This window comes from Balaenoptera physalus (genome assembly GCF_965194825.1).
Source record: "Balaenoptera physalus genome assembly, chromosome: 1".
Classification (NCBI taxonomy): domain Eukaryota; kingdom Metazoa; phylum Chordata; class Mammalia; order Artiodactyla; family Balaenopteridae; genus Balaenoptera; species Balaenoptera physalus.
This window is the reverse complement of record NC_138882.1, coordinates 105,044,187-105,575,107: the sequence shown is the minus strand read 5'-3', so window position 1 is coordinate 105,575,107 and position 530,921 is coordinate 105,044,187. Positions and strand designations below refer to the sequence as shown.

The window sequence follows — 530,921 nt, the reverse complement described above, 5'->3', positions numbered from 1 at the left end:
TACGGGTTCGAGCCCTGGTCTGGGAAGATCCCACATGCCGCGGAGCAACTAGGCCCGTGAGCCACAACTACTGAGCCTGCGCGTCTGGAGCCTGTGCTCCGCAACAAGAGAGGCCACGATAGTGAGAGGCCCGCGCACCGCGATGAAGAGTGGCCCCCGCTTGCCGCAACTAGAGAAAGCCCTCGCACAGAAACGAAGACCCAATACAACCATAAATAAATAAATAAATAAATAAATAAATAAATAAACCAAAAAAACCCAAAAAAACATATATCTATACATATATAACAGGTATATTTCCTAATCTTGATCAATTGTAAAATTATTTATTTACTATTATTATCTAAGTTTCAGGTGTGAAATCAAAAAAAAAAATCAATTGTTAAATCTTAAAAATACACATTCAATATACATTGATGTAACGGACATTGTTCTAGTTGCTTGGGTTATATCATTGTGGTAGACTATACTGTTATTTCCAGGTATCCACTCCTCCTGTGTAAGAGAATTGTCCACGCTCAGACTTACCATGAATTCCTGTAAGTTCCTCATTCCATTGTCATATGATGCATTCTGGCAAAGCATAGTGAGTGAGCTCATTATGTGCCTCATCCAAGGAGAAGCTTTCAAAGCTTTGCTAAATGTCTTGGCCATGTGCTCTGGTTCTACAATAAGCACATCCCAGAGAATGGTTACACCTTCCCTATATCTCCTCAACCTGGCCTGAGACGCTACAGACAGCTCAGCAGAACCCAGCAGGATCCAGCAGAGCCTTGGATGACTCACAGCCTTGAATAAAAAAATAAATGTTTTTGTAGATGGCACTGAGAGTTGTTAGCTACGCAACATTTATTGCAACAGAAATTTACTAAGAGAACCAATGAACAAAATAAACAATATTCCTACTCTCAGGGAGGTTACAGTCCACATATGCTTAGTGTATAAAAGAAAATAATATTTGACCAGGATGTGGTCAAATATGACAACTTAAGTATTTATTCCTATTCTTTTTAGTTTGCGTTTTTTTTAAAAAAACTTCCTCTGATTGGTGTTTTTCAAAGTTGTGGGAAACAAAAGCAATGCATGCGTAAGGCACTTATGACAAAATTTACACTTTTGATTTCCTTGTACTGATCCTAATTCCACTTGAAGCAATAATAGCAAATGAAATATGTTGCCGTTAAATGAATTAATTCATCTTGCAATGAAGAAAAGAATCTATTTGGAGAAAGAAGCTTGAATTGTGCATAAAACCCTTATGTAAACCTAAATTGTGAATGAAATCATTAGGCTGAATGAAAATTTTTATAATGTCCTATGCAATGTCGTCTCTTAGAGAGTGAGGTTGTTTAAACCTTATTCCAGAATTTTCCCTCTTCCTGTGGACATTTACTTCTCCTGTGTGCCAAAATCCCTTCATTCAATTCACACTTATTGGGTGTTTTTGTGGTACTGCCACCATTCCTATAGGGCCTTTCTCCTCCTGGAATCACAAGTATCAAGGAGGTTTAAATGTTTTATGTTTCCTTCTTAACATATATTTCCTCTTTTTTACAATGGGTTTTATGACGTTAATGCCTCAATCCTAATACCAGAAATTTCAAGAATAATTCATTCAAAATGAGTATTACCATGTGTGTGGCACTGACATCAGCATGCGTGATACAGAAAAAAAGAAGAGGTGGTGGGAGGGAGAAGGTAAGAAGGGTTCTTGCTTTTATACTGCTTACATTCTAGAAGTCAAGGGAAAAGATGAATAAATAAGTTTTTAAAATTCTATGCACACACACATATAGATAATAATAAGTTGAAGTTTTTAATTGATTTGTTGGCAAAGGCTTTGCTGAGAAAGTGATAAATGAGTAAGTGCCCAAAGGCTGTGAGGCAGCAAGCCTTGCAGAATTCTAGAGGAAATGAATTTTGAGCAGAGGAAATGGCATGTATAGAGAGAGGCCCTGCTGTGGGAGCACGTCTGGCAGAATAGAAATAGAAAGGAATGAGCAAGGGAAAGGGCAGATGACTTAGAGAGAGAACAAGGGGCTAAATCACATTGGGTCTCAAAGGCCCTTATAAGCATTTGGCTACAACCAGAGGCCGCTGGAGGATTTTAAATAGGGAAGTGGCATCATCTGACTTCTTTTTAACTTAGTTACTTTGATCTCTGTGTTGAGGAAACACTGAAGGGCAGGAAGGCAGAAGAAGCAGAGACCAGTTAGGGGGAGCTGAATAGCGGTGAGAGATGCCTTCCTGGCCTGGTCCAGGAAAGCATCAGAATCCATGACATACTATTATTTGAAAGTGGTCATATTTTATACTTTCTCTTTGTGGACATGTAATTGTCATTTCAGAGATAGGTGAGTGGGATAGATGAGAGATTTGCTGTAAAACCATTTGCTATAAAACAAACACAAAATTGAAACAAATAAAATCTCCACTAGAGGGTTTAAGGGCCCATAATAGAAACATAGGATAAACCATTCGTTCAAACTAAGTAAGAAACTTTGCTTGGTTTAGACACAGAAAATACATACTGACAAAGTTTCTTAAATTAACAATATTCTTAGAAGTTTAGTTTATGGCCCTGCCTTACACAACTAAAAAGGCCATTGAAAATGCACATTAGCAAGAGGTCTCTCAGTGAAAGGTGTGAAAGAAATGTCAGTGTTATAATGCTATATTTTTGGATACTTTGTACAGATTTAACTATAGTAATAGATTATTTTCCTTATACTTTTAGCATATATAGGTGTTCAATAACAATATAGAACTTAGTTTATTAACTTTATTTTAATCATATCAGAAAGTATGTATTCTGCTATAACTTTTTTCTTTTTCCTTTTTTTTTTTAAATTTGGGTATAGTTGTTTTACAACGTTGTGTTAGTTTCTACTGTACAGCGTAATGGAGTTCCTTGTGCTATTCAGCAGGTTCTTATTAGTTATCTATTTTATACATATTAGTGTATATATGTCAATCCCAATCTCCCAACTTTTTTCTTATACTACATTTTATGTTTGTAAGCTGCGGCCTGTTGATCTATTATGTATTATAGATGAGGTTCATTTATTTTTACTGTTGTTTTGTATCACAATGTATATTTTTCCAGTCTCAGGTTGACAGATAGTTTGAGTTGTTTCCAATGTTTTGGTATTATCAACTAGTCTGTAAATACTCCTGTATGTGTCTCCTGGAACATAATGCTGGAGGATGTCATGGTATTTTTCTAGAACTGAAATTGTTTGAATGTAAGACATCTACATCTTCAACTTTACAAAATCATGCCAAATTGTTTTTCAAAGTGGGGGCACTGGTTACACTCCTGTTATTCACACGCTTATGAATACATAATATTAGCTGGTCTTTCCATTTTCCCCCATACAAATATGTATAAGATGATGTCAATTGTGGTTTAATTAGAAATTCCATGATTATGCTTATTAGGCATGTGTTTCTTCTTGCATGTAAATATTTTACTTTGAGGAGTTGCTTGTATTTTATCATATTGATTTTTCCCTCAATTTGTTTCTTTGTATGTTCTGAATATTAATCCATTGTTGGTTATGTAGTCTGTAGTTGACACCTCCTAGGTTATGTCTTGCATTTTTCTCTTAATGTTTTAAAAAATGTAACATGTATAATGATAGCTCTTTTCAGTTCCCCAAGGATATTTATGTTAGATATAATAATACTGGAAGGATATTATTTTGACTTTTTAAGGAAGAAGAAATCCACTTAGAGGATAAAAGAGACTTCCAAAGTCAGTCAGAATTGTTTTGAAATCCAAATTATGTCCTAGGTCATGCTTTTTGTCATGCTTCAGAACATGTCATTTTTAGAGCACTTCCTTTTAGAATAAATATGTTTTCTTTATGAAGGTTGAATCCAACTGGTATTTTTTTTTTTTAAACTTCTTGGAATATATGACATATTAATTGAGTCAACTCTAGATTTTGGATTATGGTGTCCTTAGTTACTTCTTATTGGCACTCAAGCAAGTAAAATCATTAACTTTGCTTACAGCCAAAACACATTAGACCAGTAAACTCTGTAGTTAGGTGTAATACAAAACTAAAATATCATATAATTTTAATGGTCATTTGATTTGTGTCAGAGATATGGAGGTAAAATCCAATTTTAATTTTTTAGAATGTTGTAAATACCATGAAAATTGGATAATCATTCATTCCAGGTACTATCCAATAATCCATTATTTAGTGTAGTATTTCTGTGCAAAATGAATAAAGACTGTGTATAAACTAAGTTGACTCATGTAGCACAAAGAATGTCTACTTTTACCCCAAACTTCTGCATTTTAATAGAAAATAGATTAAAAGACCAATGAAACATTTTTCTATTAATGAAAATATTATTTTAAACAAAAAGAGATGGAACTGTACATTATAACTAAGCTCTTTATGCTGAAGTTTATTATATATTTTGAATCAAACCAAAAAGTTTAAGAATTTGTACCAGTGTTTGGTCAACCTCAGAGCTCACATATTTTTAATAAAACCCTCTGTTGTGTGTTTACAATTGTTTATGTGGCTTCTTCATATGGTCAGCAGCTGGGAGTTATGCAACATCAAGACCGTGAAATGTTCTACATAATTCCCAGTGCCTTCCTTATGCAAAATCATAACAGTAGCAGAATTTTTTATGAATTTGAGCCTTAGATAAATAATATATTTTAATGCATTCTGAGAGAAATGACCTTAGTGTTCTACAACAATACCAAAACACCTGAGGCACTGACAAAAGCTATAAAACTGAGTGTCTGAAAGTGCAAATGTTGGTGCAAAGGGATACGGGATGCCTCTTATCACTGTAGGCTGTATGGAAAAGCATGCATTTTGGAAATTGACTTGAGTTTGTATCTTAATTTTCCCTCTTACTAGCTGTGTAGTTTATTTTAACCTGTAAAATAGGACATTTCACTAGTCTAGGTTAGGCTACAGTAACAAAAACCCTGAAAACCTGAGTAGTTTATAAAAAAATGACTCAGGCCATGTGTCTGTCATGAATTGACAGACTTCATCATATCTGCTCACTCTGTGACACAGCCTGATAGAGAAACCACTATCTGAAAAGTTGTGATTAGCTGAAGCAGAGGGAAAGAGCTCCCACAAATAAATAATTCAGTCCAGAAGTAACCAACACTCACTATACGGTCCCACCCAGTCATGGTAGAGTCTGAAAGAGCAGTCTTATCATCTACCTGCAAAGCAAAGACCCAGAAATACTAGATGCAGCATGAAAGATCACCACAGTGTTGTCAGGAATTCACTAATAATCTGCATAAAATTTCTGGCATAGTGTTTATTAAATGCAATGATAGATATCTGGAAGCATTCTTCATTAGGTTATTACCCAGCATGCAATATTGGCATTAGGGAGAAAAGATAAAATGACATCATCTAGGAATAGAGTTTGTTTATACTTTATAGCCCATCTTATGTTAAGTTTCTTTGGTGAAAATATTTTTAAAATATACAGAGTTTTTTTCATTTGAAAATATTTAAAATGGCATTATCATCATCACAATTATCCAGCTAATAATGAAAACTAGAAGTTCAGTCTGAAAATCAGAGGACTTATGTTTTAAGATACTCTTTGGATCTTTTCTAAATGTAATAAACATGGCAGGAAAATTTTTTCATAAAGCAACATTTTAATGAACAATTCAAATGAAGAGAATCAAACAATAAATTTTATGGTTCAACCCTTTAAATTTTTTGAGGTAACTAGACCCAGAAAATTAATTTTCTTTTCCCCAAGGCCATGCAATTATTTGCTGGCAGGGGTTGGGAAATTGTCTCCTTCATATCTTCTCACCCTGTTGTTGGTGGAACAACTAGACAAACATGTTCTGATTTCTAAAAGTTTGGTGTTTTCTAGATCATTCCTCACAGAATAGTATGTATAGCATTTAAATTCCTATAATGAGTGAAGAAAATTTACTGCTACATCTCCAAACCTCTGCACGACTATGAAAAGCACAGTTTAATTCCATTTGTATTCAGTGAATATTTATCATATTTATCATTAAAAAATTGTAGATTTATATCAGAAAGTAAGAGTCTCAAAAGAGATCAAGACAAGAAAAAAAATTTGTAACTATGTCTGAAAAAAATGAATCTTGAAAAAACATTATGTGTTCCAATCTTGACCTCCAGATAGATGAGTGACTCATAATACAAAAAAGATATTGCATGTTATCTATAAGTTATTTAGAATACAGGTTTGTATTACTATAACTCAGACATTATAACCCAATTCTAAGTTATCAAACTTCATCACACAAGTAACTGATTGATTTCTGTTTATTTATTTATTTGTTTATTAACTATAGTCCCCGTGCTGTACATTACATCCTCGACACTTATTTTTCTTATGACTGGAAGTTTGTACCTTAGACTTTTAAAATTATACCCTAAAACCACCCCCCAAAAGAGAAGTGAATATATCTTTTAGAGGCATTTTATTTAGAGACAAGGAATTATATTAACTTCTTGCTGAAAAGAAGGGATTTAACAACCTTAACCATATCTGATACTTATCTAAATGTGAAGGTTTGCTTACCACTTAACTAACGTACATATCTCTGTAAACTTAGAGTGAATATATATATAAGTTTAAAAATACAAAAAAACATATCTACTGATTCTTCAATAAAATTATAATCGAATGAATTTTAAGAAACTTCAAATAATAAATATATAAGCAATAAATATATATACGTATAGTATTTGGGAGATTTTTTTAAGGCACGGTTATTTTCATTCACGCTTCTAGAATAAATTCAGAAGAGTTTCTTTTTCATGGGGAAGAGTTACTTTTTTTCATTCTCTTGTCTTGGATAACTGACCCAACCTACATCAAATATATTACATTCCAACCTTTGTCATACAATATTACTCTGGCAAGGTTAACTGGCACAAACTTTACCAGGATCAGAAACTGATTCTTAATCCCTCTTGAGGGACAAAGCTGGGTGATATGATTTGCAAGATAAATAGAGACAGATCAACTCTGTTATCGGTACTCTTAGCCACTCTACTTTATTGCATCTCACTTGAAGCTAAGGCACTACCAAGTATCAGGAAGAGAATGAAACTACAAATTATGTCAGGAGGCAGGTGAGTGTTTATTATCCTGAAATCTGGGAACAGAAATTCTTATCATTTACTTATTATAAAACAAATGTAAATTTGCTTATTGTAATGTAATAATCAATAATCAAAACTAAGTTAAAAAAAGAAAAACAATAATCTATAGCTAACATCATGCTTCATAATGGAAGACTGACTGCATTCCTCACTAAATGAGGGTAAGGCAAGGATGTCAGTTCTCACCACTCATTCAGCATGGCAGTTAATGAGGAAAGAAAAGGAAATAAAAGGCATATAAATAGGAAAGGAAGATATAAACTTTCTCTATTTGCAGGTTACATTGTAATCTACATAGAAAATTCCAGGAATCTACTAGTCAATCTACCAATCTATTCTATACAGTAGCAATAATAACATGGAAACCAAAATTAAAACCAGTACCATTTATAATCACTAAAAAATCAAAATACATAAGTATAAATTTAACAAAACATGTACAGTATTTGTATACTAAAAATTTCAAAGCACTGAAGAGACAATCATTTTAATAATCTGGAAAACTGAACATAGTAAGGATGTTGATGATCACCAGATTAATCTATAGATTTAATGCAAACCTATCAAAAGTCCAGTAATATATTTACAAGTATTCTAAATTTACACATTCTTTGGGATTTGTAAGGCTTAATTTTCAAAAATATAAGTGCATTAAAAAGCATAATCTTTAACGGAACTCGGGGTAAATTACTTTGTAACCAAAGAATGCTCATATTTGAGGACCTTTAAAGCCTTATACATCTGTGTTTGCAGTTTGGGATCCCAGAGTCACAGAATATAGCATAACATTTTATTTTATACAATAAGTAAAACAATTCATATAAAACATAAAGATGGGCAACTTATGTTATTCTACTTAAGTGAGAGCATCATGAAGGAGCAACAGGTGTGGTGATGGCCAGCCTCTCCAAGACAAATAAAAGAAATAAATGAAATATTTAGAAAAATTTTGTCAGTTCTAAAATGATTCTTATCACGTATTCTACCAAATTGAATGTGGAGAACAGAATATATTATTATGTGAAGGTAATGGTTCACTAAAAGACAGAATTAAATAAAGTCATGAGATGTGTTTTTATATAGAAAACAACCAAAAAGTTTACAGTGACCAAGAAAATGCTCCTCCTCAGACTGGTTACTTCCCCTTGGTTGCATTTCAGTTCCCATGTGACTTGTGGCATTTTTTATCTTGACACATTACAGTCTTAAACCTATGACCTTCCAGAGAGTTTAGTGCAGTCAGAATTTATTGCCACAAAGATAAGAGGATAATTTAGTTTTTCAAATACAGTTTGGATGAATGTCGAGGCAACCTATCACCAACCCAAAATCTCAAATGGAGAGCATCTTCAGAAAGTTCCACTCCCATGATATAAAAAGTAAGACCATCTGTGATCAGTATTTGATTAGTAAAAGAATCTTTTTGCCTGAAATATTTTTTCTATTTATAAATTCCACAGAGTGAATTTAATTGGGCTGTAAAAATCCAATGACTCTTAATATTTCAAAACTTATTAAAACCAGAGAATTGTGAATTCATCACTGGGCAAAGTTTTTGTTTGTTTGTTTACTCCCCAGTTCTTTCTACTGCTCTTCAAATGACTAGTTAATGGAAGCCAGCAAAAGAGAGCTTATATTTATCTTTATAATAACAAATAGCTGGTTAATGCACAACAGAACAAAGAATTAAATATGACTCTAAAATTTAAAATAAATAATGAAGGAGGTTAGTAAGTAGAGCTAATAAATTAAGGTTACTAGCTGAGGTTCAGGTCACAGGGGTTAAGGTCACTCATACATTCTTCAATTTAAGGAGAGTAGGATTAGTAGCTTGAGAACAGAGGCTTTGGAAAAAAAAATATCTGGGTTTGAGTTGTATCTCTGCCATTCACTTGCCGTGAACATGGATAATTCATCTTACATCTCCAAGTCTCAGTTTCCCGAGCTGTAAAAGTGCATGATAAATAAGACCAATTTCATAGAGATGTTGTCAGATCTTAAGTGGCTTAATCTATTATAGTGTTTTATAAAATACCTAGCACAAAATAATTATTCAATAAATCTTAGCTATTTTGAGTCCTGCATACTCCCCAGGAGTTTAGAAAAATGTGGATTCCTTAAAGACAGTGAATACCCTCTAGTTAGTCCACTTCTATAGACTGACACCTAATTCGATGGTTTCTGGGAAAAAATAATTAAGGAGAACAAAACACTGATGATTTTATTAAGAAGTTAACCTGTTTATGTGCTGACCTGAGTTCATTTGTTCAAAAATATTCATTTACAGTTATACAGCTATGACATTAATGGTTTTTCTATAAGCAAATTGGTAGTGGAACTGAACACAGTATGGGGTTAATGTTGTTTTTGCTAGACAATAAAAATTATTATGGACCTAATCATATTATCAAAATTAGTACCTGCTTTTTGTGGAAAACTTGAAGTGCAGAAAGGAGAAAATTGGATGAATTTACTATAGTTTATGGCCTGCTGGGTTTTGTTTTTACACTTTTTTCATGAGCACTTTCTCATGTCATTAAATTGTCAACAAAATCCTCATTTTTAATGGCCGTATAATGAGTCCAATGAATTCTGAAAACTATTTACAAGTTGCTTAGTCTCTTTGAATCTTAGTTTCCCTGTCTGCAGCATGGCGATGATAATAGCCACCCCAAAGGCTTACTGTGGGGACTAATGAGGCAGTGCTTGTGAAAATGCTGGGATGGTAAGCTAGAATGCACTATACAAATGTTAGTTAGTATTAGCTCTATTAAGCCAATAAGGGGAAAAAAACCTGATGGGGTGAATATTGGCAGAAAAAGAAAAGCTTTGACTGCTATTTTATAGTGATTTTCTATTTCAAGAGGAGGAATGGGTTTTATTGTCTCTCTCTTTTTTTTTTAACTTATGATTAATATTGCTACCATATAATTAGAATAAATTCTCCAGAAAATAGAGGTAGAAGGAAAGTCAAAGTCTGCAAGTAGGCAGAGAATAAGAAGTAGGAAGAGTTACCTCAAGTGGTCATCACCATTTTAAGGATTAAAAAATATTAAATTGGATTCATGCAAATATTTTTAAATCTTCATACTTGTATTTTTAATTTTTTGAATGTTTTGAGATGTATTTTGCTTTAGAGAGCATCAGAAAGTGGGGTCCATCCTCCATTCTACACTTACTCCCTCATTTCTTTGTTTTTAATAAATTCAAGTATTCAAAAGTATCTATTATATTTGGGGGGGAAGATTTTAATTTTATAAATATGGGTGAATGTTCTAATAACATTCTAATGTTCGAATGTTCTAATAACATTCTAATGTTATAATAATAATGTTTTTGTTACCCTCAAAAAAATCTCTTGATAGTGTTCCTGTCACAGTAAAATATAGAAAAACATTTGGGTGGTTTTTGGTCTACTGCTTCCTGGGAGGTTATGCTTCAAAAAGTTGAAATATGTCAGAGAGCCACACATCCAGTTTTATTGTTAAGCACAACAATCTACTTTATCTTAGTAAAGTTCAACATGATGAAAAGCAATTCTTGTGTACCAAAAGCAAATCATAAGTATGCACTGGGCTGAATGATAAAAGACTTGAGTTCTACCACCGATTCTGCTGGTTCTGCTACCAGTTTGGGCAATGACTAATAGCAAGCAAGTATAAAAGGCTTTTCCTTATAATGCAAATCAAATCCCATCTCACGCATACAAAGGTGTTTTGCATTCATCTGTCATTTCAACCAGAATTATTGCAAAGTTTTTCCTCTCTCTTTCTCTACCTCCAGGATATAGCATTTTTTTTCTGATTTATATGGTCCTCATTGAACTCCTCTAAATCTTCCCTGTGTTTATTATATCACCACCATCCTTTCTTTTTTCAAACCTTCTTTCTTCTTTTAAAGAGACATAAAAATATATTACAAATGTAAGCTGGAATTAGCTTCATGTCCTGAAATTACAACTTGGCTCTCATGAAGGCCACTGAGAGTACCTCAACATCTCTCTGCAGTTTGTGTAGAAAAATCATGGTGAAAGATAAAGAATACTTTTTTTCCTCCTTTTCTGAATATTTTAGAAGAAAAAACTAAGGGATGATATGTGAACAGAAAGAACATTATTTGAGTATCCCATTGTTTACATTCCATTTGGGGAAATATGACCTATAGAGGGCAAACAATTAGCAAACCATGAAACCTCATACATATTTGATGAGTCAAAAAGTATTTATAGAGTGGCTAATAAGTAGCTAACCAATTGCTCAACTGTGTGGTCCAGATGAGGAAAGTAGGAGTTAAGAGCAGAGAGTACCTACATCATCTACTACATTTCCAAAGATTTTTGTTTTAAACATTATGAGCTCCTATGAAGAGGGTTTGGTATGTTGGCCAGGAATCAAATTTGTCAACTGCTTTGAAGATAGTTAGGTTTCCAAAATGAACTCTAATAAAGGCAGGGAAACCGGATGGGGCAAAAACAGAGATAATGAGTCCATTAAATGAGACCACACTCCTTGTCTGAATGAGTACTTGCATCTGAAGAACTTTCCAAAGGAGACTAAGCTTGCTTAATTTAGAAAAGTCTTGGAGAAAGAGTAGCATTTGAGCCCAGCTCAATAACCTCATGCTCTTCTGAGCTACAAATTGCTGCAATAATTTAGTAGGTTTACCACATTCTTTATATACTTTCCCAAATGATTTTAAGTCATATGCTTATTACATGAATTCAAATTAATTTTGTTGTGATTGTTTTTTGGACTCTAACACACCTAAAATATTCTATGAGAGTAAAGAGTTGAGCCAGGCATTGCTTTTATGTTCAGCTCCTGGCACTTTATGAGCACTAAATAAACTAATCTTGGGGTGATATGGAATGAATTAACCTTGGGGTGCTTTAGAACCTATGCTAGCAATGGCTGATTTGCTGAGTTTTGTTGAGCAATCACTGATGTTCATTTTCAATAACTGAGTTGAGAATTGCTCCTATAGTTCCTCTCCTCTATTCTTCAAGGTCACACGTGCTCTGTGAAAAGCAGAAGTAGCCACATTTTTACAGCTCAAGAGATTCTTCATGCTTCATCTGGTTCAAAACCCCTCTTCCTACTTGGTTTTCTTGTTTCTATCCAGGGTCCTTATACATGAATTTTTCTCTTTGTCTTGAAATTGATAAACAACTTGAATATGCTACTCAGATTTTAGTTGTGATTTTGGTTTTACTTGTGAATATTGACCCTTGAATAGCCTATTTTCGTGACAGCCAAGCTAAGCCAGCTCAGCACCTCCTCAGCCCCACTCCATCCATAGCCCAGGGAAGGACAGCTCAGGTCTCCAGATTGTCTGGAATTAAAGAAACTGACAGGTTTTTTCCAGGACTGGGATTCCCCTGGGAGTGCCCCATCATGCCTGAGTGGACAAAAAAATATTACTTCCTCATTTTCCTAAGATCTAACAATTATACGTAGTCCCTAAGGTGTTCCTAAATTGTCATGTTGCAGCATGTCCCGATGAGGTTTTATATATGCAAAAATAATCTCTGTAAAAGACTTGTAAATGGTTCTTTCCTTGTTATTTATTAATTTAACAAACTCACTCAGAATAATTTAAATAAACTTTCTGATATACTTTCCTGGGATCTTGAAGCTGGTTAAAGAACTAATATTGACTAACCAAGGTTTTGTTTTCACCTCTGCATTATCTAACAACAAAATATTGGTTGGTTCCTTGCTTGCTTGTTTGCTGTGTTATTTATGAACACAGCTTTGCCTTCCTCTTGGTTTCTGACAATAGAACTTAGTAAAGCAGAAAATCTATTAAAAACCTACTCCTGATTTGTTTTCTTTATTACAAAATAATATGGATAGCATTAATCTGAATTTTGGGGTTAGATATTTTCTTCTGGTACTAAAATTAATCAAATAAAATTTTCCATTCTTTTTATGATCCAAAAAGCACAAAGTTTTTAAAGTAGTCATGATTATATTTATTGACAGCTTTTCACACACTCATATTCTGGTATGTTGAAATACTTATCTTCATTTTCTGATATCCTTTTATTACACTTTTACATTATTATTGGGGAAAGAAGAAAAATTCTAATTAATATTATTGATCTCTTAGAAAAAAATACATGGACTGCTAGTTGAAAATCACTGGCCTATACCCTTTTCCCTGAGTTCCACAAAGTATATTTCCAACAGCCTATTGAAATGTCAGACTTCATCCCACACTGAACTTGTCTTTCACCTACAAGCAACCTCTTCCTCAGGTTAGTCTTCATTCTATAATCCTTATCTTTTAAAATAGTGTACACCGTCAATTAGAAGCCCTGAGTCACCTTTAACTCCCATCACATTGTTTGGGGTTTTTTTTTTTTATTCTCCAACATCAAATCAATTAACAAAAACTGTTGGGCTTCCCTGGTGGCGCAGTAGTTGAGAATCTGCCTGCTAATGCAGGGGACACAGGTTCGAGCCCTAGTCTGGGAAGATTCCACATGCCGCGGAGCAACTGGGCCCGTGAGCCACAATTACTGAGCCTGCGCGTCTGGAGCCTGTGCTCTGCAACAAAAGAGGCGGCGATAGTGAGAGGCCCGCGCACCGCGATGAAGAGTGGCCTCCGCTTGTCACAACTAGAGAAAGCCCTCGCACAGAAACGAAGACCCAACACAGCCATTAAATAAATAAATAAATAAATAAATAAATAAATAAAAACTGTCAATTCAATCTCAAAAGTATTTCTTAAATCTGGCTTTTCCTATGAATCTGTACTGCTGCCACCTACTCTAAACATAACCATGCCTCACTCAGACATGCTTCAGCCACCAGAACTTTCTTTGACCTTCCATCTTTCATATAGCTACTAGATTTATCTCCTTATAAAGTAAATCTCCAGTCAATTATTCAGTCATTTGGTCACTTTTTAATTCTTTTATTCAAGAAATACTCAAGCAACATCATTTTTGAGCCCAAATTTGATTTTGTGTTCCTTTTTAGGTTGCCCATTATAAAGTTTGAGCCACTTTTATAGCTCACCCCCCACAGATGTGTAAATTCATTAGTGAAGTCATTGGCGTACCAGCTTCATTGCTCACTCCATTTTATATAATTCCCTCTTATTTACTTTTTCTATTTGGTTTCATCGTTGTCTTGTGTTGTGTATAACTTCATAATTAAGTTGTGCCACAAGATGGAGCATATATATAGTCATCCATTCACATTTTCAAACCTAATCTTACTGACTTCAAAAAAATCATTCTGGAGTCCTTATTACTCATTAGATAAAATACACAAAGCTTAGCATTGCTGCATTGTCTGGTCCCTACAATTCTTCAGCATCATGTCCCAGAGTCCGGTGTTCTAGACCACAGATCTTCTAAGGAGTCATAGAGTAAGCTTTTCAACTTACCATGTTTTGTATTTTGATGATATTATCAAACATGCTCTGAGGAGCACAAGTATTTCATAACATGAAAATAAGAATTTCCTAATATAAAAGTTATAATATCAAGTAAGTTTGAAAAGTGGCATATAACACATTCTTCTTATGAAGACCCTGACTGCACAACTGCTTAAACCTAAAGTAGTATTTTTCAAACCTAAAGATTTTAAGACTCACCTGAGACATTTTTTTTTTTTAAGTAAGTCATGGATTATCCGGCCTATTTAAAGGAAGATTCTGAATCATATATCTGAGGTAGGCACTGAGGTCTGAATGTTACCCCCTTCCCAATTCACATATTGAAATCCTAATGCCTATTATGATAGTATTAGGAAGTACGGCCTTTGGGAGGATCTTGGCTCATGACCCTCCCAAATCATGAAGAGAATCTCATTCTCTTCATGAATGAAATTAATGCCTGTGTGAAAGAGGACTGAGATCTGAAGCCTCTTCCACCATGTGAAGACACGATGAGAAGTCTGCAACCCCAAAGACAGTGTGGACTTAAAAAAAATGCACAACGTGAGAGTTGCAAGTTAAGTTTTATTTGGGGCAAAATGAGGACTGCAGCCTGGGAGACAGCATCCCAGATAGCTCTGAGAAACTGCTCCAAAGAGGCAGGGGGGAAGGTCAGTATATATGTGACTTTGGTGAAGGGGGAATACATGCAATCGAGCATATATTTTTTACAGAAGATTTCTGCTAGTCTTGTGCAGGTTACTGCTAGTCACGAGGAGCAGACATCACCATGAAGGATTTTAGTGCTTTTCTGGATATGAGAAGATACAAGAATTAAGCTCATAAAATTGGCTCCTGAAAATATCTAACTGTCTGAAGACCTGTTCTGCTAGTTTTTCCCGGAGCACAGAGTGCCTCATTTCTGCTCTCCACCTGAACTCCTTTCAGGGGGTGTCGAAAGTCAGCAGCTGCAGCAGCACATGATTTAATCCTTGTAGAGGTAGACGGCACGTGCCAATGGAAAATGCCCATTCGTAGTTGACAGTAGCTTTCACCAGAACTCAACCATGCTATCACCCTGATCTCGCACTTGCAGCCACCAGAACTGTGGAGAGTAAATTTCTGTTTATAAGCTACGCAGCCTGTGGTATTTTATTATAACAAAATGGAAAGGACTAAGACAGTGAGTTTGTGAAATCTGTATTTTTATTAAGTGACCTAAAGTACATTTATAATCCAGAAAATTTAAGAAACACTTGATAAAATTTCTGAGAATGCTGCAATAAAGAGACCTTTATTACCTTTGTTTACCCAGTGTTTGCCAAGCATGTTTAGGTATGGACAGCTTTTTTTTATCTGACATCTAGTTCTCAGAAATGCTGGCTTATGTTATTCTCTCTACACAAAATTATCTTCCCAACCAGGAAAATTCCTGGACATCCTTCAAGATGAAGCTCAAAGCAACTTTCTCCATGAAGACTTCCCTGAGCTCTCCTACTCAGCCCTACTTCCAGCATTATAACATGTATCTAGTCACATTGTATTATTTTAACAATGCAATTTATTTCCTTCCTCTATTTCCTTTCTCTAGTTTCTGAGTAACTTGAGGGCACTGAACACATACTTTACATGTTGAATGCATATGAATGAATAAATTCATGAAAGACTCCATGAATGAATGGTATGATATCATCAAGCCTTCTATAATAGAATAATTATGGATCAATCAGCACAAAATAATCAGAATTAATGGTATAGTCAAATTCCAATTTTGTTCTTTATATCAATTTTGTTCTTTATATTTAACTCATTACTAGGGCATATGTTAATGTAAAGTAATCTTCACATGTAATATTAGAAAAATCTATTCCTAAGTTTATGACTACCACCACTCACTATGTCACATTTCTCTTCTAGACTTTTCTTCTTGATCAAATCTTTCCTGGACTTTAAGACAGCAGGAGAATCAATGCTTTCTCACACTGTCATGCATTTACCACATTCCTCCTGAGCTAATAACTTAAGTATACTTTTAGGATTTATAAGAGAGAAACATTTCTATGAAACGTTTGCGTAGGCAGATTTTTATATGAGATACAGGAAAGATGACTTCAATATATTTACTGTAATAGTTTCTTAAGGATCTCATTGTGGACTGAAAATATGGGCCCAGTATTTTTCAAAATTTTAATTTTTGGTTTGATTGTTTTCATTGTCTTATATAAATATTTACAGAATACCTCTTAGTACAAATGAAGAGAAAATCTAAAACTGAACATTAGTTGAAATTTCATGAAGATTCTTAGCAAAAGAGACAACTGCTATGTGTACTGAAATCAAATGTTTATTATTGTGGGGTCTATTTTGGCATTATAATTTCCACATAGTTACCCAAAACAATATACGAGTATGATTTTCTTTTTTCTAGTCAGCAGACATGCAGTTTAATATCCTATTGTTAACTTCTCAATTTAAAAATTATTTTTAGAATAGAATGTATTCAATCAGTGACTGTAGCCAACTGTGCTGTGTTCATAAAAATAATTCTGTTCAAGTTTAGACTTAAAAAAATAAAATACAGGATTTGTTTTGAGAAATCGATAATTAACTCTATTGTATGTGTTCTTAAAAATGCACTTTATCCTTTAAGGCAATGTGTGCATATGTTGTTTTCAATAATACATGAATTATGACTTCATAAAGCATGTTACCATTTCTTTGAATTACTGATCATCTGCTTTTAAGTGAAAAAACAGACTTATCTGTTTTTAACCTGAAGAATTCCCACAATAGAGCTTTACATATAGAAGGCAATAAACCTCTGTTGATTTTATCTGTCAACTTCATTTAACTACTCACTGAGTCAACTATAAGCAACATATGGAACTCAACAGAAGAATGATCCTGATCTATGATGAAGAAAATAAATGGTAAGATGAAAGATTCCAAAGGTTAAAACAAAAAGTAAAAAAGTTTCTACTTTCTAAATGTAGGAAGTCCTGCATGAATAGCAGAGGCCTCTGGATTATTTCTAAATAGCCAAAGGGATTCTTCTGACTAGAAATTTATTGCATTGGCTCAGACAAAAATGTGGCTTATTTGTATATCTTTAATGGTGTTGCATTTCTCATAAGCCACTTATGAGCAGTGGTAGCTAACACATACACAAAGAAGCCACGGACAAGGAGAGAGAAAAGCCACATTCCATTACACAAATTCATGTCCCCTTGGCTCGGTTCCTAGAGCAATGTGGGTCACACAGAAGGAGGCTTGCTGTTTGCCAGCCCTATTTTCATTGGTAGAGGGAACCACCTGCAGATTGGTTGCAAGGTTATGGGAAGTCTCTGGTGGTATTTCCATCAGTATGCCTTTGGTAGTTCAGTCTCTGAGTCCAGCTCCCATTCCTCTATTAACCAAGACAGGTGTGGTCAGATTCCTTTGGTCTTGATTCATTGGTTCTTATTCATGGAAAACTCCCTGGTATTTTTCCCAAGAAATAATAGCAATCCATATCAATTTTAGCCATTTAATTTGTTGCTAAATTCACTGGCATGCTATGTCACAGGGAATTATATTATTGGATTCCTGAACTTCCTATTTCTCTGTCTTTTCTTCAGACTATTTTACTTTAACCTTGCACTCTGTAGAATAAAATAGTTATGCCTTTTACAGTAATGCCTGTACCTACTCATACAAATACAGTTTACATGCTCCATTAAGCATGTTATAAATTGGCTCCTTAGAAATCCTAAGAAAAGCTTCTTGATGTTTACTATTTCAGAATATGTCTCATAAATTAAATGTTACTTTGAGTTTAAACTCACTTTTGAGTGAGTTTAAAAAAAAACCCTGAAGATTTACTAATGTCTGCAAAATTTGTATTTATGTTAGTTGGATGTTTAAGGTGTTTTTCTTTTTACTGATTGCGATTTTGTATATCTGAGTCTTTATACTCTGCCTCTGCATTTCCTTATGGTCTTTGTTAATACCCGAAGTGCATCACCTAATTTGAAACATACTTGCTGCTGTTTTCAACTATATTCAGTTTGTAGGTTAAATATATGAGATAAAGTAACTGTAGAAAATGTGAATTTCTAATGCTAGACATTCCAAATAGGCCTTTGCAGCCAGGAATGTGAGTTAGTCTGGGCAAGGAATGATAAACTTGGGTTATTTTAAAGTAATAGGCAATGGGTGTGAATTCTGAATTTAGAAGTTTATCTATTTAATTTATATGAAAGGTTGTGTTAGAAGACTGGACTTGGAGGGTCTTGTATGAAATGTACCCAAGCACAAACAAGTTTGGTGTGTGATGTTAAGACCAGACACACCAAAAGTAAGTGATGCAGAAGGAAATGTGGTTCAACTTCCTCTGTCCTTGTCCAGCTGTCAGTCTCTGGTGGCAGCCACTTTAGTTTAGGTGGGAAGGAAATAGGATATTAGAGTGAGTGAACAAATAAGGAGAGTGAAACAGGATGTACATGCTGTGACTAATAAGAGCAAAGCACCCGTAGGTTTACAACTCCTGCCCAGACTAACTCACATTCCTATCTGTACAGCCTAGTTGGAATGTCTTTTACCCATAAGCCTGAAGGCAGAAGTGATGGGCACTGACAGAAGAATGGCTTCCACATGCTTTCAATATGGTGGAAGTTTCAGGTGAAGGTCTAATTTGATTGGCCACTCTCATGATTTGGGTGGAGCACCAAAAGAGATACTTTTCACAGATCCACGTCTGTTTTTTAGGGAAAATAAGGTTAAATAACAAAACTGAAATGCTGTGGTAATAATAAATCAACGAAGCATATTCAGTAGCATATGTGAAAAATTCCAAACAATAGTAAAGGCAAGAATATATGATTGACACAAACAAATGGGCTACAGTGTAAAAATGAAATCTTCATCTAAAGCCACTTTTTCTACCGTTGCAAAGAACAACTAGCTCTTAGGAAGCATAAAATAAATGACATGTCTATAGTTACATGCTCTTTACCATAGGGACAAATATACACTTAAGTGATGTGTTTCAAATCAAATATACACCAGATAATAACATACAGCGATATGCAGCAAATTTGGGGCACTGAGGCCTATGTTAGTCCAGGCAAGAGAAACAAGATAGTTTAATGTAAAATGTTTAGCCTAATGAATCTGTCTACATTTCAAATCATGTGCTTCCTCATTTGTTCAGCCACAGAGGATGGTCTGACTAAAATTAGGTTCCTGAAGTAAGGAAAAGTAGACTGTCCTATCTCAGATCTTCTCTGTTCTTGGGGTTCAGGGAGATTAGGTACCATGCCCAGGATTACACAGTCAGAAATGTGAAGATCTAGCATGAGAGTCTAGGATTTTTACTCCAAACTCTATGTCCTTTCTCCCATCTCACATATCCCTAAAGTTATGATTCAATCCCAATTCAAGCCACTAACCATACTGAAATAAATCACATAGGCTTTAGGACTCTCCCACTAATCTCCCAGTTCTCACTAGACCAAGCGTAGGTCAGAATATTGATCTTTCTTATGATTGGTCTCAAAGCCTTATGTTGACACAGCAGCAGGCTGAAATCTGGTTTTAAATTCTATGAATTTACTTATTCCTATAATTAAAGCTCATTAAATCTACTGTGGACCATAAAACCAAAGAGAACAAGCCATGTGTCTTCCCTCAAAAAAATTCAGAGACCAGTGCAGAGACAGACAATAAAATGGACAATTACAATTCACCACACTAATATAGAAACTTTTTTTTTTTAAAGAAAAGGCAAAAATAAAACTCTAAATAAGACTAATAAAAGTAATATTTAATGGCCGGCAGAAAAAGGGTAGCTAATGATAGTCACTGCAAAGCACAGAAGAAAGTGCAGAGATGAAGGCTGGGCCAGTAAGCACCCTGGGACACCTTCTGTGTCCCTTTCTCCATCTACAAAAAAGGAGAGTATGAAAATTCAGTGGGTATGTCTCATCAATGTGTTAATATATATCCAGTTCTTTACAAAGTGATCCATACTGTATTTTATTTACATTAGTATTACTCTATGAAATAATGTCCACATGATTTGTATAACTGGAAAATTTGCAATAATGTTTAGATATTTGTACCATTTTAATTGAATTATATGTTAGCAAATAAAACAACCTATCAATATATTATTCTAAAAATAGTATATGTGCATATGTAATCTATAGCCAAGACTCTCCCTCAATAGCTATCTGTATTTATTCTTAAGAAGACCACTGTTAAGGATTCTAAAAATGAATTTTCAAGGATTTTTGTTCCGTATTTTTGTATTCTCCTTCTAAGTGGGGCAGAAACCTGAATATTGTGCATATTACTGAGATGTTTATCCTATAATAATATTACCTGGCATTCTCCTCATTTGTCTTTCCAATACTTCTAGTTTTACACATTTTGTGGATATATAACAGCTCAAGAGTGTGGGCCAGTGGCTCGCTGCAATGAAAGAGGGAGATAGTGGAGACTTAGACTCTAGTCTCATCTCTGTCGATAACTTGCCTAAAATCTTGGGTAATCCTTGGATTCCAACCCAACATTCATTCAATAAATGAGAGCTGGAAGTAAGGTGCTTTGATAGGCACTATAAGAGTTGGGCTAATGAGCTGTGGTATTGTCATTTAAGAATTTGACAGTATGCAGGGGAGATAAAATTAGCATAAAATAACAAAAATATATATTAAGTGTTATAAAAGCTACAGAAGTAAAATGCCAGGAGAGCTTTTTAGGGGTACTATGGTTTCCAGCCGTGGTTACCAGGAAAGGCATGTTAGAGTACAAAGCAGGAACTCCTCTCTTCATTGCTGAAACACAATACTGAAATATTTTTAGTAACAGAATTTTAGGTAGTGTTACAGAAAGTAGAATACAATTGTTATTTTTAACTACAATAACTATGAAGTTGTAAGGATTACCATAAAATGTGTTATTGTTCTTTGAGCTTATAGAAAGCACTGAATAATGAATGTCAGAAATCATTAGATACTGTAGATTTCATACGCATTCAAATATGTACTCTCCAAGATACCTTAGTATTTCACATTCATCAGCCTATAATTTTTGACCTAAGTATATATACTTTCAAATTAGCTTGTAAAATAACCCTTTACTTTTTTAAGACAAAATTATGATACTCCAACTAGCTATATCCTAGATCAAATTTTCTGCCATTTTTGCCACTTGAAAATAAAGCAGCTACCTTTTCAGAACTGAAAGAATACTTTCTTTTAAAGCCATGAAGCTGTATTAATAGAATCCCAAACATTCCATAGTGGTGGCTCAACATGCTAAAATGTAAGTTCAGAAAGCCCATTTTGATCCAAACTGTTTACTCTGATTTTCAGCAGGGGACACTGAACAAGGGTCCACAGTTCAGTTCTTGAAACTGTGGTCTAGGTAGAGAACCACAGGGAGGCGGACTGGCAACTTTCAGAATGCCGAGGAGACAGGGCAAAGGGTTGTTCCTGACATTTTTCAGATGACTTTCTAAACAGAACTCTTCTATTACAGTTTTTGAAAGGGGGTTTCAGTAGTAACAGAGCAAGATTCAGAGGTGGGGAAGTTGCTATTAACATGGTGGAAAACTGCATTTTGGTGGTTGGAGTCAAGAATGAGAAGGAAAGAGGGGAAAAGTAGACAGAAAGAAAAGAAAGGCATTGACTAGTGGACAAAAATGCAAATGGAATTTTTTTATCAAAGTGTCTCATTTGATGTTTACACAAAAATCCAAAAAGCACCGCATGAATATAGTGGGTTTTCTAAGACAGAGAAAGAAAACTATGTCATTAATCCAAATATTGAATTTCACCTGTGAAACCGGAACAGGGCAGCCACATTTAACAAAATGGTACAGGTGAACATTTGGATAACACAACGGTCCCTGGAAAAGCTGTTCTATTAATTAGCCCTCAATAATACTTCTTTTTCATAGATTGGCAAATAGTCTTGTGTGCAAATTTGGTAAGAATTTGTTTTCAGTGGAAGTTTGGATTGAAAAAACTTTCTTGCAGAAATACTGATTCTTTGAGAAGCAACAGGCACTCATGCAAAAATAAGTTCTGCCTACCTAACAGAAATGATTTATGTATCTCACCCACCACAAGGGAAGTTCCTTTAGAGAAGACCCTTCCTTACGTTATCTACTTTTGACACTCTGACACTTACCACAATATCTAGTACATAGTAAGAACTCATTAAGTTGGATGAATGGAATTGAAATGTCCATAGTGGAGCAGAAACTACCTCCATTCAACAGTGACCAGTCACAGACATGGGACTCAACTCCTTGTCTGATATGCAGAAGATTATAGCTTAAATATAGCCCTTTTGGGGCACTTTCTGAACAATGTTTTTCTTCACAGTCGTATCACAAGTTACAAAGTTCAGCTGGAAAAAAATCACAAATGAAACATCTTCCCTGCTAATTCAACCATGGAAATTCAAACATGGCAATTGAGTTTTGGAAAGCAGAGGCTCTTTCATCCACCTGACTGACATAGCATTATCAGTTGACAGACTCATTACCACATGGTTATCAACTTACTCAAGCAAATGAAAATTTCATGAATACCTAGCTGTGGTGGCAGATGTTAACAGAGGCTGGCAGAGAGATTTAAAACATATTATGTACAAGTTTCTCATTTCTTATTACAAATTGTTTTCACTTTACTGATATGAACTGCAGGAATTGTCATGCTTTTCTCCTTTGTTGTTTAGATCAGTATTCACTGCAAAACAGTTCTTTGCATTCAGTCTTTGCCAATTTTGATAAGGTGCAAATATTTTTTTGGCCTAGGTGAAGTGGAGCAAAATGAACATTTTTATACTATTTCTGTCTAGAAATGAAATTACTAAAACAGGTCAAAAGTGAATTTAGAATAATATCATAAAGGTGTCCTATACTAAATTTTTAATAGAAAACCTGTTTATTGAGATATCTGCTGTAAGGAAGAGTGGATATTATTTTTGTTATTTTAAAGTAAACACATAAAAGAAATGTTTAGTCAAGTCTAATCAAGACAAGAAAGTGTATTGTTTTCTACATTATTTTGCTTTTTCTTTCTTTTGATTTTTTAAAGTATTTGAACAATCTTTGTTTGAGACAGACAAGGTTGAAAGGTTGAGGATGGAGCAAAGGAACCAGGGTTTGAATACATTCAACAGTCATGTAATAAACACTCTGAGCACCTAATGTGGGTCGAGCACAGCAGACATAGCTTTAATTAACCTCATCATTTATGGTTTAAAATTAATAAGACAAACATCTCCTGTCAAAATTCTTACATCCAGATTCTCATATTATCTCTCTTAGACCAATGCAATTAAGATCAAGGAACTAATGTATCTTCATATGGATAGAACATTTCTACAAGTGATAGCTTTTAGTGACTACCAATCCTATACAAAGAAGGGCCTCACAAAATAAAACTAAGGTTGTAATATTGGGTCCTTAAATCTAATAGTAATTCTATTAAAGACAGAAAATACTGTATTTTACTAAAAAAAAAAAAAGATTTAAGTTAAATTTCTAAAAGTATATGTTTCCATTCATTGAACAGAAACCAAACCATTAATGTACTAATAATGTACATTATTCCTTTTTTTTTAAATTGGAGTATAGTTGCTTTACAATGTAGTGTTATTTTCTACTGTACAGCAAAGTGAATCAGCTATACGTATACATATATGCCCTCCTTTTTGGATTTCCTTCCCATTTAGGTCACCACAGAGCATTGAGTCGAGTTCCCTGTGCTATACAGTAGGTTTTCATTAGTTATCTATTTTATACATCGTAGTGTATATACGTCAATCCCAGTCTCTCAATTCATCCCACCCCCCCTTACCCCCCTTGGTGTTCATACATTTGTTCTCTACTTCTGTGTCTCTATTTATACAGATGACCAAGAAGCACGTGAAAAGATGCTCAACATCACTAATTATTAGAGAAATGCAAATCAAAACTACAATGAGGTATCACCTCACACCAGTCAGAATGGCCATCATTAAAAAATCTACGAACAGTAAATGCTGGAGAGGGTGTAGAGAAAAAGGAACCCTCCTACACTGTTGGTGGGCATATAAATTGATACAGCCACTATGGAGAACAGTATGGAGGTTCCTTAAAAAAACTAAAAATAGAACTACCATGTCACCCAGCAATCCCACTCCTGGGCATATACCCAGAGAAAACCATAATTCCAAAAGATACATGCACCTCAGTGTTCATTACTGCACTGTTTACAATAGCCAGGACATGGAAGCAACCTAAATGTCTATCAACAAAGGAATGGATAAAGAAGATGTGATACATGTATATGATAGAATATTACTCAGCCATAAGAAGGAATGAAATTGTGCCTTTTGCAGAGACATGGATGGACTGAGAGACTGTCATACAGATTGAAGTAAGTCCAAAATAGAAAAACAAATATCATTGTGGAATCTAGAAAAATGGTACAGATGAACCTAGGCCAGACACTATAAAACTCTTAGAGGAAAACATAGGCAGAACACTCTTTCACATAAATCACAGCAAGATCTTTTCTGACCCACCTCCTATAGTAATGAAAATAAAAACAAAAATAAACAAATGGGACCTAATTAAACTTGAAAGCTTTTGCACAGAAAAGGAAACCATAAACAAGATGAAAAGACAACTCTCAGAATGGGAGAAAATATTTGCAAACTAAGCAACTGACAAAGGATTAATCTCCAAAATATACAAGCAGCTCATGCAGCTCAATATCAAAAAACAAACAACCCAATCCAAAAATGGGCGGAAGACCTAAATAGACATTTCTCCAAAGATGACATACAGATGTACATTATTGTTTTTAAAAGAACTGGTAATCAAGCAGTCCTGAATGTAGCTCTGCTATAATTGGTATTTATGGCATTTTTACATGTTCACTTTTAATTTTACAGCCATTGATTATGTAATTAGATGCAAACCATAATGAGCTTTTTTATATTTCTTAAATTAAGGAGCTCTTTATTTTTCTCCCCTCCTGTGGCAGGTAGAGCAGATGATAAGTGTCTCCCATTCCGTCACCCCATGATCTGGTGTTCACACTTTTGTGTGATTCTGTTCCCTTTAATGTGGGCAGAACCTTGGGCTGCTTCTAACCAACTGAACCAGCAAGGCTGATGGGATGCCACTCCTGTGATTACATCACAATATATAAGACTGTTTTGATAGCAGACACTGGAGACTCTCCTTGCTTCCCTGATGAAGTAAGGGACCATGATGGCAGTGCTCATGTGGCAAGGAACTATAGGTAGTCTCTAGAAACTGCAGGAGGCCACCAGTTGCTGAGGAAGTGTTTCCAGCTGACAGCCAGGAAGAAGCTGGGGTCGGATATACAGCCATGGGAAATGAATTATTAAAGCCACCCAAATGACCTTGGAAGTGGGTTCTTCCCATGAAGCTTCCAAATGAAACTCTGTGAAACTCCTGAGAAGAGGACCCAGTGAAGCTATGCCTGAACTACCGACTCCCAAAAATTTTGAGTTAATAAATTGTGTATTGTTTTAAGCAGCTAAGTGTGTGGTAATTTGATATGCAGTGATAGATAATGAATACACCAACTATTCTGCAATTCTTGAAGTCTAAGGAAGTATAGTAATTTCTATAAATAAGGAATTCATTTTTGTGTTCAATAAACATTACTTAGTGCCAGCTACTCTTCTAGTTACTAGGGACATGGCGATAAACAGAAAGACACAATTCATATGCTCTAATGGAGGACATTTTAATGATATTTAAAAGTTATAGAATAATTTTATAATTACAGTTGTGTTAAGTGAATAAGAAATGATCAAATGTGGTCATGAGAATTAGGCAAAACCCTTTCCGCGGTGTGCTAGTAGACAGTTCACAACAGGCTCTTGGCAATGGTAAGGGAAGGAGTCATGAAGTGCAGAATTTGCCTATTTCTATGCTATAAGTATCCCCACCATGGTCAATTTTAAGATACTAATATGATATCAATGAACATGGAGTTGAGAAGAAATAGACATAATCAACTTCTGCAACCTGGTACAGGCATGCCTCCATACACCAGTGGGGTTCCCTAAACTGAGTTAAACTGAGTGCTGAAGAATGAGTCTGACTTAACAAACAACGAGGGGAATAAAGAACTATCTAGAAGAGCAGTCAGCTTGTCAGAGGTTCTGAACCTGGAAGAGTTTCTTTGTCTGAAGAACTGAAAGAAGAATGTGGCTGCAGCTTAAAGGCTAAGGAGACAGAAATTCAAAAGGGGAGAATAAAGAATCAGGAAGGGATCAGACTGTTCAGACTGCCAGACATTATTCTAGGCTCTGGGGTTATGAGAATAAACCGGAGACACATAATCTCTATCTCATGGTGCTCACAGGGACCTTTACGCTAAGAATTTTAGAGTTTGGCCTAAAGCAAAAGGAAATTGTTGAATTATTATTGGCAAGAAAATAACAATTTGTATTTTTTAAAGATAACTGTTTTTTGGATAAATTCATTTTAAAAAGCACATGAATGTGTGTGGAGAAACCAATTCAGACAATATTACTCACTCATGTGTCAATTCCTTATTATATAAAATAAAAATAATAGTACCTTGGTCATGGTTGTTTGGAGATTAATTTAATACAGATAAATTGTCTATAAAGGTGGGAAGATCATAGTAAGAAGTCAAAACATTTTAAGAAACTTTTCACCTTCTGCTTTTCTTCTTTTACTTTTATTTTTTCTTATTGTTGTTAAAATACAGGATGAGGTCTGTGATGAAGATGCAAATTTGAAAGTGGTCATTATATGTCTGAAGTCATAGAAGACAATATTGCAGAGAGATAATGGTGAATGAGAAGAGAAAGAGGCCCCAGTTCAAAGCCATGCAGAGCTCCAAAATTTAAAGATTGACTAGAAGCAAAGGAACCTTCTTCCTTTGGCAGAAAACTTAACGTCATCAAGTATGGAAATGACAGGTTCAGTCTGCAGAACTATGTTGAGCTCACATCTGGATTATGGGACTCATTTCTAAGGTCATCTTTATTAGAAGTGTGTAGAAAAACTGGATAGAGTTCAAAGAAAAGTAATAAAAATGATTAACAACTTAAGGTTGATGGATTTATGAGGAAAGATTAAAAATCAGAATGGGCTCCAGCAAAGGCTGTGGGGGAATGGCTATAATTAATCTCCTAGAGTTTTAAAAGAGTAGTAAACATGGAGGAAAAAAATCATTATTTTCCTTAGATTGAGAAAAGAAAAAGAAAAAAAATTAGTCTATTAGTTCAAATATTAAAAGAGGAAACTGTGACATTGAGAACATTAATTTTGTAGGAAAAAAATTTCAAGGAAACTGAAATATTACATTTTGAGACAATAAAAAACAAAACTGGAAAAATAGAATTTAAATTGAGTTACGTAGAACGTTTCTGTGTGAGTAAAAATAACCCATATATAACGAAAAATGTTTTGTTGTCTTTACTTCCAGATAAAACAGAGCCTCCATGAGGGCAGAGATTTGGGTCTTTTCACTCATGCATCATCAGTAGGTGGAACAGTGCTTAACACAGAGAAGGTGCTTAAGGTATAGATGCATTAAAAAAAAAAAAAGTATCTTCAAGATTTAAACTTCAAGATTATTTAATAGAGTTAGGGATGGATTAATGTGTGATCTATGGATAGTAAACAGAACTAAATTGAGACAAATTCAGTTGTGGGTGATAACACTCTCAAACTTCAACCCATTTATTGTAGCAGGTTTGCTGTAGAAAACAAATTAGATTACATTTTAAGCGATTTTAAATTCGTATATTAATAGGAATCTACTAATGTTTTCAAATATTAATCTCCCACATATTAATAAAATGTTACCATCAAAATATCTTACAGAAATTTAGAATCATAGTAAAGAGAAAAATGCAATTAAATGTTATATAACAATTTCATATTTTAAGATATGACCCATATACACTAGTTTGATATACTATTTTTATAGTATGTGTGTATCATAACTCTTTACTATCCCCAGATATGATTATAGAGCAGTATCCGGAAGATAAAAATGTATAATAAAACATTTTCTGTTTATTTTGATGGTTCTTAAATGCATAACCGTTATTTGCCAAAATTAACCTAGATTCAGACTTTCAGCCTAGATTCAGTCTTTCATGATTTGATATAACTGATCAGCTATGTGACTCCAATTGAATTGTACTGTGTTAACAATTTTACTATATGGTTGTTTGTGATGGTAGAAACTATTAATAAAAAACAAAAATTGACTTTAGTCTCAACAAATTGCTATTTTTCAAATTACTACCTTAATTTCATTTTTTAAATGTTGTCATTTCAATGAATAAAAATGTCTGTAAAATTAACCAAGTTTTCAAAGTTATTATAGGATCAATCTACATAAAACCAATTGTAGGGAATGGATTTCATTGGATTGCAGTTTTTATAATAACAAAAGTTGTATAGAAAGTAAAAATCTTGTGACTATTTTAGTAACAAAAGTAGTAAATGAAAGACTAAAACCACCCTCATAACAATGATATTAGTAAAGATTCTATAGAAGGAATAGTAGGTGAGCCTGTACTAAGTTTCTTCTTGATAACCGGAAATAACTGTGATAGCATCTTTTATGAATTCATTACTAAAATTCTCTTATAAATTTGGAAGTATGGATCATTTTCTGTTTATGCACTGAATTCTGTACCAGTCTCACAGATGCCAGAAGCAGAAATAGTACGGAAATGATATGGTAGAAGAACAATTAACCCTGACTTTAGGAAAACTCTGTCACCAGTTAGATATGTCACTAATTTGCAGAGCAAAGTATCAGAGAAAAAAAGAAGTCAGTGGAACAACGGCCCCAGAAATCTACACTGGGATTCACCATGGATGTGTGATCCAGAACAGGATTGCCTATGCACAGGGGGAAGACATGTACTTAGCAGAGACCTGATATGGGGCTACGAAGTAAGAGGTGATTCAAGAGATCGTGCAGTGCTGGGAGATGTTGAGATCTTGTCCTGACAGAATGGAGACATGTTGCTGAGCACCGTGGGCATTCAGTCAATATATTTTCAGTTTCCTTTACTTTTTGTGAACGTTGTTAAAGTTCAGTCTATTCTCAATGGGGCAGCCAGAGTGATTATTTTACAAGTCAGCCAGATTATATCACTTCTCTAAACCTTCCAATGGACTCACTTCTAATTAACATGAAAATCAAAGTCCATATAATGGCTATATTGCCCTAATTTATCTGATTCTTGTTAGGTCTTTTACTTCATCTGCTCCTGTCACCTTCCCTCATTCTGCTCCAGCCACAGTTGACCAACATGCTGGCCAACACACTAGAAATGGTCCAGCCACAGGACTTGTGTTATTCTTCCCTCCTGGAGTACTTCCTCCATATATCTGTACAGCTTGCACCCTCACCTACTTCGAGTCTTAGATCATATATTACCTTTCGGTTGATCCTCTCCCTGACGACCATAGTTACATTTTCAAAGTTTCCCCTCACAGTAGTCATCTCTATCACCCTTTTCTCCATAGTACTGTATATTTTAAAGTTGATTTTGTTTCTTTTTTCTTACTAAAAATAGGTTCTATGAGGGCAGGAGAGCAGATATTTTAATTTGTTTTGCTTACTGATGCATTTTTAGTACCTAGAATAGTGCCTGTCACATTGTAGGAACTTAATAAATATCTGTTGAATGAATGAGTATTCATATGGGATCAACTGATATTTAAAGTCAAAATTGTAGTAGGAGTTATAGATTGGCTCCTAAATGGGACCCTTTCCTATTTGAAAGTGATATTAATTATAAAAATATCTATTTTTAATAATTTGATCTTTGGATTATTATTTACTATCCAAATAATCTTGTTTAATACATTAATATTAATATATGATTGTAGAGAATATGGAAAATATCAGGAAGTGTGAGGGCAAAATTGTATTACTTACAATATGTGTCATTCATATTTTAGAGTATTTTATTCTAGTGTTATACAACTACTTTACACATAGTTATGTGTCCTGCTTTTTACACTAATATTTACATTATGGGTGATTCCCACATTCTAAAAATAAATAATTGAATATTGAAAATATTTAATAAATATTTAATAAATATTTAATAAATATTTGAATATTGTAAATCTTTTTAATGGCTTCAAATTATCAAATCTAATAAATGAACATATTTTAAATTATTTCTTAATGATCTGATCTGTTTCCACTTTTTCATTATGATAATAATGCCATTTATTTAAATTAAATAGGTTATATTTAGAAATCCTATAATTGTGTTGTCATGGAATAAAAAAATGGAATGATTGTATGACACCTCAAAATAATGTAATGACATAGAAAGTTTGTTTTTCTAAACTGAAATGGACCACCACACACACACACACACACACACACACACACACACACAAGAAATGGCCCTTTGTTGTGCCAAGCACATTGTGTGGTCACTATATATTTATAGCCATGAAACAGTCTAGAAAAGATTCAGACAGGTCAGCCCAGTAGTAGCTGAGGAAATGGAGACTGACCTTAAAAGAGACTGAACTTGAAATGAGGGAGCTAGACTCCTAAGTTGTTAAAAATATGAGACATACTAACAAAGTCTCAACAGTTTGAGAGAAAACACTATGAGACATACTAACAAAGTCTCAACAGTTTGAGAGAAAGCAATCAAGTAGTAAATGACTTTAGTGGTCTATAACTGACTATGGTGAGAAATTAAATTAGTTATGAAAAAGATGGTGTACAAACAAAAGCATTTTACTATGTAGTATTTTATTTTCTCTTTGCGAATAATTTTTTTCAGAGGAGTGCAATATTCATTCACTGCTGTACCCTGAACACCTAGTCCTGGCATATTGGGGGTGATCAATAAATAATTTTGGACTGACTGATTCTATATATGTAATAAATATATAAACATAGGTCTATACATAATTTTATACTAATGATTTACTCAGTTTCCAGAGATAGCATCTGCAAGTCTTTCCAGATAGAGAAATATGAGATATTACAGAAATTAAAATGATTTTATTTTCTTGGTAATCAACTCTGTAAATAAGACAGCAAATTTCCACACAAGAAGCAGGCAAAGAAGCTCTGAGAATCAAATTGTTGATCTATACAGTTTAAATTGAAGAGAGACTTGCTCCACTTTCATTTGTTTGCTTCTGTAGATGTAGTCACAGACAGCTAATAAAATAATTTTCAATTGCTTTGGGAAAGAGTCAGGAATTTCTTCAAATTTGATTTGGATTTGGCCTCTGCTTTACTATCAATCAGTTACTTAAAGTGTTAAGGAGGATTGCATAGCAGTCAAGTGCCATTTATGTGGTTGGAGTGCCTTATGTTGTGTTTTTAAAATGTCTTAATAGATTGAAATGTATTTCTCATGTTGAACAATCCCTAAAGATTTCAAGACAATTATAAATTCACTGTAATTTGTTTATTCATTTATTGTTTCAACAAGTTTCTTCTTTTTTCTCACTCAACCATTCCAGTTTAAATGTTTCTTATGTATTTTATGTCTTTCTGTAAATTGCTTTAAGTATTTTGGAACAAACTGAGTATGAAAAAATCAATATTCATTTAATAAATTTTGTTTAGCACTTGCTCAGTGCAAGACCCTGGGCTAGTTTTAGAAATTTCAACAAAAATCGTAAAATAAATAAGTAATTACCTTATAAATCTACCTGAAATAATTCTAAACCATCAGGAATCATAAAATTGGTACCATGTATTATCATCCTTCTGACATTAACTAAATTACTCTGAATGGCATTGTTTTAATTCAGACCTCAGTGATTTACATAAAGAGTAAGAGGTAACATACAATAAGATTCACTAAAAACATTAAAAGATCATTTTTCAAAAGAGACCAAGAAAGGCCAAAATTCATAGTTATGTAGTTACTATAACTGAGCATGAGATTTGGGTTTCATCTTTTACTATTTATGGGAAAAGTATAAAAGATAAACATGTGGAAGGAAATGAGTCTGGATGATTTAAGGCAGGGAAGAGGATCAAAGGATAATGATACATTTATATTTAGATAAAATTTAAAATTATTTTAACCCACATTATCCTATTTATAATTCATACCAAATTACATACTATTGTTTCTATTTTATATGAGGACACTGAGGCTCAGAGAAGTTAAATGACTACAACATCACTCAATTGTAAGCAGCATGACTGAGATTGAAAAACAAAATTATTTTTAAACTTCAAGCTCAGTTCTCTTTTCTCTACCAGATAGGGCCTGATATCATTGTTTCAAATAAATATTGTTTAAAACAGACAAAACTTATTTACTGTCTACTGAGATTTTATTTCCATAAACATTTTACCTATGCTTAGAACAGACACAAAAAGTGACTCTCTTGTCTTAGAACGATTGGATGTAGACTCAAGCAAGGATCATTTACAGGGGTCAAGGCACTAGGCAGCTGGTAAAATCTTCCTGGTCCCTCCCTGCAGAGTTACCAGAAGAGACAACCACAATTTCTTCCCAACCTTGAAACACTTCAATGTCTGGAAAGACTGAATTCCTCTGGAAAGAGGATCTCATGCCTGAGATTTTGTCTTTGATATGGTCACTTGTACTCCCCATTACTTATTCTAAAAAAAAGCTGTTGTAGCCTCACAGAAAATAGAGGACAGAACCGTCATTCAGGACTGCTAGATAACACTTTCTACTAAGGACATTCTACTGATGTCCCTTAAAGATTATCTTGTTGGTCTAGGAACTGGGTAAGTGGTTTGCTATACATGTAAGTGAGTGAAGTACAACATACACATACATATATATGCATATATTTAAAAACAATATATGTGCGTGTGTGTGTGTATATATATATTTTTTTTTTTTTTTAGAAAGGGGAGCATATGTTTTTTAGGAAGAAGGAAGCATGGATTTAGCTTCAAGAGATCTGTTTGTTTATATATATATCTGGCATCCTTGAATTTTCCCGCCTTTCCCTATGAGAAGACAAAGCAGCACTGAAGTGCCCTTCTTTTCAACGCTTTCACTGCGGTCTAAGGAAGAACCCTGAGTGCCGATGTCTCCAGGGCGTACACCTTTAATGTTAGTTGACACTAAGGCCTCATTACAGCTGGTTTGAAAGGGAAATTATTTAAAAATAATTCCCTGAGTAAGCGAAGGCTGATTCTTTTACAAGTAGCAAAATTTAGAGTTGACCTGACTCCTATTGTTAGCTAGGAGTAGTAGGCCCAGCTGCAGCTAGGGAGCTGGCTGACCACAAATACGGGGAGCCAGAGTGGCACAGCCAGTTTAAGCTGAACACACAAAGTTGAACTGAAACACGTTTTTGCTTACCTTGGCTGAGCGTGAGGTAAGCACCATATGAAAACTCAAAAGAAAGCTTTCTGCTCTGACAAACCTTTGTCTGTGCCTATACCATGGGACTTGGCAGGACACTTCTGGAACCACAAAAGTTAACTGTTAGACCTGAGAAAAAGCCTACACGTAAAAACTAAAGCAAAAACTTAATACTGTTCTTTAGATTGTTCTTTTTTTTTTTTTTTTTTTTAACATCTTTATTGAAGTATAATTGCCTTACAATGGTGTGTTAGCTTCTGCTTTATAACAAAGTGAATCAGTTATACATATACAATATGTTCCCATTTCTCTTCCCTCTTGCATCTCCCTCCCTCCCACCCTCCCCATCCCATCCCTCTAGGTGGTCACAAAGCACCGAGCTGATCTCCCTGTGCTATGCGGCTGCTTCCCACTAGTTATCTATTTTACATTTGGTAGTGTATGTATGTCCATGACACTCTCTTACCCTGTCACATCTCACCCCACCCCCTCCCCATGTCCTCAAGTCCATTCTCTAGTAGGTCTGTGTCTTTATTCCCGTCTTGCCACTAGGTTCTTCATGGCCTTTTTTTTTTTTTTTTCCCCTTAGATTCCGTATATATGTGTTAGCATACTGTATTTGTTTTTCTCTTTCTGACTTACTTCACTCTGTATGACAGACTCTAACTCCATCCACCTCATTACAAATACCTCCAAAAAGAGTCATGTACCAAAATGTTCATTGCAGCTCTATTTACAATAGCCAGGACATGGAAGCAATCTAAATGTCCATCGACAGATGAATGGATATAGATTGTTCTTAATAGGACATTTATATTACAATAAAATGTTCACTTTAAATAATCACCCATTAAATCTATTAGGCATCACACTGAGTTTTGTAATTATTTAAACAAATAATGAAATAATAAACAGAAAAAAAATTTAAAAGGTCCTCCCTAAATCAAGTGAATCTTTAATTTTCAACAGCTGATTTTTTTTTTTTAAATGATTACTCAGCAGCAAGTTTATACTCCTGTTTCCTTCGACATTTTGGCTAAATTTTTGGAAACGAAAACTATGGTTTTCCAAGACCATTACAGAAATCAACATCATTTTGTAAAATGATTTTATTTTCCTACTTCAAGTAAGATGAGATAATGGCAGAGATATTAATGACAGTGTGAATTTTCTCCAAAGTTGATATAATTACAGTATAATAAAAAGAAGTTATCTTTTCAAGTTACTACATGAAAATGTTAACTAATTTAGAAATTAATACACTTTATTTAAATGTAGCAATACATATTATAATATGTTGACTTTACTATGATGTTGCTGAAATTTTAACTCGTACATTTTTAATGGCTGCTTTTTACATTAATGGCTATTATCAGTCAATAGACTAAATAGAAATAATTTATAAAACTATTTTTAAAAGCTAACTTAGTTCATAGATAGCGATACTTAGTTCAAATTATATTGGATTACTTAGCAAAAGTAATGGGGTTTTTCCCACTTTTTGAATATTATAAATAATGCTCCTATGAATACCCATGTATAAATTTTTGTTTGGACATATGTTTCAATTGTCTTGGCTATATACCTAGGATCAGAGGTCTTGGGTCATAGGGAAACTACATGTAACCTTCTGAGAAACTGCCAATTCTTTTTCTAAAGGCACTGCACCATGTTACATACTGACCAACAATCCAAGAGGGTTCCATTTCTCCATATCCTTGTCAACGCTTGTCACTTTCCATTGTTAGATTATAGCCATCTGATAAATTCTTGACTTTCATGACTTACAAAGAACTGATAAATCTTGCATGTGGGAGGGTGGAAGAAGAAGTTAAAGATGACTGTGAAGTTGTCAGTGACTGGTTTAGGCTGAACACAGACAGTGTTGAACTGAAACACATTTTGCTTCCCTTGGCTGAGTGGATGAATGAATGACGTTGTCATTACTGGAAGCGGAGCAGCAAGAAGAGCTGATTTCAGGGGAGAGACTAAATTGTGAGATTCTTGAAGCACCTCATCATTTACAATAGCAGGATGAGAACTTGGAACTATAACAGAGCTTATAGTGAGTGATTTTCAAACTTGGTAGAATTCAAGCAAAGACTCTGGAGCCACATGGTATGGGTTTATAACATTTACTACCTATATGACCTGAAATATAGTAAATGCTCAAAATAAGTTAGCTATTAAGTTATTAATGTCAGCTATACTTTTTGATAGCCCAAGTATAACAAATCTAAATTATTATAAACAATTAAAATACCATTGATAATATCCATGATTGTCCATTAATGATAAGGAGACAGGTAAAGAACAAAGTTCATATTAGAAGGTTAAAGGAATTGTATTAAGATCCATATTAGAAAGTGAAATCTACATTTATTTAAATAAACCTGTTATATATAAAAAAGCAAAAATGGGTGTTCTGTGGTATGGGAATCAATGGTTTTTGTAGTATAGTTACATTAGAAAAGGTGGACCTGGATAGATCACTGAGGGATAGAGATGGCTTTGGAAATCAAGAGGCCATTGTAGAGAATTTGTACTCATGTGGGTAGGCTTGAAAGGAGGGATGAGAACAGATGGGTTCTCATAAACATTACCTGAGAGGGGAAAAAGTGGAAAGCACCTGGAAAAAACTTCCCTCACATTGCCACTTTGGCCAGAATGCTGGTGAAGACCAAGAAGTGATCTTACTACATATTTAGCGTGCTGAACTTGCCACCAGTGTGGGCAAATCCTCTGTGCCCCACCTCAAATATTATAGTATCAGAGTAGTCTAGTTTTAGCACAAATTCACTGTGGTAATTATACTGAAGGCCAAGTGTGCCAAGATGATGATGGCATAGTTGAGCTTATTTTATATATGATTCTTTGAAAGGAAAATAGCAAATACAGAAAGTAGAAAATGGGTGATTTTTAACCATTAATTTTATTTTTGGAAGTATTAGAGTAAAATGTTTTTTTGTGTGTGTTATTGTTATATTAGTTACAGTAACTAGAGATAAGTTCGATCATATTTTTAAAGTTTCTAAACTCTCTGGCATACAATAGATTTTCAGCTAATAACTGACATATGTTCTTGAAATGCTTGCCCCGAAGATGAGCTATAGACTAAACAGAGAATCAGACTGGAATCATTGGTTTTACTTAGTTAATTGAAGAATCAGGTATTTGGAAAATCATCCATAAGAATAACAAAATGCTATAATATCTATTGTCATGTTCTTCTGGTTCCTAATGTTAGTTTGAATTGGGGAGAACATTAGATTGGCAGTTCAGAAATTTTTGAATTTGTATCACTAGAAAAGATATAGCAAAAGCTATACTTTCCTCCACTGAAGGATTTCAGCATGAAGGTTCTTTAGGTCTAGATCCAAGCAAAATAGTGAATTGAAAGTTTTTCTTTCATGATCTCAATTTTCCCTTTTCACCTTCTCTACATGAGTTCTTTTCTGTCTGTATTCCTCAGGTCAAGGAGACATTGCATCTAATCAGAAACTGGCAATATTTGTCTCACTATGTCTCCTTTTCCTTCTACAGTTTATATATTTATACATTTTTTTTAAACAAAAGGACCTATGAAGAATAAACTAAAGGTAATCAGCTCTAACTAGTTGTGCCCAGTATGATGTTTGCTACTCTGGGAATTCTGAATAGATATTGTTAAAATGTTAATTTTTTCATTTGTTATCTTATTTCATTATACATACAATTAGCAATTGCTTCTTTTCAAATACCAAACTCTTGAGAAATCAGTGTGTTGTTTATCAAGGTTTAAATGCAAGTTTTATTGAAGCAGATTTTGTCCAAGTCTGTCCCTGTAACAGATTCAAAGCAAACAAAATTATTTTAGAGATACTAGACTTTGTGTTAGATAAACACAAAATAGGTGACACATGCTGACATTTCTCATGGTAAGAATTCTAAGAATTTTTTAATATAATTTTTAACAGATTTGATGAAACAGATTTTAACATCTGTGAAACAGATTAATATATGCTCAGAAATTCATCCAAATCTTATAAATTAGATTTATAAATAAACTGATTATGTACCAATATTAGAATTCAGCCTTCATGTACTTACTGGTTGTTAGCATAGTTTATTGACTATAGCAATCATTTAAAAAATCATTCTCAGCCAGCTAAACCTTGTAGGAAAGCATCATTTCATATGGAGAAAAAAATGAAGATGGTCCTCTGGGGTTCTCAAGAAATGTTAACAGCTGTTCTTCCCCTCACCTTCATCAGGAAGGTGGCATTGGCAGGAGTCTCCTGAGGTTGAAGGTATGAGAGGGAGGAAGTGATGTGACTGATAGGCTCTGTGTCTCCACTAAGTACACCTAGAGTGACTATGATTTTTTGTTTCTCTTGCACTTCATAGGCCCAAGGGATGTCCTGCTTTATATGTAAGTTTATTTAGCATAGAATATTCTACACTGCTTGTATAATAACTGTCTTTACTGAAAGATCGAGAATAATTAAAATTAATACATCCTGGATACAAATAGTAATCAGTGTGAGTCAGTGAAGTGAATTGGTATACACTGTTAAAAGAGGCCAATCTGTTGGCACAGCAATGCTATGACCAAAAAACAAACAAAACAAACAACAACAAATCACCAAAAAACCAAGACACATACTAGAACCTGTATAGTGAAATCTCTCTTAGTTGGTCCAAGCTAAATGTTTTACCAGATTTTTAGTAAAGCCATGGGTGTCTTTTAGGAAGTGGACTTGCTGAGCATTTCTCTCTGATGTTTTGTCTCAATTACACTCCACCTACAATGCAGTGCTATCATTTTTCCCTTCCCCCATTAGCCTTACACACCACATACTTCATACTTCTGAATTCTCCCTCCTCAGAACCTTTTATTCCATCTCAAAGATTTTAATCTGAGCCTACATTCCTTCTTTAATCTAGCATCTACTAATTGACTTTGAAGTTGAGCTTTTCTCATTCAGGCTTTGGCACTTTCAAGAAAATATTTGGCCACATTCAACTATTTATCTCTTTTCAATCCAGTAATGTTTTATTAAATTATAATGAAATAATTTTAGAAGTTTTAAAAATTAAATGTGATCATTTATTATAGGGAGTGAAGATATCAAGATATATTTTAGTGGCATTTCTCTCATCCATATTTATGCATAGGAGTGTCAGCAGAAATTAGCATTAAATACGTAGTGGAATATATTTCCTAATACATCTGTAAATGTGTAATACACCCAAACAGGAATAAACCTAAATAAAGCAGCATTTGGTATTGCTTATCTCTTCCACCTACACTGAATACCAGAGCATTAAGTGGTTTCTAATGCTCCTATCTATAAAAACATCTAAAAGGATTCTTTGTTTTAGATTTCTCTAGAAAGAAAATGATTAAAAATGAATTATGAAATAAACTATGCAATTGAACAGTTAAATATAATTCTTGGTTGTTTCTTTTTTAATGCAATTGAAAGGTATTTCAACAAGTCTTTTCCAGATTTATTTATAAATTCTATGATCTATGAACCTGTAACTTGTATACTGATGTAGGAAATATTAAAAAAACGGAAGAGATTCTCTTACTTCTCATTTGCACTCTCTGCAAAAAGCTGACATTATTGTTCTCTGTTCTTCCTGAACATCTCTTGTTTTTACATCTCCCCAGCATTTGTCTCTCTTTCTCTCTCTCTTTCTGAAGCTTTAGGGAGGAATTTAATGTTCTTTATTGTTTAGAAGGAAAAGAATTACTACCAGATAAATACCTTTTCAAGAAACTTCCTGTTTATGTGAAATTGTTCATTGATTTGTGCACGTGTGAGTGAGTGTGTGTGTGTGTTACAATATCAGACGTCTTGGATGATGGCACAAACCCATATTTTATCTTTTTTCTTGTTTAACCTTGTTATTTCAGTATGTTGAGGTTACTTTGAAGCTTATTTTTTCTTCTATGGCATCATAAGTACATTAACTTTGAGTTTATCATGTAATTATTTCAACTGCGAACATTAGCTTTGCCTTTTAACTTTCTCTCAGGCATTTCTTTTTCTTTTTTTTTTGATTAATTAATTTATTTTTGCCTGTGTTGGGTCTTCGTTGCTGCGTGCAGGCTTTTTCTAGTTGCGGTGAGGGGGGCTACTCTTCGTTGCAGTGCGTGGACTTCCCATTGCGGTGGCTTCTATTGTTGCAAAGCACCGGCTCTATGCATGCAGGCTTCAGTAGTTGTGGCATGTGGGCTCGCTCAGTAGTTGTGGCTTGCAGGCTCTAGAGCGCAGGCTCAGTAGTTGTGGTGCACAGGCTTAGTTGCTCCAAGGCATGTGGGATCTTCCCGGACCAGGGATCGAATCCGTGGCCCCTGCATTGGCAGGCAGATTCTTAACCACTGCACCACCAGGGAAGTCCTCTCAGGCATTTCTTACTAACCACATTTACTGTGTGTGAGAATTTGAAAAATAAGATGTCCAGTGGACCCTGACAGATTTCTAACCTTTGCTCCAGAAACTTAATGTTCCTTGTGCCTCCCACTATTCATGGAGAGACAAAACCAAATAAGGTATGACATATTCTTAAAAAGTTTAATATATGGTTGGGGTATGTGGAGGGGGTCAAGAGAAGAGAGATAGTGACATTTGAGCTGGATTTCAAAAATTGTTGGATATCCACAGGTGGGGACCATGCGAAGACAATTTTAAATAATGTCCACAACATGATTATTTCTGACGGCACTAACTGGAAACAATCTAAATGAAAAAAAAGAGAGTAATGATTATACATTATTGTATATTCTATTGTAATTAAACACTAACTTAATGACCCAAGAAATCACTCAAAGATATAATGTGTTTACTAAAGTTTGTAGGCAACTATGAATATTATATATATAAAACATACATATTAATTCCTTTAAAAAGACTTGATTAAAAAACATTGGAATGTAGGATTGTACAGAATTTTATTTCTTTTTAACACATGAATGCATCTTTAAGTTGTACCTTGTAATTTTTTAAAAGAAAAAATATATGTCTATAAAGAGATGTGTAGACAGCATTTATTTCTGCGAAACTCTATGTGCAGTCGTGGAACTGGTGTGAACCAGAATTGGAGGGGAAAATAGAAAGCAGGGAGAGACTATTGTGCTTGTCCAAGTGAGACAAAATGAGGGTAGCAATACCTGGAATGAAATCAAGCAGACAAACACATAAAATGCTGGGGAGACAATGGAAGAAAAAACAACAAAAATACTTAATTGAAACTAAAAATGAACAGTAAAGAATCAAGAGTACTTGCAAGGTTTTTAGTCTAAGCAGCAGGAAGTATGGAAATTCTAGAGATGTGGGCAGTACAAAGAGAAGAAAATTAGTGAGGGTAGATGAAGGATTCTCTTATTTGAGATTGTTGGTAGCATCATCAGGCAAAGTCTGGCAGAATGTTGAAAATAAGATTCTAGGTTTAGGAAAGGGCAGAATTCCAGATATGTATCTGAGTTGCATCATTATAGGTGCAATTCTGCAGGGTAGAAAGGACAGAGAAGATGTAAGCATAGAGAGGGTTGGAACAGAGGTTTCCAAGTTATTTTGTGACTTGGAGCCCTCTGGCTTTTCTAGTGAAGACTGTGGACCCCTTCTCAGAATAATGGCTTTACAAACATAAAATATTTTATGAATTAATATAGATAACAATTAGTTTGAAATAGAGCTATCAAAATATTTTTTAAAAAATAATTTAAAACGTGATATATTAATATGAATTGTACTTATTAATATATTAGATAATATATTAATATATTCAATTTAATGGGGTCTAATAACTGCCATAATTCAAATACAATGATGACTCTAAACAACATTTAAGGAGATTTGAAAAACTTTAATGTGATATAAACTGTCTATGTTTTCCAGTGGTGCCAAAGTCACAGTACTGCTAATACCACTATGCTTTGTAACTACATTAATATTTCATGGAAATACTAAACTTATGTTTGAAGTTAGTTAGATGCCCTTTCTTACCATGCAAATTCACGGACTCCCTGAATTCTATGCAGTGACTCCTTGGTGGTCCATGATTCAGAGCTTCTTTACAGCAGGTGCATGTGGGGAGACATAGATTCCTAGAGCTGGTTTGGGGCATAGTAGAATATATTTGGTTGGGGAAACTTCCCAGCAAGGGCATGTTTGTGTTAATGTGCAGTAATGCCAAAGACAGCATTATTTTTAAGATCATAGACTCCAGGCGAGAATGCCAGTTTAAACACTACTTAAACCCTCTGTGCCTCAGCCTGTCTATTTTTTAATCCTCAAAGGGTTAATGTGAGGAATAAATGTATTAGTGTTTGCAGTATGGTCTGGTGCATGTTAAGCACTATATAAAAAGTATTTATCAAATAAATAAATATGCTCAGGTTAATACTCAAGCTGACTGAGCCATGCAATTAGTTACAGGTTGCCTCTATCTTAAAGGTCTTCTGAGCCAGTGAAATAGACAACAATTGAGAAGACAGAGAGATAGGAAAAAACAAAACAAAACTAGGAGCATGCAAGTCAGGAGGAAATGAGTTTTTAAGGGAGATAGCTCAGAAGAACAGATGCTACTTGGAGGTCAAGGACTAAGCCTGAGAACAGATATCTGGATGGGTATTGGTAATCACTAATTAGGTCATTGGTAGTCTTCTGGAGAGGATCCAATATATGGACAGAAGCAGATGCCAGACATCAAGCCATTTATTGAATAGGTTGATAGGAACAAACAAAGCCAGTGAATTGGATTACTTTGCTCAAAAGTCGGTTCATGAAAGAAAGGAGATTGAAAATTTATCAGATTTAACAGAAATGACCTAGATGGTACAGGGGAAGTACTCAATGAAGGGAAAGATTGTAATTGATGGAGAAAGAGAAGGAGCAAACAATTGCTAGAACCAGGTCCTGATTAATGTAGGAAAGAATGAGACTTATGTAGAAAGTTTCATCTTGGACTAAAAAAAGAGGTCAAATCCTTTTGAAGCTGGGGGTTATAAGGAGAAACAGATGAAGATAACCAAGTGTTGTGATCAAATTAAAAAGAACACCTAGGAGGCCTCTATGCTGGAGGATCCTTCACTCATAACTGTTGTGGAAGAGATATTCACAAGAATAGAGAGTGCGGAGAAAGATGGAAACCCCCTTAGGGTGAGTGAGAAACATTTTTGATTGATTGCTACAGGAAATGCAACAAGCATCTAATTAGAGATTAATATAAATATTGTCAAGTAGCTATGGGGACTTAGTTGGGCTAAAGAGGATAGATAGATTTCATCCTAAATATCACTTCCCTAGGTAAATCTGCATTGATTAAACTCCCAGCATATGTTTAATTATCCCTGCTGTGTGCTTTCATTGTGCCCTGCACTTATATAATTATTTTTTGTTGTATGGCTAGAGTGTAAACTTTTTAAGGGCTCCATTTTGTTCATTCATATACACATATTCAAAACATGACACATAAAGGATATTGAACAATTTTTTGCTTTTAATAAATGCCTTTTGGGAAATGGGTCCAAAATGGCAGAGTAGAAGGACGTGCGCTCACTCCATCTTGCAAAAGCACTGGAATCACAGCTAACTGCTGAACAATCATCGACAGGAAGACACTGGAACTCACCAAAAAAGATACCCCACATCCAAAGACAAAGGAGAAGCCACAATGAGATGGTAGGAGGGGAGCAATCACAATAAAATCAAATCACATAAGTGCTGGGTGGGTGACTCACAAACTGGAGAATGATTATACCACAGAAGTCCACCCACTGGAGTGAAGGTTATGAGCCCCACATCAGGCTTCCCAACCTGGGGTTCTGGCAATGGGAGGAGGAATTCCCGGAGAATCAGACTTTGAAGGCTAGCGGGATTTGATTGCAGGACTTCGACAGGACTGGGGGAAACAGAGACTTTACTCTTGGAGGGCACACACAAAGTAGTGTGCTCCTCAGGACCTAGGGGAAGGAGCAGTGACCCTGTAGCAGACTGAACCAGACCTACCTGCTAGTGTTGAAGGGTCTCCTGCAGAGGTGGGGGGTGGTTGTGGCTCACCGTGGGGACAGGACACCGGGAGCAGGAGTTCTGGGAAGTACTCCTTGGTATGAGCCTTCATGGAGTCCGCCATTAGCCCCACCAAAGAGCCTGTAACCTCCAGTGCTGGGTTGCCTCAGGCCAAACAACCAACAGGGAGGGAACTCAGCCTCACCCATCAGCAGACAAGTGGATTAAAGTTTTACTGAGCTCTGCCCAAGATAGCAACACCCAGCTCTACCCACCATCAGTCCCTCCCATCAGGAAGCTTGCACAAGCCTCTTAGATAGCCTCATCCACCAGAGGGCAGACAGCAGAAGCAAGAAGAACTACAATCCTGCAGCCTCTGGAACAAAAACCACATTTACAGAAAGACAGACAAAATAAAAAGGCAGAGAACTATGTACCAGATGAAAGAACAAGATAAAACCCCAGAAAAACAACTAAATGAAGTGGAGATAGGCAACCTTCTAGAAAAAGAATTCAGAATAATGATAATGAAGATGATCCAGGACCTCAGAAAAAGAATGGAGGCAAAGATTGAGAAGATGCAAGAAATGTTTAACAAACACCTAGAAGAATTAAAGAACAAACAAACAGAGGTGAATAAACAGAGATGAACAATACAATAACTGAAATGAAAAATATACTAGAAGGAATCAATAGCAGAATAACTGAGGCAGAAGAACAGATAAGTGACCTGGAAGACAGAATAGTGGAATTCACTGCCGCAGAACAGGATAAAGAAAAAAAGAATGAAAAGAAATGCAGACTAAGAGACCTCTGGGACAACATTAAATGCACCAACATTTGCATTATAGGTGTCCCAGAAGGAGAAGAGAGAGAGAAAGGACCTGAGAAAATATTTGAAGAGATTATAGTTGAAAACTTCCTTAACATGGGAAAGGAAATAGCCACCCAAGTCCAGGAAGTGCAGAGAGTCCCAGGTAGGATAAACCCAAGGAGAAACACGCCAAGACACATAGTAATCAAATTGACAAAAATTAAAGACAAAGAAAAATTATTAAAAGCCACAAGGGAAAAATGACAAATAACATACAAGGGAACTCCCATAAGGTTAACAGCTGATTTCTCAGCAGAAACTCTACAAGCCAGAAGTGAGTGGCATGATATATTTAAAGTGATGAAAGGGAAGAACCTACAACCAAGGTTACTCTACCCTGCAAGGATCTCATTCAGATTTGGCAGAGAAATCAAAAGCTTTACAGACAAGCAAAAGCTTAGAGAATTTAACACACCAAACCAGCTCTACAAAAAATGCTAACAGAATATCTCTAAGTGGAAAACACAAGAGGAGAAAAGGACCTACAAAATCAAACCCAAAACAATTAAGAAAATGGTAATAGGAATATATATATCGATAATTATCTTCAATGTGAATGTATTAAATGCCCCAACCAAAGGACATAGTCTCACTAAATGGATACAACATCAAGACCCATATATATGCTGTCTAAAAGAGACCCACTTCAGACCTAGGGACACATACAGACTGAAAGTGAGAGGATGGAAAAAGATATTCCATGCAAATGGAAATCAAAAGAAAGCTGGAGTAGCAGTACTCATATCAGATAAAATAGACTTTAAAATAAAGAATGTTACAAGAGACAAGGAAGGACACTGCATAACGATCAAGGGATCAATCCAAAAAGATATAACAATTATAAATATATAAAATCAGCTCAACACATAAGGCAAATGCTAACAGCTATAAAAGAGGAAATCAACAGTACCACAATAATAGTGGGGGACTTTAACACCTCACTTACACCAATGGACAGATCATCCAGACAGAAAATTAATAAGGAAACACAAGCTTTAAATGACACAATAGACCAGAGAGATTTAATTGATTAAATTCCATCCAAAACCAGCAGATTACACTTTCTTCTCAAGTGCACACAGAACATTCTCCAGGATAGATCACATCTTGGGTCACAAATCAAGACTCGGTAAATTTAAGAAACTTGAAATCATATCAAGCATCTTTTCTGACCACAACGCTATGATATTAGAAATGAATTACAGGGGAAAAAACGTAAAACAAGCAAACACATGGAGGCTAAATAATATGTTAGTAAATAACCAAGATATCACTGAAGAAATCAAAGAGGAAATCAAAAAATACCTAGAGACAAATGACAATGAAAACACGACAACCCAAAACCTATGGGATGCAGCAAAAGCAGTTCTAAGAGGGAAGTTTATAGCAATACAATCCTACCTCAAGAAACAAGAAAAATCTCAAGTAAACAATCTAACCTTACACCTAAAGTAATTATAGAAAGAAGAACAAACAAAACCCAAAGTTAGTAGAAGGAAAGAAATCATAAAGATCAGAGCAGAAATAAATGAAATAGAAACAAAGAAAACAATAGCAAAGATCAACAAAACTAAAAGCTGGTTCTTTGAGAAGATAAACAAAATTGATAAACCTTTATCCAGACTCTTCAAGAAAAAGGGGGAGAGGACTCAAATCAATAAAATTAGAAATGAAAAAGGAGAAGTTACAACAGACACTGCAGAAATACAAAGCACCATAAGAGACTACTACAAGCAACTCTATGCCAATAAAATGGACAACCTGGAAGAAATGGACAAATTCTTAGACAGGTATAACCTTCCAAGACTGAACCAGAGAGAAACAGAAAATATGAACAGACCAATCACAAGTAATTAAATTGAAATCATGATTAAAAATTTTCCAATGAATAAAAGTCCAGGACCAGATGTCTTCACAGGTGAATTCTATCAAACATTCAGAGAAGAGCTAACATCTATCCTTCTCAAACTGTTGCAAAAAATTGCAGAGGAAGGAACACTCCCAAACTCATTCTGTGAGGCCACCATCACCCTGATACCAAAACCAGACAAAGATACTACAAAAAAAGAAAATTACAGACCAACATCACTGATGAATATAGATGCAAAAATCCTCAATAAAATACTAGCAAACAGAATCCAACAGCACATTAAAAGGATCATACACCATGATCAAGTGGGATTTATTCCAGGGATGCAAAGATTCTTCAATATATGCAAATCAATCAATGTGATATACCATATTAACAAATTGAAGGATAAAAACCATATGATCATCTCAATAGATGCAGAAAAAGCTTTTGACAAAATTCAACATCCATTTATGATAAAAACTCTCCAGAAAGTGGGCATAGAGGGAACCTACCTCAACAAAATAAAGGCCATATACAACAAACCCACAGCAAACATCATTCTCAATGGTAAAAAACTGAAAACATTTCCTCTAAGATCAGGAACAAGACAAGGATGTCCACTCTCACCAATATTATTCAACAGTTTTGGAAGTCCTAGCCATGGAAATCAGAGAAGACAAAGAAATAAAAGGAAGACAAACTGGAAAAGAAGAACTAAAACTGTCACTTTTTGCAGATAACATGAAACTATACATAGATAATCCTAAAGATGCTACCAGAAAGCTGCTAGAGCTAATCAATGAATTTGGTAAAGTTTTAAGATACAAAATTAATGCACAGATATCTCTTGCAGTCCTATACACTAACAATGAAAGATCAGAAAGAGAATTTAAGGAAATAATTCCATTCACCATTGCAGCAGAAAGAATAAAATACTTAGGAATAAACCTACCTAAGGAGGTAAAAGACCTGTACTCAGAAAACTGTAAGACACTGATGAAAGAAATCAAAGATGACACAAACAGATGGAGAGATATACCATGTTCTTGGATTGGAAGAGTCAACATTGTGAAAATGTCTATACTACCCAAAGCAATCTACAGATTCAATGTAATTCCTATGAAATTACCAATGGCATTCTTCACAGAATTAGAACAAAAAATTTTACAATTCATATGGAAACACAAAAGACCCCGAATAGCCAAAGCAATTCTGAGAAAGAAAACGGAGCTGGAGGAATCAGAATCCCCAACTTCAGACTATACTAGAAAGCTACAGTAATCAAGACAATTTGGTACTGGCACAAAAACAGAAATAAAGATCAATGGAACAGGATAGAAAGCCCAGAGATTAAACCCACGCACCTATGGTCAACTAATCTATGACAAAGGAGGCAAGGATATACAATGGAGAAAAGACAGTCTCGTCAATAAGTGGTGCCGGGAAAACTGGACAGCTACATGTAAAAGAATGAAATCAGAACACTCCCTAACACCATACACAAAAATAAACTCAAAATGGACTAAAGACCTAAATGTAAGACTGGACACTATAAAGCTCTTAAGGGAAATATAGGAAGAACACTCTTTGACATAAATCACAGCAAGATCTTTTTTGACCCACCTCCTAGATTAATGGAAATAAAAACAAAAATAAACAAATGGGACCTAATGAAACTTAAAAGCTTTTGCACAGCAAAGGAAACCATAAACAAGATGAAAAGACAACCCTCAGAATGGGAGAAATTATTTGCAAATGAAGCAACTGACAAAGGATTAATCTCCAAAATTTACAAGCAGCTCAATATCAAAAAAAAAAAACAACCCAATCCAAAAATGGGCAGAAGACCTAAACAGACATGTCTCCAAAGAAGATATACAGATTTCCCACAAACACATGAAAGGATGCTCAACATCACTAATCATTAGAGAAATGCAAATAGAAACTACAATGAGGTATCACCTCACACCAGTCAGAATGGCCATCATCAAAAACTCTACAAATAATAAATGCTGGAGAGGTTGTGGAGAAAAGGGAACCCTCTTGCGCTGTTGGTGGGAATGTAAATTGATACAGCCACTATGGAGAACAGTATGGAGGTTCCTTAAAAAACTAAAAATGGAATTACCGTATGACCCAGCAATCCCAGTACTGGGCATATACCCAGAGAAAACCATAATTCAAAAAGACACTTGCACCCCAATGTTCATTGCAGCACTATTTACAATAGCCAGGTCATGGAAGCAATCTAAATGCCCATCAACAGATGAATGGATAAAGAAGATGTGGTACATATATACAATGGAGTATTACTCAGCCATAAAAAGGAAGGAAATTGGGTCATTTGTAGAGATGTGAATGGACGTAGAGACTGTCATACCGAGTGAAGTAAGTCAGAAAGAGAAAAAAATATATCATATATTAACACATATATGTGGAATCTAGAAAAATGGTACAGATGAACCAGTTTGCAAGGCAGAAATAGAGACACAGATGTAGAGAAGAAACGTATGGGAGGGGGGGAAAAGCGGGAGTGGGGGATGAATTCAGAGATTGGGATTGACTTACATACATTAATATGTATAAAATAGATAACAAATAAGAACCTGCTGTATAAAAAAATTAAATTAAATTAAATTTAAAAAAAGAAAATGAGGAACCTAAATTAAAAATAAATAAATAAATGTCTTTTATTTTCTGGACTTACTGTGTATTTTAGAAGAGTCTACACTAACCGAGTAGCTTTGACGAATTTGAAGCATCCATTTCAACTCTAGCAATACCAATTCTGTTAAAAGCAAATTAATGAAACTTCTTCCCTCATTCAGTCTTACATTTTCCTCACATGGTCCTCCATTAACTATCCTGCTCTTTACATCTCATTTGTTTCTTGTTTGTGGCTTACAATTATCTCTCCAGCTTGACCATTACAGGACTTCTTCTTTACTGACCCTTTGCAATTACCCTTGAGTACAATTCTGTTCTTGACGGGCATCTCGTTCTGTTTCCTTTCCCACCCCATGTGATTCTAAGTGTTCTCAGGAGCTCAGCCCAGGGTAAGGCAATCTGCTTAGCTAGCTCTTCTAATGCATGAACACTGGGTCTGGCAACAAAAGATAAAAAAGATAAAAAATGAACAGGGAAGAAAACATAAATCACGTGGTTTATTAAGGGTCAGGAATTACCTGCTCTGATGCAGGAAAACGTCTAGAAGGTGAAGGATTCAAGCGGTACGTAAAGTTGGACAGGAAGTTGAGAGATGTCAAGAGATAAGTGGTCTTCTATAAGAATATATGTAAGTGGAGGATCTAATTGTTACTTCCTTTGAACATTTACTGAACAACCACTGTAATGCATAGCTGCCATGAAGAAAAGAAAGTTTAATAAGGAAGTAAAATTACAGATCAAAGCAGAAGCTTCTAGTCTAGACTTTTTCAGGTCTGGTTTTGGATCTTTTAAAACTAATTTTACAGAATTAGTTCAGTATGATATCACTTATATGTGGAATCTAAAAGAGAAAACAAACTGCCCTTTACGCGGTCACGCTGAGCTAGCGCCTGGGCCTGGGATGGGGCCGCAGCCTCCGCTCACCCGCCGCCTCCTGCTGCCTCCTGCCGCTTCCGGACCGTGGTCACCGGCAAAGTGAGCAAGCTTCGAGCCTTCATGAAAATGTGCAAGCAGGACCCAAGTGTTCTGCACACCGAGGAAATGAGCTTCCTGAGAGAGTGGGTGGAGCGCATGGGGGTAAAATACCACCTGCTACTCATAAAACTAAATTGGAAGAAAATACCAAGGAAGAAAAAACAGATAGTAAGAAGGCGGAGGAAAACATAAAGACAGACGAACCATCAAGTGAGGAAAGTGATCTAGAAATTGACAATGAAGGTGTGCTTGAACCAGGCACTGATGCCCCTCAAGAAATGGGAGATGAAAATGTAGAGATAACTGAGGAGATGATGGATCAGGCAAATGATAAAAACGTGGCTGCCACTGATGCCCTAAATGTTGGTGAACTACAGAAAGCCATTGACTCGTTCACAGATGCCATCAAGCGAAATCCTCGTTTGGTCATTCTGTATGCCAAGAGAGCAACTGTCTTCATCAAAGTACAGAAGTCAAATGCTGCCATCCGAGACTGTGACAGAGCTATTGAAATAAATCCTGATTCTGTTCAGCCGTACAAGTGACGAGGGAAAGCACACAGACTTTTGGGCCATTGGGAAGAAGCTGCCCATGATCTTGCCCTTGCCTGTGAGCTGGATTATGATGAAGACGCTAGTGCAATGCTGAAAGAAATTCAACCAAGGGCCCAGAAAATTGCTGAACGTCGGAGAAAGTATGAGCAAAAACGTGAAGAGAGAGAGATCCAAGAAAGAACAGAAAGGGTCAAGAATGCTTGGGAAGAACATGAGAGAGCCCAGAGGGAGGAAGAAGCCAGACGACAATCAGGAGCTCAGTATGGCTCTTTTCCAGGTGGCTTTGCTGGCGGAATGCCTGGTAATTTTCCTGGAGGAATGCCTAGAATGGGAGGGGGCATGCCTGGAATGGCAGGAATGCCTGGGCTCAATGAAATTCTTACTGATCCAGAGGTTCTTGCAGGCATGCAGGATCCAGCAGTTATGGTGGCCTTCCAGGATGTGGCTCAGAACCTGGCAAATATGTCAAAATATCAGAGCAACCCAAAGGTTATGAATCTCATCAGTAAGTTGTTGGCCAAATTTGGAAGTCAAGCATAATGCCCTTCTGACAAATAAAGCCCCTGCTGAAGGAAAAGCAACTTAGATCACCTAATGGATGTCATAATAATACAAACCAGTGTACCTCTGACCTTCTCATGAAGAAAGCTGGGGTGCTTTGAAGATAATCCGTACCCCTCTGCCCCAAATGCAGCTGAAACATTTTACAGTGGTTTGCCATTGGGGTATTCATTCAGATAATGTTTTCTTACTAGAAATTACAAACTTTAAACAACTTTTAAACCTTAAAAATATTTAAAACAAATTAAAAGGGTGTGTTAATTCCTACATTTTTCTTTACTAATCATTTTGGTTTTTTCCTTTGAATTAATTAGGCAAGGAAGATGCTTCAGTATGGAAGATTTATTGTTCAAGTTTGAGTGAAATAAAGATTTATTAGTGGGAGGCAAATGTAACATTTAAATAGATAAAGTTTGAGTTGGATATATGGTAACTGAGGCATTTGGATTTATCTTTCTAATTGCTTTATTATTGTTATGTTTAATGATTTGCTTCCATGAAACTATTGGGACCACCAGTATTGCAGTAGGACCTGGGTAGGGACTGGAAGAACTTGGCAGGGCAGCAGTAATCTTACTGCATTTTATATAATGTGTACCCTTGTGCAGATGCATTTAAATCTTACACTGTGGTGAAGGGATGATTTTTACACTGTTGCAGTAAAATCGGATTACTTAGCTCTGTTCTTGTCTGATATCTAAAATAAATGTTTCATATTCCCACGTATGGGAAATAAGGGAAAACTTTTCTTTTTGTATTTCTATGTTTAAAATGTTCTTTTCAGATCAGAAGATGCCCAACTCTTTGTCTGCTTTCTACTTGTTTTCACAGTTTTTTCCTCTTACTCTTCTTGGGCTAAAGATGATGCTTCTTCACTAGGATCATCACTGCTATCATCATTCACAGCATAATTATGCAAGCATATTTAATGCTGGGTTTAATTTAATATGTACAAATAGTGGCTATGTAGGGTAATCCCCATAATAGCTGTAGTTTCTTACTTGGCCAAGAGATTTCATATTTAATTGTTAGATTTCCTCTTTGGTGAAATCTTAACATACCAAAAGATGTTGGAAGAAGGGATTCCCTTTGGTATTTGGTCTCCTACTTAGGAAATACCTATTGCAGTTAGAGTTTATCTTGTAGTATTAATTTTTGGAGAAGTTTGAATTAATTGATACACAAAGAGGGGAACCTAAATTCCTAATCCAGCATGAACTAAAAAATTTGATGAGATGAGATTCATGGTGTTTCTTCATTGTGGAGTTGTCAGCATTGTGAAAGATGCATTGTTCTATTCAGCACTTAAATACTGCAGCCACATCCCCACCTCTCCTTATTCCTTCCCTCTCCTCCAAGGATAAAGAAGATGATAAATTTTCTGTTGTACATCCAATTCTTATATTAAATGAGGCTAAGTCCAGGCACTGTACCAGAAATTGCTAGGTTTCTACTTATTATCTTTCAATGTAAAGTGCTAGTTTAAAAGCAATTTCAAGGGATGAGAGCCTCTGTACTTTGTTTATTTGAAGAATCAATGGTAGGAGCAGTGAAGTAAATTCCATGGAATACATTTCTGAAATCATAATTAAGTCGATTTGAGTTTTTACACTTTGCTGTACACAAGCAAATAGAAATGCATCTGTTAAGTGAGAAAAAGCTGTATGCTGATTGAGCATGCTTTTTAAACCCTTTAAAAATACTCAGCATTAAAACTTGAGTTTGAGCTTGCTGGTGTTCTTTTTGTTAATATGTGTTCTCCTCAAAATTTCCAGTGTGTGCTGTAATTCAGGACCAGCTGCTTCTGGATTTTTCATTTGATTTACACATTACCTAAGTACCTTCTAACATTGCACATATTACCATAAGCGGGTAAAAGTAAAATTGGTCTGAAAATGTATCCTGTGCTTTTTAGACTTTTAAGTTAATACAAAGCACGTCTTCAAACAAAAAAAAGAAAGAAAGAAAACAAACTAATGAATATAACAAAAAAGAATCAGACTCACAGATATAGAGAACAAATTAGTGGTTACCAGTGGGGAAAAGGATAGGAGGAGGGGCAAGATAGGGGTAGGGGATTAAGAGATACAAAATACTACATATAAAATAAATAAGCTACAAGGATCTATTGTACAATATAGTGACTATAACCAATATTTTATAATAACTATAAATGAAGTATAACCTTTAAAAATTGTGAATCACTATGTTGTACACCTGAAACTTACATAATATTGTACATCAACTATACCTCAATTAAAAAAACAAATTTCCAGGACTTCCCTGGCAGTCCAGTGGTTAATACTCCGTGCTTCCACTGCAGGGGGCATGGGTTTGATCTCTGGTTGGGAACTGAGATCCCACATGCCTCGTGGTGTGGCCAAAAAAACAAACAAACAAATTTTGCAAAATTAGTTCGGTTCAACATATTTATTGAACATAAAGTAAAATTATGTTTGTTATTTTTGCATGATAGGGAATCTACTCTGTGTTGTGTTATTTGTGTATTTCTTTTATTATTCTTGATTATGTGCACAAGAGTATATGCAGACTATTTCTTCAGTGAGCACAGAGATCCCTCAGTGATCTATTTCATTTAATAAGCTCTTGTCTAGTACTTGCTATGTGTCAGGCACTTTTTTAAGTGCTTTACCAATGTTAACTTATGAAATCTTGTGACTTCATGTAAATGTATTTTTCCTGGTAACTTATGTGAGGATCCTAAACAGTGACTCTCCTGGAACATTCCTGTTAATAAATTTATTTAATAAACCAAACATACTAAGAATAAATACATTTAAGTAGTAATCAAATGCTACCATGACGAACATATTGATATCTATATTTGCAGTCTATTTGATCTCTCTTAACACAAAAAGGACACATATGAGTAGATTCACCTATTCATTTATTCATGTATGTATGCATATCTCCTTTTATTCAGTACACTTTTACTGAGTATTGCTGTGTAAAAGCAACATGTTCAGTGATTTAAAAAAAAAAGAGTTATGAATAGGATCACTTCATATTCAAGAAGTTTATATACTGGGGGCAGTATGTTGGGGCAAGGAATACAGATAAGACAAGAAAGTAAATATGTACACAGGATACATGTAAGCTTGAAAAAAAAGTTCTATAATAAACATAAAAACAATGCCCAGGGTGGACTGTGTAAAACTAGAGATGGGAGCATTTAAGCTGAATATGTGCCATTTTAGTGATGGAAGTCCTTACTATGACACAGGCCAAGAGGGTGTAGAAATATGGATGGACTTCAGCTGGATCAAGATTTTCCTGGGCTACAGTGATGTGTTAACAATTGTTAGGGGAAAATCATTTGCTAAACTATCGAGAAAATGCAGCCTCTCCAGTAAAAGGAAATTTTTCTACTAGTTTCCAGTGGTAAAATGGTCTACCAGTTCTACATTTTTTGTTTGTTTTACTGTTTCTGAATTTTGATTGCTGTAAGAACTAGAAATATCTTTCATCTCCAGCTGGCAATAAAGCTCTACTCCATTTTCCAAGTTGGACTGCTATAATATTCCTTAATGAGTCTACCATAGCTCACTCTCCAGAGCCTCCAACTGGATCAAAAAATAATCCTTAGCCAAAGGAGCAGCAAAACACCACTCTTTCTCCAGATCCTGATGCAATGCTTTTTTCAATAGTTACTACTTGATTTCTGTTCCAACTAAGAGGTGTCTTGACAGATTAAATAAAAGATGAGCCTTGAAAACTCATGAACCTTGTTTCCTTATCTCTACTTTATGATAATAAAAAGATTAATTCTGTTCTCAGAGAGGGAAAAAATTCGAAGGTTCCCCAATTTTTGCCTGGTATAATCAGATAACAGCAATCAGATTTTTTACAGGTGACATCATGTAAAGTCTTTTCAGACTACAGCAATATTTGCTGGTCTAAAATATTAAAACTACTAATTAATGAATTTTTGAATGAGGAAGTAGTAAGTGATCAGCTGAATTGCAAGCTCTGAAATTTTGTAACATCTGCTACTCTTGAAACAATAATATACGAAGAAAAATTTCTTCTATACTTTTGGAAATGTTGTCAATTTTGCATTACATACAAGCAGATTCCATGCAAACATCTTAATAAATGTCTCATGAAAAGCTAGTTAAGATAGGTAATGATAGCCTCATTTAAAGAAAAACATAAGACAGTGTTTGGATTTGCCTGTGTTTATCAAAACTGATTGAATATTTTCCATGTAGTTAATGACTGTAGAAGAAATTAACTCACACATTCATTGTGTATAATTGTACTTATTTTCCTTATTCAATACAAAAGCCTGTTGTCAAATTATGCTGTTTGTAGCACCTATGGCAGCTAACTGGGTACAGAGAGAGGAGGTCAGAAATATCAGATAAAAGCTGGCTGTTGATATGGACATGACATCTCATTTTGGAGCAGTACAATTTATGCCGTCTGATATTTTCAAGAACTTTCTATGCATTTTTCTTCCATATGAAGGGAGAAATTATATAGAAACTATGATTGTTCGTGGTGTTTTGAAACAATAAAGAAGTTATGAAGGGAATGATTTTACATTTTTGACACATTAAACCAAATATAGAAGACAAACGTGCCAAAGGTCACCTCAACAATATTACAGACTCTTGCAATCTGATTCTTTAAACCAAGCCTAGCAAAGCACAAGTTATTTACTAGAAAACAAAACTAAACCAAAAACAAACAAAAAACTCCAATCAACCTGAATTTCACCAGAAATTTGTAGGGCTAATGTGACACGAACTTCAAGTTGTCCATGAATGGTCAGTTGAGAAGGACACTTGCATTGAACACATTTGCAATTTTAGTCCACGCTCTTCATAGCTTTTGAAATTTCAAACTTACTCATACAGATACAGCACATTAGCTGTAGCCAAACTGAATAAACACATTCTAAGTGTTTTAAATCAGTACTTAAAACAATTTTCAATTTTGGGTTATAAGGGATGAAAATTTCCTGATGCACATTGCTTAAAAACTTCTCCTGGTTGGTTTCATTTTTGTGTGTGTTTAATTTAGCCAGCTTATTTTCTTCAGATTTATTTTCACCAATTACATAGCAGTCAATCAAATATATGATTCATGCCATTGAAGTTTTCAAAGTTACATAGCTACTAATCAATAGGCTAAAATATTATGCCTCATTCTCATACCCACTGGGTAAATGGTGGATTAGAGAAGATTTTTTAACAAAGAAACAGAGAGAGATAAAAAGAGAAATAAGAGTGTGCCACAGTTCCAAGATCTTTATGGACAAGTTAAATTAATCCATGTATTGAAAAGAGGCTTGGCAATAATTTGTCAGGGCCCATGTATGTAGTAAAGCAGTAAACCAGAGGCAGAATTGAGATTCAGGAGGGATATCACATTTTTTATTAGACATTTGCGATATTTTGGTAATCATTTACCTTGAAAGCCTTGGTGGGAGTCAAGATCATCTCTCCTCAGAAAAGCTGAACATTCTGGCTTTCCCAGCTAGGGTATGGTCCTGTGACCCAGCTCCGCAAACCACACGATCTAGACTTGAATTTGGACTATGTGTCTCTCTCTCTCTCTCTTTCTCATGACTGTGGTGGCAATTTCTACAAGGCCAAGCTCCCTGTGCAGAAGGTTTTGTGATTTATTTTTTAGCTAGGAGCTCACATTCCTTGAATCTTTGTGGGAATAATTTGAGGCCTGGGTAAAGGATGTGTTCCTCTGAGAGGATACAACACAGACTGTTTTCACAGGCAAAACCTTGGTAATAACACTCTGGGAACTGCCGAGAAATCAATTTGACAAGTCCATTAAATAGTGCCTTAAATAGGCTTGTATTTAAAGAGCCATTAGCATGTCTTTTTGGCACGTGTGGTGCTAGCTGGTGAACATTATTAAAGGTATAGAATTAGGCTTGTTTAATAGTATTCAGAGGTGAGAATGAAAAATATTGGGCAAAGGGGAACTATAGTTGCCAGTATGCACTTTCTGATTTTTAATGACATTTGATGTCTAGCTGAAGTCTTTTGCTACTCTTTTTTTTTTTTCAGAAAGTACTCGAACTGTGTGTTGTTGTTTTTTTTTTAAATTTATTTTAATTTATTTATTTTTGGCTGTGATGGGTCTTCGTTTCTGTGCCAGGGCTTTCTCTAGTTGCAGCGAGCAGGGGCCACTCTTCATCGCGGTGCGCGGGCCTCTCACTATCGTGGCCTCTCTTCTTGCGGAGCACAGGCTTCAGACGCGCAGGCTCAGTAGTTGTGGCTCACGGGCCTAGTTGCTCCGCAGCATGTGGGATCTTCCCAGACCAGGGCTTGAACCCGTGTCCCCTGCATTAGCAGGCAGATTCTCAACCACTGCACCACCAGGGAAGCCCCTTTTGCTACTTTTAATAGTACTTTTTTCCTTCAGTGTGACTTTTCAGATTGAAGCAAATGTAATCTCTAATTGAAGGTATTTGGATATAGATTGTGATTCAGAAACCATAAATTCAAGTTTCATCCTTTTTTGAGAAACACATTTTTGGTTCTTATCTTTTGGTGAAAATATATAAGAATGTATTGTGGATATTTGCTTATGAATGGAATTGCTGGGTCATACTGTATCTTTATACAAAAGCTTTCCAAAATAGTTGTACTAATTTACATCCCAGGCAGTCTATGATAACCCAGGCATACCACATCTTTATCAACTTGTCAATCTTTTTAATTTTAGCCATTCTGATAAGTAGTAGTGTCTCACTGTGATTATAATTTGCATTTCCCTGATGAGCTTGAGAACCCTTAATATGTTTATGGTCTTTTGGATAACTTCACTTGTAAAGTGCTTATTCATTCCTTTTGCCTATTTTTCACTGGGCTATCAGTATCTTTTATTGATTTGGTGGGAGCTCTTTATGTATATTGGATACACGTTTTCTGTTGATTATATGTACTATGTAAAATTTCCACTGTTTTATGACTTGTGATCAACAAAATTTTTAATTTTATTTTAGTAAATTGTTTGACACAGATTTTAAGCTCAGAAGTTTTTATGTTACTATTTAAGAAATCTTTGTCTACCCCTGAAATCTTGAATATATTCTCTCACAATCTGCCAACTGATTTTGGGTAGGCCATAATGGAGAAGTAAAGATTCATTTTATTTCACACATATATCCCATTGACCCAGGACCATTTTTTGAATAAAACTGACATATCTATACTGCTCTTCAGTGCTGTTTTTATGTTAAATAAAGTATTGTTTAATGCCCTTTTTGTTCTGTTCTATTACTATATTTGTACCAATACCACAATGTCCTAATTTTTGGAGTGTTGTAATAAACCTTTTATCTGTTACTGTAAGTACTCCAATTTTTTCTATAAGATTGTCTTTGCATTTGTATATACATTTTAGAATCACCTTCTCAATTATTGACAAAACCACCTTATGAATTTTAATGGGGATTGTTTTGAATCTGTAGATCAATTTTGGTAGAATACACATCTTCATAATATTGATTCTTCCAATAATTAGCACGTTAAATTTTGATTGATTTGAGTCTTTTTAATTTATCTCAGTAGTATTATATAATTTTCTAAATAAAAATCTCACATCTTTTGTTAGAGTTATTACAGGATATTTGTTATTTTCTCAGGCCATTGTGAATTAAACATATTTTTTAAATGTTTTTTCTAAATGGTTGCTCTCAATGTAGAGGAAAACAATTGATTTTTCTGGTAGAGTTATGCAAGCCAGTGATATTCTAAGACTCAGATATTAACTCTAATAGTTTATCCTTAGATTTTTTTTGGACTTTTCTATAAATACAATCAGGTCATCTTCTAAAAACAAAAATTAGAAGCTTAATTATTTTTCCTACTCTTACACATTTATTTTTCTTGTCTAATTGTAGTAGTTAGGATCTTCAATGCAAAGCTGAATAAAAATGGTGGTGACCAGTATTTCTATATAGTTTCTGATTTCAGAGATATGATACAATATCTAAACATGAAATATAATATTTGTGTAGCATTTTTGTAGATACAATAGGGGAGCAAAACTTGCCAACCAAAAAATGCCTCTTTGGCATGTGGAGTACTTCAAGCTGAAATCAATCAAGGAAGACTCAGAAAGAAACTTTGACCTTCCCCCTAACATCTAAAAGAATGTAAATAGAGGACCTGTGTCAGGAAGGGAGCTATCATCACAGATAACAATAGTATGTAGTATGAACTGGGTGTGTAGACAGGGAGGAATCTAGCAAAGTCTGTTTGTTAAAATTCCTCTCTGTGTCCCATTGTCTCTGCATGGTCCAGCAAACATTTGTTTACCAAACATTTGCTTTTCCCTCTCCATGTCAATTGTCTTCCTCCATTTTGAAGTCACAAACCACTACTCCTGACATCTTCTTTTGTCTTTAGTTGAAGATGACATTTCAGGTGAGTGCTTTGGCCATTTTGACAAGTTACTCAGTTTTTCTGTGTCTCTCAAGTATACATGTTATTAAACTGTTTGATTTTTCTTCTTTTAATCTGTCTTATGTTGGCCAGAAGAACATAGAAGGGCAGAGAAAATTTTCTTCCTCCCTGACTATGCCCTTTTTCAGACTAAGAACATTCCCTTCTAGTTCCTAGATTGCTAAAAGCTTTTATTATGAAAAAGTATTGAATTACGTCGTTATTTTTCTGCTTCTATTAGGATAATCATATACTTTTGCTTATTCACTAATGTGGTAAATTAATAGATTTTTTAAAATGTTAAACCAATGTTGCTTTATTAGAATAAATTTTACATTTCTGTAATGTATTATACTTTTATATAGTGCTGGATTTGGTTTGCTAAGATTTTGCTTAGAATTTTTATGTCTATGTTTGTGAGAGAGATAAATTATCCATATTTATAATCTTTCAAATTTTGATGTCAAGGTAATCTGATTTAGTAAAATAAGTTGGGAAGTGTTTATTTTTCTTCATCTTACTTTCTAGGATATTTTGGGTAAATTGTATTTATATATTATTTAGTGTTTGAAATATTTCACCAGTGGCTTGGAGTTTTTGTTGGGAAGTTTTTAAATTAAGGATTTGAGTGCTTCAATGGAGCTGATACTCTATTTTTTTCATGTCAGTTATGGTAAATCTTATATTTTCTAGATATCTGTCAAGTTCACACAAATTTTCAAAATCTTTGGCTTAAAGACATTTATAACATTCTATTATTATCTATGTAATGCCAATAAAATTTGCAATGATACCACTTTTTTATTCATTATATTGATTATGTAGGCTTTTGTCTGGGTTTACAAAATGTGTTAATCTGAGCTTAACTGATAAAGAATATACTCTGTGTGATTTTAGTGCTTTGATATTTATTGCTACTTACTTTATGGTACAGAATATCATCAAATTTAATATATGCATATATCCCATTTATACTCAAAAAGAATGTGTAATCTTCAATATATGGAAACAATTTTAATATTCAATATCTTTATTGATTGTGTGCCTACGTGACGCACATAAAGATGTTTTAAATTTTCTAACCTTAATTGTAGATTTCTCTATTTCTCCTTTTCTATTTTTTATATATGGTAAAGCTATAATTAGGTACATATATATCTAGATTGTTCTTTTCATCATTTTGAATCGTCATAAGGACGTATGGAAACATAGAAGAGAATCTGAAGAAAAATTCAAGCAATACAAGAAGAGAGGCAATTTCATTGCAATATATGGTAAAGGATTTTGAGCAATTTCTTAGATGGGAAGATGGAAGATGGGAGGTCTGTATCAGAACCTTACTATGTATAGAACATCCATAATTATGCAACTGTTTTCGGCATAGCAGGCTACATATAGATTCTATTCCATAGTGTTTGTTAGTGTAGTCATTTACAAATAATCATATCACTACCTTCATAAGTTAAAAATTAATGAACCAAACCAGGTTTATGGGGTTAAGGCAGAAAGGAACTACTATGTTTGAAAAATATCATTTTGTGTGATTGCTATACACTAAAAACAAAAAGAACTATATGCAAATGCAATAACACCAATGTGATATGCACTAACATTTATCACCTTATTTTTTACAGATGGTAAAAGCATAACTTAATTTTGAGGTATGAGAAGCAAATTATAACTCTTGACAAGAGAAGAAGTTGTTTAGAATACTTCAATTAGAAATTGAGTGATGAAGCCAAAAAAAGTATCCACTGGATTTGACAAAGGTCACTGATGATATTGGCAAGAATTATTTCAGTGGAGGAGTGGGAGAAAAGTACACTCACATCTGAAGTGCGAATAACAGATGCAGAAGTGGAAACCATGAGATGAGTCAAGAGGCTCAAGAAACTTGAGAATGAAATGAAGGAGAAAGGTAGTGTAGAAACTAGAGAGTGACACAGAGTTAAGGGAAAATTTTGCATTTTCTCTCTAATTGGGGGGCCCAATTTTATATATATATATACACACACACACACATATACATATATATGTATATATATATGTATATGTATATATAGGAGAATAAATCAATATAGTAGTTAAAGGGGGGAAAGGGAATAAACTGATGAAGCCAAATCACTTATCACTGAGAAGACACCAGGAGAGAAGTGAGTAAAGAAGGGTAGATATGGATATTGTTTCTAAATTTGGGGGTCTAGTAATGGGCCAAGCAGGAGATAAGAAAGTTCCCATCAGATTGCCCCACTCTTATTGGTTCAGGAAGGAAAATGGTCATCCACTAAAAGGAAAAAAGAAAATAGACATGAAAAGGCCCTGAGGATGGTTACTAATGTTTGAAATACCTGTTGAGAAAACAGAGGATTAAACTGAATAAAGATGAAGGCAAGAATTCCCATGCAATACTGAAGGTCCAAGTGAGGTTGAAATCCAGAATTCTAAAGAAAGTAGCAGTCTTCAAGACTATGTACCTTCCCCCAGCCATACAGGATGTAAGAGTAGAAGTTAAATAAAATAAATGTGGAGGAGAAAGAACCATAGTTATGTATGTGTAGATATTTATTAAGTTGTGCAACTAGAATTTGTCCACTTTGTAGTTTATATGTAACACCTCAACATAGAAGGGTATTAAAAAAATAAAATATTGAGTGGACCATTTCAGGTTCATTACAGTCTGGATTGGGTGGATGCTTTTGACTAGATTCTTACACTCACAGTAGCTTTGAGATTCTTTATCTTAGTACTTCTTGAATTTTAAGGAACAAGCAGTACACTGGGGATCATGCTAAGTCATAGACTCCAATTCAGTTGCTCTGAGGTGGAACTCGAGATTCTGCATTTCTAAGACTCCCAGATACTGCTGCTAGTCTGTGGGCCACACTGCTTATAATCCTATATGATACACAAGAATATTGGGTGAAAAATAATACAGTTTGTTAAATAAGTGCTTTTCCTACCTACTAAATGGTGTGATTGATTTTTTAACTTAAATTTATTTTGACTAATAGTGATGTATTATTTTCTTCTAGATATTTGGCATATTAGGTTACATGGCTATACATCAAAGGCAGCATTGACATTCACAGACATGTCACCCATGTGTTGTTTACGAACAATGGTAGATGGAGTATTTTTCCAGTACTCCTAGGAGAGGTGATAATTCTGCCTCTTTTCGCCTCTCCCCAGTCCCCACCCAGGATGTTAAACAGAACTAGCTTAAAACAATTGTTCAGGGGAACCAAAGTGGACCACGTCATAGATTTATTCTGGCATATAAAAGATCAATTTTATTAATAATTTATTTCTACAGCACATTTTTTTTCTCCATAAACTTGTGAAATGAGAGGGCAAGCCTTTTTTATGGAAACTTCTTCAACACAAAATCTCTCTGTCCCTGCCCCCACTTCCCTCCCACTCCCCCTTAAAGCTAAGGCCCAAAGACACTGAAGCCCTTTCTAGTTTATGTTGTATCTCTTCGATCAGGTGGAAAAGTTATAAACTGGGAGGTGTGCTTTAGTTATATGCAATTTTCTGAAGGATTTCAAATTTCAGTGATTTGTGAATGGGATAAACTAAAACTTGCATTTCACTCTCACTTTGGTTCAGGAAGTACATTTTCTGTTGATGAGTTTGTGAGCATTCATATTTCACCTAAGATCCTAGTCAACATACAGAGATAATTGAAAATGGGCTAAAATTTTCTGTGCTTCTGAATGGTAATAGTCTTAGTGGAGAATTTGTTACAAAACGAATGGCAATTTCAGCAGATATCCAAGTATTTAATAAACATTTCAGTATTACAAAAATATAAGGGAATTCTCAAATTTAGAAATGTAGAGTCATTTATTCTACTCATTTTAAAACACAACAGGAGGTATGGAGGCATTTAGGATTTAGGAAAATAGGTTTTGGAATCAATAACCTACAGGGCTTATTTTGATCTTAATAACAGTGGTTTATAGATCTTGTCATATCAAATAACCATAATAAACATCCATATAATGATGCTTGACATTGTGTGTTGAGAACATATATTACATTTTCTTATGTATATTGTTTTGTTGAGCTCTCTCAATAAAATTAGGTGGATACTTAGATTTTTATCTTATAGTCAGAAAACTAATCCAAAATGTAGCACTGTCAGAGTTCAAACCTAGGTTTCTCTTAACCTAAAATTGATACATATTTCACTTTATCACATCCCCATACAATGAAGATTAGATTCTCAACTCAGGCATTCAAATTCTGATGTTTAAAAGGGACCTTAGAACATGAGCTTCTTAAAATATTTCTCCACTTTCGATAGGTAAAACTAGTATCTCCCTATTAATTCATTGTCATTAGTCACTGCGTGAACATGCTGATTTTCTTGTCTGCTGTAACATATTCAACCCCTACCAGAATATTTAAACAAGCAGGGTTATGTTTTAAATTTTCAATCAATGTGATCATTGTGATGCAGTTAACCAAAACCATGAGACCTAGTCATTGACGGCTCAATACTCTGATGACAGTGCAAATTCTGCCACAAAACTGCAATTGGGGCAATAGAACACAGGATATGATTCATATACACATGAAATGCCTTCAACCAGACTTTAAAAAATTCATGAAAAGTAATCATAGAAGGAACATCTCAGAAATTTCTTTATAAGTTTCTGTCGTCATCAAGTTAGCCATTGAAATTGTATTCCATAGTTGGAATAGTAAATCTCACTAGCAGATTTCTCATTCACTTGGGTTTACAAGGAAAAAAAAAATCTATATTTGGAAAAGTTTTCATTGTATTTAATACAAATCAGAAAAATGTGCTTCCCTTTTAGAAGAGTATACTATTTAGGGTAAAAGACTAAAATAAAGAAAAAAGTATTCTAATGCACTGAATGCTTTGAGATATTTTAAATGGTCCCATAAAACAAATAACTTATTGACCAGAATTGATTTGAAGAAACTGTCCTAAAAAAAAACATACGTACTACATGATGCATGGGTCTATATTTATCATTTGTTAATAGGTTAAGTCCTATACATTTTGTTTTTTCTCTAAACTATCTTATATATTTCTTTATTCACATATAATTTAACATCCATTTATAGAAGCAAAATTACTAATACTTTATTCAGTTAAAAACAGAGTAGATTCTTTATTGCAAAAATATATTGTCAAACCATAATATCTCCCTTCCTTTTCAAAAGCAATATCCAACATTTACGTACTTAATTACTTTAATACCTTTAAATTTCAATTAATCTATAGTGTTCCATAATGCTAGCAGTGTACAACTTTGGATTGTTGAAGTGTTAATGGATTAATTCATCTTTGCTCTTCTACTAACATAAATTTTTATTTTCTGAATCTATTTTCAAAATTTTGCTAAATATCAGACCTGGTCCATAAATTACCTATACCTAATTGCTGAACAAACCCAGATCTTGATTATTGATAAAAAATAATAATTGGTCAGCTATATGTCTGAGTCAACTTTGGATAGCCATGCTAATTTTGTGTAGGGGAAATAAATTAGCAAATAATCCATTTTATTGGAATTGGAAAGCCTTCTGAGACAGGAAGAACATGAAGATCCACTGCTGAGCCAAATAGGAACCTGTATTTGGAAATCCCAGGTAACATAGTCTATAAAAGTAAACATATGAGAAAAGCAAAAAAATAAAACAAACCAAAGGAGAATCAAGAAAAAACAAAACAAAATAAAGACCCTGTGTCCAACTAAAATAATCAAAACCTACTAGCAAATTAGCATCTGCAATAATAGGAATGGAATATTTTGATGAATGAATTTCTTAAAACACTCTCTATAGCATTAAGCTCTTTTGAGACAAGGTTCACCTCTCACACCTGGTAAACCAATGAGGGAAAGCCCTCATGGTGGAATTAGAGGCATACGCCTCAGACAGGAAAGAAGTATAGTGTTCATATCTGGTAAAACAAAAAAAAACAGAACCTAAAAGAGGAAATAAACATGCACAGCTTGCTCTCCTGACTTAGTATAAACCTCTAAGACACTACTCCAGTTAGGCTCCTCAAACCAGGGACTGTGCACATTCTCATAAACCAGCTAGCACAGAATTGCTTCTGGTGCCTTAGGGCCCTGCCTTCTTTCAAATAGCACCTCTCTACCTTGGATGCCAATTACAGCCACAGGTTTTGATTGCTTTCTACAGGAAACCAAAAGCTCTGGTACAACAAGACTGGGAATAAAGATAATTTCTTTTGCATTGCCAACAGATGGAGAAGAAAGAGATTAGTAAAAATATAAAAGTCTGAAAATGACTTCAAGCATGAAGGTATCTGTTTTTCTGTTCTTAATTTAATGCAAGACTTCAGTCAACAAATTTTTGTTGAGTGTATAACTTGTGCTAGGCACAATTTTTAGAGGTGAGAATTCAGCAGTAAACAAAAGAGACACAAATCCCTGCATTCATGGTGCTTACGTTCAGTTGAACTTGTCTTATTTTAGGTCTGTTTTATACAAGGCTAAAGCTATCTGTGTTGTGGGGTTTTTTTTAAGCTTTATTTTGATATATTTCATATGTATACAATTCACCCATATAAAATGGGCAATTCAATAGTTTTCAGTATATTTACAGACTTGTGCAACCATCAGCACAATCTAATTTTAGAACATTTTCATCACCCTCCCTCCAAAGAAACATAATACCCATTAGAAGACACTCCCCTCTCCTCCCCATCCCCTTAGCTTAAGGCAATTGATAATACAGTTTACATCTAGATACATTTGCCAATTCTGGATATTTCCTATAAATGAAATAATACAATATGTGGCTTCTTTGATTTAATGTTTTCAAGGTTCATACATATTGTAGCATGTATCAGTACTTCATTCCTTTTTGAATCTATCTACTTTTACAGTTATTAATTTAAAATAAGACTTGTCTTAGTTTATGCCCTTTTCAGACTTTCCCATACTCCACAGAACATTTTCATTTCCAATTGAAAATAAAGCTTTAAAAGGGATGCTTTAATTTTAGAACTAGAAAACATTTGGAAAGTATCCAGTCAACTTGTAGATAAGTATCCAGTCAATTTGTAGATGAGTAGATAGAGAACTACAAAAAAGAAGTGGTTTGCTGAAGGCATCATAGCAAGATAGGACTGGAACCTATCTCTCCCCACACCTCTTAACTCTTTATCACAGGGCTTACTTGGTATGGACTTTGATAGTTTTGTATTTATCTGTAGCATTCTGCAACCTCTTTATTGGAGAAAATAATTTTGATTACTTCAGTTTATAGACTACTGGATTTTCCTATAAAACTAGAGTTTTTTGGTTTTTGTTCTACAATATGAATAAAGAGACTATATAAATCAAGCAAATAAGATTTTCCTTGATTACAACCTAGAGACCCATTTTATGTTAGTTTTACAAAAAAGTATTGCAAAAATTACTCATCAAATTGTACAGCCTATAATTTTCACTAGCACTTTCTCTAACCCTCAGTTTAATTGACTTCCCATTGTATAAGTTTTTTAAAGGACACAACCAGTGAAATCTCTTTATCATCTATATCTATCTATTCATCTATTTTTCTAAACTGCATAAAATCATTCAGAATACATCTTTGAAAAACTCATAATGAACAGTACTTGATATTATGATGTTGGCCAACAAGATTAAAACTTTTCAGTCTTTTCAGAATCCACACTTAAGCTCATTAGCTTCTAGATGAAATGAATATAGCAGAGTACATGTATTCTAACCAGCACCTACCTAAGCCTTTTTAAAAGTATTTAGCCTCCACTTAAGCCTGCATTCCAAAGTAAAAGATCTATTTGAACAACTACATATCAAATTTCTCAGAAGTTTCTACAGAAATACCTTCAAAATTTTCTGAACTCCATTTATTCTTATCCTGAAGTTTTCTGATGGTTCTTATATTTATTTTATATTTTATTTCCTGTATGGCTTCTGGTATTGCAGCATTTTACTGCCATTTGATTTCTTCCAACTGAAACCCTCCCTTCTTTCCCCAACAACAACCATTAGAATCCTTAGACTATTATGTCTTACGTTTAGATTCTCCTACCTCTGATTACTGTAATTTAGTGCAGGTATCATGCTCAGAATTTGTATTTCAAAATTATACCTATTTCTACAGAATACTGATAAGTGACTACATAAACATGTACTCAGAATTACTTTGTAGCACTCATTTTAAATGACTTCCTATTTTACTACTGAAGGTAGAACTTGAAAAGTCACATAAATTCCATCTAAACATTTGGTTCTATTCGATAAATGTAATACTACAGGAATCTCTTACCTATATAAGAAATCAACTGTAGCTATTATCCAAGTTGGTTATTTTTCTATATTTAATATACTCTTAAATTCTAACTTATATCCTAAGATCTCTTTTTATCAGTCCTTAAGGTATATATTAAGAACAAGAAAATGTGATGCAGGCTGAGAGAAGTAACAGTAAAATATTATCTCAGTGAGAGACCTGAGAAAAATGTCTCAGAAGGACACCTGAACGCACATTTTGAAAGAGCTGTCTCTTAATTGCAGCAAGATTTCTCCATATCCTGAGACCTCAGCTCTACTTTTTCTCTACCCTTTCTATCAAGGCCTCAAGTTTTTGTACAAATCTCAGCCCTAAGGCGTAATGAAGAAGGAACTGAGGTGCCTAGGCCAACTGAGCTGTCTAGTGCTGAAAGCTTGGAAGGGGTGTGATTCATAGAAAATGTTATTTTACAACACTAACCTTTTCATGTGGAGTCCAGCAAAAAGCAGCACATAACAATAAAATCTATTTTGATTGGTGAGCTGAGAATGAATCGAGTATTGTTTGCCTGGATTCTAAAGTCATCTTTTCTGCACTCCTGGAAGGTCCCCTCCCTGTTGTCTCTAGGTGTGCAAAGTGAATACTTGGGCCCTACCTTCCTTTCTCAGTTCAGCAATGTTCTAATTATTCTCTCTCCATTGTTCCCAAACCTGAGGCCTTCCGCAGCCCCTTTAGAAGCTCCCACAAAGACCCTGTGTGTTCTGTAACCTCAAAACTAGAGGTTATAATTTTATAAATAAATGGATTGGATTCTCATGGTTCTTTTGTTTTCTTTTTTCAATCACAGCACAACAATTACATTATTTTATTTAGTTTTCTTTAAGGAATTTTTGTATTAATATTTTACATATCTTACATTTTATAGCGTATATATAGGAACATATTTATAGAAATATATAGAAGTAGAAAATATGTAACCTGTAGGGACAATTCTGAAACACCAGATCCTAAATGATACAAGGCCATCTGTGGACAAAAGTCTCACCTGCTATTTTTCTGGTTACCAATTCTGATGTGCTGCAGAGCGGGAGGGGGTTTCCCTATGCCACTAAGAAATTCTTAGACCCCGGCTGTCCTACAATTCAAATCAATTCTGACCTATCTACCCAGAGATAGCATCAGATTCCATAGGTTAATGGCTCAGTCTTATATGGCTGTCCTCCTCTTCACTTCAGAGGATAGCAAGTCCAGATTGTCCCCTGTGCTCCTCACCAACAGGCTACAAATTGGAGGTTCCAATGACTCCCTCCAGAGATTCAATAATTTGCTAGAGAGGCTCACAGAACCCACAGAAACATTCTACTTACTGGATTATTGGTCTATTATAAAAGGGTATAACTCAGGAACAGCTAGATACAAGAGAGGCATAGGACAAAGTATGGGGAAAGTGTGCAGAGCTTCCATGCTCTGCCTAAAATGTGACTCTTCCTGAACCTCCACATGATCACCAACCCAGAAGCTCTCCAAACCCCATTCATTTGGAGGCTTTGTTACATAGGCATGGTTGATTAAATCATTGGCCACTGGCTATTGATTCAACCTCCAGCCCCTCCCCACTCCCAGGAAATCAGGGGGTGGGACTGAAAGTTCCAACCCTTTATTCATGGTTGGTTCACCTGGCAACAAGCCCCCATCCTTAGGTGCAGTCCAAAAGTCACCTCACTAATGTTGAAAAGCAAAATTCAACCAAGTAAATTTGGAGATCTAATTATTAGGTGATTCATGAATCAGGCAGCATCCCATCTAGTAAATAGAATGGTTCTCTGAGGGGTTGTACAAAATGGAAGGTTTCAATAGGCAGAAGGAGGGTGGGGATGAAGGTATTAGCTAAAAACAACAACAGCAACAAAGCAAAAGAAAAAGAAAAATGAAAGAAAGGATTGATTCAGGCCAGGCCATCTTCTTTGGGGGGGCGGGGTGTGGGGAAGGAAACAGAAAGGGTCTTTATCCTGCAGATTACCTCACTAGTGTAGATCAGGAAATTTCAGATTGACTGTTTTAAAAGTCAATTCCTGGGAGAGGTTGAAACTGCTATTGTCTTGGTTTGCTGCACTGGGGGCAAATGACTCCATTTGGGGCTTATTATTTGTTTTTTAACATTAACATGACAAAAGATACCTTTGTTATTCTCTTCACTTAGGGAATTCCAAGGGTTTTAGGAGCCCCATCCCAGAAATGGGGCAAAGAGCAAACATATATTACTTATTATAAATACCAATATCACACCTGAAAATTATTGATTTCATAAACTTATTAGATAAGTTTATGAAATCAATAATTTCATAAGCTTCCTATCCCCCCTCAGTATAAAATCTAAAATTCTTACCATTGCCTATAAGGTTCTATATTAGGAGTGGGCAAACTTTTCCTGTAAAAGCATAGACATTAAATATTTTCTGTAGCAGCTACCAAACTTGGCCATTGTAGCATGAAAACAGTCATAAATAATGCAGAAACAAAAGAGCATGGCTTCATTCCAATGAAACTTTATGGACAATAAAATTTGAATCTCATACAAATTATAAGTATCATAAAATATTGTTTTACTTTTCATATTTTATTCCAAACATTTTAAAATGTAATAACCATTTATAATCGTTCATAAGCCATATAGAAATAGCTAGTGGGTCAAACTTGGGCTGCAACACCTGCTCTGTAAGATCTACATTCTCCCTCACAGATTTCATTCACTCTACCACACTCCCTCTACTCATGGACCTCTCTGTACTCTGACATCCTTGCACTTACTTGCAAACAACAAGCACATTCTCACCTCAGTGCCTTTGCACAAGCTGTGTCCTTTGCCTAGAACACACTTTCTCCCAATCTTTGAATAGCTCCTTTCCTTCACCTTTGAAGACTAATTATTCTCTAATCATCCAATCCAAAACATCCTTTTTCATACTATTACATGCAGTGCTTTATTTTTCATTTTAATACTTATTACCCACTGAACTATAGTATGTTTTACTTGTTTATTTTTTGTCTCTTCTCACTAGAATGTAAGCTTCAAGAGAGAAGAGACTCGGTTTCCTTCACTGTTTCATCCAGAATAGTGCTTGGCACAAAATATGTACTTCAATGAGTATTCTTCCATGAATGGATTATTGTTATTTATAATTGCCAAAATTCCTCTTTCTTCTGGTCTTCATCTCAACTATCACTTTGAGGTTCTATGTGATTGGGGGCTAGTGCCAATCTGTGAATTCTCATCATTTGAGAGTTTGTTTAATCTCTAATATTTATATATTGTTCTGAAACATGATTGTTCCACAAATCTCCTCTCTGCTAATGGTGGTCTTTAATCTGGCTGATCTGTATTCAGTATAATTCTACTCATTGATACAATGTTATAATTCTGAAGCTAGGTAATCCTTGCCTAATCTTGCTATTTCTCATGGCTTGTAGAGGGCACTATGGTGCCCTGGCCAGCTGCCATTACTGGGTCTGTTGTGTTAGCTGCTAGGAGCTCACAGCTGTCCGATGTCTCCAGAAAACTGCCTTCACCTGATGGGAACCACTTTGGTAAGGAAGCCATACCCCAGGAAATGGCCCATAGTGTATAACTAATGACTAATAGGGAATAAGTATAAAAGGTTATTTCTTTTTCCTCAAGAGGAAATCATTCTAAGGTGCAGTTTATGCTCCAGAGCCTTGCTCCTGTGGCTCAGGCCAGGGTAAACAGGGTAAGACTTTTCCTAAGACCACATCCTTGTTCATCTCTTTTTCCTTTCAACCCTGCTTCACTCCTTCCCTTTGCATTTTTCCCTATGAATACCTCCTCAGCAAATCATGTACACCTGGATCTTCACCTCTGGTTCTGCTTCTAGAATAAAGTTCCTACTGTAGTAAACCCATCAACTCTTACCCAATCCCCACTAAACAGGTCCACCAAAACCAGTCCTTAACAAACTCAAAACCATAGCATTATGTAAGAGTCGTTTTTAGGTATCTCACTTTTAGAGTACAAAGTAGGACACCTTCCAACTACTGACAAGCCTCGGCTAGAATGTGGCAGCATCAAAAGTTTACTAAATTATCATATGCAATTTATGAAATACCTTGTACTTAGCGATGTGCAAACTCATCTCCCATTAAATGATTTTGCTAAATGAATAGCATGCTTAAAATCAAATTCAGTAATATAGACACAGATATATATACAAAAATATCTATGGATACGTGTATATTCTCTGGTTAGTATACACACATTTATTTCCTGGTTCTGTTACCTAAGAGATAACAGAAGCAATGACACCTCAGTAGCAACAAGCACACCCGGTCCCCAGATCTTAGTTTCTAATATCATTCTCCAATAAAAAAAATCTGGACTTCATGAGGAAATGGCTAATTCCAGGACTGAGGACAAGGTGAGCCTGGAGCATTTTGTAGTGCAAAAAGTAAAACAACAACAACAATAATGAAGTATGTGAAAGTAGCATATGAGCCAAATAAAAAAGTACCAAATGGCCAAGGTTGGAATAATTTGAACAACAAAATAAATGAAATAGTTTTGGATTATAACCCAAAGTATAAAATAAATATCTATGAATCTGTACTGACATAAAGAATAAAATAAACAAATAAGAGAGAATAGACAAATCTCTCCTGCAGAAAAATTTCAAATATTTTATGTAGATACCCTGTCCTCAAGGAGGTAAAGTATAGCTCTCACCTTTAAGTGGGAGCTACTCATACTGTCTTCTTTCCAAAGAGCACTGTATGGAAAAAGAGTATAAAATAAGTTTATAGTGAAGCAACCTGGCAAACACTATCTCAGCCAGATGACAAAGTTAACATCAGCAGTGTCGTCAGCTGATTGTCAGCTTGATATGAAATGATGAGAATAACACATAATTTCTGTAGTCTTTGTCCCCCAAAGCCTATAATTCCAGTCTCAGGAGAAAACAATCAAATAAATCCTGATTAACATTCTACAAAATATCTGAGTCCTCAAAACTGTCAAAGGAAATAGGAGGAAAGTCTGAGAAGCTTTCATAGCCAAGAGGAGCTTAAGAAGACATAACAACTAAATGTTATTTGCTATCCTAATGGGATCCTGGAAAAGAAGAAAGATATTAGGTAAAACTTAGGGAAATATCAGTAAGTATGGACTTTAGTTAATAATAACGTATAAATATTGATTAATCGTGACATGTATCCTACTAAAGTAAAATGTTAATTACAGAGGAAACTACTTATGGGGTATATGGGAACTCTCTATACTATCTTTGCCACTTTTATACAAATCTAAAATTAAAAAGTTTATTTAAAATTTTTAAAATTAAATTTAGAGGGCTTCCCTGGTGGTGCAGTGGTTGAGAATCTGCCTGCCAGTGCAGGGGACATGGGTTCGAGTCCTGGTCTGGGAAGATCCCACATGCTGCGGAGCAACTAGGCCCATGAGCCACAACTACTGAGCCTGCGCGTCTGGAGCCTGTGCTCCGCAACAAGAGAGGCCATGATAGTGAGAGGCCCGCGCACTGCAATGAAGAGTGGCCCCCGCTTGCTGCAACTAGAGAAAGCCCTGGCACAGAAACGAAGACCCAACACAGCCATAAATAAATAAATAAATAAATAAAAATTAAATTCACAATAAAAGGCCTATACCATCCTTGATTATTAAAAAAAAAAAAATTAAATTTAGAAATGCAGCCTTATAATTATACTGTTCAAGGATTTTTAAATTCAAGAAAATGCCTAATCCACAGTAGGCTATCTTAAATATCATTCTGATTATTACTGGAGGAAATCCACTTTGAAGCTTCTAATGGAATCTTAATATTATGGTATACACCCAAAGAATTTAAAGATAAAATATTTTTAGCATGAACATTAAAAAGATTTTTCATAAGAGTGAAGTTATTAGTCTTTTCAACAATACATTGGTATTATTTTTCATATTATCTACAACAAAGTCTCAAAATATTTATTATGATGCAACAAATATATAAGATTCTATGACACTAAAAGCTTTTCATTGGTTTTTAACTTATCTTACCTAAATATTTTATGTGTTCCTTAGGAATAGAACTTGGTGGGATGCAAACTAACATTTCTTGAGCATTTATGTTCCATCATGCTTTTACTATTTTAGGGCCTCATATCTGTTATCCAGTTTACTCTTCACACACCCTAAGAGATCCATAGTTTAACACATTCAGAGAGGTGGAAATAGACCCAGTGACTATAAAGCAATCCCACTGAAATGTAAGTTACTGAGTAAAGGCACATTCTTCATCTACTGTGCTCACTGCTGTATTCCTAGAACCTAGAACAGTGACAGGAAAACAGAAAACCTTTATTAAATATGTATTGAATAAATGAATGAGAATAAGTGACCTTGTCCAAAGCAACACAATTACTTATGATAGAAACAGGATGAAATCCGTTACTACTTGTTTCCTACAAGGCCCTGTCATGAGCCCATCTCATGGCAGTTGGACCCTAAACTATCAGGAGAGGCCCCAAATGAAAAATATATGCCTAGGAGTTCATGGCCACCAGTGCAGCGCCCTGAACATAGTAAGTATCAAATCATAGAATCTCCACTGAGCTCATTAATGGGCCACAAATAAAAGAGAAATTTAGATAAATTGGGAAAAGGGGTATAGACTTTCTTAGATTTGATCTTCATGACCATATTATTCTATTCTTTCATTACATGAAAGCTCTGATTTTATAACATATTTGAACTCCTAAGAAACTCTAAATTGTATAATATATTCCAACTCCTATTTTTCAGAAGCTTATTAGATCCATTCATTGCATACTTTTCCTTTTTACCATATTGTAAAGCTTTTATGCTGACTGTGCCACAGGAAAAAGAAAGAAATAAAGCACTACACTATCGAGCAACTTTATCTACAAACAGCTTAAAGGGAAATATAAAAGTAAAAACTCAAATGCAGATATATTTTGCAGCAATATTACAAAATTACCAATGAATGCAAAGAGGAGAAAGTTTCTCTGATATACATCAACAGTAAAAAAACTAAGTTCTGTCTGGAAACTCCATTTTATTATGTACTATATTTGGTGTGTGGTGGGAAGAGTCAATTGTAAATATAGAGCCAAGGTACAAGTGTTACAATAAATGGAATTTTCATTACTGTGAAATCACTGCTTTAGCACTTTCCTACTTTAAAAATAAATCATAGGAAGAAAATTTCTTTGCATTAAAAGTTAGAAATTTTTAATCCCCCAAATTATCCTTCATTTTTAAGTCCATGTTCTGAAGTCATTTTAAGTAAGTACAAATATAAAATTCATTTCTTTGAAAATACTAAGTTAACTAATTGTCAATAGCAGTGGTGTTCTTATTTGTCTATTTATTTATTTATTTATTTAATATACTTATTGAATAGCTATTCTGTGCCAGACACCACATTAGCCTAGAGACACCTCAGATTTCATACTCTTATAGAGTTTGTATTTTAGTGGGAAAACGTAGGAGACTGACTAACAACAATTAGTCAACAGTACTTGAGAATAACAGTACAAATAACAGCAATTTCAGAAAGAATAATAATAATAATTACCATTTTTGAGTGTCTACCCTGTCAAACACGGTACCATAATTTTAATATTATTGATCTCACATCAAACATTGGAGACAGATATTTACAAATGAGACAATGAGGTCAATAAAGATTTAATTATTTGCCAAGGATGTGAAAAGTAGTAAGTGGTAGAGCAGGATTTGAATCTTGGTCTGTTTTAGTATAAAACCCCGGCCTTTTAGCCGTCTTACACTGCCTTTCAAAACTAGCTAACACTTTGCAGTGAGAATCAAACCCCTTCATAAAAAACAAAAACATTATGCTTCATTATAGAAATATAATATTTAGAAGGGGGATGACTGTTATACCCTAGGATTCTTAATAGCATAGTGGTTAATAACAAAAATTCTGGAGTCAGACGTTTGAAGTTAAACTCTAAATCTGCCACTAACTAACTGTGAATCTCTGGACCGGTTCAGTATTTGACCATATACTATTTAAAACATTTTTAATTCAATATTTAACCATTCTCTGCCTTAGTTTTCTCATCTATGAAGTTTGTATGAACATTGACTGAGTTAATGTATGTGAAGTGCTAGGAAACAGTACCTAGTTATATAAGCAATAAATAAATATTAGCTATTTTGTTGTTATTAATCTTTATTCTCTGGACTGATCAGAATAGACCTGAAGTTGGCAACTCGTTTTAAAGGACTCTTAACAATCCTTCTACCTCTCCCTGCAAATTTCAGGTTCCCCTATCCCTATGTTTCCTATGGTACCAGTAAATATTGGTCACTTATCTACATATCTCTTTCTCCTTCTTCATTTCAATGGCTTCTCTACATGCTTTAATCTTCCATTCTTATCTTTCTCTTGTTATATTCTTTAATCTCTATATTTTCACTCTTCTTGTTTCTCCATTTTGAACTTTTAAAATTGATTTATAGTTTACATTACAACTTTTACATAATTTTCCTTACATTGACCCTACTCTACAACTCCTGCTGTTCAATTAAAATTTTATAATGTTACTTTCTTCCCTTTTTTGAGGCATCAGTGCAGCGTCTAACAGAGTATTGTGCAGACAGGCAGGCGCTGACCATTTCTCCATAAGGTGAATGAGCCTTGTCTATTACCATTTTGTAACTTCACATCCCTTATTCAGAAGAGTAATAATAGCAAGGTGAGGAACAGTAAATTTCTATTTACTACCTTCATTATTTTCTTAATTTTATCTTTTAGATTCAGACTTTTTCTGTAAGAGCTTTATTATATTGTATTAAGTCATATCATATCATCATATCATATTATATTTTATTTTAAGAAACATTCACTTGGATTTGTATGAACTCTTTCCAACTTCAAATCTCTCTCTTTCACTGTCCTTTGGACACATTACAAATGGACATGAACATTTTCTGAACTGTAATCAAGTGCCAAGGTAGAGTGGGTTCTTCTGACCACTACATTGTTATAAACAAAACTCACACCGTAATTTTCCCTTAAATGACATCACAGGATTTTCTATCCAAAGCATAAATATCTTTGGAAGAGGGAGGCAACCAGAAGTGAAAATAGATGTAGGAAAATTATATATTATACTCGGTAACGTTTTTATTCAGCACAATTTGAGCCAACATCTGTCCCTTAGATGTAGTCATTCAATCTCTATAAATGCTTAATGATTGGTATCCAAGCATAAAATACTTTGAAACAATTGATTTACAATTAAAACCTTTTGCAATTCCATGGAAATAAACAATTTTTACTTCAGATGTGAACAGCCAATTATAATTTTACTTTCAAAATGGAATGAAAATATACTCAATGTATATCTAGGTGATTTACACTAACTCTGAGAACATTTTTCTCCAAAGTCAACATGAAAATCTTCTCTATAACTAAGTCCTCTCATAAGTGCCAGCTTTGGGCACTGTTTTCGAAGAAAGCTATGAGCATTAACCACCATCTCAATAATATTCCAGGAAAAATGTAAGTGGGGGGAAAAAAACACTAGGGACTCCCCAGGCTATCTACTTAAAGTATGCTTGCTACTTAAAGCATGGTCCTCAGACCAGAAGCATCAGTATCTCCTTTCGAGCAATGTTCTCAAACTTGAACGTGTTTATTATTCAACCTTGGCCTGGGATGGCTAAGATTCTGCATAAGGTCCCAGGTGATACTAAGGCTGATGGTCCATGGTCCACATTTTGACTAGCAAAGATTCTAAAAAGTCAAGGGTAACTACTGTGAATGATGTACTTTAACAGCCTACCCGTGATGATATTTTATGATGGTACAACCTTCAATATGTATATTGATGAAATAATTTGGAAATAGAAAATATTTATTGAATACACATTTATGAGATAAAATTTAGAGGTAAAGACTTATGATAGAAAAGAATTAAATAGCACGTAAAGTTTTCTGAGGCACGAAAATTACCATGGAAAGAAGTCAGAAGAATATTATCAGACTAGTATTGAAAAGGGAAATGTACGTATTCACTGAAAAATGGCCCATATCATGTTGAAGCCATGATTTAATTCAACTTTTCACTTGATAGTCACATCCTCCTGATGAGTAAAAAAAAAAAAAAAAAAAAAATATGATTTCTTGAAGAGTTTGCAAAGAAGCACTTATTTTTAATGGTGTACAAACAGCCTATTCTTTTTCATAAGGGAAAAATGGTAAAATCAGGATGTTTTACATTATTAAGTTGTCAAAATTTTTGAAATCTGTATCTTAATACATTAAGAATGTGCAATTGTTTTTGACATTTCTTTATTCTGAATGAAATAGTTGTTTTTACCACCTGATTGACTTAATTCCTAGTAGATATGGCATATCCTGCTTGGGCAACCTTTTGAGAATATTGCTATGTATATGAAATATTTGTAACAAATGCACATGCAAGAAATTTTAGAGCTTTTAGAGCTGCAAAAGTCTTTGGGAATCATCGAGTACAATTCCTTTATTTTAAAAAGGAAAAATCAAAGGTCCACTGAAATGAACCTACGTGATTTATCCAAGGTCCCACACAGCTAGTTAGTGGCAGAACTAACCCAAAGCTCTTGATGCTTAAGAGGTTTTGTTTTGTTTTGTTTTGTTTTTCATAATAGTCTGAATATTTGGCTTGTTTATCTGAGTTCAGCTTTTCAAAAGCTCAGAAAATAATAATAATGATGATAATGATAAATGTGTGCAGTGTACAAGTGGTCCACCTGAGAATTATTTATTTGGTCAATTTTTTGTTGTTTCTGTTCAAATTAGGTAAATATTTGCTAACATATACATTGGCTGTAAAAGAAACAATTTTAAAGGCAAGTTATCAAATAAGGACTGTTGTTTTGTTGGAAGAAACATCTTCAAAATTCGAGGGTATGGGGTTTAAATTGAATAACAAAATCAGAAATTCTATACACATATTTGAAATATGGATATTACTTTTCTTGTTCTGAGTACAAAATAATGCCATAATTAAAATATTTTTCATATTATGACAACTCTGGATTCTCATCTCCCCCTCATAAGCAGGAAATCTAGGTTTCCCCAATAACCTAAACTGTTTCTAAGGACCCCACACTTGCTTGCCCTGGTTTGTTGAATTCTTCCTCCTTTCTGCTGGCCTGGCTAACATGGCCAGAGACTGAGAACTCAGGTGTACCTCATTAATCCAAATTTCTGTAAGGGTTGGCCTTCTCAACAGCCTCCCTTTGTGGTTAAAAGTTCTCCAGTACCAAATGGCTCTCCTGGCTAAAGTTCAGAACAGTTCAGCTATCTGGTGCAAGGCCATAAGCAATAGAAATTTGTCACAGAGCTGAGGCTCCGTGTTAGGCAGAAATGAAAGAAGCCCAGAAGTCACTTTGGCTCTGAGGTAAGGGCTTTTTCCGTGCAGTTGCTCATCCCTTGGGGAAGGATTCCTCCCAGGTTTAGGTTTAGTAAGGAGGTCCTACAGTAAAATTAATTACCTTGAGCCTTAACTATGACAGCTTATTCATTTTATAGCATTTCTTTTTTAGAGCAATTTAAGATTTGCAGTAAAATTAAGTGGAAATTACACAGATTTACCATATATCCCGTCCACCACCCAGCAATCATAGCCTCTCCCATTATCAACACCACTCACCACAGTAGTACAATTGCTATATTTGATGAACCTACATTGATACATCATTATCACCCAAACTCCATAGTTTACCTTAGGGTTCATTCTTGATGTTGCATATTCTTTGGGTTTGGATAAATGTGTAATGTCATGTATCCATCATTATGGTATTATACAGAGTATTTTCACTGTCCTACAAATCCTCTGTGCTCTGCCCATTTATTTCCCTCACCCCCAACCCCTGGCAACCAGTGATTCTTTTTACTGTCTTTATAGTTTTACCTTTTCTAGAGTGTCGAATAGTTGGAATCATATAAGATGTGGACTTTTCAGATTGGCTTCTTTGTCTTTACATGACTTGATAGTGCATTTCTTTTTAGTGCTGAATAATATTCCATTGTCTGGATGTATCACAGTTTATTTATCCATTCACCTACTGAAGCACATCTTGGTTGCTTCCAAGTTTTGGTAACTATGAATAAAGCTGCAATAAACAGCCATGTGTAGGTTTTTGTGTGGACATAAATTTTCACTTCCTTTGGGTAAATACCAAGGAATGTGATTGCTGGCTCATATGGTAAGAGTGTGTTTAGTTTTGTAAGAAACTGCCAAATTGTCTTCCAAAGGGTCTGTACCACTTGCAGTTCCTCCAGCAATAGAGTCCCGGTTGCTTCATAGCTTCACCAGCATTTGGTGTGGTCCATGTTCTGGATTTTGACCATTCTAATAGATATGGAGTAGTAGCTCACTGTTGTTTTAATTTGCATTTCTCTGATGACACATGATGTGGAACATTTTTTCATACATTTATTTGCCATCTGTATATCTTCTCTGGCAAGGTGTCTGGTAAGGTTTTGGTCCATTTTTTAATGGGGTTGTTTGCTTTCCTATTGTTGATTTCTAAGTGTTCTTTGTATATTTGGGACAACAGTCCTTTATCAGATGTGTCTTTTGCAAATATTTTCTCCCAGCATGTGGTTTGTCTTCTCATACTCTTGATATTGTTTTTGCAGAAATCCAGCTTATTAATTATTTTTCCATAGATCATGCCTTTGATGTTTTGTCTAAAAAGTCATTGCCATATCCAAGGTCATCTAGGTTTGCTTTTGGATTATCTTCCAAGAGTTTTATAGTTTTGCATTTTACATTTAGGTCTGTTACCGAACACAAGTTTTTGTGCCCGACACACAGTGAGGCCAAACAGTACCGAAACGTCAGAGTTTGGAGTAGAGAAAGGTTTACTGCAGGACCATACAAGGAGAACAGGTGGCTCTTGCCCCCAAAAATCCCAAATTCCCCAAAGGGTTTCAGCAAAGCATTTTTAAAAAGCAAGGAGAGGGAGGTGCAGTCACAGGGTATGTGATCAGCTCCTGCACAATTCTCCAATTGGTTTTTGGTGAGGTAACAGGGAGGTCAACATTATCAATCCTTAGGCACCAGAAGGTCTGGGGGCTATGCACTCTTGATCATCAAGTAAATAATTTCTTCCATTTGGAGGTGGTTTTTAGCAGCTGAAAAACTCAGGTTAAATTCATGAGATACGTTCGTTCGTAAGAGGTTACAGAAAAACCTGAGCGAAATTTTTTGCCAAGGCAATATTATCTGGCTACTTCAGAGAGGAGCTATAGCAGAGGATATGGGGGAAGGGTCTGCCTCAGAAACGTCCTATAGGGTCCTGCTCAGTTACAGGTCTATGATCTATTTTGAGTTAATTTTTTGAAGGGTGTAAGGTCTATGTCTAGATTCACTTTTTTGTATGTGGGTGTCCAGTTGTTCCAGCACCATTTGTGGAAGAGACCATCTTTGCTCCATTGCATTGCCTTTGATCCTTTGTCAGAGATCAGTTTACTATGACATCTCTTAAGAACACATTTTTCAGTTTGCTTGCCTTTTTTTTTTTTCAAGTACATACCCAATTGTACGTATGAGTAGATTCCAGCATAAACTATACACTGTGCTCAAATCCAACCTTCCCTAAGTCAATGTCAAGTGCAAGTCATCGGTCCAGAATGTTTCTTCCATACCAGAGATTGTCTTTTGCACGTGAGAACTTCCTTTACAGCAAACCTCAATGGATACCACCCTGAAATTTAAGATATTTTAATAATTCTCAGTCTCATAGAGAAAGAGTCCAGCTCCACTTCCCTTATAATTGGAAGTCTCTTTGGCTCTTATGTAAAATTTTGGCTTCCATAGGAATACTCAAAAATCAACATAGCACCAAAATGGCTCTTGACATGCTGAAATATTACAATATACTCCTTTCAGAAAAGTATAGATATATAGTTTCCTCACATCTTTCTACATAACTAAAGGCGAAGGGGAAATCTGTTTCAAAGGTGATAACATGTACATTTGAACAAAGCACATTATTACTAACTTTTACACATCAGCCCCAAATCTGAAAAGAATAATTTAATGCCCCATGCCCACTTGAGGTAGATACAGACAATGATATAGCTATAAATAGTTCTTTAGAACACTGAAAATAACTAAATTTGAACAATAGAAAACACATTTTCTATAATGGAAAACACATTTTCTTCTTTGTTTCAACTTATCTATGTGTATACATGTAACTATTTATAACTATATCTTTGAGGTGTACTGCATATTTTAAATTCTCATTATTATCTTTATACAATTTAGGAAAACAGTGTCTATTGACCCTGTGTAATAAACTAGAGAATGCAATGTGTACCCTTGAATGAAAAATTTCTGTTAAAACCTCAAAATATTTACATATTTTTGATAGTTATATATATGAAAAAAATAAATTTGATATCTGGCTAATAATACCCTTCACCAAAGACTTTAGACCTCAGATAACTGGCCCATCGTTCATGAACTCATCCTTCAGTAAGTATTTATTGAGTATCAACTATGGCCATGCACTGATCTAAGTGAGATACAATATTGAATAAAACACAGGCAGGTAGTGAGATTCAGAGACTGCTCCAGTCCTCATTGATCTAAATGTCCTAAAGGACTTAGTTTATCATGCAGCTTTAAAACTAATCATACTCATTCAGCGATTTTCCATGTGTTCTTTTTTTCCTCTCCAACAACACCATTCTAGTACTATCTAGCAAGAGAAAAACAATTAAGTAGGTAAATAATGAAAGACAATTTAAAAGATATTTTGAACCTGGTTTGGGACCTAAATCATCAGTTTAATACATTTAGCCTTTATCCTCTAGCAAATAAGGAAACTTCTTCAGTTGAGTTAAACAAATGTCCTTACTACGTCCACAATGGCTAAGAAAAGGAGGCTCCAACTAGAGTCAGAAAAAATTGTTAGAAGTTTACAACATGCAAGATGAATGATGATTAGGGACTGACCTGGGTGATAATGGAAGCGATAAATAGAAAGTAATGGATGTGAAATATCTACTTGCCTCCACCTCCATTCCTTTTAGCTCCCCCGCTCAGCTCTATAAAGCAGGGGACTGACCCTTAGAGGCTCCATTTCCCAGGCTCCTTTGTTCACTGGACTTCTAATTGGGGTAATCCAACAGAAGGCTGAAAATCTTCACTTTTTCACTGGTATCACCAACAGGAGCTGCTTATCTTCTGTGGTTCCAGCATCCTTGGACAGGCCGCGAAGATGCCAGCTTCTGCCTGGGGACTTAGTCCTGGCTGTAACAACCCTGCCTTCTCCTTTTGTCCCCTCAGACTATAGGTAAAAGCAACTTCCTGCTGCTCCTAATCTCTAGGTTCCCTCACTTTTCCCTGGTTGGCTTCTCAGCCTCTTCCATTAGCCATGTAACCAATACCCTGCATTGAATTCCCTCTATTTTTAAAACTTTGAATGATGTCTTTGTTTTTCTGTTTCCTGAATGGACCCTGACACACATATGCAGTGTGTTCAGTGTTTCTGGACTAATATGTTCATGTACTGATGAGGTATCCATTTAACTCTAGGCCATTGTTACATTCTGTCAAAAGCAGCTGCAAATGGATTTTTCTAGTTTGTACATCAACTTTCTTTGATTAAAGCTCTTTTGGCCAAATAACAGAAACTCACTCCTAATAGCTTAATTCACAAAGTTTGTGGGTGAGAGAGTGAGAGTTACTTAATACAACAACCCGAAGGCAGGAAATAAAGCTAACAACTTGAAACTGTAACATCCTGCATTAGTTTCCTAGGCCTATGGTAACATAGTACCACAAACTAGATGGCTTGAAACACCAGAAATGTATTTTCTCATAGTTCTGGAAGCTAGAAGTCTGAAATTAACTCTGGAGGCTTTGAGGAAGAATCTGTTCCATTCCTCTCTCTTTGTTTCTCATGTTTGCTGGCATTCCAGGGAGTTTCTTGCCATTCCTTGGCTTTTAGACTTATCACTCCAACCTCTGTCTCCATCTTCATATGGCATTCTGCCTTCCTTCTTCTTAAAAAGACAACAGTCATTGGATTAAGGCATACCTAATTAACCTGAGAACATCTGCAAAGACCCTATTTCCAAATAAGGTCACATTCTGGATTCCAGGTGGACATGAATTTGGAGGGGACATTATTCAACATGGTACACACTGGAAACCAAAGTTACATGTGTATTGCAATAAATTTCAGTCACTGAAGGTAATCTGGGAGGGTCTTTTCCATGAACTTTAACAAACACAATTGTAAAGAAGTACACTTAGTCAACCAGCTGGCATTTACTGAACATTCCAATAGTGTAAGTGTCTACTGAGTATATAAATATATGTTGGATATTAAACATGATCCCTATATTTTATTTTAATTAATTAATTAATTTCAATTTTTATTGTGATAAAACACGTAACAACTTAACATGAGATTTACCCTCTTAACATTTCTCAGTGCACTTTAAAGCTCTTTTAAAAATAAAGTTCTTTAAAGCTCTTTTAAAAATAAAGTGCACTGAAAAATCCCAGAAAATATTTTTGTAGCAATTGACAAGTAAATTCTAACATTTATATAGAGTTGCAAGAGGCTTAGAATTAACAAAACAATTTTTATAAAGAACAAAGTTAGAAGATTTACTATCTAATTTTAAGATTCATTATAAAATTAGAATAATCAAGGCAGTGTGGTTTTGGCATACAGAACAGAATAGAGTTTAGAATTAGACTGATATATATATTCAATTTCTTTTTGATTACATCGCCAAGACAATTTATTGGGAATAGCAAAATATTTTCAACAAATGGTGCTAGAACAATTGAATAACCATATACAAAATAAACAAAACCGAGCCTCTATTCTTACCTCACACTATATATAAAAACTAACTTGAAATGGTTTGAGGACCTAAGTCTGGAAAACTTCTAGAAGAAATCATAGGGCAAAAATCTCTATGATGTTAAGTTTGACATATATTTCTTAAACACAATGCAAAAAGGACAAACTATAAAAGAAATAAATCACTAATTTGGATTTATTAAAACTGAAAATTTTGCTCTTCAAAAGACACTGGTGTGAAAATGAAAAGGCAAGCCCTTCCTAGGAGAATATATTTGCAAAATATGTCTGTGCAATAAAAGATTAATCTTGTCCCCAAAAAATGTTAGGCCCTGTACTGGGTTAGTAGTGTCCCCTGCACCAAACTGACATCCACTCAAAACCTGTAAATGTTACCATGTTTGGAAATAGGGTTTTTGCAGATATAATCTAGCCAAGAGGAGATCATACTTGATTAAAGTTGTCCTAAATCTAATATTACTGGTGTTCATATAAGAAGAGGGAAATTTGGACACAGAGACACAAACACACAGGACAGAAGGCCATATAAAGACACAGGCAGAGAATGGAGTCATCCACCTACAAGCCAAGGAATATCAGAAATGTCAAGGAATGCCAAGAAATGACAGAATGTAGAAGAGGAAAAGAAGGAGTTTTCCTTACAGCCTTTGGAGAGAGCATGACTCTGCCAACACCTTGATTTTGAACTTCTAGCCTCCAAAACTAGGAGAATCAATTTCAGTTGTTTTAAGCCACCCAGTTTGTGGTACTTTGTTATAGAAGCCCTAGAAACGAATACATTACTCCTAGGTATTTACATAGGAGAAATTAAAGCATATGTTCACACAAAGACTCGTATACAAATGTGCACAGCAGCATTATTTGTAATAGCCCCAAACTGGAAACAACACAAATGTCTATCAACAGGTGAATGGATAAACAAATCATGGTATAACCATACAATGGAATACTACTCAAAAGTAAAAATGAATGAACTATTAATACATGCAACATTGACAAATCTTAAAAATAATTATGCTGAGTGAAAAAAGCCAAAAATAAAAGAGTACATTTTGTAAGTTTCCATTTATATAAAATTCTAGACAATCCAAACTAATCTATCATGATAGAAAACACATCAGTGGTAGCCTAGTGATACACAGGGAGGGTAGAAAGGGATAGGAGGAAATACAAAGAGACATGAAGAAATTTGTGTGGGTAATGGAAAAAGTTCATTATCTTGATTTGAAGTGATGGTTTCATGGCTGTATACATATGTCAAAGCTCATTAAATTATACACTTTAAAATGTGCCATTTATTGTATATCAATTAAACTTCAATAAAGTTAAAAAAATGAATTCAACAGGGATGAATGCCATGAGAAAGAAACCCCTGAGATATCTGGGGATGTGCTGGGAAAATGTCTAATCCGGGTTGATGCTTGGGGGCACAAAAATACTACCTAAAGAAGACATCTTGATTTAACAGTGAAGGAGGAATAAAACTTATCTGGGAAAGTGGAACTTGGTGGGGAGAATTTACTAGCATAAGGAAGCAAAATGTACAAAGACACAGAGGCAGATGACTTTGAAGGTTTGCCACAACATGAAGACTGAAGTAAAGCACATAAGGGGAGAGATGGGGAAGATGAAGTTAAAGACGGAATTAGAAAGGGTATATGAGACCTACACTCCATTTAAACAAGCTTGAAATTTCTCTTGAAAGTTTATGGGGAATTTTGAGGGTTTTTAAACATGACATATGCTCTATTTATGCTACTTCTTTAAAACAGTTTTGAGTAGAGAAATAAGAAAAACAGCTTTCTAGTCGTTGGTAATATAGGCATTTTTGAGAAAAGAAAATTCAAAAAATTCTTTCACCAATTGTAATTTGGTCTTGTTTATTCTTACTGTAGTTCTTTGAAAACATTGTATTGGTTTACAGTAGATTCCATTGCAATCTTGAAGTCATCCTTTCAGTAATATAAACATTAACTAGTATCACATTACAACGAACAAAATTTTTATTTAGAATAGTTTTCTGTAGCCTGATTTTTAGGTTAGAGACATTTTTCTATTTCATTTTAAATCTTAAGTGCCTCATCCAAAATTACAAACTTTATATCTCTTAACCTCAACCTGGAAAAACAAACAAACAAACAAAACCCACTAGAATAATAAAGAAGAATAATGGTTCTTTTAAACCCACTATATTCACACTCCTGCTAAATTTTCCTTTCTACTAGTCTCACCCTATAATAATTAATGTTAATACCTGTTGTATATCCTTCTTCACCCTCAAATATATACAAATACACACACACGTAAAGGATTTTGATACCATTTCTATTTACAAAAATTATATTATACAATAACAAATGAGAATGTACTATATTGCACAGGAACTCTACTTTCACTGTGGTGACCTAAATGGGAAGGAAATCTAAAAATGAGGGGATATATGTATATATATAGCTGATTCATTTTGCTGCACAATAGAAACTAACACAATATTGTAAAGCAACTATACTCCAATAAAAATTAATTTAAAAAATAATAAAATAAAATATATAAATAGCTCATAAAATAATTACATTATACATATATATGCCACTTGTTCTCACTTACCAATACATCATGGACATCTCTCCATGATGTGTGTTTCTACTTCTACAATACAAAAAATACAAAATATATACCTCCTGTTTTATATAAGAATTATATACAGTTCTGACTTTAAAAGGCTTAAAGATTAAACTTCTCCCCAGATTTGGTATTTATCAATTACTTGCAATCCCAGCCAACTCCATCTGGAAAAGTCCAAAGTAAATCTCTATCTTAGATATTGTGAGGATAATGCCACTTCCATCTTGCAATTCTTATTTTATTGGAATGATGAGTTTTCATAAACCTGATGAAATTATTCTTGGTTGTGCTCTTGAGCTCTTTCAGACCATCTCTTCCAAAACTCAAGGAGTTTTACGGTGTCATGTCTTATATGTAAGTCTTTAAGCCATTTTGAGTTTATTTTTGCATATGGTGTGAGAGTGTGTTCTAACTTCATTGATTTACATGTGGCTGTCCAACTTTCCAAACACCACTTGCTGAAGAGACTGTCTTTTCGCCATTGTATATTCTTGCCTCCTTGGTCAAAGATTAATTGACGCTAGGTGTGTAGGTTTATTTCTGGGGTCTCTATTCTGTGGCATTGATCCATATGTCTGTTTTTGTGCCAATACCACACTGTTTTGATTAATATAGCTTTGTAGTATTGTCTGAAGTCTGGGAGAGTTATGCCTCCTGCTTTGTTCTTTTTCCTCAGGATTTCTTTGGCAATTCTGGGTCTTTTATGGTTCCATATAAATTTTAGGATTATTTGTTCTAGTTTGGTAAACAGTGTCATGGGTAATTTGATAGGGATCACATTAAATCTGTAGATTGATTTAGGTAGTAGGGCCATTTTTAACAATAATAATTTTTCCAATCCAAGAGCATGGAATACCTTTCCATTTCTTTAATCATCTTCAACTTCCTTTATTGTTTTATAGTTCTCAGCATATAAGTCATTCACCTCCTTGCTCACGTTTATTCCTAAGTATTTTTTTTAATGTGATTTTAAAAGAGATTTTTTTTTTTTGTTTACATTCTCTTTCTGATATTTCATTGTTAGTGTAAAGAAATGCAGCCTGTTTCTGTGTGTTAATCTTGTGTGCTGCTACCTTGCTGAATTTGTTTATCAGTTCTCGTAGTTTTTGTGTGGAGTATTTAGGGTTTTCTATATATAGTATCATGTCATCTGCATAGAATGACAATTTTACCTCTTCCATTCTAATTTGTATACCTTTTATTTATTTATTTATTTATTTTTGGTCTGATTGCTGTGGCTAGGACTTCAAATACCATGTTGAATAGAAGTGGTGAGAGTGGGCATCCTTGTCTTGTTCCAGATTTTAGTGGGAACGCTTTCAGCTTTTCACCTTTGAGTATTATATTGGCTGTGGAGAAGAGAACATAGGAAAACATTTTCTGACATAAATCGTACCAATGTTTTCTTAGGTCAGTCTCCCAAGGCAATAGTAATAAAAGCAAAAATAAATAATTGGGACCTAATGAAACTTACAAGCTTTTGTACAGCAAAGGAAACCATAAACAAAACAAAAAGACAACCTACAGAGTGGGAGAAAATATTTGCAAATGATACGACTGACAAGGGCTTAATTTCCAAAATATACAAACAGCTCATACAACTCAATAAAAAAAAAAAAAAACCCACTTGAAAAACGGGCAGAAGACCTAATAGACATTTCTCCAGAAAAGACATACAGATGGCCAACAGGCACATGAAAAGATTGTCAACATCGCTAATTATTAGAGAAATGCAAATCAAAACTAAAATAAGGTACCACCTCACACTGGTCAGAATGGACATCATTAAAAAGTCTATAAATAACAAATGCTGGAGAGGGTGTGGAGAAAAAGGAATTCTCCTACACTGTTGGTGGGAATGTAAATTGGTGCAGCCACTATGGAAAACAGTATGGAAGTTCCTCAAAAAACTAAAAATAGAATTGCCATATGATCCAGCAATCCCTCTCCCAGGCATAGACCAAGACAAAACTATAATTCAAAAAGATATAGGCACCCCTGTGTTCATAGCAGCACTATTCACAATAGCCAAGACATGGAAACAAATGTCCAACAAAAGATGAATGGATAAAGACATGGTATATATACACAATGGAATATTACTCAGGCATAAAAAAGAATGAAATAATGCCATTTGCAGGAACATGGATGGACCTAGAAATTATCATTCTAAGTCAAGTAAGTCAGATAGAGAAAGACAAATACCATATGATATCATTTATTTGTGGAATCTAAAATATGACACAAATGAACTTACCTACAAAACAGACTCACAGACATAGAGGACAGACTTGTAGTTGCCAAGGGGGTTGGGGAGGATAGATTGGGTGTTTGGGATTAGCAGCTGCAAACTATTATATATAGAATGGATAAAAAACAAGGTCCTACTGTATAGCACAGGGAACTATATTCAATATGCTGTGATAAACCATATTGGAAAAGAATATGAAAAAAATGTATATACATATATATATCTGAATCACTTGGCTGTACAGCAGAAATCAACACACTGTAAGTCACGTATACGGCAATGAAATATTGGGTTGGCCAAAAAGTTCATTCGGGTCTTTCTGTAGGTTGTTAAGGAAAAACCCAAACAAACTTCTTGGCCAACCCAATAAATTGTTTAAAAATTAAAGAAAAAAAAAAAGGAGAAAAATCTCTTTAGTTTATATTGTTGCAAACTGCAGGACCTGACTTTTCTCTGTATTACTTGAGTTCCCTATAATGTAAAAGAGCATTTCATGTAGAAAGCTTCCTGGTGCTCTATTAGGATATACACATATAAATTAGTGATGACTGAGGACTGGGCAGAAGGAGAAGCTGAAATGTAGTCCAGTTGCATCTCAGGCTTCAGCCAATCCAATGGGGAGCTCTAAAGTTGAGATGGGCCTTTAAAGTTGTCCCAACTTGAGGCAAGGTAGCTGTGCCTTTTCATCCTTTCATCAGCCAGATATTGGTCATGGGCTGATCCTAGTCACATTTGGCAAGGCAGTTCCTTATAGCTGAGGACAATTCTTATTGAGGCACTGAGCTGTATGTGGTCAAGAGCTATTACCTGTAGCTGGGGGATGGTCTTGAGGAAGGAGTCTAGGAAAAGTATCATAGCATCCATAGTATCCAATAATCAACTGCAGAATGATAAATCATAAACCAAGGTTTATTTTGGTCTTTAGCCAACAAAGTTAGATTGTGCTGGAAAAAAAGCTACTATTTGGCCACAAATATAATAATGAGTGAATATGTGCATGTGTGTAAAAGTGGGTTATAATCCATCTACTAAAATATCCTTCTTAATATAGGCAGGTCATCCAAGCCAGTCTGTATTTAGAGAACCATGTATTCTTATTCAAAACCAAATTTCCAGAGCCATGAGTAATGCTAATGGGACATTACTGCTGAGTAGGAGTAAGTAGAATTCACACAATAATAAATCTTTTATTTTACATGACATTTTTGTTTTGAGATTCTTTTTTTCCTGAATCTGAAAAGCAAGAGAAATAGTTTTCAAAGGAGAAAAGATTTGACCCCACTTCTTTTCTCATTAGAGCTAGGAATCTGTGTCAGCGAGGTTCTTCTGGTTCCACGGAAAATTGGAGCACCTTGGGTGACCCAATTAATGGGAGTTTTATCACAAAGGTATACGTTGAAATAAGAAAACAAGTATTTCAGCTATGAGTTGAGGCTTTGCAGAACCCAGGAAAAGCCCAACAATTATGCCTCTTGAGTAAAGTAACTATAGTAACCATGTATAGTAACTAGGTAGTCAGGCCCACCAAAAAGGAAAATAGGAAGTGGTTCATGTTCAAGATTCATTACAGTCTTAGTGAGCACAACCTATTGAAACCTTCAAAATAGGAGTTGGTTTTATAACTGTTGTGATATTCTGTCATTTTGCTGACACAACTCTCCCTCCCTCTTTCTGATTTTTTAAAATATATGTTTCCATTCTGCTCTCATGATCAATTTGATGAGTCTTCCCCCACCCAACCCTGGGTCTCCATTTTGAATTCCCTAAATTGAGTGATCACCATAGTTTTTGCTTGACTGTTGACTTAGAATCATGAATCCAGATGTACTAATGCAAATTAGATTCTATTATGTCATGTGGCTTTCCTGTTCTAAACAGTTAAGATCAGGCTTATCATAGCATGGTTCAGAGTGTGGCCACATATGCCAACAGAACAATCTGTAGACATTCCATCAGCAGAGGCATATGGTAAGGGTAATTTCAGGGGCAAGAGATAGCAGATACCAAGTGTTATGTGAGTAGAGGAACACTTAATTACAGTTATACATTTGAAAATGAGATTTCTGTACATTAGCCACTGCTTAAATGCATAAATCTGCTCAAATACACATACACACATGCACACATGCCTGAATAGTGTGAATAGGCTTTAAAATTTATTCACCACTTTCAGGAGTTTTGATATAATGATAAGAAATCAATAGGGAGTGAGTACTGAAGGAAAATAATCTGTGCATTATGGAATGGAAATTACAGGATATTTTAATGAGAATAAAGCCATTATTAACAATGACATATTCTCAGAAGAGAGCTAGATACATTGGCAAGATAAAAGATTCTAGTTTGAACTTGAGGAAAGTTTAGTTTTGAGCACCACTTTTAACAAAGATGAACAACAGTAGGTAGACCAGTGAAAGAGAGGGTTTTTATTACAGGGAAATTTAAGAAGCTTAGAAAATAATTGACCTACAGCATATTTGTTCATTATGTGATCTTCTTTAGGAATTTTATAAAACCAACTTTAAGAAAACCGTTTTGTGCACTTAATCAATGCAAATAAAAATAAAATTTCATATTCATGTGGGACTAGAGTTTATACAGCTCCTTCATTTGATCTTCATGTAAACACTGAGAGGAAGGCAAGGCAAAGTAAGGAGTCTGTGTTTTCATTTTTAAATCCACTGTTCTTGGCAGTAAGAAAGTGCTCAATAAATTTTTGGTATACTGATGATAAGTAAAGGAGTCTGGGAGAAGGAGAACTTAACAAAGTCACATGAGGGGTGAAGCCAGAAATTAAGCTTATGTTTTCAAACGTGTGCTTTCTACTTTACCACTTTTCCCTATTTTGAAGACTAATAATAATCTATAATTACAATCCATAATGGATTAAAGTGCAATATTAGGGCAAAGTTTAAGCAAGTTTTATATTAGAGTACCAGAAAATCAGAGTTGTTCTACATAAATCTCTTTATTAATAAGATATCTGAATTTACCTAAATGACATAGTTCAGTTGAAACTCCCTATAAGTAGTAAAATAACACATGGAAATAAAATGACAGATACAGATGCTAGCTACAGCTTTTTAGTATGCCAAAATCTCATTCCACTTTACATGGCTCTCTAATCCCAACAGAAGTTCTACAACAGAAAAAAAAAAAAAAAAAAGGATTCATTATAGGAAGGCATCAGGGTATAAAAGCAGTGTGGGTTCAAAAACTAACCTTTTTTCAAGTAAAAGAAACATTAAAGGGTTTCCCTGGTGGTGCAGTGGTTAAGAATCCATCTGCCAATGCAGGGGACACGGGTTCGAGCCTTGGTCCCAGAAGATCCCACATGCCGCTGAGCAGCTAAGCCTGTGGGCCACAACTACTGAGCCTGCACGACAGAGCCCGCAAGCCACAACTACCGAATCCCGTGCACCTAGAGCCCATGCTCCACAACAAGAGGAGCCACCACGATGAGAAACCAGATCACCGCAACGAAGAGTAGCCCCTGCTCACCACAACTGCGCAGCAACAAAGACCCAACGCAGCCAAAAATAAATAAATTGAAAAAAAATTTTATCATATAAGAATATTTCTAAAGGTAAAATTCATTTTCAATTTAAAAAATGCATTTTCAATACAAATTAAATGTTTGTTTGCATTTTTAAATCTCATACTTATGTTATTTTTTTAAAAAGTGGATGATATATTATTGTTCCAAGGTTAAAAATTGCAAAAAGCTCATGAAAAGTCTAGGTGGCTTAGGCCTAAATTCCAAGGTAGTGTTTCTTAAAGTGTGGCCCAGATGCCTCTTACACCAGAATCACAAGACCAAAGTCCTTGCTATAATGAATACTACTGGCCCGACCACAAACCTATCAGTTTAGAATCTGAGAATGGGGTGCAGAGATCTGTTATTTTTAACAGTTGATACAGGTGATTCTTATAGACTCTAAATTTGAGACTTATTGACCTTAGAGACTCCTGCTTTATCTGCCCCACATGCTTATTTGAACACATTTTCTGTGCTAGGGCAGGCTATTTGAAAGAGAAAATCAATGAGACTAGAGAGATTCTTACAATGTTACTTGAACACTGTACTTACATATTACCGCAGAAATCACTCCTAACTGTCCTGACCAATGTGTTTTAAGTATACAACAATGATACCCTATTGCTACCAACTGGACATTTCTTAGCATTTATTAATAGCTATTTTTGTAGAAACTATTTTTAGAAAAGCCAACTTCTTTCTCTTTTTAAGAATATCTAAAATATATTTTGAACATATTATACACATTTTAAAACAGTGTCTCACTGAATTTGTTTATTACTTGTAAGCCTATATCAGAAAAAGTAAACATGAGTATTGTTGATACTAAAACAAACTAAATCATATTTATGCATATTATAAATAACTTTGAACTCAACAATATAAATATTAAAAAAACAATTCAGAAGAAAATATATAATTTTCTGAATTGTGTAAAAATAAAGTAGATGATGGAATTTCAAAAACCACTATGGCTACTATGTGATGTAATTAGGGATAAATATAAGCATTATATTTAGATTTATCACATTTTCCACAATGAACACTTAATGCCTTTAAAATAAAATAAAATGATATTTTAAAAAGATCATTTACAGTTCATTTGTGTGCATTAGTAATCAAAGTCCATTTGCTTGATTAAGTATATATTATGTATCCACTCAATCAATATTTATTGGGAAGTGCTGAATTCCGGGTTTTATGCTTGGTTCATGGACGGAGTAGTGAATAAGACAGTCACAGTTATAGAGCTTACATTCTAGTGGGAAAATATGGGCAATTAAAGCAAGCAACTATAATTTAGTCTGAAAGGTGACATAAAGTAGGATGTCCAGAAACATAAAACAAAACTTTACTCAAACAGAAGGAATTAGGGAATATTTCTAGGAAGTAAAAGCCACTTAATTGAAAGTCTAACAATTAGCAGATAATAGCCAGGTGAAAATGGAAATGAAGATATCAGTAAGGTGCTTTAGGAACCTAAAATCAATTTAATATAGCTAGTACTGAATGTATATGTCTGTTTATGTGTAAGAGGGCCTGACCATATATGTGTGAATAGGAAGGGGCAAGATGTGAGGCCAGTAATGTCATCAGGGCCTAGATAATGAAGGACCTTGCAAATCATGATCTTATGTTTGGATTTGGCTATAAGTACAATAAGAATTGATGAACAGGTTTTAAGTTTTTTAGAAAAATGACATAATCAGATTTTTGTTTTTAAGGAGAGGTGCAACTGTGCTGTAAAAATTAGCTGATGAAAACAAGACAGGAGTTAATGAGACTAGTTAGGAAATTGTTCGAATGTCCAGGGGAGAGGTGATGGTGGTTGAGACTAACTAGTAGCAATGAAAATGAAGAATGAGAATGGCAAGACTTGTTAATTATTTGGATTTGAGAATGAAAGAAAATGAGCAATCAAAATTATATCTTTATTTCTGGCTTTGGAAATACCAGATGTTAATGTTATTTGCAGAGATAAAGAAAATAGAAGAGTCATTTGGTAGGTGGAAGAGTGAAGAGAAGGTGAAAAGTTCAGTTTGGAACATGTTAAGCTGAGATGCCTGTAAGACATTCAAGCAGAAATGTCAAGAAGGTATTTTGATATATGCATCTGGGCTAGAGCATGGATATGGAGGCACCATGAGATCAGATGGTTTTTTAAACTGTGTAGATTGATTCAGTCCTCCAGGGAATTATGTAGAGCAGCAGCCCCAAACTTTTTGGCACCAGGGACCAGTTTCGTGGAAGACAATTTTTCCATGGATGGGGGTGGGAGATGGTTTAGGGATGATTCAAGCGCATTACATTTATTATGCACATTATTTCTATTACTATTACATTGCAATATATAATGAAATAATTATACAACTCACCATAATGCAGAATCAGTGGGAGTCCTGAGCTTGCTGCAACTAGATGGTCCCATCTGGGGGTGATGGGAGACAGTGACACCCGAAGTGTGTTGCTTATGTTCAGTCTACTCCGTAATCTCGTTTTGGTTGCTGTCACTGCAGAAAACCCTGTTTCACAAAGATAGTATGTTGGAAATGGAAGCAGGCTTTTCAGTGCTTTTGTGGAAATCTCAGGACATTCTGCCTTGACTTTAATTCAGAACGTATAGGGATTTGAAGTTGTCTCACACATACTTTTAAGGCCACCGTCATTTGTGATCTCAAGCAGTTGATCCTCTTCTAGCATGGACAAAGTCGATTCACCTGGCTTATTCACAAATGGGTCGCGGATCCATTCCTTCCCAGTTCGGGGGTCTTTTGTGGTTGGGAACTAATGCTCAAACTCTTTTGAAAGCTGAGATAGGTGATCATGAACCAGTTGGGAGAAAGAAGGCCCTGGTTCAGTCTTTTCAAAATCTCTGCTAATGTTTGAAACATGTCAAAAATCCCAGTGTTCACTCGTCGCCCCCATAATTCCAGTTTGGCTTTGAATGCAGCCACTTTATCCCCTGACTTGAACACAGTTGTCATTCTCCCCTGAAGTGACAGATTGAGTTCACTGAGCAGGTTGAATATGTCACACAAGTAAGCAAGTTTTGCGACCCACTGTGTGTCGCTGAAATGTGCTGCCAGTGGTGACTGTTTTTCTAAAAGAAATATCTGGAGCAGCTCTCATAGCTCAGAAACTCTTGCCAATGATCTATCTTTAGAAAGCCATCTCACTTCCGTGTATAAGAGAAGACGTGTGTGCTCTGCGTCCATCTCCTCACAGAGCTGCGTGAACAGATGTGAATTAAGGGCATGTACTTTAACGTGGTTGACAATTTTAATCACATACTGCAAAACGTTGTTAAGTTCAGGTGACATTTTTCAGCTAGCCAGCATTTCTCTATGGATGACACAGTGCGTAGACTCACATTCAGAAGCGACTTCTTTGACCTGAGTAGTGAAACCAGAAAGCCGTCCAGTTGTGGCAGCTGCTCCGTCCGTGCATATACCGACACAAAATGACCAGTTCAGTTTTCCTGATATGTAATCATTCAAAGACTTGAATAGTTCTGCAGCTGTGGTGTTGGTTGGCAACAAAAGTGCACATAACATATCTTCATGCACATCCTGATGAAAAATATATCACACAAAAACAAGCATTGTTGCTTTGTTGTCAACATCGGTAGACTCGCCAACCTGGAATGCATACCACGGTGATTCATTAATACTCTCTAACAATTGTGCCTCAGTAGCCTCTGCTATTTCATCAATTTGTCTAGTTATGGTGCTAGCTGAAAGAGGAACATGTGCCACCTTTTGAACTGTAGCTTCTCCTAAAAGTTCAAGACAAATGTCCTTAGCAGCAGGCAGGATCAACTCTTCACCAATGGTAAAGGGCTTCTTAGCTTTAGCAATGCAGTTAGCCACTAAGAATCATGCTCTCAGTGCAGACACATTTGATGAAGTGGTGGCCTTCAATAATTGCTTCTGTTCTTCGTGTTCACGTTTTTTTTCTTTTGAAAACTCCAAAGGCTTGTCTTTTAATGTAGGGTGCTTGGTCTCCATGTGGTGAAGCAGTTTTGAAGGTTTCATGGCTTCATTGGTTAGCTGGTCACCACTTGTTATACAAAGCGAGCTTGGAGAATATGAATCACATGGTGCAATGAACCCACAATTTAAGTAGGATTCTTGGTATTTTCCTTTAAACGCAGCTTTCTTTTTGTTGGCAGTCTTAGAGTCTTCTGCTTTCTCATCATTGGGTCTTTCCTCCTTTTCAAAGAAGCTCTCCAGTGACATTTGTTCTTTACTCATTTTGGCTAGGGTTAGCCTGTGGGCTTACCAAAACTGTGACTGAGCAAGTGCACAGTGCAGGAAAGAGGTGCGGATGGCTGTAGTAAATAAAATAATGGGTGGGCCACGTGCGGACTAAAATAAGTGTCAGATTCTGACTTAAAGCCTGCCACCAGATGCAGCTGTACAATTGAAGTACATCAACTCACTTGCCACTATAAAACCTGCCACCAGATTCAGCTTAATTGTCATTTACCACTCACTGATAGGGTTTTGATATGAGTCTGCAAGCAGTTGATTTATTATGGTCTCTGTGCAGTCAAACCTCTCTGCTAATGATAATCTGTATTTGCAGCTGCTCCCGAGCAGAGGAGCCGCTCTCCCTCAGATCATCACCTGAGATCACCACCTCAGCTCTCCCTCAGATCATCAGGCATTAGATTCTCATTAAGGAGCACGCAACCTAGATCCCTTGCATGCGCAGTTCACAGTAGGGTTCACGCTCTTATGAGAATCGTTCCTAGAGAATCTAATGCCTCCTCTGATCTGACAGAAGGCGGAGCTCAGGTGGTAATGTGAGCAATGGGAAGCGGCTGTAAATAAAGATGAAGCTTCACTCGCTTGCCCGCCGCTCACCTCCTGCTTTGTGGCCTGGTTCCTAACAGGCCATGGACCAGTACCGGTCTGTGGCCCATGGGTTGGGGACCCCTGATGTAGAGGAGATGGAGAAGGGGGCTGAAGATACAATCTGAGATCCCCAAAACAAGCTCAAAGGAAATGTAAGGGAAACCGAGCAACCATAGAGGTAGGAAATACATTAGACAAGCTTACTGAAGCAGAAAAAAATATTTTAAGAAAGATTAAATACTGCTATAAAGTGAATAAGAATAAGGAAGTAAAGGATCCACTGGTTTTAGTAACAAAGTCATTCCCATAACAAGATCAATTTTACTCACATGATAGAAAGGGAAGCCGATTGTCCTGGGTCAAGGAAAGAGTGAAAAGTAAGGAAGTGGAAAGAGTGTAAATTACACTTAAAAAGTTCGGCTGTGAAGAAGAGAACTATAAGGCATCAAAGTGCGTATGTGTCTGTGTGCGTGTGTCTGATATTTTTTAGAATAGATCTCCTTCAGCTGTTTGAACGCCTAGGAAATGAACCTAAGCATAAAGGCAGAATTTAAAACATAGAAATGAGAAAGACTAGCTAAATTAGACACTATTTGCCTGAAATGTTGAAACCCAATGACTGAAATTAAGCTTAGGGAAAGTAAATTCTTTTTACCAAATATATAACATGAGGCTAAATTCAGAGTGACAGTTTTTATACATTCAAAGAGAGGAAAACAATCTTGCTGTCAGAGTTAATATGTATGAAATACTAGTTGTATCTATCACAGCAGCCCTGAAAAGATAGGAGGAGGTAAGTACATGACTAATTTAGGGAACAAAAATGAAAATAAATCCGTCTCCTAAAAATGCTCAGCCATCCATTGACAGGTAATACACTTTATTTCCAGATCAATGATTTATTTAGGGAAAGTGTGAAGATGGTATAATAATTCCTATAAGTTTTAAGATCCCTTTTCCCAACTTTCTTGCTACTTATTTTAACTATGTGTAATCTTAAAGTAAAATATGCATCCTTAACCTCACTTCATTCCTCTTCTCCTGATAAAATTTCTTTGGCTGAAGTCCCATAGAATTTTTCATACTTTCCTTTAGGCTTGTTTATACTGTGGTTTTGCTAATAAATAGTGCATTCACCAACCTACAACACAACAGCCAATTCAAAATAATTTGGATTTCTTCTTAATGTAAAAAAATGTGTATATGGAATTTTAATATGAGGTGAGAAATAAAAGTAACTTGGCAAGCCAGTTATTTCTAAAACTGTGATTGTAAATATGAAAAACAAACTTCAATCAAATGAAATCCTTGGAGTTTTTATTTGGTTTGTTAATTAGTATGCATACTTGAATAATTATATCTACTGTCAAGATATGTTCATTTGATTGTAAGAAGATAACAACTGAAAACATTTTATTATTGTATCAGTGAACAAAAAGAAGTGTTAAAATATGACTAATTATATACTTTTTTCTATAGTAATCTCAGATTCTGCAACCAGACTTTGAGAGAAGAGAAAAATAAGGAAACACTGTCTTAAACAAACTTCCCCAACCTGCTGCAAAACACTAAAATAAATAAAAATAATTAATCCTTTGGGGACTTGGAGTCATATTTTCCAGAAATAATCTCTTTTGAAAGCAGTGGGCAAACTACAGCTACCAAAATTAGTGCCAATGAGTTAAATTTCCTCTATGTCTTTTTTCTTAGTTATATAATTTATTTTGTCTCTTTCCACTGCCTCTTTAAAAAAATCTTCCTTAAAATGTGTCAACCTGTTTTTTAGCTAAAGACAAGACTTGGAACTAGAAAGGGGATCCTTTTGGTGATTCCTTCCCTGCTCTTTAATAACACTCAGAGAGTAGAAGAGCTATAACTCTATCTTTAGATAGAACTGATCTTCATTTATGTTAAATTACTGTTGTATGTAAAATTTTGGTAAAACTACTAGACTCAGTTTAATGTGGACAGGTGTGTTTTGGGTCCACTGTTTTATCCCAAATAAAAATTGTTTAAATAAATGAATTAACTTCATTTATTTAATCCTCATGAAGGTATTAAAAGGTCAGGGTCAATAAACTTTAAAAGACTCAAAGTTAGTAAGTGGCTCAGTTGATACTCAAACCCAGGTCTTCTGAAACTAATTTGTGACCTTTGTCACTATAAAATAGGCACGTTAGCTACTGTTGTGTGGTGTACATATATTATCTCATTTAATTCTGATAATACTCTCTGATGTAAGTTTTATAATTACATTTTCTAATGAGATAATTAATACCCAGAGATGACACAACTCAGCAAGTGATCAACTTGGGAATCACACCAGCTCTTTTGAACTCCAAAAACTACAATTTGGGATGTGTCTGAATGATTTGGTCATTTGGTTCTAAGGTTAAAAAAATCTTGTTATCGGAGCCAACTATCCTATTTACCTTATATTTTACTACATTGATTAATCATATTATATTACCCAATGTTTATTACTAATCTATCAGGTCTAGCCTATGACTGACTTGATTTGGGGGTGAGGGCTCTTAAGTTCTAGAAATATGATAAAGATAAATATGTTAATTTTTAGGACCTTTAATTCTCTATGGCATTTTAAATTTTTTTTTCTTTTTAATTATGAAAATAGTATTGAACTAATAAAATAAACCGGAAAGCAAACATTTTGTTGCTCATTGCTGTAAGAATTGTGTGGCTGTCTTCACAGCTGTTAGCTCCTGACCTCTTAAATTTTGATGTTTTTTCAGCTTTATTTTCTCCCCAGGGGGAAAAAGTATGAGGCAGAAAAGAGACTTTTAAAAAGAGAGGCTCTCTTAGAACATACCAACTAAACAATACCTACATTTGAGCAGAAGCCCCCAAATTAGGTAAATGCCACATTCCTCATCTCCCACCTACAAGGGTCAGGCCCTTTAGAGCCCAGCGCTAGGAGAGTGGATCAGTGTGGGAGTGGACCTGAAAAGTGGCACAATTTCTACTGTCCCTAGCATGTGGGTATTTCTTTGTCCAGGGCAATTACTGGAACTTAAAGAGTGTTGGTGGCACCATATCTACCAGACTCGCTACCCTGACTTCTTCAATGACTACAGCAGTACAATAGAGCTAGGAAAGCTTTACCAAAAAAAAAAAAAAAAAAAAAGAAGAAGAAGAAGAAGAAGAAGAAGAAGAAAAGGCAAACTGAATAATTAAGCCCACTGAACTTATTGTTGAACTGTTAAATTTACAGGATTAATTCGATCATTAAAGAAAGAAAAAAAAAAAGAAAGAAAGAAAAACAACATATTTCAACCTGGGGCGGATGAAACAAAATGCATTTTTTCCCTCTCCTTGTTAGCTAGGATGGCTCATAAATTTGATTGTATTTATGTCTACAGAGAAGTTTCCTAGGCTTTGTGGATAGGGCCTATAAAGAGCTTTAGTAGGTCTTTGTGCCTCCGAAATGTAGGTGTTGGGTTTTTGGATTTTGAGGGAAAGGCGGAACTAGGAGGATGTTTAAGAGTTTGAGTACTGTTTTCTTTCATTTTTCTTCTGCCTTAATTTTTCCTTTTTTGTTTGTTTATAGAAGTTGCAATTTCTTTTTAGAGGTTAACCTGAATTTTTCTTGCAGTCTGTGTCTTGTTAATCAAATACAAGAAGAATTTGGAAAGCTAATACAGGAAGTAGAGAAACCTCAATAATTCTATTAATTTAGTACTCTGAGATAGTTTCCGAGTAGCCATGGGAGAAATTATGTAAAAGCATAAGCTCTTAAAAGTCTCCTGATTGAAATATTATTTCAAGACCCAGATGGTAGACTGGGCATATCTATTTCCCCCTCCCCACCAAAGCTCTTTAAAATGCTAAGAAATCTACATTGAAACAACGATTATCATGGGATCGTTCATTTTATTTATTATTTCTCAAAGCATTGCCAGAAGGCTATCTGGGAGCATCTCCTTGGTGGAGACTCAGAGAGCCTTGAACAGAGCTAGATGGTATGGATAAAAGAAAGGAAGGTTGGATCACATCTTTACAGTAATTAAATGAAGGACTGTTTATAAAGCAAATGGGACAACCTCTTTCCCTATTCATGTGTATTAGGAAGCTTGTTGCAGCATCTGCTCCCGGTATAGCCTTGAGAATTGGTCTCTAAACAAAGGGAGAGATTTTCCTGACTTGTGGGAGAGGGGCAAATTTAAGGACAATAGGGATTTGAGGTATTTATGAACTACCACAAAAGGAGCAGAGAGGAAGAAATGGATAGGAGAGCTCTAACCATGCCCTACTGACTTTCACAATAAATGAGAGTTTGGGCCGGTCTGTCCTCTCCCCAACCAAGGCCTGGAAAGAAAAGTTTGTCTCTTCACAAGACTCATGTACTTATAGAACCCAGAGTTCAGATTTCTCATTCAGTGTGTGTGTTGGGGGTGGGGGCGGAGAAGGGCATGTATTCATAACTTATTCAATAAATAAATATTTACTAAATGCTTAGTATGCATCAGAGAGTGTTCTAGACATGGGAATATGACAGTGAATAATGCAAAGTTCTTGCCCCTATGAAACTTACATTTTACATTCTTAACAGGGAAACATGTGTGAAGCAAATAAATTCAATTGATATACTCTAATTACATACTACTAAGGGAGAGAAAGAAAATTAAAGCAGAAGAGGGAGCCTAACAATGAAATGGTGCTGTGATGATAGGGAGTGTGGCCAGGAATTGTCTCCTGAGGAGGTGATTTTGAACAGAAACCTAAAAGAATAGAAAGGGAGAGCCATGCAGAGGAAGAACATTCTAGTCAAAGGAAAACTATTAGTGCAAAAGCTCTGAAGCAAGAGTGGAATCGATGTATACAAGGATCAGCAAGAAGGCCAGTGTGCAAGCAGTGAGAGACATGCACAGCTGCACTGGAAACTCACAAAAACTTCCTATTCTGATCAACATCATTCCTTATATATAAATTTGAATAATCAGCTAAGGATCAAGAGACCATTTACAAAAACAAAATCATGAAATAAAAAGACCAGGATGAATGAACACCTAAACCCTGATGGATAAAGGGGTTGTATAAAGAATAGAGGGAAAAATGAATTCTTAAAATTTTTAATTTAAATTGAGATGCTAAGATAACCATGAAATACTAATAGGCAACTATTAAAAAAATAGGACCAAGATGGAAATCTTAGAAGTGAAAATGTTAAAATACTGCTTTTACCTTTTATACCTATAACTCTAGTTATGAAATTATAAATATTGTTTATAACGAAGTAGAACTAGCGAAGGATTCCCAGAAGCTAAGCAAAATGGACTGATCTGAGACATAAACATAGGGAATGGGTTTCAAAGGAAGATGTTCAGAGCATCAGGCATTGTTTTTTTCTTCCTGTTGAGCTGACAGGTTTTCAGGCACACATCAATAACACACTCAGTTAGGACCATGATTAGGAATGAGTTTTCCATATTTAAAAGCCAAGTCAAGTTCTTAATTTTATTTCAATGAATCAAATAATTGTATTTGGAAACAAAAGTGACAGTTCTCAAACTTAACTATTCAGACTCACTTTGAGCATTAAGTAGATCTTAACAAAGTTACCAGAAACATTCTCCTTTGTATCTGAAAACGAATGGCCACTGGGGGCTGGGGGTGGAGACATGGGGGAAGCAGCTAGGGCAAATAAAATATATTGTTAAAATGAATACTTCTTATTAAAATTATCCTTGAAGACTATCCCCAGACTTGTCTTGATCATTCATCCTTTGGTGCCTTTGTCTTTCTTTACTTTTTCTTTGATTAGCTATATTTTACCTCACCTTCAAAAACTAGGGCAAATTTTATGTCTTACATGAAGCTCTCCTAGACCACTTGGATTTTTGTTTCTTAAACATGTCAAGGTTTGTGATTAAGGTGATGAATTTGTCCATTTGTAAATATTCCATCAGGTTAGCACTTACACATATAAGGGGTAGGCAAAAGCTACTTATCGGTCACAAATGATTGGCCACAGTGATGAAATTTTGCCAATATAAATGTTCTCCATTGGAATAAATATTATTTCTTCCAGTCAGTTCAATTAAAATGCAAATATCCACAAGGTTAAATCTTTCACAACCTTCTGCCACTGTTTAATCAGATTACTTTCCTCAATAACAGTAAGAGCAATTAAGGAACCACACAATTTTAAGGTATTTGTTAGCCTGGAAATATTTAGCTATAAAGAATAGAGAGGAAAAACTTTGAACTAGTGGATAAAAACACAGAAATGGATTTACATATACCTATGGCAGACCACGTACATCAAAACTTTCCTAGTGTTAATTTTAGTTTTTTACACTTGTCTGTAATTTTATCTTCTGTATGTCTTTTGTGCCTAACACAGCTGCAACTTTCTTTAAGGGAAAAACTACTGTGAGCCAAATATTGTTTATCTTATAGTATATAGGCATATAGGAATCCAGAATATGTGCTTATTATTTTGAAAACTCTTTTGTTTGTTTTCAGTTTTCTACAATATGACTAATAAAATATTGTAAGTAATGGGGTACATAATAACATAGTCAGTAACGCTACAAATTTTATAAAAATAATTGTCATTAGTATGTGTCTTAGTCTACCTGAGCTGCCATAATAACATACTACAGACTGGGTGCCAACAGAAATTTACTTCTCACAGTTCTGGAGGCTAGAAATCCCAGATCATGGTCCTGAGCAATCCAGTTCCTGATGAGAACTCGTTTTCTGGCTTGCAGACAGAGCCTTCTTGCTGCTTCCTCACATGCCCTTTCCTGTGTAAGTGTGTGTGTGTGTGTGTGTGTGTGTGTATGAGAGAGAGAGAGAGAGAGAGAGAGAACTTCCTCTCTGGTATTTGCTGTACACTTAAAAGGACAGTAATTATTTTCTTAAAAGGCAGTACTGCTACTGGATCAGGGCCCCATCCTTATGACCTCATTTAACCTTAGTTACTTCCATAAAGGCCCTATATCCAAATATTGTCACACTGCAGGTTAGGATTTCAAAATATGAATTTTGGAGGGACAAAAACATTCAGTTCATAACACTTTATAAGTGTTGGACAAGACTCAGGGATATCTAATGCTCATTGAATAATAAGTATTGAACCAAAGTATTGAACAATTCATCTTGTTGTTCAATTAACAACAAATATTAATAAGATTAATACTTTTATTAAAAGTATTCGTATTTAACAGATGTTTATTGTCACCAAGGTTCTTAGTATCTCACAGTTATGGAGAAAAGTGACAAGAATAATATTTTATTGTTACATTTCTCAAAATTATTAGTGTTTTAATAATATTTTGGAGAATACAATAACTACTGAAGTAACAAATCCCAAAAGGGATGCTATGCTAAATGTAGATTCAATAGGCTAAGTCCCGTAATTTTTATCTTAATCTATTTTGTCTACATATCCAGTCAATTTTAACTATTTAAAAAATTGTGTTTCAAATGGAAAATTAGAAATTTTTTGTAGGGGTGAGAAAAGAAACTTTCCAAAACCTAGTTCCCCACTGATTGTGTATGACATAGGAGCAATCCAGAATTCCCCATGAACCACACTGTAAAACACAGAGATATCTAAGAGTTGACAAGAAGTTGGCCCACCATGGACCCTCTATAGGGAGGGATGAGATGACTTTGTAATAGAAACTTCTAAGTACTAAATTGAGAATGCAGCTGAGTTCAGAGTATCCCCATAGTAAGGCCTAGTTAATTGGTAAGAGGGAGGGATTTATGGGACTCCATCCACTAGTACAGACCATAAATTTCACCACCCTCAGATCAGATCAGATGATTGAGTTACACCTATCACTTTTTCCTGGTCAAGAGATGGGATTAACTCATTTAATCATCACAAGAACTCTAGGGACTAATTACAATTATCTTTTTCTAAATCAAGATGAAGAAAGAGAATTTCAGAGATATTTGTTAACTTGGCCATAATTATACAGCAAATAAGTGTTAGAAGATTCTAGCTTATTAAAAAATAATAATGAATGTTCTTATTTCATTTCCACCTTTGCTCTACCTTTCAGATGAGACTGTTAATATAAATCAATCCCAAGCTTATGACATTTTGGGCTTAATTAAATTTAAAAATTAAGAGCATATTTAATTATTTTGAAGAAGTCAAAAACGCATTATCAGAGGCAGTATTTTCAAGATAACTCTTAAAGAATAAGTGTTTAAGGCATACACAAGAAAAAAAAACATTCTAGGAAGCAGGACAATGTTGTGCTGTTTAAAGTCCCATGGACAAGTATAATTTAATTAAAAATTAATTTAAAACTTTTCCTTAGTATGATGAATACACAATATTGCAGATAAAAGCCTAGAAAAATAATTTAAGTGTATTTAATATTTTCAAAGTTGTCTCTCTTTTTTGTTCTTTAAAGAAAAGGAGGATGTGATTTTTTTTTTTACAATAGATAATTTATTCAATATTACTTATATTCTAACTTTTATCTTTCAAATTAATTTTATCCATTAGCTATGCTATCAACATGTCTTGGCAAAATTGCTTTGAATGAATTCCTCTTGTATGAAGGGTAATACAAATTCATCAGCTTCATAGACTCCCTGATGAAATCTCAGGGGTATTTTAAAATTTAAATAAGCTATTCGGTTTTGTTGCTGAAGAAAATATAATTAAGCTGTTCTTCATGAATTTTATTCAAGGATTACTGAATTACTAATTTCCTCAAATGATAAATAAATCTTAATGCTTCCATTTACTATTAATGCTTTAATTAAGCATTGCCAACTGCTGTGTCATTTACACATGCCCCAATAGGTTAGCATGTTAAATAGCTCAATGTTCTTGTGCAAACAGAGTTGCTTTTTGCTGAATTCGCTTTCCTTAGGGTTTAGACTTGTAGAACTTCAGGTCAAGTCAGGAAGATGAGTTTTCAGAAATATTTAGAGTAAAGCAACAGGCCAAAGAGTAACCCCTAAAGATAAGCTCTTATGGCTACAGAATGGTCTTTGAGAAATTGTAAAAGATTTGTTTGGATTCAAGGAAGGAAAGTAGAACTCTGAGAACAATAACAACATTCACATTTTCCAAGTATTAAATTATGTAATTAGATATTTATTTAAAAATGAGTAGGGGATGTGGGCTAACAAATGATAGTAAATGGAAATATCTGATCATGTTTGGATACAAATTAAGAAATTTGGGGTGGAATTTAAGGGGCAAGAGCAGAATGGAGCTGTGTGGCTGACAGGGTCTTGGTGCTCTGGCTGGGTGTCAGGCCTGAGCCTCTGAGGTGGGAGAGCCAAGCTCAGGACATTGGACCACCAGAGACCTCCTGGCCCCAGGTAATATCAATCTGGGGGAGCTCTCCCAGAGATCTCTGTCTCAATGCCAAGACCCAGCTCCACTCAATGACCAGCAAGTTCCAGTGCTGGACACCCCATGCCAAACAACTAGCAAGAAAGGAACAAAACCCCACCCATTAGAGAGAGGCTGCCTAAAATCATAATAAGTTCACAGACACCCCGAAACACACCACCGGACACATTCCTGCCCACCTGGAAGATCCAGCCTCATCCACCGGAACACAGGCACCAGTCCCCTCCACCAGGAAGCCTACACAACCCACTGAACCAACCTTACCCACTGGGGGCAGACACCAAAAACAATGGTAAGTACAAACATGCAGGCTTCGAAAAGGAGACCCCAAACACAGTAAGTTAAGCAAAATGGGAAGACAGAGAAACACACAGCAGATGAAGGAGCAAGGTAAAAACTCACCAGAACTAACAAATGAAGAAGAAATAGGCAGTCTACCTGAAAAAGAATTCAGAGTAATGATAGTAAAGATGATCCAAAATCTTGGAAATAGAATGGAGAAAATACAAGAAACATTTAACAAGGACCTAGAAGAACTAAAAAGCAAACAAACAATGATGAACAACACAATAAATGAAATAAAAAATTCTCTAGAAGGAATCAATAGCAGAATAACTGAGGCAGAAGAAGGGATAAGTAACCTGGAATATAAAATAGTGGAAACAACTACCACAGAGCAGAATAAAGAAAAAAGAAGGAAAAGAATTGAGGATAGTTTCAGAGACCTCTGGGACAACATTAAATGCACCAACATTCGAATTATAGGGGTCCCAGAAGAGGAAGAGAAAAAGAAAGGGACTCAGAAAATATTTGAGGATATTATAGTTGAAAACTTCCCTAATATGGGAAAGGAAATACTCAATCAAGTCCAGGGAGCACAGAGAGTCCCATGCAGGATAAATCCAAGGAGAAACATGAGAAAATACATATTAATCAAACTGTCAAAAATTAAATACAAAGAAAAAATATGAAAAGCAACAAGGGAAAAACAACAAATAACATAAAAGGGAATCCCCATAAGGTTAACTGCTGCTCTTTCAGCAGAAACTCTGCAAGACAGAGGGTGTGGCAGGACATATTTAAAGTGATGAAAAGGAAAAACCTATTACCAAGATTACTCTACCCAGCAAGGATCTCATTCAGATTCAATGGAGAAATTAAAACCTTTACAGACAAGCAAAAGTTAAGAGAATTCAGCACCACCAAACCAGCTTTACAACAAACGCTAAAGGAACTTCTCTAGGCAGGAAACATAAGAGAAGGAAAAGACCTACAATAACAAACCAAAACAATTAAAAAATTGGTAATAGGAACATACATATCGATAATTACCTTAAATGTAAATGGATTAAATGCTCCAACCAAAAGACACAGACTGGCAAATGGATACAAAAACAAGACCTGCATATATGCTGTCTTCAAGGGACCCACTTCAGACCTAGGGACACATACAGACTGAAAGTGAGGGGATGGAAAAAGATATTCCATGCAAATGGAAATCAAAAGAAAGCCGGAGTAGCAATTCTCATTTCAGAGAAAATAGACTTTAAAATAAAGAATATTACAAGAGACAAAGAAGGACACTACATAATGATCAAGGGATAAAACCAAGAAGAAGATATAACAATTGTAAATATTTATGCACCCAACATAGTAGCACCTCAATACATAAGGCAAATACTAACAGCCATAAAAGGGGAAATTGACAGTACCACAATCATAGTAGGGGACTTTAACATCCCCCTTTCACCAATGGACAGATCATCCAAAATAAAAATAAATAAGGAAACACAAGCTTTAAATGATATATTAAATAAGATGGACTTAATTGATATTTATAGGACATTCCATCCAAAAACAACAGAATATACTTTCTTCTCAAGTGTTCATGAAACATTCTCCAGGATAGTTCATATCTTGGGTCACAAATCAAGGCTTGGTAAATTTAAGAAAATTGAAATTGCATCAAGTAACTTCTCTGACCACAACGCTATGAGACTACATATCAATTACAGGAAAAAAAATAGATATCAATTACAGTAAAAAGTAAAAACACATGGAGACTAAATAATACACTACTAAATAACCAAGAGGTCACTGAAAAAATAAAAGAGGAAATCAAAAAATACCTAGAAATAAATGACACTGAAAACACGATGACCCAAAAACTATGGGATGCAGCAAAAGCAGTTCTAAGAGGGAAGTTTATAGCATTACAATCCTATCTCAAGAAACAAGAAAAATCTCAAATAAACAACCTAAAGTTACACCTAAAGCATTTAGAGAAAGAAGAAGAACAACAACAACAAAACTCCAAAATTAGCAGAAGGAAAGAAATCATAAAGATCAGATCAGAAGTAAATGAAAAAGTAATGAAGGAAATGATAGCAAAAATCAATAAAACTAAAATCTGATTCTGTGAGAAAATGAACAAAATTGATAAACCATTAGCCAGACTCATCAAGAAAAAAAGGGAGAAGATTCAAATCAACAGAATTAGAAATGAAAAAGGACAAGTAACAACTGACGCTGTAGAAATACAAAGGATCATGAGAAATTACTACAAGCAACTATATGCCAATAAAATGGACAACCTGGAAGAAATGGACAAATTCTTAGAAAAGCACAACCTTCCGAGACTGAACCAGGAAGGAATAGAAAATATAAACAGACCAATCACAAGCACTGAAATTGAGACTGTGATTAAAAATCTTCCAACAAACAAAAGCCCAGGACCAGATGGCTTCACAGGTGAATTCTATCAAACATTTAGAGAAGAGCTAACACCTATCCTTCTCAGACCCTTCCAAAATATAGCAGAGGGAGGAACACTCCCAAACTCATTCTATGAGGCCACCATCACCCTGATACCAAAACCAGACAAAGATGTCCCAAAGAAAGAAAACTACAGACCAATATCACTGATGAACATAGATACAAAAATCCTCAACAAAATACTGGCAAACAGAATCCAACAGCCCATTAAAAGGATCATACACCATGATCAAGTGGGGTTTATCCCAGGAATGCAAGGATTCTTCAGTATATACAAATCAATCAATGTGATAAACCATATTAACAAATTGAAGGAGAAAAACCATATGATTATCTCAATAGATGAAGAAAAAGCTTTTGACAAAATTCAACACCTGTTTATGATAAAACCCTTCCAGAAAGTAGGCATAGAGGGAACTTACCTCAGCATAATAAAGACCATATATGACAAACCCACAGCCAACATCGTTCTCAATGGTGAAAAACTGAAACCATTTCCACTAAGATCAGGAACAAGGCAAGGTTGCCCACTCTCACCAGTATTATTCAACATAGTTTTGGAAGTTTTAGCCACAGCAATCAGAGAAGAAAAAGAAATAAAAGGAATCCAAATTGGAAAAGAAGAAGTAAAACTGTCACTGTTTGCAGATGACATGACACTCTACATGGAGAATCTTAAAGATGCTACCAGAAGACTACTAGAGCTAATCAATGAATTTGGTAAAGTAGCAGGATAAAAAATTAATGCACAGAAATCTCTTGCATTCCTATACACTAATGATGAACAATCTGAAAGAGAAATTAAGGAAAAATCCCATTTACCACTGCAACAAAAAGAATAAAATACCTAGGAATAAACCTACCTAAGAAGACAAAAGAACAGTATGCAGAAAACTATAAGACACTGATGAAAGAAAGATGAAACAAACAGATGGGGAGATATACCACATTGTTGGATTGTATGAATCAACATTGTGAAAATGACTATACTATCCAAAGCAATCTACAGATTCAGTGCAATCCCTGTCATACTACCAATGGCATTTTTCACAGAACTAGAACAAAAAATTTCACAATTTGTATGGAAACACAAAAGACCCCGAATAGCCAAAGCAATCTTGACAAAGAAAAACGGAGCTGGAGAAATCAGGCTCCCTGACTTCAGACTATACTCCAAAGCTACGGTCATCAAGACAGTATGGTGCCAGCACAAAAACAGAAATATAGATCAATGGGACAGGATAGAAAGCCCAGAGATAAACCTACGCACATATGGTCACTTTATCTTTGATAAAGGAGGCAAGAATATATAATGGAGAAAAGACAGTCTGTTCAATAAGTGGTGCTGGGAAAACTGGACAGCTACATGTAAAAGAATGAAATTAGAAAACTCCCTAACACTATATGCAAAAATAAACTCAAAATAGATTAAAGACCTAAATGTAAGGCCAGACACTCTAAAACTCTTAGAGGAAAACACAGGCAGAACACTCTATGACATAAATCACAGCAAGATTCTTCTTGACCAACCTCCTAGAGAAATGGAAACAAAATTAAAAAAAAGACAAATGGGATCTAATGAAACTTAAAAGCTTTTGCACAGCAAAGGAAACCATAAACAAGACTAAATGAGAACCCTCAGAATGGGAGAAAATATTTGCAAACAAAGCAACTGACAAAGGATTAATCTCCAAAATATACAAGCAGCTCATGCAGCTCAATATGAAGAAAACAAACAACCCAATCCAAAAATGGGCAGAAGACCTAAATAGACATATCCCCAAATAAGATATACAGATTGCCAACAAACACATGAAAGGATGTTCAACATCACTAATCATTAGAGAAATGCAAATGAAAACTACAATGAGGTATCACCTCACACCAGTCAGAATGGCCATCATCAGAAAATCTACAAACAATAAATGCTGGAAGGTGTGTGGAGAAAAGGAAACTCTCTTTCACTGCTGGTGGGAATGTAAATTGATACAGCCATTATGGAGAACAGTATGGGTTTCCTTAAAAATAGAACTACCATGTGACCCAGAAATCCCACTACTGGGCATATACCCTAAGAAAACCATAATTCAAAATGAGTCATGTACCATAATGTTCATTGCAGCTCTATTTACAATAGCCAGGACATGGAAGCAACCTACGTGTCCATCGACAGATGAATGGATAAAGTAGATGTGGCACATATGTACAATGGACTATTACTCAGCCATAAAGAGAAACGAAATTGAGTTATTTGTAGTGAGGTGGATAGATCTAGAGTCTGTCATACAGAGTGAAATAAGTCAGAAAGAGTAAAACAAATACCATATGCTTACACATATATATGGAATCTAAAAAAAAAGAAAAATCGTTCTGACGAACCTAGGGGCAGGACAGGAATAAAGACGCAGATGTAGGGAATGGACTTGAGGACACGGGGAGGGGGGAGGGTAAGCTGGCATGAAGTGAGAGAGTGGCATTGACATATATATGCTACCAATTGTAAAATAGATAGCTAGTGGGAAGTAGCCTCATAGCACAGGGAGATCAGCTTGGTTCTTTGTGACCACCTGGAGGGGTGGGATAGGGAGGGTGGGATGGAGACACGAGAGGGAGGAGATATGGGGATATATGTATATATATAGCTGATTCACTTTGTTATACAGCAGAAACTAACATACCATTGTAAAGCAATTATACTCCAATAAAGATGTTAATAAATAAATAAATAAAAGAATAAAAGCAAAGTGCTCTATGTGCACTATGTATTTTTACCAAAAAAAACAAGAAAAAAAGAAATTTGGGTAAAAAAGTAACAAATCCAAAAAGTAAAGCTAAGCAGAATAAAACAAGAAACAATCCTTTACAAGTATTATCAACTTCAAAGAAAAGAAAAATAATTTCTTTTCCTTTTTCAAATATAATGTAAAGTAAATGTTTAGCAGAGATTAACTGGTGGCATGACTTCTGCTACTTCAGATTAATGGTTGACATGTATTGACCAATGATCCATCATATATACATGAGATATTAAAGTTGAAATGTACTTTTTAAACACTTGATCAAATAGAAGGCTTGTCTAGTTAATATATCAATACATATTCAAAACATCAGGTTTTAGACTTGCAGACTAAATGTTCTTATTCAGCAACCTTCTATTGGAATTAATTTTTGAGGAACCCATGTTCTAGTTAGGGCAATAGACACTAATTATGCCAAAATGACATAAATGTTTTGATAGAGATATCGTTTAGCACATGCATTTTCCAAAGGTATGTATGTCATTTAGCTGAGTCTCAAAGATAAGAAAATATTTATCAGCCTTGAAAAGGTGGGTGAGAGTATAGCTATAGCATTAATAAAATACAGAAGTGTGAGAAATGTGCCCTCTTCAGGTAATCACTGGAGTATAAGTTGCATTGGAGAAGACCATTTTATTCTTTTTAACTTTATTATACCCTGGATAACAAAAATGGAGGTTTTTGATTATTGTAAAGCTGACAGGACTTGCCAGCATCTTTTTAATAGCATCATTGATACATATCCACTAAGTAAACTAGTTTTTCAATTTAACTGACTCATGTGACAAGAATAAGATATTTACACCCCAACACAAGGACTGAATAATAATATAAAAAATATGTCCTTGTGTATGTTCACCTTTGGAATGAACCAACCCCAAGCATCAAAAAACTAGAGCCAAAAACATCAAGTCTCCAGTAAATCTAGACCCTAAGTATACTCCTTTAACTACATGACAGAATTCTGTTAGTGAACCTCAGAATTAACTTTCAGGTAAATGTTCTATTTACGTACCATCCCTTTTAACTGATAATCTACTTCCTTAGCCTAAATTCTTATCAGGATTTGTAGTCCTTTTCACAACAGCACGAAAAGCACTCAGGAAAGAAAAGGACAGCCTCTGGGCAAAAGTAGCAGCCTTCCAAGTGAACAGGCAGAACACCTGGAACACAGATGCCCTGCTATTGAAAAGACCCATTGATAGAATCCTACATAATTTCTTTTTTCTTTTCTTTTTTTTTTTTTTAATGCATATCTCTGGAAGAAAGGACATTTAACATTCAGGTTCTTTTACTTTTATTTATTTATTTATTTATTTATTTAAATTTATTTATTTATTTATTTTTGGCTGTGTTGGGTCTTCGTTTCTGTGCGAGGGCTTTCTCTAGTTGCGGCGAGCGGGGGTCACTCTTCATCGCGGTGCGCGGGCCTCTCACTATCGCGGCCTCTCTTGTTGTGGAGCACAGGCTCCAGACGCGCAGGCTCAGTAATTGTGGCTCACGGGCCCAGTTGCTCTGCGGCACGTGGGATCTTCCCAGACCAGGGCTCGAACCCGTGTCCCCTGCATTGGCAGGCAGATTCTCAACCACTGCGCCACCAGGGAAGCCCTACATAATTTCTTAAGTTTGGGGTGATGGAGAAAGAGAATAGTCTATTTAAATGACACTTTTACTTATTTTATGTTCCTTTACCTATAGAAGGCCCTAAATTTACAGTATTGTTATATTTAGGCCATTGCAGCATATGCCCTATAGGCAATACTAAGAGAGGTATAAGTCAAAAGCCCAGAGGTTGAAAGTGTGGAAGAGCTTATTGGAATAGGTACTGATTTTTTCCATAGAGAATCAATACGTATTTATTAAACACCTTTGTGCAAGGAATTGTTCAAGGTTCTGTACAGATATTCTTGCTCTCATGGAGCTTATATTTTAAGAGTAGATGTTAAAATTAGGAAAATTCTCCAAAGTAGATAGTCTAACGGGATCATCAATGGCACCTAGAGTTATGGAGCAAATGTGTAGCAGTTCCACCTCACTTCTCCAATATTGCTTTCTTTTTGAAGGACCTCCTCAAAAGGTTTGACTGAATATTGCCCATTGTGGTAAACTTCCAAGAATACAAGAGCTTCTTACTACTTTACAATGACCCAGCTTATTCTCATATCAAAGAAAAAGTAGGGTTTGGCAGAAGGGTAAAATTTGGCCTGTAACAAGTGAACTCCAAGATGTGGACCTCAGCCCTGGTGCAAGCTTCTCTATAAAGGTGGCTCTTGTGGTACAGGAGTCTCAGTTTTCTGGAACCATTAATGCCTTAGCCCACTATCATATCAGTCTTTCAAAATCTTAGATGCATTTTCTGTTTATTTTGCAGTCTTTTTTTTTTTTTTTACTTTGTTATGCTCTTCTCAAGGTAAGAATTGTATCATAACACCTCTTGTGCTTAGCATAAAATAGCTGTTCAATAGATATTTGTTTAACAAATTTGAGGAAACTACTATAAATAATGTACTACTATTATAAAACATAATCAATAATACTTATGATGGTGAAAGATTATTATCATTCTAAATGTTCACTAAGCAGACTATTACACAGTCATTATAAAGAGGTATATATATATAAATAAATATATATAATATATAATACTTTCATATAATTTTTACTGAAATACCGTGATACAAATTACACATAAAGTATTACACTAAACATTTTAATTTTTTAAAGCCTAGTCATAAAGTTAAAGGCTGGAAAAATTTATATTATTATTGGTTATCTTTAGGTAGTAAGATAATGGAAGATATTGTTTTACTTTTTCATTATCTCATTCTGCATTTTGCAATTTTTCTTTAATATCTATGACTTTTATAGAATGAAAATATAAAGAAATAATTTTAAAACTTTTTAAAAACTTTTTTTTAATGCCAACATGTATCCCACAAGTTTTTATTCATTTATTTATTTTGTAGCCTCGTGTCACTGATATATTAATGACAATTTATTTAACATTACACTAACAGGTCAAAAAAATAGAAATACAAGGGGAAGGGAAAAAAGAAGTGGCAGGAAAGACATTAACAATTACAATTACACATTATAATTACTAGTATAAGTACTAATGCCTCACTTACAACAAAGTAAAATACTTTTCAAATATTCAGCTAATTGGTAAATTTGAATAGTGTTCTCAGAATCGTAAAAATAATGAAAAGAAATATTTAATTCCTTGTAAAATATACTCTGTATTATGTTTTATGGTATTACTTCCTTACACTCAAAATGTTCAAAATGTTTTCACTTTCTCTCATTGCTCTTGTAAAGTTGGTATTATGCCAAGAAGAACATCTTCCAGCTGAACAAATAGAATTCTTCTGAGTTCACTGGAACATTGAAATGTACACTGAAAATAACTTGAAAATAATTTACAGTTTTGGCCCAAACACTAAATAAGTTTTTTTTTTTGAACACTTGCCAGTTCCTCTCTACCTGCTTAATCGCTTTTTGAAAGATGCACAGCTTCATTAATGGTTTCTCATTGCTTTCAGAACACATAAATCAGGGGATGATTGATTTGATTTTTGAATTTTTTGGCATGTATGTAAAGAAATTAAGCTATGGATGGGGTCATTATTATTCTTGCACTCCATATCATTTGGGAACCAGAAATCACTTAAATATGTAATCAACTAGGATCTTCTATTTCAATCTTCAGCCTCAAAATGGTTCTATTCTGTGATATATAATCATTCACATGGTTTAAGAAACAGGTTTAGCTAAATAAAAAATTAAAAGTTTGCCAAAAGTACATCTGGAAACAATGTTAAAGGCATGGATATCTATGTACAGCATCTTATAGGAGAGGTATATTTCTAAATAAAAAAGCATACCTTCAGTCTACTGTTGTTCCATTTAAGAATCAATTCTAACTTCAATGTTCAGTAATAATTTAACATCAGTCATAACTTTTGGGGAGGCAAATAATGCCATTGTATACTCAAGTTAATTGCAGTGATGGATCTTGGATTTCATTTCTTGGTACCATCCAGTTAAGAAAGAGCTAAATGCAGAATGTCAGTTTATGGAAATCGTGTACATAACAGACTGAGGTTTCTCGGTATGTTCCTACTGTAGCCAGTTGAAATGCTTCCATTCCTCCTCTGAGTGTAATGAGAGAATGCTTTTTGGACTTTGAGGCTGCAAATGCAAACCTCTACAGCTGTATCTTTAAAAACAACTATCACATAACTCTTTGGGATGCTACATTTTTTCTCTTCTACAAGTTGTCCTTTTCTTATATCTTTTTATTTAGTTTGGCCTTCAGCTTAATATATGTCTCCTCAGCTGGTACCAATTTAACTTCTGGATTCTCCAGAACAGTATGTGCTTCAGTAAGCCAGCTGGTCACAAGAAATCTGATTTTGACAATTTACTGACACAGCCAGCTGCTGTCTGTCTCATTCCAAACATACAGGCTCTCCTTCACCTGGGTATTTACATATTGGTGATACTCTATTTTTCTTCTGGAGGACATTCTCTTCTGATGAGTTAAAGAGAAAAATCTCTAGTAGTCTCAATCAGTGATCATCCAAAACATAAAAGTCTGTTCTGGTTGTTGAAAAAAACAAAAGCAATATACAAAGAGTTGTGAGGGAAACAGAATAAAATAAATGAATGTTCCCTGCCATTTAAACTTTATGTTCATCCACCTGTGCCACCTCGCCTGCTATCAGAAAGAAAGAAGTCTCCTTCCTCCAAAGGATTTTTTACTCGATCAGCACTATACATTGTACTCTCTTGTCTTCAATTTCTCTCTCAGTTATAATTTCCCTGGTAATGTTAGTATTTACATATTCTTAAGTGTCTCCTATTAAAAAGAAAAAGAAAACTTTTCCTTGATACCACACCTCCATCTAAATAATATATCTCTCCCCTCTTAATCACCATTCAGCTTTTTAAAGAGTTGCCTATACAGACTCCACTGAATAATCTTCAAATTACTTCTTAATCCTCACGTTAGAGATCTTCCAGGTGTAAACAACAGAAAAAGAAAAGTTGCTCAAACAATAACTGTTTTCAGTATCTCATCTAAAATAAATCCATAGTTGGATGGTTCTAGAATTGGTAAATTCAGTAGTTTAGGAATATCAGGGCTCTGGTTCTACTTCTTAGTGATTTTCTTTGCTTTTGCCTCATGGTCAAAAGAATCTTTCTGCAGTTCCAAGCATCAGGTCCCCATAAATCAATGTTCAGACAGAAAATAAGGTGCAAGACTTATCCACAGAAATATATTTTTATCAAAGAAGGGAATCTTTCCCGGAAGGTCTCAGCATATTTACTATTACATATAATTGATAAGAACTTGGTTACATATTCTACCCTAAACCAATCACCTAAAAGGAAAATAAGATAAATCTCAATCTTTCTAGTAAAACTAGTTGCTTACCTGACATTTTCACTTTAATGTCCCAAATGCTCTTAAAATTTAACATATGTAAAAATAAAACTCATCTTATACTTAGATCTCTCAATATGTTCCCTGTCTCAGTGAATGACACTTGCATATATTCATTTCCAGAGATTAAAAATTTGTACTTCACCACCAACATTCAACTGGTCACAAAACTGTGAAGATTCTATGTTCTTAATATTTCAGTTCATCCACTTCTTTCCATCCTAATGCCATTAATTTTGTTTGGGCAAGTATTATATCTTGGTTGGATACTACCCCTTGCTTAATTGATCTCTTGATTATCATCTTGCCCCTTCTTAGACATTCTCCTCACCCCCCAGAGGAATTCTTTTAAAAGGCAAAGTAGATCATGTCATATCCACCTGCAAGAGTCATTCAATGGATACTGGCTGCCTTATAATTAAGTGCAAACCTTAGCAGGTATATGAGGCTCTTCATAATTTGGCCACTGCCAGAATCTCCCGCTTCATCACTCTTCTAATATGACTCCAATCAAGCTAAACTATTTGCAGTTCGCCAGTGCCCATACTTTCCTCTCAACTATGGTTCTTCATGAACTGCAGCTTCTTTGTAGAGAATGATTTCCCAGATCTCAACCCCAACCCCAGCCCCAATAGACCTTGCTAACTCCTCCTTCAAGATTCAGATTAGAAGACTCTCTAAGCCCTTCCAAATTTTCCCCTTGGTTTAGGTGCCTATTCTCTGTGTCTTCACCATCATAACACTTCACATTTTGTATTGTCATTAGCTACTTTCTTACTTTTGCTTATTGGCTGTAAGTTTCTTAAGGCAAGGGCTTTGAATCCTCTGAACCAAGACAGTGCCCAGAGCACAAAGGGTACTCAATAAAAGTTTTGAATACATTATGGGTATATGCCAATTCTTTAATGCAAAATTGAAATTTAAAGTCCAATAAAAATGTTTTTCTAAGTATATTGAGTTTTATGATATCTCACAAAAAAAGAAAAATTAAATTGCATTTTTGTATATTATATTGAAAATAAAAAAATTGGTTCTTTCAGGAAAATATGGAATATGTAAACAACATAGCTATATAATAATAAATTATATTGGACTATTTTCTATATATTCCTGACTTCTGCATTCTGAAATTAAATTCAACCTACTAAGCTTAACATTTCTGGCTTTATTTCACTTTAATTTTTTATTCCTTTTACAATTACTTTCACTTTTTGATTCTATGGTTCAGCCCTGCTCTTATTTATCAAGTACCTTCAGCAAAAATTTGTAATTCTGCTTAGTATAATTAGTTAGGCCTGGGTCCAAGGCTGGGGACACTATAAATAATTCAATAGACTGGAGAAGTAGTACAAGGAGAGTCAGTATAAAAGAGCCCTAGAAAGACAAACAGGTAAAACTCTACATCATGGTAAAAATTTTCCAGCATAAATCAGGAATTAAGGCCATGTTTTGTACACAAATTTATTGAGTATTTTTAAGTGGGCATTGAACAAAAAAAATACTTTGATTCGATTTATGATCCAAATATGATTCTGTTTTGATGGTTGCAGGAGATGAGGATTTTCATTAATTAAATAACTCACACATAAATAAAATCAACAAACATAAATTAGTAGCCTACTGTGATCCAAGCAGTAGGTTAAACATAAATGATGCAAAGATAGTCTAGCTGGGAGACAAATAAATTTAAACAAATATTTACAATGCAATAAAATAGTGATACTAGCTCAGAATCATATGTTGCTACCAATGTATGTAAGAAAATTTTAACTTCATTAATTACATAATTATGGGGCTGTTATTTTTTTTAAATGTATTTACCATCAGAACTATCTCTTGGAATAATGAATTCTACAAGTTTAATATTCGCTATATAAATTTTTATACTTTAAGTTACCTAAATTTTCTAAACTTTCTTATTTGGAGCTTTGAACTACCTATACTAATAATATTTGTTGCCATATCAATTCTCAACTATGTACTAGGCACTATGCTTAATACTTCAACTTGTACGGTCTAATTTAATCCTTAAAATCATCTGGAAGAAAATTATTGTTATTCCTATTTTACATGTAAGAAACCAAGGATCTATGTATATCCTTAACAGCTAAGGACACTTCAAATTACAAGTATCAGAAGACCCCAATGAAAATGAATAAAACTAAAAGCTTCCCCCTGTCACTGTCAGTCTTTGGCTTTATTGAGAAGCATGGTGCTGCCTTAGCTCTGGAATTTACATCTTCTCTTTTCAAGCTCAATGGGTAATTTGACAGCCTGGGTAGACAAAACCCTGTATAATTTTCTCTTTTCTGCCACAGCTCTGCAGAAGCAATTGTCCCCTTGTGATGCAGGAAGTACATGACATGAGGTTCTTGATTATTACCTGCCACCTTGCCTCTGATTGTTAGTTTGGGTAGTATTTCCGTCATGCCAGTCCTCAGATTTATAGTTTCTCAAGCATGTAGATAGCAAGCCCTAAGCAAAACTGGCTTTTGTAGAAAAATTTTATTTTCTTTTTTCTTTGGTTTCAGATAGGCCAGTTTTAGCTAAGCTTTTCAGTTTCTTATAGGTCCCCATCAAGTGCAAAATGTAACCAACATACTCCAGTATTCTGAATTTTTTCTACCAAATCTCTTATTCTGCAGCCTTAATAGGCCCATTGTCTAAATTCTATGATCCAATGGGCAACATTCTAATTAGCTATTTCATTACCGAGAATAAGAATTGCCAGTCTCCCAGTTTAGGATACAGGGCACCTCACCACTGTACATACTATTTCTTCTCATCCAGTTTCAAACTTTGAGAAACTAGCACTTCTAACATTATCATATTCTGATATCAAAATCTGAGTCAGTGAAAATTATTTAGTACAAGTGCTAAGTACTGCATAAAAATCAATCTCAAATGGCCTAAGCCAAAAAGGAAAGTATATATTTATATAACTGAGAATTCTAGAAATAGTGCCTATCATTGGCATAGGTGAACACAGGGCACAAAGTCATCAGGACTTACTTTCACACCTTTTCTCAGCAATGTTTTCTCTGAGTGGACTTCAGTTTCAGGCTATAGGTAATAATGAGGTAACTGTGGCAGCACCTAGCCTGAGATCTCTCAAGTAAAGCCTGGTGATAGAATACCAACTACCTCTGCTCTAGCAATTCCCAGAGAAGCCTCACTGCTTTTACTTGCCCTGATCATGTCTCATGCCCATGCCTGAGCCAAGCTTTGGGATCTGAAGCAATGTGATGCACCAGTTAACTTCGGACAAGTTCACTTCTCTAACTTGGAGTCAAGGATGGGGCCCAATCCAAACATGTGGGAAGAGAGTGGAGGAGAGATAAAAGACCAAAATAAAGTTATGGCCTTTGACAGAAGAAGGGAGGAGATGAGGTAGATGTCCAATTAACAGAGGGCCACTACACTACACCAAATAGCTAGCATGTGACAGGAACAGAATTTGAACCTGTCTAAATTTCTAAGTATACACCATCCTGTACCCTAAATCCAGTATTAAGGGCTTCCATAACTAAATCAATTTCTAGTTTCTTTATTATTAATATTTTATAGACTTTTTCTTTTCCAGAAAAATGTCTTAAAACCTGTTTTAAATGCATTGTTATTTTGCATGTAATTTTTATCACTGGCATTTTGTGTGATAAATAACGACAATAAAACAAAGTGTATTTTCAGTTCATCCTGTGCTTGCCAACTTCAAGAAATAGGGGCCTCTTATCTGTTACCATACCTTCATCTAAAGGGGACAATTGAGAGAGAGTGCAAGTGAATATCATGCTCACATAATTCTAAAGTAATAACACTTATCAAAGTAGAAAACTATCTTGATCTTGGCATTAAGTTCCCTTACTTGAGCCAAAGAGAGGTGTAATAAAAAGGAAGCAGTGAACTAATGGTAATAGTCTGAAAAAAAGAGTGGAAGCAATATGACTTTTATACCACAGAATGATCACAGACAGGAAAACTGTCCAAATGTACACTGTATATGTTCTGGAAAACTTAAATTTAGTGGTACAGTAATAATAAGGAATTTTTTCCAAGTAGAAATAGAAATGAAGAAGAAGAAAGTGAAAATTTAATGCACGCTTAAGTTCAATTATTTCAGTAATTATCAAAGGTAGGGCTGGTGGCATATGAGAAGCTTGGGGGAGGGGTGCTGGGCATTATTATGATTTAAAAAGTATATGCACTATATGCACTTTCATCAGCACACCTAAAAATCCCTTTAGAAGAAAAAAAAGCCTTTAATTGGCATCATTTTTCTGTTAGGAAGAGAAAATATCTTAAAATTAAACTAAACCTGAAATGATTTTTGCCACATTTATTGCTAATATTGAGAGTCTGAGAAAAGTCCGAAGCTCTAAAAATTGGTAAAATGTTCTGAAATCTGTTTCAGCTCTGTCAAAATCACCTTGATTCATGGGGCACAAGAATTAACTAAATAAGTTATATTCCCACCCAGAGGGACATTCTCTAAATCCCTAAGCAGAAGAACTAGTATTTGTATAAGAATGTGCAGTTTTCATGACATCTTCAAGATCCTCAAAATGGCAAATAAAATATTTTATTGTGTTGAAATTTTCTAATTTATAATCAAATTACTTTGTATTTATATTCTAAGCATTGATATATAACTTGTATGAAAGAAATAGAATTCTCTAAGATTAATTTTAGGATTGACTTCATAATTTGCTCTGAGCATCTGAGAAACTTCAGATATTTCTCTTTAATGTAGTTAGATAATATAAAATTATCTTTAGTAAACAATATTTTATAAGGACAATGATAAGTTGCCTTAAAACAGGTTGTATCATTCTCTGGTTTTGTATCACCCTCTAGATTGCCTATCTAACACCTAGAACAGAGCTGGACACATAGTGAGTGCTAAGTTAATTTTTGTTAGATGATTTGTTGAACAACACAAATGGAAAAACAGTATATTACGTGCCTCCAGATTTTGCCTTTATTGGTTGAAGTCATAACCTAGGCCATGGTATGTAATACAGATAATATAGTTATATTGTATGGCTACATATATTATTCTCCATTCATTTGAATAAGGCTTCAATAGACAGCTGGGGTAGGTGTACCCTGGTCAATGCAGAAAAGGTTTCTGTCTGTGTATTTGCTTTGGGGAGAAGAGATTGAACACTTCTGAGAGAATCAACAAATCAGCTGTTTGGTAATTTTAATGCATAATGTGCAGAGAGCTGGGAATATATTAGCAAGCAAAGCAAAGACTGTGCACTAAGGATGTGATGGGATAAGAGATGAGCAATCTCTTAATATAGTGTGTTAGATGCTTGACTTTAAAAAATGTTTGTATAATTTCTTGTAGAATTTGGGTTTTTGAAGAAGAAGAGAAACCCAATATAGATTTCTATTGTTTTCCTCAGTGGCTCAATTTAGAATAGATTTCAACTTGTCTGAATTAGTTATCTTATGCATAGAATAATTTTCCTAATCTAAAAAAATTTCCATATATTCATTATAATAATAATACTTGTGGTATTGTTTAACCAGAAGAATAGGTTGCATGATCATAATAATCACTCTTTCATTTAACTAATGGATATTAGTATTGTATTCATTAAAGTTTCTTTTCCTGTACATCTTTTAGTACTGCTGTTGTTACTTTAGGAGACCTACATGACTTTTCTGAGACCTGGATAAAACTCTGCAATTTATACCTTATAAGTTCTTACAAATTAATATGGAAAATGGCATAGAGCAGAATATTGTTTTATATGTTGCTACAGCTAATCCAAGAAACTTGAAGCAAATATGACCATAGTTTACTGAAAAGAGCACTGGAATGGAAGTGAGAAATTCTGTGTTTAAGACTTACCAGGCTGCTTTCTTTAACTTTGCAGAGTCACTTCATTGCAGTTTTACATTAACTTTATAACTATGTTTAGTTGTTTATCACCCTTATATAGTGTCTTTCTATCAGAAATAAACTAACCTTTCAAAACATGAAACATAAATAATAGCAATAATTTTTAATTATCAAGAAGTTATGAAAAGGAATAAAAACGGAGTAGGTCACATCTTGAAAAGTTACTGTGCCACATCTTTTACTGGATACAGTCTGCTCCATAGACAGAAAAAGAAAAAAAAAGCCATGCATTTTTTTCTGTGTGCTTCCTTCTAAGATATCCTAATATCCTCAGCGAGGAGACAAGTCCAACATTGAGAAGTTGACGTCTTAGAACCCACTGTCCTAACCAAACTTTCTTTTTTCCTGGGAGTGTTATGGGTTGTGGGGGGAAAGATTAGCTATTTGGAACTTTCTACACATAAGCTATTTATTCGTTCATTCCACAAATATTTGTTGAGCGTCTTCTGTATGCCCACATTCTAGCCAGGGAATACAAAGACGAACAAGTCACGGTTCCTGCCATCAAGTAGCTCACAGTCTAACAGAAAAAAAGTTTATAAAACTATTGTTTTTGAGTTGTTTCTTTGATTACTGTCTAGAATACGCCTTTGAATAGAGCACTGCTCTAGGAATGGTCAAGACAGAGAGGCACAGCTATTAGAACCAGGGGCATGGAAATGCTATGAAGAGAACAGTAAGAATTAGTACTACACAAACAGACACACACACACAAAGGCACAACACCCCTAAGCCTACATTCAGTACGACAGCAAATGCAGGAAACAAAAAACATACTGAGGAGGCAGAAGCTTATGTTCATGAAACTTTTTTTTAATAGATCTTTATTGGAGTATAATTGCTTCACAGTACTGTGTTAGTTTCTGTTGTACAACAAAGTGAATCAGTCATATGCATACATATATCCCCATATCCCCTCCCTCTTGAGCCTTCTCTTTCTAATATATTTTGAAGACGGATTAGAAAATTTTGGGGCCAGGGTTTCAGAAATATTTTGAAAACAAAATAGATGACTGAAATGCTTAAATAATTGAATCAAAGGCTACTTTCCTTAACCCCATATTTCTAGCTTAGATCTCAGAATTGTGGTGACTTTTACATCAGTAAATTATTCATATTTTTATTCTCCATTCATTTGAATAAGGCTTCAACAGACAACTGGGGTAGGTGTACCCTGGTCAATGCAGAAAAGGTTTTTGTCTGTGTATTTGCTTTGGAGAGAAGAGATTGAACACTTCTCAGAGAATCAACAAATCAGCTGTTTGGTAATTCTAATCCTGAACTTTTGGAAAGATCATAACTTTTATAACTGTTTTAGTAAAGATTTCTTCCTAAAATTCTGTCCAACAATACTCTTCAGTCAGGTATGCTGGACATTTGCTGTGAATACTGGGAAATAAACCAAGAAGAATAAATTATAACCTTAATTGTAAGCCAAAATACACATCAGTGTAAAATACTGCTCTGTAATGTTTGGCTCATGTAAAGAAGGTGTACCCTTTCATTTCACTGGAAATATAGCTGAACCACAATTAGGTCATTTTCTGATAAATTCCCATTTCCAGGCAAGGAATAACACAACTATCATGGTTTATATTAGTACCTGCTTTTTCATGTCCCTCTCCCAAACGATTCTCTTCTACCTACCTTTGATATCTTACACCCAGGTTCCTGGCCTGAGGCCTCTCATTCTTAATCGTTAAACTCCTGGATTGCCTGTTTAGCTTAGGTAGTCTGTTGTCTTAGGTTGGGTCCCCTAGAATGATACCCTGAGAGGATTCCATGGGCAGAGGGTCAAAAAAAAAGAAAAACAAAAACAAAAACCCTCTAGAGGAATAAAAATGGAAGGCCATGTAAAGGTATAATATCAAGCAAGTCCTGTGGAAGGTATATTTGACTCAGTATTTCAGGGAAACTCCAGAAACAGCATAAATCAATCACATCTCAGAGCTATCCTTACCAGAGATGGAGAATTAAGACCTACTACTTGCCAGTCCTTTTAAGGACTGCTCCCAGGGGACGGTAATTCCCAGGTATTTGTGGTTTTCATGCAGCACAGGCTGAGTTGGTTCTAACAATGTGAGGAGAGTCCTCCAAAAAAGAGACACTGATGCTGGCTGGTGGGAGGGAAAGCCCACTGGGAGCCTGTGCACATGAAAGTAACAAAGGGATTCAAGGGGACATAGGTGGAGTATTGACAGTGTTTACCTCATACAAGTAATCACTGTCAAGTATTCAAAAATATGCTTTGGACTATCAGAAAATCAGGATCTTTTCCAGCATTTGTCACTAATTAACTAAGTAATATTGGACATTGTATTTATATTCTCAGTTGTATTAGAACTCTTTTGATTAAGACAGAAAGCCGACATGAACCAGATTAGCCAAATAAACATTAATTTATCAGTTCATATAGTTAAACCACTGTATTAGCTGAGGATAGAATTTTGCCTTATGAATCAGAAGAACCAGAGCTCAGATATTAATCAGTACTCCTTCCCCTTTTGGCTCTCCTTTTCTTTGTGTGCCAGATTCACTTTCTTCCATACAGTAGGTGGCACACATCTGTTGACTCTTGACTTCACCCCTCACAATTTCACCCTCCTTTTCCCATGGTTCTAACTTTAAACTGCAGGGAAGGAAGGACTCTAATTGGTCAGGTTTGATATCTACTGGTTCTAGAATTACTGTAGCTGGAGGATTAGGTTTTATATTTGTCCAGCACGGCATATACAACCATCTTAGAGAGGTATTTGTGGCCAGCTAGATGAGATCGTGTAACATTATGGCAGTTCTGATTTGGACAATATGTTGGATCAAATAATAATTTCCCAGAATTAAAAGGTCAAGTCCCAGAAAAAATAAGCTAAACTGAACAAAGCAAAAATACATGTTTATGTCACCTGGGTTTTAGTTTCCTCATTAATAAAATGCAGTTCAAAACATTTGTTACATTTGTTTCAGGAAGTTATTTCAAGTATTAAATATGATAATATCATCAAAAGTGCTTTACAAACTATAAAGTTCTGTTGGTGAGCATTGCAAGCCAGTCACATAGAATGTTGAATCTTCTCTGATACTTGTTCATATAGAATAAACAAGTTTTTATATTACCAATAAGTACAAGAAGGTGAACTAAGAAGTAAGCAAGACCCTAGAGTCTTCCATCATAGATTTTGTATGTAAGACCCAGGTTTACTTTCTCTGACAAATTGAGAAGCATAAATCTCGGTAGCCTCCAGCCTTCTTTTTAAGACAGGTGAATCTTTAATGTGGGAAGAAGAAGAGCAACTATTCTCCTTGCCATTATTTTTATAAAAAGTGTTAGGCATATTATCCTAACAGTTAGAAAAATCATCAGAGCATCAACTCATAAAGGGGCATAGTATCTTTCTTTAAAAAAAAACCTCCAGCAAGCCATATAAATAATTCCTTTCTTCTGAAAAATAAACAAGAGAAAGAAGAAAAAGAGAAAGAGGAAGAAAGAGGGAGGGAGGAGGAAAAAAGGGAAGAGAAAAGAAAAAAAGGAGAGAAAAGAAAAATGTTTTGGACATAATTTTTATACTTCTCCTAAGTACTCAGACTGAAACTTCTCCCACCTATCATCAGTCACAAAAGTCTGTTCAATAACATTCATAGGATTTACTGAAGGCTACTGGTTGTTCGTCAATTCAGGGAGAAAGATGAAGACACAATTCTAACCCTTAAAAGTTTTATAGTTAAATTGAGAAGTAAATATAAAGTTCTCCCTTTCAAACTGCCTTCCTTTTTATTTCCATGCCCCACTCCCTTTGCTCCAGACCTTATCACATCATGCTTATATTGATATTATGGTCATAGCCTTCTAATTTGTTTTTCTGCCTCCAGCGTTTCCTTCAACTAACACCCAGTCAGACTCATTTTTCTAAAACAATTTTTGTGCCATATTGGCTTTCCTAATAAAAAATACTCTATGGCTCCAAAATTTCAATAGAATGATGTTTATTTACTGATAGAATTTTAGAGCTGTGGAGAAGCTTAAAGAGTTTGCACTGAATTCAACTCAATTTTGAATAAATTTTACTCACAAATAAGTCTAACAATTAATAAGCAGAAAACAGTTTAAAAATAATATTCCTGGATGCTAGATAGAAATTGTGGGAAGGTCAGTGATTTTTATGTTATAGCAATGAGAAACAAAATTTTTAAAATTAGCAATCATAGAAACATGTGAAAAATAAAATGAAATAAAATTGGTGTATATAAGTAAAACACTGGGAAATTAAAGCCTGGAAGATCAATTAGGAGGCTAAAGCAACTATCTAGACGAGAATTAATAATAACCCAAATTTGAATGGTGGCAGTGAAAATGGAAAGAAAAGTGCAAATGCAAAAGACATTATGAATGATAAATTCACAGAACTTGATGACTGAGCCAAAGGAAAGGGAATATGTAAAAACTATTCTGAGGTTATGGCTCTGGGAGAATAGTGATACATACTACAACCAGAATGAGAAAATAAAAAAGTAAATTTGTTGAAGTTTCCTGAGAAGGAGTTATGTGTGTTCCATCTTCAACACATTAACTATTCCTGAACTAGGAATCTGTCGTTCTGCTATCATTTGCCATTTACCTGGTAACTGCATATACATTTTTCTTTGGCAGACTACTGCTCCTTCATTCTCAGCTGACTCCTCCTCCAGCTGAGAATGAAGGATGGGCCCCCAGTCTTAGAAATGAAAGCCCTGCACTTCCCTGGATCCAGTGATTAATTCAGAGGCACACATGACCCAGCTGGAGGCAATATTACAAAATGAGACTTTGCTATAATAGTTGGGAGAGAAGCAAGTGTTTTTTCCACTTGTTTTCCCAACAGTTAGAATGGTGTGGTTGGTGAGAATGAAGGTAAGCCATAAATGGAGTGAGCCTGGCTCCTGATGACATCCTTTTAACCCTAATTCAAATCTCCTACATTTTCAGTACATGAGACAACAAATACCCTTTAGCCTTAAACAAGTTGGGTAGAGACTCTTCTTGTCTGGCAATTAAAAAAGCCATGACAATTGCTCTATAAAAGCAATATACCAAAGTGGAACTCCTTACCTTAAAAACAAATCAGGGGGCTTTCCTGGTGGCGCAGTGGTTGAGAGTCTGCCTGCCAATGCAGGGGACACGGGTTCGGGCCCTGGTCTGGGAAGATCGCACATGCCGCTGAGCAACTGGGCCTGTGAGCCACAACTACTGAGCCTGCGCGTCTGAAGCCTGTGCTCCGCAACAAGAGAGGCCGCGACAGTGAGAGGCCCGCGCACCGCGATGAGGAGTGGCCCCCGCTTGCCGCAACTGGAGAAAGCTCTCGCACAGAAACGAAGATCCAGCACACCCAAAAAAAAAAAATTTAATTAATTAATTAATTTTTTAAAAATCCCATAAAATTAAAATGACCAGGGAAAAAAATTTAATAAATAAATAAATAAAATAAAACAAATCAGAGAGAGGGAAAGAGAGGAAGAAAGAGAGAAAGAAAGACATGAAAGAAAGACAGAAAGAAAGACAAGAAAGAAAGAAAGAAAGAAAGAAAGAAAGAAAGAAAGAAAGAAAGAAAGAAAGAAAGAAAGAAAGAAAGAAAGAAAGAAAGAAAGAAAATAAGAGCATCCTGGAACTCTAAAATCTTATCTTTTATGGGAAGAAAAATGCATATTTGCCCATTCTTTAAAGGTGAACTACTGTTGAGTTGGGGTTTTTTTTTTTCAATTTTTCTCATGTCTTTAAGTACATGTCATAGTTCTGTGGGTATGTGCTAAACTATATCATTACATTTATTTTATATTGTAATCTCCCTCTGAATCCATAAGCAAGTCCTTCTCTGACATGTGTTCTTTCATAAACCCACAAATTACTACTGGAAAGGTAATAGTATATTCTGTCTTTGGAGTTTCGGCATTTCCAAAGACTGCCATGTCTTCATTCATACCCTGCCTTTTCCATTAGAATTCCAGAGAATGAAACCCTGGAATCAAGAGTAAGAAGATGAATGCTTGAGTAACTAATATCCTCACCACATATGGTACGTTTCATTTGATGCTTTCTTTAAAAGGTAAAACCAAACTCTACATTTTTTTACTAAAATGACTGGTTCTTGTCCTTTCCAAAAACTGATCTGTTCTTTCATTTTTTTATAAACTGTTGGTATTCTTTTAATTAATTAGTTAATTTTTCTTGCTTAAGTATTTACTTGCAGTCAAATACATTTATTTGATTTTTCAATTCATTCTTTCTCTCACATCTACAACTCATCTAAAGAAAATTTCTCAGATTATCTCCAGACTTTGATCATTCCTCACCACTCTTGCTCCCACTGTGGTCTGAGCTGCCACATCCTTCATAGGAGGTTACTGAAGTCACCTCCTAACTGGCCATTTTGCTTCTGCCATCATTCCCTTATGATCTGCTCTCAAACACATCAGATAATTTCACTTCTCTGCACAGCAAAAATCCAAGTCCTCATGAGGACTTACAATGCTGTACTCTGACCTCATCTGCTCTCTACTCTCTCCCTGACCACAGTGGCCACTTTGCTGTTGCTCAAACATATCAGGTAACAACCAATCTTAGGAACTTTGTGCAAAGCTTCTCTCTTCCTGGAAAGCCCCCAATATCCCTCATCTTCTCCAGATCTTTTTCCAGTTGTGATCTATTTAGTAAACTCTACTCTGATCATCCACTTAAATTTGCACCTCCGGATATTTTCAACCCATGTTTTCCTACACTTTATTTTCCCATAGCACTTGTCATCTTTAAAAAAAAATGCTATATGATCTACTTGTTTATTTTGTGTATTGCTCTCTCTCCCTGCTCTAACACAAGCTCCACAAGAGCAAGAACACTTGACTGTTTTTTTTCACTGACCTATTCCAAGAACCTAGAGCAGATGCTCAATAAATATTTTTGAATGAATTGAATGAATATTGCATAATGCCTGTAGAAGCTAAACCATAGATCTGGAACCAAATTATCTTACCTCTCATTTAAATCAGATTTTTTTTAACATTTTTACAGCAACAATACACGTTGCATAATATTATCATTCCATTTACACATGACAAAACTAAAGAAAATTTAGCAAGATCACATAATTGATAACTAATAAACCCAGAATTTGAACTCGTGTTATTCAAGGCCAGAGCCAGAGATTTTTAATACTCTACTAGCTTCTTTTATTGAGTACTTTTGAGCAAGTCATATACACTCTATGAGCTTCTTTTCTCTCATCAGTTAAAGGGGATACCAGTGCTTCCCACACATTATTGTGGTAAGAAGCAGAGACAATATTTGTATTATTTGCCTGGTAAATAATTGTAATATTGCAAATATTTGCAATATTTTCCTGACAAATAATAGGCAAGATTTTCCTGGCAAATAATAAGGAAATTAAATGAAAATAATATTTCAGTCCTTCCCACATGACAGTTACAGTAAGACATGTCTCAAGCAAGTCCAATCCTTATAGGATGTGTCTCTGCCCTTTTAAAAGACATATGGGAATGTGGTTGGGGGATCAAAGTAAGGGACCAAGCAACTTGCTTATCTAATTTTAATTTAGAACTTAAGCTAGAAAATCAATTTTTTTCTCAAAGAGCAGAACTAAGCTCTAGCTAATAATAAATGGTCTATTTTTCCAGAGTGTCCTTTATGCATATTTCATTAGCCAGACAGCCAGGGTCACAGGGACCTTGGGACAGATGCAATCATTTAGAGAGCTCTGTTACAAATTCTGATGAAGAGTTAAAGGCCCAAGTCTCCATTCCACTTTGCCACTTACCCACCAGGTACCCTTGAGTACATAACCTTTCTGTGCATTACAGACATTGTGAGTTTCTATAAATGAAACCCATAGAGCTAAAGCTCACATAGTGCTAATGCTGTGCCAGACACTCTCCTTGTACGTTAGCTCCTTGGATCCTCCAAACAACTTTCCAATTAGGAAAAAGAGACTTTACTGAGGGTTGGGGTCACCGATGACAAGGAAGAATTGATTTCTGAAGGACAGAAAATTTCCATAAGCAGAGAAACAAGATGAAAGCATTACCAGAGGAATAATAGTATTGACTCTGTGAGTTAATAAACATGCATTGAGTACTTGCTGGTGGGCACCTGCAGCTATGTGCATTCCAAATATATAAGTAAGGTATGATTCTTCATGGAAAGGAGTTTACAGATTTTACAGCCTAGATGGAAAGAAAGACAAGAAGACATTTAATCATTATGTATAACTAGCTGTGACAAATATCATAAAACAAACTCAAAAACATGTTTGGAAGCAAACAGAAAGGAAAGATTCACTTTTTAGTGGGATATGAGATAGTATTTTACAAAGTAGATAATAAATGAATATGAGAGACAATCAGGATTTTGAGTAATAGGGACAAATTTACAGGCATTCCAAGCAGAGAAATAATCTGAGGGCATGGTCTGTGAAAGAGCAAATGGCTCAAAAGCAGAAATGCATGCAGAGTACACAGGGCAAAAATGAGGAATATGTACGAAAAGAAAGCCTTTTAATAGGGTTATTGTAAGTCCTGTTAATTTGCTTAGAAATTTGTTTAATGAGAAAAATAAATGATGAGGAAAGCCTTCCTAACAGTTCAGGCAATTAATACTATTTTATAAATGCTGTGTGTGTGTGTGTGTGTGTGTGTGTGATATACAGACTTAATAGTCATCATAGACATGGAATCATCCCTGAGAAAAACCCAAGAGCTTGCTCACATTTTCTCTCTCTTCTCTCTCTAAATTGCCACATCATAAGTATTTCACTTTTCAAGGAAACACAACTAGACTCATTGATCCCACAGTAAAGCAAATTTATTCTTAAAGGACCAAAGTAAATACCATGGTTTTAATCAGCTCTAAGAAAACATACCAGGCACTCTCCTCCTCTCCCCGCCTCAAGTGCATTTGAGGCAGTGCAAGGTCTAAGTTTGAGCAGATGGATGTCAGTGCAAGTAATTACAAGCTGCAACATAATACCCTTAAAACGACACACATACTAGACAAATAGTTATTTGTGGTTATAGAGTGGGTAAAGTTACTACAAAAATAGTAGCACACCTTATAATAGTGCTGTATGCCATAATTTACCTTTGCTATATCTGAAGTGTCATATCTTGTTCCAGACTTAATACTTAGTAACTAACAATTTAATGTACAAATCTCCAGCCTAAGAAGTAGAATAATTAGAAAAGGCAAGTCCCGCTTTTTACATGAAAAAAATATGGTGAATCATGCAAAGTGTCTGAAAGTTATATAGAAGAGAGAAGTGATTTTTAGGTATGAAAAATGAGGGGCAGTTTTCAGATAAACTTTATAAAACATACAGTAAAATCAGAGCAGATATACAGAAGGGTAATAATGGATCATAAATGACAAGAGATTTCTCTTATGAAAGTAAAAGCCATTGAGATAACTAATTTGATGCACCATGTCCCCATCCCCTAGAAATAGAATTAAACCTTGTCATTGTAAAAAAGTGCAGTCAAATCCATCACAAATTTCATCCACCACAAGTGAATGTGATGACAGAATATGATCAATCTTTTCTGACTTACACTTTGGAGAAAAGTGAGCCTTGGGGCAATTGCCCTTCTGTTTTCTCACCGTCCAAAATCTCTCATTAAACAACAACAATAACAAAACAAAAATATTAACAACAACAAAAACTAAATAAATAAACAATCCTTTTTTGCTTTAATTTAATGACATGAAATCAACTTCTGATTAAAATGTACAACCCCAAAACATGAGAGTGCTGTTAAAGCAACACAAGGACAGGGTCTTTAAAAGGGAGAGACTAAAAGTGTTAAATGCATCAAAAATATTATGGATGGAAAAAAAGTAGACAAAATGTTTTAAAATGTCATTTTGGGTCATGAGTAACCCGAATACAAACCATTTCAGAGAGGTGGTAGGCCTAAAAATCTGGTTGCCAGGAATTGTGGAGTGAGTTGTAGAAACAGAGCTAGCAAAGGTAGCAAATTTTTAGTAAGCATCACTGTGAAGGAAGGAGAACTAGATCTGGGAAGGCAGGGAATCAAGATAGGAATTAGTCATTTTTCAAATTTGAAGGAAAAAGAGAAGATTTGGTGCCAATACAAATGAGTGGTAAGGCATGGAAGCAATTAGTTGGTAAAGTTTAAGCCAAATATCATCTCTTTTCTCTGTGAACTAGAAGATCTCCTGTTATAATTAAGAGGGACTTTCAGTTAAACATGGTGAATAGAACCCAGGAGTTTCATTTTTCTTCCTTACAAAAGCACACTAAAATACCTTTATAGGAATAAAAGGCTATTTTTAATGAAAGAGCAAATAGAATGAAAAAGCAGTAAAGGAATCAAGGAAATAACTTTATCATAGGAGAACAGTAGATAGGATTCTCAGAATGATGATGAAGGGAAATCCCAGGACATTAGCACATTGTTTTAGAGAGCAATCAATCTGGGTAGAATTGGAGGTTTAGGGTGTCTAGGAGCATTGACATTGTAGATTAAAGAAAAATAAATAGATAGAAAGAAAGAAATATAGGTAGATAGAAAGATAGATAGATGCACTGATTATTTAATGTGTCTGACCATTTGTTGATGTTTTATAATTCTCTCAGAGTTGGAGGAAAGTGACTAGTTAGTACATTGAAACCTAAGCAAATGCAAAATGAAGTAATTACAAATTCTAGGAAAAATAAAAGCTATTCAGAGAAACAAATATCACTACGGTTCACTAAGTGGTTCAGCTTAAATAATATTTACATATTCATAGGCATGTAAACACTGTATATTTATTTAAACAAAAATTTTAATAAATTATATTGAGAGCATAGTGGAGAGGAATTATGTGTACTGCATGTGTGTAGATGTGAGAGAGAGAGAGATAAGGAAAGAAAGGGTGAGGTGGGAAAAATAAAAGAGATACAGTGTTTGGGGCAGTTTATCAGCCTGTGTTAGACAGCTAAATATTCGTCTTCACAATAGGAAATCTGTAAGCAATTAAAAAAATTTTTAAATAGCAGTAAACATATATGTATTTAAAATCAAGACATCTAGTCTCAATAACTTAAAAGTTTTTGTCAAGTGGGACTTGGGGTTAGGCTGTATAGAGCAGGAACTACTATTTTCATTATAAACCGTTAGCTGCAATCTGACTTATTTAACTATTCAAGCACATTAATTAAAATAAAAATGTAATTAAAAAGAGTGAAGGAACAATTTCACAGCTTTTGGGGATCACAGTTAGGGTTCTAAAGAGTTTAAAGGATAGGAGGAAAAAGAAAATACCTATATAATTGAGAGAAAATGCTTTACCTTGATATCAGACCTTAAAAACTGTCTCTACATTTCCAGCCATATGTACCACAGCTTCAAAAAATCCACCCTATGCAAGCACATTACATTATTTGCTCTACCAAAAGACGCCCTCAATCACTACCATAAAATAATTCCTCTCCATCTGTCAAAATTCTAGCAATCCTTCAAATCCTGTCAATGCTTTATCATTTTTTCCTCCCATCCTCAACCATATGGAACCTCTTCCTCTTGTGATGCTCATTGAACTCTCTTACTGCATTTATTTTATCTTATCTCATATTCTTTTGTATATTCATTTCACTCTAAGCTCATTAAATCTTGAGGCTGTGTAACTTATTTTGCATCTCTTGTATTAACTAACAAAGCATTTAAATAAGTATTAGTCACTTCAGGGCTGTGTTGAATTAAAATGAAATTTGACAGGCAATTCTCTGTTTTGAAAAGAAATATTATTACATTGCTATCAATTTAACTATTATCATTGGTTTAAATTACTTATAATACTATTACATGTAACTTGATTAAGAAAGATGAAATGAAATTGAGGATTTAATTGTTTTCATTTGGATATTTTATCTGAAAGTTCTTTTCAATCAAAGCTATGGAATAAAATACTCTTAAAGCTGCATGTATAAGTACAAAATAGTCATGGAGATGGCATATAATAAGTCATGAGTTTGGTCATATATCATTAGTTACAGTTTTATTTTTTTGTTAGAACCTCTTTGGGAAAACAATAAAGAGCAGTCTTTAGTTGTTATTAAAATTGTCTGTGGAAATAATAAGTCATTTAAAGCAAAATAATTGATGATTTGTTTTAATTAGTAATGACAACAGTTTCTCCTTAATAAAATATTAGATACATTTACTTCTATTTTTTAAACTGACTACTGATTTTTAGGCACTTAGAATATTCCAGGCACTGTCTATGGCATTTACATTTATCACATTATTCTCACAGAAATAACTGCAGATAGAAAATAATAGTAAGACACATAACACTTAGTATTTGCTAAATCCTCATCTAGGAGCTTTTTACACATATTAAGGCATTAAGCTTTACAACTCTATAAAGCAGGTACTAGTATTATTACTTTCATTCTACAGTTGAGGAAACTATAGCACAGACAGGTTAAGTAACTTCTCTGTGGTCTCACAGCTAGAGTGTAATATCAGGATTCAGAATCCAAACTTTAACTGCTATGTTAAATAGGCAAAACATTATTATTTAAAATATTGAATTAAGAAAGTTAGCAAAAAAGGGCCATATTATATTTCTAAATTCTATGGTTACATTTTAAAATAATTTGTATGATTCACCTTATGTTCATACATTTCCGTATCCATCATCAAAAGACTTGAGGAATTTAAATCCATTGCACGTTTTGTAGGACTTTTATGTAAATTAAGGGTAACATATTCTCAAACACTGACTTATTTATTCTTCAGCTAATATTTTTGTTTTGGGATAAAGTATGCTTTTATAAAAATACTCACAATTCACTTTTAAAGTACTCTGTGATTTTTTTTTAACTGAATTTTATTTACTATTCTGTTCTGTGCTACATGTTTTGCTGTCCAAGTAGGCAGTTGCCATGTGCAACTTCAATGGATTCTTTCTGATGTCCCAAAATAAATCAAATTATACAGCAAGCAGGGATATCACTAAAGTCTATGTAAATAAAGATATATAAAAAATTAAATATAACCTGTCATTTGCCCTGTGACTATTGAAAGCAAAACTATTCATGTTGTTCCAAATAAAACCCCTGAGGGTCACAGTTTTTTCTAAGATGGTGGTAACTAAGAATGAACACTATTTTACAGGGAGAGAAAAGATCTTTTGAAGACCTGGTCAGGCCTAGTCCCCATGATTCCTTTTTGCTTTACCATATCCCAGCCCTGCTCAGAAAGATTACAGGACTTTCTTTCATCAACCCATATACCACTGAGAGTAACTTCAAAGTGAATTGTCACAACAGTGTGCAGTAGTCTGTAAATATATAAAGCGTACTACGGAAGCTGCTCAGAGTGTGGCTTAGAAAAAAAAGTTTTCAAACAGAGGTTAAAGGCACGGCATCTCAAAGTCTTTTTGTTCTTTATTTTTAACTAATTGTAGCATGATTTCTCAAGGAACTAGTTTCTGGAATTTGGGGGTCTTCCTTCTGTGACTTTATACTCATCTTGCCCAACTTCCAACTGACTACCAAGGACCCCAGTGGGTCCCTTCTTTCATATCACTTCAGCATTTGTTCAGTATCTTAACGAGTCTTCCTGCCTCAAGATTTCCTTCTCTTCAGTACATCCTAAACAGCACTAGTAAATTAATCTTCTGAAACCTGCAATTTATACAGAGTCCATGCTTGCTTCGATTGTTCCCCAATATCCAGAGAATAAATCCAAATACAATATACTGAGAAGAGAATCATCTGCCTGCTCACCTAAAACAATCCTCCACTCTAGTCAAACTGCTCAATATACCAGCTTCTCTCTCCTCTCCAAAACAACACCCCATAAACCCTGATAACTTATTCACTGATTTCAGTTCCATTACTTCAAGTGTCAGCTCTTCCTGAAGTCTTCCCTGAGAGTGCCAGGCATCAGGAATTTTTTCATCCTCTGACTTCCTGAAGGTTATTCCCTCTATTTCTCACTTACTTAGTAGCTAACACATGTTGCTTTCTATTGTTAATTTTATTTTTATGTTTATGTTTTGTATATCTGAATAGCTTAAAAATCTTTTTTACAGTATGGCTTATGTCTTATATGTTGTCATACCTCCAGCACAACACTCCAAAATGGAGTTGCTAAATGATAATTTAATAATGTTAATGATGATTATTGGCATTGATTAAATTTGTTTGTTTTTTATGTTTGCAAAAGTATTTACACCAAAAGTGAAAAAGATCTATTACGAAGGTTTTAGAATGAACCCACTATTATATAGGAGACTGACTAGATGACATCTAACATCCATGTTTTGTCTAATATCCATAAATCCAAATATCTTAAAAGGGATAAAGTGATGAATCTAACTTTCATACTTGTCTTATAGCTTATTTTACACAATACATTCAGTTTTTAAGAAAAAGTTAACCACTTCTATATGTAAACCTAGCATAAGAGAAAGAAGTGTTAAGTCTAAGTCTCCAAGGAATTTATAATCTTATTGGAGACATAATAACTACACACACACAGAAAACTTAAATTAAGAGCAATGAATATCACATGCTAAGTATTTAATATGAGGAAGAGATAAAAGGAGTCTTAGAGATTACTTGCAATGTCAGAATTCACTGGAACATTGAGTCTTCGTTGAAATTGTGTTCTTACCTGAACTTTCTTTTATTTTTTATTTTATTTTCTCCTTGTGGTTAGAGAAGTTTTTAGCCACTATTTTATCAAATATGATTTCTGCCCCTTCCTCTCTTTCTTCTCCTCCTGGAACTCCTATACTGTGAATATTATTATGCTTGATGTTGTCCCAGAGGTCCCTTAAACTATCCTCATTTTTTTAAAATTCTTTTTTCTGAAGTTCTTACTCTGTTCCTCTGTTCTTCTCTTGAGTTCAGTGAGCATTTTTATGACCATTGCTTTGGACTCTTTATCAAGCAAATTACGTATCTCCATTTCATTAGGGATTTTTCCTGGAATTTTATCTTGTTGTTTCATTCGGAACATTCTCCTCTGTCTTCTCATTTTGTTTGACTGTGTTTGTCTATGAATCAGGTGATACCGTTACCTCTCTTGGTCTTGAAGATGTGTCCTTGTGTAGGAGCATTTTCTTTATATAAACTGCATGTGCCTGGTGGCTTTGGTGGGAGGGCTGGAGTTGAAGCACAGGCCAGAATTTTTTCCAGGGCACACTGGGGCTGCCGCCTTGATGGTGTGGGTTGGAGTTGGAGCTGGGAGTGAGCCAGGAGTTGCTGTCTTGGCGGGGGTGAGGGCGGAGCTGAAACCTGGTGCAGGCCAGGGTTTCTCTTGTGGCACTTCGCAAACTGCCACCTTGGAAGGATAGTTGGGGCTGGAGCCAGAGCTCAGTGTGGGCTGGGGATTCTCCTGGGGCACACCAACGCCCACCGTCTTGGGGGTTGGAGGGGCTAGAGCTGGAGGGTCTAGACCTAGAGCCTGGTGCAGGACAAGGCTTCTCCCAGGCCATGCTGGGGGCCACAGCATTGATGGGTTGGGGCTGTAGCTGGAGAAGCTAGAGCCGGAGCTCAGTGCAGGCTGGGGCTTCTTCTGGGGTGCACCAAGGTGCACCACCTTGTGGGGGTTGAGGGTTGGAGCTGGAGCTGGGTGCGGGCTGGAGGGTGTGCTGGGGTAGCCTTGGGAGGCCAGTTAGAGCACCAGATGCTTTTCAATCTGCTGCCTCTGCACTGGGACTCAGAGTGAATAAGTTTGTGTGCTCACTTTTTAAGTGAGTTTCTTACAGTTTCTTATAGTCCTCTAGCTCTACCAATCATAACCAGTTAAGGAGGCTCATCTTCCCAGGTCTAGTCTTCTGGGCTGGGGTGCCCAATATGGGGCTCGAATCCCTTGCTCCTTGGAGAGGATCTCTGAGTTTGTGATATACCCTTCCCATTTTGGGTCGCCTGCTGGATTTGTGGGCTGACTAGATTGCTCTCTTCCCCTCCTACCCTTCACAGTGTGTTTTTTTCTTTATATCCTTAATTGTAGAAGAGCTGTTCTACTAGTCTTCATGTCATTCTCAGAGAGAGTTGTTCAATATGTAGTTTAGTTTTGGTGTGTCCTTAGGAGGAGGTGGGCTCAGGATCCTTCAACTCTGCTATCTTGATCCCATCTCTTCACTTTTTAAAATTCCTTTTTCATTTTGTCTCTGGGTGAGTTCCATCATTTTGTCTTCCAGCTCACTAATGCATTTTTATACCTCAACTAATCTGCTGTTGAACCCCTCTAGTGTGTTTTCAGTTCATCTATAACTTCTGTTTGGTACTTTCTTACATTTTCTATTTCTTTTTTGAAGTTATCACTGTGTTCACCCAAGTTTAGTGAGCATTTTTATAACCATTACTTTGAACCTTTTATCAGGTAGATTGCTCATGTTGGTTTTGTTTAGTTCTTTTCTGGGATTTTGTCTTGTTCTTTCAATTGGAACATACTCCTTTGTCTCCTCATTTTGCCTAATTCTGTGTGTGTGTGTGTTTATGTATATGTATTAGGTAAATCAGCTATATGTCCCAGTCACGAAGGAGTGACCTTACTTAGATGTCCTGTGGGGCTCAGGAGTGCAATCTCACTTTGGCACCAGAGCTAGGCACTCAAGAGGTGTTCCCTATGTCAGCTGCCTGCACCCTCCTGTTGTGGTAGGGCCATGTCTACTGCTACAGCACACTGGTAGGCAGGGTTATCACTTGGCTGGCTGTGAGGCCCAGCTCAGGCACAAGGTTGAGTAGGATCTCAGTGGGTGTGCACACTGGCGCTAGCAGGTTAGGAGGAAAATTCCAAAATGGCACCCACCAGCGCTGGCATTAGCAAGGTAGCCTGAGATCACAAAAATGTCTCCCACTAGTGCCTCAGTCCCTGGGGAGCAACCCAACTGGTTTCTGCTCCCCAGTAGATGCTTCAAGATTAGTAAGGGGGGTTTCTTCACCTATGGTCCATGTGCTTTTAGATCTGGTTTTTGCACTGGTTTGGAGATCCAATGAGTTTGCACATGGCCTCTTTAAGAATGAGTTTTCCATTCCCTGCAATTTTATGGTTTTCCTGGACATATTACTCATTGGTTTTCAAAAACAGGTGTTTTGGAGTCTTGTCTCTCCTTTGTAAGACCTAGAGATCTAAGTGCTTGATGTGGAACTCAAATTCTTTGCTCTTCATGGAAAAGATCTATACTCTTGTGATCTCTCCCAATTTTGGATCACTGTGGCTGAGGTGTGTTTTTTCCCTTGGCAAGACCATATCTCTTCCTCTCTTATCTGTCTTAATGCTGTCCTTTTACCCTTTGTTGTGGGGCTCTGTTCGTCCAGTTTTCAGGTGCCTTTTCAAGGGAATTATTCCATATTTGTAAATTTGTTGTGTCCATTGGAGGAGGTGAGTTCAGAGTTCAGGATTTTCCTATACCACCATCTAGAACCCTCTACCTGTATGTTGTATTTTTATCTCTCTTTTTATCACATGGTAAGTTCATATAACACTGAAGAGTTTAATAGTCTATAATTGATCTACTAGATTTTAATATGATAAAATTTTCTTCTCAAGATTTTCTAACAAGCCCTAAGAAACTAATTTCCTTGATCATCATACTTGATGATAAAGTTCATCAAACTTGAACTGTTTTTCAGCTCAAGTGCATTAAAGAAGTTATACTGCCCTGTGAAAAACCCTTTAAAATCATTCCAATGACGTATATGAATCACACACAGCTTCTTTTGTATAGAATGCAGCACTGAGTCCTGTCTGTCTCCCTAGATCACGGGGTATTTTTTTGTCTTGAACCCTTCCCTGACCTCGTTTCAATGCCCCCACCTACAGATCTCTAGATCTGTCTCCGTATCTGTTCCATGCACTGCATGGCACTGCCTCCCTCCCTAGATGTAAACAGATCTCCTTAATTGAATTTGCCATACTGTATTAAATTTATCTTTTTATTCTATATTTCTCTTAGCCTGTACACTACTTGAAGTCTCAGCTTATGTACTACTCTATTTGTATCCTTCACACCATAAGCAGTAGAGTTTAAGTCATTTAGGAGCTTTTTGCTGAAAGTTTGTTAAATTCAACTTACCTCAGGAAGGTTGTTTGGTATGATAAATAATTGAGGAATTATTTTGTCAACTGTATCAAAGACCAGTAAATCAAGTGTCAGTAGGATTATGTTTTAAAGTGTGACAGTGTTTCTCTAAAAAGAGTATGCTTTTCTATGTGAAATTTGCTAAGTCAAGTATTAATCTTGCCAGTTGCTCTTTGAAGGACAGCTCCTGTTCCATTCCAGTCTATGTGGTTCAAGTAGATCTGATCCAATCTCCTGACTCAAGCACTGAGTACAAGATCCAGGTCTTTCTAATCAGGGTACTCCATCCCCTCCCCAACCCAAGTCTCAAATACTCATTGAATCAGGAATAGGCAGTGACTCAAGTTTGTTCAATCAAACACTCCCTGAGATTTCAGCTGTGGGAGTATGAGAAGAAAGGCTTTCTTTCACTAATACTGCTAGTTGTGAGTTCTTTGGGGCTATAAGGATCATATAAAGTCAGAGTTTTCTGGGAATATTTCTGCTGTCACATGCATTCCACAGACTGTAACTGACACAGACAAAATCTGTGTCATAGATAAAGACAGAATATTCTATATCACACAACCCACACAATTCCCAAATTTTGCTGATTAAATAAGGATGGGCGTCTGTCTTAAGGACACTCAGTCTTGAGATGGCCTGGAATGGACAGGTTTGGCCAAGCAGCCCAGCCAGTAATAGTCTCTTTCCAGGAATCTGAATCGGAAAATATAAATCACTACAGGAGCTAGGGCTGCAAGGATGCACACAGGGTTTAGGAGGCAAGTGGGGTTATGACAGTCCAGGAAAAAAGTTGTGAGTAAACAGAAACTAAGCAGTAAATAGAATGTACTCAGAGGAAAATGTGAAGAAGAATTCTCCTGTCATTTACACAGGAGAATAAAAGTAAGAGTAATCATAATTGTTAAGAATTATAATGTATTTATACTATGTTGCAGGCACTCTTCCAATCATTTTAAGTAGATTGCCTCATTTAATATTGAAAAAGTTCTTCCATACCTCTTATAAACATTTACTTATTTCTTCCCTTATTCATTTAATAAGTTACTATTGAGCTCCTACCATATACTAGGTACTTTGCTAGGCTTTAACAATATAGTGTAATTAAAGAAAAAAAAAGATCTTTGATATATTGGAATTTATGCCATATCATCTTTTATTCCTAAAGCCTAACACACTACCTGGTATAGTAAATTATTATTAATTATTTTAGGATATTGAATGAAGTAACAAGGGAAGAAATATATGTTTATTAAACATTTGACTATGTACCAGAGAGTGTGCTGGGCTTCTTGACCTAGTTTTTCTCCTTTAAGTTGCACAGCTATGCTATGAGATAGAAATGAACTGAGAAACATATGCAGGTTTCCGAACATATTTAGTTCTAATTCTGATTAGAGAATAACTAGAATTACTTTTTTTTCTTTTGTGGAAAAACTGGCCCATAATACATTGGGAAAAATGAAATGGGAGTTGAAGAGATTACTTCCATCACTGTACATTTTTGAGGAACTAAGATCTTTGAGGAAAGCCTTGGCATTGCCTTTACCAACAGTTATATAAATGGCCTTAGTGAATTTTTAAAAAGGGATTCATAGTTATTAGCTGTGAAAATAATTTTCTATTGCTTATCTTGCTTGAAATTAAACTTTCTTTCCACAGTTTAATAGTCCAATTTTCTGGAAATTGCCTCAGATTTTTAAACAGTTCATAAAATCAAATAATGGCTCATTTCAATTTCAGTAGTTTAGATGTCCATTTACAGTCTAATTCTGATAAACTACAATTTTATTGTGACAGACTATGTCACTGTTAAGAAGATATCTTCTGCAGATTCAGCAATTCTATATTTTTTAATAGTTATGGATATTTTTGTGCTCAGTGTTAATCCCAGGCGGTAAGCTAAATAGCCTATCATATTCCATAAAATGATTATTTAATTAAAGCTGATTATTTAGTTTTTATTTCATTGAGTGTTATTTTGATAGTCATACAGTATAAAGATACATAAAGCAACATTTTGAGGTGTACAGTGTAAAATCTCACTGAAAGTAGAGTAGTACATTATATTCCTGATTTTTCCATAAACTTCTGTATAACTTGGGATGAACTCTTATCTAGGTTTCAGCTTTTCATGTATAAAATGAGAATTCTGTCTTGCAAAAGGCAAATATGAGGAATAACTATTTTATTAAATGATAAAAATTATAGGTGATATGTAAATTCTAGATTCTATCATGTTATATAGCTTTTCATATTTTAAAAATTATGCATTATTTCAGCAAATAATTACTGTTCTTTGGTTTATCACCATTTCATTAAAATGAAATGTATGTATACTGTAGAAATTATCAAAGTTTTTCTATTACTTTTTAGACTTGCTGAACTTTTAAAGTACATTTCTTTCTCTGGAGTGTGAATATAATTTTACTTTCAGTAGAGTCATAAAACTGAATGCTTTCTTTTTAGAAGAAATATTTAAATAACTTGCCAAGGAAATTAAAGATATCAAAAGGTATGCCAGTGCTCATTAGATATAAAAATAATATTAGAACAGTTTTTAATTTTGTCCAAATAGTCTCTTCTCCTCTGGATATGTTACATATTTATCTGATTCAAGGAAGTTGACATTTCTAAGGAGAAAAGAAGACTTTGCTATTTCAATGGTAAGGAAAAGAGAAGGCCTTGCACTTTCTGTGAAAGAGAGTTTTATGGAGTAGGTGTAAAATAAAGAACTACACTGTAGTGTAAGTGATTCTACTCATGAATGCAACAACTCCACTAAGTTAATTTGTTTTCAAGAACTTCCATGTACACTAGAAAAAAAATGGCGTCACAATAATTAAAATAATTTTTAAAATTACATTTTCATGGAACAAGCTATTGATTTTTGCAGAAGAAAATGGGAAATTGGTGGAGATGTTTCTCTTATGCTCTGTTGGTGTTTTCTACATAGTTTCATTATATTCCATGATTTGACAAAAAAATTAGCAACTAAGTCACTTTAAGTCCATTTATCTTAACTGTGGGTCTGTACTGTACAATTTGGGTTTCTTGCCATCGGCTAGACATATATCAAGATACACAACCCCCCAGGAATAACTGTAGGGTATCAGTTTAGAAGTTTCCATTTTCTTAAAACATAAAGTATACTTTTTTCTCTGAAGGAATTATCTATATCACTTTTTTCTGGAGTCTATTTCCTTCTATGTTCTGAAATATGTTCTAAAATGTAATACTTTAGAATCATAAGGAAAAATTATTTTGTAGGAGTTACTCATTTATCAATATTTCTTTAGGATAAGAACTATTTCATAAAGTACTAATTTTGAAAACTATTTCTGTACACCTGCATCTCAACACCCACCAGCCTATCCAATTTAATTTATTTATTTCTCTACTATCTTTTGATTTGCTTGCCCAAGTTTACTATTCATTTCCAATATCAGCTTTCAAGTATACGTGAGCACTGCCCATCAAGATTCCAGGTTCATTCTTTCTTCATGCAACCTCTCTGCATAGGCCTGCTTTGGTGTAGCAAGTGTCACATTAACATTGGATATCCACCAATATGTGAACAGTAGGAGGGAATAGTGACTCTGAGATAATTAATCTCAATTTTTTTTCCTGTTCTTTTCCCCACAAAAAGCAGATTTTCACCTATAGTTGTTATCTCAGGGAAACACCAGACATATTGAAAAGCATATATAGTCTCTGAGCCCCTCTGACTGTTGTAATCTAAACATCTAAGCCAGCACCATACAAACAAATGTAATGCAAGTTATATGTGTAATCTAAAAAATTATAGTAGCTACTTTGTAGCAATTAAATGGAACTGGAATTAATTTTAATAATATATTTTGGGTAATGAAAATATATTATCATTTTAATATGAAATCATATTTTAAAGTTAAGGAAATATTTTACATTTTTAATATAATACTGTGTTAAAATACTAGTTTTTAAAATAACACTTAGTTTTGAAATCCAGTTTATAGTTTACATTTAGAGCACATCTTAATTCACATTGACCACATTTCAAGAGCTCAATAGTCACATGTGGCTACTAGCTACCCTATTGATTGTATTGTCTTTACATTCTAAGGATTACTGCATATGATTGCAAACTCCTAATATTTTGAATTAGTTCTCAGCTGAGAGTAATGGATGTCTCTATTTTCCCACACACACATTGTCTTCTCCACCTTCAAGACAATTGTTTATGAAATATTATGTGAAGGACCCTCCACTATTATCTCTAGGATGCTCCTCCACACCACTGATATACAATCGGCAAGCTTTTTTTTTTAATTGAAATATAGTTGATTTACAATATTGTGTTAGTTTCAGGTGTACAGCAAAGTGATTTGGTTATACATGTATATATGTGTATAGATACAATCGGCAAGATTTGAAACTCATTATTTGGCAATGACAAAAGTGTCACAATTGCCATATGGTCTATGCTATAAAGGATATCCTGATTTCAGAGCTGTTAAAATATGTTTTTAAAAAGTGCATATTAGAATGAGTGCAAAAAGATACTTCATATATAGATAGGGAGAGAGACACACACAAACATTAAATACACATACAACATATATAAGCTATATCATAATGTAAAACATATTTCCTACTGTGGGTCCAAGTAAAAAAATTGAAAGCATCCCTTCTGACCCAATTTCACTTCCCTTACAATAAGTTCTAACAGTTTTATACTAGTTATTCACCATTAAGTTTGGCACCCACATATCTAACCATACCTACACATATATGATGTATATAAATTTCAAAGAGAATATCTTTTAGGGCATCAAACCTTAAAGCTATATGCATTTCCTAATTTGCCTTATCCACTCAACTTTGTGTTTTTGTTTTCTCAAATTAGCATCCAAGTTAAGTATGGGACAGAAACTTTATCAAATAATTTGGAACATCTGGGAGAACAGACTTATCTCTCAGATTTTGTGGGAAAAAAATATGGTTAAAATACCATACACATAATTTAAATGAACTAAGTATTCAGAACTTTGACCTTTTCTTTTGGAAGTCTATTTTCTAATCATTTTTTGTATATTTCCCTTTAAATGATCAGAAATAAACCATGGTACATAAAATATCAAAGAAGAAAAGATTTTTAAATAATATGGGCCAGTAACTTTAATTTACAAACAAGAAGCTTAGTTCTAACCATGAGAAGTGCCTCACCAAAGACCACCACGTTAATAAGTAGCTGTTATGACTAGAACATTGGGGACCTGACTCCTAGTTCTATCCATTTCAGCTTCAAAATTCTGATACTTAATTAAAAAAAGAATTCTTGCTTATAGATTTTAGTTTTTAATATTATTATTGTCATGTAAATCTAATAAAATAATAAAATTATAAGTAGCTAAAATATTATTTACACTAAACCACATAATTTATCTAATCCATTTTTTCTGTTAATTTTTATATAGTTTGCACTTTTTAATAAAATAATAAAATTAAAATGTAATTTCAAAGCTTAATATGATGACTAATGGCATCCAGTATAAAGAAGAAACACATCAGGTTGTTCAAACATGAGCTTTAGTTTCATGATAGACTATCTGAGCTGAGAAAAACCTGGTTTATCTGTTCATTTCCCAACAGACCTTTCTTGTCTAAATTGTTAAGGTGTGATATTTTAAGTTTTTCATTAAAATGAGAATAAAACACTAATCAGTGTGTCTCTAACTTGTCATTTATATTTTATATTTTACTTTGAATAGAAATCCTATCATGATTTATTTGCTCTTTTTTCCCCTCTATTCCTGTTTTCACACATTGGGCTGAATTATTTCATTACAAAGTACTGAATGGAATTATACAAATTTAGACATCTCCAAACATTTGCTACATGCAGCTGGACTCAGGTAGAACAGTCTAGCTTTCCAGAACTCACACACACACATGCACACATACAAACAGGTCACACTGACATGAATGGAACTATTCATAGAAGTAGAGAGAAGGACCTGTGCAAACTTTGAAAGAGCTGTTGTTCCATATATACATACTTTACCACATTTACCATCTTTATTTGTGGAGACCAAATGTTTCTGTCCTAAGGTTTACTGCATTTAGACTCTTATTCATTATTCACCATTTCATATTCATTTTTTTCTGGGAAATGATAGTAGTTTGAATATTTAGCTTGTCCTTCATATGAAAATAAACTCCATGGTTAGCACACTCCCAGACAAACTAAAAGCAGCAATTGAGAGAGCTGAACTGACAGTTGAATTCATAATTCATTCATTTGAATATATGGTTTTGAGACTCTTAAAACTGGGCCAGGTTATCTTTCTTGTGAAAATTCATTTGTTGTCAATATTTTGGAATTTCTGCAGAATGGGGAGGAATTTCATATGCAATAGTACAATAATTCTAGCAATTTTTTTTCTAAAAGGCTGGATAAATTCAGTATGTGTTGTCAAATGATTGTTAAGACCTGAAGTAACATTTTTTAAAGAGGCTTTTACTTAAATACATGTAGGTATTTCTTGAGTGGGTTTATAATTATTTTTTAAAAGGAAATGAAAGCTTTAGGCTGGATTCTTTTCCCAACAGTTAACTTTGTTTTATTTATCATTTTCTGTTTTTCTTTAGCCATTTTGACCAAGTGAGTAACTAACGCTTAGCAAAGCAAACAAATAATCCAGGTATGCTGGGTTTAAAAATTTAGAGTTAATTACTTCCAATGGGGGCTTTCCGAATCCCACTACAGCCACTTTTTTTTAACCTTCCAAAGATCCTGTGTTAATGACCACCTGCACGTTTCATCTACAAAACTGCCAATTATTGATCTTTATGGATAGTTATGATAATATTTTTAAAAATTTCATCTCAATAATGCAACTGATTGAAACATATTTATTTGCCAAACATTACTTTTGCTTAATATTTAGAACTGTGTCTTGAAAATAAGTAAGTTTCTCTGAGAAGACAAGGGAAAGATGTGAAATGGTAAAAGAAATAAAACTGGACAGGGTATTTTAAAGCCACAACAACTGTTTTGTATAATTAGAGTCCCTGGCATGTGTAAAAGTGGAATTCAGTTTCACAAACTATTTTATTTTCCACACAACTAAGAGACATTTTATCCTCCTGTTTTCTAGAATGTAAATACAATACAATTAGTTTTTCATATAAGATTTCTTGTTGTAAGTAATAGATACCGACTCTAGATCATTTCTATCTCTTCTTCTGGAACTCCAACTACACATACCTTAGACCACTTGATATTGTCCTAGGTCATTGAGGCTTAACTTATTTTAAAGTCACAGTTTTGGTTTCGGATTTTGCAAACTCCAACATGTTTTTAACCCACTAGTGGTTTTTTCATTTCAGATATTGTTATATTCAGTTCCAGAATACCATTCTCTTTTTCTTTTGTAGATTCCATTTCTTTACTGACATTTCTCATCATTTCACTCATTGTGTCCATCTTTCCTTTAAATCCTTAAGCATACTTTTTAAAACATCATTATTGGAGTATAATTGCTTTAAAATGTTGTGCTAGTTTCTGCTGTATAACAAAGTGAATCAGCTATACATATACATATATCCCCATATCCCTTCCCTCTTGCGTCTACCTCCCACCCTCCCTATCCCACTCTTTTAAGTGGTCACAAAGCAACGAGCTGATCTCCTTGTGCTATGCGGCTGCTTCCCACTAGCTATCTATTTTAAATTTGGTAGTATATATATGTCAATGCCACTCTCTTACTTCACAGCAGCTTACCATTCCACCTCCCTGTGTCCTCAAGTCCATTCTCTACGTCGGCATCTTTATTCCTGACCTGCCCCTAGGTTCGTGAGAACCATTTTTTTTTTTTAGATTCCATGTATTTGTTTTAGTATATGGTATTTGTTTCTCTCTTTCTTGACTTACTTCACTCTGTATGACAGACTCTAGGTCCATCCACCTCACTACAAATAACTCAGTTTCGTTTCATCTTATGGCTGAGTCATATTCCATTGTATATATGTGCCATATCTTCTTTATCCATTCACCTCTCAATGGACACTTAGGTTGCTTCCGTGTCCTGGCTGTTGTAAATAGAGCTGCAATGAATATTGTGGTACATGATTCTTTTTGAATTATGGTTTTCACAGGGTATATGTCCAGTAATGGCATTGCTGGATCGTATGGAAGTTCTATTTTTTTTTAAATTAATTTATTTATTTATGGCTGTGTTGGGTCTTCATTTCTGTGCGAGGGCTTTCTCTAGTTGTGGCAAGTGGGAGCCACTCTTCATCGCGGTGCACGGGCCTCTCACTATCACGGCCTCTCTTGTTGTGGAGCACAGGCTCCAAACGCGCAGGCTCAGTAATTGTGGCTCACGGGCCTAGTTGCTCCACGGCATGTGGGATCTTCCCAGACCAGGGCTTGAACCCGTGTGCCCTGCATTGGCAGGCAGATTCTCAACCACTGCGCCACCAGGGAAGCCCTAGTTTTAGTTTTTTAAGGAAATTCCATACTGTTCTCCACAGTGGCTGTATCAATTTACATTCCCACCAACAGTGAAAGAGGGTTCCCTTTTCTCCACACCCTCTCCAGCATTTATTATTTGTAGGTTTTTTGATGATGGCCATTCTGACTGGTGTGAGGTGATACCTCATTGTAGTTTTGATTTGCATTTCTCTAATGATTACTGATGTTGAGCATCCTTTCATGTGTTTGTTGGCAATCTGTATATCTTCTTAGGAGAAATGTCTGTTTAGGTCTTCTGCCCATTTTTGGATTGGGTTGTTTGTTTTTTTACATTGAGCTGCATGAGCTGCTTGTATATTTTGGAGATTAATCCTTTGTCAGTTGCTTCATTTGCAAATATTTTCTCCCATCCTGAGGGTTGTCTTTTGGTCTTGTTTATGGTTTCTTTGCTGTGCAAAAGCTTTTAAGTTTCATTAGGTCCCATTTGTTTATTTTTGTTTTTCTTTCCATTTCTCTAGGAGGTGGGTCAAAAAGGATCTTGCTGTGATTTATGACAAAGAGTGTTCTGCCTATGTTTTCCTCTAAGAGTTTTAGAATGTCTGGCCTTACATTCAGGTCTTTAATCCATTTTAGTTTATTTTTTATATGGTATCAGGGAGTATTCTACTTTCATTCTTTTACATGTAGCTGTCCAGTTTTCCCAGCACTACTTATTGAAGAGGCTGTCTTTTCTCCATTGTCTATTCTTGCCTCCTTTATCAAACATAAGGTGACCATATGTGCGTGGGTATATCTCTGGGCTTTCTACGCTGTTCCATTGATCTATATTTCTGTTTTTGTGCCAGTACCATACTGTCTTGATGACTGTAGCTTTTTAGTATAGTTTGAAGTCAGGGAGCCTGATTCCTCCAGCTGGGTTTTTTTCTCAAGATTGCTTTGGCTATTCAGGGTCCTTTGTGTTTCCATAGAAATTAAAAAATTTTTTGTTCTAGTTCTGTGCAAAATGCCATTGGTAGTTTGATAGGGATTGCATTGAATCTGTAGATTGCTTTGGGTAGTATAGTCATTTTCACAATGTTGATTCTTCCAATACAAGGACATGGTACATCTCTCCATTTGTTTGTATCATCTTTAATTTCTTTCATCAGTGTCTTATAGTCTTCTGCAAAGTGGTCTTTTGTCTCCTTAGGTAGGTTTATTCCTAGGTATTTTATTCTTTTTGTTGCAGTGGTAAATGGGAGTGTTTCCTTAATTTCACTTTCAGATTTTTCATCATCAGTGTATAGGAATGCAAGAGATTTCTGTGCATTCATTTTGTATCCTGCTACTTTACCAAATTCATTGATTAGCTCTAGCAGTTTTCTGGTAGCATCTTTAGTATTCTCTATGTAGAGTATCATGTCGTCTGCAAACAGTGACAGCTTTACTTCTTCTTTTCCAATTCGGATTCCATTTATTTCCTTTTCTTCTCTGATTGCTGTGGCTAAAACTTCCAAGACTATGGTGAATAATAGTGGTGAGAGTGGACAACCTTGTCTTCTTCCTGATCATAGTGGAAATGGTTTCAGTTTTTCACCATTGAGAACAATGTTGACTGTGGGTTTGTCATATATGGCCTTTATTATGTTGAGGTAAGTTCCTTCTATGCTTACTTTCCGGAGGGTTTTTATCATACATCGTTGTTGAATTTTTTCGAAAGCTTTTTCTGCGTCTTTTGAGATGATCACATGGTTTATATCCTTCAATTTGTTAATATGGTTTATCACATTGATTGGTTTGTGTATACTGAAGAATCCTTGCATTCTTGGGATAAATCCCACTTGATCATGATGTATGATCCTTTTAATGTGCTGTTGGATTCTGTTTGCTAGTGTTTTGTTGAGGATTTTTGCATCTATGTTCATCAGTGATATTGGCTTGTAGTTTTCTTTCTTTGTGACATCTTTGTCTGGTTTTGGTATCAGGGTGATGGTGGCCTCGTAGAATGAGTTTGGGAGTGTTCCTCCCTCTGCTATATTTTGGAAGAGTTTGAGAAGGATAGGTGTTAGCTCTTCTCTAAATGTTTGATAGAATTAGCCTGTGAAGCCATGTGGTCCTGGGCTTTTGTTTGTTGGAAAACTTTTAATCACAGTCTCAATTTCAGTGCTTGTGATTGGTCGGTTTATATTTTCTATTCCTTCCTGGTTCAGTCTCGGAAGGTTGTGCTTTTCTAAGAATCTGTCCATTTCTTCCAGGCTGCTCATTTTATTGGCATATAGGTGCTTGTAGTTATCTCTCATGATCCTATGTATTTCTGCAGTGTCAGTTATTACTTCTCATTTAACATTTCTAATTCTGATGATTGAGACTTTTCCCTTTTTTTCTTGATGAGTCTGGCTAATGGTTTATCAATTTTGTTCAACTTCTCAAAGAATCAGCTTTTAGTTTTATTGATCTTTGCTATTGTTTCCTTCATTTCTTTTTCATTTATTTCTGATCTGATTTTTATGAATTTTTTCCTTCTGCTAACTTTGGGGGTTTTTTGTTCTTCTTTCTCTAAATGCTTTAGGTGTAAGTTTAGGTTGTTTATTTGAGATTTTTCTTGTCTCTTGAGGTAGGATTGTATTGCTATAAACTTCCCTCTTAGAACTGCTTCTGTTGCATCCCATAGGTTTTGGGTCATCATGTTTTCATTGTCAGTTGTTTCTAGGTATTTTTTGATTTCCTCTTTGATTTCTTCAGTGATATCTTGGTTATTTAGTGGTGTACTGTTTAGCTTCCATGTGTTTGTATTTTTTACAGTTTTTCTCCTGTAATTGATACCTAGTCTCATAGCATTGTGGTTGGAAAAGATACTTGATATGATTTCAATTTTCTTAAATTTACCAAGGCTTGATTTGAGACCCAAAATATGATCTATGCTGGAGAATGTTCCAAGAGCACTTGAGAAGAAAGTGTATTCTGTTGTTTTTGGATGGAATGTCCTATAAATATCAATTAAGTCCATCTTGTTTAATGTGTCATTTAAAGATTGTGTTTCCTTATTTATTTTCAATTTGGATGATCTGTCCATTGGTGAAAGTGGGGTGTTAAAGTCCCCTAGTATGATTGTATTACTGTCGATTTCCCCTTTTATGGTTGTTAGCATTTGCCTTATGTATTGAGGTGCCCTTATGTTGGGTGCATAAATATTTACAATTGTTATGTCTTCTTCTTGGATTGATTCCTTGATCATTATATAGTGTCCTCCTTTGTCTCATGTAATAGTCTTTATGTTAAAGTCTATTTTTTCTGATATGAGATTTGCTACTCCAGCTTTCTTTTGATTTCCATTTGCATGGAATATCTTTTTCCATCCCCTCACTTTCAGTCTGTATGTGTCCCTAGGTCTGAAGTGGGTCTCTTGTAGACAACATATACACGGGTCTTGTTTTTGTATCCATTCATCCAGTATATGTTTTTTGGTTGGAGCATTTAATCCATTTATATTTAAGGTAATTATCGATATGTATGTTCCTATTACCATGTTCTTAATTGTTTTGGGTTTGTTATTGTAAGTCTTTTCCTTTTCTTGTCCTTCCTGCCTAGAGAAGTTCCTTTAGCGTTTGTTGTAAAGCTGGTTTGGTGGTGCTGAATTCTCTTAGCTTTTGCCTGTCTGTAAAGCTTTTAATTTCACCCTCGAATCTGAATGAGATCCTTGTTGGGTAGAGTAATCTTAGTTGTAGTTTTTTCTCTTTCATCATTTTAAATAGGTACTGCCACTCCCTTCTAGCTTGCAGAATTTCTGCTGAACGATCTTCTGTTAACCTTATGGGGATTACCTTGTATGTAATATGTTGCTTTTCCCTTGCTGCTTTTAATATTTTTTCTTTGTATTTAATTTTTGATAGTTTGATTAATATGTGTATTGGCACGTTTCTCCTTCGATTTATCCTGTATGGGACTCTCTGCACTTCCTGGAATGATTGACTATTTCTTTTCCCATGTTAGGGAAGTTTTCAACTATAATGTCTTCAAATATTTTCTCAGACCCTTTCTTTTTCTCTTCTTCTTCTGCGACCCTTATAATTCGAATGTCGGTGCCTTTAATGTTGTCCCAGAGGTCTCTGAGATTCTTTCCATTTTGATTTCTTTATTCTGTTCCGTGGTAGTTATTTCCACTATTTTGTCTTCCAGGTCACTTATCCATTCTTCTGCCTCATTTATTCTGCTATTGATTCCTTCTAGGAAATTTTTAATTTCATTTATTGTGTTTTTCATCATTTTTTTTTTTTGTCTCTTTAGTTCTTCTAGGTCAGTGTTAAACGTTTCTTGTATTTCCTCCATTCTGTTTTTAAGATTTCGGATCATCTTTACTATCATTCCTCTGAATTCCTTTTCAGGTAGACTGCCTATTTCCTCTTCATTTGCTTGGTCTGGTGGGTTTTTACTTTGCTCCTTCATCTGCTGTGTAAATTTCTGTCTTCTCATTTGGTTAACTTACTGTGTTTGGGGTCTCCTTTTCGCAGGCTGCAGGTTCGTAGTTCCTGTTGTTTTTGGTGTCTGCCCCAGTGGGTAAGTTTGGTTCAGTGGGTTGTGTAGGCTTCCTGGTGGTGGGGACTGGTGCCTGTTTTCTGGTGGATGACACTGGATCTTGTCTTTCTGGTGGGCAAGACCACATCTGGTGGTGTGTTTTGGGGTGTCTGAACTTATTATGATTTTAGGCAGCCTCTCTGCTAATGGGTGGGGTTGTGTTCTTGTCTTGCTGGTTGTTTGGCATGGGGTATCTAGCACTGGAGCTTGCTGGTCATTGAGTGAGCTGGGTCTTAGCGATGAGACAGAAATCTCTGGGAGAGCTCTCGCCAATTGATATTATGTGGGGCCGGGACGTCTCTGGTGGTCCAATGTCCTGAACTCGGCTCTCCCACCTCAGAGCCTCAGGTCTGACACCAGCCACAGCGCCAAGCCCCTTTCAGCCACATGGCTCAGAAGAGAAGGGAGAAAAAAGAAAGAAAAAAAATAAAGTAAAATAAAACAAAGTTATTAAAATTAAAAATTAAAATAAAATAAATTTTTTTAAGTAATAAAAAAGAAGAGAGCAACCAAACCAATAAACAAATCCACCAAAGATAACACGCACTAAAAACTGTACTAAGAGAAACATAAAAATCAGTAAATAGTCCGTTGCATACAGCAAACCCAAAGTGTACAGTTGCTCCCAAAGTCCACCACCTCAATTTTGGAATGATTTGTTGTCTATTCAGGTATTCCACAGATGCAGGGTACATCAAGTTGACTGTGGAGATTTAATCCGCTGCTCCTGAGGCTGAACAGAGAAATTTCCCTTTCCCTTTGTTTGCACAGCTCCTGGGGTTCAGCTTTGAATTTGGCCCCACCTGTGCATGTAGGTCGCCCTCTGGCGTCTGTTCTTTGCCCAGACAGGAGGGGGTTAAAGGAGAGGCTGATTAGGGGGCTCTGGATCACTCAGGCCAGAGGGAAGGAGGGGTATGGAATGCGGGGCAAGCCTGTGGCAGCAGAGGCCAGCATGATGTTGCAACAGCCTGAGGCGTGCTGTGTGTTCTCCCGGGGAAGCTGTCCCTTGATTACGGGACCCTTGCAGTGGTGGGCTGCACAGGCTCCCGGGAGGGGAGGTGTGGATAGTGACCCGTGCTTGCACACAGGCTAGCAGCCTTAGCGTTTCATGCCCGTCTCTGGTGTCTGCACTGATAGGCATGGCTTGTGCCCATCTCTGGAGCTCATTTAGGTGGTGCTCTGAATCCCCTCTCCTCGTGCACCCCGAAACAGTGGCGTCTTGCCTCTTAGGCAGTTCCAGGCTTTTTCCCAGACTCCCTCCCAGTTAGCTGTGGTGCACTAGCCCCCTTCAGGCTGTGTTCACACAGCCAACTCCAGTCCTCTCCCTGGGATCTGACCTCTGAAGCCCGAGCCTTAGCTCCCAGCACCCCCCAACCCCCGGCGGGTGAGCAGACGAGGCTTTCAGGCTGGTGAGTGCTGGTTGGCATCACTTCTTTGTGTGGGAATCTCTCTGTGTTGCCCTCTGCACCCCTGTTGCTGCACTATCCTCGGTGGCTCCGAAGATTCCCCCCCGCTCACCCCCCATTTCCACCAGTGAAGGGGCTTCCTAGTGTGTGGAAACTTTTCCTCCTTCACAGCTCCCTCCCAGAGGTGCAGGTCCTATCCCTATTCTTTTGTCTCTGCTTTTTCTTTTTTCTTTTGCCCTACCCAGGTATGTGGGGAGTTTCTTGCCTTTTGGGAAATCTGAGGTCTTCTGCCAGAGTTCAGTAGGTGTTCTGTAGGAGTTGTTCCACATGTAGATGTATTTGTGGGGAGGAAGGTGATCTCCACATCTTCCTCCTCCGCCATCTTGAAGATCCTCCCTTAAGCATATTTTTAATACATGTTTTAAACTCTATGTCTGTTAATTTCAACATCTCTGTCATCATAATATCTGTTTTAGTATTCAGCCAAACACTTATGTAGCAGATTTTAGGAGGTTCTTCTCTTCAAAGATTTCTTCTTTCTACCCCACAAATTCCAACTGCTCAGAAGCTCTGAAATACAATCACTGCTCCAGGAAGACCTTTGTGTTTTACATGGGCTCCACTTTTGTGTATCATGGTCTAAAAAACTACTCCTAGACAGAAATCATATCTGCATAGCTTGTGTGTTTCTCTTCTTCAGAGGTCGAAGTATTAGGTTGGCTGTTTCACAATGCCTGTAAATTGTTGCTTAATATATATTGTCCACTTTATAGTTTATGGTGCAGTTCTAGTCCTGTACTAATTACTCTATCAGTTGGGGGTGAAAGGCCAGCAATTTTAATTTTAATGGATGCTATGTTTACTTTAGTCCAAAATAAAACAATTCATATTCTCATCAGCAATGTATGAAAGTACTTATTTTTCTAAAAAGTCTCTGGTCATAAAGACAATTTGTCCCTTTAATTTTTACAAGATCAATATGTCAAATGTTGTGTTATATTATTCTAATTTGCATTTCTGTAACAACTGAAATATCTTTTTGTTTCTTACCCTTTTATGATGCTCTCTATTACCTGTTTATATACTTTGCCCATTTTCTATTGTTTATCTTTTTATTATCCATTTTCAGGATTCCAATTGCTTTATAACCATCCATCCAATCTTATTTTGAATATTCCATTATCTTCAAATTGTCAAAATATATATTTAGTTTATAATATATAAAGTTTTATTTAATTGTATTATGTGTATTTATTTGCAAAATGAATTATGAGCAAATATCATACATTGTATGTAACACTGTACATTATATTTAATCAATAAATATTAATTATTGAGCAATTTCTTCTGGTTCATGTGCTACTTCTTTACAAATAAATGAGATCCTTTTGATGTAATTTTTTAAAATTACCACAGTAAACACCATTTGCTACAGTAAAGTGATGATTTAATAGTAAGTCTACTATAGCTTCCAAAACAATCTAATGACACTTCCAAGAACTGGCTTAGACACTGGGAAAAACTGACCATTATATATAAACTAATATAAACTATTATATTTTTAGTAGATAGTTGTTTTTTTTTTAAACATCATTATTGGTGTATAATTGTTTTACAATGTGCTGTGTTAGTTTCTGCTTTATTACATAGTGAATCAGCTATACATATACATATATCTCCATATCTCCTCCCTCTTGTGTCTCCCTCCCACCCTCCTTATCTCACTCCTCTAGGTGGTCATAAAGCACTGAGCTGATCTCCCTGTGCTATGCGGCTGCTTCCCACTAGCTATCTATTTTACATTTGGTAGTGTACATATGTCCATGCCACTCTCTCTCTTAGTCCCAGCTTACCCTTCCCCCTCCCCGTGTCCTCAAGTCCATTCTCTATGTCTGCGTCTTTATTCCTGTTCTGCTGCTAGGTTCTTCAGAAACTTTTTTTTTTTTTTTAGATTCCATATATATGTGTTAGCATATGGTATTTGTTTTTCTCTTTCTTGACTTACTTCACTCTATATGACAGACTCTAGGTCCATCCACCTCACTACAAATAACTCAGTTTCGTTTCATCTTATGGCTGAGTCATATTCCATTGTATATATGTGCCACATCTTCTTTATCCATTCATCTGTCATTGGACACTTAGGTTGCTTCCATATCCTGGCTATTGTAAATAGAGCTGCAGTGAACATTGTGGTACATGACTCTTTTTGAATTATGGTTTTCTCAGGGTATATCCCCAGTAGTGGGATTGCTGGGTGGTATGGTAGTTCGATTTTTAGTTTTTTAAGGAACCTCCATACTGTTCTCCATAGTGGCTGTATCAATTTACATTCCCACCAACAGTGTAAGAGAGTTCCCTTTTCTCCACACCCTCTCCAGCATTTATTGTTTGTAGAGTTTTTGATGATGGCCGTCTGACTGGTGTGAGGTGATACCTCGTGGTAGTTTTGATTTGCATTTCTTTAATGATTAGTGATGTTGAGCATCCTTTCATGTGTTTGTTGGCAATCTGTATATCTTCTTAGGAGAAATGTCTGTTTAGGTCTTCTGCCCATTTTTGGATTGGGTTAAGTGCAAGATTTACCTATTTCTTTAAAAAAATATTTTGGTTAAACTGGAATGTGGGAGTAGAGGCTAAATTAATTACTATAAAACTTTGTCCAAATTCTGCCTTGTGGTGGGTATGAGAGAATATAGTTATGTCATGTTTCCATTATTTAGCTAAAGATTTCTGTTTTTAGTATTTCACTTGATTTCAGAGTGAGCTACAAAACTATTTATGCCCAGAAGTTACCCACTAAGTAGTAATGTTTCATATGGGACACATGTCAAATCTTTACTGTCAAGTTTTTCAGGAATAATGAGACTGTTGAGATTTAAAAGTATGAGCCTTCTTTGACATAGATATCAAACAGATAGACTGATTCAAGCTCAGATAGCTAAATTTCTGATAAAATAATGTAAAAGTAATCATATAAGTCAATAAGCAAGCTAATCTATAGAATCCCCAACCATGTAGAAATATATACCTGGAGAGACATACATGAAAATCAAAATACAAATACTAAATATGACATATGTGAAGCATTTTATCTTCAATAAACAAATTAGAGCTAAAATGGTCTATAACATATGGTATTTCACAAAGGAAGCTTATAGCCTGATGAAAGAGACAGATGCATATATCAGTAACAAAAATATAATTATATTTCTCAAGAATAAATATACTCATATAGCTTTCATTTGTCGATTAGTATTTTGGTTGGGTATAGAAAGAGAATCAACTTCAGCATACGTCCTTATAGAAACAATTCTATGTGAAATCAATGTTTGATGTGTAACCCCAAAAAGAGGCATGGCCCAACGTGCCAGGGGAGAAGAAAAAAGAAATGATAACATTAGGTAAAATTTTTGAATAACTATTCTGTCTGCCATTTTTCCAACTATACAAAATCAACTATAAAATCTTCACAAAAACGCTATGAGAAAATTAATTCTGAAATGAGGAGAAAACAGGCTTAGGGAAATCTAGTGAATTATACAAAATTATCCAATTGATAATGGGTAAAACTGGGCTTCAATTAAGACTTGCCTGCCTCTTGGTTTATTTACCTTAAAAATAGAGCCTGAGAATGGGATACTCATAGGAGAAGGGGAAATGAGGATAGTGGGATTTGGGAAAGACAATAATAGCATCTACTACAGTGACACAGACCCTTCCTCCTTTCTGAGGGATCTTAGACCTTGTTTTCTATACTTATCTATTAATATATGCTCTTATTATATCTTGCCCTTATTAGATCTTGCCTTGGTTGCTATATTCATCTATTAATAATTTAAACTGGAAATAGTTGCCAAATGGATTATCGAGTGTCAAATGCATTCCTCACTGCCCCCACTATTTTGTAGAAGTCCTACTCTTCCCCGTTATAATGATCAATTTCAATTACTCCTGACAGTAATAATTGCTTTCTGTTTCTTTTATTCTACTGGCATCAGGAACCCAAAGTCACTGGTGAAAGTCACAGTTTTAAGTACAGTGGCACTCATACTGTGTCCCTTGGCAAAACTGTCCCTCTTATAGGAACTGAGCCTAAAATCATAAGGCCTGTAGCTTCAGGAACAGGAAGCACAAATTCCAAAAAAAAGAAAAAACATGACTATAGGTCTACTGGTTCTGATACATATTGTACCATCTAGAGATACCAGTCCAATGTTGTTGGATAGCTGTAGGTCAACACTCGCAAGCAGGTTAAAGATGGAGGCACTAGCCCAGTAAAAAGGATCTCAAAGGAGCATCTTTATCATCCACTACAGTCTTAATTCTACTTATAATTTTAACTCTATTTAACCACCTTTTCAAATTGGAGTGAATATTGCAATTTACTGTCCCAAACTCCTCATTGCCTACTGGAGTGAGGAGGAGAGATAACTTGTCTATTCAATTCACAGATCTTCAGAGTGAGAAAAGCCATGACAAAGGCCTTTCATTCACACCTGGATCTGGTTTAGAAGACAAGATCAAGATCTTGGACTATAAGACAGAGCCTGATGTCATAATTGGATAAGTCCCTGGGCATGAGTATATTTTGGTTTTGTGTTGACTGTGAGCTATTAGGAGTAAGGGAGTGAATTGTGGAAGACTATTCCTTTGATGGTCCTCCAAAAATATCATACCTCTTGGGATTCATACCTTTGTGTAATCACCTACCTTTAAATCTGGACCCTATGATTTTTCTATTGCATTAACCAATATAATTCAGTAAAAGTGATAGTGTGCCAGTTTCATGCCTAACCTTAGGTGCTGTAGCTTTTGCTTTTGCACTCACCTTGAGCTACCATGGAATAAGTTTAGTCACCCTGCTGGAGAGATAATGGGGATCATAGAGAGGTCATGTGGAAAGGAAGAGGCCTGGAAATTACATGGAGATGAACCAAGAAACCCAGATGACAGCCAGTACAGAGACCCTAGACATTTAACTCTTAGCAGACCAGTTCCAGTCAGCCCAAGCTTTTTAAGCTTTCCTAGGTGAAGTTAAGATGTGTAACTGGAGAAGCCTTCTTTGATCTTCTAACTCCTGTAGATAACACATGGGGCAAAAAACACACTTTCCCTGCTACACCATGTTTAAATTCCTAACTCACAGAACCCTGCACAAATAAAACAGTTTTTGTTTTAAGCCGTTACATTTTGGGGTAGTGTGTAACATAGCAACAGATAACCAAGATAACCAGAATTTTTTCCCCTTTATAATGAGAAGGAAGCTAGTATGGTGTACCTCAAGTGCAATATAATTGAACGGTTCAATCTCAAGTGCCAACTACACTATGTTGTTATAATAGTATTGTTTTTCACACTGAACTTCATGTAATGCATTATAATTTCTGTGCCAATGTTCTTTTTCTCTAGCATATTTTTTAAATAACACAAAAATGTGATCAAATGTATAAAATGTATTTCATTTTTAACAGAACTAGCTAGAACAGAAAGCTTATTTTTTAGAAATATGTTTCCACTCAGGGATTCCAACTTTCATTTTGCAAAGCCTTTTGGGAATACTTTTTCCTGGTCTGCATTCCAGTAGCTTTTTTATTTCCTGTATCTGTTTCAAAAGCAGTAATAGCAACTCAGAAGAATGGAACAGGTTATCTTATAATATACATACCATATGGTTTTATAGTTTATCCCTTCACTGGTTTGGAAATTACTGTATGTGATAATAGTAAATCGGCCTGCTAATTATTTTCCCTTGTGTATGACTATGTACTTTAATGGACGTTAAATAATAAAGATGTGACCTTTTTTTCTCAAATCTTGTCTTTCAGATTGTTCTGTGTTTGTGATATAACTACATTTCTTAAAATCTTCTTTTGTGGCAAGACATTAGCATTCCATCCCTAAGGTTCTAAGGAATAGCCTTAGCCAAGTCAAGATACAGAAAGAATGCCAAGGAAGCTCTGGCAGAATGAATGCAGAGGAAAGTAGATTGAGTTTGAGGTAAAGGAAAGAATCATTGACAGCTCCCAGATTGTTGGCTCAGGCAACTGCCATTTACTCAAATGAGTAAAGGTAGGGGGAAATGTATTAGTGTCAAAAAAAATCTATATTAGTTATAGTCTTTATATACAACACTTATATGAAGAACTGCTATTCTATGTGAAGTTATATCATAAGCAAGGAACTCTATATTTAGCAAAGGAAACCATTTCACCTCAATGTAGAAGAGTCACCTAGAAAAATCCATGATATGGATTAGTTATTGAAGTGGGACATATGACTGTCAACTTGTCTTCCAGCTGCAGTTCTAAAAGAAAACAAACAAAAAAAAAGACAATAAAAACAAAAAACACCTAACACAAAGTCATGCTAGGAGATACTAAGGTTATATTACATTGAACAAATAGGCTTATTTTTCTGGACATATCTTTTTTTTATAAAAATCTGAATTAAAATAAAGAAAAAAGCAAGTCCTTGTGCAAGTTTTTGTAGCATAATGGAAAAGGAATATTATCCTAAACATTCTAAATAAATGCGTATTTCTGAAAACTATAACCTATAGGAAATAAAAATTATTCTAGAAAATATTTATTCAGTCCATTGAAAAATATGCAAGGAATATGCCTCTGTGAAAGAAATACTGGGATTCATAGAGAAAAATTAATTCAGACAAAGAGAGAAAGTGGAATTAACAAAATTAATGGCAAGTTAAACTAAATAGCTAATTAAAAATTATATCTTAATTGCATAGCTAAATTAGCATCCATATGGAGAAAAGAGAAGCAGAATTGACACTGTAGAAAAATGAATTAGTGGTTGCCTCTAAAGGAAATTATAAAAGAAAAAATACTATAGAGGACAGCAGATCAGTTACTAAGCCTGAGAATTATGAGTATACCCTGGTGAGAAATCTGAAAAACTAAGAGTAAGCAAAAACTAAACAGGAAAGAAATTTTTTCTGACTTTTTTGAGTCTTCTCTCTTCTTTAACTAGTTAGTCTAACTAAAGATTTCAACTGATACCACAGAAATATACAAAGGGTCATAAGAAACTGTTATGAACAATTATATGTCAACAAATTGGATAACCTAGAAGAAATGGATAAATTCCTAGAAACAGACAATCCACCAAGACTGAATTATGAAGTAATAGAAAATCCTAACAGATCAATAACAATAAAAATATTGAATTAGTAATCAAAAATCTCCCAACAAAGAAAAGTCCAGGACCAGATGGCTTCACTGGTAAACCTTACCAAACATTAAAAAAAGAATTAATACCAATTCTTCTCAAAATCTTCCAAAACTTTGCAGAAGAGGGAATACTTCCAAACTCATTTGAAGAGGCCAGCCCTAAGCTGATACCAAAGCCAGACAAGGACACTACGAGAAAAGAAAATCATAGGCCAATATCCCTGATAAATATAGGTGCAAAAATCCTCAACAAAATATTAGCAAACTGAACCAAATTCAGCAGCACATTAAAATGATTATATACTGCAAGCAAGTGGGATTTATCCCTGGGATGCAAGGATGGCTCAACGTGCTCAAATCAATAAATGAGATATACCACATAACAAAATGAAGATTAAGAATTATATGATCATCTCAATAGATGCAGAAAGAGCATTTAATAAAATTCAACATCCTTTCATGATAAAACTCTCAATTAATTAGGTACAGAAGAAATGTACCTCAACACAATAAAGACCATACATGACAACTCCATAGCTAACATCATACTCAACAATGAAATGCTGGAAGCTTTTTCTCTAAGATTAGAAATAAGACAAGGTTGCCCACTCTAGCCACTTCTATTTAGCACAGTACTGGAAACCTAGCTAGAGCAGTAAGGCAAGAAAAGAAACAAAAGTTATCTAATCAGAAAGGAAGAAGTAAAACTGCTTGCAGATAACAAGACCTTATATGTAGAAAACCTTGAACACTCTACCAAAAAGTTGTTAGAACTAATAAATTCATAAAGTGGTAGTATACAAAAATTAACATACAAAAATCAGTTGTGTTTCTATATACTAATAATGAACTATCTGTGAAAGAAATAAAGAAAACAATTCCATTTACAATAGCATCAAAAAGAATAAAATAATTTTAACCAAGGAGGTAAATCTATACACTGAAAACTATTAGACATTGATGAAAGACCTAGAAGAAGACAGAAATAAATGGAAAGATATCTCATGTACATGGAATAGATGAATTAATATTGTTAAAATGTCCATATACCCAAAGAGATTCAGTATAATCTTATGAAAATTCCAATAACATTTTCCACAGAAGTAGAAAAAAAAAAACCCTAAAATTTGTTTGGAACCACAAAAAAACCCTAATCTTGAGCAAGAATAGCAAAGCTAGAGGCATCATACATCTTGATTGCAAAGTTTCAGTAATCAAAACAGTATGGTATTGGCATAAAAACAGACACATAGATCAACAGAACAGAGAGCCCAAAAGTAAACTCATGCATATACAATCAACTATTGACCAGGCACCTTATACATAATGGGGAAAAGACTGTCTCTTTAATAAGTGATGCTGGGAAAACTAGATATCCACATGCAAAAGAATAAAATTGAACCCTTATCTTACACCATACACAAAAATCAACTAAAAATAGATTAAAGACTTAAACATTAGACCTGAAGCCATAAAACTCCTAAAAGAAAACATAGACAAAAAGCTCCTTGATATTGGTTTTTTTAGCTATAACACCAAAAGCACAGGCAACAAAAACAAAAATAAACAAATAAAAAGAGTTCATCAAACTAAAAGATTTCTACACTGTAAATGAAACAATCAACAAAATGAAAAGGCAACTAATGAAATGGGAGAAAATATTTGCAAAACATATATCTGATAAGAGGTTAATATACAAAATAAATACGGAGTTCTTATAACTCAACAGCAAAAAACAACCTGATTTAAAAATGGACAGAGAACCTGAATAAATATTTTCACAAAGAAGACATACAAATGGCCAACATGTATATAAAAAATGCTCATCATCACTAATCATCAGGGAAATGCAAATAAAAAGCATAATCTGTTATTACCTCACATCTTTTAGGATGTCTATTAGAAAGACAAAACAGAATAAATGTTGGCAAGGATGTGATGCAAAGGGAATCCTTGTACACTGCTGGTGGAGATGTAAACTGTTACAGCCATAATGGAAAACAGTAATGGAGATTCCTCAACAAAGTAATGATAGAACTACCATATGATCCAACAATCTCCCTTTTCGTATACATCCAAAGGAAATGAAGTCACTAACAGGAAGAAGTATCTTCATCCTTATGTCCAGTGCAACATTATTCACAATAGCCAAGGTATGGAAAAAAATTGCTTATTGGCGTATGAATGAATCAAGAAAATGTGGCATATATACAATGAAATATTATTCAGTCATTAAAAAGAAGAAAATCTTGTCATTTGCAACAACACGGATGAACTTGGAGGGCTGTATGTTAAGTGAAATAAACCAGATAAAGACAAATACTGTATGGAACTGCTTATATGTGAATCTTAAAAAAAAAAGGTCAAATTCAAAGAAGCAGTGAGTAAAAGGGGTTGGGGGTGGGAGGAATAGAGATGGGGAGATATTGGTCAAAAGGTATGAACTTTCAGCTATGAGATGAATAGGTTCTGAGGATCAAATGTACAGCATGGTGAATATAATTAAAAATTCTGTATTGTATACTTGAGATCTGCTAAGAGAGTAGATCTTAAGAGTTTTCACCATAAAAAAGGTAAAAAAAAAAAGAAAACCTCTTCTGAACTGAAATTACTCAAGTGTATGAGTGAAAAGGAATAACCTTATGAACTCAAGAAAGGCAATGAAAAAAATGACTCAAAATAAAGTATTAGCACTCAGGCAGAAAAAAAAGTTACCTATGAAAGAACAAAAGTTGGGTTGTCCTCAAATTTCTCTTCTGCATAACTGAATGCGAGAGGACAAAAAAGAATTTTAATGGAAAAGTTTTGTGAATTGAGAATTCCACATCAACCAAATTATTATTCTAACATGAAAGCAACTGAAGACATTCCTACGTTATAAGGACTTGGAAAATATTGCAGCCAAGCACTCTTCTTGGAAAAGAAAACAAATCAATGATACAATTCAAGTGATGAAAATATAAATCAAAATGAAAGTACTAGTGATGAACACTGAGACTACTTAAAGACATTAGATTAACATAATTGAACACAACCTCAACAAAAATTTGCTGAGGACCTACTAATTAATAAATTTTAAAAAGGAATAGATTTTACTTGCTGGCTGTCAGTTGGCAAAAAGCTCTAGATAACGAAAAATAGAAAACACCAAGGACTTCAAAGAAGCACAAAAATCAGATCATCATATAAAGTTATAGAACTAAGTCTTAACTCTTACTTAACATACTCTTCTACTTTTAACATATACAAAGGATTAAATTTTCTATTCTTAAAAGAACTCACACTGAGTTATTTTTTTTCATTTTTATTTATTTATACCTCACTCATTTTTTAAAAATGAGGTAACTGAATTCAATTATTTTACTGCTATTTGATTCACCAAAAACCAAGCCAAAAGGTCAAAAGAATATATGGATAAAGTTAAATTCAGTGCTGACAGAGGCTTGGAGTCCTACTACAAGATACTGGGTTGGCCAAAAAGTTTGTTTGGGTTTCTCAAAAGATCTTATGGAAAAACCCAAGCGAACTTTTTGGCCAACCCAATATATATTTTCAGCAAGGTCAGTGAACATCAAAAGTAATTGTCTACTCTGATGAACGACTGGATGAGACGATCTTATACATCAGTATCCAAAGAACTCAGAGAAAAGGGATATAAAGAATATTATAAGCAACTAGCACCAGCAAAAGAAAATAATTATAGATAATTTGTCAAATGAAAGGCAAGTGTCTGTTGAACTAAGGGCTACTATTAAGGTGAGTTTTTTGGTGATTTTGAGAATGGCTTTTGTGCACATAAATAAAATCTGCAGTTAACTGAGTTATTAAAATTAATGTTAAATTTATTGAAGTTATAAATTCAAAAAGCTTTTCCTCCTCATATGTTTAAGGTTGTGATAGGTTAGATAACCCCAAAGATATCCACATCCTAATCCCCAGAACATATGAGTATGTTACATTACATGGCAAAAAAGACTTTGCCAATGTGATTAAATTAAAAATCTTAAAATGAAAAGATTATCCTGTATTATCTGGTGGGTCCAGTATAATCACAGGATCTTAATAAGAGGGAGGCAAGAGGGTCAGAGGCAGAGAATGAGATGTGAAAACAGAAACAGGGACTGTAGTTCGACTGAGATTTGAAGATGCTGTGCTGCTGGCCTGAAGATGGAGATAGGGGCCATGAGTCAAGGAATGCAGGTAGCTTCTAGAAGCTGGAAATCTCAAGGAAATAGATTCTCTCTAGAACCTCCAGAAAGAACACAGCCTTGCCAACACCATGCTTTTAGTCTCTAAAACATATTTTGGACTTCTGGCCTGGAGAACTGAAAGATAATAACATTGTATTCTTTTAAGCCACTAAATTGTGGTAATTTGTTACACTAACAACAGAAAACTAATGCAAAGGCTAACTTAAAAATCTTATTAATCTGAACAATTTTAAGTATAATTGTCAAGAGAGCATTTGACTAATCCAATAGAAACTTTGAAGTCATCCATTTTCAAACGTAGTTAATAAAACCATCATAAACAAGTACAATCACATTTATAAATCCCAAATATATTTTTAACTACTTAAATTATTTAACAAACAAATACATTCTTGCCAATGAAGATCATTCATGGCCATAACAAATTATGGCCAACAAAAGTTGGTTGAATATTATACTTTCTCAAATATTAGAATACTGTTAAAAACTTTGCCAAATTCTTTTACAATTCTAAATTTATAATCACAAGTTTAAAATGAAATATTCAATTAGAGTATTAGAGTCATTTGGCCAATAATTAGATATTATAATTGCCATGTTTTCTAAAGCATTACAAACACAAGAAAACAGCCATCCTAAAGGCGTTAATTACTTCATACCCTCCATATTTGTTTCTAATTTCCATGCGCTACGAGTACTTATACATTAAAGAGCCAATCAGTTCATTCTAAGAGATATGGGGTTATAGTCTTAGCTGGGTAAACAAAATTTTGGCCAAGGAAATTTGACCAGGAAATAGGATTTTAATTCTTCCTCTGACCTTTTTTTTATAGCCAGTACATATTAAAAGAACTTCATACCTTACTGAGAAAAAGATGGATCTCACAGCTCACATCCCATAGATTCAAGTTATAAATTCATCATTTCCATCTAATTTAAACCTTCAAGCCCCAAGCCCCTCCTCAGGGTGTTTCACTGCTTGATTGGGTTTACTACTTACTGCTTGGTTTTCTCTTGACTTCTTTTCAAATTCTTTCTATCTGTAAAGTCCAAAATTTTTGGATATATTTAAATGACATTCAATTGAATTCAGGCCCACTTCATGTATATTTTTTACCATAAGTTCATATATTTTAAGGTCCTGAAAGAAATGCTGAAAGGTCTCCTTTGATATATTTTGGAGATTTTAAATTTGTCATGTTTTTTCAAAAGCAAAAACTCAGTACCCATTTATCTGCCATGATGCGACAAGTAGTTCCTTAAGTATATAGAGTACATGAATGTAGAATTGAAAAGAATGACAATATAATCATTGAAAAGCAAGTCAAGGGCATAATAACCAATGGGAGCCACTAATGTTGGGAAATAGTAAATTGAGGTTAACAACAATACCTTCCACTTCTATGTATTAATGAGAAGTTTGAAACCAAAAATAACATCAACTTCTTCATTACTAAATTGAGAGTTTGGGGTTTTGAGGTAACAGAACCAATGAGGACATCTGCTTTTCATTTTAGGTGATTTGTCTTGGCAGCAAGTAGGCACAAAAAGTTCATTTAAAACTGTTGTGAAATCCAAATTCAAGCCTTTACTGATGACCCAAAAAATGAAGACAAGAATTCTAAAACCACTGAATAAGAGATCATCTGCCTAAAGAAGAAAACTAAAGTATAAAACTAGCGAAAACACAATTATACATATAGTGGGCATGATCAACACTGAGATTGAGCTACAGCCAACTTATAATAAGAGTTTAGCCATCTTACCTGCTTGAACTCTTAATTATCATTATTAAAGTCTCCCTACAGGGCTTCCCTGGTGGCCCAGTGGTTAAGAATCTGCCTGCCAATGCAGGGAACACAGGTTCGAGCCCTGATCTAGGAAGATCCCACATGCCGCGGAGCAACTAAGCCCATAAGCCACAACTACTGAGCCCACGTGCTGCAACTACTGAAGCCTGCTGCCTAGAGCTTGTGCTCTGCAACAAGAGAAGCTACCACAATGAGAAGCCCACGCACTGTAACGAAGCCTGCACGCAGCAATGAAGACCCAACAAAGCCGAAAAAAAAAAAAAAGTATCCTTACATAAAAGCATCTGAACTAAAGTTGACTCTTTTCCCTGAGTTACCAAGCTTTTTGGACTCTGTGTTGTATTTATTGTACTTTTCAGGTTAACAATTAAAACTGTTGCTTTAAATTTAAAGGTGCTTTACCTGAAAATGTATTCACAAATTAAATGTAAATATTCTAAGCATACTATTGGAAAATGCACCTAAGATACAGTTTAAAAAACACTTATCCTGTGTTTCAAAACTTTTCAGACCAGTTTATATTCAGATAGATTTACTTCATTAGCAGTTATTTTTATGAAATAACTCTGTCTATACTACTTGGTAATTTTAATTTCAATTCTGCAAATGAGATATTAAAGGTATTATACCTAATTTCATCTTTATCATATATATCTCTATCCTCATCCATAGATAACTATATGACGCTGATTTAAGCAAATTTAAGCAAAAAAAAAAATCAGGACTAAACATATTAACAGCTGATTCAACAGAAATCAAACCAAAAGCACTAAATAGGGAAAAGAGACTTTTGTATATTAATAAAAGTTAGCTCCATATCAAAGCTATAAAGATCTTGAATCTTCATATTGTAAAAATACAAAATATACAAGGAAAAACTAACTTTTGCAGTAGACACTTTTCTAATTCCATTATCAGTCTCAGGTCAATAATTTAAATAAAACTCATAAAAGAGTTTTATTAAAGAAAAAAAAAGAAACTTCTTTTCAAGTATTCATAGAATATATTAAAAATGTATTGTATAACATGCCACTGAAAAAACTTCCAAAAGTGCAAGGATGACATTATGTATGCCTCTATATTATACCATATATGGAAAAATAAAGCAGCTAAGAGAAAAATTAAGAAGAGTCTAGAGATTAAGAATCACACCTAAAAACTAAATGAAAACAACATATAACAGATTATTCCAATATCTATGAAAAGAAAAATGTTACACTATCAAAATCTATGTGCTGTGAGCAAAGCTATACTCAGATGCAAGGAAATAGAATTCATATAATTTAACTAAATATTCAAATAAGAAAAATACAGTATAAACCCCAAGAAAAGCATGAATATGTAAAAATTAGAACAAAAAAATTATATAAATTAGTAAATAAAAAGCAAAGCCCGGTTAAGAGCAGTTTTTAAAATGGTATAGACAAAAACACTTTGAAAAACTCTTGGTATTTTGCTTTAGGTAACAAGAAAGAGAAAGGAATGATTATAAATAGGATCTGTGGTGGCCTTGGAGATGCACCATCCATATTCCCCTTGGAGGAAGGACTCTGGCCAGCTGACTGTTGGAAGTGCTATCAGTGGATGGCCTTCAGCTGTCAGCATCTTCAGACTGCTCCTTCAAGGTCATGACCTTCCCTCACATCCAATGGCTGATCAAGATGAAGTATAAAGTCCCACTATACAATGTGGGATAATCTAAAGGACCATTTCATCACCCGAGCACCTCATTAGGTGAGCTGAGGCTCTTAGGCTGGTATCATAGCTTGACATCTCCTTCTGCCCCTTCTCTTCCACAGCTACTGATCTCAAAGATGCTCCCTAGTAATGGCCTATATGAGAAAAGAATCTAAAAAAGAGTGGATATATGTATATGTATATATATATATGTATATGTATAACTGATTCACTTTGCTGTACACCTGAAACGAACACAACATTACTCCAATAAAAACTTTTATAAAAGATGCTCCCTAATAAACATTCTGAAACACTAAACTTTATCTTCCAGAAAACCCAGGATTCATAACAAACTTGCATGAGCTTTTTAAGTAAAGGAGCATAATAGTTACCACTTTATGCTAATACATATAAAAATACTGATTGTCAGGCAATATGTGGATAAATAAGTTGATTCACATAAGAACAGAAAACTAATAAAATTACTAAATAATTACCCATCCAACCCCCAAAACCTCCAGGGCCAGTATTTCAGTTTATTTTATTAGTATTTTGGGAGATACATAATTTGTTAGTATACACAAAAAGGTGTTTGAAAACTGCACAGCTTAGTTTATGAAGTTAGTAATACATATAAACAACTATAAAATTATGGTAGAAAAAAGAGACAAGGGGCCTCAAACACAAATACCTAATAAAGACCAGAAAGATACACAAACAGGTCATGCAGATTGCATTGGAGCCTGTGAACAAACGTGTAAGCCCTGTGTAAAAATAATAATGAAAATAATAATGATAATAAGGAGGAAGAGCAATAACATTTATTGAGAACTTACTATATAAAACACATATTTAAGCATTTTAATATACTGAATGATAAATATGATAATAATAATATTTTGAGTTAGCTGTTACTTTTATCTTGATTTTACAGATGACAAAATGGAGACAGAAGTTACTTTTGTAAAATCATCTAAACCTTAGTAGTGAACTCAAATTTTGAACACAGGTAGCCTGGCTCCAGACCTTCCTGCTTCTTGTTTCTTAAACATTACTGCATAAATATTTCAATAAACACACACATACACACAGACATACACACTCTTAAGGCAGACCTCCCCTGCCATGCCCCCGATCAATCATATTAATGTACACAAAATCCAAACTATGGAAATAATTTCTATCCAGTACAGTATTAATATAGTTATCCTCCACTTTATAAACAAGATGTTTCCCCCTAAAGATAAAGAGTTTTAAATTACTACTAGTAGTAGTAAATAGGTTGATGTGATCATCAATAAGGCAGAGGAGAAAAACAGTATCTCAAACCACATTACATGAAAATCACCAGCCATCAAGTGAATAGGAGAAAGAACAAGTAACTAAAGTTTGAGCTCTCCTAACCTTCCTATGTGTGGAAAGGACTTCTTAAGTAATATAACATCTCAAAACTTATTCAAGAAAAATTGGCATGATTCATCCATACAGTAAGTTAAGAATGTCTATATGGTGAATGACACCAAAAATAAAGTTTAAAAATTTTCAAAAAGAAAGAAGTATCTGCATCATATATAGCAAAAAGTGGAAACAGATATATTAAATAAATATATCATATATTAAAACATACAAAAATACATAGTATATATATGTTACATACATTATAATCCATACATGTAATATAAATACAAAATATAAATCCATAATATAAAGAGTTTTTACAAAGCAATGACAAAGCATCAAACAACTTATCTTAGCCGGGTTTCCCCAGAAAGCAACCTGAGGCAAAAAAAAAAAAAAAGTTATGTGCCTCCACTTTATTAGGTAGCCCAGGGAATTGGGGGTGAGAAGTATGCGGCTAACATATGTCCAAGCTTCAAGGAAGCATCTCAATACAGTATTACAACTAACTCCAGATATTCTTGCCAAAACACTGAATTTCTGAATCATAGGTAAGTAGCCCCCAATCCATAAATCCTGCTTTGTCCAGCCTAAAAACCTTCCCCCTTGGTTCAAACTTCTCAATGTCCTTCCCGACATGTTTTTCCCCGGTCCTTGCTGGCATATATTAACCAGGCCCTTCAACTTGTTGGTGCATAGGAAATATTTCTCCTGGAGCAGGGACTGTACTTTCCTACTCAGACTATACTGAGACCTGATCCTTGTTATCGGCCCGGAAGTAATAAGGGTTGTGAGGTATAAGCATCATCTACCAAGTACTTGCTTTCAGGTAAGGTTGTTACATGACCTCCAGGCAAAGAAAAGGCAGTTCTCTTCTGGTAAGCAGGAGGCAGATCCTTCTGTGGGCCTAGAAGTTTCAGAGAAATTTATACGTTCAATATATTCTCTGGCTTGTTCATTCATATATCCCCATTCCAGACCTAAGGTCTTTCTCTGATCTTACCAATGTCTGACTTTTACATAAAAGCTTTTTGAAGCTGCACATTAAATCTGTTTGCAATTCTGACACCCTTACTCTATCTCTCTCCCTCACCACACCCCCCCCCATAGTTTTTGTAACAGAAGCTACAATCTTTATAATTTTCATTGCCTCTCTACTATTTAGTCCACTAGATGTTCTCTATCCCAATGTTACCTTTCACCAATTAACTATAGATAAAATCCTTAATAATTGTGAAGCCAGTGCATCCCAGGCATGGCCACTCCACTTGCCACCTGCAGCAGGGTTCCTATTGCCTTCAGAATGGTGAGTAATCCATCTCCAAAATCCCATTCTGAGGCTCTGTGTTCTAGAGCCATTCCTCGTACTTATTTATGGTTGTGTCTCACATTACTGAAAGTTTACCCCAGCGGGCTTTAAGCTCCCCAGACCACAGGCATGAGTTCCAAACAGATTTCATGAGGTAAGTAACTGTCATGTTGTGCCCACATGAAGCAGTGAAAGCCTCTACAGAGTTGGTTGCTTCACTAGTAGCTGGAACAGAACAAGTGTCCAAGGTCTCAGGAGATATGGCTCAGAAATAGCACATAAATGGTATCTGGTATACATCCAGGCAATTCACAGAAAGTAACTTGAAATGGCCAATGAACATATCTTGTTATATATACAAGCTCACTAGTAATCAACAGAATAGCATATTATAAAAGAATAATGAGATATCAGTTGTAATCAATCACATTGGCAAGCATTAAAAAGAATAATAATTTTTAACATTGATATGGGTGTATAAAAATGATCCTTCCTAATGACAACTCTATCCTATGGAAAGGAGAGCACAAAATTTAGAGAATAGCTGGCATAATTTACAATGTTATGCCTCTCTGCACCTTTCTCTCACTCATAGGACAAATTCACTTCTCCTCAAGGGAGACAACCTTAAGTCCAATTATCTTATCTAGCTCAAACTCCAAGATCTCATGCACAGGTCTATCCTCCTATCCATCTGGTTCAAATATTATTCCTTATGATACCCTAAATTATAAATTAAAAAGACAAGTTACCTGTCTCTTGATCTTTGACCCAAATACAGTGGTGAAGCAAAGGTAAAATATCTGCATTAAAAGACATCTTTTAAAAAAATTTATTTTATTGAAGTGTAGTTGATTTACAATGTTATGTTAATTTCTGCTGTACAGCAAAGTGATTCAGTTATACATATACATGTATGTATGCATATATATATACACATATATATATTCTTTTTCATATTCTTTTCCATTATGGTTTATCATAGGACATTGAATATAGTTCCTCTTGTAGAACTTTGCTGTTTATCCATTCTGTATATAATAGTTTGCATCTGCTAACCCCAAACTCCCAATCCAACCCTCCCCCACTCTTCCTCCCCCTTAGCAACCACAAGTCTCTTCTCTACGTCTGTGAGTCTGTTTTTGTTTTGTAGATAAGTTCATTTGTGTCATATGTTAGATTCCACATATAAGTGATATCATATGGTATTTGTCTTTCTCTTTCTGACTTACTTCACTTAGTATGATAATCTTTAGGTACATTCGTGTTGATGCAAATGGCATTATTTCATTCTTTTTTATGGCTGAGGAGTATTCCAATGTATAGATGTACCACATCTTCTTTATCCATTCCTCTGTTAATGGACATTTAGATTGTTTCCATGTCTTGGCTATTGTACTTAGTGCTGCAATGAATATTGGGGTGCATGTATCTTTTCAAATCAGAGTTTTCTCCAGATATATGCCCAGGAGAGGGATTGCTGGATCATATGATAGCTCTATTTTTAGTTTTTTAAGGAACCTCCATATTATTCTCCATAGTGGCTGCACCAATTTACATTCCCACCAACAGTGTAGGAGGGTTCCCTTTTCTCCATACCCTCTCCAGCATTTGTTACTTTGTAGACTGTTTGATGATGACCATTCTGACCTGTGTGAGGTGGTACCTCGTTGTGGTTTTGACTTGTATTTCTCTAATAATTAGTGATGTTGAGCATCTTTTCATGTGCCTGTTGGCCATCTCTATGTCTTCTTTGGAGAAATGTCTATTTAGGTCTTCTTCCCATTTTTCGATTGGATTTTTTTTTTATTATTGAGTTGTATGAGCTGTTTGTATATTTTGTAAATTAAGCCCTTGTTGGTTGCATCATTTGCAAATATTTTCTCCCAGTCTGTAGGCTGTCTTTTTATTTTGTTTATGGTTTCCTTTGCTATACAAAGGCTTGTAAGTTTGATTAGGTCCCATTTGTAAAAGCCATCTTTAGGGAAAAAAAAGGGAAACATCCAGCTTTGATTGATTCATAAGAATTATGGGATCTTGCTGATCAGGCATTTTAAGTACCCTTTTCTTGGGACTTCCACAAAGTCCTCAGAAATATGCTTTATGGGATGAATTCCTTTATCTATTGCTTGACCTAGACCCTTGACTAGCCTTCTTTTAAACCAGTTACTATCTGCCTGAGCTCATCTCTTTTTCTAGTACCTTGTTACATGCAACAAATAATCAATACACAATAACTACAGCTTTTTCTAACTTCTTCCTTTAGAGCTACAGGTTCTGTGGGTAGTTTGTCTTGATAGAATAGGAAATATTCAGTCTAACTTTTTATTCCGTATAATAGTGTCTTCATATTTTCATTCTCCACCATCTGTTTTCTCCCTGCTTAACACAAAAAGTAAATCCAGTGTTGCCTGTTTTATGTCTTGTGTTACAACAGTCTGACTCAACTTACTAATTTCTGCATTATTATTAGTGTTAGGGCAATAAGAATTACAGTAGCAAATAAATGCTAAAAGTTTAATATCTTAATCCAATAGAAGTTTATGTTTCTCATGTAATAGACTGAGACAACTGTTCCTGATCTGTGGTGGCTTTCCTCCACATAGTGGTTCACGAACTTAGGCACCTTCCATTTTGTGGCTCTACCACCAAGGTTTCGGTAGAAGAAAAAGAGTATGGGAAAAAAACACTGATTTTTTAAAAACTATGCCCTGAAAATAAAACACATCAATTTTGTTAGCTTTCCATTGCTGAGAACTCAACACACCTGATGTAAAAGGGACTGGGAAATGTAGTCTTTGGCCGGACACCATTTCCCAGTGACAATTCTATAAAAAAAAAAAAAAAAAAGAAAAAAAAGAAAGAGAGAGAGAGGGAGAGAACAATAAATTGTGTTGGTCAGGAAGCTATGGGTGTCTTTGTACTTCTTAAAAATTAAGTTATTTACCTGGACGTTTCATTAAAGGAGGGGGCTATGTCTTATTTGTCTTTTCATTACCCTCTAGTTATTTATCTTGAGTAAAGCAATAGTGGACGTTTTAAATAAGCACTATAGTCACTTTTTAATTTACTTGATGTCACCAGATAATAGGCCATGAATACCTGTATAGGCCATGAATAGGCCTGTATACCTACATGAGTACATAATTTTTTATCTTGGCAACTATACATTTTATATTATATGAAGTGACACATTCCATCAAGGAGACAGTCTGTGACAGTAGATAGGGAAATGTCTTTGGAGCAAAACAGACTTGGTTTGAAGTCTAACTTGAACACTAAGCACGTTGTAGGGCCCTGGGAAAGACACTTAACATCTCTGAGTCTGTTCCTTCATTTTTAAAGTGGGGGAATAATACCTACATATATTGGGTAGTAATTTTTTGATTGGAGATAATATATAAGATTCCTAAAAGTGTTTGACACATAATACACATTACTTAAGTGATAGCAATTATTGTTTCTGCATAAGATTTAAACCGGAAACATGGGAAAATTAGACTAAAAAGAAGCACAAATATTTTCTAATTAAAATTTGTGCTTACCTAAGTGGAACTGTTTCTATAGCTTAGTGCAGCTTTTTTTTTTTTTTTTTAATCAACATTAACATCTTTATTGGAGTATAATTGCTTTACAATGTTGTGTTAGTTTCTGCTGTATAACAAAGTGAATCAGCTATATGTATATGTATATCACCATATCCCCTCCCTCTTGTGTCTCCCTCCCATCCTCCCTATCCCACCCCTCTAGGTGGTCACAAAGCACCAAACTGATCCCCCTGTGTTATGCAGCTGCTTCCCACTAGCTATCTATTTTACATTTGGTAGTGTATATATGTCAGTGTTACTCTCTCACTTTGTCCCAGCTTACCCCTCCCCCTCCCCATGTCCTCAAGTTCATTCTCTACATCTGCATCTTTATTCCTGTCCTGCCCCTAGGTTCATCAGAATCACTTTTTCTTTTTTAGATTCCATATATATGTGTTAGCATATGGTATTTGTTTTTCTCTTTCTGACTTACTTCACTCTGTATGACAGACTCTAGGTCCATCCACCTCACTACAAATAACTCAATTTCGTTTTGCTTTATGGCTGAGTAATATTCCATTGTATATATGTGCCACATCTTCTTTATCCATTCATCTGTTGATGGACACTTAGGTTGCTTCCATGTCCTGGCTATTGTAAATAGTGCTGCAATGAATATTGTGGTACATGTCTCTTTTTGAATTATGCTTTTCTCAGGGTATATGCCCAGTAGTAGGATTGATGGGTTCTATGGTAGAGTTCTATTTTTAGTTTTTTAAGGAACCTCCATACTGTTCTCCATAGTGGCTGTATCAATTTACATTCCCACCAACAGTGAAAGAGGGTTCCCTTTTCTCCACATCCTCTCCAGCATTTATTGTTTGTAGAGTTTTTGATCATGGCCATTCTGACTGGTGTGAGGTGATACCTCATTGTAGTTTTGATTTGCATTTCTCTAATGATTAGTGATGTTGAGCATCCTTTCATGTGTTTGTTGGCAATCTGTATATCTTCTTTGGAGAAATGTCTATTTAGGTCTTCTGCCCATTTTTGTTTTTTTGATATTGAGCTGCATGAGCTGCTTGTATATTTTGGAGATTAATCCTTTGTCAGTTGCTTCATTTGCAAATATTTTCTCCCATTCTGAGGGTTGTCTTTTCATCTTTTTTATGGTTTCCTTTGCTGTACAAAAAGCTTTTAAGTTTCATTAGGTCCTATTTGTTTATTTTTGTTTTTATTTCCATTTATCTAGGAGGTGGGTCAAAAAGGATCTTGCTGTGATTTATGTCATAGAGTGTTCTGCCTATGTTTTCCACTAAGAGTTTTATAGTGTCTGGCCTTACATTAGGTCTTTCATCCATTTGGAGTTTATATTTGTGTATGGTGTTAGGAAGTGTTCTAATTTCATTGCTTTATATGTAGCTGTCCAGTTTTCCCTGCACTACTTATTGAAGAGGCTGTCTTTTTTCCACTATATACTCTTGTCTCCTACATCAAAGATAAGTTGACCACAGGTGCATGGGTTTACCTCTGGGCTTTCTGTCCTGTTCCATTGATCTATATTTCTGTTTTTTGTGCCAGTACCATACTGTCTTGATGACTGTAGCTTTGTAGTATAGTCTGAAGTCAGGGAGCCTGATTTCTCCAGCTCCGTTTTTCTTTCTCAGGATTGCTTTGGCTAGTCAGGGTCTTTTAAAACTTAAGTGATAAATGGACTGCTTTTTTGAATAACCTAGGAAACCATAAAGTTTCCATCTGGTATTTGTAAGTATATATTTAAGAGAATTCTGCATTTGCCAAGTCTAAATGTCAAAATTTTAAGATTGTCTTACATTAGCCAAGTTTGACTAGGGAGGTAGAGAGAAACTTTCTTCAATCACCAGAGAAAAGACCATACGTAGCCTGGTATTATGTTGCTTTGAACCAGTGGTTATGTCTACATTTCTTCCAAAAAAAAAATAAATAAATAAAATAAAGAAGAAAGAAAAGAAAAAGAAAAAATTGTTGGAAAAGAGTCACTGAGTGAAGGTGACTTTTTACTAATTAAGTAGAGTAATTGGTAATTAAGTTGAGTAATTAAGTAATTCCCCCACATACCTTCAGTCATTATTATATTTGATCATTAATGTAGTCAAATAAATTGATGGAATCAATTGCAAATAAATGAAGTTATTTTTTCCCAACTTTTTCATTTTGCAAAATTTCAAGCCCATAATAAATTGAAAATATAGTACAAGGAACACACGTATATCTTACCTAGATGCACCTTTTTTGATCCACTTAAAGGTAAGATATAAATATCATGATACTTCACCCTTAAATATTTCAGCATGTATCTGTTAATAATGAGAATATTTTTCTACATATTAATAATGCTATTATCACACCCAGATATTTAGCATTGATTCAGAAGTATTATCTAATATATGGTTTACATTTAAACTTCCCCATTGTCCCAATAATGTCTTAATGGTCATTTTAACTTGATTCTGGGATCCAATCAAATATCATTTTGAATTTAAGTTACGTCTCTTGTGTCCTAGAACTGTTTTTCAACTCTTTTTCCTTTACTTCTTTCTCTTTATCCTCTTCTTTCTCCTCCTCCTCCTCCTCCTTCTCCTCTTTCTTTTTGTCATTCAAGACATTGACATTTTAAAATATGGCCAAGTTATTTAGCAGATCATCTTGCAAGCTAGAGTTGTCTAATCATTTCTTCTTGATTATATACACATTAAATATTTTTTGCAAAAAAATTTCTTAATTGATATTGTGTACTTCCCCATATCATATCATGATATAATATTGTCATATTTTTTCACTATTGGTGATATTCCTTTCAATCATTTGGTTAAGGTAATATGCATCAAATTTCTCCATTGCAAATGATTCTTTTCTCTTTATAATTAACAAGTAATCTTTGGAGTAATATTCTGACCCTGTATGAATATCCTGTTCCCAATATCTTTTACCCATTTATTTTAGTGTTCATTGATAACCTTTACCTGAATCGATTATTACTAAGTTGCTTGCAAATCATGATTCTATTTCTATCATTCCTTCAACATTTATTAGCTGGCATCCTTCAATGAGGAAGAACTTTCCTTCCTCCCTCCCTCCCTTCCTTCCTTCCTTCCCTCCTTCCTTCCATCCCTCCCCTTTTCCTATTTTTTAGCTGTAATTATAATTCTTGATGCTCAAATGATCCCATATTTGGTTAGTGGGAGCTCCTTCAAACTGACTCCTCTGTTCTTCTGACATGTTTCCATCAGTTTTGAAGAACTTTATATTCTCAAGTTTTATTTTTTAATATGGTCCTAATCCTTGAATAATAAAAAATTCATATAACCACATTTGTTCTTTTATCTAATCTGATTATGTTGTTACTGAGACACAATTTAGAATAATGGTTAAGCTCAAGCAAACCTGAATTAAATGCTGAATCTATCATCTACAAGCTGTGTACATTCATGTGTAAGTTACTCATCCTCCTTAAGTCTCAGTAATCTCATTTCTAAAATTGAGATATATATCATTGGATTGTTTGGAAGGTTAAGTAAGATAATACATGAACTGCACTAGCACATCACCTGATATTAAATACTCAATAAATGTTAGCTATTCTAGAATTATATAACATTGCAAGTTATGGCATGGTCAGTAGAAAATTGCAAATTAGACGTCCTCTATCTCCTTTATGAACTGATGTCATTTATCTTTTATACCATACTTTTCACAGTCATTCTGTAGCAAAGAATTTTTTTTATTCACTAAAAAACAAACAAACAAACAAAAAAACCAAAAACCAGTTTGGATCACTAGAGACTTACAAATGATCATTTAACTTTTAACTACACAGTTTTCCATAGTATATTCCATATTATTTCACTAAACTTCATATTAATTAACAAGCACCATAATCTATTCTCACCATTTGACGAATGTCTCCACAGGAAAACTGGGTCAGTTAGAGCAATAATAGATTGGGTCATTGTCACAGTGGCTTGATTTCCTAAGAGCTAAACTTCATGGGAATTTTGGGATGTCTCTGAGAAATGCCCATATCTTTTGTTCAAAATCAATTTATATTTCATTCCCCTTGTTACAAATGGGACACAACATAGTGTGAGGATTTACATAAGGTCTGGTGCCCAATACTAAAAGGCATCTCCAGTAAATTAACTGGAAAAAATATTTCTTAAAATATGTCCACTGACAGGTCTGCCTCACTTTACTGCTCATCTCCCAGTACTCCCAATATCCACTTTAACTAAAGGCTTCAGAGAGGAAGATGGAACAGTCAAAAAAACTCATAATGATTAGAACGATGGAATGCATATTCAAGAAAAGGTGCCAGTGGATCCCTTTACTTGAAAGTTTATTTAGCCCTTAAACTATTTCATAATAGTTTTCACCCTTGGGAAATAAGATCACAATTTTTATTTCCATTCCCTTCTATAATGTATTATGCCCATTTTGAATTATTATATTTAATGAATGATTCTGGTCAAGACATTAAATGCATGGTTAGACATATTGCTTTTACTCAAAACACACAGCAGTAGCAATAAAACACAAAGGGATAAATCCAATGGAACATGGGGCTACTATAGAAATACAAAGTAATGACCTGGGAGAAAATCATAGGCCCAGTGGGTTTCAAGACTGGAAGCAAGCAGTGTTGCTCAATAGTTTTGTAACCAGGTGGTGTTGAAGATTAAAATTTTCCATACAGAAGAGAAGACAAGAGCCAAACTCACTGCCTGAGGCTAGGACCAGTATGGGATGCCTTATTCATATAAGGGGGCTTGGGAAAAAAAGCTGCTGATACACTGTCTTGGGCTAGATTTTCAAGGGAATCTCTCTATCTACGATAGCGAGAAGAAAAAGACTTAGCCTCATAACCCAGGAATTGAATCAACTACCCACTATATGACCAGATCTTGAGATTCTACCATATTATAATAAAGCAGAAAACCCAAAGCAACATTACATAAGTGAAGTCCCAAGGGTCAATATAGACAAACACAAAACCCAAAAATCTTCTATTGGAAGGAAAGTTAAATCAAAATGAAAATAAAACTAAAAATATGAACTCATTCCAGATGAAAATAATCTTATGGAACACTCTGAAGAAGCTTTCAAAAGAATGCCTAGGTTGATCAGAGACATAAATAAAAGAATAACATCTATTAAAAACAAAATTTAAAAACCCAATAGATATAAAACAAAATATGAATATGTAAAAGAACAAACTGGACATATTAGAAATGAAAAAATATTTTCTGAAAAAATACTCAAAATTTACAATGTCTAATCAAGAGCAAATTTAGTTGAAAAATTAAAATATTTATCCAAATTTTTAACATAGAGAAACAAAGAGCAACTATGAGAAGTGTAGGGTCAATTAAGAAGATTCAAATTATCTAATAGGAATTCCATAAAAAAAACTGATGAAGAAACAATTTTATTTTAAAGAAATAATGGCAGAATATTTTCCAAGACATACAAAAAGACCCAAATCCTCAGATTAAAGTAAAATTTAATTACTAACCCATTAAATGAATCTAAATCTAAACTAACAAATGTAATAAAACTGCATAACATTGCAGTAAAAGAGAAAATGCAAAGTTATCAAAGAGACATGACATTTCCCACAAAGAACGGGTCACTAGGCTGAACACAAGGAAAGTACTCAGAAAAAAATATCATCCACTAGATATTTTATATCCAGCTAAATTACCATCAAGTATGAGAGCAAAACGAAGATTCTCAGTCATTAAAACAAATAAACATGTGTGTGTGTGAAAAAAAAAAGAGTACCATCTTGGGATTTTCATTTAAGTATAAATTCTGGAGTGTTATTTTATTCTGTATTATGGTGTCAGAAGTGAAATAAGATTTGGCTTCAAGTAACAAATGGGCCACTAAACAAACAAACAAACAAACAAATAAAGAATACAATCTTTTAAACCTCTCAGATACCCCCTAAAAAAAAAGATGTATGAGATACTATAAATGTAATCAACTAATAAAAAACTGGTGATTTTTTCTTTATACTAATTTACTGATTTTAATTTTATACTTTCATTATAGTTAAGTATACATAAAATTAAATTTACCATTTTAATCATTTTTAAGTGTACAGTTCTATGTACATTCACATTGTTATGCAAGCATCACTACTGTCCATCTCCAGGACACTTTTAATCTTGCAAATCTGAAACTTTTTTTTTAACATATTTATTGGAGTATAATTGGTTTACAATGGTGTATTAGTTTCTGCTGTATCACAAAGTGAATCTGAAACTCTTTACCCATTAAACAATACTTCCTTATTCCCCTCTCCTCCCATCCCTTGGAAGCCACCATTCTACTTTATGTCTTTATGAATTTGACTATTCTAGGTATCTCATGTAAGTGTAATCATACAGCATTTATCTTTTTGTGACTAGCTTAAAAATTGATGAATTTGATTACCTTCTAATTAAAATCATCTGTTCAGTGAAATATACTATCAACAAAGTTAAAAGAGAAGCTATAGTTGCCAATGCTTATAACTAGGTAACCATATAACACAGAGTGCCCAGGATAATCCTGATTTTCTTCTATTAGCTGGACATGATTATTAAAGGTACACCCTTGCATTCTTAAAAATGGTCTGGTTTGGTTGGTCACCTTACCTAAAACTTTCAAAAATTTTATATACAAAATTTATGAAGAACACTTACAAATCTACAAGAAAAAGACTAACTACTCTAGAGGTCAATGATTAAAGGCTTTTGAACAAATAATTCCTTGAAGAGACAATTTATATAGTCAATCAACAATGAAAAGATTCTCAACCACATGACTAATCAGGGACATGCAAATAAAGCAACTGTTAGACACCATTTCACACATGTCAACTTAGAAAATTTTAAGTCTGACAACAACAGCTACTGAAAGGATCTAGAGAAAAAAGCTCATCCTTACTTTTATGTAGTCAACAATATAATGACTTTGGAGTATAATTTAGTAGTATCTAATGAAGCTGAAAATGTGTGTAAGGTTTGATTTAAAATTTACATTTTTAAGTACATCAGAGAAATTCTCACACACGTTCACAATAATGGGTGTACAAAAAATTAATTATAGCAGTATATAACAATAAAAAAATTAGAGACCACCTAAATGTTTATCAATAGGAGAATGAATAAATACATTTTGGCATAGTCATATCATTAAATATACATAGAAATTAAAATTAATTAACTTGAGCTATCTGTATTATCAGATAGATATCCTATCAACAGAATTATGGTGAGGGGAAAAGCAAGTTGAACATGACTTGAATTATGGCATCACATATATAAAATGTGAAATAATATAAAACAATATTAAAGAAATATGTGGAAACATCCATATGTTCTTATGTATATATAAATTCATGGGAATTTCAAACACCAAATTCAGGATAGTAGTCAATCTAGGAATGTGGTAGAGAAAAATGGGATCAGTAGATATTTTGAGATGTTTCAATTGTACCTGTAATTTTTTAAACAAATTGTGAGGAGCAAATATGGCAAAAATTTTCAGGATCTGATTTAATGTTGAGGCTCCAAGCATTTATTATATTTTTGTCCCATTCTGTAAAATTGGTGTGTCATGCTAATTTTTAACATTAAAGCAAACATAAAAACCATCCTTCATGACTAACCTAAATCTTGATTCTTATTAAAATGATCTTGCTTTAATAAAAAGTATAAAAATGTAAACAAGTAGTAATTGCTTACTACATCTCTAAAAATTTTTTGACATATGAATAATTCCTCCATAACTCTCATCCTGAAAATGGGCCTCTGAGTTCTAACTTTTTACAAATATTAGACAGAATCCATATGCCAGACACTGTTCTAGGTGTTGAAGATACAGCAGTGAACAGACAAGAAGCACTTTTCCTGGTGAAGCCTTCATGATAGTGCAGAGAGCCAGACAATAAAGAAAATAAGTAAACTGGAAGTCTGTTAGAAGATAATACTTGCTGTGGAGAAAAGTTAAGTAGGATAAGGAATTCCAGAGTAAGAAGTTGCAGTTTTAAATAATGCAATCAAATAATTGCTCTTTAAAAAGATGTTATTAGAGTAAAGATCTGAAGGAGATGAGGAAGCATGCCATGCCTACATCTGGGGGAAGCATGTCCCTGAGAGAAGCAGCCAATGCAAATATTCTCAGACGGAAGTGTGTCTTATTTTTTTTTTTTAATTTTTATTGGGGTATAATTGATTTACAATGTTGTGTTAGTTTCAGGTGTACAGCAAAGTAAATCTGTTATATAAATGCATATATCCACTCTTTTTTAGATTCTTTTCCCATATAAGCCATTACAGAGTACTGAGTAGAGTTCCCTGGGCTATACAGTGGGTCCGTATTAGTTATCTATTTTATATATAGTAGTGTGTATGTGTCAATACCAATCTTCCAATTTATCCCTCCCCCTCTCCTTACCCACTGGTAACCATAAGTTTATTTTCTACATCTGTAACTCTATTTCTGTCTTGTAGATAACTTCATTTGTAGCCTTTTTTTCCCACATATAAGCCATATCATATGATATTTGTCTTTCTCTGTCTGACTTACTTCACTCAGTATGACAATCTCTAGGTCCATCCATATTGCTGCAAATGGCATTATTTTGTTCTTTTTTATGGCTGAGTAATATTCCATTGTATATATGTACCACATCTTCTTTATCCATTCCTCTGTTGATGGACATTTAGGTTGCTTCTATGTCCTGGCTATTGTGAATAGTGCTGCAATGAACATTGGGGTGCATGTATCTTTTCGAATTACGGTTTTCTCCAGATATATGCCCAGGAGTGGGACTGCTCTATTTTCAGTTTTTTAAGGAACCTCCATACTGTTCTCCATAGTGGCTGTACCAGTTTGCATTCCCACTAACAGTGCAGGAGGGTTCCCTTTTCCCCACACCCTCTCCAGCATTTATTGTTGGTAGATTTTTTGATGATGGCCGTTCTGACTAGTGTGAGGTGATACCTCATTATAGTTTTGATTTGCAGTTCTCCAATAATTAGTGATGTTGAGACTGTGTCTTAAATGCTCACAAAAAACATCAAGGATGCCAGTGTGCCTGGAGCAGGGCACGTGAAAGGGGAGAGATTGGAGGTAAGGGCAAGTCCTCTGTAGAATCCACAGGCCATGTAAGAATTTGAGCTTTTACTCTGAGTTAGATGAGAGTTCTTTTGAGAATTTTGAGACATGATCTGATATATTTTTGAAAGCTTACTCTGGCTGCTTCAAACCATAGGAGAGGAAGAATGGGAGCAGGGAGACAAGTTAAGAAGCTATTGCCATAGTCCAGTGAGAGATGATGGTACTCTATAGTGCTGATGAAATTAGCATTTGAAATGCTTGAAAAAAATCCCAAGGACTTTTTGAAGTCCTTGGCATTATGGACTCTGTTATTTTTTGAACCAACATGTGGAATATGAAGTTAGAGTGAGCCACAGTAAGGAAAAGATATGTGATGGCTGGCACTTGTAGTGTGGTGTAGTATATATAGGTATATGAGTGGTTTGACTAGAAAAAGGGTAGATAAAGAACAGGGAACATTGTTCTTTTTCTTTCTTAATCCAAAATATTTTCAGAGAATTCTGGATAGTTGCACAGATGTGCTATGAAATGAAAAAAATTATGAAATGCTGAACCAAGTGATTCTTTCTTCCCATAGTGTGATCTGTTTTTCTTCTTTTGGATGTATTTGTTTGTTTCTGACAAGATAATCAACACTGTTTGTGGACTTTTATGAGATGGGTTATGTTACTGGGAAAAATTCCTAAGATCTCTATAAAACTGAGAAAACAATCCTTTGTTGGCCAGAATCGCAGTGTACTGACCAAACAGTCACACCTTTTGAAAAGGCCTAGGGAAAGTTTTGTAAGTGATTGGGAGTTGCTGTTTTTGAGCCAAATACCAAGTCACTTTGTGCTTGGTGCCAGTTCTCTTTGTTCTCCAATGTGGCAGTAAAGATTAGTAATGTCTACAAGATGAGGTGGCTCCTGAAAGCCCAGAAAATGACAATTTGCATGAAACCTAAACCAATTGCTGGCCGCCTTAAACAAAACAAAATAAAATCACTTCTCAATGTTGAAAGGTATAAACACTAATTTGTCAAATTTGAAGGCATACATTTCTCAGTAGCATTAAGTAATTATTGCATTTAAATTTTTAGTTAATACACTAAATTCATAAGGTATGTTACCTTAAATGACACTATTAATCTATTTTATTTATGCCTCTACTACTTAGTTAAAAAATAAGTTCCAAATGAACAATTTAATCACTATGGTTTATTTATATCATTCCAGAAGTCTTAAAATTTATGTTCCAATTTTTAATGAATATCTTAAATATGGCGTTTTTTAAAAAAATGCAAATGGCTGAGGTTTTAATAAATGACTATCACATTCAGATAATGGCCTATTGTTTTCATTCTGATGCCTGTGGAGCTGCCAGTCATCAAGACCCCCTGCAGCAGGCAGGTGAAGGGCAAACCTTCAGTTGTGTTTATGAGTCACATGCAGCTTGCTGCCTACATGTTGTTCCAAGGCTGACAAAGAAAATCTGTCAACTCTGGGTTACATTCCTAATTAAAGTTTTAAGTACTATCTAAAAAGCTCATATTTCAATGCATGCATTATTTTCATTCTTTTTCAAATATTATTCTAGAATTAAAATGCAACTTTTATATACCCAAGATTTTGAAATGACCAGTATTTTTAAAAGGTAAATTAAAGTTTATAAGAAAATTTAGCCAACCAAATGGAAATCTCAAATATTTTACTCTACCAAAAATGCAAGTTTCTAACACTATTTTAATTACCTTTTCTTTTGAAATCATTGCAGTTAAATAAAACTTAGGTTTGAAAAACTCATATTTACATTTAAAATGTGATTTTAGTTATTTCAGTTTAGCCATCCTTATATTCCTAAAACAATTTAAAAATATCTAACATATTCTATATCCTCAGTCTTAATCATTCATATGTGGTGTGATCATGTCTCTAGCATCCCCAACTTTTCCCCACTGAGAGAAGACTCAGCCAGCACCAACATGTAAATAATTTTACTTCTGTGTCCATTTGCTATCTGGCCACTCAGTACATTGTACCATGCTCTCATCTTATTCCTATCACCCTTGCTATTATCCAGGTTGTTCGCCCCTCTGATTTTCTCATTTTCCATATTTGCATGTTTATACTGCTCTATCTTTCCCTTCTCCTTACCCATCCTCCCACTGCCCCCTTAGTCCTTTACATTTTTTTTTTTTTCTGGAATTTCCTTCTACTCTATTTTCCACTAGATTTCCAATTCCTTCACAGAATGTTACTTCATCTTATTCTTTTCCAGGCACAAATGCAGAGAGAGGTCACAGTTCTCTTGTTACAAATTACTATTTAAAATTTTATTTCTGATTTCACCAGAGCATAAAAATCAGGTTTCTTTTGTTCCAAGCTATCCAACGGCATGACCTCTAGCAATCTTCATTACCATTTTCTATCATTCTTCTTGTTATTGATCTCTTATACTCACTGACAACTTTCAGACTTGACTCCTCTGTACTCAAAGTCTGATAACGCCAATGTCCATGAACTATTTAACAACAATAATAGTAAAAATGATAACAATAGCAACAATAAAATAATGTAATCACACAACTCTCATGCTAGGCTTTTTGCTAGGCTCTTTATATGTGCTTTTTTAAAAAAAAAAAGCTCATAATAGCGCTTTAATTCTATTGTACTTATTAGGAAACTGAGGGCCACAAGAGTTAAGTAATTTCCCCAAAGTCATGCATATTAAGAGACATATGTTAGTATCTGTGGCCTTTTCCTCTATAACACGTGACCTTTACCTTCAGTTTACTGACCTTAGTTTCAGTGACCTTCACTTCCACGACTCCAAAAACCTTGTTACCTTCTATAAGACTCCACCTCTGAAATCTTGAAATTAATAGGCTAACTTCTTACCATACCTTTTTTCTCTTATTTTCCTCCAATATCACTGCTTCAACCAGTCTTTCAATCTACATCTATACACTCATTTAAAAACTCCAAACATTCCCTCAGTATACACGTTACCTTAGTGTAAAAATATCACTTTAGAAAAACTGCACATCCGTATCTGTGCCTCCAAAAAAAAACAAAAGCCCACACACAAGGTCTTCAAACTGAGTTAGAACTGAGTCAGCTTCCTCAGTCCCACTTTCATTTTAATCTATCCAAATTTCATTATTCTCAAATACCACCACTTTCTCCGCTCCTTCGACAAATGTCCCCATTTTCCATTTTGTAAATAAGACTACTCTAGCAGAATGTCCTCAATTTTTATAAGATCTCACCATCAGATTTAACTTCAGTCATCCCTACTGTTAACTCCATTCTCAGAGGAGGTTTCCCTGCTTCTGCCCAAGGTCTATCTTTCCTCCTGTGGGCTCCATCATGAACTACTCTCTTCATGTCATTAAATCTGTTCCCTCAGCTAATTCTCTCCTTACAGGCCAGAAATGTGCTCAATCTCTCCCATATTAACAATCAAACACAAAGAAACAAACAAAAGGCTGCTCTTTATTTCTAATCTCTTTACTCTCTACTTTCCTTCTCAGCACACTCATTTTCGACTCACTAAAACCTGATTCATTAAAATGTCTGTCTCCATGGTCAACAGTTCCTAACTGGGGAATCCAGTGGGTGTTTTGTGGCCATCTTATATGATTTGTGTGTGGTATTTGACATTTTAACCATTCCTCCCTTGCAATTCTCTTTTTCTCCTGATTTATGTAGTATCACATATTTCTGCATACACTTATTCATTCAACAAATGTCAATGGAAGCATTACTATACACTACCTCCATACTGTCACAGAAGGCGCTTTCATTCTTGTCTCCAGACCCAGAGTCTGTCAATTTTAATCCTGCCTTTCATGTAGGATTTGCCTCCCCCATTAAGCCTTCTGACTACCCCAGCCCCAAGTGATCGCTTCAGCCTCTGAAATGCTGTAAAGGTTACAGTATGAACGTTTTACATCTTCTCTTTTTTCTATTGCCTTTCTTAGTGAGAAGGAAGTATTCAATGAAATGCATTAATTTCCCTTTACCTCCACAGACAAGGGTCTCAATTAAAAACTCCTAACTTTACATCAATGTAAATTTCTCTTTCTCTAAACTTCTACCTATGTGAGTCAACATAACTACGTAAAAATCACACATCCATAACATTGTACCTCTTCAAAGTTTAAGGTCTTCAACCTGACCCGATATTTTATATTTCCATTATAAATTTGAAAGTATGGCTAAAACTGGTAATTTTCTAGAAAAATTAAATTTTACAAAATAAATTCCAAGAGAAAGTAACACAAAATGATTAATTTCCATAAATGAAAAGCCTTTCCTTATTCCTCCAAAAAGCTAAAGATACAATCAGTTTCAAAATTTAAAGACTAGATAATATAATATTTTAAATTTTAAAATATTTCCATAATTCTAAAATATTTATAAGAAAGAAGTATATAATTGACCCCAACACTTAACAGAAATTTAACCAACAAAAAATACAGGCTAAACATAGTCATGAATATTGATGCAAATTTCCATACTAAAATACAATAAGAAGCCAGCACCACATTAAAAGAATTATGACCCTGTGGCATTATTCCAGGAATACACAGATGGATCAATATTAATCATGTGATAACTCCAAGGAGAAAATTCATATAATCACCTCCATAGATGCTAATGAAGCATTTGACAAAATTCAGCAATCATTTGTGATTTTTAAAGTAAAATCAAAGTTAGTAATAGATTAATATTTCCTTAAAATGAAAACTGTCTTCTCGAATAACCAACCTAACCTTGCACCTAAAGCAATTAGAGAAAGAAGAACAAAAAAACCCCAAAGCCAGCAGAAGGAAAGAAATCATAAAGATTAGGTCAGAAATAAATGAAAAAGAAATGAAGGAAACAATAGCAAAAATCAATGAAACTAAAAGCTGGTTCTTCGAGAAGATAAACAAAATTGAAAACCATTAGCCAGACTCATCAAGAGAAAAAGGGAGAAGACTCAAATCAACAGAATTAGAAATGAAAAAGGAGAAGTAACCACTGACACTGCAGAAATACAAACGATCATGAGAGATTACTACAAGCAACTCTATGCCAATAAAATGGACAACCTGGAAGAAATGGACAGATTCTTAGAAATGCACAACCTACCGAGACTGAACCAGGAAGAAATAGAAAATATGAACAGACCAATCACAAGCACTGAAATTGAAACTGTGATTAAAAATCTTCCAACAAACAAAAGCCCAGGACCAGATGGCTTCACAGGCGAATTCTATCAAACATTTAGAGAAGAGCTAACACCTATCCTTCTCAAACTCTTCCAAAATATTGCAGAGGGAGGAACACTCCCAAACTCATTCTACAAGGCCACCATCACCCTGATACCAAAACCAGACAAAGATGTCACAAAGAAAGAAAACTACAGGCCAATATCACTGATGAACATAGATGCAAAAATCCTCAACAAAATACTAGCAAACAGAATCCAACAGCACATTAAAAGGATCATACACCATGATCAAGTGGGGTTTATCCCAGGAATGCAAGGATTCTTCAATATATGCAAATCAATCAATGTGATACATCATATTAACAAATTGAAGGAGAAAAACCATATGATCATATCAATAGATGCAGAGAAAGCTTTCGACAAAATTCAACACCCATTTATGATAAAAGCCCTGCAGAAAGTAGGCATAGAGGGAACTTTCCTCAACATAATAAAGGCCATATATGACAAACCCACAGCCAACATTGTCTTCAGTGGTGAAAAACTGAAACCATTTCCACTAAGATCAGGAACAAGACAAGGTTGCCCACTCTCACCACTATTATTCAACATAGTTTTGGAAGTGTTAGCCACAGCAATCAGAGAAGAAAAAGAAATAAAAGGAATCCAAATCGGAAAAGAAGAAGTAAAGCTGTCACTGTTTGCAGACGACATGATACTCTACATAGAGAATCCTAAAGATGCTACCAGAAAACTCCTAAAGCTAATCAATGAATTTGGTAAAGTAGCAGGATACAAAATTAATGCACAGAAATCTCTTGCATTCCTATATACTAATGATGAAAAATCTGAAAGTGAAATTAAGAAAACACTCCCGTTTACCATTGCAACAAAAAGAATAAAATATCTAGGTATAAACTTACCTAAGGAGACAAAAGACCTGTATGCAGAAAATTATAGGACACTGATGAAAGAAATTAAAGATGATACAAATAGATGGAGAGATATACCATGTTCTTGGATTGGAAGAATCAACATTGTGAAAATGACTCTACTACCCAAAGCAATCTACAGATTCAATGCAATCCCTATCAAACTACCACTGGCATTTTTCACAGAACTAGAACAAAAAATTTCACAATTTGTATGGAGACACAAAAGACCCCGAATAGCCAAAGCAATCTTGAGAACGAAAAATGGAGCTGGAGGAATCAGGCTCCCTGACTTCAGACTATATTACAAAGCTACAGTAATCAAGACAGTTTGGTACTGGCACAAAAACAGAAATATAGATCAATGGAACAGGATAGAAAGCCCAGAGATAAACCCACGCACATATGGTCACCTTATCTTTGATAAAGGAGGCAAGCATATACAGTGGAGAAAAGACAGCCTCTTCAATAAGTGGTGCTGGGAAAATTGGACAGGTACATGTAAAAGTATGAAATTAGAACACTCCCTGACACCATACACAAAAATAAACTCAAAATGGATTAAAGACCTAAGTGTAAAGCCAGACACTATCAAACTCTTAGAGGAAAACATAGGCAGAACACTCTATGACATACATCACAGCAAGATCCTTTTTGACCCAGCTCCTAGAGAAATGGAAATAAAAACAAAAATAAACAAATGGGACCTATTGAAACTTAAAAGCTTTTGCACAGCAAAGGAAACCATAAACAAGACCAAAAGACAACCCTCAGAATGGGAGAAAATATTTGCCAATGAAGCAACTGACAAAGGATTAATCTCCAAGATTTACAAGCAGCTCATGCAGCTCAATAACAAAAAAACGAACAACCCAATCCAAAAATGGGCAGAAGACCTAAACAGACATTTCTCCAAAGAAGATATACAGATTGCCAACAGACACATGAAAGAATGCTCAACATCATTAATCATTAGAGAAATGCAAATCAAAACTACAATGAGGTATCATCTCACACCGGTCAGAATGGCCATCATCAAAAAATCTACAAACAATAAATGCTGGAGAGGGTGTGGAGAAAAGGGAACACTCTTGCACTGTTGGTGGGAATGTAAATTGATACAGCCACTATGGAGAACAGTATGGAGGTTCCTTAAAAAACTAAAAATAGAACTACCATATGACCCAGCAATCCCACTACTGGGCATATACCCTGAGAAAACCATAATTCAAAAAGAGTCATGTACCAAAATGTTCATTGCAGCTCTATTTACAATAGCCAGGACATGGAAGCAACCTAAGTGTCCATCACTGGATGAATGGATAAAGAAGATGTGGCACATATATACAATGGAATATTACTCAGCCATAAAAAGAAATGAAATGGAGGTATTTTTAATGAGGTGGATGGAGTTAGAGTCTGTCATAGAGAGTGAAGTAAGTCAGAAAGAGAAAAACAAATACAGTATGCTAACACATATATATGGAATCTAAGGGAAAAAAAAAAGGTCATGAAGAACCTAGTGGCAAGACGGGAATAAAGACACAGATCTACTAAAGAATGGACTTGAGGATATGGGGAGGGGGAGAGTTGAGATGTGACAGGGTGAGAGAGTGTCATGGACATATATACACTACCAAATGTAAAATAGATAGCTAGTGGGAAGCAGCCACATAGCACAGGGAGATCAGCTCGGTGCTTTTTGACCGCCTGGGGGGGTGGGATGGGGAGGGTGGAGGGAGGGAGATGCGGGAGGGAGGAGATATGGGAACGTGTGTATATGTGTAGCTGATTCACTTTGTTATAAAGCAGAAACTAACACACCATTGTGAAGCAATTATACTTCAATAAAGATGTTTAAAAAAAAAAAAAACTGTCTATCTCTCTTTCAAATCCACTGTCATGCTTAATGGGAAAATACTAGAAGAACTGCCGCTGAAATAGAAAATAATTTAAGATGTGCTATTGTGCTATTTTGTGCATATATATTCAAAAATTTATTTCAAATAAACACCTTTAGCATAAAAAGTTTTCCTTCCTCATCTAGTTTGATACTTTTGGGTCTGAATTCCATTTATTTGATATTAAAATCATAATTCTTACTTGTTCTTTTAAATTTGTATTTGCCTAGTTTATTTTTGTTTGTCAATAAAGTTACCTTGCTTATCATTTCCTTTTTGTACCAGTCTTAAGCCAAAGGCATTATAAGAATTATATCAGTAAGAGGTTTAATTTAGGAATTAGAATTTATGCCAGTGTGAGAGGATCCAGGGAAGTAAAGGTCTGGAAAGGGAGAATTGGAAGATCAGAGAAACAGTCTCCAATCACAGCTGCTTGAAGCACTGGCATACAGGAAAAATTCTGAACTTGTGAGAAAAATCCAAGCAGCCATGCATATCTGTCTACAATATGGTCTGCAATGGGGATGATCATGGAAGTCAAAGGAAACTGCTGCCTCTGTGGTACTGCTACCTCTGAATGTGCACAGCCATGGCTCTGGTAGTGAGCACTGAACCAGGAGTGGTCAAGATGCCAGGGATTTAGGAAACACTTTGACTCAGAGCAGAAAGAGGATAAGAATAAACTAAGATCCATGATGTATGTCTGCATATGATCATCATGTCTGACCACCATGACCTTCCAAAATAAATGGCTTCTCCTTCCTTCTTGTACTCTACACCCTCTAGGAGGTCCTGTCTTTGAACAACTGTACTAACTCTTCATTCAGATACCATAGAATGAAGATGAAGCTGGGAAACAATTTTTAGATTTATACAGTAGCAGTAATGCCAGTTTGACAGTAGGTAATCCAGTATACATTTGTGTGATTCAGTATGCTTATTTATCTATTACTTAATTTTATAAATTTGAAATGATATTCTTTGACTACCAGATATTTCTGAAGTGGTAAGAGACTTGCTCTCCTTTTCACCTTCTTTCTCTTTTCCTGTCTCATTTTGTGAGTAGTTAGCATTTTTCCATTGTGAGAACATATAAAGTTTATATTTGGTTTGTCACCCTCAGCTCCACATTTCCTTTAGTCTTGGTTCTAAACAAAATATTTACATTCAAAATTCGTGACTTTGCCATTGCTTTCCAGTTACCCCCTGTTTGATTGAGGTTTACCTGCAAGCAGTTTTACAGTTTCCTCAGCAAGGACTTTTGGGAGCAATAATCCCTGAGTGCTTGGTGTGTTCAAAACAATTTGTCTGTTGAATTTTCACTTGAAGCACAACTTGGCTGGACATATAATCCTTGGCTTATACATTTTATCTTGCCTATCACATAAATATCACTCCACTGCCTTCTGACGCTGAACACTGCTAAGGAAAACACAAAATCTGGTTGATTTGTTTTTTCTCTTCTAAAGGAATTGATATTTTGCCTTATCTTTGCAAAAGATTCTTTCTTTGTCTTTAAGAAACAATGCTTTCAAACTGTGTCTCATTATTGACCATTCTGGTTCACATTTCCCTGGCATACAACAGGTCTTTTCAAAAACGTACATCCAAGCCTTCTTTTATTTAAGCAATGTTTTCTTGAATTATATGTTTCTATATTCTGTTCCATTATTTTGGCTTTCTTCTTAGGGAACTCCAATTATATGCATTTGATCTCCTTTGCCTTTCTTGCATATCTAACCATTCCCCTTTAATCTTTTTTAACTCCACTGTATTTTTATTTTATTTTGGTCATTTTTCTCATTCTATACTCTAGACCTCTTTCTATATTATCCTCAATGACTACTGTTACTTTGTGCTACTGTCAATTTTGACTTCATTTCTGTGTTTTATTTTTTGTTGTTGTTGTTGTTGTTCTTCCTACTTTTTCCCTTAGTTTGCCAATGTACATTTCATCATTTCCTGTTTTCTCACTACATTTTCCCCAAAACGTTGAGTTTTCACTTTGGGGTTTCCCTTCGTAGGAGTGATTATTTCATTTTTTTTTTTTTTTTTACTTTTAAGTTCGTGATAAAATATTTGGTCAGAACTTTCATCTATTCTTTCTTATTTCGTGAGGTATACTTTGGGAAAGTCTTTCCCACTTTATTTCTTCTGGTAGTTTTGTGTCAATGCTGGGCCAGCTCCAATTTTACTTCTTACTATGGAATAAACTAGATTCTATTTGTCCAGTCACTGCAGAAGTTTCCTCTAGAGAGTGTGTTTTTACTGGATTTTCTAAGACATATCACCACTTATCCATTATTCTATTCTATACATTTCTTTTTTTGGCTGTGCTGTGCGGCTTATGGGACCTTAGTTCCCAGATCAGGGATTGAACCGGGCCCTGGCAATGAAAACACCAAGTCCTAACCACTGGACCTCCAGGGAATTCCCTCTATACATTTATTTTATGCTCTTTGACTCATTTGTTTTTTCAGTTTCTGTTTTGTCCTCTCCAGACCCCACAGCCCTTGTTTCATGTTGGCCTTTCCAGAAACCTTTTGTTCCTGGAGGACTTTGCTACTTTCCATCCCCCAAGTGACTCGTGATGCCTTGCAATCCTTAGCAGCCTTTACACTTAAAATCTATGGGGCATTTCTGTTTTCTAGTTTCAATATAAAAAGAAATTGCAGGGGGTTTTTACTTGCCTTGTTGTTTTTATAAGAAGAAAATGGGAAACAGTTCAATCTTCCATTTACTAGAATAAAGAATTTTATTTTTACTTTTGAAATGCAGAAGTTTAAAAATATGTCTTTATGTTCAGCAGCTTATGACAAAATTTCCTTGCATACCATGTGCTCTTTTCATTTTTTCATCAGAACCATTTCTTTCCTAATTTTATCTTGATATATATTTTAGAAATAATTTTCTGTTCCATTGATTGGGTTCTGCCTTCAGCGATACTAATTATACTTTACTGAATCATCTCTTCTTTAACATCTTTATCTTTTTTATAAAATGCATGTCTTGCAATTATCTCAAACCTTTTCTTCATCAGTATTTTAATTTTCAGTGTTATTGATACTTGCTATTTTCAATTCATGTATTTAGACCATAACAATATTGTTTGCATCTTCAATTTATTTCCTGACATATGTAATGGAATCTGTGATGCACCACCCAGATGGCCCCTTCATGACAGTGTTGCTTAGTTGGCAGGAGTGTTGGCTGATAATGGCTCACAACTGAATTTCTCTCTGAGAATTGCCCTAGGCCAAAGAGAGCTTCCTCAACAAAAGTTACATGCCTTCCTTCCTCAGGAACAGTCCATATCAAATGACTGGCCCATGGTAGCCATATACAAACTTGACCTGCCTGCCATAATTCAGGACAACTTCAAATGGTCATTCTAGCTTCAGAACTCGCAATGGGATAAGTTGAGGCTGCTGTTGCAAATGCATTTCAGTTTAACTTCTCCCGCTGCCCATTCCTGCTTCCCCTGGTTCCCTAATATGCCATGTTCCTGAGAGTATTTGTGGCAGATTAAAGATGGCCACTAATCCTTTGCCATTCTTACCACCAAGATGTAAGGTCTATGTTTCTCCCACTTGAACCTAAGTTACCTATGACTACTTTGACCAAAAAACTACAGTGGAAGGGACACTGCCAGTTTAGGCCCAGTCTTTAAGAGAACTATGAAACTTAAGAGGTCCTGAGATTATATGGAAGGAGAGAAGAGCTCAACTAAACAGCCTTCCAGCCCTCTCTGCCAAGACATCAGGCATGTGAGTGATCTGCAGACCAGTTCTGCTGCCAGGTGAATACATACCCAAGTGACTTTTGTCAACTCCACATGAAGCACAAAAATCACTTAGCTAAGTTCTGCCCATATTCCTGACCCATATGACTGTAAGAAATAATAAAATGTTGTATTTCTTGTGCCATTAAGGTTTTTTATTATGTAGAAGTAGATAACTCAAACCACACTCCAAAATAAATATCTCATGCTCAGTCTCCATGTCTGAGCCTGTATCCTGAGAAAGAAAAATAAGGCAATTGATATGAGGTATGATCCTAAGAAGCAGACCCTAGTAGAAGTTTGTAGCTAGATCATCATTGGCTGGCTGGCAATCAGGAACCATCACTAGTGGTAAGTGGATGACTGATGGCTCGTGTTATGCCATATCAGTGCCATTTTTAACATTTTTACTAGTGATGATCTGGGATGGAATATCAAATGAAAGGGTGCACCAGCAACTTCAGTACTGTAGGTGTTTGAGAGGGGCAGTGGGAGTAATAAGTACAAGGACTATAGAATCAGATGAGTATTGCTGGGCAATATTGATGCACTAGTGAAAAACAATAAAAGTCTAAGGGTTATTAAATACCAGTTGAAGGCAAAGTGTGGATTGAGGGCCTTTTGGGCTTTATATAAAGAGTCTCTAATTTCCTGTCATGGGAATGCAGAGAAATGCTGTGGATGAGGCCTAGAACTTAATTGTAAGGTTAGCAGAGTTCAAGAGAAGTTTGCATTGTCAAGGCCAGCTAGTCTGTTATGCCAAGGTCAGGTCCTTAATTAGAGAGATGTAGGACACTGAGATTTGGACTGAACTCTCTGGACTGATGCTGTGAATATATTGAATCTCCAGATTCCCCTGAAACATCCTGCAGAAGTAACCCACTCCTCCCTATTAAAGGCTAGTATCTTCTATATTAAAGATGATACAGAAAACTTTGTCTTGCAAAACAACACATACCTACAGGAGCATCTGTTCTCCATCTCTCTTCATTTACCCATTAGATCAATGATTTTGGACAAGTCACCCAGGTGGGGAAGTACTAGGCCTGCTAAGGGAGGAAGAGAACAATAAGCTAATATATGTAATGGATACTGAGTATGCTAGATCAAGGACACAATATAAAATTGAATAAAGCATAGCTTTTCAAAATGGGAGCAATTTCCTGAGATGCAGGACAAAACACTTGGGCAAGAATTCTAGGAGACTATGCTAACACATTGCTTAGATGGCTCTTTGAAACTTGGAAAAAGTGATAGCACACCCTAAGTGATGTAGAAATATTAGAACTACCATAGCAGATGGTGGAAGAAGGGATCAAAAGGCTCAAGAAAATTGGGCATGCTAGAGTGGATAAGAAGATGCATGAGACCAGAAATTCATGAACCAGCTATGCTCCATGAAAGAGCTCCATTTATTGAAATGATAAAAGTGAGAAGGTATCACCCTCATTGAGAGTGGTAGTTGTATCTATAGCCAGGCTTGTTATAGATCTAGAATCCTAGTATCAACAGAGCTGATAGGATTTTGAAATAATAGAGTCCAGGTGATATTGACTAACAGTCAGAAGCAGGATGAGCATATTTATCATGAATAGCAGTAATGTCTGATTGGAAACCAGATGTTCCTAGAGACAAGACAGATGAGGAGCCAAAAAGAGTATTGCTTAGTTTATACAACCAAAAAAAAAAAAAAAGGATGAATGAGCCTGTGGACATTTCCTCAGTAAAATTATCATCCTTGCCCAATTTCTGAATATGAACCATTTTTCAGACCCAGAATCCAATGAATGTAGGAGAGGACAGGTACCCATGAGGAAGGACCCATTAATACTATGCAAGTGTATTCTAATGCTTCTGCTCGCCCATTCCCAAAGAGAACGGATGGTCATTTATTCAAGAAACCAAGCATGTGGAAAGATAAAAAATAAATCAATTCAAAGGAAGCAAGGAAGGACAGTAAAGGAAAGGAAAGTTGGGAAAAATAAAATGGAAAAAACAAATGATAGAAATAAAAATATTAATGATTATAGCAAATGTAAAATGGACAGAATGTTACAGTTAAGTCAAAATTTATCAGTGTATTGAACAACTAAATCTAGATATAGGCTGCTTGGGAAAGCTACATCTAAAACATAAAGTCATAGAAAATTTGAAAATATAGACCAGGTTCATAAAAGTGAAGCGCATCCAGCTCTATTACTATTAAACAAATAAACTTCAAAGCAAAAAGCATTGTTATGGATATAAAGGAAAACTCCATCATGTTAAAAATTTTAATCTACCAGTGTAAAGCAAAATATACCAGATAACATAGCCACAAAATAAATGAGGACAAAGCTTGACAGAACTATAACGAGAAACAGATTAAACCAGTGACATATTGAGAGATTTTAACATATCTCTTCTCATTACTTTTATATTCAACAGGAAAAAAGAATAGAAAAGATCCAAAATTCACAATAAACAAGTTTGAAATAGTGTACATATTTAGAACCCTACATCCAAGAGCTGGAGGAAGCACCAGTTTTCTCCAAGGCCCACCCATATTATGGAGGAAAATCTGCTTTACTCAAAGGCCACTGATTTAAATATTAATCACATCTAAAAAAATAACTCACAACAACATCTAGACTGGTGTTTGGCCAAACAACTGGGTGCCATAGCCTACCCATGTTGACACAAAATTAACCATCACACCTATCTAGATTAACCAGTCAAAAATATAAAAGATTCATGAGGGTATAATGAAAACATTTTCAGATATGCAACGTCCCAAAAATTTATCTCCAATGCATTGTTTTTCTTGGAAGAGATACACAACTAGACAAAGATAGAAATAAAGAAAGATAAAGCCATGATACCAAGAAAACAAACATCTCAACCTGTTAAAGAAGCAAAAGCTGGTAGTGACGGATAATAGTAGTGTATCAGGCCTAGAGATCACCGAACCTAAATTGGAATAAGAGGAGAGAGAGGTACAGGAGGGATACTTTCATCTTACCCACTAAAAATAGGTCAAATAGAATATTTGATGTGTTTCTATTATGGAGGGGGAATCTATACTTAAGTCAGAAAGTTTCTTATGAATTTTTCATAGACACATACAAAACCAAGGACCTAACACAAAAGGAGAAAGTATTAAAACAAAATTGTTCAAGAAAATAAGTGTGAATGTATTACATGGATCAGTGTAGTAGGTTTTAACTCTCCCTCAAAATATACCCATAGTATCACCATTTCTCAAAATCCTAACCACCTTGGTCTAAGCTATCGTCTTCTCCTGCATAGATTCTTACAATTACTTCCTAATTGGTCTCCCTGCTTTCAAACAATCTCCCCCTATGATCTGCTCTCACCGGAGTAGCTAAAGTGATCCTGATTAATACATAAAGCAGAACATATCAATCCATACCTCAAAATACTAGGCTCTCCATCTCTCTCAGAGTAAATGCCAAAGTCCTTACAATGGCCTACAAGGCCCAGCACAACATGGCCCTCTGCTGAATCTCTAACCTCAACTCCTGCTACCTTCCCTCACTCTTCCTGTTCCACCAACACTGTCCCTTTGTTTTCCTTGAACACACCAGTCACACTTCCACATTAGAGCCTTGGCCTGATTTTCTTGGTCTGGAACATCCATCCCCTAGATCTCTGAGTGACTCACTCCTCACTTCCTGCAAGTATTTGCCATATGTCACCTTCTCAATAAGGCCCCATTTAAAATCACAAAGCATCCTCAACCCCCATACCTATTAACTGGCTCTATTTTTTTTCTCTTAGCACTTGCCTTCTGTAAACTTACCATATAATTTACTCGTTAATCCTGTTCATTTTTATTGTCTGTTTTCACTAAAATGTAACCTCAATAAAGGCACAGATTTTTGTCTGGTTTGTTCATGGACTACCTCTGTTATCTAAAAAGTAATATGGCACATTATAAGCATACAATAAATATTTTTTGAGTGAAAGAGTAAATAATATACACATAGGCATAAACAAATAAATTCTGAATACTGACTTAACTAAAAATTTATTTAACTCCAAATATATATCTTGGAGAGAATGGAGGAAGGGAAAATACAAAGTGGGAGTGGGTAATATAAGAAAGCTAAATCCTTGTATTCCGTTCTAGGAAATTAATAAATAACCCCTGTCATATTGTGATTTATAATAAGAACTGTGTATATATTTGGTCTTTGTCCTTGTTTCTGGCACAGAGCTCCTAAAATCCTTGGATTTCCTAAGTAATGAGAACCATAAAGTTGTCTTTTCTTATTCTTAACAAGTCCCTTTACATTACTCCTGAGTTTATGTTAATGTTGTGATTTTTGGAAAGCCCCTAGATAAGTTAAGGATGAGGGTGGGTTACCAGGAGAACCAACCAAATTAGGTTGGAAGTTTTAGCCCCACACTCATGCTCAGGATGGGTGAGGGGCTAGAGGCTGAATCAATCACCAATGTCCGATGATTTCATCAGTCATGCCTATGTAATGAAGCCTCCAAAAACCCCAAAAGGACAGGCTCCAGACAGCTTCCAGGTTGGTGAACAGGTAGAGGCTCACCCAGAGAGGTCATGAAAGCTCCACATCCTTCCATATACCTTGCCTTTCCCACCTCTTCCATCTTGCTGTTCCTAAGTTCTAGTCTTTCATAATAATTAATCGGTAATCTAGTAAGTAAAATGCTTTCCTGAGTTCTGTGAAACATCCTAGCAAATTAATTGAAGAGAAGGGGTATGTGAGAAGCTCCAATTTATAGCCAGTCAGTTAGAGGCACTGGTGACAATCTGAATTCTCAATTGGCATTGGGTAGAGCAGGGGGAGGAGGGAAGTCTTGTGGGACTGAATGCTTAACCTGTGGGATCTCATGCTGTCTCCAGGTAGATAGTGTCAGAATTGAGTTAAATTGTAGGACATCTAGCTGGTATCAGAGGATTGTTTGATGTATAGAAAACCCACATATCTGGTGTCGGAAGTGAAGTAGTATTCAGAAAATATTGTGTTTAATATACGTAAGTGAAAACAACCGAGTTTTTCTCTACGACATCTAAAACTGATCATTTATTTTTAAAAAGCACTATAAACATCTTATTTTGCCATGGGCAAAATAAATATCAGGAGAAATAGCTAAAGGAGATTAAAATAATCATCTTTAGTAAAACTGAGTAATATAGAGGAAATGAGAGAACATCTAATTTTCATTAGACACTATAAAATAATTGAAATATCTATACTTTTTTTTCTTGAAATATCTATACTTCAATATAAGTTTTACACTAGAACAATACCTCAACAATACAATAAATAAACTTTAAATGTGGTGGGTTTTGAGATTAATTTTCTTAAATCACACGATGCAAATCATAAAGTTCTAACAAGTAAAGGTCTTTTCCTCTGATATACTTTAATATGTCACTTAATATTAAGACTAATAATCAAAGTTAGAAATATTGTTGATGTAGAATGATAAAAATGTGCCACATTTTAATGTCTCTTTTTTAAGGGTCTTTTCATACCATGGCATGTCATAAGAAGTCCCAGAGAAAGAAAATAAGTTCTAATACCATCTCCAATTGGGTGATCTTTGACAAAATCTTGAGTTTTCCTACTTATATATTGGGAACAAAATTTTTATTATCTAACTCAGAGGGTTATTATGAGAAGCCAATAAGGTAAGATATCTGAAAGCAATTTGGTTACTTCAATGTACTACAGATTTATAAACTATTATTATGCTAAGAAATTATCTAAAGTTATTTAACATATGTGATGGTAACCTTACATTCCTGGTACCCCCTATTAAGGCATTATTGCCCTAGATTTAGGGCCATCAAGTCTATCTAGCCTTTCATATATTTTATTTTCAATCTTACTCACTTTATTCTTATAGCCGGTGGCTCCCAAACTTGAGTACATAACAGCATCATCTAGAGAGTTCGTTAAAACTCAGATTTCTGGATCCCATCCCAGTGTTTCTGGATCAGTACTGCTGGGTGGGTCTGAGAACAACTGAATATTTTATGTTGTATGTATCCATTTGATTTAAAAATCCAAATTTTATTTATGATTCTGAGGTAACATGTTATAAGACAATTTCAGATTTTAAACCTGAAAGATACTTTGGAAATCACCAAATCCTAGAATTTCTTAAACTGGGTTTCAGGATGTGGGTCAAATACTTTGAACTCACTGAGGGTGTATGAATATGCTGTCTATAAGTGCACTTGTGCATTTTCTTAGAAAGAGGATGCAGAAAGCTTCATTGAATTCCTAAAGGGGTCTCTCTCTGACTCCAGGAAAGTAAGAGCCACTGAAGTTAAACCCTCTCATTTTCTCCTAATGTCACTTAGATTCAGAGAAGTAGCTTGACCACAGTTACACAGCTATTCTAATTAAACAGGGACTAGAGCTCAGGTCTCCTAACTAATGCCTTTTGATTTTTAAGTATTCAACTTTGGTTTCCTAATGCTAGTGTCTTTTGAGTGTTAAGCATTCTTTCAGCCAATGATATAACATTGAACTTTTGTTTATTTAAAGAATTTCATAGAAATATAAAGACATCATCTTATATTCCAATGGCCTTTATCTACTGATCTTTATTTTTCATTAGTTTCCTCTTGGTTTGTTGTTGTTGTTGTTGTTGTTTTTGTTATTTCCAAGTTTCCTGGAGTCTTTGTTACATAGTGAAGACTAATTCTTTCCCCATAAGCATTTATGAATGCAATCCTCAGTGACTTGAACCACCAGAAGAAAAATATCAAGAACACCCTCATGCTGATTAAAATTATCCCAAAAGAGAATGACAGTGGCAATATGATTATAATTAAGCCTAAATAAAGACATAAACAAAGAATCCTAGGTGTTACTGTTCCATAAACATTGTGACAGCCAATGTTTTCCATGTCTTGAAATTTTCTAAAATAAATTAGAATAATTTATTGTGAATAAAAAATTTTGGACCATTAGTTGATTACTAATATCCCTTTTACCTTTAAATTCTATAATTCAAGGCATCAAAAAGATCCTAGATAGTATTTCCTAGCTCCCTAACTTTTTTCCCCTAAGTATTTTCTACCTTTGCCCTGCCTCATTTCATACCCAAAATGAACATTAAAATGGTATCTATGTGTATAGTGAAGAATTAACCTTACCCAAAGAGAGATCTAGCCTTTGCCCTCAGCTATTGGACGGGATCTCCAGCCTCCTGGAATATTCTGCTCTTTGTTTGCCTAGGATCTTTGGCCACAAGACAGTCTAACAGTGTGACTTTCAATGGGGACTATGGAAGTTGAAGTTCTAGCCTCTGGAAGAATTGGAGACTAAAGATATTAGCCTGATCTCCAAGAGAGCTAGAAACTAAAGGTCAGTCATGCAGGCAGTATGTGATTGAACCCCAATAAAAACTCTGGATGTTAAAGGCTCGGGTGAGGTTCTCTGGTCAACATTACTCTGTGCATATTTTCACACATTGTGGTCAGAAGGAGATAATATCATTCATAACTCCACATAAAGAGGAAAGCTCCATGTTTGGACCCATCCTAAACATGCCTGCATCACTTCCTTTGGCTGATTTTCTTCATGCTTTCTCTGCTACTAATGGACACTTGAATAAAATAACTTTCAGTGAGTTCTGTGAGTCTTTCCAGCAAATTACCAAAACTGAGTGTGGTTCTGGAAAACTCCTGAACTTGCAGTTGCTGTCAGAAGTGAAGGCAGTCTTGTGTCCCTCAGACTCTGCAGGTTGGGTAACTCTGGATACTATGACAGTATATTGCTCTGTTCTGTATCTCTATCCTTGTTAACTATTTATTACTGAATAAAATCAAAATTAAAAATCAGGTATTTCTAAAGTATTGTGAGTTATCAAAAAATGTCCTTCCATATTACTTATTTCTATAAATCGAGATAAGACACTGTAGGAACTTCATGATTAACAGTCAATCAGGATTTTTTTTTCTTTTTGAAATTATTTATTGGCTTGAAAGTTGCTTTCAATATGATATAAGCAAATGTTTTGAAATAAAAGTGAAAACAAATGTGGGAAATGAATACTATCACTCACCAACTTATGTATAATTGTGACTTTTTCAGAACATTGGTTTGCTTTTATATACAGAAGAATGAATAAAAACCATGAAAAAGATGTGCTCTAATGGATAAATCATAATGATTTTATACTGCTAATTAATGTAACAATAATACATTCTAATTTATGAATTCAAAAAAAAAATCTCAGTTACTCTACAGTGCTAAGTAAATAATCAGCGCCTCCATAAACACTGTGATAAACCTAACTGTTGACCTTTCCAGGTTGGAATTCTTAATAGGACATGGAATAATGTGTTTTTAGTCCAGACCAACAGGCTGCAGTAAAGTCTTTTATGAATAATAACGTTTGAAGTTCTTCTCACAGAATGGAAAGAAAAATATGAGTGTTGACTCTGGCAGCTAACAGCATATGCTTAACCACTGATCTTTCAGTGAAGAGATGGACAGAATCACAACTGAACATGCTGTATAATCAAAACCAATTCAATGTTCTTCATAGCTCTTTACATTTGGAACACTTCATCAAAAGGATCATTTGCACAAACTGAACAAAGTAATTGGTTTCGAGCTACATAACGGCTCTCTTCACAAATGGGACTTTACAGTACTTTAAATTAAGAAGCTGCAAGAACAACAACAGCAACATAACTATAAAAATAATGTCTTGCAAAAGATTAAATAAACAGGGCAATCCTTTAAATACTTATTGAAAAGCCAAAAGACACCTTTTACTCTACAAAATGGCTCAGGCAGATAACAGCACGTTGTGAGATCCCATCTTTGGGGAAATTGACATACGCCATAAGAACCAACACATCACAGAACTGTAGAAATCCTTAGAGTCATATATTGTCAAAGGCTAAGGTCCAACTAAAGACCAAGTTCATATTAAGTTTTCAACAAAATATATCCTGTGAAGATCTAATAAACAAACAAAAGATGTCCTCAAATGGCTCTGAATGTTAAAAAAAAGGAAATGGTTGGAGACATTATCGTCAACGGGCTGAAGCAGGCGCCTGATTTACTCCAAGACTAGGTCAGATAAGGTGATGCTTCCTTTGAGGAGCAGTGTTACTGTGCACCCTACTGCTGTCATTTAAACAATCTTTAGTCAGTGACTTTCCCTGGAGGATGCTACTGAGGGTTCAAAAGGGGATGCAGGCTTCGTGTGGTCCCCTCCCACGGATTCAGTTGTTTGTGTAAAATAATTGCCTTGCCAAAGGCCTCCCTCCAAAAGATTCTGATCTCCATTTATAAACAGGCTATTCAATTTTTTTCAAGAATAAAATATTCATAATATTAGGAAAATATTTTTAATCAAAGCAGTATAGTCCAAGTAAAAATAAGAATTTAAAATTATACCTAGTACCATGCAATATAAGCATTAATTAGCAATAATGTTATGTCATATCTCACTACCATAAAAATATTCTAAAAAATAGAATATTAAAGTGTTATTAGAAAGAAAATTATGGAGGCACAAAAATGTTGAATGAAGAAATTCTCTCAAAAGTTAATCTCTACATGTGTAATTAATTCATAGTTACATCATAAATAGAAGTTGGGTGTCACTTGAATACTCATTTACTTGAGGTTAGATGAAAATTAGAGGAAGTATGGCAAAAGGAGCACATGTCTTATAGACTACAGTTCACTCTCAAAGAACATAGATAATGATAAAAAGTTTGAACACTGTATTTTTAAATTACATGCTGTAATCATTTATATAATTTAATTGAAAGTATCACCTATGAAACGGTTTTATTTGTGTTCTGTAATTTTGGCAATTTCATTTAAATTCACTATCATACCTCTAGATCTTACAGAAGAAATAACTTACAAGGTAAAATTAGCAAACATAATAAAGCAGCTAATTTAAAACTGAGTATATTAGATCCTACAAAAATATAGCTTTACCAGGACTAGAACTTATTCCACCATATTTGCCCTTTATTTGATTAGTAAACTTTCATCTTCATCACCTTTATATTCAAACTTGATTCAACCAAACTAAAATTTATTTGTCATATTGAGAACTCCAAAAGTCATCAGCTTTGTTCTCAAAAGAGATTCCAGTGCAGTTCGGAAAACCAAAGTATACTGGAGAACTATGGAGTAACTCAACTTATGTTAATTAGAACTATGCAAAACAGTCACAGTATTTAATAACACTTTAGCATATCATTGACCTCAAGATAAAGCAAATATTGTCTCCCTAGAAAATAACAGAGTACCTCACAAGTATAGTAAACTGTGTTAGGGAATATGTTGCCTATTCATTCATTCATTCAATATATTTATTGAGCATATATTTTGAGCCAGGTACTCTACCAAGAACTGAATATAAAACAGTAAATAAAAACAAAAATAAAGTTTTACCCTCATAGAAATTACATTCCAGGCTAGATAAGAGTTTTTTCCTTTTTCTCATATTTAAGTCTTCAACTTCTCCCTCACCACCTCTTTTCTGAATTTGGCAAATAGCCCAGTAGGGACTCATCATAGCATCATATCCATTTGGCAACAATAGTTCGTTCAGCATTAGGCATATGACCCAAGTAAAGATAATAAGAGTCCTTCTCTGGAAATGTTATTTTCACTTAATTTAGTTTAAGTTTCTGTCAATTCAATTCAATCCTGACTTATACAATAAATGTGCATAAATTATCATTAAATAGATAAATTCATAGTGCTAATAAAATTTAAAGATAAATCACTGTAGTTTGTAGCTCAGAGAATCCTCAAGATAAGTAGGAAAAGAGGGACTTAACCACAATTTTCAAGAAACTGCAAGAAAGAGTAAATTGTGAAGAACTCTTGGTGAGCTTTTTTTTTAAAAAAATATATTTATTTATTTTATTTATGGCTGTGTTGGGTCTTTGTTTCTGTGCGAGGGCTTTCTCTAGTTGCGGCAAGCGCGGGCCTCTCATCATCGCGGCCTCTCTTGTTGCAGAGCACAGGCTCCAGACGCGCAGGCTCAGTAATTGTGGCTCACGGGCCTAGTTGCTCCGGGGCATGTGTGATCTTCCCAGACCAGGGCTTGAACCCGTGTCCCCTGCATTGGCAGGCAGATTCTCAACCACTGCGCCACCAGGGAAGCCCCTTGGTGAGCTTTCATAGTCAATGCTGCTCCCTGTAACTCTGAGGCCAAGCTAAAAAGCACTGTGCTGTTTCATACACTGCTCCCCTTTTCAATTTGTAAATCAAGATCATTGGCTCCATATTGTCCATAAGGACATAAACATATCTTAGATAAACTGCTCAAAATAATTTTTTTCACAGCTGTCATTTAAGAAGTTACTACAAATAGTAATATGTTCTTACAAACTATCAAACAATTTTTTAAAATATCAAATTTACCAATAGTAGCAATTAAGATGTAAGTGGTAGTCCTCAGTTAAAAATAGCTTAAATCTTTCACAATTGAGGTAAATGAAATTCATTTTAAGCTCTTTACATATATCATTTCACATAATTTTAAAATGTCATTATTTTTAATTCTGTAGGTGTAACTATCCCCAATAAAAATTATTACATAGCATGTATTTTGGGCCTTCATCAGGAGTCAAAGTGCCAAATGTTAAATGTAGATGCCAAAAATCTATTGTAATCAAAGGCATGTGAAGTAAATTTAGCATCCACCTCAAACACCTTAAAAAATCACCAGGATTAATTAATAGATAATGTAAACTGGCTATATTCTTCTTTCCTCACCAATCCCTTTTTGCATATCTTAAAGCTACTTGAAGCCTCCTCCCAAAGATAAACATTTTTCCCGAAGGCATACAAGTCAGCATGCTCCTTTGCTAGAACCACTATTTATAGAGATCTTTATTATTTCTTAATAACATTTAAATATTAAGTTGAAGTTTGTTAGTTATTAAAGACTCTGATAATTAACATATGGTTGTTGAAGATTTTGTTTGTCGATACATGAAATAGTGTAAAATGTCTTAATCAAGATTATCAATAATAAACATTCTGAAATTCATCTATAGTAATGAGAATTCTTTAGGAAAGGTAATATGCAATTAATCAATAAGTAAACAAATAAACAATAAATATTCCAAAAACTTTCTATTTAATGTTTTCCTAATATAAAGCCTCTTGGTTTTTAATCTAAATTTCAGAGAATATGTTTATCTCTCAATAGAAAAACTTTGTTTGATGGCTATATGGAAAATATTTATATTTTCATCCCCAAAACTCTATAAAATACTTTTATGAAAATGATGTGCAGGAAAAGACCCAAGTTGCAATGCAAATACAACTGGTATACTGTCAGAATCATACGTAGATATGGGTGGTGCTGAGAGCAGCAAAACAGTGTCATACTCAGTGTTACCCTTTCTCTGTCATTGTGTCTTGTCTTCCATGATGCTTTAAACATGTACATGTTTTTGTCTAATGTTGTGCAATTAGTACACAAACTTTTGAGAAAACATTGAAGAAAATTTAGCAATTTAAGTGAGAAAAGTGATTAAAATGGAAGAAAATATTTTTCTGCATAAAAAGCAACTAATTTTAACAACCATATACATGCTTGGAGATCAGAAATCAGTGTTTTAGACATACTAAATCCTAACCAAATAGTTGGTTACTCTAATATAGGTTCATATTTTAGTTATATTTTGGGAAATTTGTTTCCAGGCTTAGGGTTTATATGTAATATAGAATAATATTTTCTTTCTAAAATAATGGAGGAAAAGCTCTTGTTACTATCTTCAAGAAGTATATTTATTTAAAGAAAGTTAATTTTCTGCAATTAAGTTATTTCATAGCATAGAGAAAGAAAAATATTTCCAAATTATTTATTATCCAGCATAAAACTGTAGGCCATTCTTCCTTATTACTTTTAATGCAAAGATCATAAATAAAGATTAAAAGAGCATTAAAAGGAAACATAGAAAAACTGCATCAATTATAATTCATGTAGTAAGAAGTCAGATAAATAAAGATCTTCTCCATACAATATAAAAAGGCATTTTAAAAATTATACATCTCTATATACTTTTTTTAAAAGCAGAAACATTATACGCTTAATGGTATACTATTACGAGCACTTATACTAAAGTCAAGAGTAAGGCAATCATCACCATTACTGTTTTAAATTATTTCAAAAGTTCAATCAGTGTTATGAGACAAGAAAATAAAGTGGGAGGCAAACTTTTTATTATTTGTACTGGTAGTTTGTAAACTTAGAAACCAAAAACAACAGAAATTTAAATGAGAATTCTTTAATATGGAATAGTACAAAAATCAAAACCCTTCACTTAGACAAATAATAACCAGTTAAGACGTATAACAAAAGAAAAGATTTTATGTATAACAGCAGAAAATAACATTAATATTTAATTATAACTAATCTGGAAATAAATATAACTGCATGGAAGAAACATTAAAATTCACTTAAGTATTATAAATAAAAATTTGGATAAATGAAAAGAAATACCTTTCTCTTGTATTGTCAAATTCAGTATTGTAAAGATTCACTCTTTGAAAGTTAACACATAAATTAATATTATCTCAATAAAAGACCAACATATATTTCACTGTTCTTGTTCCTTTTTTATGCTTTTTTTTTAACTTAAAATAAATCTAAATTCATTTGGTAAAATCAACATATAAAACATCCCCAAATAATTTAATTTTAATATGTGATGGGGAAAACTCTTCCAGTAACATATTGAAATATATTTTGAAACTACAGTAATTAAAACAATGTAGTTCAAGCACTGGTATGTATGGAAAAATCAATGGAGTAGAATATATTGGTAAAGGACAGGGCTCTAGTGTATATGGGGATTTAGTATACGATGAAGTTGGCCCATATTAGTCAGAACATTTAGAGTTACAAGTGAAAGACACAACTCAAACTGGTTCAGGTAAAAGGGGGACTTTTTTGGCTAATAGAACCATACCATGAAAATGCAAGATTTGTAGCTGGGTCAATGGAAATCAGGGAGTCTTCTTTCTGTGAAGATCCCTAGTAATTGTCACAGAGCCTGGCACAGGGAAGAAGACAGGTGATTACTTATCTGTTTACTGAGTGCATAAATTAAGCAGCCTGGATTCAGTGACAAGAATGGGGATGGGGTATGAAGTGGTAGGTAGGTATAAACTTGATTCTCAGTCTCAATCATGGGACAAGAAGTAAAATTGTGTCCAAAAATGTCCATGCCTCAAAAGAAACACAAAACTGGTATCAGAAGAGGAAAAAGTACTAGACATGCCCTTGGTCAGGTTTGGGACACAGAATTGGTGGTGGTGGGGTGGGGGGAGATGGGTGGAAGCAGCAAGGCTACAGATGCACAGGTTGAAAACTAAATTTATGAAGTGGCAGGAGCAAAGTACAATTTGGAGAGAAAATCACATTTATAAAAGCAAATGAAAAACACTTATAAAAATAACTTGTAAAAAGTCAAATGCATGATATCAATCAAGAAAATAGCTCTAGTTTTAATAACTAGAAATTTTTTAAAGACCTAGTATTTATTAAGTGAACTTGCTAAGAAATTTAGCAATCAACAACAACACTGTTAGATTGGTAATGTTATCATTCCCATTTTATGTGAGAAACTGAATCTCAGAAAGGTAAGCAAGTTGTCCAAGATCACATAGGTAATAAATGGTAGAGCTGTGACTGAAGCCCTAGCTCTCTGGCTCAAGAACTCACACACATAAACTTTACACTGACCCTAATGTGTATGAACATACTTGAAGTGAGAACTAAATGAATTTAAAAAATTATTTTAAACTTATATGTTTCTTGCATATGTACTTGTGTGTGTGTGTGTGTGTGTGTGTGTGATCTCACACCACAGCACTAGGGCTTAGAAACTTTCATGTTCTATTATTGTTTAAAATCAAATCTAATCTGCTTTGTGCTTCCACCCACCTAGGTGGCAAGAAATTCAATGTCGGTCATATTGTCCACTACAATAGCTCAATAGAATCATACAAAACTTCCAGGCTTCTGTAGTGACAGAAAACCAGGAAAAACGCCCAGTCCATACTCTATGATGGTTACCATCTTTACTATTGCTCTTTCAGCCACATTGATGCTAGTTTAGAATTCTAAAACTACCATCTATCTGGTATGCCCTGAGGCTTCATATTGACTCAGTAGTGGGTCTTAAATGTCTCTCCACTCATCTCAAGTTCAGCCCTAGAAGTTTTTCGTACTTCTGTTAAGGTTTTATATCCACAACTGCAAGAGCAGTCTGCGTGAAATGTCCAACTTCTTTACCAGCAAAGCAAAAGCCTATTATATTTCCTTGAAATCTTGGACCACTATCAAAAATATTCCTTTTCTCTATAGCTGAGCAGTAGAGTCTTGACTCAGATTCATGCTACTCTTCAGTCTTCAATTTTGTGCTATAGCTCAGGACACCCCAAAATAGTGGACAAAGGGATTGTCCAGATACCAAAGTATTGGGATCTCAAGAGGCCTGTGGAAGCACACCCACAGGTGGCTTAAAGGAAGACAAAGCAATCAAGTCTTCAGTTGAGATATTAAGTCCCTATCTGTCCTAGATGGTAGAGTACAAAGTTGGGTCACTAAAATCATCGCTCATGCATGATTCCCCTCTCTCCTGGAGTGAACCACCACTTCCCCCTCCTTCCCTTATTTAATTAGCTTTTTTTTTTTTTTTAAGTTTTTTTTATGCGGAACGTTTTTAAAGTCTTTATTGAATTTGTTACAACATTGCTTCTGTTTTATGTTTCTTGGGTTTTGGGCTGCAAGGCATGTGGGATCTTAACTCCCTGACCAGGGATTGAACCCGCCCTCCATGCATTGGAGGGTGAAGTTTTAACCACTGGACTGCCAGGGAAGTCCCTTTAATTAGCTTTTGACATTGAAAACAGTTGGAGGGAGGGGTTCAGTTCTACCAGGTGGAGCTCAGAGTAGAGAGTTTACTCAGAGCAGGCCCTCCCTGTGCCTTTTCATTCTGGGCCTGAGCCACATTCCCTGGGTCTATGTCTACTCTGACTAAGGCCAAGTCTCCAAACTGTCTAGCCTCAGAATCAACATGTAGAAACCTTTTAACCAGCCCTCTGGTTGGCATTTAAAAAGCTGACCTGATCAGAAGCTTGTTCGAAACTACTCACAGTCAGCCACAGCACTGAACACTTCTGAGAATCAAATAGTCTCAAACTCTGAGACACTCATCCCATTTCATCATTGTTAGTGTTCCATGACCTCAGATAATTTCCATTCCCCTAGCAGTGAATTCTTTCCAATGTCTTCTCAATCAACCCAGAAGTTTTATCTTCTTCAAAAATCCTTAGTTTGGGAGAGTTTATTATTTTCTTCATTGGAAAAGCAGTCTTCTCTACTTCTAGTCATAACATTTCAGCCTATGTGTAAATGATATTCAAGTTTGGAGAATATGGAAGTTTCCACAAAATATGACAGAGGTCTCTAACTCATTTGGTCTCAACTTTAGTCAGAAATACAGCTTTCATTGTGATCCATTATACAAATTTATATGTATTTATAGGTATATAAAATACATATAATAAAAAAGCAATAGACTCTTACTATATGTGATGTGATCAGATATTTCCATTTTATTCTATTGTACTTCATTTGATGTCTTAAACAATGATTGTTGTGATTCTCCAAATTGATTTCATAATTCACTAATGGGTCTCAAAAGGCAATTTGAAAAACACTTCTCTAGGACACCGAGGACATTGACTTGTGTATGTTCCTCTCCCAGATGGAAATGGTTATTTTTGAAATTTAGAGTCTGAGATAGGGGACCTAAATATCCACTTTTATGCCCCCTACTTCTCTGTAGTCTCTTGGAAATCAAAGAGAAATTATTTCAAAAAGGCTAACTTATCTCCCCTTACCGACCATTCTGCCTATCTTTACATATCTGTTCACAGTTCTTAAAATATTCTATAAACTCCCTTCACATTTAATCTCGTCTCAAAATCCACAGGGCTTTATGAGAGTGCCCACTATCCATTAACTGTCCAAAATGGTAATACTTACTATCTCAAAATTAGCTGTCCCCAATTCTAAGTATTATAATTAGTCTTCCTTATAAATACATGTTGCACAAAACTTTTTGAAAATCCCCAATTTGTCCCATACACAATTGGTATTAATTTTACCCCATAATATTCAAGTCTAAGAAATTTCATGTTGATTCATCTTTCTAAATCAACTATCTTCCACAGCTCTACATAACTTGCTGGAAAGTAAATTCAATTCAGTCAATATTGGAATTCTTCCCCATGAAATATTTTTAAAAATCCTGACTTTATATGATGTCTGAAAAACAGTCCATCATTATTTCCACCTTATCATCACTCCTTTAGCTTCACATTGCTATAATTGAGCAATGAGGTTGACTGCCCCTTAGGAACTGGTTCTCTCTGAGTTTAACCAAACTCAGAGATTCCTGTCACCCCAGTCCTCTCCACTGGCCCCTATGTGGCAGCACACAGCAATCTTAAATCCCATTCCCAATGTGAGGTAATATATGCCATCAGGACACAGGTTTCCATAGCAAGCAAAACTCCAAAGCCCCCTTTGCAAACCTCATATAACTTCATATCCTTGGACTAGCCACATCTTTCACTCCCACTGAAAACTCACTTTCATTGCCTCCTTCTCTGGGAAAATTCAGCCTAAAAACAATATTGTTCATTTCCCTCTTGAATGTGTTACTTGTGGAAACTCAGACCTTTAAAAATATAATCAGGACTTCTGACTTTTAAGGAATGGGGTGAACATAGAGAAAGAAGATGCTTTATTTTTTCCTCCTAGGTTTCCACAACAGCAAGGAAACCTAGGATACCAGTTTTGTGTATGTGTGTGTGTGTGTGTGTGTGTGTGTGTGTGAGAGAGAGAGAGAGAATATGACAGACAGTGTGGTGATAAAGAGAAAGAGAGGGAGAGAGAAAGAAAGAGGGACGGGGAGAAAGGAAGTTCTTGTTACAAATTCATTTTAAGCACTTAAGACTGCCATCTTTTGAATAGTAGGAGAAGTTTAATAAGGCAGCATAGAAAAAAGCTACAGAAACTTTTTACGAACATTTTACTTTCTCTTTGTTTTACCAGAATAAATATGAGATTAGAGATTAGATTTCTAATTAATTTCTAAAATTAATTTAATTTCTAAAATTGCACTCCCCATTGAATACGTATGAGATTGAAAACAATGTATTAGAGCATATAAATTAATACCAAGAGAATTATAAAATTTTGCTTTATATTACTTCATAAAGGAAATGCTGTTTATAGTTTTTGAATAAGCATAGCATTTGATATTTAATCGATTTTGCATTTGTGAGACTTCAAAAGTGGACCTAGTCTAGATTAAGACAACCACAACAGTAAATCGGATAGCAATCAGTCCTGTGTTTGCAGCATGTCCATGAAATGCACACTCATCCTAAGCAGCCAAAAGAATTGAGAGAGAAAGAGAGAGAGAATAAATAAAATTGAACACTTATAAAACTAAGGAAATTAAAACTTTTCTTTTGCTTGCCATAGTCATTCCAATGATCTAATTGACTCCATCTATATTTTTTCAGTTGGTTTCTTTCATTTTTCAAGGTTAACTTTACAGTGGTTTTTCCAAGTTTCTGTTTTAGCTTAAGAGTGTGCATTGTTTTAAATGATCAGTTCTAAAATTATTAAAAACATATTTGCTTTTACTATGAATGACCAAATTTTTATGCATGTGAGTGGCACAAACACACACACAGCATGAATATAGAAAGACTGAAAGTAAAGGAGAAAAGAAGAAAAGAAAAAGTTTATCTTAGAGTTTGAATGGGTGTGGAAAGGCCCAATTGTTCATATTAGTGCTTTAGTTCATTTTGAATTTATATTAATTTCACTAACAACTTTTGCAAAGTTATTATGCAGTAATAACACCCAAATATTAGTAGCCTACAACAATAAAGGTTGATTTCTTCCTCATGTTACTTGTCCTTCAGAGTTCATTTGTACTTTGCTTCATATTGTCTTCATTGCAGGACCCAAGCTGAAAGAATAGCCCTATCTTGTTTTTATGACAGAGAAGGAAGAGCAATGTTGGAAGCACACAACGCTGGGAGAAGAGATATACACCACTTTAGTCAGCTTTAGTCTTCTACATGGAGGAAGAGAAATATCCAACTCTAGCACCCTTTAGCCTTCTTGTCCCACCTAAAGGACTGAAAAGCACGTGCAAAAGTACAGTCTAGAGGCACAGACTCACTAAACGAATAAGACTTAATCACGGGACTATAAAATGCTTCCCTTTCCCCCACACCTTACCACCAAATTACTAAATGTCTATTTACAGCAGTTCCTTTTACCCAGTACATTGAGCACAGCTATCAAGAAAAAATTACAAGACACACTCAAAGGCAAAAGACACAGCTGGAAGAAACAGACCATCAAAATCAGACTCAGATATGATAGCAATGTTGAAATGACCAAACCAGGAATTTCAAACAACTATGATTAATATGCTAAGCACTCTAACAGATAAAGTATATAGCATGCAAGAACAGATGAGCAATATAAGTAGAGAAATTGAAATTCTAAGAAAAAACCAAAAAGAAATCAAAACACTGTAACAGAAATGAAGAGTGCCTTTGAAGGTCATATTAGTAGACTGCACACAGCTGAGGAAAGAATTCCTAAACTTGAAGATACCTCAATAGAAAGCTCCCAAACTGAAAAAGCAAAGAAAAAAATGACTAAAACAAACAAAAAACCAGAACAAAATATTGAAGAACTGTGGTACACATTACAAAAGGTGTGACATATAGGTAATGGGAATACCAGAAGGAGAAGAGAAAAAGAACAGAATATTTGAAACAAAAATGATTGAGAATTTCCCCCAAATTAATGTCAGACACCAAACCACAGATCCAGGAAGCTCAGAGCATATAAGCAGGATATATACCAAAGACAACCTACAGATAGGCATATCATTTTCAACCTACAGAAAATCAAAAACAAAGAAAAAATCCTGAAAGAAGCCAGAGAGAAAAAATGCCTTACCCATAGAAGAATAAAGATAAGAATTACATCCACCTTCACCTCAGAAACTATGTGCCACAGACTGAATGTTTGTGCCCCGCCCCCCCACCACTCAAAAAACTTCATATGTTGAAATCCTAACCCCCCACTGTGATGGTATTTGTATGTGAAGCTTTGGAGTGATTAAGTCATGAGGATGGAGGCCTGATAAATGGGTTAGTGTCCTGATAAAAGTGATCCAAAAGAGTAGCACATAGCAAAAAGATGACTATCTGTGAACCAGGAGGCAGGTCCTCACCAGACACCTAATCTGCGGGTGCCTTGATATTGGACTTCCCAGCCTCCAGAACTGTAAGAAAAAAAATCCATGTTGTTTTTTAAGCCACCAGCTTATGGCATTTTGTTACAGCAGTCTGAATGAACTAAAACACCAAGAAAGAAGAGTATGGAATGAAATTTTTAGTGTTGAGAGAAAAAAAAAAATCTTAGAATTCTGTATCCTACAAAATAAAGACTTTTTTTTTATCCTGAGAATAAAGACTTTCTCAGACAAATAAAACCTGAAGGAATTTGTTACCAGTAGGTCTGCCTTGAAAGAAATGTTGAGTTCTTTAGAAAGAAGGAAAATGGTACAGACAAGAAACGCATATCTATAAAGAAAGGAAGAGCATCAATAAGCGAAGGAGAAAGACTGTATCTTATTATAGTTTTAATCTGTATTCCTTTGAATACTATTAAAATAGTATTCTTTTTCCAAATTAAAACAATGATAGTCACTTAGTAGCTTTTTAACTTTTTTGAATTTTATAAGCAAATAACATTCTTTTAATTAGTAAATAATTAATATTCCTACAGCTAAAATGTGTTTATTTCAACCAATTATGCTGCTGCAATTAGACATCATAGCCAAAATAAATAAACTTTGTATAAAACCTAACACCTTATATGGAAATTAACTCAAAATGATCACAGATTTAATTGAAAGATGTAAAATTATAAAATTTTTGGAAGAAGATGAAGAAAAAAAATCTTTGAGAACTAAGACTAGGCAAGGAATTCTTGGACATGACAGCAAAAATAAAATTCACTAAAAGAATGTAATCAATAAATTGGACTTCATTAAAATTAGAGATTTTTCTCTGCAAAAGACTCTGTCAATTGTATGAGAGGCAAGTTAAAAACTGAAAGATTTGCAAACCATGTATCTAGAATATATAAAGTACTATCTAGAAAAACAGTCAAAAAGATCCGAAGGATGCAATTAGAAAATGGGCAAAAGACAGAAACACACCTTTCATCAAAGAAAATATATAGATGGCAGAAAGCACATAAAAAGATGTTCAAAGTCACTAGCCATTAGGGAGACAAAAACCACAATGGACTATCACTATAAACCTTCTAAAATGGTTACAATTTTAAAATAGTGATAAATATCAAATGCTGATAAGGATGCAAAGAAACTAGATTTGTAATACATTGCTGGTGGGATGCAAAATGGTACAGCTACCCTGGAAACCTGTTTGGTAGTTTCTGATAAAACTATGTAAACTCATCACATGACCCAGCAATTGTACTCCTGCACATTTATCCCAGGGAAATTAAAACTTATTTTTACATAAAGTCCTATATATAAATGCCCATAGCAGTTCTACTGAAAATAACCAAAAACTGGGGGAAAAAAAATCCTTCAATGGGTGAATGGGTAAACAAACTGTGGTGCATTCATACAATGGAATGCTATTCAGAAATACAAAGAAACCTACTTACACATCCAACAACTTGAATGAATCTTAAGGGCACTAAATAGCAGGCCAATATCAAAAGATTATATACTATATTATCCCATTTATATAACATTTTTGAAATGGCAAAATGTAATGTCTTGAAAACGACAAACTTTTCAAGAAGAAAACAGATTAGTGTTTGCCAGAAGATAGTGATGGCATAATGGTCAGCACAAGGGAGTTCCTTTGTGGTAATGAAAAATTACTGTATTGTTGTAGTTACATGAAACTATACATAAAATAAAATTGTATAGGAATACACACACACATACATGAGTATATATAAAAGCTGGTAAATCTGAATAAGTCCTGTAACCTAGATAAGAGTATTATACCAATTTCAATTTGCTGGCTTTGAGATTATACTATAGTTAGGTGAAATATAAGCATCGGGGAAGCTGGGTAAAAGGTACACAGGGCTCTCTTTATTTTTTCAACTTCCGGTGAGTCTCTAATTCTTTCCAATTGAACGTTTAAAAATGTAAAATTTAACAAATTAAAATTTCTCGAACATTTAAACACTGATATAAATGAGTTTAATAAAATTCTCCTTCCATTTGTTAATTTCTCAAGTTTAATATATTGGATAATTTAAATACTTTAATCTCTATAAGAACTGGAACTTGCAGTCTCTGCTTAGTATGTACTAAGTGGAAAAGAGTGTTGTACCAAACCTAACATCTAGATAAAGCCAGATGATCTATTAAATCATAACTTTTCTTGAACTTATCAGAGAATTAAAGTTGCAGGGCAATCAAATAGCCTGAAATCTGAGGAAAGACAAGCACTTCCAAAGAAAGACAGGATACAAGCATTGCTTACCCAGGGCAGAGCATAGCAAGGAGAAGGAGCTGGCATTCAAAAATGGATAAGAACAATTTAGCCAAATTCGTAACAAATTGCTTAAATCTGAGTGTAGGATAGTGTGAGAGAATAGAGGCTCTTAGAGCCAGAAGCACCTCATCATATGGGCAGGGCTGGAGTCCAGAGAAAGTCTAATTTGTGGTGAAGATCTGGGGGAGGGGAACAGTCTAGCTGCGGAACAATAGGAAGTCCCACCTGGATCCTTCTTCTCTACAGAAAAAAAGCTTAAGCCACTGTGAGAAGAGCAGCAAATTGCCTGTCCAAGTGACTAGATGAAGAACCATTTTGGTTGTGGGGAGAGGGGAAGGAAAGCAAACAAATTTCACTCTACTTCTTCAGATTTATATACAGACAATCCCCAACTTCACAATGTTTCAACTTAAAATTTGGTTCCACTTAAGATTTTTACACTTTATGATGGTGTGAAAGTAATACACATTCAGTAGAAACCATATTTCAAATTTTGAATTTTGATTTTTTCCTAGGCTAGCCATATGCAGTAGGAATGATACCCTCTGCAATGCTGCACAGAGTCAGTGAGCCTCAGCTCCCAGTCAGCTGCAAGGTCAAGAGGGTAAACAACCAATACACTTACAACCTTTCTGTACCCATATAACCATTCTGTTCCCATGCAACCATTCTGTACACTTTCAGTACAATAGTCAATACAGTAAGTCCCCTACACATGAACCTTCAAGTTGAAAACTTTCAAAGATACTAACGTGCGTTCGCACGTCCAATCACGTAACTTAGTTCACGTGTCTGGCGTACATTGTCATGTGCGTGCATCCTCTACAAGTGGTTGTGCTTTACTATACAGCACTGTATAGAGTACAGTAGTAAAGTATCTTTATTTCAAGCCCAGAATGTCTGGAAGCAAGCATAAAAGCAGTGGTGATGTAGCCGGTACTGCTAAGAAGTACCAGCTGTTGTACTGTACTGATAGGGACAGAGTAAAGGGACAAAGTAGGTAATTAAATAGTTAATCTCACTAGAGGATTATAAGAAAAGAAAGAAGTATGGGAGACCCCTGTAATTTAACAATCGCTCAAGAGAGCACGTTTGCTTAACCACAAAACCAAGCAGGCTTGCTTAGCAACAAAACCATGCAACAGAAGCACGAGGCATGCCCCAAAACAATGAAACAATGGTGGCATGAGACCCACATCCTGCCCAGTGAGCTAATGACCCCTAGGACATGCTCTCTGCACACACAAAAAACAGCAATTTATGGAAAGGTGACATTTCAAAGTGAAAGACCCTCATTGTACTGAGACCTGAAATAATTTTTCCATAGTGCCACGACAGTCCTGGCTTGACCATGTAGGGACAAAAAAACTCCCCCACCCAACCTGGAGGAGGAGCTGATGATGGAAGCCTGACGTCTACTCAACAATGAGGAAGAAGGTGGTCTTTTCCCCCTCCCCACTTTTCCTTTGACTGTAAAATTGTAACCCACTAAGTTCTCAGGGCATGGCACCCTCTCACCCACCTACTTATAAGCCTCACAAGTGTCCTATTCTAATAAATCACTTCTTATCTATCACTTTGCCTCTCGCTGAATTCTTTCTGCACTGGGACATATAGGACTGAGCTCCTCAGAGCCCCCGAAATTCCACCTAGCGGTTTCGGCGCTACCGTACTTTTCAAGGTACTGTACTGTAAGATTAAAAATGTTTTCTTTACTTTTTGTGTTTTTTTTAATGTATTATTTGCGTGAAAAGTATTATAAACCTACCACAGTACAGTACTATTTAGCCGATTGTGTTAGTGAGGGACCTCGGCTAACTTTGTTGGACTTACAAACCAACTGGACTTAACGAACGTGCTCTCCGAACGGAACTCATTCGTATGTAGGGGACTTACTGTAAATTACATGGTATGTTCAACACTTTTATAAAATAAGCTTTGTGTTGATGATTTTGTCCAGCTGTAGGCTAATGTAAGTGTTCTGAGCACATTCAAGGTAGGGTAGGCTAAGCTATGATGTTTGGTAGGTTAGGTTCATTAAATGCACTTTCCACTTAGGCAACTTTAGATGGGTTTATTGGGATGTCACCCCATCATAAGTCAAAGAAGATCTGTATATATAAAGCAAATTATTAATAAGGCAAACAAGTCAATTAGATATAGGTATAATATGTGATGGACACCTCACAAAAGAACATATGCAAATTATTAATAAACATAAGAAAAGATGTTCAATGCATCATCAGAGAAATGCAAATTAAAATCACAAAAAGTACTACTACGTATCAACCAAAAGGACTGAAATTAAAAATACTGATATCACCAAGTATTGGGAAGTATGTGGAACAACTGGAACTCTCATATATCGTTGCTTGGGAGTATAAAATGATAAAACAAATTGTGGAAAGCTGTTCAGAACTTTCTTTTAAAGTTATACACAAATTTACAATTTGACCACCAATTCTACTCCAAGTTATTTACTCAAGGGAAGCGAAACCATATATCCTACACAGATTGTTTTCATGACTATTCATTGCAGCTTCATTCATAATAGCCCAGCAATGGAATCAACCCAAATGCTCATCAATTGGTGAATAACAAAGTAATGTATATATCTACAATGGAATTACTATTCAGCAATAAAAAGGAAATACTGATATATGCAACAACATAGATGAACATCTATCCTGTTAGAAAGTTTTCCCGAGAATCATCTGTACTCCTGTACTCTTTTTATTCTTAACATATAAGGAAGGTGAGGATGCTGACAGATAAGCCATGGTATGAGAAAGCTTATTTTATAATTGTCTGATACAGAAAAATTACACCACGAGGGGAAGAATGCCCAGACCATAAAGCCAGGGGTAGAATAATGGAGGACCTGAGCAATTGGTGTCATTTAATTCTTTTAGTTTTCACACACACACACACACACACACACACACACCCCACAATAAATAAATGGGCCTAGTTCCCTTTTCTAGGTACCTAGGATAAAGCAAGTTTAGTGCAAGGGAAGTGTACAAGTATATTATGGAACAAACTGTTTATGAAATACTGAATCCATCTCAGATATCATTCTGTAACAGGTAGGAGAAGACATACCAGTCAGAACATACATGAGTCATAGGATGTAATAGAAATGAAAATCAAGAGATAATTAGACCCAATATTATAGAAGGCCTCATATGCCAAATGGAAGAGTTTAAATTTGATGCAGTACTAGGGCTCCTCAAATTGTTCTGCCTAACTGTCCCTAATAGCAAAAAGGAACATAAATATATGTGCCTCAGGGTTCTAGAAGGATACTTAAAGCTACATGCCACTAGTTAAAATTACTTTGAAGTCTCATTTGTTATATTTAAAATTTAGGAGAAATTTGTATGTTAATAATCAATACAGGACATATTTATTACTTATCAAAGTATCAAACTTCTGCCCAAATATTCTTGTAATATTGACACTGTGTAAAGTATGCTGGGCTTATCCTGTGGCATTAAAGCATGCCACAATGTATCTGCTGAAGTATGCACACCATTGTTTCAAAAGGGTGGCATAGGTAATAGGTGGATTTTTTTACATTTTTACACAGAGATGAAAGCGCATGCTTAGAAAGTTTGCATGAAAAATAATGCCTCAGACTTTATTTTTGGCAAAGAACTTTCATATTTGACCCTTACATTAACCTATGGCAGTATGGCAGAGAAAGTATATTCATGTCCATTTATAAATAGATTAGGAAATTGAGACATAGAGAATTAAAAGTGCACAGTTAATTAGCAGAAGAGCCAAGAAGAGAACGTGTTTTGTGACTCTGAATCCAATGCCAATTCTATAATCCCTAGTCACCCTAGAGCAGAATATACTATAAAACTAATTTATCTTGGATCACATTCAAGAGAATTTTGTTGTACCTATAGTAAAAAGATAGATTTACCCTTATAGGTCATCCTAACATATTCTCTGAGGTTTTCTAGTGTAGTAAGTTTTCACATATCAAATTTGCTAGGTGATATCTGCTACAGAAAGAGATGTGTTTTTCTTAATGCTGAAATGTTACTGATTATACTTAAAAGAATGAAACTGACCTGCCCAAATTCACTTGAGCAAAAAAAGAAAAAGAAAAAATGCCCCCCACCAAATCTCACTGAAACTAGTCAATATGTTAGAGAGGCATTTTTTATAAATCATCTGAGAGTTCTCACTGCTATTTTCTTACTTTTTAGAACTTCAGTGGTCAAATATTCAAAGAACCCACCAGAAATGAGTAAAGACTCAATTGTATTCTTGCTCTAAGAGATTATCCTCTGGTTGGTTGTTTGTAAGATACTAACTTGCTCTATTTGCACTCACAGAATTCTATCCTCCTTGCTACCAACTTCTGCCTCTTTCAGAGGGCCCACCTGTCCAGAACCACTAAGAAGGAGTTTTATTTTTATTATTGTTTTTTAAAAACACTTACTCCTTTGACTAGAACCAGAAGCTTTGAAGTTTGTTGTTGATAACAAACCTGTACCTGATGGGCAACCTGGACATTTGACTGAATGTTCCACTTGGACTACCTCAAAAGCATTATCATACCAGTCTCTGGTTCCAATGAGGACAGACTTCCTGGAGTATTTTGAATTGGATTCTCTTGGCCTACTGGGCACAGAAAATCCTGCCAAATTAGGCTTGGATTCCTGGACTCCTGATTTACAAAAAGCACAGAGTAGCGTATTTGATATCCATGACCTTCTTTCATATCCACTGATAGCAAAAGTTGCTTGTTTTCCTCTGATCTTATTAGCAAAAATCCTTTGAAAAAAACAGGAAAGGAGTAGAGATGATAATAAGAGAATGAGATAAGTAGCTAACTTTGAAAGTAGTTCCCAAAAGAAATAAACAGGAATTTTGGCTTAGAAAGATAAAATTTTTTCAGGAATTGTATTTTCGTTTTTATTTTTCTTGATAACTAGGTTGACAAAATTAGGAAGCTAAGAATTTAATCAGTGTTCTCGTAGGACTTATAAATGCCAATTATTTTTCACATATTTCTAGCATATGAGATTTCACTGATAAAAACCTACTAATTACATTTAATTTTACGTTTCTATGTTTAGGGATAATATTCACCATTTCTGTGAATAAAATTCATGGTAAGAAACCAGCAAGAATATGTGTTAATGATGCCTTAGAAACATATCCTGAAAAGGAATAAATAATTGTCAGGCAAAATAGTGACTTAAAAGACTAGTAGTTTCTAAACTTTGCTCAATATTGGAATCATCTGGGAATCCAGGTGACATTAGTACATTAAAAAGTACTAATGTCTGACTCACACCCTCACATTCTTATTTAATTCGTATGAAGTGCAAGCTGAGCATCAGGGTTATTAACAGCTCTCTAGCTAAATAGCTAGTCTAGTGGAATCAAAACTACACTGAAGTCCTGAGTTCAAATCCAGTCTTTTTTCCTATGGACTGTAGAGTTTTGAGCAACTCAGATGACCTCTCCAAGTCTTTCTTTCCTAACTGTAAAAACAGGATATTGATAATATATTTTCTCTCTCTTTTATAGGGATTTCGTGGAGATTAAATAAGATGCTATATAGGAAGTCACTTTAGAAACTATTGCCAAGTTAAATGTAAAGTGATACATAAACATGAGTTTTATATATATATTTATATATAGAAATTTATTATGTATAAAATATATTATACATAAGGACATTTGTTATATTATATATGCTATATAAAGATATTTATTATAATGAATTGGCTTACAAGATTATGGAGGCTGGCAAATCCAACATCTGTAGGGTAGGCGGGCAGGTTAGAGACCCAGGAGAGCTGATGTTTTAATTCATTTCCAAAGCCCATCTGCTATAGAATTCTTTCTTGCTCAGGAGCAAGAAAGAATTCTTATTTCATTCAGGCCTTCAACTGATTGGATGACACCCACTCACGTTATGGAGGTCAATCGCCTTACTTAAAGTCCACCAATTTAAATGTTAATCTCATCTAATATAACCCTCACAGATATAACACCCTATATAACACCCAGAATAATGTTGACCAAATATCTGGGCATCCCATAGCCCAGCCAAGTTGACACACAAAATTAATCATCACGGTATTATTATTACCATTTTTAACAAGCTACCTAAAAAGTACTAGACCAATTAAATATGTAGGATTACAACTACCAAATTGCATTCTTGGCCCTTATCTTCACCTCAGCTTTGCTCCAAATATGTTGACATATATTGTGATTTGAAGGACAACAAACAGAGCCTCGCTCAAATCATCAGGGAAAAGTCAAGGCTTCAACTATAAGTGATTTTTCCCCCCTTAACTCCGTAGTTACACCTCAGAAAAAATACCTGTTAGATTCCAGTGGCACACAAGACTGGCCATATGAGTAGGTGGTATGATCTGAGAAATACCAAGAGACCCCACCTGCCAAATATATCTTCCCTTAGGGACATTCCTGGAATTCTCATGGTTAGAGACAAAACAGAAAGACCCTTTTAAAATGCGCTGAAGTGTTAGCGTATCATGGATTGGATTAACAGATTGACTAGAACATGAATAAAAATAGCTTTTCAAGGTGGAAAAAATGGTTACTCTCTCATCTTTGCTCTAGCAAACATGTTTTTCTTTACCAGGCAAATTCAGTCTCGCTAAATTAGTCTACTTCTTTACCTGAAATCTGATAGCTCTTATACTGTTGGCTATTATGACTTTATTACCTGTTTCCTTACTACCTTCTTTATACATTTCTAAATGGCCACATTTGGTTTTCCACAATAGAACCAATAATAAGCTTTAGAGAGATTTCCTCATTTTCTTAGTACACATTGGTGGAGTTTGGTGTATCCTTGTTTTTATCAGTTAGAAAAGCATAAAGTTCAGATTTTAACCTAAAAAAAGGATACAAATTGCAAATAGAGAACCGCCAAATCAACTGGTATACAATAATATCTGCAATTAAAGCTCTAAAGTGAAGGAGAGATTTTTTGACAACTATTTCTATGATGTTATAGGAACATTTAAAAAAATTATTTCTTTTTTAAAAAATATTTCATGCAGTCCTGGAAATTAAGGACAAGGTTTCTATCCATCTTTAGCTCTTGAACCTCATCCTAAATATTAGTCTCTGAAACTCCCTGGAAAAAAATCACCTTCGTCCAATTTAAAAAATAAAGATATTTTCCCTCCACTGAGGACATATGTCTAATAGCCTCTTCCCAGGGACTGCTTCCTGTACTTTTTGACCTCATCAAAAGCTGCATTCTAACTTCACTTGTGACCTTGGCTAACGTTGCTGAGCATTTATCACTTCTTTCCATAACTCAAAGCCTACCATCATTTCCAAAACTGACCCAGTAATCTAGTGCTCCTCTTTGAGTGATAGATTCCTGCACCATGGACATCCTAACATTATTAAACAGGTGAAAAACATGGCAGGTTATTTTGGTTTTGTTTTTTTGGGAGGTATTATATACCAAATCAAATGTGCTCTCTCCAGCTGTTCAAGATGCAGAGAAAATTGCTGTACCACATGACCCTTATAGTAAGGCAGATTAAGTGATATCAGAATGTCTCTGGCTGACTGGAGCCTTTGGCAATTCACATTAAGAAATCATAGCTCAGTCTCACAGACTTTGAAGCAACCTTCTTCTGTAGTAAGTAACTATTCTCCCTTTAAGAAACAGTTCTTGGTTTATTATTGGAACAGATTGACCACGGAACAAGTAACTATGTGATTTGAGCTGTTCATCAAAATTGGGTAACCTATTAGGCACCAAAACATAAAGTTCGGCATGTCTAAGTGCCCTTATTCATTAAGTAGAAATCAAGTATATATAGATCAGGCTAATAAAGCATCAGATATTCTCACAACGCAGGGAAACTTTGCCATTTTTCCCACTGCTGCCATATTAAGAGGTAGAAGTCCTGATAGTTGAAAAACTATAAATATACTAAAAACCATTGACTTATACACATAAATTGGGTGAATTTTGCAGCAAAAAGAATAAATCTTAATGTATGCAAATTTAAAAAAATGGTTTAGAGGATCTGAGAATCTCAGTATGGAAAACAGAATGTTATAAAAAAATCTAATGTATTATGAACCAACATGCACACATACTAACCAGATGTGTGAACCAACCTCACTGAAGGGGGTGAGAGAAAGAAGTATTGACTTAAGACTTTAGAAAGAGTGGAGACTTGGTCTTAAAGGCAAAATGAACTGTACATAGGCACTGTATTCTACTTGATGAAGTTGTTCCTGATAAGGGTACAAATTAACAATTCTGAAATCACAACTGAACAATTAAGTAAGTACATGGCAGATTACGGGAGCCTAGTTTCTCACTGTTGAAGAGGGAGATTATATAGATAGGCAAGGAGAGGAGACTACAGTGATCCAGGTGATAATGGATTAGAGTTGAAGACAGTATAAACTCAGGTTTTGCTTAATATAGATACATATGGATACATATATATACACATACACACACACAAACATATATATTGTATACAAACTTATATCTCAGTCTGTCAGTAGAGAGGATTTAGACACCCCAATAGCAATGAGCACCCTTAATGCCAGTATATTGGGTTCTAACACTATTTTCCAATAAAAGGAACCTGGGATCCTTAGAGAAATGGCTGATTCTAGGACTGGGACAGGAAATATATAAGATAAGCCTGTAGTATCTTGTAGTGTACATCATCTTTGTAGTGTAGAAAGTAAGAAAGTATTTAAAAAACAAAACCTCACAATGTGGTTGGCATGCTAAAAAGAATACAGGAGCCACATGAAGAGGTCCCAATGGCCAAATGCTAGAACAATTTGAACAATAAAATTAAACAGTATTGGATTAGAATTCAAAGTAAAAATAGAATCCATAAGTCCATGCTGATATAAACAAATGATTAAAAAATAAATAAATGGAGAAGAAACAAATCTGCCATACAAAATAATTACTATATATTTCAGTATATGATATATTAACATGCATAGTAATTTATATAAATATATAGAAATATAAAAATGTTGACTAACATATTTATATATATGTATACCTGTGTGTATATATGTATATACTAAAATGAAAAATTGTTTTTAGACACTGTACCCTAAAGGAGCAGGCATATATAACTCCTCACTCCTTAAGTATGGGCTGTGCATAGTGACTACTTCCAAAGTGTCTAGCATGGAAAAAGAGGGAAAAAAAAGAATAATTTTACAGTGGAGAAACCTGAAAAACGTTAACTCAAGCCAGGTGATCAAGGTTAAGATCAACAGTGATAAATCATGTTGATAGTATGTAGCCCTAATATGATGTAATGAGAATGACCCTTTACATCTGTGGATTTCTCCAAAAAACATTATCCCAGTGTAAACATGAGAAAAACATCAGAACATTACAACTGAGGGACATTCTACAAAATACCAATATTCCTCAAACTGTCAAGGTCCTCAAAAATAAAGTCTGAGAAACTGTCACAACCAAGAGGAGACTAAGGAGACATGACAATTAAATGTAATGTGATATCCTAGATAGGATCTTGGATCAGAAAAAGAACATTAGGGGAAAACTGAGGAATCTGAATGAAGTATAAAATTTAGTTAATAAAAATGTATCACTATTGATTAATTAATTATGATAAATGTTCGATACTAATATAAGATGTTAATGATAGGGGAAACAGTGTAGAGTATGCCAGAATACTGTACTATCTTTGCAATAATTTTGTAAATCTAAAATTTTTCTAAAATTTAAAAAGTTATTAAATATGTATATTATTAAATTTTAAAATAATATTTTAAGAGGGTTAGCTTATATGTGTAAGCATGTTGTGGTTGACATTTATGATCACTTTAGCCTATCTATCATCATTGTTCCCTAGAATGGATGAGAAAAAGGGATCTTTACAATATTTTTAATTAAAATAAACTATCCACAATAGCACTATGAAAAATTAGCATTATTATCCCCCTTTTACTGTTAGCCACACAATTGGTAAGTAGTGTATGTGAGACTCATATCCAGGTACCTCTAACTTCATACGGTGTGGTTTAAACTATTCTGTCAGACCTCTTCCCCAAACCATACACATGTGGTAAAAATAAATAAATAATTTAAAAAAAGAAAAAGAAAAAAAACTATCAAAGATATGTACTCAGAGACAGTAATTTTTCTTTGATGAGTAAATGCACAATACTTTACAGGTCAAATATTGTTAGTATCTATTATGCTAATTGTACCACATTTGAGCATAATTTTTATGAAGTCCAATAGACTTTACTCTTTTTAAGATTAAGAAATAAAGTATGCTGTTCTCTTTTTTCCAAGAAATAATTTATATTTCTTATATTTGAATGGCTTTAATAACTTTATGAAACTATTCACTTTTTAAATATATTTATAGTGAATGGATTACTAGAGATTAGACTAGCAAAGTATTTCTCTAAAATCTTGTAATTTTTATATTTTTTCACTTAAAAAAACAGGTATTATATAAAAGCTCAAGAGTGTAATTTGTCAGTATTATTTTACTTACTTGACTATATAAAGAGCTATTTAGCTTTTAGCTAATATTTGGAATAGATATGGCTAGATATTTAAGTTCTTTTTTTCTTGAATTGTACAGGATAGAGTGAACGTTGGATCTTATGTTTCTTAAACTTCTGCATTTATGTAAATAAAAATGCTACCAAGCCAAGTAAAATTCCAGTTTGGTGAAGCTGAATTCTAACAGAAGAACAAGAACCCTTTCCACACATACAAATGAAAGGAGTCTGGTAGATTCTAAGTCTTATTTTTCTCTTTTCATAACTAGTAATTAGGAACAGTGGCTGTAAAACAAAACCTAAATCTATGCAATGGAGAAACCTAATTAAGATTTCAGCTCTATTCTTCTAGGAATATATATGCTAGAAATACCTTATTTGGTTCTTAACTAGCATAAAAAATCTGATCTCCAAACCGACCCACTTCATAAATATAGTTGTAAATATCAAATTCCCCCAGTTCACTTTATGGTATCATGTTAAAATACTAGTAGGATCTAATCTCTCTTTTTAGATTATAACCCACTTGAAGGCAAAGACCTCAAACTTGCTGGGACTCACAATCTGTGTTTATGTAATAACCAGAAACTACAATGAAAAATCCCTTCTTGAACTTCTGTGGTCATTCTCTAAAAGGCCCCAGTGGCACTCAAGATAACCTAATCAAATGACTAGGGACCAACTACTGCCTATTTCCTTCCAAAACATAATTTGACCAAGGCTACTCAATAATGGGATGGGAAAAGTCACGATATCAAGACTATTCTGTCACCCACAGAGAGATGTTGAAGTCATTTCTCTTCCAGTTATCAATAGTACTAATCTCTATATCTCTAGACTCATTGCTATATCCAAAAAGAACAAGATAATAATTTATAAGTGCACCAAAATTTCAAAAGTGTTTTACAGATATTAATTATCAGGTCTAACAGGACAGTAGCAGGAGCCAGTACAAACAACCAGCAGGAATGTTCCACACGGTGTGGGCCGGTGGGGTGGGGGGTTGGGGGGTTGCTCAGGACCCTTCTAAGGCACATATAAGTACAAATTCCACGTGAATATTTTTACCTGGGCTGTTCCCTCCAAATATTTTCAACAGGGCACAAACCCATTTTAGAACACCTGTACCTTGTTTGAATAACACTAAAAGATATATTTATTGTCACTTATTTGATGAAGGCATTGAAACAATGTAAATCCAATTTTGTGTTTAATGTTACATAGATCTATATCAGTCCTTCTTCCCAAAGAAATGAGTTTGTCATATTTGCAAAGAAGCAATGTGATATTGCATAGTACATGAAAGGACAATGGTCTCAATAGTGGGAGATTTTTACTCCAGCCATGACTTTTTTAACTGGCATTTGCAAATACTAAATCTCTGATTTCTTCAACTTACCTATATTTAAAATAAAAGAGAAAAATCAATAACCAGAAAAGAATAAAACAGCATTTTGTTTTCATAATAAGATAAATATTGAAAAAATAGAATTTACTGAATTAAGGTGAAGATTTGCAATTATTTTTCTCCTATGTAAAATTTTTATTATTAAAGCATTTTTCTAGGACAGTGTCCTATATTATATTTAGTTTAAAAAATTCTTGTTTCTTTAGTCTAAACTGTAAGTTCCTAGAGGCTAGATACACTTTCTCTTCTTTTCTCTTTCATCATCCAAGTCAACTTCATAAAATAACACCATTGTCAGTCTGTTTCTCTCCATCTACTCTGAAATACTGGCACAAGCAAGAAGCCACCATGTGATTCTCCCCTAAAATCCAGATTGGTGTGACAAACTCCCCGCTTGACATTTATTGAATGCCTAGTAGGCATTTTAAATCTAATATGCCCAATTGCAACCCTTGCTTGACAATTTCATTAGTTTTCTATTGCTGTGTAACAAATCACAACAAACTTAGTAGCTTAAAACAATACCCATTTATTAACTCACAGTTTCTATAGGTCAGAAACCTAAGCATGGAGTAGCTGAGTTCTCTGCTCAGGATCACATAAGGCCAAGATCAAGGTGCTGGCTGGGGTTATGGTCTCGTCTGGAGTTTGGTGTACTCATCCAAACTCATTCAGATTGTTGACAGAATTCAGTTTATTGTGGATGTATTACTGAGGCTCCCATTTTTCTTGGTGACTATCATCCAGGGACAACTATCAGCTCCTAGAGGTTGCCCTCAGGTCTTTGTTTTGTGACCCCCTTCCTCTCTCAGCATCTCAGTTTGCTCTTTGTTTGAGGCCAGCAGGAGAGTAACACTTCACCTGGTTAGATCAGGCCCATACAAGTTAATCTCCCTTTTTATTAATGCAAAGTGAACTGAGTTGTAACCTGATCATGGGAGTGATAGCTCATCCTACTTATGGTCCCTGTTCACACTCAAGGAGAAGAGTTTATACAAGGCATGCACACGATGGGGCAGGAATCTTGGTGGTCATCTTAGTCTTCTACTCACCACTCCAACTTACCCCCAAACTTCTTTTCTGTGAGTCTTCACATCACTAAATTGTTCAAGCCGAAAACCTCTTTTTCTCACAACCTATAATCAAGCTATCATGAAATTCTGTGAGCTCTACCTCCAAAACATAACCTGATCTGTTTATGTCTCTTTCTCTCCATTAATTCTCTCTACAGTGCTTTCTTCATGCAAAGCAGAATGACTTTAAAAATAAAGTCACTCATCCCTTGCTTATTTTTATTTATGACTCCTATGCAATCCTCATCCCCTAACCGGTGAAGCCTTCAGTCTCTACCAGAGACACTGGCAAACACCCCCTCATCCCCTCACAAACACTGACCTGAGAGGCCCCACTCTGGTGCCCCAGCTTCTGGCCACCCTCCCGTAGTCACTCCCCATGCCCCTCCCCTCTCAGTGCTAACAGTGCCTTCATGCCCTCTCCCAGCCCTGCTCCTGCCCTCTGCTTCCCCAGAGGGGTAGATATTAATATTAACCTTCCTCCAGCACTCTCCCTCCCCTCCACCTCCTTGTAATAGGGGACTAAACTGCCTACATTTTGTAAATGAAAAAAATATTCCCCTACTTTCATAGGGGAATGCAGAGGCCCTGGCTGGGTCCCTGTCTCTGTGTATAAATTGTACACACAGTGAAGAAAAAGAATTTTTTAAATAAAATCATTTTACCCTCCTTTGGCTTCATTCCCCACTTTGATTAAAAGCCAGACTCCTAAACAGGACCCACAAGGCCCTATGTGAAGGCCTCTCTGAAGGGATACAATTTAATATTTAAAAGACTGACTAGAGAGAGAAAGCCTTGTGACCATCACAGGAAAGAATATGCCAGGCAAAGATGGCTAATGCACAAATCCTGAGGCAGAGATAAACCTGGTATGTTTGAGAAACTGAAAGAAAATAGTATGACTGAGACCATGTGTAGTGGGGAAGGGGTGTGCTAAACATAGTTTCTGACTCCTCCAGGAAAAATAAGTGTCAGGAAAGTTATTACATGACTGGTACCAATGTAATTCAGCAATGGTTTTCTCTGTCTATGTTTAAGCTGTTAGTTATATGGGGGTGCTTTGTGGATTCTTTGGAAATCTCTGAACTCTGAGGTTGTTTTTACCCTTTTTTTTTTTTTTTCGGCCTCACTGTGGCATGTGGGATCTTAGTTCCCCCAACCAGGGGTTGAACCCATGCCCCCTGCAGTGGAAGTGTGGAATTTTAACCACTGGATGGCCAGGGCCAGGTATGTCCCTGAACTCTTAGATCTTATACCAACAGTTTCCTTGATAAGGGCAAATACATCTCCACTCAGTGGTTAATCGTGATACCTCTCCTTATAATTTCTCTCTTTCTCTTGCAGTAACTACCATTTAGATAGGACTCTTGGAGTGGGTCTAAGGCAGCTCCAACAGGCTCTTTATTATATGGGCCACATCTGAAGCAGAGGAAACATGCAACTTTAATTCACTCTTGGTAGGAATGGAGTTAATTCCTACCTGCATCCTCTAATATACTGCCATAAGCAGCTTCAGCCAGACTTTGTTGTTTAGATTTCTTAGATGTGAATTAGACACTTGTGAATGTCTCTATTCCAAGCTGCAAAGGGCACTTATTGAGTTCTATTTGTATTCTTCTTGATGTTCCTCTCACTTGACATGAGGTAAGTGGGAAGCCATCTATTCCCATTTATGGGGGACTAATAGAACCCTGACAATCCTTTTCAATTTCCTACTTTCTGGCTGAATTATTAATCTTCACTTACATAAACACCGACCTTTCAAAAGCTGATTTTTAATCACTTGCCTTATAATTCCTACATGAGTTGTATTGTACCTCTCTTTACATGGTGGGAATAGAATGCATACTTAAGAGAACAAATTCTGGTGCTATTTTGCTGGGGTATAACTCCTGGCTTTTTCATTCACTGTAAGTATGACCTTGGCCAAGTTATTTAAACTTTCTGTGTGTCAGTTCATTGATCTGTAAAATACAGATAATAACAGCAAAAATGTCATAGGGTTATTATGAGAATTAAATTAACTATATACACATGCTTATACACAGTTCTATGTTTATAGCCAGCTGCATAGACACATACAAACACAAATACACACACAGCTGAATATATATATGCTGTATATTATATATATTATATATCAGTATATGATATATATCAGTATACACTTGTGTATATATTTATATACATATATATACCAGTGTTTGTATGTTTACATATGTATTCAAATTCACTAATAAATACTATATGTACTTGTAACCTACTATTTTGTTCTCATTGTACAAACTCGAGACAAAAATCTCATTTTAAGATGCCATCAAAAAGCATGAATAAATAAAATATGACAAATCATAACTAAAGTATGTATGTGTTGTGTGTTTCAAAAAATGTCTGAAATGCATATGAACACAAACTGTCAAACTCAAAAAAACTCTAAAAAGACTAAAGCCTTTTCTTTAACAAAGCAGTTTGAATTCATAATTTTCCCTAATAGAGTGACCATTATTATTTTTAACTGTACAATACTACATATGTATTGCACTTAACAAATGTATTCATTACGTTATCACATTGATCTAAATTGCCTCATTTGAGGAAAAAGGAAAAGGTATTTCACATGGCATCATTACATTTTTACTCATTCTTACATGGGAAGAAGTTGAAATTAAGAAACATTGTGAAACTTACATAAGGTGACCCAGAAAAAAGGAGATATAGCTAAGAATAAAACAATGCTTCAGCAAGTCCTTATCCAGTGATCTTTATACTATAGGGCATAGCTCCCTAACTCAGATATAGAAATACTCTATCCACTATATGTGACTGCACAGAATTTTGTGCATATTTTATAAGATACACAGTTAGTATATCAAATACAAGACTTGTAGGATAAGTTAAAAATCACAATTCTATTTTATTTTCAATGCCCTTTTAAAATTTATTCAATATGGGTAATCTTTCCTGCCCTTGGATAGGAAATTGGCTGGGTCCCATTACTTTCCAGCTTACTCTTAGGTAATAAGCAGTTCTATAACCCCTTAAGTCCCAAAACTTGGTGTCAGTTCAATAATTATAATATATAGATTCCAGGTTATTGATGCATGTTTCAACAGGCATTCAAATTAAGACTTCTATTCTTCCCAAGGCCTATGAGAACAATTGGTTGGCCCTTGTTCTTTTTCCTCACATGTCTCCCTCCTCACTAACTGGTTAGCAGCTTTCTCATATTCCTCCAGGGTCAAAGTAAGCAGGAAAAGTAAGAGAATAAAATTATTTTTCCTTGACTGATTGTGCCATATTCTCTGTGCCTGATATATGGCCAAAGCTTACTCTTTTATGGGATGATTTTGTGGATTTTGGAGGTTTTCATGGCTGTGGTGTTTCATTTTCCTAGCTGGACCCATTCACTCTCTAACTTCCCTGGAGGTTTCCCTCACATAATCTCAAACTACTGAAGTACCTTCCACAGTCCCCATTAATCCTCTTGGGCAGTCCTTAAATGGCTTCCACACAGCTTTGTTGCCCGCCATGGCCCATATCTGGTCTACTCACACGTCCTTTGCCCCAAGTTCTAGGAGAACAGGCTAGTCTCAAGGCAACAGCAATACTCTCCTGGCTCTACACCAAGCAGCTCACCAGTCTTTTTGTCATCCTCTAGACAGACTAGGTGACCATCTGTCTCCAGGTTACAAGGCCCCCTATTGTCAGGAAACACATATAAAGCTCTCTGAATGGTCTTGTTGAAGCCTACTCCTTCCAACGTGAAGAGCCACATTACACTTCTGAAAAGAGTAGGTGAGGTTTACTGCATCATTTTCTTCAAAGAAATCCACTTCAAAGCACTGACCCTTCTCTATACTCTGACAGTTTTTTATGTCCTTGAACCACCTGAGGGTTTCAAAAATCAGAAAACTGAGTTTCTGGATTTTCTTTTTTATGTTCAGCAAATGGGCAAAGTGTAAGGTCTGTCTCTATTCATTTCATAGCTCTTGTATTATTACTTCAGTCAAAATTAGGTAAAAATATTCTCATTTCAACAATCTGTTCTGCATGTATTACATTCTGCTTTGTATTATACATATTTGTGTAAATATTATAGTCTTATGTCCCCTACTAAATCTAAGTTGTATTCTTCTTAAAAGCAGATACTGTGATTTACTTATCTACATAATCTTCATGACATATAGATCTGTCCAGTAATTACCTGTTGAGTTGAATCTTCACACAGATCAACAGGGAAAGCTGGCCAAGGGCTAATGCTTGGGGTCTGATGAAATATGCAGCGTGTAAGAGTTAAGCAATTAAGAATCAGATATCATGTTATACAGCCTAAAAATATACAATTTTTATTTGTCAATCACACCTAAGTTAAGCTGAAAGAAATTTAAAAAATAAAAACATGAAAAAAGAATCAGACATGGAATTAAATCCACACTCTACCATTTGCCAGCTAGTTGTATAACCTTGGACCTGTGGATTATATTTTCTAAGTGTTGGATTCTTTATGTGCAAAGTGTAGATAATACAGCTTCCCTCACAAGGTTTCAGTGAGAAATAAGTGAAAAACTACATAAAAATCTTAGATATTTTGGTTATTAATATTAAATTCATTATTACCCATATAGCTAGAAACATAATGAATCTGACCCAAAATAGAAATAGGCTAATATTTGTTTCATAAATAAGTTCATGATTAAATAAAACAAATACCTCAGCAACTACCTGGGCAACTTAGTTATTAAAAAGCAATTTTACTTTCATTATCTGAATTATGAGGCTAGTTACTTTCTAGCCATTCTTTATATATTAGTGATAAGGAAGGAAAGAAAGAAGGAAAGAAGGAAGGAAGAGAGGGAGGGAGGGGGCGTAAGGGAGGGAGGAAAGAAGGAAGGAAGAAAGGAAGGGGAAAAGGAAAGAAATGAAAGAGAAAGAAAGAAAAGAAGGAATTGCATGAGGAATACTAAGGATCAATATATTTTTAAATGATTTCCTTATATTCCTTCAGGTTGAAAATAACAGTAAACTACCTGTATGAAGGAAAAAGTTATGTGGCTTATACTTTCTTTTAACATTATTAATCATGGAAAATGTGATAACATGTGTGTTGCTTTTAATATGATATACTTCAGGACAGTTAGTTGGCTTATGTCCTCCAGGGTGGTTTCTGATCACTTAATTCAAAAGCCACTCTCTAGATAGGATTCATCTATATTTAGTTCTAATCAACATCAGATATTTGTTAATGAGTTTAATTTAAATTGAATTTCCACTGATGACATTAGATAAGTGAATTAACTAAAATTTGTAGACATTCCCTTCCCACCATTGTATGACCCAGTTATAACAATCCACAAATCTTGTACCATTTAGCCCTTATAAATGATGTTCTAGGCTTTGTTCTTAAATGCACCTGTATTTAGCCAGTGATTCTGGAAGATTGTGGATCGTCTGACTGATTAAAGAGTTAAAAATATTGCTCATTTGCTTCCAGTAAACCTTTATGCTCTTGCATAAAGGCACATGGGACAGAGAGTTGGGACTTCATGACCCATAGAACAGGATTGGGATTGTTTTGTGTCTGTTTGTGCATAGATGTCTATATAGAGCAGAATATGTATTTTTTTGGTGACCTGGTAGCAAGATTGTAGGAGATGGACTATATCCCTTCCCTGCCTCTAACAATTGGTAGGCATATATATTCACCACAAATAACCTAATATTTGTGTATTAACAGATTGGGTTAGGTCAGTTTGCATCAGAAAATTGCATATAAATATACAGTAGAAGTTGCAAAAGATAATAATAATAAAGCTAGAGATTCCCTCTTGTCAGAACTGAAGGATATATACCCTAACAACACCACTTCTAAGAATACCTGGGATTCAGGTATGGATAGATAAGACTAATTATAGAAGAAGACTCAAAGACAAGTGTCTTAAGTGGCTAAATTCACAACAAACTCTGATATGTGCTGTTTTAAGCAACTAGAGCAAGTAGAATCAAGTTAGCAGCTTGCAGCAAACCAAAAAACTGCTAAGGCTTGGGCACCACTAGATGACTGGATGTTTCAGTGTGAGTTCAAATGAGGTTGTAGGACAGCAGGGATAAATGACGCAATAAAACTAGCTTAAGTAAACTGGTAGGGAACTTAGATCTTTTCCTTTGAATCCTGTTCTTTATAATAGGTGTAAAGGGTCTGACGTCTAGTCCCTAAAATTCAAGTGTGCAAAATTACTAACTTTATTTTTCTGTAAATAAACTTAATTTCTATTCTGTGCTCTCCCCGCGTCCATTTTGCTAGGCAGTAAAAATAATCTTGGTCAATTTAGAGTAATCTTGATCATTTCAGTTACTCACCATTCTTCCTACAAACCCTTCACTGAAGTTGTTTCTAAGCTCTAAGGAACTTAGAGGGTATCACCCAATTAGCAATTATATGGTTCTTAACGGTCAATTCACACTAACTTCCATTGTGATGTACATATTTTCTCCTGGTCTCCATCACTGGCTGATGCACATGTCAGTTGCATCCTCCTCCTCCTCAACATAGCCCCTTCTCCAGTCTGTTGGTTTTCTGCACCATATCTGTGCTCATTGGAAAAACATTCTGCTGCTCTCTAGGCTACTATATTAATGGAGCAAGAGATTCTATGAGGCCACCTTAGTGCTATATCTTGAACACCTCATCCATCTCTACTCTTTTGTTTCTCTAAAACCCTCAGTTTATATCATTCCATTATTGAAAGATCCGCTCAAATAAAAATTTTCATAAAATCTATGAAATGGACCTGACCTTAATTGTACATGTAAGTATGATGATCAACATGCTTAAATTCTTTCAAATTGGATATAGTCTATACTTTCATAAATGACTTATCTGAACATTTTTGAATTTTTAAATTATTGAATAATAATATAACTATATCCAATTTAAAATCGTTTTGGAAATAATGCAAGGTAAAATTATTACATATATATGTATGTGTATATATGTAATGTACATATATATGTAATTATATATGTGTATGTTTATATACCTGTGGAATATTTTTACTTTTTATCTATTCCAAAATCACGCATGCACACATACACACACACATCAGCAACTGAATCCTTTATTTTATAGTTCTAATGTCAATTTCTAATTAAAGAAAAGCTTGAATATTGCTCTTCCATAACACAAGACACAAAATAAAATCCTGTTTTGGTGGTTCCGTAGTGTGCTCTTAAGAAAATCTAGAAAAAGAGTTGTAATTGGAGACAAAGACAGAAAGTTGAAATTGATTCATATTTCACAGAGATCTACAGAACCGTGGGTCTAGATTGCAGCTCTTAGCCACTAGCCAGCTTTGCCTGCATTTCCATGATAGGCTCTGTCTTCACTTTTTAAAATACTAACAGGCTTCTTGTGGGTGGGATCAAATGACTGCCCCTCTCCCTTCACCTGTGAAATTTCAGAGCCTATTTGAAAAGGGCCATTGTTTCCCAGGAATGCCAAGCCTAGTCCAGGAAAGAAAGTCTTCATTTCAACAGGAATTTGGAGCCTGCCTGAGAAGGCCAGCCAGTTACTTGGTGAAAACTGGCAATTCATTCAAGTTCTGAACGGTTACTATCCCAGCCTTACTCTCTTACTTTCAACTCCTGAGCTTTATGACTAATGTGTTTTTTTCCTTAAATCATAGGGACACGTGTGTGTGTGTGTGTGTGTGTGAGTCACAGCAGAAAGAAGTACGTACATAGTGCAGCATGTACACCGTCAGTGAGCTGATGAAGGAAACCCCTTGCTTCAAACAGTGAGCTGCAGCCATGAGTATGAGACATAGGTTCCTCTGTTTCAACTTCTGCACCTACATTTACAGCACTTGAGTGCATTCATGTGAATAAGCTCATATGTTTAACAAGCATTTTGAAATAGGTTCCCAATAAAATATATTTGTACAAGAATACAAAACAAAGATACAGTACTTGCATTCAAGACCTGGACAGAAGGCCCCTGTCTGAAGCACATTAAAAATAATTTCTGAAGTAAAATTAGGACTAGAAGCCAAAAGAGTACAGTTAAAAAGAAAAAAAAAATACTTGATACAAAGGTACAGAGTCAAATCTTTCTTGTTACAGTCTACAGGGACTGACTATATGAGCTTTACTATCTAACGTTCCTACTGTTTAGAGCTTTTTGATATTTTCTACAAAATGACCTGGAAATTTTCTAAGATTTGTTTATTCTACTAATAAGATATTTAAGTTCACAGAATCTTTATTAAGAAAATCTACCTTTGCTTCTCAAAAAATTTCAAAAGATCCCCCAAGCATTCAAATTGACTAAAATGTAAAAAATAAATAAATAATAATAATGTCAATGAACTTGAAAGCAAAGCATTCACCTTTATGTGTGATTATTAGCACAGAAGGAAATAGTGATGCCAATACAGCTTTAGGATAGGATTTTGGAAATATGTTTTCTAGGCAAGTGCAAGCAGTTTTGAATATGAACTGACACTGACATCAATTGCTTTACGCAACATCTAAAACCTTTGGAAATTTTTATGATTTTTGATACATCACAGATTTAATCTTTCATCTAACAATAAAGTACCATTAGTTTGTGGTGAATAACCACATAATAATTTTCCAAACAGCATATTCTAAAATTAGAAAACAGTGAAACAGAGGCTAATCAAGTCAAAAGATGACATTTTTTTCTTTGCTTCTCCTTCATCAGATGTTTCCTGTGATCTTGTGAAAAACCTGATGTTGTAACATTATTAGTCGCTGGACTTTAGGAAAGATGGTGCACAAAAGGAAGCTTGTCCTTTTGAGATCTGGTTTTGAATCAGTTACAGACGACAGAAAAATACTCTTTTGTGGCTGCTAAAGTTCAGGAATGAATTCTGGCAGTCTTGCCCAATTCCCTAAAGTAGAGTCCACATTACCAACGTCTAATTTGCAGGCTTCACTTGTAACTCCCACTAGGGCCACAGTAATGAATGGATTTAGTGATGGTGTCCTGAGTCATCTGTAGAGTGGCTGGCCTGGACACTGAGGCTCTTCCTTATAACCTCCCCAGATATATCACTCAAGGAAAAGAGAGAGGCTATGTGCTTGCATAACAGTGACAGACTTGGTAGTTTTACTAAATTGTAGTCCCAAGGAAAGTTGTTCCCTCTATCTGATCTAGAAAAGCAAAGGGGTCTTAGGAAAGGAAACATATTCTTGTTAGATCTCTCCACTCCTTAATATCCATTCCAAAATCTTTTACATTTGGCTTAAATATCCAGCTAACTGTGGTTGAACGTGACCTTCTCTAGACCTATGCCAGAGTATTCTTTAGGCAGTCAGGTAAGAAAGTTGGCCCATTTCTGCCCAGAAAGCAAAGAATCAAAGGTGACCCAGAGGTTAGATTCCCACTCTGACAAGGTGAGGTCCTGATACTAACTTTATGGCATTTCTTTCTTAGCCCCTAGGCTTGCTGTATGAGGATTTACTTTCATGTACTAAGTAACTTGTACTCTTAAATCTGAGAAGGATAATTTGTTCACTCCCTTCAGTTTAGTACATATCAACAGCATGAAATAATTACTATTGAGTCATTTTTTATCTTCTTAATTCTTTAAATCATTTATGCCAAATTCTCTCTGAAATATTTTTACATCTGCCTCTTTAGTGAAGTTCCACCAGTCTCCTAAATCCAGCAACCAAAATTGGATATTGATTTAGTGTCAATAATACTATCTAGCTTAAACTAAAAGTGTAAGAGAGAAGTCGAGAACAAAAATAAAATGCTGACCATGACAAAAATTAGTGAATGATTTATTAGTGTTGGAGAAAGCACTCTTACTTTCTACTAAAAGACTTATCATAAAGTAATATTATTTATCTTAGCAAACATTTTTGACACTGATTCCTCTTGAACTAATCTATGAGGCATTGCAATCTGAAAGTCATACGGAATTGTGTCATTAGATCATTTTCATTCTATGCTACATTCTTAAGCCCCCTCCCTTTCCTAGAATCAACAATCAACACATATTACACTCCAATGTTTAAAATGAATAAAAAAGATACAATAACAAAATCCACATTGAAAAGTTAGGTACTTTGAACTTTCTCATCACCTTACCAGTGTTTCCGCATGGACAGTCTAAAAGACAACTCAGCAATGTCTGAATGGAACTGCAAACAATGGCTCCTTCACAAGTAGGTCTTTAATTGATTACGGCTGTGTTTATGGAAGCAGAAGAGAATTTACACAAAATGACAGATTCCCTTCATTTTAAGGGGGTTTTACTGGCATTCACATGGTAAGGGTGGTTTCTCTATTGACTAGTCCTGCTATCTTTCCTTACATATATCCACTTGATTACCATCCAACTAAATAAACATTAAAAATGGTTACTTTATATAACTTTTTATTAGAATTATCTCCTCAGATCTTTTTTTTAAATGGGGTAAAATTTACACTTTCTAAGATACGGCTCATGTTTAGTGAATCCAAACAAAATCCAGTTTCCGTCTGTCTCTTTGCCACATATTCTTATATTAAATATTATAGAAAATAATTAAATAATAGGAAATCATTAGGACTCAGTTTAGTGGAGTCCCTTTTTGTTTTCAGTTTGTGTAAGTAACTGCAGGGATGGGAAGTTTTAAATCATGAGATTTGGCTAACCCATCCAAGTAGTAGTATCTACTTCTATTATATAATTATCTAAAAATATTCTGATTTTAAAGTTGTGTTGTATTTATATAATGTCTTAATATGAGGTAGTACCATGGTCTTTCTAGTGATTGGGACAAATAGATTTTAAGTTTTAACTATATTAACCTGTAATTCTAAAAGGCTTTTCATTTGTCTGTTAATAGTGACCTCTACAGGTCAACTATAGCAACAACATAACATCCCAAGGGAGCTGCTCTGGAGTCCAAGGTTTATTCAATGAAGAACAGTGGTATAATTGCAATAATAAATTTAATATATATTAGACCCTCAATGCCAATTTATATTTTAAATCTTTCAACCGCACAAAAATCAACTGGTCTCATAAATATCTGTGGACTCTAATTAAAAACAAAGTAATACCTGACAAAGTCTTAGCTGATTATTCAAAGAAAAATAAACTTTGCTTAGAAGCAGAAAAACTTAAAATGTATGTTAATGTAAATCTTCTCGTTATGAAAAATTAAGAAGAAGGCATTAAATTATGGCTCTTTTTTCTAAAAGTGTGTGAACATGAAAGGTGTTATAAAAGAATAAATCTATCTTACCTAAGAACATTGACATTATGTTTTTCCTCATTCACCATGGACTTTTTTTTAAACCAATAGTGCAAATGAGCACTTTTGAAACTTTCTTATTTTCAGGAATAGAGTGTATATTTTTATTTTATTAACATGTTATTAATTTATTGGTTTTTACATGACAATATACTCTAAGCCCATAAAAGAGAGAATATCCCTGTTTGCAGTTTCAAATTTGGGAATTCTCTACAAATAAACAGGGAAGTATTTTAATATTGATTAATTTACATTTACCATTTTGAATTTTCAAGGAAAAACTCTCTCTGACTCAAGTCAGCCAAAACTGTAATCAATCCAATAAATAGACTTCTTAGTTTTAGTTATTTTTCTCTAGTTAAACTAGTTGTTCTAAGGAATTCCCTGGCAGTCCAGTGGTTAGGACCCTGTGCTTCCACTGTAGGGGGAACAGGTTTGATCCCTGGTCAGGGAACTAAAATCCCACAAGCCACGCTGCATAGCCAAAAAAAAAAAAAAAAAAAAAAAAAAGAATTAGATGTTCTAATGAACACCTGAAAACTATAAATTAATATATTGCAACTTTCTGACTCCAACCTCTTATCCTTCCATCTACTTCCACTATCCCACTAACTTTTACTTTGCTGGGCCCTCAACTTTAAAGACACCTGTTTATTTTTCCTATCTACATCCCAACACTTCGAACACTCTCTTAGCAACATCCTACACTCATTGGCTCTATGCCATTTCAAGGCTAACATACACTAACCCTGTGTATGAATGACACCTACATGTCTGCCTTCTGTAGGCCTTCTCTCAAGCAGCTTAGCAATTTAAGAATATGTTTATGATCTATAAATAGTCCCCAATAAAACTAGGCAGAATCTCTTGAAAATAATAAGATATGGTTTGTTGACAAAGAACTATTCCTTTGAAAAATAAGCTTCTGAAATCTAGAATAAAAAAGAATTATAAAAAAGTAGACTTTTTGTCCTAGCCAGAGATATTAGGCAATAAAATAAAGGCAAGGTTTCCAAATTGGAAAGGAAGAAGTGAAACTGCCACTATTTGCAGATGACATGATATCATATGCAGAAAACCCTAAAGATTCCACCAAAAAAAACTATTAGAACTAATAAATAAGTTCAGTAAAGTTGCAGAATACAAAATCAATATACAAAAATCAGGTGCATTTATATACCCTAATAATGTACTATCAGAAAGAGAAATTAAGAATACAATTCCAGGTACAATGTCATCAAAAAGAATAAATACCTAGGAATGAATTTAACCAAGGATATGAAAAACATATACACTGAAAACTATAAGACATTGATGAAAGAAATTGAAGAAGATACAAATAAATGGAAAGACATTCCATGCCTCATGGATTTGAAGAATTAATATTGTTAAAATGCCCATAGTACCCAAAGCAATCCACAGATTCAGTGCAATCCCTATCAAAATTCCAGTGGTATTATTCACAGAAATAGAACAAAAAAAAAACCCTAAAATTTGTATGAAACTAAAACAGACCCCAAAGAGCCAAAGCAATATGGAGAAAGAAGAACAAAGCTGGAGGTATCACAGTTCCTGATTTCAAATTATATTACAAAGCTATAGTAATCAAAACAGTATGGTATTGGCAAAAAATCAGACACATAGCTCAATGGAACCAAACAGAAAGCCCAGAAATAAACCCATGCATATACGGTCAATTAATTTATGACAAAGGAGTCAAGAATATACAATGGAAAAGGACAGTCCCCTCAATAAATTGTGTTGAGAAAACTGGATGGTTACATGAAAAAATAATGAAACTACACCACTGTCTACAACATGCACAAAAATTAACTCAAAATGGATTAAAGACTTAAATGCAAGACCTGAAACCATAAAACTACCAGAATAAAACATAAGAGATAAGCTCCTTGACATGGGTCTTGGCAATGATTTTTTTGGATCTGACCCCCGCCAAGAAAAAAAATGCAACAAAAGCAAAAATAAATAAGACATTCAAAAAGGTTTAACACCTATCCCTCTCAAACTATTCCAAAAAATTGAAGAAGATAAAATACTCCCAAATACATCCTGTGAGGCCACCATTACCCTGACACTAAAAACAGACAAAGACACAACACAGAAAGAAAATTACAGGCCAATGTTTTTATGAATATTAGCAAACCAAATCCAACAATATACAAAAAGGATCATAGACCATCATCAATTTGGATTTATTCCACCGATGCAATGATGGCTCAATATTTGCAAATCAATGTGTTACACCACATTAACAAAGGAAAGGATAAATAGGTCATGCAACTCTATATCAAAAAAACAACCCAATCAAAAAATGGGCGAAGATCTAAACAGACATTTCTCTAAAGAAAACATACAGATGGCCAAAAGCACATGAAAAGATGCTCAACATCACTAATTATTAGAGAAATGCAAATCAAAACCACAATGAGGTATCACCTCACACTGGTCAGAATGGCCATCATCAAAAAGTCTCCAAACAATAAATACTGGAGAGGGGGTGGAGAAAAGAGAATCCTCCTACACTACTGGTGGGAATGTAAATTGGTACAACCACTATGGAGAACAGTATGGAGGTGCCTTAAAAAACTAAAAATGGAACTACCATATGAGCCAGAAATCCACTCCTGGCATATATCTGGAGAAAACCATAATTTGAAAAGATACATGCACCCCCAATGTTCATTTCATTTACAATAGCCACGACATGGAAGCAACCTAAATGTCCATCAACAGATGAATGGATAAAGAAGATATGGTACATATATACAATGGAATATTACTGAGCCATAAAAAATAATGAAATAATGCCATTTGCAACAACATGGATGGACTTAGAGTTTATCATATGAAGTGGAGTAAGTTAGACAGATAAAGACAAATATCATATGCTATCACTTATATGTAGAATCTAAAAAAAAGTGATACAAATGAACTTATTTACAAAACAGAAACAGATTCATAGACCTCGAAAACAAACTTATGGTTACCAAAGGGGAAACCTGTGGGGGAGGGATATGGAGGGATAAATTAGAAGATTGGGATTAACATTTACATACTACTATATATAAAATAGATGATCAGCAAGGACCTACTGTATAGCACAGGGAACTCAATATTTGTAATAACCTATATGGGAAAAGAATCTGAAAAATAATGGATATATGTATATGTTTGCTGTACACCTAAAACTAACACAACATTGTACATCAACTATACTGCAATATAAAATAAAAATTAAATTTAAAAGGGAAGAATAAAAATCACATGATCATCTCAATTGACACTGAAAAAACATTTGACAAAATTCAACACCCATTCATGATAAAAACTCTAATGAAAGTGGGTACAGAGGGAGCATATCTCCACATAATAAAGGCCATGTATGACAAACCCACAGCTAACATACTCATTGGTGAAAAGTTGTAAGCCTTTCCTCTAACTTCAGGAACAAGACAAGAATGCCCACTCTTCCCACTTCTATTTAACATAGTATTGGAAGTCCTAGCTACAGCAATCCTACAAGAAAAAGAAATAAAAGGTATTCAAATTGGAAGTGAAGAAGTAAAACTGTCACTATTGGCGGATGATATGATACTTTATATAGAAAACCCTAAAGTCTCCACCCAAGAACTTTTAGAACCAGTAAATGAATTCAGCAAAGTTGCAGGATACAAGATTAATATACAGAAATCTGTTGCTTGTCTACACACTAATAATGAACTATCAGAAAGAGAAAGTAAAAAAAATCCTGTTTAAAATTGCATTAAAAATAATAAAACACCTAGGAATAAACTTAACCAAGGAGGTAAAAAACCTATACTCTGAAAACTATAAAACACTGATGAAGGAAATTGAAGATGATACAAAGAATTGGAAAGATAGCCCATGTTCTTGGACTGGAAGAATTAATATTGTTAAAATGGCCATACTACCCAAAGAAATATACATATTCAGTTTAATCCTTATCAAAATGCCCATGACATTTTTCACCGAATTAGAACAAATAATCCTGAAATTCATATGGAACCACAAAAGACACCAACTTGCCAAAGCAATCTTGAGAACAAAGCTGGAGGTATGTCAGACTATACTACAAAACTACAGTAATCAAAACAGCATGATGTACAAAAACAGACACATAGATCAATGGAACAGAATAGAGAGCCCAGAAATAAACCACACACCTATGGTCAATTAGCCTATGACAAAGGAGGTAAGAATATACATTGGAGAAAAGACAGTCTCTTCAATATGTGGTGCTAACATTTTGTTGAGAATATTTGCATCTATATTCATCAGCTCTCCACAACCAAACATCCAAATTCATCATGAACAGTTCTACTTTCCCTTCAACAGCAGAACACAATTTAGCCAAGTTTTCTGCATAACAAAGTTTTCTGTTATAACTTTATAACAAAGATTTCCTCCTTTCCTCTAGTGTTCAATAACATGTTCATTATTTCTCTCTGAGTTCTCACCAAAATGGTCTTTAATGTCCATATTTCTATCAACACTCTCTTCAAGACAATCTAGATTTTTTGATCATGCATTTCAAAACTCTTCCAGCCTCTACCCATTATCCAATTCCAAATCCATCCACAAATTTTTAGATATTTGTTAAATTAGCACCCTACTCTCACTACCAAAATCTGCATTAGTCCCCTAGGGTTGTCAAAACAAAGTATTATAAATAATTCCAGATATGATTTGGGGGCGGGGGGGAACTATTCAACCAGGACAGTAATTATTAAATTGCTAAGGCATTTCAGGTCTATTTTATAGAAACAAAAATGTGGTATTTTTTTAAATGAAATGTTTATAATACAACAATTATATTATTTGCAATCCACTAAGCTTTAAGCTTATAAAATATTTAGAAGTCATCTTAAAAATATATACGATTATACATAATTTTTCAAAATTATTTTGGAGTAGTATCCTTTGGGGTAAACACATTTAGTTTTTTATAGTGATAGAAGTTTCCAAAAAGAAAAGGTATTGTTGAGCATTGGGTGATTTGACAATGTTGAGATTTTTCTGTCATCTATACAATTCAACACATATGAGTGTAATGGAACGGGGATAGAAAGAGTCTAAAATAGACTTTGTTCACAATGTAATGAAACACAACCTACCTTCCCTAACCAGTATTTTATTCTCAATCCATAGCACTACAGGGGACATTTGTTTGTTTATTTTAGCCATGGGGGCTTTCAGGGCTTATCATAAAGTTTGATTTAACCTAACTGTCCTATAAGGACACCTGGTATACCAGAAGATAGTTTTACTGCTGCTGGAGGAGCCATTTGTGGAACACAAGAACGCATATCTGAGTCAGGTCTTAAAGGATGACTGCGTTTTTATGAGGCAGTGGAAGTGGAGAAGGGTGTTGGAGGCATAGGAATGGAATAAGCAAAGGCATGGAGCCATGAGAAAGCACAGTTTGTTGGAGAAAGATCAAATGGTATAGTATAGCTGAAATTTGGAATATTGTGGGAGAATATAGGGCCCAGATTATAAAGATGAATTAGGGAGACGGCACAAGGGAGAGGGCAAAAGCAGACTGGGAGATCATTAGGAGGTCTGAAAAAGGAAAATAGCTATTTTTAGAAAGATTTATTTTTGAGTTATTAGGGAAGGATTTTGTGATGTGGAAATTAAATGAAAAAAGAAGTTCTAAAATGAACTCAAAGTGTATGTCTTGAGAAACCATTTGCCCCAATAACGATGAGGAAGGAGAAATTATCTTTAACATTTTCAGGTGGTATGCTTGTGTGTGGGTGTGTGCATTTATGTTTATGTATATGAGGGAGACAGAAATGAGGTTGACCCATGTTTTGTATTATGAGCCAACAGGTATGTAGATATTCAGGGGAAAAGGTGGTTTGTAAGTGTCCTGATTTTTGATATTTATTATTAGAAATAAAAATCATCAAAACCCTTTTTACTGATAATCTTCAGAATAACAATAAAGTCATTAAGCAGGGTAAACATTTTAAAATGTGATACAAAGACACTGAAGCTTATTCATCTTCCTCCTTCTATACTTTGTTATTGAACAAATAACACTGGGCTTAAAGTTATAAAATTTGAGTTTCAATCAATAAATGACACTTGCTAGTTTTACAACGCTGAATAAGCCCAAGACTCAGTTTTCATATGTATACTCTGAAAAATAGTCTCATCAATCTCTCTAAAAACTGTATGATTTTAATCTCTTTTCTTGTCTGTTTCCTGAACTAGAAAGTTTTGTCCACCAACATTTTTGTAATCTTACCCCATATTTTCCTGGATGAATTGGAACTAGCCATCTTTGAATATAATCCCTCACTTTACTCCTTCATTTTTCAACAGCTCAATAACTAGTAAAATATAATGCATTATAATTTATTTTTGTACAATATTAATGTTCATAAAATTTTTTAAAGTTTTGTCATCTATAAACTGTACTTGAATAGGTATATAAATTACATATACTTGGATTCTGCAATGCTGATAAAATTATAAATAAGTTAAATAATGCACATTTTTAACAAAATGCAAAATTCTATAAAATATATTCATTATGCTCTAGCAGTAAACACATTTTTCTGAAGGTTGTCATTCTTTAGAACTTCATTTTTTTAAGCCTCCAATGTCGTGTTTGTGCTAGGTTAAGGATTATAAATAGAGGATGACAAAGCTACAGCTGTGAAAAACCTTTAATTACCTGAATTAAGTTTGCAGTTTTGCCAAAAAAGCCTGAAGGATTAATTCACGTTTAGTTCAAGTTCATCAGGATTTCCATTTATTTCCTGGTTTATGTAAAATTCTACTGAGGTTAAATACTCAGGAGTTTCTGTAAAAATCTTCATTTTTAATAAAACATTTCTTAAATCAAGTTATCAAATGTTCTTATCAATTCCAATAGAGAGCGTAAATTTTTGCAATAATAAAGGTAGAGACAAATGGATAAATAGAATCCATAAATAATTCAAAACCTTGTTTCAGCCAATGTTCTATTCTCCATCACACTACTTACGAGTACTAATAAGGAATATTAAAATTTCCTATATTAATAACTTTTTAAAGTTTTACATCCTCTAACAAAGACTGGAAGAATTATACTGTCCAACATTCAGGAAAATTTATTTAAGGTGGTATAATTTATTTCCAGCTATTATCAAAATTTGTGAACAACATATTTAAATGTTGAGTGAATTTTTCAATTTTTGTTCACAATGTTTGGACATCAGAGGTAAACAGCTGATTTAAATTCTTTGGACATTTTACTTGGTGTAGTAGATTTAAAAGATGGACAGTTCTTAGATCCTTTCCATCAAAAATTGGAGTATACTTTTTCACCTCTTGAATCTGGGCATGTCTTATGACTTACTTTGACTAAAAGAACATGCCAGAAGTGCTGCTGAGCTGTTGAGTTCTAAGCATTGGCCTCAAGAAGCTTTGTAGCTCCTTCTCTTACTCTTGAAATTCTGACACCAACATGTGATAAGCCTGACCTAGGTTGGTAAAGGATTGAGAGACTATATCAAAGGGACTCCAGTTATCCCAGTTTTCCTAGTCAATACCATCATAAGCAAACCAGCCCCAGCCAACCCACCAACTGATCATAGGCACATGAATGAATCTTGCCAAGATTAGTCAAGCCTGGCCCAGAACAGAACTGCCCAGTTGAGGCCAGCCCAGATTCATAAGCAAATAAATAGTTGCTGTTTTAAGCTGCTAACTTTAGGGTAGTTTACCAAGAAGTAAAAGCTAACTGATAAAGTTCAAAAAGCTATTCTATATCCTAGAGATTTCACATTAACAAGATATCTGTTAGTATCTATAAATAGCACTTAAAGGACTCTTACCTAATTGTATAAAGAAGTGACTTTGGACATGATTTTTTAAATATGTATCTTTCATCCAATAACACTTATCTTCCTTTCTACCTTAAAAGATTCTATTGTCATTTGATCTTCAGGGATTTCCTAGACAGATTTTAGAATGCAGAACAATGCTACTTAATATTGTTAAATAATATTAAAAAAAAAAAAAAACATGATTCACTAGCCTTATCTTCACCTTCTGTCAACAAAGGCAAATAAAAAAACAGTAAAGACTTGAAGATAGTACTTCAAAAGCAAATAGGTATAGAGAACACATGTATGTATTATTAGCCACATTATGTGGGAAAGAGAAATGATGTTCATCAAATTTATGTAATGTATTCAAGGTTACCAGGGCATTGAAATCGAAGGTTAAACTCCAGCACCTGATTTATAAAATAAATGGTTTTCCCAGTAAAAAAAATAACAATACTATTCAAAACTAAGGGTCAGGAAAATTAGTCTTAAAATCATGTTTGTAAAGGGTCCCCCTCATTTTAAGGGGTCTTCTAAAATTCTCAGGATATTTATTTACTTAATTATTTAATATTTCTTTATTTTATTTATTTTTTTGGCTGCATGGGGTCTTAGTTGAGGCATGCGGGATCTTCGTTGAGGCATGCGGGATCTTTCATTGCAGCGCGGTTCTTTGTTGTGGCCCACTGGCTTCTCTCTAGTTGTGGCACGCAGGCTCCAGAGCATGTGGGTTCTGTAGTCTGCGGCACGCGGGCTCTCTTGTTGAGGCACGTGAGCTCAGTAGTTGTGGCATGCAGGCTTAGTTGCCCCGTGGCATGTGGGATCTTAGTTCCCCGACCAGGGATCGAACCTGTATCCCCTGCATTGGAACGCGGATTCTTTACCACTGGACCACCAGGGAAGTCCCAGGATATTTATTTAAATATGCTATTTTATAATATTAACAACCATACAATCTGCTTAGGAATATTTCAGGATCAAACTATCAATTGAACAATACAATTTCAAAAAAGGCTAGAAGAATGCCATCATAAAAAAATATATCTGTAAATCTTTATTCATCCCCTACTTGTTGATATTGGCTGCATTCAGTGTCAGTTACTGTGCTCCTGGAAATACAACGTTTCCTTCTTGTATCCATATGTACACTTCCAGATATTGGGGGAAGATGTATAATGATAACCTTTAAAATATCCCAGAGTTGACACTGGTTTTCTTTCTCTGTAGAACAAAGTTAAGGACATAGATGTGTGGCGTGGAGGTCAGGAATGAATGTGGGAAAGCAGTTATATGGACTATAGACAAATTAAGCATATCTTTCCTATCACTGTGATAATGGTCTCAAACCTCAGTTTTTCTTCTATTTCATGTGGTATGGATTATGAATCACGGGATGGAAATTCTCAAACTCTTTATCCAGGCCCAGAAAAAAAATTGCATATGCTGTGTGTAGTGTTTTTATAAGTCATTTCTAAGATGGTAGATTACTAAAAATCTTACAACATCTAGTGCTGTTAAAATTTTTTGATATTGAATTGTTGTCACAAACTGTTATGTGTTTAATACTACAGAAATTCCTTCAATGATTTCATTGGATACAGTAATTTCATCGAATAGTCTTTGGTGGGGTAGGTACAACAGGGCCTTCTATGAGCATAACCTTTTATTTTTTATCTAAGTTAAATTTGCATACTTTGAATTATGAATGACTAATTTACTAATAATATATCTTCACATATATCTATTTCATGTATCTTCTCATACATACTTCATATATATCTATTATATAATAGTTTGAAAATAGTAAAATTAAATAAAATACTAAAAATTAAAATAAACAAAATAAAATTAAAATAATTTAAAAATACTAAAATTAAAATAATTGAAATACATTTAATTATCACAGAAATCCAACTTTTCCCTTTAGAGATACCATTCATTTTCTTTTGCCCATTAAAGGAAAAACGGTAAAGCACAGAGCCAAAATATTTAGTTTGTTAATTATACTAAATGTGATGAAAATCAGCAGGAGATGCTGAAAGGTTGAAAACTAATTTGGAAAAAAATCAAACGAGTGCTAAACAAAGTAATGCTCACATAACTATAGTAATTATAAACAAAAAATTGCATTTAAGAATGTAGATACAGATATAGATATCTCCCTAGAACTAAAGAAGGTCAATAAACGATGTTTTAATTTATCAAGATTACACAACACTTCTAAACTTTTATAGGTCCAAATATATATAAAAGTACTTTTAACAGAACTACATAAAATATCAAATTTATCATCATAGTGAGAGATTTTATCACACATTGATGAAATACAACCATATACTGAGCCTTAAAGCTAGTCTTAAAAGTTTTGAAATATTAATAACATACATACCACACTATATGATCACAGTGAAATAAGCTGAATAAATAAATAACCCACAAATAACTAAAAAATCATTATACGTTTGCAAATCAAGAAGAACTTCACATTGCTTCATGGGCCAAGGTAGAAATACTAATTATAATCAGAAAATATTTTTGAACTGATTAAAATTACTATATTAAAACTTGGATGCTATGGTCAAAGTCATATATAGAAGAATAGTTACAGCCTTAAATGCATATAGTAAAAACACGAGAAATCAATAATCATAATAATTTAGAAAAATGAAACAGCAAATTAGATACAAAAGCAGAAGGAAAGAAGTAATAAAGGTAAAAACAAAAACTATGGAACAACAAAATAGAGGACAAATACAGAAAAAATCATTTTTCAAAAAAATTAATAGTCAATAAAATGTATAAAATTGATCAAGTGAAAAGAGGGAAGGCCCAAATAAAAAGGATTAGAAATGAAATGGGGACCTAACTGCACATACTGCTGGTGACCTTGCCTGAAACAATCCACTCCTTGCTAGAGCTTCCTTTTCCCGCCCCTTATGCCTATAAAGACTTTCATTTTGTACAGCTCTTCAGAGCTCCTCTCTATTTTCTAGATGGGATGCTGCTTGATACTTGAATTGTTGAATAAAGCCAATTAGATCTTTACTCAGTTGAATTTTGGGGTTTTTGTTTGTTTGTTTGTTTTTAACACCAGCATTAAATAAATAGTATTGGAAATGCAGAGGCAAAAAGACCAGTATTGTTCCAACAAAAATATGTTTTAAAGAGCCATGGCCTTGTGAAAAATAAGCATTGCTCTCTTATTCTTGTGGTGGGAGCTATGACATTAGACAGGAATCACACCTTTGACAATAAAGAATGAAAAGAAATGGTTCCTAAACTTAAACAGGAGGGGATAGTGTCCGAATACTTTGAAGAATCTTTATTTGCACTGACTGGCAATAAATAAATATGTATGTGCCTCTTCTCTAGCTGCTATTCTAAATCTTCATTAATATATCACTATGTGTCCTATGGGCCCATGAATTTTGTAGTTTTTAAAGTCAATTTACTTATTTCTACAGTGAGACACATTAGAAATATTTTCTTGGTGTCCCATACATCCTAGCAGTGGCCCTACTTTTTGAAAAAGCCTGGGGCAGAGGATGGGTGTAAGGGAACAGGAGAACAGTAAACAATTGTTTTTGAGTCTCTGTATTAGATATTTTATATTAATTTACTCTTTTAATCCTCACAACTGGCCTATAAAATAGATATTTATTCAATGCTTACTAAGAAACAGAGACTCATAAAAGTTAAACAATTTCCTCAAAGTCATACAAAGTCATACATAGTAATTAACAGAACAAGGATTAAAATCCAGATCTGTGTCACTGTGTAATCTACCCTCTATGTTATAATATGATTCCCTAGTACTCTTAAAGCATGGGTAACTTTCAGGGCCAAAACAAATACTTGGTTCTATCAAGAAGGATTTATGACAACACAATTCTTGGAAAAAGAACACTACATTAAGTACATTTCAATAATAATCTCTATACCTATATGACCTGTTCTTTTGATTTTTCAGGTGTCCTTTTAAACTTTCTTGGCATTCTCACATTTAGGAAAAAAAAGCATTTAACAATATGAAGCAAACTTTAGAGTACTCATATCTAGTTCCAAAAGAGGGGAATAAAACAATGACTTTAAATTTGTATTTGCTAACATCAATGAGAAAATACAAAGGTCCACTGAGCACCAATTTAAAGAGTAGGGTTAATGTGGCTATAGGAAAACTCATTAAAGAAAATGCCGACCTTTAATCCTAATTTTTCAATTAAATAGAACAATTGGAAAAGAGCCATCTCACTTGGTATTCTGCTGACAATGAATGTGGACAGCAGATAAATATAAAAAAATGCCTGATAGATTTTTCTGAGATCATCAGGTTGTTTCTTTCAGGGCAGATAATCCCCCTTCTGGCCAATCATAATATAAAGGAGATCGTATAATATTAGCTAACATTTAGATAATGCAAGTCATATACCAGACATTGTTCTAAATGCTTTACATATATTAACTTATTTATCCTTAAAACATCTTATTGAGGAAGATACTATTATTACTATTTTCATAACCATTTTGCAGAAGAGACAATTGAGACAGAGCGGTCAAGTCATTTTTCTAAAGTCACACAACTGGTTAGTGACAGAGTGGAATTTTAACCCAACCAATCAGTCTTCTGTGTCTATGCTTTAATCACTATGCAATATAATCTCCCTGCATAGAACAGAGATGAAGAGCACAGACTCTGGAGCCAGATTGCCTGAATTTAAATACAGACTCCACTGCATACTCAGTATGTGACATTGAGCGTAATTTCTCTCAGCTTCAGTTTCCTCATTTGCATACTAGAATGGTGTATAGAATTATGTCTTATTCAGATCTTTGTCAGGATTATATGAGGTAGCCCACAAAGAACACTCAGCTCAATAACTGGAGGTATTCAATCATTGTAAGCCATGATTATGATAATGTAGTCACTCTTCCTTTTCCTCTGGTTATTAGACAAACAGGTGAGGAAGATTCAACAAGAGATAGCCTAGTACTTCTGTAATACCAGATGGGCAAAAGGGATCAACCAATACATGGGCATTTTAACATTTAAATATTACATATCCTTAAACCTGGGCTTAAGACTTCTTTAAAAAGTGCTTTAAAATACTATACTATTAGATCAGGAAGTTATAATAAATTATGATATTAGAAGATGTCCCACTATCTTTTATGATACAATATTAGGAAATGCTCCTAATGTAACCAAGCAGGACCCTATGAGGCCTTCCCCCATATCCTCTGCTTTAGCTCCTCTCTGAAGTATCTAGATAACAGTATTTGATGCACATTTCCTGAATTGTTTTACAGATGTGAAAACCCCTGACCGAATGGAAGATGTTAACTACTTGATGACCATGAGCCTCCTGGAGCCTAAGGACTGATAATGTTAACCTTGTGACACCACCCTGTCCCCTCACCATCAGCCAGACAGAACATGCACTAGCAGATCATGTACCCTGCGACACCCCCACCCCCACCCCACGCCCTCAACCTGGCTTTTAAAAATGCTTTGCCAAAACCCTTTGGGCAGCTCAGGGCTTTTTAAGATATGAGCCACCCGTCTCCTTGCATGGCCCTGCAATAAACCTTTCTCTACTCCAAACTCCTGACTTTTCAGTTTGTTTGGCCTCACTGTGCTTCGGGCACATGAACTTGCACTAACACTAATTATATGTAGATAAATGCTCTTTCACTTCTAATTTTTATTGAAAACATATCTATTTAGGTACAGATTTTTAACATATATCACATGAGGAAAATGTTAGTTAAGGAAATTGGCTTGTTTATTCCTAAAAACTTCTTCATAAAATCTAACTCTATTTTGTTTTTAATTTGGAGTCATTGTTTTCCATGACTTTCAACACAATATTAATCTCTGTTTCATCAAATTTTGTTGGTGATGCAGCATTTCTTAAAAGACTCCTATTTTGTTGTCTCCAAGATTTGTCTTTCAAGTGTCTGATATCCATTCTGAAAGTTGTGGTGCTGGTGCTTTTCTATTTGAAAGCTCATAGTTTTATTTTTTTCTCAGTTGAATTACATTTTGCTGGAAGTTAAGCAGCTTCTGTTAAAAAACAACAGGAAGTTTTTAAACAAATTGATGTTTCAATACTTTAACAATATCTTGTGTGATGCATGAATTTGGTCATTCTAGCCTCTCTTTACAATTTGTTTTATCTATTTCAACAGACTTGGTAATCTCTCCTGCTTTAGTTGCATAGTTTAAAGTGTAGTAACAATAGATATATTTCCAAAAACACACATAACTCAGTTAGGTGAATAAAATACAAATAGTTATGCTTAGTTTGCATATGTGCAGGCATTAACTGGTATACCACTACTGACACTTAATTGACAGCCATTGTAAGATGTGTTCTAATTCTAGACATGCTAGTATTTGAAAAAAAAATGCATCTTCAATTGGATGAAGTGTGATAACTTAATTTACTATATTGCTCATCTGATCACATAAACATCTGTCACACTCTCACCTCTCACTGTCACTAACTTCACTATCCATAGCTTTCTCATACTTCCTTTCTTTGCTTACCCAACAGGAACATTTTTAACTTCCCCTAAACTTCATAGTTTAGAATAGAGATAGCAATCCTCCAGGCACAGGCTTACCAACAGAAATAGAGTCTAATAACTAGTCTGCAAAAACCAACCTACATCCTGCACCAAAGTTAATTATCCTACATTTTGAAGAACTATAATGTACTACAAGAATGCGCCCAGTTCTGTCCAGATCCGTATGGCAAGTTAGACTCAAAGCAGAGATTCAGGAATATTTTACAAATTTCAAAAGCTGTGATCATTTCATCATCAACCCTTTGCTGTTTTCTGTAAAAGCTGCTGAAAAGACTTGGGCAAAGTTTAGCATTAGATCTCAACTGGACCCTTGTATCTCCAGTGTAAAAGGAATTAACTAAACTTTTTGGGGAAGAGACCATTAAGATCTTGACATTTATCCTTTTAAAATCTGTACCTTTAATTTTTTTGCTCCAATTTTTATATATATATATTTTTTGAATTTTATTTATTTATTTATTTATTTATTTATTTATTTATGGCTGTGTTGGGTCTTCGTTTCTGTGCGAGGGCTTTCTCTAGTTGTGGCAAGTGGGGGCCACTCTTCATCGCGGTGCGTGGGCCTCTCACTATCGCGGCCTCTCTTGTTGCGGAGCACAGGCTCCAGACACGCAGGCTCAGTAATTGTGGCTCACGGGCTTAGTTGCTCCGTGGCATGTGGGATCCCAGACCAGGGCTCGAACCCGTGTCCCCTGCATTGGCAGGCAGATTCTCAACCACTGCGCCACCAGGGAAGCCCTGCTCCAATTTTTAAAGTTCTACTTTAATACTATTTATTCTCTTAATAAACCACAGAGAAAGAACCAAAAGTCAATACAATTTTTTAAAGTAGCTAAACAACTTACAGAAAATAGAGGCTAGAGATTAAAGAACAAAAAGAACATTCCGATTAAGACTTGAATCTCAAATTGAAATCTTTAACAATCTTCCTTAACAAACTAAGTCATCTCTGTTCTTAATAAACTAAAGGGGAAAAATATTCTCCAGGAATATGGTCTCTAATTACATTTTTAAGTACAATTTTTTTTAGTGATTTTATCTCCGGAGTAATTCTCTTCTGAGTATTTTACATATCAGAGATTCATGGTAAGTCCTCAATAAATGTCTATTATTATTATTTTCAATTGTTTTCCCACATACAAATTCTTGTCCTTTAACTCAGAATAACTAAGTCATACTAAAAGAATCTTAAAGAAAAGAGTATTTATCCTATTTGCTTATGCTTCCCCTGAATAGGGTCTAGTACTGCTGATCTACAGTGGTTAATTTAAAAGATCTAGTTGACCTAAATACAAATTTAGCTTTGTTTGAAATTTCTGCAATTCCATTGAACATATTATTGTCCATCTAGATGGTTAATTACTATAAATATAAAAAAAAGATTATCTCATATTGCTATAACATATATATTTTATGACAAAGTAGGAGTTAAACATAATCTTTGATAGATAAAACATTGCATTTGTAAGGAGTACAAATAGAAATATTATTTCTTTTTCCACTCCCTGACATTTTATAAGAATTAGGGGGAAAAAATGCCCAAACTAGTTTAATTGGGTTAGATGACATAGTGAAAAAAGAATTCATGAGAAAGTTTTCCCTATTAAATTGAATTTGCAATTGATAGCAGAGTATTAAAAAATCTCCATTTACTTAAATGTTCATCTTGTTAAATATTATTGTCCTTGGAACTAGTGATTAAACAATTCTTCTAGGCAGTAGTTCAATATAAAAATTAGTGTAATTAACTATATCTTATCTTATTCTACTAAAAATACAGAATTATAAAGTTTTCACATTGTACTCTGCAATCACAACCATTGTCTCAGCATGCTACTAAATGGTGTATTCTAATTCAGAATGTGGCTCTAATTAGCTCTTAAATGAACTTACTTTAAAGAAACTGAATGCTATCCAAGAGTATTTGCTTGGTAAGCACAGCATTTGAGGGATATCATTAAATATAAGAGAACATGCATGGCAATCACTAAATGAAGAAATAGAATGGAATTTTAAAAAAAAATTTGTATTGAGACATGTGATATATAACATTTTCAGGTGTACAAGATAATGATGCAATATACGTGTATGTTGCAAAATGGTCACCACAATAAGACTAATTTAACATCTATCAATCACCTTACAAAGTTTTTTGTGTGTGTGTGATGAGAACTTTTAAGATCTATTCTCTTAACAACTTGCAAATATACAATATAGTATTTTTATCTGTAGTGACCACGTTCTACATTATATCCCCAAGACTTACATTTTATAGCTGGAAGTTTGTACCTTTTGACCACCTTCACCCATTTCTCCCACCCTCACCCCTTGCCTCTGGCAACCACCAATCGGCAGAACTAAATTTTTGTTTTTCTAAATTTATTTATTTATTTATTTATTTATTTATGGCTGTGTTGGGTCTTCGTTTCTGTGCGAGGGCCTTCTCTAGTTGCAGCAAGTGGGGGCCACTCTTCATCGCGGTGTGCGGGCCTCTCTCTATCGCGGCCTCTCTTGTTGCGGAGCTCAGGCTCCAGACGCACAGGCTCAGTAATTGTGGCTCACGGGCCTAGTTGCTCCGCGGCATGTGGGATCTTCCCAGACCAGGGCTCGAACCCGTGTCCTCTGCATTGGCAGGCAGATTCTCAACCACTGCGCCACCAGGGAAGCCCCTGAACTGAATTTTTTGAAGCTATAAAAACTGTACAAAATTTTTCAAACTTTAATGTTAAAGAACCAACTATGACACTTTAAAAGTGGCCTTACTATTCAACAAAATGGATAATAATTAATGTTGGGTAAAAGTAAAGAAAATCTGGGTACGTTGTCAACTTTTATGTTCTGTCATACCTTCTAGACAAAGACCACAAGGAACATACCTATAGTTGAACAAGTTAGGTTTACTGCTTGGTGCTATGAGAGAGAATGTATACTATGGAGAACTGTGGAAGTTTTCAGTAAGGGGATGTTAGAAAACACTTATAAGAGCTGGGCTATGGTTGGATGAGTTGGGGGAGGGTACAAGGGGTGATGCCCTGAATTTGGTTCTGTCAGAAAATGGGACAATTTTACAATTGGGTATCTCAATAAATCTTATTTATAAGAAAGGTACACTAGAGTGAGGCTAAAGCTATAATTGGTAAAGAAGAAACAGTCACTCATATTAGCTAGAAGAGGGAAGTGTTTGCTATCTGTGGCCTCCACAATTATTGATGTTTTGTTTGTATTCAGACATGATTATTAAGTGGGCTTGTTTTTGTCTTGCTCTATCATGGTCACAGAGTGGCCTTCTCTGATGCTGGCATTCTATGAAATTATTCTGTGTGCAAAAAGAGAACACCATCATTTAGCTAGGAATGTCAGGGTAGTTAATAGGAACACTAAAGCCTGGTTGATAGTATCAGGCCAACTCCCAAATGTCAAGGGAGGCTTTTCTCTTTGTCATCATTCATTCATAAAGACAATTAGTTGATATTTTTTCTCTTCTTCGACAATTAGTTGATTTTAACTCAGTAAAAATGTACGTGGTGGCTTTGTTTTTACTCAATTCTGTACTATACCATCATGTGTATTTTTTAAAATGATTTTCTTCCAGTTTTACTGAGATATAATTTACATTCAACACTATGTAAGTTTAAGGTGTACAGCATGATGATTTGACTTACATACATCATGAGATGATTCCCATGACGTTTAGTGAATATCCATCATCTCATATAGATATAAAATAAAAGAAAAAAACTTTTCCTTGTGATAAGAACTCAGGATTTACTCTCTTAACAAGTTTTATATATAATATACAGCTGTGTTAATTATATTAATCATATTGTACATTACATCCCTAGTACTTATTTATCTTATAACTAGAAAATTGCAACTTTTGGCCACTTGTCATCACGTGTGGACACAAATGTGCTGCTGAATAAGCAATATGGGTGGAGTGACTCAATTTTATTAAGTTTAAGTTTTTATTATAACTAATGATGTGATCTTTTAAAAAATCCATTTTAATAATATTGGATGGACTTCCAATTTACATTATGGATTTACGTAGGGGAAATTTTATCATTAAAACTAATAATCCAAAAAGATTTGAAAGTAAATATGGAGAAAATAAAGCTGAAGTAGGAACTGGATTTTTTTGTTTACTTCAGAGAATCAAGGTTTACATAAAGTGAAACTAATAAAGAGAAAATAGGATAGAAATAGTTAATAGCTAACATTTATTAGCTTATTAAATTGATAATATTAACTAACATTTTGAGTGCTTACTATGCGCCAAGTAACAGACAGGCATTAATTCATTTACTCCTTGCAACAACGACATGAAATGAGTTCTAGCATTATTCCTATTTTACAGATGAGGAAAAAGAATTAGACAAGTTGCATAATTTACCTTAGGTCATCCAGGCTAATATGTAACAGAAACAGATATGTGGTATGAAACCATGTCTGTCTGACTTCAGAGGCAAGCCCTCAATCTTTATGCTGTCACTTTATTTTCTAAGGAGTTTCCTCTAGAAAGATCATCAGTCACAGCGTTTAAGATTATGAGACATCAGAGTGGCCATCCAGTATGAGGACACAGAGAATATGATGCCAATCACTGATGAGGTCATTATTTTAGGCTAGATAGTACAATTTAATATTAGTATAAAGATTGAGAAAGGTCATAAATAGTTTTCTGCTATAAAAAGCACAAGAACATTATCTATAGAGTGACCAACCTGAAACAATTCATCACATTATGCTCAGGCTATGTTGAGGTAATGATGTGAAGATAACTGATGCAAACAAATGTAATTATAACAGATATTTCACACAAAAAAAGATGGCTAGTACTTTTCATGACTCTGCCACTATTTCATAGAACGTATGTTTTTTAGTTGGATAAAGTACAAACCTAGATCTCTCTCCTTGCAGTTGGAATTAAATTTTAACAAGACTCATATTCTCAGGACTATTATATTTCCTTAGTGCATCACTAGATCATGAGTACAAAGGATTAACAGAAGCACTGTGGTAAAATGATATAGTCCTTTCAGAAACTTGACAATAACTTGGCAAAATTCAAAAGCATTAAAAGTTTTCATACCCAGCTTCCTTACTACATACCAAAAATCTACCAAAAAAAGGAAAAGAAAAAAAAGATTAAAATCTAAAATGCAGAAAAAAAATTATGAACAAAGAATTTCATCAAAATATTTATAATGTTGGAAACATACTACATTTGCAATATCAGAGGAACAGCTAAGTGAATCACATACCCAAATAATTTAATAAAATGCAGCCATTTATAATTTATCTTTTAATGTTTTTAATGATGTAAGGAAATCTTTAAGCTATATCCAGAATAACAAAACAAAAGAACAAAATAAAAAGTCTACACACATACATAAGCTCACAACTATATACATGCATATACAGAGACTAGAGAGAAATATAGTGTAATATTCTTCATGAATATTTAAGAATAGTAATGATATATTATTTAAATATTCCTTAAAACTCTTAACTTTCCAAATTTTTGACAAGTATAGTAGACATATCTGTCACTTACTTTCCTAGACACTCATTTTCTAGAATCTACTGTAACCATAGACCCTTGAAAGGCAGACCTTACGACCTTTTCACTCACCTCCTCACGTCCAACCATGGATAATCATCTATCCCAAAGCCAGTCAAGGCACACTGGCAGCCCAATGCTAAATATTTCAAGAAATGAACTGAGACAGAGAGATCATAATCAATTACTAATAACAATAGATGCTGAGCAGTCATAATTTAGAGTTGTCGCTGGTGGTTCTAATGGGCATTGAACAATAAGAGTAAGAAGGTGGTAAGAGATAAAGAGAAACCGAGTAGCACAGCATCAGATAGAAAGGTAGAAAGCAGATTTTAGAGTTCATAGGGCTTCTGAAAATAACAGAGTGGTCTCAGTTCCTGACATCCCAAATCCAAATTCCATGAAGCCCAACATTAATTATTTTCATTCTTTGGAATCCTGAGACATCTGTGGCTTTATAATAAACAACTTTTTACTTGACCTAGTTTAAGTTGGTTTCTGTACCTTGAAACCAAAAGAATTTGACAGAATAAATGAAAGAAAATGTAGCAGAACATCTTAATATACTTCCCTTCTTATGAAAAAATGGAATGGGAATATCAACTGGAAAACTACAAGTTTCAATTGTGTCCCTGTGAATACAAAATTCAATTGTATTTTGCGTTCCAGAGTTAACATGCTTCCTTTTATATGACTAGTTGAAGTTTCATTTAAAGGCAGAAAAATGAGTCAGAGAGACTGACAGAAGGGGACATCCAAGAGATTCCAAGCATGAGAAGGATTCAAAACACTGATGCTGGTTCTGATATGTAGAAGAAAAAATTCCTCTACCTAACAGTTAATGTCAACCCCCAGCTGACAGGAAATGAGAACCTCTGCCCTGCAACCATAAGGAATTAGACTCGCCAACAGCCTGAATGAGCTTGGAAGTGGATTCTCCCTAGAGCCTTCTCATAAGAACTCAGCTACCCAACACATTGATTTTGTTCCTTGTGAAATCCAGAGCAGAGAAACCAGCTGAGTAAATTTAGACTTCTGACCTATGGAATTGTGCGATAATAAATTTGTGTGTTTTAAGCCTCTAAGTCTGTAGCAATTTATTATGGTAGCAATAGAAAGCTAATATACTATCTTAGATCATCTATACCCAGTTGAGCATTCAGATGACTACAGACGCATAAGAATCACAGCTGAGCCTAGCTCAATTGCTGATCCACAAAAGTGTTTGATGTTTTAACCCACCAAATTTTCGGATGATTTGTTAGGTAGTAAATAATTGATATAGAAATAAGCACTGCTGTATTAAAGGTCAAAGCAAATGGTATTGACTTGGAGACTGGGTGAAGGGTGGAGCCTTGAAAAGTAGAGAGTAAATTGTTATTGAAGGCTGAAAATATGGTGATGAAACTGCAACAGGAAGCTAGAAGTAGAAACCAGGTGCCTGATAATATATTACAGTAAGAGTATGGATAGTGAGAAGAGCATAGTTAGATCCCTGGGAAACAGAAACACTTAAGGAATTCAGAGAGGAAGAGGCTATTAGTAAAGGAGATTGACAAGTAGTGTTTGAGGAAATAGGCAGAGAACCAAGAAAGAGTGATTCAAGCAAACTGATAATGATGGAGGGGCCAGAAAATTGTTTGTGTATGTTAATGTGTATGTGTGTATCAGGAAAAAAATCTATAAGTATATACAGTGAAATGGTAATAGTAATCATCTTTGAATAATAGAATTACTATTGAGTTTTTTCTCCTTTTTATTAACATTTTCTAATTTTCCTATTAAAAATATGTGTAAGCCAAGGGTCATTTTCTTTTTTTTCACTTTAACATTAATGAAGATATCTTCCTCTACAAAGAGTGCTGAGAAATACTAAAATGCCACAGAGAAATAAATAAAAAGGAAAAAGAAGTGTTCACTTGATCTGGCATTCAATAGATTTTTCACAATTTAAAAACCATTTCACTTATCAACAGAGGAATGGATAAAGAAGATGTGGTACATATATACAATGGAACATTAGCCATAAAAAAGAATGAAATAATGCCATTTGCAGCAACATGGATGAACCTAGAGATTGTCACACTGAGTGAAGTAAGTCATAGAAAGATAAATATCATATGATATTGCTTATATGTGGAATCTAAAAAAAGGGTACAAATGAACTTATGTACAAAAGAGAAACAGAGCTACAGATGTAGAAAACAATCTTATGGTTACTCACTTTGTTGTACACCTGAAACTAATACAACATTGTAAATCAACTATACTTCAATAAAAATTTAAAAATAAAAATAAAATAGGAAGTAAAAAAAATTTTTTTAAGTAAAAAAATCATTTCATTTGAATTTGGAAGATGAATGGAGGTTGAGGAATGAATGGGAGCATCCACTTCCCAGAGGTGTCATAAGCAATAAACAAGAAAAAGTGGGTAAAGAGCTTGACCAGCGCCTTAAACATATTAACAGAGTAAGCAATCCATCAGTGAACACCAGTTAACAATTTTAGGGAAGGATGACAATACCTATATCATGGTGGACATGTTTTGGATATAGGTTACCTTCAGTAAATCCTTTGGTCTCTTTTAATCTCAGTTTCCTCATCTATAAATTGAGAATAGGGATATCTACATATATTTCCTCAGACAGTTAAGAATTTGATAACATGTGCAAAGCTCAAGCTCTAAGCTTTGGCTTAGAAATATTTCTGAATTACTGAGTAAAGAGGTGGAGAGAGCAAGCCTGTAACAACCCTTGCAAGAAGTCTGGCTGTGAAATAAAGGAGTGATTGTGATCAAGGTACACAGAGCTAAGGGAGAGTGCTTCAAGATAGGAGAAATTAAGTATATACATTTATTTTCAGAAGAGAAGGAAATAGTGAAGAGTGGTAAGATGAATCTATGAAAAAAGAACTGATGATTAATTTGTAAAACAATATTTTTGAAGAAATGGGACTGGATGGGCTCTAAAGCATGGGAAAGGCATTTATCTCAGTGATCTTTCCTGTGACACAAAAGGTAAGGATAGGTATCAATATGGAGAACCCAAATCCAGGAAAATATTTTTTTGGTGTGTCTCAGCTTGAGTGGGCTTCCACCTGAAGCTTGGAGAATATTCATTTTTGACCCCACAAGTTTGAAAACAGTAACAAAAATAATAATTTCCTTGTTTTCCTTGGTGTATTATAAAAGCATCCCTTCCCCCACAAAAAAGGGAAATTTAGAAAGGTATTTTATTGAATAAAAAAATTGAGAGAAATATATTTACCTACTTGACTAGTGCCTTATATAAACACCTTACCCAAAAATTATTGCTAGGTCCCAGATATTTTTATACAATTAAGCCTCAGTAATTTGAATTCCCACTTCATATACACCCTGGTTAACACAAGGTATGTGCTTGTTCCCTTAGTACCCTGAATTAGCATTTTGAACACTTAATTTTGGGGGTTCTGTAAAAGGAATGTTTTTAAGGTATTTTTGGCAGGTGCTTTGGCTAGCTTCACTGAATCTATTCATTAGTACAAGGGAGCATTTTCCACTAGTTACAGACCAAACCTAAGGTAAAGCTTACTGGGTAAACATTCCTGTTTACTTGTCATGGTAAATTATTTGATTTATGGTTGAACTAGTTTGCTATACACAATAGTTTTGTTTGATAAATTAATAAATAAAATATAGGGGCCAAGATAGATGGTTGGTAATATGTTAAGGAAAATATAACACTGTGAGGTTTTAAATAAAGTGAATGATAATATAATTTGTATAGCTATATTGCAATTATCATCACCATCATTTTACTTTCATGTGGAACTGATGTTTCTCCTAGACAATGAATATGAACATAATTCATATTTAGTAACTATTTTGGTTATGCCTTTGTATTGGCCAGGGTTTTCCCTGAATATATGAAGAGATTTGTTTTAAGAAATTGGCTTACCTAATTACGGAGGTTAACAAGTCCAAAATCTGCAGGGTGGGCCAGGAGGCTGGAGACTCAGGGAAGAGTCAATGCTGCAGTTCAAGTCGAAAGCAGAATTCCCTCTTACTTGGGGGAGGTCTGTCTTTTGTTCTATTCAAGCCTTCAGCTGACTGGATGAGGCCCATCCACATTATGAAGGGTAATCTGTTTTACTCAAAGTTCACCAATTTAAATATTAATCTCAACTAAAAACACCCTTACAGAAACATCTAAAACAATATTTGACCACATATTTGGGCACCACAGCCCAGCCAAATTGACCCATAAAATTAGTCACTTTGCCCATTCTTAATTGTAGTCAAGTTTAATGCAACTTTTGAAATTGAGCTAGAAGGATACATACCTGTCAGAAATAGAGTTGAGTGTAATAAATCACTGCCAGGGAGAAAGCTGTCAGATGCCCATACTCACCTCAATCACTTCTGCTATTCCAGATAAATAAATTGTCTGCAAGGCACACCACCCTGTCTTTGATCTCCACCCCTGCCTCCCAACCCCTACGCCTACTGGAAGAGCCACCAATGTTAGTCTTACATCAGGCTTATTGAAAACACAAGGAGGCAGTAAGTAGCCTGTCCTATGTTTCTCCCCTCCTCTCACTCCCCTTCTCCTCTCCTCTCCCCTCTTCTCTTTGGCAGCCTCTAAGCCCAGGGACTTGGGATCACTGGCTCTGGAGAGATGTGTTTGACATCTAATACCTTACACAGGAAGGAATGCAGACATGACAACTGGCCCAGTCAGGCAAGGGCAATAACAGCACCAAACGCTTAAGATGATCATTCCTAGACAGGAGAGTGCAGAGGGTAAAATTTCTGATTTCTTACTCAATGCACAAGCGCATTAACACACATATATTTTGTAATTTTTAAAAATACGTAAAAATGTAGGCCATCTCATTGGAGTAACTCAGATGAACAGGATATGCATATTTATGATACACATGTCAAATATAGTATTACCAATGGCACAAACAAGACAGAAATTTATTCTCACACAAGTTAAAGGCCCATGCTGGTATGGCAGTTGTGCTATACAAAGTAATCACAGTCAGCTTCCTTCTATCTTGTGGTTTGTCCACATATAGGTTCCTAGATGACTCACTACCACCTATACAAAAGTAAAGGGGAAAGAGGGAAGGAAAGATATTTCCCTTTTCTTTAAGGGTATTACTTACAGGAGGCAGAGATTACGTCTGTTTACATGCCATTGTCGAGTACACAAACATACCTAGCTTGAAGGGAGACTGGGAATCTTCTTTAGTCTAGATGACCTTATTGGTTCTATAAGAAGAAGAAGGAAAATGGATAATAGGGCATAAATAACCAGCAGTGTTGACCACATATCTAAACATTAGCTTAATTATATACAGGTATATAATTATATATAATATATGTTATTTATATTATTTAGATATAATTATATTTTTTATATATATATATATATATATATATATAATTAAGAGCTTTGCTTTAGCCTAATTATCCTTTTCACAGTGGTCAAAAGATACAAATATATATATATGCATGCGTGTATTTGTGCATGTATACGTATATACATATCTAGAGGAAAAAATAGTGTGATTCATAGCTTGAAATTAATTAAAATTATAAATACTCATCTGCTATTACGGTGATATAATATAACTCTGTCAATAAGAATTTGCTTTATGTCATGAGGCATACTAGATTCATTTTGATTGATTTTGAAAATTTGTAAGCACTAGAAAATTCCTTTGTGGGTATAAAATAAACAGTGAGGTTTATTCATTAACTATTCACATGAAAAAATCTCTTCATAAATAAGTACCAACTATTGCCACAATTGGGCTTGTAACAAACCATCCCACAACCCTGATCTACAAAATAACAATCATTTATTCTTGCTCACACATCTGTGTGCTGGCTGGAAGTTGGCTGACTTAAACTGAACTTGGCTCCAAGCCGTAAGTTAGGTCCAAGTCTGCTCCATATGTCTTTCTTGGATCAGTGGGACTAGTGGGCTACCTGGGACATGTTCTTCACGTGACAATAACAGAAGCACAAAAGGGCAAACCCAACTGCTGCATTATTTTTTAGGCCTCACTGTGTCATGTGTGCTAACAGTTCATTGGCATTGCTAGTCAAATGGTCACGCCCAAAATTAAGGGCTGATGAAATACATTCTGCCCACCTTGAGACATGGCAAGGGTGTGGATATATATTACTACTATAAGGAGGCAAAAATCGGGACCACTCAGTCAATCTACCATAAGATGTTGTTTTGTACCATTCCAAAGTGAATGTAATTTCACTTTGTGTATTAGACTTATTTCTATAAACTAATTCGTTTATTAAATCCTTACTTGACTGCTATTATAGGCACAGACTTTTTTCAAAAAAAATTGAAGATACATCTCCTGCTTTATAGAAAATCAGTCTGGTGAAATATTATAACAAAATCAACAGAATTATAGCATAATGTGGTAAGTTCAGTGATAAAGATATGGAGAGGACAATACACAAACATGAGGAGAGGCATCTATTTCAGCCTAGAGAAAAGGGAACAGTATTGAGAAGATTTCCTGGAAGAGATGTTTTAAAAAGCCCTGTGGAAAAAAGGGAATTAAATTCTATCAGTTATCTTTTGATGTATTAAAACTTCCCAGAAAACTCTCAGAGGAATTTTACTCACATGTCTTTGGGTTTGCTGGGGTGGTTCTGCTTTACGTGTTCTTCATTCACCTTTTGGAACCAGTAGGTAGCCAGGGTATATTCTTCTCATGGTGATGGCAAAGAGCTAGAGGGACAGCATAAACACATGGTGTTCTACCTTCTAAAATTCCATTGTCAAAAGCAAGTCGCATGATTGAGCTCAACATCGAGGGGTAGGGAAGGAAGTGTACTCCTTTTTTGTGTGTGCTGGTAGAAATTGAGAGGTTGCAGGGCAAATGATTACAGGGAGGGGGGAAAGAATTGAAGCAAATAATTCAACCTACCAGACAAGTGAAAAAATTACTCCAAACCCAATTTCCTACAAATACTGACCTAGCTAGCTAGCTAGCTATCTTACAATAAATAAAATAATAAATATATAAAAGACATAAATACATAAAAATAGGTATTTAATCCATATCATGTGATTTAGCCCATATGACGTGATAGGCACTATATGTTTGGACATTAATAAATATTTATTATTAATATGCACCACACTAATTCCTACAGCATTGGGAATGCTCATTGATTCCGTGGTCCATAATGATAACAATGATAACATTGATTTAATATTTAGTTATAATTTTTATATCATTTTTCTATATTTTCACAGAATTAATTTGTAAGATAAATATATAGATACATCAATTAAAACTTTTATTAAATTCTCAGGACAAATTTTCGTAGTTTTTTTTTTTTAATTTTGTTAAACATAGTAACATAGGACTCAATTTTGTAAACTGGCTTTATTAAAGTGAAGTACAGTGACCATTAACAGCTAGCATTCATTGAGCTCTTACAGGCACTTTATATACATTAATTCATTAAATGCTCACAGAAATTCTTGAGCTTGATATTACAATTATTTTACAGATGAGGTTCAGAGAAGTGAAGTAATTCCTCATGATCACAAAACTAATAATAAGAGTTTTTCCTTACCCATTTATGCCTATCTGTAGCTTAATATCTTAAACATAAATCTGCTTTCCTTTAATTATCAAATATTTCTGGCAACAATAATCCAGATTTTTTCCTACTAAATTATAATGCCCTTAATTATTTTATTAATTTATTCATTAGATGTTAATTGAGCAGTTACAATGTGCAAGAAATTACCATAGGAATTGGGGACAAAGACATTAAAAGGATGATATAGTCCATTACCCTCATGAATCTTTTAGTCTAAAAGGTTTAACAAACATGCACTGACTGAATGGCTGACTAATGACAGTGGGCCTGCCCATCTTTCCCCTTCAAATTTTGGTTTCTCTACTATTTGCCTGAAAACCACAAAATGGAGATTTTTCAAATTGTTCATAAACTAAAGATATGTATCTGAAATAAGAACTAAATAAATCACCTATAAATAAACTAAATCAATCAGTTAGAATTCTTTTGGTTGTGACAGGAAATGCAATAAAGTTGGAAGTCGCAAAAAAGGAGGGGATACTGGCTAACATACAGAAAAAACATATAGTGTTAGATCTATCTTCAGGTCAGAAACAAAACTGCACCAGGATTAATTCTCAGGCTCTACTCCCTTTGGAGACCCTGATCTTATGCCATGCCCCTCCAATTAACAAAAATGCTTCGCTATTTCCAAGCCACTCATAATCATAACCAGTGTTGAAGAGAGGATCTGCTCTGGCATTCATAGCAGAAGTCTTGAAGTGTACTTTAATTGGACCAGTACTTCTGCTCACCCCTGAAATAAGCTCAGTGACTAGATCAGGATTGCTTCAAGCCAATGAGTTTAGCCCTGAAATAGAGAGGGGTAACTCAACTGAAACCTCATGGCTGAGAAATGCAAGTTCCCCATATGAGTGTTAAGAGACTTTTGCAAATATTTTTTGAGGGGTGGCGAAGCTTTATTTTACATAGAATAGGTTGCCAATTTGCTTCAGATGAGGTATTATTGAATAATTCTACTGACCACAATCATTCATTTAGCAAATGCTGACTAAATGCCAGACTTCTATTAGTTAGGTATACCATAAAGTTACCCAGAAGAGAATAAGACATTGGTTTTGATCTTAAAAAATATATATTTTCTCTGACTTAATAAACTGTAATAAACAATCTAGATAAAACTATCTAAAAGTATCTATTGATAAAAATAGATAAATCTTTTTAAAACTTGATAGGATAGAAGCAGAAGAAATCTTTAAGTTAGCTTTTCCTTTTTTCTAGAAGTGGAGAAAAATTACCTGGACTTTTGATTATAAAAATGTAAAGCAAAGGTTTTATTCTGGAATGAAAAGTTTAAAAAGAGGCGCTTTATTAAAGTTTATTGTTTCCTTCATGAAAATGGATCTTTGGTAAACTTGGATTTAAGACAATGTTTCTCTGAAAACTATTTGGGGAAGATGTGATATCCATGTGTCTGCCTATTCTTATTCAAACAGTTACTCATAAGGGATAGATAAAACCAAGATATTAGATAAAGGCAAGAAGGAAAAAATTGACCTCAAGGACATGGGGCAGGACCAAGAGTTCTGGAGTCCAACCTGGACAGTTCACCTGTAACTTCCTCACATGTTTTTATTCTACACTGGGAAACTTAACAATGTAGAATGATCATTGTCAGACAATGTTTTAGTTTGGGAGTGAGGCGGTAGGTTCATGGGTGTTCATTTTGTTATTATTAGGCTGTAAAACATTTATGTCACATATATTCTTTTGTATCCATCTAATACTGTATTTTAAGATACAATAAAGGCAAATAATAAAGGAATTGGTTAAATCAATGCATTGGGATCCTATAAAACATGATTTGAAGAACAATGTATAATCACACAAAAATAAGTCTGCAACACATTACTAAAAATTACAAACTCATATGAATCATAATATTCAATTTTTACAAATACATGTGTATAATATAGGTAGATAAAGAAGTAGAGGGAATTATACAAAAATGTTAACAGAAATTATTAATAGTTGGTGGGGTTACACTTTTTCTTTCTTTCATTTGCTAATCAGTATAGAGTTTCAACAATAAATATATACTACTTTTGGAAAATAGTAATATATTAATCTGAACTAAGTTATAGTTGTTTTTAAAAATGTAAGTTCTTAGACTGACTAAATCTAAGATATTTATGAGACAGTAATATATTTGGAAAATTTACTTGGAGGATGCCTTCTCACTAAAATAGGTCAACTCATAAATCCTCTCTTAAGTTGAATGTAGAACAATTTTATGAGTCTGGTTTGCAAGAGAAGTTGGGAATGGGGTAGAGGGAATAGAGAGGAGGTCTAAGTCAATGCAAGACTTGGAATTTATACTGTAAGTCTTCCCAAGGTATAGGAAATCACCATCATTGAATGTTTTTTTCCACTTTGAACCATTTAACCTGAGAAAGACTATCAGTATATCTGAATCTCTACCAACATTGCTAATTGTACCAAATCTGGATTAACTTGAAAAAAAATGTTAACAATTAAATAATTTATATTCCTTTCATTTTAAGTCATTCTAATCAAGTAGACAATTAAGCAATAATTACCTTTCTTACTAAGTAGAGAGAAGGAAGGAAAAAATCTTTCCTTTAGCAGTTGAAAGAAAATTCACAAATTTTCTGTCTTTTGGCCAATAATACATCACATAAAGGCACAAAGGGAAAAGATTATAAAGAAATAAATTATTATTTATAATTTTTTACAAAAGTTGACTTTTTTCAGTATTTAATTTTTTCAAAAAATAAACAAGAAAATAATTATACTGTCTAAATATTACTATAATGAAAACTTTTACTACTGTCTCAAAGTACTATTATTCATTTTTACATGTCCACATTTTTCATTTATTTGGGCAAATTTAATTTACCAAAGAATATGCATACATTTAATCAATTTAATTAATTGATATTTATAAAATTAATTTCCAGAATTCCCCCCAAAATTGATCATTCAGAAGTTGACTAATTTGTAGGCTTTTCAACACTTTCTTTTCCACCAGGTCCTTACTGATAATTTTGCTAAACAAAGGTAAAGTTAGACAAGCATAATAGCATTGAACCTAACTTGTTCTTTCCCCAAGATGGTACACTAACTGGAAGAGATCAAAAATGGTATTGGGAAAACTGGACAGCTACATGCAAAATAATCAAACTGGACTACTTTCTTGCACCATGTATAAAAAGAAACTCAAAATAGATTAAAGACTTAAACGTAAGACCAGAAATCATAAAACTCTTAGAAGAAAACATAGGCAGTATGTTCACTGACATGTTTTAGCAATATTTTTTGGATATGTCTTCTCAGGCAAGGGCAACACAAGAAAAATAAACAATGGAACTACATCAAACTAAAAAGCTTTTGCACAGCGAAGGAAACTATCAACAAAATGAAAAGGTAACCTACTGAATGGGAGAAGATATTTGCAAACAATATATCTGATAAGGGGATAATATACAAGACATAAAAAAAACTTGACATCAAAAAAAACCAAACAACCCAATTAAAAAATGGGCAGAGGACCTGAGAAGACATGCAGATGACCAAAAGACATATGAAAAAATGTTCAACATCACTAATCATCAGGGAAATACAAATCAAAACCACAATGAGATATCACCTCGCACGTGTCAAAATGGCTATTACCAAAAATACAATAAATAACAAGTGTTGGCCAGAATGTGGAGAAAAAGCAATCCTTGAAATTGATGGTGGGAATGCAAATTGGTGCAGGCACTATGGAAAACAGTATGAAGTTTCCTCAAAAAATTAAAAATAGAACTATTATACGACCCAGCAATTCTACTTCTGGGTACTTACCCAAAGAAAAAGAAAACACTAATGCAAAAAGATATATGCAACCTTATGTTTACTGCATAATTATTCACAATAGCCTATATATGGAAGCAACCTAAGGCCCATCAACAGATGAAGGAATAAAGAAGCTGTGATACACACACACACACACACACACACACACACACACACACACACACACACACAGTGGAATATTACTGAGCCATAAAAGAATGAAATCTTGCCATTTGCAACACACGGATGTACCTAGAGGGTATTATGCTAAGTGAAACAAGCCAGAGAAAGACACTGTATAATTTTACTTATTGTGGATTCTAAAAAGCAAAACAAATGAACAAACATAACAAAACAGAAACAGAGTCACAGATACAGAGAACAAATAGGTGGATGCCAGAGGGGAGAGGGGTGGTGAGATGAATGAAATAGGTGAGGAAAATTAAGCGGTATAAAGTTCCAGTTACAAAATAAATGAGTCACAGGGATGAAAGGTAACATTGTGGGGAATATAGTCATAATAATATAACATCTTTTTATGGTGACAGATGGCAACTAGACTTATTGTGGTGATCATTTCGTAATGTATAGAAATATTGAATCACTATGCTGTGCACCAGGAACTAACATGGTGTCGGATGTCAATTATACTTCAACAAAAGAACAAACTCATAGAAAAATGATCAGATTTTTGGTTACCAGCAGCAGGGGGTTGAGGAAGGGGGAATTGAATGAAGGTGGTCAAAAGATACAAACTTCCAGTTAGAAGATAAATAAGTGTCCTAGGGATGTAATGTTCAACATGATGAATATAATTAACACTGATGTATGTTATATATGAAAATTGCTAAAAGAGTAAATTCTAAGAGCTTTTATCACAAGAAAAAAAGGTTTTTTTCTTTTTCTTTTATTTTGTACCTATATGAGATGATGGATGGTCACTAAACTTATTGTGGTAATGATTTCATGAAGTATGTAATTCAATTCATTATGTTGTATACCTTAAACTTATACAGAACTGTATGTCAATTATATCTCAATAAAACTGGGAGAAAAAAATAATAAATTTATATACTTAAAAAAGACATGTGCTTCCCATGAATGTTGAGTGACCAATAATCAGAAAAAAAATAAATGAAAGACTTGTTCAAGAATGAAGAATAGAAGATATAAGATATAGAGAAACTTATGTCCCAGCCAAAATCATAATAGATTTTGAAAACAGCAGGTAAAGGGTTTGAGGTTGAAAAAATTAGGAAACTCTTGTTAATAATGAATAGTATAAGAGACCTTTTTAAACATTGTTTTTAACAGAAATTATGAATATAATAATAAGAGGTCAATGGAATGACAGAAATGCTAAAATGCATTACTATGCAAAAGATGAGCTAGTCAGAAGGGTAGAAATGAAGCAGAATAAAAACAGGTAATTTTTATTTTATGCTTAAACTTTCATCTTCCTATCATCTCACCAACCTAAGAAACGCATATGTGACATTTCCCCCTACCTTGCACCCTCATTCTTCAGTTTGATGGCTTAATGCAAACATTTGCCTTGCCTAGGACAAGCTTGCCATCTAGTGACAATGACTTGTAACTACAGAATACGGGAACTCACTTAGGGCACACAGACATGCATGCATTGCCTCAAAACTTCAACCATTCTTTTTTTTTTCCCCCAACAAATATTTATAGAGTTCCTATTATGAGCTGGGATGTGGAGATACAATGATTGGAAAAAATTAATGTGGTTCCTAAAACTGTAGTGGGAAAGATAGAAATTATTCAAATAATCACCAATTAAATATAAAAATAACAAATATAACCACTTCTATAGCACCGACTCTGTGCCAGAATAATTCATTTAATACTTATAACAATTCTATGATAAAGACATTATCTTCATTTTGCATATCAGAAAACTGAAGAAGAGAGGTTAAGTAACTTCCCCTAGGTGTAAGAGTAGAGCAGGATTATAAAACTCAGACTGTTTCACTCCCAAATCTGTGCTTTTAATTGCCCCTGAATGTAAAACTGAAACTGTGATATATGCAAGCAAGATAATATTAGGACTGGACAACATCCATTCATTCAACAAATATTTACCAAACTCCTACAATGTACCAGATACTATGTTTGGCCTGCAGATAAAGAAGCAAATAAAACAAAGACAAGATAGACACTCTAATGTCATGGAGCTTATAAACACATACAGGCATGCACACACAAACACACATAAGAATTAATATATAATTTCTAGGCTGTTATATGCCAAGAAATTAATAAGGCAAGTAAGTGATTAGTGATGGGTAGGTGAAGAGGCACGCTATTTCCAGAGCAGTGGCAAAGTCCTCTCTGAGGAAATCTGTACTGAGTCCACTACAGATTTCCTTAGAGAAGGGTATAAGCTTAGAAGTGAGCTTAGCATTTTAATTGGACTGAATGATAGATAATGGTTTGTTTTTAAAATCAAAATGAGTAGGAAAGTTAAGGAACATGTCAGGGAAGGGAGATCCAATAAAACATGTTTGAAGCTGTAAAATATACATATACTTGTTGCTGTGATTTATATTTTGAAGAAATTGAAGGTAAAATTTATTTAGAACCATGTTATGTCACTGAACTGGGATTACGGTAGATTTACACATTATGAGCAGCTGTCAGTACCCACATATTCATAATACAAAGATAGATGATGATATCAGCCAAAGGTTTTGCAAAAACAGATCATGAATATATTTTTAAGTGACAGTTTTATTCCACATTACTTCCAGAGACTTGAAGTCATTTAGCCTAAAAGAGAAATATTAAATCCATAAAGGGACTGGTAGAATTATGTATGCATAAGGTTCATGTGCAGAAAGCTAGCTTACTTACCACCGAGTCAACTCAGCTGTAGAGTGACAGTTATAAGTTGTTAGGTCTCAAAGGAAAGCTTGATTTGGGTCTTAGGAAAAAAAATCAAATTAATTAAAAATCAAAAAAAAAGAAAAAATATATATATATATTTGGTAGCTCCATGAGATTTGAGTAAGTTAAACCAATGAGCCAGCTGGTTACATACAAATGTTTTTATTTGTATAAGATAGATTCTGCTATGGACTAAATTATGTTCCCTCAAATTTCATATGTTAAAGATCTAACACCCAACGTGATGGTATTTGTAGATGGGGCCTTTGGGAGGTAATTAGGTTTAGATGAGATCATGAGGGTGGGGCCCTCATGATGGAATTAATGCCCTTATAAGAGTTACTCCAGAACATTCACTCTCTCTCTCTCTCTACCATGTGAGGACACAGCAGCAAGGCAAGCCGGGAAGAGAGCTATCACAAGAACTTGACAATGCTGACACTCTGATCTTGGACTTTCAGCCTCTAGAACTATGAGAAAATAAATTTCTATTGTATAACCCACTCAGTTTATGGTATTTGTTATGGCAGCACCAGCTGTCTCACACAGATTCTGAAAACAGAATTGCTGGGTTAAAAGGCATGTTTACATGTTATTTAAACAAATATTAAGGATTATTTTTCTGAAAGCTGATGACAAAAATTTGCCCTCATATGCACAGCAACATAAGATTTCATGGCTATGTAAATTATTTATTTTACACAGGGAGTAAATCTACAAATGACTAACCGTGAGATCCACACATAATCATCACTCAATAAGTAACACAGAATAATACTGACATTTTGTCTTTGACCAGTGTGATAATTTTTCAGTGAACTCTTTAGCCTGGTTTCTTAAAGTCATCATGCAAATCAATGAGTATGCAATCGCTAGTTGCCAGCAGGATATATTTTAGTTTTTTGTGAGTAATATTAATTTACATGTTTTAACATTCAGTGACTACTAATCTACTTCTAAGGCACTATGTTAATGCTTGGAGGATACAGAGATGAATACAGCAATTCCTATCTTCAAGGAGCTTACCAGTAATAAGGAAACTATATACACACTCAAATTTATATATGATGATTTCTAGTATAAAAATAAATGTAATGAAGACAAATTCTGCCTTGAGAAAAGGAAAAGTCTTTGATAGTGGTTGTATTAAACTACAAAGTTTTGGGGTGATTTATTACACAGCAATAGACAACAAAAATAATGAAAAATCTAGTTTCCTGTGTTTCAGCCGCTGCAACACAGAGAACAGAAGAGGCAGAGATGGTGTTGACTGACAACGAACAATTTATTTAAAAGATAACATTTGAGCACCTGAAGAAAGGGAGCCAAAATGCAGATATCTGTGGGAAAAGCATTTTTTCAAAGTTTTAGCAAGTACTACAAAGATCTGAGTCATGTGTCTGAAGAGTTTAAGAACAGCTAGATTAGTATGTCTATAGTGAAGTGTGAAGGAGGGGGAAAGAATAGATGAAGCCACAAAAGTAATACATTGGTGGAGCCAGCTCATATAAGCTCTTAGAAATCAAAGGAAGAATTTTAGCTTTTAGTCTAAGTGAGAGGAAAAGCCACTGGAGAGTTCTGAGGGCATAATAGAATCATTCTGGCTGTGGTAATAAAAACATATTGAAGAATATATTATATATAGTATTACACATGTATAATAAACTAAAAATTTATAAATAAAAGTAAAATAAATAACAATTACATTTTAATTTATGTATATAATTTTTATACATGAATAAATAAAAGTATATATTTATATCTATATTTTATAAAAAAATAAAATATATACTTATACATTAAAATATCATATATTTATTTATACATGTATATATTTATTTATATACTTTTAAAATATAAATATATATATAAATAAAAGGATATTTATCATGAGGAATTGGCTCATGTAATTATGGAGCCTGAAAAGTCCCATGATCTGCCATCTGCAAGCTGGAGATCCAGGAAAGCTGGTTGTGTAATTCACCCTAAGTTTGAAAGCCTGAGAACCAAGGGGAATTCATGGTGTAGAACCCAGTCTGATTGTGGAAGATGAGATGAGATGTCTCAGCCTAATCAGTAAGGCAGGAAAAGAAGGGTGATTCTTCCTTTCTCCACCTTTTGTAGTATTCTGGCCCTCAATGGATATATGATGCCCACCCACATAGGAAAGGGCAATTTACTTTAATGAGTTCAACAGTTCAAATGCTAATCTCATCCAGAAACACTCTCAGAGACACACTCAGAAATAATGTTTAATCTGGGTACCTTGTGGCCAGTCAAATTGACACATAAAATGAACCATCAGAGTGTATTTTTACTGCTGAAAGAATGGGCTTTGCTATGGAAAAAAAATAAAATTAAAAAAATAAAAAGAATTAATTAACCCTAAACTATCAGTGTATTTACATAATAAAAGTTAATAAAAGTTATTTCTTACTTATGCAAGGTTTGGAGGGGGTCAAGCACTTTTGTAGGGAAGTTGTCATTGATGTGGTGACCAGGTATTCTATGCAGTGTTTACCTCACAGCTCTCTGACCTCAATATGTGGCCTCCAGGATCACTGCTTTCACACCCCCTCTTCTGTACTATAGTCTGGAATTGACAAATGTTGCTTTCATAACAGCCCACTGACCAGAATGAATCACTCGGTTGCACCTAACTTGGGAGTTGGAAAAAGTAGAGGAATATATGGAATAATTGCTGAACCTTACGGAGTCAGCCCAGGTGGCAGTGCCTCTTAAAAATCAAGGGGTAACAGGAAACAAGGTGGCACCTAGGGATGCTGTGAAAAAAATTACTGAGACAATAAGGGCACCAGGAGCTGAGAAAGTTTGGGAACCTCTGGGGTATACCAAGAAAAGGAAATGAGAAAAATGCAACTCAAAGCAGACCACACCCACTTCCACTTAAACATGGCAGAGATGAAAGCAAATTACATCTTCTTCCTATCCCTCAGGTCAAGCCTTATATGAGGGGAGGGTAAAAATCGTCACCTTATTAGAGTTTGAAGTTGACATTTCAAATCGACTTTAACTGTTAGTAACTGAAAATGACCAAGACATTATGAAATCTGCCTGAGCTATTGTCAAGGGAAGGATAAGGCGGATTTAATTGAGTACAACTAAAAGTAATTAAGAGAAAATAAAATTCTGTCATGTTCCTATTTCACTGAGCTGTGGTATCTCAATTATAGTAAAGACCACTAAATTTATCTTGATGACCCATGTAGCAATTCTTGACCATAGGTGGCAGTGGTAATATTAAAGTTAATCCATTCATGCATTCATTCACTGAATATTTATATATGTCTACTATATGCTAATCATACATAATAATAATTATAAGAGATGCAGGGAAAAGCCTGTAAAGGAGTGTTTAAAGCAGCATGCCCTCTCCAATCAGTTTATCCCTCTACCCTGGGTCTATTTCTGTTTTTTTTCCCTCAAAGCACTTATTTACTCTCCAAAAGGAAGTCATTTACTTACTTATCTACATGTTTTAGTCTGTCTTTATTACTAGAATGTAAGTGCCAAGAGAAAAAGTATTGCCTTCTTCTTCCTCCTCTCAATTTCTCAACACTGGCATGCCCCATGGATCAATACTGGTCCCCTTTCTCTCTACCTACACTCTTATACCTTGGATATAAATATTATATGTGTTGATGTTACATATGTATCTAGTGTTGATGTTTCTCCAGAATGCCATAATTACACATCCAACTGCTTACTTGAAACACGGATACTGAATAGATACTTTAATGTGTTCCTTCCTCCCTACAGTCTCTAATCTAGATACACTTTAGTTAACTCTTCTCATGCTCAGTAAATGGCATCATCATCCACCTAGATGGTAGACAGTTGGGGCTCAAGCCAAAGCCTCAAAATTTATCCTTAATTACTCTTCTTCATCTGCAAGTCTATCAATTCTACTTCCAAAATACATCTCAATTCCTGTTTCTTTTCTCCATGTCTACTGTTACTTAACTATTTCTAGCAGTGTCTTTTGCCTGGGCTACAGCAGTAGCCCAACTGGTCTTCCTGCTTCTACTCCATTTTTCACACTGCAACCAGAGAAATTTTCATATCTAAAATTTAATCATTACATACATATACACATACACACAGACCTCTACTAAAAATTCTGTCAGTTTCCAATTGTTCTTCCGTTAATCAAAACTTCAAACTAACCCACAGGGCCCTCATGGTCTGGCTCTATATACATGACATTTTGTGGAGGGGTTCTCCATAGTTTTTCTAGTTTTTATTAATGTCTGTCCCTCCCTTGTTCCCCAACCCGTTTTCCATGGGAGCCAAACTTTGATATATTGTTTACTGCTATACAGTTACCATATAATCAAGTAGCAAATAAAAAGAACAGTTAAGAGGCACCTTAGGCCTCCAGACTGTAGTAGCTGCACCTAAAATAATACCTCTATCCAGAATCCTCAATACCCTCTTTGTATGGAATAAGGAAGACTTCTCTGCCTCGCTCCATTCAGAAGGGGGGCAGAATAGTGTAAAGGCCAGTCACACTAGCAGGGTCAAATCCTAGTTCGGTCATTTAATAGCTGTGTGACTTACACCTCCCTGTATTGTACATCAGAGTGCTCAATTGTAAAATAGGGAGGAGTACCTACACCTTAGAGTTGTTGATGGGATTTATATTAGGGCATCTCTCCCTAGAGGCCGCTAATTCCGTGAAAGGGAACCACGGCCTGACCGTATCCGGCTGCTACGTGTCCGATGATTCAAGAAAACAAGTGTCTGTCTCAACTTTTTGTTCCTTAAAACTGAGTTCGCCTGGCTACGTGAAGGCTACTGAGCCAAAGAAAGAATGTTCAATCTTTAGGCATTATCATCCCGAGTGTAGACACAGCCCCGGTATTCCCACACCAAGTCCAAGCCAGCCAATCAGACGCATTTTGCAATCTGTCAGGATTAGAAACCCGGCTAGCGCAACTCCAGACCTCCCTGGCGCCACGCCCAGACCCGCTCCCAGCTAGCACATGCGCAGCAGTGACTCCTTCTGGCCTTGAGGTTACTTCCTCTTTCGTAAAGGCGGCTGAAGTCTCTTACGCGTTGACAGTTTTTTTAAATCCTTACACCTCTCTCGGGGGAATTTTTGTTTTTAATGCCGTCATCAACTACCTGGAATTTGAATCATTTTCCTTTCCCATCACTGTGGAACCTTCCCCTTCAGTCTGAGGAACGTGTCTCCGAAGAGCTGGCACCCATCCGTGGTGCAGGTCTCGCGAGAAGGCGACCATCTCTCGCGTTACTTCCTTGTTTCCAGAATCCTTAGCGCGAAGTGGGAAAACACTCATTTAGCTCAGCTTTTTATGATCACTGCAGTTTCTTCAGTGGCTTCCCTGTTGCTGGTTCTCTGTGAGAAATGGCGGCTCCAGAACAGCCGCTGCCGATGTCGAGAGGCTGCCAGAGCTCTGCTTCGCTTTCTCCGCCGCGGGGCGACCGAACCCTTCTAGTGAGGCACCTGCCAGCCGAGCTAACCGCTGAGGAGAAAGAGGACTTACTGAAGTATTTCGGAGCGCAGTCCGTGCGCGTCCTGTCCGATAAAGGGCGACTGGTAAGGGCGCGCCGGTCCCGAGCCTCCGGGGAAGGCCCTTGGCTGTTGACGTGGGGAGGGGAAGTTCTGACAGAAGGAAGAAGACAGAAAAGAGTGAGGGAGATGCGCTTGTGTAGTGGGGGTTTCCCAGTCTTTCCTCCTTCATATCAAAATATCTTGCGTCCCAAGTCAAGTTTTAATTGGCTCGAGCCTAGGTTAGTCGCCGCGCTGCGGAAAAGGGCAAGTGAGAAAGGCAAAGAAGAAAAAATGAAAAAAGAAGCTTAGTTATGTTCCATTTTCTCATCCTGGGAATCTCGAAACTCCTCTGAATTTGGAGGTATTTCTCTTAGGCTCAAGAGTACTCTCAGAAATATGTAACGAAGGACTGTTTAAAAATCTTGGTTTACTTATAAGCCAGCGTTAAGACATTCATCAAAATAGAGGAGAAGCTACAGTAGTCGGTAACTTGAGTAAACTAGTTACAGGATTTCTACTAAGTTTTTGACGAAGATGTTCTTCATAAAAAATTTCCAACGGAATCCTTCAGGGAGCAATATTTTAAGACTGTTCCAAGTCCAACACTGGGATGTACACAATTACTTTATTTTCCTTTATACCTGAAGATGTTTTAGATGAGTTCTCTCCATTAAAATAGCAGTGGTGATGTTAAGTTTCTGCCAGATGGTCTGTGATGGGGCAAAACATCAGTGGTTAAAGTCTCCCCGGGTGTTTCTAATAATGCAGCCAGGGTTGAGAATTACTGAGTTAGGAGAAAGACCAATTTAAACTTTGCATTTGGCTATATAGAGGAAAGTTTAGATCTTAGATGCGTTATACATGTAAGATATTTTATATTTTTGGATGGTTTAAGGGTGGTCCTCTGTGTATAGTAGGGGTTTTTAAACTTATGGACTGTCGAACTACTTGAAAATATATGTAAAACACGCTGTGTGTGTGTGTGTGTGTGTGCCCCTTTATATGAGAAAGTCTTTCATCTCAAAGAAGTCTGATCCTAAACTGATTGAAAAGCAGTGTATTGAATTTAGTAATCAGTTAAATGATCTGGATTTCCCGTTCTTTTCTGTGATTTTATTAATGTGTCAAATCACTGTCAGCTGGTGAAATATCAGACTTCCTTATGAGAAATTATATTTGAAATAATTTGTACCTTGTTTTTCAGAAACATACAGCTTTTGCTACTTTCCCTAATGAAAAAGCAGCTATAAAGGTATAACTTTTTCTTTTCTATTATTAACAATTTTCTATTATCCAGTTTTAGTTCAAAAATGGAGCATAATGTTAAACTATAGTTTTTAAAAGCAAAAGGGTTTGTATTTTCAGAGTTTGCCCCATAGGCTACATTTGGTTTGTCATTTGGCAGATTTTGCCCAATGTTTGGACATAAGACTAGTAGATTAACTGGAACATGAATTAAAATTGAATTGTAATCTCATATGTAATTAAAAATGACAAGTTCTAAAGGATGCAGACATTGATAACTATCTCTGTAACTGTTGCAAGACAAGATGTTTTAAGCATTAAATGGAAAATACATATATTAAAAAAAATCCTAGGGGATCATTTGCAAAGGAGGTGACCTTTGAGGTAGACCTTTAATGATTAGTTAGATTTTGAGAAGAAAACAAAGGGAGATGGACCTTCCAGGTTTAGAGAACACTAAATAAAGCTGTGGGGCATGGAAAGTTCTAAGTGGAGCAAAAACTAAGGGTTGAAATTGAAATAGGACTTGGAAGATAGGTTGAGTCTAAATTTGGGTGGAAGGGAGGGAGGGATTGAATTTTGTTTAGTAGTTATTCTTAAGGCACTTGATATATTTGAGCTGACCAGTTGTATGGTCAGGTCTGTGAAAGATATCTGGTAGAGTTCATGTAATGGATTGGATATCGAAAAAGATGAGAGTTAGAAAGACCAAATGGAAAGCGAAGACAAGAGAAATGTTATAATGGCTAAGGCAAGAGAAGGGATCTGAATAAGGCAGTAAGAAGACAAAGGAAGAAGTAGATATACATTTGGTAGAGATTGTGTTTGTTGGTCCTGTGATCCCTGTAGATGTAGTGGTTGAGAGAGAGGGAATACTTGGAAATTTTTGGACTGAGTTATTACATTAGTTGACATGAGGGGCAGGAGTCTGTGGGCTACTTCTGTGGAAATATTTTAAAAACAATTAAAAATACGGGACTAGAGCTGAGGCAGGGTTAAAAATGGAGTTTCCTCAAGAAGGTAAATGGATATGGTTGCCCAAAGGGAGAAGAGCCAGCAAAGAAGACTGGGAGGGAGAAGTTAAAAAGGAAGTAGAACTAGAAAATAAATTCTCATGGATGCAAGGATAAGAGAGTTTTAAGAAGGTAAGATCCTGTGATGACACAAGATGAAGAATGAACACAGTCTATTAGTAAAGTATTTTTATTGTGAAACTATAGAAATGACCCAAATTCTCATCAATAAGAGGAAAGGATACTTTAAATTGTAGTATATCCATACACTGGACTACAACCCTCAGAGAATGAGCTCAAATGAATATGTATTAATAAGGAATGTAGCCCAGATAGAGTACATGAATAAAGTTGCAAAACATTATATAATATGTAACCTTGGAATTTTGGAAAACTAGTATCAATACTGTGTATGTTAGTTTATGCATAGAACAAAATGTAGCAGAGCTATACACCAAATTGAATAATAAATGTCTTTCTCCAAGGATGGGATTACAGAGGACTTTCACATTATATGTATTAAAGTATAGGAAAAATTTTTTTTCAGAAAAGACCTTTTGAAATATAGCATAAAAAGTTTTTAGTAAAATATGGTAATGAAAACCACCTTGTTTTAGAGTCAAGATTAACTTGGAGGAGAGGGCATGGAACCAGTCATTGTCTAACATTAAAAATTAAAAGCCATAACTTTGAAAAGAATGTGTGACATACATTTTGAGAGGAAGAAACTTAAAGCAATTCAGCTGTATTTCAGATAATCAAAGGCTCACTGATAGTAAGAGGTCTAGGCTGATTTAAGGACTTGAAAATTATTGAAACATATAGAAACTTGCTTTGTATAATGGAGTCAAATAAGGATGCATAAAGATGGTAGAATAAAATTATAGTCCCTGTTAAGGCCTAAAGTTCCATTTGTTCAAAAAATATTGAGTGCCTGCTATGTGCTAGATGCTGCTTTAGGTCTTGGGATATATCAATGAATAAAACACAGATTTATGCCCTCATCGGAGCTCACATTCTCAAAGGGGAGACAGACCATAAATAATAAACTTAATGAGTTTAATATTTTAGAAAATGATAAATGCTATAAAAAAAGAACAATAGGATCAGGAGTGCTGGTTTGGGAGGGTTAAGCTACAGTTAAGGTAGTTATGGTCATATTTGAGCAACATTTTAAAGGAAGTGAAGGAAGTTAGCTAAGGGAATTTTAGGGAAGTGCATTCCAGTAAGAGGAATAGCTGGCATGCACTAGCTTGTGGCTAAAGCAAAAAAAAAATGAGGGGAGATATTGAATTTGAGGTCAGAGAACTAAGAGAGGGCCATATCATGTAGGTACTGTAAGGACCGTAGATGTTACTCTGAGTAAAATTGGGAGCCATTATAGTATTGTGAGCAAAGCAGTAACATAATTCGACTTATATTTAAAAGTATCACTTTGTGTTGAGAGTAGATGGAAGGCAGGGAAGAGTAGAAACAGGGAAATCTGTTAAAAGGTTATACTGTTAATTCAGTCCAGAGATGATGGTTGCTTGGACCATGGTGGTAGCGGTGGAAATGGTAGGAAATAGTCATATTCTGGATATATTTTGTAGGTAGAAGCAAACAGGATTTCTCAGTGGCTTGGATATGCAATGTGGGAAAGAGGTGTTAAGGATGGTTCCAAGATTTTTGACATGAGTAAATGAAAGAAGGGGGTTACCATCCGAAGGTTCCAGATGGAGAACATTTGAGGGGGGATGGGGAGAGAAGATTCAATTCCTGAAGTCTTAATTTTAAAATATTTAAAATTAAGAGACGCTTTCCAGTAGTTTGGATATATGTTCCTGGATTTAAGGACAGAGGTTTGGGCTGAAATTATAAATTGGGAAATCATCAGCATAGAGATGGTTTTTAAAATTAGGGTGCTGGATTAGATAGAGAGGACCAATAATAGACCTCTGGAGTATGACAACATTAAGAGTTTGAGACGGCATAAGCCACAGTGATTGAGGAGTAGAAACCAATGAGCTGGCAAGAAACCTGTAGGAAATTATAGTGTCTAGACACCAAGTGAAGAACATGTATGAAGGAGAGAGTGGAGTGATTGTGTTAAATGCAGTAAAATGAAGATTGAGAATTGACCATTGGTGTGGCAGTACAGAATTTGTTGTTTATGACAAGCAGTGTCAGTGGACTGAGTAAGGCATGAACCTGATTGGAGTGAGTTTGAGACTGATGGGCAGAGAGGAATTTTAGATAGAGGGCATAGATAATTCTTGAGTTTTACTGCAAGAGTAATTTAAAGCAGAGTGGGGGGTGGGGGTGGGTGGGGGAGAGTGATAAGTTGGATCAACAGATGAAGAAAAAATATTTTTTAGGATGGGAGAAATCAGACTATGTTTGTATGCTGATGTCAATGATCCAATAGAGGACAGAAAATTAACAATGTAGGTAGGAGCACACCCTGTACAGTTCCAGAGAGCAGAAGAGAGGCTGGGATTTAGTATACAAGTAAAACAACTAGATTTAAATAAAAACATGGATTGTTAACATGTGATAACAGATAGAAGATAGAATATGTGGATGCAGAAGCTGGTAGATGGGAAGTTATGGTGGGAAATCTGAAGTTCTCATCTTGTTGCTTCAGTTTTCTCAAAGTAGGAAACAGTATCCTAGGCTAAAAAAATGGGACAGGAGTATTGTGAGGTTGAGGAAGAAGGAAATGGTACAAAATATTGTCTTAGAGATTGGTAGAAAAAAATGAACTAATATAATAAATGACTGTGGCTTCCTTAAGGGTCACCCTCAGATTTGTGGTTGTGAATTTAAAGTGAGACTAGCCCAATTCATTATGTTTGTTTTTCTAACCATTTTCAGCTGCCTGGGTATAGGCAGCGTTGGATTTAACCAGATCTTAGTTTTCCTAAGTGACTGGAAGCAGTTGCTTAATAAGTAATGAAGCCTTGGCAGCCTGAGATGAGAAGTGGGTAAGAAATAGCCAAGGAAATATTAAGAGCATTAACAAAAAACATGTATAAATTATTTTATATATGGTCTCTAACAAATAATTTTGGTACAGTTATTAATTTTTTTTTTACTCTTCCAACTGAAGGCATTGACAAGACTTCATCAACTGAAGCTTTTAGGTCATACTTTAGTTGTTGAATTTGCAAAAGAGCAAGATCAAGTTCATTCACCATGTCCTTCTTCAAGCACTGAAAAAAAGAAAAAGTATGTAGATAGGTTTTCGTACATTTTAAAAGTGTTTTTTTTAATCCGTTGTATTGCTCTTGGATTGTTTTCAGACTAGCAAGTAAATAATTTGAAACAGTAAATGGTTATATCTCTCTACTGAATCTAGTACATTAAAGCAATATATTTGTTCATTCCTAATTGTGCATTAGGAACCTGAGTATTGATTTAATATTAGGAATTAATCAATCTGAAGTGGGAAAAGAGTAGGGTGAAAAGCATTCAACTTTAAGTGGAGGGAAGGTAACTAGTATAAAATCCTTGTGTTAGATATAGCAAGGTGTCATGAATAGGCATGGCCTGGTATTTGGGTCCCAGCTGTAATTCTTTGTAGTTATATAACCTTTATAAATTTGCTTTACACCAGTGGTTCTCAAAGTATAATCCCTGTACCAGCTGCATCGTCTAAGATCTTGACTGAAAGAAAGATTTTTAGGCCTTAACCTAGTCCTACTGAATCAGAAATTTGGGGTATTGGGGGTGGGGAGGAGGATAGGCCCCAGCAGTCTGCGTTTTAACAGACCCTCGTTGATGTACATTGAGGAAATTTGTGTGCCACTGATTTATACCATGTGAACTTCAGTTTTGGTGAGGCGGGGGTGTCAGTGAGATTTATCATACCATCTTCATAGGGTTGCTGTGAAGAGTAAATGAAAATGTGCCATGCCTTCTATAATATCTGGAATAGATACTCTTTTTCATTGGTGTTTACTTAAGAAATAGTTGAAAGTTTTACTAATGGAACTGTTTTCATAATGCCCTGTTTGAAAAGATAATATGTCATTTTTTTTTTTTTAATTTATTTATTTTATTTATGGCTGTGTTGGGTCTTCGTTTCTGTGCGAGGGCTCTCTCTAGTTGTGTCAAGTGGGGGCCACTCTTCATCGCGGTGCGCGGGCCTCTCATTATCGCGGCCTCTCTTGTTGCGGAGCACAGGCTCCAGACGCGCAGGCTCAGTAATTGTGGCTCATGGGCCCAGTTGCTCCGCGGCATGTGGGATCTTCCCAGACCAGGGCTCGAACCCGTGTCCCCCGCATTGGCAGGCAGATTCTCAACCACTGCGCCACTAGGGAAGCCCGATAATATGTCATTTTTGTATGCAATTTTTCATTCTATTTCTAAAGGTAAGATCAACTTTGATTCTGTATTTCTTAGGTCTGATGATACTGTGGAAGATGATAAAGAAAAGAAAGAACTTGATTGTTTAACCATAGAAAATGGAATTGCACCAAACCATGGGTTAGCATTTTTTGTTTGTATTTCATTGTTCTTTTGGTTTTGTTTTAGATAGGTGGTGTGTGTGTGGGATGTGTGTGTATTGCAAATAAGATAATTTTTTAAAGAACATTTTATTATATATCGTGCATATTTTTAATGTGTTGATTAAACATACTGAGCTCTAAGAGTTTGTCACTGAATTTGTTTCCATTATAATGTTCCAAGTTGTAAGATATTCTCTGATAAGAAATGCCGTATTCTTCTCTAATGCAATCAGAAGGCAAGTTTCTTTTTAAATGTAATCAATTGGATCTGTTAGGAACAGAGTACTCTTACTGAATCATTTGAGCAATTTGTATGTTATTAGGTTACCTAAAATGAGTTATTGATATGAAACTTATTAAAACACAATAAGCATTTTAAGATATTTTTTTTAGGCTGACTTTTCCTCTAAATTCATGCCTCAAGTATATGTACCCACCACCTTCAAGCACGATTCTAGCAAACATAGTAAATGCTTTGGCAAGTGTGCCTAAGTTCTACGTACAGGTAAGTAGAATAAAATGTTGCTCAAAGTAAGTACTTGTACAACCTTATATGTTAGTTTTCATGCTAATTCTCAAATTTTTTTTTATAATAGTATTAGACTGATTCCTATAGGGACAATGATGTTTCAGTATTTTAAAGGTGTCTTAGTTTGGGCTGCTATAACTAAGTATCATAGCTTGGGTGGCTTTTAAATAATAAAAAATTATTTTTAACGGTCTGGAGGCTAGAAGTTGGAGATCAGTGTGCCAGCATGGTTAGGTTCTGGTGAGGGCCCTCTTCTGGGTTGCAGATGGCCGTTTTCTCTTTGTATCCTCATGTAGCTGAAAGAGGGTGAGAGAGCTCTCTCGTGCTTTTTATAAGGGACGCTAATCCCATTTATGGGGGTTCTACCCTTATGATCTAATTACTTCCCAAAGGCCTTATGTCCTAATACCATCCCATTGTGGGTTAGGATTCAACATAAGAATTTTGGAGGGGGACACAAACATTCAGTCCATTGCAAAAGGTAATAAAAAATTACTACATTCAAGTAAAGGCTTTTATAAACTATAGCTTAAAAATACTAACATGTTTAGTATTAATAATACTAATAAACATAAGCTAATTTGGGAAATATAATTTCTGGTGTTTCTTTGTTACTTTAGCATACACCTTTTCCTTTCTTAAAGGAAAGGACATAGAGGACCCCTCAGCAAATGCTTGAAAGTACTGACAATAAAACATTCTTTTAAGTACAAAATATAGATGATACTTATTTTCTTTGTTGTACTTCTCTGTGTTTCATAATTTCACAATAAGGGAAAAAAAACAGTTCAGTAAATTTTTCTGTTGTAAGAACATGACATTTTTAATAATGAGAATAATTGTATTTATAGAATAGACAAATATTTTAAGAAGGCTAATCTTCTGAGATACACCAGTGCCTGAGATATACTAGTTTAGCCCTGTTCTGGGATTATAAAGGCAAGAGGTGGTCCTTCCTTTGCACTAAAGTAATGAATAGTGTTATTGCAAAGTTTTTTAGTACATAAAATATCAGATATGAGTTGAATCATCATTTTTTCTATTTTATTTTAAATGTTTTACCACTTTTATTAAGGTGCTTCATCTTATGAATAAAATGAATTTGCCCACACCTTTTGGACCAATTACTGCAAGGCCTCCCATGGTAAGAAAGCTCTTAGAATTTTCAAGATTCAAAATTTCTCTTCCTGAGGTGAAATTATTGAGGCTAAATTTTACAAATGTTATGCCAGTGACCTCTAATTTGTATTGAAAATGAAGAACAAGTGTAAAGTTAACGTAATAATAGTCCAGTGGAGAATTGAAAGTGGGAGAAAGCCAGAACATTAAAGAGATGCTTTGGTAATAGAGGCCATCATTTCTGCCAGTGTTGTTGTTCAGGCCTTTGACCTAGGACGTTGTGCTATCCTATAGGATAGTTACATTTAACAAACAGAATTGTCTAGAATTTCCATTTTTCTGGTTTTATTAAAAGGTTGATAATTTTTTATTAGAATTTACTGTGCAGATCTATCAATAATTTCAATGGTAGGCTATGTCTGCTCTTGAATAATTTTAGTTATTATTGGTTTGGCCAAAAAGTGCCTTCAATTTTTAAGTAAAAGACACATTTTTCATTTTCACCAAGAACTTTATTGAACAGTGTATATTTACCCTTTTGTTCCACTACCTTCTGCCGTATTTCAGGCAACTTCATAATTCCATCTTCCCAAAACTTTTTATCTTTTTGAGCAAAGAACTGTTTGTTCCAGATGCCTTTTACAGTCTTCCAGGGAACTGAAACTTTTTCCATCAAGAGAATTTTGTAAAGACCAAAATAAATGGAAATCCGAAGGTGCAATGTCTGGTGAATACGGCAGATGAATCAGAACTTCCCAGCCAAGCTGTAATAGTTTTTGCCTGGTCATCAAAGAAACATGTGGTCTTGCGTAATCCTGATGGAAGGTTATGCATTTTCTGTTGGCTAATTTCGGGTGCTTTTCGTCAAGTGCTGCTTTCAGTTGGTCTAACTGGGAGCAGTACTTGTTGGAATTAATCATTTGGTTTTCTGGAAGGAGCTCATAATAGAGGACTCCCTTCCAATCCCACCATATATACATCACCTTCTTTGGATGAAGACTGGCCTTTGGTATGGTTGGTGGTGGTTCATTTTGCTTACCACATGATCTCTTTCATTCCACATTATTGTACAGTATCCACTTTTCATTGCCCATCACAATTTGTTTTAAAAACGGAACGTTTTCATTACGTTTAAGTAGAGAATCTCATGCGGAGATATGATCAAGAAGGATTTTTTTCACTGAACTTCCGTGGAACCCAAACATCAATGCGATTAACATAACCAAGCTGGTGCAAATGATTTTCAGTGCTCGATTTGGATATTTGGGGTATGTCGGCTCTTTCCCACGTGCTATGACATTGATTGTTCTCAGTTAATTTCTCAATTTGATTGCTGTCAACTTCAACTGGTCTATCCGACTGTGGAGCATCATCCAGCAAAACTTTGCAAACCACTTTTGACACGTTTGATCAGTCACAGCACCTTCTCTGTACATTGCGCAAATCTTTTTTTGCATTTCAGTTGCGTTTTTACTTTTCTTGAAATAATAAAACATAATATGCTGAAAATGTTGCTTTTTTCTTCCATCGATATTAAAATGGCCACACAAAAATTCACCAGTTTTGATAAGTTTTTTTTTTAATGCATGTTGATATGACAGGCTGTCACAATACAATCTAACAAAATTGTTTCGAATGAAGTTAAAGACAACTAACCGCTAATAGAGCCATCTTATGGAAAAAACTGAACGAACCTTTTGGCCAACCCAATATTTTGCTATAGTACTCTTAGTACTTTTTTATTTTTATTTATTTTTTATTAATTGAAGTATAGTTGATTTACAGTGTTGTGTTAGTTTCAGGTGTATACAGCAAAGTGAATCAGTTATGCATATGCGTATATCCACTCTTCTTTAGATTCTTTTCCCATATAGGCCATTACAGAGTATTGAGTTTCCTGTGCTATACAGTAGGTTCTTATTAGTTATCTATTTCATTTACAGTAGTGTGTATATGTCAATCCCAATCTCCCAATTTATCACTTTCCCCCTGTTGGTGATCATAAATTTGTTTTCTACATCTGTGACTCTTTCTGTTTTGTAAATAAATTCATTTCTACCATTTTTTTAGATTCCACTTATAAGTGATATCATATGATATTTATCTTTCTCTGACTTACTTTAACTCAGTATGACAGTCTCTAGGTCCATCCATGTTGCTGCAAATGGCATTACATCGTTCTTTTTTATGGCTGAGTAATATTCCATTATATATATGTACCCTTAGTACTTTTTTAGATAACAGCAATGAGAAATTATTTTGAGAGCTAACATTTAAATAGAAAATTTGCTTTCGTATTGTGTATTGGTTGCTTTTCTAATGTGTATACTATTAGCTGCATAATTTTTCTTTATAACCCCAACACCTCAATTCCTGGCACATTGCAAAGATTATGCTAGCTGCTATTAACAAATAAAACTCAAATCTTAGTAATTTAACACAATAAAAGTTATTTCTTGCTCAGGCCAAGTTCATTCCAAAAGTAGGGCAGAATGGTGTTCTCCTTTACTGAGTCACTTAAAAGATAAGTTATCTTCATTATGTGCATTCCCAAGTTGGTGAGGACATTACCATGCAGGCTGCAGATCAAGAAAAAAGAGAGAATTACATGTGTGGGAGTTTTTTATGCTAACATTTCATTGACTAAACTTCAGGTGAAATCTAACTGCAAAGGAGGTTTGGAAATTTAGTCCAGCTAAGTGCCAAGGAAGAAGAAACAAGTTTTGTGATCAGCTAAAGGCTGCTAAGACAAGTGTTTCATCAATATATGTTGAATGTGTAGAAGAAAATCATGAGGTAGAGAGATGTGAGAATCATGTATCTGAATGGAAATGGTTTTCTGAACATCATAGATTACCGTAGTATTTTTGTTTTGTTCTTTTAATTAGTATGAAGACTATATGCCACTACATGCTCCTCTTCCACCTGCATCTCCTCAGCCACCAGAGGAACCTCCTTTGCCAGATGAGGATGAGGAATTATCTAGTAAAGAATCAGAATATGAAAGCAGTGATGATGAAGACCGTCAGAGGTTTGCAATGTCAAATAATATTTGTTTAGATTCTAAGAAACATAGAATATGGGGGAGAGATTCTCTTGCTCTTCTTAAGTTTTGCATATACTTCTTCATAATTCGGGGTCTTTAGAATTTGTCCATCCCCAGCTCCCCATCGTGCTATAGATTAAGACCTGAAACTAGACATCAAGACCTAAGGGAACATTTTTGTATTATGAGTAATTTTTTGGATTGATGATTATGGTATACAGTTGATCCTCATTATTTGTTGATTCTGTATTTGCAAATTTGCCTACTTGTTAAAATTTATTTATGACTTCAGCTTCAATAATTACAGTGCTTTTATGGTCTTCTGAAGACATGGGCATGTGCAGAATGGTGAAAAATTTGAGTCTTTTGACATGCACATTCCTAGATGAGGTAGACAAGGTGACATTCTGCCTCTTGTTTCAGCTCTCATACCGTAAACAAGTGTCTTTTTCACTGTCTATTTGTACCATGTTTTGCACATTTTTGTGCTGTTTGTTGTTGATTTTGCTGTTTAAAATGGTCTCCAAGCATAGTGTTGAAGTGCTGTCTAGTGTTTCCAAGATCAAGAAGGTTGTGATGTGCTTTATGGAGAAAATGCTGTGTGTTAAATAAACTTTGTTCAGGCCTGAGTTATAGCACTGTTGACTCTGAGTTCAATGTTAATGAATCAACAATATATATTAAATAAGGTGTTCTTAAACAGAAACATGCATAAAACTAGGCATGTATTGATCAACTGATGAAATGTGAGCACATGCTTGCAGGAACATCACTGCCCTAGGAGCAGTGATCCATTATTCACTAATTCAGTGTTTGTGGAGACTTTACAGAACAAAATTAAGTTGTATTTCTGTTTTTGTCAGCTTATTCCCCTGGACTTTATTCACCTCAGAATAATTTCTAGAGCAATTCTATAGGATTTTATACAAAAACATTCACAAAAATTACTGCAAATGAATTATTCTTTTATTGGTTGCTCTTGATGATCTATATATATTTTGTTTAAAGATTCTGGCAAAGAGCAATAAACTGTTAATGATGTTCAGGTATATAATCCACAGCATAGCCTAAAACAGGAATTGCTAAACATTTTCTATATAGGGCCAAAGAGTTCTGTTGTAGTGGAAAGCAGCCATAGATGATACCTAAATGAGTGGATGTTGCTATCTTCCAACAAAACTTTTTATTTAAAAAAAACAGACACTGACTAGATTTGGTCCTTTGGCTGTAATTTGTCAACCCCTAGCCTAAAAGACCTGTGTAGGCCAATGATGGGAATCTTAGGCAGATATGCACAGAAGCAACCAGATACAGAAGGAGTGGTTGACTGGAGTCAAAATCCAAGCAGAGAATCTAAGCAACATATACAAGTAATCAGCAGCAATTTGACTACTATTGAGGCAACATCCACTTGAGTAGTGGCTCCATATATATTCTCTTTCTAAGGAAGGAGTTATGTTGGAACTACTAAAATGGGAGTGAATAGACTATCTGTCTTGAATAGAGACAATAAGGAAGGCTGGCAGTTCTTAATAGACTAACTTGTTGCTAAATAAAGAATGTAGAACATTGCAATGGGCTAATTACTTAACCTGTAAATTTTATTTTCTTTATAAAAATAATGATAGTCATGAGAAATGCTTTAATAGGCTAGCTAAAACCATTTTTGTTTTTGTTTATTTAGGTTTCCATTTAGGGATGTAGTGAGGAATTCTGCTAATTCATCTTGAGTCATGAGAACAAAGCCTTTGCATGAACTAACCTCTGGTTTCATGCTTCTCTGTTATCTTCTGGAATATTATAAAATATGCCACTATGTATTTGTCAGCAAATATCTATTGATTACTTACTTAACATATTCCTTGCACTGTGTAGAGCCTTAGTATGCTTTGGGTGAGCAATCTATGAATATAGACATATATTTTGTATAACTGGATATATTCATAAAATTTTTGGTAAACCGTGATTGTTAAGAGGCTTTAAAAATTTATAACATACGTTTTCATTTTTCCTCGCTTAAGGAAAAAAGGTTTAAAACTTATTTTAACCAAATTCTTCTTCACTACATTTTACTGTGCTTGTTTTGCTTTCAAATTTCACAAACTTAACTCTGGGGAAGTAGAGCTGTGACTAGTGGTTTTTGAACTTGCTCTGTGGAAGCACTATATCTGATCCTGTGGAAGATCCAAGAAAGCCTAAACAAGATCTATTCTAAATATTATTCATAATCATAATGGAGATAAGCTATGTATAAGATATCGATTGTCACCCCTTGATTGATTAAGCCACTTCAGAGTATAGTATTTGAAAACCCTGTTCTCAAGTTAAGTATCTTGTTTATATAATATGCTTTCCAACAATTATGCACAAAATACTTTTAAGTAAAAGTACTTAAGTCCAGGTTCTCTTTAATAATTAGAATATGAATCAAAATAATTTTACTGTGTTCGTAAGGTCTTTTGAATATTAGTCAAGAAAAGAGCAATAAAGTTACATAGATTATATTTAGTGTATTTTGTTTAACTTTTTGGCATCGAAGTTCAGTCATTTGGGCAACTAATAATTTTTTTAGTAAAACATATCTTTAAAAATGACAGATTGCAATTAAGTAAATTCCCAATTCCTTCAAACTAAGATGAAAGTTGAGCAAGGAGATTTGTAACTTGAGCTTTTGTCAGATTGATTATATCTTACTTGATGGCTTAGAAATTATACTTATGCCATACAAATCATTTTATAATTTATAAGCTCAAATACAAATTTGTTTAACAAAAGGAGTTGTAAATAGCTATGCTTCTACACAAAGAAATCTTTTCTACTTTTCTTTCCTCCAATGTAGAATGACCAAACTAATGGAACTAGCAAATCTTCAGCCTAAAAGACCAAAAACAATAAAGCAGCGCCATGTGAGAAAAAAGAGAAAAATAAAGGATATGTTGAATATACCATCATCTGCTTCACACAGGTAATTTTGTTTTGGATTATAAGATAAGGTTTCTGTATGTACCTTGTCTGATTGCTTAACTCAGATCATTCCTCACTCTGACTTTTATTTCATCAGTCCACCAGTTTACCAGTGACTGCTTATTTGCCAAATTCACAAGTATCCTTAATTCTCAAAGTTGACCAGCATTTGATACTATTGACTACCCCAGGTTTCAAAATTGTCCACCCTTAATTTTACATTCTCTTTTTTTATTTCTCATCTTACTTCCTCTCTTCCTCTTTTCCTTCCTACTTTTTTCTTTTGTGACTTTCTCTTACTCACTCACTTGCTTTTTTTTTTTTAAAATACTGGATTCCATATACTCCTGTCCATTGTCATTTTCTGTTCATATATTTATACTCCTTGTTAATATCATTAATTTTTTTATAGTTCACCTGTTGCAGCTAATAGATTCCAAATCTCCATCTCTAGAATTAACCTCCTGAGATCTAAAGTCTTCATTTCCAGCTTCCTATTTGCATACTCAGTGTCTTGTAGGCACTTAAGATATTATCCAAAACAAAATTAATTTACTTTCCTTTCATTATCTCTTTCTCCTCCTGCATTCACAGTTTTGATAATGGCATCCATCACCAGTGTGTTTATATGAAATTTTGTTAATTTCTCCTAACTCCACTACCTGATATCAAACATTATTTTACTTCAAAGTACCCTACCTGGTAAAAGTTCACATGGCTTAGCACACAGGACCCACCTTTAAATATTTATCAAATATGTGATAAGTTCTCTGCTAAATATTATGTGGTTTGGAACATTCTTCCAAAGCTCAGTGGTATCTTTTCAAACAGTGAGGTAATAGTCTTATGGGTAAGTAAGTCATATGCATAGATGACTGTTGCATTAGCAATTATAATAAATGACATAAGAAGAAGATGTAACTATGAAGGGTTGTGAGGGAGGAGAGGTCACAGCCAGTCAAGAAATCTGGAAAGACTTTAAGAGGGAGGAGACATTTGAGCTGGGCTTGAAGGATGAGAGGCAAAACTTAGGCAGGGAAGAGATATCCAGTGTGAATGAAAAAGTGAGTTTCCAGAGGTAGGAAAATTTGGTGCATAGGAATAAAAATGATGAAGGGGAAAGCTAGAAGGATGTGGAGATATCTGCCTTAAATGTTAAGTTATGGTGTTTGAATACATTGAGGGAGCCATTGTAATGCCATTGATATTAAAAACAATTAAGAATTTCTTTCAGACTTTGTCACCTTGTAATAAACTTTCCAGGAAAATTATGTAGATGTTGGGTGATGGCCTGGGCTATGGGTACGAAAGAATTTTATTAGGTATAAATTAACTTCTGACTATGTCTTAAACTTTCTGTTAGAGTAGAGAAATTGCCAATGAAATAGTACTTACTACTGTGTATTTCGTTTGAAATATATTGTCCTTTTTTTCCTTTTTCACTGATTATCTGACACTTTGCTTAACAAATTTTCTTTTAAATTATGGCAGAAATTTTACTTGCCTTTTTGCCATGGAATTCTATGTATTTTAATATCTTAATCAGATGAAGATTGCCGTTAATTGCAATTTTAATTTTATTCAGCTTTTCTACAAGGTAAATTTCCCTTGAACTTGTAAGTAACTTTATAAATTGAGGAAGAAGTTTGTTAAAATGATCTTTTTACATTTTTAAAGGAATGGGTCTTTGGGTTTTTTTTAATTACTCTTTCATGTTAAGTATACATAATATGATGCATATTTCCCACCTATGTATGTTTTGACACCACAGTCCCATGCTTTTGATCTGTAGCAGCACCAAACAATTAAAAATTAATACAGTTGACCCTTCAACAGCACGGGTTTGAACTGTGTGGGTCCACTTATATGCAGACTTTTTCTCAATAAATACTACAGTACTACATGACTTGAGGTTGGTTGAATCCCTAGATATGGATCCATAGATAATCTAGAGGAACCATGGATATGGAGGGCTGATGAAGTTATATACAGCTTTTCAACCGCTGCAGGGTTGGGGCCCTTAACCCCTAAGTTGTTCAAGGGTCAGCTGTAATGTGAACCAATTAAATTTTCCAATAGCCACATTAAAAGATAAAATTAATTTTAATAATATATTTTATTCAACTGATTATATCTGAAATGTTATTTTAACATATAATTAATATAAAATGTTATTAAAACGTTTTATATTTCTTTTTTCACACCAAGTTGTTAAACTCTGGTGTATATTTTGTACTTAGAGCATAAGTACAGCAACATTTCAAATTCTTATTAGCCACATGTGGCTTGTGGCTACTGCATTGACCTGCATAGGTTTATTATATATAGTATATAGAATACAGTGCATAAAATGCTTACATTAAACATAGAATGAACTTTTTTGCTTATTGGTAAATATCCTGAAGTTTAGAATCAATAGTCCTAAAGTCCTGTCTCTGTCATTTACTGAGTGACTTTATGCAATTTCTTAACATCCTTTAGCCTCAAACTCCTTATCTGTCTAAACTAGGAATTTAATAATACCTATATGAGAACATTTGTTAGGATTTATTGAAGTTAAATGTAAGTTACTTTGTTCAATGCCTATAGTGTGTTTTATCAGTGTTAGCTTTTTAAATTTAAAGTAAATATGAAATAATGTTTTACTCAAAATTTTATTTGCAATTACAAAGTAATGCTGTGATTGTTTGTAAACAGCAGTTTACATCCAGTGTTGTTACCTTCGGATGTATTTGACCAACCACAACCTGTAGGTAATAAAAAAATTGAATTCCATATATCTACCGACGTGTCAGCTGCATTTAAGAAAGATTTAGAAAAAGAACAAAATTGTGAAGAACAAAATTGTGGTAAGCATATTCCAGTTCTTTAACATGCTATGTAAAAATTCTTCTCAGTTTTTTTTTGTATTAGAATTAAATTTTATATGTTTTTGTTTTTTAGTATTTGTGAATATATTTGAAATATGAAATTAGGTCTTTGTTAGTGTCTTAGAATACTATCCATTTTAAACTTTTTTATATAACTAAAATTGGAGCTTAGTGGTAAGATTGTCACAGTTACCTTTTGCTAGTAATGAACTCTAGGGTGAGGTTTAGTCTCGTTTTTGCTGATGTTTACACTAAAAATATGATAAAAGTTTCTTGTATTGATCTGTTTTCTCATTGCTTGTTATATGTGATGCTCTGGTTTTATTAGTACAGTTGTATTTTTGGTTAGGGAAACAAACTGTGATTATTTTTTGAGTTGTAGATTTCATGTAAAATTTTTTTTTTTTTTTAATCCAAAAGACATGGAAGATTGTTTACAAGATACTGTTTGTAAGTTTGAAGATAATGTATTGAAATTACAGATTGTTTTCTGCTTATTTTAAACAATTTGATGTTATACTACAGTGGCATTTCTTTGTTCTTTAATTTTTAAATTTCAGAAATAATACCAGCTTATAGAAAAAATATAATCAAAACAGGAGCATATAAAGTTTTAAAAAGTTAACACCTCAAACCCCACTGTTCCCTATCCCAATACTTAGAGATAACCATTGTTAATAATTTGGTATGAAAATAGTCCTTCCAGATCTTATCCTATACTTGTGTATAAACATTTTATTTTCCCTTACTTCTTTTTTTAAATAGCCATCATGGGTTACTTTTTTATGGCTGCATAGCACTCCATAGTATAGTTATAACAATATTTAATTATACTCTATTGATAGAAGTTGAGGTTGTTTCCATTTTTTTTATTATTACAGAAAATTCTGGAATATACATTTTTGTACATATATCTTTGAGCACTTGTGTGAATATAGGATAGAGTTCTAGTAAGTATTGCAAATGTACTGAGTGATAAACTGTAACTGGTTTTAATTCCTGTCTCTCTGATGGTTAGTGAGAATGCATTGCCTTTTCAGATAGCTCCTTTTTTGTTTTTTTCAGTATTTATATTTGTATTTTTGTGTGGTTTTCTTTCTTATCTCATGGCTAGTCACCCCTTGACACAGATTTTTATTTTTTTAAGTTTAATTTGCTCAAGGACTTAGACCTTTGTGAGAGGGGGACAATCGTCCCATTCTGCATCAACGTAGAGTAATGCTGAATTAACAGTAAAAACAGTTTTAAAAGTTTTTTTCTTACTGTTGCCTTCAGGCCACAGGAGGTCTGTTGGTATGACGGCTTTTCTATGTTATAAGGAGACTTTTATAATCCTAAATATGGCATGTTATTTGCATCATTTTCACAGCTTTTTTAGGGTTTTGTTTGTTTTTTTAGGTAGTATAACTAGAATTTTTCTACTGAATGTTTAATCCTGTCCTTCCCAACCCTCTCCCCCAAGTCAGTTTAATTTTTGCTGAAGCTAAAATTCATGTTTTCTGAATGTAATCCATTATGTTGCTATGTTGTAAATTTAAAATTTATAATGGTTTTTAATTTTCCTTATTGAATAAGTAATTAAGTGTGCAAATACTTCTTTTTCCTGACTTTGATTAGGATTGGGTCTTTTTTTTTTTGGTGAGAAGTATAATGGATATTTTTTTAGTACCCTCAAATGGAAGTGTCTTATTTTATGATTTTCATGTTCTAGTGGCAGAGTTGAGTAGTCATGATAGAAACCATATGGCCTGCAAAGCCTAAAGTATTTACTGTTTGAACCTTTATAGAAAAAGTTTGCTTATCCCTGTTTCAGAGTATTGAGAAAAACACCAAAGAGTTTTAGTGCTAGAATATATCTTAAAAATTAAAAATGGAAAAGAAAAACTGTTTTGAAGGGAGGGATTTTTAATGGCTGATGTCACTGTTAACTCTTAGACTTACCTGCTTCTGAAGTTGATGCATCCAATATAGGATTTGGAAAAATCTTCCCAAAACCAAATTTGAGCATCGCAGAGGAGATTAAAGAAGACTCTGATGAAATGCCATCAGAATGTATTTCTAGAAGGGAGTTGGAAAAGGGCAGAATTTCTAGAGAAGGTAATTTTCATGAAGTAAACCAGCATTTATTCCATTTTACATTTCTTTGCCCCTTCAGAAGCAAAACAAATCTCTTCATGTTGTTTACTTTATTCAAAGCACATGCTTCGAAACATCTCTCCAGTTAATGTTTTTAATCACCACTTTTGGTTTTTAGTACTCATACTTTATAGGGAGGAAAGTATCTCTCAGTATAATGTTTCCAGTCTATATGTATTTGGAAGAATGTTTTCATTCCTGAAACTTATATGACGTGTTAAATCAGTGTGGCCCACAGTCTGGAATTCTGTATTCTGTATACAGTTGATAGACCATCACAGTACTATATCTGAGATGTATGCAGAGCAATTATTTGTCTAAAAAAAAATAGTTTTAACTATTTGGTGATTAAAAGCCTGTGTTTATGAATTTTATATCCTAATGTGATAGTTTTTTACTTCTTAACGGATTTTTCTTGTTTTAGTATATTTTAGGAAAATATTTAGGGGTTTTAGATTGACATGTAACACATTATAATTTTTCCCATAATAATGGGAAACAGACTTCCAACTGACATATTTTTGCCTAGAACATCTAGTTGTCAGGAAAGATGGTAATTGTCACTAAATAGGAGTAGCCGTATGTTCAGAAGCCACACTTTGCCTGAAATACTTGATTATTACATTTGAGTACTTTATTTTTACATTTGAATATATTGGTGCTGGTAGTTTGGGAGATTGACTTTAAGCAAAATAATTACACAAATATTTGGTAGCATCTTTATTTGCTTTAGTTTTTTTAATAAAGTAACTCATCTTAAAGTTAAGCTTTACAGAATTTTAACAGAAATATTTTATTTGATAAATTTTAGTTATTCTAGATGCCTGAAATTTATAAACTTACTTTCATATCACCACTTTAGATTTTTAATGGGTATTTTTATCCCATTAGTAACATTGCCATTAATTTGTATGGTTTTAACATTTTCTTAATGCTTATTTTGTCTATTTAACAGATATATTTGAATGCCATTATAGTTTTTCTTTGAAAAATTGATGAAACTGTCTTAATTTTATATCCTTGTTTTGTTTTTATATAAGAAATGGAAACACTTTCAGTTTTTAGAAGTTATGAACCTGGTGAACCAAACTGTAGAATTTATGTAAAGAATTTAGCTAAACAAGTTCAAGAAAAGGTAAGTTGAAATGTATAAATTGGTTTTATTATTTTACATGTTTTTCCCCTGGCTTTCCTTATTAGTCTTTTCCTTGTTGAAATTCTAGGACCTTAAATTTATTTTTGGAAGATACGTTGACTTTTCGTCGGAAACACAACGCATAATGTAAGTGGCATGTATATTCTCAAATTGTGTTTTGTTTTTAATCTGTTAGGAATTAGCCCTTTTTTAAACATCAGTTCCCCTTTAGAGATTAAAATTATATGAAGAAATTTATCTTTTAGACATCTAGAACAAGAGTCAGCAAACTTCTTTTTAAATTGACAGATAGTAAAAATTTAATATTTTTATACTAAAATACTATGGTGTCTGTTGTAACTACTCAGTTTTGTCTTTGTGGCATTAAAGCAGCTGTAAACAATACATAAATGAATATTAATGGCTGAGTTCCAATAAAGCATTATTTATAGAAACAGGCCTCAATCCCTAGCTCTAAAGCAGTGGTTCTCAAACTTTAACCTGTGTAAGAGCTTATTAAAACCATTTCCTTGGTCTATCTCTAGACAGTCTGATATTCTAGGTTGAGATAGGGCCCATGAATTTGTGTTTCTAAAATCTGTATGGATGATGACTAAGCTGCTGGTCCAAAGATTACATTTTGAAAACTAGCATTTTAATGACTCATCCAGGAATATGTAGCAGTCAGGCAGAGTTTTTTAGATTCTTACCATGGCAGAAACTTCTCTTCGTTCAGTTGGGAAGGCTTCCAATTTTATGAGTGCAAAAGAGAAGGATATGATTTGTAAATGATATAAAAGCTAACGTTTGGAGTTAGAATTTCATTCTTTAAAATTTTATAATTGGTTAACTCTAAAGTATGTAAGACCTTGGCCATATAAATTAGAAGTAAAGAAAATTAGAAAAGGTAAGGAGAGAGACTTTTGAATGGAGGTAAATTAGAGAAATGACTCTAGTTAATTTTGCTTAAATCTTCATGTGAAACTAATATTTTTAAAGTCTTATCTGGGCTGTGTACCTTTTTATATAGGCATGCACAGTGAGCACCATGTCTTAAAAACCATGTCCACTTTATATTCATTAGTGACAGATATATCTTACCAGGATACCAAAAGTTTATGTTGCTGGCCATGCAAAATACTGGCCCTTTTTCTTGTTGCCGCCTTTGAATCATGATTATAAGGGGAAAAAATTTAAAAATAAATAATATGTGTGTGTGTATATATATAAATATATGTATGTGTCACATAGATATATATAAATATATGTATTGTGTGTCTGTGTATATATATATGCGCACACATATATATATATATCATGTATATACATTCTATTTCCAGTATTGCCTGCCATTAGAATTTGAAGGGAAAAGAAAATTCTATATTGAGAAAGCTGTACACATCAAAATGATGAATTAGTAATTGTCTTCTGTGGGACTAGTCATGTGTATTTGTTAGAAAAGGATTTAGCTGCATTTTTGGATACTTTAAGCATTCTTTATATGCTTTTGCTAGTCAAATAGACTAAATGCTAAGAGGTACTTTAGTTATAAATTAGTCTGTTTTTTTAAGAGTTTTGAGTATAGTTTCCTCCCCCAAAATGTTGAAAAATGAATACACTAGGGAATAATAGAAGACTACACTTGGAATACAAATTCTGGTTTGTGTTTTTGGCTTTAACTTTAGTGATCGGTGTGACCTTGAAGAAGTCACTCCGTCTCTACACATCATCTGTAAAATGGTGGTTTTTGACTAGATGATCAGTAAAGTCCCTTCCTACTCTGAAATTCCATGTTACTTTTCTGTAGTTCCTGTCAGCCCTTTTATTCTTGGTCATATAGTTGTTTTTTTTACTTGAGTAAATATCAGTAGTATTAAATTGGCTGAATAAAACTGTTTAAAAATAGAGATATGAAAGAAAAACTTACGAAGTTTGCTTTTATAGTTGCTAGTAATATGATTTTTAAATCACATATATTTATAACAGCTAAAAAAAGATAAGCATATCATCAAAATAATTCTATAAGTATTACCTACTTACAGAATCAATTTTAGAACAGAATATAAAATATAATTTTAGAAAGCCTGAGTAATGTGCTAATCAGATAGTATAGTCATTTTTATTCTGAAATAGCAAATTTTTAAATTGTTGAATACATTCCCATTGACTTCATCAGAATTCTTTGACAATTCTTTGAGTCAAAACCATTCTTTCTTCCATGACTTCTAGGTTTGATATACGCTTGATGAAAGAAGGTCGCATGAAAGGACAAGCTTTCATTGGACTTCCAAATGAAAAAGCAGCAGCAAAAGCATTAAAGGAAGCTAATGGATACATTCTTTTTGGAAAACCTATGGTGGTTGTATCCTTCTAATCTGTCTGTTCCAAGACTTACGGATCAATAGTTTTTAGGAGTAAGGGTATAATTGAAACCAATTTTTATATTATCCTTCATCTCAACAGCTGGCATTCTAGCTTGAGAATACTCAGTTATAAATATGTTTAGTTGAGTCAAATGGTAATGTTATTTACATTTTTATTGGAAAATAAGCATCATGAGGTTATTAAAATCCAGCCAAGTCTAAACATTTTACTTAATACAGCTTAAAATATACATACTCATGCTAAGCCTAAGATACTACAGTATCCAGAAGTACATTTGGAATCGTTAAAGAAAGATATGATTTGTTGTAGTTTTATTATCATATATTTTATTGTATTATAATCCATATTTATGTTTGAGAATTTTAATAACAAAATATATCATTGATTTACCATCCTGCTTTCAGTACTTAATGCAGTTTCAAACTAGAAATCAGTGGGATAAATGAAGGAGCGAGCAAAGGTCTAGGTGTAAAAAATGACTAAAAGAAAAGGTGAATTTTTTACTTCTTCCCCAGATCATGGACAGCTAGGAGGCAGTCAACAAATATTTGATGAATGACTGAGTAGGAAGACAAATATAGAGATAAATTAAAAACTACTCCTACCCTACATTAGGAAGTTCTTGACAATTCTTTAGAAAAGATTACTTTCATGTTTGTGAAGAAAACCTTAATGTTTAAATATTAGCAGTTTGCTCGATCTGCTAGACCAAAACAAGACTCTAAAGAAGGAAAAAGAAAGTGTTAAAAATTAGTAAAGGTAAGTGTGGAGATAACGTAATAAAAGGACAAGCCTTTCTTGAGATAAAATTAAGGAAGGATAAAAGCCTGAGAGAATAGTAATTCGTGTACCTTCTAACGTTTTTAAAGGATCCTCCCTCTGACTCTTTCTGTCTATGCAGTTAATTTCCATTAAATTTCACGATTAAAACTATGGAATAAAACCTATTTGTATGTAAAAATTAAATTTGGGGAATGAATTTTATAAGGGCAGTGTATCTTTATTAGTCTTTATTTACTTTTTCTTCATAGAGTAAAGCAGTAGTTTTTAAATTTTAACATGTATTATAATCACCTAGAGGGCCTGATAAAACAGAGATTACTGGGTTTCCCCTCACCCCCACCCAGAGTTTCTGATTCAGTCGGTCTGCAAGGGGGTTGGGCCTTGGGTAGTCAATCATCCCTAGTTTTCCTGTGATTAAGGGGTTTTCCGGGATACTGGACTTTTTAATGCTAACACTGGGAAAGTGTCTGCCACGCCAGGACAAGTTGGTTACCCTTGGTGGGACCTGAGAATTTGCATTGCTAATTACTAATTGTACACCTCACAGAAATAGGTACATATTTTTTTGGAATCAAGTATTTCATCTTTCAAATAAGCAATTTTAATTCATACTTAAGTAATTTAATGATTAAAAATGGTAGAATTAAGCATTTTATGTCACATTGATTTAAGAAAGATGAGTAGAAATATATTTCTTTTGTTTTTTATTATTTTAAATCTTTCTGCCTTAGTATATTGGAAGAACATGAAGTAAGTGAGCCAGAATTACTGATGGTTAAGCTGAAAAAATGATATAAAGAAAATTTTGCCTAATGTTTATGCCTTTTGGGAGGCACCTTGAATATTTGAATTTTGTTGTGAAGTGTCTACATTGGTATAGTCAGAAGTCTTACAAATAGCTTAGAAGAAAAGATAAAAATAAACCATTTTCAGTGTATGTTTAAAAAAAATCATTTTATTTGTAAATCTAACATGAAAAATCAGAAAAAAATTAAATTGCATTCTGCTGTTCTTCTTTAGAAGCATTCCTGCGTAAATACTGCTGTAATACTGTCATACAAAGTGTATCCTTTCTTGTCGTATCCTTTTTGGGGCAGTGCTTTTTGGATTTTCCTGCAAGTGTTTTGTCTCTCCCCAACCCATTGATCCAGTTTAAGCAATAATTTTTTTACAATGTATTGAAATGAAGTATTTTTAAAATTATCTGTGTTGATTGAACAAATCTTTTATATGGTTTTTAGATTTGTTGCTGAATTTTCTGTGCTGTCCTTTAGGTTATGTAGTTTTGCCAGGGAAAGTTAGTGAATCAGGTCAGCTTTTTACTTGGACAAGGTATACATTTGCTTTAACACAAATTTTATTCTTGTTTCTTCTATTTATGTATTTTCTAAACCTAATTCAGTAACATATATGTTTTCTTTTTCATGATGTATCTAGTTTAGGTGTTCTGTATATATAATGTGTTGTAAAATTTGATTGGGTTTTTTTTTTCCTATTAAAAAGTACATTTGTTGAAAATTTAAATAACTGGATTTCAATGTAAATTCCAAATAAGAGTAGCAGACCTTACATCTGAGGTTTTATTATTGAGATAGCAAGTAGAAGTATCTTTTTTCCTCTTTCTTTTTCTAAGCAAAGTAAAACAAAACGAATAAGAAAAGAGTAACAGAGAGGAGAAGACATAATGTTGACTCAGGGTAGCTCAATAAGTGGAAAGAAAAATTCTGGTAGGTATGTAAGAGCAGTGGTTTCCAGACTAGTTGATAACCAGAACCACCTGAACAGTGTTTCTCAGTTTTGGCTGCATATTGGAATGACTTGTGGAACTTTTTAAAAAAATACTGACTAAAGAAAACAATAATAATAAACTAAAAAATATACTGATGCCTGGGTTTCTCCCCCAGAGTTTTGATTCAATGGTCTGGATTGCAGCATACATATTAGGATTTTCAGATCTCCCAAAGTATTGGTTCTAATGTGCAACCAAGGTTGAGAACCACTGAGGAAGAATTTTTACACGTAAAGATTCCTGCACTCTGCCCTAGAGCTAATAAATCAGAATCTCTGGAATCGGGACCAAGAATCTAATTTAAAAAGGTCCCTCAGTAGTTCTAAGGACTGACCAGTTTGGATTCTACTTGTTAGATTAAAATGGTAAGGTGGATCCGAGACACCAACCTAACCATCTAAACTTTTATAAGTAGGAAAATAAAGCATTGGAGCCCTTTACATTTCTTTCTTGCAAATCCTGCTATTAATAGTACGATGAAACCAATGAAAAATTCTGTTAATCATTGTCACTCTGAGTACAAAAAGTTAGAGATACTGAAATTGCTGTTACTTTTTTCTATTGGCACAGTTAAAATGTTTTATTTTTTAATGTTATAAATCAGTTTCTGTGTAAGCTGTTTATTTAGACAATTAAAATTTTGTTGTACTGACATGATTCACTAATTTTCTAAATATAAATGTTTTAGCTTTTAGTTATTTTAAAACTAGTGAACTGTTTTATAATCATGATTACTTTTAATGAATTTTTATGGTATTTTAGGTTCCATTTGAATTTTTCATATCTCTCAAGTGCTTTCCAACTTTGTGGAGACGAAATTGACCACCTGGACTATGGAACTGTGCGTAACAGCTTTTAAAGTGTATTTAAAAATTAAAACTATATGCATTTAAATCAGTTAATTAGAGATATATCACATGGATTTTAATCAGCTTCCTCATATATAATAAATTATTTTCTTTCCAATAAAATAATGATCTTAATTTTTCTTTGTTTTATATATCAAGGAAAGTGTAATTTGATAATTACATAAATTTTTTATTATGTAGTTTTATATTAAATGTAAATTTTCTTTTATGATTACAAATATTGCCCTTTTTTCATTCTTACCTGGATACTAATGCACTTAACATTTTTTTTTATAGTAATCTTATTTCTTGTAATTATTCTAGGAGTGGTTTTGATTGGCTATGAGTTTTGATGATTTTTTTTGTTGTCGATTTTGTTTTTGTTTTTGTTTTTTAGTAGTGGGGGATTTTTCACAGTTTAGGGAATTTGTATCCTTGCCCTAACTTAGTCTTCCAGTTTTGTGTCCCCCAGTCTATCAGAATGTCAGTCAGTGGTGTAAATGTTTCTCATAAAAAATTATTCTGTTCCCTTAGTGAAATTAATTTCAGCTCTATGTTAAGTATGAAACTTTGATATGTTTTATTTAATTTGCTCTGATTGATGCTCTCCTGTGAGTATGTAATAACAGTTTTATCTTAGAGTCACATCTTTGTTGGAATGATGTTGTGAATCACAGCTTCTTCCCTTTTACTCATAGCTTTGTGAAATAAGGTAAATGAGAAGCTTAAAGATAGGAATTAGAAGAATGAGAATGTGAACCCTGGAACATGTTAACATTTAGATGTCAAGTGGTAAGAAAACATCAAAGAAGAATGACTAGGAATAGGTAGAGCCAAATGAAGAAAAAATCTCAACTAGGAAGGAGTGATTAAATATGTCAGGTCTGTTAATGATGCAAGAAAGATGAGTTCTGAAGACAACTCTGTTAAGTCTTGCTCTCTAGGGAAGTAGAGAAATGGACTGTTAATATAGGGGGGTATGGTATCAAAAAGGTTTTAGTTTTTATTTTATTTTATAAAGATTGAAGATATAGCAGATTTATGTGTTAATAGGACTAAGCTAGTAGAGAACATGATGGAGGAAGGAGAGGAGTATTGCTGGAGCCATAGATATGGTGTACAAATAGAAGGGTTAGTTTTAAAGATGGGTGTGTAAACAGCTCATTAATAGCGGTGGAAAGAAGGACAGATTATATAGGTTTAGGTATTTGCAGTTTAGTACATATAATGGGAGCATATAAAAGTTTTGTCACATTTTGTCAGTGAAATAGGAAGCAAGGTCATGAAATAGAGGGAAGAAGTGTTGGGGAAAAACGTGTTGGATTGAGGAAAGAAAAGAAGATGTAAAATAGATGTTTAGGAAAGTGAGAGAATGAATAGACTCTTAGAAGAATTGCTAGACATTGCTTAAAATGCATAATTGAAGTCCATGGTTATTAATTTAAGTGAGATCAGTCAACATGGTTTTGTGTTTTTCTCCAGTTAAGTTTAGCCTTGGTCCTATCATTGAGTAGACACAGAGTCAAATGATTAAAGTTGGAATTTTCCCAGGTGAATACAACAAAAAGGGAGAAAGGGAGAGGTGTTGATATAATCAAGAGAATGATGATAAAGGAGGGACATGGAAAGTAATCTGGTAACAAGCAAGTTAATAAAATGAAGGAGTTTGAGGCACAGTGGAGAAATGGTATGATCCATTGAGATTGCAGTGTGGTTGAAGATGTGTTGTAGTTAATTTCTAGAGATAGGAAATTTGGGAGGTTGAAATAAGAAAGGGACTGAAATTGACAGTATTAGAGTACAGTAATTAGTGACTAAGTTCACATTCTAGAACGTGAACATGGTAGTTGAATGAAAGCAGAGTCATGGAAAGAGATGAATTGAAGAAATTGAGAAACTCAGGTATTGAAAGGATCATCTAAGTGGATTTTGAAATTATCAAAAATTACGACAGGAGTAGTGAATCAAAAGCTAAAAAAATTATTCCTTAGAACATTTAGATCTGTCAGGTATGCCAAAAAAAACTATTTTTTTAAATCAACCTAAATAAAACTCTGGAGTCCCTATCCTTCCACAGTGACAGGAATTTTAGCCTAACTAGTTTTCTGAGAAATAGTGTATTAAAGTGGTTTTACAGGTATAGGTTCTAAATTCAAATCTTGTGTGTATAGCTTAATTGCTTTACAGCCTTGGGCAAGTTCTGTACCTTTTTTTCAGTTTCCATGGGGATAGTAAAAATACCTACCTCAGGGTTGTTGTAAAGATGATAAGATGAATATAAAATACTTAAAACAAACCTGGTATATATATATATTTTATATATATAATATATATATAAAATCTGGCATTTATACTTCATATAATAATATATATATAAAATCTGGTATTTATATTTTATATATATAATCAAGTTTTCAATAAACGTTAGCTGTCATGGTGGTGGTTGTGGTGGTTCTCAACTCACCTGGTCCTGAAGGTGATGTAAAAATTCCGAGGTCTTAGATAAAACTTCAGTCATCTTTCCACCATGATTATCACTGAGGTGCCCAGATTCTTCCTTGCCACACTTAGGGAGCATGAGACTATTTTGATAAGTTTAAGATCTTTGGTGTCTAGGAATTAACCTTTTTATGGATAACGTATATTCCAACCCCATGACTACTTCATAAACTGAGCATGTGCCTCAAGTAAGTAAAATTAGAAAGATTTCTAGGACTTGTACAGAAACTGCCCCCAACCCATGAGTTTTTTAAAAAGTCGTCATGGAAATGGAGAACTACTTATAATTTGATCCCACAGCAAAAGCCCTAATAGCTAGTCTGTCATTGAATTTTTCAGTTACTTTAAACAGTAAGTACCTTTTTCTTTTTGCTGGAGGGATTTGGCACACTGACCAAGTGTGGGTCAAATGTGTCACCTCTGAGGTGAGAAGTGAAGTTTCATATAAACCACATGAAAGGAGAGTTGGGAATGGACTTGTTCTCTAAAGGAAAAGCATAGCACTATGAAATCAAAAGAGAAACTTAGATATTAGGCAGGCAAAAGCAAATGTTTTACTACAATATACAGTATATAAAACTCTTATTGCCATGTGGTTGTTTTCCATTTATGCCTTTTATAAGGGCAGGGACTAGTGTATAGGGAGGGAGGCTCCTAGGGTGTAAAATTTAAGGAGGCATATGCTCTCAGAGTAACTTCACCCTAGTCATGAACAGAATCAGCATAATTCTGATTAGGTAAATCACCAAATAAAAAGTAGTAGCATACAAGTTGCTGTTTTAGATGATTTGGAAGGTATTTGCTGTGCAAATGAGACTCCTTCAAAAATCAACATCAAGAGAGATTAGGTCTTTGAAAGGAAGTAAGGGGAAGGAATCAATACCTATTAAGTACCTAAAATTCAAAAAGCATAGTACTGAGTGCTTAGGTATAATAATTTGATCTTTACCACCCTATAAAAAGAGAACACTTGCCTCTGTGAGTAATGGAGAAGTTTAATAAAATTAGTAAGATACTTTGTTACATTTAATTTCCTTTACTAATGCATGAAAACGAAAAATAGAGACTTCAGTAGGACTGTTCAGTAGAGATGAGAGCTAACTACATGTGTTAGGCACATAAAAGATAGAACTGATGATTCTCAGAAATAGAAATAGAATTCCCACCCCAAGAACTTAAACTACTATATATTCTACTCTGACATTTCCTGAAAGCAAACTGTAGTAGAGATACAGCAGTCACACAAAGGCCAGTATAGGGAATCTAAAATAAACAACAAAGACTCACTGAATACGGAAAAAGTACCAGGAAAGAGAGATCCTTTACATACTAAGCATAAGCTTTAATGCCATGGGGAAAAACTGGGAGATCAAACGAGGTATCTATGATTTAATATACAAAGATTTAAAGGGATTATATCCTTTTAAAAATATATGTGTATATTTATAAATATCAGAAATGAGTAAAAGGTATTTGACTATGCAGGAAATTTTATTTTTTTTAATTATGGTGTAGCATCAATATACCACTTCTATTGTACTTATATACCAGGATCTTTGAAAATCTAAGAATTCCAGAAGAAAATCTGAGCAACTGATTAATTACTTTATTGTATAAACCTTTTCAGAGCTTAATAAGATACACAAAATATTATATATTATTTATGAAGACATTGACTATCTTGCTATGGAAGAAAAAGGTGGAAGGGAAAGAGATTGAACTTTGGGTAGTTCTGTATATATTGGATTTTTCTTTAAAAAAGATATCTGAAGACTATTTTGTCTAAATGTTAACATCTGTTAAATCTGGGGCTTGGGATATGGGGTCTGTTATATTTTTTTACACTTTTCTGTATGACAAATATATTACATCTTAAATGAAAAATAAAACAAAATAGTCAAACACCTCTAATCTAGTGTTTCTTAGCCATTTTTTGCCCTCCCCCCATCCAGGAGGATTTTAGACTTTTTTTTTTTTCCTAATCATCCTTTATGAAATTTTAATACCACAATATGATGGTATGTCTCTTTTTGAACTGTGTGTATCCATCCTTCTGTTTAAAAAGAGTAAGATTTTTCTTCCTACCCAACCCCAAGAACTAAACAACAGTGAATCATTTAGAAGACAAATGATTCAGTATCACAAAACATTAATAAGTTCAGAACTTTAAATCATACAATGTACATTCTCTGATTTTAGCTGATTAAAACCAGATATTGGTAAAAGAAATATCTGAAAAACTGTTCAAGTTCCTAGATATTAAATAACATTTCTAAATAATATATGGATCAAAGCAGACTTTTTTATAAGAGAAATTAGGAAATATTTGAATGAAAATGAAAATACAACATCAGAATTTGGGGGATACAGCTAAGAGGAGGGTTTAAAGAGAATTTGGCTATATTAGCTATATTAGAAAAGAAGAAAAATAATAGGTTTAACCTACCTTAAGGAACTAGAAAAAGAAGAGTAAATTAAGCACATAGCATGCAGAACAAGGACATAATAAAAATAATCATAAATCAATGAACTTATAGACAGAAAACAGTTGAAAATATCATTGGAAACAGAACTAGTTCCTGAGAAGATTAATAAAGTGGAAAAAGTTCTAGCCTTACTGCCAAAGAAAACAACCCCTCCTCCCCCTCAAATTGTAAGAAGATGATATTGGAATATTTTTAGCAAATTTATTTCCATAAATTTGACAACTTTGATGAAATGGGCCAACTTCCTGAAAGTGTTAAACTACCAAAGCTTTTTTAAGTAGGTAACCTGAACAATTCTATATCTAATAAATTTACTTTGTAGCTAAATATCTCCCTGGAGGGCTGAATAGCTTCACTGGTGAATTCTGCCAAACATTAAATGAAAAAACCAACAATACTATACAACAGAACACTTCCAAATTCATATTAAGAGGCCTGCATTACCCTGGTGGTAAAAAAAAGTTACAAGAAAACCACATATTCCTATTTCTCATATGGATGTACAAGTCCTCAGCAAAATATGAGCAAGTTGAATCAAGAAATACATAAAAAGGATTTAAATCATGACCAAAAGAAGTTTATCTTCAAAAATGCAGGCTATTGAACCTTTGGAAATCAGTAAATGTAATTTATGCTATCAATAGACTAAAGAAGAAAAAGCATATGATCATCTTAATAAGTGAAAGAAAAGCATTTGACAAAATTAAATATCCATTCTTAATAAAAACTCAGTAAACTAGGAAAAGAGCTTCCTTAAGCTGAAAAGTGTCTGCACAGCCTCCAGCTATCCTGATACTCCATGGTTAAAGGCTAAATGTTTTTTCCCTAAGGAAAGGGGAAACAAGGCAAGGAAGGGCACCCTCACTACTCCTATTCAAAATCTCACTGACAGCCAGTGCTTAAAATGAGAAAGAGAAGAGCTATGCAGATTGGAAATTAAACTATTCCTATACAGAGATGATATGATTGTTTATGTAGAAAATCCCAAAGAATTAAAAAGCTCCTACAATCGAGTTAAACAAGATTGTAAGATTAAAAGTAAATATGTAGAAATCAATTATACTTTTGTACACTAGCAATGAGCAGTTAGACATTGAAATTTTTTTCTACAATTACCATTTGCAATAGTTCCAGAATGAAATAATTAGGTATAAATCTACCAAAATGTGTACTAGACCTGTATGCTGAAGACTCTCCACCTTTATTCTTTATTTGTTAAAAAATAAAGAAGACCTAAATAAACGGAGAGATACACTGTGTACATGTTTTGTAAGACTCACGATTATTTTGTCACCTCAGATATATAGATTCATTTCAGATTGAAAATTCTAGCAGGATATTTGTGTTGATATTGCTAAGCTGACTTTCAAATTTCTTTGGAAAAGCAACAACTGGAATAGCCAGCACAATTTTGAAAAACAGTTGTATGACTTAGATTACATACTTTTAAGACTTATTATAAAGCTAGAATAAGTAACATAGTATTTGGCAGAAGGATAGATACATAGATCACTGGAACAGAAAAGTCCAGAAATAGACCCACATGTATAGTAAATTAATTTTAGACAAAAATGAGAAGACAATTCAGTGGAGAAAGGTAGTCATTTAAATATAAGATGCTAGAATAATTGGACACCTGTATCTGCCCCCCCACCCTGAAAAAGGGTGAACCTTAATACATTTCTTTCACACAAATTTATTCAAAATAAATCAGAGACCAAAATGTAAAATGTAAAACTATAAAACTTCTAGCAAAATCATCTGTATGACTTTGCTTACATAAGGAGTTCTTATATACAACACCAAAAGTTTGATCCATTAAAAAACTAAATAGGACTTTGTTCAATAAAAATCTTATTTGTTTAGAAGACACTATGAAGAATGAAAAGGCAGCCACAGACTAGGAAAAGTCTTTGGGAAACATATATTTGACAAAGGAGTGTATCCAGAATATATAAAGAACTTGAAAAGCTCAATAAGAACAAAACAAAAAAATGAACAATAAATTTGAAGACACTTCACCAAAGATTTGCAGATGGCAAGCACATGAAATGATGCTAAACATTATTAGCCATTAGACAAATGCAAAATACAACCATAATAAGATGGGACCACACACCTATTAGAAAGGCTTAAGATAAATTCTGATAGTACTAAGAGCAGTCAAGAATGTGGAGCAACTACAGCTCTCATACATTGCTGGTGGAAGTACAAAATGGTACACCTGCTTTGCAAAACAGTTTGGGGAAGTTTGTAATAAAGTTAACAAACACTTACATGTGACCTATCCACCACACTTCTAAGTATTTATCTAAGAAGAGCAAAAAAAAAAAAACTATGTTCACATGAAAATCTATACCTAAGAGGTTTCTGGGAAGATGGTGGAGTAGGAAGTACCAGGATTCCATCTCCCCACCTAGACAGCTGCACCAGCAGAATCTGCCTGATGTCACTATTTTGGAACTCTGGAGTCTATTAAAAGCTTGCAACTTCCAGGGGAAGCCTTGGACAATAAATTATAGTTAATTAAGGTTAATTTCAGCTCATAGTAGCAGCTACCAATCCCCCATCCCCAACCATGTGGCAGGCAGCCATGTATGTATCCTGGAACACCTTGCATGCAGCTGGTAGGAGTCAGGGTGGGCAAAAGGGCCCTGAACTCTAAATATTGGGGAATCTATGCTCTAATTGTTAATTGCTGCTTTTGATCACAGAGGTACAAAGAGGTTGGCAGCCAAGGTTGTTGTACCTCCTCCCATTTTTGTAAGTTATCCCTTCTATCCACTGCCCCAGTGAAGTGACTTACAGGGGAATAATAAGGCAGGCACCCCCTTTTCCCCTCCCTCTTTATTTTTCCTTTCCCCCTTTGGGGAGCCAGACATGCTTAAAGACTAGGATATTCAAAAACAACTGCACATGTGGGGAAAATTAGAAATTGCCCACTAATCCCAGGGAAAGGCTCAAAAGTCTGAGAAGACCTTGGGTTTTACACCTCAGGCTGGTCCTTAGCACAGATACAGCATACAATAATCAAAAAACCAAAAACAATAAAAAAAGAGCAAACCATGTGGAAGGGGGAGAATATGGATTTCAGTTACCATAATGTTAAATTCAAATGTCTAGTTTTCAATGAAAAAATTTACAAGACATACAGAGGAACAGGAAAATATGGGTGATTCAAAGAGAAATAACTAAATGGACAGAAACTATCCCTGAAGAAGATCTGATGGCAGCTATACTAGACAAAGACTAAAATAACTATTCCAAAGATGCTCGAGGGACTAACAGAAGATGTGGAGGAAGTAAAAGCAAAACAACTTACGAATAAAATGGAAATATCAATTGATAGGAAATCTAAAACCAAAAATTTCTGGAGCTGGGAAAGTACAATAACTGAAAAGAGAAATACACTAGAATTCCAAGGAAGATTTGAGTATGCAGAAGAAGGAATCAGTGAACATAGGACAATGGAAATTATCAAGTTTGAGGAACAGACAAAAGATTGAACAAAAATGAACATATCATAAGAGTCCTATGGGAAACCATCAAGCAGACCAACATGCACACTGTGGGAGTACCAGAAGAGAGGAGGAAAGAGACAGAGAATATTTGAAGAAATAATAGCTGACAACTTCCCATGTCTGATGAAAGTCGTGAATATAAATATCCAAGAAGTTCAACGAATTCCAAGTAAGATTGACTCAAAGATCCACATCAAGACATAATAAAACTTATTACAAAAACAAAGACAGAGAAGTGAGTTTTCACATACAAGGGATTCTCAATAAGATTACCAGCAGATTTTTCATTAGAATCTTTGGAGGCCAGAAGGAGTGGACTGACATATACAAAGTGCTAAAGGAAGAAAAATTCAACCAGGAATCCTATATCTGGCAAAACCATTTTTCAACAGTGAGGGAGAAATTGACATTCCTAAATAAACAAAGCAGTAGAGTTTGTTACCACTAGACCTGCCTGTGAGAAATGCTCAAGGGACTCTTGCAAGAGTCAAATGAATGGACAGTAGACCATAACTCAAAACCATATGGAGAAATACAGATCTTAACAAAGGGAAATACATGAACAATTATAAAAGCTAGTATTATTGTAACAGTGGTTTGTTACTACACTTGTTATCTACATGATTTAACAGACTAATACATTGAATAGACAATTGTTAGTCTATAAGCTGGTATTGATATTATTGTAACTGTGGTCTAATTCTACATGTGTTTTCAACATAATTTAAGGGGCTAATGCATTTAAAAATAGTTATCTATGTTTAGGGGCACACAATTTATAAAGATGTAATTTGGGGGAGAAAGGACTGGAGACAGAACTGTAAAGGCACTTCTTGTATGTTACTGAAGTTAAGCTAGTATGAATTCAAATTAGAATGTTATAACTTTAGGATGTTAAATGTAAACCCCATAGCAACCACAAGGAAAAGAGCTACAGAATAAACACAAAAGGAAGTGAGAAAGTATTTTAAACATTTTACTACCAAAAAAATCAACTAAACATAAAAGACAGTTAAGGTGGAAATGAGGGACCAAAAAAAAACCCCCAAAAACCTATAAGGCATATAAAAAACAAGCAAAATGACAGAAGTAAGTCCCTCCTTTTCAGTAATTACTTTAAGTATAACTGAATTGAACTCTCCAGGCAAAACACCAAGATTGAGAAAATGGATTAAAACACTTGATCCAACTGTATGCTATCTGCAAGAGTCACTTTGGATCCAAAGACCAAATAGATTGAAAGTGAAAGTGTTGAAAAAGATATTCAGTGCAAATAATAACCAAAAGAGAGCAGGGGTGGCTATACTAATATCAGATAAAATAATAGACTAAATCAAAAAGAGGTTAAAAGAGGGCTTCCCTGGTGGCACAGTGGTTGAGAATCTGCCTGCCAATGCAGGGGACACGGGTTTGAGCCCTGGTCTGGGAAGATCCCACATGCTGCAGAGCAACTGGGCCCGTGAGCAACAACTACTGAGCCTGCACGTCTGGAGCCTGTGCTCCGCAACAAGAGAGGTCGTGATAGTGAGAGGCCCGCGCACCGCGATGAAGGGTGGCCCCCGCTCGCCGCAACTAGAGAAAGCCCTAGCACAGAAACGAAGACCCAACACAGCCAAAAATTAATTAATTAATTAAAAAAAAAACATTGGCTTTCTTTAAAAAAAAAAGTTAAAAGAGACAAAAACATATTAATGAAAGTTTCAATAGAGCAAAATGATATAAAAGTTATAAACATTTACAAACCTAATGACAGATCATCAGAGTATATGAAGCAAAAATTGACAGAGTTGAAGGGAGAAATAGACAATTCTACAATAATAGTTGGAAACTTCAGGACTCTAATAACGATAATGGATAGTTCAGTCAAACAGAAGTAAGGAAATAGAGGACTTAATAACTGTGTCTAACAGACATATACAGAACACTGTAGCCAACAACAGCATACATATTTATCTCAAGTGCACATGGAACATTTTCCAGAATGGACCATATGTCAGGCCACAAATTAAGTTTCAGTGAAAAGAGATATACAAAGTGTCTTCTCCAACCACAATGGGATTAAGTTAGAAATGAATAACAGAAGGAAAAGTGGAAAATTCACACTATTGTGGAAATTCAATGACACACGCTTGAACAACCAGTGGGTCAAAGAAGTTACATGGGAAATTAGAAAAAAAAATACTTAAAAAAAAACAAAAACCAACATACCAAAACTATGGGATGCATCAAATGTGGTGCTAAGAGGAGAATTTATAGTTACAATCACTAACATTAACAAAGATTTCAAATCAGCAAGCTAGCTTTACAACTTTTAAAGAACTTGAAAAAGAAGAGCAAACTAAACCCAAAGCTAGCAGAGGAAGAACATAATAAAGATTAGAGATAAATGAAATAGAGAATAAAAAATAAATAGTAGAGAAAATCAATAAAATCAAAAGTTGATTGCTCAGAAAGACCAACAAAATTGACAAACCTATAGCTACAGGGACTAAGAAAAAGACTTAAATTACTAAAATCAGAAATGAAGGTGGGGACAAACTACAGATTCTACAGAAAAAAAAAGGATTATAAGAGTACTGTAACAGTTCTCCACTAACAAATTGTATAACGAGATAAAATGGACAAATTCCTAGAAACACAAGCCTACTAAAGACTAAGCTACAAAGAAATAGAAATTCTGAATAGACCTGTAACTAGTAGGGAGATTGAATCAGTGATCAGAATAAAGACAAGTCCTGAACCCAATAGCTTCACTATTGATTTCTAGAAAACATTTAAGGAAGAATTAAAACCAGTTTTTCTTAAACTTTTCACAGAAGTTGAAGAGGAGGGAAAACTTCTGACTGATTCCTTGGGACCAATATTACCCTGATATCAAAGCCAGACAAAGACACTGCAAGAAAAGAAGACTACAAGCCAATATCCCTTATGTTCAACACTGATGCAAAACTCAACAAAACACTAGCAAACCAAATTCAGGAGCCTATTAAAAGGATTATACATCACGACCATGAGGGATCTATATTGGAATGCAAGGATGGTTCAACATATGAAAATCTATCAAATCTAAATGAAGGACAAAGACTACACAATCATCTTAATTGACACAGAAAAGCATTTGACATAATTCAACATCCTTTATGATAAAAACATTCAACAAACTGGGAACAGAAGGAAACTACCTCAATATAATAATATTCTTATATGAAAAACTCACAGTGAACATCATACTCCATACTGAAAGGCTGAAAGCATTTCCTCTAAGATCAGAAACAACTCAAGGATGTCCACTTTTGCCACTTCTGTTCAACACAGTGCTGGAAGTTCTAGCCAGAGCAATCAGGCAAGAAAAAAATAAAAACCGTTCAAATTGAAAAGGAAGAAGTAAAAGTATCTCTGTTCACAGATAATATGACTTTTATTCAGCTTTATTGAGATATAATTGACAAAATTCTAAGATAATGTATACAACATGGTGATTTGATATATGTATACACTGTGAAAGGAATTTCCACATTGATTTAATCAACATCCATCATATCACATTTTTTTGTTGGTTTTATCTTGTTTTGGTGAGAACATTTACATACTACTCTCAGCAAATTTCAATTATACAATACATTGTTACCAACTATAGTCATCATGTTATACATTATGTCCTCAGTCCTTATTCATTTTATAACTGAAAGTCTGTACTTTTTTTTTACCAACCTTTCTGTATTTCCCACACCATCCAGCCCCTGCAACCACTTTTCCTACTTTCTGCATATGAGTTCAACTTTTTTTTTTTTTTTTTAATATAGAAATGATACAGTGATACCATGCAGTATTTGGTCTTTTTCTGTCTGGTTTCTTTAATACCCCCAAGCTCATTCACACACCATGGAATATTATGTATGTGTATGTATCTGTGTGTGTGTTTATGCACATATATACATATATCACATTTTCTTGATCCATTGATTTGTTAATGGCCATTTTGGTTCTACTGCAATGAACATAGGAGTACAGATACCTCTTCTAGATAATGGTTTTGTTTACTTTGAATACATAGCCAGAAGTGGGATTAGTAGACCATATAGTAGATGTATTTAACTTTTTGAGGAACTTTCATACTGTTCTTCATAGTGACTACCAGTTTACATTTCTACCTACAGTGTATGAGCCTTCTCTTTTCTTCGTGTTCTTGCTAGCATTTGTTATCTCTTGTCTTTTTAATGGTAGCCATTCTAACAGGTGTGAAGTGGGTGATCTCATTGTGGTTTTGATTTGCATTTTTCTGGTGATTAGTGATATTGAGCGCCTTTTCATGTACTTGTTGCCCATTTGTATGTCTTCTTTGAAAAAATGTCTCTTCAGGTCCTTTGCCTATTTTGAAATTGGGTTATTTGGGTTTTTTCTATTAAGTTGTAGATATGATCTTACTTAGAAAACCCTAAAGATTTCACACACACACACACACACACACACACACACACACACACAAAACTGTCAGAAGTAATAAATTTAGCAAAGTATCAGGATACAAAATCAACATACAAAAATCAGTTGCATTTTTTTTTTTACATCTTTATTGGAGTATAATTGCTTTACAATGTTGTGTTAGTTTCTGCTGTACAACAAAGTGAACCAGCTCAGTTGCATTTCTATACAGTAATAATGAACAATCTGAAAAATAAATTATGAAAACAATTTAATTTACAGTAGCATGAAAAAGAATAAAATACTTAGGAATTAACAAAGGAGATGAGAGACTTGTACAATGATAACTACAAACCATTGCTGAAAGAAATTAAAGAAGACATAAATAAATTGAAATGCATCCCATGTTCATGGATTGGAAGATTTAATGGTGTTGAAATGTAAATTCTATGGAAAGTGATCTACAGACTCAATGCAATTCCTATCAAAATCCCAATGACTTTTTTTGAGAAATAGAAAAACCCATCCTAAAATTCATATGGAATCTTAAGGGGCCTCAAATAGCCAAAACAATCTTTTGAAAGAAGAACAAAGCTGGAGTATCCACACTTCCTGATTTCAAAACCTACTACAAACCTACAGTAATCAAAACAGTGTGGTAATGTCATACAAACAGACATATAAACCAATGAAATAGAATAGAGAGCCCAGAAATGAACGTGTTACATATATGGTCAAATGGTTTTTGACAAGGTTGCCAAGACCATTCAATGGGCAAAGATTCTTTTTAACAAATGGTGCTGGAAAAACTGGATAGCCACACATAAAAGAATGAATTTGGACACTTACCTAACACTATATACAAAAATTATCTCAAAATGGATCAAAGACCTAAATTTAAGAGCTAAAACAATGAAACCTTAGAAGAAAATATAGGACAAAAACTTCACAATGTTTTATTTGGCAATGATTTCTTAGATATGACACCAAAGGCACAGGTAACAAAAAACAGGCAAATTGGACTTCATGAAAATGTTTGAAATTTGTACATCAAAAGACACTATCAATAGAGGAAAAATCCATCCACAGAATGGGAGAAAATATTTGCAAGTCATGTATCTAATAAAGGATTAATATCCAAAGTACATAGAGAACTACTAAAACTCAACAACAAACAGCAACCCAATTGAAAGATGAGCAAAGGATTAAATAGACTTTTCTCCAAAGAAGACAGCCCATAATTTATGTACGTGAAATGATGCTTAACATCACTAATCATTAGGAAAATGCAAATCAAAACAAGAATGAGATACCACCTCACACTAAGACGGCTACTATCAAAAAAAACAGAAAACAGTAAGTGTCAGTAAGGATGTGGAGAAATTGAAACTTGTGCTCTGCTGGTGGGAGTCTAAAATGGTATAGCCATAGTGGAAAACAGTATGGCAGTCCTAAAAAAAATTTTAAGTAGAATTATCATACCCTCCAGCAATTCCACTTCTGAGTGAATATCCAAAAGAATTGAAAGCAGCATCTCAAAGTGATATTTGTACACCCATGTTCATAGCAGCAATATTCACAACAGCCAAAAGGTGGAAGAAACACAAGTGTCAATTGACAGATGAATGAATAAGAATCATATGGTATATACATACAATGGAATATTATTCAGCCTTAAAAAGGGAGGAAATTCTGTGATATACTACAACAGAGATAAGCCTTGCAGGGCAAACATTATGCTAAATGAAACAAGCCAGTCACAAAAAGACAAGTGCCATATGATTCCATTTACATGAGGTACCTGTAGTAATAAAAATCATAGAGACATAAAATAGAACAGTGATTGCCAGGGGCTGAGTGGAGGGAGGAATGGGGTGTTTAACTGGTACAGAATTTCACTTTTGCAAGACAAAAAGAGCTATGGAGATCAATGGTGGTGATGGTTGTACAATATGTTTGTATGTAATACCACTGAACTGTATGCTTAGAAAATTAAGATGGTAAATTTTGATATATGTGTAACAATACAAAAATTTGAACAAAAAAACCTACATGTAAACATTTACAGTGGCTTTATTCATCATCCTCCAAAATGGAAACAACTCGAATGTTCTTCAACTATTGTAGTACCTGTATACAAAATAGTGATGACTGATACATGGAACAGTATGGCTTTATCTCAAATGTATCATGTTCAGTAAAAGAAACCAGACTCAGAAAGTCACATACTATGTGACTACATTTTTATAAAATAATATAAAAACAAAACTATAAGACAGCTACCTGATGAATGGGCCCCAAGGGACCAGGTCTGGGTAGATGAATTGACTACAAAGGGATTCTGAGATGTGATAGAAATATTGCATATTGTAATCTTTTTAAAAATTCAATAAATCTTTATTGAGCTCCCATGGGGTATAACATAGGGGTATAATTTTATTGTTCTGAATGTGTTTATCCAGTTTTCCCAACACCAGTTGTTGAAGAGACTATCCTTTCCCCCTGGTTGTTCTTTGCTCTCCTCTGGAATATTAGTTGACTGTCTATTCAGGGGTTTTAATTCTGGGCTTTCTATTCTGTTCCATTGGTCCAAGTGTCTATTTTTGTTCCCGTCCCATACTGTTTCTATTACTATAGCTTTATAGTATAGTTTAAAATCAGGAAGTGTGATATCCCTAGCTTTGTTCTTTTGCCTCAGTATTGTTTTTGCTATTTAGGGTCTTTTGTGGTTCCACACAAATTTTAGGTTTTCTTTTTTTTCTATTTCTGTAAAGAATGCCATTGGTATTTGATGGGAATTGTGTTGAATCTATAGATGGCTTTGGGTAGTATGGATATTTTAACAATATTAATTCTTCTGATCCTTGAACACAGGATATTTTTCCATTTGTTTGTGTCTTCTTCAATTTCTTTCAGCAAATTATTATAGTTTTTGTTGTACAGATCTTTCACTTTCTTGATTAAAATTACTCCTAAATATTTTGTTGTTGTTTTTTTTTTTTAATTTTTATTTATTTATTTATTTATTTATTTTTGGCTGTGTTGGGGCTTGGTTTCTGTGCGAGGGCTTTCTCTTGTTGCGGGAAGTGGGGGCCACTCTTCATCGCCAAGTGCGGGCCTCTCACTATCACGGCCTCTCTTGTTGCAGAGCACAGGCTCCAGATGCGCAGGCTCAGTAATTGTGGCTCACGGGCCTAGTTGCTCCGCGGCATGTGGGACCTTCCCAGACCAGGGCTCGAACCCGTGTGCCCTGCATTGGCAGGCAGAATCTCAACCACTGCGCCACCAGGGAAGCCCTATTTTGTTGTTTTTGATGCCATTTTGAATGGGGTAGATTTCTTTCTTTCTTAGATGGTTCATCATTAGTGTATAGAAATACAGCTGATTTCTGTATGTTAATTTTGTATCCTGCAACTTTACTGAAATTGACTAGTTCCAATTGTTTTTTTGGCTGAGTCTCTGGGATTTTCAATATACAAACTCACATCACTTGCTAATCGCTACAGTTTTGCTTTTTCTTTTCAAATTTTAATGTCTTTTATTTCTTTGTCTTCTCTAATTGCTCTAGTTAGAACTTCTACTATTTGAATAAGAGTGATAAGAGTGGACATCTTTGTCTTGTTCTTGATCTTAAAGGAAAAGCTTTCAATTTTTCTCCATTGATTATAATGTTAGTTGTGTGTTTCTTGTATATGACCTTTATTATGTTGAAGTATGTTCCTTCTATGCCCAATCTGTAGAGTATTTTTATCGTGAAAGGATGTTGTATTTTGTCAAATGCTTTTTCTGCATCTATTGAGATGACTGTGATATTTATCTTTCATTTTATTAGTGTGATATGTTACATTTATTGATTTGTATATGTTGAACCATTCTCGCATCCCAGGGATAAATCCCACTTGGTCATGATGTATAATCATTTTAATGTGTTCTTGAATTCAGTTTGCTAATATTTTTTTGGGAATTTTTACGTCTATATTCACCAGGGATATTGGCCTACAGTTTTCTTTTTTTGTGGTGTCCTTATCTGGCTTTGATATCACAATAATGCTGGCCTCATGGAATGAGTTTGGAAGTATTCCCTTCTGCTTAATTTTCTGGAAGAGTTTGGGAAGGATTGGTGTTAATTCTTCTGAAAATGTTCAGTAGAGTTTGCCAGTGAAGCTGTCTGGTCCTGGGGTTTTCTGTGTTGGAAGGGTTTGATTCCTGATTCAATCTCTTTACTTGTTATTGGTCTGTTCAGATTTTCTATTTCTTCCTGATTCAGTGTTGATAGGTTGTGTGTTTCTAGAAATATTTCCATTCCTTCTAGGTTATCTAATTTGTTGGCACATGATTGTTCTTAATAGTCTCTTATGAGCCTATGTATTTCTGTAATATTATATTTAACATCTCCTTTTTACTTTCTAATTTTATTTATTTGAGTTTATTTCCATCTTAGTTAGTCCAGCTAACGATTTGTCATTAAAAAAAAATCTTTTTGAAGACCCATCTCATAGTTTCATTGATCCTGTCTACTGTTTTTCTGATCTCTATCTGTTTCATTTATTTTCTCTCTGATCTTTATTATTTCCTTCCTTATGCTAACTTTGGGCTTACTTTGTTCTTTTTTCCTAGTTCCTTGAGATATTAAAGTTAGATTTTTTTATTTGTGATTTTTCTAATTTCTTAATATCTGCATTTATCACAATGAACTTTGCTCTCAGAACTGCTTTTGCTGCATACCATACATTTTGATATGTTGTATTTTCATTTTCATTTGTTTCAAGATAATTTTTTATTTCCCTTTTGATTTCTTCTTCAGCTCACTGGTTGTTCAGAAATGTGTTGTTTAGTTTCCACATATTTGTAGACTTTACAGCTTTCCTCTTGTTGATTTCTAGTTTCATACCATCATGGTCATAAAAGATAGTTGGTATGATTTCAGTCTTTTTAAATTTGCTAAGATTTGTTTTATGTCCTATTATATGATCTATCCTGGAGACTGTTCATGTACACTTGAGAAGAATGTGTATTCTGCTGCTGTTGGGTGGAATGTTTTATAAATGTCTGTTAGGTCCATTTGTTCTAAAGTGTGGTTCAATCCAATGTTTTCTTGTTGGTTTTCTGTCTGGATGACCTATCCATTGCTGACAGTAGCATATTGAAGTCCCCTATTATTGTAGTGTTGTCTATTTCTCACTTTAGATCTTTTAGTATTTGCTTAATATATTTTAGTGCTCTCATGTTGGGTGCATGTATATTTACAATTGTTATATCTTCTTGAAGTATTGACCCCTTTGTCATTATCTAATAACCTTCTTTGTCTCTTGTTACTGTTTTGGGCTTTAAGTCTATTTTGTCTGATATAAGTATAGCTAACCCCACTTTCTTTTGGTTTTCACTTATTTGGAATATTTTCTTCTATCCTTTGAGCCTATGTATGTCACTTTGACCTGAAATAAGTCTCCTGTAGGCAACATATAGTTGGGTCTTGGTTTTCCCAGCCCTCTCTGTGCCTTTTGATTGGTGAATTCAATATGTTTACATTTACAATGATTATTGGTATGTAAGGACTTAACTACTGTCATCTTATTATTTGCCTTCTGCTTGTTTTTCATCTCAATTCTTTCTTTTTCCTTCTGTTTCTGCCTACCTTTGTAAATTGGTGGTTTTCCCTAGTGATTTTTTCAGTCCCCCCTTTTTATGTTTTGTGTCCCTATGGTAGATTTTTGCTTTTTGGTTACCATGAGGCTTACATAAAACATCTCATAGGAACAAAATAGTCCTTTTTATCCTGATAACAACTTCTCTTTTTTCATCTATAAAGTTTCCATCCTTTTACTTCTTTTATATTTTTGATGTCAAAATTTTCCTATTGTTGTACTGTGAATTCATTGCCAAATTGTAGTAGTTATAGTTATTTTTAATTCTTCTTTCCTTTAACATTTGTACTGTAATTAAATGGTTAACACACCATTCTAGTATAGAGTTGCAGTTTTCTAATTGTGATTGTCTGTTTTTCACCTTTACTAAACTGTTGTGTATTTTCATATGTTTTTGTGTCACTAATTAGCATCTTTCCATGTCAGCTTGAAGAGTTTTTTTTAACATTTCTTGTAAGTCAGGTCTAGTGGTGGTGAACTCCTTCACCTTTTGTTTGTATCTCCTTTATGTCTGAAGGATAGCTTCACCAGGTAAAGTATTCTTGGCTGGTAATTTTCAATCTTTCAACACTTTGAATATGTCATGTCACTCTCTCCTGCCCTGTAGAGTTTCTTCTGAGAAATCCACTGATAACCTAATGGGGATTCCTTTGTAGATTACTTTCATTTTTTTTTCCCTGGCTGCCTTTTGGATTCTTTCTTTATCATTGATTTTTTTGACAGTTCCATTATAATGTGTCTTGTAAACAGACTTTTTGTATTGAGATAACGTGGTGTTCTATTAGCTTCATGGACTTTTATGTCTAATTCCTTCCCCAGGTTTGGAAAGTTCTCAGCTATTATTATTATTATTATTTTTTTTTTTTTTTAACATCTTTATTGAAGTATAATTGCCTTACAATGGTGTGTTAGCTTCTGCTTTATAACAAAGTGAATCAGTTATACATATACAATATGTTCCCATTTCTCTTCCCTCTTGCATCTCCCTCCCTCCCACCCTCCCCATCCCATCCCTCTAGGTGGTCACAAAGCACCGAGCTGATCTCCCTGTGCTATGCGGCTGCTTCCCACTAGTTATCTATTTTACATTTGGTAGTGTATATATGTCCATGACACTCTCTTACCCTGTCACATCTCACCCCACCCCCTCCCCATATCCTCAAGTCCATTCTCTAGTAGGTCTGTGTCTTTATTCCCGTCTTGCCACTAGGTTCTTCATGGCCTTTTTTTTTTTTTTTTTTCCCCTTAGATTCCGTATATATGTGTTAGCATACTGTATTTGTTTTTCTCTTTCTGACTTACTTCACTCTGTATGACAGACTCTAACTCCATCCACCTCATTACAAATACCTCCATTTCATTTCTTTTTATGGCTGAGTAATATTCCATTGTATATATGTGCCACATCTTCTTTATCCATTCATCTGTCGATGGACATTTAGATTGCTTCCATGTCCTGGCTATTGTAAATAGAGCTGAAATGAACATTTTGGTACATGACTCTTTTTGACCTATGGTTTTCTCAGGGTATATGCCCAGTAGTGGGATTGCTGGGTCGTATGGTAGTTCTATTTGTAGTTTTTTAAGGAACCTCCATACTGTTCTCCATAGTGGCTGTATCAATTTACATTCCCACCAACAGTGCAAGAGTGTTCCCTTTCCTCCACACCCTCTCCAGCATTTATTGTTTCTAGATTTTTTGATGATGGCCATTCTGACCAGTGTGAGATGATATCTCATTGTAGTTTTGATTTGCATTTCTCTAATGATTAATGATGTTGAGCATTCTTTCATGTGTCTGTAGGCCATCTGTATATCTTCTTTGGAGAAATGTCTATTTAGGTCTTCGGCCCATTTTTGGATTGGGTTGTTCGTTTTTTTGTTATTGAGCTGCATGAGCTGCTTGTAAATCTTGGAGATTAATCCTTTGTCAGTTGCTTCATTTGCAAATATTTTCTCCCATTCTGATGGTTGTCTTTTGGTCTTGTTTATGGTTTCCTTTGCTGTGCAAAAGCTTTTAAGTTTCATTAGGTCCCATTTGTTTATTTGTGTTCTTATTTCCATTTCTCTGGGAGCTGGGTCAAAAAGAATCTTGCTGTGATGTATGTCATAGAGTGTTCTGCCTATGTTTTCCTCTAAGAGTTTGATAGTGTCTGCCCTTACACTTAGGTCTTTAATCCATTTTGAGTTTATTTTTGTGCATGGTGTCAGGGAGTGTTCTATTTTCATACTTTTACATGTACCTGTCCAATTTTCCCAGCACCACTTATTGAAGAGGCTGTCTTTTCTCCACTGTATATGCTTGCCTCCTTTATCAAAAATAAGGTGCCCATATGTGTGTGGGTTTATCTCTGGGCTTTCTATCCTGTTCCATTGATCTATATTTCTGTTTTTGTGCCAGTACCAAACTGTCTTGATTACTGAAGCTTTGTAATATAGTCTGAAGTCAGGGAGCCTGATTCCCCCAGCTCCATTTTTCGTTCTCAAGATTGCTTTGGCTATTCGGGGTCTTTTGTGTTTCCATACAAATTGTGAAATTTTTTGTTCTAGTTCTGTGAAAAATGCCAGTGGTAGTTTGATAGGGTTTGCATTGAATCTGTAGATTGCTTTGGGTAGTAGAGTCATTTTCACAATGTTGATTCTTCCAATCCAGGAACATGGTATATCTCTCCATCTATTTGTATCATCTTTAATTTCTTTCATCAGTGTCTTATAATTTTCTGCATACAGGTCTTTTGTCTCCTTAGGTAGGTTTATTCCTAGATATTTTATTCTTTTTGTTGCAATGGTAAATGGGAGTGTTTTCTTAATTTCACTTTCAGATTTTTCGTCATTAGTGTATAGAAATGCAAGAGATTTCTGTGCATTAACTTTGTATCCTGCTACTTTACCAAATTCATTGATTAGCTCTAGGAGTTTTCTGGTAGCATCTTTAGGATTCTCTATGTATAGTATCATGTCATCTGCAAATAGTGACAGCTTTACTTCTTCTTTTCCGATTTGGATTCCTTTTATTTCTTTGTCTTCTCTGATTGCTGTGGCTAACACTTCCAAAACTATGTTGAATAATAGTGGTGAGAGTGGGCAACCTTGTCTTGTTCCTGATCTTAGTGGAAATGGTTTCAGTTTTTCACCATTGAGGACAATGTTGGCTGTGGGTTTGTCATATATGGCCTTTATTATGTTGAGGAAAGTTCCCTCTATGCCTACTTTCTGCAGGGCTTTTATCATAAATGGGTGTTGAATTTTGTCGAAAGCTTTCTCTGCATCTATTGAGATGATCATATGGTTTTTCTCCTTCAGTTTGTTAATATGATGTATCACATTGATTGATTTGCGTATATTGAAGAATCCTTGCATTCCTGGGATAAACCCCACTTGATCATGGTGTATGATCCTTTTAATGTGCTGTTGGATTCTGTTTGCTAGTATTTTGTTGAGGATTTTTGCATCTATGTTCATCAGTGATATTGGCCTGTAGTTTTCTTTCTTTGTGACATCTTTGTCTGGTTTTGGTATCAGGGTGATGGTGGCCTCGTAGAATGAGTTTGGGAGTGTTCCTCCCTCTGCAATATTTTGGAAGAATTTGAGAAGGATAGGTGTTAGCTCTTCTCTAAATGTTTGATAGAATTCACCTGTGAAGCCATCTGGTCCTGGGCTTTTGTTTGTTGGAAGGTTTTTAATCACAGTTTCAATTTCAGTGCTTGTGATTGGTCTGTTCATATTTTCTATTTCTTCCTGGTTCAGTCTCGGCAGTTTGTGCATTTCTAAGAATCTGTCCATTTCTTCCAGGTTGTCCATTTTATTGGCATAGAGTTGCTTGTAGTAATCTCTCATGATCTTTTGTATTTCTGCAGTGTCAGTGGTTACTTCTCCTTTTTCATTTCTAATTCTATTGATCTGAGTCTTCTCCCTTTTTCTCTTGATGAGTCTGGCTAATGGTTTATCAATTTTGTTTATCTTCTCAAAGAACCAGCTTTTAGTTTCATTGATTTTTGCTATTGTTTCCTTCATTTCTTTTTCATTTATTTCTGACCTGATCTTTATAATTTCTTTCCTTCTGCTGGCTTTGGGGTTTTTTTGTTCTTCTTTCTCTAATTGCTTTAGGTGCAAGGTTAGGTTGTTTATTCGAGATGTTTCCTGTTTCTTGAGGTAGGCTTATATTGCTATAAACTTCCCTCTTAGCACTGCTTTTGCTGCGTCCCATAGGTTTTGGGTCGTGGTATCTCCATTGTCATTTGTTTCTAGGTATTTTTTGATTTCCCCTTTGATTTCTTCAGTGATCACTTCGTTATTAAGTAATGTATTGTGTAGCCTCCATGTGTTTGTATTTTTTACAGATCTTTTCCTGTAATTGATATCTAGTCTCATAGCGTTGTGGTCGGAAAAGATACTTGATACGATTTCAATTTTCTTAAATTTACCAAGGCTTGATTTGTGACCCAAGATATGATCTATCCTGGAGAATGTTCCATGAGCACTTGAGAAAAATGTGTATTCTGTTGTTTTTGGATGGAATGTCCTATAAATATCAATTAAGTCCATCTTGTTTAATGTATCATTTAAAGCTTGTGTTTCCTTATTTATTTTCATTTTGGATGATCTGTCCATTGGTGAGAGTGGGGTGTTAAAGTCCCCTACTATGATTGTGTTGCTGTCGATTTCCCCTTTTATGGCTGTTAGTATTTGCCTTATGTATTGAGGTGCTCCTATGTTGGGTGCATAAATATTTACAATTGTTATACCTTCCTCTTGTATCGATCCCTTGATCATTATATAGTGTCCTTCTTTGTCTCTTGTAATAGTCTTTATTTTAAAGTCTATTTTGTCTGATATGAGAATTGCTACTCCAGCTTTCTTTTGATTTCCATTTGCATGGAATATCTTTTTCCATCCCCTCACTTTCAGTCTATATGTGTCTCTAGGTCTGAAGTGGGTCTCTTGTAGACAGCATATATATGGGTCTTGTTTTTGTATCCATTCAGCCAGCCTGTGTCTTTTGGTGGGAGCATTTAATCCATTTACATTCAAGGTAATTATCGATATGTATGTTCCTATTCCCATTTTCTTAAATGTTTTGGGTTTGTTATTGTAGGTGTTTTCCTTCTCTTGTGTTTCTTGCCTAGAGAAGTTCCTTTAGCATTTGTTGTAAAGCTGGTTTGGTGGTGCTGAACTCTCTCAGCTTTTGCTTGTCTGTAAAGGTTTTAATTTCTCCATCGAATCTGAATGAGATCCTTGCTGGGTAGTGTAATCTTGGTTGCAGGTTTTTCTCCTTCATCACTTTAAGTATATCCTGCCACTCCCTTCTGGCTTGCAGAGTTTCTGCTGAAAGATCAGATGTTAACCTTATGGGGATTCCCTTGTGTGTTATTTGTTTTTTTTCCCTTGCTGCCTTTAATATGTTTTCCTTATATTTAATTTTTGACAGTTTGATTAATATGTGTCTTGGTGTGTTTCTCCTTGGGTTTATCCTGTATGGGACTCTCTGTGCTTCCAGGACTTGATTAACTATTTCCTTTCCCATATTAGGGAAGTTTTCAACTATAATCTCTTCAAATATCTTCTCAGTCCCTTTCTTTTTCTCTTTTTCTTCTGGGACCCCTATAATTCGAATGTTGGCGCGTTTAATGTTGTCCCAGAGGTCTCTGAGACTGTCCTCAGTTCTTTTCATTCTTTTTTCTTTATCCTGCTCTGCAGTAGTTATTTCCACCATTTTATCTTCCAGGTCACTTATCCTTTCTTCTGCCTCAGTTATTCTGCTATTGATCCCATCTAGAGTATTTTTAATTTCATTTATTGTGGTTTTCATCATTGCTTGGTTCCTCTTTAGTTCTTCTACATCCTTGTTAAATGTTTCTTGCATTTTGTCTATTCTATTTCCAAGATTTTGGATCATCCTTACTATCATTATTCTGAATTCTTTTTCAGGTAGACTACCTATTTCCTCTTCATTTGTTAAGTCTGGTATGTTCTGACCCTGCTCCTTCATCTGCTGTGTGTTTTTCTGTCGTCTCATTTTGCTTATCTTACTGTGTTTGGGGTCTCCTTTTCACAGGCTGCAGGTTCGTAGTTCCTGTTGTTTTTGGTATCTGTCCCCAGTGGCTAAGGTTGGTTCAGTGGGTTGTGTAGGCTTCCTGGTGGAGGGAACTAGTGCCTGAGCTCTGGTGGATGAGGTTGGATCTTGTCTTTCTGGTGGGCACGTCCACGTCTGGTGGTGTATTTTGGGGTGTCTGTGGCCTTATTATGATTTTAGGCAGCCTCTCTGCTAATGGATGGGGCTGTGTTCCTGTCTTGCTAGTTGTTTGGCATAGGGTGTTCAGCACTGTAGCTTGCTGGTCGTTGAGTGAAGCTGGGTCTTGATGTTGAGATGGAGATCTCTGAGAGATTTTTGCCGTTTGGTATTACGTGAAGCTGGGAGGTCTCTTGTGGACCAGTGTCCTGAAGTTGGCTCTCCCACCTCAGAGGCACGGCCCTGATGCCTGGCTGGAGCACCAAGAGCCTTTCGTCCACACGGCTCAGAGTAAAAGGGAGAAAAAATAGAAAGAAAGAAAGAAAGAAAGAAAGAGGCTATAATATAGTGAAGTAAAATAAAGCTATTGTAAAGCAAAGCTATACAGACAAAATCGCACCCAGAAGCATATACATATACACTCACAAATAAAGGAAAAGGGGAAAAATTAATATATCCTGCTCCCAAAGTCCACCTCCTGAATTTGGGATGATTCGTTGTCTATTCAGGTATTCACCAGATGCAGGCACATCAAGTTGTTTGTGGAGTTTTAATCCGCTGCTTCTAAGGCTGCTGGGAGAGATTTCCCCTTATCTTCCCTGTTCGCACAGTTCCTGGGGTTCAGCTTTGGATTTGGACCCGCCTCTGCGTGTAGGTCGCCTGAGGGCGTCTATTCCCCGCACAGACAGGACGGGGTTAAAGGAGCAGCTTCTTCGGGGGCTCTGGCTCACTCAGGCCGCAGGGAGGGAGGTGTACAGAGGAGGCGGGGTGAGCCTGCGGCGGCCGAGGCCGGCGTGACGTTGCACCAGCCTGAGGTGGGCAGTGCGTTCTCCCGGGGAACTTGTCCCCGGATCACGGGACTCTGGCAGTGGCGGGCTGCACAGGCTCCCGGGAGGGGCGATGTGGAGAGTGACCTGTGCTCACACACAGGCTTTTTGGAGGCGGCAGCAGCAGCCCCAGCGTCTCACGCCCGTCTCTGGGGTCCGTGCTGATCGCCGCGGCTCGCGCCTTTCTCTGGAGTTCGTTTAGGCGGCACTCTGAATCCCCTCTCCTTGCGCGCCGCAAAACAAAGAGGCAAGAAAAAGTCTCTTGCCTCTTCGGCAGCTGCAGACTTTTTCCCGGACTCCCTACCAGCCAGCTGTGGTGCGCTAACCCCTTCAGGCTGTGTTCACGCCGCCAGCCCCAGTCCTCTCCCTGCGATCCAACCGAAACCGAAACCCGAGCCTCAGCTCCCAGCCCCGCCCGCCGAGCAGCCAAGCCTCTCGGGCTGGTGAGTGCTGCTCGGCGCCGAGCCTCTGTGCGGGAGTCTCTCCGTTTTTTTCCTCTGTGCCCCTGTTGCTGTGGGGTCTGAGGTGATCGCCGCGGCTCGCGCCCTTCTCTGGAGTTCGTTTAGGCGGCGCTCTGAATCCCCTCTCCTTGCGCGCCGCGAAACAAAGAGGCAAGAAAAAGTCTCTTGCCTCTTCGGCAGCTGCAGACTTTTTCCCGGTCTCCCTCCCAGCCAGCTGTTGTGCGCTAATCCCTTCAGGCTGTGTTCACGCTGCCAGCCTCAGTCCTCTCCCTGCGATCCGACCGAAGCCGAGCCTCAGCTCCCAGCCCCGCCCGCCCCGGCGGGGGAGCAGACAAGCCTCTCGGGCTGGAGAGTGCTGCTCGGCGCCGAGCCTCTGTGCGGGAATCTCTCCGTTTTTCCCTCTGCGCCCCTGTTGCTGTGGGATCCGCGCTGGTAGCTGCGGCTCGCGCCCGTCTCTGAAGTTCGTTTAGGCAGCGCTCTGAATCCCCTCTCCTCGCGCACCAGGAAACAAAGAGGGAAGAAAAAGTCTCTTGCCTCTTCGGCAGCTGCAGACTTTTTCCTGGACTCCCTCCCGGCTAGCTGTGGTGCGCTAACCCCTTCAGGCTGTGTTCACGCCGCCAACCCCAGTCCTCTCCCTGCGATCCGACCGAAGCCCGAGCCTCAGCTCCCAGCCCCGCCCGCCCCGGCGGGTGAGCAGACAAGCCTCTCGGGCTGGAGAGTGCTGCTCGGCACCAAGCCTCCGTGCGGGAACCTCTCCGCTTTGCCCTCCGCACCCCTGTGGCTGCGCTCTCCTCCGTGGCTCCGAAGCTTCCCCCCTCTGCCACCCTCAGTCTCCGCCCGTGAAGGGGCTTCCTAGTGCGTGGAAATCTTTCCTCCTTCACGGCTCCCTCCCACTAGTGCAGATGCCGTCCCTATTCTTTTGTCTCTGTTATTTCTTTTTTCTTTTGCCCTACCCAAGTACGGGGGGAGTTTCTTGCCTTTTTGGAGGTCGGACGTTTTCTGCCAGCGTTCAGTGGGTGTTCTGTAGGAGCAGTTCCACGTGTAGATGTATTTCTACTGTATCTGTGGGAAGGAAGGTGATCTCCGCGTCTTACTCTTCCGCCATCTTCCCGAGGACCTCTCTCAGCTATTATTTTTTAAATAAACTCCCCTTTTCCCTCTTTTCTCCATCTGGTACACCAGTTATTCTTATATTTGCTTTTCTGATCAAATCCTTAGGGTTCATAGGGCTTCTTCATTTTTAAAAAATCTTAGCTCTCTTCTCTCTTCTAACTGAATCATTTCTAAATTCTTATCCTCCCAGTCACTTATTCTTTCTTCCATCTGATCTGTTCTGTTACCTTTGCTCTCTGATGAGTTCTTTATTTCATTCATTGATTTATTCAGCTTCAGAATTTCTGTTTGGTTCCTAAAAAATTCAGTTTCTTTTGTAAAGAATCCTTTATGGTCATTAATTTTGTTCCTGAGTTTATTGACTTGCCTTTCTGAGTTTTCTTATAGTTTTTTGAATTTCTTCATAACAGCTACTTTGAATTCTTTATCAGAGCTCAGTATACTGTGCCTTTGAGTTCAGTTCCTGGAGAATTATCATTTTCTTTTTGTGATACGATATCCCTTGATTTTTCATAGTGTTTGACCATATGTGCCTCTACTTTCGCAGTTGAAGTAGCAAGCAATTTTCTTAGTTAAGGATTTGTTTGCTTTGGCTGTTACAGCTCGTCAGGCTGGCAATTAGAAAACTTTCTTTTGTTTTCCAGAAGGTGGCGCTGTAGCTCAAGTTTTAGGTTTCTCCTGTAGAAGCTGGCTCTTGGGGCTGTGCTTGGGAGTTGTAAAAAGAGCTGGCATCAGAATGGGGGGAGGCTTGGGCTTAGGAACTGAGACTTTGGAAGTGCCATGGCCTGGTAGGGGGATCCTAGAGTGGGGTCTCCCAGAGTCCTGAAGCAGATAGCAGGAAACATGTTCCTTCGATGCCCTTATCTGCCCCCTTTCCTTTTCTCTTCCTCCCCACCCCCCCTAGTCATGGAGGTCCCTCCTCAGAACTCCAGGTCTGCTGGAGAGAATTGGGACCCTCCAGCTGCGACCCACCTGCATCTGGGCAGTTTGTCACTCACCACTTTGGCTTTCCTCCTCCTCTAACACAGAAGTAGCTACTTCCACTGCTAAAAGTCCAGTGTTGTTTAGGGTCACCTTGGAGAGGGGGGCTGCCTCAGCAGGTTCCTGCCTCTGTCTCCAAACTTGTCTCAGTCCTGCTCTAGTTCCCCCATCAGGCTGGCTGGACCTCCACAAATTCTCTGTCTCCTGTGAGGGTCCACCCAGTTGTGTGTTCTCAGGTTCCCTTTCTCCCAATTGGAGCAAGTGAGAGTAAAGCAGACTCATCCACTCCTTTGAATCTGCAGCCCCATCTGAGGTCCTGTCTACCTACTTTGAATGCACAGGGGTAGAAATTTCCTAGGTATCCTGGTATAAAATGCAGAGGGCTTTTGTTTGGTTATGGATGTCCAATTAGTTGTAAATCAAAAGGGAGAGAAAAAAGGAACAATGCATACACCACCATGATGCTGATGTCATGTTAGTTTTGTTACTTTTGAGAGTGGTTATTTCTCTAATGTAAATGCTAATTGTCTTGTTCTTTGGTCTTATTTTCTGTATCAATAAAACAAGATGATTATATTTAGATATGTGTTTTCAAATTACCAAAAAAAGGGACATTACAATTAATGGCAGATTTTTTATAAAGCTACAATTTCATGACTTTATATTAAAATATGTTTTTATATAATGTTTTGAAATTTTAGTTATTACTTAAAATCTGGAAACCACTGGACTAGTTTATTCCAATAGTCTCTCTCAAGGTTAACATTCTCTGATCTTACAGTTTATTCTTCCCTTGACTTCTTACATCCCAAGAGAAAGAAAATGTCATATAAGAATGTTTTATGAATCAAATATCTTAAGGGAACTTAATGGTTGTATCAATCAGGATAGAATAAGTTATGCTGCAGTAACAAAGAACTAAAAATTCTCAGTGCCTTACAATAGCAAAGTTTATTTCTCTTGTTCATCTCAGATCAACAAGGGATTCTTCGTATCAGTCACTTTACATTCTGTCACAGAAACATATTGACACATTTTTTACCATATAGAAGCCCCAAAGTAAAACATTACTTCTGTTTGCATCTCATTGCCAAAGCAAATCACATGAGCACTCCTGAATTCAATAGGACAGTGATATATATTTCACCTGCAGAGAGGAGCACTGAATATTTATAAACAACAATATATTCTGTGGGTTAGTATGATATTAGGAATAAAAACTAACAGAAAAATGAATTTTATTTAAAATGAAAATTAGAAAAACAGGAAATTTGAGAATAACTCTTATTACTTCTCCAATCTTCTGAACATATTAATATTAGCTAAACAGAAATTTCCAGATATCAGAATATCTCCACATACAATTTTTTTTTTTTTGATTTTTTAGAACAACCCAGTGAGGGAGATTAAAAAGACTGAATTGTGGCTAAAGGCTCACTACAGAGTTAGATCGTTTGGTTTTGAATTACAGTCTCAACATTACTAAAATATGTTCATGGACAAATTGCATTACTTAATTTCTCAGTGCCTCAGTTTCCTTCTTTTAGGACTGAATATAATCGTAATTCTATCCTGAATTTTTATATCTGTGAGGAGTCAAAGTGATAATACATGGAAATGGCACACAGTAACACTCAATGCATATTGCTAGTTGTTAATTATTTTTTGTATTTTTATCATTTATTAACAGTACTATTATTCCCATTTTCTAAATGAAAACCTAAATGCAATCTATAGACTTTAATGTTTCTCTAAGGTTCACATAGTAGATGGCAAAGCTTGGATTCAAAATTAGATTTTTGGTTTAGAGATTTTGTTTCCATTCTAGTCACACTTATTTAAGTAATTTGACACAATCATATTCTAATCTGTGTCTTTAAGGTTATTTTAGCAAAAGGTGGTTGTTGGTTTTTTTTCCTATAGATTGATATAAATGATTCAGGAAAAAAAGACTAGCTGAGATTGGGAGAGGATATTAAGAATGAGAAAGGAAGACAAAAAGAAAGCAAGCAACTGAAAAGGTACAGTGTAATTAGAGTAGGTGGCAGGGCAGCCAACTGAGCTGGCGGAGGGAAGTCAGTGGTTTGCTCAGGAAACAGGAGTGATAGTGGCTAATCTGGTGCCGTTGTGGAGTTCAGATTAGACTTTTTGTACAAATTGGATTTGGAGAATTAGAGCAGGATTGTAAGACCACCTACTGAAAGGAAGAGTATTATAGGAAATCTATAAAGTCCTAAATTCAGCATTTTTTTCCTAATTGAAGAGACAAAAAAACCCAGAACTGTGTGACTTTGTTGTTTTATAATTGAAATGACTGAACTGTGGATTTGAGAGACTGCTGACTTTAGGGAAGTCGATGTGGTAAGTTGTTTTAATGGTTTTTGTGTATCATATAGTTCCCCCCTCCCTTTTTTCTTGAAATAGGTGGTTTCTGTCATACGCTTTGATATAGTTCAGGGTCTCGCAATCTGTTTTAGGTTTGTTGACAACTCAAGTTTCAGTTTCCAGCAGCGTATACTGTTTGTGTTTGAAATGCGTCTGAGGCTTGGCTCAAAATGTTTCTCACATTTCAGAAATGTGGTATGCAAACTTGATTATCTTTGCCTTCATTTCTCTAATCTTCACATGTGACTTACTATCCTGAGAATAAACCTTATGGGTAAGTCTGAGCTAACAATTTTTTTCTTCTTAACATTGGATATGTTTTATTGAAACTTCAAATATAAATTTTCAAATATAAATACTCCCTAAAAAGTATTGCTTTGTTGTTAAGCTATTACCAAATATCCTATTTAATATTATTTAGGAATTCCCAAGACATCTCATTTAGTACATTATAGTAACTGTAAGAACTTTAAAATAAAAAGAAATTTCCTCTATTTAGAGCAATCCAGAAAACATGAGGTGTGGGCAACAGAGCATTGATATTAGTATCACTAACTATGAATAGCTTCTCTGAGGAGAACTATTTTAGGAAAACTATAATGGGAAGTAGACATAACAACTATTTCAAGTTCTTATTTTTTTACTTTGTTGTTGATGCCAAAGATGTCAAGAATTTGTTTGCGTTGCTTACTTCCCATGATATAAATATACTTTAGTTGTTTTAATGCCTCTGCTGTGAAGTTTATAGCTCTTTAGATTGACTGAGATGAAAATTAAGATTAAATGAGAAAACATATGACAATGGCTGATCCTTGGTAGAAGCTTATTATATGTTTGCATATCTCCACCTATGCTAGGATGCTAATAAAATCCCCCAAATTGTGTTTGCAAGTTATCCTTTATTTTAATAATATTTTTAAATGCTTTGTGAAAAACACTTATTTGTTACTTAAAGAACAGTTCAAAGATAACTGATGAGGCAATGAGGAGAAGTTGTTTCAAAACTAACATGTAGACTGCCAGAAGCTCTAAAGAGTTTTAAAAAAAGAGAAGAGAATGGGGGAAAAATTGCAGGTAGAAAACATTGCTGGTTCCTTCTTATCACCATCTGTTCCTCTGGGGGATAAAAATACATCTGAGATGTAGAAAGTATTATTAGAATTTGGGAATAGTGGAATGGAAAGACAGAATGTCCAAGTAATGATAAGTGAAAGTGGGAAGAGAACATGAGTTTCTAGCAGTTTGAATAGTACCAGAAGTAAAAATAGCAATAAAATAATAACAGTATTACAGCAACCAAATACACTGAGCTTTTACTGTATCCATGCACTTTATATGTGTTAATCCATTTAATCATCATAACAACTCTATGAGGTACATACTACTTTTTCTAGTTTACAGATATATTTAGAGAGGTTACTTTCCAGGATCACACAGCAGATAAATGGTAAGGTCAGGATTTAAACTATGCTTTGTCTAACTCCTAAGGTCTTAGTCTTAACCATTACATTTTAACATTTGGAACCTTGGGTCAAGTGTGAAGTTCAAATGTTCTCTTCTCTAACTCTCAACTCTTTATCACCATCAGCCCTATGTCATCCACTATTTAGTCAGTCTTCTCTCCTATTCTCTTTCTAATATTCATGTACATTCAGTTAGTCTCTTGTCCTCCTTGCAAATTTTCCTTCCTATTTGTTTTTGAATACATTTCTTTGGTAATTAAACTCTCCCTATGTTGAAGGTAACTCTTTATATGTTCTACTACCTGCCCTATCATATAGACTGCAGAGTTATAACATTGGATTCAACATGTCTATTGGTACCTTGTCAACTTTCAAGGGTCCAGCTCTCCAGGCCTGATAATCCCACCAGAGTGAACTGGCCTATACATACTAGTTGCTTATGAATGGTATCTGTTCTGACTGGTTGGTGTCTGTGCTAAATTAGTTGTTAAATATTTTGTGTGCCGTTTCTGAAACTATCATTTCTTTGTTGAAAGCTGCCATGTCTCTCTTCTTCTTTCTCCATATCTAATTTTTTTATGGCCCAAACTCAGTATATTCCATATTAGCTCTTCAGTTTCCCTAAATCAATCTGCCTCTAGGTTGCACTATGCATGAAAATGCCATTGTCATTGTTCCACTCACTAAACTTTAAATCATGGAGTCCTCTTTGATTCTTCCTTTTCTCTAGTCCCCTACATCTGATTAGCTACCATTTCTGTAGAATTATCTCCACCAAATCTATTGCATCTCTCCTCTCTATATCAATTCATTATTGCTGAATAACAATAATTTATTATGTCTCATATGTCTATGGTTGACTAAGTAGTTCTTCTGCTGATTTAGCTCTGGAACAATCATTCAACTAACAGTTAGCTGGTAGGTCAACTCACATGGTTAGAATGGCTAGGGCCAATTAGATCTCTCCATGTGGTCTTCCCAGTTATCATCACAACACAATCGTCTCAGATTTTCAAGAGATGTGCAGATGCTAATCAAACTTCTGTTTGTGTTTGTGGTTTGTTTGCTGACATCCCTCTGGACAAAACAAGTTATAAACCAATTCCATAGTCTATGTAGGAAGAGATTCCACAAAAATATGGATACTGTCAAGTGTCATTCATTGGGTGGCACTTATTGTTACAGTTTACCACAGTCTCCTAATTTTCATTTTTACTGCTGAAATCATAGTTCACATTTTCATCACTACTCTGTTTTACTACTGCACAAGTTTTCGATTGTTTCTATCTCAGTTATCTTTGCCTGCCAATCCATCTGCCATACTCCAAAGGCTCTAATCATGTTACTTTCCTTTTTAAAAACAAACAAATGAATAAAAACCTTCTATAACTTCTCATAGCTTTCAGAAGAAAGTCTGCTTTCTTCTCCCTGACTTTGAGAGCCCCCAATATAACTTTCCTAAGTCCTATGGCTCCTCTACTTCTAACTCAATGTTCTACAAAACTATATTAATTTCTTGCTATTTTCCTTGCCCAATTCCTACAATTGCTATATTTCTTTTCTTACTTAAAAGCCATTTCACCTTATCTCTTTTCATTAAAACCAAGCCCATTCTTCAAGTCAATTTTACCTTCCCGTATTCCCATCAGTCACAAAGGATTTTCCTATTAATGAAATCCTAAAGCACGTTACTCATCTCTCTCTTAAGATAGTGATCATATCCTTCATTTTATTATTGTTATTTGTATTTGTGCCTGGACGTGTCCTTTCTCAGACTTAGTATGAGAAAGGTGCTACAACAGTGCTGTCCAATAGAAATATAATGAAAACCACATATGTAATTTAAAAAAATTTAGTAGCCATATTAAAAAAGGTAAAAAGAAACTAGGAAATTTAATGTTAATAATAAATTTTATCTAGACTAATGTATCACAAAATATTATCTCAACATGTAAACAATATACTAATTAATTTTTTACATTGTTTTTCATGCTAACTTCAAAATCTGGAGTGTATTTTACATACATATCATATTTCTGTCCAGATAAATCATATTTCAAGGGTTCAATAGCAAAGCGTTGCTTTTGGCTACCATATTGGACATTACAACCTGAGAATTCTATGAGAAACATTGGTGTAGTACAGAGAATGTTGACTCGTGGTAGGACGATTATCAAATTTTGGCCTTGTTACTTACTATATGAGCCTGAACAATTTATTCAGTCTCTCTTAGCCTTAGTTCCTTTATGTATACAAAGTTTTTGCAAGGATTAGAGTTGACTGTATTACACAGTTTCTGACATGGTGTTCATTTACTTAAAAAAACATCAATGTGGACATGACCCAAGCTACACCAATGTCTTGCACAATCCCTAGATTTTAGAGTCTGTATATTGTAACCATTTATTGATCACGTAAGCCATTATGCTATTTGTTTTGCAAGGAATATTAAATATGAAGTCTACCTTTAAGAAGATTGGTCCCAGAATGATGGCCATATAAATACTTATTTTTTACAATATAAATCAAATATCACTTAATAATATCATATAAGTTAAAAAGCTGTCTTACAGAGGAGTTATTAACTATTCCTGGGAATATCAAGGTAAGCTTCATAAAGATGCTTTTTCAACTGCATCTGAAAGGAAGAGAAGTTACTAGATATTCAGGGGTGATGGAAGGGAACCATAGAGAGTTAAATAAAGTGCATGAGAGTCATGGAGGAATAAAATTCCTTGTAAAATATGAAGAAATTTTAGTTTTGCAATGGATAGGTGTTAGGGACTTCATGTTTGTGTTCCACCCCACCAAAAAATTCAAATGTTGATACCCCAACTCCCAATGGAATGGTATTAGGCTATGAGGCCTTTGAGAAGTAACTACATTAAGGTGAAGTCATGAGAGTGAACTCTTGAGAGTGAACTCATTTGGATCTAATTCTCTTTCTTTTCAATCCTCTCTTCGAAGTGTTTGCCATCATTTCCACGGATTTAAAATGCATACTTTGGCATGGAGGCCTGCATCTTGAAAGCAGATCTTTTCTTGGACTTCAACCTCACATTTACAAGAGATGCTTCACATCTCTACTTCACTATTTCACAGACATCTCCTACTTAACATATCCAAAATGTGACCTTCAATTTGTTTCTTCAAGAAGCCTTTTGGTATTCCCTGCTGCTCTGTTTCACCACTTACTAAGATACCTGAGGTATTTCCTTGATTTTTTCCTCTTAACAACTTGCCCTACTTCTTCATATAAACCTTAGCATGATCTATGAATTTTTATCTTCAAACTATCTCTTAATTCCTTGCACTTCTTTTCTTGTATCCTCTTCCACCTCTTCATCCAGGTCATCATTATGTCTTGCCTGTTTTCCAAAACAACTTTTCTCCTGTTTGTACTGTTTTACTTCCTCAACTGATTTTACTACAAACCACAAAATAATATTCATAGTATGTAAGTCAAATTACAAACTCACATGCCTAACACTATTACATTTTTATTGCATTTAGACTAAAATCTCAACTCCTCATGATAACCTACAGTACTATACACTATCTGGCATGAACCTAGCCCTCCAACCTCAGCTTTGCTCTTTCCCTTGGCAATCCCATACCCTCAGTCATGATGGACTTTCTTCATTTACTTGAATGGGCCATGTTATTTTTCACCTTGGAGATTTTTGGGGATGTTTACCCCCACTTATTTTGGAATGCTCCTAACCCAGGTTTTAGTATGGCTGGTTCCTGTTCTTTATAAGTGGTCCCATAACTCAGTGACTGGCATCACCAGTCATTCAGTTCTGCAAGCAAGAAATCTGGTCTCATTGTTGAAACCCTCTTCTCATATGTCACTCAGGCCATCATGCATTCAGCATCACATTCCTAATTTACCTTCTAAATATTTCTCGACTAAGTTCTTTTCTCTCTCCACTGCCACTATCTAGTCATGGTTTTGTTAAATGACTAAAATCTCTTATTTTACCAACATTATTATGAAGAAAACACCACAGACTCACAATTTAAAACCAGACTTTATTGTTTATAACAAATTCATTGCAGGATGGACGCAGGGAGTCTAAACACAAGCCACAGCCTGGGAACACCTCACAGCAGTTTTGTAACACATCAGAATTACATGCTTTCTTTTAGGTAAGATTGTACAGAGAGAACCCTTTAAAGAATTTCCTGGTCGTTAGCAGGGGAGTAGGGTAACCATGATAATCAGGTATGTATGTCCGGGAAGGGAAGATGAACATTATGGACTTAAGGCTGCAAACTTCAAAAAGGATATTTGAAAGGGATTCTATAATGGGATAGCAGTATTTGTACAGGGAGCATATGTGTATAGAGGTTAAAGAGCTTGTCCAGGAGAATAAAACATCAAGGCCATCTATTGAAATTGTTACTATTAGCATATCAAACTGATAGAACTTCACGTTCTGTTGATTATGGAGGGGCTCACTTCATCATCAGCATCTACCTTAGCCCTTCCTCTAATCATTCCATTGTCTACTGTGCATCCAGAATGGTCTTCTCAAATCAGAAAACCACCACCAGCACCACCACCTTTCCAAAATTCTGTCAATGGATTACCACTTACCTTAGAACAAAAGGCCAAAATTCTTAGCAGGGCTATTAGACCTTTCTGCATCTGAAGCCTCATCTCCCAAACTCTCCTCTTCAACTTTTTTTTTTTTTCCTATAGCCATACTAATCTTTTAGTTACTCAGATTCACTGAGCTCCTTTTATCTCATCAGGTTTAACTCAGGGAAATTCTGCCTCTTCTACTTGGAAGGATCTTTTCTCACCTCTTTCCCTAATTAACTGCTATTCATCATTCAATTCTTAGTTCAAAGGCCACTCCTATAAAGTCATTTATCGAGGATTAGGTCAAATTCCCCTACTATTGTCATGACTTTCTGTACTTTTCTTCTCACCACTCACCATAAATCTATAGGACAGTGTCTATTTTGGTCTTTATTGAATCCTCAGTCACAGGACAGGGTCTGGCAGATATTTTAAGAACTCAATAATTATTTGTAAAATAAAGTGACATAATGAAAGAGAAGAGGAAAAGAAAAATATGTCAATTTTTGAGAAGTAGAAACTTAGTAAAGATAAGGCCTTGGAATAGAGTTATTCCTCTCATCCTCAGTCTAATTCTTCCCACATTTCACCAATTCCTGATTACCTTGATTTCTCAGATCATAAATGTCCTGGGATCTCAATAGAAGCAGAAGAAGTGTAGACATGCCTCAGAGATATCGTGGGTTCAGTTCCAGATCACCATAATAATGCGAGTATCTTAATAAAGCCATTCACAGAATTTTTCTGGCTTCACCAGTGCATGTGAAAGTTATATTTATAGTGTAATCTGTTAAGTATACAATAGCATTATATCTTTCAAAATGTACGTGCCTGTTTGAAAAAATACTTTATTGCTAAAAGAGGCTCTCATCTGAGACTTCAGTGAAGCATAATAGTTTTACAGTAATAGCATCTAATGTCACTGATCAAAGATCACTGTAATAAATATAATCATAATGAGAAAGTTTGAAATATTGTGAGAATTGCCAAAATGTATGACAAAGTATCAAAGTGAGCAGATGCTGTTGGAAAATGATGGCTTTAAACTTGCTCTGTGCATGGTTGCCACAGACCTTCAATTTGTAAAAAGTGCAATATCTGCAAAGCACAACAAAACAAGGAATGAGGTATGCCTGTATTTGACAGAATTCAACATTCTTCTGTCAACAAATGAAGTATAGAAGGAATGTACCTAAACATAATAAAACTCGTACAGGACAAGCCCACAGACAACATCATACTGAAAGGTGAAAAGCTGAAAATTTTTCCTTTAATATCAGGAACCTCACCTCTCCTCATTTCTATTCAAAATAGTATGGGAACTTCTAGCCAAAACAATTAGGCAAGACAAAGACATAAAAGACATACAAATGAGAAAGGAAGAATAAACTTGTCTCTGTTTGCAGATGACATGATTTTATATATGGAAACTCTTAAAGGCTCCAGCAAAAATCTGTTAGAATTAATCAACAAATTCAGTAAATTTACAGAGGAAAAGATCAACATGAAAAAATCAATACAATAACAACAAGCTATCAGAGAATGTAAGAAAGCAATCCCATTTACAACCACACCAAAAATAATAAAATACTTAGGAATAATTTAACCAAGGGAGTGAAAGATCTGTGTGCTGAAAACTGTAAGACATTGAGGAAAGAAATTGAATAAGATGTAAACCAGTGGAAAGATGTCCTATGTTCTTGGATTGGAAGAATTAATATTGTTAAAATGTCCATACCACCCAAAGTGATCTATTATTGACAGTTCAATCCCTGTCAATATTCTAATAGCATTTTTCACAGAAATAAAATTCAATCTTAAAATTCCCATATGGAATCACCAAGGACCTTGAATATCCAAAATCATCTTGAGAACAACAAAGAAAGCTGGAGGCATCACACTTCCTTATTTCAAACTAAATTTCAAAACTACAGTAATCAAAATAGTATGGTATTGGCCCAAAACTAGGCAACAGAGCCCAGAAATAAACCCTCACATATATGGTCAAAGGATGCTTGACAGGGGTGCCAATACCCATCAATGGGGAAAAGATAGTCTCTTCAATAAATGGTGTTGGAAAATCTGGATATCCACATTCAAAATAATGAAACTGGTCCCCTGTCTTACATCACTGAAAAAATTTTATTTGAAATGAAAGACTTAAATGTAGAACCTGACACCATAAAACTCCTAGAAGAGAACAGGAAAACGCTTCAGGATATTGGTCTCAGCAGTGATTTCATGTATATGACACCAAAAATCACAGACAAAAGAACCCCAAAAATAAACAAGGAGAACAAGATCAAACTAAAAAGCATCTGCATAGCAAAGAAAACGGTCAGTAAAATAAACAAGGCAATCTATGGAATGGGAGAAAATATTTGCAAATGGTGTATCTGTTAAGGAGTTAATATTCAAAATAGATAAGGAACTCTTACAACTCAGCAAAAAACCCAAATAACCCAATTTTAAAATGGGCAAAGGACTGAGTGGACATTTGTCAAAGAAGACATACAACTGGCCAGAGGTACATGAAAATGTGCTCAACATCACTCATCATCAGGGAACTAGCAAATCAAAACCACAAGATATCACCTCACACGTATTAGGATGTCTATTATCAAAAAGACAAGAGATAACAAGTGTTGGCAAAGATGTGGAAAAAGGTAACCCAGGTATACTGTTGGTAGAAATGTAAATTGATATAACTATTATGGAAAACAGTATGAAGTTCCTCAAAAAATTAAACATAGTACTACCATATGACCAAGAAATCCCACTCCTGCGTATAGATTCGAAAGAAATAAAATCAATATCTCGAATTGATATATGCACCCTCATGTTCAGTGCAGTATTACTCACAATAACCAAAACGTGGAAACAACCTAAAGTCTATCAGCAGTGAATGGATAAAGATAATGTTATTTGTCAACTTGAAGGGCATTATGCTGAGTGAAATAAGCCAGGCAGAGAAAGACAAATCTTGTATGGTATTACTTATTTGTGGTGCATTAAAAAATTAGAGTTGAACTCATAGGAAGAGAGTAGAAATGGTAGTTGTCAGGGCCTGGTGGGGGAGGGGGGGTGGGCAAATGGAGAGATGTAGTCCACAGGGTACAAACCTTCAGTTATAAGGTGAATAAGTCCTGAGGATCTACTGTACAGTGAGGTCACTATAGTTGATAATATGGGATTGTACACTTGAAATTCATTTAGAATAGATTTTAATAGTGCTTACCAAAAAATAAAAAAATAAAAAAAGGAGTTAACTATGTGAGGTGATGGATGTGTGAGCTAAATTGCTCTTGGCAATCACTTCATAGTGCTAATGTTATATCTAATCATCACATTGTACATTCTAAATATATAAAGTTTTATTTGTCAATTATTCTTCAGTAAAGCTAGAAAAAAATCATGGGGAAGTCAAGTACCTTCACAAAACCCCATCACGTTTCTAGGATTTTCAAACCATAAGAGCTGTCAACTCTTTGGTACGCTATGCCCTTATTATGTCAACCAAGTACTCCTAAACAGGCAAAATGATGCCACATGGTCTGGGTATAATACATTTGAAATCTATTTTTTCTTTGTTCACAGTATATTCTAATCCTTTTCTCATGTGTAATAACTTGTTAACACTTTCTTCCTTTAGATGTTTCATTTTATCTACAGAATTAATTCTGCCTATGAATACTGAGTTATTTCTCTTCTCATGGAAGGGAAAGTAACTATTTGTATTGAAGAATTATTATTTGTGATTAGACTTTCATTTGTAACTCAAAACTGAACCAACAAACACCATCATAGAGTATGACGGATAACAGAATGATTGGGACATTAGCTCATGCCTTTGCAGAGTAATCTCAATATTATGATGATCAGGATCATTTTTTATTATCATTCAGCTTCCAAATAGAGTGCCCCTAGATGCTGAACCAATATATGATAAAAGCTTCCAAAAAGACACTTACGTTCAATAAACCAAATCTCTAAAGAGATTACTTTCTGTGGTATGTAGAGATAAGTCAGATGGTTTTTGCAAAGGATAGAAAAGTCTTCACGTATTTAAACCAAAGTTTTTAGAACATTTGTATTTTGTTCTTATGGCTGTATCAAAGCAGTTTCCTTCCTTCCAATATGAAAGTGTGTGGAAAAAATTTCAGGGTCTTTATTCAGGGCTAGTTCAATTGACTTAATTTTTCTTCTCTTTTGTTTCCCACTGCAAGCCTCTTAAAAAAAAAAATAAGTCTAGAGATAAAGGAAAAAACATCTAGATCCATCAGATGTAGCTTAGAATTTGTTGCAGAAAATTATAAAGTTTTAGAAGAAATCATTCAAGGGCTCCAATAAAAACAATACTTCAAAAAAAAAAAAAAAACAGAATGGAAAGTGATAGATTAAAAGACCTTTAAAGGTCTTTCACAAGAAATTGAACAGATCAGATGGGCAGATGTGCAGTCTGTTTGCTCTTTTTGTCCTTGAACATAGACTCTGGGGAAATAAAAGTGTGGGTAAGAGCCACTCACATAATTTGTTTTTAGGTAGAAATGGGTGTCTTGAAAGGGTTTAGGTACAAAGAGCACCATTTACACTAGAATAAAAGGTAAAATATGTATTATTTCCCTATAATAGCAAATCTGCAAAATCCAACTGATATTTTGGGATACTTTTCAAGGTCTTATTTGTTATAAAATGATTATATGTGCATCAATTCAGTGAATGGACATTTTGGAAACACTTCTTTGAAGCTCAGTTTCCTCACCTGTAAAATGAAAGGAATATCTACTGTTTTAGTCTGATGTATCAAATGAGAAATTGTATATAATATACTAATCATTATTTCTGCCTAAACGCATATTTCTTCATGTCCTCAATAAAGATGTGTTTCTTATTCTTAGTGCTGAGGTCTGTCAGCCTAATACTCTCCTAAGATCTAACTCAAGGAAGAAAGAAAATCACAGAGCATTGGAACTGGAGCAGAAAGCAACATTCAACTCTAATTTGAACTCTTGCCAGGGTCAGTCTGTGTGTCCTTAGCTGTAAAAGTCAGTTGACAGAAAACCTCTCTGTCTTGAGTTTAGTACTTCTAATTCAGTTCTAGGTCATAGGATCTGTAGGAATGCCTCTATCAGAAATGTCAGCCTTAGCTTTGTATATTATCTTCCATGTGCTGTAGGGCCGCAAGCAAAGATTAAGTAAATTCTGTAGCTTACAATGAAAGTGCATATCAATCAATCCAACATATGTTTATTAAGTGCATAGGACTCTTTTAGGTACTTTGAAACATGTTACCCATGTTTAAGTAGGAGTCTAGTTGTGAGAGCAAAAGAGAACTATGTGATACATTAATAAAAATAGAGGAAAATATTGTAACAGTGTGCGTAATGAAGTATGGGTAGTAGGTTGTTTGACTTCAAAGGAGGAAAATGATGCCTGTTCTGAAATGGTTGAGAAAGCTTTGTGGAAAGGGAAGGGCTTGATATATAGATGAGGATTTGTAAGGAGGAGAAAAGAGGGAGGAGTATTCCAAGAAGAAAAGTAGTGACAGAGGCACAGAGGAATGAAAGAGACTGTGTGGTGGTACTAAATAGCTTAGTTGATTAGTGAGGCTGGAGAGGGAGATTTCTGGGATATGAGGGGAAAATAGGTTGGATAGGTAGAAAGAGACTAATATCAGAAAAACACATTTCCTGTCAAGGCTTTCCTAAGAGGTTTGATATATCGATACCAGCAATGGCATTTCTGACTATGTAGAAGATCACTTTCTATGCAAGACCTTTATATGTTTCCGTGGGGAAATTCTAGGAACTATCATTCCTTAAACTGATAGTAATACAGAGTTAGTTTCTTAAGTTTTAGGTTACATTAATTCTGTGGTCTGCTTCACTCCTCCTACTAGCCCCGAGCTGTGTAGTTTAAATGAAACTGAATTCAACACTTGTAGTCCACTTGCACATAGGTCTGCCAATCTTTGAATCCTTTCAGATTTGTGTAAACCTACATCTGTCAATCCTCACTCCAGGCTACTACTGTCATGTGTTGAAATCACTGATTTTGAATGACAACCTACTTCCTGCTTACTATTTTTATATCACTGGGGATGGAAATAATAGAACTATCCCTTGATTTAACTGTCAGTCCAGTGATACCTCAAGCATACTATAACATTTTACAAAGCCCCTCAATCTGCCAGAAACGGATGGTTTTAGTAATATTACTGGCTTTGTAGAAGATGAAAGTTTAGCTACGAAATGTTTTCCTGTACCAAAATGAGTACTAATACATTAAAAAAAATTAGAATAGAGACTTACATCCAGCAAAACGCTCCTCCAATGAGAATAAACTTAAGATTTTTTCATTTGAGAAGGAAAGGCATTATTTGGTATAAAGGATTTTCTGCTTTATAGTCTAAAGATACCAAATTAAGAAATTGGTATCCATTTTTTTTTGTTGTTAAAAAAAACCAACAAAGGGAAGAAAAATAAAAAGGACTAATATCTATACAGAAATTTTTCTGAGTAAAAGAAAGTATTTTGTGTAAATACAGTTTCATGTTATAGAGGTTTAATTTTAGAGGTACTATGTGGAAACATTTTCAGTGTGCAGGCTTAGAGGTGTCGCTACATAAGAGTCCATCTTCCCAAGTCCTGGGGTGAAACTTACTGAAAAAGCAAACAAAAGTGTAAGGAAGATACAAATCAAAACGATTACCTTTATTTAAAAACTAATAATGTAAGAGACTAGTTTTTATCAGCGGATGAGCGGCATTCTTAATAGTGAACCTAAGAATTAGATTGACATTTACACTCAAGAGCCTGAACTGGAGCAGGGCTCCCCTGGACGGGGCAGAGCCTCTCTAGAAGAAAAAAGCAGAATACCTTTATCAACCACCAAGAGAAAGAGAAGGAGCCGGGCTGCATGTGTGCAATATTTCCTTCCAAACTCATCAAAAAGACTTTACCCACTTCCTCTAGTGAGTGAAGTGGCAGAGAGACGCCAGAGTGTTCAGTACATGTAGCTATTCCTCAAAATAGAAAAAGAAGATGAATAGAGAAAAATAATCTCCTTCATACTTTTTGGTGTTTTGAAAGGACAGTAAGTATGTTGTGTTAAAGTCAAGAGTTTTAAAGAAGAAAAATAATATGCAAAAATAAAGAACCTCAATTATAGTTTCTTTCTATATATTTTCACTGTTCCTTGCTAGTGACACAGTAATAAATATTCAGAGCTCTCTCTAACAGTTCATTTGCTCTGGAATTCCTATCCATGCCCCATGATTGTCTTTGATTTTTCTCCCCCTTTTGGAGCCTTCCTACCCTTATGCAACATTTGGTCATGGAAAACTCACAAGAATAGCATCCCACAATTTTACTCTCACAATTTCTTCCTTTAAAACTTTTTTTTCTTTTTGTTAACTCATCTCAACCAGTAACATGTTTGTCTCTCGAAGGACATACTAACTTCATTACAGTAAACGTAAAAGAGGGTTTACTGGGGAATGTTACAAACACAACACATATAATGCTTCACAGTTTCATTAATCCACAAAGAGTGTTGCTTTGGCTGGTACATCTGGACTGGGTGACTACAGAAAGTGCTCAGCAGACAGAGACCCCCACTTCCCCAATGCAATATAAATATGGGAGGGAGCAGCCAATAAGTGGCTTTGTTAGAAAATATGGCTTCTGAGTCCAGCCTCTGGTATTCCCTGTTCTTCCATTGAGCTCACTCAGACCTGTGGAGTCAATCTTCTTAGTAAGCTATCAAAAGAAAAGAGGAAATGAGTCCTCAAAGAAAATAAAATGTATTCCTTCTTACTGCCTCAAAAACTTAGTAGGTGTTAATGGCTTAATATATTGATAGTTTATATTAACTGAATTAAATTTTAATGATTATTTTAAAAAATCTCCTGGAGATAATGTCTTTACTCAGAGGTGTGACTGCAGTGGTAGGAATACCTAACAGGGAGGATATGTAGGTAGACTCTGAGCAGTCTTCCAACCGCCAAATGTCAGTCACTGACTACCACGTCGCTTTCCACTAGAGGGTAAAGAATGCTCCGAGTGTCAGAATCTGCCATAATCTACTTACACATCAGCTGAAAAGCTGCGTGGAAGTATGTTTGTTTTCTATTTAGCAGTAACATACATATTCCACAGATGTACTCTTATGAGTGCAAATGAGAGAATGTTTCATTTCCTCTCTCAAGGGTACACTTAACAAGGAGCTAAGATCTTTTCAATTGGCGACGTTTAACATGGGACGTATTCTGGTAAAGGCATGGCTAAAGGAGTGATAAGAAGAACACTTACTTTTTTTAAAAATTATATCTCAAAGCTCTTAATTTTTATTTTATTTATATTTGGCTGTGTTGGGTCTTCGTTTCTGTGCGAGGGCTTTCTCTAGTTGCGGCAAGCGGGGGCCACTCTTCATCGCGGTGCGCGGGCCTCTCACTGTCGCGGCCTCTCTTTGTTGCGGAGCACAAGCTCCAGACGCGCAGGCTCAGTAGTTGTGGCTCACGGGCCCAGTTGCTCTGCGGCATGTGGCATCTTCCCAGACCAGGGCTCGAACCCGTGTCCACTGCATGGGCAGCCAGATTCTCAACTGCTGCGCCATCAGGGAAGCCCCCAAGAACACTTACTTTTTATAATGTGATTATTTAGGTTGTGTAGGAAAGGGATATTTCCTCTATGATGCGTCATTTAGCATAATTATTGATTATTTTTTAGCTATTTATATGTGGATGTAATTTGGGTATACAGAAACAAATTACTTTTAGGAGTAAAGAGAAAATTTGTAATTTTCTAGGTAGGATGACCGTGTAGTCACATACGTTACAAACGTGTTTTTTAACTTATCAGGACAATCCCCTCCCCCTGCCCCTTTTAAAATTAAAACCTCCTGTGGAAAATCAATGTATAAAACTCTAGTAATGAGGCTCCTCTCTTTGGAATTGCGGTGGGATGTTTGGGAGCTGGATTGCCTGCCCTCACCTCCTCCCTCCTTGTCCAGGACCACTTGAAAGCATCTATAGGGGCATGATATGTTGCTTTTAAACTTAAGTACAGGAAGAAATTTTGTAAATGCTATATTTTTGATTTTTAAGTTCAGTACCTTCTGTGGAAAATGTTTTTGAGACCTTTAAAAGTTACAGTGTTCGAAAGAATATTATGAAATAATCTGTAATATGTCAAAATGTTCTTACTATTTATAACAGCAGCATTTTTATACAATATATTATGTTGAAAATAAGTGGAATGTAACTCACAGGGAGTGTGAAAAGCTGAATAATTTTCAGCTGCAATAATGCTACATAATCAAGAAACTCAAAATCTTGGGAGCTTAAAACAACAAATGCTGAATTTTCCTGCTCTGAGTTCTGCAGTTTGTTTGAGACAGCTCTGCTTCATGATGTCGTTTACCTGAGCTTGACTTCAGGCTGTGAGTTAAAGTCATGTCTGATCCATTTTCTTCAGTCAGTGGCCGCTCAAGGTATGTTCTTTTCATGATGCAAAGCAGAAATACAGGGACCGAGTCTTGTCATGAAAGAACATTTAAAGCCTTTGCTTGCCTCAGTGTGAAAATATTCCATTGATTAAAGCAAGACACATGGACAAGCCTAAGAGCTCTATTAGTGGCTTTGAGTAAGAAGTAATGCCATTTGAATAAGCAGATATACTCTGTATACTTTAATAGGAAGAATTGCAAAGCCATATGGCAAAAGACATGCATGTATATTTCTTTAGCATTGACAAACTACAGAATTTGGAATAATAATCCAGACCAAAATTATCAAAGGCAAGTACAGACAAAAAACAAACTCAACATTTATCATGGACACTTCAAGACAAATAGGGTATACTAAATCCACAATGTACTTATTAGACAACATATTTACAAGTACATGCACACTTTCCACTACCATAATTCTAAAATTATGTAGTTTCCTTTCATAGTTAATTATTATAGTTAGCAATAACTTTTAGTGATAATTCCTTCCAGGATATTATCCACATGAACCAGAAGATTCCAACATGTGCATGTGATGAGTATTTATTGTTCATCCCTGTCAAGAATCCCCTCCTCCTTTAGTGGTAACAGTACATAAGTTTCCTGGTAAGAAACTACACAGAGACCATGTTTCACCCATTCTGTTAAGGCACAGTTAGCCTTATTTCTCACCTGCAGGGGTAGGCATGTGATCTATGCTGGAACAGTCAGGACATTCCATTCCCTTGTCGCAATGTTTGGTTCAGGGGTGGGTTTATACGCTGAGCCAGACCAATTAAGAGTCAGTCTTGAGTCTTTGGCTTACACTGTTGGGAAAGAAGTGCTTACTTTTTTCTCTGAGTTTGCCAGTCTGCTGGGAAGTAAGCTTGACACTACGTTTGACCAGTTTTGCCACTGTGTGGGAAAAGCCTGCCTGAGAATGAAGCCAAGACACTGGAAAGCAGAGCCAAGAGATGGAGACAGAAAATGTCTTGAGGTTTCTTTGAGCTTTTAATTCCAGTCCAAAGCCATCTGTATCCCTTAACTTCCCAGTGACAAAGCTAACAAGTTGTTCTTGATTGTTTTTGTCACTTGAAATCCAAAGCATTCATACTAAAACCTATGCTTCTTTTTGCTCTGCAGTCTCTCTCCAAAATTCTCTCTTTCTGGACTCACTTGTCATATCACTTTGCTAGCACACGCATGACCCCTCATTTCAAGGGCCATGTACTCCATGTCATCTTAATGTTTCAGTATATCCTGGACTGATACTTAATTCATTTGTTATTTCTCCTGAAAGTGCAGATTTGCTGAATAAAAGGAGTTCTTTAGCCAATAATGTTGTTTCCTCAGTTAGGTTTCATATCAACTCTCTCGTCTCAGTGAAGATGTGTCTGAAGATTCACATGTTTCATTGTATGTCTCAAACTCTGACTCCACCCATTTCCTGTGGCATTGACAGCTTGCCCTCAAAGTCTTCCAGATTCTCTATCTGGAAGATGTGATGCCATATCTCAGACATGATTGTATTCTCCTGAACCGTGTGGCACCAGCCATCTTCCTCCTTTATATTGTGGCTTCCTTGATGCCTGCTAAGCTACCATGTGAAACTGTCTTTTGACTAATATAGGCCACCAGCCCCTTCCCTGCTGATGCAAATTCTCCTTGTGCAAAGACCATGCTGTTGAGGCCACACTTCCACGCCAAAGCCGCTATTAGAGCTCTTTAGTGCCAAAGTCTTTTTCTGTTTGGGAAGAATCTCTTTCCTGCAACACTATGTTGCATAAGTCTCAAATCAGTGTTGCCTTTTAATTCAAATGTATCACAAAGAATTTCAGTGTATATGCATTTGTTCCTTCTGCATACTTTAGCAATCAGTCTGTGGGAATTTGACCACAATCCAACTGAGAGACAGACTCCTCCCTCCTTTCCCTTAACCGTTTGATCAGGTTTTGCCTTTATTTCTTTATGAGTTCTTTCTTCAAGATTTCCTGATTTCTTGGGAAAGAGAGAGGTCTTGTCTCTCTCAGTCCTTTTTTATTGGTTGAATTGTATCATTATTACAGCTTCTGATCATGTTGAGAATCCCTCCACAAAACATTTCTGACTGGATACACTGCGCTCATGGATTTTTATGGACATTAAATTTACAGTCTGAATTCTACGATACCACTCCATTATCTCCTCTTATTCTTAGAAAAGCAACAAACAAATATATCACTGTAAATTAAGATCACAGAAGCTCAACACTTAAATAGAATGGAGCATACCCTGTAGCCAGGCAGAAAAGCAGAAACACTTTAGAATTCCCAATGGTTTCATCATTCACTGTTAGAAATTAGAGCGCTATTAGAATTATTTCAATCATCAGATGTATTTTTTGTTTCCTTTTCTGATTATCTGGAAGTATCACTCCGGACTCACTTTGGCACCTAATCCTGCTGCAAACCTCCTGCCCAACCTACCTATAAAGCATTCTACTGAGAATAGACTTGTTGCTTCGCTTAGTTACCCTAATGTACTTACAAGATTAGCAATACAACTTAAATGCATCAGTGCTTATATTTTGAAATATGCCTTATCTCAGTACTGTGATCATTAGCACTTAAGACCTTACCGTATCATATCTGAACTCAAAGTCTTTCACAGTGACACTGCTTTTGATGGTAAAACCCACAGTTTCCAAAACATCCAGGACATCAGGAAAGATGTTCTGGTACAACACTGTCACTGAGGGGTTTGCTCAGATGTTCTGTGTGGACTGAATGAGTCTAAAGATCTTATGTCTGGTCAGATTTGGGTCCTGTGATTATGTCCTAATGGAATAGAAGCCACAGAATTACCTTCTCTAAACTTAATGTCTTGATGTAGCTAATATTCTATGGTTGTAGGTTTTATTAATATCTACTCACCTCAGAATAAAATGTCATACTGAAATTTCTTTTTTTATTTTTTCATTTTTAAATTTTATTTATTTATTTGTTTGTTTACTTATTTATTTATTCATTTTTGGCTGCATTGAGTCTTCGTTGCTGCACCTGGGCTTTCTCTAGTTACGGCGAACGGGAGCTACTCTTTATTTATTTATCTATCTATCTATCTATTTATTTATTTATTTATTCATGTTTGGCTGCGTTGGGTCTTTGTTGCTGTGCGTGAGCTTTCTCTAGTTGTTGCGAGAGGGGGCTACTCTTCCTTGATGTGCATGGGCGTCTCATTGCACTGGCTTCTCTGGTTGCGGAGCACAGGGTCTAGGCGCACGGGCTTCAGCAGTTGTGGCTCGTGGACTCAGTACTTGTAGCTCATGGGCTCTAGCGCACAGGCTCAGTAGTTGTGGCTCGTGGGCTTAGTTGCTCCGCGGCATGTGGGATTTTCACAGGCCAGGACTCGAACCCGTGTCTTCTGCATTGGCAGGCAGATTCTTAACCACTGTGCCAGCAGGGAAGTCCTCATATTGAAATTTCTTAATTTCTTAAGGCAGAAACTTAAATAACTGAAAACTTTGGTTGGGACTGAAACCAGAACTGAATTGAATATTCCGCTTCTGTTTGAAATCGAAACATTACAAATGCTTGCACTAGATAGTTAAGACAATATTTTGACTGTGAAATCAGTTGGCCCTAATTGTTATTTTCCTTCTATTAGTGAAGGACTTAAAAAAAAGATCTAATCCTAGTTAAATAACACGATTACAGACTTTGTAGATATGTATAATGCCAGATGTTTAAAAAGGTTAATATTCCCTCAATAAGGAAAACATTGTTATAAAAGGTCACTTAGATAGTATTGCTGGGAGATTTTATGGATGTTCTTCACCTGTTTAACATTTTTATTGATAGTTCTTTTCAGATTGCAAATAAACAGTTTGTGCTCTAAGTATGTATTCATGTTAACATTTACTTTGTAAAATATGCTTCTTACAGGAATACAGTTTTACTTGACTCTCCCTTTTATCACACACTGTTTAGCTGTGCTGACTGTGTGTGTGTGTGTGTGTGAGAGAGAGAGAGAGAGAGAGAGAGAGAGAGAGAGACTTCAGTATTCTAAGCTTTTTCCTGCCTTGGGCTTTTACTATTGCACTTTGTTCTATCTAGATTTCTCTTTCTCTGATCTTCAAATCACTAGCTCCTTCTAAACCTCCAAATTCTAGTTGAAAATCACTTTCTTGAAGATACCTTCCCAGACTATTCAGTCTAAAATACCCTGATGATGAAGTCATTTTCTATTTCATTACACTGTTATTTCATATTAGTTCTTATTGTCATCTTGAAGTGTTTTATTATTATTATTATTATTAACTCATGTATTTTCTGGTTTTCCACTAGAATGTAAGCTGCTCAAGAACAAAATCTTCTCCATTTCATCATTGTATCCTGAGTATCATCCATGTGCTTAGCAAAAAGCAGGCACTCAGTTAATGCTTGTTGAATGAATGGACTTCTTCCCGCCTGTACTATATTCTCTCTAGCAGGATTTCATGTACATTAAGAAGGAAAATGGATGCAAATTTATTGATGTAGTGTTTGATCAGGTAGAAGAGATATTTGGTTATAAGAAATAAGAGAGAGAGAGAAAGAAAAAAGCCACACTCTACTGCTATAGCCAATGCATTAAGCACAGGATTTGATGGAGGGGGGAGGGAGGAGGGGAAAGGTCTGTTGCCTCAATGCATGTGCATCCATCTTCCAAATAGTTTCTTAAATCTTAATCCAGAAATTGAAATAACTACAAATTTTCTTTGAAGGTGAAACCAGAACTGAATTGAATATTCTGTTTCTTTTTGAAATTGAAACATTACAAATGTTTGCAATAGATAGTTCAGGCAAAATTTTCACTGTGAATTCAGTTGGCCCTAATTGTTAATCTCCTTCTCTTAGTGAAGGACTTCAGAAATATGATCGAATCCTAGTTAAATAATACATGATTACGGACCTTTTATATACATATAGATATATAAAATGCCAGATGTTTAAAAATGGTTAATATTCCCTCAAAAAGGAAAACATTGTTCTAAAAGGTCATTTAGGTGTCATTCCTGGGAGATTTTATGGCTGTTCTTCACCTGTTTAACATTATTATCGATAGTTCTTTTCAGATTATGAATAAATGGTTTGTGCTCTAAGTGTTTATTCATGTTAACATTTACATTGTAAAATATGCTTCTTACAGGAATATAAATAGTTGCTGGAAAGAACACTGACAGCTTGAAAGCAAAATGAAGTTCTTTCTATTGCTTTCAGCCATTGGATTCTGCTGGGCTCAGTATGCCCCAAATACCGAATCTGGACGGACATCTATTGTCCATCTGTTTGAGTGGCGCTGGGTTGATATTGCTCTTGAATGTGAGCGATACTTAGCTCCCAAAGGATTTGGAGGGGTTCAGGTGGGCATTGTTCACAGTATAAATTGCAGACTTCGCTGTGCTTAGAGTAAATGATATTATGCTCTGTGTCTGTGAAGCTGGGACAACATTTTACTTCACAAATAAGTACTCTAAGTAAAACAGTTTTCTGAGGAAGAAAAAAATTTGAAATTGTTGGCAACTTCATGTTTTATTTCTAATACAATATTTTTTTTCAGTAGGACATTTCCAATGTGAAGTTAATATTTTCTAATGGTTGTCAAGGAATGTGGCTGCAAATACAAAGATTCAGAAACAATTTTAGACTCTTGAGTCGTTTCTAGAATATTCAGTGATACAAAGTAAGCTGTAATTTGATACTTACTACTGTTGTTTTATTTGTAGGTTTCCCCACCCAATGAAAATGCGGTAATTAATAACCCTTCAAGACCTTGGTGGGAAAGATACCAACCAGTTAGCTACAAGTTATGTACAAGATCAGGAAATGAGGATGAATTCAAAGACATGGTGACTAGATGTAACAACGTTGGTGTAAGTGAATTAAATTTCCCTTTAAAAGTATTATATAGAAAAAGGATTTCTCTCTCTTGCCTCCTGTTCCTTTCAAACACAACGATTTTCATATATTTTAAAATTTTACTTCATGCTTTAGCCATAAATTAAAATGTAATTGTTACCTTATGTTCAGCTTTTGTAAATATTTATTTATGCACTAAAGAAGATGTAAGTAAAAGTTTAAGGCCACGAACTTACTCATACAGCAAAATACCAACTTTTAACCCTCCTGGCTGCATGCGTTTCTGAGGAACACTTTTCCAGTTAGGAATTGGAAATTCCAGTTACAGTATTGGCTGTTACTTTTATGTGACTTGTGTCTCCACCCATAAGTCCTGGGCCTTTCTTCCCATAGGTTCTTTGATGGTAAATAATTATTTTCTCTTTGATGAGGAGCATAACAAGAGACAATACCTACTGATCCTAAATAGATAGTAGAGACTGGCTTTTTATTTCCTAGGATGACCATGGAAATTGCAAAAACCAATCATCTCTCCTGCCTAATCTGATTCTTTTCTCCTGCCCCTCCCCGCCAAAAAAAAAGGGCCTTTGCATTTTTTCACAGTTATGGTAGTTTTGGGTTCTCTTAATTTGTCATATATGTAAATATTCCACCAAGTGGCTAGAATGCATGTAGGGCTTTAGTTCACAATGATTTCCTTTAACATTTGACTGTTGCTCTTCTAGGAAGGTAAGTTATAAAATAACAAAGAAATATTTTGGAGTGTTATTAATGTGCTATAAACTCAAATTAATACTATTATAAATTTCTACCTCTCTCTAGGTCCCATTGAAATAGAAATTTTGCCTTTCAGGTCCGTATTTACGTGGATGCTATAATTAATCATATGTGTGGAAATGGTGTGGCTGAAGGAACGAGCAGTACTTGTAGGAGTTACTTCAACCCTAGAACTGAGGATTTTCCAGCAGTCCCATACTCTGGTTGGGATTTTAATGGTGGTAAATGTAAAACTGGAAGTGGAGACATTGAGAACTATAATGATGCTTCTCAGGTAATTAGCAAAAAGAGCTGTCTATGCCTTTTATTATCCACATGTAGCTTATTGATCTCATTTTAAATATTAGTTGAGATTCCTTAGAACAGGATTCCAAGCCTGACTGTTCAAACAAAGAATCTCAAATCGATATTTAAAACATTTTTCCCAATTAAATTGTTCACAATGAAAAAGCTCATCCACTGTATTTCCTACATTCTCCATTTTTATACTAGAAAATGTTTCAAAGGTATGTCCATACTAGAATGTCAGTATCCCCAGAGACCAATGCAAAGAAGGCACTATAGAAATATCTATTAATGAATAAATGAATGAATAATCAAATGGATTCTCAGGCAAAGATGATGCTTATGTACCAGTCACAACATTTTTTACCTCAATAGGTCCGAGATTGTCGTCTGGTTGGTCTTCTTGATCTTGCACTGGAGAAAGATTATGTGCGTTTCATGATTGCTGAATATCTGAACCGTCTCATTGACATTGGTGTAGCAGGGTTCAGAATTGATGCTTCTAAGCACATGTGGCCTGGAGACATGAAGGCAATTTTGGATAAACTGCATAATCTAAACACAAGATGGTTCCCTGCAGGAAGTAAACCTTTCATTTACCAGGAGGTACATCAATACATATTTGTGCAGATAAAACAAAGATTCATCAGAAAGTAAATGTCAGATTTCATTAAAAGTGCAATTTCTGTAGGTCAGTGGCTGACTCATGTATACGGAGGAGTGTTCCTTAATCTCCTTTGATTCAGAGACAGCACATCTGACTCTATCACAGGAGCTTTTTTATGCAAGTGCCGAGAATTTTTTTAGGCTGCCAAAAATCTCTGTGTCATGTATCATCTCCCCAGAGACCATTATAGAAGACAGATAAGAATATAGTTGTTGTCTTGAGCCAGGCTATGTGACTTAAATTCTTGGCTATAGCGCTGTTAGCTGTGTCTGTTTAGGCAAATTGATTAACCTCTCTGAGCAATAATTTTTTCAAAGTTTATCGAAAAGAATAATGATAATGGTTATGTCTTTGTTTTCTTTGGAGAATTAAAGAGGTAATATTTAGCAAGCACTTAGAAATATTGCCAGCTGGATATTAAGTGCTCTGTAAGTGTGAGCTATTCTTATCATTTATGTGCAAGACTAAATTAGGTCAGCATTCTCACAGGACAACAGGTTACTTTGTCATGTTACTTTCAATATTGTAGCATAAATTTTAACAAAGGAAAATAAGAATCTTAACATAAGCAAAAGCATTTGGGGCATTTCGCATAACATAAATAGTATAAAGTTATTTTCTATATAATAGTAACTCGTTAATTAAAATTCTTTTCAGCTCTTATTTAAAACGATATTTTCTTCTTGATTTCTACTAGGTAATTGATCTGGGTGGTGAGCCAATTAAAAGCAGTGAGTACTTTGGAAATGGCCGTGTGACAGAATTTAAATATGGTGCAAAACTAGGCACAGTTCTGCGCAAGTGGAATGGAGAGAAGATGTCTTACTTAAAGTAAGTGAAATACAATTGATCCTTTGAAGTATTTCACAGATTTATTTGTGATATTACCCCAACATGAATTTTCCTCTTTAAGCCTTCTTATTTAGACAACATCCAAGGATTCATTTACTAATAGCAAGTGTCAGAGTTCCCCAAACGCCAAATGATCATCATTATTTAGAACGGCAATAACGAGGAAGTAATTTTAGAGACCCAAAACATCACATAGAGATTTTAATCCTGGTATTATACGTCTCTACTAGATTTGACTAATGTTTGCACATAAATTGTGCAGGCCAGGTTATTGTTAAAATGATTCTGTACTTTATGAAGTCCCTACAATGTGGCCATACTGTAGAATTTACATATATTAATCAATTAATTAATTTCAAATATTAAAATATTTATATTATAACAATATAATATTGAAGCCTTATTTAAAAACAGTTTGCCATTGTGTATAAAATGATAATAATGTTGAACCTTCTGCAGTCCATCTAAATTATAATTCAGTGAAACTTCTAAAATAACTTTTATAACAAAAATCTTATACCTGTAACATGACTATAAGTCAAGTAATTCCTACATATATACATGCATGAAATGAATTTGTAGATAATATATCTATATAGTTTATATTTTGAAAGCCCTACAGAATAATCATTTAATTAGAGAATTTCATTAGAGGGTTCTATTCTGAACGAAATACACATGTAGGTTACTCTAAAGCTATTGTAAAAGAATACATATAGGTGCTTTTAAGATTTTTTTTTTCTTTTTAAATAGGAACTGGGGAGAAGGCTGGGGTTTCATGCCTTCTGACAGAGCACTTGTCTTTGTTGATAACCATGACAATCAGCGAGGGTGTGGAGCTGGGGGAGCATCTATTCTTACATTCTGGGACCCTAGGTAAGAAACAAAGTTCCCCATTTTTAAACCTACAGTTTACTGATATTAAAAATATTATTTTCCTCTATAATGTTATAGACTGTACAAAATGGGAGTTGGATTTATGCTCGCTCATCCCTACGGATTTACACGAGTAATGTCAAGCTACCGTTGGCCAAGACATTTTGAAAATGGACAAGTAAGTTTTGGTATTGTCCAAAATGTCTTTTCCTCAAGAAAAAGAGGTTAATTTTGTTTTAATTTCACATGATGCTATTACATTCGGTATTTTTTGTATCAAATATTTATTAAGTGTAGACCTGATGCAGGACTCTTTTAACAATGCAGTGGATATTAAAAAAATTAAAATTAATGATCTCTATGGGCAAAGAGTATGTAAGCTATTTCAAAATATGACAAAGGTAGCCCCTCACCAAAGAAAACAAAACACACTTAAAAATAGGATACAGTGAGTAAAATATGTATTTCTCATAAGTACCTATTTCATAGAGTTGATATGATGATTACAAATTAACACTTCAAAAAAAATTAAAACAGTACATGCACTACAGTATGAGCAATATACATATTTGTTAAATACTTTTAAAAGAAGTTTTTTGGGAAGCAAAGAGATGATCCAATTGGACCTAGGTTCAATAGGGAAAGTATGGTATAACAGGAAAGAAAGTATATGTGTTAAAGAAGAGACATTTGCTGACTCTGCTGGGAATGTTGAAGATGAAAAAAATTTGGGTGGTATGGTAAAGACAATAATCTGAGTAATAATTAAAAAAAAACTGAGAAATAAGATTATTAAAGAATATATTTGGTAAGTTAGTGGACAGTTTTCAAACTGAAGATTTCAAATACAACATCATACAGCCACTTCATACCTGAAGTAGAAAATTCTCTTTGCTGCAAACCAGATAGGTATTTATCTAGTTTCTAGTAGATTATTTTCAAATTGAGAAGTCCACTACTTTGTACAGCAACTCATTCTATTGTTAGATAGCCTTAATATTTAGAAGATGTCCCTTTATATTGAGCCAACTTCTTGTAATTACCACGAACTGGTCTTATTTCTGATGGCCAGAGTCATGGCGTATGTCCATTTCCCCTTTTCCCATAACATTTCCAAGACTTCTCCAGGACTTGTGCATGCTAACAACTCTTAGTTTTGTCCACTATTCATCATACAACAGGATTTAAGACAGACCTTTATAACCTTCCTAGACATAATCTGTTTTTTGCTATGATTATCTTTGAAAGTACCAATCAGAAACCACAATATTAAAAATTTGGTCAGTTTAGTAAGGGATATTGTGATGCTTTGATTAGTACATTTATTTAACAAAGAAGAATGAAAGAAACTAATATTTATTTAGCAATTATCATGTGGAAGGCATTTTTACATACCTTGTTTAATTTTTATAGCCACTAAGTAATATCTTCACTTTACTGAAGAGGAAAATCAGGCACCGAAGTTTTGTATATTAACTAAGTTTTTGTAGCTAGTACTAATAGAACCTATCTTTTAGTCCTGCTGCTTCTGACACTAAAGGCCTTGCCATTTCAGTGACATTGAACTACCTAGAGTGATATTAAGAAGTCATTGCAATTCCTTGCAAAGAAAATGAGAGGGTAAGAGAATCATAGCCTTGTTTGAAATATGGCACTAGAGAATGGGAAGTTAGGGGGAAGATAAATTCAGTAAAAATACGGAACAAGTTGGATTCTCAATGAAGACACTACAGAGACACATAAGGGACAGATTGGGTTTGGTGGACTGAATAAGGACACATGTAATGTTAATAATGTGAGCTTTTAAAATGTATTAATATAGTTTTGTTAATTGAGGATGTTAATGATTGGATTGGACCACCAAATAATAATGGAGTCATTAAAGAAGTTACTATTAATCCAGATACTACTTGTGGCAATGACTGGGTCTGTGAACATCGATGGCGTCAAATAAGGTAGGAATACTTATTTAGAGATATCCTCTAATAATACAGTTTCTTAACATTTTGTTTTAAACTGTTGACATATTCATCGGCATTTCCTATGCTATTTTGTGTTTAGGAACATGGTTGTGTTCCGTAATGTAGTTGATGGCCAACCTTTAACAAACTGGTGGGATAATGGTAGCAACCAAGTAGCTTTTGGAAGAGGAAACAGAGGATTCATTGTCTTTAACAATGATGACTGGTAAGTAGACATCAATTAGAAATAATTGTACCAACATGTTCTTGGTTTATTCTTTTCCTGTTCATTTACTTCTTTCATATCTGAAAAATCCTTTAGTCAGCAGATTAAGAAAACATAGTGATCAGCAGAAAAATGATGATGACTCTTATTCTTTTGATCTCCTCTCTTTATAAGGGCTTTCTCTTCTAAGTAGAGTTATTTTTTGTACACTTGTGCATATCATGGGCAGATATGATGCACATATATATGCTAACATATACACCTCACATAAATATTCACATAATATAAAGGTTGTGAAATCCCTAGAAGACTGTCTTCTAGGACTTTTAAAATAAATAATGGAAAAATACTGCCTCAGGATGGAAATATCTTTTTTTCTGTCTCTTTTTTTTCACCTACCCTGGTATCTACTTCTTTGGTCTTCTTTTTTCACTGTCCTGTCTTTCTGTGACAAATAATACTTTTTAAAGCATACATATATATATATATATAAAGAATATATATGTTATGGTCATTGATTGACCTCAGGAGATTTTTTAGTTTTAGTTCTGAAACATCTCATTACTGGCTTTTCATTTGTGACACTTATATTCTCTGTCTCAAGTATACTGATTCCCTCACACAGAGAACTATAGCTCAGAAGACCTCTCTGCAAGCAGTTGAAATACCTTTGTCCAAGGCTAACTTCCACTCATGCTTAGCTCACTCTAGCCCAAATTATATTTTACTGACAAAAAATAAATCAAGTGTATCTCTTTCTTCCCCAAGACTCCATTGCCAGTCCTTTAATTTCTGTCTTTTGTAGATGGGAGAGTCAAAATAAATTTATGGGACAGCTTTTTTTTTAAAACCATATACTTCTTCATAGAAATGCGAGATTATTTTTATCTCCAGCCCAAACTTATTTGACCCTCTTGAAAAAAAAAAGGTTTTTAAACAAATAATCATATTTAAATTCTTGACAGTAATCAGTATTTTCTTAAGTTCAGATGAAGACAAATTTAAAATGTGTGTGTTTACCACAGGAATCAATTTTCTCTAAGGGAGCCAATTCAACCAAATCTTCACTGATACTCTTCAACCTTTTTTTTTTTTTTTTTAATAATATTTACTCTTGACTAGGTTACGCCTAAGTCTTCTCTTCTATAAGAATATTGTTGGCCCTAAGAAAACTACTTACAGCCACTGGGGAGGCCTTTGTATTTAGATTTTATTTTGATTGAGACCTTGACTGCTTAGAGTTCTACAGCACAAAGCTAAACTCTTTGTTTTAGAGATAGTCTGTATTCTTGCTTTTAATTGTGGTGAAATCTTAAATTTTATTTTACAGGGCATTATCTTCAACTTTGCAAACTGGTCTTCCTGCTGGTACATATTGTGATGTCATTTCTGGAGATAAAATTGGTAACGATTGTACAGGAATTAAAATCTATGTTTCCGGCGCTGGCAATGCTAATTTTTCTATTAGTAACTCTGCTGAAGATCCATTTATTGTGATTCATGCTGAATCTAAATTATACAGTTTGAATTAAATACATACACACAGAGAAATAAAAGGTGTTTCTGTTCTTATATATATGTAATCTATAACTTCTCATAATTCATTAATTTTTGGTTAAAGCTCTAATAAGTAACCAACTTGAAAAACTCAGAAAGGCATAAAAAAACACGTATACTTAAATAATTATAATATCATTACAATCAACATTTTGTTGTGTTTTAGAAGATTGTCATTAACCTTTTTGTCAAAGGCATTTCTAAGAACTCAGAAAAGCATGTTGAAAAACATGTTTGTTGCCATTAACACCATTTGCCCAGCTATGTATCTCTAATATATGTCTGTATTTCTTACATAGGGTGTTTCTAACAATTAGTTAGGGGTAGCTGATTTAATGATGATTCCCATACAAAGTCATAACACTTGGGTGCTTTTCACAATATAAAGGCCCTTTCATGTTTAATAAGTTAAAAACTAAAAGAAACATATTATGTAGTCTATAATAATTAATTATCTGGAGCTCACAGGAATCTTCTCCTACATTCTCTATATTCTTTTTTTCATTCTCTTTCGAATGGCTTTCACATGATGATGTTGTATGACTTTGGTTTCCTCTCTTAACCAAATTGATTCTGTGAGGGAGGAAAACTAAGTCAGGAAGGTTGTTCTGGTACAACACCATCTCTGAGAGGCTTGCTCTATGCTCTGCCGTGCAGTACTGGATTGACTGAGTCTAAAGATCTTATATCTGGTCAGATTTGGGTCCTGTTCTTATGTCCTAATAGAACAGAAGCTACAGTATTACCTTCTCTATATTTAGTGTCTTGATTTAGCTGATATTCTATGGTTGTACATATTATTATCTATTAACTTCAGAATAAAATGTCGTATTGAAATTGAAGAGGCATGTTGGGACTTTGCTAAAGAAGGTTCCTTGGTGCAGGTACGATGAGATATAAAATGAAACCTCTGTTTCCTAGTGGTAGATTTTGTAAGAACTGGGTGTTACTTTAGGAATTCTGCCCAGTTCTATCTTAGGAATTTTTATTCTATCAATGTCAATACTCTCTGTAATTTAATTTGACTGAGATACGTCTTTTTTTTTAAACATCTTTATTGTAGTATAATTGTCTCACAATGCTGTTCCAGTCTCCGCTGAACAACAAAGTGAATCAGCCACATGTATACATATATCCCCATATCCCCTCCCTCTTGTGTCTCCCTCCCACCCTCCCTATCCCACCCCTCTAGGTGGTCACAAAGCACTGAGCTGATCTCCCTGTGCTATGCAACTGCTTCCCACTAGCTATCTATTTTACATTTGGTAGGGTATATATGTCAATGCTACTCTCTCACTTCGTCCCAGCTTACCCTTCCTCCTCCCCTTGTCCTCAGGTCCATTCTCTACATCTGCGTCTTTATTCCTGTCCTGCCCCTAGGCTCATCAGAACCTTTTTATTTTTTTTAGATTCCATATATATGTGTCAGCATATGGTATTTGTTTTTCTCTTTCTGACTTACTTCACTCTATATGACAGACTCTAGGTCCATCCACCTCACTACAAATAGTTCAGTTTCATTTCTTTTTATGGCTGGGTAATATTCCATTGTATATATGTGCCACATCTTTATCCATTCACCTGTTGATGGACATTTAGGTTGCTTCCTTGTCCTGGCTATTGTAAATAGTGCTGCAGTGAACATTGTGGTACATGTCCCTTTTTGAATTATGGTTTTCTTAGGGTATATGCCCAGTAGTGGGATTGCTGGGTCATATGTTAGTTCTAATTTTAGTTTTTTAAGGAACCTCCATACTGTTCTCCATAGTGGCTGTATCAATTTGCATTCCCACACATAGTGCAAGAGGGTTCCCTTTTCTCCACACCCTCTCCAGCATTTATTGTTTGTAGATTTTTTGATGAGAGATATATCTTTTTTTTTGACAAATGTTATTTTGCTGAAGATTTGCTATTCTCCTTCCAGTAGAGAATATTTTGTGCTCTTTTAACTCATTGAAAAGAATCTTTAGAGACCTTAGAAATAAATGAGATGGTGCTTATGAAAAAAGTGCCAACATTTTTATTGACATATATTAATTAATTGGAAAAGTGGAAATAAAAGAATATTGTTTAAATATTTTCATCACATTATTGATAGAAGTACAGGGCACACCCACTTGAAAACTAACTATCATGAGCAAGATAAAATGCTAAAGTATGAAAGGTAAAAAGATAAGGTGTGGCCTTTACTCTTTTGACCTATCATTTAGTGGAAACTGGTCAATAATTACCTATACCGTCAGAGAATTTTGCATCTGATTCTCTTATTAATTCAAAATATAAAAAGCTAATCCAAAATATAGGAAAAAGCAGCACCATAGAGTATACTTTCAGTGTATTCTTTAAATTAAATTCTTTATTGCTGCAGATAAAATTTGACACTCTAGGTACTGATTTAAAGTAGTTGAAAGTGAGTCTAAATTTTAGTTCTGTTTTTCCTTTATTTACTCTTACATTCACCAGTATCAATTATATACTTTCAGAATCCAAAAACAATTATCACAAAATTTAACCATTTGCTTTTCAAAAACTTTTTGCGTATTTTCAAAGTTTATATAGGATCCTCGTTAATTCTAGAATTTATAAAACTGATTCTTTCACAAAAAGTCAAACGTGAGTTTGAAGTAAATCTTGTTTTAGGAAACTTCTTCAAATCACAGACATTTTAGTTATAGCAGTAGAAGGTCTTTAAAAAAAGTTTCATTTTCTTATGTTTGAAGATTACATAGTAAAGTTATCTCCATTCCAACCTCTTCCTTAATGAAAAGAGAAAATAACAAGAACAAAAATTATAGGGAATAATCCCCTTCATCTCTAATAAAACTATGAGATTGTCAGCCCAAATAATAAACAATAAGGACCAGCATGAAAATTCAACAGAGTGGAATTTGGACTCTTCTAGAGAGGAAATAGTACCAACAGACTTTGAGCATGGCCAAACCTCTTAGAAATACGGAGGTCTCTGACCTTAAAGATCTAATTAAAGACTTGTTTATTTGAACAGTGAGCTACCAGGATGTGGTGAGCCTTGGAACTATACACAAACTCTAAAAGTCACAACGAAAACCAATATTTTCCAGAAGAAGTTAGTAAGAGTTGTAAGTATTAGCAAGGAACATATTTGATGATCAGTTTGATAGTTGTACAGAATCCTTTTGGGAGTGTAAAGAAGTAACTAAAGCAGTTAACCTGCAATCTATTCACTTTGTTTACCATCAGATGCCCTGAGAGAAAGAACAGAAGGTAGGTGACCTGGTCTAATCTCCTTGTCAGCTGGACTTCTGGGAAAAGGGGCTACTGATATTTGCTGGGGGAAGAAACTTTATCTCTGAAATGCCCTTTATAGAGTGTTCCTGGCTCAGGGTTACCTATAATAAATATAACCTAGAATCTATGCGGTATGGTGTATATCTTGTAAGTTATACAATTCTCTGAGCCATAAATGGAAATGTTTTATACCTTAACTGCTCTTGTTGTCTGAGGTAACCCCATGAACCTTATTTAGAAACCTGATCTATTGTTCCGAGCCAGATACTAATGTCCAATGCAGGAAAATGGGACCTGAGGAGCTGCTGTTGATATCTCAGGCCTTTCTCTGTTTTGTCTGAACATCTTGATTGACTGTATTCTTGAAATTATTATGAAAGTTTGATGCCGGAATAGGATCTCTGATTCACTTTTGTCTGATTTGATAATCCAATTCTACGTGTTAGCTTGGGGGAATAAAATACACTCTCTAATACCATAAAGGAAATCTATAACATAATAAGTTTCATAAGGAGCCATATAGATTTTCTGCTCATTCTGAAAAGATGTTGAGAAACAGGCAAAGGTACTACAAAGAAATTAAATGATCTTAGAGCAGACACAGATGAATTGATGAAAAAGTGTTCTGAGACAATGTACACTAAATGAAGCTGTCCCAATTCACACAGCCACCAAACCCCAGCATACACATACAAAGCTTTTGTTGGATTAAGAGACTTACTAATAATAAAATGATTAATAATCAAGAAGGAAACTATATATGGCCCATGCTAAGTAATTGTAAAAGAAGAAAATGAATATAAATAAAAAACAGCAGTACAAAATCAATGGCATTCTTGAAAACCACCAAACATAACTAGAAAAAGTAATTTAAAAAACATAATTTACAACAACAACAAAACTATAAGGTACCTAAGAATAAACCTAACAAAGGTGGAAATTGATACTATAAAAATTCTAGAATGTTTTAGGACACATAAAAAAGAAATGGAAATATATTTATACACATGAATTGGATTCCTGAAAATAAAATGTGCTAACTGCAATAAATATTCAATAGAAAAGTTGAAATGTAAAATTGAGGAAACCTTCCAGAAAATAGAGGAAAATGGCAAGAGACAGAAAATAAAATAGAATAGGTTAAAAAATTAGAGGATTATTCCAGGAGTTTAAATATCAAATTATAAAGATTTTTTGAAGAGACTATATGGAAAACAGGAAAGAGGCAATTATGAGCTCAAGGATATGAGTATGTAGATTAAAATTGGAAATGTTAAAAGCAATGCATATTGTAATATTTCAGAAAATCAAAGGGAAAAAAGTGATGCTAAAAACTTCCAGAGAAAGAAAATGACTAGTTTACATATGGTGGATCAAAATTAGATTAGCACTAGAGTGCCAGTACAAGAGAGTCAATAGAGTGTAGATTCAGATTTTGACTGTAAAATTTATTTGCTAAGTAACCCGAGACAAGCTTTTCAATTTCTTTGGACCTCAATTTCCTCAACTATCTTTATGGATAATATTACTTTTTCATAACTTTGTTATGAGGAATAAATAGGCTAATATAGAACATGGTATATAGGAATTCCTAAATTAATGTTAGCTATTTTAGAAAACTTATTAACAGTAACCCTGAAAGCTTGAGCGCAGTAGAACAATTCTTTAAAATCCTGAGGAAAATTATTTCCAACTTAGAATTTTGTAGCTAGCCGTACCATCAGCCATGATTTGTGGGGGAGAATACATATTTATCACATGCAAAAACCTAAAAACATCTAACTCCCATATACCTTTTTTCACAGAAAGGAGAAATTAAACCCAGAAAGAGGAAATTAAGATTTCTGAAATAGAATCCTATACAGAAGAGAGGCTAAGGGAATTCTCAATATAATAACAAAAAAAGTCCCAGGAGATTAGGACTCCAGCAGGCTATGGATAAACCAGTAAATATGAGGTTAGTTCATTGGTGGAATTTGTGAGAAAGGTCTTTTTAGAAAAATAAAATAAAATAAAGTTGAAGGGTTTGACCTCGTGAATAATTTTATTGAGAAGAATTTTAGAGAGTTGTTGGAAGTTTGGGAAAACATAAGTAGATATTTGAAGAATGCCAAGCAAATAAAAATAAATAAATAACTTTTAGAAAAGTAAAAACTCTTGTCTAAGAAAGGAAATAAAATGTCATAATGCTTGGCTCAGAATGAAAAATGTTTACATAGACATAATATTAAAAACAGTAAATTTGGATTTAATTAATAAAACCATATGGGGAAGATGGGAAACAGAAAATGTGCATATGTGAAGGATGCATTATAGTACTAAATTATAATCTTATAAATTTGGAAATCAAGGCATAATATCTATAACATAGAGAGGGAGAGAGACAGAGAGACAGACTTTCATAATAGATATCTCCTAGAAAAAATAAAAGAAACTTTACTTTTCATTTCACATTCATTTCTAAATATCAATGGTCACTTGAATTAGAATGCCAAAGCCAGTGCTAGTTTCAAACTTTTAGAGTCACTAACTACTGAAACCATTTGGAATCCACACTCTTTTGTAATAATAATTTTTAAAAAGAAACAAACAAAATTCTAAATTTTCTATAAATGAAAGAAATTCTAACAAAGTTCTGAGTTTTGAATTAGGATATTTCAATGTTTTTCTTTTTAAAAATATAAATACAAGTTTTTTCTGAATTTTTTTTTTTCCTATTTCCTATTTCTGAAGCCACAAGCATAAACTAGTTTGCCTGATCCATCTCAGGTTAAAACCTAGGCAGTCCTGATGTAGTCTCCCCACAGTGTTAAACAGACTTTGGAAAATCCCGAGTAATCTGTGTCCCACTTCACATTGGAGATATGGGAACACATATATTGTACAGCTTGACCAACATGGCAGGCAGAGTTGGACAATGAGTGTTACAGAATCTGCACTATGAAGAAATAGGCACTCCTAGAGAAAGGTAGACTTGAAGATGGGCTTAATCTTTGGCAATGACCTGTGTCCAGGCTATGTTTGACTCTAATCTCTCCCAAACTTCAGTAATGTTTGACATATACACAGGAGGATAAAGGTTCAGGGCAGGAAAATGCAAGTATGGCCAGTCCCCTTTCTTGCCACTTAAGAGGAAGGAGCAGCATTCTTTGAAAGAATTCTGGAAGATGACAAGCAAAAACATGAGTAGTGGCTTACCACAGAGTTAGAGGCATTGAGGATGAGTATATAGTGGGCCACCCAGGGATAGAGGTGAGGCAACTCTTCTTTTTCCATACATACCGTAAAGTGGTGACACTAATGTTTCAAGGTATGTTAGAATTATCCTTACAAGGATTTTGTATTCTCCCTTTCTCTCACATGTCTCAGATAATACCTTACATCATCTTGTCTTTGAAATAGAAGTAGGTGCACAGGCCAATATGGATTCCCTTGTATAGGTCCTAGACCATTCCCCAAACCAAGGATTTCTCTGAAATCTCCTAGTTTAGGTACAAATTAAAGTATGTCCAAGAAGGTGTCTGTTGCTCTTGATCTTCTGTCTTCCACCAAATTAGATTGAAGTCATATTAGATTTTGGAACAGGTTTATATCATTTAGTTCATCCTTGTTAGATTATTAAAGTCAAATCTGAATTTTAATACATGTTTTGAACTTTAAAAATGGCAGGTTTAGTTTGAGAAGAAAAAAGATTTTTGTTGGGAGTATTGTATATTCATAGAGTTAAATCTTCTGTGTTATGCGAATGCTTTACATGCTGCTAGGTCAGGTATGCCCCTATTCTTATGCAATCAAGTCCATCACTACATGTAACCTAGAAAAATGCTGACATATTTCCAATTAGGGTGAGCCTTCCTATCAAAAGCCTTCCTATCCTTTTTGATATCTTTCCTAAGCCTTCCAAAAGGCTTTTGATAGCCTTCTTATCAAAATCCTGTCCTAGATTTTGTTGCTTAAAGATGAATACTGTATGAGTATGAACCATTATGTTACGGACAGTCAAAAAAGCTAAGAAAATATGTTCAATATAATTGGGAAAGTGAGTCCATTTACAGGTCAGGCAAAGCTGCGTTCTCATTTTTCCAGAGATTTTGGAGGAAAAAATTTAAATGAGGAACTGGCAAGGATTCCCAGGGGGAAAATATCTCAAACCGCTTAGAAAAATATTTTCAAAATTTATTGCATTAATAGTATTTTATCTATTTTAATAAATATGTAATTTGAGAAAAGCTAATAAAATGTTAGGAGGAAAAATCTTCATAATTATTCAAATACTTATTTACATCTAAGCATACATTAAACCTTTAGCACCAAATGTGCTGTTTGACATAAAATAGGCTTTAAATGACTTAACTGATGAGTGAGTAATTGAAAAAATATAGTTCTTCATTAGATACTAGCATGCAACCTCTGAAAAATAATCTACATACAAATAGATATAGATAGTAAAATAATATTGATAATTGTGAATAAATAATCAATTTTCACATCTGTAAAAATGTGGGTGTTAGTGTGAGATAGATTTGGGTCTGAATTCAATTCCTACTACTTTATTGTGTGTCTGTGGGCAATTTACTTAACCTTTCCACATGCACTTTCATGTTCCTAGCTAATAATTGTAAATAACAACTAACTCATAGAGAGGTTACAGAAACAGCATAATATATAGAGCATAGTGCCTGCCACAATGAATGTGCACCAAGTTTTACTTATTGTCCCAATAAAACCTTATATTGACTAGAAAAAATAAATAAATAAAGCATTTGTATAAATTGAGTAGATACAAGTCAATTTCATTTAATTACTTCAATTCTCTCTACTTAAACATCTCTAATTTTTTAATTTTATAAAATTACATTTGCCTATAGTCTGAGTTAAAAATGTAAATAAATAAAAATTGACTTCGCAGCAGTGATTAATTTAGTAATTGTATTAGTACATGGCATTTTGAACTATATGGCATATTTGAAAGAGCAATAAATTGTAAGAATACGTAATTGCTTTTCTAATGTAAAGTCACAAAGAATATCTGGTCCAGGAGTGGTTACTATCAATTTCAATATTCAAAGGAAAATATAAATTTAAAATCTTCTCGTTAAGTAATTTGAACGTTTCTCATTTGATTAAATGAGAAAATTCTTTCAATAGGTTACCTATATAATGATTGCATTTATTTGGAATATCAGTGCAGTGTGGAGTGATAGGAAGGACACTGGAATGAGAATTCAGAGGCTCTTAGCTGCAGTATGGCTCTGATACTAAATAGCAGTGTGATCTTGGGAAAGACATTTTCCTCTACATGTCTCAGGATACTGAAAAAGATGATTTTAAGGTACTTGAACAGGCCTGCCTTCCATGGAGCCAAGAAACAAACAGCTAAGAAATAAATTCCCAAATCACAGAAGTTGAGTAATAAGACAGTTATTAGAAGGTGAAAATATGTTATTTTAGTATCTGGCATCTGAATTATCTCATAGATAAAATCGTCCCCTTTAAGAAGATATCTTGAAAAACCACTGACAGAGTGAGATTCTGAGACAAGACCCCAAGAGTGTAAATGTGGTTTTCTAGGTCTGTACTAGAAAGAAGGGGATTTTTTTTTTTTTCTAGGAAAGGACATAAAATTAGGAACTGAAGAGGGAGAAGAGTTAGAGAAGCCAGTAAAACATTGTGAGATGACCATGGGGACATAAACTCATTCCCTCCCTACCACCCATCAACAGAAATCTTGGTGGCTTTGGGTTTCCAAAGTAAGTGGGGATGGGGATATTATCAAGTCTTTCTAGCTCTCAAGGGGCAGGCAATCCCTAGATGACATCTGGCCCACATTTTGAGGGCCTATACAGATTCATGTGAACTAAGGCTTTGGACCCCACTGCATCTTGAATTAAATCACCACTCTCAAAATGAGCCATCAGTAACAAAGTGTTGGGTACATGGAACAGAGTAGAATTGTGTTGATCCTTAAACAATGGAATAATTACCACAATTAAGTTAATTAACATATCTGTCACCTAATATAGTTAACTATTTTCTTTTGTGAGTGTGGTAAAATGATTAAGACTTACTCTCTTAAGAAAAAAAATAAGACTCTCAGCAAATTTCAAGTGTACAGTACAGTATTATTAACTATAGCCACTATGCAATACATTACAGCCCTAGAATTTATTCATCTTATAACTGAAAGTGTTATACTTTCTCGTTTCCCCCAGCACCCCCAGCCCCTGACAACCATCATTCTACTACCTGTTTCTACGAGCTCCATTTTTTTTTTTTAAGATTCCACATATAAGTGGGATCATACAGTTTTATCTCTGTTTGTATGGCTTATTTCAATTAGTATAATGTCCTCCAGTTTCATTCATGTCATCACAAATGGCAGTATTTCTTTTTTTAATGGCTGAATAGTATTTCATTATATAGAGACATACCATGTTTTTTTTTATCCATTCTGCCACTGAGGAACACTTAGGTTATTTCTATATCTTGGCTATAGTAAGTAATGCAGCAATGAACGTAAGAGTGCAGGTATCAATTCAAGATACTGACTCTATTTCTTTCAGATATATACACAGAAGGATTGCTGGATCATATGGTAATTCTATTTTTAATTTTTTGAGGAACTATTGTTTTCCATAATGGCTGTACCAATTTACATTCTTAACAGCAGTGTACAGGGTTCCCTTTTCTCCACATCCTTGTGAATATTTGTTATCTCTTGTCCTTTTGATAGTAGACACTCTAACAGGTGTTAAGAGATATCTCATTATGTTTTTGATTTGCGTTTTTCTAATGATGAGTGGTGTTGAGCACCTTCTCATGTATCTATGGATCGTTTGTATGTCTTTATGAAAGAATGTCTATTCCGGTCCTTTGCCCATTTTTAAATTGTGATATATATATATAGCCATTGAGTTGTAAGTGTTCTTTATATATTTTTGGATATTAAACCCTTACCAGATACATAGTTTGCAAATATTTTCTCCCATTCTGGAGATTGCCTTTTCTTTTCTTTTTTTTTTTTTTAATGTTTCCTTTGTTATGCAGAAGCCTTTTAGATTGATACAGTCCCACTTGTTTCCTTTTGCTTTTTTTTGCCTGTGCTTTTGGTGTCATGTCCGTGAAATCATTGACAAGACCAATGTCACAAAAATTTTTCTCTGTTTTCTTCTAGGAGTTTTATGGTTTTGAGTTCTTTGTTTAAATCTTTAATTTATTCTGAATTAATTTTTGTGAGTGCTGTAAGGCAGGAGTCCAGTTTCATTCTTTTGCATGTGGACATCCAGTTTTCCTACCATCATTTCTTGAAAGGACTATGCCTTTCCCATTGGGTGTTCTTGCTGTCCTTGTCAAAGATCATTTGACCATATATGTGTGGGTTTATTTCTGGGTTTTCTATTCAGTAGCATTGGTCTATGTGCCTTTTTTTATGCCAGTACCATACTGTTTTAGTTACCATAACTTTGTAATGTAGTTTGAAATCAAGAAGTGTGGTGCCTCCATCTTTGTTCTCTTTTCTCAAGATTAATTTGACTATTTGGGGTGTTTGTGGTTCCATACCATAACACTGGGTCAAAGAAGAAATCAAAAGGGTTATCAAAAATTACTTGAGGGGGATTCCCTGGTGGCACAGTGGTTAAAAATCCACCTGCCAATGCAGGGGACATGGGGTTCGATCCCTGTTCCAGGAAGATCACACATGCCACAGAGCAACTAAGCCCGTGCGCCACAACTACTGAGCTCGCGCTCTGGAGCCCGTGAGCCACAACTGCTGAGCCGGTGTGCCACCACTACTGAAGCCTGTGAGTCTAGAACCCATGCTCCACAACAAGAGAAGCCACCACAATGAGAAACCTGTGCACTACAATGAAGAGTGGCCCCTGTACGCCACAACTAGAGAAAGCCCGCATGCAGCAACCAAGACCCAATGGAGCCAAAGATAAATAAATAAAAAATATAAATAAATAAATAAATAAATAAATAAATAACTTGAAACAAACACAAATGGAGTGTTGTCAGAAGCATGGTGGGGAGAAAAGCTACCTTTTTCTCTCCTCTTCAATCTACAACCAATAAAATACCCACAACTCAACAAAGGTACCTCCACCCAAGACAAAAGGATGCAGGAGGATTCTACACATCTGTACATTTAAAGGTGAGTGGACTGGAACACATAGAAGAGGCAGAACTAAAGGAACAGAGGAGTTGGTACCTGCCATCCCAGCCCTCTGACCATGGTAGCTGAGCCTACAGCTTCAGAAACCTTAGCAACAGCAGGGGAAATGGTGCACAGGACTCCAGCCTCGAGACCACTACAGTGCCTGTGGCCACAGGTAACTGGGCAGGCATGGCAGTATGGCCTGAAACCCCATTCCTCCAGCTGTTGAGGGGCCCCAAAATTCTACACTTCCACACTCCCCCACTGGCTGTGGCAGAGGCCACAAACCTTACAACACCGGACACAGGAGAGGTGCCTGTGCGACCATGGTTCCTCCCCCAACTCTCACCCTCCCACCCCAGGGCAGAGCTTGTGTCTCAAGGGATTAGGGACAGGAGGAAGGAGCCCACCATCCCAGTGATGACAGGGGCTCTGGCGGAAGCAAGGCTGCAAGAAGCTCGGAGTCACAAGAAGCAACAACGAAGGTACAGAGCCATACCTCTTACATAGAAGATGGAGGCTGAAAAGTGCGAACTTTCAAATATTTGTAACCAGAGGCAGCTCACGGTAGAGAAACCAAAAACGTGTGTCACAGCGACACCTACTGGAAAACAAAAGAAAGGACTCTAATTTCTAACGTCATTTAACTTTAAATGCATCGAAAGAGGAGCAATTCGTCAAGTAAAATGAACAATCACAAAATGAAAATGACAGTTCTTCAGAAATCAAACTTAAACTCATGGAATATTGCTGTCTAACTGATAGAGAATTCAAAATAACTGTCATGAAGAAACTCAACAAGGTACAAGAAAACTCAGAAAGGCAGTTTAATGAGCTCAGGACTAAAATTAATGGACACGAGGAATATTTTACCAAATAGATTGAAGTTCTAAAAAAGAACGAAACATAAATTCTGGAGCTGAATAACTCAATAAATGAGATGAATAATTCATTAGAAAGCATTGAAAATAAAGCAGACCATATGGGAAGAGAGAATTAGTGAGCTCAAAGATAGAAGTCTAGAAATGACACAAGTAGGAGAGGAAAGAGAAACAGATATGAAAAATGAGAAAATTCAACAAGAGCTAGTCAACCCTTTTACAAAGGACAACATTAGGAAAATGGTTATCTCAGAAGGATAAAAGGGGAGAAAGGAAGCAGGGAGATAATTTAAAGAAATAATAGCTGAGAACTTCCCAAACTTTGGGAAGGACCTGGATATACAAGCCCATAAATCTAAGAGAACACCTAATTATCTTAATGTAAAGAAACCTTCTCCAAGACTCATAATATTAAGTTGTCAAAAGTCAATGACAAAGAAAGAATTTTAAAGGCAGCCAGGGAAAAGGATGGTAACCTACAGAGGAGCCTCCATTAGGCTATCATCAGATTTCTCAACAGAAACCCTACAGGCCAGGAGGGAATGCAATGGCATTCTCAAAATACTGAAAGATAATAACTGTCACCTAAGAATATTCTATCCAATACACATCATTCAGATATGAAGGAGGAATAAAAGACTTTCCCAAACAAATAAAAACTGAGGGAGTTCATCAATACTAGATCTGCCTTATGAAAGATATTGAAAGGAGTTGTTCTTCCAGAAACAAAATGGTAAAAATACACAAAACTTTGAGCAAGGTGATAAATAGAACCAGAAAATTGCAACTCTTTATCTGATTAGGTTTTTAAATACTTTATTATAGTATAAAGGTTAAAGGGAGAAAAAAAGAAAGCAAAAAAAATAAATAACTACAGCTGTCTCAGTTTGTTAGCAAACTCACAACATAAAAAAAAGGATAATTTGAAACAGAAACGTAAAAGGGGAATAGGAAAAGGATGGAATTCATATATATAAATGAAGTTAAGATGCTATCAGCAGAAAAGGGACTATTTTATCTATGAGACATTAAACACAAAACTCAGAATAACCACAAAACAAACATATAGCAGAGACACAAAGCATAAAAAAGAGGAAACGGAGAAAAATATCATAGAAAATCACCAAACCAAAATGGCAGACAGAAACACAAGGAAAAAGAAATGATGGTGATCTAGAGCAACCAGAAGACAAAAGATAAAATGGCAGTATTAGGTCCTCACCCATCAATAATCACCTTAAATGTAAATGGACTGAATTTGCCAATCAAAGGCACAGAGAGTCTGGATGGATTAAAAACAAGACCCAACTATGTGCTGCCTCTGGGAGACTCAACTCAGCTCTAAAGACAAACATAGGCTAAAAGTGAAATGATGGAAGACAGTGTTCCAAACAAATAGCAGCCAAAAGAAAGCTAGTGTAGCTATGCTCATATCAGACAAAATATACCTCAAGTCAAAAAAAAGGTAATAAGAGACAATATACAAAAATAAAGAGGATGATTCATCAAGAAGTACATACAGTAATTAATATATGCACCTAACACAAGAGCACAAAAATATATAAAACAATTATTAACAGACCTAAAGGGAGAAATTGACAGCAACACAGTAATAGTAGAGGACTTTAACACCCTACTTACATCAATGGACAGATCATCCAGACAGAACGCAACAAGGAAACAGCCTTAAATGAAACATTAGACTAGATGGGTTTGATAGATTTGTACAGAACATTCCATCCAAATGCAGCAGACTACATGTTCTTCTGGAGTGCATATGGAACTTTCTCAAGGATAGACCATATGTTGTGACACAAAACAAGTCGCAATAAATTTAAGAAAATTGAAATCATATCAAACATTATTTCTGATAAAAATGGAATGAAACTAGAGCTCAACTATAGGAAGAAGACTGGAAAGGTCATAAATACATAGATACTGAACAACATGATACTGTACAAGTATTGGGTCAACAAAGAAATCAAAGGAGAAATCAAAAATTACCTGAAGACAAATTAAAATGAAAATAAGACATATCAAAATCGATGGAATACAGAAAAAGCAGTACTAAGAGGGAAGTTTAATAGCAATACAGACCTCCCTTAGGAAATGAAAAAAAATCTCAAACAATATAAACTTACCCCTAAAGGAACTAGAAAAAAGAGAACAAATGAAGCCCAAATTTAATAGAAGGAAGGAAATAATAAAGATCAGAGCAGAAATAAATGAAATGGAGACTAAAAAACAATAAAAGACATTAAAGAATCTAAGAGCTGGTTCTTTGAAAAGATAAATCAACAAACTGTTAGCTAGACTCACTAAGAAAAAAAGAGAGAAGGCTCTGATAAAATCAGAAACAAAAGAGGAGAAATAACAATGGATACCATAGAAATACAAAGAACTGTAAGAGAATGTTTTGAACAACTGTACACCAACAGTTTGGACAACCTAGAAGAAATGGACATATTCTCAGAACCATACAACCTTCCAAGACTGAGTTGTGAAGAAATTGAGAGTCTGAATAGACCAATCACTAGTTCAGAGATTGAAACAATAATCAAAATCTCCCATAAAACAAAAGTCTGGGGCCAGACGACTTCAGAAGGGAATTCTACCAAACACTCAAAGAAGATCTAATACCTATTCTTCTCAAACTATTGCAAAAAATTAAAGAGAAGGGAACACTTCCTAACTCATTTTACAAGGCCAATATCACCCTGATACCAAAACCAGACAAAGACATCACACAAAAAAAGAAAGTTACAGGGCAATATCTCTGATGAAAATGGATGCAAAAATCCTCAACAAAATATTGGCAAACCAAATTCAACAATACATTAAAAGGATCATACACCATGGTCAAGTGAGTTTAATTCCAGGGATACAAATATGGTTTAACATTCATAAATCAATCAGTGTGATACACTACATTAACAAAATGAAGGATGAAAATAATATGATCTTCTTAATAGATGCAGAAAAAGCATTTGACAAGATTCAACACCCATTTATGATAAAAACGATAATGTGTGTATAGAAGGGATGTACTTCAAAATAACAAAGGTCATATGTGAGAAACCCACAGCCAACATCATAGTCAATGGTGAAAGGTGGAAAGCTATCCCTCTAAGATCAGAAACAAGATAGGGATGCCCACTCTCATCACTCTTATTCAACATAGTTTTGGAAATCTTAGTGAGAGCAATTAGGCAAGAAAAAGAAATAGAAGACATCCAAATTGAAAACAAAGAAGTAAAACTGTCACTATTTTCAGATGAAATTATTTAATATATAGAAAACCCTAGACTCTACCAAAAAACTATTAGAAATAATAAATGAATACAGTACAGTAGCAGGATATAAAATCAATATACAAAATCTGTTGCATTTATTTATAATAACAATGAGACATCAGAAAGAGAAATTTAAAAACAATCTCATTTACAATCACAACAAAAATACCTAGGAATCAATTTAACCAAGGAGGTGAAAGACTTATAAACTGAAAACTATAGACATTGTTGAAAGAAATGGAAAAAGACACAAATACATGGAAAGATATTCTGTGCTCATGAATGGAAAGAATTAACATTGTCAAAATGTTCATATTACCCAAAGCAATCTACAGATTTAATGCAGTTCCTATAAAAATCCCAAGGACATTTTTCCCAGAAATAGGAAAAAATGAAATATTACTATTTGCAACAGTATGGATGGACCTTGAAGGCATTATGCTAAGTAAAATAAGTCAGACAGAGAAAGAAAAATACTGTATGACTTCACTCATATATGGAATATAAAAACTAATAAACAAACAAATACACAAAAACAAAATATATGAACAAACCAAACCAAACAACAACAAACAAATAGATGCAGAGTCAGGGTGGAGTATGAAATGGGTAAATGGGATCAACTGTATGGTGATGGATGGAAAATAAATGTTTGGTGGTAAGCATATTGTAGGGTATACAGAAATAGAAATATAATGTTATACATATGAAACATATAATGTTATAAATCAATGTTACTTCAATAAAAATTTTGTTTTAAATGACAGTGGATACACAGCATATGAAATCTTACAGGATGCAGCAAAAGCAATTCTCTGGGAGAAGTATAGTAATAATTGCCTATATTAAGAAAAAAGAAAGATCTCAAATAAAAAATTTAACTTCATACCTCAAGGAACTGGAAAAGGAGGAACAAGCTAAACTCAAGGTAAGAAGTAGGAATAAAATAATAAAGATTACAACAAAAATAAATGATATAGAGACTAGAAAAACAACAGAAAGATCAATGAAACTAAGCTGTTTTTTGAAAAGATAAACAAAATTGACAAACTTTTAGCTAGAACAACTAAGAAATAAAGAGAGAAGACTCAAACAAATAAAAGCAGAAATGAAAGGGACGTTACAACTGATAACACAAAATATAAAGGATCGTAAGAGACTACTATGAACAATTATATGCCAAGAAATTAGATAACCTAGAAGAAAGTAATACATTTGTAGAACATACAACCTATCAAGACTGGAAAACATACAACCTGTCAAGACTGGGTAAAAAATAAATAGAAAATCTGAAATAAATAGAAAATCTAAGCTCAGGGCCAGATGACTTTACTGCTGAATTCTACTAAACATTAAAAGAAGAATTAATGCGAGTCCTTCTCAAACTCTTCCAAAAAAATCAAAGAGGAAGGAACACTTCTGAGCTCATTTTATGAGGCCAGAATTATTCTGATTCCAAAATCAGATGATGACATTACAAGAAAGTAAGATTACAGAATAATATCCCTGATGAACATAGATGCGAAAATGTTCAACAAAATACTATCAAACTGAATTTAACACACATTAAAAAAGATCATACACCATGGTCAAGTGAGATTTATACTTGGGATGCAACAATGGTTCAATATACCAAATTAATAAATGTGACACACCACATTAACAGAATGAAGGATAAAAAAAATATTATTATATAAGTAGATGTAGAAAAACATTTGAAAAACTTCAATATACTTTTATGGTAAAAAATCTTAACAAATTAGACATATAAAATATGTACCTCAACATAATAAAAGCCATATATAATAAGCACACAGGTAACATACTCAGTGGTGAAAAGCTGAGAGCTTTTCCTCTAAGACTAGAAATGAGATAAGGATGCCTGCTTTTGCCACTTTTATTTAACACAGTACTGAAAGTACTAGCCAGAACAGTTAGGCAAAACAAAGAAATACAAGGCATCCAAATCAGAAAAGAAAAAGTAAAATTGTCTCTTTATAGATAACATGATTTTACATATAAAAATTCCTAGAGACTCTACCAATAAAACTTTCAGAACTAATAAACTATTTCAGTAAAGCTGTAGGATACAAAATCAGTATACAAAAATCAGTTGCATTTTTATACACTAACAGTAAACTTTCTAAAAGATAAATTAAGAAAGCAATCCCACTTACAACAGCATGAAAAACAATAAAATACTTAGGAATAAATTTAACCAAGTAGGTGAAAGACCTGTACACTGAAAACCATAAGACACTGATGAAAGAAATGAAGACACAGATAAATGAAAAGATACCCCATGTACATGGATTAGAAGAATTAATTTTGTTAAAAATGTCCATAATACTTAAGGATCTACAGGTTCAACATGATCTCTATCAAAATTTCAATGGCATTTTCACAGAAAGAGAAAAACAATCCTAATATTTATACATACCACATGGTTTATTAACAGGTTGGATATTTGCTCAAAGGTGGTCCATAACAAATTTATTTGATGGGTTAAAGTCACTAATATGTTCCATCTATATTGTGTTTTATAATATAGTTGAGCATTGAAATCCCAGGAGAGACTACATGCAGCTAGTAATTAGGGAATGTTTGTAAAAGTGCCACCAAAATGGTGAAGGAGTGGAATGCTTAGGAGTATGAAAAGTGAAGGATAAATATAGACGATTTATAGGCCCCACCATTAGAAATCAGACATGCTCCCAGAGAAACTAGTGTTGGTGTTTTTGTCATCAATTGCATGATATCTGATTAGGTAATATAAAGACTCACTATTAAATGTTTGACAATATATGAGCAGAAAGAAGAGAAGACCACTTTATTTGTGTTAGTTCTGGAGAGACTACTTGTTTTCTATATAGTTACTCTATCTATAACTAGGTACTATTGTAAAAAAAGAAAAGAGAAAGAAAGCATTGTGTTTTTAGTGAGGAAGATGATTTTGATGAGGTTGGGAAACTAGTCAGGATGATGTTGCTAGTGAAAGATGGGGAGAAACTGAATATAGGCAGTGTTGTAAAGATAGAAATTAAGGAAATAATCCTTACAGTATTCAGGAAGTAGAATTAAGAATGTTTCCTGATTAATGTAATATAGATGGTGAAGAATGATTTAAGAGTAACCTCTAAAATTTGTGATTTAGTATAGGAGATAGATGGTGCCATCACTAAAAAGGAGAACATGGTGAATATGAGTGGAGAAGAATTGGAAAAGAGTTGATAAAGAATTGAAAAGGAATAAAGAATTGGAGGTGAATGAAACGGAATAAAGATGATAATTCAGGTTTGAACACATGAGTTTCTAGGTAGTGATGGTCAGTGGGCAGCTGAACATATAGATTCAGGCTTTATAAGAAAAATCTTTGCTGTATATATGTATTTTGGAGTCTTCAATATACAAGTGGTAGTTGAGGCCTTATGTGGAGTTTTACTTATATTTATAGAGTGAAAAGAAAGAAAAGGAAGGGAAGAAAAAGGAATGGAAAAGATGGGAATGGCAACAGTGAAGGATTGGAAAAAGGAGCTTTAAAGAGGATAAGAAATAGCTATGGAGCTCAGAACTAGGACTTACTGTAACAAAAACAAAAGAACTAAAATAAGGAAAAGAGTCATAGGAAACATATAGGGGCAGAAGTGCTGGATAGACAACTGGTTACCTTGCCATTGGTGACCTTGGTAGTATCAGTAGAGTGGTGCAACTGGAAACCTCCTCTGTGAGAATCATATGGGGGAGGATTAAAAATTTCAAATAACCCTGTTTAGAAATCTAAAGCTTAAATAGAATCAGAACATAAAAGTAATTTGAAGACAGTATGCATAATATGGGAATTATAGAGTATACGTGATTTTGTAAAAGAAATGTATGTTTACAAGGAGATTAGTAAATGTTTGAAAACAAAGTAGTTTTATAGATTTTAATTTAATTGTATAAATTTTTGATAGTTTGTGTTTTCACAGTACTGTGGCATTTAAATTTTTTAGCTTTGCAGAATTGCTGACTGAATTGAAATAGATAGCTTAGGTTCTCTGATTTCCATTTAAATGCTCAACAAACTGTCACAAGGAAGTAGTTTTGCACGATTTATAACAACTTTAAGAGATTTGCTGCTGTGCTATGACTACATCCAGTTATACGAAATATGACTTTCAAAATTACTTTTTGCCATTACCTGGACAAGTTAGGGTTAGTGTAGAAGGAAGTGGCTGCCTAGATGTAGGAGGCTAATACAGTTTTGAACATTTGATATATTCACATAAATCCTCTGCACACACACAAAAAGGAAAAGTTTCAGCAACTGTTTCTTACAGATAGAACTTAATTAAAAGAAAGAGTTGAGTTTTCAGGGTTGCATTTTCTATTTCTGAACCAGATATTTTTGTTAAGTGGCAGTTAAAGTTCTCAATATTAGCTATTGAATTTCAGATGATTTCAATGCAATGAAAACTATGGCTAGTTCTTATCTTCCTCACCCCAGTCAACAGTGTTGTAATTTAATCTTTTCCTAGAATATCTAATTCGGTAACCAAAAAAAGCAATCAGTAAGAGTAAAATGACAGGAAAATCAGTCAAAAAACTGTTTTTCTTTAAATTTTAAACTCCTTGAAAACTGAGCATCTTTTTCTCTATGATCCCATGAAGGCTGAACAATAATAAATATCCACTGAATTAAATTTTTTAATTCTTTCATCAATGCTCTTAATCTTAATATATTTCAAAATTCTTGGAGTCCTTTTATTACACTGACAATATGAAATTTAGCATTAACCTGAAAGATAACTGGGTCTTATCCTCTAAATAATTCTTTTGTAGCAAATAGATGTTTTTCAGACATTAGTTTTGTAATTCATAATTGTAATTTTAAAATAATCTGAGGATATTTCCCCCCTAAAGACTGCTAAATATAACCCCTTCTCTAAATCCACTAATACTTTAACACAGAAAATTAAAGAGAAGTGTGTTTTTTCCCTAGGCTAGATTTAGTAGAAATGGGAGAGATTAAAGAGGAAATTACTCATTACATAGGTTGTGAGAAAATAGAAAAATTTTCCCCTGGACGTTTGTATGTGGATGAACCACGTTCCCTTTTGACAATAAAAGACAATTATGAGCCAGAAGCAGAAAAAATATATATACAAACTGGGAAGACAGTAAGAATGAATATGAAGGGTGAAGAATTAGGGCTGTTCATAATCATTTCAATTTGGATTTCCCGATAATTTATGTGTCTGTTTTTTTAAATTGGTTTTCATTTATACCAGAAAATATATTTATTTACTATCTAGCTCTATTTCTGTCAATATAAAAATTCAAATGTGAAAGGACAATGAATAAAATTTTAAAACTTAAGGCTAAAGTAAAACTACAGCTTATTTTTAATGTGTTTTAAGGAAGGAATTGGAGAAGTATTTATTTAGCAGTTTAAAATTAACAAAGATTTTAGATTTTTATTTCAAAATTTAGCAATGAGCAATCAGATGTGTCATATGCAATCCTCATATATTTTTTGAGGGTGAAAATCATACCGAATGTAGCAACAGAAAGTAAGAGAAAAAATTGGACAAAAACAATACAACGGTGTCCTTTAATCTTGAATATTTTTTTTTGCATGACTACTTACTAACATAAAAGAATATGGTGTCATATATATTACCTATGATTGACTTATATAAATATATACAATGTAAGATTAAAGTAAATGAAATTAAAATTCATAATTCTGGGCATAATTATAATGCTAAATAACAGTATATAAAACAGTATGTAGTAATAATTATAGCATAAACAAGCATTTAATTATTAAATACTTATTTTTCTATGAAAAATGTTATTATGAAACAGGGAATGGGATGAAATGAAATTTGCAGAGTAAATGATGAAACTGAGTCTGAAATACATCCATTATACCTATGCTGGAATTTGTCTGGTTAAATAAGTGCTCTGTTTACACATTGCTGACCATCTGCTCTGTCACCTAAAGTGATCCCGTTATGAAGCAGAATCCAAAGATATCTTATCTTCTGTTCCTTGTTATTTCTGCATGTCAACATAACTTTAACCAGCTAAAAAAAGTAAATATTCACTACCAGCTTAACCTCTAGGATATGTTAATGAAATTATATTTTAGATTCATGGCAGCATATTAAATACCTTTTATAATTAAAATTAGTCATTTATAAACTTGCTACATCTTCTGTCAGAAAATGAAAGCCACTTTCTAAGTAATAGTAAATATGTTGTTAAATAATGACTAGTAAGTAAACTTTAAAAGTAAGAATTTGGTAGGAAAGCATGTGAATATGTATATATATTTATATTTATATAAATATATATATATTTAATATATATACACATTACAGGGAGAGATGATGAGGGTAAATTATTCAAAGAAAATGTAACAGGGAAAAGCCAAATCTGACTCTAGGTTGGATCCGTTTATTTTACTTTAACCTTTGCTTCCCCTTGCTTTTGTTCACTAAAGGGATACTGTCTGTACATAATGGCCTGCCTCGGGGAACCCTCCCCCTCTGCCTGAATGTTAAACCAAAGTGCCTTTGTTCAGGGAAATATCTGGACCCTGTCCTCCTGTGGATGGCTGCAAGAAAGACGAAATGAACACACCCCCTCCCTGAGGCTGGCCATCCCAGGGGATATTTGCAAAACTATGGCCTTTTTACTTTACTTCCTCATCTCCTCCCTCTCTCTGTGCTATAAAAGAAACTGGCATCCAAACCCCCATAAGATGGTTTTTCGGAGACACTAGTCTGCCATCCTCTTGGTCTGCCGGCTTTCTGCCTCAACACCTTGTCTCCGATTCATTGGCCCGTCGTGTGGCAAGCAGAGCGAGCTTGGGCTCGGTAACACAAATACTTTTCTTGTAAAGTAGTAACGACATGCGGAGGAAGGCCTGACAAACCAAAGGAAGAGAATAAATTGACCTTCTATGCAAGAATCAGTATTTTTCAATATGGACAAAAAGTCTGTACATTTTGCTAGATTAGCCTAGGGGAAAAACACACTTTAATTTTCTTTGTTAAAATACCAGTGGATTTAGAGAAGGGGTTATATTTAGCCATCTTTAGGGGAGAAATATCCTCTTAGATTATTTTAAGATTATAACTAGACATGAATTACAAAACAACTGAATGCCTGAAAAATATCTATTTGCTATAAAAGAATTATTTAGAGGATAAAACCCAGTTATCTTTTGGGATAATGATAAATTGCATATTGCCAGTGTAATAAAAGGACTCCAAGAATTTTGAAATATATTAGGATTAAGAGCATTGATGAAAGAATTAAAAAAATTAATTCAATGGATACTTGTTATTGTTAAGCCTTCACGGGATCACAGAGAACAAGAAGATGCTCAGTTTTCAAGGAGCTTTAAATTTAAAGAAGAAAAGTTTTATGACCAATTCTCCTATCCTTTCACTCTTACTGATTGCTTTTTTGGTTACTTGTTACTCCTTTTATTGTCTAGTAAGAATTGTGAGAGAATAGACATTTTCTCTCTTTTCCAGAATACCTTCCTGGTTTGAAGTACTCTGAAAAGTGCCATTCTCCGCTATTTAATTTATTTGCCAAATGTTTCTTGAGCCTGGTTTTGTCAGTCTTTCTATCTGATTATGTGTTTCTCAAGAGCAGCAGTCAGAACCAATGACTATTTCTTTTACGAAGTTTTATAAAGCCTAGGAAAATGTTTTAAAATAGTGACTGCTTAAAATTGTTGATGATTGTTAATCTGATGATTAATAAATAAAGGAAAATTGACTTTTTTCTCTTTAATAAGTGATTTTATAAAGTGCCCTGAAAAACTCGAAGTGCATTATTTTCCTCATCATATCATTATATGGTGTAAGTAAACAGAGTCAGTTAAGAATAAAGAAATAAGGAGCAGAATTATGTTGAAATAGCTTGTCACAAGGTGGCACTGCTGTTTCAAATATGAGGCTATACCTACCCTTTCTCTTCTTCGGGGTGATCTTTTAAAATATTTAAAATGCTTTGAAAATACTTCATATTACCTTAAGGAGTTTAGATCTCAGATAAACTTTTAGAGTAGCATCCACAATTAGTGTTGCCTATTGGCTACAATTTTTGCAGGTTTTTTTTTCATCAAGATGTGTAAAATTCCCAGTCTCAAACCTCCAACTTTGATTGAATTTAGACATACTAATCTAAGGGAAAAAAATAAGCAGACAGACATATTTCAGTCCATAATACTTCTATTTTTGACTTTCATCTCTTCTTTATTGACTTGTTAAGAAAATAATCAATTTCATAAAAAGTCATTATTAGGGTGTGACAATCAACTTTTGTCCATTAAGTTAGTAATTACTATTATTTCTAGGAAAGAGAAAAGATTTAAGATTCTGAATTGGTATTTTGAAAAGAAGGCAGTGTCATAGAACTTACTACCAAAGCACATCTCATATGCACAAAGTTGAAATCAGAACTGAGTAAAATACCATCACACGCTCTTACATTCTCTGTGAGAAATATTCATTGAGGCTTATTTACACTGTACATATGGTTTCTATAACTGTAGTTACAAATACAGAGTATCACTTTTTTACATGAATGCAGTACTTTCAGAATAAAGTATCTAAGCTATAGAAGCCAAAAAGTGAGAGGTGATGCTCATTAAGCAGGCTGGAAAGACTAATAAGAATAAACGTTTGCTAAAGGCAAACAGTCACCTTCACAAGTTTAAAGAGAAAAGAATAATGCTAAAAACAACCTTCCTGCCTGAAGTTACCAAGAGAGAGAGAAGTAGTTTAAAAGCACAGTTTTAGAAAGAATAGCATAATAGCTTTTTTTTTTTTAAACATCTTTATTGAAGTATAATTGCCTTACAATGGTGTGTTAGCTTCTGCTTTATAACAAAGTGAATCAGTTATACATATACAATATGTTCCCATTTCTCTTCCCTCTTGCATCTCCCTCCCTCCCACCCTCCCCATCCCATCCCTCTAGGTGGTCACAAAGCACCGAGCTGATCTCCCTGTGCTATGCGGCTGCTTCCCACTAGTTATCTATTTTACATTTGGTAGTGTATATATGTCCATGACACTCTCTTACCCTGTCACATCTCACCCCACCCCCTCCCCATATCCTCAAGTCCATTCTCTAGTAGGTCTGTGTCTTTATTCCCGTCTTGCCACTAGGTTCTTCATGGCCTTTTTTTTTTTTTTTTTCCCCTTAGATTCCGTATATATGTGTTAGCATACTGTATTTGTTTTTCTCTTTCTGACTTACTTCACTCTGTATGACAGACTCTAACTCCATCCACCTCATTACAAATACCTCCATTTCATTTCTTTTTATGGCTGAGTAATATTCCATTGTATATATGTGCCACATCTTCTTTATCCATTCATCTGTTGATGGACATTTAGATTGCTTCCATGTCCTGGCTATTGTAAATAGAGCTGCAATGAACATTTTGGTACATGACTCTTTTTGACCTATGGTTTTCTCAGGGTATATGCCCAGTAGTGGGATTGCTGGGTCGTATGGTAGTTCTATTTGTAGTTTTTTAAGGAACCTCCATACTGTTCTCCATAGTGGCTGTATCAATTTACATTCCCACCAACAGTGCAAGAGTGTTCCCTTTCCTCCACACCCTCTCCAGCATTTATTGTTTCTAGATTTTTTGATGATGGCCATTCTGACCAGTGTGAGATGATATCTCATTGTAGTTTTGATTTGCATTTCTCTAATGATTAATGATGTTGAGCATTCTTTCATGTGTCTGTAGGCCATCTGTATATCTTCTTTGGAGAAATGTCTATTTAGGTCTTCGGCCCATTTTTGGATTGGGTTGTTCGTTTTTTTGTTATTGAGCTGCATGAGCTGCTTGTAAATCTTGGAGATTAATCCTTTGTCAGTTGCTTCATTTGCAAATATTTTCTCCCACTCTGATGGTTGTTTTTTGGTCTTGTTTATGGTTTCCTTTGCTGTGCAAAAGCTTTTAAGTTTCATTAGGTCCCATTTGTTTATTTGTGTTCTTATTTCCATTTCTCTGGGAGCTGGGTCAAAAAGAATCTTGCTGTGATGTATGTCATAGAGTGTTCTGCCTATGTTTTCCTCTAAGAGTTTGATAGTGTCTGCCCTTACACTTAGGTCTTTAATCCATTTTGAGTTTATTTTTGTGCATGGTGTCAGGGAGTGTTCTAATTTCATACTTTTACATGTACCTGTCCAATTTTCCCAGCACCACTTATTGAAGAGGCTGTCTTTTCTCCACTGTATATGCTTGCCTCCTTTATCAAAAATAAGGTGCCCATATGTGTGTGGGTTTATCTCTGGGCTTTCTATCCTGTTCCATTGATCTATATTTCTGTTTTTGTGCCAGTACCAAACTGTCTTGATTACTGAAGCTTTGTAATATAGTCTGAAGTCAGGGAGCCTGATTCCTCCAGCTCCATTTTTCGTTCTCAAGATTGCTTTGGCTATTCGGGGTCTTTTGTGTTTCCATACAAATTGTGAAATTTTTTGTTCTAGTTCTGTGAAAAATGCCAGTGGTAGTTTGATAGGGATTGCATTGAATCTGTAGATTGCTTTGGGTAGTAGAGTCATTTTCACAATGTTGATTCTTCCAATCCAGGAACATGGTATATCTCTCCATCTATTTGTATCATCTTTAATTTCTTTCATCAGTGTCTTATAATTTTCTGCATACAGGTCTTTTGTCTCCTTAGGTAGGTTTATTCCTAGATATTTTATTCTTTTTGTTGCAATGGTAAATGGGAGTGTTTTCTTAATTTCACTTTCAGATTTTTCGTCATTAGTGTATAGAAATGCAAGAGATTTCTGTGCATTAATTTTGTATCCTGCTACTTTACCAAATTCATTGATTAGCTCTAGGAGTTTTCTGGTAGCATCTTTAGGATTCTCTATGTATAGTATCATGTCATCTGCAAATAGTGACAGCTTTACTTCTTCTTTTCCGATTTGGATTCCTTTTATTTCCTTGTCTTCTCTGATTGCTGTGGCTAACACTTCCAAAACTATGTTGAATAGCATAATAGCTTTTAAGCTCAACAAATTGTATGTTCTTAAGGAATAATTTAAGTTACCGCTCAAACCTTGAATGAACCTGCTTGCCATAGGTAAATAACTTGTGTGTTTTTCTCTGGATTTAACACATGGTTTGGTCATGCTAGCATGCATGGAAGGATGCCAGGCTTGCAGGTATACCTTCTGCAGTTAGTCTGCAATAAGCCAGTCCTCTGAATATTCTTATTATTAGTTACTTGGAAGTAAGAAGAAGGAAGAGGAAAAAGAGAAGAAAATAAGACTAAACAAAAACATAAGTCCCTCCAGTTAGAGATTCCTACACTAATGTCACTTTATCAGAGAGCCCCTTCCTTGACTACTTCTCCCTCTTTACCCCCAGTACGCTGACATGGCAGATATAGACTTGCGTGTTATGTCTCCCTCACTAGACTATAAACTCCATGAGAGCAGGATTACTGTTTTGTTCACTATTGCATCCTCAGGGTTTCAGACACTTAACACATAATAGGTCTCTCAATAAATATTTGTTTAATAAATGAATGAATTTTCATACATCATGGATATACAGATATAGTTGCTTTTTTTCATAATAGTAAGCAACCTGTAGTAGATATTTATTAAACATGAATTTTGGGTGCTATTACTAGACAATGCCTGAAATCTGGCTTTACCTAACTGACTAAAACTTTTGGATGTCCTGTATCATTTTTCTCTAATCAATATGTAACATAGAACGTGTAAGAAATATGTCGAAGTTTGAGGAATCAGAATATTTGGGCTGTGGCCACAAAGAGGACTTGCCAAGTGGCATTTACTTGGTAAATTCATCATATTTTAGTTCTGACTTCAGTTTTAGACAGACAAACATTCAATCTTCTTATTCAGTCTTCTTACTGGAGATAATATTTCCTGAATGATAATTTAGTCAACCCGAACTTCTCAAATTGGGGCATACTTGCCTCCTGGGAATAGCTGGCTGAGTGCCATAGCCACTCCCATGGGGGTGAGAGCAGAAAGGTACAGATAAAGTGAGGCTGAGAGCTTTGGTCTAGGCCTAAGCTTAAGCAGGGCTTCCAAACATTTTTCTCTACATGCTTCTATGGATGGAGATTGGGGATGTAGCTTGAAAAAACTAACCTTGAATTCTAAGAATATAACTTAAATATCTTTACATATTTTACAGTTTACTTCATAATATATCCATGTTTCTTTTTAAATAAAAATAATATTCTGAGCCTCTTAATATCAGAAGATGTTGCTCTGGGTTGCTCTTCTCTCCCAGCAAGGGTGTGTGAAGCCATTTGGATATGGACTCAGATACCACTGACACAGTGAAATAGAGTACTCAGCTTGGTAAGTGTGGTTTAAGCCATTTAAGCCAACATTCATCCATTTATATATTTCAGCCACCTATTATGTGCCAAATACTGTGCCATGTGCTTGGGAAACAAAGATAAGCAAGACAAGTTTGAGTAACAAGCTAATAAACAAATAAGTACAATGTGGTAATTTCAGTGATAGAGGTGGGCATAGGTTGCTGTGGGAATTAAGGGGGTGGTAAGTAGTTGAGCCTGAGATAAGGGAAATTTTATTAGGACAAGCTTCCTAGATTAGTAGGATTGAACAAGCAGAAGAGACAGAGTAGAATAGAAGAGGCATGAAGAGAAAAATTAAGTGTATTTGCAAAATCCATCTTTACATAGAGGTATGCCTATTACCATGATGGCTATATCAAGAATTTGAACCAGAGTATTCCTAGAAAACATTTAAATGAACATTGCTGAAGTCTACTTCCCCCATTTTTTTCCATTTCAATTAAAAGTCCGACCTTGTTAAATGGCATTTTTTTCTTTCGTTATTTAATACTTCAGTCTTGCTGGCTAGGAGTTATTTAGTATTTTCTCTATTTATTGTAAGACTTTCTATCAATATATTAACTGCTCTTTTTTTTCTGAAAGACAGAACTCACTTTAAATGTATCCATCAGTTGTAAGGTGATCCAGATTTGAGATGTTAAACTGTTTAAAAAGTATCAAATAATGAAGGAAAAAATGATGTTCCTATCTTAGTTTATTTTACCAGAGTGTATCACTACTCTGATTATACAGTATTTAAATTTCAGAGAGTAAAATTATTTTATGTTCAAGCCCTGTGTGGCACTTTACTGTCACTTTTGTATACTAGGTTTATATTTGTCATTGTTAATATTAATAAATGTTTCACTTTCAAAAACTTCCCCTCTACATCTGCATCTTTCTTTGTGGAGGAAGTGAGGAAGAGAAGGAAGAACATAACAGGAGTAAAATTATGTTGAAATATGGAATATTGCTGTTTCTTGAGATTATTGTTGGTATTTTGGGTACCATATTATGTAGTCTTAAATGATGAAGATAATGTAACCCAACATATAAGCATACAATTAAGCTTAGGTAGAAGTAACCACCTTTTCTCCCACCCACCTTTCCTAGTACACTGATGTAGTCAGTGTGATCAAGTGTACTCTCAAGAGACTATGATTAGTTTAATAAAACCCAAACCAAATTCTACTAAATGGTATAGATCCCACCAAAAGAATTACTGGAATAGAAAATCTGAATGTCTGACACTCAAATAAATAAAAGAGTCTAAGATAATGAAACATCATTGTGTTAGGTCAAATTCTAACATGGTCCCCCAAGATTCTCTCACACGGGGGCTTCTGGATATGATGGGGTAGTTACTCTCATGATTAGGTTATCTTACAAGAGACAATTGACTTAAAGAAAACAAAGTTATCTGAGATAGACCTGATCTATCAGGTGAGCCCTTGAAAGCGACTGAGTTTTTGAAGAAAGATTTTGATGTGAGGGAGGTTCTCGGGCTTTGCTGGCTTTGAAGATGGAGGGGACCATGTGCAAAGAATGTGGGAAGCCTCTGAAGTGTAGCGGGGTCATTTGCTGATCCAGCAAGGAAACAGGGACTTCAGTGCTCTTGCTGCAAGAGACTGCATCCTGCCACAGCCACACAAGCTTGGAAGAGAACTCTAAGCTCCAGGTGAGCACGAAGCTTGGCTAAAACCTTGATTGTGGCTTTGACTTGAGATGCTGAGCAGAGAGCCCAACCTCACTCTTTTGGACTTCTCACCTACCTAACTGTACGGTAATAAATGGGTATTGTGTTAAGCCACTGTTTGTGGTAATTTATTATGCAGCAACAGAAAACTAATACAATCATGAAGACCAGTCTGAATAACTAACCAACCTCTACCTTCTGCCTGGCACATACCAGCATCTCCCCATACGCAGTCACTTCTATTGGGCTTTTCTCACTTACTAAAATTCTTTTCCATCTTAAAATAATAATAATAGTTATTATTTATTGATTACTTTCAACATGCAGTACTGAGATATATGTGAATTATATCCTTCAGTTGTCTCACTGACCCCACATAGATGATACTATTTACTATTTCCATTTACTGAAGAGGAAACTGGAATAATTAGATTCAGTACTCATCCTGATATGGCAATTTGTCTAATACACACAGTGAGTTGGGATAAGAATCCAGATATTCTGATTTCAGACTCCACGCGCTGTGTTTTTAGAAAATGAAAATAATGTAAAATTTAAAAAAAAATAGTGAAATTCCATCAGCAAACAACCACCACTGTTAACGATTTAGTGATCATTCTTTAGCAAGATTCCCTCAACACATACACAAATGTATAAATTTGTATAAGTGGAGTCATATATAAATGTTCTTTTATAAAAAATGGTTATTTTGTTATTTCTTTTCTCTATTTCCTCCCTTTCCTTTTCAATCAACTCTTTACTTTTATTTACCTTCTCACCTTGTCCCCACCCTAAGTAATAAATAGCTTTGCACATCTTTCTATATGCTTGTGTTATATAGATACATAAAACATAATTTCCTCATTTTATATGTATATATATATGTGTATATATACATATATATATACTTATACATGTGTGTCTGTATATTTGTGTAATTTTTAGAGAGTTTGTAAAGATGAGTTTATTTTATATAAAGTTATTTGTTTCTCTTCTTTATCACTTCAATATATGGCCACACAGAGCCTTGTGGAATATATTAAGGACTTTATATTATGAGAACAATGAAGAGTATTAAGCTGAGAAGGTGACAATTGGATTTGTTTTGAAAAATTATCTTGGTTGCAGAATAGAGGAAGGCTGGAGTTGATGCAGGAAGACCAGTTAGTCATCTATTTTGGTGGTCCAATCAAGGAACGATAGCGGTTTAGATTAGAATAGCAGTAGGTGGTGTTAGTGAGAGGTCAATAGATTCAAATAGATATGTAAGAAATAAAATCTATAGGCTTCGGTGGAGGATTTGATAAGGAAAAGAGAGTTGTCAATGATGTTTGTCAACGACTGTTTCCTAAGTTGTCAAAGATGTTTCCTAAGTTTCTCGAAGGATGGATGTTGGTTCCAATTTCCTGAGTTGGTGCCATTTTCTTCCTGTTTCCCCCCTACTTGAGAAAGGCCAAGTTTGATCATAAGTTCAGTATGATTTTTAGGCTACAGCAATAGTAGCACAAGATAGGAAATGGGTAAACTCACAGGTGGCATGGCTAGGCCCTTTATCTGCTCTCACTCATGGGCATTTGAGGAATTCTTCAGCTACCCGTAAGTGCTCATTCTTATGGATTTCCATTGAATTTTACCTTCTCTATCCTTGAGGAAAAGAATGGATTTCTGTCCTCTCTGTAATGGTTTCCTCTCATCTCAGCTCTGTTTGGATGATTTTTTATTTTATTTTTATTTTTTTACTTTTTTTTATTTTTGGCTGTGTTGGGTCTTCATTGCTGCGCGCGGGCTTTCTCTAGTTGCGGTGAGCGGGGGCTACTCTTCGTTGCGGTGCGCAGGCTTCTCATTGCGGTGGCTTCTCTTATTGTGGAGCACGGGCTCTAGGGTGCACGGACTTCAGTAGTTGTGGCATGTGGGCTCAGTAGTTGTGGCTCGTGGGTTCTAGAGTGCAGGCTCAGTAGTTGTGGCGCACGGGCTTAGTTGCTCTGCGGCATGTGGGATCTTCCTGGACCAGGGCTCGAACCCATGTCCCCTGCGTTGGCAGACGGATTCGTAACCACTGTGCCACCAGGGAAGGCCTGGATGATTTTTTAAAAAGAAGCTCCAATTAGAAAATAGGCAAAGACATGCAGAGAAATTTCACCAAAGAGGATACACAGAGGGCAAATAAGCACAGGAAAAGAATTTAACATCATTATCCATTAGGGAAATGCATATTAAAACCACAATTAGATATCACTAAATGTCTACAAAAATGTCAAAAACAGAACCAAGATGGCGGAGTAGAAGGACGTGCTCTCACTCCCTCTTGCGAGAGCACCAGAATCAAAACTGGCTGCTGGACAATCATTGACAGGAAGACCCTGGACTTCACCAAGGAGGATACCCCACGTCCAAGGACAGAGGAGAAGCCACAGTGAAACGGTAGGAGGGGCGCAATCAGAGTAAAATCAAATCCCATAACTGCTGGGTGGGTGACTCACAGACTGGCAAACACTTATACCACAGAAGTCCACCCACTGGAGTGAAGGTTCTGAGCTCCACGTCAGGCTTCCCAACCTGGGGGTCCGGCTACGGGAGGAGGAATTCCTAGAGAATCAGACCTTGAAGCCTAGTGGGAATTGATTGCAGGACTTTGACAGGACTGGGGAAAACAGAGACCCCACTCTTGGAGGGCACACACAAAGTAATGTGTACATCGGGACCCAGGGGAAGGAGCAGTGACCCTGGGGGAGACTGAACCAGACCTACCTGCTGGTGTTGGGGGGTCTCCTGCAGAGGCGAGTGGTGGCTCTGTTTCACCGTGGGGATAAGGACACTGGCAGCCGAGGTTCTGGGAAGTTCTCCTTGGCGTGAGCCCTCCCAGAGTCTGCCATTAACCCCACCAAAGAGCACGGGTAGGTTCCAGTGTTGGGTTGCCTCAGGCAAAACAACCAACAGGGAGGGAACCCAGCCCCACCCATCAACAGTCAAGTGGATTAAGGTTTTACTGAGCTCTGACTGCCACAGCAACAGGGAGGGAACCCAGCCCCACCCATCAACAATCAAGTGGATTAAGGTTTTACTGAGCTCTGACCGCCACAGCAACAGTCAGCTCTACCCACCACCAGAGCCTCCCATCAAGCCTCTTAGATAGCCTCAACCACCAGAGGGAAGACAACAGAAGCAAGAAAAACTACAATCCTGCAGCCTGTGGACCAAAAACCACAGTTACAGAAAGATAGAGAAGATGAAAACGCAGAGGGCTATGTACAAGATGAAGGAACAGGAAAAAACCCCAGAAAAACAACTAAATGAAGTGGAGATAGGCAACCTTCCAGAGAAAGAATTCAGAATAATGATAGTGAAGATGATCCAGGACCTCGGAATAAGGATGGAGGCAAAGATTGAGAAGATGCAAGAAATGATTAACAAAGACCTAGAAGAATTAAAGAACAAATAAACAGAGATGACCAATACAATAACTGAAATGAAAACTACACTAGAAGGAATCAATAGCAGGATAACTGAGGCAGAAGAACGGATAAGTGACCTGGAAGACAGAATGGTGGAATTCACTGCTGCGGAACAGACTAAAGAAAAAAGAATGAAAAGAAATGAAGACAGCCTAAGAGACCTCTGGGACAACATTAAACGCAACAACATTCGCATTATAGGGGTCCCAGAAGGAGAAGAGAGAGAGAAAGGACCAGAGAAAATATTTGAAGAGATTATAGTCGAAAACTTCCCTAACATGGGAAAGGAAATAGCCACCCAAGTCCAGGAAGCGCAGAGAGTCCCATACAGAATAAACCCAAGGAGACACACGCCGAGACACATTGTAATCAAAGTGGCAAAAATTAAAGACAAAGAAAAATTATTGAAAGCAGCAAGGGAAAAATGACAAATAACATACAAGGGGACTCCCATAAGGTTAACAGCTGATTTCTCAGCAGAAACTCTGCAAGCCAGAAGGGAGTGGCATGATATACTTAAAGTGATGAAAGGGAAGAACCTACAACCAAGATTACTCTACCCAGCAAGGATCTCATTTAGATTTGATGGAGAAATCAAAAGCTTTACAGACAAGCAAAAGCTAAGAGAATTCAGCACCACCAAACCAGCTCTACAACAAATGCTAAAGGAACTTCTCTAAGTGGGAAACACAAGAGAAGAAAAGGACCTACAAAAACAAACCCAAAACAATTAAGAAAATGGTCATAGGAACATACATATCGATATTTACCTTAAACGTGAATGGATTAAACGCCCCAACCAAAAGACATAGACTGGCTGAATGGATACAAAAACAAGACCCATATATATGCTGTCTACAAGAGACCCACTTCAGACCTAGGGACACATACAGATTGAAAGTGAGGGGATGGAAAAAGATATTCCATGCAAATGGAAATCAAAAGAAAGCTGGAGTAGCTATACTCATATCAGATAAAATAGACTTTAAAATAAAGAATGTTACAAGAGACAAGGAAGGACACTACATAATGATCCAGGGATCAATCCAAGAAGAAGATATAACAATTATAAATATATATGCACCCAACATAGGAGCACCTCAATACATAAGGCAACTGCTAACAGCTATAAAAGAGGAAATCGACAGTAACACAATAATAGTGGGGGACTTTAACACTTCACTTACACCAATGGACAGATCATCCAAAATGAAAATAAATAAGGAAACAGAAGCTTTAAATGACACAATAGACCAGATAGATTTAATTGATATATATAGGACATTCCATCCAAAAAAAAAAGATTACACGTTCTTCTCAAGTGCGCACGGAACATTCTCCAGGATAGATCACATCTTGGGTCACAAATCAAGCCTCAGTAAATTTAAGAAAATTGAAATCATACCAAGCATCTTTTCTGACCACAACGCTATGAGATTAGAAATGAATTACAGGGAAAAAAAACGTAAAAAAGACAAACACATGGAGGCTAAACAATACGTTACTAAATAACCAAGAGATCACTGAAGAAATCAAAGAGGAAATTAAAAAATACCTAGAGACAAATGACAATGAAAACACGACGACCCAAAACCTATGGGATGCAGCAAAAGCGGTTCTAAGAGGGAAGTTTATAGCTATACAAGCCTACCTAAAGAAACAAGAAAAATCTCAAGTAAACAATCTAACCTTACACCTAAAGAAACTAGAGAAAGAAGAACAAACAAAACCCAAAGTTAGCAGAAGGAAAGAAATCATAAAGATCAGAGCAGAAATAAATGAAATAGAAACAAAGAAAACAATAGCAAAGATCAATAAAACTAAAAGTTGGTTCTTTGAGAAGATAAACAAAATTGATAAGCCATTAGCCAGACTCATCAAGAAAAAGAGGGAGAGGACTCAAATCAATAAAATCAGAAATGAAAAAGGAGAAGTTACAACAGACACTGCAGAAATACAAAACATCCTAAGAGACTACTATAAGCAACTTTATGCCAATAAAATGGACAACCTGGAAGAAATGGACAAATTCTTAGAAAGGTATAACCTTCCAAGACTGAATCAGGAAGAAACAGAAAATATGAACAGACCAATCACAAGTAATGAAATTGAAACTGTGATTAAAAATCTTCCAACAAACAAAAGTCCAGGACCAGATGGCTTCACTGGTGAATTCTATCAAACATTTAGAGAAGAGCTAACACCCATCCTTCTCAAACTCTTCCAAAAAATTGCAGCTATTTATCTCTTGTAAAAATAAAATACAGTGTGTGTGTGTGAAAAAAATAAATAAATAAATAAAGTAATACTGCCTGTTACCCATCCCATGGGTCCCAAAAAAAAAAAAAAAAGTCTAGAAACAATAAAAGTTTCATACATTCTTAAAAAAAAAAAAAAAAAAAAAAAATGTCAAAAACAAAAAAATAGTGACAACACCAAATGCTGGTGATGATGCAGAAAAACTGGATCAGTCATATATTGCAGATGAGAATGTAAATTAGTACAACCATTCTTGAGAATAGTTTGTTAGTTTATTATAAAATGAAATATGCAGCTACCATATGATCCAGCAATTTCACTCCTAGGCATTATCCCAGAGAAATGAAGTCATGTTTACACAAAAACTGTACACAAATATTTATATCAGTTTTAATCCTAATGGACAAAAACTAGAAACAACCCAGAGTGTCCTTCAACTGTTGATTAGTTAAATGAATTGTGATACATGTATCACAATAAACTATTGATACAGTCAACAACCTGGATAAACCTCCACAGAATTATACCAAGTGAGAAAAGCTCTTTATGAGACATTCTTGAAATGACAATATGATAGAATGAAGAACAGATTAATAGTTGTCATGTCAAAGGCATGAGGGAATTGAATGTGGCTATAAAAGGGCAATATGGGAGATCATGGTGGTGACAGAAATGTTCTGTATCTGGACTATATTAATACTAATATTCTGCTTGTGATATTGTATTATAATTTTGCAAGATGTTACATTTGAGAAAAATTGGATAAAAAGTATACAGATCTCTGTATTATTTCTATAACTACATATGAATCTATAATTATCTTAGAATAAAAAGTTTAATAATAAAAAAAAAACCCTGACAATAAGAAATCTCTCCCTTTGAAAACGAGACCTGATTTGTTTGTTGTTTTACTTTCAGGAAGAAGCAATATAGTATGGGCAATCTCTTTTAATGCTATAGCATTCATTTGTTATTATGCTTGATGGGGTAAAAATGTCAAAACTATTTTTGCATCTACTAATGAATAACATTATTATTAAATAGGTTTGGATTTTTGTTTTTCCCTGTTGAATAAAGGTGAGGAAAAGGTGATTCAAATGAATTAGAAATAAAGGACATTTTGTGTATGTTTATAGTGTTCTGTGCAATACAGAGAACATCATGGTAGCAGAGTTTTATTTAGTAAATAGGTCACTGGGAATTCTGTATACTTCCAGGATGGAACTGTAAGTCATCTGCCTTTTTTCTATTAGATTTTATATGTAGAACATATTATAAAATTCTATTTGTGTCACAAAATTCTATTTGTGTCACTAGCATAATGTAGTTTGATAATTAGTCATTTCTTGAATAGCAAAGCTCAAGAAAAGGCCTTGTATAAAATGTACTGAGAATTTATCATTTAAAGTATTTGGAGCCTTAAAAGTATAAATTAGAATTAAACCATTGCATTTTCCAGACGTTTAAGACCCTTCAAATTATACTTGCCAATGAATCAAAGTATTAAATCTATTTCCACCTCTTTATTTTATGTTTGAGGCTCAGAGACAAAATGATTTGTTTAGTGTCACAAGGTTAAGGAATGTCAGAAGTGGTCCTCAGACACAGTACTTTTATTATCTTTTAAAATTCTTTCTGGACACAGATTTTTGTATTATCTAACTTAGAATCATTTCTGGACATTTTTGGTTGTTTTATTAGAATTTAATGTATGTCTAAGAATTTTTCATAAGTTACTGTTGTCTTAATACTGCAAATTGAGAAGCATTTTGAATAAAACATTTGATAACAAAAAATGAATTAGCCTCAAAAGGGCACAGAGAAGATGGTCATTGGTTTAAAATAATAGGGAATTTATAAAATGCTTAGTGGGGTTATGTTGATAACTTTATTATGATTATTAGTTTAGTGTCTGTTTCCAGATGCAATTTTATTTTCTGGTGATGGAATTATAACAAAGATTGCTTTGAAGGTAAAGTTAAAATACCTGAGTATTTGGTTCAGAGTTCATAAAAACTCTGCATGAAAGGACATTTTAAAAACGTAAAATAGTTCCAGAATTGCAAAATCTAAAAGTAAGCAAAAGAGAGTCTCCCAAGAGTGCTTATACATTAATTCCATGCCCCACAAACCTTTTCAAAAGATGTGAAAGAAGGGTGTGGAGAAGCCCTGCAAAACACAGGTGGCAACACTAAGGAAGTGAGGAGGGCTGTGGAGCTTGCTATTTGCCTTGGGAACGGCTCTTCTTATTTGAACTGATTGAGCTAATCAAAAAGCAAAACTCAGTAGGACTTTTCTCTCATTTTTTAACTCAAGGAAAAAACATTTTAAGAGCAGCTTTTTCCCACCTTTGCATATGATCAGACAAGAAGAGAGCTAAGGGCATTGCGGAGCTTAAGCAAAGTAAATAAGTGGTTCTAATACTTTTCAGAATATTTGTCTATGTCATTAGATGTTTCGTGTCCATCCGAAGATGGCTTCTTTCCTATCTCAAAGAAGGAACTACCAGCACTTTCCCAAGGTTTACCTTGGATGCCACTTAACATGTTTTAAAGACTTTTTATTGTGAAGTAATTTTAGACTTACAGATAAGATACAAAAATAGAACAAAGAATTCATCCAGGTAAAATGTCAAATGTAAACAATTTACCTCATTTACCTTACCATTCTCTGTCTTATCTCTCTCTGTATGCATGAGTGCCTGTATATAAATGTGTATGTATGTGTGTATGTATGTGTATGTGTGTGGTGTGTGTGTGTAATGTTTTCATATGAACCAATTGAGAGGAAATTGCCATTTAACCCATTATTCTTGTATGCTTCAATATTTCCTAAAAGACTAGGACACTATTGTCTGTAATCACAGTACAATCATTAAAATCTGAAAATCAACACTGATATAATACTATCAGCACACACTCCATTCACATTTTACTAATTATCCCAATAACATATTTCATAGCAAAAAAAAAAAAACGGTTTTTCTCCATATTCAGGATCTAGTCCAGGATTACATACTGCATATAGTTGAGATGTCTCCTGAGTTCTTTCAATAGTTCCTCAGCCTTCTCTTGTCTTTCATGACTTCTAAGATTTGAAGAGTATAAGCCAGTTCTTTTGTAGAGTTTTCCTGATTTTGGGTTACCTGATATTTTCTCATGATTAAATTCAATTTTTGCATTTTGGTTGGGATATTAAAGAGGTGATTCTGTGTTTTTCTTTACATCATAACAACATGATTCTTGATTCCTTGCATTACTGGTGATGTTACCTTCGATCACTTGGCTAAGGTAGTGTTTTGCCGGAATTCTCCATTGTAAAATTACTATTTTTCTCTTTATAATGAGTAAATATTTTGCCACTTGTATACCTATTTAAATATCTTTGTCCTCAGCAAAATTTTACCGAGTCATTTTAGTATTCATTAGTGATTCATTCTTGCCTGAATAAATTATCATTATAATAATTTACCAATTGTGATTTTTCTAATTCTTATACATTTATTAGCTGTCATTCTTACATAAGGAAGAACTTTCCCTTTCCCTTCATTTATATATATGTATGTATGTATTTATATATGTGCGTATGTAATGTATCTATGTACTGATATCATCATGGGTTAGAAATTAGGGGGAAAATTCAGAGTAAAAATCTGAGGACTGTCTACTAGACTGGACAGTATATAAAAACATCTCGGGTGGACTGCTTGCTCTTTTAGATTTAGTACAGCTTAAAAACATATATAATTATTTAACTTTATGTCAAACATTAGCTTTAGAAATATAATATTTCAGATTGTATTTATACTCACAAGGTAAAATGGATAAAGAGGTTTCTCTCTCTCGACCAACAAAATTTTTAAAAAATTACTTTCATTTGAACTAGCCAGATTAGTGATGTCCAATAGAAATACAATATAAACTACATATGTAATTCCAAATGTTTTAGTAGTCACATTAAAACTATATAAAGAAAAAATTTTAATTAATTTAAATAATACATTTGTTTACCTAATATATTGAAATATCATTTCAATATCTAATCAATATAAAACTTATTAATAAGATACTTTACATGTTTTTCCTATTAAGTCTTCAGAATCCTATAGTTACTTTACACTTACAGCACAGCTCAACTCATACCAGCCACATTTCACTTTTAAGTGCTCAGATAGCCACATGTGGCTTGTGGCTACTGGATTGGAAAGCACAGACCTAGATAATTGAAATCAAAAGATTTTTAAAATCTAGAATATATAGATACTTGTTTCAGTTATCCACCTTACTTTGCATGTGCAGGAAGTGTTATTTAAAAATAGAAAAAGTAGAAAGCATAGTAAAGCTATAATCATAATACTATAAAAATTCCACTAAAGAATTTATCCTCATAACACTGTAAGAATGAGATTAATAGAAATATCTATAATTGATTAAATTGAATTGAATGATTAAACTAAACCTTTTTTAAAAATACATATTTTATTACTATTTCTGTGTATATTAGTTTGTCCAAAACAAAACTATGTTTTAAATCAGTTTCTTAGTGGACTTCTATGACTATAGTCTTGCAACTATGAAATACTAGTTTTCAACATACCTATACTATTTCCCAAGTCCTTGAGTAAAAAGTGCATACATATATATATATACAGACACACTGACACATACATATATGCATAAGAAAATCTGTACCTATTGAACCCTCTTGCCAAAATATATCCCTTGTCATTACTTTAGTATTAAATGATTTATAAATAAAACTATCATTAATTTTAAAATGGTCCCACTTACATTTAACTTAGACTAAGAACAGTGATGTTGAAAGAGCATGTGGGAACCGATGTAGCCAACTTATTTAGTAACAGGCAGCATCCTAACTATACTAGCTCATTTATCCATGTAACTCATTTAATTTTCACAGAATCTTATGATTAGCCATTATCATAACTTATAGTCATTTTACACATGAGGAAAGTAATGCACAAAGAAGTTAAGTAACTCCCCCAAATTTGCACAGCTAGTGATTGTTATATCTGAAAGTCAAACAAAGGCTGTCTAAAATTAGTCCAAAGAAGCCCTGACCACCTCAGGTAGGATGAAGCAAAGAATGAGGTTGAATAAATTTACCTTGCACAGAGACTGTATCTGGTTACAAATGGAAGGAGAGGAGTTGGACTTCATGCAGAGATGCAAACAACCCTGATAAAATAATTTAACCAGTCCATACATTTAACAAATATGTATTTCTCTTTGCTTGGCACTGGAGTACAGTGATGCATAAAACATATGAGTTTACAGTTGAGGAGAAACAGGGAAAGAGAGCAAATACAGTCTGCCCTCCATATCCCTGTGCTCTGCATCCTTGAATTCAACCAACTACAAATCAAACATATTTGAAAAAAAAAATTCCAGAAAGTTCCAAAAAGCAAAACTTGAATTTGCCACGAGCTGGCCACTGTTTACATGGTATTTACATTTTATTTACAACTATTTATACAGAATTTACATTGTATTAGGTGTTATAAGTAATGTAGAGATGATACAAAGTATACAGATAATGTGCATAGGTTATATGCAAATACTATGCAATTTTATGTAAGGGACTTGAGCATTCTTGTATTTTGGTATCATCAGGGGATTGGTTCCAGGGCCAGGACACTGTGAGATGACTGTAATTATAATGCAATATAGAAAGTGCTCTCTAGGAATAAACACAAAATGATATGAGAATATAAAAAAATATACTTAACACGGCCTTAGGCATTAGGGAAGGCTGAAAGAAAAGCTGTTGAGTCCTGAAGAACTGCTAAAAGTTGAATTAATGATTGGCAAATATATTTAAAGAAACCTACAATATTACTTTCTTCAGGGTAACATCTCCACGTGGATCGGCTAGATGCATCTCAACCTCAAGATATGATTAAAGACAACTATGATGAAATCGAACCTCAGAATCTCATGTGGAAGGGCAAATGAAGAAGTATTAACTGCTGAGTCAGTATCTACTCTGTAGCAGGTGCTGGATATGCTCTATATATATGACTTCTACATTCCTTTCTTATGTATGTGCAATGAAGTTTCAAAAGGGTAGTTAACTTGCCCAAGATTAATGCGGCAGAGCTCTGACATCAAATGGTCTGATTCTTCTTTTTCAATTGAATACTGCCTCCTTCCTTTCTATAAAATAAGGTAAACTGCCACTTGAGAGAAAATGATTTGCTTACTACTTTGAGGTATTCACAGAAAGATAAGAGGCTTATAAAATATTCAAACAAGTAACATTTTTGAAATAGTCACTAAGGAGTTTCATCATATATATTAATTATATATGTAATAATATTTTACTTTTGAAGAACAATGAATTTTTGTGGTATACAAATCTCTTTCATTTCCCTTTTCTCATTAGTTAGCATAAGTAATTACAGACAAGGTAATGTTATTCCCAATTTGGAGATAAGAATGCAGACATCTAAATATATCACAAATTTAAAACATTCAGATATATACTCAGCATACCCATTGATACCTTTTTTCAGATTCAGATTGTCCAGATTCAGATTTTTCAAGATATTCTGTTCTTGTTTAACTGTCTCATGATTTTTATTTACATATTATTTTTGAAAATTATTTATAATTAGAAGTAAAATTAAGCTTAACAAAATGTTTGGAATGTAGCAGTAGGCAACTCAAGGATTTGTATCAATAGCCAGCATAATTTTTTATTAATAATTTAAAATGATTGTATTTTTATAAAGGCTAACTTGAAAAATATTAAATCTTGAATATGTTTTTATTTAAGCAAGTCTTTACTAGAAACCATAGAGACTTACATTATGGAAGGTGTGCCAAACATTCTGTGAATCTTCTATTGTGGATGATCACATTATTTTATAGATTTTATAGATGAAACTTTCCAGGGATTTTTTGCAGAACTGATGTATTTCTCTGATGGATTCTCTTGTTTTTTTTCTGGGCTATATTACTTAACTAGACCAATAAATAAACTAGAACAGTTCAAATAACTCTTCTGTTAAAACTGAATTTATATGAAATCAAATATCAACTTGATAAGATAAGATCAAAGTAAATAGTTTTCAATATTTTTAATATCCTTAAAATAAAATTGATATAAATTCTAAAACATGCAATTTCTTTGGTTTTTAGTATCATTTTCAACATTGACTTATGTTACACTTAGAATTTTCAAACAAAAAAATAAATTTCTAATGAGATTTCATAAGGTGATAATAGAATTTAAACTGAAAATGATTGAAATTATTAGTCAGACACTGGTATTTTGTCAGGATGCTTAACATGTTTTATTAGTTAACTAGCATTATCTCTCAACTGTTAGTATTGTGATGATCACCTCTAATAGGTAAATAGGTCATAAATCATTTGTGAATTTAGCAAAAAAATTTGCATGCCAAATACTCCATTTGTCAATGAATTTCTTTACGTAGAAAAGTCAGAAAAATTCTCCTTAGAGCCTTAGGAATTGCACTTGCACTCAAACCTTAGCAGAAAAAACAAAAAGAATTTGCCTAATTTTACTTCTTTACCGTAGTTTAGGGTAATATATTGGAGACTAACAAAACTTCCATGTTAAGAGTCTTTCAAAATAAATTGTTTCAGTTATCTATTCCTGTGTAACACACCACTCCAAAATTTTGAGACTAAATGCTGATTAATCATTTCTGACCATTCTGTGTGTTGTCTGGGCTCATCTGGGTAGTTTTACTGCTCCATGTGATATAGCTGAGGTAACTCATGTGGCTGCGTTTAGCTGGAGTTTGTCTGGGCTGGAAGGTCCAGAATGGTTTCTCATCCTTTAAGGCTTATCTCCATGTGATCTCTAATGATTCAGCAGTCTAGTCTGTACTACCTTACAGCTAAGTGACTAAATTCCTAGTGGGAGCATTCCAAAAGGACAAACTCCAATACACATATGCCTATCAATCCTCTTCTTGCATCATACTTGCAAATGTCCCATTGACCAAAAGAAGACACAGAACCAAGCCTAGGTTCAATGTGGGAGGGGACTACACAAGGTCTGGAACACTGGGAGTCAAGGCTCACTTAACATTTTGCCATGATCTCTCTGATCCCTGATGATCCATTCCTCGCACATGCAAAAGAAAATCATGCTCTCTCCAAGACCCAAAAGTCTTATCCTATTATGTCATCAGATCTAACTTTGAAGTTCAAGAGCCCACATCTAAATAATGTTCAGGGTGATCCCTTAGGTACAGTTACTTGGGCTCATTTGTTGGGTGCAGAGACTTATAAACTGGAAAGGTAAATTACCAGTCTACCCTCTATGTAAGTTCATAAAATGGTGAGATAGAAAGAAGATAATCATGCTAGACACTCCTACTCAGAAAGGATGGAGGAAGTAGAGACGCATAGAAATTCTGGAATCCAGTCATGTACATGCCACCAGTTGTCCTGCTCCAGAGGCAGGGGATGTTTCTTGATTATACCCACTTCTCCTATTTGCAAGTGGCTCCCTCTGGCCCTTGGCTCAATTCTATGCCCCCCTTTTTAGTAACAAGTTGCTTTTGCTTGTAGCTCAGTATGTTTCTCAGGCTGTTTCCTGCTGTAGAAAGTCGACGGCCCAAATTGTTTTGAACTGTCTCTGTGCCTTTTAGTCTAAGCTGATAGTGCTTTCACGACTAAAATTCCATTTAAAAATCATGTGGACTGTTTACATATTATAGTTCATTCCATTAAACAAAAGTCACAGGGACATATATTTTCAAGACAGATCTCTTTCTACTTTGAAATATGGGTTAATGTGCTTTGAGACAACGTCCTTAAAATTCTTAGGAGCCTTTGGTCTGGCTGAGAGTCTGAGAAGAAACAACTTGAATCTTTCTTAGGTCTTAACTAAGGGTCTTACATTCATAGCCTTGATTTGATCTTTATTTTGAAGCCACATTTTACTGTTATTACCCTGAATTTCATTTTCACCTCTTAATTTGATAATCTATTGTCCACTGGAGAAGCTGGGAATGAAAACCAATTTTATATTCTAACTCAGCTAATCTTCTGTTAGAAATCATTTCATTAAGCTCCGCTTGAAACCAAACAGTTCCTTCTTTCATTCATCTCTTTCCTATAAAACCATATCTTAGGCAACTATAAGAAGCCAATTGGCACTTTCAACATCCTGTCTGAAAATCTACTTAGCCAGAATCACAAAGTCATTAGGTACATGTTTTATCTTACAAGTTATCAAGGTCATTATTCCCGTTAATTTTCTATCAATACATTAATTAGGTTGTCAAGTTTCCAATAGCAATTTTATCACTGCTCTTCTAACCAGGTATTTGCTGCTTAGTCCCAAAGCCAATATTTTATGTTTGTATGATGCCAGCACCCCACTTCTATATAGTAGCAATTTCTGTTTCAGGTATATATTGCTGTGGTAAAAACGCTCCAAAAAACTTACTGACTTATAAGAGCAAGTCCTTATTATTCTTATGATTCTGTGGGTTGATTGAGATCAGTTGATTGGTTGCTCTGCTCCACGTGGCAAAATGGGTATTACTCGTGTGGCTTTATTAAAGTGAGAGCTTAGCTGGGGCTAAAACAGCGAAATGGTTTCATCCTCCAGATTAGTCTAGTCTTTACTTCTTTTGAGGTAAAATTTACTTACTGGAGTTTTGGAACGAAAATGTATGTGTGTGTGTGTGTGTATATATATATATATATATATATATATATATATATATATATATGAAGTTCTTTGAAAAGATTGTGAAACTATTTACAAATACAGGTTTCTTACATGCCTTAAGACTCTTTATAAATAAAATTCCATAGGTCAGCGCTTCTCAAACTTTTTCTTTTTGGTATCCATATGGTAGCGGAGGATGTTCAAGTCACCAGAAGACCTGTGGCATCTAGTCTCCAAGACGGCCTTTGATGATCCCTGCCTCATGGTATTCACACCCTTGTTTAGTTCCCACTCACATTGTCCCAAGGTGGGTCTGTGTAAGCAGTAGAAAACATCAGAAGCGATAGAATATCACTTCTGAGATCACATTATAAAAGCCTCTGACTTCCTTCTTGGGCACCTCCCCCTCACGCCGGCATCTCTCTCATCACTACAGGGCTACGTGGTGGATGACTGAAGCCTCTTGTCAACATCTGTGTAAGTGAACTTAGAAGCAGATCCTTAAGCCCTAAATAACTACAGCCCTGGTCAACAGCTTGACTACAGCGAATGAGAGACTTGAGACAGAACTACCCAGCTAAGCTACATCCAGAAACTTTACCCTCAGAAACTGTCAGGTAATAAATGTCGGTTTAAGCTCCAAGTTTTGGGCAATTCACTTTGTCAATAGTTAACTAGTATATAGACACAAAATACCTTTCCTTATATTTTATGAAAAAATTTCATACGAGCTCTGAATTTTCTTTTATAATATATCCAGGTCTTTTTCCTTATTTATTGTTTTTTTAAATAGAAATCCATTTTTAATTTATTTATTTTATTTACTTTTTTATTTTTGGCTGCATTAGGTCTTCATTGCTGCACGTGGGCTTTCTCTAGTTGCTGTGAGCAGGGGCTACTTTTCGTTGATGTGCATGGGATTCTCATTGTGGTGGCTCCTCTCTGTTGTGGAACATGGGCTCTAGGCACGCGGGATTTAGTAGCTGTGGCACACAGGCTTCAGTAGTTGTGGCTCGTGGGCTTAGTTGCTCCGCAGCATGTGAGATCTTCCCAGACCAGGGCTGGAGCACGCGTGCCCTGCATTGGCAGGCAGATTCTTAACCACTGCACCACCAGGGAATCCCTATATCCCATTTTAATATAAACTAAATCGTATAGATTACTCTCCATAAGATAAACTGATGCTTTTAGGGAGATTTGCCCTCTTTATTTTTTCTTGGGATCCCTGGTCAAAACATCTAATTTCTAACATCTTTTATTAAAAACTTCTAATATAAAGTGTGAGATGCTTAGGATTATGCTTAATGAGAAATGTCTCACCTATATGGAAAAAAAAAAAACTGTAATTTTTCTTCCGAAAAGCCAAAAAGAAGACACAAAAACGTGGAAAGATAGATTTCCTCAAATTGAATCATAAATCCAATGCAATTCTAAAAAGAAATCTTAAAAAGGAGGTGGCAAAATATTTCTCAGAGAGGGCTAGCTCTAAAATCAGAGCAGAATACTGACTCTAAAACTTCCAAAAGCAAGTACGTAGCTCTGTGCCTCAGTATAGTTACCACTACTGAGTAAAGAAGACAATCAAAATAAATAACGTCATCGTTTTTATTGTGATGACTCTATTCTAAGAAAACACTTTCACACTTACTCAGAGATATATGTATAAAAATACTCATTACACTGTTCATAATAACAAAAAATTCAAAACAATTTAAATTTCTATTATTAGGGCAGTCGTTAAAGAAATTAAAAGATCACTCACACTATGATATACTATGTGACTATTACAAAGAATGGGTTTTCTTTTATGTATAGTGATGTGAAAATTGTCCATCTTACATTAAGTGGGAAAAAAAAAGCCTGGTGCATATCACTGTGTACATTATAATCTCATTTGTTAAAATAGGAATAATAAAAATAATATTTTAAAAAGATCTCTCGCTCTCTTTCTCTCTGTGTGTAATGAAAATGAGAGAGGCGGATCTGTTTTTGTGTGAATAGGGACAAGACGTGGAAGATTTCATATACAATAGCTAACGATGTTTACTTTAGGGTAGTGTGTTAAAGAGGTAGACGGAGCCAGACCTTCGCTTTCTGCTTTTTATCAGTCAGGCGGTTTTCAGTCACAAGTAACAGAAAAGTAAACAAAAATTTGCTTAAGGAACAAAAAAATTTATTATCCCATTTAACAGAAAAGCTAGAAAGAAGCTAGGCTTCTGGATTGATTGATTAGTCGTTCAGTTATGTTATTGCAGAACTGTGTTCTTTCCTTTCCCTTTGTCATCTTCTGTCTATATCACTGCTCATCAGGACGGTGGGATAACTGCCAATAGCAGAAAGGGCCCTACACTTTTTCAAGAATGATAGAGATTCTCTTCCACTGAAGAACAAGGATTCCAACAATCCTCTTTTTGTGTTTCAAGGCCAAAATTTGGTCACATAATTATTCTTAAGCCAATCACTGACAACACCGATGCTATGATTCAACCAAGCAGGCTCACCCCTTGAGATCAAGTCAGTTACCTAAACCACATTGGTGCCATTCAACAAAATGGCTGCTACAGTATTGCGTAATATTGTTAATTTTTTTATACAATAAGATGTATTACTTTCAACAGTAAAATAATTTTTTAAAAGAATATTATAAATCTTGAAGGTAAATGTTGTGTATGTTTGATAATCATCCAATAGTCTGCTAAAATTTTATTTAAATCTAGAAAATAGTTTTAAAATTTCTTAGATTATTATAAAAGGAAGTAAAATGAGGTAGGCAGAGATACTTATGACAACTTACGATGAAAAGGAAGATCACTTATCATTTGTATTTTATAAGATGGTATTACTTTGACAGTTTATCTCTAACTTAAAAATTAGTGGAAGGGCACCAATATACTATCAACCATAAAAGCAAAAGGAAGGGACATTTTTAATACTAGAAAACAAAGATATGTAAGGTAACAAATTTCTTCTCACCTTATGTAAACCTATCTTAAAGTTTGGAGAGGAGTGAAAAGAAACCTTGTTTTAAGGAGAATAAAAAATAAAATGGCTTAAATATCAAATGTTTGAATGCTAATTTGAAAAAAACCCACTCCCAATGTACTTAAGAAATACTATCAATTAGAACTTTTAATATCTAAGAGGTGATTCCTAATAACTTTTATATCTTTCACTGTGGCTAAGGAGATAATAAAATTCAGGAGTTGAGAGGGCCAAGATAGTCACAAATTAACCAAATAGAAAAAAAAAATGCTAGGTAGTTATTTTGAAAATTCATTTGCTGCTTTCTATAGTAAAATGGTTTTAATGAATTACCTACCTGTTTCCTACAGTAGACCACAGCTCTACTGCAACTAATCTAGAGTATGGCTAACTAAAACTGGATTTCTTAGCTCTTTGGAGACTATAGAATACCAGTTAATAATATTATTATGTGAAATGCAAATGAAAGAAAACATTTTTAAGTGATGAAATCTCCTTTCCTAATACAACAAACTACAACATATATAACAAAAATCAAATGGATTTAATCAGGTTTATCTGCCCAGAGTTGCCTCTTATATCTAAAAAAACAAGATTACTAATTTTTCCATGATGAAAATTTGTTTGATTTAATAAGAAATGCAAAAACCTCGATACTTTCAAGTTCTCATTTCTAGTTCTGGTTTTGCCTGAGTATAGTTTAAAGAGAGAGCAAACTTTAAGAAAGACTGTATAAATACAATTCCAAATCATGCCTTAAAGTCTAGTGCTTGGTGTGTGTGGCAGGCACAACCATCTCTTTGCAGGGATCTCAATGCATAGAAGTCCAATCAGAACCCCATAAGTACTTGGTAAGAATAGACTAAATTGTTCTTATGTTTGGCACCCAGTTTTTTTTTTTTTACTGATACTTTGTTAATAGCATTTCACAAATGCATTACTTCCAAATAAGAAAATATCTTCAGCGGGGAGTTCTCTGTTTGTAAGGGAACTCCTGAAATGTAAGACCACATTCACATTATTCTAACTGCTTCCTTGCTTTCTTCTTCACAGAGCTCTTCTTTCAGGAAGTCCACTTGAGCCTACACCCTCCATCCTGACCTGGTTTACATGCTCCTACTCTGTGCTTCATAAAATCCTGAGACTATAATTCCATCACTGGACCACTGGATAGATCCAGAATAATATTTTTCTCTGTGAACCTGTGAAGTGACTGCTACTGACTTTGGAATGGTAGGATTTTTTAAAAATGCGGATATCAAAAATAGATGTTAAAGCATAGACTTTTAAAACTAAAACATTTTCCTACAAAGTACATGGACACTATGTAGTTGGAGAGTTTGGGAAGTGAAAACTACTACATTTCACAGACTTGCCCAAGAGGGTCTAACATATGATTTGGACAGTGGAAGACAGGGGAAAGCCATCTTCTTGCTGGCATAGCAAGCAAAGTCACGGAGACTGGAGTGAATAAAGGCAGTTGAGGAGCCCCACACTCAGCTTCCCAGCCATGAGTCACCAGTATTATGTGGATGAGAGGTAGTTTGACCGCAGGAGCAGCCTATATTCCCCTGGATTACAACTTTGGTGATGTGCCCTTAAATTCAGGAATCCAGTAGTTGACCCTGACTTCCATTCCTAGCTTGTTCAACAATTGTCTAAGCTACAGAGTCCCTGAATTAAATTTCCTTTCTGCTTGATACACTTTGAAAAGATTTAACTTCCTGCACTGAACCAGAACTGTTACATACTCTTTGCTATATTCTTCACTTACATGGTTTTTCCCTCACTAGCTACCAAACACTTTTTATGAATAGGAATAGAACTTGTGTTTGGTCATTCTTTCATTCATTCCTTCATTCAGTTATCATACTTACTCTTTGTATTTTTATGTCCTGCAATTACATAATAGTTGACACAGAGGTGCATAATAGATATTCACTTAATTAATGAATTGGTAAATGTGTCATGTCAGGTAATGTGTAAGGTATCAGAGATACAGAGATGAGACAATCTTAGCAATAATAAAATGATAAATTACATTTATTAAGCGCTTATTATGTTTCAGGCTCTGGGTATAGCATTTTACATGCATAGATTTGATTTTCATTTTTTGTGTTTTTGGTTTTATGTTTGTTTTCTAATCCTCATAACACTCCCAAGAGCTAGGTACTAATAATCAATTCCCATCTCACGCATAATACAATTGAAGATGGAGGAGGCTCAATAACTTGCCTAAGGTTACGCAGTACTGAGATAGGCTGAATTTGAAACTAGGCGATCTGATTCAATAATTCATACTGTTAATCGGTACTCTAGGATCTCTACTATAGTTGATAAACAGATCCATAAAGAGATTTACAATACTGCTTGATAAATTCCACAATACATCAGCAGGATCAGAGGAGGCTTCTGTCTGAAGGAAGAGAGACTTAAGTACTGAAGTACAAAGGATTAACAGAAGTTAGGAATAAGTAGAAGTGATAAGGATGCAGTTTTAGGTGGAAAGAAATACACATACTACAAAAGGAACAAAACAGAAAACAGAGAAAACATTTCTGAGCAGCAGGGGGATTATTTAGTGAGGAGGAATAAAAAATGGATACGGAGAAGCAAAGAAGGACCCACCATAAAGAGTCAGGTGTACATTTCTAGGGAATTTAAGATTTTTTGTGAGGGCCACATGGTGTTATTGAAGCATTTAAAAACCTTTGGGATTTCTATTATAAAGAGATCACTTTGGAGCAGTGTGGACAATTTAGAAGTTATTGAGTCAGGTGAGATTGGAATTGGAAATTGCAGTAACTCAAGTAGAAGTAATTTTTATCTTTGGGCTCTCAGAATTGAACACAAGGACTGACACCTAATATGAGAACAATTCATATTCACCAAGTTGAATTAAGCCTGAGTAACCTAAGGGTCAGACAGGTTTAATTACTTGTCAAAACTTACACAGGTATCTGGTGGTAGAACTCGGACAAGTATCTAAACCAGTGCTTTCTTTTACCTTAAATACAACCAGGGAAAAATTGATTGCATATATGTCATTTGAAATAGGAGAAATTTTGCTATATGTGTTTAGAAATGTACCTGAAAATATACACAGGTGTACAGTTATGGTTACGTCTCATTTCTTGTCTTCCCTTGTTGCGTGCTTATTTTCTAAGTCCATGGCCTCAAATGTTCAAGTTCATACTTTCCCAATTATTTCTGAAGTCACTTTCCATGCTAGATACTCCTCCTATTCCCAAGTTTCTGTCTTCTAATGCCTAAGGGAAAAAAGTAGTGAAATAGAAAAATAAATCTAGGCTGGGGGAAAAATTACTACCACCACCATTAGTCATTAAGACATGCCATTAGAAATCTAATGTAAAATATACAAATATATAATTTTCCTCTTAAAAAGACTAAGAGGCATCCATTGTTATTATGCTGTGGTATGTTTTCTTTTCTTTTCTTTTTGCAGTAATTTTTTCACCCTGAAATACAGTGGTCTCTCATGAAGTACAAAGATTGACATTTCTGTGGACTTTATATGTCCAAGGACACTTCAAAGGCTAAGTAAATTCTATTTCTTATGCCATGATCACTAAATTGTAAATGCTAGCAGCTTTAGGTTTTGACAACTTTGGGCCCTTAATTTTGAATTAAGAGTCTACCACCATGGTGAAATAACAGATGCTATACATTAGTAGTGGGCTAAAAAATCTATGGTATGGGATTTACCAAAACAGATTTTATGAGGATTTGGCTGGTTCTGTAGGTAGAATTTGCTTAAATATACTATAGCATGTGAAATTGTTTGAAATTAAATGTCCAATAAATTTTAATACAATTACCTTGTTTTCACAGGCAAATCTAGGGCAATGTATTTGGAAAGAAAATTTTATAGTTTACCTAAAAATATCCAAGCGTATTATGTAACCCTTTTGGTCTTCAAGAGGTCAAAGGGTTATCTTTGCTTAGATACTTATAATCATTTTATACTTTCTCTTCTATTGACTGGTTTGAAAAAGACAAAAGAAAATTAAAATTGAAAAGGAATCAAAGCACTTGTTATAACTGAGCATCAGAGACACAAGCCTAGGGTACACCTGCATAACAGTAAATGTTCTTTTGTAGTTAACACCTGAGTTTTTCTATTTATAGAAAGATATCACAAGTCTAAACACAGAGGAAAATGGCTCACAGATCCAATAAGATTTGGATTGGATTGCACAACTTCTAGCAATATCAGGGGATTTTCATCCAATATATTTGCCAACAAATCAATAATATGAGTAAATCCTTCTGCATTGTGGGCAATCAAATGCTCACTGACAGGTACTACTACCTAAATTAATATAATCCCAGAAGTGATCTGTCTGTGTCAAACATAATACCACTGAGGCTTAAAATTCACATGTGATAAGTTGGAGGATATTTCTTTTTTTTTTTTTTTTTGAAGATATTTCTTAATAATGGTTTAAACAAAAGGAAATTAGGTGAAACTTCTGAATAAAATGTTCCCACATTTAGTGGGCTCAGTTTTAATTGCTCTTGTCTCTAGATGGTATGTTTTCTGCTGTCCATATTTCCTTACACAGTACACTCAAATAACGTAGGAAGTATTTTTAAAATATATTACTTGTCTCACTAAAACTTATGACTTTATCTTGCACCTGTTTGTTATAAAGATTGTGTTGAGTATCAGGGCTCATTGAAATGGCTCTTACCACTTACACTTTCAGACTCAGATTAAAAGTCACCACTTCTCTGAAACCTATGAAGACTCCCCCAGGAAAATGTGACTTTCTTTTTTTTGTTTCTTGTAGCACTTATCACACTATTTTATAACCACTCCTTCTAGCCTCTGAGTGTAGCATAAGGATCTGGCACATATTTTACTAAGTAAACATGAATGTCATATCAAATATGCAATGGAGCATAAGAAAAACATATGCCATATAGTTTAATGGTGGTATTGTTTTCTTAAAAATATAATTTTACTTTGAAGATTAAGGTTTGACATGGAAGATAGTCAAATGCAAAGAAAAACCATGTTATAATTGTTTAAGTTGACACTTCCAGAGTTTGTCAATGTGTTAGCACTGTGGTCTACTTGCTAGGAGGATTATGAATACAATTATATAAAAGTTTTTGAGCAGCTATTACCTACCAGGCACAGTATTAGGTGCTAGGGTAATAGATGAATAAGGCAGAGTAGTTGATCTTAAGGAAATATCTATTGAGTAAAGGAGACCTCCTATTCTCAGAAGTCTTTAAGCTAGTTAGAAATATATTCTATATGTATCATTTATTTATTATTTCTATTGAATAATACTGATGCTGAAGGAAACAAAATAAGGTTAATACGACATTCAAAAAACCCATTTTTCCTCCTTAGAAAGAGAACTACAATTGTTTGGCTAGTTTGACTCAAATTTAAGAACCTGGCCTAAAAATCTTTATTCATGAAGTGTAACATATATGGCATTTTAAAACTTTGGCTGGCCGTATCTGGGGGGTGGGGGGAAGAGATAGACATAGAAAGAAGGAAGATGAAGAGGATAAAGAGGAAATGAAGAAGGAAAAGGAAAAGAAAGGTAGAGCTTAGTTTTTTAAAAAAGGAAAATAATAAGAATAAGATTAAAGAGACTTGGGAGGAGAGATAAAACGAAAGAAAAGGGGAAAGAGGAAAACAAAAAAGGAAAATAGTGGATAGGAATAGTCTAATGTAGACAAAGGAAGCCAGTGCAGACACAGAAGTCAAGAAGAAGCCAAAAGAATCAGCTAAAATAGTTGATTCTAAGGTTTCTGAAGGTTGAAAAATGGGGGGTGATATATGCAGGGAACAATTACATTTGTGTGAAGGCTTTTGAGTTATTTAACTGAATTATGTGAATGTGTAACTTGGACTAAAATAAAACCTAAAATTAAAATCCTCCCTTAACCTTTAACTTTTCCATTCACCAACCCTTTCTCTGCTCCTTTTTATGACAATATACCTTAAAAGTTTTCTATAAGTACCCTTACTTCACCTATCCTATTCTTTTCTCAAACCACTTCAATCTTTAGTCTCCAGTACTCTACTGAATTGGCTCTTGTCAAAGCCAATTATGACGTGCATCTTGCCAAAATCAATGTTTCATTGCAAATCGTCTTATTTGACTTATCAATAACATTTGACATAGTTGACCACTGGGTCCATTCTTGAAATGTTTCTGTGAAATCCACAGTGACATAACATTTGACAGTTTTTTGTTTTGTTTTCCTCTACTTCCCTAATGGCTCCTTTGATGTCTCCATTGATGGTTCTTCCTTTTTTTGACAGATGTCTAAGTGCTGAAGGACTCCAGCTCTCAGCCTCTTTCTTTTCTCTTTCTAATTTTTCTCCTAAGATGATCTTTCTAGTTCCATGATTTAAATATCAGAATATGCTAATGACACTAAAGTTTATATTTCTAGACGAGACCTCTCCTAGGCTCCAGTGCTTAATCAATACTTCCACTCTCTTTAGTAGATATATGAAAGCTAACAAGGCCAAAACACAAAAAATAATTTTCATCTTTCCTCAAACTGCTCCTGTTGAAATACACTCTTCCCAAACCTTCCCCATCCCAGGTATTGGCATAGTTATCTATCTACCTTTTTGCTCAGACAGGAGTATGAGTCATGATTCTTCACATCTCGCACCTATTCGTTCTGGATAGTCTGTCACATCTCTTCTGCCAAAATATACTCCAGATTCAAATATTTCTCACTGTTTCCATTTCTCATTGCAGTTCCATACTACTTTTGTCTAGGATTCTGAAATAGCTCCCTAACTAGAATACTTTGCTTCATTCTTGCCTAAGTACAGTCTATTCTCCACATAAAAGCCAGAAGTATCTTTCTAAAAGATCATGCCATTCCATGCATAGATGCTTCCAATGGATTTCTATTGAAATCAAACATATCCATATTAATTTACCTATTTTACATATTTCTATATAATTTGGCCCCTACCTGACTCTCTAAGCTCATTTTTACTTCTTATTCACTATGTTCATCCAATAGTTGTCTTAACCTATTTGGGATGCTATTACAGAATACCATAGACTGGGTGGCTTGTCTACTCAGTCTGTCTTGACAACAGAAATTTATTTCTCACAGTTCTGGAGGCTGGGAAGTCTAAGAGCAAAGTGCTACAGATTTGAAGTCTGATGAAGGACCACTTTCTTGTTCATAGATGACTGTCTTCTCACTGTGTCTTCATATGGCAGAACGGGAAAGGGAGCTCTCTGGGGTCTCTTTTATAAAAACACTAATCCTGTTCATGAGGTTCTGCCCTTGTGACCTAATCATCTCTCAAAGGCTCCACGTCCAAATCTCATTATATTGGAGATTAGATTTCAACGCATGAATTTTGCAGACACACAATCGTTCAGTCTATAGCACTGGCTTTCTTTCCACCCCTCAAACATTCAAGCTTACTCTCATTTCTGTGCCTTTGCTATTGATTCTGCTTTGAAACTTCTTCCAGTGAATGTTTACATGGTTCTCTATTTCTTATTCAGGTCTCAACAAATATCACCTCCTCAGAGAAGCATTTCGTGACTACTCTAGCTAAAACAAATCTCTCTCCTCCCTGCCCACATCATATTCTCTATAACATTAATTCATTTTCCCCCCCAGAAACATAGTATCTTATTTTCTTAATATATGTTTCTTAATGTATTTGTAATATATTTTTTACTTATTTAAAAATTTTTCTCCTCCCATTAAGATATGAGGTTACTCCCTCCATATGTTTTTATCTAAACAGTATCTGGAACAAATAGATGCTTAGGAAAAGCTTTGTTTTATAAATAAGTGAAGCTATTGTTTTAATTCTTCCACATGAAAGGAGAACTCAAAAAGTCCTTAGGATGTCTTGAAAAAGTGTATAACTCTCTCAATGCATCTCTTTTCAGTCCCCCTTAAAAATCCTGGACTCTCACAATACTAAACCACTTGTAGGCCACTGAGGTAAAATGTTGGCTCATACCCCTTAAAAATTTTTGCAGGGCACATTCCTGACAGTCCAGTGGTTAGACTCTGCAGTTCTACTGCAGGGGATGCAGGTTCGATCCCAGGTTGGGGTACTAAGATCCTGCATGCTGCTCAACATGGCCAAAAATTAAAAAAGAAAAGAAGTATTGAAGTATGGTTGATTTACAATGCTGTGTCAGTTTCAGGTGTACAGCAAAGTGATTCAGGTCTATATATACAAATATATACATACATCTTTTTCAGGTTCTTCTACATCATAGATTTTTACAAGATACTGAATACAGTTCCCTGTGCTATAAGTAGGTCCTTGTTGTTTATCTATATTATATATAGTAGCATGTAGATGATATGTTAATCCCAAACTCCTAATTTATCCCTCCCCCTCCTTTCCCCTTTGGTAACCATGTTTGTTTTCTATTTCTGAGAGTTTATTTCTGGTTTGTAAATAAGTTCAATTATACCCTTTTTTTCTTTAGATTCCCCATATAAGTGATATCATATGATATTTGTCTTTCTGTGTCTGACTGGCTCATACCTCTATACATTTGTAAGTAGTTGTTATTCCTTTTACCTAGGGTTCTTTTTCCTTCACTTCATGAAGAATTCCAACCTGCCTCCACAAAAGTATTACCTCCTGAAATAATTTGATACTTCCTCTTTCCCTACCCTATGACTAGATTTAGTCTTTCTCTCTCCTGCACTGTCTTAGCACCCTTTACATATCCCTAGTATCCAACATTCGTTACATTGTTTTGTCACTTTTTGCTTCATTTTATGACTTTTTAGATTGTGAAATCTTGGAGGATGCATATTTTTATCTTGTTTACATTTGTATACCTAGAATTTATAACTGTATATACATACTGTGTAATTCAGTATGTAATTACGTACTATGTAATACAGATCTGATTGAACCTCTCTAGAGAGAATGTGTTTTCATGCAATCTATACAGCGTTAAATCAGAATTCAATATGTCTTTGTATTATTAAATGGCAATTATGATTTCTATAATGATAGTGAACTATTTAGATTTTACTGAAGATTAAGTGAGAGGGTAGAAGTTACATCATATAGTATGTATTAATTTTTCTCCAAACATCTTTATCATCTGTTTCTTCCCAGAGTAACTTCTTGGTTACAAGTTCTTTCTTAATCTTTTCCCTACTCTCTCTCCAAACCTCACTGGCTCTAACCTTTCATACTACTGACACCTTCTCTCTTCTTTTTTTAAGCAGCAAATAATTTAGCTTTAACTTTGCTTCTTTACTCTTACATCCTAATTCCCACTATGCCATGCCAGCAATAAAAAATATTCACATTTCTTAAAAATCTGTGTATTTTAAATAAAAACAAGATTGTCCTTATCACCAGGATTTTTCTTTCTTTTCTATTTTTTTCTTTCATTCTAATAAATAATTAAAATGCTGTTAGAGGTATGAGTAATTATATAGTCATTTTGCATGTTGTCCTCAATGGATTCTTTAGATGTCAGGTCTACTTGATCTTCTAATGTCAATAACTGCTGACAACTAGAACCAGCCTCAGTGGATCTTGTGTAGTTGGGATATAGGATATGTTGTATGAGAAAGAAACCCACATAACAGTGGCTTAAATGAGATAGAAATATCTTTTCCTTTCATGTAATGAAATGGAAAATAGAGATTAAAGTCTGGTTTGGCAGGTATGCTCCATAAAGTTTTCTAAGGGCCTTGCATTTACTATGCTATTGCTTCATGATAGAAAATTGCCCTTATCCTGCAAAAATAAGAATAGCACAAATAACAAGTGTATCCTTTTTGTGAACAATTTGAGAGTAAATTGCGTACATCATGGCCTTCACCCCTAAAAACTTCATTGGGATTTCTTAGTAATAAAGATATTCTTGTTTATAACCACAAAAAGAAAAGAAAAAAAAAAAGAAAACTGCCCTTATCTTGTATGGTCCCAAATGTATCATCATCACATTCACATTCCAGGCAATGGAATGGAGGAAAGAATGGAGCAAGAAATTCATACCCCTTCCTTTAAAGGGTAAAATTCAGAAGTGCTCACATTACTTTTGCAAACATCGCATTGCCCAGAATTTAATCATCACTCTAAACTTAGCTGCAAGAGAGGCTGGGAGATTTAGACTTTATTCTAGTCAGCCCTTGGTCTAATTAATGTATACTTAAAAATGATTAAGGTAGTAAATTTTATGTTATATGTATTTAACCACTATAAAAAAAGAAATCTTTGCCTAAGACAAAGTCAGAAAGATTGTATCTTGTATTTTCTTCTAGAAGTTGTACAGTTTTAGGTTTTACACTTGGGTCTATGATATAGTTCGAGTTAATTTTTTCACATGATGAGCTATATGGGTCAAGGTTCACTTTTTCAGTTTATGGGTATCTAATTTTTCCAGCATCATTTGCTGAAATGTTTGTGCTGTTTTTATAAATAGAATATTTTTACATTTTTGCTCAATTAAGCATATCAATCTTAAAAAATCATTCTCTATTACAAATCTGTACAAGTATGGTCATTTTTTTGATATTTCATGTTAAAAAGTATAGAGTGTTTTACGCCTACATGCTTATAGTTGTTACCTCTAAGTTGTGAGGTTGTAGATGATTTTATTTTCTTCTCTTTGTTTATGTTAATATATTTGTTTTCTAAAAAAGGCATGGTTAATTGAGAAGTAAAAATTATTATTATTATTAGAAGTACATTTTGACTGTAGGTGTACATCCATAGAATAAAATTAAAAACTGGAAAAAAATAAAAATAAATAAAAATTAGGGATTCTTGTATTATGACAGAGAAGGGAAGATTGGACACTGGCTGAGGACAATTGGCATTTTTTTTTTGCCACACTCTCCTGCTTCTTCAAGATATATCCAGCCTGGGGCTTCCCTGGTGGCGCAGTGGTTGAGAATCTGCCTGCCAATGCGGGGCACACGGGTTCGAACCCTGGTCTGGAAAGATCCCACATGCCGCGGGGCAACTAGGCCCATGAGCCACAATTACTGAGCCTGCGTGTCTGGAGCCTGTGCTCCGCAATAAGAGAGGCCGCGATAGTGAGAGGCCCGCGCACCGCGATGAAGAGTGGCCCCCACTTGCCGCAACTAGAGAAAGCCCTCGCGCAGAAACGAAGACCCAACACAGCCATAAAAAAAAAAAAAAAAAAAGATATATCCAGTCTGATAGATAAATGGGCAAAAATTATGAACAGACAGTTTATAGAAGATATAAAAAGACCCTCAGACATATAGAGAGATGTTCAATTTCACTCATAATCAGAGACATATAATTAAATTTTAAGTGAAGGAAATAATGTCAGTAAAAATGCTGGTGTAGATATCTCCAAAAGCTGTCAGAATCAACACTGTTAAAATTCTGAAAAAATAGGTAAAGGTCCACATCAACCAAACAAAGGTTTAATGAAGAAAGAGGAAGCCAAGATATGGCAGAAGACCTTTGTGTCATTTTACTTGTCCTTGCACCACCTCCTTCCTTGGGTCTACTGGGGTCTTGAAGATGGCAGTTAATCTTCCTAGTGTTGAATCCTGCTTCCTTATTCCAGAGACAGCATAGCAGACCTTTTCAAAGAATTGTGTTTCTCTGTTTGATCTGTCTGAGGGCTACTTAAAGGACAGATGCAAGGCACCTGTCTTTGTTTTTCCTAAGTAGAACACCCTCAGGTTGCAGAGGACCTTTCTCAAAAACATTGAAAGGAAAAGAGAAAACCTGTTTCCATCTGGAGCAAAATATAAAAGCTAGGAAGAGATATTCTTTGGAAAATTAGGGCAGTGAAAAGTTTCCTTGGGTATTTAAATACTAGGGGATTTAGAAAGCCATGTTCATGTCATGGGCAGGACTCATGTTCAGGAAAGACCTTGAGAAGACCTTAAGTTTTCACCTCTGGCTCAGTAAAAGCTGTAAGTGAAGGCTAAAGCATAATTGTAAACAGGCTGGCTAAACATTAAACAAGTACACCAACATCGAGCCAATTTGCAAAGACTAGAAGAGTTTTTTTGTTTATTTGTTTCTTGTTTTTTTAACTCCAGGTGTTCAAGGAAATTTCTGTCAAAACTCTATCTAACTTAACCACAAGTTAAAGGAGCAGAGATCTCAAAGACCACACATGGCAAAGAATACAACCTTTACAAATAATACTTTAGAAGTCATTAAACAAAGAGCTATAATACATATAGCAATAAAAACAAGCCATGAGGACAAGAATATTATAATCTCCAGAGTTACTACATTATAATATGTCAAATTGTGCAATTTTTCAACCAAAAATTATAGAGTATGCAAAGAAACAGGAAAATATGATCTATTCACAAGAGAAGTTAATAGAAACTGTCCCTAAGGGAGTAGACACACTGGACTTACTCAGTGTTAACTATGATAAATGAGCTAAAGGAAGCCAGGAGAAAGATGTCTTAACAAATGGAGAATATCAATAAAGGGGTAGAAAATATAAAAAAGAAAAAAACATTTCTAGAGCTGAAAAGTATATTAACTAAAATGAAGAAATCACTTGAGCTTTTCAACAGCATATTTGAGCAAGCAGAATAGAATTGGCAAACTTGAAGACTGAAATTATCCACTCTGAGGAGCAGAAAGAAAAAAGAATGAAGAAAAATGAACAGAATTTAAGATACCTGTGCAACACCACCAAGTGTACCAACATAAACATAATGTGAGTCCCAGAAAGAGAGAATAGAGAGCAAATGTCAGAAAGAATATTTGAAAATATAATAGCCTAAAACCTTCCAAATTTGATAAAAGACATGAACTTTTATACCCAAGAAGCTCAGCAAATTCCAAGAAGGATAAACACGAAGAGATCTATACCAAGGCATTTTATAATCAAACTGTTGAAAGACAAAGAGAGAATCCTGAAAGAAGCAAGAGAGAAGCAAATTGTCATACACAAGGAATCCTCAATAAGAGTAATAGCCAATTAATCAGCAGAAACCATGAAGGTCAGAAGGCAGTGGAATAACATATTTAAAGTGCTGAAAGAAAAAAATGAATTCCATATGTGGCAAAACTATCTTTCAAAAATGAAGAAGAAACTAAGATATTTCCAGAAAAATAGAAGCTGAGGGTGTTAGTCCCTGGTAGACTTGCCCTATAAGAAATGCTAAAGAAAGTACTTCAGGATGAAATAAAATGACATTGGACAGCCATGTGAAGTCATATGAAGCATAAAGAACACTGGTACAGGTAACTACGTAACAAATACAAAACCAGTATTATTGTATTTTTCAACTCCCTTTTCTTTCCCTATGTGATTTAAAAGGCAAATGCGTAAAACATTAATTTAAAATCTATGTTAATGGGCAACAATGCATATAGATGTAATTTGTGACAACAGCAATATAAATGGGAAGGGACAGAGCTGTATAGGAGCAGAGATTTTGTACACTATTGAAGATAAGGTGGTATTAGTACAAAATAGATTGTAATAAGTTTAAAAGATTAATTGTAGTCCTCAGGGAAACCAATAAGAAAATAACTTAAAAAAAGAAAAGGAAGTGAAAACAGAATAAAAATTGTATACTATAAAGAATCAAGAATCAAATAAGGGCAAATAAGGCACTAATGGAGGAAAATGAAAAACAACAACGACACAACCAAAACAAATAGCAAATGGCAGAGGTTCTTTCTTATCCCTAATTACTTTAAGTTTAAATGGATTAAACTGTCCAATTAAAAGGCAAAAATTGTCAGAATAAATTTTTTATAAGTATGATCCAACTACATGTTGTCTACTAGAGACTCACTTAAAATAAGTTAACTGGCATCTGTTCTACAATAAAGAGATCTAAGAGACACAATAAAACAAAAAGCCATGTAAAAAATTTGTTTAGATCTTGATTTCAAGAAAGCAACTGTATAAATACGTTTTAAAACAACTGAATGAAGTTTGATTATGGAAATCTGATTATGATATTAGAGGATACTAAGGAATATCATTACTTTTTCTGGTCATAATAACTCTGTAGTTTTGGGAAATGCTATTAAATCACTTAGGGGGGAAATTACAAGATACTTAGGAATTGCTTTAAAACACTTTGTAAGGAAGAAAATGATAAAGAGGGATAAAGCAAATATGGCAAAATATTGATAATTCTTCTTTATTGGTGATGGGTATATGAGGTTCATCATAATACTATTTTTACTTTTTACTGTATTTGAATTATTTTAAAACACTTAGACTGTGATTACTTCTGACCCCCCCCCCACTAATTTTATCCTAGTATAAGTCATCACCATATCTCATTGGCATTATTGCAATGGTCTGTAATATTGTGTTCCTGTATCTACCAATGCCCACTTAAATCTGTTTTCAGGCAGAGAAATCCCTTGCAGTAGAAATGAAAATGAATACAACCTTTGATTATAACTATTTCTTGACTCCCCATGCCCCTCAGAGTAAAAGCCAAAGTTCTTGCAATGTTCTAAAGGACTTTCCATGACTTTGCTCTCCTTAAGTCTCTAACCCCGCCTCCACTGCTCCTCTCCCCCCAGGGCTCCAGTCACACTAGTCTCCCTCCTCAAGCCAAAAATGCCCCCACCCTAGGGCCTCTGCTCTAGCAGCTTCCTCTTCCTATCATCTGTATAGCTAACTCTCTCACTTTCTTTAAGGTTTTGCTCAAATGTCATTTTCTTAATGAGATCAATGGTGACCTTACTTTATCCTGTCACAATTAAAATTACAACCTGCCCCTTCCCACTTCAGACACACTCCACCTCCTCAACCTGCTTTATTTTTCTTCATAGCATTTACCACTTTTGCATATATGTTTTTCTAATTTATTTTGCTAATTTATAATTGTCTGTGTCTCTCTGATGGAATGGAAGCTCCATCAGGGCAGGGAGTTTTTATGTATTTATTTGCTTGCTAATTTGTTTAATGCTATATTCCAAGTGCCTAAAATAGTACATGGAGCATTGTAGGCAATCAATAAATATTTGGGGGGAGAATGAGTGAATGAATTTTTAAACCAGTGGTAAAATTACGTTTGAAGCATTAAATATGACTGTGTGTATACAAGTCACACTACAATAAAAATTCAACAAATGTCAATTTAGATAAAATATGGAATTTGAAGTTGGTTGTTAGTTTACAAAGTTTTGATTGCTTTTTTTACCCATCTAGAGAAGTTTGATACTCTCCAGCTAAAAGAGCACAAACATTGTAATTAATGCTATGATTTTAGTTTAGTTTTGAGTGAGACAATAAGTAGAACTTTGACATTTGTCAAAATACGTTAGGTTTTTTTAAAATATATATTTGTTGCTGTCCAAGGGATGATTATTAGCGAAGAATATTAATTTTTTGAGAGTAATTATTATGATAGGTGCTACAGGATATATCAGAAATAAATTTTTATTAAAAATTGATAAAATCACCTTTTATAACTCACCTTTTCCAAGAGAAAAAACTAGATAGATGAAAGTTTATTTAAAAGCTATGTTTAATCCTCATATCTTCTCAGTGTGATACCATACCTCTTGCTCGTTGAGAAGAATTCACCTGCAGTCACTATTAAATGAAAGAAAAAGAAGAGCTACCTTTGAAATTGGAAACAAAATTTAAAGAGTCTAAAAAGGAGGAACATGTACTGTGCTTATCTATTTGCATAAAAAATTTAAAAACATTAGATAAAGTAAAGAAAGGTGAAAAGAGAAAGTGGAGTAAGTAAAGCTTGCAGGAATTTTTCCCATTGATTCTTTGACGAGTTGTGAAACTACTGAGAAGGATGTGAAAGAAGAGGTCCAAAATAATGTTTACTGGTTTTGACTAACCATCCCACTGAATGAATGATAAAGGAATGAAATGGAAAATTCAGGGAAATATATACATTTTATACCTTGATTTCAACAAGCCATTTGACTCTCTGTCACAATATCTTTATGACCAAAAGGGAGAAACTTGGACCAAATACAAACACATTTGGGTACATTTTAACTGGTTGAGCAAATATACCTAATGCTTATTGATTAATGGATTAATGCAAGCTTTAATTACATAAACGGTGCTCTTTGGTTTTTGGTATATTAACTCAGATGAATAATAATAATGCCTGGGGCTTCCCTGGTGGAGCAGTGGTTGAGAATCTGCCTGCTAATGCAGGGGACACGGGTTCGCGCCCTGGTCTGGGAAGATCCTCTATGCCGCGGAGCAGCTGGGCCCGTGGGCCACAACTACTGAGCCTGCAAGTCTGGAGCCTGTGCTCCGCAACAGGAGAGGCCACGATAGTGAGAGGCCCGCGCACCGCGATGAAGAGTGGCCCCCGCTTGCCGCAACTAGAGAAATCCCTAGCACAGAAACGAAGACCCAACATAGCGATCAATCAATCAATCAATCAATCAATAAATCTTTAAAAAAGAAATAATAATAATAATGCCTGACATTGCATAGCATTTTATAATTCACAAAGAGCTCATTTGTGAGCTCTCATTTAATCCTCATCATAGCCTTGTGCTGAAGGCTGGGACAATGTGATTAACTTTCTTTAACTAGATATGGAAACTGATTTTCAAACTGATTTTATTTTTCTAATAAAGTGATTATCTTTATTTAAGTAAATATGGGTAAATGATTTGCCTAAAGACATAAGGGAATACATATGCTTATTAATAAAAAAAGCTAAGAGAAATAACTAACAATTTGGATAAAATAATACAGATTCAAAAACATCCTCAAAGTGGATGTATAGAACAAATCTAACAAGAAAAACAAATTAAAATAACTATAAACACATGAAATAAACTGGGTTTTCTCTTTTGAGCATTTATCTCAGTTTGTAATTGTATATTTATTGTTGTGACTGTTTTATTAATGTTTGACTGTTTCTAGAGACTGTATGGTCATCAGAGTGTCTGTGCTCAGCAATACATCTCCAGAACCTGGGGTAGTGCTTGGCACTAGTAGTTATACAACTAATAATTAAATAAATTCAGCACAAAGGTTATAAAAATGTCAAGTATAAATTTCACAATCAAAAGACATATCTTGAGAGCTTTATATCAGAAAGTAAAATAAGGTTTTAGTTGACAGAACAAAAACATAAAAGAATATGCATTGTAATCTTAGCCTATGCAACTGTGCATGATTTTAAGCTCTACTCATAATCAGGGTAATGGCCAACCAGATTGTGTGCAGAAGATTGTGTGTATATTGGAAATTACTGGAGAAAATTCTAGAATTTAACTTGAACATTTCTTTTGTTAAAATAATTTTTAAACATTTGTAGGAAGGTAATGTGTAAGAAACAGGTATATAACTAATAGTTCCAAGGTGAAAGTAGGGCCAACGAATAGATTGTCTACAGAGGCAGTTTTATTCTCTATAAAAATAAAATTTTATAAGATATAAAAATAGAACAACCCAACACTATAAGAAATGGTCTTGTGAAGTAAGGGAATCTGAGTCATTGGGAGTATTTAAACAGATCTGGATAAACTTGCCAAAATCATGACAGAGAACATTTATTTTCTTGGATAAAAATTTATTAGATTCTCTTTTACTATAACATATTCCTAATTAAATTGGTCATATTGTCCTTGAATATTATTACCAGGCACTGGAGAAAACATACACACTATGTATATATTTTTTTTTATTTTGACCTATTTACCTGATTTTTGGCACCAGGCATTATATTTAAACTCTTGCCTTCATAACAAATAAGATTTAGTTCTTGTTATTACTGTCAACTTTAAAAATATTCAGGTTTTAAACAAAAGGGAATTGTATCAGATAGCTATTTATTAAGTTAAAAAAATTTTAAACTATTCAAATGTGTATGCATAAAGGTATTTTCAAAAGCTAATATTATATAAAATAGGTTTCAGATGAAAACAAACAGAAAAAAATTTCTCATTCTTCCAGAGAATACTCTTCTCTATGTTTGGAAATTTATAAAAGGAATTTTGTGATTTTAAGAGTTAGAGTTATATCTGTTAGATTTTAGCTTTTGGATGCATGAAGTGGGACATTGTCTCAATACTGGTGATGCTAGCTTTTGCTTTGCTGTTCAGAATCACACTTTGCAAGCACATCCATTAAGAGATTCTTCCTAAAGTATATCTAAAAGGCTAAATGCTTCCTGCTGTGCTGAGTATATTAATTTCCATTATCTTCTAGTACCTTCCTCTTGGTAATCATCTGCAGACAACCACCTGTAGAAGAGCAGCTCTATGTTTATGTATAAATAAAATAGGTTATATATGTGCTTTTCTATTTTTCTCCACAAAAAAAAAGTGTTTTACTCCTGCTGTTCAACACATTTTGATGTGCTGTTCTATAAATTTAAAGCAAGGTTAAAAAGAAAATTAAACAAGATTCATCTGGCAGCATTGCAAGTTAGTATCATACACCTGGCACATAGATTCCAAAGCAAAGTGATTCTTTGGGAAAGAACTGCTTGATAAACAGGAGAACTAAAAAAAGGATGAACAGATGACAGTGCATTGAAAATTAGATAAAAGCCTGCAATGTGATATTGCAGGAAGGTGTGGAGATGTAATGAGACAAGACAGAGCAAAGGAAAAACTAGACAGAATAAGGAGAAAAATTCTTAAGTGTGAGCTATTTTACAGTGCCAAATAGCTTCTCAAGAAATAGTGGAAACTCTGTCCCTTGAATAATTTCAAAGTAGAGTAGGAAATTGGACTGAGAATATAAAGTGGTGACAAAACTTTAATGACTGAAGAATAAGGTGATGAAATAAAGAAACAAATACAAATTCAAAGAGTTAGGTGATTTTGAACATGATGGTTTTGTTAAGTTTCTCTCTCATTAACAACAATAATAATTGTAATATTTAAAATTTATGAAAGATTTTTATAAATTCCTAAAAACCATGACTAATCAAAAAGAATACAATTTAATCTTTGTAGATATGTTGAAAACTAAGACTTACACTTGAGCCTCTGATGAGACTGCAGCCCCTGCTGATACTTGGATTGCAGCTTTATAAGAGCCTGAACAGAGGACGCAGTTGAGCTGTGCCCTGACTCCTGACCCATGGAAATTGTGAGATAATAAATGTATATTTTTTAAATGGCTAAGATTGTTTATACAGCAATAGAAAACAAACACAGGCATCAATGTTTAAAACAAGAAAATGTTACTTAAAAGATTGTATAAAGAATATTTAACTAATATAATATTGAATTGAAATGAATGATGCCAGAAAACTGCTTGCCCTCATATTTGCACCTGCTAGTAACTTTATAGTCTAAGCCCTTTTGCAGAGCACAGTTTTCATTTCCATCTCTAGTTAAATTGGGACTGGTGCCTCTTATCTGTTTTTTTAAAATCTTGCTTTAGACTTTGGGAAAAAAAATCAATACAAGGACTGATTCTATCTTTAGATTAAAAATGTATGCAAGTTATTAATCAGTAATAATCAGAGGATAATTTAGGAGAATTTCAAGTTTTCTCTTTGTTCTAAGTATTATCTAAATGTGCCTTAAAAATGCCCTGTTAATAAAGGCTGTATATGAAAAGCTTACAGCTAATATTGTAAACAATGGGAAAAAACTGAAAACTTTTTCTCTAAGATCAGGTTGATCACTCTTGACACTTCTATTCAACATAGTACCAGAAGTCCTAGCCACAGCAACTAGGCAAGAAAAAGAAACAAAATTCACCTAAGATGGAAAAAAGAAGTAAAATTGTCCCTATTTGCAGATGACATGCTCTTGTACATAGAAAAACCCAAAGACTCCACAAAAAAATGTTAGAACTAATAAACTAATTCAGTCAAGTGGTGGGATACAAAATCAACATACAAAAATCAGTAGTATATTATACATTAAAAATGAACTATCTGAAAAGGAAACTAGGAAATCAATTTCATTTACAATACTACCAAAAAGAATAAAATGCTTAGGGATAAACTTAATTAAGGAAGTAAAAGACTTAAACACTGAAAATTACAAAACACTGATGAAAGAAATAAAGAATATACAAAAAAAAAAGGAAAGATGTCTTGTGTTCATGGATAAGACAATATTGTTGAAATATCCATACTACTTAGTGGTCCAGATTTAATGCAATCCCTATCAAAATCCCAATGGCAGGTTTTTAAAAATTTTTTAACAGAAATAGAAAAAAATCCTAAAATTCATATTGAACCACAAAGATTCTGAATAGCAAAGAAAATCTTGGGAAAGAAGAACAAAGCTGGAGACATCACAGTTCCTGATTTCAAGCTATATCATAAAACTACAATAACCAAAACAGTTTGGCACTGGCATAAAGACAGACATATAGACCAACAAAACAGAATAGACAGCCCAGAAATGAATCCATGCATACATGGTTGATTGATCTTTGACAAGAGAGGCAGAAATGCACAACGGGGAAAGGATTGTCTCTTCAACAAATGGTACTGGGAAAACTGGATATTCATAGGCAAAAGAATGAAATTTGACTCATCTTACATCATACAAAAAAGTCAACTCAAAATAGATTAAAGACCTAAATGTAAAACCTGAAACTGTAAAATTCCTAAAAGAAAACACAGGAAAAACCTTCATGACATTGGTCTTGGCAATGATTTCATGGAGATGACACTAAAACCACAGATAACAAAGCAAAAATAAAAAGTTGAACTACATCAAATTAGAAACCTTCTGCACAGCAAAAGAAACAATCAGCAAAGTGAAAAGGCAATGAATGGGAGAAAATATTCACAAACATTATATTGGATAAGGGATTAATTTCCAAAATATATAAGGAACTCCTATAATTCAATAGTAATAAATAAATAAATAACCTGATTAAAAAATGGGCTAAGACTTGAGTAGACATTTATCCAAAGAAAACATCCAAATGGCCAACAGGTATATGAAAAAATATTCAATGCACTAGTCATCAGGGGAATGCAAATCAAAACCACAGTGATGTATCACCTCACATCTGTTAGGATGGCAAATATTTTTTTAAAAAAAGACAAATTTTGGCGAGTATGCAGAGACATGAAAGCCCTTGCACACCCTTGATGGGAATGTAAAATGATGCAGCCACTATGGACAACTGTATAGTGATTCTTCAAAAAGTTAAAAATAGAACTACCACATGATTTAACAATCTCACTTCTGGGTGTTTACCCCTGCCCCCACCAAAAAAAAAAAATCAGAATCTTTCCAATGTTTTGCATGCCAATGTTCACTGAAGCACAATAGCCAAGGTGTGAGAACAACATATATATTCATGAATGGATGAATAGATAAGGAAAGTGAGGTATACACATGCAATGGAATATTATTTGGTCTTAAAAATGAAGGAAATCCTGCAATATGCAACAACATGGATGAATCTTGAGGACATTTTACTAACTGAAATAAGCCAGTACAAGAATGACAAATACTGCCTGATTCCACTTATATGAAGTATCAAATATCGTTAAACTCATAGAATCAGAGGGTAGAATGGTGCTTGCCAGAGGCTGGGGCATGAGAAACTGAGAGTGTTGCTAATCAACAGGCATAAAGTCTCACTTATGCAAGATAAATAAGTTCTAGATATTTGCTGTACATCATTGTCCCTACAATTACCAGTATTTTATTGTCACTAAAAAATTTGTTAAGATGGCAGATCTCTTTCTAAATGTTCTTACCATAATAAAATAAAATTTTAAAAGAGTTTTCAATTAATAAAGCAAATAATTTTAATAGGAAAAATGCTTAGTCAATTTGTATTGCTATTAAATAATTAAAATTAAACGTTCACTTGCTCTGTTTTTATCCAAACTAAAAGACTAATTATTTTACTCATTAAATTATATCTCTTACTTTCTTGTCTGTGAAAAAATAATAATCTGTACTTTTGTCTAGGTGACTGTGATTTCCACTGCTACTCTTACCAAAGAAAATCATTCACTCTATGACTCTAAAATGTAAGCAAATGTTGCATAATATTCTTTGCACTTTGTTAATATTAATAATAACAATGATAATGACAGTCACCATTTATTAAATATTTACTTAGTGTTAGTCCTATGAGATTTTTGTATTTTATCTAATCCTTACATACAATCAATGAGGTGGAAAATATTAGCTTTTTTATCATCTGAGGAAATGGAGGCTTAGAAAATTTAGGTAGCTTATCTAAGAACATACATTTTACTAAGTGTAGACCCAGGAATTTGAATGAGGTTCTTTAGATATGATGCAATATGGAGTGATTCTGATAATTATAGGAATTTCTCCAAAAAACTGCTATTGTCTATATAAAAAATACTTAAAAAAATAGTATAGAAACAAAATAAAAATTTTATGTATCAAGACACTAAAGATAACTCAATAGAATATTCATGAACAAGTGAGGGCAAAGTAGGATTTAAACAGATGCATTTTAATCCCAGTTCCATTCATAGTCAAACATACAGAAGTGCTATCTGCACTGGAAGTTTTTGCTGTTAAACAGTCCATTCAGTCTTCAACCCACTGTAATATGGCTTGTTGCCTTTCTTTCTTCTGAAATTTCAGTAATTGAAATCATCTATGAATTCCTAATTCCAAATCGAGTGAAAATTTGCCCTTGTTATAGCCATGTTCTCTTAAATATTTGACACTGTTGACTACTCCTAATTGAAATTTTCTCCTTCTTTGGTTTTCATGACAATAATTATTCCAAATTTCCTTTTATTTCTGTGGCAGTCCTTGCTCACATTTATGTGTTCACCTTCTTTTGCCCAACATTTAAATATTAGTGTTATCCAGAGTTCTATCCTCAGCTTTATCTTCCTCTCCTCTATAATTTCTTCCTGGAAGATGATGTACAACCTTTGCCTTCAGCTACTACTTGACTACTAAAGATACCCAGTCACATTCTGTGCTCTAAATTCATATAGCCAAAGCTTACTCAAAATCTATTCATGGACATTACTTAACTGAACTCATGATCTCCTCTGTACCCGACAACATATTTCTGTATCTCTTTATTTCATTTTATATTTAGTGTTTAGTATGGGGCTCAAAAATGTGTACTGCATGATGGAATTACATACTTTTAAAGGTGTTTGTTCAATCTGGAAAGTGAGTAACGATTGTCAGATTTTTTTTTAAATTGCGAATACTCCTTTCAGAATAATAAGTAGTAACCTTACACACTTCAAGGATTACTTATATATCTGCTCAAAATGAGCAGTTATTTCTTCTCAGAGTAACTTCAAGTAAAATTATTAAGAGGAAAGTATTTTTGGTTTCCTTTTCTTCTCTTCTCTGAAAATTAGACTTTTCTTTTAGTGTTCACATATCCAGGAACACAATGCTCTCAAAAGATCCCTTAACCATTATGATAAAGTGTACTAGTTAGTTATTGCCATAATACTGCTATATAACAAATTACACAGAAATGTAAAATAACTTTTTCATCAGTCACCTTTCTGCAGATTGGTTGGAGCAGGCTCATTTTGCCTGAGTTCAGCCTGATTTGGCTTCAAGCTGAGGTTGAGTTCAGGTCTGCTCCACATGTTTTTATTCCTCCTTGGACTAGTAGGCTGATCGGGACATGTTAATTTCATGGCAATATGCCATAGTTGAGGTGATATATAGAGTCTCTGAGTGTGGGGAGAAGAAGAAAAAAATGCTTAATGTTGATGTTAAAAACCCTTCACAGAGGAGGTGACATTTGATCTGGCTATTAAAGGATGGGAAATTAAAATTAGCCAATCAGAGAATGAGGGAAGAACTTTCCAATTATTGATAATGAGGCATAAGATTATTTATATTAGCTTAAAATGATTTATTATACTATCTGAGAGAAGAAGGTTTGAGTTTTAGCAAAAGCATGAAAGCTGAAATCCCAACTTAGAGAAATGACTACTACAGAATTTTACAAACTCAGGCAAGTGGACCCTCCTGGCAGTAAGATAATGCGTGTTAGAAAGGCTGTAACACATTGAATCGGACAAACTATCAATCAAAGGCAAACTAGCTACTTAGGACCTAATAAATCTTACTGGTGTGTTTGGTTTAACCTGAATACAGTTCTTTGAAAATTTGAACTAATGATTTGAAATAGGGCAATTTTACATAAAGATCCAAATCTTTGACAATGTCGAGTTTGTAGTCCAACATGAGAAGTGTTGTCTAGAGCTGCATGATGGGTCCTTTGTTAAGAGGGATGTATACTTTCCAAGTTAGTTCCGACTCCATGGAACCTTATCGTCTCCTTTTCCTAGAGATGGATTTTCAGTTGCCATTTATCATTAAGCATGGACTATTTGTTTTTTCTGGTAAAAGAGAAATATTTATCTGTATTCTATCAATAATTGATGAATGAAAGATATACCAAAAGAGACACGTGTTTCAAGAAAAATGGGAGAAAGCATATTTGTAAGGACTATTTCTCTGTTTAATATGCAAGTGAGATGGTATTTTAGAAGATGATGATAATAAGAAGCTATTAATAGGAGGCTTTCCAAAAGCTGTGCAACCCTAGTTTTATGTTTTCTGCTGGTGCTGCTGCCACCAATATTGTATCTCATCTTCAGGATAATTTATCACATTGCAGGGTCAAAAAGTTCCCAGCAATTAGCCACCCCAAACTCTGAGAATCTCAAATCCTAATGTAAAAACTATGTTATTATCCTCTTTGAGTCCACCTCCCTCCTAGAAGCTACCTGTGTTGAATTAGTAGTCTATTCAAACAAGAAAGGAACTCAGCATGGACTGTTCTAGGCAAGGCTATCCTGACAGTCATATTTTGTTATCTCTCTTCGTATAGCATCAACATCAGAGAAATGGGAAATGCTTGTTTCTGAGGAAACACATTATACATTGGGCCTAATAGAGTACAAAGAAACATTTGAGCCAAATTGAGCCAAATATTTTAATATCCCAAGAGTTGTATAGTCTTAGGAAGTATACGAAATAATGCAGTTTCCTTGCATTCAAATAGAAAAATGTTTTGCTTTGGGGAGCAACTGTATTTACTTATGTCCAGAAGTAAGTTGCTGTTTTTCTCCCCCCTTTGTTGGACTCGAACAGGAAGCTGTCCCTGGAGTGGTTGACTGAGGGCAGATGAAAGCTGAGAGCCGGCCTCTGCCACTCAGGGCTAGGCTCCACATCCCCCTACTTGGTAAGATTCTGATGGGCCCTCAAGTTCATCCCTTCTACTTGGGGTGGGCCTAGGAATAGACCTGACTGTGCTGCCCAGCTTGGGTTGCTTAGCCTCCTGTGATCCCACAGGCCGAGGTCTACATGCCAGCCCTCCAGAGATAAAAGAAATGCAAAATCCAATCAAGCCAGGTGGGAGCTATAGATGTAGATGAATCCAACGATATGGTTAAAATGTAGTTGATATATAAATATGGTAGGTTTGAAGAGTTAACCTTCCAAATTTGAAGAATAATAATAGGAATGGAGGGCAAAGCATTTTTCAATGCCAGAAAGATTTAAAATTGAATAGGGAAACATTTAAGAGATTAAAAACTCATAGCATTAATATTCTTTAGTAAAAATTAGGTGCACATTTATTATTGGTCCCTTTAGTGTTGAAGAATATTGGAAAACTAGAATCCCAGGGGGTCAACTATGTTATTTCATTTTAAAACCCTGTATTTTCATATTAAGATGCCTAATTAACCAACCATTTTAGGCTTATGGTTTTTTGGTTATTGTTGAGACCTGACTAGATTTTTAAAAATAATATTTAAGAGAATTCTTGTTTATAAATTTACTTTATTAGCTTTATAAAAAGTATTTAGCAGTTGGGAAATTGTAGTCAGAAAACAAAAGTATAAGAAAATAAATTTAAAAAATTTTAACTTTGATTTAAAATGCTAAAATGTTTATAACTAAGCTTGTAAATGGGACTAGGAATTATTGAAAGGCCTTTAAAACAATTTGAGAATTTTCTAGTCCTATAAGTAGAATAAGGTAAATAAACTGAGCTTGAAAGTAAACTTAAAGTAAACTTTAAGATTAAAAGCCTAAAAATGAACTAAGTTTTTATAATTATAAATTTAATTAGTTGACTTTTTAAAGATTAAACTTCTGAATATTCATTTCTGTAAATAAAAACCAACCCTGAGGGTAAAAAGCAAAACCAAAATGAAACAAAAAGTCACACAAAACCCCCTTCAATATTAGGAATGAAGCACATAGCCATCAGGTATAGAAGGTTTGGTTATAATTTTTCAAGACTTAAGAGCTTTGAGCACAGAGTCCTCATATTCTTCCCTGTCCAGACCAATATTAGGGATCAAAACTTAGCAAGAAATATTACTGGCAAATGTAAAGAAGCTCCATGAAGATTTTAATAAACTTCAAATATGACTGAAATGTCAATAGAGTTTGATTTTGAATTTGAATGTTTACACCAAAACCCTTAGAATCATTTTTGTTATCTGGTTTTGATTAGCTTTTGTTTCAGTTTAAATCAATTCTCTGAGACAACTATCTTTGCTTACCTGTGCTTGCTGCATATTAAACAAACAAAAAATAATGTGAGGTAACTCTGAAAAAATGTGGTTAATTTATTTCAAAATTTAGTTAACCTAAATTTTTGTTGGCTTTCAACAATTTAAATTTTTTTTTGACATTTTATAACAATTTCAGTGGATTTAGGCTACCTCGGGGTCTAGTAGCGCATTTTCAGTAGTCTGGATTGTGCCCTTTTGTGTAATGAGGTTTTAAGTGATTTTCATTCACTTCTTTATAGTTTTTGTATTTTAAATTTTTCTTACAATGAGCAAAGTAGGAGGACAAAAGTTATTAAATTTATTAAAACAATGTGAATTTAAAAATATACTTTTTTTTTTCCCAGAGACTTCGTAACTATATAAAGTGAAATCATGAATTGTGTGGTGTAACATTTTCTAGGACTTTAATATTTTAATGATTGAAAAGTATGCCGTTATTAAAGGAAGGAGCTTTGCTCCAAGCACAATCTCTCCTATGATGTATCTCAACTTAGAAGGCTGTAGACTAATTAGACACACAACATATGCCTCCCTATGGTTTTACTTACCCTATATTGGTTTCCATTCTTTAGTCAGATATGTTCTTTTGCTGTTAAACTTTTCCTTTTGAAGACATTGCTTTTAATTACAAAATTTAAAAAGGGAAACACAAAAACCTTACCCAGTACATGAAAAAAACTGCATAGAAAAAACTGAGTCATAAAAACTGCAGCAGTTGGTCTTAACCACATGATGATCTACCTCATACAATGTGACTTTTGCCAAGGACTCTGACTGCAATCCTGCTGAACTCAACTGCAATTCTTGTGTCAACTCTGTCCTGTAGTGCAAATCAATCACCAGGTACCTTTTGAGCTCTCTTGGACATTTAAGATTCCAAAGCTTGAACCTCACATACATTTACAGAAGAAGCAGGGAGAGAAGCCTCTCACCAGCCCTGTACTCAAACCCAGCATGATATTCAATAATGACCTGTCAGGAAAGGAGACTGTGTATCCTCACACTGTGAAATATCCTGAGGGACTTTCTTTATGAATTTGAAAAAAGATTCATCAGGGCTCTAGGCAAGAGCTCATGCACACAATTTCAAAAGTGTATCACAATCCTTTAAATTTTTTTTTCAGGGGGCATCATTACCTTCGTGTTTTTTCATCTATCCTTTTAAAAAATTATAAAAATGAAAATGGTGGCCTGAAACAGTCTGCTGGTCATAAAAAATAGTCTTCTGTTTTTTCAAGGTGTATCATTTCTCTTTTTACCCTAGCAGGGTGGTATTTGCCTTTTAAGCATTCATTGATTTATTTTCATTTTTGCCCATTCATAATGTAAGAGATATTGAATGAGTGATATGTGTGCAATAGTTGTGCAGAATTTCTTAGAATTAATTTAAAGGCTAAAACTGGCACATTTTGTCTTTTCTTGGTAATCAGATGATCTTCAACACACTAGAACAATTGTGCTTATATTTTTTGATACAAAGGCCACCTAGGAAAAAACTATCAGGAAAATTCACATATACATACAAAATTAAAAAATGTACATGTAAACTGAGAGGGCTCACAGATTCCTTGGAGCCCTGTGTTCCACTTTGGGTTGTGATGGGGGAAGCCGACAGTTTAGTGTGCAGGGTATTTGCTAGGAAGCAGTATCTATGAAAAGGAAGGTAAAGATGCAAGATAGGGCAGAGGGAGAAGCTGAGCTGTGATGCAGAACCAACAGAGCTTCAGCCAATCAGAATCATATGGGAGTGATCGCACTCAGGAGCTAGAATGGCCCTTCAGTCCTGTCAGGAGTTGGGCCCTTCTGTATTGATCAGTCAAATTGAATGTGTTTCCCAGGAAGCAGTGGCTGTAGGCCTCCATGCAGCCGAGGAAATCTCTGAAGGGATTGATGGCTAAAGCCTGTTGATGACAGCCCTCCCAACAGCTGGGGCGACAAGTTCTTCCATGAATGGGATCTGTGTGTTACATCACAATGTCTATCTGACCCAGGTTATGAGAAATCCTGCCCTAGAATCTTCAGCCTTCTCTCTTCAATTTTAGCCACTGAGGTGATTTTCAGATTTTATTTCTAAAATCTAACTCAAAGACCACTTAAGAACAATTTGATTCATATAGTTTATGCCTTACTTACACAGCAATATATTTTAGGTGTGCTTTACTGAGTTGGTTACTTGATTTACATTTTGAACTTATTTTAAACTTTCTGGTTTTTTTAAAGATAATTTTAGGTTAATAACTACATTTTAATCTATTGAATGGTTTTAAGCAGATGTTAAAATAACAAGAAAGCTGTTAGAATACAGGGAGAGCTGACTCACCACTACAAAACTTGGTAAATCCAGAAGGGAATCTCTTTTGCCCTGGTTCCATTAGTGTAGCTAAATGACTGACACACATGGAGCAAAAATAGGAATAAATAGAAATAAAACAGATGGCATCATTGCCCTCCTCATTATAAAGAAAATTAACTGAAATAAAAACAAGATGAAAGATAATAGTACCATACTTTTCACTTAAAAAGTCATTGAAATAATGAAAGTAATCTCTTCATTGTTAGAGATTTTCACCTTTTATCAGTTTCGGGTGTCACTGAAATGTTTTTATGCCTAAATCTAATTATGCAAAGGGGAGAGTACTATTTTCAGTATGCCATATTTAATTCTCTAAAATGTCTCTGTTCAGTAAGGCCCTGAAGGGATGAATGATAGTCTGGCAGGTTTTCAATAAATAATGACAATTTATCAGTAAAGAGGCTTATTTTCAAGAGATGAATAGCTAGATACAGCTGTAACATTAATTTCCAAATCCTGAAGGCAAAATAGCATTGACAGAAATCATAAAACTTGAAGGACAAACTAGTTTGGGTGGGAGTCAGAGGCTGTGGGAGCAGAGGAAAGATATATTTTGATTTAGACATGTTGCTTTTGAAGTGGTGTGGCACATACAAGGAGAGAGATATTAAGCAGGTAGCTAGAAATACAGGTCTGGAGCTCAAGGGAAAAAGGTCAGGCTCACTTGAACAAAGGTGTCTGCGTTCACCAGGTTAGGCTCTCCTGGGTTAGGAAATGTGTTTAGCATGTTTCAGCAAGAGGGGATCAAGGAGGCTGTGTTCCCACTACAGTGAGTAGGCAGTGTGGTCTGTTGGAAAAAAATTATATTCAGAGTTATAGTTCATCACTAGCTGTTTGACCTTGAATAAAACTCTCTAAACTTCAACTTTCCCTGTTACTAAAATGGGAATATCAAAACCTATTACTGTTCTTTATAGAGTGACTTGGATCAAACATGATAAATGTAAAAGCATTTCATAAATTTAAAGGAGTATTCAAACACACACTATCATTATAATAGAGTGTGTATGGATATTTGTTTGAAATATTTAAGCGTGAAAGAGAAGATGTAAATTATTCACTCACTAAGTAAACATATGTTGTGTAAGGCACTAAATTAGTGCTAGAAAGAGGAAGGTAAATAAGATGTGGTTCCTTCCCTCTCATGGCTCATAAGTCCTATCAAGAAAAATAACACATGGGCAGGTGTCAAGTACTAGCAGACAGAAGAGTTAGTAAAGGACGTTATAAGTGAATGAGTGAATGAATACATAAATAGGTGCACAGAGGAGAAGCATCTAATCCACACTCAAAGTTTCAAAAAAGCCTTCTGGGAAGAAACTGTCTTAAAGCATGATAAATTGTTCTTCAGATAAAGAAGGGGTAATGGAAAGTAAAAAATCCTAAGCCCAGGCAATGTCAGGAGAAAATGTTGAGCATAAAATGCTTGAGGGCAGTTGGGAAGAAATGAGGCTAGATGTGGAGAGGAGGTAGAGGTGGTGGTCAGATAACCTATGTCATACTAAGTTACTTGAATTATTATGACGAAATAATAGTTTTAAGAGGAGGAATAGGGTAATCAGATCTGCCCCCATCCTTTTTATTTTAAGATTAAAAAAAAATTTTTTTGGCCACACCGAGTGGCATGCGAGATCTTAGTTCCCTGACCAGGGATAGAACCCACACCCCCTGCTGTGGAAGCATGGAGCCTTAACCACTGGACCGCCAGGGCCTTTTAGATGGAGCCCTCTGGCAGTGATGAAGAAGTCTGATTTAAAGGAAAGGAAATTGGAATCAGGAAAACAAGTCTGGAAATCATAGCAATAGAACAGCAATAGATGATGGAGGCTTGAATTAACTTCAAAATTAATTTTGACTGAAAATATTGGTGACCGATTGAAGGGTGAAAAGTGAAAGAGAGGGAGGAAAGAAAAATTTCTCCCTGGGGTCTGAATGGATGGCTGTACCAACTGCTGAGATGGAAAATGAGGAAGAACACATTTAAGGAAAAAGAGGATTTTTGTGTGGCTATCTTGAGTTAAGCAGTGTCTGTGTGATGTTTAGGCAAACATAGAAAGAAGCTGTATATATAAGTCTGAAGCCCAGTAGACAGAACCTCTTATGAGAGAGTTGTAGTCTAGAGATCTAGATTTGAGAGGCATCAGTAGATGAAAAGATTAGGTAGATAGGTAGATAGATGGTAGATAGGTAGATGGATAGATAGATTTAAATGAATGTTTAGTTAATTGTATCCATAGTGCCTAGAATAGTTCCTGGTACTTGACAGTATTTCACTGAGTAAATATGAGAAAATTTAAAGTTGTGAAAATAGATGGGCATACTCAGAGAAAAACACTGAAAATGAGCATGGCAAAAGTGGGTTGAGGTGGAAAAGCATCAATATTTAAGGTGTCAGCATAGGGTACTCAGAGTATAAAGAAGAGAAATATATAGAAGAATGACAATAATTGAGTAAACAGTGATATTATGAAAATCAAGAAAGAATAAAATTAAGGGAAACAAATCAAGAGTTCTTATCCACTGTTGCCGCAATTACATGACATTGATGGAGGTGTCAATTGGGTGCTAGAGCAGAGGTGGAACTGGAAGGGGTTAATTGGCTCTTCTGTGACATTTGATTTATGGATGCTGAATCTGAAGTATATGGGCCCATGACTGTCACTGAGAACCCTCTCCATTATATGGAGAAAGCTTTCAAGAACATGAAGTCTGTTCCATACTTGTTCCTTTCTAATACTTTCCACATAGCAGCTTGTTATCTTTTTAAAACTTAAACTAACATTGTTCCTTCCCTGCTTGAGAGTCTTTAATGGCTCCCCATTGTACTTATCCTAGCCTATTATCCTCTTACAATTTGGCCTCTGCCAATTTCTCTAGCTTTATTCTGTTCCTTATTCCCCTTTGCATTATATACTAAACATCCTTTCCTGGTTTAGGTTCTCTTTAACAGACTTTTTTCCCCCTTCAATTTGGAATGTTCTTTCATTCATATAATGGTTCTTTCTCATCTTTTGTCTTAGCTTAAATGTCACCTCCTAAAATAAGTCTCTTAGAAAAACACTATAATCCAAAACAGGTTCCCCCTATTTAATCTCTTAGCACCTCACTCTCCTTTCACAGGATTTATTATAGTTTGTAATTATATTGCTGATTGGTTATTATTTTTTCTTGTTTTTTTTCTTTTTATATATTCCTTTTTGATTTCCTTCTTTTTTTTTTTTGATTGATCATTTATTATATATATTCTTTACATAATTATAATCTCCAGAAGGAAGGGACTAAATCTCTTTGCTTACTTTTTCATACCCAATGCCTAGCTTAATATGTGTAGAAGGAATAAATAATAATGCCTGTTCACTTAACTAGAGTTGTAAGTAATTCATTTACCTCTATAGACATATCTTGAGGATATACAGAAAAGATTTTTAAATTGCGATTTTAAAGTATACTATTTAACCAAATAGTAAAACTGCTTGATACACTGTTTTAGACATATAAAGAATTAGGTTGTGAGCATTTTAAAAATAATTGATTTGAAAGGAGCATTAACTATAGTAGAATCTGAGATGCAAAACAAAACAAAAACAAAAACAGGGCTATTTTTTGTAAGACATAGAATTGTGTGATTGAAATACAATATATTTTACTAACTCATCTGATCCTCCTATTAGAAACTTTCTAGGCTCCTAATAGACTGTACAACCAGAAACTCTCACATTCTTTGAAGTCATACGTTTATGAGATAATGTAACTTCATGAATTTAACAGGTCTTCATTATTTTACTTTGGGTCTTCCCTCTCACTAAGGTAACCCTCCTCCCACTGTAATTATCTCTCTTAATAACCTCAATAATTCCAATTCAGCAAATCTTTAGTGGATATCTATTATGGGCTGAGAATACTGTAGTGTTGAGAACAGAATACATGTTAGAAGTAGTATCTGTGCTCAAGATATTTATCATTTGTTTCAGGAAAACTATAAGACAAAGGTGAACTTTTAAGTGACAGCTGGTCTGATATAGATTAACAGAATAAGGATGCGTTGCAGCAGCCAAGGAAGCTGCATTTCAAAAAGATGGCTAAGATTGGATAAATCAGAGAACATGGAAGATGAGTGACATTCTGTGACAAAAGAATATTTAGAAGTCTCTCAAGTAAGATTGCCCCTGGAACATTACATGCAAAGTGGAGCTGTTGACCATGATAGAGCAGAGATGTCCCCACTAGCTCTAAAGCAAAATTAAAATAGTGTCCTTGCCTCAGGTGGGAAAACACCCCTGGGAATGAATAAATGATGGTAGTCATAGATTATCTGTTTGAGTAAATGATGGATGAATTACTCAATAAGCAGCCTGTCTATAGAAAAAGTCTGGTTTCTTATCACATATCCTCCATACAGAGATGCAAGCATTTGCATAGAAATGAATTGATTTGAGAAAGGGCAGAAAAGGAGAAGCAACAGAGAGAGACATTGGAGCTGACAAGAGACTGCAGAAGGAAATATCCTTTTGGGTTTGTTTAATAACGCTCTATTCCACTTATGGTATATAGTGCCTTTGGTAATTTAACTCATGTGGTCACCTCACATCCATGTTATTTTAGATAAGGAGGAGAAATATGATTTTAAAGGAGGAGTAATGACTATTTTATATCCATACATCATTCATCACATGAAGCCTTAATAGAAAAGTTACATATATTGTCACTTGAAAATAAATAGCTGTACTTATTTTTAAAAACTTAAAGCACATCTTACAAATGAAAATTTTTCTTATGTAGAATATGAATGGGGTTTTTTTTTCTTTTATCACTATTTTTAATTTCTTGAAGTTTTCAATAGAGAGATTTTAAAGGATATCTATCGATCTATTTTTTTTATACAGTGTATCCATTTGGAAATAAAGCTGTGTATTTTTAGAAAATTACATTTTACATGGGAAACTACCCCAGGGCTTTCTTCCCCTTCCTTTTTAACCTTAAATAAACAAATTTAACATACATTTGTCATTGTATCTCTAAGAAAATATTACCTAAGAATTTCAATAAATTAAACAAAAACAGATTAAATTGGAAGTGTTGAGATAAACAAAATTAAATGTTTTCTTACTATAAGATCCTTTAATTTTTAAAAACATGTGCATGGTGAATATTTAAGAAGTGGTATATTATCAAAATATTTTTCAAACTTCTAGATTTCAGGACTTTTTTGAAAAAATTCTTCAGAGTTAGTGCTCTGAAGAATATAAAACTGAATCTACTACAATAGGGAAAAGTTAGTTAGAAGCTAACAACATCTAAATAGTTTCAATCATGCAGGTAATCACTGCTTGAAGAGTCCTCAAGAAAGAATAATCCCAAGTGTAAATACTTTTTAAAAGGGATTTAATACAGAGCTCTTCTTTTCATAAACCCCAAAGTATTTTAAAAAGCTTTAAGGTAGGTAGCATACAACAATGATTAAGAGCAATCCTTTAGACTCACATGCATTTGAATTCCAAGTTTATCACTAACTAAAGGTATGACTTTTTTCTCTAAGTATTTATTAAAATGACTCTAAAATGGAGCCCATAACAACTCGTTCTAGGACATGTGAAGATTAAATGAGATGAGCATATATTAGAACTATACATAGTAACTAGTAAAAACTATATGCTGTTATCCTTATATTAAAATGTATTATTATATTTAAGGATCTATGGTTTGGTATCTATAAATTTAATCAATAAATGTTAGCCACTGCCAATTAAAAGTCAGTCTGACAGAATAACATAGTCAGAAATTACTCAAGACCTTCTCTGTTACATTGTTTATTATATTGTGAAATTTAGGAAGCTTCTGCTCCAAGGAGTGGGTGATGGGTAAATTACCAGAGTACCAAAAATATTTTGTAATAAAATGCTCATCCATTGGGCAATCCCAAAACATAAATCTTATGCTTAATGGCATTTTAATAAATTTCAATATCTATAGTCCACCAATAGAAACCTATCATGTTATTTACATAAAAGCATCTCTCACACCTTACCATATCCTATCAGGAGCACTGTTCTATAATTAGTTACAAGGGTTTCAAACATTTAGCTTGCCAGTAAGAGTACAAGAACTATTTTATTACAGTGCAAAGAAATCTCAAGGTAAATATTATATTTATATGACAATAAGTATGTAAGTCTTGAGCAGACACACACAGCTTAAAACGGCATTAAATAAAATACGTAAAAATAAAATAAACTAAATAAAACATTTGATGCATATTTGTTAAACTTAATTGCTAGTTAGGGTCTTACAAGTTATAGAGACCCTAGGCACACTCATATAATCTCAGTAAATGGTGAATTATTTAAAGATACAAAGGAAAGTAAAACAAACTTTCACCTTAGCAGATGCACAGCAAGAAGAGCAGAACACTACTCATGATTGCAATGGTAGTCCTAATAACCTGACAGCAACTCTGGTTTTTGTCCATCTGTAGAGATGATAGCATCTGTGTTTCATATTCTAATATTCTGACATTTTCTTTTGATGCTTTCAACCACACAACTGATTGTCTGTGACTCACAGATACCACAAGAAAAGGTATGATTTGTTTGACCATTCACAATCTAACTACAGCATACCCATTAAGCAGAACTCTCAAAATGGTCAGTCAATTCCTTTATCACATAGTTACTAAGCATATAATTTGTGACAATCACTTTTCCATGAGCAAGTTCTACAGTGGGGACAAAATAGACATGACTACTCCATCATGGCATTGTCTAGTAGTTCAGACAGGCAGCTGAGCAGGGTGACAGCATTATGGGACATAGTGCACGGTGCAAGATAAACCATGGAGAAAACAGGTTTGCTAGGCACTCGGTGAGTCTGCAATTTATCTTCAGTGTGGCATACTTTGATTGTTAATAGTAATTATAATATCAACATAAAATAAATATGTCTATTGCCTTAGGTAATAAAATATAAAAGAGCAGCATGTACCTGTAACATTAATGAAATGAATGAATGGATGAGTGAATGCCAGTTTGCATTGATTGGATTTTTTAGTTAAATCCTATCAAAAGAAATGTGGCTTTCCCCTCACTTCTTCAACAACACTTCTCACTACTTTCCTTCTAGATATTAAGCTCCAGGAAAATGGCTGTATGTAAATCATTTCATTTTTCTATTTGTTTTAAAGCAGAGAAAAATCTTAAAAATTTTCTGAGGTGGAAACTAATAACTAAAACAAGCCACAAGACATCAGGTTGCTTTCCTAACACCTCTACCTTACCTCCCACAGCATATTACTTTTTACATGGAAGTCTCCATCGTGTTATTTGATGCTAACAATTTTTCCTATTTTTTTCTCAATTTTATCATTTGTCTTTTCTTTCTCTCCTGACATTTCTTTTTCTTTCATTGATACATGCCAAGTCACTGTTAGATCACTGTTAGATGTTCTACTAATTTCCTTTGGGATGATGTTTACAACGTAATAAAATCTTATTACTGATAGTACTCATGCATAAATTAAATAAATATTCCACTCAACAAATATTCACTAAGCACCTTTAATATGTCAGATGCTGATTTAGGTGCTATGGATACAGCAATAACAAATAAAATTAAAACAGACAAATATTCTTGTTCTGTTGGCTTTTACATTCTAGTGGGCAAAATTCAGTCTACAGATATCAATATGCAATTTATGTAATCAATATTATCTTGAATTAATAATATTATATGAATCTGTTGATTAACACAAATCGGCATACTTTAGTTCCAAATTAGTAGAAAGTGATATGTAAAAATGTTTCAGTGCAACTACTCACAGGATTATGGCTTAGCATTTTTGTAGAATGAGAACACAATTATTTATGATTCTCCATAAGGCTTTTTTGATTGTCACCCACTATAACATATGTATAAATCAGAATATATGATAATTTCTCAATTGGTATTAAAAAGACAGCAAAGTTGTCCTTGCCTGTTCATCAGAAAAAGGTATTAAACTTGCCTTTTCCTAAACTTCAAAATCTTTCCTTTTCTTTCAGGCATTTTCATACATAATGGTACTAGCTTCTGCTTCACATTTGGTACTTCATATCACCTGCACCTTCTTGTGAAACAATTCAGTTTTTGAAAATCTTCTTCATAAATTTAATTTTCTAATTTTGTTTCCAAGCTTTAACCAAAGGTGGCTAGCCCATTGCTTTACTCATAACAGCCCAAAATTAGTGAACAAGAAAATATTTGGCATTTAAAGACATCTGTTAAATGTCAATCTAAAGCTGACATTTATGGGAATTTTTCTAGCTTCATAATTAAAGGTGGTTTTTAAACTTTCAACTTATGTTTTAATTGAAGCTTGTTATGGAGTAAATTGTTCTTCCTCAAATTCATATGTTGAGGCCCTAACCCCCAATATGACTATATTTTGAAATAAGGCCTTTAAAGTTGCAATCAGAATTAAATCAGGTCATAAGGATGTGGCTCTAATTCAATAGGACTGGTGTCCTTGTAAGAAGAGTAAAAGACACTAGGAGTACGTGCACACAGAAGAGAGACCATGTAAAGACACAGTGAGACGGAAGCTTGCAACAAGCTAAGAAAGTAAGATCTTACCAAAAATCAACACTGCCATCACCTTGATATTTCACTTCCAGCCTCCAGAACTGTGAGAATAAATTTTTGTTGTTTAAACCAACCAGTCTGTGATATTTTGTTATGGCAGCCCATGCAGACTGATTCAAAACTTTTATTTTAAATTTACTTAAAAGCAGTATTACATAAGTACAGCCCTTTTTTTTTTTTTTTTTCTCCAGGAGCCTATAGTCTTTAGGGTAGTTAAAGACGTAAACCAATGTCCCTGGGTGTTAGTGACTCTTCCTTTTCTTAACTTAGAATTTATCTATAAATATACTTTGTGGATAGAACGGAGACAATTGTAAAACCCATTGAAATGAGAGTCTCTCCAGCTGTTCCTTGACAAGTAGGTTAGGTACACGTCATCCCTTGTGGTCTAGTCAGCTATGTCAGGAAACTCCCTGAAGCCCTCCACTCTACAGTGATAGTGGTGCTACTGATACTTACCTTACAAGGAGTAGAGGGCTTCTCCTTCTAACATTGTTGGATTTTTAGAATACTGTATTGTATTTATTTATTTATTAAATAGCAGACATGTATTTCTCACAATTCTTGAGGCTAAAAGTCTGAGATTAATGTGCCAGTTGATTCAGCTCCCTGGTGAAGTCTCTTTTTTGGCTTGCCCATGGATGCATCCTCACATGACAGAGAGAAGGAGAGGCCTGGTCTCTCTTCCACTTCTTTCTCTTTTTTTGTTTCAGTTTTATTAAGGCATAATCAACAATCAAAAGCAAAATTGCATGTATGTAAAGTGTACAACTTGATGATTTGATATATGTATTCACTGTGAAATAATCATCACAAGCAAGTAATTAACAGATCCATTACCTCAGGTCATTACCTATTTCCTTCTTTGTGTGTATGTGGTGGGAAGACTTAAGATTTACCCTCTTAGCAAATTTCAATTATACAGTACAGTATCATTAATGATAGGCATATTTTTGCACATTAGATTTCCAGAACTTATTCAATTTGTGTAACTGAAACTTTGTACCTCCTGACCAACAGTGTCTGCAATCCCCGCCCCTCCCGCAGCCCTGGGCAGCTACCATTCTACTCTGCTTCTATAAGTTGGACTAGTTTAGAGTCCACGTGTAAGTGAGATCATGTATTTTTTACTTTTAAGTATGAGATATCTAAAGTAGTCAAGCTTATTGAAACATAAAGTAGAATGCTGTTTACCAGGGGCTTGGGGAGGGGGAAATGGGAGTTGTTCAGTGGGTATAATGTTTCAGTTTTGAAAGATAAAAAGTTCTAGAGATCTGTTGTATAATCATGTGAATATACTTAACGATATTGATTTACCATTTTTTGAAATTAATATGCTCCTAATAGTTTTGAAGATTTGTTATTTATTTTAAAAATTTGGGATTTGGAGGATTGTTTAAAAACTACACAGTATGGATATGAGAGGTGGTAGGAAACTAGGTGTCATATCCCCGATAGCTTCCTATTTTATCAAAATGCAAAAGGTATAAATGTGTACCTCATGTAGGCCTCATGACAATGGAGGGTCTGTTGTGAAGACCACCCAGGAAACTGAACCTTCCCTATTCTATCACTACCCTCCTAGTACTATTTCTTTTTAACACTTTCCCCTCTCCCATATACTGAAAACTCTTAGGTAAAAAAATACCTCAGTGTCTTTTCATATTTTCCCAGAAAGGAGAGGAGGATTATTTCAGTCCACTGGCTTATCCAGGAAGATGTGTGTGTGTGTGCGTGCGTGCACGCACGTGTGCACCCATGAATGCACAGGTTCTAAGCTATGGTGTCATTGATGAAGAGATTTGTGGAGAGACAAGGAAGACAAGTTATTTGATTTACTATCAAAGCTACTTTTACTCTGGTCCATCAAAAATCAAAAATATCTAATCAAGCATGGATGGAATTCCTTCCCAAATATCTCATTGTGTTTCCCTGAAAAATTCATATTCCTCTGATTAAAGTGACATTGGCTTTATTTCTTATGAACTAGTATTCTGGCCTTAAATCATTAAAGCAGCACTTATCTCTCTTTTATCTGAGTTACATTAGAAAAGATTCTTATGATTAAGAATCATTTTCAAGTAAGGGTGAGGACATGGAAAGCATAAGGAAAATCTTAATTTACCTTGTCACTCAAATAATTTCACGATATACTAACTTTAACAATGTAGCTTTATAGTAGGCACAGAAGTGGCAAAAATTCTACTTGTGAGAGTCAGAGAACATTTAACAAGGGAGGGGAGTAGAGCTAAAACTTTAAGTATGTATAGACATTTTTCAGAAGGTAAAGGCATAGTCAAAGAACTGTAGATGGTGTTTTGTAAAGGGTTCTTTCTGCTAAAGGTTGCAAAAATTTAACTAAAACAAGTTCAAGATAAAAAAGAATATACTGATTCACATAAACGCAAAATCCAGGCTACAAATAATGTCATTAGAGTTTGCTGTCTTAGATGTGCCACCTTGTTTGGATTGGATTCTTAGAATTTTTAATTCCATCTGCTACCTTCATTCTCTTCATTTGGTGGAAAGAAGGCTCCGGGTGTCTCCAGGCTTACAAGTTTCCTGAATCTTAGGATCTTTGTGAAGAGCGTTTTTTCTCTCTCTCAATATCAATATAACAAGTATTTTAAAGAAACTCTGGTGAATATTTCCTATGGCTGCTTTAATAAATTATCATAAACATAGTGAACGAAAACAAAACAAATGTATTACTTACAATTTGGGGTGCCAGAAGTTTGAACTGTGTCTCCTTGGTCTAGAATTAAGATGTCAGTGGGACTGCATTCCTTTTTGGAGGCTGTAAGGGAAAATATATTTCTTGACTTTTTCAGTTTCCCGAGACTGCCTGCATCCCTTGGCTTCTGACTCCTTAATTCATCTTCAAAGCCAGCAATTACCAGTGGAGTTTTTCTCATATTGTATCACTCTGACACTTCTGTTTCCTCCTTCCATGTTTAAGGACCCTTGCAATTACACTGGACCCACCTCGATGTTCCGGGATAATCTCCTGATCTTTGGGTCAGTGTATTAGCAAATTTAATTCTATCTGCTACCTTAATTCTCCTCTGCCACATAACATAACATAGTCACAGTTTCCAGAAATTAGGAAATGGGCATATTTGGAAGACCGTTATACTGGATACCACACATGGCCATCTCTTATGGAAAGGAGAAAGAGTTACCATGATTAGCCAAGCCTCAGACTGGTGCCTATATCTGTTATAGAAGGGTAGTGGCAGGATTACAGAAATTGAGAAGAGATGAAAGGGAACTTTATATTTGTCCTCATAAAAGGGAAAGAGAATGTATAATATACACAGATGTTAAGCAGAAAAATAAAGCAGGAAATTGATTTAAAGAATATTGGGGGTGGAGATGAGATGAGAGAGTTGTCCCTCTGCCTATATATAGACATTATGTTGTTCAGAATCCAGAGAATAAACGCTGAATTAAGAGTTCTGTATGTCTTGTGATGCTTATCTTGAAACAGATAAATTACAAAATGAAATGGTGGTCTCAAACAAGGTGAAGGTGAGTCTGTGAGAATTGGATGAAAAGGGGTGAGTCTTGCAAGGATCATAAAGTTCCATGGTCTCTTGTTCACTCTTGCCAATGGGCATGTGGAATTTGTAGGAGGGAAGGTTTTATTTAGAGTACATGGAGCGTTTGTATACCTTTTAATTCCTTCCTATGGATTTGTGGAAGCTAGGGGAGAGGTGGTCTTGTCTAAAGCACCTCAACACTGGAGGATCTCTTCTGATACTCAGAATATGCACTTAACATAATCATTTTCTCCTAAAGATCACTTTGGTGACAGTGCGAAACTGAAAGAAAGGATTAGACTAAGGAGCAAGAAATCCTGTTAGTAGTCTATTTTGAAAACCCATTTGAGTGCCTAAAATAAGACAGATGCCATGATAATGTGAAGAAAAGATATTATAAGTTAAGAAAATAGAATCATTAATATCTAGATTTTTATGTTATTTTCATAATCTGGAAAGATAAAGTATGCATTAGTCAGGTTCTTTCAGTTTCTAGTGACAGAAACTTAAACTAGCTTCATTCATTCATTCATTCATTTATTCATCTATTCAACAAACATTTATTGAAAACCAAGCATGGTGCTAGGCTCTAGAGCTATTGTAGTGAACAAGCCAAAGATTTTGCCATAGTGGAGCTTATATTCTTATGGGAGAAAGACACTATAAACAATGAAATAAATAAACAAGATAATTCAGATTGTTATGCTTATTATGAAAGTGTGCAGTGAAGGAGTAACTGATGGGTTCTTAAAGAAGATATTACTTTGTTACTGTGGGCAGGTAAGGCCTCTGCGGAACTGATGTTTGAGCCAAACTTAAAAAAATGGCTTATAATAGGACATATAAATGAAATACTTATGTATGAACCTGGTTTCAGGTATGCATGAAGCTGTCTTCGTGTCTTTCTCCTTTGGCTCAGCTTATCTCTATTGGGCATTATTCTGTAGAGAAGCACTTCATATTGTGAGCAAGATGGCTACTAGCTACTTCATATCTACATTCCCCATGCAGAAAGAGATCTTTTCTCTAAGAATATCCTAGCTCTGAAGGAGTAATATGCTCATCTATGAAGCAATCACTGGGACCATGTGGATGGTATCTTTGACCAACTTGGGTCATAGACTTTTCCTGGAGTTGGAAATGGGTACCGTAATGGAGAGACACTTCGGAAATGTAAGTGAGTAGAGGGATTCTGCAAAGGAAATAGACAAAGGAGGAAAAGGAAATCATGGCAGGCAGGAAAATATCTTGAAGTCCCACATATACAATACTGATTATCTAAAAATATGGAAAAAATATTCTGTGCCCCTGGATGGGGAAAAAATGGCTACCAAAATAAGACAAAACATCAATTTTAGGACAGTAAAACATTTAAAGTGTGAGACCCATAATAATGATGTGATAGATATCATTATCTAGACAATGCTGACTATAGTCATATGATTAAATAGAATCAGAAAATAGCTTTATGAGATCTTTAAAAATACTGCCAAGTTTTGCCTTGCAATTTTTGCTTAAATGTATAGGAATCCTTATTATAAATGATATATAAAAATCATATTTGGAACTATAAGTAATAGGACTAACAAATTTCATTTAATTAGAATTCCAAGCCAAAATAACCTGATGAAGAAATACTACTGGATGCCACTGGCTATCAGATGCAAATAAATATTGTAGAATTGAACTTGGGAAATCAGAAATAGGTAGGAAATAAGGAAAAAAAAATTTTTCTTGTCAGTGAGGCAAGTCTACTTCAAAAACTAATGCATCCTTTGTCAGGAGTCACCTTTTACATTTAGACAGTTGGAAGAATTGGTAATTGCTACATATAAATAGAAACTGACTGAAAGTTAATGTGTTTATACACTAAGTAACAGTAACCTGTGTTTGTGATAAGCCTATATGCTCTTTTGATTTTTTTTTCTTTTACATCTTAATGATGGGTACCTTTAAACAGGGCATGTATTAAACAGGGCATACTGATCTGACAACCAAGTTAACTGAAATGTTAAAAGTCCTCTGTTTTCAATGGGAAAAAGAAATCTTTCAAGAGGAGCTGTGTCTTTTTTAAAAGAGAGATCACAAAACAAGTGAGACATATGATGGTGGCCATTAGAGAGAAGGATGAATGCCAGTCTGTGAAGTGCTGCTTCAGCTGTCTCAGGAGAGTAGCTGCCAAGCACACTCAAGAAGGAAACACGAAATCAGACATCTGTATGTGTGCAGCATCCGCCATGTTTGCTCTGAGAGAGAACCACATGAAGCAAGACAGCAAAGGTGAAATCCAGCAAGATAGCCTACTTTATTGCCATGGCAACCCAACCCTGATGAAAAGTAGGAAAACAGTAAAATATCTCTGAAAAAAAAAATCTGTGCTATGAATACCTACTGGGTTGAGGAAAGATGCACTCATGGAAGCAGCTTGACATTTTACCATTTGGTGATTTCTTGTAACAAAGTCATGGGTGCTGCTTTGGGGAAATGCTGATTTAGAAAGCATCGCATTTACTAAATTATTTAATTTGAACTGTTGCTAAATTCAGATTTATATATGAAAGCTGTAGTTTCAGATTAAAATCTTAAGTGCCATTGTAGAGGTCAAAGTGTTAACATTGTCACTCTCCTTGATGCCTTTTGACAATCTTTTGCCATCATATTTCACATAAATTGTTTGTTCATAAAAAAGAAAAGTTTCAGGACATTCCTATATTTGATAAGTTAGAGCTATATTTTATTTGCTTAGATTGGATTCTCAAATTTCACCCATTATTTTTTTTTAATGCTCTTTCTTTCTTCAACTTCCTGTTTTTCAGTATGCAGTTCAGTATGGAAAGAAAACATTTTCTTTTTTCTATTCTGAAAATGTTTAACATTCACAGATTTATAAATTTTCCAAACTTTAGGCAATTTTGAGTTGTTCCTATGATTGTTTTTATTTGAATAACACATCCTGGTTTGTAGAAAAATCTGGGAAAGCTTGTTTTACTTTTCTTAAAGTCAGCTTCATTGAGATAATTTACATACAAAAAATCTACTTCTTTAAAGTGTACAGCTAATTGAGTTTTGACAAATGTATACAGTCACATAATGGACAGCACATCCAATTTCTTTGCAATATTATTTTAGTGTTTGTCAATACCACTTCAAATGTGTACTAACTTGCTTTTGATAAAATATAAAAATTTTGTACCACATCCCACTCCTTTGTGCTATTTTTGTCATATACATTACAACTTTATGTTATAAACTCAGTAATAGGGTGTTATAATTTTTGACTTCAGTAATAAATGCCTATAAAGAAATTTATAGAAGAGTATTATACACAAAATATTTTATTTGTATTATATTTATTTACCTGATAATATTTGTAGTGTTGCCTTATGATATTTCTAGTGTTCTTCATTCCTTCCTTTGATTTTAATTACATGTTGATGGCATTTTCTTTCAATCTGATGGACTTCTGTTAGTATTTTTTGCAGTGCACTTGTGTTAGCATTATTTCAAGTTTTATTAATTGGAAATACCTTTATTTGACATTCATTTATAAAAGATAATTTCACTATATATTAAATTCTTAATTGGTAGGTTTTTCTCCCTCAGATCTTGGATGTGTTATTTCAGTGTCCTTTTGCCTCCATTATAACCGATGAGAAGTCAGCCATTAATCGTATCATTGTGATGTATGTGATACACGCTTTCAAGACTCATCTCTGTTTTTGGCTTTCAGCTGTTTGACTCTGATGTATCTACATGTGGTTCTCTCTTCATTTATACTAATTGGAGTTTCATTGAGGCTGTTGGATCTGTAAGTTAATATTCCTGGTCAAATTTTGAGTTTGGGGCCACTATTACTTCAAATATTTTTCTGATCCTTTATATTTCTCTTTTCTGGAAATCCAATTACACACATTTTGTAATACTTGCTATTGTCCTACCTACCTCCAAATATCTATTCATTTATTTTTTAAACATTTTTTCCTCTCCTTTCTTTGTATTTGAAGACCTTTATCTTCAAGTTCACTAATTCTTCTGACATCTCAAGTCTGCTGTTGAACAGAGAAATTTTAATTTTCACTGTTAAATTTTTCTGTCCTGAATTTTCATTAGTTTCTTTTATTTATTTATTTATCTATTTATTTATTTTTGGCTGCATTGGGTCCCTGTTGCTAAGTGTGGGCTTTTCTCTAGTTGCAGCAAGCAGGGGCTACTCTTCATTGCAGTGTGCAGGCCTCTCATTGCGGTGGCCTCTCCTGTTGCGGAGCACGGGTTCTAGGCACGTGGGCTTCAGCAGTTGTGGCATGCGAGCTTTAGAGCGCAGGCTCAGTAGTTGTGGTGCACGGGCTCAGTTTCTCCATGGCATGTGGGATCTTCCCGGGCCAGGGCTCAAACCCACGTCCCCTGCATTGGCAGGCGGACTCTTAACCACTGTGCCCCCAGGGAAGCCCGCATTAGTTTCTTTTTTACAGTTTCCAGGTCTCCATTGAGACTACTTATTGATTTGATCACTTTGATTATTCTCAGCATATTTCCCTTAAATTATTTGAAATAAATAATTTAGTAATTTGATTATTTGGATGTTTTCCTTTAATTCTTTGAATAAAGGAATTTTTGCTGCAAAGTCTCTAAATCTCACACCTGAACTCACTTGAAGTCAATTTCTATTGGCTATTTTTAAGCCCTGATTATTGCTCACAATTTTCTATTTCTTTGTGTAGTTCATAAAGAGCATGGTTGATAATTATGCATGATAGGTAATACATTATAGCCATTCTGGACTCTCTGTTGTTTTCCTGAAGACCATTTTGTTTGTTTGTTTGTTTTTTATCTGCACTCACATTGTGAAATATGTCTTCATCATGGTATGCAAGTACTGATGTCTCCGCTCAATTTTCTTTTTTTTTTTTTAAGCTTGATTCCCTTGTGGTCTTAGTGTGTCTGCACAGTTTAGAGATTAGTCAGTGATTCCAACAGAGATTATGCTCGGACACCTCCAGCCAGTAAGTTTTTCACCTCTACCACCCCAGTACTGTGTGAATTGAGGATTATATGCAAAGGTGCAGCAAGTTCACAGTCTCTCCAGGCTTTCAATTTTCACTGAGCTCTCTGGGATCTCTTGCCCACTCTTAGATCAGCTGCCAGCGAAGAATACTTGAAGAGTTTAGTGTCTCAGTTCTTCTCTGTTTCTCTTGCTTCCAAGAGAAATTCCCTCTGAATTTCAACTTGCTCTTCTAGCCACCCTGATATGAGTCCCCCACTGGCATCAGGTAAAAATGTGGGATTTCACCAACCAAACTGATGAGGTGGGAATGCCTCCATTCAAGAATGCCACCGGACTCATTTTTTTTAATCCAATGGAGTAGGAATCTTTTTCCAAGTAAACACTTCTCGAGTTGATGTCTGCCTTTAGTCATTTTCCAGCATTCTTAAATTTGTTTTTAATGATTTTAACCAGTTTTATACATTTTTTCTTCTGAAGGGAATTGCTCAACCTCTTTCTGGGGTCATTTCCAGAAGAAAAGTTTTTCTTTATTTATAATACACTGAAAAACACATGAGATCCTTAACACATTATGAAAAAATAATTCTAGGGGAACCTTCAAGATAGGGGAGGAGTAAGATGTAGAAATCACCTTCCTCTCCACAAATACATCAAAAATATATCTACAAGTGGAACAACTCCTACAGAACACCCACTGAACGCTGGCAGAAGACCTCAGACTTCCCAACAGGCAAGAAAATCCCCATGTACCTGGATAGGGTGAAAGAAAAAAGAAAAAAACAGAGACAAAAGAATAGGGACAGGTCCTGCACCTCTGGAAGGGAGCTGTGAAGGAGGAAAAGTTTCCATACACTAGGAAGCCCCTTCACTGGTGGAGATGGGCAGTGGGCAGGGGGGAAGCTTCAGAGCCATGGAGGAGAGCACAGCAATAGGGGTGCAGAGGGCAAAGTGGAGAGATTCCCGCACAGAGGATCAGTGCCGACCAGCACTCACCAGCCTGAGATGCTTGTCTGCTCACCCATCGGGGCATGTGGGGACTGGGAGCTGAGGCTCGGGCTTCAAAGTTCAGATCCCAGGGAGAGGACTGGGGTTGGCTGCGTAAAGACAGCCTGAAGTGGGCTAGTGCATCACGGCTAGCCGGAGGGAGTCTGGGAAAAAGTCTGGATCTGCTGAAGAGGCAGGAGACCATTGTTTCAGAGTGCATGAGGAGAGGGGATTCCTTCCCTGTCTGCCAACAAAAGGCAGAGCACAGCCTAAACGAGCTTCAGAGACTGGCATGAGCCATGGCTATCAGCTTAGACCCCAGAGACAGGCATGAAATGCTAAGGCTGTTACCGCTGCCACCAAGAATCCTGTGTGAAAGCGCAGGTCACTATCAATACCTGCCCACTCCCCCCCACCCACCGGGATCCTGTGCAGCCTGTCACTGCCAGGGTCCCATGATCCAGGGACAACTTCCCCGGGAGAACATGTGGAGTGTCTCAGCCTATTGCAACATCAAGCCAGCCTCTGCCACTGCAGGCTTGCCCTGCAATCAGCTACTGCTTTAACCCCCTCCTTTCTGGGTAGGGAACAGATGCCTGAGGGCAACCTACATGCAGAGGTGGGGCCAAAACCAAAGCTGAACCCCAGGAGCTGTGCGAACAAAGAAGAGAAAGGGAAATTCTTCCATGCAGCCTCAGGAGCAGCAGATTAAACCCCCACAGTCAACTTGATGAACACTCCAACTGTGGAACACCTGAATAGACAAAGAATCATCCCAAAATTGAGGTGGTGGACTTTGGGAGCAAATGTAGACTTGGGGTTTGCTGTCTGTGACTGATTTGTTTCTGATATTTATGTTTATCTTAGTTTAGTTTTTACTGCTTGTTATCATTGGTGGATTTGTTTATTGGTTTGGTTGCTCTCTTCTTTTTTTAAAAAATTATTTTTTATATTAATAATTTTCAATTTATTATATTTTTCATTTTTATTTTTCTTTCTTTCTTTTTTTCTCCATTTTCTTATGAGCCGTGTGACTGACAGGGTCTTAGTGCTCAGGCCTGGTGTCAGACCTGTGCCTCTCAGGTGGGAGAGCCGAGTTCAGGACATTAGACCACCAGAGACCTCCTGGCCCCATGTAATATCAATCAGCAGGCACTGTCTCAGAGATCTCCATCTCAATGCTAAGACCCAGCTCCACCCAAGAGCCAGCAGCCTCCAGTGCTGGACGCCTCATTCCTAACAACTAGTAAGACAGGAACACAACCCCACCCATTAGCAGAGAGGTTGCCTAAAATCATAATAAGTTCACAGATACCCAAAACACAACACCAGATGTGGCCCTACCCACCAGAAAGAAAAGATCCAGCCCCACCCACCAGAACACAGGCACCAGTCCCCTCCACCAGGAAGTCTACACAAGCCACTGAACCAACCTCACCCACTGGGGGCAGACACCAAAAACAATGGGAACTACGAACCTGCAGCCTGCGAAAAGGAGACCCCAAACACAGTAAGTTAAACAAAATGAGAACACAGAGAAATATGCAGCAGATGAAGGAGCAAGTTAAAAACCCACCAGACCAAACAAAGAAGAGGAAATAGACAGTCTACATGAAAAAGAATTCAGAGTAATGATAGTAAAGAGAATCCAAAATCTTGGAAATAGAATGGAGAAAATACAAGAAGTGTTTAACAAGAACCTAGAAGAACTAAAGAGCAAACAAACAATGATGAAAACACAATAAATAAATTAAGAATTCTCTAGAAGGAGTCAATAGCAGAATAACTGAGACAGAAGAGCAAATAAGGGACTTGGAAGATAAAATAGTGGAAATAACTACCGCAGAGCAGAATAAATAAAAAAGAATGAAAAGAATTGAGGACAGTCTCAGAGACCTCTGGGACAATATTAAATGCACCAACATACAAATTATAGGGGTCTCAGAAGAAGAAGAGAAAAAAAAAGAGTCTGAGAAAATATTTGAAGTGATTATAGTTGAAAATTTCCCTAATATGGGAAAGGAAATAGTCAATCAAGTCCAGGAAGCACAGAGAGTCCCATACAGGATACATCCAAGGAGAAACACATCAAGACACATATTAATCAAACTATCAAATATTAAATACAAAGGAAAAATATTAAAAGCAGCAAAGGAAAAGCAACAAATAACATACAAGGGTATCCCCATAAGGTTAACAGCTGATCTTTAGCAAAAACTCTGCAAGCCAGAAGGGAGTGGCAGGGCATATTTAAAGTGATGAAAGGGAAAAATGTACAACCAAGATTACTCTACCCAGCAAGGATCTCATTCAGATTTGATTGAGAAATTAAAACCTTTACAGATAAGCAAAAGTTAAGAAAATTCAGCACCACTAAACCAGCTTTACAACAAATGCTAAAGGAACTTTTTTAGGCAGGAAACACAAGAGAAGGAAAAGACCTACAAAAAACAAACCCAAAACAATGGAAAATGGTAATAAGAACATAGATATCAATAATTACCTTAAATGTAAATGGATTAAATGCTCCAACCAAAAGACATAGACTGGCTGAATGGATAAAAAAACAAGACCAGTATATATGCTGTCTACAAGAGACCCACTTCAGACCTAGGGACACATACAGACTGAAAGTGAGGGGATGGAAAAAGATATTCCATGCAAATGGAAATCAAAAGAAAGCTGGAGGGCTTCCCGGTGGCGCAGTGGTTGAGAGTCTGCCTGCCAATGCAGGGGGCGCGGGTTCGGGCCCTGGTCTGGGAGGATCCTGCATGCCGCGGAGTGGCTGAGCCCGTGAGCCACGATTGCTGAGCCTGCGCGTCTGGAGCCTGTGCTCCGCAACGGGAGAGGCCGCGATGGTGAGGGGCCCGCGCACCGCGATGAAGAGTGGCCCCTGCTTGCTACAGCTGGAGAAAGCCCTCGCACAGAAGCTAGGACCCAACACAGCCATAAATAAAAAAAAAAAAAAAAAAAAATTTAAAAGAAAGCTGGAGTAACAATTCTCATATCAGACAAAATAGACTTTAAAATAAAGACTATTACAAGGACAAAGAAGGACACAACATAATGATCAAGGGATCAATCCAAGAAGATATAACAATTGTAAATATATATGCCCCCAACATAGGAGCACCTCAATACATAAGGCAAATGCTAACAGCCTTAAAAGGGGAAATCGACAGTTACACAATAATAGTAGGGGACTTTAACACCCCACTTTCACCAAAGGACAGATCATCCACAATGAATATAAATAAGAAAACACAAGCTTTAAATGACACATTAAACAAGATGGACTTAATTGATATTTATAAGACATTCCATCCAAAAACAACAGAATACACTTTCTTCTCAAGTGCTCATGGAACATTCTCCAGGATAGATCATATCATGGGTCACAAATCAAGCCTAGGTAAAATTAAAAAAATTGAAATCATATCAAGTATCTTTTCTGACCACACACTATGAGACTAGGTATCAATTACAGGAAAAAACTCTAAAAATACAGACACATGGAGGTTAAACATACACTACTAAATAACCAAGAGATCACTGAAGAAATCAAAAAGGAAATCAAAAATACCTAGAAACAAATTACAATGAAAACACGATGACCCAAAATGTATTTGATGCAGCAAAAGCAGTTTTAAGAGGGAGGTTTATAGCAATACAATCCTACCGCAAGAAAAAAGAAAATCTCAAACAAACAACCTAACCTTACACCTAAAGCAATTAGAGAAAGAAGAAGAAGAAAAAAAAAAAAAAACTCCAAGGTTAACAGAAGGAAAGAAATCATAAAGATCAGATCAGAAATAAATGAAAAACAAATGAAGGGGAAAAAAACAAAGATCAATAAAACTAAAAGCTGGTTCCTTGAGAAGATAAACAAAATTGATAAACCATTAGCCAGATTCATCAAGAAAAAAAGGGAGAAGTCTCAAATCAACAGAATTAGAAATGAAAAAGGATAAGTAACAACTGACACTGCAGAAATGCAAAGGATCATGAGAGATTACTACAAACAACTATATGCCAATAAAATGGACAACCTGGAAGAAATGGACAAATTCTTAGAAAATCGCAACCTTCTGAGACTGAACCAGGAAGAAATAGAAAATATGAACAGACCAATCACAAGCAATGAAATTGAAATTGATTAAAATCTTCCAACAAACAAAAGCCCAGGACCAGATGGCTTCACAGGCAAATTCTATCAAATATTTAGAGAAGAGCTAACACTTATTCTTCTCAAACTCTTCCAAAATATCGCAGAAGGGGGAACACTCCCAAACTCATTCAATGAGGCCACCATCACCCTGATACCAAAACCAGACAAAGATGTCACAAAGAAAGAAAACTATAGGCTAATATCACTGATGAACATAGATGCAAAAATCCTCAACAAAATACTAGCCAACAGAATTCAACAGCACATTAAAAGGATCATACTCCATGATCAAGTGGGGTTTATCCCAGGAGTGCAAGGATTCTTCAATATATGGAAATCAATCAATGTGATACACCATATTAACAAATTGTTGGATAAAAATCATATGATCAACTCAATAGATGCAGAAAAAGCTTTCGAGAAAATTCAAAACCCATTTATGATCAAAACTCTCCAGAATGTGGGCATAGAGGGAACCTACCTCAACATAATAAAGTCTATATATGACAAACCCCCAGCAAACATCATTCTCAATGGTGAAAAACTGAAACCATTTCCTCTAAGATCAGGAACAAGACAAGGCTGCCTACTCTCACCACTATTATTCAACATAGTTTTGGAAGTTTTAGCCACAGTGATCAGAGAAGAAAAAGAAATAAAAGGAATACAAATCAGAAAAGAAGAAGTAAAACCATCACTGTTTACAGATGGCATGATAATATACATAGTGAATCTTAAAGATGCTACCAGAAAACTACTAGAGCTAATCAATGAATTTGGTAAAGTAGCAGGATACAAAATTAATGCACAGAAATCTCTTGCATTCCTATACGCTAACGATGAAAAATCTGAAAGAGAAATTAAGGAAACACTCCCATTTACCTTTGCAAAAAAAAGAATAAAATATTTAGGAATAAACCTACCTAAGGAGACAAAAGACCTGCATGCAGAAAACTATAAGACACTGATGAAAGAAATTAAAGATGATACAAATATATGGAGAGATATACCGTGTTCTTGGATTGGAAGAATCAACATTGTGAAAATGACTATACTACCCAAAGCAATCTACAGATTCAACGCAATCCCTATCAAACTACTAGGGGCATTTTTCACAGAACTAGAACAAAAATTTTCTCAATTTGTGTGGAAACACAAAAGACCCCAAACAGCCAAAACTCAAAAACTTGAGAAAGAAAAAATGGAGAAATCAGGCTCCCGGACTTCAGTCTATACTACAAAGCTACAGTAATCAAGACAGTATGGTACTGGCACAAAAACAGAAATATAGATCAATGGAACAGGATAGAAAGCCCAGAGATAAACCCACACACATATGGTCACCTTATCTTTGATAAAGGAGGCAAGAATATACAATGGAGAAAATACAGCCTCCTCAATAAATGGTGCTGGGAAAACTGGACAGCTACATGTAAAAGAATGAAATTAGAACACTTCCTGACACCATACACAAAAATAAAGTCAAAATAGATTAAAGACCTAAATGTAAGGCCAGACACTATAAAACTCTTAGAGGAAAACATAGGCAGAACACTCCATGACATAAATCACAGCAAGATCCTTTTTGACCCACCTCCTAGAGAAATGGAAATAAAAACAAAAATAAACAAATGGGACCTAATGAAACTTAAAAGCTTTTGCACAGCAAAGGAAACCATAAACAAGACCAAAAGACAACCCTCAGAATGGGAGAAAATATTTGCAAATGAATCAACGGACAAAGGATTAATCTCCAAAATATATAAACAGCTCATGCACCTCAATATTAAAGAAACAAACAACCCAATCCAAAAATGGGCAGAAGACCTAAATAGACATTTCTCCAAAGAAGATATACAGGTTGCCAACAAACACATAAAATGATGCTCAACATCACTAATCATTAGAGAAATGCAAATCAAAACTGCAATGAGGTATCACCTCACACCAGTCAGAATGGCCATCATCAAAAAATCTAGAAACAATAAATGCTGGAGAGGGTGTGGAGAAAAGAGAACCCTCTTGCACTGTTGGTGGGAATGTAAATTGATACAGCCACTATGGAGAACAGTATGGAGGTTCCTTAAAAAACTAAAAAGATAACTACCATATGACCCAGCAATCCCACTACTGGGCATATACCCTGAGAAAACCATCATTCAAAGAGAGTTATGTACCACAATGTTCATTGCAGCACTATTTACAATAGCCAGGACATGGAAGCAACCTAAGTGTCCATCAAGAGATGAATGGATAAAGAAGATGTGGCACATATATACAATGGAATATTACTCAGCCATAAAAAGAAATGATATTGAGTTGTTTGTAGTGAGGTGGATGGACCTAGAGCCTATCATATAGAGTGAGGTAAGTCAGAAAGAGAAAAACAAATACCGTATGCTAATACATATATATGGAATCTAAAGAAAATAGTGGTAGTGATGAACCTAGAGGCAGGACAGGAATAAAGACGCAGACTTAGAGAATGGACTTGAGGACATGGGGAGGGGCAAGGGTAAGCTGGGACGAGGTGAGAGAGTAGCATTGACATATATACACTACCAAATGTAAAATAGATAGCTAGTGGGAAGCAGCCACATAGCACAGGGAGATCAGCTTGGTGCTTTGTGACTACCTAGAGGGGTGGGATAGGGAGGGTGGAAGGGAGATGCAAGAGGGAGGGGATATGGGGATATAGATATACTTATAGCTGATTCACCTTATTATACAGCAGAAACTAACACAACATTGTAAAGCAATTATACTCCAATAAAGATATTAAAAAAAGAAAAAAAAGAAAAAGAATTCTCATAGTAGTTACCACAGACAAATTGCTTTAAGTACCTGGGGAAATGCTTAATATAAGCTATCAGAACAGTTTAAACTCTTTTAAAGAAGACTTCACTCTTGCATCCAAGTCCTTCTTAATTTAGAACAATATTTATTAATGAAATATATTCACCTTAGTCCATACAACCCTCTCAATATTATAGAATACTATTGACACAATACAATCATTATAGCTTAAACAACATGTTACCAAAAGATGGACACACAGGAAACTTTTATTTGTCATAGTGAGGGAAATAAAAAAACATTCAACTCCAAAAAATAATGATGAGATACACAGGCATCAAATTGCCTTCTCATATTAATAAAACATGTTTAGCACAAAATTTTTATTATTTTTGAGAGAAACAAAAATCTATTTCAAGAAAACAATATATCTTGATAATAATAGTCACAGTCTACTTTTATTGGGTACTTACTATAGAACAAGTACTATGCTAACCCACTTCACATGGATCTCACCGTTTGATCCTCACAGTAACCCTGTGGTTGGTGCCGTTAGCCGAAAATCTAATAATAGAGCTTTTAACAGCAATGCCTTCCTGTTGAACAATGTTAGCGTTTTAGGGGGAAAAAAAGAGGCCTGCTGTTGTCTCATGTTTTTCTCTGTATTTTGGGATAATTTAAAGTACTAGCTAAATATTCTTGAAATTTAATTTCAAAATGTCCTTGAATTTTATTTAGCCTCTGTTTCTCATACTGTTAGTTATTCTAGAGTACTCATCATTGTGAAGAAAAACAAAGTGCAGAGACCTTAGAACATGAGCAGTAATTACTTGGTGATTGATATGAGTAATTATGCAGACTTGAGCAGGAGACATGCAGTTCAAATATCCTTTGTTTAATATTTATATGAATGAGTATCTGATCTCAGTTTCATAATACTGAAAGTTAATAATAAAGACAACTCCAGAGATTGCTAACTTCCATATTTTGTTTCCTGATTTCTTACTTCCTTCCATTTATGCCTAAAACTAATGGAAAGCCTTAGGCAATCTCCTCCCTCTTCTCTACCTTCGTAACTTAATCTGTATTTTTCTGGGCTCCAATTGCCTGGATCCAGAATTTTTCTTGTGAGTGTGGGTACACTTACTTACTTTTAATTTAGTTTATATTATTTAAGTTTGTTTCTTGTTTTGTTTTTTACAGAGAATTTTTAGCAGACAGGCTTTCCTTACATTATCTCAAATAGTAGAATGCCCCAAATACTTCTTTTGAATTCTGTTATATTTTCTTTTTGGCAGTGATTAGTACCTGAAACATTACAAATTTCTTTCTTTAATATTTTCTTAGTGGTCTCTTTCTAAAGTCCACGACAGCATTCCTGTATTCCCATGGCCAGAATGAGGCTTGGCATATTGCAAGCAATTAATAAATATGTGTTGAATGATTAAACGAATGAATGCATACATGCATGCGTGAACAAACAAACAGCTAATTGAAGGTAGAGATCATTTCCTTTGCTTTACAGGCCAGGAAGCTGAAGCCGTGTTAAGTTACTTGCACTGAATTATGACAAGAGACATACCAGAACTTGGATTTGTGCTCACATTTTTCTGCCTCAAAACCACTATTCAGCCTGTATGTTTTAACATAATGCCCAGTAATGATGCAATTGCTTTATAAGTAAAGGCATTTTATATAGTCTAAAAAATTATTATACGGATTTTAGGTTTTGGGACTGCTTACTGCATATGTATGATACATAGTTAATCTTTACCAGTGATAAGCAATTTTGTACTGATTTTTTTTGTATTCACCATAAAATGTTTTTATTTAACTAACGTGCTCTAAAAGGCCACGAGCACATTAAGTGAAGTTTTGTAATTTATATATATATATACATTAGGCTTATTTACTCTGGATTTCAAGACTGCCTGTCATGCTCTTCTCCAGATATGCCCATGATTCCTTCTCTAACTTAAGTGTCTGCTCTACTGTCCCTCCTCTACCCTTTATAAAATATCAATTGCACTCATACATTCTCTCCTATCCCTTACTCTGTTTTCCTTTATAGGTTTCTTTCCACTAAGTGACATTATTTTATTACATGTTTACTTATTAATTTGTTTAATGGTTAGCTCTATCACCAGATTGAAATGTCTTTTGTATCTAGGAATTAGATTTACTTATAAAATTTTAAGAACCTTTGTTAGATCAAGGATCACAGGGTATAATAGAGTATGCTAAATGAGCAGAACACTATTTCTGAGGAAAATATCAGAACCTCAAAAAAATATGTAATTACTTTAAAAAAGAGTCTTTGATATTGCATCAGACACAACCTGGGAAGATGCTCGGTTGTAGCACACAAGCTTTAGGTAGAAATACACAATAGAGGATCTTTGTTTCTCACTAGAGCTCTATGAACACAGGCTTAGGGAGCATTTACAGTACCATTCTTCTGAAGTTGCAATTCAGAAATCTTTTGAGTCTGATTTTCCTCTGTGGTGTATGTGAGGAAAAGAGGAACATTCTCTTCTGGGAGGTAAGATTTCAGATCAGGAAAAACTGTATACTAGACTGCTAGGGCTGTCATAACAAAATATCACAGATTAGGAGGATTAAACAACAGAAATTTATTTTCTCACCGTTCTAGAGGCTGGAATTCCTTAGATCAAGGTCTGGCAGGGTTTGGTTTCTGGTGAGATCTCTATTCCTGGCCTGTATGCGGCCACCATCTTGCTGTGTGCTCGCATGACTTCTTCGTATGCAGAGAAAGAGAGTGATTTGGTGTCTTTTGCTCTTTTTATAAGGGTACCAACCCTGTTGGGTTAGGATATCACCCTTATATCCTGACCTCATCTAACATTTATCACCTTTTTATAGGCCCTATTTCCAAACACAGTCACATTTGGTGTTCAGACTTGAAAATATGAATTGTGGGTGGACGCAATTCAGTCCATAGCACTCTAGAAAAAGTTTTCTTACCTGATGAAATTCACAGAGAAGAGCAGGAGATTGGGAAGATTGGGACTGCAGACCAAATGCACTGAGTTGCTTGTTAGAATTATGGGGTCATCATAAAAACAGAGCATGGATATTATGTCCCTGAACTTCTGTGCCAGGAAGTGCTGGGGAGAAGGTGGAGGTGGAGTAGAGAACATTTTGGTCATGCTTATAGGAAAAATTCAAGCCACACTAAACAAACAGAAATACTTCAAAAAAGATGTGTAACTGAAGGAATCACCAGGGCAAATCTGTAAGCTTAACTTGTGTAGGACTTTTTCAGAAGCCATGTTTGCAGTTGTTAGAGTTCTCACTAGGACCATGTTCCTCAAAGGCCAGATCGAAGATGATATTTTAGGATATATTTATTTAGGTTATATTTTATTTTATCTATTTTTATAGTTTTGCCTTTTTTAGCATTTAGTTTTAAAAATGTTGATAAAACACAAATAACATCAAAATTCCCACCTTAGCCATTTTTAAGTGTATAGTTCAGTGGCCTTAAGTACATACACATTATTGTGCTCGCATCACCATCCATCCATAGAACTCTTCTCATCTTGCAAAACTAAAACTCTGTACTCATTATAAAATGACTGCTTTCCTCTCTCCCTCCAGCACCTGGCAACCACCATTCTACCTTCTATCTCTATAAACTGACTTCTCTGTACATCTCGTATAAGTGGAATAATACAGTATTCGTCTTTTTGTCACTGGCTTATTATACTTGGCTTATTATAATATCCTCAAGATTCATCCATGCTGTTGTATGTATCATAATTTCTTTCCTATTGTATGTCTATAACTACATTTTGTTTATTTATTCATTTGTCCATGGACACTTGCTTCTTCTACCTTTTGTCTGTTGTTAGTAATGCTGCTATGAACACGAGTGTACAAATATCTCTTCAAGTCCCTGCTTTCAATTCTCTAGGTTATATAACCAGACTGAAATTGTTAGGTCACATGGTAATTCTATTTTTAATTTTTTGAGAAATTGTTATACTGTTTTCCATGGCAGTTGTATCATTTTACATTCCAATCCACAGGGTATAAGGGCTCCAATGTCTCCAAATCCAAATTTTGCCAACATTTATTATTTTCAGGGTTTTGATAATGGCCATCCTAGTGGATGTGAAATGGTATCTCATTGTGGTTATGATTTGCATTTCCCTAATGATTAGGGATGTTGAGCATCTTTTTGTATGCTTGCTGACCGTTCGTTTATCTTTGGAGAAACGTCTATTCAAGACCTTTGCTCATTTTTGAATTGGGTTGTTTCTTTTTTGTTGTTGAGTTTAAAGATATTTTATATATTTATATATATATATATATTTATGGTTCATATATTCTCAATATTAACCCCTTATCAGATACATGAGATGCAAATCTTTTTTCCCGTTCTCTGGATTGGCTTTTCACCCTGTTGACTATGTACTTTTTTTTTTTAACATCTTTATTGGAGTATAATTGCTTTACCATGGTGTGTTAGTTTCTGCTTTATAACAAAGTAAATCAGTTATACATATACATATGTCCCCATATCTTTTCCCTCTTGCATCTCCCTCCCTCCCACTCTCCTTATTCCACCCTTCTAGGTGGTCACAAAGCACTGAGCTGATCTCCCTGTGCTATGTGGCTGCTTCCCACTAGCTATCTATTTTACGTTTGGTAGTGTATATATGTACATGTCACTCTCTTACTTTGTCCCAGCTTACCCTTCCCCCTCTGCATATCCTCAAGTCCATTCTCTAGTAGGTCTGCATCTTTATTCCCATCTTGTCCCTAGGTTCTTCTGACCATTTTTTTTTTTTTTTTAAGATTCTATATATATGTGTTAGCATACATTATTTGTTTTTCTCTTTCTGACTTACTTCACTCTGTATGACAGTCTCTAGGTCCATCTACCTCATTACAAATAACTCAGTTTCGTTCCTTTTGAAGGCTGAGTAATATTCCATTGTATATATGTGCCACATCTTCTTTATCCATTCATCTGTTGATGGACACTTAGGTTGCTTCCATGTCCTGGCTATTGTAAATAGAGCTGCAATGAACATTTTGGTACATGACTCTTTTTGAATGATGGTTTTCTCAGGGTATATGCCCAGTAGTGGGATTGCTGGGTCGTATGGTAGTTCTATTTTTAGTTTTTAAAGGAACCTCCATACTGTTCTCCATAGTGGCTGTATCAATTTACATTCCCACCAACAGTGCAAGAGGGTTCTTTTTTCTCCATACCCTCTCCAGCATTTATTGTTTGTAGATTTTTTGATGATGGCCATTCTGACTGGTGTGAGATGATATCTCATTGTAGTTTTGATTTGCGTTTCTCTAATGATTAATGATGTTGAACATTCTTTCATGTGTTTGTTGGCAATCTGTATGTCTTCTTTGGAGAAATGTCTATTTAGGTCTTCTGCCCATTTTTAGATTGGGTTGTTTGTTTTTTTGATATTGAGCTGCATAAGTTGCTTGTATGTTTTGGATATTAATCCTTTGTCAGTTGCTTCATTTGCAAATACTTTCTCCCATTCTGAGGGTTGTCTTTTTGTCTTGTTTATGGTATCCTTTGCTCCATAACAGCTTTCAAGTTTCATTAGGTCCCATTTGTTTATTTTTGTTTTTATTTCCATTCCTCTAGGAGGTGGGTCAAAAAGGATCTTGCTGTGATTCTTGTCATAGAGTGTTCTGCCTGTGTTTTCCTCTAAGATTTTGATGGTGTCTGGCCTTACATTTAGGTCTTTAATCCATTTTGAGTTTATTTTTGTGTATGGTGTTAGGGAGTGTTCTAATTTCATTCTTTTACATGTAGCTGTCCAGTTTTCCCAGCACCAGTTTTTGAAGAGTCTGTCTTTTCTCCACTGTATATTCTTGCCTCCTTTATCAAAGATAAGGTGACCATATGTGCGGGGGTTTATCTCTGGGTTTTCTATCCTGGTCCATTGATCTATATGTCTGTTTTTGTGCCAGTACCATACTGTCTTGATTACTGTAGCTTTGTAGTATAGTCTGAAGTCAGGGAGCCTGATTTCTCCAGCTCCTTTTTTTCTTTCTCAAGATTGCTTTGACTATTCGGGGTCTTTTGTGTTTCCATACAAATTGTGAAATTTTTTGTTCTAGTTCTATGAAAAATGTCAGTGGTAGTTTGATAGGGATTGCTTTGAATCTGTAGATTGCTTTAGGTAGTAGAGTCATTTTCACAATGTTGATTCTTCCAATCCAAGAACATGGTATATCTCTCCATCTATTTGTATCATCTTTAATTTCTTTCATCAGTGTCTTATAATTTTCTGCATACAGGTCTTTTGTCTCCTTAGGTAGGTTTATTCCTAGATATTTTATTCTTTTTGTTGCAATGGTAAATGGGAGTGTTTTCTTAACTTCACTTTCAGATTTTTCATCATTAGTGTATAGGAATGTAAGAGATTTCTGTGCATTAATTTTGTATCCTGCTACTTTACCAAATTTGTTGATTAGCTCTACTAGTTTTCTGGTAGCATCTTTAGGATTCTCTATGTATAGTATCATGTCATCTGCAAACAGTGACAGCTTTACTTCTTTTCCAATTTGGATTCCTTTTATTTCTTTTTCTTTTCTGATCGCTGTGGCTAAAAATTCCAAAACTATGTTGAATAATAGTGGTGAGAGTGGGCAACTTTGTCTTGTTCCTGATCTTAGTGGAAATGGTTTCAATTTTTCACCATTGAGGACGATGTTTGCTGTGGGTTTGTCATATATGGTCTTTATTATGTTGAGGAAAGTTCCCTTTATGCCTACTTTCTGGAGGGTTTTTATCATAAATGGGTTTTGAATTTTCTCGAAAGCTTTGTCTGCATCTATTGAGATGATCATATGGTTTTTCTCCTTCAATTTGTTCTATGTTCATCAGTGATATTGGCCTGTAGTTTTCTTTCTTTGTGACATCTTTGTCTGGTTTTGGTATCAGGGTGATGGTGGCCTCGTAGAATGAGTTTGTGAGTGTTCCTCCCTCTGCTATATTTTGGAAGAGTTTGAGAAGGATAGGTGTCAGCTCTCCTCTAAATGTTTGATAGAATTTACCTGTGAAGCCGTCTGGTCCTGGGCTTTTGTTTGTTGGAAGATTTTTAATCACAGTTTCAATTTCAGTGCTTGTGATTGGTCTGTTCATATTTTCTATTTCTTCCTGGTTCAGTCTTGGAAGGTTGTGCATTTCTAAGAACTTGTCCATTTCTTCCAGGTTGTCCATTTTATTGGCATATAGTTGCTTGTAGTAATCTCTCATGATCCTCTGTATTTCTGCAGTGTCAGTTGTTACCTCTCGTTTTTCATTTCTAATTCTATTGATTTGAGTCTTCCCCCCCTTTTTTCTTGATAAGTCTGGCTAATGGTTTATCAATTTTTCATCTTCTTAAAGAACCAGCTTTTAGTTTTATTGACCTTTGTTATCGTTTCCTTCATTTCTTTTTCATTTATTTCTGATCTGATCTTTATGATTTCTTTCCTTCTGCTAACTTTTGGGTTTTTTTTTTTTAAATCCTCTTTCTCTAATTGCTTTAGGTGTAATGTTAGATTGTTTATTTGAGATGTTTCTTGTTTCTTAAGGTAAGATTGTATTGCTATAAACTTCCCTCTTAGAACTGCTTTTGCTGCATCCCATAGGTATTGGGTCATTGTGTTTTCATTGTCATTTGTTTCTAGGTATTTTTTGATTTCCTCTTTGATTTCTTCAGTGATCTCTTGGTTATTAAGTAGTGTGTTGTTTAGCCTCTATGTGTTTGTATTTCTTACAGATTTTTTCTTGTATTTGATATCTAGTCTCATAGCGTTGTTGTCAGAAAAGATGCTTGATATGATTTCAATTTTCTTAAATTTACCAAGGCTTGATTTGTGACCCAAGATATGATCTATCCTGGAGAATGTTCCAAGAGCACTTGAGAAGAATGTGTATTCTGTTGTTTTTGGATGGAATGTCCTATAACTATCAATTATGTCCACCTTGTTTAATATATCATTTAAAGCTTGTGTTTCCTTATTTATTTTCATTTTGGATGATCTGTCCATTGGTGAAAGTGGGGTGTTAAAGTCCTCTACTATGATTGTGTTATGGTCAATTTCCCCTTTTATGGCTGTTAGTATTTGCCTTATGTATTGAGGTGCTCCTATGTTGGGTGCATAAATATTTACAATTGTTATATCTTCTTCTTGGATTGATCCCTTGATCATTATGTAGTGTCCTTCTTTGTCTTTTGTAACAGTCTTTGTTTTAAAGTCTATTTTGTCTGATATGAGATTTGCTACTCCAGCTTTCTTTTTATTTCCATTTTCATGGAATATCTTTTTCCATCCCCACACTTTCAGTCTGTATGTGTCCCTAGGTTTGAAGTGGGTCTCTTGTAGACAACATATATACAGGTCCTGTTTTTGCATCCATTCAACCAGTCTATGTCTTTTGGTTGGAGCCTTTAATCCATTTACATTTAAGGTAATTATTGATATGTATGTTCCTATTACCATTTTCTTAATTATTTTGGGTTTGTGTTTGTAGGTCTTTTCCTTCTCTTGTGTTTCCTGCCTAGAGAAGTTCCTTTAGCATTTGTTGTAAAGCTGATTTGGTGGTGCTGAATTCTCTCAACTTTTGCTTGTCTGTAAAGCTTTTAATTTCTCTGTCAAATCTGAATGACATCCTTGCTGGGTAGAGTAATCTTGATTGTAGGTTTTTCTCCTTCATCGCTTTAAATATGTACTGCCACTCCCTTCTGGCTTGCAGAGTTTCTGCTGAAAGATCAGCTGTTAACCTTATGGGGATCCCCTTATGTGTTATTTGTTGTTTTTCCCTTGCTGCTTTTAATATTTTTTCTTTGTATTTAATTTTTGATAGTTAGATTAATATGTGCCTTGGCATGTTTCTCCTTGGATTTGTCTTGTATGGGACTCTCTGTGCTTCCTGGACTTGTTTAACTATTTCCTTTCCCATATTTGGGAAGTTTTCAACTATAATCTCTTCAAATATCTTCTCAGTCCCTTTCTTTTTCTATTCTTCTGGGACCCCTATAATTCGAATATTGGTGCGTTTCCTGTTGTCCCAGAGGTCTCTGAGACTGTCCTCAATTCTTTTTTCTTTATTCTGCTCTGCAGTAGTTATTTCCATTCTTTTATCTTCCAGGTTACTTACCCCTTCTTCTGCCTCAGTTATTCTGCTATTGATCCCTTCTAGAGAATTTTTAATTTCATTTATTGTGTTGTTCATCAATGTTTGTTTGCTCTTTAGTTCTTCTAGGTCTTTGTTAAACGTTTCTTATATTTTCTCCGTTCTGTTTCCAAGATTTTGGATCATCTTTACAATCATTATTCTGAATTCTTTTTCAGGTAGACTGTCTATTTCCTCTTCATTTGTTAGGTATGGTGGGTATTTGCCTTGCTCCTTCATCTGCTGTGTGTTTCTCTGTCTTCTCATCCTGCTTAACTTACTGTGTTTGGGGTCTTCTTTTCGCAGCCTGCAGGTTCGTAGTTTCCGTTGTTTTTGGTGTCTGTCCCCAGTGGCTAAGATTCGTTCAGTGGGTTGTGTAGGCTTCCTGTTGTAGGGGACTGGTGCCTGTGTTCTGGTGGATGAGGCTGGATCTTGTCTTTCTGATGGGCAGGTCCACATCTGGCAGTGTGTTTTGGGATGTCTGTGGCCTTATTATGAGTTTAGGCAGCCTCTCTGTTAATGGGTGGGGTTGTGTTCCTGTCTTGCTAGTTGTTTGGCCTAGGGTGTCCTGCACTGTAGCTTGCTGGTCGTTGAGTGGAGCTGGGTCTTGGCGTTGAGATGGAGATCTCTGGGAGCTTTTTGCCGTTTGATATTACGTGGAGCTGGGAGGTCTCTTGTGGACCATTGTCCTGAAGTTGGCTCTCCCACCTCAGTGACACAGCCTTGACCCCTGGCTGGAGTATGAAGAACCTGTTCTCCACACTGCTCAGAATAAAAGGGAGGAAGGAAAGAAGAAGATAAAATAAAGTAAAATAAGAGATAATAAAGTTATTAAAATAAAAAATAATTATTAAGAAAAAAATTTTTTTAAGTAATAAAAGAAAAACAAAAAAAATGGACAGACAGAACCCTAGGAGAAATGGTAAAAGCAAAGCTATACAAACAAAATCACACACAGAAGCATACACATACACACTCACAAAAAGAGAAAAAGGGAAAAAAAAATATATTGTTGCTCCCAAAGTCCACCTCCTCAATTTGGGATGATTCGTTGTCTATTCAGGTATTCCAGAGATGCAGGGTACATCAGGTTGATTGTGGAGATTTAATCTGCTGCTCCTGAGGCTGCTGGGAGAAATTTCCCTTTCTATTCTTTGTTCGCACAGCTCCCAGGGTTCATCTTTGGATCCGGCCCTGCCTCTGCGTGTAGGTCGCCTGAGGGCATCTGTTTTTCACTCAGACAGGACGGGGTTAAAGGAGCAGCTGATTCGGGGGCTCTGGCTCACTCAGGCCACGGGGAGGGAGGGGTACGGATGTGGGGCGAGCCTGCGGCGGCAGAGGCCAGCATGACGTTGCACCAGCCTGAGGTGTGCCGTGAGTTCTCCTGGGGAAGTTGTTCCTGGATTACAGGACCCGGGCAGTGACAGGCTGCACAGGCTCCCAGAAGGGGTGGTGTGGAGAGTGACCTGTGATTGCACACAGGCTTCTTGGTGGCCGCAGCAGCAGCCTTAGTATCCCATGCCCGTCTCTGGGGTCCGTGCTGATAACAGCGGCTCGCTCCCGTCTCTGGAGCTCCTTTAAGTGGTGCTGTTAATCTCCTTTCCTCATGCACCAGGAAACAAAGAGGCAAGAAAAAGTCTCTTGTCTCTTCGGCAGCTCCAGACTTTTTCCCAGACTCCCTCCCGGCTAGCTGTGGTGCACTAGCCCCCTTCAGGCTGTGTTCACGCCGCCAACCCCAGTCCTCTCCCTGGGATCCGACCAAAGCCCGAGCCTCAGCTCCCAGCCCACGGCAACCCCGGTGGGTTAGCAGAGAAGCCTCTTGGGCTGGTGAGTGCTGGTCGGCACCGATCCTCTGTGCAGGAATCTCTCCACTTTGCCCTCTGCACCCCTGTGGCTGCGCTCTCCTCCGTGGCTCCGAAGCTTCCCCCCTCTGCCACCCGCAGTATCCGCCCACGAAGGGGCTTCCTAGTGTGTGGAAACCTTTCCTCCTTCACAGCTCCCTTCCAGAGGTGTAGGTTCTGTCCTATTCTTTTGTCTCTGTTTTTTCTTTTTTCTTTTGCCCTACCCAGGTACGTGGGGAGTTTCTTGCCTTTTGGGAGGTCTGAGGTCTTCTGCCAGCGTTCAGTAGGTGTTCTATAGGAGTTGTTCCACATGTAGATATATTTCTGATGCATTTTTGAAGAGGAAGGTGATCTCCGTGTCTTACTCTTCTGCCATCTTGAACCTCCTCCTGGTTATGTCTGACTATGTACTTTTATGAACAGAATTTTAAAATTTTGATGTAGCCCAATTTATCTATTTTTTCCTTTGTTACCCATACTTTTGTTGTCATATCAAAGAAACAATTGCCAAATCCAATGTCATGAAGCTTCTGTCCTATCTTTTCCTCTGAGAGTGTTTTAGTTTTAGGTCTTACATTTAGGTATCTGATCCATTTTGAGTTACTTTTTTACATGTGGTGTAAAGTAAGTGTCCAATTTCACTTGTTTGCATATGGAAATCCAATTTTTCCAACACCATTAGTTGAAAAGACTGTCCTTTCCCTGGTTAATGGTTTTGGAAACCTTGTTGAAAATCACTTGACCATATCTGTGAGGGTTTATTTCTGGGCTCTCTGTTCTACTCCATTGGTATATGTGTCTGTCTTTATACCAATACTAAAGTGTTTTGATTACTGTAGCTTTGTGGTAGATTTTGAAATCGGGAAGTGTGAAACCTCCAACCTTATGCTTCTATTTAAAAATTTATTCCAGGAATAAATCCCACTTGGCAATGCTGTATAATCATTTTAATATGCTGTTAGTTTGCTAGTATTTTGTTGAGGAATTTTGCATCAATATTCATCAAGGATATTGGTCTGTAGATTTCTCATAGTGACTTTGGCTTTCATACTAGGTTAATTCTGTCCTCAGAGAGTGAGCTTGGGATTTTTTCTTCCTCCTCAGTTTTTTTAGAGAGTTTGAGGAAGATTGGTGTTAATTCTTTAAATGTTTGGAAGAATTCATCAGTGAAGCCATCTGATCCTGGGCTTCCTTTTGTTGGAAGGTTTTGATTACTGATTCAATTTCTTTATAGCTTTGCTCAGATTTTCTTTTTCTTCATGATTCAGTCTTGGTAGGTTGTGTTTCTAGGAATATATCCATTTCATCTAGGTTGTGCAATTTATTGGCATACAATTGTTCGTAAATACTCTCATATACTCCTTTTTATTTCTTTACAATCAATAATAATGTACTCTTGCTCATTTCTGATGTTAGTTATTTGAGTTTTCTCTTTTTTTCCCTTAATCTAGCAAAAGATTTGTCTATTTTGTTGATCATTTCAAAGAATCAACTCTTGGCTTTATTGATTCTATCTATTGTTTTCCCATTCTCTATTCTGTTTACCTCTGCTCTAATCTTTATCATTTCCTTCCTTCAGTTAGTTTTCAGTTTAGTTTGTTCTTCTTTATCTTTTTCTTTAAATTGTAGGGTTAAGTTTTTGATTTTTGATTGTTCTTCCTTTATAATGTAAGCATTAACAGCTATAAATTTTCCTCTTAACACTGCTTTCTCTGCATCCCATAAGTTTTGGTATGTTGTGTTTTCATTTTCAACTGTCTTAAGGTATTTTTAATTTTGTTTGTGATTTCTTCTTTTATCTCTTTGTTGAGAGTGTGTTGTTTAACTTCCACGTGTGTGGATTTTCCACTTTTTCTTCTGCTGTTGATTTCTAATTTTATTCTATTGTGATTGGAAAAGATACTTTGTACTATTTCAACCTTTTAACATTTATTAAAACTTGTTTTGTGGCCTAACATATGTTCTATTTTGGAGAACGTTCTATGTGCACGTGAGAGAAATATGCATTCTGTTATTATTGGGTAGAGTGTTCTGTACGTGTGTTAGGTACAATTGTTCTACAGTGCTGTTCAAGTCTTCTGTGTCCTTATTGATCTTCTGTCTGCTTGTTAACTTTGATTTTTTGAGATTAGCTTTCCATTTATGGTAGTAAAATAAAGTCTAATTTTGTGAAAATAATTATTATACTTAAAATTAATAATTGTAAAGAAATCTTATAGGAGGAATATAAACGTGACAAACTGTGAAGATGACATACAACTCTTTGAAGTTTGGAAGCTCTGATTTAAGGTTTAAAATCTGAAGTGTCAAAATATTGACAATTTGCTGTAGCTTATTTTCTACTTGCTATTGCATTAGAGCTTGTGTTTCATGCATTATTTTGGTTTTTATTATACTCTTTAAGATGATAAGGAAAGTGATATTCAACAATTAAGTAGCTTGCCCAGGATCATGCAACTAGGAAGGTGATTTGGAAAAGGTAGAACTCAAGTCTCTCTATTCTGAAAGTTTTATTTTATTGTCAAAATATAATTTTCAAGTAGATAAAATATGATTCTTAAAAAAAGAACATGGCAACAGTCTTATTTAATGTATTAATTCATGATGTAACAACTAAGATCAAAAGGTAGGACAAAATCATATTGAGAAGCTGTCTATCTATAGACATTTTGAAGAAGAATAATGTTAAAATAAGATTACAAGGTTAAATAGTTTATTTCCTATATGGCAATAAAGCATAATCCTTGGGATTATTTTTTCTATTAGACATAAGTCCACAAGTTAACCTGTAACTTCTGCATGTCTAAGTTCTAAATGAAGAGTCTAAAAATAACTCGTCAACACAGATAAACTTTTTAAAATAATTAAAGAATCCCCTAGTATGACATTGAAAGGGCATGCTGTACTCTCTTGTGATTTCCAAATTTTGTAAAACTTTTCTTAATACCGTTATACATCAATGGGATTTTTTTCCTGATTTTAAATTCTTTGGGTCATAAATTTTGGAAAACTGGCATGGATTAAAATGACAAATGGAGGCTGATACCATGGAGACTTTTCCTTATCTGTGAATCTCCATCCCCAAGTTTTATAAAATTCTCCACAGTCTGTGGCTTACTAGTAGCAGTGTGGACTATATTTCAAGGACACATTTTAAAATCTGGGAACATTGCTTGTACCTGGGAAATACTAATGTGTAATGCATTTGGTGCTGAGCTTTTCTAAATTGTGTATTTTTTTCACATTAACTATTATTTTTAAAATGAGGTTTATAAAAACATATGATATCTTTATTTGATATAATTTTCAAATATGTCTTGCATTTTGCAGGTCTCAATGGTAGCTCATGGATGTTAAGTGTAAAACCTTTAAAAATGTATTTAAAAAAAGAGAAGCCAGTTACTTGAACAAGAGCTTTCAGCTTAGAGTGCCTCTTTTTCCCATACCATATGTTTAGGTCATGCATATATTATAGAAATAATGAAGTCATGTATCATGGAAATAGAGATATGTCATTTAAGGTAAAATAGGAATATTAGATTGATAAATAGTCAAATTATTTTATTAACTTGGGTGAAGCAAGTTAATATTCCTCAGCCAACATAACACCTGAAGCAAATTCACCATTATGCTAAGGAACATATCTCTGGAGATTCTCTCTGAGCTGAAATAATTTGACAAATCTATGGTTAATTAGCTTCCTCCCTGAATATACCAGCAACAGAGAAAGGGCTGAATGGTCTGTGAACTGAATGAGCCTCTTACTTTACAAGCAGTCCAATAGGAGCAGCGTTTAACATACACACAGCTAATGTGAAACTGTTGGAATCTCCTTTGCATTCCATGCTTGCTTTCTGGGTTAATGGAGGGCTTACATGTTTAGAACTGTCAAGTGAATATCTTTTTATAAGCATTACACCAATTTCAGAAGAGGTAAAGGAATAAAAAATGTAATCTTCTTATTCCATGTAATTCGAGAGCACTCAATTATTTGGGCACTCTCAGATCATTATTTTATCATTTTGAAGAACATGTAATTAATTGAAGAATAAAGTGGATCTGAGTTAGCAGACTATAAGTTTTTATTTTAAATTGCTTCTCTGTAGTGATTCCTGCTGCTATTCCAGGTTTTCCAAAATTTTTTTAAAGACTGTTACTCCAACTCCCACTTTTAAATTTTATTGTTACAGTAGTGCCCTTATCCATGGGGGATACTTCCTTATCCATGGATATCTATGGGGGATACTTATCCATGGGGCATATCCAGTGGATACCTGAAATTGCAGATAGTATGGAACCCTACATATACATGTTTGCATTTTTTTTCCTATGCATACACACCTATGACAAAGTTTAATTTATAAATTAGGCACTGTGAGAGATTAACAGTAACAATAAAATAGAAAAATTATAACAATATACTGTAATAAAAGTTATGTATGTGATCTCACTCTCTGTCTCTCTCAAAATATCTTGTTGTACAAATTTAATGCCTTTTCCACCTTAACTAAGCACTGTGACCATAACTTTTGCAGTTGGAGGTACCACAGCAAAACTAGTACAAATTTCTTTTTACTTTTTCACAATTTCACAAATAGAAGATTCATTCTTATTGTAGATCTTAGCAAACATAACATTATTTTTTTCTTTCCCTACTAAGTTAAGAACTTTCATCTTTACACTTAAAGGAAGCACTTTATGGCTCCTCTTTGGCATATGTGAATCACCAGCATCACTACTTGTGCTTTGGAGCCATTATTAAGTAAAATTAAGAGTTACTTGGATACAAGCACTGTGGTAACTTGACAGTTGATCTGATAACTGAGGTGGCTGCTAAGTGGCTAATGGGCGGGAAACACTGGACAAAGGGATGAGTCATATTCCAGTCTGGATGGAGAAGGATGATACAATTTAAAATTTACGCATTGTTTATTTCTGGAATGTTTCATTTAATATTTTCTAACTGTGGTTGACTGCAGGTAACTGAAACCAAGGAAAGTGAAATCATGGACAAGGGGGACTGCTGTATATGCTTTCTCTAGTTTTCTCATTTAAACAAATAAATGTATTTGATATATTTTAGTGGTTTCTTAGTTCAGTATTTGAACATTTCTTCAGTCTCTTATCTCTTCTATCAGAACTACTATACCTTATTTTTCCAGTGGAATATTGTATTCTTCACTGCTCCATGCTTCACTGTTTCTTTCTTGGTGGTTTTATAATTAGACTGGATATGATAAAACAAAAAGGTTGCCAATAAACTTCCATAATCTTGTCAAAAATGGGGAAGACATTTTTTAAGTAAAGGGCTTGTGGTTTTCATATTGTTGTGCTGTGAAGATAGCATTTAGAACAATGTCTACTCATTAAGACATTAAACTGTTAAGGCAATTGTTGGAAAGGATCTATGGCATGGGTATTTAACTATTATAATACAAAATGTGAGCTACTGGAGAAAGTACTACATGCAAAAATTTTTTTAAGCAGGTAAAGTGTTGATAATAAATTGTTAGGGGTGGGACACTTTTTACAGATCATCTGGTCCTACTTCTTCATTCTCAATACAAGGAACATATATCCAGAAAAGTTAAGCAACCCATCAAAGTCCCACAATTCCAACAGTCTTTTGGCTTTGTCCTGCTCCACCTGAGATCTTCATGTCTATGAATTATTCATCAGAAGGAAACACATTATTTGCTTTAGTACTTGAACTCTGAATACTTTGTATGTGTATGTATACTCTGTGATGTCGACAAGAGAGAGGTCCTGATATTCCTTAAAAACAGGGCCTAACATTTTTATGTTAATCTCTTGGAAGACGTTCCAGTCGATATTTCCTGACTAATATGGTAAGCCAAATGTATCAGTGAAATTTGATACATTCTGTGACTTCTGTGACTTGGGAATAACTGCAATTTAAAATTAGTTGATCAACCAGTCAGAATGGCCATCATTAAAATGTCTACAAATAAAAAATGCTTGAGAGGGTGTGGAGAAAAGAGAACCTTCCTACACTGTTGGTGAGAATATAAATTGATGCAGCCACTATGGAAAACAGTATGGAGATTCCTCAAAAAACTAAAAATAGAGCTGCCATATGATCCAGCAATCTCACTCCTGGGCATATATCCATACAAAACTACAATTCAAAAAGATACATGCACCCCTATGTTCATAGAGGCACTATTTACAATAGCCAAGACATGGAAACAACCTAAATGTCCATTGACAGATGAATGGATAAAGAAGATGTGGTACATATATGCAATGAAATACTACTCAGCCATAAAAAAGAATGAAATATGCCATTTGCAGCAACATGGATGGACCTAGAGATTATCATACTAAGTGAAGTAAGTCATACAAATACAAATGATATCACTTATATGTGGAATCTAAAATATGACACAAACAAACATCCAAGAAACAGAAACAGACTCACAAACATAGAGAACAGACTTGTGGTTGCCAAAGTGTGGGTGGGGGAGGAATGGATTGGGAGATTGGGATTAGCAGATTCAAACTATTATATATAGAATGGATAAACAACAACATCCTACCATATAGCACAGGGAACTATATTCAATATCCAGTGATAAACCATAATGGTAAAGAATTTGAAAAAGTATATACATGTATAACTGAATCACTTTGTTGTGCAGCAGAAATTAACATTACATTGTAAATCAACTATGCTTCAATAAAATAAATTTTAAAAATAAATAAAATAAGGTGAACAATATAAGCTTCATCAAAACCCTTCTGGTTGGTCAATGGCTTCAAAGAGATAAGGGAGTTAGCTGTGCAGACACTTAATAGAAAAGCATTCCAGGAAGATGTGTCAGGCAGTGCAATTAGCCTATGGTGCTATCATGCCTGTTATATATAAGAAGAAGTATAGGGAGGCTGGGTGACTAGAATAGAGTAGGCAAGAGGAAAAGCAGTGAGAGATAAGGTTGGAGGATGGTGAGTGCAGATCATGCAGGGCCTTCTAAGCTGTATTAGCTCCCAGGGATGTGTCACAAATTACTTCTGACAGGGTGGCTTAAAACAACACGAAATTTAATCTCTCACAGTTCTGAAGGCTAGAATTGCAAAATCAAGGTGTCAGCAGAATCATGCTCTCTCTCAAGAATGTAGGGAAGAATCCTTCTCTGCCTCTCCCTAGCTTCTGGTGGTTGCTAGCAGTCCTTATCCTTGACATTCCTTGGCTTATTACTACATCACTCCAGTCTCTGCCTCCATAGTCACATGGTGTTCTCCTTGTATGTTTTGTTGTCCAAATTTCCTTCTTCTTATGATACAAATCATTGGATTAGAGTACACTCTAATCCACTATGACTTTACCTTAACTTGATTCCATCTGCAAGGATATTTTCCAAATAAGGTCATATTCTGTGGTTCTAAATAGACATATACTTTTGGAGGACACTATTTGATCCAGTACATAAGCCATTCAGAGGACTCTGGTTTTCATTCTGAAGAAAGTAAAATTACGGTAGGATTTTGAGCAAACAAGTGACATGATCTGACGTTTATTTTCAAGAGATATTTCTGCACAGCAGAGGAAATCATCAACAAAATGAAAAGGCAACCTACTGATTGAGAGAAAATACTTGCCAATCGTGTATCTTATAAGGGATTAATATCCAAAATATATAGAGAACACATACAACTCAATAGCAAAAAAACAAAACAAACAATCGAATTGAAAGATGTGCAGAGGATCTGAATAGATGTTTTTCCAAAGCAGACATACAGAAAGCCTAAAGATACATGAAAAGATGCTCAACATCACTAATCATCAGGGAAATGCAAATCAAAACCACAATGAGATATCATCTCACATTAGAAAATTAGAATGGCTATTATCAAAAAGACAAGAAATAACAAGTGTTGGGAGAAAAGGAAGCCTTTTTGCGCTGTTGGTGGGAATCTAAATTGGTGCAGTCACTATGGAAAACAGAATGGAGCTTCCTCAAAAATTAAAATTAGAATTACCCTATTGTGCAGTAATTCCACTTCTGGGTATTTATCTGAAGAAAACAAAACACTAACTCAAAAACATATATGCACTCTCATGTTCATTGCGTTATTTACAGTAGCCAAGATATGGAAACAACTTAATTGTCTATCCACAGATGAATGAAGAAAATACGGTATATATATATATATATATATATATATATATATATATATATATATATATATATGGTATATAGCATATTATTTAGCCTTAAAAATGAAATTTTTCTATTTGTGACAACATGGATGGAACTTGAGGGCATTATGCTAAGTGAAATGTCAGATGGAGAAAGACAAATGCCATGTGAAATCTAAAAACAAACAAACAAAATACTTCCAAAAAAATAAGAAAAAACCCAAACTCATAGATATAGTGAAGAGATTGGTGTTTTCCATAGGTGAGGAGCAGATGAAATGGGTGAAGGGAGTCAAAAGGTACAAACTTCTAGTTATAAAATAAAGAAGTCATGGGGATGTAATATACAGTACAGCAACTATAGTTAATAATACTGTGTTGCATACTGGAAAGTTGCTGAGAGAGTAATCTTAAAAGTTCTCAACACTAGAAAAAAATTATATAACTACGTGGTGACAAACATTAACTAGACTTATTATGGTGATCATTTTGCAATATATACAAATATCAAAATATAAAAAATGTTATCTCTGGTTTTTCTGGTGTGAATGGACTATAAGGGAGGAAGCAATGGCATGTGAAGGTTAAGATTCCAATTAGGAAGCTATTAGTTGTTTTTAAGGTAAGAAATAATGGTGGCTCAGACCAAGGTTGTGGCCATGCAGGAGGTGAGAAACAGTAAGATTCTGGATATCTTTTGAAGATTTAACCAGCAGGATTCCCTGACAAGATTGGATATGAATTATGAGAGTAACAGAGGAGTCAAAGATGACCCAAAACCACTTTAAGGGGACAGTACCATCCACTGAAATGGGAAATGTTGTTAATGAAGCACCTTTGGGAAAGTATTGTCACTTCATTGTGGCCATGTGAGAAGAGGTCCACTAGGTAGCTGATACAGAAGTTTGGAATTTGGTGAGAGGTCTGATTGGAGATATGCATGTGGGAGTCACAGCATACAGAAGTATTTAAAATCACTAAAAAGAATAAGGTCACCTTGGGTATTAGTGTAGATGGAGAAGAGAAGAGGACCAAATACTGAGTCCTAGCACATTTTAACCTTAAACAGTAGTGGAGAAGAAGATAAATCAGCAAAGGAGATGATAGTGAGAAGAATCATTATCATCATAGGTTTGTCAGGAGGGATAAACAAGATAAAGCAAGAAATGTATTTAACCTTGTGACTGACTTTAGTAAGAACTCAGTAAATGCTAGGTGTTTTTAGCCATTTAACTACTGTTCCAATCTGAGTTTCCCATGATACTGTTAATTTCTTGAAGGTAGGTCCAAACATGGTACTTGGTACCCAATGGATATCAATCAGTATTTGTTGAACAAATGTTAGTTTCCTTATGCTTCTGTTTTTATTTGTTTGTTTGTTTGTTTGTTTTGGGTACTTATTCTGTTATAACTTTTATAGTATGGTATTATAATGGTTTGTTATTATGTCTGTGAGTTTCTCTATATCTTCACTGTTGACTTTGTATTAGATATCCAGTTTATTTTTATTGTATAAAGAGACTGACAAAGGCAGAATTGAAGTAGGGATATTCACCTCTCTTGTCTTTTTTTTTAAACCTTTATAAATATTTCCAGAGTCTTTTCACTACTCTTCATATTTACCACTACAGCTTAGACCAGACCACGATTATCAATCACTAGGATATTGCAAGTTTCCTAATTGGTGTCTTTTTCTGCTGGTGAGATTTTCTCCAAACTTTTCTTTATTCTCTAGCCAGAGCGATCTTGCAAAACCCACAAGTGTAATCAGCTTAGTGCTCTCCATAAAATCATTCAATAGTTTTCTCATAAATTAGAATAAAGATCTGGCCTTTGGCCATACTTCCAATCTCGTTTCTCTCCAAGCTACTTTTAGCATTCTCACATCTAGCTTCACTAAATTTCTTTCATTAACTTAATTTTATTTAGTCTTTATTTATTAATCTCCTTTTAAATAACCATCCGTGTACTAAGAGGTGGGATACAGTGATGAATGAGGCAGTTTCCTTGTCCTTGTGGAGATTACAAAATGATTGATAACATAGGCATTAAAATAAAGAATTACAAATATGAAGAGTGTTATAGAAGTGCAAGGTGCTATGGTGAAGTTTAATGAAGAAACTTTCTTAGTCTCAGGTGGGAGGAGGAGGGAGAGACTTTCCATCTTATCTCCATAATTTGCACAAGAAGTGTTCTCTTCCTGGGACACTCTAACCTCTCACTTTACCTAATCACTCTTCAGGTGTCAATTTATGAATCAGTTCTTGCCTTTGACTTCACTGACTCTAAGTTTAGGTTTATGTTCCCATATTATTCTGCATTTCTCAATCATAACAATCAGCTTTCTTTATTGTAAACCTTTGTTTAATGATCACTTTGTAAATTCTGAGATGGCAAGTATAATGCTTATCTTACTTATTGCTGTGTCTCTTTTGACTAGAATGGTCCTGGATTCAATTAATTTTTACTGAATGAATGAATGACTACATATAAATATGTCTTCGACATTTTCCCAGTTTCTCATTCTTTTCAGACATGCAGACATGGAGCATTCTATCAGGACTACCTCATGCCTAGCCATAAAGAGGAACTCAATAAATATTTTGTTGAATAAATGAATGAGTTGAGGAGTGTGAATATGGCTTCTACCTTCTTCAATGTACTCCTCCTCTTCAGGCAGAGAATTTACTTTGTTAATCCCTTTAAGCAAGGGCATGACAAGATGATAATACATTCATGATCACTAAAGTGCTGTTTATAATATGTTACTTATTAAATTTTCCACATGAATTTATCATAAACTAGGACACAGGCATTAGCTATGTGTTGTTAATAATTCATGCTTTGTTCCTATAAACACTGACCTTCGTCCACCCAGTTCTTTTTTCTAAAAGGAATGAGTGTTGTTACTTGGGTTATTGCAACATTTTAAATGATTTTATAGATTATCACGACATCCCTAAATGCTAAATAAAAAGAAGTAAAAAAAAAAAATTCTCTTTGTACATTTATAATTTTATTTGATACTTTAAAATCAATATTTTCAACAATGGAAGTAATAATATGCCTTACTTTTAGAAATAGGTTACTGTTTTCAAGGTTCTTATGATTGCATCTTCTCATTTGACTCATACTAATAGTGTTACACAGGGGAAAACGTTATTATTTCGAGTTTGAAGAGGAGGAGAGACTTAGTTTAATGTTAGCTCACTTGCCTAGGTTTACAGGTCTATAAATAAAGGACCTAGGTATTCTGATTTCAAATACAGATTTCTTTCTATTCCAAAGCATTGCGTTTAACTGAAGGAATTATTTTAGCTCTATCAACATGTGCGAAGAAGTTGAACAATCATTGAGTGGATTCAACTAGTGTAGACAGCCCTTCTGCATAATTTAGGGACTCAAACTAATTTCCTCAGTGGGGGAATTTCCTAGGTCAAAATGGCATTTTTGAATTATTTCAGGTTTGGGTTTAGCTATGTAGATGTTTACTTTCGCTTTTCTTTGGAATTCCTTTTTTTTTTTTTAATTTACTTTTATTTATTTATTTATTTATTTATGGCTGTGTTGGGTCTTCGTTTCTGTGCGAAGGCTTTCTCTAGTTGTGGCAAGCGGGGGCCACTCTTCATCGCGGTGCACGGGCCTCTCACTATCGCGGCCTCTCTTGTTGTGGAGCACAGGCTCCAGACGCGCAGGCTCAGTAATTGTGGCTCACGGGCCTAGCTGCTCTGCAGCATGTGGGATCTTCCCAGACCAGGGCTCGAACCCGTGTCCCCTGCATTAGCAGGCAGATTCTCAACCACGGCACCACCAGGGAAGCCCTAGAATTGCTATTTCTTAATATGTTCCATGCTAATAAAGTAAAATAAAGCTAGTTAGGAAGAGAAAAATCACTCCCTTATGTCTGGCACAATTCAACCTGCCAAAAGCTGGTCCCAGTGCTGGTGCAGAAGTCAGTGAAAGAACTTGGATATTTTGATTTCCCTGTTCTGAAAATATTAAATTGCCTTCTTTGAAGAAGTTCAGTAATACTGGATTGTCACCAATCAAAAGTGCGCTCACAGAAACTGTCTGGAATGATCATTATGCTAAACAAAATTCTCAAGTATATCTTGGATAACAATTGGTTTCAGTGAGGCTCGCTTAATACTCTTATTAGTATTCATTTTAATGGGATTTTATTTTTAGATAAAACTTGGATGCTTCTGAATTCCAAATAATGGGCACAGATTCCCCTCACTCCTTTAAAACTTCAGTACAGATATCCTCCCTCTGACTCATATCAGAGAGATTAAACAGAAAGTGTGAGACCAAAATTGGAAATCACCAAGTATTCCTGTTTTTTCCTACCTTGGGAAAAATCATGCCAGATATTTTACTGTTTTCTCTTTTCTCTTTCATCTCTCTCTCTACATCAAAAAGAAGTGTAACCAAAATTACTATGTAAATAGTGAGGACACAAACTTTAATAAACCAATTTTTAGATCGTTTCATTATTTTAATATTGTCATTTTTATTGTAACATATATATGGTTTCATGTATTTTAATATTGAATATGCTATTCATAATGGTGAAGTTTATTCTTTGACTTGATAGCCTATAAAAGAAAACACTCAAAAAATCCATATAAAATTGAATAAATCAGCTCTGCATCATGTACACTAATTGAGAGCCTAGAAGAATTAAAAACCATGCAATTTGACTTATCAGAAAAAATTTAAAAGACTTGCAAATGTGATAAATAGTATCAGTATTATTTATTTTAATTTCTGTTAGGGTCTATGTTCATATCTGGCAGATAACAAAGAACTAGATACATTTGAGTTGAATGAATGAAAGAATAAGAGAAAGAATAACTTTGGTCACATATGACACTTCCATTGTTAGTTGCAAAAAATACCAAGCCCCTGCCATCATGAAACTCATATTTCAGTCCACTGCTGCACATGCTGCCAGCCTCCATTACTTATCTCCTGGAGCACCACACCGATTTCTTAACTATTTTCTTTGTTTCTATCCTTGTCCTTGTTTGGGAGATATACTTAAAAACATATTTTAAGATATACTTAAAAACAAAATATCCTTCCTGCCCACAAATCTCTTCACAAAGGTAGAAGAGAAAGGAAACAATTTTATTATTGAATAAGCATTAAACCAGAGTTTGATGTACATCACAGGCAATCCACGAGGAGATTGCAAAGACAAAAGAAATCTCTCCCTTTTATATAGCCAAGCAGATACACCCCATCACATACATGTTTCCGAAATAACAACTAGTTTTCAAGTAAGAGGACTTGACAGCATCATTTGTCACACATAGTTCATCCTAAATTCACTTGGTACTTGGTGTGACCATTTGTGTTAGCAAATTGGCTTTATCCAAAGGTGATTAAAAAAAACCCATCTCATGTCTCTATGGCAAGAGGCTGTTTTACAACTTGGAGTAAGGAGCCTATGGAAGTTAAGTTCCTGCCCTACTGCAGAAACTGGGAGATAGGGTGGTATCATTCTCGATGATGATTACATTTCAAAGAAATGGCTCCCAGGACCTTGAGAAAGATATTCTTAGGTTGTAAAGTGGGCAGGAGACTTATTTAGATTTTAAAAAGATTTACATACATTTCAAGGAGACAGTGAAAGAATTTACAATTACAGTTTCTCTAAGAAAAGGGATGGGGGACTCTATTTTCAACAGAGAGAATTAAGCCTCTTGTTTTTCATTTGTATGTGCTCCTACACTCCTTTTAATCTCCACACAGAAGCAAGAAAGATCCTTTAAGAAAAATCACACCTCTTTTCGAAACCATTCTAAACCTTCCCATCTCACCAGAGTGAAAATAAAAATTCTTAAAACAACCTACAGCACTCTACGTTATTTAGGCTTCTTTGCTCCCTTCCCCATCCTCTCCCTCATTTATGACCTCATCTCCCCACTCTCTCAGTCACTCTGCTCTAGGGTTCCTTGCCCATACCAAGCATTCTGGACTTCAGTCTTAATACCTGCTGTTTTCTGTCTCTGTAATGATCCTTCCCCACATTTCTGCAGAGCTGTTCCTCCGCTTTCTTCTCATTGCTTGAACATCACTTTATGGGTAAGGCCTTCTCTGACCAGCTTACATGCTACTTTTCTCCCCTTTACTTCCTATCCTCCTAAGCTCTACACTTAAACATTTATTTATTTTCTTAGCAATTAATCCCATTTGGCTAACTGTATATTTATTTCTTTGTCAGTGTTCCCTTTATCGATTGCTGCCTAACAAAACATCCCAAAACTTACTGGCTCAAGATAAGGATTTTGAATTTATTAATTCTCATGGTGTTGAAGCATCGGTATTTCAGGAAGGGCTCTGTTGGGTCATTCTGGCTGTGGGTCTCTCATGCAATTGCAGCAGCTGAGTGGATGCAGCTGGAAGAGCGGGGATGCATCTTGGGATTGGTCAGGTATCTCTCTTTTTTCCATGTTGTCTCCTGGCCTCTTCGCATGAACTCTCAGCAGGGCTGGTCTGGGCTTCCTCACAGCATGGATGCCTCAGGGCAGTCTGATCATTTCCAGTGTGCTAAAAAACCTCAAGAAAGAATTTTCCAACACACTTAATTGACCAAAAAAATTACAAAAGCCTGCCTGTTTTCAAGGAGAATGGACATAGATGTCATTAATTGATGGGAGAAATACCAAAGTGACATTGTTGGAAGAGAATATGAAATGGGAGGTATTGTTGCTGCCATCTTTGGAAAATAAAATCTTCCACAGACAGTTTACTACTGTGTGGCACTTCCAACTAAACTCTAAGCCCAATAAAGGCAGGGACTTTGTTTCATTTACTACTATGTTTTCAGCACCTCCAAAAGTGCCTGAAATAATGTAGGTACCAGATACATATTTAAGTAAATTAATGGACGAAATGTTGAATTAAAAAATATCCTCATGAAAACTTATTTTTCTATTTTAAAAATATGCACATTCATTTGCATGTCAAATAAAAGGATTTTGCTTTAGATATATTCAAGTGAGGCTTCCAGATCTTGCCTGCATACAGTCTGTTGAAAAGGAAGCTCTCTGCCCTGTAGGCTTTTTAACAGATGAATCTAAAATTCAATCTGATGATGCCATTCATCTGATTAAAATCCTTCAATGGTACCACCTAGCCTAAGGCAGTGATTTTCAAACTTTCTGACCATGGCTTAGAGCAAAAATTACATTTTACATTTTTACATCACCTCCTGGAACACCAGTCCAAATACGTAAAAATATGTACTCACTCTATGTATAAACATACTTAGAAAATCAAAGTCGTAATCTGCAATGCATTTTGATATTCTCTCTTTTTCAGTTTTCTCTCTTCTCTTCTGCTTTCCTCTCCTGCAGTCTCTTCCCCTCTATTCTCAGCCCCTGTTCTTTTCTCTTCTATATTTGTATTTAATAAAAAGCAAACAAACAAAAAACCTCCAACACTGGTATTATGGCCCATTGAATTGATTTTCAGATTGCTTTCAGATAGATCACTATTTGCCCTAGGCCCATGGTTCCTACATTAATCCTGTAGAACTAAAATCCTGAACACTACTTTAAAAAGATGTCTGGTGTTTCTTATAATTAAAGATCTAGAATAAATCTAAGGTCCAAGTTAATAACTTGGAACAAAAGACACTCCATGATAAGATGCCCATCATCCTCTCCAACCTCACTTCCCACCACTACTTCTTTTACCCATTTAATGCTCTGAACATATAGACCTATTTGTGATTTTTTTGCATCATACGAACATTGCCTTCATTTGTGCTTTTCTCACTGCCTGGATCAGCTTACCCCTTTATTCACTTGCCTCTTACAGTTCATCCAACCCTGCAAAAGATATAGAGAATTCACAGAGGAGAGACACAAATGTGACTTAAACATATAAAAAATATGATCCATGTACCTCACATTAAAGAAAATATAAATTAAAACTACCATTACATTACATTATTTGCGTAAGTTCCCTCTCCAACTATAAATCAACCTAATCATAGAGTCATCTATTTTTCTCTAATTTGCTTATAACCGTTCATATAACACAAGATCAAATTTCTCATTGAAATTAGAATAGTTCACATATATGAACTCCTCTGATCTGTGTGTAGGATAGAGTTGATTTGTAGCTGACTGGAAAACTCTAGCCTTATCTTTGGAGATGCTTGGATGTCTGGCTTTAATTCTTAATTGAAATGGGGCAGTGAGATTTAAAGTCCAAAACTACTTTGGTAACTTCTAGGACCAGTTTGTTTACTGATTGTTTTCACTTGGTACAACCAGTTAGCCAACCTCACATGACTGTGTGACCAGAGAGGCGTAAAAGGTTCTAATGAGAATTTATCTTCTGGTAAATTGAGATCTCCTGAGGTCAGGATTCATTGCATGATCTTGAAGGTTCACTCTTGAGAGGTTTGCTAATAAGAACCGTTCGGAGCTTGCACATGGGATGTCTCTTAGATCTCCAGTGCTTATCTGCACTCTCTTTTTCTTGCTGCACTGTAACCTCTGCCTTTATATTAAAGCCTTACATGAATACATATCTTGTGGATTCAAGTGAATCCTTTCAAATCTTCAAACTTATGAAATCTTTGCAAACTCCCTGGACAACTTCATTAAAAAAGAAACGAAATTGAGTCATTTGTAGTGAGGTGGATGGACCTAGAGTCTGTCATACAGAGTGAAGTAAGTCAGAAAGAGATAAACAAATACCGTATGCTAACACATATATATATGGAATCTAAAATAAAAAAGGTTCTGAAGAACCTAGGGGCAAGACAGGAATAAAGACGTAGACATAGAGATTGGACTTGAGGACATGGGGAAGGGGAAGGGTAAGCTGGGACGAAGTGAGAGAGTGGCATTTACATATATACACTACCAAATGTAAAATAGATAGCTAGTGGGAAGCAGCTGCATAGCACAGGGAGATCAGCTCAGTGTTTTGTGACCACCTAGAGGGGTGGGCTAGGGATGGTAGGAGGGAGATACAAGAGGGAGGAGATATGGGGATATATGTATATGTATAGTTGATTCACTTTGTTATAAAGCAGAAACTAACACACCATTGTAAAGCAATTATACTCCAATAAAGATGTTAAAAAAAAAATCTCAAATTATGTTTCTGGTATTTGTTTTCTTAGTAAACCCATGCAGGCTCCTAATGATCACTTTTTTTATAGGCTTAATAATCCTCTATATAATTATCTTTTGTAAAATTTCCTGAGGATGAACATCAGACTTACAGATTTATAGCTCTCAAATTACAACGTTCTTCCTCTTTTGACAATTAATACATTTGTCTATCATTAGTTGTTGAACTCCTGTACAGCTGACTATAATTTTCAAAGATTTCTCCAATTTCAAACAAATTTTGAATTTTTATTTTAAAACTCTGATTGATGAAGCTTGGGTTAGATGTCAAATCAACTGTGGCCTGGTGAAACTGAAATATATATGGTATTGCAAGGCACCAGGGACTCACCTAATGGGTCCAAGTTTGGTCTCAGAGACTAGAAAGTGAGACTCCTATAATTTTTCTCTAGTTAACCCTGAGAGTTTCAAATGTTTATAGGCTTAAATAACATGATTCTACATCTCTTGTCTGCTTCCCTCCAGAGCTCCAATGCCACAATTCTAATTGCCTATTTGATATTAATACGTTATTCCAAAGTCAACATACATAAAATTAATCCTATGTGTTTGAAATATTATAACATTGCTGATAATAGTGTCTAATATTTATTATGTGAAAAGCAATATTATTTGCATATGTAGTCTCATTTTGTGTTTATGCCATCCCTTTGTGGTAGGTGCTTGATTAACCCTCTTTTACAGGTGCGGTAATTGAGGCAGATGTCATGTAAGTTCATTGAGATCACAAAGTTGATCAGTAGTGAAGCTGCAATTCAAACTCAAATCATTTACACTCTAGAGCTTGCAACTGTAATAACTATTTTACATTGCTTTTCATAACAGTTTCTTTTTGAATTCTATTTTCTCTAAATTAGCCAGACTTAAAATGTCATTTTCAATTTTCACTGATTTCTCACAATGTCATTAACCAACAACTTTGGGTGTCTTCACACATATCTCATCCCCACTCCCATTTACACTATATCTGGTTTAGGCCCTAGTTTCCAGAGAGCTGGAATGCTGCAAGGGCTTCTAAGATGCATTTCTATTCTTTCCCCTGTCAACTCCTCTCTGCATACCACTAATAAAATGATCTTCCTAAAACAAAGCTCTGATCACATCTTGAATTTTCTTTGAAAATCTTTTAATAGTGTCACATTATCTACCTAAAGATGTCCAGCTTCCTTTGTGTGGCCAAGGCCATGTCAATCCAATTTCACAGTTCCTTTTTGCTCTTATCTTGTATTGTTTCCACGCATGGAGACTATGGTCCTCTCCATCATGACCATTCACCTTACCTTTCCTCCCTTCTCTGACCATCAAAAAGCCCTTGTATTTTCTCACCTCTCCTTCCTTCATTAGTGATATTCCTCCTTTATGGAAAGTACAACTCAGATACTTCACACTGTTCAATCTTTCAAACTGCTTCTTTTCTATTTTCTTTCACTGAGCAACTACCACCACTTAATGCACTTATTGCTTTATGACATTAATTCTATTTTCTTTTGCCCATGTCTCCTAAATGGCACTCTATCCTGCTGAGAGCCTAGCTTGACAATTTGTGCATGACAATTAGTTAATTCACTAACATTTATTGATTGGTTGTTTTGTGCTTCACAGACTGAAATATGATTCTTTCTGCAGATGTTTTATAAGAGCAAGAATCTCAAAACTTTCAGTGCAGCAAAAAGCAATTTAAATGGGCACTTGCCAACTGGTTCTTAGCTATCACAATGGAAACATCTGGAGTATTTCTTACTATCTTTCCAATCAGCCTAAAAACTGTATTCTAGGGGCAGATAATGGCTCTGGTTGCAACTGAGACACAAAGAAGAGTACTCAAGAATTCATTTCTGAAAGTGATGGAGATAGGGAACCAGGTGAAAATTCTTTCTGTGTGTGGAATTAAAGGTCACTAAGTTCCTGCATCCTGCTGACTTGGAATCTACCAAGCCCTCAGCCATGAGGGCTTGACTTTGTGGAGTGCACTCAAGGGACTGACTTCTTACTGTCAAATGGTCTTTATTTAAAGCCAGTGATCTGTTTTACAAAGAAGTGGAGGCCTTTTCATTCTATGTCAATGTAGTCTAGAGTGAATAAAATATTCTCTGGGACACTTCTACTCCCCTAAACATTGTCACATTTATTTATTGACCCAGCGTCATCAGAACTTGTTTTTCCCTGTGTGGATACGATGTATAGAATGTATGTGTGTGTTAAAACATACTTTAAAGTCACATTGCTATTGAATATACTTATGCTGTGTAGATATATAGTACATAATTGGTTATATAGTATAATATAAATTTATTATGATGGCAAAACAAAAGATGTAGGTGCTAGAGCAATATGATATATCTGTAAAGACATTTTAATGAAGCATCAATGAAGAGTACGTCCTTAATTTCTTTTAGCATTCTCTGAGAAACCTATAACTTAAAGTTGCAAGTCAGCTAGGAATTATCTAATTCAAATTCACTACTCAATGCCAGTGTATTCTGCACAACACTCCCACCTGATGATATGCATTTGTCTGGATATTAATGAAGAAGCTACTCTTTGTGGCGCTGAGCACCTCTCTGAATAGTGGCTTACCTTTGACCCCATGGTCATCCAGCAAAGCACCATGTACCATGTACCAGAAGGTGATCTTAAAATGATATATGAGTACTATTTAGTGTGAAGCTTATTGACTTAGAGATTGCAAGAGAAAAGAAGAAATAGTCGTATCTAAATCTTCAATCAGACAAAATTGCAATAAAATTCTCTGCCTGTGTAATGTACAGCGTAACTTTCAACATTTCGCCATTTTCACTAAGGATGAGTAATTTTCAAATGGTCATTTGCATTCTGGCTAATACAGAAGTTATACTATTACAGTACAGACTGCAGCAGCTTAGAGACGCAGGCATTTGGAGTGGGTTCAAAATTGATTTGATAACTCACTTGAACATAAGGATTATATTTTACTCAAGATTCTAGCTAATGTACCATAGGAAATTGATTTTCTAGTTTAATGTAGAAATTCCCCAATTTACTCCATTGACTCTCAATTTGGGTACACTAGATGAGAAATCCCTCAGGACACTTCATTAATCCCCAATAAGGGTGCAGCTCTCTGAATCATTAAACCATTCAGTGTTTCAGTTCTCTCACCTGCAAAATGAAGACTACATAGTCCCTGAGGTCTCTCTGGCTCTAATGCTTAGATGCAGTTGTCTCCAATTAATTCTTAGCTTTATGGTAATTTGCTCACTTGCTAATATATGAAGAAACACTGTAAATTATGAAAACCAATGCAATGTTTTCCACACAGAAAACTCCAAGTAAATATTTGGTGAATTAATGATTTTCTGTGGGAAAATCACCTGGTTATGGGTATAACTACACACTGTTAAAATAAACAGTGTTCTTTTCTCTAACCTAATCTGTGTTATCCTAGTCTCTTACAAGTCTGGTGGATGTGTGGAGTATACCCACGAAATGGCTACTTGAACAAGAAGTCAGATTAGTACTTGAGAAAGGACTCATTCTAAAAGGAGGGCAATTGGGTCCAAGGAAGTGCTTCAAGGTCAGAGGATTGTGAATATTTTAATAAAGAACTCTATTCTGTCTCTTAGTCAGGCTGCTGTTTGTTCCATTTCTCTCAAGTCCATATCCAGATCCTGAGAAGCAGGGTCAGCAGCGAAAATGGAAAGAACATTTCCAAATTAAGGTCATAGATTGAGAGCACATCAAACTTTCCTCCCTCTTGAAACTCCACCAAAACTACAGTGAAGGCATTGTTTTTAAAAAAGACATAAATTAATGAGGATAGAAGTATAGGGACAAAGAAAACAGGAACAACAGTTTGAAATCTAGGAAGTATAGATGGAAGCGTGTTAATTGATCTAGCATCCACATAAAGCCACCTCCTATGATGGCAATAAGGAAAAGTGAAATCATTTTGATTTACACTGAAGAATAATCAAAGGCCTCAGAGACCGAGACAACCAATACTGTGGCACTGGGAATGAATTGAGGTGTGGGCTAAAATACGAGGACTACGGTGAATGCTATTGGAGAAGTCAGATCCTTACCTTCTCTCACTTTACACACCCTAACAGAAATCTGATGCTTTACTAACTAAAGTTCAACAGGTAGTATATAAACTGAGGGGATTGCAGTGTGATAAAGACTTGAGGTTGTGGGTACCATTTCAAAAACAGGGAAATCAGTTATTTTTTTTTTTTTTTTGCATACTGAATGTGAATATAGAGGGCACTCAGCTGGGTTTTCTTACCTTATCCTTGAGTGCAAGCAGAGTTTTAAAGATTATTGTCTGAGGAATCTCACCAGTCTCAAAGAAAATACTTACAGATATGGAGTTCTCTAATTAAATGGATAAACACACATTTTGGTTTGTCTGGCACAGTCTCATTCATGTTTGAAATATTGGTATATTATAAACAGTGCCTCCTTAATCTCAAAAGTTTAGATAATGACTTACATGTTTACTTTATACTTTATTGAAGGTTTAAATTGACATTACAAATGCAAGCTCAAAACTACCAATCAGCTTTTAATTCTCTCACTCCTTGTTATAAACCAAGTATTATGAAATCTCTGAATAAATCTTCTTATATGGAAGAAACACACACACATACACACACACACACTCCAAAATTCAGGGAGAAGAAAACTGAAAAAGCACACCTATTAGCAATATTTTATAGAGACAAAACAATCTATTACATTCATGGACCAAAAAAAGAAAAAAAAAAGCCAAAAACTATAAAAAATGCATAGTAAAAATCCTCTTGGAAATTAATAAAAAATGTGGAAATAAAACAAAGCAAAAAAGGGTTCAAAAAAAAGCTAAAGACATTCCAAGAAAATAGATAAGAAGAAAGAAGTTATATCCCTACATTCTCCACTTTATAAATCACAGCAAAATACTGAAGATTTAGTAACTGAAAAAAGTTCAAGAGATGGTCTCTGGAATGAGTAGGAGATTGAAACTACAGAAATGATAGGGAAACTATAAGATCTGCTCAAGATGTCAACATCTGAGTTATAGAAGACTCAAAGATAAAACATAGAAAATGAAGAGGATTTTATTATAAAAATTATACAAGGAAAATTTCAGAATGGCATGCTATGAGTTTCCATATTGAAATGGCCACTGAGTGTCCAGCATAATGGATGAAATATGAAAGTCATCATGTAGTTTCAGAACAAAGGGGACATCTGCTTTTGGTCATGGCAGTTTAGCTTTCATTAGCTCAATCCTCCTGCTGAGCACAATTAAAACATCTAGAGAAAATCTAGATACAACATAAAACATAACAAAACAAAAAATAAATCTTCAGTGTGAACATATTGAAGAACTACTAAGGCACTACGGACTTGAAGACTGAAGATTCTAGAAGGAAGGGAAGCACAGTGAGATGTTCCTGACATTTGGCTCCAACTTCCTACTAAGGAAGTTGGGAATTCTTAAGCCAAGGGACTGAGAAACTGAGCAGAGCTTTTCTTAGTTTTTCAGGCTAGGGTGTGGAGTAGAGGGTCAAAATTTAGAGTTTAGAGTCCACTAAGGAATAGAGGACTGATAAGCTTCCCGGACATTTAGTTGAGACCCCTACAAGTCTCTACTCTAAGAGTAAAAGCCAACCAGAAATAGACCCTAACCTACCTTCAAGTCAACTTCTAATCAGCTCAATCTCATTGGGTTAAGGAGGTATGCCCCTAGCTTAAATCCTTTCTGGAAGTATTTAACATCTAGAGCCTTAATTTATCTCTAAATTTTTTCACATGCCATGTATAGCATTTGAGCAATAGTCATTGGAATATAATGAGTCTGGAAATATAAAATGTTATGATTCTTACACTATATGTCAAGTGGTATAATATCACTAAAAAGTAACAATTAATATATACTATAAACCTTAAAGCATCTACTAAATAACAAAACAAAGATACTAGCTTATAAACCAACAAAGAGATAAAATATAATAATACAAATTTATCCAAAGTAGGCAAAAAAAAAAAAAGAAAAAGGCAAATAAAAAACATTTGGTACAAATAGAAAACCGGGAGCAATATAGATTTAAACCTAACCATATCAATGACACACTAAATGTAATGGTCTAAATATTCCAATTAAGAGACAGAAGTTGTCAGATTGGATTTTTAAAAAACTTACACAATTATGTAACGCCAACAAAAAAAACACACTTCAAATAAAAAGAAACAAATGCATTAAAACTAAAAGTACAAAAAAAAAAAAAAAACTAAAAGTACAAAAAATTATCCTCACAACACTTATCAAAAAATGAAGCTTGAGTGACTAAATTAATATTGGGCAAAGTATATTTCACAGAAAAGAATATTACCACTGATTAAGAAGGTCATTCAACAATGATAAAGGGATGAATTCATCAGGAGGTTTTAACCATCCTAAACTTTTAATGGACAGAAAAACAAGCTTCAAAATATACAAAGGAAAAGCTAATAGGCTTCAAAGATAAATGAATGAATCTACAATTATAGAGATATGGTTCAATACCCCTTTGTCAATAATTGATAGACCATGGAAACCAAAATCCACTAAGGATAAAAAGGATTTAAACAAAACTAACAACCAACTTGACCTCATGTGACATTGTAGAAAATTCTACACAACAACAGTGAATACACCTTCTTTTCATGTGGACACAGAATATTTACTAAGATATATCTCATTTGAGCCTTAATAAAAATCTCAATAAATATAAAATTATTCACCACTTTTTCTTAATATTGTAGTGTGTGCAAAGATGCTCAACATCATTAGTTATTAGAGAAATTCAAATTAAAACCACAGAGAGATCCCATTATACATCTAGTAAAATGAAATGACTGACATGTCAAATGTTGTCAAGGACATGGAAGAACTAGCATTAGAGCTCTTATACACTGCTGGCAGGAATCTAAAATGAAACCAGTGCTTTAGGAAGCAGTATGACAGTTTCTCAAAAAGTTAACATATATTCCATAAGATCTAGCCATTCTACTCCTAGGAAGTTACTCAAGAAAAGTGAAAGCCTATTGATCCTAGAATTTTAAATAATGGAATATGGTATGTCCTCGTTTCTTTGTCTGGCATGTTCATGCAACATAATTATTTGGAAGCTCATCCATGTTTTAGCGTGCATCAGTAGTGCATGCCTTTTTATTGCTCAATAGTATCAAGATAACAAGCTGTTAAGCAAAATAGCTTCTATGTTCCTAACTTGAAAAATATACCTTATCCATTAAATAAAATATAAGTTTGAATTCAGAAATTCTATAATAGATCATAATGATTCAGAAAAAGTCAGTCCAAGCCGTACATAGACTCATGACCTCTGGCTCACCCTGTCTGGTCCCACCCTTAGGCCTGTGCCACTGCAAGGCATCTCATAGCGCCTCTATCCAGGCTTTGCCCACAACTCCCCTAAATATCTGCCTCTTGAACCCCCTTGGAGTTTATAGTGACACATCCAATGGTGTCTGACCTGAGGAAGAGTCAAATCAGGCCTTGAAATTAAGCTCAGGGACATGTGGCAGAGAACTTTAGGGTTCTTGGTGCCTGGAGAAGTCAGCCCTCGGGCTTCTGGTAGGCATGTTCCCTTGGTCCCCGGAAATCCTTTCTTCTTGGGGAGGGGAGTAGCTAGAGCAGGCCCAGAGCAGAATGCTCTAGAGAACATGTTCCAGAGCAAGGAAGCATGACCAGCAGGAGACTGATATATTTTTTTATTTTCATTTTTAAACTGCTCGTATATGCAGTTATGCCTTGTATAACTTTTTGTATATATTATATAATACAATAACTACATAATAATATATAAATATTGAAATGAGCCACTTTGTTGAATTCCTGAAGACTTTGGCTGTGTAGAAATCAGGGTTTTGAGGCCCAAGTAAGTGACTTTAGGAGGAGTCTGGTGGAAGGGACTCTCCTCAATTTGTGAGAACACAGTGGGGCTCTGGTGAGCTGATGTGGTAACAGGAGGTTTGTGAGTGTCAGGAAATGGTGTCAGCAACTCTGAAAGCCCAAGAGCAGAAGGGGTGACTTTGTGTGCATAAGAGACTTCAAAAGCATGTAACCACGGTGAACTGTAGCTATAGGGGAGGAAAGGAGATGGCCTTGGAATCTAAGGGGAATTTTTCCTGTGTCCATGTCAGAAACAGGGACAGAAAAGGGAGCAGGAAATGTATTTATGCTTTGTTTGGCTTTAACCGGTAACCAAACTTCATAGAATATTCCAAGTGTCTTAAGTTGTTGTCCATATTGTTATGTATGTTTTGTGCAATATAATTACATAATTTTGAATCAGAGTTAATAGTCTTCAAACTGCTTCTTAAATCTTATTGCATTTAATCTATATAAAGCTCTGAGATATATTTTTGTCTTCCTTATTAAACTGTAATCTTGATGACAGAAATTATGTAATTTCACTCTAGGTCCACATCTGCATCATCTTGTTTCTCATTGAATAAGAAACAACATTTTTCAAATGGACAAACTGAAGTTGGAGTATTTTAAACTTATTCATTTCAGCCTTCAAATGATACTTAAACTAAATCTTCTGAATAGCAAACATGGGAAATAGTTACAATAACTTTAAGCTGTTATTAAAAAAAATTAAACATCTTTCATGAATTAAAATTAGCAACAGTTATAAGCACAAGTGACCTTTAAGAAGAAATGTTGGATAAACCCTTACCAGGGAGGAATTAGACTTGAAACAGATCATAGTTCTCATGGGTCTGACACAGACCAGAGGCTATCTGTAACAAAGTTTTTGCCAATCTGTGGTAAAGTTAGTAGAAAATAAAAGGAATGTAGTGAGTGTTAAATGAAGACCAGTTTATCTAATTTTATGTAATAAACTTAATTTAAGATTACATATCTTTGACTTTTGGTGTCAAAAAATTTCTTTATTCTGTAAAATCATGGTTGTTCTATCTATATCTATCTATCTATCTATCTATATGTATGTATGTGTCTATCTTTATCTTGTTTTGGCAACATAAAAGAAGGAAACCCCTTGTCAGTTCCTCTTTTAAAAATTTTTACTGAACTAAAAAAAATTCAAATTCAAAACCACCAGATTCTGTCACCCATTCAATCCTGGAACTTTGATTCCTCACTAGAAAAGTAATAGATATTATTATGAAGAATTTTTTGGTAATTTCTGGTTCAGTATGAACTGACTTTTAAGGTTAAATTGTTTACATAATTTATCATATAAAACTGGAGCGCAACCTACCTCTGTAGTGAATGTTTCTGGAAAGAAAGATGCAGTCACATAGAAGACAAGCTAAGTCTGGGATAAAAGAGCCACCCATTCATTATCTTCATTTGGAGGTGGTACCTCAAGAGGAACATTGCTTGCTGACATGTGCAATTAAGTTCATAATTAGTGTTCCAACTTGAAGAGAAGTTTCGTAAGTAACATTAAAAAATAACCAGCTCTTGTACTCTTGTAGTCCAATTAGTGCACCTGAATGACATTTCATCAGGAAAGACTATGAACTATTTTATTCAGATTTGGATTCTTTTCTATTATTCTGCAAAAATAAAAGACATAATTCAACACTCTACTCTTTTTTTTTTGGTCTCTTTCAAATTCAAACTCGAGTAGAAATTGCTTTGATTTGATCTGTTGTTTTCTATAGTGAGTTTAAGTACTGATACTTATCTACCTGTATAATTCCTTCAATCAATGATTCTATTTCAATTTTCTCTGACTGAAATAATATTATTTCCAAAGGTAGTGATGATAATAATAATTTTTACTTAAAAGTCCTGCAGTGACATTTTGGAGAAATTATTACAGTCAAGAGCAGATCAAAATCCTCCTTGGGTAATGGAGGAATAGCCAATTTTCAGGTAGAACACATCTGACTGGCTCATATGCCACATTATTTTACTGCTCTATAGACACATCTCATATACATTGCACATATATATAACAATGGTAACACATTTAAATTAAAGATAGGAGCTGTCTCAGAGGCCATTTATGTGGAAAGTGGGATAATGGAAATGGCAATTTTGTACTGATTTTTATTAGAACAAAAATTTCTCTCATGATGGAGAGGAATACAGACAGCATGGTGAATTCTAGGAGGATTTCTTTGCTGTTTGTAGACCATTTGAGAAAGACAGCTTCTGCCAATCAACCCAGTACCTTTACTTCGTTTGTATTGTCCAGACCTTGAATATGAGCAGGAGAAATGACAGCATATTTTTTCCCCCAAGATTGCTCCATGAAGACTCCATAGGAAATTTGTTAAAGACTACCAAAAAGAAATTTGAAAGGTATGAAAATATCTACATAAGCTATGAAATAACTTATTTCAATGAACATAATCTCTGTTTTAGGTACACACCAGTAGACATGATAATTGTGCTATTTTTGAGTATTCTTTTTTTCTCTATTTTAATAGAAAGAAGCAAAAGGGAAACAATCTAATTATAGATATAACATGTGACATATTATAACAAAGTTATTATAATAACAGACTAAGCTCAGTTGCCACTTCCATCACGCTTTCCTCACTGCTTCTTTCTTATCCTCTGGAGTGAGGTGTTTGGCTCATGTTCTTCTATAACAGTCTGTTTACTTCTATCAGAACATTTATCACAATATTGGAATATTCCATTTACGTATTGTTTCCCCCTCTAGAATGTGGACTCCTTGAGTGTACTTGATATATATGTCTTTGTCATCTCTGTATCTTCAACATCTAGCACAGTGCCTATTAGGCATAATAATAATCAACCAATGTTTCTTAAATAAATATCTATAGTGGGTGACTATTAGATAAGCATACTCTAGCTGAAGTTTTTAGGTATTTATTTGAGTATGAGAATAATTTTTAAAAGTCAGAAGTTTAGATGCCTTAAAAAAGTCTAAGTAGATAATTTTGCATCAGTATTGTAGACTGAATATTTAATCATAGCAAGAATACTGTATCTTTAATCCTGTCCTTTCAGTGTTATTTTAAAATTTGTCCTGAAGGTGGCAACATTTAATAACATTCCACAAATTCTTTCTAAGTAAAGCTTTTGTGGCCACCTTTAATTAAAGTTTTGTATTTTAAAATAAATATCTTTCCCTCAACCCCTATATCTTTTAATGTAGAAGAAAATATAATACTAAAGTCTTACTTTTGTATTCAGTAACCTTGACTGTACATGTGGAAAGAAACCATTTACAACTTTGAAGAATATAAGTTAACCTAGCTAAAAAGTTCAGGGTAGCTCAGCTCAAATTTCCAAATATGGGATCAGTTTTAAACACAACATATGTTTCCTGCCAAGCAATTTATATCAATAGATGTATTTAAATATAAGGGTAAATCCATGCTTATTCTTTTGAGGTAAAAATTTATTTTCCTGCTATATTCATTCAAATTCAACATAACATTTCTAGCGTTTAATATGACATTAATAACAGTACAGTCATTTCTAAAAGAATTGCTCGGGACTTCCCTTTCAGTCCAGTGGTTAAGACTTCGCCTTCCAATGCAGGGGGTGTGGGTTCGATCCCTGGTTGGGGAGGTAAGATCCTACATACCTCACGGCCAAAAATCCAAAACATAAAAAAGAAGCAATATTGTAACAAATTCAATAAGACTTTAAAAAAATAAAAGATTGATCTAATAACAAATAACCAAAAAAAAAAAAACCCAAAAAACAAGTAACTGCAACACCTAAAAGAAAGTTTGCAATCAATAAATAATCAATAAATAAAAGGTACTAACAATGCAATATATTTGATTATCACACCTGGGCATGTATTGTTCTATTTTCTATTCTCCATGTTTTGGATTGTAGCCACTTAATAAACAAAACTTTACTAATTCATATTCATCCAAATGTTCAAAACATTACTGTGAAATAGAAAGGTACCAAGTAATGTTTCACAGAGGTTAATTGACTGTGTATGATTCGTCAGCGGCAAAGCCAACAAATGGAACTCTGTATTTCTTAGGTCTAGACAGTGACAACTGCTCATGGTTATAATTCTATCATTATATTTATAGGCAGTTCAACCACTTTACAGAGCTTCTCAGAGATAGGCTAATGCCTGTTTTCATGCTATTTTATATTAGGATTTTGTTATATATACAATTTATATTTTTGCTTATAGCTTTTGGGGCTCTATGTACTAGTGAAGCATGCAATAGCAGAGTTATAAGCATTACTTGTTAAAGCTTATATTCATATTCCTTCCTATTTCTTTCTGTAAAATACATTTAGAAAATTGTCTTAAATTCTTTAATGAGGCTATTCTGAATTGAATGGGATTTTTAAAAGATAATTTTAGGATGGCAAGTAGAGAAGCTACGTAGTCAGATGAAAACAATGTGGAGGAATCATCAGAGCCACGTGAAATTAACTAGGTGAGTGAAGGAAGGTGAAATGCTGTAAGGCAAGCAAGAAGAAACTGGTGTGTGGGGAGTTGAGAGGAACTGGTCAGTGTCTATGGTGGCATGAAACAGATGGAGCTTTCTGACAGATGCAGTGAGATGTACCCCAGACAGCATATTCACAGGTTTTAAGCATTCTGCACACTGATACTCTATGAGCAAGGAGGATGTATTCCAACATCATAATTTGCTAAAGTAGAGTTGTCAGATGAAGAATCAAATAGGTGGCATGTTCTGGGGTATAAATTTCCCTGCCACTTCATCTTGGAGGGACAATTTCTTTTTTCTTGGCCTCAGGTCAGGCTTACTGATGCTTGCTGTCATTCATGCTGTATGCAAAAAACTCCTTCACCTCTTTTGGGAGAAGGAGAAACTGCCTGTGACGCAGTGGTTACAGATGGCCCTAATCTTGGGCACACTCCTCTAATTTCCATGAAATCAGAACATTGGGCCACATCACTACATCAGGAAATCCACAGACTCTCCAGTGGGGCACAGGTCTTCAATAAATCCCCTTTGTTCACCATGTGCTAATTGCTATTTAATTCCCATGGGAGTTGTTTAATTTTTTTATTATTATTATTATTATTTATTTTAATGTTAAGGTAAAATAGTGCTTGACAAATGTATGTTTCTTAAAACGTTGACTTTATAGACATTTAAAAATTTCCTTCTAAAAATAAGACTAACTTGTAGTATTTGGTGATATGGCAACTGTAATTCTTATTTTCTACAGAAATACTCAATATTTAAATCTTTGTGCTAATACATTTAAAATTCTAAAAAAAACCCTATTGAATCTCAGCCTATTAACTTAATTTCAACTTAAATAGCTGATAAAAGGAACCTAGTGAATAAACAGGTTTTATTTATTTTATTTTATTTTTTTGAATTTTATTTTATTTATTTTTTTATACAGCAGGTCCTTATTTGTCATCAATTTTATACACATCAGTGTATACATGTCAATCCCAATCGCCCAATTCATCACACCACCACCCCCAACCCCCTGCTGCTTTCCCCCATGGTGTCCATACGTTTGTTCTCTACATCTGTGTCTCAATTTCTGCCCTGCAAACCGGTTCATCTGTACCATTTTTCTAGGTTCCACATATATGCGTTAATATACGATATTTGTTTTTCTCTTTCTGGCTTACTTCACTCTGTATGACAGTCTCTAGATCCATCCACATCTCCAGAAATGACCCAATTTCGTTCCTTTTTATGGCTGAGTAATATTCCATTGTATAAATGTACCACATCTTCCTTATCCATTCATCTGTTGATGGGCATTTAGGTTGCTTCCATGAACTGGCTATTGTAAATAGTGCTGCAATGAACATTGGGATGCATGTGTCTTGTTGAATTATGGTTTTCTCTGGGTATACGCCCAGTAGTGGGATTGCTGGGTCATATGGTAATTCTATTTTTAGTTTTTTAAGGAACCTCCATACTGTTCTCCATAGTGGCTGTATCAATTTACATTCCCACCAACAGTGCAAGAGGGTTCCCTTTTCTCCACACCCTCTCCAGCATTTGTTGTTTGTAGAATTTCTGATGATGCCCATTCTAACTGGTGTGAGGTGATACCTCATTGTAGTTTTGCTTTGCATTTCTCTAATAATTAGTGATGTTGAGCAGCTTTTCATGTGCCTCTTGGCCATCTGTATGTCTTCTTTGGAGAAATGTCTACTTAGATCTTCTGCCCATTTTTGGATTGGGTAGTTTGTTTTTTTAATATTGAGCTGCATGAGCTGTTTATATATTTTGGAGATTAATCCTTTGTTCGTTGATTCATTTGCAAATATTTTCTCCCATTCTGAGGGTTGTCTTTTTGTCTTGTTTGTAATTTCCTTTCCTGTGCAAAAGCTTTGAAGTTTCATTAGGTCCCATTTGTTTAATTTTGTTTTTATTTCCATTACTCTAGGAGATGGATCAAAAAAGATCTTCCTGTGATGTATGTCAAAGAGTGTTCTTTTTATGTTTTCCTCTAAGAGTTTTATAGTGTCTAGTCTTACATTTAGGTCTCTAATCCATTTTGAGTTTATTTTTTTGTATGGTGTTAGGGAGTATTCTGATTTTATCCTTTTACATGTAGCTGTCCAGGTTTCCCAGCACCATTATTGAAGAGGCTGTCTTTTCTCCATTGTATATCCTTGCCTCCTTTGTCATAGATTAGTTGACCATAGGGGTGTGGGTTTATCTCGGCTTTCTATCCTGTTCCACTGATCTATATTTCTGTTTTTGTGCCAGTACCATACTGTATTGATTACTGTATCTTTGTAGTATAGTCTGAAGTCAGGGAGCCTGATTCCTCCAGCTCCGTTTTTTTCCCTCAAGACTGCTTTGGCTATTTGGGGTCTTTTCTGTCTCCATACAAATTTTAAGATTTTTTGTAAAAAAAATGTACAATGTAAAAATGTAAAAAATGCCATGGGTAATTTGATAATGATTGCATTGTATTTGTACATTGCTTTGGGTAGTATAGTCATTTTCACAATATTGATTCTTCCAATCCAAGAACATAGTATATCTCTCCATCTGTTTGTATTATCTTTAATTTCTTTCATCATTGTCTTATAGCTTTGTGCATACAGGTCTTTTGTCTCCCTAGGTAGGTTTATTCCTAGGTATTTTATTCTTTTTGTTGCAATGGTAAATGGGAGTGTTTCCTTAATTTTTCTTTAAGATTTTTCGTCATTAGTGTATAGGAATGCAAGAGATTTCTGTGCATTAATTTTGTATCTTGCAACTTTACCAAATTCATTGATTAGCTCCAGTAGTTCTCTGGTGGCATTTTTAGGATTCTCTATGTATTGTATCATGTCATCTGCAAAGAGTGACAGTTTTACTTCTTCTTTTCTGATTTGTATTCCTTTTATTTCTTTTTCTTCTCTGATTGCCATGGCTAGGACTCCCAAATCTATGTTGAATAATAGTGGTGAGAGTGGACATCCTTGTCTCGTTCCTGATCTTAGAGGAAATGCTTTCAGTTTTTCACCATTGAGAATGATGTTTTTTGTGGGTTTGTTGTATATGGCCTTTATTCTGTTGAGGTAGGTTCCCTCTATGCCCACTTTGTGTAGAATTTTTATCATAAATGGGTGTTGAATTTTGTCAAAAGCTTTTTCTGCATCTATTGATATGATCATATGGTTTTTATTCTTCAATTTATTAATATAGAGTATCACATTGATTGATTTAGGTATATTGAAGAATCCTTGCATCCCTGGGATAAATCCCACTTGATCATCGTGTATGATCCTTTTAATGTGTTGTTGGATTCTGTTTGCTAGTATTTTGTTGAGGATTTTTGCAACTATATTCATCAGTTATATTGGTCTGTAATTTTCTTTTTTTGTAGTATCTTTGTCTGGTTTTGGTATCAGGGTGATGGTGGCCTCATAGAATGAGTTTGGGAGTGTTCTTTCCTCCACAATTTTTTGGAAGAGTTTGAGAAGGATGGGTGTTAGTTCTTCTCTAAATGTTAGATAGAATTCACCTGTGAAGCCCTCTGGTCCTGGACTTTTGTTTGTTGGAAGATTTTTATTCACAGTTTCAATTTCATTACTTGTGATTGGTTTGTTCATATTTTCTATTTCATCCTGGTTCAATCTTGGAAGGTTATACCTTTCTAAGAATTTGTCCATTTCTTCCAGGTTGCCCATTTTATTGGCATAGAGTTGCTTGTAGTAGTCTCTTAGGATGCTTTGTATTTCTGTGGTGTGTCTTGTAACTTCTCCTTTTTCATTTCTAATTTTATTGATTTGAGTCCTCTCCCTCTTTTTCTTGATGAGTCTTGCTAATGGTTTATCAATTTTGTTTATCTTCTCAAAGAACCAGCTTTTAGTTTTATTGATCTTTGCTATTGTGTTCTTTGCTTCTATTTCATTTATTTCTGCTCTGATCTTTATGATTTCTTTCCTTCTAGTAACTTTGGGTTTTGTTTGTTCTTCTTTCTCTAGTTCCTTTAGGTGTAAGGTTAGATTGTTTATTTGAGATTTTTCTTGTTTCTTGATGTAGGCTTCTATAGCTATAAACTTCCCTATTAGAACTGCTTTTGCTGCCTCCCACAGGTTTTGGATCGTCGTGTTTTCATTGTCATTTGTCTCTAGGTATTTTTTGATTTCCTCTTTGATTTTTTCAGTGATTTCTTGGTTATTTAGTAACGTATTGTTTAGCCTCCATGTGTTTGTGTTTTTTACGTTTTTTCCCCTGTGATTGATTTCTAATCTTATAGCACTGTGGTCAGAAAAGATGCTTGATATGATTTCAATTTTCTTAAATTTACTGTGGCTTGATTTGTGACCCAAGATGTGATCTATCCTGGAGAATGTTCCATGCGCACTTGAGAAGAAAGTGTAATCTGTTTCTGAATGGAATGTCCTATAAATATCAATTAAATCTATCTGGTCTATTTTGTCATTTAAAGCTTCTGTTTCCTTATTTATTTTCATTTTGGATGATCTGTCCATTGGTGTAAGTGAGGTGTTAAAGTCCCCCATTATTATTGTGTTACTGTTGATTTTTCTTTTATAGCTGTTAGCAGTTGCCTTATGTAATGAGGTGCTCCTATGTTGGGTGCATATATATTTATAATTGTTATATCTTCTTGGATTGATCCCTTCATCATTATGTAGTGTCCTTCCTTGTCTCTTGTAACATTCTTTATTTTAAAGTTTATTTTATCTGACATGAGTATTGCTACTCCAGCCTTCTTTTGATTTCCATTTGCATGGAATATCTTTTTTCCACCCCCTCACTTTCAGTTTGTATGTGTCCCTAGGTCTGAAGTGGGTCTCTTGTAGACAGCATAGATATGGGTCTTGTTTTTGTATCCATTCATCAAGCCTGTGTCTTTTGGTTGGAGCATTTAATCCATTCACGTTTAAGGTAATTATGGATATGTATGTTCCTATTACCATTTTCTTAATTGTTTTGGGTTTGTTTTTGTAGGTCCTTTTCTTCTCTTGTGTTTCCCACTTAGAGAAGTTCCTTTAGCATTTGTTATAGGGCTGGTTTGTTGGTGCTGAATTCTCTTAGCTTTTGCTCATCTGTAAAACTTTTGATTTCTCCATCGAATCTGAATGTGATCCTTGCCAGGTAGAGTAATCTTGGTTGTAGGTTCTTCCCTTTCATCACTTTAAATATATCATGCCACTCCCTTCTGGTCTGTAGAGTTTCTGCTGACAAATCAACTGTTAAACTTATAGGAGTTCCCTTGTATGTTATTTGTCGTCTTCCGTTTGCTGCTTTCAATCATTTTTGTTTGTCTTTAATTTTTGCCAATTTGGTTACTATGTGTCTCGGTGTGTTTCTCCTTGGGTTTATCCTGTATGGGACTGTCTGTGCTTCCTGGACTTGGGTGGCTATTTTCTTTCCCATGTTAGGGAAGTTTTTGACTATAATCTCTTCAAATATTTTCTCTGGTCCTTTCTCTCTCTGCTCTCCTTCTGGGGCCCCTATAATGTGAATATTGTTGCGTTTAATGTTGTCCCAGAGGTCTCTTAGGCTGTCTTCATTTCTTTTCATTCTTTTTTCTTTATTCTGTTCTGCAGCAGTGAATTCCACCATTCTGTCTTCCAGGTCACTTATCCGTTCTTCTGCCTCAGTTATTCTGTTATTGATTCCTTCTAGTGTAGTTTTCATTTCAGTTATTGTATTGTTCATCTCTGTTTGTTTGTTCTTTAATTCTTCTAGGTCTTTGTTAAACATTTCTTGCATCTTCTCCATCTTTGTCTCCATTCTTTTTCTGAGGTCCTGGGTCATCTTCACTATCATTATTCAGAATTCTTTTTCTGGAAGGTTGCCTATCTCTATTTCACTTAGTTGTTTTTCTGGGGTTTTATCTTATTCCTTCATCTGGTACATAGCCCTCTGCCTTTTTGTCTTTCTGTGAATGTGGTTTTTGTTTCACAGGCTGCAGGATTGTAGTTTTTCTTGCTTCTGCTGTCTGCCCTCTGGTGGATGAGGCTATCTAAGAGGCTTGTGCAAGTTTTCTGATGGGAGGGACTGGTGGTGGGTAGAGCTGACTGTTGCTCTGGTAGGCAGAGCTCAGTAAAACTTTCATCTGCTTGACTGCTGATGGGTGGGGCTGGATTCCCTCCCTGTTGGTTGGTTGGCCTGAGGCAACCCAATAGTGGAGCCTACCTGGGCTCTTTGGTGGGGCTAATGGCTGACTCTGGGAAGACTCACACTAAGGAGTACTTCCCAGAACATCTGCTGCCAGTGTCTTTTTCCCCACGGTGAGCCAGTTCCACCACCCACCTCTGCAGGAGACCCTCCAACACTAGCAGGTAGGTCTGATTCAGTCTCCCCTGGGGTCACTGCTCCTTCCCCTGGGTCCTGATGTGCACACTACGTTTTTCGTGCCCTCCAAGAGTGGAGTCTCTGTTTCCCCCAGTTCTGTCGAAGTCTTGCAGTGAAATCCCACTAGCCTTCAAAGTCTGATTCTCTAGGAATTCCTCCTTCCGTTGCCGACCCCCAGGTTGGGAACCTGACGTGGGGCTCAGAACCTTCACTCCAGTGGGTGGACTTCTGTGGTATAAGTGTTCTCCAGTCTGTGAGTCACCCACCCAGCAGTTATGGGATTTGATTTTACTGTGATTGCGCCCCACCTACCATCTCATTGTGGCTTCTCCTTTGTCTTTGGATGAAGGGTGTCTTTTTTGGTGAGTTCCAGTGTCTTCGTGTCGATGATTGTCCAGCAGCTAGCTGTGATTCTGGTGTTCTCGCAAGAGGGAGTGAGGGCACGTCCTTCTACTCTGCCATCTTGGTTCCTAATCCCCAATAAACAGGTTTTAAACATATGTTCTCTGGTTATTTTTTGACTTCTAGGTCCTTAGGGAATATCCAATCATTTGGTGATCAAGAATGAATAAAACTTATGGAAATGTGCAGCTATATGCAACTATGTACAACTATGGAACTAATTATATGTGGAAAGCCTGGCTCATTATTTAACACACACACAGACCCACACACACACACATACTGCACTGCAGGTTGGTGAAACACTTTCCTCTGAAGCACCCTCTGTAGATATCCATCAGAGTCTCCATTACACAATATTGAAATTATTTACTTGTATACCTTTCTTATTTTACTGTAAGTGCCATGAGTCAGGGCTTGAGTTTCTTCTTCTTTATATCTTCAGAGCTTCATACAGTGTGTGGCAGATAGCAATAGACACTGAACCAATAAATGTTCATTGACTCATAGTTCAATTAATAAATCTTCATGGAGAAGTTGGCATTTGAATTCACCATGTGGCTCTAGAATCTCTTTATAAAAGGATCTGGTTGGTAGAGTGGGATAAATATTTGCTCTAAAGTTGCAGTTTCATAACAAGTCCATTTCTTTTACTTAGAACGCATGTTGTTTGGACTGGTTATGTGAGAAGGTAGGGTGAATCTTTCAAATACCTTGAACCAGTACTTTTCTCCTGAGAGCAATAGATGAACAATTTTACAACATACTTCAGCATTCTGAATGCTTTGAAAATTTTATCTGGAGACTTTTTTTAGAGTCAAAGGGGAGTAATTACTAAATAATAAATGACATTTGTATAGATTTTTCTATGTTTCTCAAAATAATTTTTGTATAATAAGGCCTTGTTTATTGCATATGATAGAGACCCAACTCAAACTAGTTTAATAGAAAACCTACTGATTCATGCTAGATAACAAATCCAGCTTTAGAAACAGCTGCATTCAGAGATTCAAATGAGGAAGTTTCTTTCTCCATCATTTTGTCCAGTTTCACACTGTATTGACTTAATTTCCAAACTGGATCTACACATAGGTAAAGATTAATTATTGTAGCTATAACATCAATATCCTTATGGTTTTCTATCCACATATCAAATTTCAATGAATACCCTAATTCTGCTTGGCTTTGTGTGTGTCTTGAAACAATCCTGAACCCAGAACCATCCTTGAATCAAAATGACTGTTGACAGGTATATGAAATCTTTTCATTAACTTGGCCTGGGTCATGTGCTTTCCCCGATGGACAGTAGTTGAGGGTCAGTGTCAACCACACCTAAAGCATATGGAATAGGTTCTATATGGGAGCATTTTTTTAAAGAAGACGACAAGAGAGAGAGATTGCACTGATATAAACCAAAAATTGTGCACTTGAAATTTTAAATTTATTATCTAATTTATATAGTTCATTTATTTATAATAGATGTGTTGCCTATCTACTTAGCTCCAGGTATTGGGGTAGACACTGAGGTGACAAAGATCCTCTATTCTCTATCACTTGCCTGTATACTTCATATATTCCTCTCATTCTTCTCCCTTTCCTTGCTTAGTGGTCTCTTTGGCCTTTCTAGACTAAAACTAGCACTGAACTTTTAACAGCTCCTGACATTTACTGCAAGAAAAATATTCTTTCTTTCCCAATTTCAGAATCCTGGTGAATGGACTCTTCAATTCAGCATGGTCTCGTGCCCATCCCTGAACCAATCATGTGGCTTGGGGAGCAAGATAACATTGTACAAAATGAACAGTCCATCATCTACTATGATTTTCAGAAAATCAGGAGATTAGGCAAACAGAACAATGTGTGCCTTACAAAAGAATCAAAGTGCTTTTAGCCGTGCTGGTGTTGGTGTAGGTACCATGGTTGTGTCCTGAAACAATCCTGTGCTTAATGTGCTTGTATTGACTTGAAGCTCAGCTGGTCTCTGATGAACTTGCTCCCCCAGATTATTTACCTTTTCTCCATTCAGTCAGAATTATCATTTGTTTCTCAAAAGAACACAAAATCAAAACAGAATAGTTTAAGACATAGATAGAGCAGATGATTCCCTTTTACCACATGATGGAACTGAGGTACAGTTGCCCAAGCATACATATACTGAGGCAAAGCCAGCATTTGAAACAAGTGCTTTCCTTCCCAGAACCTGTCATTTCCTCTAAATCAGAGATTGTCAACTAGCAGCTCACAAATGATTATAGATCACAAAAATATTTTGTTTGGTCTGCACAGTGTTGATCTGGAGATAATTTATTTTTAAAATTCAATTGTCAACTTTTAAAAACCAGGTTATCAGTGTAGTGCAAGTGGGGCCAGGACAAATTCATCCTTTCCTGCAAGGGTTGGCAGCCATTCAGAGAGTCTCTGTCTACCTTGCCAGGGCTCCACACAATGTACTAATTATTTATCTGGTCATCAGTTCAGAGCGGGACTTGTAGAACATTCGTGAGCTCAGGTTAACACTGAAGAAGAGTGAGCAAGATAAAGACAAAGACTTTACCAAATTTTGCAGAGGGAAGTTGTTACCCTTTGGTCATTATCAGCTTACACTGAAATCCAAAATAATTTCCCTTTGCGATCTAAGGAAATCCTGTGCTCACAACATAAACCAGATGATAGAAGATTCTCCTGTAAAGCTCATAGCAATGTAAATGCTGAACCTTTTTCACAGGCTGTCAGTGGCTACAAAATTTATAATTCAAGCTGTTTTCCATTAAGTCATACAGCTCACTGACTCCACTAAATTAAATTTCTTCACCACTTGTTGAAACTGATTTTCAAAGTATTGAGTCAATCAGCTAGACTCCATCTTCTTTGACACCTACTACAAATGTTAATCCTACTTCAATTGTTAATCCTATTATTTTGTGCCTGTAACACAATTGAGAACAGCAAAAATGACTAAGTAGCTGCATAAATCCTGTACCTCAAATAATATTTATGAAGGAGAGTAAGGGAAAAACTGAGCTGTCTAGAAGTGAAGGTGAAAAATTTGCAAAGAATTACAGTAGGCCCAATTTTAAAAGACTACCACTCAATTGATATGTCCATGGTTGAAGTGAGCTTTTCACTTCAAGGAATTGAAGGAATTTCAAGGAATACACAGAGAACAAAAGACTTCTAGAAGATCACAGCAAACCTACATGCAAATTAAACAGAAATGTTGATTCAGCTCTCAACACTCCCTGGCATTCCTGTCCTAAAAACACATAGTAACTATATTAGTTTTCTAGGGCTGCCATAACAAGTTCCAACAGACTAAGCAGCTTAAACAGCAGAATTATTTTTTCATACGGAGGGCAATTTTATTTTTATTATCTCAGATTCTATAAGCTTTCATCATTAGTCTCCACTTACATAGAATCAGATCTGGAAGAATTTCATCAGTCCTCTAGTTCATCACTTTTACCTACACAACTTTTTTTTTCTCAGCATTGCTAACAGGATGTTATAGCACTTCATAATGAATATTGTTATTAATTATTTCATAAAGAAAAATGTAAGCAAGTAAAAAGTTTGGCATAAAATCCATCGCCATGTCTATATTTCTTGTAGCATTTACCATGCACTGCTCCAGTTCTTTTAAGTTCCTTTGTAAGTCTGACACCCTAAGGTAAATACTCTTTTTTGTTGTATTGACATACAGCACTGTATAAGTTTAAAGTGTACAACATAATGATTTGTATTTATATGCATCATGAAGTGATTATCACAATAAGTTTAGTGAACATCCATCATCTCATATAGATACAAAATTAAAGAAATAGAAATGTTTTTTTCTTGTGATGAGAATTCTTAGGATTTACTCTCAACAACTTTTATATATAACATACACCAGAATTAATTATATTTATCATGGTGTACATTACATCCTTAGTACTTATTTATCTTATAACTGGAGGTATGTACCTTTTGACTCTCTTCGTCCAATTCCCCCTCCCCCAACCCCCACCACCCTGCCTTTGATAACCCCAGATCTGATCTTTTTTTTTTTTATGAGTTTGTTTGTTAAACAACAGAAATTTATTATCTCAAAGTACTAGTGGCTAGAAGTCCAAGGTCAAGGTGTTCACAGGGTTGGTTCCTTCTTTTGTTTTATTAAAGTGTAGTTGATTTACAATGTTTCAGATGTACAGCAAAGTGATTCAATTATACATACACACACAAATATATATATATATATTCTTTCTCAGATTCTTTTACAAAATAAATTGAATATAGTTCTATAGTTTCCTGTGCTATACAGTAGGTTCTTGTTGTTTATCTATTGTATATATTGTAGTGTGTATCTATTAATCCCCAGTTCCTAGTTTATCCCTCCCTCCCCCTTTCCCCTTTGGTAACCATAAGTTTGTTTTCTATGTCTGTGAGTCAATTTCTGTTTTGTAAATAAGTTCATTTGGATCATTTATTTTAGATTCCACATATAAATGGAATATATCACAGTCTTTCTGTCTTTCTCTGTCTGACTTATTTCACTTAGGGGTTGGTTCCTTCTGAGGAACATGAGGGAAGAATCATTTTAGTCCTCTCTCCTTGGCTTGCACATAGCTGTATTCTCTCTACATCTTCATGTCATTTTCCTTCTATGTCTGTGTCCAAATTTCCTCTTCTTATAAGGACATAAGTCATATTGAATTAGGGTCCACCCTAATGACTTCATTTTAATTAAACCAACTCTGTACATACCATCTCCAAATACAGTCCATTATGAGTTAGAGGTTAAGGACTTCAGCACATGAATTTGGGGGGGAGACACAATTCAGTCCATAATAGTATGTATCCTACTTCTGTTGTGTGAGATGAGCTGGGAATTCCCTGGTGGTCCAGTGGTGAGGACTCTGTACTTCCACTTCTGGGGGCCCGGGTTTGATCTCTGGTCGGGAAACTAAGGTCCCGTAAGATGCAGTGCAGCCAAAAAAAGAAAAAATAAAATGAGATGACCAATGTTAAAAGTGAGTAAATAGTTGAGAAGCTTACCACAGTTTTCTTCTCAGTCCTTTGTTGTACACAGGCAAGCTTGAAAATGCCTGAGAATTCCACATGAAAAAGTGGACACAAGAAAATATGATGCAGAGCTCAGATAATTATGAGTATCACTCTGGCAAGTCCAATGAAAAAATTAGTAGAGTGCACAACTCTACTGCAAAAATATCTTTGGAGCAATCTTCCTACAACACAGAGAAAAATAATTCAGATAGTTTTCCAGGGACCTTGGTGGGTTAGAGAATAAGATAAAGATTTATAACCATATCTCGAAGTGTAAAGAATTTTGTTTCAGGGACAAAGATGGCTTAAGCAATATCCTACTGAAGATACAGAATCATTAAGATCTTTTGTACCAGATGAATGCTAGAATCATTTGAAGAATTTATCTGAAATCTTCATGGTAATAAAGATGAGGTCTGGCATATCCAAATATGCCCCAAGGCTTGGATGCAAAAGAAACATCCCTTGCAGAAAGAAAATATTGTTTACATTTTTAAGCAAAATAATCAGATTTAGCATGGAGGAGAGCACTAGAGCTGGGTGGCAATCTCCCACAGATCTGTGTAGAGCTCATTTCTCAGGCTAGAGGACCAGCTCAAAAAACTGACGATAGTGTGTTTCCCATTAAGGCATATGTAATCCCTGTGTATTCATGGGTTTGTTCAAATGCCATTAGGTAGAACAAAACAAAGCACAAAACAAACAAACAAACTGTAGTAATTATGAATCTGCCTTTCTTCTTTTCCCAAAACTGTAACTGTATCCACTCTGTCGTTGAACTTCTTATATTCCTGCATTTGGATCTATTATCACAAAATCTGAGAAAAATGGTGTATTTTTAGATCTATCTATCTATCTATCTATCTATCTATCTATCTATCTATCTATCTATCTATCTATCTTTCTAATCTATCATCTTCTAACCAACCTCTCTCTATATATAATATGGTATATAATACTATTTTCACCCAACTGTTTATCTTGGAATCATAACCATGTCAATAAATATAATTCTACTTCATCTTTTTTAATAACTAGATAGTATACTGTGGTATAAACATAATGTAATTTATTTAAGCTTTCTTACTGAAGGGTAAAAGAATTTCCAATATTTTTGTTTGCTTTTAGGAAAAAGAGGAAGTAATAAGGCATTTTTGAATTAATAAGTATATGTTATTTAGTGGCATAGACTTTTCACTAAAAAATGATATGATTCCTAAAAAGATACCATTAGACCCAATAAAAGGATATAAAGTTTCTAGAATGAAATGAAAACAAGAAAATTATTCATTCACTAAACTATATAAAGCAGAGACAAATGGCATGCTTCCATTTAGAGGTATAGCCTACCTACATTTCTCAAATTTTCTCATCACGATACCTGACAGAACCAACTGGGTTAATAATTAATTCACAGAAAGACATTCTGAACACGAAGCTAGATTAAGAAGTTGGACATATGCTGAAGTTGATTTCATTCCTAACTACTGAAATAAAGTCATTACAAAGTTCAAAAAAATATTCAAATATAGAATAAAGGGCTTCTTCTTTTGAACTTAATTATATATTTGCTTTCAAAACATTGTTCTATCTTGAGTAGGTTATACAATGCTACCAAATTTTTCTTAATTTATTAGTAAAATTACTTGTTCAAAGGTCTTCCTTCTGACACTGAGTTTCAAAATTTTTAGAGAGGTGTGGATTAGAACCAATTTTCAATTCTGTAGAGAGAGTAATTTTTGAACTAAAAGCCATCATTTATTAAGCATTTACTACATGACAGTCGGCAGTCACTCTGCTAAATTCTTTCATATATGATGATACTGAGTCCCTGCATGTCCCATGGGGTACTTAGAATTATTTCTATCCTACAGATGAAGAAACTGAGGTTCAAGGAAGTAAAAATACTTTCTCAGGTTCTCAGACCTAGCAGATGATGCATTCATCTGATTTCAAACCTGGTACTCTCAACTACTGTGCTTTCCTCCTTTTCTGGCTTAGCAGAAGTATAGTAGAGGCATGTCTACTATAAAAGAGAACCACTTAGATTCAGGTGATTTAAATTTTCTCCATCTTTCAAACTGAGCTCATTATTTTTGTAGTCCATGTTAGTCTCCTTTTCTGTGGAATAAAATATTTGCTCTACGATGATCTCCATTACCTATATAAATTTTTGTTATCCAGGACATTGTTATCAATATATAAAAATGGTAAAAATAAATTAATGAAAAAATATCCGTTTTTTAAGTTATTATCATATCATATAAAGCATAATTTTTATAAATATTATTTATAATACAATATGTAATTATATCATATGTAAGTATACATAAATGTAAAGCACAAATGTCAAATAGACTTAATTATATTTTAACAAAAAGTGTATAATTCTTCACTATGTATATTGTATTTTAACAGCACTAAGATGAAAAATTTCAAAAATTAAATTTTTGCTAAACTGTATACTTTTTATGTTGGAGAAAAACCTATCATTTTCTATGTTTCCTGTGAAAAATTTTTTTGTTATCTTTTCAGTGATTCCCAACCAGATATAGGTACTCTATCCCAGAGTGGAACAAAGATTTCTTTGACAATTGAATGGCTTTGAAAGTAGCAGGATTTCAGGACCAAAAAATAGATCACCAACCTCCAGAGCAAGAAGAAAATAGTGACTTCTTGCTAATGTTGAGCCTGTTCATAGGGCAGACTTTTTCAAATATCAATAATAAATGATACATGGAAAAGAAAAGAACATAGATATGAAGACAGAAAAAGTACTTTTTGCAAAAATGATATAATGAGCAAATTTCTTATTGGGATATGATTTTATACATTGGGAAGATTTTTATGGTTTCTGAGGTAGCATTCTATTATTTCAGAGATCTATATTCTGTATAATTTATACACACTTTAAAATATATTGGCTATACTTGCAACATAAACTGTTTTAGTGGTGTAGAGTTTAAGTTTTAAATATTTTTAATTTATTTACATTATTTGCTATGTCCCTTTTAGGGGGTAGATTCTACACTTTAAAAAATTCATTTATGAGGAATCTGTGGCAACTTCTCTTTGTTAAAAAAATCACAAAATTTATACACTGTATTATATCATTCTACTTTATGTAATAAAAAGAAAAAAAAATCTATTAAAGTAAAGCAGAGCATTTTGGTGGTCTTTGGCTTACTGTGTCAGTGTTTCACCATAAAACGTTTGTGGTAAGCAGGCAAACAAGGACATTTTAAGTTCTCTCACCAAGTGAATGCATACAATATACATCAAGACATTAAGTTATTTGGGGGACTTCTAAGTACCTTCATCTATATTCTTCATGCTGTATGTTCTCAACATTTTAGGTTTTACAGTATACATTTTTACATTTAATTAACATTACTGTGATATAATTTACATACAATAGGTTGCATACACTAAAGTGAACTATTTAATGACTTTTGACAGTTACATACATTTGAGAAACAACTGCCTCAATCAAGATACAGAACATTACTCTCAAAACATCCTCAAGCCCCATTGCATCTATTTCTTCCTCTGCTCTTGGCTCCAGACAGCCACTGATTTGCTTTCTGTCACTGTAGAATTATGTTGTACTTTCTAGAATTTTCTAAGATTGAAATCATATAATATATACTCTTTCATGTCTGGGTTCCTTCAATCAGCATTATTAAGATTCATCCATGCTTTATGAATCCATGAAGATATAAATAATCTGGGCTTTTTTGTATTACCAAGTAATATTCCATTCTATATTATATACATTCCTTTACAAATGGACATATATTTTCATTTCTCTTGGGTAAATACTTAGAATGGAAAGGATGGGTGTAAGGATGATGTATGTCTAGCTTTTTAAGAAATTGCCAAATAATTTCCCATAGCAGTCATATAATTTTTAATTCCTACCAGCAATTGGATATATTGAAGTAAGATATGAAATAGCAATTCCGTTTACTCCATATCCTCACCAACACTTGTTATTTTCAGGCTTTTTAAAAAAATTTAGTGATTCCAGTAGGTGTATAATGGGTAGCCTACACGTATGTGGTCAGTAAACACTGATGTATAGGGGTGTGTGTGTGTATGTGTTTGTGTGTATTGAAATGCGGGGGTAGGTAAAACTGCCAAATTTGGAATTCATTGTCCTTTAGTGAATTATGTTCTTATTGGACAATTGTTTATCTTTTTCCCTGAGTGTATAAACAGTCGTTACAAATCATTATCCCACTTTTCACTGGGTTGTCTTCTTTTTATTATTGAACCTAAGTTCTTTATATATTCTGGGCACAAGTCTTTTGTCAGATAAAAGTTTGGGGAATATTTCTCCCATCTAGTGGCTTGCATTTTTACTTTCTTAATAGTATGTCTAAAATAGTTTTTAATATTAATGAAGTCAAATTTATTAATATTTTATGGTTTGTACTTTTTGTGTTTTATCTAAGAAAACATTGCCTACCTGTGGATTTGCAACCTCCTTGGGAGCTTCCAGGGTGAAATCTACAACTAGTCCTCATCCATAGAGGACAGGGAGAGACCAAAGAAGGAAGCAGAGCACTCCAGATTGGTAGGTGGAAGGTTTAATAGGTGAGGGAACTTACTACAAGGCTTGTCTTGGGTGGCCACAAGATGAGAATATCTCTGCACCAGCTGGCCAGAATCTTAAAAGATTACATAGAGGTCTTAACTGGGTTCAGTCACATACACAGTCCAGATAGTATCAGTACCACATTATTATTTCAAGGCTGTATCCTTGGGACA

The 530,921-nt window shown here is 34.9% G+C and overlaps 2 protein-coding genes, 5 long non-coding RNA genes and 1 pseudogene across 27 annotated transcripts; 5 read left to right on the top strand and 3 right to left on the bottom strand.

The window, feature by feature from the left end:
- Positions 1 to 50,222: 50,222 nt before the first annotated feature.
- Positions 50,223 to 52,287, top strand: LOC309656382 (hsc70-interacting protein pseudogene; annotated as a pseudogene). Its single transcript has one exon. The product of its transcript is annotated as a hsc70-interacting protein pseudogene (transcript).
- A 77,996-nt stretch (positions 52,288 to 130,283) lies between these two features.
- Positions 130,284 to 365,978, bottom strand: LOC309656463. 5 transcript variants are annotated; one of them, XR_014261381.1, is made up of 5 exons: positions 285,711 to 285,816; positions 272,860 to 272,964; positions 271,417 to 271,469; positions 163,319 to 163,411; positions 130,284 to 157,500 (listed from the first exon to the last, which is right to left on the bottom strand). It is a non-coding gene; the product is annotated as an uncharacterized lncRNA (long non-coding RNA). The 5 variants fall into 5 exon arrangements; XR_014261382.1 differs by having other exon boundaries at positions 130,284 to 156,089; XR_014261383.1 differs by having other exon boundaries at positions 130,284 to 132,803.
- Positions 285,955 to 312,436, top strand: RNPC3 (RNA binding region (RNP1, RRM) containing 3; the record flags this gene model as incomplete). 6 transcript variants are annotated; one of them, XM_082452351.1, is made up of 15 exons in its annotated part: positions 285,955 to 286,146; positions 287,306 to 287,353; positions 291,451 to 291,569; positions 292,746 to 292,829; positions 293,246 to 293,357; positions 294,457 to 294,525; positions 297,389 to 297,531; positions 300,386 to 300,511; positions 303,208 to 303,359; positions 305,316 to 305,477; positions 306,557 to 306,651; positions 306,740 to 306,798; positions 308,881 to 309,013; positions 309,724 to 309,795; positions 312,371 to 312,436. In XM_082452351.1, the coding sequence occupies 14 exons, from the start codon at positions 285,955 to 285,957 to the stop codon at positions 309,781 to 309,783; spliced, it is 1,554 nt and encodes a 517-aa protein (XP_082308477.1). In that variant the 3' UTR covers positions 309,784 to 309,795; positions 312,371 to 312,436. The 6 variants fall into 6 exon arrangements, with proteins under 6 accessions (XP_082308477.1, XP_082308480.1, XP_082308478.1 ...); XM_082452354.1 differs by lacking the exon at positions 312,371 to 312,436 and adding an exon at positions 310,840 to 311,226 and having other exon boundaries at positions 303,211 to 303,359; positions 309,727 to 309,795; XM_082452352.1 differs by lacking the exon at positions 312,371 to 312,436 and adding an exon at positions 310,840 to 311,226 and having other exon boundaries at positions 303,211 to 303,359.
- LOC309656075 (pancreatic alpha-amylase) lies at positions 311,357 to 371,665 on the top strand. 10 transcript variants are annotated; one of them, XM_082452231.1, is made up of 13 exons: positions 342,693 to 343,001; positions 343,214 to 343,299; positions 349,697 to 349,788; positions 363,738 to 363,951; positions 364,315 to 364,461; positions 365,301 to 365,498; positions 365,885 to 366,115; positions 366,874 to 367,007; positions 367,782 to 367,904; positions 367,983 to 368,082; positions 369,741 to 369,859; positions 369,966 to 370,091; positions 371,422 to 371,665. In XM_082452231.1, the coding sequence occupies exons 4-13, from the start codon at positions 363,784 to 363,786 to the stop codon at positions 371,621 to 371,623; spliced, it is 1,548 nt and encodes a 515-aa protein (XP_082308357.1). In that variant the 5' UTR covers positions 342,693 to 343,001; positions 343,214 to 343,299; positions 349,697 to 349,788; positions 363,738 to 363,783; the 3' UTR covers positions 371,624 to 371,665. The 10 variants fall into 10 exon arrangements, with proteins under 10 accessions (XP_082308360.1, XP_082308352.1, XP_082308355.1 ...); XM_082452226.1 differs by lacking the exons at positions 342,693 to 343,001; positions 343,214 to 343,299; positions 349,697 to 349,788 and adding exons at positions 312,364 to 312,449; positions 353,978 to 354,096 and having other exon boundaries at positions 363,809 to 363,951; XM_082452234.1 differs by lacking the exons at positions 342,693 to 343,001; positions 343,214 to 343,299; positions 349,697 to 349,788; positions 363,738 to 363,951 and adding exons at positions 311,357 to 311,550; positions 312,371 to 312,449.
- Positions 371,666 to 398,284: 26,619 nt separating this feature from the next.
- On the top strand, positions 398,285 to 424,239 carry LOC309656495. Its single transcript, XR_014261406.1, has 6 exons — positions 398,285 to 399,634; positions 412,912 to 413,036; positions 416,915 to 416,989; positions 417,161 to 417,341; positions 420,760 to 420,939; positions 423,173 to 424,239. It is a non-coding gene; the product is annotated as an uncharacterized lncRNA (long non-coding RNA).
- LOC309656487 lies at positions 401,892 to 444,734 on the bottom strand. 2 transcript variants are annotated; one of them, XR_014261402.1, is made up of 4 exons: positions 442,127 to 444,734; positions 435,148 to 435,266; positions 422,797 to 422,975; positions 401,892 to 403,407 (listed from the first exon to the last, which is right to left on the bottom strand). It is a non-coding gene; the product is annotated as an uncharacterized lncRNA (long non-coding RNA). The 2 variants fall into 2 exon arrangements; XR_014261403.1 differs by lacking the exon at positions 401,892 to 403,407 and having other exon boundaries at positions 417,495 to 422,975.
- On the top strand, positions 435,277 to 469,307 carry LOC309656497. Its single transcript, XR_014261407.1, has 4 exons — positions 435,277 to 438,764; positions 441,575 to 441,636; positions 444,734 to 444,824; positions 462,720 to 469,307. It is a non-coding gene; the product is annotated as an uncharacterized lncRNA (long non-coding RNA).
- Positions 469,308 to 504,089: 34,782 nt separating this feature from the next.
- Positions 504,090 to 508,208, bottom strand: LOC309656536. The gene is made up of 2 exons (XR_014261428.1): positions 505,353 to 508,208; positions 504,090 to 505,315 (listed from the first exon to the last, which is right to left on the bottom strand). It is a non-coding gene; the product is annotated as an uncharacterized lncRNA (long non-coding RNA).
- Between the last annotated feature and the right edge of the window lie 22,713 nt (positions 508,209 to 530,921).

Bases quoted from the DNA above. Each gene is read 5' to 3' on its own strand.
- LOC309656075 (XM_082452226.1), top strand. The intron at 366,116-366,873 runs GTACATCAATAC...GATTTCTACTAG, and splicing joins AACCTTTCATTTACCAGGAG to GTAATTGATCTGGGTGGTGA. The intron at 369,860-369,965 runs GTAGGAATACTT...TTTTGTGTTTAG, and splicing joins CATCGATGGCGTCAAATAAG to GAACATGGTTGTGTTCCGTA.